At 41.1% G+C, this 576,716-nt stretch overlaps 10 protein-coding genes across 31 annotated transcripts; 6 read left to right on the plus strand and 4 right to left on the minus strand.

Moving 5' to 3' along the window:
• Positions 1 to 172,229: 172,229 nt before the first annotated feature.
• LOC133411507 (receptor-type tyrosine-protein phosphatase F-like) lies at positions 172,230 to 388,687 on the plus strand. 14 transcript variants are annotated; one of them, XM_061693983.1, is made up of 34 exons: positions 172,230 to 172,546; positions 252,906 to 253,078; positions 271,459 to 271,604; positions 272,499 to 272,640; positions 297,470 to 297,658; positions 298,533 to 298,550; positions 303,029 to 303,139; positions 311,978 to 312,247; positions 313,219 to 313,800; positions 313,871 to 314,004; positions 314,609 to 314,753; positions 318,229 to 318,534; positions 320,652 to 320,845; positions 328,086 to 328,112; positions 331,337 to 331,454; positions 332,369 to 332,941; positions 334,092 to 334,192; positions 335,276 to 335,529; positions 336,783 to 336,861; positions 338,722 to 338,946; positions 355,227 to 355,384; positions 361,411 to 361,523; positions 366,180 to 366,212; positions 367,701 to 367,798; positions 371,838 to 371,961; positions 372,048 to 372,223; positions 377,173 to 377,292; positions 379,173 to 379,327; positions 379,633 to 379,918; positions 382,449 to 382,627; positions 385,741 to 385,867; positions 386,806 to 387,086; positions 387,160 to 387,295; positions 387,405 to 388,687. In XM_061693983.1, exons 2-34 carry the CDS (start codon positions 252,997 to 252,999, stop codon positions 387,471 to 387,473), a joined length of 5,751 nt encoding a protein of 1,916 aa, XP_061549967.1. In that variant the 5' UTR covers positions 172,230 to 172,546; positions 252,906 to 252,996; the 3' UTR covers positions 387,474 to 388,687. The 14 variants fall into 14 exon arrangements, with proteins under 14 accessions (XP_061549967.1, XP_061549966.1, XP_061549970.1 ...); XM_061693982.1 differs by lacking the exon at positions 172,230 to 172,546 and adding an exon at positions 231,122 to 231,428; XM_061693986.1 differs by lacking the exons at positions 172,230 to 172,546; positions 366,180 to 366,212 and adding an exon at positions 231,122 to 231,428.
• Positions 388,688 to 394,151: 5,464 nt separating this feature from the next.
• LOC133411881 (neurturin) lies at positions 394,152 to 403,789 on the plus strand. 2 transcript variants are annotated; one of them, XM_061694655.1, is made up of 3 exons: positions 394,152 to 394,528; positions 401,774 to 402,062; positions 402,992 to 403,789. In XM_061694655.1, the coding sequence occupies exons 2-3, from the start codon at positions 401,801 to 401,803 to the stop codon at positions 403,420 to 403,422; spliced, it is 693 nt and encodes a 230-aa protein (XP_061550639.1). In that variant the 5' UTR covers positions 394,152 to 394,528; positions 401,774 to 401,800; the 3' UTR covers positions 403,423 to 403,789. The 2 variants fall into 2 exon arrangements, with proteins under 2 accessions (XP_061550639.1, XP_061550640.1); XM_061694656.1 differs by having other exon boundaries at positions 401,872 to 402,062.
• Positions 403,790 to 416,285: 12,496 nt separating this feature from the next.
• Positions 416,286 to 432,903, minus strand: ranbp3b (RAN binding protein 3b). Of its 2 annotated transcripts, none has more exons than XM_061695145.1 (17): positions 432,787 to 432,903; positions 427,583 to 427,638; positions 427,239 to 427,275; positions 427,087 to 427,164; positions 426,924 to 426,995; positions 425,766 to 425,831; positions 423,583 to 423,675; positions 423,391 to 423,500; positions 423,198 to 423,317; positions 422,361 to 422,467; positions 422,204 to 422,279; positions 422,013 to 422,103; positions 420,913 to 421,037; positions 420,718 to 420,838; positions 420,452 to 420,594; positions 418,009 to 418,186; positions 416,286 to 417,935 (listed from the first exon to the last, which is right to left on the minus strand). In XM_061695145.1, the coding sequence occupies exons 1-17, from the start codon at positions 432,806 to 432,808 to the stop codon at positions 417,892 to 417,894; spliced, it is 1,539 nt and encodes a 512-aa protein (XP_061551129.1). In that variant the 5' UTR covers positions 432,809 to 432,903; the 3' UTR covers positions 416,286 to 417,891. The 2 variants fall into 2 exon arrangements, with proteins under 2 accessions (XP_061551129.1, XP_061551128.1); XM_061695144.1 differs by having other exon boundaries at positions 420,913 to 421,040.
• A 9,191-nt stretch (positions 432,904 to 442,094) lies between these two features.
• ccl25a (chemokine (C-C motif) ligand 25a) lies at positions 442,095 to 445,086 on the plus strand. 3 transcript variants are annotated; one of them, XM_061694582.1, is made up of 5 exons: positions 442,095 to 442,155; positions 443,123 to 443,212; positions 444,008 to 444,125; positions 444,591 to 444,708; positions 444,790 to 445,086. In XM_061694582.1, the coding sequence occupies exons 2-5, from the start codon at positions 443,149 to 443,151 to the stop codon at positions 444,814 to 444,816; spliced, it is 327 nt and encodes a 108-aa protein (XP_061550566.1). In that variant the 5' UTR covers positions 442,095 to 442,155; positions 443,123 to 443,148; the 3' UTR covers positions 444,817 to 445,086. The 3 variants fall into 3 exon arrangements, with proteins under 3 accessions (XP_061550566.1, XP_061550565.1, XP_061550567.1); XM_061694581.1 differs by lacking the exon at positions 442,095 to 442,155 and adding an exon at positions 442,168 to 442,220; XM_061694583.1 differs by lacking the exon at positions 442,095 to 442,155 and adding an exon at positions 442,486 to 442,555.
• A 1,579-nt stretch (positions 445,087 to 446,665) lies between these two features.
• Positions 446,666 to 465,091, minus strand: LOC133411600 (serine/threonine-protein kinase NIM1-like). 3 transcript variants are annotated; one of them, XM_061694155.1, is made up of 7 exons: positions 464,810 to 465,091; positions 463,271 to 463,326; positions 459,714 to 459,775; positions 450,147 to 450,330; positions 449,274 to 449,540; positions 448,412 to 448,680; positions 446,666 to 447,468 (listed from the first exon to the last, which is right to left on the minus strand). In XM_061694155.1, the coding sequence occupies exons 2-7, from the start codon at positions 463,290 to 463,292 to the stop codon at positions 446,734 to 446,736; spliced, it is 1,539 nt and encodes a 512-aa protein (XP_061550139.1). In that variant the 5' UTR covers positions 463,293 to 463,326; positions 464,810 to 465,091; the 3' UTR covers positions 446,666 to 446,733. The 3 variants fall into 3 exon arrangements, with proteins under 3 accessions (XP_061550139.1, XP_061550140.1, XP_061550141.1); XM_061694156.1 differs by lacking the exon at positions 464,810 to 465,091 and adding an exon at positions 464,193 to 464,273; XM_061694157.1 differs by lacking the exon at positions 459,714 to 459,775.
• Positions 464,822 to 468,868, plus strand: admp (anti-dorsalizing morphogenic protein). Its single transcript, XM_061694158.1, has 5 exons — positions 464,822 to 465,136; positions 466,716 to 466,852; positions 467,700 to 467,822; positions 467,902 to 468,094; positions 468,429 to 468,868. Exons 1-5 carry the CDS (start codon positions 464,827 to 464,829, stop codon positions 468,866 to 468,868), a joined length of 1,203 nt encoding a protein of 400 aa, XP_061550142.1. The 5' UTR covers positions 464,822 to 464,826.
• Positions 468,869 to 470,678: 1,810 nt separating this feature from the next.
• On the plus strand, positions 470,679 to 474,488 carry cib3 (calcium and integrin binding family member 3). 2 transcript variants are annotated; one of them, XM_061694619.1, is made up of 6 exons: positions 470,679 to 470,729; positions 471,966 to 472,000; positions 472,106 to 472,217; positions 473,438 to 473,585; positions 474,010 to 474,205; positions 474,467 to 474,488. In XM_061694619.1, the coding sequence occupies exons 1-6, from the start codon at positions 470,679 to 470,681 to the stop codon at positions 474,486 to 474,488; spliced, it is 564 nt and encodes a 187-aa protein (XP_061550603.1). The 2 variants fall into 2 exon arrangements, with proteins under 2 accessions (XP_061550603.1, XP_061550604.1); XM_061694620.1 differs by lacking the exons at positions 471,966 to 472,000; positions 472,106 to 472,217.
• A 339-nt stretch (positions 474,489 to 474,827) lies between these two features.
• LOC133411980 (ras-related protein Rab-8A-like) lies at positions 474,828 to 481,873 on the minus strand. Its single transcript, XM_061694905.1, has 8 exons — positions 481,725 to 481,873; positions 481,269 to 481,329; positions 480,678 to 480,738; positions 479,945 to 480,022; positions 479,003 to 479,092; positions 478,844 to 478,909; positions 478,715 to 478,765; positions 474,828 to 477,834 (listed from the first exon to the last, which is right to left on the minus strand). Exons 1-8 carry the CDS (start codon positions 481,846 to 481,848, stop codon positions 477,745 to 477,747), a joined length of 621 nt encoding a protein of 206 aa, XP_061550889.1. The 5' UTR covers positions 481,849 to 481,873; the 3' UTR covers positions 474,828 to 477,744.
• Positions 481,874 to 482,973: 1,100 nt separating this feature from the next.
• Positions 482,974 to 498,937, minus strand: LOC133411328 (tropomyosin alpha-4 chain-like). Of its 2 annotated transcripts, XM_061693564.1 has the most exons (9): positions 498,622 to 498,937; positions 494,400 to 494,525; positions 487,520 to 487,653; positions 485,200 to 485,317; positions 485,040 to 485,110; positions 484,683 to 484,758; positions 483,963 to 484,025; positions 483,804 to 483,873; positions 482,974 to 483,293 (listed from the first exon to the last, which is right to left on the minus strand). In XM_061693564.1, the coding sequence occupies exons 1-9, from the start codon at positions 498,733 to 498,735 to the stop codon at positions 483,211 to 483,213; spliced, it is 855 nt and encodes a 284-aa protein (XP_061549548.1). In that variant the 5' UTR covers positions 498,736 to 498,937; the 3' UTR covers positions 482,974 to 483,210. The 2 variants fall into 2 exon arrangements, with proteins under 2 accessions (XP_061549548.1, XP_061549549.1); XM_061693565.1 differs by lacking the exons at positions 494,400 to 494,525; positions 498,622 to 498,937 and adding an exon at positions 489,430 to 489,733.
• A 6,502-nt stretch (positions 498,938 to 505,439) lies between these two features.
• ap1m1 (adaptor related protein complex 1 subunit mu 1) lies at positions 505,440 to 520,389 on the plus strand. The gene is made up of 12 exons (XM_061693742.1): positions 505,440 to 505,590; positions 506,810 to 506,966; positions 507,750 to 507,817; positions 507,890 to 508,020; positions 508,118 to 508,265; positions 508,424 to 508,550; positions 510,420 to 510,562; positions 512,312 to 512,383; positions 512,568 to 512,726; positions 512,865 to 512,990; positions 519,384 to 519,459; positions 519,836 to 520,389. Exons 1-12 carry the CDS (start codon positions 505,549 to 505,551, stop codon positions 519,856 to 519,858), a joined length of 1,272 nt encoding a protein of 423 aa, XP_061549726.1. The 5' UTR covers positions 505,440 to 505,548; the 3' UTR covers positions 519,859 to 520,389.
• The last annotated feature ends 56,327 nt before the right edge of the window (positions 520,390 to 576,716 follow it).

Genomic DNA, 576,716 nt, shown 5'->3' on the forward strand with positions numbered 1-576,716 from the left:
GGAGCCAGTGTAGAGACTGTAGAATTGGAGTAGTATGTTCTGACCTCTTCTCGCATTCCGAATGAGCTGCAGCTGTTTCATGAATGAAACACGAACTTCAAACCCTAACCCAGGCTAGAAACCCAAACTTGAAACCCAAACCATGGTTAAAAACCCGATTTTGAAACTCTACTTTGAAACCCTAGCTTGTTACTAGCATACTGTAATTCAAGGTCAATTCAGAAGCTTAACCTGTGTTTAATAATGTAGGCTTAATTGTAATAAATAGGTGGAAATGTAATAAAATGATTTTTTAAACAGTTAATACCCACTTTTCATATATACATAGCTACAGTAAATAATCCAAAAATAACCGCTGCAAGTCTTCCTCTTAAACTTCAATAAAGCCTTTAAGTAAACCCCAGACCATTTCTCCCCTTTCAGTGACCCCCCACAAGCCTCAATAATAATAAGCCGGCGCTCTGCTAAGAATGAGCTGTTTAGGATTCACATATGGCGATGATGAAGAGAAGCTACTTAAGTGAGGAAAAAAAAGAAAAATGTAGGTCGTGTGGGAACATCTTGAGGGAAAGTCATTTGCTGGGAAATGAATATCTAATGGCGCTAAATGAAATTGGAGCCGTGAACGCCACTTTCTTGCAGATGACGTAACGCTGGAGGACATGTGAATTTCCATATATTATTGCATGTTCATACTATTAAGAACTCTGACATTTTCATAAATAACGTCTTCTGTTTACATTGCTGGAAGTGTTCTCCCGCAGTTACAGTTCGTAGCAAGTGACAATTAGAAGTCGCTCGTAATGTTCATGTCATAGATACAGTATTTACTTAAAGCTAGTAGAGTGTAGCGAGTATCCCTTAGCTGGTAGCCTGGATATACAGTAGTGTCAAGAAGCAAGTGGGAAGTAGCTGATAACCTCTAACTAGCAATAAGTAGTTAATACCGCAGTTTTAATTGAATAGTTTGTAACTAGCAACCATTAGTTGGTAGCCTGTAAAATGTAGCAAGAAACTAGTAGGAAGTCAACTTAAAGGTCCTGCATATTGGCTATTTAGACCCCCATAGAGTGACTCTTTAACATGGACTTAGTTTAAAAGTGTCAATTTCATTTTAAAAAAACGCCTTGGTTTTGTCATACGAAAGTCCAGAAAAGGCCCCTCTGACAGCTACTTGTGTTTGACCCAGTTTTGTATCCGCTTTGTCCATATTTGGCTAACACCGCCACCTTCTCTCTGCTTGGTTGGGTCCGAACAGAAGACCCACTTGTGAGAGTACACATGGTTGTCATGTTGACAGCGCTCGCTCGGGAGCGGAAAGGGATGGCGGAGATCTTCGCGAGTGACGTAGATAAGCTCGAGACAGACAGAACTCAGGTATGCGTGGACGATTTGAATTTATATTTCACATGTTCAGTGAGGCACCATAGAGACAATATTACTGTACATCCCAAATACTACAAAAAGGTGGTTGGGTAAAATGTGGGACCTTTAAACCGTTAACTAATTATAAGAAGTTAGTATTATTGACAAAGTAGATAACACAGTAACTCACAGCTCTTAGTTTGTCGCTAGTAATTCTTAGCTTGAATCAAAGTTACTAGGTGCTGGTGTTACCTTGTAGCGAGAAACCTTGAGCTGGTGCCGAGTTACGAGTAGATCTTAGTCTTTGCTCGTAACTCTTTACAAGCTCTCTCTATTTATCTGGTAGCCTGTAAATAGTAGCAGAGACTTCAGCAGACTTATGAGACTTAAGCTTCAGTTTCACAAAACAGTTGCGAGTTGATGGTCCACATGAGACCTCGACATTAAAACGCTAACATTTTCTGGAAAATAGGCCTCCAAATTCAGTGTCCAAACAGCACCGCAAGCAAACTCCACAAATCATGCAAGACTTCAGGTGACTTATGAGACTTCACCTTCAATTTTACAAAACAGTTGCAAGTTGATGTTCAACATGAAACATCAACATTCAGATACTTCGGGAAACACGTCGGGAAACATTGGACTAAAAAACCTGTGAACTCTCAACTCTTCAGCCTCAGTTTTGAAAACAGTTGCAAGATGACATTCTATGTGAAACATCAAAACGCTTACATTTGGGGGGACTAGGTTCAAAACACCCTCGCGAGCAATGTCAGAAAATCTCACGAAACTTCAAGAGACACCTGAGACTCCAGATTACGTTTTAACAGTGGCTAGTTGATGTTTCACATGAGACATCATTCAAACGCTAACATTTTTGGGAAACGTAAGCCTAAAAAACTTGGGGCACGAGATGCCATTATGTCTCTTGAGATTACAGCTTTAGTTTTGCTAAAGGCTGCGAGGTGGTTTCCCATGTGCGATATCAACATTCTTCCTTCAATTTGGGACGCCAAAATGCCATTGTGCATGATATCAGGAAGTTGCACAAGACTTCAGCTTCAGTTTTTTGCAAAACATTTGCAAGTTGACATCAACATTCAAAGGATAACATTTTAATGAAACTATACCTCCAGAGTCTCTTCTTTAGCATGCTTGAGTATGTAGATTTCTGGGTGAGAAATTGAGTTTGGCCATCGGATGGCGCTTGCTGGTCCAAACGCTGGAGTGGTAATTAACAAGCTAAAAAGCCCGGCGGCATGGTTGCCAATGCCAGCAGATTGGAATGTTCCACAGGCTAGCTCTTTTGTGGTGGGTGGCCGCTGTTCCATTAATGCAGGGCACATCGCTGATTTTTGTATGGGCCAACAGCTCACTCTCTCCTTATTAGCATATTTTCTTAGCATATCATTTTTTTTTTTTTTTCATTTCTGACAATAAATAAGACATGCATGTCAATTACTACGTGTGCCTCTTTATCTTCTTTGGGTCCCCGGCAGATGGAAATTGAACGAGTCGACTAGGTGGCATTTACGCTCTAACGTTGATTAATGTGCAACGTCCGTGACACATAAATAAAACGAATAGACGCGTTGTGCGTCCGCCTGAATGAAACATTTCGCAGTCCATCTCCCAGCTAATATAGGTAGAGGAAAGAAAAATGTGTTGCATTAGCACCTTTTCAACTGTGCCTCACTTGACATTTCCTTCAGCTCATGTGAAGCTAATGCGGATGTCGTTTTATTGGGTGAATAAACATGCTATTTATTTTCATGCCATTTTGGGAAACCAACTTTTGAGACACTCAAAACCAAAAATAACCAAAAATATGCAATAAAAAGGTTAAGCAATTATGCCCCAAAAACCAATTGGTTTGTTGTTTTAGATGCTCAGTGTTAAAACGGTAACACTTTCAGGAAAAATACTCCAGATAGATTTCAAATTTTGGGGGGAACAGTTGGATGTTCCACTTTAGTCCTGTAGGCGGCAATAATGAGCATAAAAAGTAATAAACTCCCTAGATTTCATTTTATTTTATTGAGGCTCAGCGTTCAAAGGCTGACATTTTCGGGAAAAATATGCCTCAAAAACAAAATCGGGTGTGACATCAGGAAATATTCCCTAGACCTTTGTTATTACAATGGCACTGTGGAATCTTGAGATTCAAATCCTCACATTTTCGGTATAAAGATGCCTCAAATTTGTTTAGCTTTTTTTTTTTTTTTTTTTTTACACTTGCATGAGACTGCGATTGGCTGGCAACCAGTTCAGGGTGTACCCCGCCTCCTGCCCGATGATAGCTGGGATTGGCTCCAGCACGCCTGCGACCCTTGTGAGAACAAGCGGCTCAGACAATGGATGGATGGATGGACTTGCATGAGAGTCACACCACTTTCCCTCTGTCAAAAGGGTGAAAACACAATTTATTGTTTCTTTTTTCCTTTTTAATATTAACAGTGGCTACCTGCTTTTTACACTCGAATGTTAAACTTTAAGAATTGCCTGTATGATCAATGCTTCAAGGTGGCGACAGTTCGACCCTGGAATGGATGAATTGAATTTCCATTATTCTCTATAAGGAACTGCAGTTTGGGTAGAAATAGCATTGATTTAAGTAAAATATAGCTCCCTATTTGCTAACAACCCTACTTTGACATGTATCCTTGGAAACAAACGCAGTGAAAAATGTTTCGCCCTTGAACGCATCATGTCCTTGACTGAGCATGTGTAAAAGAGCTAAGATAAACAGGATCTTTACCAGAGCAAATGTCCCGCAGGAATACTAATTAAGTAGGGTATTTATTTACTCCAGACGCGAGCTCCGAGATGCGTCTTATCTCTATATTGCTTACGTGACACAAACAAAAATAAAAAGTCACCAGGCAATGTGGAAGATGAATAATTAACCTTCTTTCCTGAGCAGTTTCAAATGTTTATATGTCAGGGCATTGTGAGGTATGGCATTTAGCACCTGCGAGTGCGATAGGATGTGACTGAACGCTGAAGTCGGCCAGAATTGTCAGCGCCCACGCATGCGGTGTTTGTTCGGCGTGAATAGACGCGTTGTCAACTGAATTGTTTAGCGTATTTTTTGTTGTTATCTCAAAGAGGCATTTAAAAGCAAAATATGCGAAGCGGGACTGCTGGAGGGTTGCCCGTTTGCTTCGAAAACAACAACGATCATTATAAAAGATCACTTTTTTTACATATGGTGGCCCAGCCTAATACAGGCAATGTTTCTAAAATGGTCGTCGGTTATTCGTTTTTTTTTTATTATTACATTTTTCTAATAATATGAAGTACTATTAAATGTTTTAATAATGCTTGATTAAAATAATATATTGTATATGGAATTAAAATGGTGTTTGAAAACATAATAATCACCACCATCATCATCATCATCATCATAATTGTCAGACTTTCGAGATACAGAGCAAGGTGTTGTTCAGCCAATTTCTTGCTTTGACATGCGAACAAAAATTTGAGACGTGGTGTCAGTTTGGCACAGAGTAAACAATGAATAAAAAAGAGGCTTCAAGTTGTTTATTTCCAATTGGAGTTTAGTGTCAAACTAAACATCAAACAAAGAGAATTACAGGTCGTGTATTTAAAACACCCACATCGCTTCAGGCTTTGCTAACAAGTCCATTAACTTAATGCTGACAAACAATGCAAAACGCCGTAGACGGGCTAATGAATAGCATCATTTCTGCGGTGTTGTAACCCTTTAAGCAATATATATTTGAACACAAATAAAAGGGAACAAGGCGGCACGGTGGACGACTGGTGAGAGCGTCAGCCTCACAATTCTGAGGATCCGGGTTCAATCCTGGCTGGCAACCAGTTCAGGGTGTACCCCGCCTCCTGCCCGATGACAGCTGGGATAGGCTCCAGCACGCCCGCGACCCTAGTGACGAGAAGCGGCTCAGAAAATGGATGGATGGATGGATGGAAGGGAACATATGCAAGACAGATAATTTAACAATACTAACAGGCATATATTCCTTATCCTCTGTGAACAGTGCCTAATGTTACCGCAGCTTACTGAAAAGCTGTGACTAGCTCCATATATCCATATGTCTGTATTTTACTGCCCATAGGGGGCCAAGGCGTGCACACCAGTAGGAGCAGCACAACGTCCATGAAATTGAAGCAAAAACATGCAGCAAAAACTGTTTAATTCTTCATCCATCTATCCATCCATTTTCTGTACCGCTTTGTGACCATTCGCGCATACATTCACACCTAAGGGCAATTTAGAGTCTTCAATCAACCTACCACATGTGTTTTGGGGATGTGGGAGGAAACCGGAGTGCCCAGAGAAAACCTACGCAGGCACGGGGAGAACATACAAATTTGAACCCCGGTCCTCAGAACTGTGAGGGAGATCGTCCACCGTGCCGCCCTGTTTAATTCTTCACATTTGTTTTAATTATGTCCTTACTGTATGTTTTATAAAGTAAAATTTTACATAGTGATTGGTACTTACTGTACTGCTACCATAGCAAATTGAACACGCTTCAGAGAGGGGGCATCATTACACGCTGCTTCGAGTGTGACTGTTCACATATGACGCCGTTGCTGCCCGCGGCCCACCTTGTATTTACCGCCCCGCTGCCGATATTCATCTTTTAATCAGTTCGGCCGCGCGTGGATTAGCGTACGCGTGTGGCCGCAGTGTCAGGCGTTACCTCGTTGCCTCCTGTTCACTGGCGGCGGGCGAGATAAGGTCAGCTGTTAAATATTATCACCAGCGATAGAGCGCGAGAGAGAGGCTGGAGGTGGGCTTGGATTTGAAGGTGGCGGGTGGGCCGGCTGGTCCCTGCCATGTTAAAAGGCATTCAAAAAAAGGCGAATCAATGTGAAGGCGCCTCGAGGAAACACTTGTTCAAGCGCTAAAATGATCCACCGGTTGCCAGCCTTGATATTGAACCCTACTGAGTTGTTGCATAGTATCAAACACAATAGAGATCGATCACAGGAGGGGGGTTCTAGAATGCAACCCCCATGAAAAACAAGGGACTACTGAACTGAGGCGTTTGGTGCCTTTAGTCAAGGTTGGGAAACACTGCTGTGAACAATGGTATGTTTGTGTTCATGAGGCATTTGAAATCTGCCCTGTACATCTCCTCTTTCGCAGGAAGGAATAAAGTTAAAAGACAACTCTCATTCCACTCGACAAGGACGCTCACAGTCCATTTCCACGACGTGTAAGTCACGTAGCTCCGTCTAATAAGCAACAGGTCAAACAGAGCCCATAAATCATAAAATGTGCCACATTTCTTCAGCTTTGGCCTCGGCTCCCCGGCGTAATGGAATACGGAGCCCGGATAGATCGTTATTACTGCTCCCGTAGCGGCGAGCGGTTGTCGGGAGATGGGTGGGGGGAAAAAAATCAATTGTTTAATCACAGAGTGAGGAGAGGAGGGAAAGGGCGACGTTGGGAGTGCGCCCGCGTTCTCGTCTCCGTGCTGGATCACAACGGCCGACGAAAAAAAAGCGTAGAACAATCACTCCTACTCGCCCTCGACAGCCCTCATGTTCAAGCACTAAATGGAAAACAGCAACAGGAAAGTTGAAACCCATTAACAAGGATTTTGGAGGACATGTCTATCATGATAAGATGCATGAAAAAGTCTCAAGGACCCATTATACAGGAAATCAGCTGCAGTACTTTGGGTTGAAACCGCCATCGTTTTGAGGATTCACAATGAAAAAATTGCTCCCGACACCAGTTTTACCCCTTTGACATGGAATTCGGTAGACGTGTCTATCACAATAGAACGCATTAAAAAAAAGTCTCTAAGACCCCTGCGCGGAATTTAATGGGAAGTCAGCCATTATAGTTTGAAGCAACTGTCGTTTTGAGGATTCACAATGCAGAATTAGCTTCTGAAACCAGTTTCACCCATCAACACAAAATTCGTTGGACATGTCTATCATAGAGGCTGACAGGATTCCTGTGGTTACTGCTACTACTACCATGGATTGCCCTCAAAGAAGTCGGCCATTTTGGGTGAATTCCAGGGCTCTGATGTACGTTGAGAATCTCCTACAAGGGAATTTGCCCAAATGAGCCTTAATCTGAAACAGTTATCATTGACAAAAGAGCGACGCTAAATTGCAAAGAGTTTTTGCCTTTGTCATCCAATGTCGATGGCATTACATTTCAATAAACATATTGTGGAATCAACATGAAAAAAGGGGTGCGAGGGCCCATCCAATTTTGGTTTCAGCTTGAATTTTATTTTTCCATTTTATTGAATTCGCCAAAGCAGTTTCCTCTCAGGTCATCTGCCATGAATACTAAACACAAAGTGGAACAACAACATTTTAGCTCAAACTGCTGAGAATATTTTGGTACGCTGTCTTTGTTTGGGCTCCAGGTAGGACTATGTCGTGGGAGCATGCAGACACAGGCGGCTCATCATCACCTGCCCGAAAGGGGCCCACGTTTCGCCATGACTCAGGGGTGTTTTTGGCGTCTCCGAGAAACGATTGCCTGACGAATGGGGTGCCGCAGGTTGGAGCGAAGGCTTCAAAGACTCGCGCGAGCTCATTTGGAAGTTTCCTTGAAAAGGTGTACACGGGTTATTCGCAAAAATTATTCCCATTTTAATTTTAGTGAGGATATAATTGGCAAATGATCTGTGAGTCATTTGTTAAAATCACTACTAAAGTGAAAATATTTCGAGACAAAAGTCCATAAAATGACGATTTTGAGTGAGACGTTATTAAAAAATTTTATAATAATAAAAATAAATAAAAAGGTGGAGTATGACAGTGCTATACAATAAATTATCTCAGAATTTCTGGATTTATTTATATTTAAGATTAGTATCAACCAAACAAAAAACAAAATTTTTCATAACTTAATGTGAATCATCCATATTGTCCCCCATTTTTTTCCATTTACTTTTTTTATCCTAATGAGGCACCACAAGTTCTTTGAGTCATTTATTAAAATTACATTACTAAATTGACATTATTAGCGCGACCATAAATCCAGAGATTTAACATTTTAGCCGGTACATTCAAATAAAAAAAAACAACTAAGTAATAAAATAATAAAAATAATAACAGTAATAATCATAATAAATGGTAGTGGAGAATACTGTTGCTGTCCAATAAAATACTTTTTAAAAATTCTGGTATGTCTTCTTTAAATGAATGCAAAAAAGAAACAAAAACATTTTAATGACACATTTATTTTTTCTTAATTGTTATTATTTGTTTTAAGGCTAATGAGGCAGCAGAGGTTTTGTTCTGTGGTCTCATTTACTCAAATGAGATTATTAAAGGCACATTATTTTTGGACAAAAACGCAACGATGATTGAATTTTCACCCTTTTTCCATACCGCTTATCCTCACGGGCATGCTGGAGCCTATTCCAGCTGACTCCGGGCGAGAGGCGGGTTACACCCTGAACTGGTCGCCAGTGAATCGCAAGGCTAATTGAATTTTGAAAAGGTATATATGTATTTCTTAATCATATAACATAAAAAGGAAATGACAATTTAAAATATTACACAAGGTGGTGGACAATTATTTAATCAATACTGGTGGACCAGCCTGGATACCTCAACGATGCGCTAATGCTGCTAACGCTGCTAACACCGCTAAAGCTGCTAAAACCACTAATGTCGCTAATGCTTCTTATGTTCAAACAAACTAAAATAATCTGAAGAACGTTCTAGACATTGTGTTTCTAGCGCAAGCCAGTTAGCATTCAGCAGCAATATTGGCTTGGCTTGTTTAGCTTGTCTTTACACATGTACGGGAAGCAATTATTCCTAACTTTTGCTTTAATGACACAAAGACAAGTGCAAACTTGTCGAACAGTGTTTGCTAATAAAGAAAGAAGCGAGCTGCGAGCAGGCGAACACTTTGGTTATCTCCTGTCGATAGCATTATCGTTAGCATGCAAGGCAGCGCTCGCTCCACCGCCCCCACCAAGCCCCCACTCCCCGAGAGCGACCAGATCAAACTCCCAATTAGGCTTCTTCAACCTTGAGAAGAGTTCTTTTTTTAAATTTGTTTTATTAATATATATATTTAAACATAGCTCCTGGGCTCCAGTGTTCACGGCAACGTTTTTTAGCGTAGCTTTTATGAAGCTACATGCGAGAGTTTATCTGAAGAAACTGATTTTAAAAAAAAAACCTCATGTTGTTTACAACAACAGGAATATAATTCATGGCTCATAATTGTGATTAAATGGAGGTGAGGGTGCATTTATTAAAATGAAGTGCTTAAAAAGCACGGAAGGGATTAAACTGGCAATTAAACAGGTGAGTCCCCTGCCAGGACAGCTAGTGAAGAGAGAATATAATTGCACACCAAGTGGACTAGAAGTAATCATAATATAAAAAGAAATGACAGGAGTTCCAAATTCCTGAGAGTAGTGGAAAATGAGACCTGAAGGCTCTTACTGCTGGAATACTTTGGAATTTATCAAACTCAAGCAATTATTCCTGAATTATTATGTATCAGATACACATAACTATGTCTGGAGAAGTGGTAATTATAAAAAAAAAAAAAAAAAAAAGGTTTGGTGGAGAGAACCAAATGTGGATTTGAGACATGTACTGTATCAAAACAGACAAATGAGCAGGACACATGACGATGGGGACCTACTGTTTGAGGGTGGGGCAAAGAGTGGCCCATATGAAGTTGGGGTCTTTTGAGAGTGGGTCACATGAAGGTGGGGGCCTAAGAGGGATCAAAGTGGGCGCCTATGGGACTAGGGAACATGAAGGTGAGGTCTATCAGGGTGGGGCACAAGGTGAGGCCTATTAAGGTGGGGCATAAATAACTGCACACCATCAATTCTGCCTAGCAAGAAGTGACAACACAAACATCTGACACAACTAGGAAAAATGATGCCTCGAGAGTTGTTCAAACCCCCCACCACCCAACTTCTCAAATACACAGAGGAGACATTTTAATACAGTCCCAATCATCTCCGTCCGAGTCGTCCTCAAAGGGAAATGACAAACATAAAAGGTGGGAGTGAAGACGCTGATTTGCGGCATCGCCTTTGATTGGCCGCGAAGGCGCCTTTTAGAAGACTGCTATTAATCTTGCCGACTGGGAGTCAGTCTATTAGCAGGGAAGAAGACATCAGTTACGCTTTGTTCAAAATCTTCCTACATGGCCAGCTGGATTTGCTGCACTGTGCTGCTTCTCCCATGTGAAAATACAAATAAAAGTAGTGCGAATTCCCATAATCAAAAAAGCCCTAATTAGCAACAAGTGACGACATAAGATCAGGGTGCTAATTACCATAATAACCACCCCCACACAGAGTTTCTCAATGAACGACTTGGCAGCTAGACTTGATGAAAATCCAGAGTGAAAGAGGCTCAAGCACTACCATGTCCAAGCCAAAGGGTAAGCAGAGCTGCATAGGTAGCGCAGATTAGTGTTAGCCGACAGTGTTACCAACTTTTTCCCCTGATTAGAATGTTCAGCTAAGTTGATGACTTGGAGGAGTGCTAGGCATTTTGTATAGCTTCTGAATTGCGGCACTTACTGTGCTTGATTGCTCGGTGAAGTTGGGCTTGCATCACTTGCACGAGACAGAGCCACTCCTTAAAGGAGCCAATTTCACCGTAGCAAGAAATATGCTGTGTGTTATTCCATCCATCCATTTTCTGAGCCGCTTCTCCTCACTAGGGTCGCGGGCGTGCTGGAGCCTATCCCAACTGTCATCGGGCAGGAGGCGGGGTACACCCTGAACTGGTTGCCAGCCAATCGCAGCTGTGTGTTATTATTTGTTATAATTATTTTCGAAACAAAAGCAACACTTATTGTGTTATTTCCTATTGGGGCAGCTGGCTATCAACACAAGCCTTAAATTTGAATATAGCGAGCACATTTAGGTAAGGGAGACATAACATGATGATAATCTAAAAAGGGCCCAATTTGCATAGAAAGCACCTTTGCATAACTCTGCATGGTGATGTAATGTCTTTTCACTCACTCATTAGACACATGCACTGAAAGGTAATAAGAATTCCATAATACATCGAGAGAGACAATTTGCATGGACAGCAGCTACCTATTTTACATGAAGTATAGTTTGTGTGTGCACTCACAGCCGTGTCATAATTTCACGGCGCTGACACCGACTTGTGATGCATTGTGGGAACACATTGTGAAGCGTCTTGTTGCGTTATGAGGTATGCACCACTGTACTTCCAAAGGGGGGAAATTCTCTCCCCACTAGGGCTGCGGGCGTGGCCGGGGATTGAATCCCGGTCCTCAGAACTGTGAGGCAGATGCTCTAACCAGTCACACCTGCTAGTAAAGTTTATACAAAAAAATTATTATTATTTTTTTTTTACAGGCAGAACAAGAGGGCTTTACACACAGAGGACATTGAACGTTTGATACTACTACCCCAAAGGTGGAAAATCGCCGGGTCGACTCCATACCCCACACTCTGCATAGATGCCGTTTATGTAGAACGCCACCAATAAGGAAAAAAGATGGAAATATTTTTTTTTTTCAGGCTGAATAAAAGGGCTTTTCACACAGGTGTTGTCTGGCTTCTACTACAACGCTAATACTACGACCTCCAAGGTAGACTTCATACCTCCCATTCCATATCGCTACACTTTGTACAGAACACTGACCTGTAAAAGGCTTTTACAGGCGGACTAAAAAAAAAGGAAGGAGACGTAATTCCACCTTTGATACTACTACCTCCAAAGGCGGAAAATGGCTGTTTCGCCTTCTTATGCCAGATTCAACATCGGTGCCTTTTATACAGAACAGTGACACGGAAAAGGTGGAATAAAAGGTGTTGTTCAGCGGCTCTGATAAGCAGAAAATAGGCTGTCGAAAAAAAATGTCAACTGCAAAAATTAGTCAATGCAGAAAATGTTTGCCTCTAGCCAATAAAAAGTATTAATAAAAGCATATTTGCACCGCCCGGAAACAATTTGCTTCCCTGAACTATTTGGTCACTGTCCATGTTTACTGCACGGACATTTGTTGCGGACGGACGCACTGTTGGGGGAGTGGAAAATCATTGCCAAAAACGACAGAAGAGCGTCTGTAAGTGATTTTAAGACTCTACTAGATATATAATGTACATATAACATGAAGTATGAGTGAGCTGAATCGTAGTTAGCGTTTTTTTAACCTAAAATGGTCAATGCTAATCGCGAATGCTAACCGTTTAGCAAGGGCTGATTTTGTTGTCTCACATTCTGTAGTTTATACCATACACTTAGCACCAACATATGCAATTTAAGGATAGAAGTCCAGTCCTCATAAGTTAGAATACAATGCATATTAGTAGTAAAACAAAAACAACCTAAAAATTGTTTTTATTACTCGAGTACTCAACGAAATATCCATAGGTTAATCGATTCTAAAAAGATTTGATCGTGACAGCCCGAAACATAGGTGTTGCCTGGCTCTGATGCGGTAATATATTTGGGACAACTTAGTAACCCCCTGGCGACATTGTGATGTAACATGCTGTCCTTTTGGTTTCATCCTAAATAACAGCGCATGGACAACATTAAATCAGACATTTCAGCGCAGATATGCTGAAAGCTTCGCAGCAAAGTGCACCAGCGTGAGTTGGAGTGGCAGGATAATGGCAGCGGTCAGCGCCGAGATGGAGGAATAATGGAGTTCTTCGCGAGTCAACGCTGAGCCGCTGACCTCCCACCGCGTTCCACACATCCTCCGCTCCTCCGCCGTCGCATCCATCATTTAACCGAGCTCTGCCGAGCTTTGCTGGGAAGAACAGCGAATGGTAAGTGGGAAGAATATTTTTTTTCCTCTTTCCATCTGGCACATCAGTCAAGGTTGTGTTGTGTTTTGTCAAGTGTTGTTCATACGAACAACACTCTGGAATAAAGGTACAAAAATGCTGGGTTTCAACACATGCATTGGCTTGCCTCTGTTATGGCTCCGTTGCAACCTCCAAAGGCGGAAATATTTCAGGTCGATTTCATACCTCCCATTTTGTGTCTATTCTGTTTATACAGAATAGCAATTTGATAACCTAAAGATCTGTTCTGGATCTTTTACAACCTCTGAAAGCAGAAAATTCTTGTGTCGACTTTGCACCATTCCATGTCGGTGCTCTTCATATGGAACAAAAACCTGTAAAACAGGTCGAAAATTTTACAGACAGTGTATAAGGGTTTTACACAAAGTTGGCGCCTGCCTCTGATCACTCTCTCTTACTACCTCCAAAGTCACAATATTGGTGGTTCATACCCCCATTCCGTATCAGTGCTGTTAATACGGAACAATTACTTAGCGGAAGAATCTCGTGTTTTTACAGGCAGTGTAAAACGGCTTTACACATAGGCAATAACTGCCTCTGCTACTACCGCTGAAGATGGAATATTTGTGGGTCAACATCCTCCCATTCTGTCCAGTAACATGGAAAAAGGTGGAAAATTATTGAGGATTAAAGGCACTTTAAGAGGGCTCTATACAGATGCAAATTGTTGCATGAACTTTGTACACCACATTCCTTGTCGTGATATTCATACAGAAGAGCAAGAAATGTAAAAAAAGGGAAGAAAATGCCGTCTTTTACAGGGAGTGTCATCTCACCCTGATACGGCTTTATTACTGCGACTAATGGATTTTTAAAACATTTTTTTAACCCAACGCCATTAGTGCCATTTTTACAGAACAGCAACTTTGAGAAGAGGTCTCTGTTAAGGTTCATTTACTACCTTTGAAGACGGAAAAATCATGAGTCCACTTTCTACCCCATTCTGTGTCAGTGCTATTTATACATAACATCGACCTGAACGAAAGGTAAAAAAATGTCAGCTTTTAGAGGTAGTGTAAAAGGACCTTACAAATATATTTTTATTATTGTTACTACCCTTGAATATATACCCGGAATACTGCCGCATTGACTTTGTACCCCACGTTCGTGCCGTTCATAAAGAACAGCAACCTGTTAAAAAGGTAGAAAATTAAAGGCTATTACAGCCTATGGAAAAGGGCTAGAGAATTTGCCGTTGTCCTGGCTCTGTTTCGGCTCTGTTATGACTTCCAAAGGCGGAAAATTGCCAGGTCTACTCTACTTCATACATCCCATATTGGTACCATACCATTTATACAGAATAACGATAATAAACGATAATAAATTACGGCTTTTACAGGCAGCGTGAAAGGGGGCTGTGATCTTCTTGTGAGTATCTCTCATGAGATATCCTCCATGTGATCCACACTGCAAAGCGTTTTTTTTTTTTTTTTGTCTCTCTCACTCACACACACAGACACACACACACACACACACAGACACACACACACACACGCACACACGTACATGCATAGTCCTCACACAAAAGGTTAATTGCTTCTACTGCTGCTGATGTTTTGAGGCAAAAGCGTTCCTTTTGGAGGCACAAACGCTGGATTGTCAAGCAGATGAAAGTGGGGGAGTGGTGGTAGTGGTGTTGGCGGGGGGCAAATTGGGGGTTTTGTTGTGGATTTACAGACAGCGAGAGAGTTGTCATTCAAAGATGCTTAGAAGTGCGCCAGCCATTACGCAAAAATGACACAGCGGGAACTAAAGCAGCACTTGTGGCAGCGATGTTGTTGTTTGCCGACGGCGTGATCCAATTAAGACCACCGTCAACATGGAGGCCACAGAGGCGGCCGCCATTAACGAGTCATCAGCGCCAGAGACACTTGGGCAATTACACACGGGGCTCGCGAGGCACAGTCCCAATTACCAGTTGATCGTCAAAGGAAGTTACGAGGAAGGAGGGGTCGCCGGTAATTTGGCCGCGGCGGCCATGATAAGGGGCGTAACCTAGCAACCCAAAGTGATGTGGCAACAGACCGACCGTCTTTAGTGTAATAAAGTGGAGCTGATAAGAACGTCAGTGGTGAAACATACAACTAATCAAAGAAGGTCCATTAAATGAAGAATACACCCATACACCTTTGGTGGGATTGGTGGTGGGGTGGGAGATGCATTGGGTGTCAGCGTAACCCAAATTTCAATCTAAAATGATTAAAGATATTATTAGGTTATGGAAAGATAGAAAAACTATTATAAGTGAGTAGTCATTGGACTCCTAATTTTCAATGATGTAGTGGAAATTAAGTCTTTTTTTTGTATTATTTTGAGCTTCTGAGATTTAAAATTTTTATTGTTGTTTGTATGATTGTTTTTTCTCAATTATTCAATTATCTAAATTAGGCTATCGATGTAGTTAAAAAGGAGTTTAGAATTGATAATTTTTTGGTATTGTTTCATATCTGGGCTATGAGCCTGAAATAATAATATTTTTTAAACTCTCTGTATTATTGTAACAGTATACAGTATTTATTGTATGTAATTAATAACTATTCTGATTGTAATCATTATTATTCTGATGATTAATTTTGTCTTTCTGTATAATTTTACATAGATTACGTGGCTAATGATGAATTATTATTATTATTATTGTTGTTCTTGTGCTCTCTTTACCAATAAACATGGGTGCCCCATATTTTATTTATTTTATAAAATCATTTTATATATTATTAAATATATAATATGCGTTTTATATGTTTTTATTAAATATAAATTTTAATAAATTATAAGATACTGTCTTTATTGTAATTTTGATAATGATTAAAATAATAAATCATTTAATAATAAAAATAAAATTATATATGATATAGTTAAGAAAATTACATACTTTATTTTATGATCATCATAGTTTAATATTATATTTTGTTATTATTTGCATTATCAAAATATCAATGTACATATAATAAATTTGTACGCCCACCACCCCTTTTTGACATGCTGAAAATACAGTAAATAAAAATAATATATTTTTTTTGGTGTGGTACAAACAACATTTTGTGCTACTTCATTAGGTACATCACAAAAGTCAGCATAGTTATTTATTTATTTTTGCATTAAATCCCACATTACTGTCTTACATAAGAGAGCTTTTCCAGCAAGTTTCAAGCTAAATCTGATTTAAGTGCACTGTTAATGATGAAAAATCTAATTCTGCAGTCTTGAGCATCAGCGAAAGGAAGGTTTGGTCCTTACATGGCGCTCCGTGTCCTCAGGCCACTCGTCACTGATTACTCCAAATAAGCATGCGCCTGTTGGGGGCGTTCAGGGACGGGCTGACGCATGCGGCTAAAAATTCATGAAGGCTAATTTGGCTAAACGCACAAGCTTCTTGATACATAGTAACTCTAGATGCTTGGCGCTCAGAATCGGGTCTCCCTGAAGAGTCCACCAGGGGGCAGTAGCACACCTGCAGTGCTGGGAACGCTTAAGTGCTTGTGAGGTTGGGGTAGTGTTAGGCCTGCATGCACACAGCCTGAGGTGGGTCTGCATTGCCCACTTTAGCAGGAGACGCATCCCCAGAGCTACACACGCACACACACACACACACACACACACACACGCAGAGTACACACGCCCTACTTGAATAGCTCTTTTTCCGGAATGTCCTTATCTTGTTGCTACTGTGAGAAAATTAAGTACAAAAAAAATAAAATAAATGTACGTGCCATTTTTCTCCAAGCTAAGTAGGTATTGTGCATCAGCGTGTTTTTTCACTAAGTCACAATACGATTTATCTTTTCCCGCACAGTTGTTCATTTTGGTAAACCTGCCAATAAATGTGGAGTGCTCTTGAACTCCTGGATTATTTTAAACCTTTTCTAAGAGACTTATTATTTGACAGACTGTTTTTTCCCTTTCAAGAAAAGTTATGGTTAGGGTAAGGATTGGGTTAAGGTTAGGGGTGAAGGCAAAGGTAAGGGATAGGGTAAGGTTAAGGGTTAAGGTTAAGGTTAGAGATTGAAAGATTACATTTTTTTGTAGTCGACTATAATGTGATTAAATCGATGATTTAATTGATATTTTTTCAGCACAGTGCAATGGTCTCCAAACTTTATTGCACCACAAACTCTTTTCATGTACAGGCTCCAAACAATGAAACATTTGTCTGTTTCACGGTTTCTATTTCACAGGGGCCGACATTAAGCCTTTTGAATGGAATCATCCTTTAGCAAAGCTATCCATCCATCCACTTTCTGAGCCGCTTCTCCTCACTCGGGTCGCGGGCGTGCTAGAGCCTATTCCAGCTGTCATCGGGCACGAGGCGGGGTACACCCTGAACTGGTTGCCAGCCAATCGCAGGGCACATAGAAACAAACAACCATTCGCACTCACAGTCATGCCTACGGGCAATTTAGAATCTCCAATTAATGCATGTTTTTGGGATGTGGGAGGAAACCGGAGTGCCCGGAGAAAACCCACGCAGGCACGGGGAGAACATGCAAACTCCACACAGGCGGGGCCGGGGATTGAACCCGGGTCCTCAGAACTGTGAGGCTGACGCTCTAACCAGTCGCCCACCGTGCCGCCTTTAGCAAAGCTAAATTGATAAAATTCAATAAAATTAAAATAAAATATAAATAAATTTTGAGTACGTACATTGTGCAGATGTCAAAAGTCAAAAGCAAAACTCAGCACTTTATTGTGAAAACAAACAAATAATGTGACTGATATTATAAATATTTGATTAATATACTTTTTGACCTTATAGACCCCTCCTCTTGCTGATGCAGTAACGTATTGTTTCATTTCCGGTCTTGTTTAGCAATTTAGCGTTTTGGTGTATTATTTTCAATCCAGACACTTATTAATTTGCCTGCTAATTTGCTGTTCACAGTCGTCTCCGCTGACCTGACCATCTGACCTGCTGATATAGATATCTAAAGACTAGCAGTGATTGGAAGAGCCAAAGCTAATTAGGCTAACCACTATTCTCATCCACCACCAGCTTTATTTCATACTTTTGGCCATGCGCAGACCTATGAAGACTGTGTCGCTTTGTTGGCCAGACATTTCCCTGCTCAGCAAAGCATTGTAGTCTGGTGATGGCAGCAGACTGGCTCGTTGCAAGTCCTCTGTAAATTTGCCGATTGGAAGATGAGAACACAAGATTAGCGGTTAGTTGACTTGAAGCTTTAAATGTTGATGGGGAGTAGTTCAGCCAACTCGTCGACGAATTGATTCAGTTAAAGTAAGGGTAAGGTTTAGGGGTAAAGGTTAGAGTAAGAGCATGTGTAAGGGTTAGGATAAGGCTCAAGAGTAAAGGTCATGGTTAGGTGTAAAGGTAAGCGTAAGGGGTAAAAGTACCGTCATTTCTTGAGTGTAATACGCACCCATGTGTAATATGTACCCCCAAAGTTGACCTCAAAATTCTGGAAAGCCCTTCTATCGACATATGATATAATGTGCACCATCGATTTTCTGCTACCCATATGATCAAAACATTAAGTATTATCTGTATTTTAGTAATTCATTCAAGGAATGATTCTGCTCTGCAAGCAGGTGCTGGCGTAATAGTTTTTTCCCCCATCAATTCTCAGAATGAATTCGCTCCATCGACTCAAATCAATGCTCAATGATGCTATAACATTTTTAATAGTACTGTTGCTAATATGTAGAACAATCTTGGTACATACCAATAAAAATGTATAAAATAAACAAACCAGGCGAAACACATTTAATTTTATTTTTAATGGGATTAAAATTAAACTGATTAAACTGTCAGGCATTTTAGAAAAGCACATTCATTAACAAAACAGGCGGTACATATTTATAAAAGGTGAATTTAAAAAATATTTTTCCTTATACCTGTGTATAATGCGCACTACTGACTTTTGACGATTTTTTGGGGGGAAAGACATGCGCATTATACATGAGAAATTATGGTAAGCATAAGGGGAAGGCTTAGGGTTTAAGGTTGGTGGTGCAAAGGGGGTTGCAAGATTTGAGGTTCAGGGTTATGGCTATTTGTATTTTTTTCCCTGCAGTGAAATCAAGGGTCGGGGCTAGCGCTACAGCATATTCATTTTTTTTCTGCAGTGCCGTGAAAGCGTTCGATGGCCACATGTTCTCCTTTGGCGGGCCTGCATAAGCATGCACAGGTCCTCGCCTCCTTGTGAACATACTGGACATGCCGTGCTGTCAAGCATTGCTTCAACCTTGAAAAGTAACAAAGTGTGCTGTCACCACCAGCTCAAAAAAAGAATTGAGGGCATTCGCGGAGATCTGCTGGAGATGTAGAGGCTATAGAAATATGTTGAATGTTGTTCTATAGCTTGTGGGTAAAAGGTTTCCTCTCCGAAAGGCAAAGAAAGAATCAACATGTTTGATTTTCGCATTAACAGCACACTTTATTGGCGTCATAGAACAGAATCGCAAAAAGGGTGAGACGATATCTGAAAAACAGGAGAAAAAAATGCACACTTGGATTAAAGTCGCAGATTGATCCACCTTGTAAAAGAATCTATGCGAGACTATTTAACATTAATTCTTCATTCGGCTGCCAATCAATGATGTCAGCTGAGGTTAGCCAAGAGAAGATTAGCCTGCCGGGGTACTCGATTACCATTTTCTCCATAATGTTTGCAGCCGGTGGGGTGTTGGCGGCGCACAATGTAGGCAGAGCTGCATAATCGATAGCTTGTGTGTGTGTTTGAGCCTATAAAAGAAGAAATATATAAATATGTCTAACTACGTACTTTTTTTGAAACAAATGGTCAAACATTGTTTGTTATTAAGACACTACACTACAGTCCACTTATTTATTAATGGTATGGGATGACTGAAGCCAAATTTTGTTATTGACAGCGCATGCGTGATATCACAAACTTTTGCTAACCAAATATGACACTACAGCCCAATGGTACCTACAGTGATCTAGCCATTACTGCTTTTGTGCTCATAATCTTTGGTTAATAGTCCAATATTTCCGTTCCAATAAGTAACTGTGAAGACTGCGAAAAGCATTCAATCACCTGTCAAACCTCACATTTGATCCCTTTGATGGTGTTATGTTCCTGTTAGTTGTGCTTACAGTTTGTTTGTACATTTCCTAATCTAAGTAGTTCTATGATTTCTTTTATTTAGCATGTATCTTATGAAAGATACCTTAAGTAGTTTTTGTTTGTTTGGTGTCTTTCTTCCATCGTGGCTGCATTCACCAACTCTTTAAATTGATTTTGGTACACTCCTTGTTATGTATTGATGTCAAACGATTGTTGTTTTTGGTATGTCTTTAGTATTTACTATTTGTTTTCACACAGAACCTGTACCCTTGGTTTAATAAATTATGTTTGGGGCCACAATTTAGTGCTATTGCCAGCCAAACAGATTAAGTTGTAACTACATTTTAAGTGATTCTCACATGCACTGCCACTGATTCCGGTTCTGGGCAATTCTTTCGCGTCACTTCTGTGTCAAGTGGCCACGTCACGTGTTCCAGAGGTCGCCCGAACGGCCACCTCCAACGTTAACATCCCAGTGTGACGTGAGATCCGCAACGAAGTGGATGGAGCGGATGCTTGTGAAGTCCTTAGCTTGCACCCCGAGGAGCTTAGCGGCTTTTTTGTTGAGCGGTGGGGGTGAGTATTTAGCACCTGCCGTGAAACAAGCCTTCTGCGCCAGTGTGATAATGTCATAACTACTGACGCCGTGCTGACACCTCTCCATATCTCTGGCACTTTTTTTGTGTGTTTTTTAAAGTAAAATCCCTCTCTGTGACTTTTGCGCATGTACTAGCAAGTAGGTAGATGGGGCGAGTGGGGATAATGAGGGGAAACAAATTGTCATGTTCCCTTGACTTTGACAAGCTGCCGCCTCCCGGGGACATTTTCCAGCATCCCGGACGTGCAGACTCGCGTACCACGGGACATATTTCTTTGTATTCCAGAACATGTCAAACATGATGGGAGACAGGATCCATTCGGAAGTATGTTTCCAGTAAGCGTGCCTTATTAATGTCAAGCCTGCTGCCAACTGACTGTGAGTGGAACCTTTCAGATTAGATTTGAAGAAACGGACATTTCACACAGAACAGATCAGCTCCCTTAACATTGGGAACATCTTTTTATTACATTTCTATCCATCACGCTCCCCACAACTGTTGCCGTGAAACTGCTGTTGCAGGAATGCACCTAGAGCTCTGGCCCCCCGAGGGGATTGCCCAAAAAAAATAAACTTTAGGGGGAGCAAAAACATTATGTCAACACAAGTCGGACAAATTCGGAGTAACTTTTTTTTTTTTTTTCAGTTGCAGTCACACAATTCACAATTCAGCAAGAAATTATGTTGGCATGTCAATCATGAGAAGAACCATAAAAATATTTCAAGGGCCGATGTCCAAAATGAAACAGGAAGTTGTCCTTTTTGGTTTGAAGCAGCCATTTTGGGCAAATTCCAGGGCCCATACTTTGACAAACTCTCAATAGAAAATTGGCCCAAAATGAGCCCTGATGCGAACCAGACAGTCAGTGCTGGGTCGCAAATAATTTTTGCCCACGCCATTTCATTTGGGTGTAGCTTGGCATCAAAGTTTGATGATGATTTCAAGGATTTTCCATTAAAAAAAGGATGCGAGGGGCCGTTTATCACTACCTTTACATCTCAGAATTAAGAATATTTAGTGTCTTGGATTCCTCAAATCCCCTCGAAAGATGCCCACAGGACTGGTGGCGGTGTGGATTAGTCTGCTGTTGAACACTGCAGCTCTCTTGCAGTAAAGCTGACAGAGAACAAGCTGTAAGTTTGGGCTGCAGCGTGTGATTCATTGGACTGCTGACCTTCCTTTAAGAGGGGATGATGAACAACCCGCTACGAGACCTCGGGCCCGGGGGCCATGCTCCCCCCCTACCCACAAACTCCCACCGGCTCTCTTCCCGCTCAGCTGTCTTGCAGCCTCACCTTCAGCTCACATTCAATCACGGTGGCAGCCGGCCGCCTGATAAATACTGGCCATATGGCTACCTTCCTCAGTCGGCGCAGAAAACAAACAGCGAAAATGCCACGGTGCCATCTTGTCCTCCCATAAGTGCAATTTCCCCCCCACTTGTTGGACCCCCTCACATATAATAGCCTGCATTAGTGCAGCTAATGGACAAGATGACAGGCAAATTGATGCTCGCTTGGCTTGGCTTAAGTTAGTGGGGGAAAAAAAAATCTTATCATACACTTCTGACCACATGTAGAATGTTTTTCAAAAATGTTTTGTGGGCCAAGGATGTACGTAGTATATTTTTGAGTAGACTACAATCAGGGTGTTTTCTTCAGCTTCATTTGGTTGATTTGTGTCGGTAAATACTCACAAAATATTTTCCAACTATATACATATTTAATATTATCAAAATAATGTTATAATAATAATAATAAAATGTTTTAATATTTAGAAAAATATAGTTTTTATATTTTACACATTTTAATTACATTTAGGCGGCACGGAGGCCGACTGGTTAGAGCGTCTGCCTCACAGTTCTGAGGAGCGGGGTCCAAATCCCGGCCCCGTCTGTGTGGAGTTTGCATGTTCTCCCCGTGCCTGCGTTGGGTTTTCTCTGGTTTCCTCCCACATCCCCAAAACATGCATGAATTGGAGACTCTAAATTGCCCGTAGGTGTGAATGTGAGTGCGAATGGTTGTTTGTTTGTATGTGCCCTGCGATTGGCTGGCAACCAGTTCAGGGTGTACCCCGCCTCTTGCCCGAAGATAGCTGGGATAGGCTCCAGCACGCCCGCGACCCTAGTGAGGAGAAGCGGCTCAGAAAATGGATGGATGGAATTACATTTAAAAGAATGCCACACATTTCTAATTGTATTTATATAATATGTTATAATAGATTTTTGGGAATTATACACAAATACATCTTTTTCCAATTTGAATAATACAAAAATTACATATTTTTAAGACTAATACAGTATAGTCCTTTTATATTTGTATAATATAAATAACACTATTTTGATATTTTAAAGTATATTTGAATATTTAAATTTTTAATATTAAAACATAATAAAATTAAAACATAATATTCGAATAGCGGCACGGTGACCGAGTGGTTAGAGCGTCTGCCTCACAGTTCTGAGGTCCGGGGTTCAATCCCCGGCCCCGCCTGTGTGGAGTTTGCATGTTCTCCCCGTGCCTGCATGGGTTTTCTCCGGGTACTCCGGTTTCCTCCCACATCATAATGATGAGTTTGAAATTATATTAAACTGTTTTTGGATCATAGTTAGTGGTATATTTCTGGTTTAAGCTATTAACTTAGGCAGTTGTAAACATTTTTGGGTGGGGGGGCAATGTCAAGCAGTTTTTCACTATTTGGTGTCAAAAATCAATTTGCAACAAACCATACCAAGTCAGATATCAAATTAAAGGCCACCCTGAGGGATTGGCATATCAGTAAGTGGTTTGGCAATATTACCTTGCATGATGGAAAAATGATTAAAAAAATACATGGACTCAAAAGGGTATGCAATGCTTACAAATGGGCACACAACCGTAGTATGCAACTGTACAAGTGCAAGAAGTTCAAGTAGTGAGAGATGACTAATCGATGAAGAACGTAAAGAATGACTCATTAATTCCCAGGCTTATTATTTATCGCATTCTTCTCCGGCCAACTTTGATAACGTGTCGCCGCTTGTAGTGAAGCAGCCGCCGCGGACGTAATGAGACCGCACGCGAACAATTAGACTCCTCAGGGTTCCCCTTTGGAAACATCCATTAATTAGCCAGCTACGGCATGATCGAACGCTATCCGTGTCACACGTTAATGCTGCAATTTAAATGCAAATGTTGATTTAATGACCCCCCCCCCCCATTCTTGTTGAATTTTCTATGGCTAGTTGCCGTTTCCATGTTTTCATGCGGCTTTATTAAATGACGGAAATCTTACAGAATTGTTATAAAAGAGCCTTTAATGACTTCATCCATTGTAATCACATGACAGAGACGTGGTGACTATGATGAATAATTAAGTTAAGGAAAAAGCGTTAAATAGGCTATAAAAATAGCGCTGGTAACTGCTCAGTTTTACTCTCTCGGTGGTAACCTTGGCCCCTACGTCGGGGTCCGAGCGGGGCCGTTATTCGGCTAAATCAGTCGCTTGAAGCTTTATGCAAATGAGCCCAGCTTATGAATCTTTGAAGAGGTGATGTCAAAGACAAAAGGGGCCGGGCCCAAACCTTCTCAGAGAGGCGAGCGTCCCCCAATCAGATAAACTCGACATCACACACGCTAATGTAGACACATAATTAGTCTAATTAATGCAGCTGTCAACACTGGCGACACATACAGTTTATGCAGTGTATTCATCTCAAAGGGCTGCTTTAAATAATAATTTACAAGAAACTCTTTTTTTATCTGGAAAGAATAAGGTTGGATTTTATCAAAGTCATGAGAAGAATTTTTTCGTTGCAAATATTTTTATGAGAAAAAAAACATTTCATCAGCAAAAGAGAATCCCATTTTTTAAGAAAGAAAGATGTAATTTTTTCAAGAAAAATAATTAAAAAATGAATAATATTTTTTGGGGAAAAATACTGTAATCATAGGTTTACTACAATACACCAAATAAAAAAAACAGCAAATATTAGTTTTTCCTTAGTTGTTCTTAATATTTCTTGGGTAGTTTCCCAAGAGTATCTTCTTTCTAAAACATTTGTCACTGCTCAGGTGGCCAACATTGCGCTCATGACCCAGTTTGAAACGCAAAAGAGTAATCGCGGCGCCTTCAGGTACGATGGAGCTGCGTCCATATATAGACAGCCACAGATTAACGTTGACATCCAGATTAAGTGCGTTGCCGGAGTGAGGTAATTACTGAGGGGTGCTCGCAGCCTCGGCTTTTTTTTTTTTTTCCCCCAAGCATCGTGCACACAAGCGGGGAAGCTTGCGTTGTTGACGCTGCCGCGATTCAGGTCAACAGCAGGCTTCGGGCAAGTAGAATAAGACCCCAAAGACTTACTTTCCGTCTTGTCGACGGGATTCTTGGCTCGCATCCACACAGCAACATGATGATATGATGCAAACGCTTTTGAGACTGTACGCTGAATAATTCAATTTCGCAACATTCGACAGAAACAGATGTGTTACTGGAGTGCCTGCCCACCCGTCAAATGTAAAATTAAGCAACCAAGTAAATCCTATCCTCTGCGAAGAACGAATAATATTACTGTGGCTTAATAGGAAGCTGTTACTGGCTCCATGTATTTTCATGTTTGTATTATACTGCCCTCCAGGTGGCCATGGCGCACACACCAGAAGGAGCAGCAGAGTGTTCATTGAATTGAAGTAAAAAAAGCTGTTTTATTTATTATTTATTTTATTATTTAATTGTGTTGTTACTTTGGGTGTGTTTTTATATAGTACAATATAATTGAGTGCTATTTTTCTGATTAAAAATACCTTACACATTTTTGAGATATTATTTGAGATTCAAGTGTTTTGAGAGCGTGGTCGCAGAACAGATTGAATTATTTATAACTATTATTATTATTTGTCGAAGTGTCTGCCGCATATCACCACATGGGCTCAGGAACACTTCAGAAAACCAATGACAGTAAATAAAGTTTGGCGCTACATCCGTAAGTGCAACTTGAAACTCTACTATGCAAAGCAAAACTCATTCATCAACAACACCCAGAAACGCCGCCGGCTTCTTTGGGCCGAGCTCAATGAAGATGGACTGATGCAAAGTGGAAAAGTGTTCTGTGGTCCGACGAGTCCACATTTCAAATTGTTTTTGGAAATTGTGGACGTCATGTCCTCCGTTGCCAGAGGAAAAGAACCATCCGGACTGTTATGGACGCAAAGTTCAAAAGCCAGCATCTGAGATGGTATGGGGCTGTGTTAGTGCCAATGGCATAGGTAACTTACACATCTGTGAAGGCACCATTAATGCTGAAAGGTACATACAGGTTTTGGCAAAACGTATGCTGCCATCCAATCAACGTCTTACAGCAAGACAATGCCAAACCACATTCTGCACGTGTTACAACAGCGTGGCTTCGTAGTAAAACAGTGCGGGTACTAGACTGGCCTGCCTGCAGTCCAGACCTGTCTCCCATTGAAAATGAAGCGTAAAATATGACAACGGAGAACCCGGACTGTTGAACAGTGGAAGCTGTACATCAACAATTCGTGTCCGCAGTTCCAAATGTTTATTGAATGTTGTTAGAAACGGTGATGTAGCACAGTGGTAAACATGACCCTGTCCCAGCTTTTTTGGAACGTGTTGCAGCCATAAAATTTTAAGTTAATGATTATTTGCTAAAACAATAAAGTTTATCAGTTTGAACATTAAATATCTTGTCTTTGTAGTGTATTAAATTAAATATAGGTTGAACATGATTTGCAAATCATTCTATTCTGTTAGTATTTATGTTTAACACAACGTCCCAACTTCATTGGAATTGGGATTGTATATGCTGCTGGGTTAACCGTCGCTTATTTGCATGAGATGAGGCCAACCCCTCAAAACAGGCTGATTTCAGCAAGACAAGATATCTGGGGTGTAAAGTATCCTATAATTGTTGATCATTTGAGTATTTTGATGAAAGCAGACATGTGATTAAGACACGTGGGAACTGTTGTAAAAGAGGATTAAAAAAGAAATGCATATGTCCCTTATAAAACTTGAGAAGACCCACTTTTACTTTTCCCAAAGGAGACCTGATCTTTATGTTTTAGTTGTTCGTGGAATTGTTGTGAAACGTAAGTGTTTTTATGGTACCTGAAAAAAATAGAAACGCTCTTAGCAGATTGTAAAATCTTCCTAATGGAAGGAATTTATGGTCGGGAGGCATGACAGGGAAGGATAAGGATTAGTATAAAATATGAAAGGATGAAGTCATGATGTGAAAATGAAAAATACTGGTATATTTACAATGAACTATTTTGATATTCTTTTATTATCAATGAGTTGACGATTTGATTATCATTATCATGAACATTACGATTTGTATTGTTATAGTTTACATTTCTAACAAACGAGAGAATTTTCTGACATATATATCATTATTATTGTTATTATTATTAATTTAGAATATTATAATTAATTGATAAAATACTACTACTACTACTAATAATAATAATAATTGCTGTTTTTAATTCATTTTATATTTATTTAATAATTGACTTAATTTACTTGTATTGTTGATGAGTGTCAGATATTCACTTTGTTAATATTATTTTGACACCTGTCTTTATTATCTTCATTTATATTTGTATTTATTAAAACTACATTTTTCTTTATAAATTTATGCTTTGTTTTTAATTTATTTTAGCCTGCGCCCATTAACAAAATGTTCACATATTTGTAGTATTTCTATTTACATTTGTATTTATTCAAAAATCTAATTTTCTTGAAAAATAAATGCGCTGAATTAGATTTTATTTCGTACATTAATTTAGCTTGCATTGAAGAACAAACAGGTAAAACTAGTATTTTTCTCATTATTATTTTAAATAATTATTGTTTTGACACAATTAATTTTTTGGTCTATTATTTTTTCCCTTATTACTATACATTTGAAATTGATTATTATTTTAAGATTTTAAGTCAGAATGAAAATGCCCATACTGTTCACACTGCACCCTCACTTTCTTTCTTTCTTTCTTTCTTTCTTTCTTTCTTTCTTTCTTGACATACTTATTGAAGCCTTTCAGCGTGTTGTTGGGAGACAGACAACAAAATAAAAGCCCAGGCCTGGCAAATAAAAGCATATATTTTGAGTGTGACTCATGCTGCTGCTGCTGCTGGAGGTATGAGAGCTGAGGGACGTGCTCGTGTGTCGTGTCGTGTTGTGCAATATGTGACACTGATAAGATCGTAAAAAAAACAAGAAAGAAAAGCACCTCAGTCAACAGGGATCCGCCGGCTAAACTTTAAAATTTCCTCGCCCTGTCGACGTCTCAGAGGTTTGCGAGTGTTATTTCTCACAGGATGATGATTTTATCATTTTAATCGAGGCGTTTTTTCATTCAGCCATGAAAAAAAAAATAAAAAAATAATACAACTAATTAGCAGTTAATCGTTTGGATCTGCAGCAAAGGAAAACACTGTCAGCCGGTGGAAACGTTGATGTGCGTTTTGTTTATTCCACACTTAAGCTGCAGCTCACTGGACATTATGCACAATTCTATTGGCCGCTACTAAATGAAACATCTTAGGCTTAAAAAAAGTGTGTTTTTTTTTAAATATGGAATTTAATATGGAATTTCTCTCATTGAAATAAACCCTTAAAAAAAACAAACACAGATTTGAATCCAGTTCACCAATCAAACGGCACTAGACAGCCACATGACCACACACAAAGCCTTCGCGGGCCAACTCATATTAAAAAAAAAAAAAAATTCGCCGCGCAACTTGTGTTATCATTACAGACTCCAAAAAACAACAGCTTTGTCATGCATGGTAGTCTTAAGTGTGTTGGCGAATGAAGAGGATTCTGTTCTGTTCTGTTATTTAAACTTTATTTTACCAGGTAAAAGAGCAGTTGAGACAGAACATCTCTCTTGCAATGGTGACCTGAGCAAGATTATTTCAGTTTATTTTCATCTCCCCTCTCAAAAGGGGTGTGTCGACTTTTTTAGACTGCTCCTTTATAAAGATTTTATTTATTGTTTATTATTTTTATATTCAGTGATATTGTTCAGCAATATCTGATTTTTAATTTTATTTGACGTTCATACTGATTGAAGTTACTCACCATTTATTCAGTACTTGGGTAGTTTTTCACTTAGTACGTTCTTACTCTTACTCAAGTATCGGTAATTATTTGGAGGACTACTTTTTACTTGAGTCATATTATTCTAAAGTAGCAGTACTTCTACTTGAGCCCAATATTTGGCTACTCTACCCACCTCTGGTCATATTATTCTAAAGTAACAGTAGTCTTACTTGAGTACAATATTTGGCTATTCGACACACCTCTGATTAATACATATACAGTATTTGAAAAGATGGAATCTTTGATTCAACTCTTTCATTGGATTTCACCGCACGTGTCCAGCAATTACCACACCGAGTATCAACAAGTATTCCCGTACTGGAGCCAGAAAGCTTAATTTTTCTTTGAGAGGTGTCAGTGCGAGCTGAGATGAAGGTCTTATCGGCATTTCTCAAACAACAGACGAACTTTGCGAAGTGGATCTTGCTGAACAAAGGGAAAGAAATACAACCCAGACATGGTTGCGCTTCGGTCTAAGAAATCAGGAGAAAACGCACACACACAACACACAGACACACACACAAAACACACAGAAGCAGGCAGACGTGCATTCTCTGCATGATTCAATTATAATTTATGGAGAGAAAAAAAGAATTGTGGGTCAGATGTTTGGCAGCTCGCTATCAGATTGTTCGTTACTCACTGACTGAACCTGTCAAAAGTTGCTGCAAATGAATCCACATCGGGTTTTTATTTTTTATTTTTTAAATCCATGACCAACACGAGCCGCTCGCCAATTTACGCCAAGACGCCATTCACGCGTAAACAAACAGGCTGTGTGCTTTTTGATTCGGGAACACACGGCACCTAACAAACGCAGCCTTGTAACAGTGAATTGCTGTACTATAAAATAAAATAAAATAAAAATAAAAAGTACCCACAGTTTGACGGACATATAGAGGAAACAGCACAGTGTTTGCTGAGAGATACTGTCAAAAAAACAACAACAGTTTATCAGTTTGAATGGTCATGGTGTGTATTCAATTGGTGAAATAGGTGAAAAATAATGAAATTATTGTATTAAAACATACAGTATTGACATAATAGAATATCAAGAAATGAGTTTTTACCAAATTTTTTGCTTCAGTTGAGTGGACATTGTGCTGCTCCTTCTAGTGTGCGCACCTTGGCCAACTGGGAGCAGTAAATGACAGACATGGATAATGCATGAAGGAGGTAAGGTAGGCTGCAGTAATATTCGTTTTTTTTCACAGTTTACAAACAGTATATGCCTGTGAATATTGTTGTATGCTTTGTCTGCATGTGTTGCGCCATCATTTGTCATTAAATAGCAGTTGCTTAAAGGGTTATAAGGCTTCCAACACCAATATTCATTATCTCAACTATAACATTTCCCATTATGTGTTGGCATCAAGCTAGCGGATTTGAAGGCAACATTGTGTGGTTGTTTTAAATACACAACGTGTTATTATTTTTCTTTTGTTTAATTTGACATCTTGAAGCATCTTTCTTTTAAAAATTGTAAGAAGAATCACCTTTTATTGTCATGAACATGCATGCATGTACACGGGCAGATTGATGTCTGCCAAGCTGCTAGTTGTTGTGAAGTGAAATGAGTTCAGTGCACTGCCACCATACAGCGCTTGTATCTCAAGTTTTTGCTCGCAAGTCGAAGCAAAAAAATCAGCCGAACGATTTTGTAAAAAGACTGGGTAAAAGCTCAGGGGAGGCTAGCAATAAAGATCTAAGAGCCTTTTCCCATCATCCACTACATTCATCAAAAGACGGCTTCATAGATAGCATTGCATCATTATAAAGGTCGCTTTTGACGGGGACCCGCGTGGCTGCCACAGACAGACTGAAAACTAATTTAAAATAACGAGCCACTCTAATCGTACAGAAACATCTTCACAGGGACAAGATGACGACAAAGCTTTTAGTTTTTTTTTTTAGGAATGTTTGTCGGCTTTGCGACTGATTCTAATCCGTTGTTTTCTGTTGATTATTTATGGCGGCGGAGCAAAATCGTTACCGCGGGGAAAATTATGCACCTTTTTTCCGGAGTGAAGCTTGAAGGTCTGGCGGCATTAAGATTCAGCAGGTTCTTCACTCGAACTCTTACACTCGCTTAAAGAGGCTCCTTATTTTTTATAATAGATATTTATGAATATGAATATGAATTCAAACATAGATGTTTGTCTCATTATGGTTAAGGTTTTCAAATCAATGCTTTCATGTCACAGTTTGGTTTACTGGCAGACGACATTTTGATCTTTTATTTTCCTACGATGAATGAAACCGTGTGGAGAAGAAAAAAAGATATGAAGTGAAATGATAAAATAATGCAAATGCATACAAATTAAAGGGGTATTAACATTAAATAAACAAACATATATATAACGTACTATTGTTATTATTTTTATGAAGATGAAGAGGATGATGATGATGTACGTGATAAAACAGCTTTATTTGAGAAAATGATGAAATACAAATATTTGTTTTGGGGAATACTATGATAACTTTGATACTAATTTAAGTAAATACAAACATATTTTTCAGAGTATTTATTTTTTATTAATGGAAAAAATAAAAATATTATTTTTGAGGAATTAGTTTTGATTAATTATTTGAATAAACACAATAGTTACAAGTACAAATGTCATATTTTTTAGGGTATGATGAATACTTATATAAATAAGTATTTATAAATTAACTAAAGAAAAACATATTTTTCCATAGTATTTTTTCAATAAATTCAATTTATAAAAAGCATTCTCTGTTATTTTTTCAAATGAATGCAATAATAAAAATAAGAATATTTATATTTGTGAGAGTATTTTTTTAAAATAAAGTAATGATTGAATTATTTAATGAACATGTATTGATATAAAAGTTAAATAAACATTGCACCTAATAAAAGTTTAAAATCAAACAGTTTTTAAAGATTAAATGCAAATGTATTGGGCTAAAAAGTTAAACACAACTGAACTGTACTGGCAGTGATTCTTTCCCCTACCACTAGAGGGAGCCTGTCCATTACTAGTAAATACTCGGGCTCACAGCAGTTTCACTTTACTTCATGATAATGATTACCTTATTTGTACAGCTGTATGGCAGTTAAACATATTTAAATGTTAAATAAAACACTTGCTGGAAGAGCTAATAAATCTTAAAATGATTTCCTATGGGAATTATTGATTGATTTGATACCCCCCTTAAATATATATATATATTTTGTATATAAATATGGAGGTCTCGCAACGTCTCGTGGCGGAGACCGAGACTGTCAACATTCCCGTCATGTGCGAAACGGTGCTGTCGTAACGAGCTGAAGCTAAGGGATATCACGTCCCTGACAACTGGTTAGTATTCGCTCGATATGACGCAGTCGTTCTAATGAGATGCGCCACGCCGTCAGATTTATGATCAGCTTCACTTGTAATACGTGTCGGATCTCGTCCTAATGCGGCGCCATGGGGGCTCTACACAAAAACAAACGGCAGACGGCTTCGGATGCAATGATCACTTGCGTTGCGTTGCCCGTGTTTGTGTAAACAAACAGAGACACTCTTCTGAGAGGCGGAGGATTGTTTGGCTCCGGGCCCGCTCTGTATGAATTATAACTTATTCCTGTCTTCATCGGTGTTTGTTTGAACCAAATTTGGGCGTGGAAAAGCGTACTTAATTTTTGTTGAAAAAAAAATGACCGCGACTGCTTGCTGTTTTTAAAGGGTTAGTAGTTTTGCCTTATTTTGGTTCTATTCTATGATGGTTAACTTCTCTTTACACTTAGGAAGGCTATTTAAAAATTTCTTGTACACCAAAGTATCAAACTCCAGGTGGGGCAGTTGTGGCCCACCGCATCATTGTATGTGGCACATGAAAGCAAATTATGTGCGGCAACTTCTTCTTTCTTGCTAAAATCTGTCCCCAAATTGCAAATTGTCTTCACTTTTAATAACGTTGAGAGATTGCAAGCATTTTATGTTACCAAACAACTTTTTTTCCTTGACGTCGTATTTCAAAACTAGTTTTCCATCAAATAGTTTGTGTATACTGTATGTAATACTGCGATTGGCTGGCAACCAGTTCAGGGTGTACCCCGCCTCCTGCCCGATGATAGCTGGGATGGGCTCCAGCGCTCCAGCGACCCTTGTGGGGATAAGCGGCTCAGATAATGGATGGATACTGTATGTAATAATATGATGAGCAATTTATACATTTATATGGTTGTACAGTCTTAACGGCCCACGAAGGCAAACCATAACTACAGTGTGGCCCGTGACAAAAATGAGTTTGACACTCCTGCTGAACACTATATAAAGGTTTTATGATGGGCGACAGGTTTGACTAATTTCTCCTTCATTGTTTGTTTTGAAATTAGGACAACTTGAAGGTTCCAGTGTATTAAAGTGTTCCTTTGTTCCCATCGGATGTATAATGTCGTTCAACAGAAACGCCTTGCCATTCAGATATTAAAAATGAATAATGTTCTGGCGTTTAAATTGAGCATGCTTTCTGCAAACAAACATCTCATTCTCAGTTTAATTTCAGATATAGTTCCCATTGTGGCGTCTAAAAAATGTTCGCTGCTTCTGTGCCTCCACACTGTTGATATGACAAGAATCAAATTATGCACAGATGCGCCGCTCAATCTGCTTTGGCTGCTTTATTTTTTGTGTGCGGATATTTCAAAACAACCCCCCCCCCCCCCCCCCAAAAAAAAAACCACGCAAAAAACACACTTATGAAATATGAATTTTAATCAACTTAGCAAAAGGGAAATGTCCATTCTAATTTTGTTGTTCCGGTGCGCTCGCAATCATCATGGAAAAACCGGAGGGAGGGCGGGAAAGCAGGAGACAGCCACTTAACATGGAAATGCTCCTTTCATCCTCTAGACCAGTGATTTTCAAATTTTATGGAGCCAAGGCACATATTTTACAATTGAAAAATCTCACGGCACACCAACAAACAAAAATGTCACAAAAAGGGGATACATTAATTGCTGTATGTACTTCCTGCCCTCTACTTTGGGGATGATGCCGAATACAACTTTCGTTACCATGACGACAAGGGGCTGAGCCAGCGGTTGGCTACGTGTTAACCCCCGTCTCTAAAAATGCGAGGGTGAATGGATTATATTTTCTCTTGTGGAGGCAGCACTTCATCACCCAGCTGCCGAATTCCACTTGTCAATTAGTAGAGCAGATCCGTGTATGTGGCACATGCAGCAGACACATCAGCAAACACAAATATGTTAGTTTTAACTTAATCAAACACGACAAGTGTGAGAATCTACAACTAAGTATAATAACATATTGGTGAATATAGCAACGTAGAGTACATATTTGGGAAGCACGTCTGTCGTGAGTCGACCCACAATCATTTCTTATATATACATATATACTAGACACATAGGTGATGCTAAATTGCATTGCTAAATTATAACTGCATGTATGACTGAAGTTTGATGGCTGAATGCTGTACCCTTCAGTGTATAAGTAGGAGTTAAATACAAATGTCTTTTAAATGTGTTTCCTGTTGGATGTCAAGTGTAAAAATGTACCAAAGTCAGATCACCAGGCGTCCTTATCATTTTTTTCTGAAAAAGACCCAACCGTTCGGTAGCGTGCCATAAGCTCGGAGTGTGTTGTAAAATATAGACGCCGGCCCTCCACTCGTGATCCGCCTGAGCGATCGCTCAATTGACCTTACAGGCCACTTAAGGAACGGAGTGCGAAATATTTCACTTGATGCAATTTGCATAAAACTTCTTCATTTATTCATATCAGCTGGAGAAAGGCGGGAGAGCGGTCCCTCGCAGGAGCAAATCCTGAATAATAACTTCGATTCGCACCTGCTTCGTCCTAATTCCTGGTCACTCTTGAGACCCCCCCCCCCCCCCACACACACACACACACACACCGCTCACACGCACTGATCGTGTCATACATGTGGAAAGACAGCAATAACATGAATCTATATTAAGACGTCTTCAACGGGGAAAAGAAGCAGGTGGTAATTGGGTGTTAGTGCAGACCTGAGCGCATTCCCGGAAGTAGATCACCGCGGCCACTTGAAAGGCAAACAGACGTAGAGCCGAGACCTTTTTCTTGTCTATTTGACTTTATTTGTGTGACATGATGTTCCCCCCTCCCCCGCATAAATTCAGACTTAAATCACATAAATGTCTTACTTTTTTGTGAAATAACGTAACTATTTTGTTGTAATGTTGTCATATTATTCTTAATAATGTATAAACTATTTTCTTGTAAATGTAAAAAAAATTTTGCGCGATATTACGACTATTCTCTTTTTCTCTTTCTTTTAAAATTTCTATATTATTCTTGTAAAACAAATCTTTTTCTTGTAATATTAAGTAATCGCACATTATGGCTTTATTCTCAGAACTTACTTTGTTTCTTGTAATATTCAAATTTTAGTCTATGGATATTTTGACTTTTTCTTCTTTATTCTTGTATTTTTGTGTATTTTTCATGGGGTATTACGACTTCATTCTCCTCGCTTTCCAATTTCTTTCCTCGTGCTATCGCTACTATTTGTAATTTAACGACATTTTCCTGTAATATTATGACTTTATTCTGTTAACATTATGATTTTTTTCTTTATCCTTGTAACTTTATGAATTTTTTAAATGACTTCTGACTTCATGCTCTCAAGTGTATGACCTTTCCTTGCAATATTATTCTTTGATTCACTTAACTTTATGACATACTGTGTTTCCCTGTAATATCATTATTTTTGTAAAATATTTTTCTCTCTCGTAATAAGGCAACATTTGTGTCTTGTAAATTTGTTTTTTTCCTTAGTTTTGAAACTCTTTTTCTTGTAATATTGCCACATTATTCTTGTAACAACTTTTCTCATTTTATGACTTCATTCAAGTAACATCGTGACTAGGAAATATGACTTCCTTCCCATCACTCAAATCTTTTTTTTTTGTGGTAATAATGTAACTTTACGCTTATAAATTCCCACCTTCATAAAATATTTCAACTTCTTTCCCATAACGTTATGACTTTTTGCACTGTATTTATTCTCTTTGCTCTACAACTTTTTGTTCTTGTAATATCGCCATATTATTTTTCTTACATGTGCCCTGCGACTGAGTGGCAACCAGTTCAGGGGATAGTCCACCTTTCGCCCGAAGTCAGCTGGGATAGGCTCCAGCACCCCGTGACCCCAAACAGGATAAGCGGTGTTGAAAATGGATGGATGGATATTCTTCTAACATAGATATTCTGGTGGCATTATGGCATTTTTCTTCTAAAAGATTACTTCATTCTGAACAACTTGTACGATCAAAGAGATGTCGCCTGGACGGCGCGGTTCTAGCACTTAAGGGTCTGAATGAAACGGAACATAGCACTGTTGAGCCTCTTTACGCGGGATATCCGAGAGCCCGGCGGCCAGGCGGAATCTAATTAGGCTCCAAGGAAAAACGCATTTTTGCCTCATTACCGTTAATTGACCTCTCAGAGACCTGTTACTGGAACGCCAGAGAGGATGCCCATGTACAGACATAAACATTAAGGTTCGGAAATGGATGGAAGAGCCTGTTCGCTATTAACGAGTCCATTGTTTTGCACATATTTGATCAAATTGTCTAGGCTAGTAAGACTTGAATTGGGTGTTAAAGAGGAGCAGGAACAGCTAATTTTCCTTTGATCAGATTTATGTTGCTTCAGGCGTTCCGAGATGAGTCGAGGTATCCGGCGGTATGATGCTTAGGGGCTCTTTAACCGAACAGAGACATTGTACTGTTAGATTACAGTTGACTATGAAACACAGAGGAAGCGCTAAAGTTAAACAGAATTCATTCCCAGACACTGGTCAAGTTTCCATTGGTTCGGATTTCAAAACAGTTTTTCCATAAGATATAATGCAAATGGAAATTATTATACAGAGACACTAACTGTTGTTCAGACGATTTTTTTTTTTTTTTGCTTCGACTTGCGAGCAAAGATTTGTGATCCTGTATGGTGGCAGTGAACAACTCAATTGGCAGATAGCATACAGTTCTTCCAAAAAAAAGAGGTTTTAAGCTGTTTATTGCCACTCACCGTTGAAGTTTATTGTCAAACTAAACAAAACAAAAATAATTACACATTGTGTATTTCGAACAGTCACGTAGCTTTGCCTGAATAAAATCCATTCAGCTTCATGCAACCAATGCAAAACACCATAGATGAGCTAACGAATAGCATTGGTGTTGCCCTGTTATAACCCTTCATGCCATTTGATATTTGAACACAAACAGTGGAGCAATGTATATAGACACTATACCAATACTCACTTCTTTATCCTTTAATAGACAAATATTACTGCAGCTTATTGAGTCAAATGTGAAATTCTTCTTTGTGTATGTCGCTATGTCTGTATTATACTGCCCTCAAGTGGCCAAGGCACACACACTAGAAGGAGTAGCACTATTTCCATGGAATTGAGGCAAAAATGTGGCAAAAACTTTTTCAATGTGGTATGCAAATCATTTACAATTCATTAAATTATTTCATAAATGTATGTTTTTATAATGTACAATAACAGAGTGCTATTTCTTACTTGAAAAAAAACACTACAAAAATTATTGTTGTTTTTTGGGAGGAAACCTTGCTAGTTTCCCTTGACGTGTTGCTCCAGGCGGGCCCTGTAAACCCGGTTGCTTTTCAACTTGAGACAATTTGCAGTACATGACCGAGGTGCGACGCTAAGGCGGCTTTTCTACCTGACAAAGACACCGTATTGTGAGGTAATTGTTAACGACGACACGAAACGATTCACGTCGGGGTCAGATTCATGCCAACCCCTTATGAAATACGATTCCCAACACAAGAACATGCATTCCAACAGCACAATCCCATAAAAAGGAATCATAAAAGGCACCGAGCAGGAGGAAACCCCCCCTCCACCCCCCACCACCCCCCTCCTTTAAAAGCTATCGTAGGTTCAGGCTGGCTCCCATCTTGCCTCATTAAATTCTCATGCTGCCGTCATCAAAACACATCTTTCATACTGCCGATGGACGCTGGCTGCCAGCGCGGTGGGGAGAAGACGTTTTGTGTGTGTGTGTTTTTTTCTCCACAAAAAAACAAAAGATGAGTACCTCGAAAGCGTGTGATGTTCACCAACAGCTGGCGTCAGCGCGGAAACGTCAGCCGCGGGACCCCATTGTAGTGATCATGAAACGGAAACTGGAAAGTAACTTTTTAGCCAGCTCTCCTGCGAAGAACATCATCATCATTTGTTGCTAAAGCACATGAAAAGACAGTGTTAAGACAAAATGGTGAACAGCACACTCTGTTTGCCAATTGATTCGTTCATCAAAAGCGTCACACTGCTTGACTTATAACAACGGAATTTGAGCTAGTTGGCACATTTTACTCGATGGGGATGCTGTGTTCAATTAGGGTGAAATGTAAATTACTTTTAAGCTACAATGAAAGTGGTAAGGCCACACTGAAAATTTGTTTACCGTCGTCCCTTGCTATCTCGCTGTTCACTTATTGCGGGTTCAGTGCATTGCAAATATTTTTGGGATTACGCTTTGACAAGTCGCTCTGGACTGGATACTGCACATACTGTTCATGCACGCACACACACTCACATGTAAGAAACATCTGGTTGGTACAGTGACGACTTGATTCACTTGCATATAATTGGCTCTCTCTAGTGTGTCCCAGTGGTCTATTACATGGACCTGTTTATGTCACGGGGCACAAAAGCGCAGACACTCTAACGAGAGGAAAATACAGAGAGAGCTTCATGATGTTGTCTCGCTTAATAACTAGCTCTCAGCTGTGGGGATTTTAAACACAAAATCGGTAAAATAAATGGAGCAGAAATTGACTTGTCGTCAAACTAAATAGGGTTGAAAGGCCACAATGTATTTATGTCATTCAAAATAATGTAGCATAATAATGTACCGTTTTAATAATACGTGTAAAACTCAAGGATATATAATATTCCTTTTTTCATACCAAATTTAAAAATGACTACATTCTTTTCATTGGATGTCGACAATAAGTAACTGACATCAAAGTGATCACAATCTTGTAGACTGATTATATTTGGGCATCATATGGTCAAAATGACATATGCCCCTTATAGCTAAACATTTACAACAATAATATTGTACCATTCAAGTATGTGCAAACAATGTTATGGAAGTGTAGTACTGTGTGTTAAACAGGTGTTTGTTTGGGAGCAGCAGCTGGGGGGGGGGCTGAAGCAGTTCCCAAAGCTGGAGCGCCCACGGGGGACACGCACTGTATGAAAACAACATTTTATCAGTGTCAGCCAACAATAATAAGTCAACGTTCGCCAGTGTGCACAGCCGAGCGACACGGTGGCTGCAGGCCACAAAGTGCTCTCCCCAACCCCCACTGTACAGTCCGCTACAAGGACGTGATGCAGCGCACAGCTGACCATAAATCTCGTACATTAGGAAAATAAAAGAATGCCGCTATTGGAGTTAATTACCAGATTATTACCTTGTTGTCATTATAAATGCATAACAATGAGCCTCTTCTTTTTTACAATTGTGCAAAAATTGGATAACCAGTGTTTTCAAAGGACACTTCCATGGGTACACCTAAACAATTAACTTGACTTTATTCCTGTAACTGACTTTTTCCTACTAATATTTACTGCTTTATCCTCAAAACATGGTGACATTTTCTCGTAATATTATGAGTTTTTTTGCGTGGCTTTACAACTTCCTTCTTTTGGTGTTAGACTTCACTCTCATAACATTGCATCTTCTTTCTAATGAACGTTCTTATGCCAACAGTTCACATATTCTTACACCGCTGTGCAAACTAGTTCATCGTTCGTAACCTCGAAACCGTCGTAAACCGAGGAAGCCCTGTATTAACAATTTCCTCCGTGTGCATCTTACAAGAAGCTAGCTGCACACCTTCTGTGTTGTGTCGACAAGGTCATTTTTTTCAGGAGTGGGCACTTTCAGCCACAAGCCCGGTCGATAATATTTCTCCAAAAACCATTATGGCCACGTAACCCTCCCCCCCTCCCCTGACGACACTAGCTGTACTCCGCAGAAAATAGAAGCGGAGCGATGACGTTATCCAGCCATCTAATCTTAAAGCAGATAAACCAAAGAGTTTTCTTATTCTTTTGTGTGTCACTATGCCAGATAGAAACAAATGCGCTGATGAAGTTCTCATCATTGCGGGGTATTGTCTGGATTGAGGAGCTACTTGGGAGGAAGTAATCAAACGCTACTCGACGGTCATTGGAATAAAGAGGCGTCCCTGTCTCGGACACAATGGTGGCAGATGGGTGATTAGCTGAAGTGTTGCGCAGGCCACATTCACACTCGAGGACATCCGCAATCAGCGACCCTTCAGATCATTGATGCAGTGGTGCTAACAAACGGCATCTTGTGAGTCGTCGTTCTTAATTAACAAACACTTCCGATTTGGATCAAATTCATGAAGGTCGCTACGACTACAGTGTGCTCCGAAGCTACAGGAGAGTGTCTTTGGGTTTTGGGCCTGTTAGCTTTGATTGAATATATGATGCATGGACAGTTATATTAGTCGTTTTTTTTGTCGATAAAGCTAAAGAATATATTCCTGTGAGTATTTTTATATTGTCTGTCTACATGTGTTGATGCACTATTTGTTTTCAAATATCCTTTGCTTTAAGGATTTGAACACTGCAACTATCAATGCTATTCATGAGCCTGTCTGTGGCATTTTGCATTGTATGTTAGCATAAAGCAAGTGGAAGGCAAATTTGTGTGCATGTGTATTTTTTTTAAATACACGACATGTAATTGTCTTTATTTTATGTTTAAGTTGACAGTAAACTTCAACTGGGAGTGGTATTAAAGAGCATGAAGCTTCTTTTTTGAAGAATTGTTCACTATCTGCCAAACTGCTGCTTTTTGTGTAGCCAATTGAGTTCACTGCCACCATATAGCAAGAAATCAAAAATAAAGCAAAAAATAAATAAATTGGCCCAATGACAACTTGTAAATTGGGTCATTTGTAACTCAAGGCACCACTCACTGTATGTGCCGCTCAGACAAATTCTCAGGAATAGGCAGAAAACAAAATATTTATTTGGTTGTTTAATTACACACTTGATGGGCGGGCAGGCCCTCGAGAGATCTGATTATTTGTATAAAATAAATTAAAAGGTCTATTTCCCATAATAAGCCCCCATTAATGAAGCCCTCCTCTTTTCCGATGCTAATGAATATGTAATGCAAAGACAAGCAGCATCACAAAAAACAACAACAACAAAAAAAAACATGCTTCAAGTGGCTCATATTTGTGAGCAACATTTATGGCTTGGCCGGATGACAGCCCTCGCCGGGTTGGAAAGCGAGCGTTAATCATACATTTCTATTGTGTTCATGAGAGGGGGAGAATCCCTTACACATTTCTGGGAAAACTGCAGAGGTCACTGATTGAAGCGAGAGGTTGGTCCGCGGACACCGCTGCATGCAAGAATGACTCGTCATTCCCATTGACACGTTTAAGAACCCGACAATCTCGCAGGTTTTGCGTAATGTGGCGTAACGAGCGGCGCGCAGTGCGATCGAGTGTCTCGTAAAATGGCACGCGTCCTAAGCAATTAACTTTCCTTGGCAAGTCGAAGCAGAGAACTAGAAATGCACCGATGGCCACATTGCATCCCGCTGGACAGCTTCTGTTTTCTCATGAATTTCAATATTAGAGTGGGTGAAAGGACTTTATTTTTGTAATAATATGACTATATTCTTGTAGCTTTACAAACTTTTAGTCCCCAATGTGTATCCATGCCCCACATACACAGTATACTGCCTCCATGAAAGAATATGCTTTTTTATAAGTCTTTTATCGTCTGGAATTGACCTATGAGGCGAGTGTGCTAAAAACCCATCCACAGAGCCAAGTAAGTGAATCATTAAATTCAAATTTATATCTAAACTGAACTTTTTTTTTTTTTAATGCTATATGTAGATTCCACCCCTTTTACTGTAAGAACTTAACATCTATCCATTCGTCGCTAGTTTTAAAACAAATGTGTCATTATTTTTCTCAAGCTGCTGTTGCTTCTCCCACTTGCTGATTGTACGTTTAGTTGTCAGGAAAGTTCATGAGATTACGTTCTGCCAGTTTGTACTTCACTCTCACTGCTACTACATAGTGGGCAAGTTAGCAAATTGCTTCCCAAATTTGACATAGTCACACTGTAAATTCAACAAAATTGAAGGCGATCCAATATTCGATCCCATGTTGAAATCCTAAGTATTGCTACAAGCACACAACATTTCTACATGTTCCAACGAAAAGGGCGTAACTCATGGAAGGATACAATTAGCACCCTGCCATCCTTGTTAAGCACCTCCTCGTTGCTAGGATATTCCCATTGAGGCCCAGAATCACGTCGCGCTGTCTCGAAGCCGAACCTCGTGGGCGCTCCATGGAGACAATTGTTAATCATGTTGAGATTCCGCCATTGTCCCGGCTGTGCTGTGCAAATGAACGCAGTCTGAAACAACTTCTTTGACCTCGCTGTCCACTGTCGCTGTGTCGACCTACCACTCACAGAATCTTCATCACTTTGAGTATGTAAAATGTGTCATTATTATTAATGATAATTTTGAAAATATTATCTTTATAGTGCAACAAAACTGCTTTATTAATAGGCTTTTTTTTATTATTAGCGCAATTAGCCTCAAATGATCCAATTGGACAAAACTCAGTGACCACTTTTAAGGTCCAGCAAACAGAAGCCAATGCTGTGTTCTCCTTTGCATTGAGCATAAACAGCCAATCGGCTTTAATGAGGGGGATTTTCTCCGGGAAAGCGGCGTTAAGTCGATGAAAGTGAGTCCGAGGCGTGCTATAAGAGCATCCCTCGAGGCACACAGTGACCTTCAATAACCTTCGCAAAGTTTTCTACAAGTTAATGTGGATTAATTCTTTCCTCTCTTGTCACGACATGCCAATTAAATTAGGCATTAACTTCATTTCTTTTCTGTCGGCCAGACTTTATTATCAGCCAAGTCTTGATCGTAGGATTGGTCACATAACAAAAGACAATAAAAAAAACAGTGAGTGAGTATTGTCCTTAATTATAATAATAATTAAGGATTAGCCAGCGAGACTGGGCTAATTATGTCCACAGCCACTGAATCATGATGACGAGGAACAATGGAAAATGGCCAGTAGAAACATTTTGCACAATGGACACTCGCTAGCAGGCAGTTTTGAATTTTGAGTTATGTTTTTCCCATAAGAATCTCATATCCCGTTCATCCATTAATTTAGGATACCGCTTGTCCTTATTAGGGTCGCATGTGAGCTGGGCCTATCCCTGCCATACAGACATACAAGCATTCACACCTATGGACAGTCTTTAATTAACCTAACATCCATTGTGAAACGTGAGAGGAAGTCTGAGTACCTGGAAAAAGAACACAAAAGCATGGGGAGAACATGCAAACTTTATAAAGGAAGGCAAGAGTTCCGATTCGAACTCCCAAACCTCTGGATTTTGGTCTGTTTTACTGCCGCCCCGAAAGTGGTGTAAAAGTGGCCCAATTTGTCAAGTTTTCTGGAAAAATGAAAAGACTCAAATGTCAAAATATGGGAGTTCAAACTTGTGTGATGAAAACCATCGAATATAAACGGTAACTTACAGGAAAATGTATAAATAGTATGAGCAATATTCATTTGAATATCCATGACCTGGATTTAAGACAATGCTAACATAAATAACACATAGCATAATGGCTAATGTCTGGCATGAATATTTTCCATTAATTTGAGCAATACCTGTAAGACCAGCAGCATAATTCAGCATAATTAATAAGGTAATCAGTGTGTGTATAATAAATGTTAAAAAAAAACATTTATAGGTCTAAAAAATGACAGCAACCTTTGAGAGCAACTACAATTTAGTTTACGTTTCAGTATTACTGTCAATTTTGACACTTCTTATCACGAAAGAGTAGACATACAGTATATAAAAAGCCAAACAAAATGCAAAGGTTCTGTGAATTAGAATTTTGGACAAAATGTTCCCTGAGATTTTTATAACCAACTTATTTTGAAATTAGACAGCAATTGGGATGCCCTTTTATTGACTCTCCATGTTAACAACCTGCTCGTAGTCGTGTACTCTGCTCACATCTCATGTCCCTTACAGAACTTTTCTCATATTTCTGAGGGGAAAAAAAGCTTTTTCTTGTCTTGTAACCGCACTGGCGAAAGGGAGAGTGAGAGAAAGAGAGAGCCAAATGAATATTTGATGGCATGAGATGGATAGGTTCTCCTCGGCGGGAAGCCGGCCCAATTTTGTGCTGTATTAGCTAGAATGTGATGTCCTGGGAGCATGTGTGCAAGCAAGTCTTTGCTGCTCCGTTTTAATTCACATCAATTCCTATTTCTTCTGACAATATGATCGCGATGCTACACGGGTTGTACTAAGCAGAGTAGTGTTTCTTTCATTGCTACTGCAACCCCCGGGTTACCTAGTTTGGCAGTCCACAATGTCAGTGAAATAGCCCGAACGCCACTACTGCTGTGTTGAAATGTTTTATTTATGTTAGACGAGTTTAAATGTTTCCCCTTTTGCCGTTTGAATCACGAAGGGACCATTCCACCTGCCTCCAGATTTAAAAATTTTAAAAAGTCTCTTCATTTTACGCCATCCTGCTAAACCAATGGGTGCATGAGGCAGGTTTTCGCAATTTTTCAAACCTACTTAAGCGATGCAATTCCAACTAAGGCGAGTACTTTAGGTATCAGGACTTTGCAGGCTGTAATGCTTTGTTCTATAGCAGTGATCTGGCCTAAGGATGTCTTGACATTGAACGCGGTTGAGAAGTGGTGGTGAAATGGCACATTGTGGCATGCCTCCAGATGAGACCGATTGAACCGGAGGTCAGACGGAGGTGACGGAAGACGTGTGAGAGCGTGAAAACAAGATTGGGTGATAATGTTATTGCAAAAGAAGTGGCCGTTTTACACTCTTTTTTTGTTATAGATTGGCTGTGAATAATGCATGAAAAGGCAAAGAAAATGTACGTCGCTTTGCAAACTCTGGTTCAACGACTGGAGACGAGAGGAGAATAATTCAAACACATTTCTCCCGCAAAGAGCAAAGCTTTTGGGTCAGCAAAAATACTTATTTCTCATCTTTCTCACTGAACCGTGTCAGTTCTCGCTCTTTATTGCAGCGGTCTTGGCTTCTCACTTCTGTCGCAGAAGTGCTGAAGTCAGTAAACTCGCTTGGATTTGTTTCTTTGGAGCGTAAGCACTTGTTTGAAATCTTACCTCTCTGCTAGATTAACTAGCCAATGACAGAGGCTTTTCACGACCCCCCTTCCATCACCGGGGAGTGATGCGCTCCACCTGGAATTCTTTTATTTCATTGCTGGGAATTATCGGTGGAAGAGAGCCTGTTGATCACGCGCTCCACCACGTATCCAATCATGACCAAACCAAGCGAGGATTCCCACAGAAATTGGAGATAGTTATCTGTCATTTAAACCTGACACGGAGTGATAGTCGCCCATGAGGGGAATGTTAAGGTACGAGGGCCCATGAAATAGGTGTCCATTTATACATTTAGTGGAGCAAAACCGTGATTGGAACCAACAGGTCTGCAGATCAAAACGATTATTCACTGGAAAGTGTGAAGTGGCCTGCTTCTTGACATGACACTTTCATGGTGGAGGATGTTTCCTGTTACAAAAACATTGATAAAAAGCTGTCTCGGGTTTGAAGGGTGTTTTCTTTCGACTACATGTTTCAGCCCCTTCCACCAAGCACCCTGTTTTGCGTTTTGCCATTCTTGGGAGTTTTCTGGGTAGCAAATTTTGGTCCAGAATGCCTTGAAATTTCATTGTAACCTGCACTGATCAAGACACCCCATTTCGGATGCAGCAGAACAGCCCCAGAAACTACAGTGTGGTTTTCTTTGTATGCTTGATGTTTTGGATGTGACTTCCAGAAAGGCTCTAATTTTCACATTGACAAATTCCAGTTCCATTAGTTTCAGGTTATTTTAGTTGGTCTACTGGTGTATAAATCACTAAATGGTTTAGCTCCCGAATACGTGAAAGAAATGCTAATGGGATATAAACCCAGTAGGGCTCTGAGATCTATAGACTCAGGTCAAATAGTCGAGCACAGAGTCCAAATTAAACATGGTTTATAAGCTGTTTTTTCCCCTTTGTTTGTAAATGCTTTTAATTATGTTAAGCACATTGACTTACCGCGTGAATCAAATGTGCTATGGAAATAAATTTGCTGTGCTTTGCTTTGACCATTGTTAAGTTTTCTTTCGTTAATGTAAGAGCACCAAAAATGTTGCTATAGTAAGAAAAGAACACTGTAATTACCGTTTAACATGAAGGATCTCCGCAATGTTCTGGTACTGCTGAGATTGAGTCTTCTGACACTGGGAAGAACATTTTGCTTCAGAATGGCTTGATACTAGGGCTTGGGGTGGGAAAATCAAATAAGTCTGCTAAGTCAACTTCAAAACTAGCTAGCCCGACGCAAAATTTCTGCCTTGAAGCTCCGCCGGAACCCAAAAGAAAAGTTCCTCCCGGAACCTTGCACCGCCGGAACCAATTTTTCACAATTCATTTATTGCAAACGGACGCTGTGTTGTGCCACTGATAAACTTTGCCAGAAACGACACAGGAGCGTCTGTAAGTGATTTTTAAGACACTGTTCGATTTGTAATGTCTATAAAACATAATTTATGAGTGAGCTGAATGGTAGTTTGCGTTTTTTGATCTAAAATGGTAATCGCCAACACGCTAATGCTAATCGCAATTGCTAACTGTTTAATATTTAGCATTTTGCTGTCTCAAATTCTGTATACCCCAACTTCATACCATACACTCAGTACCAACATATCCAGTTTAAGGATTGAAGTCCCTCCCTCGTAAATGAGAATAAAATGTATGTTTGTAGTAAAAAATAAATAAATAAATACCGGTAAATAAAATAATAATAATAATAATGATAGTGGGGGCAATTATTATTCAATTATTCAACCAATAATCAATAGGAGAATCAGTGCTAAAAAGATGCGATAGTGACAGCCCGACTTAATACTCTTGAGGTTTTATTGTACCCAGCACTGATTCAAGACACACTGTGCTGGATCCGGCAAAGCAGCCGCAGAACACAACCTCTTCCACATTTCGAGCCTTCTGACCCTACCAGACTGTACCCTACACTGATTGAGACATTCTGTGAATGCAGCAAAGTTGCCCAGGATTAACAACGAGCCTCCTCCATGTTTAGAGTAAAGTAGGTTCAAAAATATGTCATGTTTGCTCTCCGCAAGGCAGAAAGGTAGAACAATTTACACATTTTTGAAATGTTTACCAAAGCAAACATGACAAATGTTGTTTATTTTGACCTTGTTAAGACCTATAAATGTCAGATTTAAAGATTAAGTTGTATTTTCAAGTATAACTAAGGCCATCTTTTTTGACAGTCCAATTAGTTTAAGACTTTTAATGTTCTGCAAACACTCAACATTAATCATTTTGCCTAAACTAACCCTGCTGTGGTTTTCCTTGAAGAGACAAAGAGCGCCTGAGGCTCTACCTGACTTGGAGACGAGCCTTTTGTCTCGGAGGCTCTTATCTGCACCAAAACCAGCAGTGGCACATTTGCAATCACGTTCAGATAATAGGACAGAGGGAGGTCGGGGGGGTTCCCAGTATGCCAAAAAAAGCCACTTGCGAGCTCTCGCATTTGGCATGCCGTGGAAGGGGAATCAGGATGTGACCTTACTGGACTGCTGGAAGCAGGAAAATTGGAAATTTAATGTGCGAGGGAAACGTCTTTAATTACAAAGCCGAAAGTAATAAAAGGCTATCGGCATCATCAGCACAAAAGAAGGAGTAGGCAGGGAGAAACGTCCGCTTCCAGAAATGAGGCAGCAGGATAAAGGTAATAATTCAAAAAGAAACCAAGAAAATCCATCTTAAGTATCAGAAACCATTTTGGTATCAGCAAAGGAAGCTGCTCTATTTGTTACCTTAAGTCATAACAGATCAAATTTGGTATATTATGTATCAGGAGAGAAACTCTGTTTCATACCTTAAAAGTCCCCTTCCTTTGAAATCCAAGTTTTTCCACTGTTTTATGCGTAACAGGTCAAAATGAGTCTGGGACTTGCTTTAAGCTTGACATCTTTGTGGTTTATCGTTTGAATGCAAAAGACGATAAACAGCATAAGGCTTGCAAAACATCCTTATCAGATTTCTGTGTGTTTGTGACGAAGAAAGTGACAAATTATTCAAGTACCTGCCCACTTCGTGGTTGGTACCCACCCATTCATCTCAGGAAAAATGGCTGCGCGACAACATGGCTGTGTCTTGGGCAAAGCTTAAACTTTGCATCACCTGCCATCTGCATCGGAGTTGAGGAATTTAAATCTATTTTGGGGAAAATTCTCAAGCATGTCAGAACCAGAAGCACACTGTGTTCGGGCACATTTTGTGGAGGATGACTTTGTAAACATAAGCTTTCTGCTGCTGGTCGGAAGTCCGCTTCTGGGTTTTAAGCCGGGTGGCCGCCGCCACGGCATGCAAATACAGTATATACAAGCAGACAGGTGTTGTGTTTTGCAACAATGCTTAACTATATTTACAATTCATAATGTACCTGTGGGTGAAGTAGCGAAACCTTTGCAGTCATTGTCACAAAAATGTGCATGAGCAAAGACACTTAAGATCAAGAAAGGAACCACAATTGGTGCCAGTGATATCAGTAGACAAATCCTATTTGCTTCTTTATGTGTCAGGAGCCATATTTTGTTTCTCGTGTATGCAGTTATTTAGGGGGGGGATGAAGTGTAGTGTTGGGGTTGTGTAGTCAGATCTAATCTAATAAAGTCTGATTGCCTTGAGTCGTGAAACGCAAAGATACATTTAACATTCATGCTTGCTTAAAAAAAGCCAAACTGCAGGGTAAAAAAAATCCCATAATGCATCATGGCAGCGAACGGAGTTGATGCGCGACCCACAAGGAGCTTCATGATGATGCCCGTGAGATGATGATCCGTATTCAACGTATCATTTGTCCTTATTAAGAGCAACAGCTTCGGAGCCGGTTGTATCCCGATCCCACCCCTGCTGCCTGCCGCTCAACCTCCCGCTCCCCTTCATCCTGGCGACTTTGATCCCGCCGACCCGCGTCGGCGCTCGACTGTCTTGTTTGCTCCTCGTCAGGCATTTTGCCAGGGAACATGTGCGGCCTGCTTTGAATGCGAGATGATTCCTCCGGCGGAACAGGCGGGTGGGGGCGACGGCGGGGTAATTATCGGTCAAACTCGTCAATGGCGTCATCTTTTTAGGGGTAGTCTGATAATGTCCCGCTGGGGGAGTCCTGTCAGACTAATCAGAATGTTACCCACCAGTGGAGAAAAAAACCCCAAAAAACAATGGCCGTTTACGCGTTTGAAACCTGACATCGACTGAAGGGCTTATTCACGCTGACAGGATGTGACAGAGTAAATAAAGGCACTCGATGGCCCCCGCAGGTATCTTTAAAACTTTGCCTCCTTGTGATTTTTTCTCTTTTTTTTTTTTTTTCTTCTTTTAAGAAAACCAAACAAAAATGCTTAAGTAGGTCTCATTTCAGAACAATTTAGCGTCTCTGAAGGAATGAATCGATTCTCGTGAAGAAGAAAAAAGCCATGGGTGATAAGTTTTTTAAGGACGTCTGCTCTAAAACTTCCTTTTAAAGAAGCACCAGAGGAGAAAAAAGGGTGACATTTATATCACAGCTCACTTTCATTCGGGTAACGTTAGTGTTTAGGACCATATTTGGTACATTTTGTACCTGAAGTATCAGGAACCATATTTTGGACCTTGTGTATCAATAACCATATTTGGTATCATTTAAATCCGGAGCTATTGTTTCGTTTGAATCACAGACTCTTTTTGGTACCTTAAGTATCATAAGAGGAACCATAGTTGGTACCTGACGTATCGGGGAAGAACCTTGTTTGGTACTGTATGAAGAAAGAAACCACATTTGGTGGCTCAACTATCAGGAGAGGAACTCTATTTGGTCCCTTATGTATCAGGGATAGTTTCTGTTTCTCTAAGTATCAGGAGCGGAACTATATGTGGTGCCTTAGGTATCAGGAGAGGAACTCTATTTGTTATCTTAAGTCACAGGGATCATTTTTTGTATCTTGAGCATCAGGAAATAAAACATTTGTTCTTTTATGTATCAGAAAATAAAGCACAATTGGTGCATTATGTGTTAGAGGTGGAACCCTACTCATTTTAAGTCTCTGGAACCATTTTTGGTACCTTAAGTATCGAAAAGGAAACATATTTGATGTTTTATGTATCAGGAGAGGAACTCTCTTTGGGAACCGAAGTATCAGGGACCATTTTTAGCACATTATCAGGGTCCATTTCTAGTACCTGATGGATCCCACATATTTTGCAGTTCTCTCGTCAACTGCCTAGCATTACCACATCTAAACCTGTCGAATCAGAAATGGTTACATAGCAGATGGGTGGCATGTTTTCGAAAGTCTTTTCAAACATGATGCTTTAATGGCGTTGAACTGTGAGCCGTTGCCACAATTAACATCAGTCTTGGCCTCGCTTGCTAAGAATGTGACAAGTAAATGGGTCTGGCGTGGAACGTTCCGTCCTGCCATCCAACCAAACAGCAGCAGACGTTTTGCTACAAAAGAAAACAGATGTCGGACTAATGATCCACTCACTGACTTAAATGACAGTTGAAATAGGTATAGAAGCAATGCGGAATCAGATAAATGGACCTAATCTCGTTGTGCCGAGGTCCCTGGCCGGGAAATGGCCAGTGACACCTGAGACCCTGCAATGCGTCAAGGCTCCGTTGCAGGAGCCCATACATCTCCATTTTACATGACAAAGAGCGTGTGAATTCTTCAGTGCGAGAGAGAGGCTCAGCGCTAAATTAGAGAGGAAGGAGCCCGACAAAGATGTAATGAGTTTGTTTTAGACGATAAAAAGGTGCTGCGGCGATTGTTTAGGCTTCATTAAATCAGGGTGGACTCTAAATCCCGCCTGTGCAAAGAAAGAGAGAGAGAGAGAGACATAACACAATTGGAAACAATTAAAGAAATGTGGTGCTGGACACTTTTAATTGTAGCTCTTAAAATAGAAAAGCTTTTAGCACGCTTACAAGCCATTTCCTTATGTTCTCAGATACAGGCCTGAAGGATATGTCCATTATTTAGGTGGATTTGGCCGTCTAATTTGTCTAGACTGCCGGTTGTGCGCTCATACATCAGTGATGCATGGCGACTGTGATGGCACACCCGTGTCACTCTGTGATATCCTCACCACCACCTGCAAGACACTGGCTCCATGCTGTGGAAGCCGCATAACAACCATCAAAAGTTGAGAATAAATGTCAGAGCACATGTCAGGCTGGAGAGAAGGACATGACAGCAAGACACGGCGTGAATAGACCTTTATTTGGAGAGGAACCGTTTTTGAGCCGTACCATATCATCCATCCATCCATTTACTGTACCGCTTATCCTCACTAAGTTCGCGGGCGTGCTGGAGCCAATCCCAGCTATCTTTGGGCGAGAGGTGGGGTACACCCTGAACTGGTCGCCAGCCAATCGCAGGGCACATATAAACAAACAACCATTCACACACACATTTACAGCTATGGGCAATTTTAGAGTTTTCTATTAACCTACCATGGATGTTTTTGGGATGTGGGAGGAAACCGGAGTACCTGGACAAAACCCACGCAAGCACGGGGAGAACATGCAAACTCCACACAGACAGGTCCGGGATTTGAACCCCCAGTCCTCAGAACTGTAAGGCAGATGTGTTAACCAGTCGGTCACCATGCCGCCATACCATATCATATCCGTCCCATATTTAATAAGTTATGGATCAGGAAAGCAACTGTATTTGTTACCCTATGTGTTAATACCATATTTGGTACATTAAGTATCAGGAAAGGGACCATATTTTATCCATTAAGTATCAATAAAGAAATCACAATTAGTAACTTACAGTCTGTATCAGGAACCATTAATGGTACATTAAAGAACAGAAAATTAACAATCTTTGGCCCCTAAATATCCATGAAGGATCCATTTTTAACAACCTATATCCAACCCCAATTCCAATGAAGTTGGGACGTTGTGTTAAACATACATAAAAACAGAATTAAATGATTTTCAAATCATGTTTAATTGTATACACTACAAAGACAAGATATTTAATGTTCAAACTGATAAACCTGATTCTTTTCAGCAAATAATTATTAACTTAGAATTTTATGGCTGCAACACGTTCCCAAAAAGCTGGGACAGGTAGCAAAAAAGACTGAGAAAGTTGAGGAATGCTCATCAAACACCTGTTTGGAACATCCCACAGGTGAACAGGCTAATTGGAAACAGGTGGGTGCCATGATTGGTTATAAAAGGAGCTTCCCTGAATTGCTCAGTCATTCACAAGCCAAGATGGGGCGAGGTTCACCTCTTTGTGAACAAGTGTGTGAGAAAATAGTCGAACAGTTTAGGGACAATGTTCCTCCATGTACAATTGCAAGGAATTTAGGGATTTCATCATCTACGGTCCATAATATCATCAAAAGGTTCAGAGAATCTGGAGAAATCACTGCATGTAAGCGGAAAGGCCGAAAACCAACATTGAATGCCCGTGACCTTCGATCCCTCAGGCGGCACTGCATCAAAAACCAACATCAATGTGTAAAGGATATCACCACATGGGCTCAAGAACACTTCAGAAAACCAATGGCAGTAAATACAGTTTGGCGCTACATCCGTAAGTGCAACTTAAAACTCTCCGATGCAAAGCAAAAGCCATCTATCAACAACACCCAGAAACGCCGCCAGCTTCTCTGGGCCCGGGCTCATCTATGATGGACTGATGCAAAGTGGAAAAGTGTTCTGTGGTCCGACGAGTCCACATTTCAAATTGTTTTTGGAAATTGTGGACGTCGTGTCCTTTGGGCCAAAGAGGAAAGGAACCATCCGGACTGTTATAGACGAAAGGTTCAAAAGCCAGCATCTGTGATGGTATGGGGCTGTGTTAGTGCCAATGGCATGGGTAACTTACATTTCTATGAAGGCACCATTAATGCTGAGGGTACATACATGCTGCCATCCAAGCAATGTCTTTTTCATGGACACCCCTGCTTATTTCAACGAGACAATGCCAAACCACATTTTGCACGTATCACAACAGCGTGGCTTCGTAGTAAAAGAGTGAGGGTACTAGACTGGCCTGCCTGCAGTCCAGACCTGCCTCCCATTGAAAATGTGTGGCGCATTATGAAGCAACGGAGACCCCGGACTGTTGAACAGCTGAAGCTGTACATCAAGGAAGATTGGGAAAGAATTCCACCTACAAAGCTTCAACAATTCAGTTCCCAAACGTTTATCGAATGTTGTTAAAAGAAAAGGTGATGTAGCACAATGGTAAATATGACCCTGTCCCAGCTTTTTCGGAACGTGCTGCAGCCATAAAATTCTAAGTTAATGATTATTTGCTAAAAGCAATAAAGTTTCTCAGTTTGAACATGAAATATCTTGTGTTTGTAGTGTATTCAATTAAATCTAGATAACAGATAACAGCCAAGGAAACATATTTGGTTCCTTAAGTAAAAGCCAGAGAACCACATTTGTTACCTTAAGTATTCATATTTAGAAATGAAAGTATCAGGAATCATAATTTCTACCTTGACTATTGACCTTGACCATATTTGGTTCCTTAAGTCCAGTATCTATGAATGAACCATGTTTAGCAACTTATGTATCAGGAAACATTCACGGGAACCCGTACCTAATTCATCTGGAAGTATTATTTGTCCCTTTAGTAAAAGGAAATAAACTATAATCGGTTCTTTAGGTTTCAGGAAAGGAACTACAATAGGACCCTCAAGTATCAGGAAAGCAACAGCATTTAGCAACTTACTACATGTATGAGGAACCATAACAGATACCTTCATAGACTATACTAGATAGTGTTCTGTTCCTCATCTAGTATATTAAGTAGAAGGCACAGAACCATATTTGGTACCTTAACGCATCGACAAAAGAATCATATTTAGCAACTTACCTATAATTGGTACCTTAAGTAACAAGAAAGAAACAATATTCAGCAATCAATGTTGAAGATCCATTATTGGTAAATTAAGTAACAGTTAATTGAAGTTTTATTTGCCTTGTTGGCTAATCAAAAGCAAATTCCGGTGGTGTGTTACACATGCGGATATTATGATTTAGTTCTATAATTAAGGTGCACAATGTGACAGATTAGTCACGCCAATTACATGCCTAGACATGCCTATTACATACATGGCTAGACATCCTGTGTTCCTCGACGGGCCCACACATGCATGGACATTACTCAAAACATACATAATTGTAAACTAAATATTTCACTGTGCTTAGCATCATTTGTAATACTACGACCATGCAAAGTCTAACAGAATAGCATTCTGTAGAGGGAAGACCTCCCCCAAGGTTGAACCAAACACATTCGCAGTTTTTTGTTCTTTCGTATTTTGCATGTGATGACCTGATTGATTTTTCAGGAGCAATATTTGGTACTCCATGTATAGTAAGATGAATCTGTATGTGTATCAATATATGACTATGATGATGATGATGATGATGATGATGATTATATTAGATTTGTATATGTATAGAGAACTATATTTGGTACCTGCTGCAGTATCAGAGACCATGTTTTGTTCCTAAAATATTGAGGACCATATTTGCCACTTTTTGTATATTCCTTACCTTAAGTATCAAGTTCCATATTTGGTATTTGCATATAAGTCACTATTTCTAGTAAGTTAAGTATTATGAACCATATTTGGTGTCTTTCATATCAGGAACCATTTTTGGTGTGGTCGCAGCAACCATATTTGGTATCATATGTATCAGGTACCATTTTCTGTATATTATGTATCAGAGACACTATATGGTACCTCATTTAACAGGAGCCATATTTGTCACCTAAAGTATGAGGAACCACAGCTGGTACTTAAAGTATCAGGAATCATTTTTGGCCTGTTATATATCGGGAACCCTTTGGTATTTTATGTATCGGGGGCCATATTCAGTACATTATATATCACAGATTGTTTTGGGTAACTTATGCATCATTAACGTATCAGGAATAATTTTTGATACATTATATACTGTATCAAGTATTGGGAACCATATTAAGGAACGTGTGCATACGGAAACATATTTGCTGCCTTCTCTATCATGAACCATTTTTGGTATGTTATTAATCAGTGACAATTCGGCATCTTAAATATGGGGAACCATATTTGGTACCTTTTGTATCAGGAACCATATTTGGTACGTTAAGTATCAGGGACTATTTGGTAGCTCAATATCAACCAACAAACGAACAAACAAAACACGACCTCTTTTATTTGCACTCACCGGGGATAAATATGAAGGCGATGCCGTTTCTGGCTGATCAGCTTTTTCAAACTCATTAGCATTAGCATCATTAGCATGCAGGCTCCCATTGTACTCCAGCACTGTGTTTTTATAGTGTGCAGTATCACGTTTATAGTGTGCAGTATCACGTTGCAACAAACAAGATCTGTTCCCGTCGGTCATTAGATTCAAACAACAGTGGGATGAGCTAACTGCAGTAGAGTAGCGAGAAAGGAAATGGACATTGTTTGAGTGGCACTTGTCATCCCTCGTGTTACGTTTCGCCAATTTCACGGCTGTGACTCTTGCATAAAGTTTGAGGCGACAGTGTACACACACGCCGCCATCAATGTCACCCCCCCCGACCCCCAGCCTCCCCTACTCTGTAATTAATCGTATATCTCTAGGGCACGGAGATAGCAAGGCGGCAGGGGCAAAAGCTGAACGTGGGATAGCGGTAATCTGACATTGATGTACCAGCAAAAAAATGGACGTCCTGCTTCACCTTCCCTTTGTTCCCGGGGATGGGAAGTGGTGTGTGAAAGGGGTGTCATTAATGGGCCTACAAATCGCTCTGGTTGGGTTTAATGACAATCTATGTGTTCCAGGGCAGCAGCCTTTGTTACTGTGGCAACGACGAGCTACTGACAGGTGATTGTGCATTTTTTTTAAATGCTAATGAACCGCAGCGCTGTGCCAGATTATACCCGAGGGCCTTACGTGTAAGGCATCCTTCAGTGTTTAGGGATGCTGGTGCGGGATTGGGGAGCATAACGCTCTTGATATCGACGAGGCCGCCGGCAGGTGTGAAGGTCGAGTAACCGCATCGGCGTGACTTCTCTGAGAGCCTCGCCGCCCACGGTGCCAATTTCTACTTGACGCTTTAAATGAGGCAAATGAAGCGGGCGTGACGAATGGCAACAAAACAAGTCAGCGAGAAGGGACGCGCTCGGTCCCGGAGAGGACTGAAACGCATGATCGGTAGACCTGTCATGATAAAAAAAAAGAATTAAGTCGATATATTGTCTCAAAAACATATTGTTGCTTTTTATATGCCTCTAAAATCGTGAAAGGCCCACCTTTATTAGTTCTTGTTATTTACTCTTTTTTTTTTGCTTTTAAATCAGTATTGTTGTTATTTTTATTATTGTTGCTATTTTAAGTTCCTTTCTTGTTTCTATATTAAATTGTTTTTCTTTATACTTTGATATGGATCCCCCTGAAATCAAGAATAAAGACCAGCCTGGTTTACTTGGAGCCTTCTATTCCGATTACAATCGGTTTAGAAGCCCAAACCGAATTTGGTGGAATACTCCTTTTGCACAAACCGATCGAGTTGGGTGCGCATGCAGTGTGGAGACATCGCCATACCTTACTGCTCGCGCGCCTGCCTGCTTACGCGGTGAGATTTTACTTTTCAAATAATATGGACTAGTTATGGGTACATCGCGTTATTATTCAAGTGTATCTGTAAATGTAGACATTAGTTAATGTTAGCTAGCTACGTTAGCTTAATAAATTACAATATCAAGTCACGGGTAAGTGTTTTAGCCGTTGTTCGGCAGTCACGTTCGCTGAATAAATACGAATATGGAGTCGCGGGTAAGTGTTTTTTATGTGCATGAGCAGAGAGGTTTGGAGGCGACTCCAAACTGCACGCGCACACTCTTGGAACCGATCAGAAATAAATTTTCGCCATGCTTCGTCTCTACGTAAATGCGCGGTGTTGTCATAGTTTACGCACGGCATAAATATGGCAGCTCCCATGAAGCGCGTATGTGACGGGGATCTTGTTTTTCACTACTTCTAAGTTGATTTTTAAGTTGTTTTTTTTCAGTACATAAACAATCCCAACTACTGCGCTGAATCGACAACGGAACTCCATCTTGATAAATGACATGACGTTCACAACGAAGTGCGCATGTCACGCAGGTGTTCGAGTAGTACACGTGTATATACCCAATTGGAATAGATCACCCCACATGTACAGTAAACAGTTGACGAGAGATCTTCAGTCGGAATAATTTTGATTGGCCTGACAAAAACGTATCCGTGTAAACCCGGCTATTGTGTGGTAGGTCAGCTGAAGATGAACCCTTCACCTGTCAATCAAATATATGTTGATGTTTGCTGTAGTGTATTGGCTGACTAACGTGTGCCACAGAGATTATGCTTAATAAACAGTTAACGTTCCCATGTTTGTGTTAATTAACAATAACAATAACTCAGAACAATAACAACTCAGAATGAAGCTGTTTTAAATGAGATTGCCGTGGTGGAGTGAGCTGTTTAGCTCCTTAACTTGTTACCTCACAGGCTCGTTAGTTTGCTAGTTTGTTAGCTCGTGTATACAACAAAGTTAATGTTCCCTTAAGTGTCACTGTTGTGTAAATCTACGTGTTGTACATGGCAAGGCTGTGCTGTGGGGTATTGGACGGTGACAACACCAGCAAGAGTCTACCAGTCCTCTCTCAGCCCAGTAGCGGCTAATGACAGACCCGTCCAACTCTGTCGGCCTACTGTGTGATCCGCATGCCAGCTCACCACAACAATTACCATTTATCAAGTCCTTAAAAACTATCGTGTCCATTTTATTTATCAAACCATAAGTCGATATAGTAATTATCGTGACAGGCCTAGTTACCAGGTAGCAAATTTCAGGTTCACAGCTAGCAAGACCTACCTTTGATCTTGACATCTGTCACGAGGAGCTTTTATATCCTACTTCACTACTATAATATCAGTGGACCAGCCTGGACACCACTTATGTGGTGTTAGCGCTAGCACAGATGTTAAAGTTTAATATTAACATTGCAAAAGAATTGATGTTAGGGTCACACTGAAAAGAAATAAATTGTAGAATTATGAGGGGAAAAAATACAAAGATATAAGAATAGAGTCAGAATATTTCTGGGGGGAAAAAAGTTAAAAGTTAAAGTAAAATCGCAAATCTGATGAGAAGGTCTTAATATTATCAGTCTTTATCTTAATGTCATACGTTGATAATTGCAATGTAGTAGCAGCTCAGTTCAGTTTTCTTTCTCGTCACATTACGACAATACTAAAATTGATTTTTCCCGCAAAATTACGACTTTTTCTCCTGTAAATTACGACTTTGCCCTTAAATATTTCTATCTCTTAAAACTGTAACTTTTGTCCCACAGGACATTTATCTAAATATGGCGTATCGCAAATTTGCGACTTCAGTCTAGTAAAATTTTGCCTTTTACTCTTATAAACAACTTATTTTTGTAAAATAAAAACAATTCTCATAATATGAATAATCTTGTAAAATGACAAAATTAATTTCACAAATACCATTTTTCCTAACAAAACTACTACTTTTCTTGTAATATTATCCCTTTTGTTTCCTTGAAATTACAAATGTAATCTTGTAAAATTACAACTTTTGTCTTGTAAAATTCGAGTTATTTCTTGTAAATTCCACATTCTCTCAAATTTATGACTTTTTCTCTCAATACTATGGTTTCTTCCTCCTGATACTATGACCTTTTTTTCGTAATGCTATGACTTTCGTCACCTAATATAATAACATTAATTTAAAATCAATGAGGACTTATTTTTACTCATGATTGCTTTATTCTGGTAATATTACAACTTCCATCCATCCATCCATTTTCTGAGCCGCTTCTCCTCACTAGGATCGCGGGCGTGCTGGAGCCTATCCCGGCTATCATCGGGCAGGAGGCGGGGTACACCCTGAACTGGTTGCCAGCCAATTGCAGTGCAAATATTACAACTTGTTTTTGCAAAATTAAAACTTTCTCATCAAAATTTCAACTTTTTCTTTCTAATAGACTTCTCTCAGAATTATCAATTTTCCTGGTAATATTCTGACTTTTCTTGTAAGATGGTATCTTTCTGGTAATATTTTGACTTTTTTTTTTCATAACAATATAATAATATAATGTAATATAATAATATTACAGCTTCATTCTCTCAAAATTATGACTATTGTCTCCAAATTATGACTGTTGTCTCATAATTATGTCTCTTTTCTCTTAATATTATGCCTCTTCTTCCTGTAACTTTAAAGACGTTATATTTGATAAGGGATCACATTAACAGCTTTAATGACATAATTGATCCTTCAGAGCCATTTTACTTCATTTTTCTATTCAGAACATTTCCAAGAGCATATCTGCATCTCTCATCAGTCAGTCAGTCGGTCCAAGTGAGGCGCCATCTATTTTCACCATATGCTTATCTCGGTCCCTCAAAGATTGTTAAGCCTGGCGCTAATCCTCCAAATCTGCAGCCTGAGTCAAAACACGACTCCGAACTCTCTGGTGTGCCAAAAAGAGTCCCAGTCGGTATTGTCCTCTGCAGATGATAAAATGCCACACCTGTGAGTTTTAATAATTTTGGTGAGTCAAAGGAGCCGTGAAGAGCTTTAACGGTGCGCTAGTGCATTAATGAGGCACAGTGGTTTTTTTGTTTTTTTTTCTCTCTCTCAATCTGATACAGAAGCATCCCGCTTTGTCCATTTATTATCTGCCTCTTTGCTGGTACAATAATAGAGAGTGACTTCAGCAGTGCTGCATTCCTGAGGACAAAAACAAAATAAAATAAAAAAAAAAACAGGAAATGGAGTTGATTAAAGAGCTTTGTTGACAGCTTCTGGGCGCATGATTCAAGGCCGGACATTAGCATTCTTTATGCCAATTGAGATTGATCCAGTGGATTGTAATGGGAGTCTTGTACAAGTCTGTATCTTCACTCCAGGTCTTAATGCCCAATTCCCACGTGGAACCTATGGGCAATTTTTGTGATGGCTCCTCTTGCCAGTCTTTTATGTAAAAAAAAAAAAAAAGGTCCAAGGATAGCCAGGTTACACACAAGCACATGATCACAGCTCCCACTAGTAACTAGTGCTAATTCCCATTTTGCACAATAGAAATAAACATAACGACTACAAACAATCCACAGTCAAAAACGTCCATAGCATGTTGGTCACATACGTGACCCTGACCCTGTAAGGGAAATTTGTTTCCATATACATGATACATGTGTGTAGATATATACTGAAGACGTGCAAAGACTGAATATTATTTAGTAGGTTACTCAATTGCGGAGATAGTAGAGTTAAACTGTTTTTCACCATTTCAGTTTTTCTCATTTGTTGGGCGTGGCTAAAACATGACGCCCCGGAGCCCCGGCATGAGTCGGCTTTAGAGCGCCTCGTTGTCACGGTGTGGAAATCCCCTGCGACGACCCAGTGGGATATATTCCAGCCACTGGAGGCTTTAAGCGGATATATTTTTGTGGCTCAAACATGGAGTTATGTGCAGGTATAAGAAAGATGCTGGACAACATACATTTTTCCAGGTTGTAGTACTGGTATTTGATTGACAGTTGAGCGGGGCGTGGCTTCAGCTCATTCAGCGATCACGCCCATAGTGTTTGAGAGAGGAGAGAATGGCTTGATTTTTCACAATTTCAAAACCTCATCTTACATACTTCAGCATTCAAATTTGCCATTATTGTTGACAACACTCTTCTCTGTGTTGTGTCAAATTTACAAGCCATGTCGATCTTCACATTACAGGGACTTTAAGGTGGGCCCGTACATGTGGTTTCTTTAGCAATATTCCAGTCCATTACAGCGCAGTGTGGTACCAACTGTTCCCTCGGTGGCCCCAGTTGCCTTCAAATCATTAACAAGTTCCTGCTGTGTACTTTAATGCTCCTTACTTACCTTTCTCATGGTCATCATTATTTCAAGATCTTGCAAAGTGCTCCAGACAGAGGGTAATTAGTGGGCATTTTACTGTATATGTCTTGCACTTTGAAATAATGGTGCCGATAGTTGTCGCCTTCTCACCAAGCCTTTTTACTCATGGATTTGTAATGTATTCCAGCATTGTGCAGGTCTACAATTGTGTCCCTGGCATAAAGTATTTCGACAACTCCTTGAAGAAATTTGGAATCGCAGCAAAACCAGTACCCGATTGTCAGACACTCAAGGAAAACTAGTGGCAGAACCATACTGGGTGACAGATCAGTCAGTTACGGCCGGGTCACTCGCTGTGCGGCGGCCCTTGCCCGAGGTGGTATAGAGATTGAAAGGTGAGAAACTGATTCCGAGAACAGATGTGCTTTATACACAGGAAAAAGTATTGGAAATTGGTTGATTGTGCACCGCTGTGTGCTAAATGGGCACCAGCAAATATGTGGGAGCCAGAATCCCGACAGAGTTGGAGCGGATCAAATACATGTTTCATTCAGTAAAATACACCACATTTTATAACTTTTATATTGTGTGTGTGTGTATTTTATGTATTTGCTTATTTATTTTTACACATTTTTGACAGCTTCTCTTTCTATTAGTATCAGTGGCGGTAATGTGCATGTGCGCAGTTTGCGACCGCACAGGGCGGAATGTCTGTGGGGGGCAGCAACGCACAGGGGCAGGGGGTTTTGATATGGAAATATAATATTTGATACGAAATTAGCGTCGGCACCCATCCCCGTTGACGATTGGATTGTGGATAATTGGATTTATCACCATCTGTTGTTTTTGGACCATTGTTGTTCGGCGAAAATTTACTGTCAGCACGGAAATACATATACTATTTACAAGGTTTAGCGCAGAAAAAATAATATTTTGTATGAATACACAGACTCTAAACCTGAGCTCTCGAAAGTAAAAATAACTACAGCAAGTCTGACTAGATGATTGGTGTAGCAATGACAATTAGCATAATGCTAATGTAACAGGAAATATCCGTTGCCATGCTAGCAAGATGAGCCTACCATAGTATTTTTCTGTAGTATTTTTGTCTAGAACACAAACTGTTTACAAAAAAATAGCACAGGTACAATTACCACGAAGGTGTATTATACATACAGACATGATTGTACAGGTTTAGCTGAGAGAAACGTTTTAGAGCTCTCTTTGGTAAAAGATAAAACCTTAAAGCAAATCTGGCTGGACAAAAAGTGCGGCAATGAGATTTAGCATGATGCTAACTCACCATGGAAATCGTCATTAAAATGCCCACAGGATTGTATTTTATCATATACTAGTTCAACAACCACCACATGTAAGTTTAATACAAATGTCTAGCATACGGACATGGTTCAGCAGATTTAGCAGAGAATTATCTTTTTAAAAACACAATAGTGTGTATTCGCTGCAGTTAGGAACCAAGCCCTGCCGCGAATATTGCCGCTCCACCAAAAGGTTTATAATTACCTTTTTGAGGCCACAAGATGGCGTCAAAGCACTCCACGAAGCCCCTAAACTCACTTCAACATTATTCCTTGACACCAAGATGCCACAAGCATGAAAACACGAACAATTTCAATAATCATCACATGTACGTTCAACACAATGTTCTGTCATACTTATTAGAGGACAAATACAGCTTTGGAGAGACACATTAACTGAACAAAAATAATTATTGCAATTCTGAAATGAACCATCAGTGTGGCCATTACTATCTTGAGGGTAAAACACGTTTAAAAACCTCACACATCACACAACATAGTAACAAAATGTCAAAATCACTAAATGGAAGTCATTAGACAGCAATGCTTGATTCGAACCAAATTCCTTGCTGCGAGGCAACCTTACTCAACACTGATTTACTGTGCTGCCTGATCCTACAAAAGATGATTACATAAATCAGCTTATAGCCTCTCGTGTCGCTGGAACGCAGTCTTTTCAGACAGGCTAATAAATTACAGCAAACAAACTTAGCCGTCCAGTTGCGGTAATTGGGTTTGCAGTCTGTTGCCACGTTCCTGTCTGCCGTACTTTGTTATGCCTAATCATAAGATTCAACAGGCGAACATAATGTTGTTTTCGCGATAAGGCGGGCGAAAGGGTGGTGGGCGCGCGGGCAGATTTGAATACGCTTGCCGGGATTTAGCATCTCCGCCTGCAGCATTGTGACCGCCCGTCATTTTTTATTCAGTGTTTATTAAACGCGCAGAGTCACCGGCGCAACAGCGTTACGCGGGCACAGGGAGACATATTGTCGAATACTGACGCGGCAAGCAGGCCTCTTATCACGGATGCTGTCTCGCACCATTAAGCAGGAGACAGGATAATGATGACTAAAGGAGAGGGGGTGGGGGAGAGCAGAAAAATAAAATGCAAATGCTTACAATAACTGTGGGTGATGCACAATCCCCTCCATCAGGAAACACAACCTGATGATAAAGAAAAATAAAAGAGGGATTGGTTGGTTTCATTACAAGTGGCAGCACATCAAGCAATGAGTATGCAGCACAGTATGCAGATAAATATGGATGATGAATTATTAACCACGCGCTAAAGGGAAAAGATTGCTATTGATCAGGCCTGTTACACGTGTCATATGATCCACACGTTATCACATGATCCGCACAGATTGCCTTTCCCACTGAGCCGAAGCCCCTTTTCCCCCAAATGGATAAAATATTGAGGACTAATCTGTACATCGAAAACCTCCTTTGACCTTCATGTGTTCTTTACTTTTCATTGCGCAACCAAGCAGTCACACTTTGCTTCTGGTCAAAAGGTGGGCCAGTGCACCATTTGTTGGCCTTTAAATGTTCTTTATTTTTTAATTTGCTGTCAAAGAGTGGCACAGTTTAAAGGCTGCTACAGTAATTGATGACATGCACAGGTCTGTAAAGTGTAAAGGCACACCTTTAGCTAAGCATGGAGCCATAACTTTTAAGTCAAACGTTCAAAATGTACGCCAAATGCAAAGACTTGAAATATTATTTACTTTCTGATAGAAATAATGCAGTCATATTGTTGCCATTTGCCTGAGTTGAGGTTGCACATTGGTTACTTAAAAATTTATTTCTTTAGTGGGCATTCAACTATTTTTGGTACCTTAAAAGTCCCATGCCATCATTTTTTGTTTTGCATAATCTTTAATGTCCTTTTATCAGGATTGCAAGATAATTTGAGTTGGAGATGTCCAGAGTGTCCTTTTTTTGTCTTTTACACCTGGCAGTTGAAACAGACGGATTTTTCATTATTTTTCCATCCATCCATCCATTTTCTGAGCCGCTTCTACTCACTTGGGTCGCGGGCGTGCTGGAGCCTATCCCAGCTATCATCGGGCAGGAGGCGGGGTACACCCTGAACGGGTTGCCAGCCAATCGCAGGGCACAAACAAACAAACAACCATTCGCACTCACAGTCACACCTACGGGCAATTTAGAGTCTTCAATAAATGCATGTTTTTGGGATGTGGGAGGAAACCGGAGTGCCTGGAGAAAACCCACGCAGTCACGGGGAGAACATGCAAACTCCACACAGGCGGGGCCGGGGACTGAACCCAGGTCCTCAGAACTGTGAGGCTGACGCTCTAACCAGTCGCCCACCGTGCCGCCTCATTATTTTTCAAACATGTAAATAAGCTTTCCTCTTTGAGGATCGCTCATGTTCCCCAACGTAACACGTGCATCTTTATCATTTGACTACCGTTTACTTTCTACTTTGCAGACACTCAGTCACTGCTTTTCATCCTTTATCAGGCATACAGTAGACAATTCTTTTTGGTCATGCAAGTGGACAGATAGAATTTAAATAACTGACCTCATCCCAGCTTTACTTTGGCCAAACGAAGTAGCCATACAGTCCGGCTTTTGCGCTCTATTTCTACTTATAATTGTTGATGTTGAGATGTAGCTCTTTAGCATGCATGTCGCTATTTTTAGTAACTTCTATGTCAGGGCTAAAAACGTACGTTCGCTTGCAGCCAGAATCTTGTCTGTAAGTAAGAAACAATTTCAGAATGTGAAATTGATTAAAAACAATCTAAAAAAACTCATTAAAGTCTAAATTTTGACAGACATACACATCAGCGTCTTCCTGGTCCAACGTGATTACTATGTGTCTGAGATGAAACCGTTCTGTGGCTTTTTATTCAGAATGATGCCGAAAAGCAATCTGGTTGGAGCGCCAGCTGTTGCTGATGCATCATGATATGTAGCATGACGCGTCGCCGCGCTGCACACAGCTGGTGACAATAACCGATTTTGGATGTGAGAAACAGCATCGATTAAATGTGCATGCTTAATCAAGACAGCGGGAAATGAGAAATCATTCTCGGCAATTAGGATAAAAGCAGCCTCTTATTTTGATCTTTATCTCTAAACCCTGTTTATTTTTTTAAACCAATGATGACTACCAAAGCACACACGTGATATGTGATGTGCTGCAATGTTGTAACATTTGAAAAAATTAGCCCCCCAACGGCAGTTTCAATGGTTGACAGTAAATTCAGTGGACGTAGAGAAAATGGATGGATGGATGTCTATCATAACAGAATGCTCCAAAAAGTCTCAAGGACCCATGCATTAAATTGAACAGGAAGTTGGCAATTTTGGTGAAAACCAGCCATTTTGGGGTAAATTTCAGGGCTCTGATGTACTTTGTTGTACACCAACTGGATATTTTGCTTAAATAAGCACCAACTGGAAGCAGGTATTCAAGACAGATGAGTGACGTTAGTTTGCGAATATTTGTGCCTACACAATGTAATGTGGGCAGAGAAAGGTCACTGAGGGTTCGCAGTGAAGAAGCGGTGAAAACAATTATCCCCCAAAACCAGTGAAATTAGCTAAAAGATGTCCATCATAATAGGACGCATGAAAAAGTCTCAAGGACCGAGGCATGCAGTTCACCAGTTGCTGCTTCAAACCATTATGTGGGCAGAAAATGGCGTCATAAGTTTGATCATTTCAGTGATTCGCCACGTACAAGGTCGTGAAAGCCCATTCCTTGGAATTGCTCGTTTTTATGATTCTTTGACAAATTAATTGTCTTTTGGGGCCCGCAACATGCTCAAAAACTCAAAATTTTTTCCAAGTATTTTAGTGATCCTGATCATGACACTCCAAAACTCACTCAGTAGAGTAAAGTTGGAAAGAAAATCTCCCCCAACACCAGACCAATCAGCACAAAATGTGGTGGACATGTCTGTTATAACAAGATGCATGAAAAAGTCGGAAAGCCAAAGGGGAACAGGAAGTCCAGCATTTTGGGTCAATTCCAAGGTTGGTACTGTATTTTGACAAACTCCTACTAGGGAATTCACACAAATAAGCCCCAATGGACCGCGACGCACTTCCAATCTCATCACTGATCGCAAATTAGTTTAGTCGACAATTATGTAACTCAATTCACCGCAAAGTATCACAGCAATGCTCATTTGAGCCACCCACCTTTTTATGGAACAGAAAAATATCACATTTACAAATATTTCTGGGAGTTAAATTGCTTACGTTTTTCTGTCTGTTCACTTTGAATGGAGCAGGAAGCTAACTTGAAGCTAATTTGCTGGTTACTCACAAAATGGGAAATACATGAACGACTTGGCACAAGTCGTCCATTGGAAGCAGGTGTCCTAGACAAGTGTTTCCCAACCTACATTCGGCCAAGTCACATACCGGTATACACTATGAAAATACCAAACCACCAAACAAGAAAGTGGCCTTTAGGCCTCTTTATACTCCCGCACTTGCGCGGCCAACAGCGCCCGCATTGCATCACGTGACCGACACATTGGCCCGCGCCCCTCTGCGTCACTTGACGCGCACACGGCAACAATTGTTGCTGCGCGTAGAATGCCGCAGAGATTATCCCTTGTGATTGGTCCGTTTTAGTCACATGTGATGACGTACTCAGTGTGCCACTTGGTCCTACATACCATCTACGCCGCCGCCTTCTTGATCGATTTTGCCGCATAATTAAACGCATCATCTGGTGATCTAGGTCCATTTGTTCTAGCAGACACTGTTCCATGGTCGCCATTGTTGTCTCTTTGTTCCTTGTTCCGGAAAGGAAAGGAAAAACGGCTACCGGAAATGGCCAAAAAATGCAGAGGAAACTCCACCCTGTGGTGTCCGAGCCAATACCAGCCGTAGCGAGACCCCTGACTTGGAGGAGAACTGCAGTACATTTTCAAAACTGCGCGCGTGGTTGCGCTCGAGTATAAAAGCAAACTGCGCGTCGGTTTGTCGCAGTGACATCAGCGCGGTCGCATCCCGCGCGAGTATAAAGAAGCCTTTACTGTTATTGTAATCATGCCAAGACTTATTGGCGCACACAGATCTGGGCATGTTGGCGAGTCCATATCCATCTGTTAACATAGTGTAAGAAGATAGTGGCCCTGTACTTTCATTACAGCTTCTATTACTTCCCTTTGTACTTCCCAAAAGCCTCCTGGCATTTATTACCCAATCAATACCCAACTTAATCTAATTTAGTGGGAAGTGGTGAACTCTTACTTTAACTCCCCCCCTCCTTCTCCTTGTCCGCCTCCACCCCTCTCACGGGGTAAAAAGGCCTCTCACATTGCTCTATTCTTTTCACGCTGCAGACAGATACGATGTTCTCTGAGCAGCTGCCGTGACTGTTCTCACGCTTTCCCGTCTTTCAGTGCCGTGACGAGAGGAAGAAGCAAGACTCCCGGCCAACACTCCTTCTTTGCCAAAGTATAAAAAGCTTTTCCCAAACTTTTTTAAACAACCAGGGGTCTCTGCTGGCCGAAACACTATCAGAAGCACTGACCTAAAGTAATATCTGTCCTTCCATCCGTTCATTTTCACTTCTTATCCTTATCCTCACGAGGGTTGGGTTTGAGCTGAAGCCTTACCCAGCGGACTTCAGGCACACCCTAAACTGGTCAACAGCCAATCGTGGGGCACATAGGCAACTATTCACACTCACATTCACCCCTACGGAGAATTTAGTCTTTAATTAACCTAACATGCATGTTTTTGGAATGTGGGCAGAAGCCATAATACTCTGAGAAAACATGCAAACTTCGCACAGGAAGACTTGAATCCACGACCTCGCATCTTGCTCAAGGGCACTTGGAAATGGTCACAAGGGCTCAGGATCAAACCCACAACTTTGGGTTGGGAGATAGCCCTTCTGCCACCAGAGCCATTCCTCCCAAATATGTATTGTAATTTTACACAAAATTGCGTGTTGGAGTTGTGGAACTATATCTGCTTAAAGCTTCCGGTGGCTGGAATATATTCCACCCAATCGTCGTAGGGCTATTCCACGCCGTGACAACGAGGTACTCTAAAGCGGCCTCACCAGCGCTAAGCTCCGGTCCACACGCTAGCTGTCACGTCTGACTTTTCACCCCCTCGCTCTTCTACCCTCTGTCTGTGACGCGCACACACTCATGGCTGACAACGAGGCGCCCTAAACCGACCACGCCAGCCTGAAGCCCCCTGTCAAAAAGTCAAACTTAAAATAAAATACAAAAATGTCCCTCCTCCTGTTCCGTGTTTTTCTGCATGGCATACGCGCACTCACGACAGACAATGAGGCACTGTAAAGCGCCCACGGCCTTGGTCTTTCCGAAAGGAAGATGGATTTTTGGGGTGAAGGCATGCCCAACTAGCTACATAATGCTCAAGTTCTTGTATATTGGGGGAGGGGTGGCTTAAGTGCATCACTGGGCACCATTTTAGCCTCAACCCCCCAAAAAAATCAGGAAAACTGAAACAGTGAAAAACTCCACAATTAAGTACTACATATTTGCACACCTTTTCAGCAGTTATCTTCAAAAATGTATAATGTATTTAGAGAAAAATGAAATGAATTAATTTTATAAGGTCCTTAACGTAATTTATGATTTTTTTATTCCAAATAATTCTGCTCAACTTAATTTTCTGATGCCGTTGTTATTTTCCATAATGCATGATTTTTTTTTCTAGCAAGTAGCCCTTTTGCCAAAGTTTCCACAATATTGGTGAAACAGAGATGTAACGGAAGACCAGGCAGTTATCCATGTTTGCCTGTCACACTTGTCAGACAGTGACAATTGTTTTTAACACAAACGTTTATGGCTATGTGAGAACATGACTTCGGGGCGGCGCGTTTAAAAACACAACACTAAACGGAGTCGGTCACAACTTGGAGCATTCTGGCGGCGCAACAGCGTCCACATCATGTACCACTATTTGAAAAAAAATCAAATTAACAGATCATTGAGAGGTTTTCACAGCAGGGGAAAAAGCAAAGCAAATTTATTTATATACTCGAGTGCATTTCATACACAGGGCAACTCAATGTGCTTTACATGATTAAAAAGATCCTGAACACCATCTATTGGTCCATGGTGGCTTATTTTCCACGCTTTCGCTCACTTTTTTAGATTACAGAACACTCTGATTGTGGCTGATTTTGATCACAACTGCATTTAGTGGTAGTTGATTGCAGCAGAAATGAACACTACATTTGTGAAAAAACACATCACACTGTTGGGCAAATTGCATCTTGTGTTTTCACGCAATCAGAGGCCGAGCCTGATTGCGTGAGCGCCGGCCAGTGTGGTTTAAGTCCGTCGAGCCAATAAACACACTGACACTGGTGGCATGAAGCATTTCTGTTTATTAACATAAGCACATGTTGAACAATCCACATTTTTTCCAAGTTTAGTTTTTATTTTATAGGGTTAACTTTTGATAAATCCATTCTAATAAAATTTAAGTGTAAATGTAAAATGATAAATTAAAATGTTTAATAAATTATTTTTAACATTTAAATTATAAGTAAATAATATATATAATATGTTATGGAAACAATAATTGAGTTTTAGAAATATGCAATTAATCGTTTGGGGGCGACGATTTAACTGGATGTACATTTTTGAAAGCATTTTAAAGTTTAGTTTTTATTTTCAAACAAGCCTATGAATAAATGCACAATGCTGTTTTTCGTTATTTCATACGACAGTATTGTTTCATTCATTCATTCATTATTTACTTCCATATGTCATGGACAGTGCAAGGAGGAGGACTCAAATGCAAGAGTCAAAGGCAGTAGTCAGTTCCAAAAAACACACTGTATACAACCCCAATTCCAATGAAGTTGGGACGTTGTGTTAAACATAAATAAAAACAGAGTACAATGATTTGCGAATCATGTTCGACCTATATTTAATTGAATACACTACAAAGACAGGATATTTAATGTTCAAACTGAGAAACTTTATTATTTTTCGCAAATAATCATTAACTTAGAATTTTATGGCTGCAACACGTTCCAAAAAAAGCTGGGACAGGGTCATATTTACCACTGTGTTACATCACCTTTTCTTTTAACAACATTCAATAAACGTTTGGGAACTGAGGACACTAATTGTTGAAGCTTTTTAGGTGGAATTCTTTCCCATTTTTGCTTGATGTACAGCTTCAGCTGTTCAACAGTCCGGGGTCTCGGTTGTCGTATTTTACGCTTCATAATGCGCCACAGATTTTCAATGGGAGACAGGTCTGGACTGCAGGCAGGCCAGTCTAGTACCCACACTGTTTTACTACAAAGCCACGCCGTTGTAACACGTGCAGAATGTGGTTTGGCATTGTCTTGCTGTAATAAGCAGGGGCATCCATAAAAAAGACATTGCTTGGATGGCAGCATGTATGTACCTTTCAGCATTAATGGTGCCTTCACAGTTGTGTAAGTTATCCATGCCATTGGCACTAACGCAGCCCCATACCATCACAGATACTGGCTTTTGAACATTGCGTCCATAACAGTCCGGATGGTTCTTTTCCTCTTTGGCACGGAGGACACGACGTCCACAATTTCCAAAAAACAATTTGAAATGTGGACTCGTCAGACCACCGAACACTTTTCCACTTTGCATCAGACCATCTTAGATGAGCTCGGGCCCAGAGAAGCCAGTGGCGTTTCTGGATGTTGTTGATAAATGGCTTTTGCTTTGTTTCAAGATGCACTTAAGGATGTAGCAGCGAACTGTATTTACTGACATTGGTTTTCGGAAGTGTTACTGAGCCCATGTGGTGATATACTTGACACATTGATGTCGGTTTTTGATGCAGTGCCGCCCGAGGGATCGAAGGTCACGGGCATTCAATGTTGTTTTTCGGCCTTGCCGCTTTCATGCAGTGATTTCTCCAGATTCTCGGAATCTTTTGATGATATTATAGACCGTAGATTATGAAATCCCTAAATTCCTTGCAATTGTACGTTGAGGAACATTGTCCTTAAACTGTTCGACTATTTTCTCACGCACTTGTTCACAAAGAGGTGTACCTCGCCCCATCTTTGCTTGTGAATGATATATTTTATACCCAATCATGGCACCCACCTTTTCCGAATTAGCCTGTTCACCTGTGGGATGTTCCAAACAGGCATTCCTCAACTTTCTCAGTCTTTTTTGCCACCTGTCCCAGCTTTTTTGGAACGTGTTGCAGCCATAAAATTCTAAGCTAATGATTATTTGCTAAAAACAATATAGTTGATCAGTTTGAACATTAAATATCTTGTCTTTCTAGTATATTCAATTAAATATAGGTTGAACATCATTTGCAAATCATTGTATTCTGTTTCATTTATGTTTAACACAACGTCCCAACTTCATTGGAATCGGTGTTGTAATAAAAAATCTGGAAATCAGCGAAGGCAACAGTATCAAAAATGTGACACAAAACGAAAGGTCGATAATCAAAACAGCATTTAGGCTTACTAATGAGTCAGTGACACGGAATATCAAGAATGCTGGAACGTGACGATGAGGTACAACAAACTGGCGACCAGATAAAATGAGACACAAGGTTATATGCATGGGGTAATTAGGGTAAATGAGGTGCAGGTGGGGAAGATGCACTTTGGAGCAGGTGTGCACAAGGCAGGTGGAAGCTAATAGCCACAACACACACAAACATGATGCCATACATCCTTCTCTCCTACCTTCTGTCCTCCCATCCTTCCTTCCTTGCTTCTTTCCTTCCATTCTTCTTCCCTTAATCCTTCCCGTTGTCCCTCCACCTCAATTCCTTCCTTCCTCCCTTCCACACACACGCACATATACCTCACGGCGTGCTGACACACACAGACTATCAAAGTTGCGTTGTCGTCGAGCCCAACAAAGAGACCGAAATAGAAGTTGTTTGCGGAAGAACTCTAGTAAAAACAGCTTTGTGTTGAAAGCAATGCGCGGGGGTGGCGTGTTAAATCATCTGTATCAAAACACTGCGGAGATAAAGAGCGCGTGCACCAGGCGGCCAACATTAATATGCAAACATCTGCTTGCATCTGCTTCCCCTGCTTGCACTTTTTTAGCATCTGCGAGGCAGCGGCGTCACTCAGGTGGGACTCGTGGCTTGCTAAACGCTCACCAGATGTTGACCCCCCCCCCCCCCCCCCCAACACCACCAGACACACACACACAAGCGCTGCACCTTCAGACAACACTTAGCACTCTTCTTCCACAAGTCGTGTGCTCCCCGCTAATGCTTATTTATATGGCGTGCAGAGGATTACGAGTGTGACTTGTGTGTTGTAAAGCAAGTGTTCAACGCAATGCTAACATAATGGTCCGGGCTGGTCCAATAAGGCTGCTTTAGCCTCACTGTTAATGTTATTTGGCCTCACTGTTATGTTGTTTGCCATATTACAAGATGATGTAACATCCTATTGCGTTTAAACTTGTGATTTTAAGGTCATACTATTACATAAAGTGTGGGCCAAAAGTAGGTACAGTATGGAAGTACATAAGGAATGAACAAAACAAAAATAATATGAAATAAACAACAAGGGAGGAAGGAAGGAAGGATTTCAGTAAGGAAGAAAACTAGGATTCAAGGAAGGAAGGTTGGAAGAAATGAAGGAAGGAAAGAAAGATGGAAGAAGGAAGAAAGGTTGGAAGGAAGCATGGAAGGAAAGAAGATAGGTAGGATGGGAGGTAGGTTAGAAGGAAGGAATGTAATTTGTTTGGCTTTTTTCGTGTGTTTTGTGGGCGTGTGAGCAAAACGAGGTGGATTAATGATGAAAACAATCATCAAAAGGCAAACAATAAAAAGGTAAACAAAAAGGCTTTATCTCTGCAGGGATCTTCCATCTTGCTGGCAGAAACAGATAACAACAACGTTGCGCTGTTTTTTAGCGCGTGTAGTTTCTTTGTTCAGACAGTTACTGGAGGCTATATCGGGATGATTCCAATGATTTTGGTTTTGTTTGTTTTGGGTGTTTATTAATCATTTACAGGCACACCAGAAGAAAACACAATTGTTTCCTTTTAAAAGGGGCGTGTTGGGGGAAAAAGGAAAAAGTTAGGTTGTATTTCCATCGTCTCAAGCCTCACCTTTTCACAAGTGACGGCGTTATTGACGACATGGGAGAAATTGAGAAAGAAAGAATGAAAGAAAGAGAGAGCGAAAGCAAGAAAGTGCGCTTTGCGGCGGCGTCTTTGTCTGCATGTTGAAAAGAGCACAAAAGGCCTTCTACTGTTTGGCTAAAGCGACAAGCTCCTCTTTTCCAGAAAAAAAAATCAATACATTGTGTCACTTCTATCTCGCCTTGGAGAGGTTTGTTTACCTCAGAAATATAACAGCAGCAACACTAATCACACAAATCACACAAAAGTGTGTGTGTGCGTGTGTGTATATATATATTTATATATATATGAAATGCATTAAATACACTGCAAAAACTCAAACTTTTACAAATAATATTTATTTTATAATCTGATTATACTTAAAATAAGAAGACTCATCACCGAAAGAGTTAACTTGTTTTCAGACAATTTTCACTCGTTTTAATTTTTTTACTTGAAATATTTAGGGGAAAAAAATGTCAGTGGAGTAATTTTTTTTCTCTCGAATTACAGTGACCTGCGATTGGCTGGCAACCAGTTCAGGGTGTACCCCGCCTCCTGCCCGATGAAAGCTGGGATAGGCTCCAGCACGCCCGCGACCCTAGTGAGGAGAAGCGGCTCAGAAAATGGATGGATGGATGGATAATTACAATGACAAATTTCTTTACTTATTTCAAGTGAAAATTTCTGTCTAAAAACAAGTTGCTTTTTAGGTGATGAGTCTTATTTTATAATCAGTAATATCAATAATAAATGTAATCGGATTTGTTTTGACTAAAAATAGGACAAATATTCATGGTAAGATTTTGAGCGTATAACACCGTTTTAGATAAATATAAGAGTAATATAAATATAAAAAATGTATTTTGAAAAAAACAATGGCGTCAGAAAATAAAGTTAAAGAGTAGAATGAATGAAGATACAATTAAATGTAGAAATAAAATATTTCCTATTAATATTTAATTAAGTACTAATATTAATATATTACTTTAAATGCATTACATATTACAATAACGTGGTAAAATTAAATATTTTACACCTCACAATATGATGTAATTACAAATAATAATATTTAAAATGTATGTAATGTGACAAAATTCAATATTTTACACCTTACACCATACTATAAATATGTATTTACATGCATAATATTATATAAATAAAAATAATAATACTTTGAAAGTTTTCTTTTCTGGGTGTGAATTTTTAAAATGTAAACTTATTTTTTGCAATGTGTTAATAAATAACAATGGCATCAGAAAACAAAGTTAATTATGCTTATTAATTACATTAAGTATATATATATATATATATATATATATATATATATATATATATATATATATATATATATATATATATATTTATATATATTATATATATATATAGTTTTTTATTTACCCTTATATGTGTGGAAGGTTGATTGAAGCCTGTAGGTGTGAATGTGAGTGCGAATGGTTGTTTGTTTGTATGTTTGTATGTGCCCTGCGATTGGCTGGCGACCAGTTTAGGGTGTACCCCGCCTCCCGCCCAACGATAATTGGGATAGGCTCCAGCACGCCCGCGATCCTTGTGAGGATAAGAGGTAGTTGGATGGATGGCATTATGGATTACATGCCAGCAAACATGCAGCACATTCAAAAGCGTCGTTGCTTGTGTTAAAACGACAAAGACTGATAGCTTGGTCATCGCCGCGATTCGTCTCAGCCGTTATGAGAGGATGATTAATATTCGTGAGATGGCAGGAACTTGCGTCCTCTCGCTGACCCGCCGCTTCTGCTGCCTTGTAATTGCAACATTCTCTGAAGGAGGCCTGAGAGCCACACAGGGAGTTTCCCACCCGCCACTCATCAGAAACCAGAAAACATAACCCTTATTACACTCTGGTTAGCTCTGTTTTGCATTGATTGTGGGTTAGAATTCACTAAAGAAGCTGTTTTTAGGCAGAACGGAACAGATTCAATATGAGGTTTATGGTGCTCGAGCAGTAGCTGGATCATTTTTGCAATTCGGTGGGTCCAAGCAGGTTTGCTGGGATTATTTTTCCCGGTCACTTGGCCATTTGTTGCTAGACAGAATTTTTAGATTTGTAAGAGAATGGAAAAGATTGTCGTGGACAGCGCTTGAGTTGCAGCAGGAACTCATGATTAAAAATGATGATGGAGTTAGTGGTCACATTTAAGCAGATTAATTAAGCAGATTCCCTGGACAAATGGTCCCGAGATGATAAACGTAGTATATTACGTATGATTGTATAAATCGCATTGACAAGAGTTTTAAAGCTTTAGCTATTTAGCGGGTGCACTATAATAGCTCAGAACAGGTTCACTGGTATTACATTTCCCTCGTCCCTTGACGATTTGTTGCTGGGCTGAATTCATAAGACTCAATCGTAGCTGCTCCAAGAGGGAATGGAAAACAGTGTCGTTGACAGCACTCGAGCAGGAGCAGGCTTGAGCAGCTGTAGCCAGAACCTCATAATTAAAATGGACGACAAGTTGTTTGTCACATTTGAGGAGATAAAGACTGGAAATATTGACGTGATAGAACTAAATTCTGTAGCAATGTGGATTAGAACAGAATTGCGCGGACAACAAATAGTCGAAATGATAATTTAAAAACAGAAATGTTGGCGGAAACCAGCAACGTAGATCAACGGAATCCCTCTGACCCTTTTGCTGGTCATTTGGTCACTTGCTTCTTGGCAGAATTCATAGGGCTCAATCAGAACTGCCTTATAATCAAATGAAAAATATTGTCATCTACCATCAGTCATGCTCAGTACAGCGCTCGTGTAGCAGAAGGATGAACATTAGAGCTTGGATTTTCCATCTAAATCCCCAATCAAGATTTGCATTGACAGGAACAACTGACTAGAGAATCACAATTGAATTGTTACTCCTTCTACTATTCCAAAATAAAGACGTGTCACTTTTCATCAAATGAAAAATCAAATTTTATTATCTGAAAACCATTTATAGCCCCCTGGTTAAGTCCTGGTTGCAGTTTTTTTCTTTTTTTTGTTGTTGCAGATTTTTGTTACATTTAAAGACTGCTTATGTCTTGGGCAAACATCTGCAAGGGATTGGAAAATATCGTCACATGCAAGTACGCCCTGTAGGGGTTAGCGTGTGCTGGAGCAACAGCAAGGACATGAACTTTGGCTGACACACTCACAGACACAAAACACATACACGCAAATTTACATTAGTGCTTCTCTATTTAACCATGTTTTCTACCCGGGAATATTTATATTTGTAATAAATAGAACATTCATAATACCCCAAAGGTAGTATGACCAAAACATTTTCCTGATCACTTCATCAGTTGTTAGGCAGACTCAGAAATGCCCCATAAGGGAATGGAAAAGATTGTCCTATGCTAGTCACGCTCACTAGCTTACGGCACTCGAGCAGCAGCAGGAACATGAACTCAGTCAGATACACACTCGGACTAGCGGTAATCTGGAGAAGACAAATCCTTATCAATCACAGTTCAAAGTTGACGGCTCGGAATGCCTTAGTATCAGTCTGTTCCCATCTAAAGGGTGGTATTATTGCTCTTTGGGTGCTCACATTTAAACATTTAAATACATCGCGGGGAGCTATAACATGAAAAGACTCTCTGAAGGACTATGATGTTGATTAGTGCGTCCGTCTCCTGTTTGAGGGTAGGCTGGCGTGAAACAAACGAGCTCCCATTTATATTCTCTGCCTGTGCATTAGCGTTTTACTTCATTGTCACTCCCTTGAATGCACTATTTCTGAGCAAGAAAGTGATCGGTCAGCGTTAACGCTTAATGACCTCCCCACAGGCCTCTTCTGCGCTAAACTTTAATACACTTACACCAATGTAGAGCATCAATTTTAAATAATGCTATCATCATTTGTTGTAAAATAGCCCAACAATGCCACCGAGCCATTTGAATGGACTGTATAAAGATGATCTACAATGCTGACATAGCAACATGTCTTTGAGTCCACTTTTTGAGACCAATAAAAATCATCGAGAACTTTAAAATCGGGATTTCACCACCTCAATCGGCATTTATTCCTCCATCCTTGTGTTGCTTGGGTTTCTGTTCATGTCTTCTTCTTCTGACTGTCTCTGGGTGGCTTTTTAGTCCTTGTTCTTACAACCACTGGCCAATCTTATGTCAGTTATTATAGCCATACCAGTGATTCATTAGTTTTGCGACTCTTAACTGATTTGCACACTTACTGGACAAAGTGGTATAGAAAATGGATGGATGGTTAGTGGGTGAGGGGTGGCTGCAAATCCCATCATCCCATAATACTTCATGAAAAAAATTCCTTGTGTGTTTTGGACATACTTGGCAAATAAAGATGATTCTGATTCTGATGAGATATCACAAAACATCTCATGTCAGTTTGATTGCAAAGCCTCTATATTCTATTCAATTGTTTGCTCTTTTACAGGATTTTACTTTGATTTGAAGTGTTCAAAATCAAGCTTCTCATTGACATAAAAACAATTCTGGACATACAAAGATGCTTTTTAAGTAGGTGGTATTACGTAAACTTTATAGCGTCAGCTTCACAGTTCTGAGGACCAGGGTTCAATTCCCGGTCCCGCCTGTGTGGAGTTTGCATGTTCTCCCCGTGCCTGCGTGGGTTTTCCCCGGGCACTCCGGTTTCCTCCCACATCCCAAAAACATGCATTAATTGGAGACTCTAAATTGCCCGTAGGTGTGAATGTGAGTGCGAATGGTTGTTTGTTTGTAAGTGCCCTGCGATTGTCTGGCAACCAGTTCAGGGTGTACCCCGCCTCCTGCCTGATGACAGCTGGGATAGGCTCCAGCACGCCCGCGACCCTAGTAAGGAGAAGCGACTCAGGAAATGGATGGATGAATGGTATTACGTAAACTTGTTTTTTTTCTTTAGCGCCATTAACGAAATAGGCGTCCTACATCCTATCATTACAAGTGAATCCATGGTAGCTACAGATAGGCTAACGCTGTTGCCATCCCTCCATGTCTTTATTATTAGCATATAAAGACACCCAGCAGCTTAGCTCGACACGCTCTGTGTTTGCGGGCCGACCGCCACCATGCTTGGGCCTGATACGACTCACACGCTTTCATTTTCCCCATTGTGATTCCCATAGTCATTATCAATGGCCAACACATGTCGGCCTGCCTCTCACTGTCCCAGAAGCACACTGACCGAAACGCGCTGATCCACCGCCGCCTCTGAATGGATCCTGAACAATTGCCTGGCATTTGCGACGCTTGCATGAGATTGTGTTCTTCCGCAGTTGGAGGACATCATTTTCCAATCCTGAATGGATTAATCAGATGATCCCGACGACATTTCAGCAAGAACACAAAACTGTTTAAGGTACTTAAGGCTTACGGACTTAATAGGATCGCTCACGAATTCTGCATCAGATGCCAAGGATGTCATTTGTCCTTCACAATCCATTGTTTGCTACTCTCCGTTTATGCATTCGGGCAGCGTGTCTAAATCGAGTCGATTATTACACGAGGAAATCAAGCAGTCCGACATGCTGATCAATGGCTCCTTTGACTGATGGGCCTCCTATCTAGACCAACGGGCCCCCTAGAGAGACGCCGGCTCTGACGTACCGCCGGCCTCTCTGACGCACCGCCGCCGTCTCTGATTGTCAAGGTCGCCCTGCGGGTGCAAAGATGACTAGAAAATCAGACAGACCCAAAGGAGGTGGGTACAGCAGGCCAGGACCACGGGATTAAGGCTGCTGTAAAAAAAATATTTTTTACAGCTGATGACGATGGTTCGCAGAGTCATCTTAGGTCTAGGTTTCTAGACGACCCACTCGAAGCCCCTGAAGGACCTGATGCTGCTCATCGCATCGCCCTTCAGTGCGGGCAGATGTCTCGTGTCCCTCGAGTGGGCATGACTCGGCTTTGACATTGAACGTCGCCTCGAGATGTTGGCCCTGGCATGATGATGATGTGCATGCTGGTCATCTGTTGACCCACAGCAAGGAGGTCACACTGAAGCATCTTGTTTTGGGGATGGTGGGGAACTTTTAGCATTGGCAACATGTTATGAAGGGATATATATTGAACACACTTTTCATTGGTCATTCAAAAAAATATATGTTTGGGTTCACCAAAAAAATGAGGGATGGGGATGTTGCAGGTTGCGATTGACATATCGACAGACATATGAAACTAAGTGATATGATTGAATGGGGCTATGAAAAAAATTGGCTAACTCAGCTATGTCGACCACAAAAATTGGTCCACTCAAAAATTTCAGCCTCGAGGCAATAAAAACTATTAAGAAAAGCATATTTGATCCGGAACCATTTGGCCGCTGTCCATGTTTACTGCGCGATTTGTTGTAGACGGACGCACTGTTGGGCCCATGAAAATATTGCCAAAAACAACAGAGGAGCGTCTGTGATTTTTAAGACACTATTAGATGTGTAATGTACATGATGTATGAGTGAGCTGAATGGTAGTTAGCGGGTTTTCTTACCTAAAATTGTTAATTGCTAGCGCGCTAATGCTAATCGCGAATGCCAAACCTTTAACAAAGGCTGATTTTGTTGTCTCAAATTCGGTACAGAGATTGTACCTTACCATACACTCAGTAAAAACATATGCAGTTTAAGGATAGGAGTCCAGCCCTCAGAAATGAAAATAAATTAGTAAATTAGTCGGCGGCAATTACTCATGTACTCGATGTACTATATCTAAATATCTGTAGGATAATCAATTCTAAAAAGATTCAATAGTGACAGGCAGCCCTATAATTGAACAATAACCGCTGTTGGATAATAAATAATAATAAATAAATAGACGTAGACAAACGAATCCAATATTATTGAACAAGGATTTGCTTTGTGGGTTATGATTGACATGTAGACTAAACAACAACAATTAAGAGACGTAATCAAGCAACCACTGATACTGCATGTATAACTGACATGTAGACTAACCAATGAAAAATGGGTGTTCTAAACAACCAACAACCAAATGCTAGCAGAAACCTCCTTCATATCCCTTCCCCAGCTTCCCCAACAGGCCCCTAACAAACCCAAGATCAAAGGCGTGTGTCTGAAACCTAATCAAATCATTTTCCAGTCCCATGCCAGCGCCGCCTGGCCCATTTCGAGATCCTGTCTGAATACCTGCAACAGTAAATAGATGGGCCGGGAGGATGATTTGCATATAAAAAGCCGGAGTGATAAAAGAAAGTACTTAACCTGGACTTCCTCACCAGCCAACATTCTAGTACCTTCACGGTGACAGAAGACTGCATTTTATCAAAGGGGGATCCCATTTTAAGATAATTGTATTTATGCTCCATGGAGAATAAAAGGCGCAACAAATAATGCGGTCAGCAGCAACCAGGATGCGAACCGGAGATGTTCGAAGTGTCGCCTCGCATTTGTAACAACGCCCGAGATGGCCGCTTTGAACTCGTTGCAATCCTATAAGGTATAATTCATGTCCCGTCAATTACTAAGCAGCAGATGTGAATGAGCAGAGGTGGTACGGTGGAGGGGAGTGCTTCCAAATCATAACTCTTCAAAGAGTTTGTTCACCTTTCTCCCCCATTGATAACAGTGCTGCTATCAAGCATGCAGTCAGATAAAAACAATTCCAAGGTTTTCATCCTGATTTAGAAGATTTTTTTGTGCCTCTTCAAGAGTAAGAGGATGTTCATGACATCAGTTTGGCACATTTGTCATTGCCCACAAAACCAGTTGGCGGCTCCTAATTAGCCAGCCACTCGTGTTATGGGTAATAATTGACATGTAGACTGACCAATAACAAGCAAGTGAAGTAATCAACCAACCACTACTGTTGCGGTTAATAACTGATTTAAAACAAAGTGTCGAATAAGGACTGGTATTTAGGGTAATGATTGATATGTAAAACGGCCAACTAGTAAGTGGAGTAATCAATCAACCACTGGTACTGCACACCATGACTGAAAGGTCAACTTATCAATGAAGAATAAATGGCGTAATCAACCAACCACTAATGCTGTGGGGTAATGATTGACATATAGCCTGACCGATAAAGAGTGTGTGACCGGCATGTCATGACTGACATGTACTGAACGCTGGCCAATAACTAGTAAGCGACATAATCGGGAAATGGTGCTACATGTCACGACTGACATGTAAACGTATCTATCATGAGTAAGTGTCATTATTGAACAAAGATTGGTCTTGTGGGTAATGGCTGACATGTACATTGACAAATAACAAGCAAGTGAAGTAATCACTAAACCACTACTGTTGCGAACTGAGAGAGACTAATAACTTGTAAGTGGCATAATCAGACAATAGCGCTACATGACATGACTAACATGTTGTCTGAACACTACTGAGGGAGTGGCTTCAATCTGCTAACCACTGGTTCGACCAACTCATAACAAGTAGGAGAAATTATCGAAGGTTGAGTGTAATGACTGACAATTAGACGGACGACTATGTGATACCATCCACCAACTAATGAGTAATGATTGGAAATCAAAATGTGTTAAAATGCTACTTAAAGCATCGCCGATAGAATTACTAGGTAAAATAATACGGTGTTGTCATTTTAAGAAAAATGTCCCTAGACTATGATGACGCAGATCACGATGGAGCTTGGCGTGCATTATTTAAACAGCAAGCACGTGTGTAATCTGACAGCGGTAACACATATTTACCTGAAAGATGTTTGATTTCTATCTTTAATCAAACCACAGCTATCTGACACCCTAATCCCCCCAAAACTTAAAAAAACAAAAAAACTGACTAAATCGGCGACACACAACACTGAGATGAGCCCTCATTTGACTTCCTCTTGCACAGCTGGAGGGCATGGACAAAAGGTGGCGTGCTGGAGTCTATTAAAAGACTCAAAAGTCTATGTCGGGGAAACACGCTGTGATTAGTAGCAGCTGGGTGATTTATAATTACATTGTTGTGCCCGCTTACCTTCTCCGTCACTGCCAAACAAGAGAAAACACTTTTCGGTGCAGGTGGACCGGAAAAGCTTGTCTTTAGTTGAACAGTAATTGTCTCTGTGCCAGATTCGGGGGAAAAAAGATTTCCTCTAGATTACAGTTGACAATAGTATACTGAAAAAATGTATAACAAAGCTGTCACTTGTTTAATTAATAGATTTTTTTTTAAATTGAAATTGTTGAAACATTTTGGTATGTGATTTAAATGCACTGAAATGCTTCATTTTTAATCGCAGGATTTTCTTTCACTGAGTGTGACTTGCTCGTGCATTGCGGACTTGGACATGGACAAAACTAATAACATGATTAACGGCCAACCCGACTGACTGCGTCTGTTATGTGTACCTTGGCCACCTGGGAGCAATATAATACAGACATTGCGGACTTGGACGGAAGGCGCAATGTTGACATTGGTAAGGAAAATTACTAACCTTTGCATTTTGGTAACGTTACAGTCAGTGTAAAATCATTATTATTTTTTTTAAACATGTATCTGTCCTTGACTGGAAGTAATATTCAGCCCTCAATTCCGACACATTATTGTCCGATGAGTGCAGGCCGCGACACAGTGACCGACTGGTTAGCACATCTGCCTCATAGTTCTGAGGACTGGGGTTCAAATCCCAGCTCTGCCTTTGTGGAGTTTCCGTGTTCTCCCTATGCCTGCGTGGGTTTTCTCCGGGCACTCCGGTTTCCTCCCACATCCCAAAAACATGCAGGTTAGGTTAATTGAACACTCTAAATTAGGCTTTACACGATCTGGATTTTTGGGGCCGATCACCGGTCACCGATAGCGAGTTGAAAAAAACGATAACCGATCCGATCACAAAATGGAGGAATGTGTCTATTTAAATGACCTGCTCATTTACTGTACATACTTGTGTACTTAATTGCTCAAAAAATTAGATTTACAATAAATAATGTATCTTTGTTCGTCTATTTATTCCAGTGAGGCATGTGACAGACAGAACAATTCAATGGTCTTTTATTAGATGGCAGGAAGTACATACAGTAATTAATGTATCCACTTTTTGTAACATTTTTATTTGTTGGTGTTCCGTGTGCTTTTTCAATTGTAAAATATGTGCCTTGGCGCCATAAAGGTTGGAAATCACTGCTCTAGTCAGACTGTGTATTTAATCAGTCAGGTCAAACCAACATTACATGACAGAAATAATGGGTGCTACCTTACTGTAATTCAATTACTTTATTTTTAATTAAATTACTTCACCCACACCGAAACTTTTTGTTGCCTGCTTGCGAGCCGCATTGTATTCAAAGTACGGGAACATACCTCAAGCAAGCCGAACGTCCTCTCCTGTCCTGAGCACCGGTGACCACCAACACACGTTTTCCCCAATTTTGTCCTTATAATACAAAGTCGCCGCGCTCCACTCTTGCTGTCGTCGCCACGGTAACGAGTGTATCCGGTCGCATTTGAGTTGACAAGATAAAGCCCAATGATCGTAAAAAATGGGATGCGGTGGTATCGGAATAAAGATTTTTATTGTTGTAGTCTGACAATGCAGTGCAATCGTGAAAGAGCAAATTTGTCTTGTAGTCTGATCCGGGCATTACGTGTTCCACACCGCCGACATGTTTTTTTTAAAAATAACTTTATTGGCCGTCAGATATTGGCGTCAAAAGACGCGCGACAAAGGCTAAAAAGAAACTAGCTTTTGAATTAAAATATACTGTGCACGATGGCGACGCAGAGTAAATGTCTTTTGTGGAGCCGATCAATGACGTCATTGATTGGATCAGCGAATTATGACATTAAAGCCGATGGGCATAAAAGGCTAAATATCGGGCGATACCGATCAGCCCGATAAAATTGGTGTAAAGTCTTCTCTAAATCCCCCGTAGGTGTGATTGTGAGTGCGGATGGTTGTTTGTATATATGTTCCCTACGATTGGCTGGCGACCAGTTCAGGGTGTACCCCGCCTCTCGCCCTAAGATAGCTGGGATAGGCTCCAGCAGCCCGCGACCCTAGTGAGGATAAGCGGAACGGAGATGAATGAATGAATGAATGAGTGCAGGCCAGGTAGTCGGTAGCCTACTGAAGACAAGAGGAGCTGCTGCTTAAACGTATTTATTTCTGTCAGATAAACCAGAAAGAGGGCATAAAACGTTCTTAAATAATAGTAAACGCCTGTGGTTTGTGTGAAGCTTGTATGAGTGTGTGAATATGGATGAGGACTGAACCTCACTGCCATGCTTTTAAACTAAACGAAGCTAAATTAGCAAGAGCTAACGTTTTGGCTGACACTGGTAATGTTTGTTCCAACATTCAAACATGGTTTACATGAAATAAAACTTTTCAGGTTAAACTTTCATGGTCCACTAAATGAATCATTTTCATTTAATCAACTCAAAAATATTGAATGTGATGGATTACTTACATTTTTTTAAAGTTATGCAAATGTTTAAATTTTCCGTGTTACTGATAACAGTCGCCATGCAGAATTCGGTGCGGAACAGGCACCAGATTATTGTTGGATTACAGGGTGAGAGACAAAATCATTCCTGTCCTCCCCCACTGGATTTTTACCGTCCCGATGGGTACAGAGCCCCCGGAGGCGAATGGCCTTGGAGGGGTGCCAAAATGGAACGTGCCCGCACCGTGTCTAAGGGTTAACCGTCCTACCCTGAGGGGACTTGAAACTGTTTGGCCCCGACCGCACGGGTCAGAGCATGGCGGTCATAAATCATACGCCCGTGACCAACGAGCGGAAAACGGGCCGGGAAAAGCACCTTACCACGTTTTCTGCACAGGCAACATGAAATCAGATACTGTACAGTCAACGCACTCAGTGGGTCTTATACGAACTTGGCCTATTTCACCTATATCTGGGTCATCGTGTTACACAGTGACTACATTTTTACTCTCATTACAATTTAGTAGGATTTTATTTTTTTACATTGATCCCCTTGACTTGACACTGCACCAAATTACGAGTTTTTCCAGTTACAAGCTGTCACTTGGCCGATTGTTCGTCCATTGTGTTGCAAGCCAAAATTTGAGGTACCACCCGACCCAGCTTCAGATACCCTGCACTTTAAAATGAATACACTTGCAATGAGCATGTAGCACACCATAACACAAAACTAATAGCATGATTAACGGCCAACCCGACTGACTGCGTCTGATATGTGTACCTTGGCCACCTCGGAGCAATATAATACAGACATATTGCTATACATGGAGGCAGTTAAAGCTCCTTAGTAACCCGTTTTAAATAGTAATTTTTCACAGAGAGTAAAGAAAATATACCTGTGAGATTTGTTATATTAACCGTCTACAAGTGTTGAACCACTGTTTGTTTTCCTATCTCAAGGCACCACTGTAGTAGGATTTCATACAAAAAAATTATGTACTATTATTGTTAAAAAAACAATGAAAATATCTCCACAGCTACTTAACCCCAATATGATGGATAAAAGTAATTATGTGGCAAAATAAAGAATACTGTATGTTCTAATTGCTTTATCAGTTGGATACAAAATTGTCTTCTATATTAATCAATTTTTGCTAATGTGCTGTGCACTCCGTTGAACATTGTAATTTAGCTACCACCCATTGTCTTAATGACACGTGCAGAACATGCACTTCTAAAAAGGAAAAATTATCCAAAAATATCCAAGGGGAAAATCTTTTTTTTTTTCTTAGCAAAAAAAAAAAACCTGTCAACGTCGTCACCATGATATCTCAAGACCCATTTCCTAACATTCAGCACGGCTTTGTTTGGCACGTCTTATGATGTCGTCGTCTCTGAGGTGATAAACGACTTCCACCGTGGCCCGACGCCGACTGCACCCCGCCGGTAATTACCCAGGATGTGCCAAGTTTCCATCTTCTCCACTATCGGGGGGAAAAGCGCCGTAATGCCAACGATTCTTTGTTTTTCTTTTTTGCCATGTTGTTCGCAAATCCGAGCTGTAAGCCATATTCACCTGTTTAATGTCCAACAACAAGAACAACAAAAAACGCACAATTATGGAGGTAAATAAAGTTTGCATCCTGTCGACATCTTATTTCTGGAGCAAAGTCACATTAAGTGCCCTGTCCTCCGTGGTCACTCTGTTTAACGATGTAAACAGACAGTGAGAGCTCTCTTGGGGTAAATATCAGAGTCAGGAGGACGTCCTATGATGTTGTGATTTATGGTTTCATTACGGCATCCCTATCTTTGAAGGCGGACGTATTGCCTGTTGATGTAACCGGAATGGACCCACTGGGTGACTGCAAAATACTGGCCTTCATGAGGCTATGCAGTCGTCCGCATAAAACTGGGAACTGGAAGGAGAATACTCTGTCGCATTTTGACTGCCAGTTCTAAGTCCATAATGTTTTCTTCTTTGTTTTATTCATGGTTGACGTTTGACAGGATTAATAATCGTATCGTCGCTGAAGGTGAAACCTGGGCAGGCTTTCACGTGTTTCTGTGCATTGAGGTCTTGCTGGGTAAGACCGCCACCCCCTTTTTCGTGCCAGCTAGTTGGCTAGCTCTGTCAACTCGCCTGCTAGCTCTCATCAGCATCCACCCTGATGGCTCAGGCAGACAACTCTCTGCCAGGCTATGGCTTTCTTGTGCCACCTTTGACTCTTTTCCACCGACACACTGACTCCTACTGTTATTTATTTCTGTGTTGTACATACTGTAAAGCATCTTTGAGTGTCTTAAAAAGCACTAGATACATTTGTTTAATTGTTATTATTATCATAAATAAACAGTCATACTGTTGTCTGCTCCTCCAAGGGAAGAAATGTGCTTGTATCATCTGTAAAATAATGGCTAGCTGTTGTTAGCTCATAAATTGATTAATTTACGTGGTCGTCTGTGTAATTGCCTAGTTACTAGTAGCTCCAGCTAAGCTCATGAGGCTATGTGCTAACGTCATTATGTCAAGCTAATGCTGGCTATATTATTAGCTGAGCGAACACTGCAGCTCTTCTTACCTTTTGGATTTGACATGGCAGTGCTTTGGCCAGCGTGTCAACTGAATTGTTTTGCTCTCGAACTGCGGCCAGCCTAGCTGCGAAGTTATTGGCGGAAAGACTCGGTGCAGGTGTGGCTATTATGTCAGCTAACTGAGTGAACAACAGTGAACAGTGAACAACATTCTTCTCTATGCTGTGTCAAATCCTGCCGCACCCCTTATGCACACTAATGTGTGCAGTGGTTGGGAATCACTTGTTAGGTTTTGAGAAGTCTAGAACTGATCAATGACATTGACACAACATGTCAATTGAGTTACGAGCTTAGTTACAGAGGGATTTAAACAAGTAAGCCAGGGTACCATTGTAATGAGATAATTTCTAAGGAGAATAAGTGAGGGACGACCCTAGACTGTGCTCATTTCCCCATTTGTCAAGGACACTCTCCTGCGTCATCATTCACTGTGAGCAAATAATTTGACTCAAGGTTATGTTTTTTTTGTTTTTTTTCCCCCCGCATTCCTAATTTAGCCTCGAGCAAAGGCTCCTAAAGACGGCACGGACGCTCATCCTGACAGCTCCATCTGGACTCACCACGTGGGCCTCGGATCACAGAGCGCGCCATGCGGGAATCCCTCCCGTTGCATGAAAAAAGCTGACCCTCTGCCCACTTGGCTCCGCCTTTTAATCGCCATTTTCCCGCCTTTGATACGAAAGCTTTATCGGCCGGGACCATGAGGGAGATTAATGTTTAACCCAGAGAACACTCCCAAGGAGATTTACTGTTTGATTCGCTTCTCTGTGAAATGTACACAATATGGGATTCCTTGTGTGTGTGTGCGGTTGGATTTGATTGAGATATGTGACGCTCCCACAGTTTTACGGCGGGACTGCTATTGCGGTGACCTTGGGGGAGGTTGTGCTGCTGTCTCTGCTTTGGTTCACACCTACCTACCTACCAGCGACTCCATCAATCAGACATGGGCTCGTGCGCAAATCACTCAGTGGAAGAGGCAACAGCAGCCATCCTCTGACAAAATGGCAGGCCGTCGTAATAAATTCACAAGTCAAACCTTGATAACCTTTGAAACAGTTCGTAGTATGACAGTTTCAAATTGTAATTCATTCATTCATTTCCTTTCCCGTTTATCCTCAAGTAGGGTCGCAGGCTGCTGGAGCCTATCCAAGCTATCTTCGGGCGGGAGGCGGGGTACACCCTGAACCGGTCGCCAGACAATCGCAGGGCACATAGAAACAAACAACCATTTGCACTCACATTCACACCTACGGGCAATTTAGAGTCTTCAATTAACCTACCATGCATGTTTTTGGGATGTGGGAGGAAACTGGAGTGCCCGGAGAAAACCCACCCAGGTGCGGGGAGAACATGCAAACTCCACACAGGCCAGAACTGTGAGGCAGATGTGCTAACCAGTCGTATACAGTGCCGTCAAATTGTAATGATTGTTAATACCATATTTAGCATCTCTTAGCGTAAACGTGTAGTCAACTTTGCTTTGATTCAACGTGCTTAGTTTGCACAACAACATTACTGACAATATGGCAGGTTGACTTCATACAGGTTATTACTACCATTTCAAATAATAATTATCGCTAATACCATTTTTAAAGACCATTTAGATACTATTCTCAGAGACTGACTTTGACACAATGTGTACTTAGTGCAACATTACTGACAAAATTGCAGATTGTTGTGAAAATCCCCAAGTCAAATGGTGATAACGTTAAACAGTTTGTACTACAGTACTACCATTTCAAAAGGTAATTATCGTTAATACTGTACTCAGCATTACGCAGAATAAACAGCTCTTTAGCCGGGTCCTCTTTGACGCGACGTATGCGCAGTTAGCGCAACAACATTACTGACAAAGCCCAACTGGCATAACATTTCAGATGGTTACTGATGCCGTTTTGAATGGGAAGTATCTTAAATACTGTATTTAGCTTCTCCGAGAGTAAACATCCCGAGTCAACTTCTCTTTGATACAGTTTTGTACAACGTTACTGACAAAACAGCAGATCGTCATAAAAATCCACAAGTCAAACCATGATAACATTTTATATACTACTTTAAACTACTACTACCATTGGATTTTGTTATCAGCATTTAACATGTCCTCAGTTAACGCATAGTTGCAGGTTGTCATAAAAATTCTCAAGTCAAACCGGAACATTTTAAACAGGTAGTACTACTGTACTTGGTAGTGTAATTTTACACGTGATGGGTGGGCAGGAACTCTAGAGACCCCATTAATTGTATACGAGTAATTAAAAAGTAAATTTTACATAATAGGTCCGATTTAAAGGTCTAATTGGAATTATAATTTGGGCCAGTGTATATGGAATCCTGTTTCCCAGGGGGAAGTTGTTCCTCAGTAAACCAGCGAAGAGGGGGAGAGAAAAGAAAGCGGCAGCGTGGCATCATGGTTGTATATTCCGAGCGTGACACAGGCGTGCATTTCAGCTCCATTGCCTGCCGTCCTGTGCGTGACCGCCACCGAGGAAAGGGGGGCGGGGAGAGGCAACCTCGCAGCAATGGTGATGGGACGAATGTTCTTGGCCAGACTAAATTTAGAGATGATGTGCTATAGCATCAATCCTGATTAAGCCTTAAACCGCAGAGCCAGTGAGGTGAATATGGTGCCGGGAAGGGATGCGGGAATCTGTTTTATGTAAGCGCCTGGCATCCAACTCGCACGGTCACGGTGTACCCGTCAGCGTGAAAACCCCAGTGGGATAATGTATAGCTATTTCGAGCATGTTAGCTACCAGGTTGCCAGTCACCATAGAAACTAGGAGGATGGATGAAGTTTGCGCGCAAATCCGTCAGCTGTCCATTGACTGCGTTGACAGTATCACGCTAACCTGACTCAGCAAATATTTCCAGAACAACAAATCTTTACCTCCCAAGACCGACCTATACTTTACTGTATTGTATTTACTGGGTGTATTACTTGTCTTTCATACATTATGGCATTGTATACCTTTTAACACCCAATAGCATAGCTGATTCTAACATCACCTAGCATACCTGTGGGATAGCCACTTTCACGTGATAGCTGCTCCACTTGTGCGAGACTGTAATCGTTGCCCAATGGCGTTCCATTGAAAAGCCATAGCATAGCTGATTGTGCTGTGCGGTAGCATAGCTAATTCTAACATCCCATAGCAAAGGCATTTCTAATGTCTCGTAGCATAGTAATGTCATAGGTGATTGTAACTTTCTGTAGCATAGGCGTAGTATAGCTGATTCTAATGCCCATTAACATAGCTGATTCTGATGTCCAGTATGCTAACATAGCTGAGTCAAACATCCTGTAGCGTACAGTATGTGTTTCTAATGTCCCACAGCATAGTAGTGGCATAGGTGTTTGTAAAGTCCTGTACCATAGCTGCAACATAGTTGATTCTAATTTACCGCAGTATATCTGTTTCTAATAGGATACCTGATTAAAATGTTTGGTAGCATAGCTGATGCTAACATCTTGTAGAATAGTTGATTCTAATATCCAGTATAGCTAATTGTAATCTCTGGTTAGTATAGTGGTTTCTAATGTGTGGTAGTACAGCTGATTGTAATGTCCGGTACCATAAGTGATTATTCTGTTCAAAGCTTATTCTAATATCCCAGAATTGTATCCCTTTGTCATGTAAATAATATAAACCAAGTTATAAACCACAGCAAATGCGCCATCGGACAGACATTCCGCTGCCTTTAAAAAGAAAACAAAAAAAAAAACAGGCCTTTTTATTTTCACGCAGCAAGTTTGTACGTGAGCCTGACATTTTAACGGTCATCACCTCATGCATTATGGATGGAGTCATAAACATAAATAAGCGCTTGTCTGACAGGTGTTTAAACTTTTTTTCTCGTTTGATCGTGAATCAAAGTGACTCCAATTCCCTGTGCAGACTAAGACAAAATTATTTAGTTGAACGTGTCTCAGGCATCATTTAGGTTTCGACATCCCCCTGCTGACATTTGCGCTGAATTGGAAAATGATCCCCAATGAAGATAACTTACACGTGATTGTTTATTGCACATCTACCTTTTTAATGCACAAGCTTGACAAATTTAAAATGGATGTCTTTCATGTCAAATGTTCTGAGTCGTCATCTTCCCTTAATTGATTATATTTGATTCAAGCCTCAACGTCTGCTTCAACATGTCTTGGAATTGTGGAGGAAATAATAGTTAAAAAAAAAAAAAAAAGTAGAAAGCACTAATAGATCTTTTACCACAAACATGCTACAGTAAAATTGCTATACCTAAACTTTCACAATAATTACAGTGCAATTTTGTATAAAATCCAAATTGTCATGAGAACGTATTGAAAGGTGATTAAAAAACAGGTCTCATCCTGAGGGCTGCAATTATATATAAATTTATATATAATTATACACGTATAACTTTTATATAATTGGGGTATATTTTTAGTAGCAGTCCATAAACTAAAATTAAATAAAATGGTCAGTGAAGCAGTTATTCTTTATCTTGCTAATTACGCCTCACTTTTTGTGAAAATCCTTCTAAATTCTCAGGAGACAAGACTGACTAGTATCCACGGTGTTTAGGGTATATTGTAAGCCTATGTTATTTTCATACCATTTCAAATGACAGAGTGACTTTTTCATAAAATATCTTACTAAATTCTCATGAATACTGACAAAAGGACAAACTCCGACTACAACGGACAATCAAAACTGCTGAAAGGATTGTCGGTACCCCCCTACCCACCATTGAGGACTTGCACGCTGCCAGAACTAAGACAAGGGCGTGCAAAATCCTCTCGGAGCGTCTGCACCCCGGTCGCCAGCTCTTCCAGCTCCTTCCCTCAGGTAGGCGCTACCGATCAATGCAAACGAGAACTAGTAGACATTCCAACAGCTTCTTCCCTCTTGCGATCAACTTCTTAAACACCTAACCTACAATTCCATTACAAAATGCTGGCTTTTTGCCAGCATTTTGACTTGAGTTCGTTGTCACATTTCTGTGGGACCAATTATGTATTACCCGTACACTCACTGTAGTTGTCTCGCCATGCTGCACTATTTGCATATACTGGCCACTCATGCCAGAGTAGCATCTGCTCCATTTGCACACTGATTGAGGAGTATCTGCAACATTTGCACAACCAACATTGTCCCAGATGATCGCACTACTCGTCACTTTAAACCGCATACACTCCTTGAAGTCTCAGCGCCCTTTGCACAATGGTCACCGGACTATTGCAATATTAGTAATTCGAACTGCTCTAAGTGCTAGAGGACTCTGCGTCTTTTTGCACAATTATCAAAAAAATAAAATAAAAAATGTACCGGCATTACCAGATAACAAGCAACCCTTTACTGCTCAGTGACTGTTTTTTTTTTGTCAATGTCTTTCTGTCTCCAAAGTGTTCTGTAAATTGACTGTCTGTTGTCGTACTAGAGCAGCTCCAACTACTGGAGACAAATTCCTTGTGTGTTTTTGGACATACTTGGCAAAAAAAGATGATTCTGATTCTGATTCTGAAAAAAACAACAATTTAGAAATTAGAGTTGGGATAGATTATACATTTTCCTCATTAAAATAATTGTAAAATAAACGTGTTTGCGTGCTTGTTTCTTTGGTACAAATTCCTACTAAATTCTCATGAAAAAGTCTGCCTCACAGTTCTGAGGAGCGGGGTTCAATCCCCGGCCCCGCCTGTGTGGAGTTTGCATGTTCTCCCCGTGCCTGCGTGGGTTTTCTCCGGGCACTCCGGTTTCCTCCCACATCCCAAAAACATGCATTCATTGGAGACTCTAAATTGCCCGTAGGTGTGAATGTGAGTGCGAATGGTTGTTTGTTTGTATGTGCCCTGCGATTGGCTGGCAACCAGTTCAGGGTGTACCCCGCCTCCTGCCCGATGACAGCTGGGATAGGCTCCAGCACGCCCGCGACCCGAGTGCGGAGAAGCGGCTCAGAAAATGGATGGATGGATGCAAGGCAGCACGGTGGGCGACTGGTTAGCACATCTGCCTCACAGTTCTGTGAGGCAGATGTTCTGGGGACCGGGGTTCAAATCCCGGCCCCGCCTGTGTGGAGTTTGCATGTTCTCCCCGTGGTTTTCTCCGGGTGCTCCGGTTTCCTCAAAAACATGCGTGGTAGGTTGATTGGAGACTCTATATTGCCCGTAGGTGTGACTGTGAGTGCTAATGGTTGTTTGTTTCTATGTGTCCTGCAATTGGCTGGCGACCGGTTCAGGGTGTACCTCGCCTCTCACCCGACGATAGCTGGGATAGGCTCCAGCAGCCCGCAACCCTAGTGAGGATAAGCGGTAAAGAAAATATAAAAATAAGAAAAATTAAATATGTGCCTTGGCTCCATAAAGGTTGGAAATCACTGGTCTATACAGTATCTTATTTTACAAGGATTACTTTTTGCCCAAACTCCAACTAAATTCTCCTGAGGACTGCCTGGGTGGGGACAAAAACCAGGCCTCACCAACAGGGGATAGAAAATCGTCCATCCATCCATTCATTTTTCATACCGCTTTTCCTCACTCGGTGTACAATTATTTTCCTCGTGGTCATTAAAAAACTTATTTACTAAACCAAAGGTCATTCTTTTTGTTCAAAAAAATTGAAATGAAAACAACAAAATGGATAGTGAAATAATAAGAATAAGAGTGAAGGGTATAAGTGTTTCCTAAAAGTAATTAAAATAAGAAGAACATAAAGCTTCAGCAATTAGCCTAAAAAAATGAGTCTGTTTCGTACTAATTTAAATGCATTACTTTTTTACAAAATCCTAAAAAAAAAAAAAAAAAAAAAGCAGATTGGATAGTGATAAAAACAGATGGTAGGAGGTTAAAGTTAAGACTGTATATTCCGCCCCCCCTTAAAAATAATTAAAATAAGAAGAAAATTAAGTTTGGCCGATGAACCCGAAAGATGAGTCGATATATTTGCAGTTTAAGAGCATTACTTTTTTTTTTTTTTTACAAAATCCCACTAATTTTTCATCCCAGTGGCCTGACCCACCATCCGAAGCCTGTCATATGATGAACATATGATGTGACATGGAGAGTAAATATCTGCTGGTACGCCTCCCTCATTAACCCTAAAGTTGTGATGGATTCCCCTGTCTAACGTGCGTATAATCACGTTACGTTAAATCGCATATTTATTCAAATATAACATCTAATGTATCACTTGGAGGAGCTACTACGGCATTTGCATGCAGCAAAGTGCAACTTGACTGTGATTCATCATGTAAATCAATGCAGCAGGCTTGTTTTCACGCAGGATATTCATAAAAAACGACTCATCGTGTCACTTTTGTTGTCGAATTAGCTCCGGCTTGTCCACAGGTACTCTAATTACAAGCCCAGCGGGAGGGCACCGCATCTTCCCCCACCCCAGGAGGGCGAGGCCTCCTTCCATCACGTCACGTTGTGATTGATGGATGTGCAGGTTACGAGTATCCGTCACCTGCCAAAAGCCCTCAAGATGGGCCGGATCACCATCCATTTGTCATTTTATCTTCTGCAATATTAGACCTAAGACTATAAATTTATTCAACCTTTATTTATCCAGGTAAGACACTTGAGAACAGATTCTCATTTGCAATGCCGACCTGGCAGCAGACAACAAAGTAAGTATGAATAATAATTACTTGTTTGAATATAAATAAGTAAATACATGCATACTCAGTGATTTTTAGATTTTGGAATATGATAAGAAAATAATTTTAAGTCAGCATGAAGTTTGAGAGACAAAAAAAGACATAATTGTACAACAATTGTAACATTCTTTTTTTGAAGCAAATAAAAATAAAATTGCAATATTGTGAGAAGTAATGATATTTCGCCAATTGTCAAGGAAATGGGGTAATTTTCCATGAATGATCTTTTTTCTTAAATTCTCTCTTTTTTTTAGGAATTCTTACGTAATAACTTTAGTCGTATTATAAGTTTTGGTATTTTTTTCTGGAAAAAAAGGAGAGTGAGAAAAAGTTTTTATGTATTTATTTTTAATAGAAAATTGTAATTAAACCTAAACACAACAGTTGGTATGGGACAGTAATGTAAAGAAATTTTATGTCAATAAAGTTGCAATATTACACAAATAAAGATGCCATCTAGGGGAATAAATATGTAATATTCTGAGACAAAAAAATATTGTTTTGAAGAAAGTCATAATCATGCCAGAAATACCAAGATAACCTCTATTTGTCCCACAATGGGGAAATTTGCAATAAAGTCGTGATATTATGAGAAAGTTGTAATTTTTCCAGTGGGAAAAAAAAATTATGTTTGTCTTATTTGAAGTCCTATTTTTGTAAGAAAAAAACCCTTGTAATATTAGGGGGAAAAGTCATGTTAGTTGAGAGACAAGTTTGTTTTACTTGTACAACGTAATATTATGAGAAGTCTTCCAAGGAAAAATAGTCAGAATTTGATGTGAGGTATAGAGATTACAATATTTTGTATTCTTTCTATTCATTTGCATTTTTTTTATTTTAAGTCATAATGTGACCACAAAAAAACATTTGTCACAGAGAGCATCCAGCATCATGAAGTGCTTTAATGCGGACTCTTTCCATTTGTAGCGAGCTGTCCACATTTTTACCATTTTGAACAGGAAGTGAAGGTCAACTCTGCTGATCTCCCCGTGCAAAGAAATAACATCCAAATCAATGACACATTGCCAGGTATACAACTTGATTGCTTTTTTCCGGGGTTAGTGCACCTCCACTGGAAAGTTCTCTCCATTACGCCATACCGTCAACGTTATTGATCAACGCTCGCCACCGTAATTGCATCGCCGCCTATTTAATTTGCCGTGAAGCTCCCTCGTTAATTACTCTGTTTTCCGCGGAGGCAGAGCTATTCATCCGGGATAGTTTAATAAGCCTCACATCCACCATACTGTCATAAATGCTTGGAAACACAGAGTCGCCTTTCTTGACGAAATGACTGATAGGAGCCAATTGCCTTTACTTTAATTAAATAGACAGTGTTTCGACAAGTTTATAGTTGACAAATATTGTGATGTCACTGCTGTATCCCAATATTATCGTTGGAAAAAATATTGTGAGATTTTATCGTGACGAATGGAGCTGATTGCTATTACTTTGTAACATAATAACATAGGTATCGTGATGTCATTGCTGTATCGTTATATCATCGTTGGCAAAATCTTGTGATATTATATTGCGTGTCGATATAATGAAAAATGCTACTTTGTTGTGATTAAATGTTTAATTAGACAGCTACAATGTCCTTTCGCTATATTTTTGGCAAAATGTGATATTGTGTCATGTCTCGATATAAGAATTCGCCGTTACTTTGTTGTAATGAAATCAATGTTTGTACAGGTTTTCCAGTCACATACAGTAGACATTGGGGTCTCATTGCTGAATCGTCGTATTATCATTGTAAAAATATGATGACAATATTATATCATGAAGAATGAAAATAAGTGTCAGTGTTACATTGTTTGAAAAAATAATACGTTTCTACAAGTTCTCGTTATGGATATCATTATCATTGGAAAAATAAAATGCACACACCCTCAGATAAACAAAATATATATATGAAAACAAGCCACTGACAGTTCGTGGGTCCGCCATTTCCTCCCGACTCCATAAGTACAGCTTTTGCTTTGCCGCAAACCAACATTTAATAAACAAAAGCACCCAAGCAGGAAATTCATTGCAAACTGAGATGTTTCACACTTGAAGGACGACGACACAAGTTCCAAAAATGAGCTTGGTCTCCATCCAATCCTTTCAGAGCACCAAAACATCTGACTATAATTCCCCACTTGACCACCTCCCCACCCCCCCTTAAAAAAAGAGCCAATCTTCATCGGCGGCGAGGACTTCCTCTTAAACTCAGTCTCGCTGGCAATCAATCTTCACCTGTCATCTTAAATCTGTCCAATGCGAGACCCCCAAAGAAGCATTTCAATTTCTTCGTGGCAGCCAGCATATGTTAGCTTTGTTAGGCTGAACCATTATGAAAGCCAGACGGGGGGTGGTTGAAATTTAGACAAGCTCACTCCAGCAAAAATGATTACAGATGATTGTTCAAAGACGTCACCCGTCGGCCGCAGTGGCCGCCAATCTCTGATTGGCCCGTCCGGGATAGGTGCGCCTCAAAGCAGATAAGTGGTCAGAAATGCTGATCAGACTGCGTGTTAATAATGCATTGGCAGCCTGTGGCGCGTGTATAATTGATCAGCCTCTCTTAGAAGTTATGCCTATAAATATTTCAGGGGTCACTCAAAGAGAAAGTAGAAGCTTATCCACCAACAACCATCAGCTCCCACTCCGCGTACCCTACATTCTAAATTGCGCAGTAATCTTTTTTCACACATTAACTCATGAGGACATAGACGGCTCTTTTATCGATCGATTGTCGACATCCCAGCAGGGCTTGGAATTGGTTGTGCTGTGAGGATGAGGTGTGTCATTGTTGCTTATTGTTGGCCAGGAGGAGGCCAATACAAATACTATTTGCATATCTGTTGTCAACCTATAGTGGCCACTCGTGCCAGAGTAGCATCTGCACCACTTGCACACTGGTTGAGGAGTATCTGCAACATTTGCACAATCGACATTGTCCCAGATTATCGCACTAGTTGTCACTTTAAACTGCATACATTCCTTCAAGTCTCGGCGTCCTTTGGACAATAGTCATTGCACCAGACTATTAATTGCTAGAGGACTCTGCATCTTTTTGCACGATTGTCAAAAAAAAATTATAATAATTGTACCGGCATTACCAGATTACTAGCAACCTTTTATTGCTCAGTGACTGTTTTTATCAATGTCTTTATGTCTCAATTGACTGTCTGTTGTCATACTAGAGGGGCTCCAACTTCCGGAGACAAATTCCTTGTGTGTTTTTAGACATACTTGGCAAACTACAGATTATTCTGATTCTGATTCTGATTCTGATTTGACTGTGCAATTACTTTGGCGATTATCGTGACATTTCAAAACTGTACCGATGGCCCATTGTAATTGCTGACAGTTGAAATACTGAGTTTTGTCAGCACTCGTGATAAATGACATTGTCATCCGAGTTGGAAAAAGGAGCACACAAAAGAATACAAAATTTGACATTTTACACCTTGAGTATGAGTTTTCAGCATAGACACGACACCAGTTGGTCAGCCTTTGTGCTTAACTGTTGCTGCAAAACATGATTGTAATAACAAAATTCATAAAGCAACCCCCTCCCCCACTTAATGACTCATCTCTCATGAATGAAGTAAACATAAAACAAGTGTTCATAATTAGCCACCTGAATAACCACCAATTGGACCTGAATGTCAATTTATGCTTGTTTTTGTTTTTTCGTTACATTAGCATACATTAGCCATTTCTTTAGCATGATTCCTCCAGAGGCCAGGGGGCAGCAAAATAATATTTAGTAGTTGGTAATTGAGCGGAGGATGACTCATTAATGTCAGTGAGACATTCATCACATACAAGACGTTTGGTGCGGCTCTGACATTGTGGAGCTGAGTTATGTTTGAATTTGAAGGACCCTTGGAATTGTCCAACATGACCCAAAACTGGCCGCTTCAAACCAAAATGGCAGATTTCGTGTGTATTTTGGGGTACGTGTTCTTTTTTTGTGGGACTACTTATGGAAGACGTGCTAACCGAATTTCATGCCACAAAGTGAACCTTGCCTCGGGGGCCGAATTTTCAAAATATTCCATGGGACGCTACCAAGCAGATTTTTCATGATCATACACAAATCCCATCCAAGACCAGGATAAACACGCTGCCAAATTGAGTGACCTTTTGAGTATGGAAAACCCTTCAATACGGGGGTGTATTTGGACTCAGAATAGTAAGAAGCACAAAGTCGCAAGGACAAGTTTAGTTTTCCAAAATTACCTCAGAACGGCCTCTTCAAACCAAGATGGCGAAATTCTTTGACATTATGGGTTCTTCAGACTTTTTTGTGGGTCAACTCATGATACACGTGAAAAATTCCAGGGGGCTAAGACCCGTACAATTGTAAATCTTCTCCAGGATGAACACTGCAAAATCTGAATTTTTTAGTCTGGCAAGGTCTTCAAAACGGAGATTAAATTAACCTCAAAATAGTAAGCAATTTCAAAACGACAAACTTGGCTACCATGCTCTACTCACATGCAATGACGAATAGTTTTTCACAACTTTTTTGTCGTTAATCTGTGTAGTGTAAAAGCTTCAAGTTTGGTAGTGATCAGTCAAAATCTCTAGAAAGTCTTTTTTTTTCTTTTTCTTTTTTTAAGGACACCTGGGAATGTGGCAAAATAGCAGACTTCTGTGTCTATTTAGGCATGGGTACTTGAGACTTTTTTTGTTGGCCAACTCATGATAGATTTTCCAACCAAATTTGGTTAAAAATCATTAATTTTCTACAGGATGAACCGTCACATTTGGTCAATTTTTCCAGTCTCAAAACATGGATTTAGAGTATTTGGCCTCAGAATACTAAGAAGCAGAAGAATTGCAAACGACAAAGTTACAAGCAGGATTCGCCTTGAGAAAGTGGGCGCAAAGGCCCCTTCAATGTTTTTAAAACATTGTAACATCCAATTACAATAGTGTCCTGATAAATATGCCAACTATGTCTAAATACTGACAAACCACCCTATGCCAAGATCCTTTTCCTTCAGACCTTCACGCTCTGCAGTGTTTTGGCTTTAAATCAAAGTGCAATTGTGGCAGATTTGAATAAAGATAAAGTTCTCAGCCTGACTTGATAAATCACTGATGCACATTCACCACTTTCAAAGTCTTTCGCAGAACAGAAGAGAAACTCAGCACTGCTGTCGGATTAATATCATATTCTAATCTCTGGAGCTGAAAACTCTGAATGGTCGACCCCGCTGCCAACACCCTGCTGCGAGGGTCGGGGCGGCGGGATTAAACTGCAATTTAAATCCTTTTATTCTCTTTTTTTAGTCGGTATGACTCAATCAAGCAGCTTACCTGGTTAAAACTTTTTTTGTGCTCTTGTAATTGAGAGATGACCTTACTGTAAGGGAAGCCTATTGATAACATCCTGATATCCTTTTTTAAATTTATTTTTAATTTAATTATTTTTTATTTTTTTTTGTCCTGTTCGGCTGTTAGGTCAAGCAGAATGGAAAATCTGTATACCTTTCAAGCTGGAACAGTTTTACTGTGTCACAGTGGAGTTTTTAAGTGGTAGGACGAGAGTATAAGTGAGGGGATACACACGCGATTTGCATATTCATGAGTTATTTGTGTGTGACCCCACACCCAGTGAAAGAGTCCCAGGGGTGTGTGTCTGCGGATACATGCAAGTGAATTGATACCGTTTTACATGCACAAAGACTGACAGAAGTGTCCTGTAATTGCTGTAGCCGCACCGCGGCAGTTGAGGACCCCACCCAATCAATCGAGGGGCGGGATCAGGCCCAGGGGTCCACCCGAGAGCAGCCCGCCCCCACCGAGGCGCCCCGACAACTGGCCACCCGGTGGGGGCCGGAGGGACCCAATGCCACCCCCCTATTCTTTGTGGGGCAATACTGTGGCCTAGTGGCTATTTATACATATTCTTGGGATTAATTAAACCTAGCCGATTAAGAAAACATCTTGTGCCTTGTTGTTACTTTGTATTTAATGGTAAAGCAATTGATATAGAAAATAAGGTTGGAATAGTTTATTTAATTATGTGATAATGAAAAGTTGCAATATTTCCTCATTTTACTTCTGTGATGAGCAGTTATGACATGTATTTTATTTTATTTTAGTTCTGTGAAGATGATCATGGACAGTTCCAACGTTCCCTCATTTGTTTTTTGTTTTAATTCTGTGATGGAGAGTTAGGATGTTTTCTCTTTTTACTTCTGTGTTGACAAGACATTGACGACATGTTCTTGTTTTTTAGTTTCATCTCTGTGAAGAACTCAATTTGTGTATGTCACTGATAGTTAACTAATTGCATTGCTCATGTTATACTTAGCAGCCAGCTCCTTTCCTATGTTGCAACAAGTATGTATGTAACCCTTTCCATTTCTATGGTTATCATCACCCTTGGTGCCCTGCTGTTGTGACATCACAAAAACACACTCACGCACGAGGCAAAGATAAAGCAAAAACAAATTCTTGGGATTAATCCTTTAGCTGCTCATTGAGGTGAAATCTCACGACATTTACTTAGGTTTTGAGTGATCCTGATATTTTGGACCCTAGTGAGGATAAGCGGTACGGAAAATGGATGGATGATATTTTTGGAATTGTCTTTTTCCAAGAAACATTTAATTGAATTCCAAATTGTTTTACTTTCGGTTGAGCAACCATGCAGTCATAAGCAGAGTTCTAGCTTCAATGATGATATCTGCACTGCCGGGTATCCACGTGGGGATGGGAATCAATATCTGTCCAATGAGGGCGTGTAACACAATCATACAGGCCAATTATGAGTGCAAGGCTATGATGGCTATAATCACCACTCAGATTTCACCTCCAGAAAAATCTGGCCTCTTGTTGAATAATGTAAGAGAATGCCACATAAATGTTGACTGCTGACAACAGTGGAAAACAGTATTGACATGAATGGAGAAAACGGTATAGCGCTTGTTGTGGCGAATTCTCAAAATGAGCAAACTTTGATGCCATGCCACAACCATATTAGGTGGCATAAACATAAAAAAAGATTTGCAATTTGGCATTACCCAACTGTCTCAGACACCTATTTCCAATAAGGGGCCCTAACTCTGAACCCTAACTGTAATCCAGTTTCCCAACATTTATTGCGCAAAGGTAGATATTTTACAGAAAATCTCACAGCACAACACACACACACAAAAAACGTATGTTTAGAAAAAACAACGTACGTTTGTAAACTGTAATAATGATGATCTCGTCTCAATTTACTCACAAATTGAAGTGAAATCTGGGCCTCTTTAATTGAACACAAAGCTATTATTCTACAATTACAGAGGCTGATAAGAACTGTAGCCCCTAGCTGAGGGTGCTAGCTAGCTAGGTCGAAATGGTCCCAACCAGCAAGAACTAACCGCACCGAGACATATGATCAGCTTGCCGTGTTCTACCTTCAGCTACGGTATGGTAAAGGATCCTGGCAAAAGTAAACAATTCATAACTAAATTAAAACATTTCGGACAGAGCTGCTGCTGCGAAAATGCTCTAGCTGACTCTCCCTCTGGTTCCAGACAAAATCCTAGCTCAATACTCGATCCTAAACTCTAAACCTAACCCGAACCCCCGACTGTAAACGCTAGCCTCTAAGAAAAAAAAAGTATTTTGATTTTATTCTTTAACTTATGCTTCGTATTTTGTAGGAATCGTAGTAATAATAGAACATTATTATTGCAAAGAAATATTCTGAATGCTTAAAATATATATTTTAATATATATTTTTTTCTACTAAATGTTTTGTTTTTACAAAATACAACTGAATTTCAATTACAAGCAGGAGACGCATGAGGCACTTTTTTAAATTACATATTTACTATTAGCACATTGCTTTAATATTCATTATAGTGTAGGGTCAAAAGATTATTAGTTTATTTATTTGTATATATTTTGTTGTCTTTATTTTATGAATGTTATGTATTCACTTGTTTCTAAAAATATATAATATAAAACAAAATAAATGCAAACCGCTATACACTACAAGCGCAATTATAAAGCTATTGTTAAATTAATAGCTCATAAGTGTACCTCTGATTGGTGAAAGAGAGGGCCAAATTAAAGCCTGCAGCGTTTGCCCATAAATGTCCTCGTACAGCGGGTAATTACATATTTATTTAGTGTTATGTTGACAGTGAGGCTAAATTGTGGGTGAGGTGCTACTGTAAATCTTGAAACTGGCAGCGGGCAACATGGCTGAGAGCCTGATGCACGCTTGCATTAGTTTGTATTGCGGTATACAATAAAATATAATGGCTTTGCAGTGTGGGGTAGTAAATTTCAACTAGGGCCTAAAAAATGCACACGTTAACGTGGAAGACTTTGTGTAATCGGACAATGGCTTGGTGTGAGTGTTGTACTTTAGTTTTTTTTACAGACGTTTATGGGTTCACTTCCAATTGTTGATGTCCAATGAAAATCGCGTAACTCCAAATGATGTCTACTTGGTGTAGGGCATCCATAGATAACCTTGGGTGAGGAGCCACATGCTGTTTCACCTACTCATTATTATCTGATCAAACGACAAAACCTGTTGTGGTACATTTCCATGAGTCTTGATGTCCAGCTTTTGAGTAGTTGTCCACTGTAGTGACTGATGTACGACTTTGACATCAAAGACTCATGCCTATAGTACATATGTAAGGTAAGTCCAATGCCATTGAGTTGTAATTTTGGACATTGGTTGATTTTTGCCAGTTTTTGAGGTTTTGTGACAATAAAAAGTGTCCCTCTCTATTTGTGCCCCTTCAGGAAGCCCGCCCGTGTAATGAGGACGTTGGTCCCAATTGGAAGGTTAATGGCTACCAACACAGAGGAACCCCGACAGATCACGAGAACTGCATGACTCCGAGGGCAATTTCACATAGAATCTCCGCTTTTTGTGTCCATTCTCTGTGTGAATGAGTCGGAGGAAAATCCAATTCCAAAAAGGCAATGGGATTTGAGATGGGGCGGGGAAGCAAATTGCACCAAGGTGATGCCGGACTGCTCAAGAGGACCTCGAGGAAGAAGAAGAAGGAAGAGGAAAAAAAGTAAGTTCCAACACAATAGAGGACATTGCTGTTATCTTGGCTGTTGGTCGTGTTTTTATAATTGATTTGCCCCCACGGCACAGTGGTTGGGCAATCACGAAAATCCTGTCACTCCTCTTCTTTTGTGCTGTACACTGATGAGGTCATTGGCTCAAGGTGGCCCCAGTTACTTGTCGCTCGGTCCGCATAGGAGATGGTCGAAGGGGTGGAGGACATGCCGTATTGGTTCAGACTATTTTCCTTCTTCAGTTACATGGGTAGTGTAATGTATTCTAATACATTAATGAATAATCCCTGTATTATGATATCATTCACAAAAGAGTAAGAAATTGGCTCGGTAGCCCGTTGTGTTTTTTTTTTTTTTTTTTTTTTTTTTTATTCAACGGCCATAGCCAGTTTCACTTACCAACATGATATTATTTTTTTTGTAATGTCCATCAAATTCGAAGATTCAACAAAACATGCCCGAAAACATACAAAGAGTCTGACATTTTGATTTAAAGTGGCAATTTAGGGTCATTTTGGTGGGATTTTACAATTGGTAACATCTACTGGAAATTTTTGAAAACTCAGCCCCTAAAGCCAGTTTCACATGGCAACATGAAATTTGGTAGACATGTCTACGAAAAAGTGACCCACAAAAGAAGTCTCAAAAGGCTATTCTGATAAGATAGAACTATGCCATTTTGGCTGAAAGGTAGGTTTGTCTATCATGAGTAGACCCCCCCAAAAACTATCAAGAACCCATGCCCAAAAAGACACAAGGAGTCTGCCATTTCGGTTTGAAGTGGCAGATTTTGTCTGATTGCTACCAAATTTGAACCACATATACTCGACAAATAGTCGGCACTGAATTGCAAAGAATTTGAGTTGTGTGGGCGAAGCATGGTGGTGAGGTTTGATGACTCTTAACTCAAGTCCACAAGGCCTGAACCTGAAATGTATAGATGCAACAACTCCCCTCCTGGCGCTTGGATTTCTTTCAAACGAGTCAACAAAAAGGAAATAAAACAAATAAAATAAAAAAAGACCACCTCTACCACGTCCATTTCTCACCAATATGAGCAAGGCGCATTTGATGACATACTGTATGATGTTGTAACTTCACTCGACGGAGAGAAGTCGATGTGAGTGTGACTCGGCTCGAACAAGCAGCCTGTGAGAGTCCTTGCAGACTTCATTAGCACCATCTGGAGAAAAAGGTCCTCACCTGCTCTGACGGACCTCCTCTCACATTGCCACCGCCGGACCACCTCCAGCGAATATGTTCCTGCGTTTGCACATCGAGCGCGCGTAATTAGCACGAATGAGAAGTGGGGCGGTGGAGGGATTGAACAAGGTGCTGCGATGCATAAAAAGACTCCCCAATGAATTGCGTCGCATTTACATACGCAAACATTCAATTAGTGTCAGAAATGCTGCAAATTTGTCTCTGTGCACTCGACTTGGAGAGGAGCCAATTGGGTAAAAAAAAAAAAAAAAAAAACCTCAGCGATGAAGCTTGCATTTCATTTCTCATTAGTTTACATTAGAAAATAACAACGTAGCAAGAACACAAACAAGCTCAGTTGCGCAACAAGTCCCTCCTCCAATCAGATCCCGATCTATTATATATGATTGACAGATGGACTAAACAATACGGAGCAGAAGGAACAGCAGGCGGCCATGCTCATTGAGCAGGATGGCTTGACACAATGACATGGACTTTTGTTTGCACTGGATGTACAGGGACGATTTCCCAGATGACGGACAGCTCCATAGTGTGTGTGTGTGTGCGTGCGCGCGTGTGTGTGTGTTGTGTGTCTTAATAAGCAAACCTCCCCACAGGCACAGCTGGCTCCTCGGCTTGCCTTGTTAGCCTGTCAATATGGAATCAAAAAGAAGAAACACAATACAATCAAGTGCGTCTCTTATATACATTTGGCATACTGTAAGCTCCATGACGACAGTAGCGCTTTATTAGGTACACTTACAGAATCAAAGGACATCTAATACAAATAATATATTCTCCCTTAGCAAAGAGATTCAGGCCTAAAATGTATTATCCCCAATTCCAATGAAGTTGTGATGTTGTATGAAATGTAAATAAAAATAGAATAAAATGATTTTTGACGCAAAAAAATAAAGCATCTTCTTCTAACAACAAAACGAAACAAAATAACTAATTGAAAACCATTGAAAATGCCTTTTTCGATCCTACATTTATTTCAAAATCAACGAAAACAATCCTTTCAATTTGGTACTAGCACTCCATTTTTGAATTTGTACATTTGTCCAACAGATAGTGCTACTTTTTCCCATTTTCCACCAGTATTCCTCGCCATAGAACTGATGTGTGTAACTATTGATGTTTTATAATGATGTGTATGTAAGCGTTTACATTTTTGTTTTTATACTGTATCCACCTGATGGCCCTACTTTTTCCTATTTAATGTATGGCGCAACATTTCACACATTTTAGTGTTTTCTGCAAGGGTGACTGAAATGATAAGCGTGTCACGACTGATGTTGGATGATGGTGTATATGTAAGCCTTTTTTCCCCCAATGGTTTTCAATTGCCATGATTTTTGTCGTTAGGAACAAATGAAGCTTTACGTATATTTTTGTGTATTTTTTCACTCATTTAAGCTTGATTGCAGCACCATCATAGAATGAGAATTGTTTCTCGGTCCTTGCAGGTTTTGCAACTATTGGACTTTTAATGCGAAATGATGGAGAGAAAAGCAACAATGTCACGGAAACGAATCAAAGCTTCCAATCGGGGTGCTCTAGTGTCAACCCTATAATGCTCAAAGCCAACAGGGGGGATATTAGGATGGGAGAATTGATCTTCAAAATAATAATAATTCATTCAAATCGTAATTTCTACAAAATTCTCCAAGTAATCCAGCCGCCGTCATGCAGTTCAGCCAGCATCAAAGAGCTACCAGAGGCTTTAATTTAAGCTTTTTCCTTGGCTTTTGGGGTTTAACCTCTTTTTTACACTTGTATAGCGACATGAGCCGCCAGGACGCAAATCGCCTTCACGTTGCACCATTCAAATTAGAACATAAGATTTCATTGCTGTGGTGTTCTACCATAAACAGCAGTAAACCTCTTTTCCGATTTAAAAAATGCTATTTCATACTTTGCTTGTAGTGTGAGTAAGGGTATTAATGATGGTGATTTCATGTCTTAGCTCGCAGCGCTGATCGAAACGCATGGTGAGAATACCCTAACACACCTAGATCTACCCACGGTGTAAAAGCCACAGTGGCCGCACAATTTCTCATTTCTACGTCAGTTCTCTCACAATCATAACAATTACGGGCAAAAATAGTACAATACAGTAAAGCAGCCACAAACGAGGAAGTTTCACAGCTCCTGTAAGTGACTCAGTAAACTGCAGTAATATTAGTTGTTTTTCGTAGAGGATTAAGAATACATGCCTGTGAATATTATCGTTGCTTAAAGTGTTAATAGTGCTACATTTATGCTATTCATTAGCCTGTTTATGACATTTCTCATTATGTATTAGCATTAAGCTAGCGGACATTAAGTCACGATACAGGGATTAAATCCACAATGCGTACTTCTCTTTCTGTTATGTGTTGTTTAAACAGTAGGAAGCCTCCTTTATGAAAAAAACAATTCAAATCTGTCAAATTGTGAACTGAGTTCAGTTCACTGCCAATTTTGCACAGGTCAAAGCAACAAATCGGCCGCATGACGGCTCTTTCTGGAAAAACATATGTCATATATTTTTTTCTCGCAATTGGCCAGTTCAGTTGCTTTCGGTCACGTCGCTTGGTGTACCTTGAGGGAAACTTGTGAGGGTGTTTCATGGCGAATCAGTACACTTCGCTGCCATGACAGAAACTCGATTTATCATCGCCCGTTTGTCTCGTGTACGTGGTTAACATTTGGTAACTTTCAGAAAAAAATCTGTCGAGATGAGTTCATCTTTGAAGAAGTCCTGGAAATGGCCAAAATCATCATTAAATGGACACTTCAAACCAAAATGGCAGACTTTCTTTGTTTTGTCGGGCATTGGTTCTTGAGAATTTTTGGGGGTCAACTCATGATAAACATCCATCCATCCATCCATTTTCTGAGCCACTTATCCTCACAAGGGTCGCAGGAGTGCTGGAGCCTATCCCAGTTATCTTCGGGCAGGAGACAGGGTACACCCTGAACTGGTTACCAGCCAATCGCAACTCATGATAAACGTTGCTATTAAATTTCATGTTGCCCAGTGAAACTGGATACAGGGGCTGAATTTTCCCCAAATTTCAGGGGCGTTGCTGAGTCAAGTTTTAAACAGAAAGAAATCACATCAGGGGAATAATGTGCTAATTTCTTCCCCCTCCATCTCTCCCTCACATGTGGTTGCTAGGCGACGCCAAAAGTAATCAGCAGGAAAACATCTTCCTGACCGTACTCCATCTCTTGTGATGGCACCGCATGGAATATATTTTGTCAATGTGCCATGACAAAAACATGACTATCTTAGAAAGAAATCTATTCAGGGTGTGAAGTGTTTGACTTTTTAATAAAGAGCTTTAAAATAGAACTTATTCGGCCAATAAAACAAAATGTTTTTTTTTTCTATTATAGAGTGGTTTATGTATTCAAAGGGTAATTCGTATTTATTTTTGTTTTATTAAACATTGGCTACCTTTCAGTATTCATAAGGTGAGTATTTTCTCTATTTTAGTTTTTGGTAGTTTCATTATACAGTGTTTCACTTATGTCTTCAAAGTATGAGTAGTTTGGTTTTGGTAGTTTTGGTTTTATTAAATTTATTGCATAGTAGTTAACATATAACCCTTTCGAGGGTGAGTAGTTATACTTTTTTTTTTTTTTTTTTTTAAATCCAGTCATTAGCTTGTAATGCTTGTAAGGGTGAGAAATTTTGCTTTGTTTGAGTTTTATCTAGTTCATTATACATAGCTTATACATAGCTTAACGTCAAAAAAAGGAGAAAACAAACTGTAGCAGCATCTCACTTTTGGACAGTCAACGGTGGATAAAAATAGTGAAATAGCGCAGCGTGAAAATGTACGACACGGGTGGCAGTGCGCTCGCACCTGCTGCCCGTCCACCTGAGCTTATTATAGTGCCGCTGTCATTAATATTGCCTACGTTGTTTCTGTTATTGATGGCAGGGTTTGGGGGAGTGCTGTCTCCACTCGAGCGAAATCCTGTCGGTGCTGGGCCGTCACCCCTCTGAGATGCCGCCATTGGGCTTCACAGGGACAAAATAAACAACGCGACACAGGAATTATGCTTATTAGACCTGCTGTCCCCACACACTTCAGGTGGTCATTAGTTTTGAGACAGTGCCAGTAGAAATAAACTATTGCACCCAAAAAAAAAAAAAACTAAGCACAGTCTTTTTAATACCTGCAGCCCTTTTGCAGGTCTGCCTCGACTTTTCCATTAAGAGACACATTCGAAAAATGTGTTTTTCTTCTTTTAAGTGCAACGATGGGTCAGTTCACTGAATGTGAATGATACATACAGGGGGAATTCATTGTAAGGGTTAATGCTACAGGACATTTGTGGTAGAATAGAAGTAATAAGAAGATTTATGAAAGCCTTTGAGTCTCTTCAGGCCTTCATCATACACAAGAAATTTGGTCAAGCGCTTCCCTTGTGGAGTTTTGTGTATTATGGCGAGTCATCAAAAGTTGTTGCCATATTTCACCCACACGCAATGACAAAAACTAAGATCTTTCACTATTTAGTGCCACCCATCCGTCTAGTATACGTGGTTCAAATTAGGACTGTGAAAACAAATCTGCTAAATCCACAACAAAAATTGGTCAATGCAAACATTTCTGCCTCGAGGCAATAACAAATATTAATAAATGTATATTTGTGCCGCCCGGAACCAATTTGCGTGCCCTGAGTCATATTTGGCCATTGTCCATGTTTACCGCACAGACATTTGTCACAAATGGACGCAGTTCAAATTTGGTTGCAATTGAACAAACTCTCAAGTCTGTCATTTAAGAATCCCTTTAAATGACAAAAAAATGGCCCTTAAATGACCACTTTGACCCAAACTGGTGCCAGACTTCCAAATGTAAATTTCCACAAAATGACCCAAAAATGTCTGCTTCAAAATGGGAGACTTTCTGTCTCTTTTCAGGCATGGTTACTGAAAAACGTTTTTGTGGGTCTACTAAGGATGGAAATGCATCCCAAATTTCATGTTGCTAAGTGAAACTGGCTACAGTTCAATTTTCCAAAAGTTTCAGGGGGTTGCTATCGAGCCAGTTTTCATATGACAAGACATACTGTACAGTGGCTATAAAAAGTCTACACACCCATTCAAATGCCAGGTTTTTGTGGTGTAAAAAAATCCGAGACGATAAATCATTTTAAAAAATGTTCCGACCATTAAGTGACTTTTAACCTTCATCCATCCATCCATTTTCTGAGCCGCTTCTCCATCACTAGGGTCGCGGGCGTGCTGGAGCCTATCCCAGCCATCATCGGGCAGGAGGCGAGGTACACCCTGAACTGGTCGCCAGCCAATCGCAGGGCACATACAAACAAACAACCATCCGCACTCAAATTCACACCTACGGGCAATTTAAAGTCGTCAATCAACCTACCCTGCATGTTTTTTGGAATGTGGGAGGAAACCGGAGTGCCCGGAGAAAACCCACGCAGGCACGGTGAGAACATGCAAACTCCACACTGGCAGGGCCGGGGATTGAACCCCGGACCTCAGAACTGTGAGGCAGACGCTCTAACCAGTTGTATACCGTGCCGCCGACTTTTAACCAGTCCAACTCAATTGAAATAAAATGAAATCTTTCAGAGAGGGAAAGTATAAATAAACAACCTAGATAATGTGGTTGCACGTGCTTTTGAACCCCGGTCCTCAGAACTGTGAGTCAGGCGCTCTAACCAGTTGTCCACCGTGCCGCCCCAATTCATTTAGTTACAGAATAATAATTAAAAAGAAGCAAATCAATTTCAAGAGGGGGCTTTGAGCAGGATGCTCAGAACCTAATTAAATTGCTTTTGCAAATGCAGAAAAGCGTCTCGAGAAGAAATGCTGTTCATAGACACAAGCAACACTAATTGCTTTTTGGATGTTAATCCGCTAAGTGGCTAATGTGTTGGACGTGTGAAATGTGGTCGCTGATTTTGACAACCGGATTTTGACTGTGATAATGTAATTGACATGCTGAAGGAATGATGAGCCCAATGAATGCTAATAAACTAACCAGTAGAGGTGTAAATGTACATGTATTCGTATTTGTAATTTTGGGGTGCAGAACTTTGATACGGTACAGAGGCGTAACATGTGAAATCATAGTACAGTAGAAGAGAATATAAGGAAATAAACTATTTTAAACTAAAAAAAATAAACTAATTACGGTACTGTACTATTTGCGTGTGTGTTCCTTTAAGGGTCTTTAAGTCCATCTGGGGACATTATAAGACGTACGGATACATTGGGGCAGTCAAAACTCCTTAGTAATCCATCGTAATATTAGTCATTCTTCACAGAGAATAAAGATGTGCCTGTGAGTATTGTTATGTCTTCGTGTATTTGCGTTCAAATGTCCGTTGCTTAAAGGCTTATAACATAGATGCTATTCGTTAGCCGTCCATGGCATTTTGCATTGTTTGTTAGCATTAAGCCAAACGGACTGATCTGAAGCAAAGCTATGTGGTTGTTTTAAATACACAAAGTGTAATTCTCTTTGTTTTATGTTTAGTTAGACAGTAAATTTCAACTGGGAGAGGCGTTAAAAAGCTTGAAGCCTCTTTTTTTCTGAAGACTGGCGATTCACAATCATATCTCAAATTTTGCTCACTAGTCAAAGCAAAAAATCAGCCGAACAACGGCACATATCGCGAAAAACTAGTATCTCAAGGCACCACTGTATTGGGTAATGGGCAGAAAGTCCACCTGCCTCACGTCTGCTCTGTAAACAAACACGGTGCATTCCATGCCGCTGAGTAGCAGGCATCATAGCTAGCGATATGCTTGTGGCAGTATGTCAAACCTGTTAACTTGCTTGAAAAAAAACTAACACGGTGGAAAGGCAACTTCCAGCTGCATTTAAACAACCTCTCCCAGGCTCTTCAGATGCAGCCAGAGAAAATAACAAAATGCCATTGGTTGTTTTTTTTGTTTTTTTTTATGTTGCTGTTGTACTTGTCTGCATCGTCCATTTTTTGATGAACACAAACTATTGATGTTGCATTTTCCTAAAAGTAACGATTAAGGGTGTTGTAAATTACTAAATGTTTATTTTCCCCACTTTAAATACATTGTTTATTTGAAAAGCTGTCATTTATTGGAGAATTTACTCTTAGCCAATAAATCTGTTCCAGTTTGCAATGAGGAAAAGCACTTTTACAATTTCAGAATGCGGTAGACTAGTGCTTAGCACATGTGCCTCACACTTCTAAGGTTCTGGGTTCAAATCTCAGCAATGAAGAAAAATATAGAAAATGGATTTACGGCTGGCTTACCAAAAGTACGTACTGAACTGTGAAGTATGGCGTGGCAATGGTAATTCATGTTTAGCTGTATGGAATTTTTTTTCATCACAGTTACAACATTTGTCCTCAAGGGCCTAATTAGATTTTTAAAAAGAATGTATGGGCCAACTCGTTCATAAATGAGGTTTTAAAAAAAAATGGTCAAAATTTGTATGTTAAATGTGTACTGTGTAATTTGTTTTTTTTTAATGGTGAATTCAATTCATTCTCATTTTATTTGTATCATTTATTCATTTATTTTTTCTATTTTGTAATTATTTATAATAAATCAATTATTGAATACAATAAATATTAAAATACCATTTTATTTTGAACTAATTTAGGAAAAAAATTTATTAATGCAATAAATTCCACAGGACTTGTGTTAGTAATAAATAGTAGTAAATAATGTAAATGCTTGGTGGGGTGGCTCAAAGAAAGGAGCCCACAGGCCATACTTTGCCCACTCCTGAACTACCTCATAACACAATGAAAAAAAAAAAGTGTACCCAATATCAATTTCAAAGGTACTCTCAAAGCATTATTATAGAGCATCTGTTGTTATTGCAGAACATCAAGTCCCCTACCTGTTCTTGTGCACGTCATGTTGCACCATCTATCCCCCCCCCGAAACACCCCAAGCCCTTCCCTCATCCCCCAGTGTTTTATGGTAGGCGGAGTGTGTGTGTGTGTGTGTATGTGTGTTTTATACCTGCAGACAGATTGCACAGACTTTTGGTTGGCTGAGGATGTTTGAGAGCTGAATTCGTCTCCATGCCCTTACGTCAGCGGCCATAACATTTGCCATTACTTCTCATCCAACCACCCCCCTTGTGAGATTGAATCAGCAACACACAAAGTCGTCTCATACACAGACACACACACAAAAACACACACACACAAACACACACACAATAAGCACTGGGTGCTTTTTTTGTCCGCCATTCACAGCAGAGTGACTTGCATACAGAGTGAATGTGAGATAGCATTGTTTCTGGAGAAAAGAAAAAAAGCTAATCTAATCTTTATAATCCTCCTCCCTCGGAGGCGTCGACGATGGGAAAGATTTCGTCAAACCGCAAGGCCCCCTCTCGCCTGCTTGGCGAGCGCATGGACGTAGGAAATTGCCGGCGGCACAGGATATTAAACTTCAATTTGAGAACACTCACAGGCGCGGAATCAGTGATTTATTTAGGCGCGTTTGTCAACTAAATCACTGCTAAGCATTGGCCGCCACTATATTTAGAAAAACAACAAGCTCAAGCATACGTTGCAGCTGCGAGTCGTCACAAAAAAATGAAAACTCCTGTTATGACACGTTTGCCTATTTCCTACTAGGAACTTACTGTTGCTCCGAAAAGCACTAATCATTAAATAAACACTATAAAACGCAGAGGCGCCTTTGGCGGGCAGTGCCCTTCAGTGGGGACTTCATCCACTACCAACACTTGTTGCAATTATAGAAACCATCAATAACATACAAAATGCAATATAACGGCATCTGTGCTAGGTATATCATCTAGAACAGTTCAGATTGAATATTTATCTAATAACCTAACAAAACATGAAATTAAATGTAAATACACCATACTCACCAGAGATCTGGCTATTAAATTAAATGTGTTTTGCCAGTCGAAATTTTCTGTAACAAGTTTTACTCAGAACAACCAATGGGAGGTCTGGAAAAATGCTGATATTATTGTGGATTCTGAGGTGAACTTGAGATCCCGTTGCTAATATTGTTTAAATTACAATCCCTGCTGCATTGCCGACTTCACCAGGCAATCAGCAGCTCTTTCAATATGCCTGCTGTTTTGCTTTGACATGATAACGTTTCAGATAATATGAGGAAACTCATTGTGGTGTGGTTATTATGTAAATTAGCTGTCACAAATCACCAAAATTCAGAATGACTCGCTTGCTGTCTCATTTAGGGAAACGGGCAGATAAGTGGCGATCAAAATAGTTGTCGCAGCAATAAAATTCAAAGTTAATGAATATTTGCTAAAAACAATCAAGTTTATCAGTTAGAACATTAAATATCTTGTCTTTGTAGTGTAAACAATTAAATATAGGTTGAACATGATTTGCAAATCATTGTATTCTGTTTTTATTTATGTTTAACACAACTTCCCAACATCACTGGAATTGGGGTTGTACATGAAATAGTGAGAACCAGTTCACGAATGGAGCCAGCCGACTTGTAAAAGTCATTGTCTTGAGCCTGGAAGCTCACGATTATTATTCCCTAAATCCAGAGACTTTATTACTTCAAAGCGTGAAACCTCATTAATTAAGAGTTGCCTTTCAACTTCGCTCTCTCTCTCTCTCGGTTCCCAGACTTTGAAATGCGTTAATTACTGTTTCAATTAATTACAAGGAATGCTACCTCAGAAGTAGATGCTGATACGGTGTCGAAATAATCGCCCTGTGTTTCTATCATCCGGAGTCACTCCGGCGCCCTACTGGAGGGAGAAAACAATGAGGGAAGAAAATAAAGGCCATAGACCACCTTCCAATATTCCCTCAGCATTCCCGCTGTTTGATGTAAAGCTTGATTAAATATCACAGTTATTAATTTTCCAACCAGACCTCAATTAAGAGCCCTCTGGCAATTAATCAAGGCTATCACAAAGCGGGACGTTTAACAACAATTCCAACTTCTTGACCACCGTTGAGCTGCAGATTGAATTAGTTTGGGACAGGGATCACAGGTCATTCCCGACTGAATTCAAACGAGCTGCCATCTGTGACAAAGAAGAAGCTCTCGTCTCCAGGATCGAGGGACAAATGTCCATCCAGTCATTTACTATCGCGATTGGTTCTCATGAGAGTCACGGGTGAGGTGGAGTCATTCCCACCTGATTTCGGGTGGCAGGCGGCATGGACTGCTCGACAAACAGCCATTCACACTTACATTCACACCTACGGATAATTTAAGAGTTTCAACGAACACCGAGCAACACGGCCGAAAAGCGATTGATGTGGACTATCACAAAACAATTACTGCCAGCTCTTCACTGCACAACAAGCGCTTGAATTCCGCACATCAAACGACGCACTGCGACAGAAAAACTGTGACCCTACATCAGTTTTTGGAGGCTCCACATACAATACACTGTACTGGATTTTTTTTTTTTTTTTTTACTTACCTACAAAAACATGGTGCAATTGTCAAGGAAGAGGGTTTAATTGCTTGTGCTGTGACCACTAATAATAACGCAGGTTATATTAAGATATGAACTCACAGATTCTTACAGGTGTTTAGACACGATAAAAGCATCCCACCGCACCACTCATCGGTAGCATTTCCTTGCTCATTTCCTGAATCCTGTCCTGCCTTGCTCTTTTCTGTCCTCTGTCATCTCGTCCTATTTTGGTTAGTTGTTGCATGTACTCACCAGGTGCCCCCCCACCCAGCCCCCCGTGCACAAATTCGAACACCATTTGACTTTTTAATGTTACTTGTAGTCAAATATCGAGACTGTCCAACTATTGCTCTGCGATTCCCCTTTTCTTTTTCTGTACCTCAGTCTGTCCCCGAAAACCGTTTTCTGTCTGGCAAATGAATGACAAAAAAACAAAAACAAAATAAGCAGAGGAAGTATTTCAAACTGCCCTGTTGCACAGCAAAACTGTTCCAACACAAAAGTCATGCAGAGCCACCATTCTGCATGGCCATGCTGCTGAACAGGACGGGTTAAAGAGAAAAAAACCCTCATCAGATTGACTCGCCAGCCTCCATCATGTCATGGAAAAGGCTTGCACAAACTGTTCATTTTTATGAGTTTCCCGAAATCTCCCGGCAGCAGATTTGCAAATTCTGGCAGATAGGAGGTGAACACAAGTTCAGCTGCAGCATTGCTTTTTTTTTTTTATTCTTTAAAAATGTTTGTTCTCGCTAAAGCTGTGTCACACTTGATGCGTGAGATTTGATCAAATGTTGGATAGGGACAATATTAAATTTGGAAGCCGACGGGACGACAAAGAAGATCTTGCCACTGTTATTCTGACACACTTCATTTAAAGTAGTGAGAAAATATTCTCCAGTAAAGACTCAATTCATCCCAAGAGAACAAAATTGAGAACAAACTTAATATCTACGCAGCTCTATTTCAACGTCCTGTAGTTGAGAGACATTCTTGTACAAGTTCTTTAATATGAGACCTAGCTGATGGACATTAAAAACTAAACACTACACTGGCACAATTGTGTGAAGTATGCCTTGAAAGAAATCCAAGTAAGTTAGCGGGATAGCTAATTACTGAACAAAGTAAGTACGCGATTAAAATCTACCCGCCAGAAAAAACAAATCGACAAAAGAAAAGGTTTTCACAGCTAAAATAGTTCAAACCTCTCTCTGGAAACAGTAATGTTCCAATTGCTGCACTAAAGGCAAACTCCAGGCGAGCTGCCATGCGCCTTATTTTTTAAGGAGTGGCTTCCGTCTGGGCCCTCTACCTGAATGGTGGATCGTTACAGAGATAGTTGTCCTTCTGGAAGATTCTCCTCTTTCCATTGTGGAAAGAGGAGATCGCCTAAAGTGATGTGCGATGGCAGAGGGGCTCATGGCTGCGCCCGCTGCTCGTTGAAGACATTAACATACTTTCATGTCTCCAAAACATCACAAAAAGTGGTTAGATTTGTTGCTTTAGAGGAAAAAAAGTCACTAAGAGGAGTTGAAAAGTCTCCAAATTTGGCGAGAAAGTCGTCAAGTTGGCAACACTGCACTCGCTCTCTCCATCGTCCTCGGTTGCATAGGCACCACGCCCGACTCGTTCCTCCAATCACATTCACATTCAGACACTCGGCCATCCAATTACATTCAGATACCTTCATGGCCTTGCAGAAAGTTGGAACTTTTTAAACTCCAACACCAATTCTTGTCTTCATGTAGCCATTATGGGGTGTTATGTGTAAGTGGCTCATTCGGAAAAGAGACAGGACCGCCCCCTCAAAACAGGCTGAATGAGAGGTGGGCAGACATGTTGTTAAAGCACCTGTCTCTTTTCCTGTTTTGAATTGTGAGACAAATATGTATGTAACAGTACTTGAACTTTGTGATTTTCTATGTTCACTTGCCATCATTATATCTCTCCCGCTGCATGGAAAAAAAATATAATAATCTTCTCGAACATTTCAACACAGCTGAAGTTGACGCCTCAAACGGAGCCTTTCAGTCGAAACCACCATTAGGCTCATCTGCGCGGACGCATTGAGAGAGCTTCACTTGTTTAAGTCTTTTTTTTGACAGGCTCGAGGCGTTCGTCTGATCGATTTGCATTCAACATGCAATTACAGGGTAAAAAAAAGTACTGTATGATACAAAACCTTTTAACGAAGAGGACGACCGTCGGGCCGCTCTTCAATGACAGGCTCGTTTATTATACTCTGATAAGCCGCATTAGTTGTAAATGTATCCCTTTTGAGGTCCTTTTAACTCTGCCTTTTAATGGAGACTTTCAATAGGAGTATGTCAATTAAGTTGTTCACTTACTATTACATTGAGTCAACTGAATGTGAGCTCCTTCATTTCATGCAAAAATAACATCAACGATCAAAGTAAGGTGTAACTCATCAAACGATCATCCAGCTTGGCTCAAAGGCCGCAATCTTAATGCTATCACAGGATGGGAAATGCCATATGTGGGCTAACGAATAGCATCCAGGAAGCGGTGTTAGAATGCTTTGAAGAGCAGATATTTGAACACAAACTGTGCAGCAACACAGGTAAACATGAATTATAACAATACTCATCGGCATATGTTCTTTACCTTCAGCAAAAATAGACTAATATTACTGAAGCTTAAAGTAATTGTGAATCTCTTTGTCAATTGTGTCTGGATGACTGTATTATACTGCCACAAGGTGGCCAAGTCACAAGCACCAGAAGGACTCGTAATTAATTAATAACGATGCACCAACTGTTTAATTCTTTACGTGCTATTTAATTATGTTGTTACTATATGTTTTTATAAAGTAAAATATCATAGAGTTCTGTTTTACTTGTTAAAAAGCATTACACATTTTTTTATTATTTTTTTTGGGTGAGGCTGAAGAATATTAATGGCATTTCCATTCATTTCTATGGGAAAAAAATGCTTTGAGATATTAGTGTTTTGAGTTACGAGGGTGTTCATAGAACGAATCAAATCTAATGGCACCATCATATAGTATTGCATGCACATGTTAAACCTTTTTCAAGGCCACAAATGAGTGGCCTTTATATATATTTGGTACACATTAGTCATTTCAGCCATATTGAAAGTACATGCAGTGTTTCCCTACATATTATCGATTCTTTATTCACAGATTCACATATTTACCGATTTACCGAGGGGAACCTATCCCGTTATTTGCTGAAAAACATATTCGCTTGTCCCAAAGAACTATGTTGAAGTGAGTTGAGGCGCTTCATGTCGTACTTTGCAGCCATTTTGGGACACCTTGGTGATACAGAACTATGTTGAAAGGAATGGAGGATCTTCATGTATTGACAATTAAAATGAAACAAAAAAATCTCCAATAAATAAAAGATTCTCAAATAAACAAAAACATTTCCAAACTGAAGTCACCTTTTTTCAAGTCACCTTTTCTCATACCCTCAACATGAAACAGTATAGAAATATAAACAGCTCTCTCTACAGCTCTAAAAGCGCAACATTCAATGGATTGCTTTTTGACAGCGTCACTCAAAACTCCGCATTATCTTTGCAAAGGCTGCTCTCACTTCCTGCCTCTTGGTCGTGATGACCAATGAAGTTGCCGCAGAGTGAAAACGCGGTCACGTGACCCGGCTTCGCCTTCTTAAAGGGATCGTCTCGGCTTCCCTCGGCATGCCGGGGGCGCTCGGCGGCCTGCCCCGGCTCTGAATAGAAAGTATCGTGAGGCACCGCGGCGCTGAGCGGTGACCATCAACTCGGAGTGACAGCGTGTCATCTCTCCTATTTCAGCTTCACCGAGCAAGTGCAACACCAACCACCTCCCACTCAATGCCTTCCCTTTGACCAGAACTCTTAATAACAATAAAAACACAGCCCATCCTCATCCCTACCTCATCCTATGCTGGCGGAGCTGCGAGGCTTTTTGTTGCTGAGTAACTTATTGACTCCAATATGATCTCGGATCTCACTCTCTCGCTCTCGCTCTCTCTCTCTCACACACACAGACACACGCACGATAGCTTTATTAATCTTGCAATATTCCCAAGAGAATCCCTTGATAAAAGCATCCAATTCTCAGGAGACCCACATCTGCACCACGCATGGCGACGGAAAATACCAACATCCACCTCACCAACCCAAGAGGTTTAATAGCGGTTTATTTTAGGCCACTGCATAGAACATGCATAGAGGCTCCTTGCTCCAAGCATCCATTCTTCAGGGAGGTCAACGCGACCAACGGCTGACCCATATCTGCTTGGCCGAAAGTGCAAAACTGTGTGTGGTAGAAGCAAGCGTTGGCATTTTTGAATGACCATCATTCCAACTCTGGGATGAAGCTAAAAAAGCTAAACATGTGGAGGCTTGCAGCTAGAGATAGGCGCCCGAAAACATTTCGTTTTATGTTATTTAACTGTATGTATTTATTTATGTTTAACTTTTTCACTTTCAGCTATTTTTCACAATGATCCCAATCTATTAAACATGAAAAGCTTTGTTTTGACACATTATATGGAGGTTAGGTCAGAGCTAACTTCATCTTCCCATTCAAATTCAACAGAATATAACCCAATTTACCCAATTCTTAAAAAAAAAAAAAAAAACAATAATAATAAAACATTTTTTAAATGAAAACGCCTGCTCTTAGGATACGGAAATTTAGATGTAGTGACATGCTAATTTCACCAGCATTGGGACCCTCAAGCCATATGCTGTGTAAGGACTTTGGTATTTTCTAGTTTGGAAAAGTCAAAACTGTCTTAATTTGTTATGAGCACTGCTGAATTTAGTTTTTACTACTCGTTTCAATTTCTTCTGCAGCCCATTTAGGCTGCGAACAAGCTCAACCTGGCTCAATGGCGCCCTCTTTTGGCCATTTCAAATTCCACGCGAGTGACAATATATGTAAAAATATAAATATATGGACGGCATCAAAATCTGAGAAATTTTTTGTTGTTGTTTTACGCCATCTGGACTTTTTATCAAGGGTTGTTTTTCTGTATAAAACGTTGTTTTCTGCAACACCTCCACATTGCATCTTTTGCTCATGCTAACAAGTAGGCATGCACGGATGATGCCACATTTTCCAGCAAAAACACATTTTTCTCATTTTTAACCAGAGGGGCTTTTATTGCGCTGGGGGAGGATGCGTAAACTTAGCAGTTTGAAACTGGTAGAAACATTTGCAATGTTATCGTGGGCTGCAAGGGAGGAGGCACGAGATTGAGTGAGGAATTAAAATAAATGGTTTATTTTACAGGTGTGCCATTTCCCTCCTGCGGAGAACAAATTCAGGTGCTGTTATCCCAAATTCATCCAGGCAATTCCCTTGAGAGTGTTATTGTCAATAGAAATTAGTCTAGGTGTCGTTCCTATTTCGACTCATTTCATTTTAGGACCCCGAAAAAATCCACTCTCGGTAGTATGAAAGATAATGTATTTTATTATTATTTTCTAGATTTCTTTATTTGCGGGAATGAGTGGGGAAAAAAATACACATTTTTAGAAGTTGCATGGTTTTGATTTTAACATTTTTGGTTTTAGATGTAAAATAGAATTTCTTTGAGGAAAAAAAAGCCTTAATCTTACAAGCTTGGTTTAGAAACATTTTGTATTTTTTCAGGTGTTTAGATAAAGTTTTCATTATACAAAAATAAAGTGTGTGTGTGTGTATAATATATATATATATATATATATATATATATATATATATATATATATATATATATATATGTGTATACATATGTATAATATATGATTTTTTTTTTTTACAAGATAGAGTTCTTAATCTTCAGAGAATAAAGTTTTTTTTTTCAAAAAACGTCAATTTCTGGGGTGGGGGAAATGTCATAATTGCGCAAAATTTATAAAGTTCTACTTTTTATACCAAAAAAAAAGAATATTTTGGAGGTCATTTTTAGAGGGAAATATTTTTTCAGTCTTATTTTAAGAAAAAAGTCATAATTTTAGGAGAATTAAGTTATATTTTTGCAAGTTAAATTCTATATTTATTTGACAAAAATAAAATTCTGTTTTTCAAAATAAAAAGCTAGGTAATTCTTCTCGAGGAAAACATAATTGTGCAAGGACAAAAAGATGTATTTTTTTAAATCCAATATTTGGGGGGGGAAAGTCAGGTAAAAAGTCATAATTTTACAAGAATTATGTTGTTGTTTTTCGAGAATTTAATTCAAGAAGAAAAGTCATAATTGCAGGAGAATTAAGGTATAATTATTCAAGATAAAAAAATGTAATCTTATCAAAATAGTTATATTTATGCATTTCGTAATACTACAAGAACTAGTATTCGCTCGAGGAAAAAGACAACTAAAGTTAAGCAGTTAAGCCAAATGTAAGTAAAGTCCCCTGCCACCAAGACAGTGAAAATGGTCTGCTTTTATTCCCCCAACAATACAATTTGTGTTTTTTCACCATGATTGACCACTTGAAGACAGATTTTTGTCGACAACTGGATTCAAAGAAATTCACGACTCCATATCGCCATCGCTATATTTTGTTCTATTGATGCGCCACAGTCATCCCAGAATAGACATTTCTAAATTCAGCCAGCGCACGACTGACAATCAATACCTTCATTGTGTCGCCCACATCTTTTGACAACCACAAACCTCGCTCCCCTTTTCTTTTTCTGTTACCCATGGTTGAGCGCTCCCATTTGAATTTTTTAATAACGCTCTCCGAGAGAGACAAGCGCTCCCTTTTGAAAAGGGGCCTACTGGAGGATTTACAAGGCATTTACATTCCCGGAGAGAATGGACACTGCCGCGGTCTCCTTTGAGAGGGAAGGACGACGGCGGGATGAAATTGCGCGTAAATGAAGGTCAGGGTCGCACACCTCAGCGTAATGTTAATGACGAGCGGTTGTGGAGAATCCGAGAAGATTCGAGGGCACTCAAAATGAGGCTCACTCGACCAGCCACGAGTATTTGTGTTTACTGGAGACACTCCGGTCAAATCAGATCTCAAGTACAATGCATACAACGGCATCTACAGTACTTAATACAGTATGTACCGTATTGCATCCTCAACTGCATATGCAGTGGATATAAGAAGTCTACACACCCTTGTTCATATGCCAGATTTGAGTAATATTAAAAAAAAGAGACCAAGATGAAAAATTTAAAAACTCTTTCCACAATTAATGTACCCTATAATCTCTATATCTCAATTGAAAAAAAAAAGATAAAAATAAACAGCAGCAATGTGACTGCACAAGTGTGCACACCCTCTTATAACTGGGATAGGCTGTGTTAGAATGAACTAATCACATTTTAAACTTATGTTTAATGGGAGTCAGCACGTACCTGCCACCACTTAACATGACTCTGATTAACCCCAAATAAAGTTCAGATGTTCATATGAAGAAGACGGGAAAGTTGTTGCATGTACTAAACAGCCAGTACTTGCCAGAAACTCCTGCAACTCATTCGATGGAACTAACCAGTTTTCTTCTTGTCTTTTTTATCAATTTTTGGTGAGTGTCCGATACTCGGTAATGTCACTGTTGTGCCATATTTTCTCCTTTTTTAAAAACCAGTCCTGTTCGTCTGCTCGGTCATACAGAATGGAGGATGTGTATCCCTTTTAAGCTGGAACAGTTTTTCTCTGCTACAGTTTTTTTGTACTGCTACTGTGGTTCTTTGTATTATTTTGTATTTATCAAAGATTTCAGTCGGGCAGAACAAGGGTTGAGAAGGGAGCAACAGAAAAGAAAACAAAACAATAAGCATTAAAAAAAAAGCATAGTCTGAATACTACAATGTCACATTGAAGTCAAGTTTTATACGAGACAGGAGTGCTTCACCTTTTGTAGGACAGGGAAAAGAGGGCAAAAGTGCTGGACAAAGGTAGTGGACCCGGCTGTGCAATTGGAGTGTGGTGGGAGTGGCTATGTAAATTCTAAACTAACCCTAACCCCACATCCCAAAAACATGCATGCTAGGTTAATTGAAGACTCTAAATTGCCCGTAGGTGTGAATGTGAGTGCGAATGGTTGTTTGTTTGTATGTGCCCTGCGATTGGCTGGCAACCATTTCAGGGTGTACCCCGCCTCCTGCCCGATGACAGCTGGGATAGGCTCCTGCACGCCAGCGACCCTGGTGAGGAGAAGCGGCTCAGAAAATGGATAGATGGATGGAAGGTTATGTCACTTTCATGGTGGAAAACATTTTGAAAGCCTTCATCTTGGTCTCATTTTCTCTCTATCACGGAAATCTGCCACTTGAACAGGGGTTTTTAGACTTAACACTGTACAGTATGCATAATATTTCATTAACATTAACGCAAATATAATCTCAATTTGTTCCTGTACAGTTTTCCATTTAAATCAGGATATGTACTGTATAGTAAGTATTACTGTACTGGACCATTCGTGCTGCTGAATTGCACAACCTTTAGACTTTAGAGGTTCCACTGGATCAAAATACTGGACATGGCGCGCGGAAGGGTAAACAATGGCTTATGTGTGTAGAGAAAAGGTTTGCACTTTATCTGTCATTGTTAGCGCTAAAATGGAGCGAACATCCCAGGTAATGGGGCTACGTCCCGATGCTAATCTACAAAAGCGCACCCGCCGTGCGAGCTGACACACGCCTCGGCGCCTGCTTGTTTACTCTGAAGGACAATCTGGTCCAAAATGTCACGTCGCATCTCGCTCATGAGAGGCGGGAGGTAGCGACATGTCGTTTGATCAGCGCTTGACGGACGTGCGGTAGGATCGGCGTGACCTTCTCCAGAGCATCTTGTGGCTATCAGCACTTTGTGTGGTCGCTAAGCCCAGCCCCCCCCCCCATGTCACCTCGAGAATATTGAATGCTGGTGACATATGAGGATAAAATAAGTCTCTTCTCTCTCCACTCAGGTGAGGCCATGGCTTGTGATCCCTGCAGATTGTTTTTTGCAAAGAGTACGCAATGTACTTTTTTAATGATTTTGCCCTTACTGTCATTTTCCAGCAAAGTAAACCCTATACCTGGCAAACATCCTCATAGGCTTACTGTATCTGCTGAATGCTTCATTAAAATCCATCGAAGTAATCATAAGAAGGAAGGAAATCAGAGTTAAGAGTGGCGTGCCGATGACTGTCTTCAGAGTGTGGTCTTCATCACACACAAGACGTTTGCCCAAGCGCACACCTTGTGGAGTTGAGTTATTCAAGTTGTATGGTTTATAGCAAATCATCAAACTTTGCCGCACGGAAAGGGGAAGACTCAAATATTTCACAGTTTGGTGTTGTCCATCTGTCTAGTGTGTGCGCGTCCAATATAGTAACAGGCGAACAAGATCTCTAGGACAAGTTTGTCTTTGAAGGACCGCTGGAAATGTCCAAAATGACCCAAACTGGGCGCTTTGAACCAAAATGTCAGACTTCCTGTGTCTTTTAAGCCATGGCTTCATGAGATGTTTTCGTGGGCCTACCAAGTTTCATTTTGCTAAGTGAAACTACTTTTGGGGCTGAAATTTCAAAGAGCTCCAGGGGAGAGGGAGTTTACATTTTTTGTTTTTCACAAAGGATATTTTCATCAATGGCCACTATCTATTGCATTAATTGGGGTAACTCATAAGCTTATTAAAGGCCATTTTTTTATGAACAGAAGGAAATTAGTTCAAAGACAACAATTACACTTCAGAGTGCCGCACCCCTTCCCTCCTCCTCTTGAGAAAATGCAAATGAGGATGAGTAACTGGTACGGTTTTAGGTTTGACCCGTGAGGCAAACTCACACATACGCTCGACAACTGAGGAGGCCGGCAGCTGTGAAGAGAAGCTCGAGGAAGCGATGTCAGGGGGGAAAAAAAAAGACAAAGAACACCATATGCAGCAACAGAAACAGCAGCGATTGGCTTGTCGCCTTGGTTACGAGCGGCTGGACACCTCCAGAGGTTTCACCTTGGACACAAAACTACCAACAAACTGTACTACAACATATAGCTTGTTTGTTGTTAAAATGCAGAAAGGAAAAAAAAAAAAAACAGCAGTCATTTCCCCGAAAACGAGTTAGTCGCGTGTGCTTGGACTTAATGAATGTGCTTGTATCATCTGTGGATCATTAGCTGTCGCATAAGCACAGTGTATAAGATGATTCACGGTCACATCAGCATTGATGTGCGTTCACTTCTTGCGCATACTGTATTTATGTACAGTTTGTAAGGTTATTAATGATAACCGCCACCGTGCTCATGATATCAGCGCTGGTAACACCTCTTTAGATCTTGGCTTCGCAATTCTTTTCGTCGCGTCTCGTCTCAAAATGATTGCGTCTGTAGTCGACGGAGCACGCGAGAGAACCACAGAGGCACGCGAGCCTTTAACTGCCTTTCGGTCGTCAGCGGAAGATTTCACAGGAGCAGATGGCGGAACGAGGGAATAACAACATAGGTGGGGGGGGGGGGTTGGAGAAGAGCGAGGAAATGGGAACACTGCCATGTTATTGGCGAGGGACGAGGCCTCGAAGTACACTGATCGTGTTTACCGACTGTTTGATATTTGGAGTTTTGGCGGGGGCGCCTAATAAAAGCTTTCATCAACTATTTAAGACGTGGCCTCACATTACTCCACATTCTATGGTCGGGTCGCCCTGAAAGGGAGGGAAAGGCCTATATAAAAACGATCAATAAGCTAACAGGAGTGTCAAACTCAAATTCACGGTGGGCCAAAATTAAAAATTGGGACAACGTCGCGTGACACATTCAATATTTAATGAAAAATCACTGCGATGTGCATGTTTCCCTTCTCTCCAGAAATGTAGCGTTAAAAGTTGATCATATGACAACAAACTTAAATTTTGCTTGAACACTGAATCTGAAAGAAACAAACTTTAATATTACAAACACGAGAAATCAAATGTGCGATAAATGAGATCAGTGATATTTATTGTTTTGTATTTAAATAGATTACATGAATTCTTCTGTCTCTCCATCTTCTATTTATCTATCTCCAACTACCTTTCTTTTTGATGTAAATCTTTTTTCAAAGGCCAACAACAAAACAACCCAAAAGATAAGAATGTTCTTCAATAAAAAATAGGAGTTGGCGTTGATAAAGGGCATTAAAAAAACATTGATTCAATTATGTTATATTCTTTGTTACAGCCACGTTGCTCCGCACACGCCAAACAGATCTGTCTTTCACTTTAGTGAACAGACAATCTGCCTCCCACCTGTCTTGGAAGTTAACCGTTTTCCATCTTTTTTTTGGCCATTTTTGGGAAGGGGAAGTGTACATTTGCTCGAGGAGACTGGTAGCATAGTTGCTAACGACTGCAACAGAAAGGGAAGGGGCACTCGCCGGTCTAGACTGATGGGCCAAACACACTAGCAAAGCATTCTGGGATTTGTAATATTAGTGGCGCATGTGCTATATACTGGCGGGCCAGCTCTAATACACATTTGATATGGTCTTGCGGGCCAAATATAATTACATTGTGGGCCAAATTTCGCCCCCAGGCCTGAGTTTGGCATATATGCTCTACAAAAAGCAGTGGCAGCTGGTCAATAGACACTTCTCCACCACGCACGGTGGTCACTACAATACTTTTCCTAAAGACAAAAAGGCAAAATATTGAACTATAATAACAATATTTTTGATGAGCAGGATAAATATTAATGTTAGTTCATGATGTTAATGAACTAGTTAATGATGAGTAAAGTTGTTTTGCTTGTGTGTTGTTTGATTAGTGATTTTTACCAATTTTTACCCTTTGACTCTTGTTAAAAGTTTGACAGGCTTAGTAGCTCCTCTTCAATGCAATAGGTAAGGCCGACTTGGGGCGCAATCATAAGTAAGTCCCTATGGCCGACTTGGGGCGCGACTTGCTGACATCATTTCGATGCTAGGAATCTACGCACGCAGCACTTTAGTGATTCAATAAAGTTAAAAAAAAAAAAACATCAACTTCCAATAGAGTCAGGCAACATTCACTCGGTGTCTGCTGTTGTTACCGTGCAATTACCGTGCTTCCTGTTGTTACCGTAATTTCTTGTGTATAATGCACAAATCCCCCCCCCCCAAATAATTGTCAAAAGTCAATAGTGCGCATTATACATAGGTATAGGGGAAAATGGGGGGGGGAAACTTTCACATTTTCTAAATGAGAGGTTTTGAGAAAGCTGTTTACTTTCATTCCCATATGCCACGGCCACCAAGAGGTTATGGGAAAGGTGTAGGTGTCCTACGCTTTCATTTCAATATGACAGGGGTACGTATAACTGCATTTATTTACAGTTCTGCTCCTAAATTTACATACCTTGGCAGAATTTGTGTAATATTAGATTTTTTTTTTTAATATGACTGATAACTGAACAACAACCATCGTTAATTTCTTTATGGTTATGTTTTGTTTAATGATAATGCATTTCTGAAATGCCTGACAGTTTAATTTGAATCCCATCAAAATAAAATGAAATGTGTTTCGCCTGGCCCTTTATTTTTTCTTTAAAGAATTGTACCCACCTTACAAATTCTGCCTGGGTAGTCAAACATATGTGCACAGCTGTGTGTTTTCTCATTTACTAAATAAAAATAGGGCTGTGAATGTCAAAATAAGAGCAAGTAAATAAAAATAAAGTATTACGTGTTCAAATAAAGTGCTTAACTTCAGAATAATTATTTGAAAAAACTAACAAAATACAAATAATGCTTCTTGTTTTGATCATATGGGTTGAAGCAAAATCATGCATTGTAAACATGCATTATACATGGGTAGAAGGGTTTTCCAGAATTCTGAAGTCAATTTTGGGGTTGCGAATTATACATGAGTGCGCATTATACACAAGAAATTACGGTAATGTATTTAAAGTTTTATGTCTCATCAGACCGCTGCAACTTGGAGGTAAGTTTGCTAACACTGGTTACTAGCTTCATCTTATTTTGTATGGTTGCACTTATTCAATACAGACGAGTGACGACTACATATTCACCAGAGATACAGATTATTAAATGTATACATGTGTGCAGATTACTACAGACGTCTTTTGCTAATCTTAATTGACTGAAGCAGTATTACTCAGACCAATCAATCAGAGAATTTAAAAATGCTTACACCACTGTGGGCCACCTAGTTGGTCCTGTCAGGTGAATTTGAAATCTGACTGGTTAAAGAAACAGTCCCACTGCTTCTACTACTTATACTTACAAGGAGCTTGAAGAAATGTTTACACTGAACTAACCTCGTGGTAAAAGGCTAACCCGCTATCACTCACTAGGCCAGACCCTTTAAAGGCACACATCAACATACGAACACTACAGTATATGTTCGGTTCATTGAAGACTCTAAATTGTCCATACATGTGAATGTGAGTGATCATTTTGTATGTATGGCCTGCAATTGGCCGGTGACCAGTTCATGGTGTACGCGGTCGCTCAAGGTCCGCTGGGTTAGACTCTAGCTCACCCCTGACCCTAATTAGAATCAGTAGTACAGAAAACTGGATGAATCCATGGACATATGATGACTATATGGATGACTTCATAGATTTAGCCAGAGCCTGCATTTAACAGAAAAAGGAACAAAAAGGGGGGGAAAAGTTATTTTTTGTTGAAAAAGTTTAGGAAAGCCTGCTTTGCCCTCGAAGGAAATACATGTTACACAGGGCCAGTCAGGTGCGTGTGTGCGTGTGTGATCTTCCTACCCACATCTACACAAACACACACACACATACAGAGCGCTGTAGGCTGAAATGTACTTTCATTGACCTTTCATCTGTACTAGCAGCACACACAGGCTGAGTTTTAATTGCTCATTCATGTGTAATTTTGCAGTGTGTGTGTGTGTGTGTGCATGTGTTTGCACGCGCACATGTGAGCATTCACAGCCATTATGTCGTCACTCACTATAACTCAGGCATGCTATCCCAAATGACGTGGGGCGTTCAAACGGCTTGTGCAATCAACGCAGCTAATTACTGTTGTCTGAAGTGGCAGGTCAACCGGGCGGCCTGGTGGCGAGGGAGGAAAAGGTCAGTGAAACCCGAAGATGACAACGGCTTTCGTGCACGCATCGAAGGAGCATGCATGAAACATACAAATGAATATTGCACTCAAGAAAATACTGAGGAAGCTTTCTGGTCCAATGCAATTTCTCATAGTAAATTTTAATAAGCCATTGTAAAACCAGTTATTCGTGACAACAGCACGCTATGCAATGGAACACAAGATGAGACCGACCTGTTTGTTAAAGAGAGTACCACAACTACACCACTAAGTACCAGAACTACATTCAATGTAATGGTGAGTTGTATTTCAGTAGTTTTATCCCTGTCCGTGGAAATATTTCTACATGAAACCGGTCCGTGGCGCAAAAAAGGCTGGTGTACTGGAGTAGTTGTACTGTGGTGAAAAGAAAATATCAACGATGTCATCGATTAATCCACTTCGGGTCGATTTTCATCACATTGTAGTCGACCCAAAAAAATCTGTGGTCATTCAAACCCTAGTCCACCACACACTTGGGCACATATATGTGCAATCATCGCTCGCCAATTATCCATGTAAACTGCCAATTTGCACAATAGAAATAGAATGACTCGAAATGAAGCATTCAAATGCAAAAGCAGACTAAATCTTTTTCCTGAATTGAGTAAAACAAGTTATTTTTAGTTTAAATTTCTGGCTCCAAGTTAAAGCTAATCATCTTGATTTGTGGAGTTCTAATTTAATAAGCAATTAAGAGGTAAAATAGGATCAAATCTAACTTCTATTGAAAATGTCATTTGATCGTGAAACTATTAAAACGCCAAGAAAATTATTTCACTAAAAACACTCAAGTCCAAAATTCCAGGGTGTACGCTGCCTCTTGTCCAAAGTCAGCTGAGAAAGGCTCTCGGGTCAGCGCTATAGAAAACGCATGGATGAATAGACGAAGTAATTCACTGAGTAAAAAAAAAATAGTCCTTCAGTCATATGCGTCTGTGTTGTTGCCTGTCCATCAATACCTCCCAGCTGATTACAGGCCCCGTTCGTCACTCTCCACACAGTAAAGCTATAAAGGCTATAATGGCAAACTCAACATGGAGCCACCGTGACAAATAGAAATAGAATTGTCTATAGTGGAGCAAATTATCCCTGCGGCTGTAGGCGGGTAATTGATGTTGCTGGGCGGCTGCCAGAGGAGGTAGGAGTCATGTAGACCAGACCCCCCCCCCCCCGCCCCCAAGAGCACCTTTCTCTTAATAGACCCTGCCAGGGGTCACAGCTCATGCTCAGACCTGATCAGCGCTACAGTGTCTGCTGCCACATACTTAGGAAGTGGGTGTTAACCTTTAGACTTACCTGTAAAGTAGGATTGGTCCTCGTCCTTCAGTTCTTTGTGAGATCCGTGTCGACAGTACGTCGGCAGATGATGATGATATCCTTTGTCACGCGTGTCAAAGGGGGAAAAAATAGTTACCTGCCTGAACTGTGCTTGTAGGCAAAAAGGGGGCTTTAGTCTTCCTCGGTATAAACGTTATTAAGGGCGTATGCAGTCAAACTGGACCATTTGAACCATGCCGGACTTCAAGTTTTCTTTCTGTTTTAAAATGTATTTATTTCAAGTTTTATTTCTAATGTGCAAGGTGGCGATTATCATACTTAATTGGCAGCATGACGAATCGCAGTGAGACACCTACAGTACATTGCATGTGTGACCTAGAGTGTGCTGGATTATTTTGTTTCTCTGTGGATTATTTCTAGTCGCTGTGTCTATTTTTATTGTGCAGGGTGGTGGTTAACATGAATAACTGGAGATTAGCTATCGCATTTATTTATAACATGTACATTGCACGTGTGCATGTGACAGAGAATGCTGTAGACTATTTTTAAACATTTGTCAGATTATTTCTAGTCATTTGTTGATTTCTGTTGTGCAAGGTGGGGGGTATCATGAATAACTGGTTAAGAGGTGTGATTATCTTGCAAACACATGTACTTGAGCTTGCTATAGACCATTTTGGTCTTACTGTGATTTGTTTTATTTCTAATGTACAAGGTGACAGTTATCATGAATAACAGGCAAAAGTTACCATCCCATTAATTATGACATGACTTTTTTTTTTTGCGTGGGAGCGGGAAGTAGGCGGATTCAGTGAATTATTTACAGTCATTGTGTTTATTTCTATTCTGCAATCTGAACGATTAGCTGTCAAGAGGAACAATCACATTATGTATGATCGTACATTGTGATCGTGTTGAGCTTTTGGCTAATGTGGGCCAACCACAAAAAGATTTCGGACATCTGACTGTGAGTATGTGGGCAACTTCACAGTTGCCGCTATGCCGTGGGGAAGGAAACAAGAGGACACATTTTCCTGCTAGAAACTATTCAGCAACTCTGCTGGATTCATTTGGGTGTAAGAATAAAATAATAATTTTAAAAAAAGTCAGGCTACAAGCCAACAAAGTCCAAACGGCAGATGATCAGCATGATGGCCAGACATTTTCATAGTCGCAGACGTCCTGGTTTTACTATGTTTTTAAAAGAAGGTAAGATAATCATCCATTCTTGACAAGATATAGAAGTAGAACATATCTGATATGTATGGTAACACTTGCACGAGCTAATAGAGCTAATGCCAACACAACACCAGCAGGGCCGTGGTTGGTCTGCCAGTATTATAGGTCGCTAAAATTAGATGCTCTGAGGTACCCTTAGTAGCGACACCAAGCTCTTTACAAGCCAATGAAGCATTACCATGGTTTTGAAGCAGCGTATTACCTATTTCTGCTTTAAATCCCGATAGCATCTTGTGTTCCTCTGCAGTTCAAAAAAGGCGGAGAGGCCCTTTCCAGGGGCATGATAACTGAATGAAATAGAGATTGGATTGGAAGTTGTTGTCACCGCCAGACAGCATAGACGGGTTGATGACCCATCACCCCCAGGGTCCGGCTGGCGAATGGGAGGAAACGAGACTTGTTTGGCCTCTACGTTTCTTTTGGGTTTTTTGGCCTCTTAAACAGCTCTACGGAGCGCAATTCCGCACACAAATCCCAGATTGTGCCGGGAAAGCTTTCAGTTTCAATTAGTCACCGTTGCAGTGTTGCAGAGGCGGCACGGAGGTCAATGGTAATTTGCTTGTTTTCATACGGAGGGATGTGGGTCATAGCGGAATGATTCCAATATCCTACTGCGGGGACGGAAGGTTCCTGGCAGGTTCCCTGAGAGGCTGGAGACGTGCCACTATCTCCACCTCGCCTCCCTGAAAATAACAAGCTTCTTGGGGGGTACGTCTGGGAAAGGGAGAGAATGAGGCGGACGTGCCAGGATGCAAAATCCTGGAACGCCGCCGCAGCCCGAAAGCAAGCCGGGAAGGATGTCGGTCGAGAGTACCGCGGAGGACTGAGAGACGGTGTCCAGATGGTCAGCTCAGTGGCTTTCCATAAATTATTGATCGACTTTGTCCATTTTTATGGCACCCGAGGCGTAAAACATTTATTCATGAGACCAACACGTGATGGGCGCCGAGCGTTCTTTGAGAACACTTGTTCTTTTTGGACAAAATTGTCATCGCATTATTGTAAATTACACATGAGGACGTGATGATTGCACACGTGGCCCTCCAACTAGTGAAGAGCTTTGCAGGGTGAGATGGGAGTGTGGGGGGTATAATATAATACAGTACATTGAAGTTGGACAATAAAGGAGTTTTTGGTCTGAGAATTTTATAAGCAGTTGCTGATAATAAACGACCTTGACAGACTGTGCTATTGCTAATAGGAATTAAAAAGCACAGAATTAAGTCCCTGAAGACGAATTGGTCTTTTGCCGTCTTTTGATATTCTACTGTACAGGTGTGCTTTATTGTGTCAGCACAAGCACACTAAAATCATTTTCTGAAAAACAGCAATAAAAAGAAACATGCTCAATGACGTGGTTTGTACATCCAAGGTCACCATTTTTAGAGTTCTGGTGTTCCTTTATGGCTGTGAGAGCTTTGTCATAGACTGGACTTCTTTGGAACCTGAAGTCCCTGAGGAAAATCCTTGGAGGATACCCAAATGTCACATAACGTGACGTGATTCACCGTCTTCCACACTGCCACGGTCGGGCACGATTCATGATGACTGACCCTGTGACAATAGAAATAAAGAGAACAACAAGAAATCATTTGTAGTCAAAATGCTGCTTGCATGAGCACTTCCACACCATTGGTCAGGGCACTAATGGCTTCACCTCAACAACAAAGTCCTCATTACAAATGATACAAACTTACCAGGCGAGGGAGAACAAGTTGAAGAGAAGTAATAACCATACTGGAACTTTCCAAAGCTTAATTGAAACCATCTCTGCGACACAGGAAGCAATTTATATTGCAAATTGTTTGCCCTTTAGTGCTCAACTCTAACTTATTTTCCCTGCATAATTCAACTTTTACAACGAACTGTTTAAGCGTTTCTTAATATTCGATCAGTGCCAGCGATTTCCTGGATCGGCATTTGAGAGCTGAAAAGTGACGACGGGACAGGCCTCTAATAAATTCGTTGTTCACGTCCAAGTCAGAAGCCTTTGCCAAAAGCTCAGCAAGTGCCTCCTCGCCATCCCGCAGGCCGATGCCAGCGTTTAATATCCTTCTAATTACTGCTCTTCCTCTTATTTCAAGCCAAACATCTCTCCGCCTCCAACTCCTCCTCACGGATTCTTTTCATTGCAAGTTTGGTGTTAAATTTGTTGGAGACAAATTTATGACAGGAGTACGTCATCCATCTAAGCAGCCATTTTCTATGCTTATTCCACTCAGGGTCACGGGGAACACAGAGGCTGTCAGGCGGGCGTACCTTCTGTGACAGATCACAAATCAATCACAGGGACTGTCATGTAAAGACCGGGTTTACATGTCGGCGTTCGGTTGAAACGTGAAGACGATGTATTCAGTTGAAACAAGCAAAGAATTTTTTTAAAACAAAGTCTGAACATTATATTAAAACACCAAGACATTGTCTCAGCATTCTGTCGTCACAAGAAGACAATGTATCAGAATTCGTTTGAAACACAAACATCATCAATCAGTTGAAACAAGACGACAGTCTCAGCATTCGCTTCAGCATTTGGTTGAAACACCAAATGCAACAACAAGACGACGCCCCAAAGACAATATCGCACCATTAATTTGAAACATGAATACAGTGTCAGCGTTCAGTTGAAATCAGAAGACAATGTCTCAGCATTCAGTTGAAAACACAATGACAGTTTCTTAGCATTCAGTTAACAAATGAAGCCCATTCAACTGAAATACCAAGACAACGACTCAGCATTCTGTTCAAACACAAAGACAATGTCTCTGCATTCAGTGGCTACACACAATGTATCCAGCTGCATTGTAACTCGTAGCGGTGTCACAGACGAAGCAAAGCCGTTGGTTCTCTCCTCAAATCATCATTAGTGTGATTAATTCTCCTTCACGGCATAACAAACCTCATTGGTGATAGCCCCCCACCCTTCCGTCCATCTCTTGTGGTCGCCCTCAGTAGAGGCGAGCGATGTGTTTCCATGGAAACAGACTTGTCGGGGCCCAGCCGTCGGAACCAGACCCGACCTGGCCGGAGAGGAAGCAGCCGGTGACCTGGCTGATCGCCCATCAGTCCGACACCGCGTGCTGTCACTGTGGAAAACAAAGTTAGCCTTGACCAAGCCAAAGAAAACTCTAATGGAAGACAGTTGGTTAATTGTCTAAGTAAGTGTAATTCCTGCTTCTTTCTCCAAAGAAAAGAAGCAGGAATTACAAAGGCTACAAAGAAAAATAATATTGCCTCAGGAGGAAGCGAGTGTATTTCTAAAAGCAAACCACCGTGAGTTAATGATACCTTTTACTTCTAAAGCTCCCATTTAATGTTTCAATTTGAGAGCCATGACTGTGGGAAGAAATGCTGTCATTCAATTTGTCTTTTCCCAGAAATGATTTTCTTCAGGCTGCTGATTGGCTAAAAAGACTTTAAGATTCAGAATTAAAGTGCCACCTGCTCTTTTGGCTTTTTAATTTAGTATGATTCTGTACAATAGTAATGGACTGTTGGACTAACTGTAGACGGTACACTTAAATAGAAACACCTTTTCCAGCAATGGCTTTCTTCAGGTTTCTGATTGGCTAAAATGAATGTAAGGTTAGAAGATCAGACAACAAGAAAGTTGCCACTTTGGTGTACTGTCGAGTAAACATGCAAATTCAAGGTGGTGCAGAAGTGTTCCAATTTCTTCGGCGCACACACACACACACACACACACACACACACACACAAATGATCTAAGTAGTCTGTGGGCGCCTCGCTCTAATACTGCTGCACGCAGTGCTTGAGTACCGTAACGGCGTGTGGTGCACGCAAGCCTGCACCGGTCGATGACGATTGTTTGCACACGCTAGTTCCTACATCTGGGCTCCCGCGAGCTTTGTCTTCATCACAAACACCAGGCAAAAAATACCCGATGTGATGCCAAAACCACATCTGTCGTCTCACAAACGGAGTCCAAACGGAGAATTTTGTAAAACACGTACAATGGAACACCATCTGCTCAATGACACTGGACAATGTTCGATTTGCTTGGATTCAGAAAGCCTTTTTTTGCACTTCACAGTCTGAGAATACATTTAAACAATGAGAATTTTGTACAAAAAGTAACGGACTATTCTTTCCCCCGGAAATGACTTGGTTCAGGGTTCTGATTGGCTAGCCTGATGTTACAGTTAGGGGTTATAGTAGCTATAGTGATTATATAGTGGCTTATAGTGGCTTTGGTATGCCTGCAAATGTAATTTAATATGACTTTTGTAGGATATCTTACAAAAGGTAATGGACTGTTACTACTGCTGACAGTTACTGAAAAAAGATTTTCCAGAAAACACTTTCTTCGGGTGTCCAATTGGCTAACATGACATTATAGTTCGGGGGTTTAAAAAAAAAACTAGGGATCAGGGATTTAAAAAAAAAAAAAAAAAAATTTTGAAATATGAACAAAAATGAGAAAAAAATACATTTTACAATTTTACAATACAAATAAGTTAAACAAAATAAATAAGAAAAACATTTTCCATGTGCCTTATCCAAAAATGTATTTCTTCAGGCTTTTGATTGGCTAAAATAAATTGCGTTAGGGTTAGGTTTTATAGAGCCACCTGTCTTTTTTTGCATGCACCAAACAGTATATTTTAATGTCGACAGGTTTGTTCCGTTGGTGTTTTTTTCATTATTATTATTGTCTTGTCCAAGTGTGTCTCGTTGTCTCGTCAGCTCTGGGTTGCGTGGTGGAGTTGGCAAAAGGAGGCGGACCCAAATAAAGGGAGGCAAGGCAGGAGTCTCAAAAAGGTTTTTAATTTCAGAAACCAAAGCAAGCAAGCAAGGTATGTAAAATAATCCAAACACTAAATCATCAAATCATCTGCCTGGTATACACAAGGGACAGGGGTAACAAGAACAGGTGGAAATGAAAACCTGAACATGGGGCACAGGAATATAAGACAAAACAGGAAACAAAACAAAATATCATCTTAACAAAAAGACAGACCATGACAGAATCTATATTATGTATGTGTATTGAAATAATTGAACTTTTCTAACATTCTAATTTATGGAGATGTATCTGTATGTTAAGTTCACTCAAGACTTAATATTGTCTTGGATGTTTATAAAAACCCGTATGTTACATACTTTGATGTGTAAACAAACCCACGTTAAGTTCATTGAAGTCTAAACTGTCTTTGATGTGAGACTAAATAGTTGTTGTTTACAAAACGTTTTTATTGAGGACTTTGACCTAAATAGTCAATGTTCATGAAACACATATGTTACATTCACTGACGACTACATTATATTAAGCTTCCAAAAACGCATACGTTTGGTTTGTTGATTGACTTACATTGTCCTTGATGTTTACAACAACCGATATGTTAATAGATAATAGATAAATAGTCTTTGATGTTTCTAAAATATGTGTTAGGTTAGCGGACCTCAAAACTGTCTTTGATGTTTACTAGAACACATGTACGGTTAATTGAAAGCTTCAAATTACCTTTAAATGCGCACAAAACATATGTTATGATCTCTGAAGTCAAAATTTCCTTTGGTGTTTGCAAAAAGAACAAAAATGTGTTGTCTTTAATATTACAAAATATTGATGACTAAATTGATTGATTGATGTCTTTGATGTGTACAAAATGCGTATTTTAGGTTAATTTAAGACTAAGTTGTGTCTGATGTTAAACGTATGCTAGCTCCACCAAACACTGAAACACGTTTATGACAGTCGACGCGGTTTCCAGCGCTCATTCAAATTAGCGCAACATCAGGGACACGCAATCGCATCCCAACAAACCCGTCAATGTTCCGAACAAGAGCAACAAAAGTTCAACTGGCAGTCTGATTCAATAATGCGTGTGCTGTAAGCGCCTCGCATCCGTGCGGCTCCTGCCTCATAATGAACTGATTAGCAATATTCAGACTGAATTATTAATGTGACACGCGCGCATGACAAGTCATAATATTTGAGAGGTCGTAAAACGAAGAAGAAGAAGAGCTCAGAAAGCGAACAGTGACTTTATATTTAAGTGCATCCCAAATTATCATGCTAATGATATTTTTCTCTGAGTTTTCTAAATAGTTGATGCAAATGACAGTTGGCAGAGTTTTCAAGTCGTCAACCGTCACAATATAATTCAAATAATTTTGAACAAATCTTCCAACTGTAACCGTATTCTTTTGAAAATTAAAAACGTTTTTTGCATATGTTGGTCTTTCACCAACCATCCACTATTCCATCCATCTGGATGTTGCACGGCACTCATCAATGGACAATCTCCTGGTGCGAGGTATACCTCGGCATCATTTGCTGATATGGGCATAAAAGGAAAGTCACGTTATGGCCCCATACTCCCCTGACCTCAACCCTACTGAGAATCTTGGGAGCATCCTCAAGCAACCTTGAAGGTGGGAGGCACTTGACATCCAAACGGCAGCTCTGGGAAGCTATTCTGACATCCAGAAACGCTCCAAAAAGTCGAAAGGCTGCTGGGGAGAAAGCTTGACGACCCCTTTAGGGTATGTATTTGTCTTAAGATTTGGTGAAGCAAAATAGGCTGAAAGGCTCATCGAAGACGGAATTGTTTGTGTTTATACAAATGTGTGGTGTGTTCATTGAAGCCTTTCGAATTGTCTTTAAGATTTACAAAAACAGTTTTTGGTTCAGTGAGGACTAACTTACGTTTGTTTGCAAAACACCTAAGTTGGATTCATTAGACAAATTGTCTTCAGTGTTTACAGAAACTTTGGGTTCGCTGAAAACTGAAAAATTGTCTCTGTTTAAAATTCCGAGTTGAAATGGTCTTTGATTTAAAAAAAAAAAAAAAAAAAACATTTTAGGTACGTTGTTGCTTTTAAATTATTTTTCATTTTGTCAAAAACATATCGGCTTCATTGAAGTCTGCAAAGTTTCCTGGACCAAAATCTGTTCAGTTGTCTAAGGTGGCCCGTTTGCAAAGGACTTGATATGATGTGATATATTTTACTTTGTCTTTTGCATCCCCTGCGACTGGATCCCATCTGGCGCTAGGCTAAGTTAGCAGCACACAAAAACAACAGTGCGAAATGATGGAAGATCCGCAACGGAGCAACACATCACTTTGCTTAATGACCGGTGACAATGGCAGAGATTTGTGATCTTTGAGGGTTGTGCCCTTCTTCCACCCCGAAAGAACGAGCTGTGGGGATGATCCCATCTGAAAGCGGTGGCCACGGAATTGTCGCCATTCGTCTATGTCTCACCTACCACGCTAAGCTGCGGGGAGTGTGACACATTCCTCGCTGGCCACTTGTCAGCAGCCGACACCAGCCATGTGCTGCAATTTGGACGTGTGTGGTCCAGACGGTGGCACGCAGGCCTCCAGACGTTGCCTTCAACATTTTGTAGGGCACTCGCTGAAATACATGGATATTCACAATTTCAAACCGAGACAATTCTTTTTTTAAGACAATAAAAAAATATTTGTAATAAAATATTTCATGATGGTATCATTGTTTAATACATTACGTCTGCCTCACATTTCTGAGGACTGGGGTTCAATCCCCGGCCCCGCCTGTGTGGAGTTTGCGTGTTCTCCCCGTGCCTGTGTGGGTTTTCTCCGGGCACTCCGGTTTCCTCCCACATCCCAAAAATATGCATGAATTGGAGACTCTAAATTGCCAGTAGGTGTGAATGTGAGTGCGAATGGTTGTTTGTTTGTATGTGCCCTGCCATTGGCTGGCAACCAGTTCAGGGTGTACCCCGCCTCCTGCCCGATGATAGCTGGGATAGGCTCCAGCATGCCCGCGACCCTAGTGAGGAGAAGCGGCTCAGAAAATGGATGGATGGAATATAAATATATAATATTTAATATTTTAAAAATGTCTGATTTTCTCAACTTTTTTTTCTTAAAATAAATATTGTTTATGATACTGAATGAGCATTTCCCAGGCTGAATGACTCATTGACACTTCTTATGATTGTTATTTTTACCATTCTCTTTCATTACAACAAAACAGGGCATTTGAGTTTCATTTTAATTTCATTGAATTTAAGGTGCAATCAATCCACTTTGTGTGGAGTATTATAGGTTGCTTGACTGATGCTATTCAATGCAAAGTGATTGACATATCAACAGACACATTGTGTACCAGACCAATCAAAAATCCACGAGCGAGCACTGTCAATACGTGTCCTGGGTCCTTCTTAGCAGATGACGTTGGTCCCTCTTACCGCTCACGCATTATGATTCATGGTCGTGTTCATCAGAATTAACCATTCAAAAGCGTCGTCTCTCGTGTGCTTTGTCTTCATTAACCCAAAGATCAATATGTCATTGGCTCAATTACATTAGACACTGATGACATTGAGCCCCTCCGTTCTATTTGTTCCGCGCCGCTTCATCTTTGAGCCTCGAAACCATCCCCGACCCTCCCCCCTTCAGTTGTAGTAAACCCACTCGTGCAGCGACCTCACCCGCCATTGTCATCAGTGGGCTTACAGAGCCTCCCTTGATGATGCGTGCATAAGCCAGTGCCCGCTGGGAAGAGAGGGCTAATTCAAAATATTACCACGGCACAAGGAATCATCCAATGGAGGAGCTATAGAGGTTGATATAGAGGTTGCCTGGTAGGAAAAAATAATGGCTTATGCTGGGTTAAGATGAGCTTTTCCGCCTTCACAGCACTTTTACGACGCTGTTTCTCCTAATTGTCTTTGATGTTTACAAAAAAAACGTAAAAAATTTCTTAGCAAAAGCGCTTACATTAGCTTCTTTGAAATGTATGAATTGTCCAAATTCTGTACAAAACTGTGTACATTAGCTTCGCTAAAGCAGGGCCGACCCTGGGCATAGGCGACATAGGCGGTTGCTTAGGGCTCCATCTGCTGGAGGGGGCACTGCCAGCGCCCTCCTCCTCGGGAAAAGTATTGGAATAAAATCATAAAATAATTTGTGACGCCCACTGGTGCCCCCTTAACGTTTCTGTCTTGAAAATAACAACATTAAAAAATAAAGTAACTATGTTTGTCACTTGGCAAGTCACGTGGGGGCGCATCTCAAGTCAGCCAACGAGCGATCAGTTAGAACAGGACAGGTGATTTTTATTTAAAAAAAATTTTTCCTTCCTGAAAAGAACAGCTAAGCCCTCGGGCGCACAGTTCCGCAAAATAATTGACAATAACATATTTTCTCAGATTTTTGCAGATATTTCTCAAAATTGTAAATATAATTAAAATGCAGATGCCAATGCGCTTACAAGCACCTCAATGCTAGAGACAAATATAAGGAATGAAACTTCTTGAGGAACTGTCAAATTACTCAATGCAAAATTAAAATGAGACAAAAGGGAAATGTTTCTTGGTCAGATGAAATCTTCCATCACTGAATTCATTTCTTTCAAGTGGGGAAGCGGCACTTATTTGCAATAACTTGACAACTAACTTTTAACGTGGATTAACATGGACAACATTGATTCAAATGTCAAGAAATGCCCAATTAATATGATTACAAATGATAATAGCAAATACTACCTCCTCTGGCTGATTGGTATACTACTCGCTCTCTGTTGAGGTAGGGGCAGATTTATTAACGTCAGCCCAGAGAACTCTGCAAATGTCAAAACGACCAAAACTGTCCAGAACACAGGGAAGAAGAAGAAAAAAAAGGGGGAGAATGGGAGAATGACAGGTCACGTTGCCGCAACTTTTGGTTTGTCCCATTAGCTGTCGTAACAACCATTGCTCGCATGATTTGTTTGGCAGTAACGGTAGAGTAATCAAGTGATGAAACTGTTCTATTTTATATTTAAAATTGTGTGGCATGTTATCTTATTTATCTTAGTTATCTTAATTAAAGGCAATGGTAAAAACGATTGGTATTGGTAAGATTACAAAAACATGTTTGGGACACAGTAAAGACTAAATTGTCTTTTGATGTTTCAAAACATGTTTTAGCTTCATTGAAGCCTCTAAAAAACATGCAAGTTAGCTTCCCTGAGCACTCAGTCATCTTCGATGTTTACAAAAATCTGTTAGGTTAAGCGAAAAGTGTGCAATAGATTGTATGTAATGTTTACAAAAACATATAGTATGTTAGCCTTATTGAAGATTCGAGAAAGTCTTTGATGTTTACAAAAACAAGTACTTTAGGTTAATCCAACTCTGTAAATTCGACTGTACATAGTACTTTAGCTACCCTTCAACGTGCCTCGACACAAGAGTCCGACCGACACATGTTCGGTGTCTCGTACGTGGTGGAAGCCGCTCTTCCTCTTCAATTTGGAGTGGGAGCGTCGGAGAATTGTGTGACAAAGATACAGGTCAGCAGAGCCGAGAGGAGCAGGTGTCACCGAGGCGCGTTTAATAGGATCCCCTCAAGCCTCTTAGACTCACTGCATGACTCGAGAGCCCGTGGCCCACTTTCCCAGCCGCATTGTTTCCTATATCTTTGGAGTGTGTGGTTTCCTGGAACCAACAAAATATAGATTTGGTATGCTGAGAAATCAAAGATCTTTATTTGGAACAGAGTGGTCATGTATTTCCAGTAGTTAAATGGCTGAATTTTTCTACACGTGTCGCGCATCGTCAGGAACGCATATCAGGTTGAAAAAAACACTTTTGTTCTGGTTCATCATCAGTTTACACTAACAAGTATCTGCATTGATGTTCATTGACAATTCAGGTGTCTTGAAGGTCATCCCAGGTGGTAAATTGTCTTTGAAGCCTACAAGAGCCCATATTTCAGATTCATTTAAGACCCAATTGTCTCTGATGTTTGCCAAAATGTGTACGTTAGGTACCTCAAAGACTTTTTGATGTTTAAAAAATGCCCAGAAACCTGCACTAATAAGTAAACTTTATTTAGAACAGAGAGGTCATGTGTCCGCAGCAATTAACAACCTTTTTCCACCTGCTCTGATTATCATGAATGTGCTTGTGTTGCACGTTACAAATTTTTTAATTAAAGGTCGAGCCACCACTTTGCACGGCGGCGACATTTTTGGAGGCAGACGTCGGCGCAGACAAGTCTGGCCGGCTCGTGACCCTACGCGGCGGGCCGTCTGCCCACTGTTTGCTCAGCTGCTCGTCACAAAGCCTCTTGACAGCTTTTGTCTTTATTTAGTCACGTCACTTAGCGGGTCTGCGCTCAGGCCGGGGTTTGCAATCGGGGCTTATTTCCTGTGAGCATCCCCCCAGAGAGACAAAAGGCCGTCAGTGGACTTTGTGTCTTCATCACTCGGCGTGCCGCCTGCCGCTGTCGCACGGCTTCGGCTTGCCTGCTACGATGCTGATACCACGTTTTCTTCGGGGCGATTTTTTCTTTTTTTTTGCAGTTTCTTAAAAAGAAAAAAAAACATGTAAGCTTCATCTAGGACTAAAAAGTCTTTGTTGATAAAAAAGAAAAACTTACATTCAGGAGTGTAAAAGAACTTACATTAGGTTAATTGGACTTTACATTGTCTTTGATGTTAACAAAACGCATACTGTGTGTTAGCTTCATTGGAGACGAAATAATATTTGTTTAAAAAATATATTGGCGTCATTCAAGACTGTAAAAGATTTTATGTTTGATTCAATGAACTCGGCAGGGATTGGTTTAGGGCGCAGTGGGGGGGGGGGGGGGGGCACCTCAGAATTTGGTGCTACACCCCTGTCACCTACTGATAGCGAGGGTTCACTGTATTGCCGTGAACGTATTATGGTGCCACACTTGACGTACGATTTCCTACTAAATTGCATGACACAATCATCAACATCTATGCGGTCAAGAGGAATCTTTCACCTGTAAAAATGTGCTTTTTCCGTCATTTCTCCAGCACGCACAATTACGGCGCATTCCCGTCACGCTTGAACGCAGACACCGCGTTGCTGTTTGACTCTAATAGAACCAAGGGGCCAGACCTTGCTTCTCAATACCTGAGACAGATTGGAAACTTTTGTTGTTCTACTTCACTCATCACCTTCGCCGTGTCGGGAGTGTCAGATGAGAAGATTGATTGCCCCGCGCATTCATTACGACAGCACCGGTGTGAGGCGAATACGAATGACGCATGCAGACGCGAGACGCTCCTGCGGGCAGTAGATGGAAAGAAAGAAAACAAAAGCTTTAATACTGTGTTTTATTGATTTTCATCAACATGAAATGATTTGTTTGTTTAACTTTCAACATCTTTATAATCAGGTAGCAGATCTGGCTCTGTCCAAAGTCTGTCTATTAACAGGTATTGTGTGATATGTCACCCTCTTTCTATGCTGGCAGTTACTTTTGGCAAGCAAAAAATATATCATTGCCACACACAACCGATTGCCGTGAAACTTCATAGGGAGGTGGCTGGGTTGATGGGTTGTGATATCTTAAAACTTTTCTTTCTCACTAACCTTTCACTAACTCCGAACCCCAATTCTAACAACTGAGTTTATTTTAGTTGCAGACTATATTTTAAAGAGTATATTATCCTCATTTCGTAGCCATTTATTGGCTGCCCAGCTTTCAGAAGTGTGTTTGTTAGATTTTCTTTTGTCTGATCAGCTATCTGCTTCTATGTGTTGCCATGTTAATGTGATCTGCCCAGGGCCTTCAGAATCAGGAGTGCTGGCCCATGACAAATACAGATTATAACCAATAGCGGTTTGTTTTCACTACACTTGCTTTTGCATGCATCAGTATTTTTCCTTACTTTGATTGGTTGAGCTAAATAGTCTTGCGATTTGCAGTCCACTGATTGGATGAGCTAAATCATTTTGCGATGTGCACAATGGGTGACGGAAGACGATGAATGTCGGATATTATTCAAACATTATTTTCAAGGTGGATTTTTCAAGAAAAACTGGCCATTTGTGAGGTTATGTCGGCCATGATGTAGCTGGTTTCAACCCAGAAAAGGTTTTGTTTGGCACTTCCAGAGTAGCATGTATGAACTCAACTAGCTATCCAGCTCAGACTACACAGTTAGTTAACTAAATAGCTCTGAGCAGCAAAGAAAGTATGATGGATTTTATTATATAAATAATCAGCATCTCTGGTGAGTATGATGTATTTTAGTAAAGGTTTTTATATTTTTGTCTTGTTATTTGATAAATATTGGTTGTGAACTGTTCCAAATGATATTGTAGTGTAAAGGTTTGGAGTTGTTTAGAGGAAGATCAAGGGTTAACTCTGTTTCTTGCTTCGGAAATAATGGTATTCATCCCAATTATGCGAAATGCCTCTCTCTCTCTCTCTCTCTCTCTCTCTGTAATGCCACATATTGTTATATTGCTTGTGTTGTGTTTTGTGATACTGTGTTAACTTGCAACGAGATAGTGGTGGTATTAAGGGGTAAATTAGGTCAGTCCCCATTGAAGGCCCAGGTCCCAACTGTACCGGCCGCTACTGCTAACCCTAACCCCTAACCTTAACACAAAAATGTAAATGTAAATCTAAATGTAACCCTAAGACCCTAACCACATTTTTAGTTCCAGGAAGTACAAGTACCAAGAGGTTCCTGGAACTTTAGGTGGAGATCAGATTATTGCTGAATTTTCTCCACACATAAAAGCTAATTGTAGTATGCAGCAAGGAAGTGGACTTATAGGCTAGCATACACAGTAATCACATAACCTAATAGTTGCAAAAAGCCCCAGCGGTTCCACAGTGCATTCACTGTAGAGGCGACCTGACCTCTACATTAACCCTACCTTGCTCTGCCGCCACTGGCGAACACAATTAAACCTGTGGGTTGAAACACACTCCAGACGAATAACGCAATCTGGAGCCCTGATTCCTGTCTCCTCTCACATAATGCTCCACATTTGTCACCCACCACCCCCGCCCGACTCACCCACACCCACCAACACACTCCGCCGCCGACACGTGGGAAGGGTTCACGGTCCTTTACAGAGGTGAGGTGATGCGGGGCGGATGTGCTTGCTTGCAAACACATTCATTACTCAATAAACATTGCAGCCTGTTATGTATGTGTAATTTTGTCCAGCATATTTGGTAATTTACACTGTAAGAGAACATACCTCCATATACGGTACAATATTTGCTATAACCTCACTATAAGTACAACCATGTGATTAGTACCAATCAGTAAATAAAAAGTCGCTAATGTCTTAAACAATGTATTTTTTTTAAATGTAATAATTAATTAAGAAAATGATAGCTTTATTGGTTAAGGAACCATATTGGTAAGTTAACACTTCGCTATAAGTAGAAGCATGTGATTCCTTCTAGCCAATCAGCAAAAAGAAATAATTACAATACGGATACACATGAAACTGAGCAGGTTATCTTTTGGACACGTAATACACTAGGACACAATTAGATTAGCCTGGCTATAATTGTTTGTGAAGTATAAAAAGAAACACTGGCAGGCCTGGAAGTGAAATTACTTTGGGGCGTGAAGTAAAAGGTTAAGATTAGACATATTGTGGACTGGGTCAGGTTTTAGGAAAAAAATGTACAACAACAACACATTGGTTGTATGTGTTTGTTTTTGTGTTGCTATCTCCTGTAAAAAGATTGTGGAAACAATTTCCGTGTCAGTGCCACTCCGGCCCAAAACAGAAGACATCATAATTATAGCAAGGCACCCATATTTGGTCATTTAACCTTGAGTCAGAATGCCTCAAATGGAAGTACACTGTATGATTTCTCCTAGTCAAGAAATAATGTTTTTTTTAAATGTATAGGGTTCCTGATATCTTTTTAAAAAAATTTAAAAACATGCATTTTTGTATAGTTTTATAGGACAAAGGAGCATATTTCCATATCTTTCCTGCTTGCAACCTGCTGTCAGAGTTTAAAACATAGAACATAGGATAGTTTATGCACAGACAATATTTTTTTTGTGTGGCTATTTTTCTCTGTCTTCTGGAGATTCAATCCTGATATTAATGGCCTCTTACAAGAGAAAATCCCAGCGTGAACCTCTGTTCCCAGCTGAATGTATATTGTGTTAATGTGGTTGAGCACAACCAATAGGTACATTTTCTGTGTCCTCCTTGCATGCTATTTTTTTTTTATTTACTCTATCCACTATTGCTGCTGAACGATGCAAATCTGCCCATTGTGGGAATAATAAATATCTTATTTGATAACTCAACTATGAGTCAAAATGGATTTCACACTTGATTTTAAGGCAGTTGAACCATCAGGATTTGTCCCAGTCAATCAGTAAATTACAGATAATACTAAAATGCTTCAATCTCCTTTTATAATTTTTCAAATATTTCTGTATCATTTCATAGGCCACCTATTTGGTAACTTAAGCATGAGTCAAAATTACGTTATAAGACAGTAGAATCATCAGAATCAGAATCATCTTTATTTGCCAAGTATGTCCAAAACACACAACGAATTTGTCTCCGGTAGTTGGAGCCGCTCTAGTACAACAGACAGTCAATTTACAGAACACTTTGGAGACATAAAGACATTGACAAAAAACAATTGTGCAAAAAGATGCAGAGTCCTCTAGAACTTAGAGCAGTTCGAACGACTAATTTTGCAATAGTCCGGTGCAATGACCATTGTGCAAAGGGCGCCGAGACTTCAAGGAGTGTATGCGGTTTAAAGTGACGAGTAGTGCGATCATCTGGGACAATGTTGGTTGTGCAAATGTTACAGATACTCCTCAATCAGTGTGCAAATGGAGCAGATTCTACTCTGGCATGAGTGGCCAGTATATGCAAATAGTGCAGCATGGCGAGACAACCACACACAACCTCAAGTCAAAAAATTGCCAGCTTGTTGTAATGGAATTGTAGGTTAGGTGTTTAAGAAGTTGATTGCAAGAGGGAAGAAGCTGTTGGAATGTTTACTAGTTCTAGTTTGCATTGATCGGTAGCGCCTACCTGAGGGAAGGAGCTGGAAGAGCTGGTGACCGGGGCGCGGAGGGTCCGAGAGGATTTTGCATGCCCTTGTCTTAGTTCTGGCAGCGTGCAAGTCCTCAAGAGTGGGTAGGGGGGTACCGACAATCCTTTCAGCAGTTTTGATTGTCCGTTGCAGTCGGAGTTTGTCCTTTTTTGTAGCAGCACCAAACCAGCCTGTGATGGAAGAACACAGGACTGATTTGATGACCGCTGTGTAGAACTGTCTCAGCAGCTCCGGTGGCAGGCCGTGCTTTCTCAGAAGCCGCAGGAAGTACATCCTCTGCTGGGCCTTTTTGAGGACGGAGTTGATGTTGGTCGCCCACTTCAGGTCCTGAGAGATTGTAATTCCCAGGAACTTGAAGGTCTCGACGGTTGACACAAGGCAGCTGGACAACGTGAGGGGCAGCTGTGGCGAAGGATGCCTCCTGAAGTCCACGATCATCTACAGTCTTGAGTGTGTTCAGCTCCAGGTTGTGTCGGCCGCATCACAGCTCCAGCCGCTCCGCTTCCTGTCGATATGCAGACTCGTCACTGTCCTTGATGAGGCCGATGACAGTGGTGTCATCTGCAAACTTCAGGAGTTTGACAGTCGGGTTCGCTGAGGTGCTGTCGTGCGTGTAGAGAGAGAAGAGCAGCGGAGAGAGGACACAACCTTGGGGCGCCCCAGTGCCGATGCTGCGTGTGGATGAGGTAGCCTCCCCCAGCCTGACCTGCTGTGTCCTGCCAGTCAGAAAGCTGTAAATCCACTGGCAGATGGCAGGTGAGACGCTGAGCTGGAGAAGCTTGGATGAAAGGAGTTCAGGGATGATGGTGTTGAACGCTGAGCTGAAGTCCACGAACAGGATCCTCGCGTCGGTCCCTGCACTGTCGAGGTGTTCTAGGATGAAGTGCAGTCCCATGTTGACTGCATCATCCGCAGACCTGTTCGCTTGGTAGGCAAACTGCAGGGGGTCCAGCAGGGGACCTGTGACACTCTTGAGGTGGTCCAGCACGAGACGTTCAAAGAGCTTCATGACCACAGATGTCAAAGCGACAGGCCTGTAGTCATTCAGACCCGAGATTGCAGGTTTCTTGGGGACTGGAATGATGGTGGTGATGTTTGAAACAGGATGGTACTTCGCACATTTCCAGAGATCTATTGAAGATCTGAGTGAAGACTGAATAATTAAGATTCATGAGATCAATGTCTTAAAATATTATTTGATATATTTTCTAATATTGTTGTACAGCATAAGGAGCCATATTTTGTAAGTTGACCTTGTGTTAAAATGGGTGTCACATGCCTGACATTTTAGCAACAAAACAAATTAAATTATAAGTTTGGTAATATGTCAGACATTTTTCCATTTTATAATTTTCACTATATATTGGGAAGACTTTTATCGGGCAAGGAACCATATTTGGTGTCACTCAGTCAATCAGCAAAATAGAATAATAAATAAAAGGCGCTAATGTCTGAAAAAAATATATATACATATACATTTTATAATTTAAAAAATGGTTTTAAGTGGAACAGAAAATGGATGGATGGATTAAAGGGCAAGGAAGCAAATTTGGTTAACTAAACCTTGAGTCAGAATGGATGCCACACGCTTCTTTAAAAATGTCATAAAGGTGCTAATGTCTAAAATATATAATGTTAATTTTTATTTTATAATTTTTTATAAATATTTGTGTCTAGTTTTATGGGGGCAAGGAACCATATTTGGTAACTTCAACTTGAGTCAATGAGCGTCACATACAGATTCTTCACTGTACAGCCATTCAGGAAATTAAAAAAAAGAATATACATTCATAAATGTGTTCAAATATTTTTTACACCATGTATTTTTTTTTTCACGAAGCCTTTTTACAAATATTTCAGTAAAAATATATATAGGGCAAGGAATCACATTTATTATGTTCCTCATAATAAGAAGGCCAATAAAACATTTAAAAAATCTAAACTAGAGATTTTCAAAGTTGCATACATCTTAAAAAAATAAAATTATATAATTTCCTAAATCAGTTTTTGTATTATAGACTACAACAACAACATAATCTGTCGGTGTGTGTTTGTGCATTGGTGTTTTCTCGTTCGATGCATTGCGGCTACAATGCTGTGTTTTTGGTGTCACTCCTGCCAAAAACAGTAAACTGGTAATCTGATTTGCCAGTCACCTTCCACGGCTCGGGGACGCGGATGACAAATACCTTCCTGGGAGGCCTTGGCAACATATTACTGAAGAGTCACCTTCAAACAGCTTTCACTAGCTTCTCATTGCGGACAAGTCCATACTTCATCTTGCCATAATGTAAATCTTAGCCAGCGGAGCATCACAGTCTGTTGCAATATACATTGCAGAAAAAGTCATAAACTCAAGTCGCGTTTCTCCCTTGAAACAGTAAGAATTTCTTGTGTTTTTGTGCAGATAAATAGACTGCAGTGTGTAACACACACACACAAACAGGCATATGTAAGGAGCCGGGCATACTAACAGACATGTAAGATTAAGTATTGATGCATCACAGCAACATACCCCATGGTATGAAACCAGCATCTGGCATCCATTATAGTAAACACAAAAGAAACTTTTTTCCCTCCAAATGCGGAAAATACGCCTGCTTGTCGCGAGTGTTTTTTGCAGAAACTTTAGAGTAAAACCATGCAGTATAAGAGATTAGAGGCGGCAGTTGATAAATTCTGGTTACCTAGCAACAAGTGTCTCGAAGTGGGAACTCCAAAGCGTAGCGGCTGTGTTCAGTGGGCAATGTTGTGTGTTTAAGACCGAATGGCAATAAAACTTCTGCCAAGACTTAAGGATGCTAATTTGGATCAGAACCGCGTTGTACACCCACCGCCTGAATATGCCTGGATTACTTTTCATGCATTATTCACTAAGAAAGTCAGAAAAATGTCAGAAGAATGCCTTCTCTAGCAGCAATTAGTGAAAAGAAAAATCTTGCAATGTGGACGTATACCAGAATTTAATGGGTTACGGAAGTTTCATGTTTCATGGCGAGTTATGAAAAATTGCTACCATGCTCAGCCCACTTGCAATGACAAAAACTAAAACATTTCCTAATTTGGCGTCACCCATCTGTCTAGTATATATGGTTCAAATTAACATTTTAGCTGGACAAAATTTCTAGGACGAGTTCATCTTTGAAGGATCCGTGACAAATGGCCAAAATGACCCTAAAATGGCAGCTTCAAACCAAAATGACAGATTGCCTGTGTCTACCAAATTTATAGAAATATGCACACATAACCGACTTGTTTGTAGGTCTACTTGTGGTAGACATGCCAACCAAATTCCATGTTGCTACGTGAAATTGGCTTTGGGGGTAGAATTTTCCAAAAATGCAGGGAACGCTACTGAGCCAATTTTTGGGGTTGGATCGTAAATCTTCAGCACTTCTTTAAAAGCACAGAAACATGCAATGGTGAAAACTAAAATGTTTCCTAACTATGCATCGCCGATCTGCCTAGTATACGTAGTTGAAGTTTGGTAGCATCATACAAAATATCGAGGAAAAACTTTGTCTTTGAAGGACCTCTGGAAATGACCAAAATGACCCTAAAATGGCTGCTTCAAACCAAAATGGCAGATTGCCTGTGTCTACCAAATTTATAAAAATATGCAATAAATGGCCACTATCTCGTCCAAATCGTAGCCTGTGGCGAGAAATACATGTTGTTGAGCATGGGTCTAATGAGGAGATAAGTTGCTTAATGACTTCAACATTGATCAGCTCACGGGAATATATGCATCCATTCAGAGCTGTTTATGTGATCTGCGCGTTAGTTGACTTGAATTCCAGTAGGACACTTACTCATTACATTTTAAGGGGAATTGTTGCGTGAGGATTACAGATGCCACCGTTTGTCTCCAGGAATGGCATGGTAGTCGATACAAAGTCCTTTGAAGGGATGGAAATACTGAAAGTGTGAGTTTAGAAACTGATAGGTGTTCCCATTTTGTGCAGTGTCTCACCCTGACACTGATCAATTCCCTCCCACTGGAGAAGCCATGACTTCACTCAAAGGAAGATTCTGTTACCAATTCTCACCACTTGAAAAGAAACAAGACCCTTGTTGGACAAAAGAATGCTCGCCCTCCCGCCACCGTCCATCCTCCGTCCCTTTTGGAAGTAGGCATTTCATTATCGGGTTTATTCCGTTACAAGAACCTATCCAGTGCTTAATCTATATTTGTCTTTAATAGTGCCAGCCTTGTTTGGATAATAAGAGTTTACATTCTGGGAGTAGGTAGCAGGAGACTCACAAGGAAGATTCACAAGGATACGATGGGTAGTGGATGGGTACAGTAGGTAGGTGTAAAATGATGGACAGACAGATACAGTAGGGAGGTACAAGGTAAGTTGGTACGTAGCTAGATAATGAGCTGCACGAATGGATGTTAAGGTCGTAGATAGGTAGGTATCTCACTCGGTCAATCGGTAGGTAGGTAGGTGGGCAGGTAGACCAAGGTTTGGATGAATGGGCAAACAGATGGATGCTCAAGTCATGACTACCATACGTAGGAACTGGCTTGGTAGCTCGATAGACAATGTGACGGACTGACAAATAAATGCGTAGGTTTTGAAGCCGTGACTACAATCAGTTGGTACAAGATGGGAAACAAAAGTTAGTGGGTTGCACCTCAACCCATAACTAATAAGGAATAGAAAGTGTTTTACTATCAAACAATGGGCTAGCGTAAAAATCAACAAAAACTAGGACCAATTCAGGTGAAAACATATATATAGTTGAGCATCCGTTTATTGTTTAGTGGGCTACTTCTTGAAAGATGACTTTCGACAGGAGCTAAGAATTAAAAAATATTTTGATCCTGGTGTGGATGCCAGACTGACTTAAATGGCAGCAACTGAAAACAATGATTTATTTCTTTATCCATTGAGATCCACTAAAGTTGTATAGGTTAGTCCTCAACCCTGTAGAAAATGGCTAACAACCAACCAAAAGGTTCACTTTAGGCGATGGTAATGAAGCAAATATAAGCCTCTGTGTCTGTTGATCTTCAGCGTAAAGTGTTTGTCGAAATCTGTCACCTTGACGAGGTAGATATGATTTACAGAAAAAAACGTGAAGCGGGGGATTACTGACTCGCAAATTTTGAGCAATTTCCGTTGGAGCGTAGTCCTTAACCCCCTTAACCCAATAACCAGGGTTCGCTGTATATGCTAAGACACAGAGAGTTCTGCAAAGAATATTTGAAAAAGTCAGTCCAAAAAAAATCTATTTATATGTGGCCAAAAACGCCTCAGAGAATATAGTTATTATAAACTTGGCGTGGTTTCGGATGTTGCCGTCACTCCCACCTGTGTGTGGCAGCATGACCGCCTGTGGTACCAGATAGAGAAATGTTGTCATGGCGCATAATCTTCCCCACTCTGTCCTTACTCCACAGATCATTACAGTAATACGACAGGCTCTATTACCCCCTCAGCAGCTTTGCAGTGGCCGGCCTTCCTGCAGAGGGCTGATGAGGATGCTTGGCTTGAGTCAGGGCCTTTTTGCTGCAGCATGGCAGCTTTAATTTCACGCTTTGTTAATGCCCCCCCCCCCCCCCCCCCCATGCAAGTGCTTGTACTGTCCAATCCCTCCACTACCGCTCCCCCAACCCAAGCCGGGGGTCCTGGTCCTCCTTGCCATTGCCATCTGTTTCTACCTGCGCCTCCCCCACCTATCTTATGCACTCTGTCAATGCCTATTTCACTCTACCCCACCCCCGACCCTTCTTGCAATCCCCTCCTCACCTTTACGATTAGCTGCCTTCTCTATTGCTTTTTGCCTTTCTCTCACTGAAACAGCTCTTTCCCCTCCGCTCATCACTTCATCCTCCCTGGCTACCACCTTGATTACTGCTCTCCATCTCTTTCCACCCCATCCTCCCTTTTAATTCCAACGTCTCATTGCATCCACCCGCCCCCCCTTAAGCCCTCCGTTTACACACTGTGCCGTCTGTGTTTGCTAAGCAGTGAAAAGAGGCTGGGAATCATCATTCTGTCAGCCGGCTTCTTCTGCATGAGTCGGCACACGGCCGAAAAAATGCCACAGTAAGCACAAAGTTGTTGAACTGCACTTTTCTTTTTAAGAGGCAGTCTGATAACACAACCCTTACTTTGACAGTAATAGGAGTGTACACTTATCCAAGGACGAATCTAATTATCTATTGACCTATGGACCTACCCGTTCTAGCCGTGACCAACATCTATCTGTCTGTCTGTCTGTCTGTCCGTCCATATTGTACCAATACTAGGTATTGGCGAGGTAGGTAATGTTGGTTTATCAAGGAACAGATGGATGGACAGACATGTAAAAGCCATGACTACAATAGGTAGGTAAACTTAAGGATGGAGGGACGGACAAGTATGTCAAAGCTATGTATACTAGGTAGGAAGATGGCAGGTTGGTAGGCATTACTATGTTAGAGTTGAACTGTCTCTCGGTCTGTCCGCCCTTCCATCAAGCCATCTAACCCTTTGTCTAACTATATACAGTATCTATTGTTGTCGTGGCTTTAATATGCCTGCTGGTCTGGCTGTCCCTTTTGTTTGCCTACTATGTATGTGGTAATCATTGTAGTCCCGGCCATGATAGATGTGAATAAAGTTGAGTTGAGTTTTAGCTAAATTATTACATGATATTTGGTATTAAGTAATACCTAGTATTGTTGTTGTCCATCCGTCAATCCCTATACTGACCTATTCTCTATCTGTATCTGTTCGTCTGTCTGCCATCCGTCCGCCTACCTGCGTATTGTAACCATGGCATGGACATCTGTCTGTCCATCCATTCCTACCTACATACTTACCTACCGACCTATTGTACTAAGCTGTAGTAGTTCTAGCTTTATGTATGTCTGCCTGTCCATCTGTCCATTTCATTGTTGACTTGCAACAAAGAAATCTACAGATTTACTTATTCTTTGGCGTTATTCATATATTTCATTTTGATTTTGATTTATTGACATAGACGAATCTAATGAGTTAAATCAAAAAAAAAATCCATCCAATTTAAGATACCCCAATGGCATAAGAAATATTAGTCTAAATGAAATGTAAAGAGCAGTCAAAGAGATAAATTTTTGGGGGGACACCGTGTACTGTCGCCATGGCTGTAACATCTAGCACTATGCCTACCAGCCTGCCTTTTTCTTACCTAGTACCTACCTACTGTTGGCTTTAGCATGGCTGTCTGTCATCCCATCCTTTTACCTATCAACGTATTGGAGTTATGACTCGGACATCTATCTGTCCAGCCCTTTGTCACGCTACCTACCTAGAACCTAGTATTGTCCATCCGTCTGTCCCTATACCGACCGATCTGGAATAGTTGTTCACGTTGATTAACATTTCAGCTGTGATATCATGGCGTAACCCTAAAATTAAGGGTTGAAGTCCCATCTGTTTCTGTGACACGCATTTGACAGCCTGTTAATTACATGTTGACATTTCCCACTGGTGAGGCCGTTGATATTTTTTTCCCCCCACCTCATTATGGGTTGTACATGTGGACGTAGCCTCAATGTGTGAGCGAGACAATGCTGACAAAGTATGTGTTGCCAAGTGCGTGCGGCACAATTTGACCAACGGTGAGCGCCTTATCGCTCACAGTACTGCACCTGCAATTCTATTGTCTCAAAGGAACCTGAGCTGACAGCGTGGAGATGACATCACAGTAAACACACTATTCAGCAGTTTGATTTAGGCCTGACAGCCTGACTCAAAATGGCACCGGTCCATCCGTAAGCATCGTGGTGTAGGTTCCCGGGCCCGCTGTCACATTTCTGTGGGTGAAAACTTTGTTCACACATTGCATCACGATGCAAACGTCCTTGAAGCAACTCAGAGAAGGTAAAGACGGATAGGATAGTAGCCAGGAATCAATCAGTCCATTCCTCAGGTTGTCAATTATTGGTCATGTAGATTGAAGGTTTTTAGCCAGCATTCAAATCACTCATTCGCTATGATCCATCACTCCAGTGCCTTTTTCGAATCAATCTGTCAGCTAACAGATTTTCACTATGGGCAAGGTGCGCAAACCATGTGACGATAGACGTATGATTTTTAACCATGCATGTCAAAAAAGAAGCTAATGCTCAGTGTCAAAGAGTAGTATGCAGTTCTAATGTCGCCAATGTCATTTACCACAATAGAAATGACAAACGTTTGCCACCACAATATAGTTACCAGTTATGCTAGCAGCTTGCCGAGCTACTTCTTTGTTTTTTATGGCAGTCGGTATGCCCTGTGGCACCATGCTGCCCCTCACAGGTCAGTTTTTATAATTGATACAACAGTTGATGCTCGTTTAGATTTTTTTGTATTCTCCAAAATGTTTTCATAGTTTTAGAGCATTTTTAGACACCAGCTTCCCCCCACGATATATTTTCTTGTTACAGGGGGAAATAAGAGTACAGTGAAACCCCACCTATTCACGGTTTGCTATTTACAATTCAGCAATTCACTGAAAAACTTTTTGTAGCACTCAAAACACATTTCTCATAGGAATGTAGTACTTGGTGTCAACGATATATGTTGAAGTGATACATCTCGCCTGAGAGACTGGAAGTTGAAATCATTCGTCCATCCATTTTCTATACCACTCATCCTCTTCTGGGTCACGGGGGACTGGAGCCTAACCCAGCTGACGTAGGGCAAAAGGATTGGTAGCCAGTCAGTCGCAGGCCACATACAATCAGACCATCATTCACACTCACATTCACGCCGTCACTGAGTGGGAACTGAATGAAAGAAATTAAATGATCTGCAAGCCATTTATGTTTGATGCCATTTAGTAATGTTATGAGATGAGTTTGAAATAATATCATAGTGTTTTGGGATTGAAACATTTTTGTGTGGCATCAATTACTCACAGTATTCCGGTCCCTACTGTACTTCAACATGACATATATCGGTATACTTCCATTCATTAACATAGCAGTTTTTTAGTAAAATGCTGAAACAAGCACACACTATTGTGTTGTGTTGACATCTTTTTCATGTCTGCCGTCGCTGTAAGTAAAGGAAACTCAAAACGGTGCCGCCTCCCCTTCAATTCCCTACATCTCATTTAATTTCCTCTCTCGCCTACTCTCGCCGAGACGGAGTGAAGAAATGGAGAATGGCGTTATATTCGGTCGGCGCATGTGTCACTGTCAGGGGGAAGTGGCGGCGGCGGCGGCGGATGCCGAGCAGCCAGTTAATAACGCCGATGTTAGCTCTGGTGATGGGACATCATCAGGCGTCTCCGTGCTGCTGTCGTGAGCCATTTACTTGCGAGGAGCTCCCTACCTTAATGGAATATCTGAGTCAATAAAAAACAATCATGGCTGCCACGTTTACGGAAAGCACGAGGATTCTTTTTTATGTGGTCAAAGGAAAACATGGTTGAGGTGTTTGGATGTGTCCAGACAGTGAGTTGATGTGCACCTAACCTTCCTGGTACATTCATTCATTCAGATCAACAGTAATGTATCTGTGTTAATTTGACCTTGGGTGAGTTTAATTATTCTAAAGTGTCATAAATGGGGGGACAGCATATCATTGTGAACTAGATTACCAACCATATCATGGAAAATATGTGAAATGAACCATTTTCATTGCATATGTTGTTTTTACATTTAATCTTGCTGTTTTTTTTTGTTTTGTTTTGTTTTGTTTTCTCCAGGGGACTTCGAGAGTAGCCTCAACCCGCCCGCGAACTCACTAATATTTCAAGTACATGGATACTGATGAAATTGTGTGCATGTCCCGAACACAACCGCCACAAAACAGTAGCTCTTCTTGGAACATTAGAGAAAATTGGGTGGGCATGTCTATCATTTCAGGACACAAAAAAATGCCTCAAACATGAAACTGAACAGGAACTAGGCCATTTTGATTTGAACCAGCCATTTTGGGGGAAATTCCAAGGCAAACTTCAGCTAGGGAATTTGCCCAGATGAGCCCCAAAGCAGGTGTACTAGAGCATTGATTCCCAAGCACTGTACTGTGGCACATTAGTGTGTCATGTGGAATTAATAGTTGCGCTGCGGCAAATTATCCAATTTTCCTTAATTGGGCAGAAAATTATTTAAGATGTGTGTTTTTCTTCCTACAAGTACACTATATTAGCTTTGGGTACAGCTAAACACACACAAACTAAGTACATTTGTGAGTAAATCGAGACAAGAGCGTCATTGTTTCAGTATATACTCCATAAATTTTTTGGGGGGTGGTGTGTCATGAGATTCTTCTGATAAAAATATAAAATATATACCGTAAGTTGGGAAACATAAGTAAACGTATGGGTGACGGTAAATTGTGAAGCTTTTTTGCCTACGCTATTTAATGTGGGCAGAGAATGGCGTTTGATGATCATTTCAAGGATTGTCTAATGAAAAATTGGGTGAGAAAAAAAATGTGCCCTCATCATCAGTTTCATGGTAGACATGAAATTGGGTGGACATATCAATCATGTCAGGTTGCATGAAAAATTGTTAAGAAACTGTGCATGTAATTGAACCATTTTGGTTAAATTGCAGTACTTTGAAGAACTCCTACTAGGGACTGCGCTCAAATGAGCGTCAATCAAAGGCGGTTGGGTATCCTAGGCAGATTGGCAGCGTTAAACTGCAAACTTTATTTGCTTACTGTGTCTTCACCACGCAAAATCCTTTATTCCTTTATTTGTTATTTTATTTTACTGTGGTACGTCGAGATACCAGTGTGATGAGTTTTTAGAGATGCGAGCCGTCGATTGGCCAAGTTCTTGCTTTGACTTTAAGGACCAAATTTGAGATACGAGTTGTGTTTGGCGGCAGGTGGCTGCACTCACTCCACAGCAAACAGCAGTTTGGCTGATATTGATAAATATTCTGCAAAACAAGAGCCTTCAAGCTTTTGATCGCCACTGCCAGTTGGAGTTTACCATCAAGCTAACCACAAAACCAAGGATCATGTTGTGTATTTGAAACGACGACATAGCCTGCATCAAGCATAGAATGGAAAACACCACAGGCACACGGGCTGACAATTAACATAACATTCACACTCAAAAAAATAACACCAGCCAAGGATGTTTAAAACAATTTTAAGCTGTGGACAAGAGATCCATTATGCCGGAGTAGTTGCGGAGATACAGTGGCGAACAGTTTTCTCGCTAATATCTTTACATTCTCTTCTATTATGTTTTATGACTATATTTGACAATTTGCTGCTACTTTTGTTTATTAAAAACACGTTTAAAATTGTTGTTTTTTGCGGGTACTGGAACATATTGCACTCCCATTCATATTTGTGGGAAACTGTTTTAATATAAGAGTCTTTTTGCAATAAGAGAGAGCTCGTATCTCGAGGCACCACTGTATTTGTATGTCTTTTACTTTCGAATGGGTCATTTTAACAGGAGGGTTACAATGAGAAGCATTGATCTTCGAACTGACAATTGCTCTTTCTCAGCGGTACTTGAACAGACGTTTTGGTGGGAAAATGGCGTCCGTCTGTGTTGCATGGAATACAAACCCTTATCATGTGTTTCCTCCCACCGTGGCTTAATGAACTGCTCTCAGTATACACTCAATATCTTTTCAGACAAGACCTTCAATTGTGCCTCCAAAAAGGGTCAATAGTTGGAGAGTGTGTCTTTGAGAGGCTTTCTGCATCACTCCAGGACTCTTAATGGTGTTCAATGGAGAGACCAGCACACAACAATCCCCAGGGGCCGTTCCCAGATATCCGCCCATGATACCTAATCCGGGGGCCCATTAGTTCTCCTCCCAGCCATGAAAGAGCGCGGGCTCCCTCGCAGTTTAGGAATTAAAAATTAACCAGCTAATATCCATTTGTCTGATGGGAGGCGGCGCGGTTGAAACGGCAGATTCCCCCGTGAGGGAGGACTGCTGGAACCCAATCTGCCGGAGTGGGCCAGGGGGAAGAAACGCTGACAGGGATGACGGGAGGAAACAAGAGGGATCATGCCTGTCCGTCACATCCATCACCTCTGCCGCCGACGACTCGCGCCTTTACTGAGAGATGACCTACTCGATAAAGCTGCCGTCTATTCCCGAGGCGTCACCTAACGGAATCAACACCTCGCGGGCCCTACACTCGCTGCATTTGCAAACAGACAGACGTGACACGAACTCCACATGCTGCAGAATGAAGGTTGTGAGAGAGGCAGACTACACTTTAGACTGGTCTACAGTCAATTGTCAGGCACATATAGACATTCCCACCTATGGCATTTATGGGAAATCGGGTTAGTGAGTCTTCAGATAACCTAAAAGATTTGTTCTTTTGGCAAGTGGGAGGAAAGCGGATAACCCAGTGAAAACCCACGGAGAACACAACCCGGATCTCGTGACTGCGGAACCACAAATCCACCATGCTGCCCTCAAAGATGTATTCAATTACTGTACGTTGGAGAAGTGAGAGTTGATCTCCACACCACAACCTTTCATTTGTTCAGATTTTTAACACATTTTATTGGTAATGTAACATACCAGCAGTGTTTATGAATTTTTTTCCCAGTACTTTTAATAACTCAAGTGCTGACAACCTTGGATAATGAATCTAATGTGCGGAGGAGCTCATGAATGAAAATAATTGTATGTTTTCACAATTTCACCATTGGCCACCAGTAGCGTGTAGTGCACCGCTGTCTACCTTGGAAATTGAACAATGAACATAACATTTTGAGCAGATAATTGACAAGAAATGTATTGTTGAGCAAAATCACCATTGGCCACTAGTAGTGCCAATCAAATAGTTGATTATTTTCTTATTAATTTACTTTATTTGAATAAAGCAGTTGTAAATGCGGCACTGATTAGAAAGCTTACTTACATTTTGTTATTTATTTTATTTTTATTTTTGACATCCAAACCTTTGCTCTCACTGTCATCATGTCCAGCTCATTCTTTTTATCATGAATGGACATGCAGAACTACTACATTGCAGGCATTCGTAGTGTTTGTGGTCATCAGACAACGAACACATGCAAAATGTGAGTGTGAGGGAGGGGCTTTGCGGCATGTTGCCTCCTATTACGTCTTGGATCCTGGCGCTCAAGGCCTGGCCAGCCTGCTGTTGCTGCGCGGCCGCCGGCGGTCGAAGAGACAAAAGCACTAAGACGAGAGGGACAGCCTTGTTTCCTTGCCCTTCATCTCTCTGCAGGGATTTTCCTGCCTTTGATTCCTCTTTTTTATATATTGATATATAACATTTTCATTCAATAACCAAGAGTTATTTTCACTGTTGCCAACTCAATAGGCGCTGCTTATGTGTCCTTCATCTAAATCCCAACACACCACCCTTCCCCTGCTTTTTATCTTTGTTTCTCTGGATTGGTCCCTTTTTAAATAGAGAGCCTGCATTTATTCTCCTGAGTGATTGTTCCATCTCACTGCTGCATGTCTGTTAAGGCTTAAGAGCAGGCGTCACATCACGTCATATTTATTAACGGCACAATATTATGTGAGAAAAGAATGCCTCTTCAAACTTAGGAAAAGAAGGACTTCTCAGCTGAATTGTTGCCAGGAGACAAACTGGGACCTAAGCAGAAATTTGCAATTGAGCTTGAGTTGTTTTATTACCTCCGCAAATTGCAAAAGTGCAAAGGCGGGAGGCATTGTTTTGCAACCGTGACTGCCATGAAACTTTGTGACTCTTATTAAAGTTATATGGTCATCTGTGTAGTAAGTTTGTCTGTCTTTGTATTCGCTGTAAAATAATGCTATGTGGTTGTACGGGTATGTTTAGACTATGTTACCGGCAGTCACGGCACCCCCGTTTTTCTGAAACATAGTGCGCCGTGGGATCTTTTTCACCATTTTCAAATCTTGCAAATTTTTTTTTGCATGGTCTGTAACAGTATCCGCGACAGGTTGTGGAGGAGGGAGGGTGCTGCTGACATACATGCAAATCAGTCGCCTTTCGGTGAAATTCACCATTTTGAACTCAAACTAGGGCATTAACGTGAATCATATAGATCCGATGAATTTTTCCTGGGGGTGGGGGTCGCTGTCACTGACGTCATATGCTGTTTCGTACTCCTTGAACGCTGGGAGCTAAATCCATTCCACACAGATGTAATTTCTGAATAATCCTCCGTGGCGGACTAATATGCGAGTCACAGGATTTGACGACACCAGAAAAAAAACACTTCCGCTGCTTCCGCTGTTAAGAAGTAACGGTACTTTTACTCCGTTACAATGATCGCTTGCTACTTTTATTTATCAACTATTGGTTCTTTATCAACAATTTCGTGCGCGAGACTACGACTTCGACTTCTGCATCGGGCGCTGTTTGCGCCAATCCAGTTTAAGCGCTGGTGAAGTTTAAGTCTAGTTCACCAATAAAACGACCCAAGAAAGTCACATGGCCTCACACATCATCTTCCATTGGGCTTCCTGGGTATAGGTATTAACACTTGATAAACCCCGACAATGTTTTTGTTTTTTTGTCACCCTTTTCATGCCTTTGGTGTTTGCGTGTCTGTGCTGAGTCCAGGAGGCTCAAAGACAGAACACAGTTCGGGCTGCAGTTTACTAAGGATGCCAGTACGTTACATTTCTCACATTCTGCCAAGACTTTTTACAGATGAAACGTGGACGGCGGGCAGCTTCGGCGCATGTTTGCGCCCCTGGCAGAGTAGAACGAAGTTCCCTTGCCAAGCAGTATCGGCATCTCTCCAGGGGGTCACACACTGCCGCTCAATAAATGTTTGATAATATTGTCTTGCTGTCAGGAGCTAATTTACTAACCTATGTCTTGCACCAAATCATGCAAAAAAAATCCCGTTATTCACATACACACTACACAGTGCTCTCTGTAACCCTTAACAGTAATGAGGAAAAGTGCTATAAAAAAATTGATGGATGGATGAGTATAATTGTAGATGGATACCAACCCAGCTTGGAACCACTGTTTCTTAATTTGAGGCGATCCAGTGGTTCACGTTTGCGCTTTGCGCTCTGTATGGATTAGCTTCCATCTTTATTTGTGTTGCACGCATTTCCTTGCTTCGCCTTGATATTGTCGTAACTGCTGCTTAAATTTGTCTCAGATGGACCAATTTTCCATTTCTACTACTTTGGTGTGAAGATCCAGTTCAGGGATCATGGGAAGATGGAGCCCACGGTCGAAAGGCGGACTACAACCGAGAGTGGTCACCAGTCAATTGCAGGGCACCTCGAGACAGCCAATCACTCACACTCAAATTCACACTGTCACGGAATGAGATTTGAACCCACCCTGTCTACACTGAAGTCAGGCAAGTAAACCACTATACCGGGTATCCGAATCCGGACCGAGTCAAAGTCTCACGCCGACCCACGGTCAATTGTCATGAAGATATAAGATAGAAGATATGTGTGCCCATGCAGCCCAGATTCTTTCCACCCTGGCAGTGATCTGCACTCTACCACCTCATTAGAGGTATGGCATCAAGCATGAATGACTCATTAAGTTTCTCTCATCTCAAACTATCTCCAGAAGCCCATACCTAAGCAGATAACATAATAGAGCCTGACAAAAAAAACTTAGATTACTATGGTGACCGCCAACAACTGCTTTGAAGCCTGCTCTGAAGCTCTCGCAAAACTTTGCAATGCATCTCTGGCTTAGCGTCACCAAGGAATTCATCTAATGCTGACAGAAACATGTCTTTGTGGCGCAAGCTATTTAAAATCCTGAGAACTGAGATTGATGCCGCTGGCCAAATTCAATTCTTTCATCTCTGTGTGACAACAATTTAACACAAATGTACACACACTTGCATTTTCCTAGCTGTGATACAACATTAGCATAATCTGTTCAATGTGCCTGAGCAATGGAGGAAGGTTTAAGCACAATCATTAACATATTTGGCTGCATGTTGGTTAATGATACAAAGCGCTCTGTGTGTTCTGGTCATTAACTTCCATTAACTACCTTTCACTGCCTCATTGAATCACGGGTTAATTTTTCTTCAAGTCTTGATTAAAGCTCTGCTCAAGTCTTGCACTTTTTGGTGAGATGTATTATTTATAACAAGCGCACCGAGTCTTAAACGTTACAATTGAGGATCTTAACAGGGAATACATTTGAGTGCAGAATTTGTTCAGGATCCAAGAACAAATGGTAATTAAAGATTTAAGCAGCAATGGACTGGCCCTTGCACCTCCTTTTCCATGGCGAATGAATCCTCAAAATGATCATCAAACTTTGACGCCATGCCCCGCCAACATTAGACAGCAAAGGCAAAAACACTTTTCAATGTAACGTCGCCCATGTTTTAGGATATTTGATTACGATTGCGCCTCTTTTGTGAGAACTCTGTAGGAGAAGTCCGCCAAAGTATAAGCCCTGGATTTCACCCAGAATGTCAAACCTAAATGTCCAACTTCCTGTTCAATTTCAGTCATGTGTCCCTGGAACCTTTTCATGCATCTTGTCATGCACAACAAATTTTGTGTTGTGTCCAAGAATGTCTTGTACTCAGGGGCCTAATAAGATCACAAACAAGGAATTACAGAGTGTTCTTCCGCTTTCACTGAAAAAGATGTGTGACAATCTTTACGAGTGTCTGTAATGGTCACCAGAACTGTCCTTCAAATACCACCTCTTCAGACTACGATTGCTGCATTCTAGAGTATAAACTCTTAAGACGAAAACCAAACACTGTTACTTTGTTTTAATAATATAATCGAGCTCCATTGTCACAGGAACAATGACATCACTAATGTTGAGGGCTTACTCTTTTAAGGTACAGCTGGAGGTCGAATATATGACGTTCGGTTTACGAGACCAACACCTTACAATTTGGCCACCACACCTTATTAAGCTCCGTCAACCGTGCATAGTGAACAAAATGACTGAAAAATGGTGTAGGGGTACATTTATTCTTTTCTTCCTTTTTTTTTAAAATATAGAACATTTGGTATGAATTCCCATACAGGAGATACTAGGTAAGAGACAGAAGGTGTAACTGCCTCGTGCTCCAGTTTACTCATACAGTGCAACTATGCCCGTGGCACCACCGCTTCAGATGGAGCCAAAGCACTGATTAATGCCATTGGTGTTTTTATAGTTTAAAAAGTCAGACTGTTCAAAATGTTGCTGTTGCCCGTGTCTGCATCCTCCATTTCCCAAAAAGAAGACCACTTATTGATGTGGCACTTTCTTAATCAATAAATTATAAATGTAGGTACAGTATATATGTATATATATAACAACTTCACTCCATTCTTTTTAATATTTTATTTGATAACATTTTATTTATTGGAGCATTTGCAGCTAGCAGTTTGCCCTTTTTAATTTATGTTTTTATTTGCACTTTCTGTTTTTTTATTGTATTTGAAATGTCATCCATGTTCCTGTTTAGACGAAAGAAAAGTTTTGCATTCTTTGACTGGCTGGCCAACCTGTCCGGGGTGTTCCCCAATAGCTGGGATGGGTTCCTGAACATTTGCAACCCTAATGAATTTTTTTTTTTGGTTCTCACTGTGGAGTGGCAGAGGAAAAAACTAATTTGCAAGTGTTCCATGAGATAACAGTCTTGTGTTTTAAATGCCGATTGATGACAAATTTGGGGGACGTGGTTCCACATTTCCAGAGGTGATCAAAAGCAATTACGGACACCTGACAGAAAATGGATTTTAGTTGTGTCTCAAAAACGCAGCGGGACACCATTTTCATCACGCGGAAACTGTCGCTCATCATTACACGTTGTATGGAAACCAGCCTGAAACCAGTAATTGTGGACTGGCGGGTGTTTCAGTCGAGTCAATAATTTGGTTTTCACTGTCAAGTTAGTGTGTGATTATACAGTATCTGCGGCTATGTGGCTTCTGTGCTAACTTCCTGTCATTTCCTCCACTGGGATTTTCCATAGTGTTGTTGTCGAAGTACAAAATGTAGGTTGATGACTGTGTTGTAGTCTTACTCATATGCTAACAAGAAAATCAAGATCGTGTTTTTCCTTTAACTTACTCTTAACAGGTTTATTTTACCTTTTAAATAAATAATAATTTGTAATTTAGTAACAATTTAACATATATATATCAGCTGATACTGTAGATGACTGACTGTTGCTAACAGCAGCCATTACCTTTACAATTTGAACATGTAAAGGAAAGATGTCAAATGCAATGGGCATTTTGTGTGAAATAAATGTTTTCATGGGAACAACATCCATATTGGAAAACATTAAAGATGCTAAATGCTTTATAAGCTTCATATGAGCTAGTTAACGGTTAAGATAAAGGCTATTAGTCCAATTCTCCATTCATAAAAGCTAGAAAGGATTACAGGTGCTAATAGGGATTAAAAGAGTGCGTTGATTGGAAAACATAAAGATAAATCTTTTGTTTTTAGAGAAGAAACCATTTGTTGGCTTTATTAGCAAGCTAGGCCCAAGTGTATATAAGTGTACTAACAATATGTTACCTTCAAACTTCCAACATGAAACAGAAAATCACATTAATTCCTCAATTTTTGTGATATTCTGGGAAACAACAAATTAAAAACAAAACATCTTGATTCTTTCTTATGACAGATTGGCAGAAAAAAATAACCTGATGTAATAAGGACAATATAATCTCAAAATACATTTTATTGTTTACTGTACTACAGTCAGCTTTAGTCAAGATGGCAGATCGGCTAATACTAGCAAGCAAGCTAACGTTACATACAGGAAGAATGTGCACTAAAATATTGGCTTTTTAATTTGTTGATAGAAACCATGCTTTTATCTTATTGAATACACTTATAGTTTTTTGTTTTGTTTGTTTTTTTAGATCTCGTGCGAACAGGCACAGAAAAGTAACATTGGGAACCAATAAATTAGCTTTCCAATTGTCACTTAGCAAGTGAAGGCTCCCAGACAAAAATGAATCTCTTTACATTACCCCCACCCGCCTTATTTCCCCATAGAGATCAATAAAATATTAATAAAGCAGGGGCAGCCAATAAAAGGGATCCAAGTTTCATTCCCGGGGTGTTATGCTTGGAAGCCGATTCAGTAGCTCCGACTCCGGTGCAGTAAATTACAGCTGAGTGAATGAGTTTTGCCAAAGGACTGCAAGACTGGAGTACAAAAGATATAGCGGACAAAGTAAGAGATGCTTGGTAGCCCTACTTACGGTAAAGGTCATTGCTGCTGTCTACATAAGGGTGATATGAAGGGAGAAGATGAAGAAGTGCTGGTGTTGTCAATCAGAAAAGACCGAACACCTTCTGCTGTTTTTTTTTTTCTTTTCTTTTTGGCACTTTCACTGCATAATGGCTTCGCCTTCTCAATATAATAATTCTCTTGATTGTCTGAAAGGAACACTGTGTGCTGGCCACTTAAGAGACAAAGTCTCTTTTGGTAACGGCAAGGTTCACCATAACCTCTATATAGATGAGACTCATTTGAGAGTGGGCATGGACAATTAGGTCCAAACGTCTTTGGACAGTCGTTGAGTTTTTTTTCTCTCTCGCTCTCCAGATTGCAATTAAGAAGCGTCACAACAATATACTGTTAATCATTTCGGAATGACTGCCAATTTATGCGGTGTACTTCCATTTTCAGCAAGCTCAAATCGATTTGGACAATTGACTATTGTAATTAGTGAGCTGTCAACTTTCCCCATCACACTCCAAGACGAAAACTTTATTTATTTATTTTTTGCAATTGAGTGTCACTTAAATAGTATACTGTACATAGTGCAAATTTGGTGGCTACTAGACAAAATCTATTGGACAAGTTCAGTATTGAATGACCATTGAAAATGACACAATATGACAATAAGATTGCCATGTCGCACCAAAGTTGCGGACTTACAGTATCATGACTTTTCGGGCATGGGTTTTTGAGACTTGTTTGTGGATTTACTCATGGTAGACATGCCTACCAAATTTCATTTTACAAAATGAAACAGACCTCGGGGGCTGAATTTTCGAAACATTTCAGGGGATTCCACCAAAAGTAAGTGTTCACCGAGATGACCCTAGAATGGCCGCTTCAAACCAAAATGACAGACTTCTTGTGTCTTTTCAGGTTTGGGTTTGTGTAACTTTTTTTGTGGACCTACTCATGGTAGACTTGTCTACCAATTTTCATGTTGCTAAGTGAAACGGGCTACGGGGGCAGAATTCTTTGTTTGTTTTTAATCTGGGGTATTCTTACCAAGAGTAGATTTTCACCAAAATAAGCCTAAAGTGGATGATATGCATGGCAACATAATAATTTCTGGTGGAAAGTTGAGGGGATGTGCCTCATGATCGACATGCCTATAAAATTTAATGTTTCTTCGTGAAATGGGCTTTGGAGGCTGAATTTTTGTTTTTCAATCCTGGGGTATGTGCTACAAAACATACATTTTCACCAAAACGGTTGCTTCAAATCAAAATGCCTTTTCAGGCATAGCTTCTTGAGACTTTTGGGGTCTACTCATCATAGACATGCCTACCAAATCTCATGTTGCTGCGAGATTTACATACATTTTTCTTTTTTAATTATTATATATATATATATATTTTTTTTCATTTTAAATAAATAAATAAATACCTGTTGGCCCATTTGCAAGTAACAGGTGTATGGCTAGGTCGTAAACTCATAAATATGGAGGACCAGGCTGCGGTTCAGCGGGGGTTACACCGAGCTAATGATTGATCACGCTGAGGTTACAGGAGGAGGGTTTAGGTGGACTGTCAAAATCCTTTAAAAGTTAAAGTTCCTCATTAGTTGAGGGGTCACTTGCATGGTGAGACGCTTGAGTGCTTACGCACGACTTGCTAAGTCGAGCCCCTCTGTTGCCAGACAACAGTTGGCCGCATCCGTGATGGCCAGATAGTTGACGTTACGGATTTTGCAGTGCCGCTTCAGACTGAATGATTTAAAGACAAAAGCTTGAGTAACTCCACAAGTGTCTGCCCTTTTTTCGTGATGCCACCACAGTGGAGTAGCAAAAATGGTGTAAGGGGAAAGTGTGGTGATTACCACCAACAATATGCCCGATCATAATAATACTACTAAGAGACGAAGAATGGAATGCACACCCCAAAGTGAGTGACGTTGAGTAGTTACAAGCAGTAATCTCCATCTACACGGCATTAGCCAATAAAATGTGTGGAAAGTATTGACACGGGAACACGTGACAAGTTTGAAGTTAACGTCCACATTTCCTGGATTCTCAGGTAGTACCAGGGGAATATTAGCGACAGGATGCTGACTGTGAGAAAGGATATAGCAAAAATGAGGGAGGTTTAACACCCTGGACTCACTTCTTCCCCCTTGTTTGGTTGAAAGAAATTCTCCTTCACTTTTACAAATGATTTGATTAAGAAAGTCGGAAGTAAGGGCACTAACGTGCATATCGCAGAGTCGCAACCGGTGATAATGCCAATTGTTTCCTATTAGCCATTTTATTGTTTTTGACTCACTGACACACAGATACTTTTTTTCTTTTAATTCACATGACTCTTTATGCTTAGTTGGGCACATCCTGTTCCCTACGGTGAGCAGCTAGCCGTTACTAACCAACGTCCATGATCACCAACAGAGCCGAAGTTCTGACTCTTTCTCTGCATAATCTTGGCTAACATGGTGCCTTAGAAGGAGCCTGGCTTTTGGGTGGCATCTTACAGCATTACAGAAAGGCGATAATAGGTGAGTTTTTCAGCGACTAGTTTTAGTAAAAGATTTGTGAGTCAATGGCTTCGTCAGTGTTGCTTTGTGAATTAGCGGGAGTTGACTGCACTAAAATGTTTATCACAAACTGTTGACACATTGAGGAGGTGCGTATCAAGGTGTACAATATATCAGAATTAGGGTGTGTTCACACCTGTTCTTTGTTTTCTATGATCCAAATCAGTTGATATATAAAAAAAGATATCTGTCCATATGGTAAAAATTCCAAATGTACCTAAAGATGTCATAAAAAACTGCGTGACATCGCTCTCATTTACTGCGCACAACAACGTGAACACCCCGTTGTACAAACTACTGAGTTTTAAATGAATAAATCAGCACAAATAAACACCAAATGGCGTTAAATAACTATGCAGAAAAGGTAGCTGGCTACAACACAAACGAGTGCACGTTAAAATTACGGCTCAAGCTCGTCTAGCCTTTTTTTGTGCAGTGAAAACCTTGGTGATTTGCAAACGTGGTGGGAGCATATTGATAACACCTCGCTTCACCTCATTAGCTGACGATGCTATCGCTAATGCTTTTGCGTTACATCACAAACCTGTCTGGACTGGTTTGATTTGGTCTGCATTTCCTAGCTTACCGTGTTCACCCGTCACTAAATGGACTGCACCAAAAAGGGAATATGACCTGGAGTTTGATTAAATCGAGCTAAAGGGTTCTAGCTTTGAGCGATCAATTAGCATCGCAAGGGCCTTTCCTGTTCGTACTGCAAAATGTGTGAGAGAAAAGTGGATACCACCCATCTCCGCCATCTGCCTTAAAAAAACAAAACAATTTCAGCGAAAGAGGCAGGAAAAAGTTGTCCCACTCTCACGTATAAATTATAAATTACAGCGTTGCTCTAAGCCTTCACAAGGTGAGAGCAAGGATGACGAATGGGATTTTAGGTGGGAAAGATGGTGGGTTGGGTGGGGGGGGGTTATATTCTATTTGCGGGGAAGTGGTGAAATGGGCCGTTTGTGGTATGTTTTGATGAATTTTGTATTAAGTCTACAGAATCCTCTTCATCACACCCCTTCTTCTGCACTGTAATTTAATTTGAATGCTCATGTTACATTTGTTTCTTTGGTACACCGCAAAAGTTAATGGGTCACTGTGATTCACTGCATTTTTAACCGTATAAATTTAATAAAACAAAACAACTACTCAGTTCAGTGTAACTACAAGAAATTGTTATTGGTAAATATTGAAAAATCTCAAAAAATAAAATCAATGAATTTTAGATAATACAGTATTTTATAGATACTTTTACTTTATACTAGGAGACAAAACAATATCCACACTTTGTGTTTGTCAGTTAAATTCGGGAGAAATAAGGTGCGAATATATGCATATGGGGTAGATTAAATACAGTATAATTAGAATAAATTCATAATATTAAAAATTAAAAAATAGACAACTGTTCCCCTTTTAGCTTTTGTTATTATTCTGTTTATATACAGTGGGTACGGAAAGTATTAAGACCCCCTTACCTTTTTCACTTTTTGTTATATTGCCGCCATTTGCTGAAATCATTTATTTTTTTTCCTCATTAATGTACACACAGCAGCCCATATTGACAGAAAAACAAATCTTTTTTAATAAATCTGAAAACATTTCAACAGTTCAGTTTTTTTTCTGTCAATATGGTGTGCTGTGTGTTCATTAATGAGGACAAAAAATGAACTTAAATGCTTTTTAGCAAATGGCTGCAATATAACAAAGAGTGAAAATTTTATTAGAGTCGCAATACTTTCCGTACCCACTGTATTATTGATTTCATCTACATATGTTGATGTATAATCTCAGTGAAAACATTTCTAAAAATGCATAAAGAGAAAAAACAAGCAAATTTAAATCTTTATTTAAATAGAAGATATTTTAGCCTTACTTTTCCGCGACCCTAGTGAGGATAAGCGGAACGGAAGGTGAATGAATATATATATATATATATATATATGTGTGTGTGTGTGTGTGTGTGTGTGTGTGTGTGTGTGTAATTTATTTATTTATTTATTGGTATTGCGTTTAAAACTTCTGAGTGGCTCAGTTGCATAATAAGAAGGCTGAAAACCCGCTTTTCATTTCTCATTAAATTTGTACCTTCTAGAATTACCTGTAAAATGTTTTTAACATTAACGGCTAATGGATTAATGAATCATTCATTTTGTCGACGAAGCACACCGTTTTGCAGCAGTGAGCTGTTATTTTCCCAGGACTTGTCGGGCGGCGCCGAAGATTGCCGAGTGGAGCCGAAGCCCCTGCAGCCTGACCGACCGGAGCGAGTCGTCTCTCCTCCAAGGCGGCGAGAAGAAGCGTGACCGAGTAAGGGGGGGCTGAGAGACGGATTCGACTCACTCCCTCGTCTCGTCGCGGCTGCTTATGTATTGTATATCAGTCGACGACTAAGATAAGCACACTTTTGTGTTATTGTTTTTTTTTTTTTTTTTTTTTGAGGGGTGGGGGGGTGGATTTTTTCTTTTCTTTTGCCCATGCGCACACGGGCACCGAATAGATCGGCACACTCGCCTCTGCGACCCGGTCGGTAAAGGTCCCCGTGTTTCTTCTTTTCCCCCTCTTATATCGTCTCTTTTCATCTCAACCCCCTTGGACTTGTTTTGCTCTTTCAATTGTGGTTCCCGTGACGTGGATTTCCCCCTGGCTGGCTACGAAGTGGAAGACGCGGAGCGCTTCTTCTTACGGGAGAAGAAGGTGGCGGTGGTGTTGGCGGTGGAGGGGGGACGACATGCCAACGGCGGCGCCGACAACGAGGAGACTCCGTAAGTGCTCTGCTACCAGTTTCCTCCTTCGGTTTAACTTGTGCTGGCTGTTGTTGCTGTGTGGGCTCCGGTTTTTGTTTGGGGGGTGTCGCGGAACAGTTTGGGGCAGGGTGAGGGGTTTTCTCGGGGGGTGGAACATCAGCGAAGGTCAGCCCCGGCTTTGACCGACCGACCGAAGCGGTAGCCCGGACTAATGGCGCTCGTGCCGCTGGGCTAATTTTGATAACTTTCGACTCACTTCGTATCAATTATTGCGATTAAATTGTGCCCTCTGGGGGAGTTTTAGCAACTCCGCCGTGATACTCGGGCGGACAAAATGACGGAATCTTCGCTTCAATGAGTTTAATAAGAGTAGGTTGCCTAATGACGTAGCCGGATTGGATTCAAAAAAAGAAAAAGAGAAGAAAAAAGCCGCAGTGGCAGGTTGTTAACGATGGAAGGATTTGCCTATGTTGTCAAAGGTGTCGTTCTTTTTGTGTAGTGAAGGATTTTAAATGTTTGCAAAGCTGTCATGAAACCTGCTCACCATCCTTCCCTAATTGTGTACGTGCGTGCACACCCCTCCGTTTTATTTTTTATATGCACGTGCACGTCGATGTCATTTTGTTATCTGTCGCCGTGACGTCATAAGCAACAAGACTAAGAAGGATGTGTTGCTGACCCCTGTCAATCACCAGCAACTGTGCTCTGATGCATAGATAGAAGCTCAATGATGATAGCCCGCAGCGCTCCTCAAGGCTGGATCCAGTCTGGGAAAAGAAGAAGATGGAGGAGGAGGATGAAGAGGGGGGCGGGGGGGTGTTTTTGGATGCACACGGAAAGGTTTCTAAGCGACACCTGTGGTGTCCTGCAAAGGGATCTTGCAGGTTGCATGCGGAATTATCCCCGTGGTCGAAACTCGGACTGTCTCTTATACAATGCAAATTTCAATAGACGCGAGCGTGGCTTTACAGTTTCTCCAAATTGCATCAGATGCGTCTTAAAAGAAGAAGAAGAAAAAAACAGGGCCTCCGCTGCGTGTGTGGGATTCTGAAAGCTGGGCCGCTAGATTTAAGCCCGTTTCAACTGGGTGATCAAACGTCCACTGTCCAAAACCCCCCCCCCAAAAAAAACATCGGGTGCGATATAAGAATCCTGCGGCGTATCGCCGTTTTATTCAGCCACTGTGCAGGATTCACACTCCATGGTTCAAGTGACACAATTCTGACTTTTTTTGCTGAAGTGACACAGTTCGAATTTGTGTCATGGCAGCGTAAAGAGGAAGAGAAACACGAGGAATCAAATCCCTTCAGGGCTTTTCCAGTTGTGGATACAAATCTGATACAATATTGCCGATCATAATACTGAAAATGAGAAAAAGAACTGAATCTTCACCCCAATGTGAGCGGCGTTTAATTGTTACGAGAAGAGACTCACCTGCCAAGCACAAGCAGTAATCTCCCTCAACACGTGTGCATTATTAATACACAATATACAGTGAACCCCCACCTAGTTGTGATTCACCTTGCCACCGAATAAAGTATTCGCTGAAAAACACCTATTCACACTTTCTGTAACGTGGTAAAACGGTGCACAAACTACTACTCCAAGCCAGGCGTCTTGATGGCAAACAGCAGCGCGATTGGAATTTCCAGTAGAGGTCCGACAGGTAGGCGCTCCTCGGATAGCAATACGGATGTTTCTTCTCTGAATCATCTTGAGAAGTTTACCACACTGGTTTCTCCAACATCAACCCCACAAAGAGGAGCAGTGTGGTAAACTTCTCAAGATGACGCAGAGAAAGGTCCGAATCGCCATTGGCAGTGGTGTAAGTTAATAGCTGATCAGCAGGTAAGATCTAGCTAGCTGCTCAATGTAAGGAACAGTAAGTGCTCAACTAAAAGATAGTTGTTTGCAATATATATATATATACAGTGTTCCCTTACATAATCGTGAGTCACCATTGGCAAATTTATCTATACAAAGACTTTTTTGGAACCTATGTGCCATTATTGACTGAAAAAAATCATCTATTGTCTGTTTTTGTACTCAGGCCACAGCCCTATGTAATATAAAAGTTGCTTTGGCACTATCATGTGGCATCAAGGTGCCAAGGAACTATGTCAAAGTGAGGGGATGAGCTTTAGTCTGACCAAAACCCAATCTAATAGACAATGTTGACAATCTTTTGCCACCATCTTTTGCCATCTATAGGCAATTATAAAAATTTTTTGTTGATTTTTCATTGTTAACGCTAGGGCAAATAGTGAGGGAAGACTGTATTCAACAAATAAGTGCCTCTATATCACTGTCAAATAATTAAAAAAAAGAAGTCTAATAGGGAAAGTAGTAATTTCTTTTTCACAGGATGCGAACCAGCAACATAAACGTCAGCGTCCTTGCTTTCCCGGTGATTTTTTTTCTCAATCAAATCATCCGTAAGCCATTCATTTTTAAGGGTAATATAAGATGAATTTTAAATTTTATCAAAGTGTTATGGGATCATAGGGTTTAAACGATTAGTATAGGCAGTTATAAATATTTTTAGTGAGTGGGACATTTGCAAATTTTTGCTGTTACTGACAGGTTTTGATCCTCAACCTCTGCAAATGGCGATGGTTTACGGTAATACTAAAAAAAGAGAAAAGGAACGGAATTTTCACTGCAAAATGGTATTTAGCCGTTATGTGAAGCGACTCACCTCAAATCCTCAGTCTACATCACGTCCGCCAATATGCAATATGATGATGTTCTGTGTGAAAGATATCGAGATGAAACGGAGGTTTGAAGTCGGCCTGCAAACTTCCCAGTTTCATGGGTAGTTTCAGATGAATAACAAAGGGAATAGAGCTGTGTGAAAGGCACAAGCGGAAAAACCCAGACCATTAACAGTTTTTATTATATTACCGAAAACCGGTTGAATTTTTCCCATGTCGAATTTGACTAATGGTCATCTTGCAAAGGTATGATTTCACAACTCGTTTGTACGATTGGCCATTGAGTATATGCCAATTGGTTGAAAATCAGATGTCAAAAATTCAATGATAGTCATCTGGCAGCACTACGATTTCACGTCAGGTCAGGGGTAGTACGAGAAGCGATTGGCTAATAGGCGTACGAAGATGACTTGAATTTTTCAGTTGACTGCAAGTTATCTCACATAGTAGAAGCAGTCGTTCGATGATATGTTGGGCCAGAAGCGACCGGCCATCGGTCATACAAATAAATCGTTTGATACGTCAATCGGTTGAACTTCTGGTGTTTCGAAATTCAGTGACAGTCATTGTGCAGCGTTGAAACGCAATTGCCATTTTAAGCCCCGTTAAGAATGCAGTTTACAAGGGGGGTTATCGCCCGTCTGAAACTTGGTAGAATTTCTAGTATGTCGAAATGCAGTATCATATGGGCAGCTTTGGCTCAGTTGTTCGAGCGGGTCGTTCAGTAAATGAAGGGTTGCCGGTTCGAATCCCGGCTCTTACTGGCGGCTGTCAAAGTGTCCTTGGGCAAGGCACTGAACCCTGATTTGCTCGCAGTTAGCCTGGCAGCAGTTTGCCTGGTAGTGTGGATGGGTGAATGTGGGCACCGGATGGTATAGATAAAAAGCGTTTACTCTGTAAGTGCACTCCGTTTACCATCATACGATTTCATTGGGCAGTCGTGTGGCGTACAACTGGCCATTGTTCTTACAAGGATCAATCAGATTTCCCGTATGTAGAAATTCAATGACGTACAATTTCGAGTCTCGTCGAGTGTTTGTTTTGGAGTGTTGGCACTGTTGACAGTTGGTCTGCCAGAAATTTGGTTAGCTAGAATCATGGCACACATGCAATTAAGAGAAGCACATTTCTTTTCCTGTTAGCATTTTTTTAGCATTAGCATTCAGAGCCTATAGACGGCTGCTCCACTGTCTTCTTGAATTGTTTTGATAACAGTTTGAAACACATGCTAGAGGACGTTGGATTTGAAAAACAGTTGTAACACATTTGTCAGCTTAACCTTGAGTTCCAGCTAGAAGAAATGCGGAATGGTGCATTGTCATTTAAATTCATGACACTTTGTTATCAAGCTGTCCTACATTTCGCTGTCTTCTGCTGACTCTATTACAAGGGCGCCATATGAAGCCTCAGTCTACTGTAAAACGTTCCACGGGCAGCTGGTGCTGTTTGGATGTTGTTATACAGTGGCCGGATATTTCACGATGTAATCCTCTAGTGAATTGTATATATATTATACCAATTTGGTTTGTCTTCACTCTTGATCGTTTTGCTTTTTATGGTAGCGCGCTGTGTTTATCCTGACTGTTTGTGGGCTGTTAATAGTTCGTGATGGCCAAAAGTAGGCGTTGTGGCTCAAGATTGAGTGTAGTTGTCTAGGAATCAGGAGGTTACTTGTTCGCCTGGCAGCCTGCGGGGCACTTGCTGAATACATGAGTGGTTGTTGTTGGCCAACAATTAAAAGGAAAATAGTTGAATTTCCAGCTAATACACATTTACATGTGAGGCTAAGAGGCCTCAATTGGTCAATTTGTTTATTTGAAGCTGTATTTAGATTGAAAACTTGTTGACTATGAATGAGGATTAGATACACGTTGAAAAGCAAAAAATATAAGATAACAAGAGACTAAAGTTGAAATATGAGAAAAAAGATGTAACTTTTTGGCAGTGAAATTGTACACTTATTAGAATTATGGTAATTTTCCAATATATTATGAGAGAAAAGTTAATATTACAAAAATAAAATGGTAACATGAGAAGGTAATTTGCTGAAATGTTAGAATTTCTTATTTAATTTTACAAGAATAAAATTGTAATATTGAAATAATTTTTGGGTGATGCAAAACCTGAAATATTACAAGAAAAAGTCGTGTAAAATCACGCAAATAAGGTCGGAACATTACGACAATAAATTGTTAAATTGAGAATTTGCGAGCATCTTGTTGCGTTATGCTAAAGTTTTACAAAAAATGAAATGGTATGTTTTTTGATGTCTTTTTGAATAAATACAACATGCGTAACATTATGACTTTTGTCTTCTAATATTCTAATGTTATCCACAAATTTTTGCAAAACAGAGGGACTTATTCAAATAATACTACCATCTAAATTGGTCTATTATGTTTTTCTCATAACACCACTACTTTTTTCTTGTAACCATATGACATTTTGCTGCTAATTTTACGTGTTCCTTTTCCACAGCCCTCATGTCCCTTTATCCAAGGACGTTTACATTTAATTAGAGCTTCTGCCACAGTTTCTCATTGAAGTCTAAGGAAGATTTTGCAGAATTACAGTTTTATTTGGTTCTGTAATGTAAATGTAATTATTTAGCTCAATTTATCCCCTAGTTTGGTTCTCAAATGAGCCTTACTAACAAGGCTTACGTTTGTAGAGACGTTTCGCAGCCTCAACCTTTTGTCTACGTCCGCATCAGACTTTGAACTTGTTGCTTCTCAAATGCATGTGTTGCTCATTGACCTGAATAGACGCCTGTCACTCGTGAGCTGTTTGTGGAGGGTATTTCCTAGAAGGTTTGGCCTGGGCCACACGCCAGAGCATCTGCCTAGGCCTCCTCATCCGGGCTTGGCAATTTTAAGACAGGGTAGGGGCGGTGGGGCCGGGTTCGGAGCCGATGCTATTTATGAAGGCCATCTACTCTGTGGGCCACACGCTGAGAAACCGCCAGACACGACCGACTCCCAGTTGGTCTCTAATGGTAAATTCTTGGTAATTTCAAGGCCCCTGGCTCTCTTTAATGAGAGGTTTTGCCTCCAGTGTGTTGGTTTGTGGTGGGTGGGATCAGCGACTTTTTCTTGGGGGTTTGTTTATAGGCTATTCGCTGGCCTGCCTTCTGGGCATTGGCACAGAGAACCCAAGGCCTCTTTTTAACCAGAGAATTTGGTTCAAACTGGAAATAAAGGGGGGGATGCTTGGTAGCAGAATTAATCAAGCCTGGCTACAAGCTGTAGTTCAGTCCACTTGCTCTGGGTCTTGTGATTCCAGCCCTTGTAGATTACTGCTGAAGATATTGGGATTTTCTGCTTAGACATCAGATTATGTTACATCTATAGGGCCGCCTCTAGCTATTGTCCTGTTTAGCATCACCGTATAGGGAAAGGGTGCTTTTTTGTAGCACACTCGGCGGGGTTTTAACAATGCTTGCTCCTTAACGTCAGCAGAGTGATTTGCTGCACTTGTCTGTGAGGGTAATGTAGGAGCAATTTGATTGCTGATTTGAAACTAGCTCTCCTACTTGAGACTCCATTGGTGGCATTATAAACTATTTACACCAGGTTTTTTTTATAGGGCACCCCTGCAATGGGGCGAAAAGTGGAAACAGACCTAAAAATGTCTTGCGAGACGCATGGTTTTCCCCAGGCATGACTGCAGACCATGTGTTGTTGATGCTGAGTGAGCAGGTGAGCGTGGACCACATTGAGAGGTTAAGTGTTAATCAATTCTGTCTGTTTCTCATTAAAGAAGAGTTGTCAGTCTGCGAGGTGGCTATTAGGCATATGGAGCGAGCAGTTTAAGGTAAAACAAGATATTATCAAGTGCTGTTAGAAGGCTTTCCTTTCTCTCCCAACACCAACTTTTAACCAACACAATTTCTGCTTGATGATGAATCCACGAGCAGTGGACGTTTGTTCCATGTGTAATCAGGTTTGTTAGCGACTCTAACAAATCGCCTGCAGAATCCAATCATTTATGAACTAATGTGCTGATGATCCGTATGTCATAGTGGATTAGGAAATGGGTGAGTCGTTACAGCGGTAATATGAGAGGTATTAATCTCGTGCCGAGCAAGGCTTCCTTGAACTCGCTGACTCGTTTTTTTTTTTTTTTTTTTTTTTTGCCTGAATTATAAATAAATAACGGAGGAAACAGCATGCAAGCAGTCTGTGATGGAGTAAAGTATTAGGAGCTTAGCTTTAGCCAAGACCGTCTAACATTTTGGTCTTCCACCTTAATTAGTGACAGCGTTTTTGGTGGCCTGAAAATGCTAACATTTGAAAACAGTAGAAGAAGAAGAAGAAGAATCATCTTTATTGTCATGAACAGGCATACATGCACACAAAATTTGCTCTCTGCCTTTTACCCAACACAGCAAACAGTGGGGCTACCTAAGGGCCCGGGGAGCAGTTTGGGGTATCAGTGTCTTGCTCAAGGACACCTCAGTCGTTTGTCAGGGAGATGTTGGTGAATAGTCTGGTCGAGGTCTTGAACTTAGGTCCCCACAGTGGCAGGTGAAGAGCTTAACCATTGGGCCACAGCAATTCCGTCACAGCAGATGGTGATGGAATAAAGTTTTATCAGTTTAAATTAAAGTTTGCCGTTCTTTTAAATGACAGGCCTAAATAATGTGTGAAAAAAACATTTGAATCCTGAGGCAATGACAGGCAAGTAGACTGTCATGCAGTGAAGTTTTAGCAGCATTTGTTGAAGTCTGGTAGTTTGTTTTAGCTGTTATTATATAGTAAGTAATAATAGGGTTTTTTTGGCCTGAAAATGCTAACATTTGAAATCTGGCGGTGATGATATGCCAGCACGCCATTGTAAATTAGTGTTAACAGCATAGTTTAGAGTCTGTGGCAAGTTTAGCCAAGAAATGGATAATGGCATTGTTGCTTTGACCTTTCATTGAATTTACGGCAGCATTTTAGTGGCGTAAAAATGCGAGGTGATGACATGCCAGCAGGCCACGATAGATTTAAGTGTCAGCAGTGTAGCTCAGTCTGTTCAGCCAAGAATCTGATAATGACAGTGTGTTTTTTTTGTTTGTTATTTGAAATCCCAGAGTGGCCTGTAAAAGATAACATTCAAAAACAAAGATCTGTTGCCAACCGAAGTGACAGTGTTGTACGGCTAACAAATACGGCTAACGATGTCTGTTGTGTGTGCTCCCATCTCAAAAACAGCCTTCAGCTCAGTCTGTTGGAGCTGATTAATGCGTACGAATCCGAACTATTTGCGCGACGATTTACTCGATGGCGTTTGAACATTACGTCTGTTTGCTTGTGTAGCTCAAGTGATCCCTCTTGTTTTTGACACTGCGGTGTAATAGCTTGTTTTCGCTGCATTGTATAAAAGTGAAGGCGCTTTTGTTTGGCGGTGTCTCACCAAGAAACCACTTCAGATGAAAACAAACGCTGCGTACATTCATAGTGGAATAATATGCTCTTATAATGTTTTTTCCTAAAGTTGGGAGTTTGAGTAAAATTGATCGTGAGTTTTGAGACTTGCTCTGTGCTGGGTGTGTAACATAAGGATTGTGGAATAAAATAATGATGATGCACAGCTACGCAGAACTGAGATTTTTATGACTCATTAAAGCCCAAACATCCTCGTGTCCTCAATAATTGCTAAATCAGCAACTGGGCATGGTCATTTTTCATACGGATGCTGTTCTCTTTCATTTTATTTTGGTCCGTGTCCAGCAGCTCCTTCCAAGTTAGCGCCCGATTAGATTTGTGCACAAACAAACAGACTCTACCTGTACGGATGCTGTATATCACATAAGGTCAAACAGTCTGCCGTCTTTATCAGGCCCAGCTTAAATGTCACACGCACAGCCTTCATCAAAAATGCAAGAGCGAATGTGAAAAAAACAACACACACACACACACAAGTGATGCAGATTAAACCTTGTCTGCGATGAGCAATGAGTCGATTGTCACACCGATCTCAGCCCAGGATTCTGCATTTTCATTAGCACCACGCTACATTAGCTGCACCACTTAGCAAATCAATGTATCCAGACGCTTCTTTCTGGCGTCTCCCTTCATTACTCATGGCATTCTGACAGTTAAAATGACCCCGGTACGCCATAATTATCGTGGCTACATTTGTGGCGTCACAGTCATAGCACCCCCCTCTAAGACATTATTAAAAATTTAGCAGATAATGTGGAATTTGATATTTTGTTGCTGCTAGGGAACGGGCATGATAATCAATTAATTAATCGTTAAGGATTTGGTCAATTGTGTGGAATTAATTGTTGATTTACGCATCTTGAGGCATGCGCTACTTGGCTGCCACCAACAAGGCGTTGTTGATTCAGATAGTTTGCTCTCTAAAGTGGTTGCATTTTTGTATGTATCATTTTTTAAACATCTTTAAATAGTGCATGTTCCTGTTTAAACAAAAGAGAAGCAGTTTGGTTTTGTATTTTGTCCCCTTCCTTTTACCAGTGTGAACCGAACAGTGACCTTAAAACCGAGGTATGTACCAAATTGTGATGTTTTTTTTTGGCGTACCGTTACACCCTTAATGACTCTGATCCTGACTCCTGACTATTTCCAGTTATGGCTAGAATATGAAGTAGGTAGAAAATGGGAGGCTCTTATTGTAGTGCTCCGTCAAGTGTGCAAATCACGCTGACAGTGAAGAATTAGATTGGAGTATCAAGGATCTTTGTCAGGACTTGCTGACTGACAGCTGAAGTGAACGTCGCCTCGTCACACTTGGCAACAGGCCGCCTAATTATCACTTTGTTTGGCATACGTGCAAAAAAAAAAAAAATAATAAAAACATAGAGTGCTGTTGATCGCCCAGAAAAGTGCACGTCTTGCAGTCTACGGTGGCCCCCGCTGATGCAGCAGATGAAAGGATTTTTAAGGCGTGGGAGTGTTTGGCGGCGAGGAAGGGAGATGACAGCTTCCTTGCAACCGGGGGCCTTGGATCTGAGCGTCGACTCTGTCCTCCTGACAGTGCTGTAATGCCGTCAGAGATCATTAGCGCTGACAGCATCGCATCATGTCACACAGAAGCTCATGGTCAGGCAATGCATCACACCGATAAAGACAAGTTCGTTTATTCCAATCCTACCCTGTTTACATGAAGCTCATCCATATTGTCGCCGTATGATGACAATCTTGTAATGCTTGTTTTTAAGGAAATCGCCACTGACTGCCAGAATTGTCCTTCAAGCGCCCCTTCAGACCACATCTCCACCATTCATGTTGTTTTGAAGACTCACAAGCTGAAAGCCAATCACCATTACTTAGAAAATCAATAACCATTAACCTTTGATAATATTTTGAGTAGATGATCAACAATACATTTGAAAATATTTTCGTAGAACCAAATCTGATTATTTCACATAGGTCAAAATCAGGTGGATAAATTAGCCGTTAGCCTTTGAATTACGCCAATGTGTGACAACAAGAGGAACATAAACGGGAGATTGCATCTCCTTAGTATCCATTTGTCACTGGAACACATAATTACTTTCACACGTTCTCGGTCGGACACAGACACTATTATAAGTCTGCTTAAGCATTTAAATATATTAAACATACGTTGACGGCTGAGAAAAGCCAGATTTACAGTTCTGTTGCTTAAGCAGTCTAAAAGCAGTTGTCTATGGTGTATTTTATTAAGCAAATTGCTGAATAAAATTGAGTTGAGTGAAAAAAGGCCATGAGACATACAAGACGATTCTGATTCTGATTTTGAGTTGATTTCATGGCAGGTCCTGTAAAAGCTAATAATAATAATAATGATATCAATAGCTTTATATAGCGCCTCTAAAAACACAAAAGTGCTTTGACAGAACCAGAAAGCATACATTAAAACAAAATGACACACAATAAGAATAATTAAAAACCAAGACAAACATAAATACCAAAAGTCATAGTTTACTATATAAACCGAACGAGGAACCCAAAATTAGATGTTAGCAAATAATCTTTGCAATTTGGTGACGCACAGAGGATAGTATAATGCTTCTGATTGGAGCTCATTTGGGAAAATTACCTAATAAGAGTTCTTCAATGAACGTCAGAGCCCTTAAATGGCGGAATTCATGTTCGATTTCAGACATGGGTCCTTAAGACTTTTTTATGCGTCCTGCTTGTTATGATGTAAGTGTCCACCGAATTTCTTGTCAATCTGTGAAACTCTCGTGGGCTAATTTTTTTTGAAATTTTCAGGGGACTTTACTGAGTGAGTTGTAGGGATGAAGGTTAATCATGCCTGGCATCTCTAAAATGCACACATTTTCACCAGGATACAGTCCTGCAAAAAAAGGAGTTAGTTTTCAGTCATGTTTCCTGAAAGGAGATGATAGGAAGATGATAATAAACACAGCGAATTCCAAAAGGGTCTTTGCACCACCGAGAAATCCTCTCCAGCTTGTTGAGATGTATCTCGTGCGTGATTCACTTTAAGCCCTTAGAATGACACAAGTGAAGACAAGTGACTCTCATAAAGGTGTGTAATGGAATCATTCAATGACTCAAAGAGAGGATACTTTATTTAGAGGTTGCTGTTATCACGACTAGCTAAAAGTTCCGAGCTGTAGGTATCTGCAAAGAAAAAAAACAACATTCTTTGTTGGTTGCATATCCGTCCAAATGCCTTTTTTTCCACTTTTGACTATATTTCATTGATGGTCAATCAACAACACGGATTGGATGGCAGGATCTCTCTCTGAATGTTTTGAATTCCTGTTTCCATGGCAGCGTCGTAGTGAGCAGGTTTTGTTCAGCCTTGGTGGAGGTCTGCACTCTACGAGGTATCATTCAAGTTAAAAATATCTGAAAAGAGAAAGTTGTTGTTATGTGCTGTAAGTGGGCCTTGTTTTCCAATACGTGAGTTAATCATTGCCATTGCGATAAGGCTGAAATCCACAATACTTCATACGTCAGTGACCTGGCTTTATACCGTTCGATATTCTTATCGCTGCACAACATTAAGCAATAAGCAGGGGGGACATTAACTGAACTGGCTTTGAATGGAGCGGCCACGCGTTGACTTTTTACGGTATCGTCTCAATTCCGCCTTCCATATTATAAATAACCAGCCCCCACGCCGTCGTACATTTCCAGCATATTCTTTGTGATAAGTACGTTTCAAGGTGAAATACGGTGGAAACCTTCGCGACTACCCCCGGAAAGTTAATGGAATATCATAGTGTTAGGTTTTACAGGGCAGTTTAGGCAAACACGTTTGGCTCCGTCAACGATAAATAGAATTTATAGAAGTTTTATGTTTACAGACGGCAGATATTCCATTGTCTTGCATCATTTGCAGTTGATCAGTCATGAATTTTATGTTAATTGTTTTGTGTGTGTTGTGTGCATTTTTAAACTTGACTCATTTTTATTTATAGTGCAGTGTCTCTTAAAAAAACAACTGCAGCTGAAACAAAGTCTTGCACATAAATAAAAACCGAACATAAAACAATTTAAGATAAGACAATCAAAAACTAAAATAAAACCAATAGAAACATAAAACACAGAAAGAAGGGCAGAGTCTCATGCTGAGTTAAAAAAAAGGATGAGGAAAAAGGATGATTTTAAAGGGCATTCTGTATACCATAACATTTACAGCCAAAACGGTTATACAGTGGGTACGGAAAGTATTCAGATCCCCTTAAAATTTTCACTCTTTGTATATTGCAGCCATTTGCTAAAGGAATTTAAGTTAATTTTTTCTCATTAATGTACACCGTATTGACAGAAAAAAAACAGAATGGTTGACATTTTTGCAGATTTATTAAAAAAGAAAAACTGAAATGTCACACATCCATAAGTATTCAGACCCTTTGCTCAGTATTTAGTAAACACACTCTTTTGAGCTAATACAACCATGAGTCTTTCTGGGAATGATGCAACAGGTTTTTCACACCTGGATTTGGGGCTCTGCCATTCCTCCTTCCAGATCTTCTCCAGTTCTGTCAGATTGGATGGTGAACGGTGGACAGCCATTTTCAGGTCTCTCCAGTGATGCTCAATAGGCTTTAAGTCAGGGCTATGGCTGGGCCAATCAAGAACAGTCACAGAGTTGTTCTGAAGCCACTCGCTATTTTAGCTGTGTGCGTAGGGTCATTGTCTTGTTGGAAGGTGACGCTTCGGCCCAGTCTGATGTCCTGAGCACTCTGGAGAAGGTTTTCGTCCAGGATATCCCTGTACTTGGCCGCTTTAATTTTTCCTTCGATTGCAACCAGTCGTTCTGTCCATGCAGCTGAAAAACACACCCACAGCATGATGCTGCCACCACCATGCTTCACAGTGCCTGGTTTTCTCCACACATACAAAAGTTCTATCTTGGTCTCATCAGCCCAGAGAGTTGTATTTCTCACCATCTTGGAGTCCTTCAGGTGTTTTTTAGCAAACTCCATGCGGGCTTTCATGTGTCTTGCACTGAGGAGAGGCTTCTGTCATGCCACTCTGGCATAAAGCCCCGACTGGTGCGAGGGCTGCAGTGATGGTTGACTTTCTAGAACTTTCTCCCATCTCCCGACTGTATCTCTGGAGCTCAGTCACAGTGATCTTTTGGGTTCTTCTTTGGGTTCTGCTCGTATCTCGAAAAAAACGTAAGTCGGGTTTATTTGTATCTCAAGGTAACGCTCTGTACGTTCTTCTCCAAGAAGATTATTTTGTTGGAATGTCAATGTTTTGCATTAAAACCCTTATGTGACCCTTGGGACATTCTGTGTCATTTTCTTTCTCCCTGAAACGGTTTGGTCGGGTTGAATGAATATAGGTCTAATTTTCCAGAGGATATTCATTTAAAGAATTACATTAGCTTGAAAAGTAAAAAGCTACACAAAAACAGATAAAAAAATCTTCCAATAAAAACCTGAAATTAAATTTGATCCCACTTAACTAAATCAATCTTTAATGTTAAGATTCAATTTGTCCTCCTTTGCTTATGTTCCCAATTCAAAGCATGAGCAACATTTTCCTCCATTTTACTCTTATCTGCAAGGGTGTCTCGACTAAAACGATAAGGATGGGCTGCTATTGATGTTGGATAATGGTATGTACAGTATGTCAACAGAAACTGTGTGTTTGTTAATTATATTTTAGATTTGAACTCTTTCACGTCCATCTTCCAAGTTTCCAAGTCCAGCTTTCAAATTGCTCCTACACTCTTCGTTCTAAGATTAATTCAATAATAAAGGGTTAAAAATCCTAAACATACATATCATATTGGATATGTTAATTTATTCAGACTGAAATAGAAGTGAGTCGAAAGTTTGTGCCTTAATTAACACGTATGAAACTATTTTTCTCATTAAATTCCAGTCAGCCTTTCCACTGTGTCAGGCTCAAATACTACATTCCCTCACACTCAAATGTAGCCGTACTCATAAATATGGTGATTGGTGTCAAACATATCTCCCCGCCATGCTAATGTCCACTTTCATGCTTTGAACATGGACTCCCCATTTTCAAGGCTGGTGTTTAAAAAGCATGAAATTTGATTTGAGAACGTGTGTAAGGTACCCTGCTTCGTTTTATTGAGAGACATTTATTCATGACATTCGTATTAAAGGAGCAGGATGGAAGCATTAGGGAGGAATGACACTTTTGTCTTTCTGGGAACAAAACATCTTTGGTCTGTGTTGTTTGCATTCATTCAAAGAGGGATTGAATTAATTAATTTACAAATTGCAGACACACTTTACCTTGTGGAGTATTTAATTAGCTTGCAAAACTGCCTTCTACTGGATCGAGCGTGAACTTTGAAGTACAGTGCACAATTTTACTCGCACTGCAGCCGAACCTATAACGCCTTTACAGGATGATCGTTTTTTCAACTTGAGTGGAGATGCACTTATTAGTTTGCAGTCACTTTAGAGGCAATCTTGTCACAATGTGCATCTTGGATTGCGGTATGGATATTACATACTAACCCTAATGTCTGAAGAGTGCATTATTAAGGGGAGAAAATCATTCAATAGCGCTCTCTGGAACATGAGGAAAGAAAAAAAAAAACACATCACCAATTTCACCTATTGACAATAAATTCGGAGCGCATGTCTATCTGAACTTGATCTATGAAAAGTCTCAAAACCCCTTGACCAAAAATGAAGAAGTTGGCCATTTTGTTTTGACGCAGCCATTTCGGGTGAATTCCAGGGCTCATACTTTGACGAATTCCGACTTAGGACTTCGAGACTTACAAGTTTGCAGTCACTTGTCCAGCCTTAATTTCGCTGTGTTGTGGTTTTAATGTGGCATTTGTTGTGACCTGTCTCGACCGGCATAATTTTCTTGTATTCAGTGGAACCTTAAGGGGCCAACACTTTACGACCCTCCAGTCAGTTCGAATTCTGGGAAAATGGGGGAAAGAAATTGACCTAGTAACGTAAGTAAAACCCCGACATCCTCATACTTGGACAAACTCCTACTGGGGAATTCAACCGAATTGTAGGCTTTTTTTTTGTGTGTTTTAAGAAGCACATTTTTGGAGAAAATTATATTTGTTTTCCAAACTGTTCAACATGAAGTTTGTATTAATAAAAAACTCCAGAGGTCACCAGCTTACAGTAATTGATTAATTTCTGTGCTCCTTTCTGTATACGAATAGATAAAAGGAAAACAAATTCGCAGCACTATTGTCTTGCAGCTTGCTCTTTTTGTGTCTTCAGCGCCTAATGCGTAAATGTACAGCCTTGCGCTAAAAACAGTAGTATTCTGCTCTTCCATGTCCACGTGGCCCTGAGTTATAGTGCCAGGCAGACCATTTTTTTAGTCATTGTTCAGACATACTACTTTTTTTTTTGCTGCTTTTGCCTATCAGGAAGAATCAGGAGGGACCTCATGGATAGCAAGGTGAGATCTATGTTCCAGCGCTTCTAAAAGGCTAATGATTCATGAGACTGGCTCCCTCCGCCCCACATCGTCCCTGAGGCTGAAAGGAATAGCTGGCATTATCTTCTGCAAATGGGTTTGAAAACGCTCTTGGCCACGTGGATCAAGGCACTGATTTATGGGGCGAGATGAGCTGATCGCTTTGTTTTTTTTTTTTTCTTCATGTATTGGGTCTAGTCGCCCCCATTCGCCCCCACCCACCTCCACAGTATGTACACAAACTCACATCAAGTGTGCACTTACAAACCCACTCCCATACCTCAGTGGTCGCTATCTATGTATCTTCAATTTAAGCTTCCTTCTGTGAAGTATTCCGAAAAGCAAGGGATAGAAGGAACCTAATTTATGATGCCGAAGTTGTTGGGCGATAGAAGTAGCCCATTTTTCTTAACACATCAAGCCAAGGAACGAGCAATTTTTTTCACAATTTTTTTCGTCAGTGTCTATATATAGATGTGTGAGCCTTATCTTTGTTGCTTGAACTTTCTTTCCTATTATCTCAAGTCAAAAGAGAATACAATTTCCCTGAAATAGTGAAACGAGGGTGTATTTCAATGAGAACAAGGAGTTCTTGTTCCTCTGTGTTTTGATTGTGTTTTGGAAAGGTTTATTAACAATATCATTTCACTCATGTCATGATTATCATGACCAAAATGGTCACGCTTATCAGTATTATCACGATATTGCTAAAAGTAATAATTGCAACGGTGCAGAAAGCATTGCAACAAATTGTGTTTTGAATACAACAAAAATCAACAACCATGTGTACATTTATTAGAATTCGAGAACAGCAGAAAAGATAGTAGGACACACATCGACCCCGCCGGCCATCGACATCAAAGTCTGTCACACCGACACCCGACCAGACAAAAAGCGTTTAATACTTCGCTAAAGCTAATGACTGTGGTTATATTATCTTCCCAAACTATTTATCAAAGGTATTCGTCACGAGTGATGCAGTAAAGAAAACAATGAGCTGACGAAGCAATTTAATAGGTGTAAATGAATCTGCACACGCTCACCTTTGTGGCTGACCAGTTCCTTCTGCACTGAAGCATTACAGTGATCCATTTTTAAGAAAACAGGCGCTCTGAAATGTATGTTTGGACATATGTTTTAGTCATACAGTGACATTATGTGAAGGGGTTATGATTACATTCCATAAACCAGTCAGTGCTACCAAACATGGTGGAAGGCAGTCAAAATGACGTGTAATTTGTTTCTATAATTAACTGTATCCTTATTATGATCGGTATAAGACACACACGTATTTTCTAACATTTTCGTCAGTCTCCAAACTCTAGTACGTTTAGGTGATTGTGCTAATTGCTTTCTTCTTGTGCCACTCGGTAATTTTACATCCAGCCATGGAATTCTGCTGGGAGTATTTGACAAGATTATTAATTGACAGTGCAAAACTGACAGGTTTGAACAAGCTTGACTCGCTTTAAGTGCTTTAACATCTTTTGTCACACAGCGACAAACTGGACAAACTATTTCCCTGAGCTTCTTCAAATCTTTTTTTCCCCTCCCCTTTTCAGTGAAACCTACTGTCTGAGCGACTCTCCTAGTTTCTCAGCATTGCACACAATGCCTCCCATTGACACAAACTCACATTGGGCTTGTAACAAACTCAACAACACTGTATACTGTGTATATACAATACTGTCTGTGGAATAGCTAGCAAGGAACAACCATGACACATAAAATACTGATATAAACCAAAACAACTTGACAAGGCTGTATTTAATGTATGTCCATTTCATATTACAGATTTATCCATGTACAGTGGGTACGGAAAGTATTCAGACCCCCTTAATTTTTTCACTCTTTGTTATATTGCAGCCATTTGCTACGATCATTTAAGTGAATTTTGTTCCTCAATAATGTCCACACAGTACCCCATTTTGACAGAAAAAAAACAGAATTGTTGAAATTTTTGCAGATTTATTAAAGAAAAACTAAAATATCACACAGCCATAAGTATTCAGACCCTTTGCTCAGTACTTAGTAGAAGCACCCTTTTGCGCTAATACAGACAAGAGTCTTTTTAGGAATGATCTTTTTCACACCTGGATTTGGGCATCCTCTGTAGATCCTGTCCAGTTCTGTCAGGTAGGATGGTGAACGTTGGTGGACAGCCGTTTTCAGGTCACTCCAGAGATGCTCTATTGGGTTTAAGTCAAGGCTCTGGCTGGACCATTCAAGAACAGTCACAGAGTTGTTCTGAAGCCACTCCTTCATTATTTTAGCTGTGTGCTTAGGGTCATTTTCTTGTTGAAAGGTGAACCTTGGGCCCAGTCTGAGGCCCTGAGCATTCTGGAGAAGGTTTTCGTCCGGATATCCCTGCACTTGGCCACATTCATCTTTCATTCAATTGCAACTGGTCGTCCTGTCCCTGCAGCTGAAAACCACCCCCACAGCATGATGGTGCCACCACCCTGTTGGGACTGTATTGGACAGGTGGTGAGCAGTGCCTGGTTTTCTGCACACATACCACTTAGAATTAAGGCCAGAAAGTTCTATCTTGGTCTCATCAGACCAGAGAATCTTATTTCTCACCATCTTGGCGTCCTTCAGGTGTTTTTTAGCAAACTCCATGCGGGCTTTCATGTGTCTTGCACTGAGGAGAGGCATCCGTCGGGCCACTCTACCATAAAGCCCGACTGGTGGAGGGCTGCAGTGATGGTTGACTTTCTAGAACTTTCTCCCATCTCCCGACTGCATCTCTGGAGCTCAGCCACAGTGATTTTAGGGTTCTTCTTTACCTCTCTCACGAAGGCTCTTCTCCCCCGATTGCTCAGTTTGGCCGAACGGACAGCTCTAGGAAGGGTTCTGGTCGTACCAAACGTCTTCCAGTTAAGGATTATGGAGGCCACTGTACTCTTGGAAACCTTAAGTGCAGCATAAATTTGTTTGTAACCACAATTCAGTCTCTGAGCTCTTCAGGCAGTTCCTTTGACCTCATGATTCTCATTTGCTCTGACATGCACTGTGAGCTGTAAGGTCTTATAACGACAGGTGTGTGGCTTTCCTAATCTAGTCCAATCAGTATAATCAAACACAACTGGACTCCAATGAAGGTGTAGAACCATCTCAAGGATGATCAGAAGAAATGTTAAATATATGAGTGTCACAGCAAAGGGTCTGAATACTTATGGCTGTGTGATATTTCAGTTTTTCTTTCTTAATAAATCTGCAAAAATTTCAACAATTCCGTTATTATTTTTTCTGTCAATATGGGGTGCTGTGTTTACATAAATGAACCTAAATAATTTTAGCAAAGGGCTGCAATATAACAAACAGTGAAAAATTTAAGGGGGTCTGAATACTTTCCGGACCCACTGTATGTGGTGTTCTCGCAGCATTAATTCGAAATGATCCTGGTTAGAGTCTAGAAAAAAAGTAATGAAGCTGGCTCTTGGTTTGACTTCAGAGCATTGCTGCACCCTGACATGTTCTCATGAGTTTAGTGTTTGACCAAGGCAAACACTATTTCCCGAATCTGTGCTGTGAGACATTTTTATTGCTTTACTTGCCGACCACTTTGCAGGCATGGAGGAAAAACGGGTCCAAGGCCGCTGGCCGGTTAACTTGCATTTTTAGGTTGAAGCACACAGGCCCCTCTGGGTCATGTCCATGTGCGGAAGCATTTTATGGTTTAACGTCTGGCATGCCCTTTTCGTCCGATTGCGTTTCCGCCCTTCCTCACCAAAACTGCAGGTCCTTGCACAGCCCCTGGGGCAGGAAAGTCCGACTGCTTGCACAAACTGAATTTGTCAAGCATTTAAAATGCAAGGTGACATAGTGCGTTTCAGCCAACATCACCTGTTTATAGTGCCAAAGTCCAGCAAACAGTCCCCCCGCTTTTGTTTTACATAATTCTTAATTCTGTCTCACAAATTTTGCATGAGTTCACACCTTTATCGAGCCTCTAGAGGTTTCAGCAGCAGTTGCTTTGGTTTTAATGAGTGAGTGACTGATCTAAAATATGCATGCCTCTGAGGTATGCTACCTGAAGGGGCTATCATCTATCGTCTTCCATTTCTCCACTGCCCATCACCCTCTGGAGTCTCCTTTTCAAAGCTCGATGTTAATTTGTTTTTAAACTATGTATTTACAAGTGGATTATTGCAACAGTTACACAACAGACAGATCTTTATCTGGCAGCTTGAGTTATTGGGGTTCCCATTTGAGAATTGAGCAGGTTGCTCAGACAGTAATTCTGACTGGAAAGATGGCTGAACAAAAACCTTGGTGAATATGATATTAAAGATATTCAAAACACTTCAAGTGATTCATGCTTGTTTGATAGGCTGTTTTGCGCTGCCAATTAAATCAGTCTAAAAGTGTCAGCAGAATTTGGTGATTAGATGTAAAAAATAATAATAATAAAAAGAATAATAAAAAAGAGCACAAATTGATTAACAGTTATAGCAAACGTTTGTAAATAAGTCTCAAAATAGAATTTTTGGAAATAGATCTGGATATAAGTACTGAATACTGAACACACTCGACTGAAAATGATAAATCACAATGGCGGATCGCAGGATATGACAAGACAAGACACTGGATAATGCTTCTACAACCAAGTGTACATTTACTATGACAAGCAGAAAATAGTGATGAAGCGGTTTACAGATAAATGGAAAAGTGTAAAAATATCATCTGGGCTGCCTTCGCTATGTTTCGTAGTACTTGACTTCTGTCTTCTCCTATGTATGTTTTGCGTCTTCTTCCTCCTTTTGATTGCTTTTTCAGTTTACTGTACTGTAAACTGACATATTTTCAGACGGTCAGTATGAGTTAGCGTATCAAATTGTCATTGTCTTTGCTACCGCATTTCGCATGTCAATGAATAGTAGTCGTCTTTGATGTTCACTGAAATTGAATCTGCCACAATGTGCTTCCTTTTTAGATCCTCTTGTAGGCAGCACTGTCGGGCTGCCAGGAAAGGCATGTTGTCTCGCAGGTCAGCACGAAAGACTCGAATTACCACTACTGCGCATGTACGTCAAGACCAGAAGGGGGACAACAAGGGAGGATACAGGCATTTTTGGGAGAGAGACAAATATTCCCAAAAATAAACAATGATGTCGATTATTAAATCAATTGTCTGTGATTTTCATCGCAAAGTAATCGTGACTAGTGACGAGTGGTCCGGTCTTGGCAGCCCTACAACGTATACAGTTGAAATGGAAGGCGAACCTTCATTTGGAAAAGGTGGATGATGAAAAAATAATGGACTGAACATTTTACCATTTCAGCCAGTGGAGTGCTGCAATGGCATACTATAGTTGACAACACAACTCTTAAAACGCAGTGACCCACGGAAAACCCATTTTGGTGTCCTTGAGAGAATATTTTCAATGAGAATGGAAGACCGCATAGATGGAGTGTATTCATCTTTTCATACTGTACCTGAAATGTTGAAGTCAAAGATCTCTCAGATGTGATGGAAAGGGGGTAAAGTCAGTACTTGCCCATCCATAAAAGGTGCGGGATTGGGTTTGAAGTGAAGCAAAGAAAAAGGACCTACTGTGAATCTGACCCGAAGGCATTTGAATAAAAAACGGAGTGTTTTTGCTACTGCTTGGACATTCAAAAAGATCGGCCGTTTTCTCAAAGTCTCAAGTGCTGTATCTCAACAACCTGTAGGAATGTTTACATTTTTTCACCCCTCAGCAGCACGCTGTTCTTCATATGGCTTTAAAATAAACGTCTAATACAAGAAGTCACTACTATCCAACAGCAAGCCTTTGCACCCCCTAAAGATCATCTATATGTAGCCCACAGACTTCTCACTGAAGAAGTACCACAACCAAGCAAGCTTCTTTGCAGCTACCGATGCGAAAATCCACCATTTTGTTTGTTCCCAAAAAGACAGAGGACTACATGCAACCACTATTGTTTCATTATAAATGTGATAAGAGTGTGTGTTGTATTGGGCACTTGGGATTTAGAATTCATGCTCAGTAGTCGTCATAGTAATGCCAAGCTGTTCTCACGTTGGCACACCCCGCAGTCGAAGGGGCGGTTTAAGAAATTGCTAATTTGCATGAGACAGGACAGGCCGCTCCAAAAACTGAAGAGGGCTGTTTAGAATTTTATCAAGACACCTCAAAACTGTTTTAATTTGTAGAAAAATGTCACATCTTCTTTACATTAAGGCAAAATAATTGGTGGAATGCACCAAAAGTGAAGACTTCACACCAAGGGCACACCTTGTGGTTAACGTAATCAATCTCTGGTCTCTCAATCAATAATCCAGTCTCTCAATACATAATCCAGAGTACTCTGAAATTCCTGAGAGCGCAGAATTAATTATTAGATAAGCAAAGTTAATTTGCCCGAGTATGCATATTCATGGCAGCCTTATCCCGGGAACACTGAAGGCTCATTTACATTTAAAGCGGCACGTGGCGGTCAAGGACTGTGTGTACCACGAGGCTTTGGAGCATTCCAATGAGTTCTCGTTTTGAGCGGAGGGATACGTCTTCGACCTGCATGCCGAGCCTTTAAACACGGAAAGCGCTGCAGTGCGTTAAAACTGTTGTTACTCTTGTTAAAACTCAACAGACATTTTAGCCTAATGTTGTGTGGAAAACATCTGGAATGCTTACTCCTGAATCAGCTGTTGCGCTATGCATTTCTTTTTCAAAAGTGGACATATGCTCATTTTTCCGCAGTTTAAAAAAATTCCCAGGTGTCTTAAAAATGGTCTGACATTCTTCGGTCACAATACACAAAAGGAAAAGAATTATAATCTCTTGAGACACTGATTGATTCACTCCGTTTTGGGGGGAGGGGCTGGGGGCGATTCTGTTTCTTTCAAACGAGCTACTGTTCACCCTGACCGATTTTACAATGACCAAGCAGGGCTTTTCATTACTATGTAACCCGGAGAACATGTATAGATGAGCGGCTACTTCTGACACTACAGAGTCTGAAGAGAAGCGCAAGCCCATAATGACGAAATCAAAGCATTTTTTTTTTTTTTGTGGAGGCAGTACTTCATCACTATGCCACCAAAGTATACTTCTCAGTTACTGCGGCTGATCCACGCACGTGGCACTTGCTACTGACACATTTAACACTCTGGTCTTCGCTTGAAAGTAGCTGATCTTTGACTAGCAGAGCTGAGGTAGAGAAACTCTGTTTAGATGGGGTATTACGTAAATTTTGATGTTGATAGTTTGCCGAAAATTTGAGTATTTGCATATCAGATGTTAATGCTGTTAGTTAACGCTAATCTGTGCTAGCACTGCAGCTCTGCTTACTTTTTGCTTATTGACATGATCAGGCGTCAGTGGTGTCTGAGGCCGACTCTGGCTGTTGGTTGAAAACGGTGGCTCTTCACCCAGCTCAGCTGCCAAGTCATTAGCGGAGGAACACAGGAGGGGCTATTTTGTGAGTTGCTCATTTGTGATAGCGACAACTTAGCTGACCTTGTGTCACTCAGAAGTTAATGCTGCTAATGCTAATTTTCGCTAACCTGCAGTCCTGCATAACTTTTATTTCTGTGACATGATAGTGGTTCTGACCACTTCTTGAAAATAGCTGCTAAGTCACAAGAAGAGAAAATGTATGTGGGCGGCGATATTATGTAAATTAGCCAAATGGTGATGTCAGCATTTCGCTAGTTTGCATAATACAATTTGGCAAAAGTCAAAACATCATCAACAACAAAAAGAAAATATGGCCCAATGTGCCGGCAAGTTTGTGTGGACTTAATGGCAGACATTTCCGTCGCAAATGTTAGACTCGAGTAAATATTTGTCAAATATACTGTATGTGAGTTGGAAAACATACAGCTTGTGTTTTGTTGTTGGACACGAGTCAAGCCAAATGCTTGCGATTGCCAGTGCAACATGTGTTTTAATGACTGCTTGTTCAGCGCAGCCTTTCCTTGGCTTTAAGCCAGGTAGTTCTTTATTTTTTTACATACTGCTCAAATAATCTCCCAAACGCAGCAGAGGCTACTGAGCATCCTTTTGTTTTGACCCTGGCTACAAGTTGTTGCCTATTACCTGAAACAGGTTAACACATTTAAGACATTTCAAGGCTCTGGTAGTAATGGCACGTTAGTATTGGCAGTTAATGTAAGATTTGAATGCATTTTTGGGTACCAAAGACATTTTGTGAGCAAGCATGCTCTTTTGGCTCGCCGCTCCCATCGCCGGTCTTGCCAAACACCCTGGGCTCCAGAATGTTCAATTCTTTTGTAGCTTCCTTTTCACTCCTGCATCTTTCATAAGTGCGCCCACAATGCTGCGTGCGATGTGTACTGCAGCGGTTAACGTCATTCGCCGGGAAGAGGGCTGACACTTGGTGCAACATGCGGTGCCCTTGTGTACACTTTGAAAACACCAACATATTGTACATACTGTCAGCTATTTTCTCCACAGGTGCATCAAGCCAGGATTAATCAACAATTTCATACAATCGACCAGATTCTTAGCAATCGAGCTGACATCGTGTTGTTCGGAAAGCAACTAAGTAAGTGAATCAGCAGCCCCGCATGCACACCATTTTGCCTTTATTCGTTCAAGACATTATTAATCAACAATTCCACACAACCGACAATCATGTTTTTCACCTTCTTTAGAGAGCGAACTAATTGAGTGACACAACAGCCCTTCTGGGAGCACCTACTACTTACTTACTACTTACTCAACAATTACTACTGGGGCTGTTCAAGAATCCGCGGGGACTTGAATTGGCATTCGAGTATGCCGAAAAATGAAAAGCCAAATCAGATTTCTTTTTATTAGAATGACAAGGAATCAAAGAATAACATACGACTCACTTCATTCTGACCAGAGCTCCAACTGCTGTCATCCTGCATTTACTTCAAAAAAATAAAATATTCCACGATTTTTAGCTTTTTTTTTTTTTTTTTATGATCGACACCATTCGGGCGTACTGTGTGCCGCACTGCACTACCTTCTGTTAATGTGGATAGTCTTAGCAACAAATTTGAAGACGAGATGCGTCAACGTGCTGTAGCAGAGTAGCAAACCGGCGTGCGTACGTGGCGGCCATGTTGGCACGAGTGATGTTCCCACCAAAGGCAATGCATGGACATTGAAATTAAGCCGTAACGCTCATTTCTCAATTGATTTTCATAAGGTTTACTTTTTTGTTAATGCCAAAGCGTGTGCTATCAATGCAGAACATGTGGGGAAAAACCCTAAAAAATATTTTTACCTGTGTGAGGTTATTCCCACTTTCCTTGTGATTGTACAGCATTGTGTGCAACCATATGCAGCACAATATGCCGGCATCCTTGTTGTTTCAGTTTTCTTGCCGTCCACACATATCGAATGTGTTGACGACTTTGCCCTTACAAGCTTAGTGTCGCCGTAGGCATGTAGTTTGAAAGGGGCATGTAGCGTATTTACAGTACCTATTTAGATCTACCCCCATATTTCTTCAGTTGCTTTAAGACTTAATTAATCGACAGTCAATTCCACACAATTGACATAGTTCTTAACAATTGATTATTACCGTATTTGTTTGTGTATAATGTGCATTCCCCCCCCAAAGAAATGTCAAAAGTCAATCGTGCGCATTATTACATAGGTGTAGGGGGAAATAAAATAAAAATTTTCCCATTTTATAAATGTATGCCGCCATCTAGTGGTTATGAAAAAGCTGTACACTTTCATTCTAATATACCACCGCCACCTAGTTGTTATGAAAAAGGTGTATCCAACACTTTCATTCCACTATGACAGGGGGACGAATGACTGCATGCATATATGTACAGTTGTGCTCGTACGTTTACATACCCTGGCAGAATTTGTGAAATATTTTTATTTTTTTTTTTAAATACGACTGATGACTGAACAATAACAATCATTGATTTCTTTATGGTTATGTTTTGTTTGATGATAATGTTTCTCTGAAATGGTTGACAGTTTAATTTGAATCCCATTAAAATACAATTTAATTGGGTTCACCTGGCCCTTTTCTTTCAAGAATTGTACCCAACTTACAAATTCTGCCTGGGTAATCAAACATATGAGCACAACTGTTTGCTTACTCATTTACTAAATACAGGTAGGGCTGTGAATTTCAAACTAAGAGCAAGTAAATTAAAAAAAAAAGTATTACATTCAAATGTTCAAATAAAGTGCTTAACTTCAGAATTACAGATAAAAAAAAAAATACAGATAATACTTCATTTTGATCATATGGGTAGAAGCAAAATCATGCATTGTAAAAATGCATTATACATCGGCAGAAGGATTTTCCAGAATTTTGAGGTCAACGTTGGGGGTGTGTAATATACATGGGTGGGCATTATACCTGAGAAATTACAGTACTTCCTAGTGCTGACATGTTGTCCTTCATTAGAAGGACAACATGGTTGAGCATCAATCAACAGCGCTTTCTGTGGTTGCAGCCGAGTATTCTTTCAAGACATCAACTATTGATTCCAGACAATTGACAGAATTCTTAATGGCTAATGGATTATTACTTCCCATATCTGATATTGTTCTAAGTTCTAATTTTGCCTCAAATGCTTCATGTCAGGATTAATCAGCATTTTCACACATTTGAGAAAATTTCTGAAAATCAGTCGATTATTGCTTCCCATATCTGATGTCATGTTAGTGTTCTTCAGACAAACTAATTGGGGCTGGATAGACAGTGCATGTGCTTGTTGCAGCCACGTATTCTTTCAAGACATGATTAATTGCCAAACCACTGCATCACAACCAACAGAATTATGCATATCGAAAGCCATGAAATGAAACCCTTCCTTCTCGAATTGCGGTGTTATCGAGTGACCGACGTCTCGGGTCTGTGCTGGATATTTCTGAAGAGACAGCAGTAGAATCAGAGCTCGGTAGGGTTGTGTTTTGAGGTGCCTCTCCCCCCACTTCTGGCGCACTGCTACAATGCGAGCATGCGCCTCTTCGCATGAACAACAAGCAGCAGCACCCGCTTGACTGTGCAATGCAGGAGGCTGCTGCTGCTGTTGTGTGCAACACGGCGAGAAGCGGGAGAGAGCCGGTGCACGGGACTTGATCCTCCCACACGTAAATAAAACCGACAACAAGGATGAGGATTATTCCTTTTTCTGGCAGTTTGGCCTGTAAACGACTTCCTAGAGTGTCTGCTGTGTACTTTACATTGAGGATTAGCGCCACCAGTCATGACTTAGTGTCAGCTGACATAAACCTGTAGTCCTTACCACAGCATACTGAAATGATGTATGGTCAACATACAAGTTTCTGTCATAGGATTCCATCCATATATCCATTTATGTGTATGGCTTATCCTGTTCAAGGTCCTGGTGGTGGTGGCCGGGTGTAAGGAAGACTACACCCCAGACCTAAAAATAATTTTTTTAAATTGTTTTTTAAAAAACAGCTATGTGAAACCTTCCATTGGCTCCAAATCGGTTTTCATTGATTCATTTATTCCATCTTTTGGCTGCCCTCACATCCCTTTTCACCAAAATGAACTTCAAGGCTAGCAAAATGACGGACTGTATTCCGGTTCGTCAAAATTGCCGTTTCAGAGACAAAACAGGTGAGCTGGCATTTCTTCACCTTTTTCTTCCACACACAATCCATTGAAATGGGACATTTTCACACAGAACGAATGTTAGCGCCAGAGCCTCTTGCAATGTGTGCAATACTGTACTTGTTTGAAACACACATGTCCCAGCTTTCAGCTTTTTCACACAGCCACCACCCCGCCTCTTGTTACACACCTCCAAAGCCGGAAAATTCTCCAGTTTACTTCGAACAGCCCAATCTTGGATGAGGTGCTTTAAGGATAGAAAATAGATCAAATTTGTTTTGTGTATTCATTTATTTGTTTGCATTTGCACACTTAAGAATTCAATACGGACATTTATAGAGACTGTATTACACTTAATCAGTGGGAAATTGATTCAGACATGACATTCTGCTACTAAGCACATTTCCCGATAAATCGTGCATGATATTTGCATCATCGTAAAAGCCCATGAAAGGTTTTAAACCACGTCACGTTTAGTCGACCTGCATCTGGCAGACATACGACGAACATCCCGTCACACAGATGCTAAATAGTTGTATTGTAACGTGTGCCAATAGTAGAAAAAAATAGAAACTCCTTCGATCTCTCCACTGCTTCCCATTTTAATCATGTTCCGGCAAAATTGATGCAGGGCCTTACAAACCTCATGAATAGCCATTCTCTGTCAGTTTTGATTTTGCTGCTGATTACATTCTCCGAGAGATTTTACAGGATTTACTCATGAATACAAATAGGGCTACAAGGCTGTTTTAATATTATGGCGTAGTTTAAAATAATATTTCTTCCTCCCGGTTTTTAGCTGAATTATTCATTCAGTTAAAGGGCCACGAAGGGATTTTCCCAGGGAGTTTCCCTGAAAGGATTTCTTCACTGTATCCCAAAAAAAAAAAAAAAAAAAAAAAAAAAAAAAGTGCACAAAACGGCAAAATAACTAAAGGGAAAATGAATCTTGTTATTATTCATTCCACTTGAAAACACAGATGCTACATGTCAGGAAATGGATGGGCGGGTGGGAGGGGGGCTAAACCTTTGAATTAAAATACAAAAAAAAAGTACCCCAGTGCTTTCCTTTATGAACACATTTTTAACTGTAAACGGGATTACTTGGTGCAGCCTGGTGAGCCAGTGGTTAGCCCGTCCGTCTCCCTCATACGACTGGTCCGATAAATCTCGACTCAGGCCCCCTGTGTGGAGCTTTCCTCCGGGTAATCTGGCTTCCTCCTACATGCCAAAAACTTGCATGTTTGGTTCATTGAAGAATTATTTTCCCTATATCTGTCCTGCGATTGATTGGCACCCAGTCCAGGGTGTACCCTGCTTCTGGCCAAAGTCAAAAAGTATAAGCTCCAACTCACCTGTGACCTAATGAATAGCTAAATAGAATGAGAAGCGGAATAGAAAATTGATGGATTTTTTTGTGATTACTCAACCGCATTTTTTTGGAGAAAAATGTTTATTAGCTCCTCCGCTACACTTTGTCTTTTAACTCCCGCTGTAAATATTAGCTTTACAGATGCCATGTCTGCCGTTGCGGTGAAGGCGTCTACTACAACATACGGTCACGCTTGTAACGCAGCTTGTTGAAATGTTAACCAACATCTACAACCCCTATTCCAATGAAGTTGGGATGTTGTGTTAAACAAATAAAAACACAATAAAATGATTTGCAAATCATGTTCAACCTGTATTTAATTGAATACACTACTAAGACAAGATATTTAATGTTCAAACTGATAAACTTTATTGTTTTTAGAAAATAATCATTAATTTTGAATTTTATGGCTGCAACACGTTCCCAAAAAGCTGGGACAGGGTCATGTTTACCACTGTGTTACATCACCTTTTCTTTTAACAACATTCAATAAATGTTTTGGAACTGAGGACACTAATTGTTGATGTACAGCTTCAGCTGTTCAACAGTCCGGTGTCTCCGTTGTCGTATTTTACGCCTCATAATGCGCCACACATTTGGAATGGGAGACAGGTCTGGACTGCAGGCAGGCCACTCTTTTACTACGAAGCCACGCTGTTGTAACATGTCCAGAATGTGGTTTGGCATTGTCTTGCTGAAATAAGCATGCGCATCCATGAAAAATACATTGCTTGGATGGCAGCATATGTTTCTCCAAAACCTGTATGTACCTTTCACCATTAATGGTGCCTTCACAGATGTGTAAGTTACCCATGCCATTGGCACTAACACAGCCTCATACCATCACAGATGCTGGCTTTTGAAGTTTGCGTCCATAACAGTCCGGATGTTCTTTTCCTCTTTGGCCCGGAGGACACGACGTCCACAATTTCCAAAAACAATTTGGCGTCTCTGGGTGTTGTTGATAAATGGCTTTTGCTTTGCATAGTAGAGTTTCAAGTTGCACTTACGGATGTAGCGCCGGACTTTATTTACTGACATTGGCTTTCTGAAGTGTTCCTCAGCCCATGTGGTGATATATTTGACACATTGATGTCGGTTTTGATGCAGAGACGCCTGAGGGATCGAAGGTCACGGGCAATCAATGTTGGTTTTCGGCCTTGCCGCTTACATGCAGTGATTTCTCCAGATTCTTTGAACCTTTTGATGATGATATGGATTGTAGATGATGAAATGCCTAAATTCCTTGCAATTGTACATTGAGGGACATTGTCCTTAAACTGTGACTATTTTCTCACGCACTTGTTCACAAAGAGGTGAACCTCGCCCCATCTTTGCTTGTGAGTGAATGAGCAATTCAGGGAAGCTCCTTTTATAGCCAATCATGGCACCCACCTGTTCCCAATTAGCCTGTTCACCTGTGGGATGTTCGAAACAGGTGTTTGATGAGCATTCCTCAACTTTCTTTTTTGCCACCTGTCCCAGCTTTTTTGGAACGTGTTGCAGCCATAAAATTCTGAGTTAATTATTATTTGCTAAAAACAATAAAGTTCATCAGTTTGAACATAAAATATCTTTTCTTTGTAATGTATTCAATTAAATATAGGTTGAACATGATTTGCAAATCATTGTATTCTGTTTTTATTTATGTTTAACACAACGTCCCAACTTCATTGGATTTGGGGTTGTAATTAGGTGAAGCCGCAGCAGCTGTGTGGGCACGCACTGCAGATGCAAAACTTTTCCAAAAGGCTCTCCCGTAAAATGTCTCTGCTGCTGCAGTTTTGCCGGGAAGGCTTTGGGAATGAATCTCTTAATACATTTCAAAACATTCATTTAGTTATCGATCAATTCCACCCATTTTCTTTGTAGGCGAATGTCCAGCCTTTGTAAAACAAAGCATGAACAACAGGCACACACTTAAGATTTTTTTGTTTTGTTTCATGCGCCGCTCATCTCGATACGTGGTGCCTAGTGAAGCGCTCTCAGATTCGTGCCATCCATCACCACAACGAGAGCGTGGGCTTCTTCACAGCCTGTCGGCCGTCCTTTCATTCCGGTCCTGTTGGGGAACGGTGATTGGATCCCAGTCAACCTGCAATAGATGGATTGGCCCTTGTCCCGACGATGATTGAGTGACTGCGCCCGTCTGCCTGCCTGCCGCCGTCCACACACGTGTACAGTAGACGCCCTTGTTGTGGACGCGTGATGCCGTTACCCTCTGCACAACGGCACATCTGTTTCACTTCATCTCCTCTTATTTGAATTTGGAATTCCCTCCATCACCCTCCCTGTCTTGTGGCTTCTTTGTGTCGCAGGATGGTTATTCCTGTGAAAAAGTATGCTCGACTTGGCTGTCAAACAAATGTAATCCCAGCAAAATGAAACATTCAGATGACGCTGATGTGAGAAGCATATGAAACAAATACTGATTACACAAATCAGCCTTTTTTCTTTTTTTACAGCAGAACAAGGATTTTCAAGTATTCTGTGGCAGGTGTCGTATAATAATGTCACAGTACAGGTGCTTGTCAGTCTTAGTTGTATGCATGTGTGTGTTGTTCCTGTGTTGTGTTAGTGTGCTTGCTTTTTTTCCAGAGATTAGTAATTGCTTCGTGTCACGTTATTGAAATGAATGCCATGCGCTATCACGCGAGTTTAATGATGTGAAACAATTGCTCTTAACAAAGCCATCAATCACAAGCATTGCTATGATAACTTTTTGCTGTGACGCTGATGTTATCATAAAAGATATTTTTCATTTATGCATTTACCATGTAAAATGGTACACAGTTATCTCCCACTTATTCAGCATTTTTTGAAGGAACCGTATTCTCTTTTATTTGCTGAAAAACTACCGTGTTTCTGTGTCTATAAATTCTATATGAGATGCCACAAGTTGGCACCAAGGTCCCGTCTAAATAGGAATTTGTCTCAAGGAAGTATGTCGTCGTGATACATCTCGACTGAGAGACAAGCTTTGTATGTCAGAAGGAACCTGGGTTGTTAAGCGTTTTCGCTCCACGTGCATGGACACACACACTTAAGGTGCATTTTTCAAAATCAAACCATCTGTAAGCCATTTATTTTTAAAGGTAACACTGGATAATTAGTTTGAAATATTAAACTATTTTGAGATCAGAGTTTGAGGTATATTTACTGTTTAAACAATTAATATAGGCAGTTATAACATTTTTAGGCAGTCAGTTTTAGACTTTACACCAAACTGCTCGGCTTGATCGGTATAGGTCGATAATTAGCATTTTATGCCGATCGGCTTTGTCATGCAAAAGACATTTACTCTGCGTCGCCATCGTATACAGTATATTTGAATCCAAAAGCTAGTTTATTTTTAGCCTTGTCGCGTGTCTTTTGACGTCAGTTACGATCACTGGGCTTTGTCCATAAAACGCGACTGGATACCTTCGTTACCACGAGAACAACAATGGATTTCACTTGTATTGTGTTGGTCAACAAATAATAAAACGGGGGAAAACGTGTGGTGGTGGTGGTCACCGGTGCTCGGGAGAAGACTTGTTCAAGTATTGTACTTTTAATACGATACGGCTCACAAGCAGCCAACAAAATTATATGTAGCCCAGCAAGCTAGTGCTATTACTAATGGTTGTACATAAACATGCAAATGTTATGTTGACTCATGCTCTAAAGTTTCAGTGTGTGTGAAGTAATTTAATTACAATAAATTAATTTAATTACAGTAAGTTAGCACCCATTATTTCTGTCATGTTGTAATGTTGGTTTGAGCTGACTGATTAGAATACATGACCTGACTAGAGAATACTTTTGAAGATACTCATTATACAGTACACAAGATATACAGGATATGAACAAGTCATTTAAATAGACACATTGCTCCATCTTGTGATCGGATCGGTTATTGTTTTTTTAAACTCTCTGATCGGTGATCGGCCCCAAAGATCCTGATAGTGTAAAGCGTAGTCAGTTTCTATATATGTAGTAAATGTCATATTTACTTATATGTATAATTTAGGGCTGTCACAACGATAAAATCGTAGATAAAATTGATAATTAAAGGTGTTGGTAGCATTCCGTCCGCAAAGGCATCCAAAAAACGTGAGGCAAAAAGGCAAGGTCAATTATCAGAACAGGGTCTATGCTTACTATGAGTCGGTGACGTGGAAACTAGGAATGCTGGAACGTGACAACAAGGTACGAGGAGGGAGTTGAGTAAATTTCCGTCAGAACCAGAGTCAATAAATACAGATGTATGAATCTCTTGGGCGGCACGGAGACCGACTGGTTAGAGCGTCTGCCTCACAGTTCTGAGGACCGAGGTTCAATCCCCGGCCCCGCCTGTGTGGAGTTTGCATGTTCTCCCTGTGCTTGCGTGGGTTTTCTCCGGGCACTGCGGTTTCCTCCCACATCCCAAAAACATGCATGGTAGGTTAATTGACCACTCTAAATTGCCCGTAGGTGTGAATATGAGTGTGAATGGTTGTTTGTTTGTATGTGCCCTGGGATTGGCTGGCAACCAGTTCAGGGTGTACCCCGCCTCCTGCCCGATGATAGCTGGGATAGGTTCCAGCACGCCCGCAACCCTCGTGAGGAGAAGCGGCTCAGAAAATGGATGGATGAATAGATGTATGAATCTCATGATCTGGAGAGCATAGTGTTACTTTAGGAAGAACCTGGGTAGGGTCTCCCTTAATGATATTTAGACTCACCGCTCCCGTGCCCTTGTTACCGGCAACTTTGACGTGACAGTTGCTCACGGAATGACCCAACCGCCCGCAGTAGAAGCACCGCCTTCCCTCAGCCGGCGTTGACGTTCCTCAGGGGAGAGACGGAACCTGCCCAGTTCCATGGATTCATCTGTGGTGACGCTAGCCAGTGGATTAAGACTGGCAACAGGGGATCTGCCTTGGTTTGGCTGGTCACTGAGGCTCATCCTCCAAGTGCGCGGTGACGCATCCTTCCGCTGATCTCCGTCCAGCTCGCGATCCAGAAGCCTTTTGTCGATCTTTATGGCGAGAGCGATGAGAGTGTCCAAGTCGGTCGGCAGGTCGAGTGGGACCAAATGATCCTTGACGGCGGGGGATAGTCCTTGACAAAATTCGAGTAGTACCCTGTTATTCCACTGACTCTCAGTTGCTAGAATGCGAAACTCAATCGCATAATCTGACACCCTGCGCTTGCCTTGTTGTAAAATGACAAGGGAGCGAGCTGCCTCACGATCTGGTGTGGAATACTGAAAAACCTGCTCCATAGTCTTTACAAAAGAAGCCCAGGAATGACATGCAGCAGAATTGCGGCTCCATTCAGCAGTAGCCCACGCCTCCGCCCGACCAGTCAGGTGGGAAATGACAAAAGCGATCTTTGCCTGCTCGGTGGGGAAGGCAGCTGCCTGCAGCTCAAAGTGGAGTTCGCACTGAGTGATGGAACGGCTTAATATTCCCACAATCTCCAGAGACTCTCTACGGTCGAGAGAGCTGTGGGTAGACAGCAGCGGATGTGGCAGGTGGCGGCATCGGGTGCTGTACTAGCTGGTTCCTTCTTCTGAACCATACTCATTAGAACTTCAAACTGTGACGCCACCTGTTTCATCATAGTGTCCTGATGCTCTGAGAGTCCCTTTAGATGAAGGTGGAGGGCAGCAGGCTGCTCATCCTGCTTCGAGATGCGTTGACCCTGCGCTTGAAGGGCTTTGTGCACCGTGTCTGAGTCTGCTGGGTCCATGTTATGGCCAGTTCGTTCTGTCATGAACGGAACAAAAGACAGGACCCAAAATGCACGACTCCAATTCAAATGGACAGTTTTAAAAATAGAGGTTTAATAAACTGGCAGAGGTCGGTACACAGGCAGGCAATCCGCAAAGGCAACAGTATCCAAAAAACGTGAGGCAAAAAGGCAAGGTCAATTATCAGAACAGGGTCTATGCTTGCTATGAGTCGGTGACGTGACAACAACCTACAACGAACTGGCGACCAGAAAGAATGAGACACGAGGTTAAATGCATGGGGTAATTAGGGTAAACGAGGCACAGGTGGGGAAGATGCTCTCAGGAGCAGGTGTGTACGAGACCGGTTGAAGACAACAACCATAACACACACCCATGACACGAGGATGGTCATAACAGTCACTGCATCACTCGCATTGAAATTTCAGAACGTTCAGTATATTCATACATTAAATCGATTAAGTGTTCATTTACTCCTTGGTCGATTACGGAAATGCAATCAGCCGTGTACAACTTTTTCTGGCTCAGTATGTCATGGGTTCTTATGTACTACTACTACTAATAATAATAATTTACGGTAGTACATTTACCATGTAAAACAGATATTACTTGAGGGAGTATCATGTACCGTAATACACAATAACCTTGTTGATTTAATAGGGGTACCATTTCCAGGGCGCCTTAAAAAACAAATTTGTTCTTGAAATGTCCGATTGCTACCAAATTTGAAGCATGTATACTGGAATGGTTAGCAACACTAAATTGCCAGGGTCTTTTAAGCGTTCGTCATTGCATGTGAGCGGAGATGGCGGCAAGATTTATGGCTTGCCATGCACCATGCTCCGATTTCTATATACAGGTAGTAATAAATGCCTTATACAGTATATGCAGCTCGACACTGTTTTATCACCATCGTGTTTAAGTGAAGCTATTTAAAGAATTGTGTATGGCCTACAGCATACAATTCAGTCATCATTCAGAGAAAATTCAATCGACTATTTTTGTGTTGCAGGGTCATGTTATTATGATCAGAGCCGCATACACCCCTCCACTCCCCTCAATTCCCTGCCCGAGCCATTTTAAACAATTTCACAGTCAAATTTTTTCTCCATCAAAGCCTGTGTGGCCTCTTTTGCCCTTGCAGCTCACAGAAAAGCAGCCATTTTGTCACCCCGGCTTATGAGTGTTGTTGTGACATAGCTTTGGGAAACTGCCGACATGAGAGTGAATCCCTAAAAACTGTTTGTCATCAAGACTTGGAGTAAATCTATAATCCAAATGAAGGAAAAGCAGATGCTGATTGTCCTCAGTGGTTGTTCTGCCATTTTTCTTCAGGTGAAAGTAGTGAAGGCAACTAGTTAGCTTACAATGACCTGATTGACTCTGCGGACCAATTATACTGAACAAAAATATAAACGCAACACTTTTGTTTTTGCTCCCATTTTTTGTGAGCTGGACTCCAAGATCGAAACTTTTTCTACATACCAAAAGGCCATTGCCCTCAAATAATGTTAACAAATCTGTCTAAATCTCTGTAAGTGAGCATTTCTCCTTTGTCGGGATAATCCATCCCACCTCACAGGTGTGGCATATCAAGATGCTGATTAGACAGCATGATTATTGCACAGGTGTGCCATAGGCTGGCCACAATAAAAGGCTACTCTGAAATGTGCAGCTTTATCACACAGCACAATGCCACAGATGTCGCACGTTCTGAGGGAGCGTGCAATTGGCATGCCGACTGCAGGAATGTCCACCAGAGCCGTTGCCCGTGAATTTAATGTTCATTTCTCTACCATAAGCCGTCTCCAAAGGCGTTTCAGACAATTTGTCAGTACATCCAACCGGCCTCACAACCGCAGACCACGGGTAATCTCCACATCCAGCATGTGCACCTCCAAGATCGTCTGAGATCAGACACCCGGACAGCTGCTGCAACGATCGGTTTTGGTCATAACCAAATAATTTCTGCACAAACTGTCAGAAACCGTCTCAGGGTAGCTCATCTGCATGCTCGTCGTCCTCATCGGGGTCCCGACCTGAGTGCAGTTCGTCGTCGTAATCGACTTGAGTTCCTGCCAATATCCAGCAATTTCGCACAGCCATTGAAGAGGAGTGGACCAACATTCCACAGGCCACAATCAACACCCCGATCAATTCTATGCAAAGGAGATGTGTTGCATTGTGTAAGGCAAATACTGACTGGTTTTCTGACCCCCCCCCCCCCCCCCCCCCCCCCAGACCTCCACAATAAAGCAAAACTGCACATTTCAGCCTTAGGAAAACCTGTACAATAATCAAACTGTCTAATCAGCATCTTGATATGCCACACCTGTGAGTTGGGATGGATTATCTCGACAAAGGAGAAATGCTCACTAACACAGATTTAGACAGATTTGTGAACAATATTTGAGGGCAATGGCCTTTTGTGTATTTATAAAAAGTTTTAGATCTTGGAGTCCAGTTCACGAAAAATGGGAGCAAAAATAAAAGTGTTAAGTTTATATTTTTGTTCAGTGTATATTGTTTTCTTGACTTTTACTCAAAATCAGGGTCTGTGATATGATAACCAGTTAAATGCTGTGTTGTTAACTTGTGACCAATCAGATTCAGTTTTCTTTTTTTTTTTTTTTTACTTTATAACCAATCAAATGTTTGGCAACTAGTGGCCAATCAGATTTGGTCTTCATGACCAATCAGGAGCTGTGTTCTTGACATAGTGACCAATCAGCATCTGTGATCTTGTAATGTATCAGATGCTGTGTTCTTGATGTTGTAATCAGTCTAATTGTTTCATTGCAGGTATGAAAATATTCCTTAATTGTTTTGATTAATGAAAATAACATGCATTAACATTCATAAATTAATTTCAGATTGTTCGGTATCATTTAAAAATGAAATGATATATTGTATTTTTAACCCGAGTTCACTTGAGTTCACTTGAATCCAATGTATTTACCTCTACAAAGGCACTCTCAAAATCTTCTACTTACAGAAAGTCAGACCAGCACTTCATTTCGAGAATCCTCTGACCTTTAACAGATAAGATAAAAAAAAAAAAAAATACAAACAGCTGGACTGAGTAATTTCATCAAACGTCCAGCTTTCCGGCCAAGGAGGAAAAATTGCAAACTTTTTATCGTTGAGTTGCTGAAATGTCACGAAGAGCAACAACCTCGGTTTGAGTTTTGTGACGTGCTTGTCCCATTGCTGTTTGTGCACTTGTACACGCAGACACGCCATCCATCAACAAGCAAATAATAGTGTTTGTGACTGAGAAGGACAAAGACTGCCACACGCACTTACTTTAAATGGATATTAGCCAAGTCTGGACTCTTTTTCTGGAATTTCTCCTCCCCGGCTCGTCATCCGAGACACTTCACATTTTCTGATGGTTTAGCCCCTGGAGCCGGTTTCGTGTAGCAGCATGACTTTAGGTAGGAATGTCTATCATGATCCGACCCACAAAGGAGTCTCCATAACCAAGGCCCGAAACGACACCGTAATTCTGACACGTTAGTTTGAAGCGATGGCACTTCAAACATGAATTGTCCTAGAGATTTTCTCTGATCTACTGGACTGGTCAGCATTTGCTCAAATGTCTTGTGTTTGATGTTTTAATTTAAGATACATGGGGACATATTTTGTTTTCTATTTTACTTAATATCTTAGTGAAATATTACTCCAAAACCTCATTTTTCAGAGGCAAGAAGTTATATTTTTGTCCTCACGTCTTTGAAAGTTGCCTTTTTTTGTAAAAGGTCATCAGTTTTCGTGCAAATAGTTTACAGCTTGTCATATTGGTTTTAATACTGCCCATTCATTTTGAATGGTCATTTATACTTTTCTGATGATTAAATCACCATCAATAGAACTTGACACCCCCAACTTTCCATTGATCTTTTCAGTTTTGTTGTGAACAGTGTTTGAAGGCTGTGGGCCTTGTTGGTCTCGTTTTCACCTTCCATTTTCTGGGGGGGGGGGGGTGTGGGGGGGGCGTGTGTCACATCTTTCTCTGTTGGATAATCATTTGCAGGAGGGGTGGCTTTTATAAGATCCCGTATTGATTCCTCCCCAATCAGGCAACTTTACTTCAATGGTACACGACCAAATGAGGCTTATGCTTATTGTTAGATGAGAAGGGTGCTCTGACAGAATGTTGCCCCCCCCCAACCTTTTTCTCTCCATGCAGCTCATTTGGTACACGGCAGGCTGACAGTTGTGAAGGAACAGGCCTAAGGATATGCAGCGCACGCGTCTGATGTTGAATCTTCTCGGTCCAGCACTTGTTCCTTTGGAGCTCAACTCCAACCAATCCCGCTCCCCCATTGCTCACCAGACCCTCAGGGCCCACTTTGATCTCCCTGAGCAGGACAGCGGTTCAAGCATCTTGTAATATTTCACTGTTTAATCCATCAGATGTGTTTGTCTCAGCAATAGGCTAATGAACATGTCTATCCAGCGCCTCTCTTTGCTTCTGAGCTACTCGACTAATGCAGGGAAAACATAGGTTGGGAAGACTTTTGAATTCAATCCTGTTGATATGAAACTGAAGGTTTGACGAGAGGTTTTCCCAAGTTCAAACTGTCGGTGTCATAAAACCTGTATTGAATTTATTAAAGGTAAAGTTCATAGAGGGTTTTGTTTCTGGTTCTGGGTTTGCTTTACAGTCATGTAACGCAAATCTGTGCATCCGACACCGCAGCTTTGCTCAGCTTTTGGCGGTCGACTTAATATTGTCAACTTATTGTTGACTTTGCGACAGTATATCAGCTATGAGAATAATTGCCCAAGCCATTTTTAATTTACTGTCACAGCAATCAATAAAAATGATTGCTAAAACATTAGTTAGTTTTTCCTTTGTCTGTGTAGATTCAGTCATCAAGGTTTTGGTAACCCGCAAGGGTTAAAATGAGGCAACTGGACTCTGCCTGTTTTTTAATTTCATTCGTTGTTGTGTTTTCCTCATTTCCCAAAAACATTCAAAAATGCCTTGAGGAATTATGCTATTACTCTTATGATATTGTACTGAACAGCCTCGACCTACATGTTTGTACCAAAACAGCATGGTTAATTTGCTTAAGAAACAATCACTGGTGAGGTGACTGCTGGAGTTTCTAATTCAGTCAAAAACCGGCGGTCGCCTCACTATTTTTGTCGATTTATTGTTGACCCTGAGCCATATTGTACTGAGCAGCCTGGATGGAGATGCACATACCCAACACCCAGCAGCTAAGCTAATTTGAAACAGCTTCCGGTGTTGCAGTTGAGGGTCTGGTCGGGACTTTGTCAAAATTGGTGGTTGCCTTATTATTGTCAATTTATTGTTTACTTGTAACCATATTGTATCGCCAACAACTAACAGTGTGGCTGATTTGCTTAAGAGATAACCACTCATTAGGCAGACAGCAAGGGTCTGGTCTGGGAGTCTGGTTATGTCAAAAACAGTTTGTCGCCTTATTATTGTTATGGTCAACTTGGACAGAGATGCAAATACCAAACAACCAACAGTGTAACTAATCCAAGACACCCACTGTTGAGGCCAACAGTGAGGGTCTCCTATGGTAGTCTAGGTATGTCAAAAACAGAAGGTTACCTTTATTGTAAACTTATTTTTGAGTTCTCTGTTGTACTGAGCAGCCAGAACAGAGACATTTTCATTTTCTAGCCAGGCTGTACTTGTGGAGTTAATCCATCGATCTGAAGAGTCAGGAAATTTGCCGTAGTCTTGCGAGATTTGTTGGCATCTTGTCTGGCACGACATCTTGACAGAATGACTTTTGAAGGCCGATTTATTGTACTGTATAACACCTTTTTACTGGGGAAAACAAGGATGTAGCATTTTGACTCAGCATATTTTAGGTCGTGTCCCTCGGCAGGCGACGTCCAGCCTAATCCACTGCACCCCCTTCTAATCCCCCTGTCGCTAAAATCCTAAACCACCTAAGCAAAATGTCTCAACTAATTAGAGGCTATAAAGCAAAGCTGTAGAAAAGGATAAACAAACTTGTTTTTTGCCTTTTTTTGCTCATATCTTTGCTTGAAATTTGTGCGCTTATGAACAGTCATTTATTTATACAAAAAAAAAAAAAAGTTTGCCAAAAAGTGCGATGCAGTTTGGTTATTTTGGTACCCCTTTCAGTAAAACTCTTTGTGGCTGTTGCCCTTTCCGAGGAAAAGCCCTGTAAATCCGGAGGGACCGGACTGACCCGACAAGGATGGATCCCAGACTATCCCGAGGATTGTCAGTTCTCATCTGTTTGTTTCACGCCAAGCACACTGGTAGACACGAACCGACGGTCTCTCCTTGAAAGTATCTTGTGCACGTCAGTCCGTATTATTGATGCAGGCAAGCATGGAGAAGGGCCTCAAGGATGTCTCTCAAGTCTTTGAGCGCAAGGGAAAATAATATTGAAAAAACAGAGAGACAAACAAGTTTTTGGACTTTTTTGCAGGGGCCCACACTTATCAGCTGGCGCGCACATTTATAGCAAGAAGTGGAAATGGACTGATCCCCCTTTCATTTCTTCTGATGTCCTTTATGATACCATGACTGTTTATACCCAGTCATCGCAGGCAGTGCAAAATCAAAACTGTCTTTGCTGATCAATAGAAACCTAAGCATTTGGTCTTATATTCCCCACCCCCACCACTGATGACAAATGACATTCCAGATCAGGGCTTATAAGTTTGTGACTTTGATGCAACTTTTCCTCCACTGGTATTCATTCAATCATTTAACCGAATAATTGTTAAATTATGAAGAGAGACATACCATTTTTTTCACAAATCTAGAAGGTTTTTTTTTTTACATTCATTTGGAAATCTTCAGATCTGAGGGATCACGACTTCAACCTCTAACATCCTCATTCAAATTGGACTGTTTTGGGCATTGTCCTGTCTCATCCACATGAGCCACTGATGACCCTGTACCCCACTCCTGCATGGTGTGCGAGTTTGACTTTGTGTTATCCTGGCGTCTGCTGACAGCGAATCATGGGAAAAAACAAAATGTTGACGCGTAGGTAACACTCTTACAGGGTTTTCTGTCTGTGGAGGCTACGCTCATGACTGCTGCAATGGCACGTTATATAAAGGCGGTTCTCAGTTTTACGATGGCCCATACATACAGTCCGTGGTTATGAACTAGTTTGCATAGCTGTCTAGGATGACGTTGCCACTGCACCGTTTACCATTTGATTGTTTAATATGTATGGCCTCGAAGTGTTTCTCATACAAATATTTACTGTTATTACAACTTAACTACTGCGTTAGAATAGCTTAATTATCGGCTACGACGGGTTCTGACTTGCGTACCAATTCAGTTGTAGGAACAGAACTCCATCGTACTGTGTCGTGTGTAGTGTACTTATGTGCCAGTTATCTCAAGCAAATTCTTATCTGGGCATCCAACAGCACTTCGGCTCTGTATTTGCCTTTGTCATGATTTGTGCTGCTGCGAAGTCCCAAAAAGAAAATATGGTCGCTAGGTAGAAAGTGTGGGAGGGGGCTTTTATTAAAATGAGCCCAACTGTTTTGTCCCAATTTGAAAGGCAAACTTAAAACACATTTTCTGACATAGGCAGGCCTATAAATAATTCACTTTGTTGTGCAATTCCACACCTAAATATGCTAAGACAGCTCTGTGAGATTTGTATGCTTGTGACACCGCCTCTGAGTTTTGAATCCTATGTCCAATCTTTTCCCAGAATCATATCATGATCCAATATTTCACGGAAAATGAAACATGATTGCTTCTTTTATTTTGTATCCAAGTCCATGAGCTTTGGTATACTGACTTCAGCACACCTTCAAATGAAGTTGTGGCGATATTTGCAAGATCATTCGCCTCCTTTTCCATCTTTGCTTGATCAACCTGACACCGCCAGATGGATTTCCCAGGCGACTGCTTGGTTCTCAAGTAATGGGAATCCAGAGTGTAACAAATGGCGGTGCCGGTAAAGCGCTGCCTCCGCAGGGTGTGCTTGTGGTCCTACATTCCACCCTTGTCAAAGCCCCACTTGGTATTTGTATAGGATTGTTTCAATGGTCAGGTTACGGTAACGAATCTGTAACCACCCATTTGGTGGTCACACTTTTTATTTTTTATTTTGTTTTTTATAAACTGTCCCCTCACATTTTGTAACACTATATGCGCCTTTTACACTTGAAAGGTCAATGCGTGTTTATGCTGTTTTCTTGTCTGCGCTGATTATTTTCAACACAAGTGGAAAGCTGCAGTCATTGAGCGGTGACTATTGCTTGGAAATTAAAGCGCCATCACCAAGGACGATGAATGCACAAGGTAAACATTGATGAATTAAAAGGTCATCAAGTTGCTTGTTTTTCTTTTCATTTTTTTTGTACAATGCCACCACACGTGATAAACACAAACGAGGAGATTTTACCGAGATGATGCTAACATTAATCACATGTGGTGCCTAATTACTGGCACTGATATGATCAGAGAAACTGCTTCCGCTTTCCTCTCCGTTTCATGACTTGTCAGACATCTTGGAATGGCGATTGGTTTGACTTTTAGTTGTATTTTGTTTCAACATGAAAGCCAATGTTTTTTTTGTTTTTTTTGTGGTTGTCTGCACATGTATAAAGGCGACTGGTCATTCTGATAAATGTATGATAATAGTTGGTAATGTACGCTGGAGAGTGGCTGACGCACAGCCTGGAAATGAGTTTACTTAAGGATTAAATTAATATGACAACTTAGTCACTTTTAATAACCACAATTTGGGCCAACTTGCACTGAGTATTTTTGTCATATTTTGCCCCCAGAGTCTTTCTCATTCCTCCACTTGTATTATTTAATGCCTTTTTTACGTACCTCATTTAAATTGCCAATTAAGGCGGGAGTGTGTGACATGTAGACTAATTTGCATAGTAACTCAAAGGGGAATGGGGTGGGTTTTAAATCAGTGGCGGACTTGTTTTCATGACTTAAATCGGCCATGCGGCGGCGGAATTTCAATATGTATCTGCATATGCGCTGCTACACCGGTGCCTTTATTCAATAGACTGCAATTTGACATGGCAAACCTGGCGAGTCCTTTTTTATTGTCACTGTGTACACAATACACCATTCATAGCACAATAAGAGCACAGTTTTGCTAAGGCTCCAGCGATAAACGTGGCCTAGATGTAGCCGTTAATATCATAAATCAACGCTGTCAGACAAACGAGACGAAAAGTACAGACGATTTATCTCCTGCTCTTCTCGTAGCTGGTTCAACAGTGTTTGCCAATTCCCCTATGGGTTGTAAATCTTTGGAATGTAGATCTAAATCCTGGTGAAAAAAACTGGGACAAAAGCTCAGAATTAGCGGTAAATTTAGATTTTGTTTCTTCACGTGCGTGTCATCTTCTAACTCAACTGCAGATGGAAGGGAGGCTGTAGTTTGCACGAGCAAGAGGTGTAAAGGTACGCCAAAAATCATGGTTCAGTACTTACAGTACCTTGGTTGCAAAGTCACGGTTGGGTTTGCATTTGGTACATTAATGGCCCAAAGTGCAAAACATAAAAGTGAATATCTGTTGCGTAAACAAGGATAGATTGACTGACGTTTAAAATAAACTATGGAAAACTGCAAACCACCAGCAGTAAATTCTCCAATCACACAAAATCATGTATCCAATGAAAAATAACTACATAAATCTTTTCATTTCAGGACAGTACGACGTCAATAATGTCTTTTCTTTTGAACTTCGAACAGTGTAAATTTTGCTATATATACTTTACTATATACTCCTCCTATATGCTTATGCTGTACAAAGAAAAACAATGGAATTTGTTATTACTTTGGCTCCACACACCTTGTATCCACACATACTTGGAATAATACAGCAGTATTATCATTTATGTCAAGTGAAGATAGAGTTTAAAACTAAAGTAAAATGACTATCATGGAGATATGCAGCCAAAAGCCAAGGACTGAGGCAGTCTGGAACAAATTATACTTGTATCTCAATAAATTACAACCCTAATTCCAATGAAGTTGGGATGTTGTGTTAAACATAAATAAATAGAGAATACAATGATTTGCAAATCATTTTCGACTTATATTTAATTGAATACACGACAGAAACAAGATATTTCATGTTCAAACTGATAAACTTTATTGTTTTTAGCAAATAATCATTAACTTCAAATTTTATGACTGCAACACGTTCCAAAAAAGCTGGGACAGGGTCAAGTTCGCCACTGTGTTACATGACCTTTTCTTTTAACAACATTCAACAAACGTTTGGGAACTGAGGACACTCATTGTTGAAGCTTTGTAGGTGGAATTCTTTCCCATTCTTGCTTGATGTACAGCTTCAGCTGTTCAACAGTCCGGGGTCTCCGTTGTCGTATTTTACCCTTCATAATGCGCCACATATTTTCAATGGGAGACAGGTCTGGACTGCAGGCATGCCAATCTAGTACCCGCACTCTTTTGCTACGAAGCCATGCTGTTGTAACACGTGCAGAATGTGGTTTGGCATTGTCTTGCTGAAATAAGCAGGGCCGTCCATGAAAAAGACATTGCTTGGATGGCAGCATATGTTTCTCTAAAACCTGTATGTACCTTTCAGCATTAATGGTGCCTTTACAGATGTGTAAGTTACCCATGCCATTGGTACTAACAGCCCCATACCATCACAGATGCTCGCTTTTGAACTTTGCGTCCATAACAGTCCGAATGGTTCTTTTCCTCTTTGGCCCGGAGGACACGACGCCCACAATTTCCCAAAATAATTTGAAACGTGGACTCGTCGGACCACAGAACACTTTTCCACTTTGCATCAGACCATCTTAGATGAGCTCGGGCCCAGAGAAGCCGGCGGCGTTTCTGGGTGTTGTTGATAAATGGCTTTTGCTTTACGTAGTAGAGTTTCAAGTTGCACTTACGGATGTAGTGCCGAACTGTATTTACTGACATTGGTTTTCGGAAGTGTTCCTGAGCCCATGTGGTGATATCCTTCACACATTGATGTCGGTTTTTGATGCACTGCCACCTGAGGGATCGAAGGTCACGGGCATTCAATGTTGGTTTTTGGCCTTGCCACTTACATGCGGTGATTTCTCCAGATTCTCTGAACCCTTTGATGATATTATGGACCGTAGATGATGAAATCCCTCAATTCCTTGCAATTTTACATTGAGGAACATTGTCCTTAAACTGTTCAAATATTTTCTCACGCACTTGTTCACAAAGAGGTGAACCTCGCCCCATCTTTGCTTGTGAATGACTGAACAATTCAGGGAAGCTCCTTTTCTACCCAATCATGGTATCCACCTGTTCCCGATTATCCTGTTCACCTGTGGGATGTTCCAAACAGGTGTTTGATGAGCATTCCTCAACTTTCTCAGTCTTTTTTGACACCTGTCCCAGCTTTTTTGAAATGTGTTGTAGCCATAAAATTCTAAGTTAATTATTATTTTGATTATTTGCTAAAAAGAATAAAGTTGATCAGTTTGAACATGAAATATCTTGTCTTTGTAGTGTATTCAATTAAATATAGGTTGAACATGATTTGCAAATCATTGTATTCTGTTTGGCGGCACGGTGGACGACTGGTTAGAGAGTCCGCCTCACAGTTCTGAGGACCGGGGTTCAATCCCCGACCCCGCCTGTGTGGAGTTTGCATGTTCTCCCCGTGCCTGCGTGGGTTTTCTCCAGGCACTCTGGTTTCCTCCCACATCCCAAAAACATGCGTGGTAGGTTAATTGACAACTCTAAATTGCCCATAGGTGTGAATGTGAGTGACAATGGTTGTTTGTCGCATGGTTGTGCCCTGCGATTGGCTGGCAACCAGTTCAGGGTGTACCCCGCCTCCTGCCCGATGATAGCTGGGATCGGCTCCAGCACGCCCGCGACCCTAGTAAGGAGAAACAGTTCAGAAAATGGATGGATGTATTCTGTTTTTATTTATGCTTACACCCAACGTCCCAACTTCATTGGAATCGGGGTTGTAGAATATTCAACAAATATTTCGACATTTATTTCAGTTGTTTAAGTGTCTATTAACTTGAGAATCGATTCATTGTCAAATAAATGATTAATTGTTGCACCTCTAGATATTAATTGAAACGCACAATATGTAGTGAAAAGATGCAATGTGGAGCTCGGTGGTGAGGTCATTTGTTTCCTACTCTACGTTTCTCATATGAATAGCACCCCCCCCCCCCCCCCCCCGCCTTTTGTTCACGCCTCAAAGAACTCTCTACTCCAAGATACATAGTAAGATTCACCCATGATGAGCCACAGTGGGCTTTGAATGTTCCTCTTGGCTCTCTTAAACTGAGATCTGTACTACCTTGTTCATTCACCCCCCCCCCCCCCCCCCCCCAATGGATCTCTCTTTTCTAAAGACCAGACGCTTTCAGTTATTGATTTAATGTGTCAGAAACACCAGAGGTAAGTATTACACCTTGCAGCTCTTACAATATCTCAAATGGGGAGGCCGGAAGTTTCCTTTCTTCGTCCATTAGTACGCACGTGAAACCCACTCGTCTTTTCTCCATGAATATATGAGGCAGCAATGCTATAAGAAGAAGCTTTGTGTTGAATTTTTCATCCCTGTAATTATTTTGGGCCTCGCTTGAAGTGCATTTGTCATCCCCCGCTGTGCTTGGTTAATGGAGAGTCGAGTGGTCAGGAGTTCTTCTGAGGATCTGTTATTTATGTTTAGAAAACATTATGGACGCATCTCATTATCACCTCCCACATTTAGTAGCCGCCTCGCTTCCAAGTAGTGTTCACTTTTGGAGCCCAAAGGTGTGTTTATCCCACAACTTGTTCCTTTATTTTTCCATTGCCACCATTTTCTTTGGGCAACACTGGGCTATTATCTTGGAGTCAGTCAAGCCGCCGTCCAAGAAAGGCACCCCCCATGTTGAAGCGAAATAGCATGAGTGATTGATTACTCCCTTCACTTGGCGAGCTTTTCATCTCTCACGTGAATGTTCACCACCCTGAAAGGATTAGTTGCGTATTAGGAATGCATTTTTACTTGTTTTTTTTCTTCTTCTTGGAGTTCAATAGTTAACGCTGGAAAAAGATGGTAAAGGCCTAATATTTGCACGTCAACTTCACATGTCCAAGCAGGATTGAGCTTGCGAGAGAGAGATATATATAGCTGGGGAGTGTTAAAGCAGCAGTAGAGATATATATATATATATATATGTGTGTATATATATATATATATATATATATATATATATATATATATATGTATATATATATATATATATGTATATGTATATATGTATATGTGTATATATATATATGTATATGTATATATATATGTATATGTATATATGTATATATAAATATGTATATGTATATATATATGTATATGTATATATGTATATATACATATATATATGTATATATATATATGTATATGTATATATGTATATATATATGTATATATGTATATGTATATATGTATATATATATATATATATATATATATATATATATATATATATATATATATGTATATGTATGTATATGTGTATATATATATATATATATATATACACACACACACACATACGACGACTGGTTAGAGCGTCTGCCTCACAGTTCCGAGGACCGGGGTTCAATCCCCGGCCCCGCCTGTGTGGAGTTTGCATGTTCTCCCCGTGCCTGCGTGGGTTTTCTCCGGGCACTCCGGTTTCCTCTCACATCCCAAAAACATGCATGCAGGTTAGTTGAAGACTCTAAATTGCCCGTAGGTGTGAATGTGAGTGCGAATGGTTGTTTGTTTCGATGTGCCCTGCGATTGGCTGGCGACCAGTTCAGGGTGTACCCCGCCTCCTGCCCGATCATAGTTGGGATAGGCTCCAGCACGCCCGCAACCCGAGTGAGGAGAAGCTTCGCATTGGGTACATTAAGGCAGTGTTTCCCAACCTTTATTGAGCCAAGGCACATATTTTACAGTAGAAAACGCTCACAACACACCGCCAAACAAATGTTACAAAAAGTATTGTTCTTTGAATTAATGATGATTTTGTCTCAATTTAGTGACAAACCTCTCAGTGTGACATCTGACTTTGTTTATTTTTTAATGCAAAGCTGACTGTTATTTTTTGATGGCGTGGATTTGTAGCAACACTTTGGAACTCTGTATACCTCATTACCGTACCGAATATTCCAGCCACAGGTTAACAGTATCTCACTGCAAACGCCTTCCTTTTTCCCTCTCTGTAAAGCATTGTCAAAGTTTGAGTAATTTTACTTTAATTTAGTGTCATTGTACATTTGTTTAACTTCTGTTTACAGTTGTATTACCATTAAGGGCATTAAAACGGGACTTAAAACAGTGCCTCTGCCGGTAATAAAGGTTTTATGATATCCTGGAAGGAATTTACATTATTTCCTTTGGGAAAATTTGTTTTGAAGTGAACGTGGAAGTTCAACAGTTCAGCGAATAATTTTGAGCCTGAGATTTGTTGTGATGCAAGACTTGCTAACGGGTCTCCGATGCTTAAGTTAATTTGCGTCTGTCACTTTTCTCGCATGCTAATGAAACATTATTGGAAAAACACAAGGCATCATCAGGAGACAGCCCGCATTGAAAATGACCCTGGCGAGGGCTTTTTCGGGAGATGCGAGCCGCAGCACGGTGGGTTTCTTCGCTTCGGTTGAAGTGCAATACAAAAGTGACAGGGAGAAGTCGTGCAGCTGGGGAGTGTTAAAGCAGCAGTTGACACTCTTCACTGTAGCCAGTCAGGCAACTTGTCTTCTTGAGTACCAGCGTCTTATCGTCAGCACGAGGCAGAAAACTATTGAGGGGGAAGTATCTGGAAGGCAGGCTTGTCAGAGACTGAGAGTGTCGACTTTTGACTGAGGCGGCGCTGCTCCCTGGGGCTCGAACCTCCCGCTAAAAGCCTTCCTCGTTTCTCTCCCTGTGAACAGTCGAGATGCGATCTGTGCCGGTGACCCCTGTTTATATTTAATCAGAATGCATTGCTGCTGCTTTTGTTTTCACTGTGCTGATAAAAGCTTAATTTGTCAATCCAGGTGCTTCAGAGGTAATGTAGAAGACAGAATAGAATTTGTTTGCCTGCTTTGAATCTCACTCCACTACATTGTTCAAGTGACCTAATTCTCATTTTGGGGGAGATATGTTGGAGGAGAACACACAGAATCGACATCGACGTGCGCTCTTGCCGTTGATATGTCACACTACACGGAAGATATCCCAAAAAAATCTAACATGCTAGACTTCTCATTTTGGCGTCGTAGGGTCAAATCGTTGGTCGTGGATTATGTCACACTACAAGAAGTTTCATCGTTCCTGACAAAATATGTTGGGCCCGATCTGTGAAGTCGACCGCGACATAATCGGGCCAATATCGGGGCTAAAATCCTGTAGTCTGATCTAAGGATGAGGAGCAAAAAGCCTTGATCATAGGTCATAATGATGTCCTTCATCGATCGACATTGATTTGTTAACTAGTGACCTAGTATTGAATAGAGCGAAGCCACGTCTTAATCTGTTTTAGTCTGTAAACTAACACCGTGCAGCTCGTGTGCGTAGCCTCTGGGTATTGGACGTCATTCCTAGCGTTATTTGCTTTTGGCAATACGTCAAACTTTTTGAAACGGTTTAAAACTTGCACAGGGCAAGCACAACTTCCAGTGTAATTTAAAAATCCTCTCCTTGGCTCTGCAGATGGAGCCGAAGCAATAACAATTGCCCTTGGTGTTAATAATTAAAACTGTTCAAACTGTTACAGCTACACTTGTCTACATGCTTCGTTTCCCATTCAGAAGACAATCTATTAATGTTGAACTTTCCTAAAAAGAAAAGATTTAACGTTCTATAATATTGAATATTTATGATTCATTTCATGGTTTAATATATTTAGTTTCAGAATGTTTTATTTATTGGAAAATTTATTGCTGGCAATTTGTTTTGCTTCATATCAGATGTCGGTTTTTGACAGTACAAGCATGATATATTTTTTTGTGGTTACAGGGAGTAAGAACAGTATGTGGTCACACGGCACAAGCAGGCATGCTTAGTTCAAACAGTTTTTCATTTGATATGTTTGATGTTTATGGCCTACATATTTGTTTCATAAATATTTTTATTGTAATTATGTCTTTACTAATGCGTTTGCGTAGGTTATTGATAGACTACGGCAGCATCCCGACTTGCATACAAAGTCAAGAGCGTAAACCGACCCCTGGAAATCTATTCTTGCAAAAGACAAGGAGTTTTATGCTTAGCATTTTGTTCCCTTACTGTGCCAAATGTGAATCTAACCGTGACCTTAAATCCAAGTTACATACCAAACCGTGATTTTTGACTTAACGTTACACCTCCGCTCGTAAATGTTGCGTACCGGTGCTGAGGTTCTTTTCAGTGAACCAGAGTGAATACAAGACCGAGCGAAAAAGAAGGCGGATTTGGGGGTAGGAGGAGGAGGCCATTGAAGGTCACCTGCTAAGATGCGTTTGGATAAATGGGAACCAACATCCATATCATCGATCGCTAACTTAGCCTTTGATGTTGTATAGTGTTGCCCCGCAGCCTTTGTGTTGCACACTGGCTGTATGCCTCACCGCCCATTGGGACTACCCTTAAAGCGGGAGCAGCCATTATCTCTGCAATACAGCTGTGCAAACAAGAGGTGTGTGGTGCAAAATGATGTCACGCCACTTTTGTCACCATCTGTAATATGTAGTTCACCCCGAAAAGTACGGCCCGCCTCGAACACGTGCGTCGAATGCGAGTAAGAACCTCTCCGTGAGGAGCAGAGGGGGGCCAGAGGGCAGAGAGTGGGGCACGGTGCGTCGGCGGTGCTTCATTCCCTTGTTTTAATTGGGCTATCTAAATGCATCCCCAGTTTGTCAATACCTGCCGGGGTGCCGGATAAAAATGATTTGTCTCGCGCATTTGGCGGCATGCTCTCCGCCGTTTCCCTTGGAGGGTGTGTTGGTTGTCAGTAGCAGACTGTAATTTAGAGTGCTAGTTGCTTTTGATTTTCAGTGAGTAGCGGGAAAAGATGTGCACCCCTCCGTCCTGTCAACCCCCATCCAACCTTCCCCTTCTCATCTTGTTTCCCTTCCCCTGCACTCTTTAACCTGTAACCCACGAGTCAATATATTGCAAATGAGGCACGCCAACATCTGTGGAAAGGGAACAATGACACATAAATATGCATATTTGTACCTGCTCGGTCGCAGTGAAGCCTGCCTTATCAGTTTTTACCATTGTCCTTGTCATTTCTCACACATCCTGTCGCCATACAAACTTTCCTGTATTATGCAGGAGCCAGGGTTATCAGCAGACAGCGCAGGCAAAAGAATTGAGGGTTCAAAGTGCACCCTTGATCTTCTGGGTGGTGGATTTTTTTTTTTTTTTCCAATCAATTCTTTAATGGATATGTAAAATTGGGAACGAATACTCAGAGTGTACACCATTGCTCCCCCCCACACACTTTAAAACAGTTCCCAGGGGATTCAATATCTGTCAGTTGGTTTTGTCAAAACACAGTGAGGCTCAAGACTTGAATACTTTACCCTTGCTTGTTATTAGGGGGCAGTTCTGCCTCATACAAGTGAACCACTACTCACCCTGCCCCCATACACCAACGCCAGTACCAGATATGGCTTTTAATTCCAGGATGACTAGGAGCCGAGCTTTGGGGCGGCAACTTGTTCAGCCGTGAAGCTTAGTGCAAAGTTCCAAAACGAACTGACACACACTGACAATTGGGCCTCATTTGAGCACCCCACCTCCCCCTTTCCCAGTTATAATCAGTAAAAGTTTGATTGCCAAATGTTTTTTTGCGCGATCATCCTGTGGTGTGGTGTGTTTGAGTGCGTGCGTTTTTCTTTCCAGTCTGCTTGGAAAACGGTTGGGCCGACAATTGTAAATGTTTCACCCGTTCAGTTTTTCCGTTGGCAAATCTTGGTGTGTGTGGTCAGCACCGAGTTGGAGTAAGCCACTGACTCCATGACTGTGAGGTCAAACAAAACGATCGCCAAGTAGGAGCCTCGCTGAAGACACAAGTAGAAGAGTAACACAAATCTTTCACCACAATAAAAATGAAAAGAAGCGTTTGCAAATGCAATTTACTTACCAGACAAGCGAACCGCTAGCCTTGCTTCTTCGATTTCTTCTTCTACTATTACTCTTTCTTCTTCCGCGTAATTTTTGGAAGTTTGGATGCCTTGTGGCACAAAGACTGTCATTTCAAACACATCTAAGACGAAACTTGATCGATTTTCGTGATTTCATTTTTGAAAAAAATGGAACGTGACTTAGCAAAGCAAAAGCATTCACACACGGTGAAGATCCTCTGTAACTTCTCATAACCCGGGCTAAACTTAGCTCTTCCCCGACACACAAAGATCTTAAAACAGTCGTGATGCATCTCTTCAGTATACTACCACCAATTACATCTTGCCTTTTAGCCAGGGCTTGAGGAACCATCTTGTGGTATCTTTGGGCATTTCTAGACTAGGTGAGTTTTTCAAGGAACAGCTGATAGGTTCCACACAAAAAAGGTGAATAAATGAATTTGTGAAATGCAAATGTAATGCTCGTGTATCTCTATCAACAGTCAGTGCAGTTAAGTTTCCGGGTACCGAACTGCTGGTTCTTCTTTCGTGGTTGGTGGTCTAAGTGCAAAGGACTGGTGATAGTTTTGGCAAAGCACCAGTTTTAGCCCTGGAACCCATTGGTTGGAAATCTCTCAATAGTTTTTGTCATTGTCAATCATGGTCTGTAGGAGCTACACACTTCTTCCGTGGGAGCCTTGAGGGAAATTAGGTAACAAGTTAACAAGAGCAGTAGCCAAGCGTCAGTAAACAGCGACTCTGGCGGACCGAGGGGAGCGGAGGGGGGATAACAGGTGTTGCACAGCTGTGTCTTTGGCCGTGATGAGATAGCGCTCATGTTAGAGGGCCATCAGAAACGGCAGCAGCAGCACACTAACTTTCACAACTCACCGTTTATTACACAGGTCAGCATTTTTCTCCCTGGCACACAGCCACAATTGCAGAGTAAGAAACAAACAAACCAAAAAAAAGGCACATTTGAGTCATGTTCACGGGAGGAATTTAAATTCTATTGTTCTAACACAGAGGTGATGAATGAAGCCTAGATTGTTTGTTTGTTTTTTGTGAAGCAGGTTTTTCCTTCTGTCAGCTGCGTCATTGCACGACCCCGGCCTGTCTCTCCAGGAGGCTTTATTTCCTGAACTGCGAGAGCGTGTTTTGGCAGACTGGACTTGTTAGGCTTGCGCAGACAGTGATATTGATAAAGATTCACCCCCGTCCCGGCGCCTCCAGCGCACTCTCTTCCCATCAGACAATGACTCTATTCCTCCACCGCCGAGCAGAGCTGTCTGGCTCGATCCAGGTGTTCATCAGCCTCGGCGATCTTTCAAGCATTGTTTCCCCACCGGTTTGAATCGCACTACTAAGGCTGCCGGGCTGCCTTCGAATTGAAAAGGTTGTCACCCCTTTTTCAGTGTTGTGGAATGAGCGGGGGGATGGGTGCTTGTCACAATGTAATAAATTCATTCTTTGTCGAGGGGGTTGGTGGGGATGTCGGTGGTGGTCTGTGCAGTCCTATTCAAACGTGGGGGTGGGGTAAGTAGTAAAAGGGCCTCACCCGAGGCAACAGTTTTCATTTAGCATTTTAGGAATGATCGCAAGGGCCCCTCTGCGTTTTCAGGTTTACTCGTCAAATAAATTCACTAAAGGTCACATTAGAAAGACTCAGAAAGATTCAGAAAGACTGAATTTGCATCCCCATTTTCTAAACAAGTTAAAGCTTTTAGGCGAATGTAAACTTTTCAAAGTAATAGCTTTTCTGACATAATTAACAGCATTGTGTCTCTGACAGGTGCAACAGTATCAGTTTGAACTGTTTGAATTATTATGCTATAACAAAAGCAATGGCATTTGTTATCAGAATCAGAATCATCTTTATTTGCCAAGTATGTCCAAAAAAAAAACACACAAGGAATTTGTCTCCGGTAGTTGGAGCCGCTGTAGTACGACAACAGACAGTCAATTGACAGAGAACACTTTTGAGACATAAAGACATGAAACGAGCATGGGAGAAGCTGTTTCAATGCCGCTGGAAATTGAGTTTGCACTGTGCTAGTTTCAAACCGTTTTTTCGAGCGGGTTGACAAGGTTGATGTACTGCCGAAAGGGTGTCGCTAGCCTCCCTGCCCCTAGGCTGAGCTGCACTGTTTATGGAGTAGCCATGTGGCACTTGGACTTCCTGTCCCTTACCTAATATGGTCCTTTTAAGAACTTTGTACTTCCCCTGTACCGTACCGAATGTTTTATACCCCCCCAAAAAAAACAACATGAATACATGTACGACAGTACTGACATACGATGTTTCAAAGTTACAAATGGCGCACACTGAACTACTTTGTGTGTATATCGTCACACGGCACACTCAATTACTGCCCTACATATTGTTTTTTCAGTTTACTACTACGTTAGCATTGGCTAGTGATAGACGACGACACATTCCAACTGCAAATTCGGGTTTCGTGCTGCCGTAGGAACGAAACTCTTTTATAAATCCCCCGAATTACCTACTTCTCTTAACCAATAGTTCACTACTTTCCCTCTGCTGGTGTCAAATATACTTTGTAGCTAATATTACAAAAGCTCATTGACAACATCACCGTGGAGACCAGATTGTATTTTATGACACAAATCAATACATAAAAACAATATCCGGTATGTTGAGTTTCAGCCATTGTCCACCAATGTTTTGCGGTCGAGAAGTCGAACACAACATTGCACAACATGGTACAATACAGTTTTTCATAGAGAACATTCAGCAACTGGATGCCTCCTGGATGCCTCCCGGATGCCTCCCTGGTGAGGTGGTCCGGTCACGAAGTCTGCTGAAAATGATGACAAGTTGTCCAACATTGCGGGGATTGGTTGAATTTGCAAGAATTGCCGCCATCATGAAATCCTGAAGGTACTGATTGTCTTTGAACACCAGTTTATAATCTTTCCTTTTACCGTTTATGGCGCTGAGATCCGTTGTGAGTGAACACACGGCACACCTACACTACATCTGCAGCAGACGTTCCTTTTCTTCTTCTTTTCTCAGGGGTGCGTGGGTGATAATTGTTATCCTGAAGTTTTTCCCTTGCACATTCGTGTCTTTGTAATGTGATGGCAGGTTCCCAAAATTCTGTACCAGTTGTCTTTCCAACACGTCGTCCCCCCTCCCCCATGTTTAGCAGATAGTTGTGATTTACGATTTTAGGACTTTAAATGAGCGAAATTATAATTACAGTTTAATCAGATGACCGATATCCTGTTTTGTTCAAAGCCAGAATAAAAAGTTTGAGATAAAACAATTGCCGCTCTTGCTGCATGGGCACATCTGCAGCCTCCAGTGAAATTAAGCTGTCGCTCATTGTTAGCGATACGGAAAAATGTAGAACACATTGCACTTCGCCATTTCCCCGCTATGGAATTTAAGCCTAGGAGACATTCGACATTACTGCTTAGCAGAAACCCATCATAAGCAGTTTGAATCTTTTAGTTGACTTGTTTAAAAATGCTGTACTTTGTCGGTGGCGCTGCACCGTTGCTACGATTGACGGGAGCCAAACAGGCGAACAAACCTGCTCAGAGAGTTTACGGCTGTTCAGAGCAGACCAGACAAAACCCCCCGATTAAAATTAGGTTTCTGCTTAGACGGCATGTCACATTACATGAGGATTCCATGTAATTAACTCAAGATTCTTTACATCCATTCATCCATTTTCTATACTGCTTATCCTCACTCGTGCTGCGGGTGACCTGAAGTCTATCCCAGCTGACTTTGGGTGAAAGGTGGGGTACAACCTGGACAGTGAATGGCAGAGCACATATAGACAAACAACCATTCACATTCACACCTATGGACAATGAAGTCTTTAACTTAAGAAACATGTTTTTGGAATGTGGGAGGAAAATGACATACCTGGAGAAAACCCACGCAAACATTGGGAGAACATGCAAACTCTACACAGGAAGGCCAGAGCCATGAAATTTAACCCCTGACATGAGAACTGTGGGGCAGATGTAAGAACCACAAGTGCGTTAAACATGAAAGAAATAAGTGCTAAATTTGGTGAGCAAACTTTGATGAGGCGGTGGCAATCGTGCGGCAAGAGAAGTCTATTATTGAGTCTATTTTTACGCAATACTAACCAATTTTACACATTCGGTGCCACTGACTGCTTTAGAAGTCAAATATCCATGTGAACTGGGAGGGCTGGCACTGAATGAGTTAAATGGGTGAAAATAGCTTGAATAAAATCGATGAACGCTCAAAACGTTTGTGTCGAAAAATATCTGTTTCTAATAATTTCATTTTTTTGAGTAAAAAAAATGATAAAGAGAAGTTGTTAGTGTAGGCCGTCTGGACGCTATAGGACCTTTAAGACGAAATGCATCTCATATCTGATGCATGGATTTAACTTTTAAGATGAACAGTCATTCGAAAACAAAAGCAACCAGTGTTAAAATAAATGTAAGATGCAATAAACACATTTTTTTTTTTTGGGTAGCTTTAACAGTGTGGTGACCATCGTGCAGAGGTGAGTTACTTCGCGTCGACAAAACATCAAATCATATCCATTGTTAACTCCCTTCTTTTATTATTTTTTTGTTGTCTTAGCCATATTGTACTGAGCAGTATATGATTTGCCTCAAACCTTCTGTGGTAGCGTCACGAAAAAGTAAAAGCAAAGCCAATCCTTTAGAAGACAATTGCCCTCGACAAGTTTGATTAAGATCTTTGATTTGAAGTACCTTTGCCTTGAGCTTCTACCATCCTATGTTCATGCCGTTCTTTTATTGTTATTGTCGACTTAGCTACAGTGTATTGCACTGAGCAACCAGAAGAGAGACGCATGCGGAGCTATCTTCGCTATGCACTGCTCTTCTGTGGTGGTGTCACAAAAAAGCCAAAGAAAAAGCTAACAACACCGCTCACTAAACTGCATTCTCAGGATATTTTTTTGGTGTGGCGTAGTTCAACCGCTGGACTGTAGGAGGAACCTAAATGCAGTGATTATTAATATCTTTAATGCATTATTAAATCCCCAGTACCGCATGATATTATGAATGGCATCATCTGCAAGCATTTGTCTTGGCCGTGGCTTGCAGCGTCAGCAATGCCAGTGATTTAAAAAAAAATAAATAAATCATTACATGGACGGGGGAACATGGTTGAAGCAAGTTACAGTCCACGCGGTATTACCGGGATAAATGAGCAAACTTCCCTCAAGGTCCCGAGGCCTTGTGATCTATTAAAGCGCTGTCGTCTCGGATGGCGAGTCTCACAGAGCAAGGGAATTTTGGGAGGGGAGAATAGTTGTGCTGACATCCTCCTCTCGGTGCAATCCCTCGTCCTTGTAGGACAGAGGAGGGGGGAAGAGTACCCAGAGGCTGACTTGGCTATTCCTTTGAGCTCCGTCATAAATCCAGCTGAACATTTTTGAACATCTGTTGTGGATGATTAGCTCTGTGGCTCGCAGAGTTTGACCACAGGGAGTTGGTATGAGTGTGTTTGGGGACTGTGTTTTTGTGCGTGCATTCAACACCACCCTGCTGAAATAGTATTTTGCATATATTTACCCTTTCGACCACTGTTCATGCAAATGTGACAGTCAGGAGACAAGTGATTGAGACTATACATTTTTGCCAGTAGGGGGCACTCTTCAGGAGGGATCTTCATCACACACAAGATGTTTGAGCAAGCTCTGAGTTGAGTCTTGTCAAAATTGAAGCACGTATACTAAACAGATGGGCGATGCAAAGTTGTAAAACATTAGAATCTTTGTCATTGCCTTGCGGGCATGGCGTTGACATTAAGAGATTCCTAACTCCCATTTTGGGTAAAAATTGAAATGTTCACTGTAGATAGATACTTTGAATTCTTGCGAGATTTTTTTTTTTTTTTTTTTATATATATTGCAACATGTGTCAGATTGCCACACGTCCCTGGGAATGCGTCAAGGTCGCACTTCGAATTTCTACTGTAACGACGCCACTCCGAAGTTATTTTTAAGGTCTGCTTTATCATCTCATGCCTGCGTATGGGCTCGATTTCATCAGCTTCCCCTGTCTGGAAGGGGCCCAATAAATAAGGCATGCTGGCAGTTTTCCACAAGTTAAAAAAGAAAAAAAACATAACATCACGTGTTGTCACACCATACCTTGCCGCTTAATTTTACATTAAGGTGTATTGCGTGCTTGTCTGCCATTGGTCATGGTGTAACAAGGTAAGGCCCCAGCTCTCCTCCCCTCGCTGCACACTGAAATCTGACACCGGTGACATCACAGTGGGTTTGGCTTCTCCCATGCCATTGCTGAGCACCCTCTCAGTGTGTGAACAAGCTCTGCTCTCTGAAGGATCGTTCCCAAACCCGACACTGCTCTCCGGCTGGAATTGTAACACGAGGAAGTAGGCTACTTTCTTCCCCTCCCCTGTTTTATGGAATAATAGAAGAGCACCTTGAAGAATATTCTGAGGGATAATCCTTTCTCGGATACCATTGGATTGCCTTTCCTGGGATTAGAACATACTTCTCTCTGGAATAAGTGCCTGAAAGTGAAAAGGAATTAAAGCAAGATTTATTCGTAAATGACATGAATGGGTAAGTGAAACATTATTAGTGAATTTCTGATTAAAGGGAAACTGACTGGAAGAAGATCTGGTGCAGGTGCATTTTGGGGTAACTGTTGCTGCGTGGCTTACTCGAGCAATCGGAAAAGTTTTTTTTTAATCCGCGTAGTAAAAGTAACAAATAAGTTGATGTGTCACACTCGAGCAGTCAGGTATTTTCTTCCTTTGTCTTTTTGTGCGCTTCCCTTTTGTCCTTGCTCGCTCTTGCTTGTTAAGGCAAAACAATAGTTTAACCTCTTCTTGGCTTAGCCTTATTGGCTGGCTCTCTGGCAAATTGCCCCGTCTGCCGTGAGCCCTCCCCGAATTTATTCAAGAGGACTTTGAATAGACGGGGGCCATTGAATGTCCCCTAGCTACCGCTGCTAAGGTGAGGCACCCTGCTGTTTCTGCCACGTTAAGGCCTTTGCCGGGGCCAAACAACCTGCTTTTCCAGTTGCCTTTATCTCCCCGGGCAATCTAGAGGCTAGAATTTCAACGACAAGAATGTCAGTCCAAGGGGGACACGGAGAGACTTTGAAATCCCAGTTAATTGTAGGTGGATGCTCGAAAGCCACAGATTTTGCTTTTGCGAGCTGTAGATACCTCAAAGTACAACCTTGATGCAAAGCCTTTCGTTTATTTGTATATATTTAGGAACAGGCTCTACTAACCAGATGTAAACATGGGAGGGGTTTTTTTTTGGACAGTTTTAGCCTTTTCTATTTCCAGAAGTGAGGATGCTGGGGCTCGAAAGCCAAAACGTTAGCTTTTGGGTGATGTTGGGTTCTCACAAGTACAAACTTCACACAATAGCTTAACATTCTTATTTGATATTTTAAGGGACGGGCTCTAATAACCACATGTAAACATGGGAATCGTTAGGACAGTGTTAGCCCTTTCTGTTTGCAGTGGGGGAAGCACTTGAAAGCCACATATTTTGCTCTTGGGAAGCTGTTGGGTCCTCAAAGAATAACCTTCACTCAAAAGCTTAGCCTTCTTATTGTTATATTTTAAGGAACAGGCTCTAATAACCAGTTGTAAACACGGGACAGTGTTAGCCTTGTTGCTAGTAAGGGACCCGTCAGTATTCTTAGTACATTATGACTGACCACTTGGATTTGGGGGAGTGCTCAAGACATAATCGCTGGATTTGTGAGCTGCACAAGTAAAAACACGTAAAAGCCGTTTTGTATTGACATATGGTTAAGCTACGACCTTGAGGCAAAAAACAAAAACCCCAACAACCTCAAGATGTCCGTTAGAATGTCTGTTGAGCTGCTTAAACAAAGAAGACAAAAAGCCACGGCCATTTATTTAAACAAAGCCCATTCCTGTCCACCCCAGGCTGACCTGTGGGTCATCATCCCCCCTTTTCACCTCCGCCAAGCCGGTCAGTGACACTTCATGCCACTTTTTTACGACAATGCCTTGGTTAGTTGTTAGTAGTTTTCTGGGGAACCACTAGAGACATCCAGGACAGAATCAGAGGAAGTGTGTCCTTATCTTTATTAGATCTTGTACAAACAAATATCCCTTTTCCGACTTGAAGGCCTTCCTTTGGAATTCATCACCCTATGTCGCACAGGCAATCTGTCAATTTTCCTCCACTGTAGGATTCCTCAAACGTAATTATGGACGGGAGCCCATGGATTTTTCCATTTAACTTGATTTCTCATCATGGGTGACTTGGGTAGATGTTTAATGGCCTATTAACGCATGATGGATTCATCTAATCGCTCTAGTCTCCGTTGGGACATCAGAGATGGCTGCGTTAGAATCACATACCAATGGCCAAAGGCCAAGCAAAATATCGATATGGCGACTTATCGCTGTCTGTTATGATACAGTATCGATACACAGTCATCCAGTATTGATTTTGTTGCGAACTGAGGTCAAACAAAAATCACGAACAAGAATATTCTCCATTTCTGTCAACACTCGATATCTTTTTATTATACGTGTCCTTCCTCGCTGTATTGCAATATTACATTAACAATAATATACAGGGGGCCAGGACTTTGACTTTTCTTTTTTTTTTTTTTTAAAAGAAGAAAATTCTTGGATGAAAAATATTTGAACATTTAAAAAACCTATACTTGCAACCAAAATATTAGAAAATAATAGTTATATTAAAACTGTGTGTATTTAAGAATATACTTGCCTGTACTTGAAAAATGATTTGCCAAAAATACACAATTAGAAAAAAAAATGTACAAGTATTGCGAGAGAAATAGAAAATATCTAAATATATTTTTACAAAATCTCTGATGAAAAATAAGATAACAGAAAAAAATGACAAGTGAAAAAAGTAGTATTTGAAAAAAAGACAAGGTAAGAAATGTATTTCAAAAAAACAATATTAGAAACTTAGAAAATAATCTACAGAAAACATTTTTAAAAATAGTGAACAGTATTTTCTACGCTATCACCTTTAGTGGACACCAGAGCTAACATTTTATCGTTCTGGTATGAGCGAGGCTAGTTTCTTTCAGTAACATTTGGAAGTAACACACATGACGTTGCTTTCTTGCTAACATTGTGTTTCGCATCCCTAGTCCACCCTTGATGCCTTCTTAAGGCTTCTTTATACTCGCACGGACGGCGACCGCGCTGACGTCACTGCGGCTATCCCGCACGCAGTTTGCTTTTATACTCGAGCGCAAGTCAGGGGTGTCGCTAGGGCTGGTATTGGCTCGGACGCCACAGGGTGGCGTTTCCTCTGCATTTTTGGGCCATGTCCGGTAGCTGATTTTCCTTTCCTTTCCATAACAAGGAACAAAGCGACAACAATGGCGACCGTGGAACAGAGTCTGTTAAAACAAATGGACCTGGATGACCAGGTGATGCGTTTAATTATGCTGCAAAATCGATCGAGAAGGCGCCGGCCTAGGTTCTACATGGAACCGGGAGGAACGCTGATTACATCATCACAGCATGTGACTAAAATGGACCAATCACGAGAGATGATCTCCGTGGCATTCTACGCGCAGCAACAATTTTTGCTGTGTGCGCGTCAAATGACGCAGAGGGGCCGCGCGGGCCAATTTGTCGGTCACGTGATGCAATGCGGGCGTTGCCGGCCGCGGGAGGACAAAGAGGCCTTTAATTTATTTTGACGACCGGCAAAGGTTCAAAAGCATGCGACCAAAATGGATTGGAATCGAAAAGCGTAGCTCACATGCTTTTATTGGATAAAAATGCAGTTAATTGCAGACTCTAATTAATTAGATTTTTTTTCACCACTGTGAGTTCCTCTGCGATTCCCACCCCTAATTTGCAGCCCTAATAAGCGTCCGACGCTTTGATGTAGAACAGCCATGTTTGTGATCCTCCTCAAATAAGTCAGTGGTTTGGTTTTTGCGCCAGGAATTAAACTGCCCGCCGGCGACAAGGTCAAAAGTAACTGCTTTGTGATGACGAGGCCTAATTGCCAGTCTCCCTGCGCTGCGCTAAATAACATGTTGATGCAGCGAGAGCGTGAGAGGGGGCTGAATGTGCCAGATAGTCACGCATAATACTCAACTTCAATCAGCCGCCACCAACTGCGCGGATGTGTTAGTTGTGTTGATAGTCACTTTCCGGGCACAGTTGTGACATTTCGCTCCGAGCGTGCAGCCTCATTCGTTGTGACGGTTGCTGGGATGAGATGTATGAAGGGGTGAAGAAAATGCTGCTTTACCACTAAGATCACGACTAGGAATAGCATCGAGCTCATAGAGTACAGGAGTAAGAGTACAGGCCAAAAGAGGTCTGTGCTATACGTTCACATTTAGCCAGTATTACTGAAAACGACAGGAATGCCATTTCGGCAAGAGGGTAATGAGAAATGTATTCAAAGTGAGGTAATGGTTTGTGTATGCACGGTATTTTTGACAGACTTACTAAAGGAAGGCCATGTGTGCCACTAAAATCTACACAAATGTTCACGTCACCATTACAGTGAGCATACTTATCCCAGATGTCAGTGATATCGGTGACATCACGAAACTGCTAAAAGGAAGTAGCAGTCAGCGATTTGCTAATGGGAGAGGCACAGGTAAAACCAATAATGCTCAAAAATATTACAAACAACATCTAAAAAACACAACAACAACAAAATATACACAAATATTAGGAAAACAAGTATATGAATAGTCGTTGATACTAAAAAAACTATTTTAAGTTTTAAGAACACACGAAAAAATACACAAATAATACAACATTTGTTAGATAAATAGGCAACATTTCAAAATATTGGGGAAAAATATCGTTATGTGAAAAAATATATAAATAGTAGACACATTTGAAAAATTTCTAAAAATAAACTGTTACCACAAAATACTTAAATATAGGGGGGGAAATAGGCTACACAAATATTTCTTGTCCTCTCCCTCCTCCCAAATATGGCAAATATGGGAAAATACAATTGGAACATTTGCCAATATCAGGTAACATTAACAAGCATTTTAAAATTACAAAAAAATTACAAAAGAAAAAATATTAGAAAACTGTATATGTAAGGTAAAAATGCAAAAACATTGAAAAACATATTATGTGAAGAAAGTAAATTACAAATATAAGGCAACAAAGGTAAAATATTAGAATATCATTAGCCTTTTAGTATAATTGCCTAAGTAAGTCATTTCAGAGCATTTTCGGAAAACATTCATCCATCCGTCCATTTTCTGAGCCGCTTCTCCTCACTACGGTCGCGGCCGTGCTGGAGCCTATCCCAGCTGTCGTCGGGCAGGAAGCGGAGTACACCCTAAACTGGTTGCCAGCCAATCGCACGGCACATACAAACAAACAACCTTTCGCACTCACATTCACACTTCCGGGCAATTTAGAGTTCTTCGATTAACCTACCACGCATGTTTTTGGGATGTGGGAGGAAACCGGAGTGCCCGGAGAAAACCCACTCAGGCACGGGGAGAACATGCAAACTCCACACAGGCGGGGCCGGGGATTGAACCCCACTCCTCAGAACTGTGAGGCAGACGCTCTAACTAGTCGGCCACCGCTTTTGGAAAACAAGATTTAATAATAATAATAATAATAATAATTCATTGAACAAAAATAGCCCAGTTGCCTCGATTCAACCTTCACATATTACCATGACCTGGGTGACAGTAAGTTCATTATTATAAAAATACTAAAAATATTAGATACTCACTAGGAACATGAATCCACTTAGTCGGTAGAAAATATAAAACCAGCGTCCCATTTCATGAATTATTGTGATGTCTTGACATGTTCCAACTGCTGCATTTTTTTTTTCTTTTTTTTTTCTTTTTTCCCCCCTGTAGGCTGATTTCCAGTTCATGTTGCTAAACCAAATAAAAATGGAAAAGTCGTCTTGATTTATGCGCCGCTTGGTTCTGGCAGCATAGTATCTTTTGGCAGATTTATCCCGCCGCTTCCCAACACCCCTCGTTTGCGCCCGGGCCCTCCCAATTTCTCCAAATGCCGGTTGTCGACTCCACGTTCTGCTTGATTACTTTATCAGCTCCCGCTGTCGCTGCTTCGGCGAGTTATGACCTAATTTTCATCGGCCCAGCGTAGCGCAGCAAAACATGACAGTCTGACTATCATTAAAATGTTACTGTATGTAATAGCATCCCATTTCCATCCTTGTATTGTGAGACGTTTTGCTTTTTTTCCCTATTCCTTTTCTGCTTGACTACGAAGTCCGTCCTTTGTTTTAGCAAGATGGATGGATGTTGGTTTCATTAGTACGCCTGACTTATTTATATCCTGCGCGCTGCTTTTTTGGTCCGCTGTGGGCCCCGTAAAGGATGCTGGAGGCTGACGAGCCATTTCTGCGTCCGTGAGGTATTCTGCACGGAGGCTAGGGCGAGATAGAGGGTAACAAGGCAAGAACTACAGTGGCTATTAAAAGGTCTACACACCCCTGTTCAAATGCCAGGTTTTTGTGAGCTAAAAAAAAAAAAAGACTAAAATTAATTATTTAAAAAGAAATCCACCATTAATGTGATCTATAAGCTGTACAACTCAAATAAAAAAAAAACTATTTAGAGAGCGGAACTAAAAGTAAACACCTGAGATAATGTGGTTGTACAAATGTGTACACCCTCTTATAACTGGGGCTATGACTGTCTTCAGACTTAACCAGTCACATTCAAACTCATGTTAAATGTTAGTCAGAACACGCCTGCCATCATTTCAAGTTCCTCAGACTCACCCCAAATACATTTCGGACGTTCTCATAGACTTTTCCTGACAATGTTTTTATTTTTTTTTGTAGCAGAAGGCAAGGAAGGAGTTTTCTGTTAACACTGACTGGTATTTAGAACTGTACATAATTCCCTCCGTCTTGACTAAGGCCCCAGTTCCACCTGAAGAAAAACACTCCCAAAGCATGATGCTGCCACCACCATGCTTCACTGTAACTATGGTATGCATTTGGTGTTGAGCAGTGTTGTGTTTGTGCTAGTGCTGGGCGATTATACTGTATAATCGCATTTAGTGATTGCGATAAATTTCATATCGATTACGGTGATCATCTGTAAGCATTTTCGATGAAGCGCGGCAGAAATATGCGTGACAACAGCCAATCAGTCAACCTTTTCGTGCTTTGGTTCGGTTTGGTTCTAAAATTTTAGAACCAAACCGTACATTATAGTGAGAAGTCAACATAATGACTAGAAGTGGAGCTAAATGCGTAGGTGAGGGCAGCGAAATAGATACCCTAGAAATAGAAATAGATTAGAGAAATAGAACCCTCCAATGAGGCTATTTTGACAAGAGAAGTCACTAAACATGTCTCGGTAAGGGGTCATAATTACAGATAAACACCTATACCCTCTGTTGGACAATCGGAAACGATATGCTTTACTTTTCTGGCGCTAAATTTATCCAAATAATGTTTTTTTTTTAAAAATAAAATACTCCACTCTCATCCAGTCTTTATTGCTCCTGGCAAAAACGTGACAGGCAATATAGTTTACGTAAAAACCACCTTGTTCCCGTGCTCGAGAAACAACACTAGTAAAACGTGGGCTACCCCCTTCCCCCGTTTTAGCAGTCCAGACCTACCACCAAATCTTTATCGGGATCTCCCCCTTCTAGCTCTAGAGATTAGCGCTTTGCAACCCTGCAGCGGGGATGCTGTCTGCCTGGCTAATCCCCTGCCTCTTCCCCTACAAATCTCTTCCCTGATAAAGGCGTTGCTTCAACATTAGTAAACACGGCAGACTCTGCTTGCCCTACTCGTCCTAACAAGCGCTGCTAGGAAATGGAGGTATCACCGGCACTTGAGTCGTGGTTTTGCTCATGCAAATGGGGCGCGGGGAAACTCATCTGAAAGGGTCAAGACGGACATTCCCATTAACATTGGGCCATGGCTTTTGACCTGTATGTGTTATCCTAATGATCACTGCATTACTGCTGCCTGCTGCAGGATGTCGATGACTCCCACTAAAGGAATTCCTTGCCTCAGATCTTACTTTACAAGCTCCCTACGTGACCACGGAAGGATGTTGTCCTCACGCAGGTTTAATGGGAAACGTTAGCCTCTGGCCCCTTACCTGATGTCTGTCTCCTGCACGGTTTTCCAGCCTCTGGGATCAAAAGGGACGCCTTCGGCCCCAACAAAGCTAGACCGGGATGACTTTTAACCAGTCGACGGAATGACTTCGGCTTGATGACCGTGATGGCTTTTCGTTTGCTGACCCGACAGGAGGCTCTTTAGATGTCAGGGTGGATCTTGGCAGGGGGTTGAGTGACAGGTTCTTTTCCCACATGACGGCCGCAGTGTTCGGCCCAATAATTGTCAAGAGAACGAGATGACCTGTCAGGAAGAATTTGGTGAGATATCTGTGTGCGGCAGGCAGTACGGTGGTTAAAACGTCTACCTTACAGTTCTGCGATTCTGGGTTCGTATTTCAGCTGCAACCTACATGTGTAAAGTTTGAGCGTTTTTTTTCGTGCTTGTGTGGGTTTTCTCTGGGTACGCAGACTTCCTCCCACATTCCATAAACATGCATGTTAGGTTCCTTGAAGAATTAAATTGTCCAGAAGTCAATGGATTACTAGGCAGCCTCAGTTCTGACATGCAAAGTTTCAAGTTACAAACGCCGTGCAATGATGAAGTTTGTGCTGTAGCGTAAGAATACGTGGTCATGTGGCACAAGAAGGCATCTCCGGTTACTGCTGTGCCTACTGTTTTTCGTTTTATTGTTTTACTTTTACATTTACCACCTAGAAGTGTTTACTGTATTTACTGTATGTATGACAGGCGTAGGTTTGTGATAGACTACAGCACATTTCGTCTTACGTATCAATTCAGGCTTCTTTGCCCCTCTGAGTTTAAATACCCTGAGAAGGCTAATAGCTAACAATAAAATATTTGGCTCGTTTATGTGGAGTCTGAAAACCAGTTAGCTTCATTGACAGTAAGCCCCGGTTGGTAAAAATATTACAGCCAAGCCACAACTAATCTTAAGAGGGGAATTTCCTACAGTTTCCTGCCTGTCTTGACTGCGTGTATGCGTTTCTAGTTAGGGGAGCCACAGAACAGTGATTCTACAATGTGTAACGGTGGTAATTGATAGTCTGGAGGTTGTCTCGATGGCAGGTAAATCCTATCTGCAGCTGCACTGCTGAGCAAGCGAGCAAGCAAGGATGGGTGGGGCTACGGTGAGGGTATAAATAAGTCTTCCAAGGTCTGAGGATTTGAAAATAACCAGTAGAACGGCGAGTTGGGGGGGGGGGGGGGGGGGGTGTAAGTGGAGCAGATAGCCTATCTGTTGAGAGACAGGGTGAGGGGTGGGCAATATTTCACATGGTGTCTGTTTCCTTATCGCAGCTGATAGGACACACATTTTTAAATCTGAAACATTTCTGGGCGACAACGTGAGCATAATGTGTGTGGTTCTGCTACTTTCAAGCGACTTACATTAACCTGAGCGTCAAATCCAGTCCACTGATTGGCATAGAGAGATGTTGAGGGGGGAAAAAAAGTGAGGAGAGAGACAGAATGGGGGGCGAGCAAGAGAGAATGGTCCCAGTGAGGGATCCGCAGGTAGTAATGAGGCCATCGTCTGAGTGCAGGTCATCGCGCTGCAGCTCTGGCTTGTCACTATAATGGACCTCGCTAGTCAGCTGGCAATCGATCGGAACGCTCACCTGTTGTTCCTCACTCTTCTCCCCCTGTCAGGGCTGCCACCTCGAGAGAGGCAAGATGAAGCATAATCTTCTCCCCAACGACAGATTCCATGTCCCGATATAACCTCATTACCTGCGAGGTGGGCTGAGGGCACGTGCGGCCGGACGAAAGTCTGACATCTGACACATGACAAACAAACAAAATATATATAGAACGGTATAGAAAATGACGCTTCCTCCCATATTTCAAAAACATGCATGTTTGATCGATTGGAGACTCTTTAATTGTCTGTAGGTGTGAATGGATGTTTTTCTGTATGTGCCCAGGATGTACCCCATCTTTCGCCCAAAGTCCTCTGGCATCGGGTCCAGCTAACCGCTGACCTTTAAGAGGGCAAACGGTATAGGAAATGGATGGACTAGGGAATGCAGCCTCTTCCCACATTCTGAAAAAACTGCATGTTCGGTCATTTGACGGCAAGTTATCCGTAGTTTTGTCTATGTGCCGTGTGATTCGCTGTTGACCATTCCGGGGTGTACCCCTTTCCCCGGGATATGCTCCGGCTCACCCTAGAACAGATAAGTGCAATGAAATATGTCTACATGTCTAAATCTTGTTGGCTTACAGTACTTTGGTTTCTACTTGAGAGTCCTTCACTGTTCAAATAGTGTTAAACTAAATTGATTTGGATTAGGTATAAGGACATCCTCTTTGAAGCTAATTGCCCTGTGGCACATTAATAGTGATTTAAGGGGGCCTGAACTAGATCTTATTTGATGAGTCAGGAAGACGCGGAATGTCTCAACGACTCTCCCACTTGTCTCTTTTACATCTTAAATCCCCAGGCCTCTGGAGAGTGATGGGGATATATGGTCCCATCTGCTCAGGCAGACTGGCTCACGGCTCAGAGCGGGAGACGTTGACCCAGAGAAGCAGAGTTTAGGCCCGGCTCGAAACAACCAAAGACGGAACAAATTTTGAAGACGTACGGCATGGCAAAGAGCTAATGTTAAAATGGTTGTGCGTTTCTGGTAGCGGTCATTATTTGTACTCCCAAACAAGTCTCATGAGCCGAATCCACCTCTACAAATACAACCCAATTATTTGCCCTAGCATGCATCACATACAAGTTTCCGTTTCTTCCCCCTTCCAAATGTTAATTAAGAATAGGGGTACAAATACAACCTGGAAATATTTGCCTCCTGAGATAGAAACACCTGACAATCCTATTGCAATGTTGTTGTGATGCTGTTTTACGCATGTGAAAGTGCACACGGTTGCAGCAATATCCCTTCACCCTCTGCTCCAATGTTGTGTTCACTCAACCTTGAACTGCACACACAAATCCTTCTCATTGTGTTTCGACATAGTTTCTTGTAAAATGAAATAAGTCTTGCCCTGGGTAGACAGTCGTGAAAGAATGTGGGCATTGAAAGCTACAATTGCATGTCCTCATCTTTTTAGTCAGCGGTTGTGCGTTTTAAGCAAATATAAGTTTGAAGTAAAATTGTGTTCAAAATGGAGCGAGAGCTTTTTCCCTCGAGAGGGACACAGCCTATTTCTTGTGGAATTCTTTTGTGCCAAATGAACCCGTCCACAGAGTGTCAATGGTTGGCTCAGTACCCGAAAGTGGGCTGCGGACCCCTTCTGGGTAGGACGCGGACAGCTAGTCAAAATTTACATATAAACAATTGTGTGACCATCGTTGTCCATGCATATTTTGCCCAAATACCTATTTTTATGGCATGTTTTATTTTGTAAAATTCATTATTAGTGAGGCACAGAAATGACAATTTTTGTCCAAAACCGAAAAGGAAAAAAAAACAAGGCCCAAAAAATTAAACACTGAAAGAAATTACTATGGCAATTATTTGTAAAATTACATTTATGGCTATTACTGCAGAGCTGCCAACCTATAGAAATTCACTTCCAGAACAGTCTGTCTGAACTTTAATAATTTTTAAATTATGTCAAGAACATTACCACGGGACAGTTATTGCAGTGTTTTTATGTAAAAGGATAAAATCAATCAATTATACTGTTCAACTGAACAACATAATCATGACTCTATAATCATAATCGTCAATAAATTATGCCTTTAGTATTTATTTGAATGAATTTATTGCATCAACCTTGGAATGACTGATGAGTTGCAGCCAAATGTCTTCTCTTACTATTTTTGTATTTCTTGTATCCACTATTGCTGCTGAAATGAGGCAAATTTACCCATTGTAGGACTTATATTATATTCTCTTATCTCATAAATGTTTATGAAATCAATTTACTTTTACACTTATAGGCTCCATTTCTCAGGTGGCGTAGCAGTGATGTACTAATTCATTGCTGGTTTCCGGTTCTGGTCCTTGTGTGGCTGTGTTATTTTATCACTTACTGATTTGCCTGATGTTTTGCTCTTCAAAGTTGGTTGCCCAACTATAACACGGTTCCAGCCAGATCTACATTATGTAACCAAGTGCACTGTATCACCCAAATATTTATTACTGTGTTTTTGCGACTACATGTCACAGCAGCTTAACAATTAGCATGGCTTCTTCATCATTAATTACTCCTCGTCCTCGCTTCATGATAGCGATACTTGTCAGACGTGTAGCTTATTCGCTGTTATGGAGGCGATGATTAGTGACTTATGCTTCTTGACACGGTACACCAAGCGTTCTTTCGGCATTGTTTTCACTCGCGTTAACTGTACCTGGTAGGTAGCTGGGATGACGCAAAATCGCAACGGAAAGCAGGGAGGTTTGGTGACTATTCAATGTGGACGTGCTGTTTTTAAATTAAAAAAAACAATATAGTGTACACAACCGCACGCTGGCAGCAGGTTTTGCTTACGTCATAACAACATCCTGTTTTTGCTGTTTTATTTCGGTGACACAAGTATTTTGGTCCGAAACCGAAAATGCACTATGGGTAGCCAAATATTTGGTGCATTACTGTTGAATATATTTTCCTGCTTGGCTGCTACGATGCGCCAAGCCGGGCTGCTCTTAAAAATGAGGCGATCGTTATCTGTCTCTCGGTCTCTTTTTCATTTGAAAATAATGGCAAACAATTACAACAGGGGGTAAAAAAAAAAGTTGCTATCACTCAAACCTCGGAATTGGGTCCCTGCTGGTCAAAGAGTTCCACTCCACAGGCCGTTACAGTCCCTAATCTGGCTTGACACCAATCTGATTTACAATACCTCCTACACTAAGCGCTGGCTGACTGGAGGGAATTGATTTAGAACAGTGGAGACACCTGCTGAATATTATGAAACCCTGAAATGCCCCCAGTCCATGTGCCTGTACAAAGTTAGGGGCCGTTTTCACCTCATTGCCACCTATTGAATAGAAATCCTTAGAAAGAAGCTCCTTGCTGGTGAGTAAACATTCAGTCAACCCTATCTTGTTTTATTTATGTATTTTGTTTTGGGGGGTACACCAAAAACATACCTGTGTCAGTGTGACTCGCTGCATTCATAAATAAGGTTATTTAAAAGAAGGCTATAACAAAAATGAGGCCAGAATCCATTTTATTACTACACTCAATATTTTTCCTTGATACCAATGGATAATATGGCTAATTCAGTCTTCAATGAACCTAACATGCATGTTCAAAAAAAAAAAAAAAAAAAAAAAAAAAAAAAGCACAGGTAGAACATGCAAACTCTGCATAAGTAGGCAGGAGCCAAGACTTGAACCCCGAACCTTAGAACTATGAGGCAGATGTGCTAACCACTGATCACTAAACTAGTTTAAAGTAATTGGACCATTGGTCTTCATTGCGTCCAGACTCCATTAATCAGGAATTGATTCCAGAAAATTGTCAATTCTTAGCATTCCCCCAAAAAATCCTCAGCAAAAAAATTATCGACAACACAACCCGCATTTTATTACCTTCTTCATGTAAACAAAGAACCGAAGCGACAGTTTTTCTGGCATTTTCAGTTGTCTCGTCTAAAGGGCCTCTTGAGATACACAGGGCTCACAGTGCGGCTAGCTAATGACGGCCTTCTGCCGGGGTGATAAGAGGTTTGTGTTCAGCTCCACAAACAAGCAGAATTTCAACATGGCTCTTGTTTGTTTTCCATGCCCTCAAAGGCTTTTCTCGCTTTCCAAAAAAATAAAAAATAAAAACAAACCTCGGGAGAATAACAACAAGACGCAAAGCCCCGCATTGTAAAATTCAAGTGTAAAATAGCCACGTTATTTTCTTTCACTTTTGCTGTAAGCGAAAAGTTGATGGTGCGTGTCTTTTATACGCCACTGCCGCGACAAGGCTCCGCGTTGAAATCCGAGCCAACAAAGGCTAACGTCCTGACCTATCGAGTTTTACGGCACGTCTGTTTACAAGCTGATTGCAACGGGGTTAATTGTTAACGCCTTACTGCCAAGAAGACAGCTGAAAGACCCTGCAGCGGAAGAGCGCACTTTGAGCTGACTCAGGGCGTACTGTCATTGTGTTTATTTCTATTGTGCAGCCAAGCGGCAGTTACAAGTACTAACTGGCGAGAGGAGCATTTACATTAAATGTATGGAAATACATTGCATGATTTGTAGTTTGACTGTTTTTTTAAGCATTGTTTCTATTTCTATTCTGCCAGGCGCAGTTTATCATGATTACCTGGCGAGAGGAGCCACTACAAAAATTATAGGACAGTACATTGCATTTGCATTTGATCAGGCGGGCACATAAACCCACCCAATATACTGTGATGACCCATAAGATGGAGACATTCAACAAGGGTGTGTATATTCAAGGGAGGGGCACGAGATGAAAGATTCAAAAAGAGTTGTTGGCTTCAAGGGGAGTGGTTGGCTGTTTGATAGGAAAACACTCAGTTTGTACAGTATGTGGAGAGTAAAGCGACATGACTGCTTCTTGTCTCCCCATCTTGTTATTTACCGCATCTCCACATGATAACCACCCTCTTGTGCGATAGACATAAACAAAATGACTAGAAATAATCCAGAGTAAAAAAAACAATAAACGTTGCACCCGGGAAAGTGAGGACTGTGTACATGGCCACATGATTCTGTGATCACTCTTCAGTTATTCATGAAAACCGCCACCTTGCACAATAGAAATAAACAGAAGAACAAGAAATAATATACAGCGTAAAATGAATAGAGTCCATGGCACGCCTGATCAAATGCAAATGCAATGTACTGTCATATAATTTTTGTAGTGGCTCCTGCCCATGCGTGATTGAGCATGCTATGAACTCTATTATTCTTTATATTCATTTATTTCTATTGTGCAAGGTGGCTGTTATCATGAATAGCAGGTGAGAGGACGGATTACAAAATCATGACACATTGCAGTAGACTTCTTTTTGGACTCTGTTAGTATTTCTAGTCGTTCTACAGGACTGTTGGTGTGAAGAGGTTAGCACCTCGTGCATGGTTCAGTGTGTGTACACCCAAACACAAAACTTAATCTTAACCTACAATCCAATGCAAGCCCTGCTGTAATAAATCACGCGAGTCAAGGTGTGTGTTCATGCAGGTGACGTAACCTGGCCCCATTAGCTACGTGAGAAATTCATGGTTACGACGCAGGGCGCACTTTCCGTGACGCACGAGGGGCGGGGATTGAATACGCCTAATCGAGTGGTGACGCGGCGGTAACTCGTTGCACAGTTGCAGGTTGCTTCACTCATATGATGCAATGTCAGTGTGGCATTTAGTCTGGATGAGTGAACATTTAACTAAACTCAAGCGTCTCCATAAAGCCCCACTGGATTTACACCTCTAGGGATGGGGGCTGGCGCAAATCAATTTGGGAATGAGAGGTGATAGGTATTATGCTGACCGTGTATTACATGGTGGAGATGATTACACACATTCAACTGGATTAATTGGAGGACGATTATTGGTGGTCACAAGTGAAAATGGCTTGCACTGCAAAGGGCTGGTAATGAATCAAGAGGCAGGCTTCAATGTAAAACACATTCATCAATGAAAAAAGCTAAGGTCCCGTTCAGAGTAAAGAGAGTCAAATATTGACAACCTGAGGCATAATGCGCTATTGTACAAACTGGAATACAAGCAGCCTCAGTATGAGAATGCCATTCAACTGTATACAAATTACAGTGCATTTTCCAATGGAATTGAACCTCGACGACCACTCTAAGAGCAAACATTCTTAATTTAATTGCTGTAAAGAACTAGTGTCTTTGTTGTCAATACAATGCTTTAAAAAAAACTGCCCTCGCAACCCCTTTGTCATGGCAAATCTTCAAAATGATCAAACTTTGACAGCATGCTCTGACACATTAGATGGCAAAGATTGAAATAAATCAATAAATAATAAGCAAACTATGTGTCTTTGCTCATCTATTTATGCCAGCGATGTATAATGACAGGCAATTAGTTTCTCCCAAGAGAGCCCAGATTTTACACTCAGTAAGTAAATTGAGATGAGCCGATCCATCATTATTTCAGTACATTTTCTTTTTGCCAGCTTTTTGTTCGGTGCTCTGCTGTCAGATTTTTCAATGTAAAATACAGTATGTGCCTTGGCTCAATAAATGTTGGGTAATGTCTGAAATGCTTCGGATTGTGACTCATTTGGATTGATTCCCTTGGAGCCCTAATATTCACTCAAAATTGATGCTTTAAACAAAAATGGCCAACTTCCTGTACGGTTTCATGCATGGGTCCTTAAGACTTTTTCGTGCGTCTTGTTAGGAGAGACATATCCTCCGAATGTCGTACCACTCAGTGGAACCACTGTGTCCGTGGATGATTTTTTTTTTGTCTGACTTTCCAAGTTCGGCACCCTTAAAACTGCAAAAAAAAAAAAAAAAAAAAGAGCTTTTTTGGGCATGTTGAGGCCCCCCAACCCCTTTTGAAGGGCCTATTCATCGGAATTGATTGGTTCCAAAAGCGCTAAGAAGCGAAGCAGTCTTGGAGTACACCACTTGGGTGCTGTTGATTCAGCCTCAACCAGTTTTCTGTCTAAAACAGCCAACCTAACAACCGGTACATATTTAACTAAAGAAATTGCACTCAGAAGAATATTTTCCAACAGCAGATGTGCACGCGTACATCAACGGCAAATACGCCCCAGCGAGCAAAAATGGCCCAAGGCATCGCCACTTGATGCTTTGCTTGAGGACAGATGGCACCGTAAAATGACTAAGCAGGCAGGCACAGAAGGCAAAGACACCAGCCCCCCAGTCACACACAGACACCAGCTCCAACGTCCAACCAGCCCCCCCCCCCCATCCCCCTTGGCGGTAAGCCTCTTTGCCACCAGTAAAAGAAAAACGGTGTGAAGGCATGCGAGCGTAGGCAGGGGGCGACCATAGAGCACGGCCGATCAATAATTGTTCAGCCTGAGCTCAACCAGCATACTGGGGGGGGGGGGGGGGGGGGTAGTTTTCGAGGTTACAAATGGCGCGCAACTTGGACCTCCCATACAATCTCAATGTAAATGTGGCGATTTTTTTTTTTCTAGTGCCACGGACCGGTTTCACATCAACTGTCACTCCGTATAGCGAAGGGGCGCATCCGCTTCCCACTCATTTGAAACACTTCCCTTTGTCCTCCACCATTGTCCATTTTGAGACTTCCTCTGTCTCATTGTAGCCTATCTAATTACATCCCTAAACCTCTTAGTCTTCTGTCTGTTGCGCTGTTTACTTATATAGCACATATGTCATGCTAGCTGCAGGACTCACCAGACTCCTAAAAACGTCTTCTTAAATGACTCTGGAGGCTGTGGATGAGTCCCGGATACAGGCGGTCTGTCAATATGGTTCATTCTGGCGTCGATGAGCATCCTGTACCGATGTTAAAACCGCACCACAGCCTGGTAGTTTCCTGTTTGAAGCAAGCACGGCGTGTAACTAAATCGGTTAATAAATAAAGAATATAACATCGCTCTAGGAATTTGTCTCATTGAAGATGAAGAGCATCTGCCCGACGCTGGCATCTGCTGCGGAAGATATCCGCCGTCAACCGCCAAAGGTTTGGAAGTGGTGGCGGCGAGCCAACTCTATCAGCCGCGCTGCACGCGAAGCGCACATGAAAACCGGGGTCAAAGATAATTTGTCAGGCAACAAACTTGACGCGAGCTACATTCGCCTTTTTTTTTTTTTTTTTGTGGAGGGTCGACTCAGGGCATTAGCTGAATTTGGGTGTGAAAATATGTTTTTATTTTGATTGCAGAACTTGGTGAGCCACTTCTTTGGCATCCTTTGGGGGTGTATTAGCAATGGCGCTTCCCATCGTTTTATCTGCCCTTGAAGATCCATCCATCCATTTCCCATCGTGCTTGTCTTTATTCGGTTCGGGTTGTGGGTGAGCTGGAGCTGGAGCTGGAGCTGGAGCTGGAGCCGGAGCCTATCCCTTCTGACTTTGGGCAACAGGCAGGGTACATCCTGGACCGGACTTGCTTACCGCGAGTCCGCCGCGCAGCCCTGACCTTGAAGATAAATTAATTATAAATGTGTTGCATCAGGGTTCATTTTTAACACTTAATAGCTACATTTTCACTGAGCGGCAATGTTTTAGCTCACCACATTTTGGATCCTCCTTCAGTCTTACTCTTACTTTTTATTTTCTTCCTAATTGTTCGCTGTAACATGAAAGAACGCGCAGGGTTACTTGTTGACCAATCAACCGACAAGCAGTGTTTCGAGACCCCAAAAAGGGGTTCTGCAAAGTAAGTTTTTTTTGTTCGATCAACGACAATCAATTAAGTTTTCAGTCAATTGAGTACAGTGCTGTTGTTTTAATCCAGTGCCAAAGCCATTAATGTTAATTTTCTATTTGGTGTCAACTAGTTTGTCAGTATTGGATCTTAAGTTACATCCACAGTAGGGATGAAAAGGATAGATAATCTTTTGGGGGGCTTAAACGTACTCAAAAGTGAAACAAATTTTGCCTACCCCGAGTATAGTGGCGAAAATTCAAGAAGACTGATTTGCTATGCATGACGAAATGCTCCCAAGGAGTGTTGGAAAATATTATCACCCCCCAATAGTGCGTCTGATAAACACCAAATGAGGCACTTTTGTTCTTCCTGATGTGCTTATATTGGTTTTGTGTGTCCTATGCTGTGAAATATACAGGTTGTCTGTCATTTTGGTGTGAAGGTGCCATTTTTCTGAGATTTTGGCCATTACCAGATGTTATTGGGAATTCAACTGATCGCCACCACATTTGAACTTTGTGTACTCTGCCAGTGGTTCTCAAAGTTTTTACACCAAGTACCCCCCAAAAAATATTTACCCCTCCAAGTACCACCATAAGGGCTAACATTCAAATACAGTCAGCTGAGGTTTTACTCCTAAAAAGCACATTTGCCGTACTTAAGTGCAGTTCAGTTGTATTTAACTTTAAAATATGTACTGTACTTGAAAGGTAAAAAAGTATTGTAAATGAAAAAAAAAGTACTGTACTGGATTAAAGAAAATTTTAAATAAGCTGTCACATAGCTCTTAGCTTCCTTCTAATATGTTTAATTGTATTTCGTGTTTTAAATGTCAATTTTCATTTTTTTAAATTCTTTTCGCGTACCACTAGAGCGAGCCCGCGCATTACAAGTGGTACTCCTACCACACTTATGGAAACACTATACTCGACCGATGAGTGAGTTTACATTTTATTTTTTAATTACAACGAGTATATGTTTCAAATAATCACTTCTCAGTTGTTATTTGTCATTTAAGAGAAGTTAATCAAATGCCTGTCCCTGATAGAAACGCGATAAAATGCTTGCCCCACTAAACTGTAGAACTCTGTGGCAACAAGGCTAACGGCTCAGGTGAGGCTCCAAGTTTCAGGTGACTCACTACATTCCTTTGAGTCATTCCACTCAATTGCGTTTTCACCGAAGAAGAAACAACAAATCTCCACAATCTTGGGCTTTTGTTTTTCTCCCCCCCTCGATTCACCCGCAGGGCTGTCAGAAAAGATGTCCCGCAAAAATTTTGAAACAACCTCGTGAGTAACACGCTGCTCAACACCTCCAGATGAGAATGGAGCATTCCCCCCCCCCCGACACCAACTGCAAACACTGGAGGCTTTGTCTCACTGACACGCAAACATATCTATCTGAATTGAATAGACTTAAGTTGAGTGAGTGTTTAAAAAAAAGAATAAAAAATTAAAAAATGCCGCATACTTTAAGATTCATTGTCGCGAAGCCCTTCAAGACACAACTTTTCAAAAAACTTTGCTTTTTTTTTTTTTACCCTAAAGGTCCTCTGGAGATACTGCTCTAATTCCACGAACAGACAAGATTTCTATCCGTACCATATTGTGGCTCTGCGTTATAGCGTTACAATTCCTCATCAAAGATGCCCCACGGGTGAGAGGATAAGAAATTTTGTTAGTACAATTTATGGGCATGCACAGTTACTTTGTTTGTAATAGCATTAGGCAGAAACTGCAGGCTATAAGGGGGAGAAAGTTAAGGTCATATATCTTGATCTTATTATTTCCTACAATAAATCTAATTCCTAAAAAGACAAAAAGAATCCCCGCGTGCTTTGGAACAGACATCTGTTCTTCTCGTACATTTCCTCCGACTGTTTTAACACCAATCCTCTCGCCTTTATGGCTTGCTTAATTGTGCTTCATTTGTGGCACACTTGCTGCTTGCAGTGTTGGTCCCCCGGGGGGGGGCAGCAGTGTGGGTGGTGTCGGGCTTTAGCTATGCATGCATGTTGCCATTCATTGACATCACGGCACTTTGGTTAATTTAAATCCATCTGGGGCAGCAATCGTCCTAACGGAGAGCGTCAACGTCGACGGCGTTCCTCGGGGGAGGGCATCTGGGTTTTAAAAAACAGCCCTTCTGCGACCATCTTCCTTTTTGTTGTTTTACATTCTTCCCATCAATTAGAACACTGTAGGACATTTGTTGTCCCGACTGCTCCGGTGTTGCCGGTTTTACTCGCTTTGCTTTTACTGTCGCCTACCTCGGGCAGGAATTAGTTTTTGGGTGCTTTGTAGCGTTGGAGCAGAATACTGATTTTGAGATTTCCACAATTTAATCAACCCGACCGCCAGGGGGCGAACGCATGGTTAAGTCTTCATTAAGCTACCTAAATAACACGCGAGCGAGCGCACCCTGCAGCCGGAGCATCAAGTCACTCGGTGGACTGATGAGAGCGAATCATGTCGAGGAGAAAGTGCAGCAAAGATTGGAGATGAGGAGAAAGTACTTTGAAATGGTTCAACATCCATTGTCTGGACTTGTTTCAGATTCAGAGCAAGATGATAACATACCGTTTTTATTAAGCTAGCCCTTGGCAAATTTTGAATTCTTGGGTAGTTAAAAAAATATCTATCATTTATTCTAAAATGATAATCCATTTATTTGAAAGGTTCATGTTGCACTGACAACTGTTTACATATTGTTTGTTGAAAAGTAGCACAGTAAAAATACAGATGTTTTCCCTAACATGATGAATAATTGTGATTAATAATCATGATTAGCATTTTGGCCATAATCGATGCGTCATTGATCCCACAGGAAACTCTTGCCGGAATATTGAGATCGGGATATTGTTTTCTGTTGTGATACAATAACTCAGGTAGATATAAGTAGGTAGATAGTTAAATGATCCCGTTCAAAACTGTGGCCACAATACTGAGAGTTTGTTTTTGTTTTCTGTTATGATATGGTATATTTAGTAGGTAGCTAGGGAGATACATTCTTAAGTGAGCCCATGGGAAATTATGTCCAGAATATTGAAATTGTGATCTCTTTTTCTCTTATTATACAGTTTCACCGTTAGGTACCTAGGGAACTCTGATATTGTGACACAATTTTTTTTCTCTGTATGATACACTATTTTTATTCGGTAAACACAAATTTAAATAATCATGTAAATCTGACCTGAATATTGACATTATAATATTGTTTTTTTGTATGATCCGGTATGTTTAGTAGTTAGGTAGGATGGTAATTTAGGCCACAATATTGATACCACAGTATCTTTCCCGCATGATACGGTATCTTAGGTAGGTCATTTGATCTGCCTACCTACCTACTATACCGTCTTACTATATACTACTATTGATCCCGAAGGAAATTATGGAATATTGCTATAGCATTTTCTTCTATATCTTCTCAAGTCAAACCCTTTCAATGTAGTGAAACACATTTGTTTCTGTTTTACTTCCAGAAACCCTCAAATGTTTTTAGCCAAATGTAAAACATACCGATAGTTTAATATCAAATGCCAGTTCTTCCATTTAAAATGAGGTAGCAGTAGCGCCTGTTTAGCAAAAACATAGAAGTTCATTTTTCTTCGAGATAAAATGTCTGTAATGGTTTAATTGCATTGTTGTAAACATATTAATTTGCTATAATTAATTGTGCTCGTTTTTGCTCTTGCAGGTTTTAGCCTTTGATCGTGTCAGAGCGGGACGCGTCTAAGCAAGGGGACGACGACCGAGGGCGGGAGCAGCAGCAGTGCCAAGTTTGAGACATGGCGTCCCACCCGCATAGAGGGGTGTGTCTCATCCTGCCCCTGCTCCTCAGCTGCGCCGTGATCTCCTCTGTGGCAGACAGTAAGTCGCTTTGTTCGATACTGTCGCCGTATACTACTGAGCGGCCATATCAGAAATGCATACACTGCAAAGTTCTTTTCTCCGTTATATTGTCATCTTGGATCAATATTGAGGCTCCACTGTGTTATAATATAGAGCCATCTGTGTCTCTCCTCCATCTGCTGTCACTGTGAATGACAGCCCGGGCTGGAATAATGGGATGTAGCACTGTTGCCGCACCTTTGGGTGGTGGGGGGCTTGAGAGGCTCTGCATCGACCAAGACAAGGTCGGGGATGGAATTAATTCAACACGTGACCTCACCAATTGTGCTGTCAGAGCGTCGCTGTAATTCAATTATACATGCACACACAAACGCGCAAGCACCTACACACACCTGAACCATGACAACTGGCCCTTTCTTTCATGAACTCTGTGTGCATTGTCGTTGTCGTTTCTTGGTGGGATGCCTATTTACACTAGTCAGTACACTTTATACTTCCTTTTGATTTATTGATTTGTTTTCTTTTATTCATGTAGTTTTATATTTTTGTCTTTAAAATGTTTAGTTATTTGTGTATTGTTATTAGTCGTTTTATTTTTAGTAATATACATTCTGTATTATTATTGTTTCATATTTGTTGTATTTATTTTTAGTCCTGGTTTAGTATTTGTCATTTTATTTTGTTCATGCTCATTGATTTTTGTTTATTAATGTACTTATTTATTAGTTTATTTTTACTAATTGTTTAATCATTTACTGTATTAATTTCTGTATTGATGCATTTGTATATATTTTAGTTTAATGTGTTGATAAAATTCTTATTTGTTGTTTATTTTATTCATTTTTTTATTTTCTATTAATTATTTGGTCATGATTTATTTTTACAATTATGTTTATATATTTGTATTAATTCATTTGTATTTATTAGTTTAATTATTTTTATGTATTAGTTTATTTTTATCTTATGATCATAACACAAGCCTTTTATATGTTTTATTTAAAAAAAAAAAAATATATATATATATATATATATATATATTATTTTTTTTGTTTGCTTATTGCACGCATTTGAAACCTTCACAGGTTGTGGTATTGCGTAATCATTGATTCGATCACGAGAGCAATATTGCCCTTGTCTCTCATTTTATAGATAAAGCAGCACAGGCGCACAAAAATGAATAAGTGATATGGGCGCACAAGAAAGAATTCCCACTGAGAAGAAGATAAAACCCAAAAGGAACCCATTGAAGGCCGCCTCTGGTCTGAGGTTAAGCTACGCTTGTATTTTAGTGTGCATGCACGCAGTGGGAAAAAAAGGGAGCAGCAGACCTGTTATTACCGCCAGCACAGAGCAGACGTGGAATTAAAATAAGACCGTTGGGGGGCAAAAATAACACCTACCACTAATAGCTGGGTTGTGTAAATGTGGTGCCTGTAATTTCTCTGCAACTCAAGTTATGTGAACTTGATTGTCCCGGTTTTGGATTTCCTGTGTCATAGTGCAGACGGCAGACAGATATTATGGGAAAGGGTGCATGACAGGTTTATGATTACACTGCTTCAGTCTGTCTCTTTCCAAGATTCTTAAAGAAATCTTAAAAAGAAAACCACAGTCATGGTCTGTCTCTTGTGATACAAAGTGATCGAGTTCAGGGGCTCAAAAACAGCAGAAAACAACAAAACAACAATTTTGGCGCCACCCACATCCTAGAGTGTGGCCTTAAAGGGATCCCGACCAGTTTGGATTCATACTTACTTTATCAATTGTTAGAAGGGATGTGATCATCTGTGCTGAAATTAGTCCAGTTTGATTTTCAATGGCAAAGCCCAGTCTTCGCCGCAGTGCCACCACAAATTCTCATGCTTGGCAATTAAACAATATCTGTATGTCTCGTATTTCCCCGCTGAACATGAAAGCTATCCAGTAATTCCACTAGAAGAAATAATTTTTTGGGACCATTTTGTGGTCAAGATGAGCATTTCTTGAGCAGAATTCTGAAATTTCCGTGTTTCTTCCCTAATTTTGCCCACACCTCACGATGAAAACTCCCAACTCTCGCACTTAAGCGTTGCCCATCAGTCTCATATAAACGGTTCAAATTCGGTGGCAATCGGTTATGTTCCCAAAATCGAAGTTGGTACAGGTCCGACCCTGGAAATGGCCAAAATCTCAGAAAAACGTCACCCTCAAACAGAAATGGCCAACTAACTGTGCATATGGATTTCTGTATGTCCTGTCATGATGAACATGACAGATTTCGCAACTGAGCAGATGTCCAGTTTCCCCACAAAATTATCACTGGCAAACTGTCATGATTAGTTAGCCACTGTGATTCTCACCCCTAACTGGGAGCTTACAGTCCATCCTGACTTAAGGCAATTTTAGCCAATTCGACAACCAAAAATAGTCACTATTGGAAAAGAGACATCAAATACTGTAGTATTTTCATAAATTGATATGGAAATGATATTCAGGACATGCTTCTAAAAGTCTTGAAATTTGATTTTAGGCCTTGATTATCCTTAAACTTGAGACATAAAATCTCCCTGGTGAATCATGAGTAGACGTACAAAATAGTCTCAAATAACAGTCATGCCCGAAAAGAAATAGGAAATCAGCCATTTTGGTTTAAAGTGGCCACTTGTGGACATTTTGGCCTTTTCCAGGGATCCGTCAAAATCAAACTTGGTCGAAAAGATTTTGCCCAATTGTTACAGAATTTGGACTATCCGTGCTTGACAGACAGATGGTGGGCCTAAAATGTGAGGAATTTGAGTTTTCATCATAGCGTGTGGTTGGAGCATGGCGTCAAAGACACAGGAAGTCTCTCATTTTGGTTTGAAATGGCCATTTTAGGGTTAGTGTGGAAACAATTGTTAAGAAGCATCCACCTGATTTTTTTTTTTTCTTTTTCACTTCAGAAAAAGCTTACTTTGCAACACAAAAAGTTTGGAAGGCATGTCTGTCATGACAAGATACACAAAATAGTCTCAAAAACCCATGCCCGAATACACACTGGAAGTTTGCTATTTTGGTTTAAAACGGCCATTTTAGGGTCATTGTGGGCCATTTCTAGGGGTCTTGAATGTGTCCAAGAGATTTTGTTTGATTGTTACTAGATTTGAACCACGTATACAATACTGATGGGGGAATCCTAAATTGCGACAAATTGTAGTTTTTGTCATTGTGTGTATGGTGAGAATGTCATGTCACCTCCTAAAAATTGATGAGTAAAAGTCAGTGTTTGATTTTGTTCTGTAGAGACAAGGTATATTTTGGTAGTTGGTCCTGCAATCACTGTAAAAAAATGTATTCTAGTATGTCAAAATATGATCACACAATGACTTAGAATACTGGGATATAGAGCGGAGCCCATATTGCACACTTGTAGTGGTAATATTTAATGAAGGGTCTTATAATTCTTCATAAAAACTGCAAAATTCCCCTGTGCACTGTGCATACTCCTGAGTTTTGAGATTTCCCAAAAGTCAGTGACCTGACACCCAGTTTGCGTGTGGGCAGGGACCAAAAAAAAGCAAACTAGATAGAAATGTGCAAGAAATGTTTGTGTGTGGATGTGGCCAAGAATAGTCTTAGCTCCTAGGATGTTTTGTCGGTTCCTTCGCTTGGCCAGAGGTGCTCTGAAGCAGCTGGCTTCGAAACGAGTGGCATGCGAAGGGTCCTCCGTGACGGAGTCGAGTGGCCGCAACATGCAAAAGTACGTGTGTCGTCTTTAAATGCCCCTTCATTTTGCTCCGCCGCACAATTAAAGCTCCGTCGTGATTCGCCAGCACAAATAAGTCCAGTGGCGGGCGGCACTATCAGCTCGGTGACATTGTTCGTCTTGTTGTCATTGAGTACACACAAGGCAGTGTTATTACAGTGAGTGCTGATCGCAGACATCCCCATCGATTCTCCCCTGGGAGCGAAGCCTAATCAAGCAGGGGGGCTCTTCACCAACCCTACTTGTACACAATAGGCCTCGGGCCCCACAAGGTCGGCCTCAAAGTCACACATGGCCGGCTTCTCGGCAAGACCTATCTTTGCGCAGCGCTGCCGTTGTGAGTTATTTCGCCGGCGTTAATAAGCTTTTGATGTATGTGTCGCCTCAGCGTGCCTCACGTTATAATCTAGGCGAGCTTTTCATGCGAGGACGACCACAAAGGCCACCTTGGGGTACACGCCCGAGGATTACAATGCCACCCTAATCAACTTAGTGCCTTTAAAGTGACTTTATATATCGAAACATATGTTTCCACCTATAGAATTATTGCATGTTGTCGTCTCCGAAGACAGCTTTATTCTACTTATTCGTCATACATGCAAATAAGAAGTCACCCAAAAACGGCTGAAAAGCATTCCTCGGTTTCATTTTAAAATTACGCCCTGGATGCCAGTTTCATCCAGCAGCATGAAATTCGGTTGGCATGTCCCTATCACAAGTAGACCCGCTAAAGAGTCTCAGGAACCCATGCTGGAAACCATGGTTTGAAGTGGTATTTTTAGAAACCTCTTGGGCCATATCCTAGGCTTCCCTTAAAAAAAAAAAAAGTAACTTAATATAGAGATTTTCACTATCAAATTTGAGCGAAAAAAAATCTCAAGAACCCATACCTGAAAAGATAGGCCAAGTCAGCCATGTCCGTCAAAGACAGCCCCGTCCTCGAGGTTTTGTCCAATTTTTACCTAAATTGAAGCACGTATACGAGACACATGAGTGATGCTAAATTGAGAAAGGAACATGCAATTCAAATCAATGACAGAAAGGTTTTAGGGCTTCCCATAAAACACCCCACTGAAGTAGGGCTGTCACAATCGAATCTTTAGAATAGATTCTCTGATTGATTATTGATCAAATAATCGAATAATAATCCCCCCCCTCCCCTCCCCCATTACTAAAAAATAGTAAATAAATACAACAACAAAAAAATACTAACATGCACTTTATTTTTCTTTATGAGAGATGGACTTCATTCCTTAAATTGCATATATTGGTATTGTGTGTATGGTATAAACTTGGTGTACATAATTTGAGACAGCAAAATGCTCAATGTGAAATGGTTAGCAATCGCGATTAGCATTAGCGCGCTAGCGATTACTATTTTAGGTCAAAAAACATTAACTACCATGCAGCTCACCCATACTTATCATGTTATATGTACATTACACATCTAATAGTGTGTTAAAAATCACTTAGAGACGCTTTGTCTTTTTTTGGCCAAGTTTATTATTGGCCCGACACTGCGTCCGTTCTACAATAGATGTCCGTGTGAAACATGGGTTCCGGCAGCACAAATGTGTTTCCGGGGCGGAAACGTTGTTGACTTAGCCAAATTATTCGCTATATATATATAATTTCCCCCAGCCCTACACTGAAGTCAGTTTCTCTTAGCAACAAACATGAAATTTGAACACCATGTCTATCACGAGTAGGCCCACAAAAAAGGCACAAGAATCCATGGCTGAAAAAACACAGAAAGCCATGTTGGTTTGACTTAGCCATTTTAGGGATATTTTGGGCTATTTCCAGCGGTCCTTCAAAAACCAACTTGTTGTAGAGATTTTGTGTTATAGCTACCATATTAGAACCGCGTACAGTGGATATGGACCGAGCCCGAATGCGAATAGCGAACGAAAATCTGTGAATAATGGCTGCCCTCTTATTATTGTCATGAAAAGCAAAAAATTTAAGATGTCAAAATTAATGGGAGCGTGTGTCCAAAAAAACACGAATAACAGGAGATAGGTTACCCCCCCCCCCCCCCCAAATACATATATCTGCGAATAGGTGACTTTATGAATGCTGAATGGCTAATGAATATTTTACATTGAAAGCCAGATAATTTACAGTTTGATTACTAATTTAGCTAGCTTTGACCCATGCACATCAGCCAGACTCTGCGAAAAGTGTGCTCACACAATGCTCAGAGATGGTCGACACTTGGCTTATTAAATCAAAGGAAACGGCGAACTGCGTTTTTGAACGTGTGTGTTAAGGAGGACTGTTCTGGCGGTGAATGAATAACCGTATTATAAACACTAACCTATCATTGATGTTTTAATTTGTTGCATATCTGCACGCTTTAAACATTAAAAGCTGGGGAAGACAATCTTATAACCTTGAAATGTATAAATCTACTCATAGCAATAGTGAGTTACTGGTTGCAACTAGAAGTATTAAATACTACTATAAATAACAATTTCCCAACCAAAACACCAGCTCCCCACACGGTGCCATGTAAAACAAGCTTTTAGATTAAATTGGCAATCTTGAAAAGCTCTTACAATGCGGTGATGTAATGAACGTGCCAAAGTGGTCTGTGGACTGGGGGGGGGGGGCACCAGACGGGCAGCTGGGCGGCTGGAAATTGGATTGTTTCGTTTTTCTTTTTTAACGGTCCATATGGTCACCCGGTTTAAAATCAAACGGGGGACAGAGAAATTGATTATCTTTTAATTAAAGGTAACCATATCCACCTTGGAGAGCCACTTGGAGAGAGTAATGCAGTTAGCGCACAGCTGCGGTCCCTGGGCTGCCGGAGTTGGACTACAGGGACCCCGGTGGCAGGAAACTGATCCGGAAAAAGCAATACACTCGATTTGTAGAATAATCGCGTCACCAAAATAAAGGAAATGGAGTTGTTTTCATCAGCCAAAGTGCAGCACTGTCACAAAGTGGCGGATAGACGGGGTCTGCGGAGGTTAATGATGTGAGATTAATAGTTTAATTAGGGAGCTCGATAGCGGGGCTCGAGGCAGTCACCCAAAACCTTCCGCTGTGTCCCAGATTCATCAGTGCAGCACAACGAGGAAGGCATTTCAATTTGTGTTCATAAAAAATAGCTTTATTGACAGTTGACACTTAGCCACCTCCGGATGTCGTTTGGAATCTTTCGCACTCAAGCGAAGGCTTGGCTTTCAAGCGGAAAGTCCTCAGCTGAGGCTAACGTGAAGTCATAAATTTATGGGTATCTTGCTTCACACCTGTATAATGTTTGATCTGACAAGCACGGAAGCATCTGAACTCCATCCTGGAGCGACTGAAATTAGAAGCCACAACCTCAGAACAGCTAACCAATAACTCACCGTATTGCCCATTGTTTTTCATTTCCAGTGACACGGCAATCCTTGCTCCGTATCCAATGAATCTAACATAATGCAGAAATGAGCCTTTGACGTGGTTAAATCGTTAGAATCACAAAAGGCAAAGCCGGGAAAGCCTGAATGTCTTCCCGTCTCGTATTACTACAGTAAGGTAATTTATGTGAAGCTACCGGGGAGTTGAATGACCTAAGACTAAATGGGTGGTGTGGTCAAAATGACAAGAACAATGGTCGGTCACCGAGGGAGGGCTAATCCAGGGGAGGCAAATTAATTAGGTGAGTGGGGTTACAAGTGGGGCTTAGGGTAGGACTGCACAGTGATGGATGATGAGCTCAACCTCCCGCCCCCAAAATGGGATGCCTGAAGAAGTTGGGACGCCTTCTTGCCAGCTGAGCCCCTCTGCCTCTTGGGATGATTTAATACACTTAACATTTAGCCCGCATTGATCTATTAATTGTAGTGAAGGTGACCACGGAACCCCGACCAGCTGCATTAACAAAGCTCCCTCCGTCCAATACTAGTATCCACTTAGCAGACTAGCTCAGATTTCCATCACAATGGTACCACATGTACTCAAAATGGTTTCCCCTTTAAATTTTGATTTGCATGCAAGCATTCCTTATATGCAAAACCCATATTAATATTGTGTTGTGTACACAATTTGTGCCTGACATCACAGCAATCGATATGTTGGCGTGTACCATTTTCTTCAATACGTTAGCGGCAAACAAAACTGGCACCAGAAGCATTATGGAACAATCTTGTCTTATCAAAGCTGTCACATTATGTCACAAGTATACATTCATAATTTGTGTCTGAATGATGTGTGAATGCAACAATGGCTTCCGGACACTTTCAAGTGCTTTATGTTCCTCCACAAATCTCCCAATGTCATCAAAGCATAGCAATGATTGTATTGATACAGTCACATTCAATTTAGCGTCAATCGTACTTTGAAAGACAGTTCTTCCACAAATGGAGATGCTCGTTAAAAATGTTGTTTATTATCCAAGGGTTTCGTGCTTGGATTATTAAAAACAAAGTATCTGCACTGTCCTGAGGGTGTTGTGAGTCTCTCCACGTCTTCAAAAGGAAGCATACAATAGAAGGACAGTTCTGGCGGCAAATACACATTGAAAACAACTTTTTTTTTTTTTTTGGGGGGGGGGGTTGTCAGCTCTTGGTTTATTGAAACAAAGTTTCTGTGGTTGTCTTGAGTGTGCTGAGTTGTCTTGACCCAGCTTAAAAAAAGGCAATACGCATTTGGTGGACAATTCTGGTGGTGAATGGAGAGTCTCGTCAAAAACATTGCGCTTGTTATCCAAGGTCATGAATTAAAACAACATATCAGTGATTGTCCTGAGGGTAGTACTGTGAGTCATGGACTACTTCTGAAGGAAAAGCAGTACGCTAGTGAAGAAGGATTATGGCGTCGAATGGAGATGCTCGTAGAAAACATTAAAGGGGAACTAAACCCAAAATATGTTTTTGCAAAAATACATAGTTTGTGCCAGCACAAATCAAAACACTGTACTCTGACTAATATTACAATCATGGAATAAGAAATAAATGGAATAATTCATCTACGTACGGGGCAGCGCCACACTGGGCGAAAACGTCAGCAGCCGCAGACTGTAAGTGACGTCAAACCGACAGTAGCTTGTTGCCTTGTTCCACATTTGGTTTGTTAAAAATGGATCGGTCAGAAATGCAACTGTCAGACTGTCAGCCTCAATGTGTGCCGATTCATTTTTGCCGATTAAACTGCTTTTGAAAATTGGTCAGGTGACTGTCACGAGTCTACCCTGGCGACAAACTGACGCTTTATTGTACAATTTTATTGTTATTTTTTTGCATAATTAATTAGCTTTTGAACATGATTTTGGGATGGTGGTGTACTGATGATATTTGTGGCAACTGCATATGATGGCGTTATAAATTGCGGTCAGACCAGCCTCCAGTCAAAAAGTCGAAGTCAAGCCAGCTGCCAAAGCGATTGTTCCTAGTATACTTTACAGTAACACGCCGCCAACCCGCTACGAGTGCTAACTTCAAAATAAAAGCCTAACAAGGCATTCATGTCCATTGTACTATTTGTTAAGCTTTTATTTTGAAGTTAGCCTTGTCATTTACTTTCAGTCAAGGTTGTGTGTTTAACGAGAAAGTATCTTGAATTGTCATGAGGGTACTGTGAGTCTTGGCCATTCTTCAAAAAGCAGGTGTGCATTTGAAGGACAATTATGGAGATACCCAGTGGAAATTTTTTTTATTTATTGTCCCAAGATTGTCTGCATTTTGTTTATTAGAAGCAATTATCTGCGATTATATTGAGCATACTGTGGGTCCTGGCCCATCTTCAAAAAGCAACTACGCATTTCAAGATCAATTATAGCGTCGAATGGAGATACTAAGCGGAAATATTACGTTTAGTATGGAAGGTTGTTGGTACTTGGTTTAACAAAACAAGGTATGATGATGTGCAACAGCTGACTGTCTGTCTGCTGAAGATTTGCCACGTGAGTTGACAAATCACCAAGGGTGGGGTGAGTCATGTTCTCCTAAATGTAGGTTGGACACACGTTTATGTGAATTCTAAAGGTAAAATCAAACTAATGGTGTTGTCCCAGGGACACCCACACCATTGCTATTAAAAAGTAAAATACTTTTTGTGTTTTTGTACTTTTTGTAAAACATTTGTATTGTAAATGGCCACTCTAGGCCCCCTCCTGGCAGTCGTTACCTTATCGTGGTGGAGGGGTTTGTGTGTCCCAGGAGCTAAGTTGTCTGGGGCTTCACGCCCCTGGTAGAGTCACCCATGGCAAACAGGTCCTAGGTGAGGGACCAGACAAAGCACGGGTCCAAAAACCCCTATGAAGAAAGAAACAAATGGATCTAGGTTTCCCTCGCCCAGACGGGGGTCACCGGGGACCCCCTCTGGAGCCAGGCCTGGAGCTGGGGCTCGAAGGCGAGCGCCTGGTGGCCGGGCCTGCACTCAGTGGGCCGGGCCGGGCACGGCCCGAAAGGGTAACGTGGGTCCCCCTTCCCATGGGCTCACCACCTGTTGGAGGGGCCATAGGGGTCGGGTGCAGTGCGAGCTGGGCGGTGGCCGAAGGCAGGGACCTTGGCGATCCGATCCCCAGCTAGACAAGCTGGCTCTAGGGACGTGGAATGTCACCTCTCTGGCAGGAAAGGAGCCCGAGCTGGTGTGTTAGGTCGAGAAGTTCCGACTAGATATAGTCGGACTCGCCTCCACACATAGCTTGGGCTCTCGTACCAGTCCTCCCGAGAGGGGTTGGACTCTCTTCCACTCCGGAGTTGCCCACGGTGAGAGGCGCCGAGCAGGTGTGGGTATACTTATTGCCCCCCGGCTCGGCGCCTGTACGTTGGGTTTACCCCGGTGGACGAGAGGGTAGCCTCCCTCCGCCTTCGGGTGGGGGGGACAGGTCCTGACTGTTGTTTGTGCCTATACACCAAACAGCAGTTCAGAGTACCCACCCTTTTTTGAGTCCTTGGAGGGGGTGCTGGAGAGCGCTCCCGCTGGGGACTGCACCGTTCTGCTGGGGAGCTTCAATGCTCACGTGGGCAATGAGAGTGAGACGTGGAAGGGAGTGATTGGGAGGAACCCCCCCCCCCCCCCCCCCCCCGATCAGAACCTGATCAGTATTCTGTTATTGGACGCTGGAGAGACTACGTCTTTCGGCTGGCCTGGGAACGCCTCAGTATCCCCCCTTAAGAGCTCAATGAAGTGCCCCCGCAACCCAACTTCGGATAAGCGGTAGAGAATGGATGGATGGCCACTCCAGGCGTCGGGTTGGTCCTGAAATCACAGCCCTTGTTTTTCTTCTCCGTTACATGGTGCTTATTAGGCCATCGAAAGAGGGGGAGAGTATGTGTATGTTTAGCAATGTCTCCCTAAGTCATAGTCGAGCTGGAGAAAATGAAAGCCATTACATAACGGCGACTCACAGTGGGAAGAGAGGAGGGAAGGATAATTGCACTTAGAATTCTTGTTCTCTCGCTGCTGTCTTGAATAATTCACCGAAAGCTGTGAGGCCTGATAGAAAGCCCTCACCCTACCCTATTGCCAACCCCCAACCCCTTGCCTATTCATGGTACGCTGGGGTACTGAAAGTTTGATGTTTTTCTCTTTGCTTCTTGCCGCTATGGGTTTAGAGTGTTTGGACTGCATCTCAGCAGCAATGTCGCTTGTCGAGTTTCACTTTGGTGAAACGGCAGTCTCCGCCTCGCACGGCACGACATGGAAAAGAAAATTGTTATTGCTGTGTCATGAATCAAATCGTTGCGTGGGAAGAAGGGGGCAATGAGAGGGAAATATTCGGGGTGGGCATTTGACCACATTTCCTTGATCACCTATGGGTAAAATTACCATTTGATTGCAAGGCCCTCTTGAAATATGTTCATGATTAAGGTGTGGCTCCCCAAAACTGGGTCAGTCGCAACCACTGGTAATTCTTTTTTATAATTTAGCCCCAAAGCCAGTTTCACTCAGCGTTTAACTCGTAGAACATGGGTTGGCTTCACCAAAAACACCGGTTTCTGACCAAATAGCGGAGAAAAAGAGCAACCATTTCAGGGTAATTTTGCCATTTCCATGGGTCCATCAAAAACGACCGTCCTAGAGCTTTTGTGCCATACCTACCAAAGTTGAAGCAGATGAACTCCACAGATGGGTTATGCTAAATTGTGAGAAATTTTTTTTTTTTACATTTTTTCCCCCCATAGCGTGTGGGCGAAGCATGCCAAGGAATGTGAAACTGTAATAGGTCATAGACATTTCCATTTTTATGTGCAAAACACAAATGGAGACATAATGTTTATTGGCTTAAACAGCCTGAAGTGCCTCAATCTCATTGAGGTAAATAACTAACAAGGGCAAGGTGGCTTTATTTTGAATTAATTGTGAACATGTTGCTCGCTAATGGCCTGCAAAAAAAAAGGCCTAAATGGTAGTGTTCCATTAAACCCAGCCACTCTTATGGCATCAGACATGTTCCCGCTAAGTGTCGCCTTGTGAAAATGATAACCTGCTAATTTATTATTAATAAGACGAATGGTTTTCACTCTGCCGCGTGCAAATCGATCCCTGATACTCTACACTGCAGAGGAGGCTCTCAAGCAGGGCAGGTTTGGGAATATGCTGATTGTCAGCCCCCCCAAAAAAAAAAAAACGCATAGAAAAGCTCATTAGCTGCTGTTATTTTGTCAGACTGGTAAAATACCATACCTTGTCTTTTACAACTATGGACAAAATACTTTTTCACACAATAGAACTCATTTGCTGGCCTATTTTTCCCCTCCAAGATGATTTTACTATGCTTTGTCTGGCAACCGCAGCTGAATGAATAGCAATTAACACTTGCAGGAAGTCCGCGAAAGTTTTAAATACCCACTGTGCTGTTTTTTTTTTTGTTTGTTTGTCTTTTTTCCAAGTATTCTAATATTAGCTATAAAAATGAGGTCCATGAGAATCCCCCATAACCCAATGATAATAACACAATGACTGTATGTATTAATGATCAATGTCAACGTTACAAATAATAATCTTATCAGACGATGACTGATATCACGATCAGATGCTTGTGCTGCTGTAATAACCGATCTGTGGAGCGCCCAATCACTGCAGTAAGAGTGACTGAAACAGTTTGGAACGTAAAGATCGGTGAAGTCCCGTGATCTAAACCCCCCAACCGGGCAAGGAAAAACTCCAAACCCCATTCTGGGAGAAAAGAAGAAACCTTGAGAAGGGACCACAGATGGAGGGACCGCCCCTTCCAGGATGGCCAGGCTGCAATGGATGTCAAGTGGGCAACATTTATCACATAGTTTGGTGCTTTACCATGTTAGCTGAAATGGCATGAAAGTCAATTTAAAGAGATTAGATGAAGCGTCACAAGTAGATTCCTTCAGGAAAGAGGTAGTTCCTCATGACCTGGGCCGGTCGGTCGATGCAGAATCGCCACTCAGCTCCCTCTCCAAGCAGGAAAGGAGTGAAGAGAAGCGGCGGTAAAACAGGCCAATGTGTACTTTAACTAAATGCCAAAGTGTAATAATAAATCTGAAGTCGAGATATAAACATTTCTACTGCGGTCACAGCTGTACTGTAGAACCTGCGGACTTCTTTTTGGCTCTCGACGTCACCAAAAGACCAGAGTGTTGCGGACGAAGCTTTAGGGACGGAACACACTACGTCAGTCAGCAAGATAGCAGGGTGCTAAACCATGTAATATTTTATAACTAACAAAACCTTAAAATCACATCTCAAGTGGACCGGGAGCCAATCCATGTTGGCCAGTATGGGAGCAATATGATCAAACTTGGACGAGGCTGAAAATTTTGAACCACCTAAACTAGACAAATGGGTAATGCTAAATTTTGATTGCGTATGAACGTATAGTGTTCTTCACTGCAACCCTCCTCTAGAAGCGAGGTAGAGTCCTACCAGGAACTGATGCCGTACCACATCCGCGACAGATTGGGGAAAGCTGAAAATCAAATTACTGATTGAAATCCCAACCACCCACATGCGCTATAACGACCTATAGAGCGAAAGATGGTGCAATTTAAAGAAAGAAGCGTTAAGCCACGGCAGAGCGTAGAAAAACATGCTATGATTGATTTGTAAAGGAGCAGATGGCTGCATGAATGGTGACAAAAAAATGGCCCAACTTAAAAAAGAAGCATGAGCCACGTGCGGCGACGAAAATAAATGCTGACTGAGTTACGAAATTCTGCTCCATTGTGACTCTTTTAATAAATACATCTACTCCTGTCTTTTGATCTTATAGGGTCACAGCTCTGATTATGACAAAGACAACCCTCCGTTATTTTATCTGACTTCAAAGCAATATCGACATAACCCGAACCTCGAAATTCTGTCGACTCGCACGCCACGCGAGCTTGACAGTTAAGGCGAACGCCACCTCGAAGCAGAGCATGTGCTAAAAGGCACGCCGCTTCAAGAAAGGAGGTTGGAACGTTCTTTAGAAAAAGCCTTGCAAGAAGGAGAGTGAGTGTGCACCTCGGATGAGGGGGAGGATTTGCATAGGTAGGCTTATGTGTTCTTCACCTCATCCTCGCCTTTGTTTTCATGTGACAACTGCCTGACAGCCAGGAAAATGGGGACACAGGGTGTGGAAAAAGGGTTTAAGAAAAGAAGTGACAAAACCAAAACAGTTTGATAACCTCAGGCGATGACGCAGGAACACCTTGTCCAAAATGGATACTGTGAAACGCTATACCATAACTCACTGAGAATGAAGCTATATACAAATTAATAGCGTTATTTGTATAAATTAGAGAAGCGTTGGTATCCTTGTGTTCTTAATTATTAAAGTGATCAAAATTTCAAATTCCAAATTTGTAAAAATGCCCAAAAACTAGGTAAAGTAATTGTCTTCATTAATGCTGGTGCACCATAGGGTCGCTGTCCAATGGAAAGCATGTCTTGAAATGTATTTTTAAAATGTTTTTTTTCCCTTAAAAACTATAACAACAAAACCAAAAAAATAGTTAAAAAATACATAAATTGTGAAAAATAGTGACAAAAGAAAAATCCATATTGTTCTCCAATCAAAAGCATTTTTTGGAATGAAAAGCAGCATTCAGATGTTCTTAATTCTGATAAGTGTAAAAACAATTCTTCACCACATAAATAATTAACAAAAATAACACAATATTTCATTAGAACTTTAATAAAATTGACATTTTGATTTTTTTAAGTGTCATAATGAAATTATCAAACTAACTTTTACTTTGTAACTTCAGCTTTCTTAACGAGGACGAATTTAAAAAGACAATGAAGCACTGTATGAATAAAAATCTTTACAAAATAATGAATACGATATAAAAATATTAAGTAACATTTAGACATTCTTAACGGTCAAACAAATATATAAAAAAAAAGACAACTGCTATTTAAATTTAAAAAAATCAATATACTATATACTGTATGTATGTAATGTGTTTGTGTGTGTGTGTATATATATATATATATATATATATATATATATAGATAGATAGATAGATAGATAGATGTAGATAAAATTAAAACATGTTTAAAAATAATTTAAACCCCCCAAAATTAATAAAAACTTGAAATAGAAAAAAAACTAAATAAAAACATACAATATAAAGTTGCATTACTTTCGCTAAATTATACTGCAAATTGAATTGATACGACAGCACAAAGTTTTTGGGTTTTTTTCCTATGTGCCTAAGTGACTTGGAAGTTTGTTTTGAAAAGCACCTGCAATCCTTCACGTTGTCATAACTGGAACGCGTGTGTTTACAACAACACTGAACTCACGCTGTCCCGTTTACCTTCACTGACACGCCACGCCCGACGCGATCGCGTGCTGATGCGACAGCGGACACACCTCAGGTTTATTTTCCACCACAATAACTGGAGCCTGGCTTTCGACCAGCACCACACGAGTATACTTGCGACTGCCTCTTCTCTTCAGCTCGCGTTACAGCTCTACAGTCACGAGTGAGGTGGGTGGGGGAACACCTAAACCGCCGAGGCGAGGACACACACGCACACACAGACAATGTCTGTCCGCAGAGGAGACGCCAGCATTCCCTCCCTGAGAATCCACTGGGGAAACTCCAACAGTGGCTTCCACCACTTTGTTCAATAACCACAATTGGCGAGGAAGCGAATGGCTAATTAGTAAGACTGGATTGATACACTGTGTTTCCTCAACTTGTGGCAGTGAAGAGCCCCCAATTTATCATGAGGTTCCACTTGAATAAATAAATATCACACCTCAAATAAATGCCCCCTTGAGAAATAACTATGACTGGTACCATCCCATGAAAGATGCCGTTGCCACAGCACCCACTGCCTGCTTAGCTGACAAACTTTTGGTATTGAATATGTTTATATATAATTGTTTGTATCAATTGTTACTCCTCATACTGTTCCATAGTAATAGTCCAACAAATGAAAAATCTGATTTAAATTATTTGAAAACTATCTATTGAACCGGTAAGAGAATACGCTGGCATGTTTTGACTGACGTGCTTTAGCTGCTGCATTTCTGTACAGAAAAGTTGTTGTTTTTTTCTTCCCCAATTTAAATTGGCTTACTTTAACGAGGATCCCTTGCTATACCACAGGTAGAATCCCGTCCAGGTCCATTTGGGCCGGTCGGTACCATAAATCCTCGCGGATCGGACCAAACTGCCGCCTTTCCAGCTAGCCTGCTGTTACTTAGCCGGTGGCTACCTAGCTGCTCAAGCTTCATGCTGTGTGGGATCAATTTTCTCTCTTTTAAGTCTGCTGCCGCGCAAAAAAACACAACTCGTCAGAGGCGACGACATGAATATTACAAGTTTTTCGCTTTAAAGCCCGTGCGGATAATCCACCGTAAACGGGGAATGTCACTTTGTGCATATTGCAACAAGGTGTTTTTTTTTTTTTTTTTTTTTTTTTTTACATATACTTAAAGGGAGTGTGTGTAATATAAATGCGAGGTTAGCCAGCGTGTCTCTGAATTAAACATTGCCGTCCCCCACAACACTCTCCTTTGAATTAACAGTAAGACACTCAAGTGTGGTGTTTTGTTATGCCACGCACAGTAATCTGACACACACACACACACACACACCAGCAATCCCTATTGTTCCTCAACTCGGTTGACATTTGGCTGATATTTTGGTCCAGCTTGTTGCACTGAAAATATTTAGAGTGCAAATTCGTATTTTTTTTTCCACCCTGGAGGCGCCTAGCCGCACTAATGATCGCAACCTGATAAGCTCTTATGCCCGAGCATGCATTGGTGCGTGCGAAGGGAGAACTGGGGGTAGCGCGGAGTTGTGAGTGGCTTCTGGCCCGACATCCTAAAGACCCGATTATCACCGTTCCTGGCTTCCAAAGTCGCCGCGGTAACATCTGTCTCGTGACACTTTCCGTTTAAAGTTAATGTGGGCGCTTTTCACTTTGTGGATCAGACGGCATTAAAACGGCCTTCAAATTAAGGATGCACAGGCCTTGCTGCCGCAACAAACATTTAGCACCACCCGGATCTTAGAAATCATAAGAGTTTGGGGGATAAGTAGAAGAGGAGTTGAGCCTTTTTCTTCTTCTCTTTAATCCGCTTAAGCCAAGCTTGCTAAATTTTGATAGCTAGACCCGATGACTTGGAAACAAACACTGTGCACAGCACAAGTGTCAGTGGATAATCCACAGCTCGCCTCGGTCATTCAGGAAATGTCAAAAGTGTGTCAACACTTATGTGCAGAGAGTTGTTACTGGGCCAACAAAAAAAAGACACAAAATTGCTTTAATGCTTATTTTTTAATTTGAAGAAAAACAACTGTAATCTGGAGATACCGTTTCATTAATGGGGTTTTTTTCATCCCATATTTCGTATATGATTTTTATTTTAAACTTAATTTCATATACATTTCTCAAAAATGTTTTAAAATGATATAAATATAGTCTTTTAATTTTGTAATACAGTGTATTTTACAATGTAATCATGATTAGTATTTATTTAGGTAGAAAATGCGGTTTTTATTGTATGATTGAATTTTTTAATTTGTATTAAATCAAATATGTTATTATGAAGGTTTCTGTTATAATTACAAAATGTATTTTAATGTTAAAGTATTTTATATTGTATTTTATGTATTTATGCTTTCTTTGCATTGAATTGCACAAATATTGTAAATATTGTATTATTGTTTGATAAGTTCTAGTATATAGTGTATTATTTAAATGAAATATTGTCCTGTTTATTTCTGCAAATTTTACATTTAATAATGAAAAATATGCTAAAATATAGTTTCACACTAAATTCGTATTATTATTATTATTATTGAATTAAAATTAAATTATTTATTTTTGCCACACACTATGTATTGTATTTTTCACGCTAATGTTTTAATTATTTAAATGTGAAAATATTTTTTATAGTTTGGAAAATATTTGTTATTTTGATTCTCATATTTTATTATTCGTTTATGATGAATTGCATTTTATTTATTCGTGATAATTCCTTTTTTACTGTTAAAGAATTTTATGTTTTAAATGACTTGTTTTCATTTTTCTAACTTTATATTTAGTATAAGTAGATATAAGTATATAGTAGAAATGTTTTTTCTTAAAATCAATGTTTTTCTGAAAATATGCCATTATTGTTTTGTGTGCCCTTGCCCAGAAATGTCTTTGCTGTTGCTGCTGCTTTTCATGTGTACCAAAATCTACATTTACCCTTGACCTTCTGTTATTAATGTTTTTATGGTCATTCACTGTCACCCGCTTTCAGACCTGCCGAGCTTCATCAAATCCCCTGAAGACCAGACGGGCATCTCGGGCGGCGTCGCGTCCTTTGTGTGCCAGGCCGCCGGTGAGCCCAAACCCAGAATCACCTGGATGAAGAAGGGCAAGAAAGTCAGCTCGCAGCGCTTTGAGGTGAGCACTCGCAATAGGTGACTCATTTGCACAAACGAGCGTAACGCGTCATCCGGCCTCCCCATTACCTATTGATCCTCAAACAAAGCATGAGTACTCGCCACCTTTTCTCCCTGCAAGACCAGACAAGCCCCCCCGCCCCCACCTTGACTTTAATCTTCTTCCTTCTCAATTTATAGAGGAGTCCAGTTGATCTTTGCGTATCCTCGCACCCGCATGGCTCGGCTACATCCTCTCCGCCCATGCATCGCTCTTGATGTGGTACTCGCTGCCACTTCTTTCAACACGTAGGAACTCAAAAGATACCTCACACTGCTTTCCCGACCATCTGTAACAGAAGATGGAGGAGGCGGCGGGGTTTGTTTTGGCGTTATGTGTCTTCTTTAGGTGTCACAGACGGCTACTCTTGCGATTTTGAAGCGTGCGTTCACAAAAATCCAAGCCAAGCTAAATTAGACATTTTTTATGGGGCCGTATCTTGTATTTCATTTTGTACAGCATATGTCTATTTAATTATAAAACATATATTTATCAATTTATATATAATTTGATATTTTGAAAAATTTTATTTCTATTATTTAATTTTCTTGTTGCCCTTAGTCTCCTCTCAGATAAAAGTCCTTTGAAGTAAATACAGGAGACCCTCATTCTTCTCCATTGTTGTTTGTTAGTTAGCGCGTCTTGTTCTGACTGATTCATTCAATGTAGCGATTTTTTTGTGTTTTTTTTCTTTGTTTTTATATTCCGCAGTATCGACTTTGCTGTCGCGTTCCATTTTAAAGTTCATGTCACACGAAAACAGGAGTTGTTTCTGCGTTGCAACAGAGTGAAATGGCGAATAGAAAAGCAAAAAGTCTGCCAAACCCCTCGTTGAACTCCCTCGCCTTCTCCCAGGTGATCGAATTTGACGACGGCTCGGGGTCCGTGCTGCGCATCCAGCCGCTCCGCACGCACCGCGACGAGGCCATTTACGAGTGCACGGCGGCCAACAGCGCCGGCGAGATCAACACCAGCGCCAAGCTGACCGTCTTTGAAGGCAAGTCGAGGCTCTCGTCCTCCGTTCGCCTCTGCTGTCTTTCATTCCCGCGTAGCCGACATGTATTATGCGTTCATTTGTATCGGATCGCTTTGATGGTTCTTCTCATTTGTCAGTGTGGAGCAATCAAGATAATATTCAGTCAGACCGTTTAAGACAGAGCTAAGCCTCATAATAGATTCATTAATTGTGGAATCGAGTACATTTGCTGTCTATTTGCTATCTAAAGAGGAGCAGCTATAAGAGGTTATGCTATGTTCTCCGGGCAGAGTTAATCAGACATTTGCCAGGGAACAGAAGTTTAAAACATTCAGAGAGCCTCTCCCTTATGCCATTAACCTATCATTTGATCCTTTCTCCGCAGTCCATCCCAAAAAAATGTTGTCATACCTAATAGTTTTCTTAATTTGTAATTTCGTAAATAGTAGTTAAACATTAATAATACAAACAAAAAACCAAAAAAAATCTGCTGTATTTAACAGGTCTTAAACAATTTTATTGTTCAGATTTTATTTGTATTTTTATTTAATATTTATTTCTAAGAATAAAAGCCTTAAGTAATTCTCCAATATTGCATGTATTCCGCGAGGGCTTGAATTCCTTCAACCTGCAGAGACTACGATGTCAATTGCAATTTTCTCCATTGTGGGTCTAATAAATAAAAACTTATCTCATGATATCCGAAGGTGTACACACTGGCCTTGAACCAAATTTGGATCGTTCAGCTTTGGGGGATGTTGACACATCTTGCTCTGAAAAGGGATTCTGACACGACGCGTCCACAATCCACAAAATGGCCGCACATGTAAAGTAGTCATCGAGCGACGTGCCGAATAATCACACAAACAGCATTTGGAGTGTTTTCCACATATCGGCTTGCCCCCGCTCTGCCTCTACCCACTTCTCCTCCTCCGTGGCGTTAATGTACGTGATGTATGTGGACAGAGGTTCCGCACCCCGTCCCCCGCTCAGTCTTCCATATCAGCGGCTCGTGAGCGTGCATATCCTCCCTAATTGATTGTAATTTTGTCATGTGGATGCGAGTCACTGCGGGGCTTTGATTCCATTAGGGGCGGAAAAAAAAAAACCCTGCGAGCGAGTCAGTGGGAGGATGAGGGTCATCCGGCGCCGTCACGCCGGACTTACAGAAGATCCCACTCCGTCCCTTTCCCCGCCACGCTTGTTTGATATCATCGGTCGGCCCTTGCGTAATCTTCCCAAAGGGACTTTTGCTTTATTTTCTTCGCTCTCTCTTCTCCTCGTCCTCGTCTTGTGCATCGTAGGGAATTGTGTGGCATGAGGTGCACACGAGTCACATAACATTAGGCGCAAGTACAAGTACACAGTCCCCCTAGTTATTGTGGGAGTTATCAGAAAGAACAGCTTCTGTTCTCCTGGCAATAAAAACAAGATTCAGGAGTGTGTCTGTGGGATTTTTCTCACTCATGTTGGGCCCTGAGAGAGGCCATAGCTCGCCATATTTGTTGCAGTTCATCCCAGAGGTGTGTGATGGGCTTCTTACGCACCAAAGTCACGCAGCTGGGCTGAAACCATGCTGTGGGAACACTTTCCTAAAACTGTTCCCACAAAGTTGGGAGCATACAAATGTCTTCAGTCTCGGGGAAAAAACCAAAATTGTACAATATGTCTTCGCTTTGTTGGCTCTCAAGGACATACAAATAAATAAATAAATAAATATGGCGACCCCATTCCTCGATTATAGGGGTGGAGGGTCTTCGGTTTACGCCAATATTCCAACGTGTGACGTTTCGACACTACGACTGGAACTACTTTTGATATATGTAATAGTTATCAATTGAACTAATTTGCTGGTTTGCTGAGATATGAAAGGCATGCAGACTTACTGTTTTTCATTTACTCTTTTGGCTGTAGTCACTGATGGTGTAGTGGTACGCTCGCCTGACTTTGGTGCAGGCAGCGTGGGTTCAGTTCCCACTCAGTGACGGTGCGAATGGTTGTCCGTGTCTGTATGTGCCCTGCGACTGACTGGCGACCAGTTCAGGGTGTAGTCCGCCTTTCGCCCAAAGTCAGCTGGGATAGGCTCCAGCGTCCCGCGACCCTAACCAGGATAAGCGGTGTTGAAAATGGATGGATGGATGTTTTGGCTGTATCGTCCATACGTTTTTTATAACAAAACATTTCCTGGAATCATTGGGGAAAGTTGCATATTTTCAGCGTCAGCGTGTAATTGACAGCCCCCAAAAGGTTTTGTAATTGCCTAAAGATGCCATGGATGGAAAAGGACTACTTTTGACGAAATATAGATAGGTTTCCCCTAAAAAAAAAAAATGCTCATTGTCATAAAGACAAAAATAATAATTTTTAGCAAGCACATTGGTATTTTCGATTGATATTGCAACAGTAAGTCAAAAAGGAATAAAGCAATTACCGTATGCTATGAGGCTAACATTGTGGCAATACAGCTAACCTGTTAACGCATTTGAAACTGTATCACAAGAATATTACAGTATATCATTTCCTCAAAAGAAGGAAAACTATTGCACTTTCCTAAAAAGAAAAGATTTAGATGTCATTAAATGTTTTGTTGGTAGTGAGTGCTCTGTTTGGTGTTCTTGATTTCTAACAACATTTTTTGATATATTGTGTGCACGCAGCTTTTCACTCTCAAGCCCTTTCAAAAGGTGAACCTTTGTTCGACATTCCCGGGATTTATCACATTAGGTTACAGAAGTCATCTTCACATTCCTTGCAGACTTCCATCAACGGTTTCAGAAAACAAAATACTCATAGTGATGAATAAGAGTCGACTGTTTTGATCCGACAAAAGCAAAACAATGTGTGCTCGTATATCTTGTGTGGAAAAGCCGCTCGCAGCCTACAAGCTCAGGCAAGCCGGTCCTGCCTGCCTGCGTTTACCTGCGGCAGAGAAATGGGCAGGCGGCCAAAGCAAACAGGCGCCCGCTGAAGGTGAAGGCTTCATTGAGCGTCTGAAGCATCTGACACAAGAGACAGATGTTCTTGTGTAAAAACAGACTCGTCTTACACAATGACCAACGTTGTTTAGCGTCTGCGCTAAATATGCAACAACGTGCTGGATTTGGCGTGTTGTTCTTAGGAAAAAGAGGGAAGTTAAACGTGTAATGTATTTCTATGGATTGTATTCAGTTTTTACATTTTATTTCCTTTTTTATTTTTTTCATTTAATATTGACTTGTTTTCCTTTTTTATTTTTTGATTATTTCAATTTTATTTACATTTTTTTTCAATTTTGAATTCATTTTTAGTTTGATCATTTCTTTACACAGTCCTTAATCATCTTTAAAAATGTTGCTTTCTTAACTCTGCCTTTTGAAATAACTATAATATTAAGATTAAAATGGAAAATGATTTTAAAAAAGTAATAATTCCGCATCCTACACCAGCATCTGTTAGGGGCGAATTAGAAAAGTCCTGCTTATCGGTCCAAACTTAACTTTTAAGAAATTACCATGAAATGACTTTGTTGGCTTTGCCTTACATTCCGTGTCGGTGTCATTTTTACAGAAAAGCAACTGGGAAAAGTTGTATGAGTACAGTACAGTACAATACAGAAAAGCTGCACATTTTTGAGCGGCCTGTTATTGTGGGCAGCCTGAGGCACACCTGTGCAATCATCATGCTGTCTAATCAGCATCTGGATATGCCACACCCGTGGGGTGGAAGCATTATCTCGGCAAAGGAGAAGTCGTGACAAATCCAGATTTAACAGGTTTGTAAACAATATTTGAGAGAACTCGGCCTTTTGTGTCCATAGAATAAGTCTTATCTTTGAGTTTAGCTCATGAAAAATGGCAGTTACAAGTGTTGTAGATGTATGTATTTTTGTTCAGCATAAAAACATGATAGACTATTCTCTTTCCGCGACATAAACCTTCTCTAAAGAGCGACTTCACCGGCCCGACCCGACTATATTTAGGCTATTGTTTGCTGCCGCGGCAATGCATCAAGTTCATAGCGGCGAAAAACACCGGGGCAGCTCGCAAGCAGACGGAGATTAATGGTCGGCCAACCTTAATGGGCCGCGCTCTAGCCCCAAGCTTTGAGAAGTTGTATAGCAGCTCTGATGAGAACGAATTGGGGGGGGGGGGGTCGGGGGGGTCCCTTTTGTTAACATTAACTGCAGTGCCCTTCAGCAAAGCACAAGGTGAGCAATATTCGATACTAGGAAGCCTTATAGGAGCTGACACTGTAAGAATTAAATCTATAGAAAAAAGTACGTTTGATTAAAAAAGTAGCAATGAAACTTAACAGTCAAAAGTGGAGAAAGACATTTACTGCTGTATGAATGAAATCATTAAAAATGGGGGAAAAAATAACCAAATAAATTATTTTATCAAAAAAAACTTGTTCATGTAGATAAAATGAGAAAAAATATCGTTTAGACTCTCTTAACAGTCAAATGTACAAATAATCCCCATATGATAAAACTGCATTAAATATATACATTTGTTATAAATAACTCTCTTTACTGTCATTCAATTTTAAATTAATAAAAAAAAATAGAAGGATAAAGTACCATTTAGTGATTTTATATGTAAAATAAAACAAATACACATTCATATAGAATAATAGAAACTTGAACTTGTCTTTGTCGTACAAGTGTTAAAATAAGTTACCAATTGCATCATGAAACTTAATTAAGTCGACTTCATGTGTTTTTTTTTTTTTAAATGAGTAACTGCAGTGCAAGTATAAAAAGAAGTTTACTGCTGTGTACGAAAACTAAATAGAGTAAAACTACTCATTCTTTTATGTGTGCCTACATACAAAACAAGAGAGGGGAATTGTAAAGGCAGTCTTTTTTACATTCTTAACTGCCATCCTAGTGTGAAAAGAATTTAACCGCATTATAGTATATGTTTCATTAGTAAATGTTCAGGGGTCTGAAGTTACTAAGCAAAGGCGGTCAAATAAAAAGAATGGCGCGATGGAGCTGCTAAGGCAGGTTTTTCCGACCGTCTGCCAAGTTGGACTTTAGCACTTTGGCATGTCACAAGTCTCCAGTCACTCTGTAATTCTTTCTGTCACGCTAAGATTCCCGCTCTTTTGTTTTGCGGCTGTTCTCACGCCCCCTTTCTCGTCTTGAGAGGTCATCCAGACTTTCAGACAGGGCCCAAAGTCATCATTGTTTTCACCTACAACAAAATAATTATCAGCGTCATACCCCGCTTCTTTCATCCCTGCTATAGTCTTTCATCACCGCGCCGTGTGCACTGGACACTCGGCAATGACCGGAGGGAACAATGACTCGTTACATGGGTAACGATGCCTGCGCTCTGACCCCGGAGCACCCCCACTTGAATTGAAGCGCCTCAGTAAGTGTCCTGCTAAATGGCGCTTGTCCAGCCGACGTGTGAAATAACACTCCCCCCGACAGGGAAGACATCAGAAGCGACACGACTGCTGAATTGCGAAAACCACGCCGCATTCAACGAGTCGCTTGGAAGGAGACGTGCTAACAAACGGGGAAGGAGAAGCCGCTCTTGTCATTTTACTTCTGTTGGTTAGGCGACTGAGGGCCATAGAAAACGGATCGCTGTAAACTGAAGACTGTGGAGTTGGTTTCTAATCTGTTCCATATGGAGCTGTCTTGAGCAAATCACATGATCAGAAATCGGGCCCGGTCACATGATTTTCAGCTGATTGGTAAAAGATTGGATTCATTGATTTTTTTCTTTTTTTTTTTTTTTTTCTCTGTATTGCGTCACAAAGCTAGAAAATATTCTTGAGGTACAATGATCTTGCCAAATGCAACAGCAATAGCTAAATTTTACTGTGGACAACCGGATATTCGCGGTTTGGCATTTGCAGATGCACCTATACTACAGTCTAATAGTAATAATATTTCTACAAACTAAGTCTGCAAAGCCTGGGAGAGGGAACAGTATGGCCAAAGCGCTCGGTGAACGGTATTGTTAAAGAATTGAAAGAGTGACAGTTTAGCAAATGTGATGCATTTAAACTACTTACTGTACCTTGATGGAGAAGACTAATGGACTTGGCAAGGTGATACTGATACAATACTCAAATCGAACAGAGACCCGTGCGCAAAACAATTTAATCAGGGCATCCCTAGTTCCATAGTCTTGCTATATTTAGTTTACTGTCTGGCGATTTGGCGCAGCAACTATGTAAATTCGGTCAGTTCACCAACACTAATTTAGAAAAAAAAAAAAGGGTAATACGGCTCATCCACGGCCATCTGGATCATACTCTTGCAATCAAAACTTGCAGTCATAAATAAATTCCAAGCAGTCCAAATCATGTACAATATTTAATATTTATATTTATCACTAAATATTCAAAAATGGTTTCGAGATATAGAGCGGGTTATAACTTCAGAAGAAAATGTAACTACAATAATACCGGAATTCGTGTAAACAGTGAGATGAGACTGTGGAACAGTTTAGATGAGGATTTTAAACAACGTACAAACATAAAACAATTCAAAAGTAAATATAAAAGTCATATTTTCGCACGGATGAAGGCACCAGTGAGCGACTAGCAATAGTTTGCATCACCTGGTTTTGCAGAGGGCTAAGCTAACATTAACATGCCTGATTACTTTTGCCCTCTCTTACCATTTTTCCTTTACCAAATGACAAATCTGCTCAACCAGCGAGAGAAGAGCAGCAATTTCCGCCAAGCTGTTTTGCTAATGTCTAAGGCACAGCAACAAGCTAAGCTAATGTTAGCATGCGCGTTTACCTTTTTGGTTTCCCAGTGGTTTACGCCACTCGTACAGTCTCGCGTTGCTTGGAAGCCTCAGCTAGTACGGTACCCGGTAGAAGCTAGTTTTGCCAATGTAAAAAGCGTTAATGGGAATGTCTAGCAGACGATATTTTGGGTATTAGAAATGGAAGTGCTTTGGAGAGCCTAGCCTCGTCCTCAGGGGAGACGGCGGACGTGTCTCCAGACAGGAGAAACATTATCTAATGGTAACAGATCAAAAGCGTACCTTCATTACCAAAGTCCTCCCCTGTCAGAGTGTAAATTAGAAATGTTCTTATTTGAAGAAATTGCCTCGTCAACTCCCTTTCAACTCGCAAAGTTTTCACGTGGAACAAGGTCAAGCAAGAAATAAGCAAGTCATCCCAAGCTTCGAAGAAAAATAAGTAGTCTACTTGTTGAAAACGTGGCGAAAAGAAAACTGCGTAACGACGTAGCCCCTTGGAATATTAATAGTCCAGCCATATGAATTCAATTTGCGCTCCAAAAAGGAGACATTTTTGGGAAAACCTCATTGGTTTGTTTTTTGTTTTTTTTCCATGGGCCACGGCGCAGCGTGACTGTATTTAGCAGCGCTGCGTTTGGTGGCAGTAAACAAATTACAGCCTGGCGGCCTCGCAGAGCGCCTTTATTTATTCGTCTAGCTTCAGCAGGTCCCCAGCGCAGAGGCGGGAAATGACTGCGACACAAAGCCCGGTAATAAATATCTAGTCGGCCTGGGCAAGTGTGGACAAACAGAGCGGACGGGATAAATAGCGGGGGAAATCTCATTGCGCGATGAATGCATACCCAAGCTATATTGGAATGATTTAACACGGAGCAGAGCTCCTCCGACAACTTAATCCCTTCCTTTGCGCGCCTCTATTCAAATTGTCTACAATGACCAAAATAAGGTGTGTTGTGTAACTGATATTCTCTCGCATTCTTGCTTCCCGCTCTCCATCTCTGTATATAATGTCCACGCTGCAGTTGTAATATCCTCAATGGCGTGCTTAGCATGTCGTACGAGGGTGCTGCTGATGTTTTGTTTGTTGTCACAACATAGTGTAGCTGAAACGGTTCCCGATGGGAAAGATTCTCCCATCGGGTGCAACAGCAAACAGAGAAAAACCAGAGTTTTTTGGACCGCGATTTGTTTTTTCCATTGTACTTTCATAAATATTATATTATTATTATATTCATCTAGTATTGTTTTTTTCCCAGCTGAATAATGTTGTAATGTTAGTGTAATATTTTGGTATTTTTTTGTCTATCCATCCATCCATCCATTTTCTACCGCTTATCCGAGGTCGGGTCGCGGGGGGAGTAGCTTTAGCAGGGACTCCCAGACTTCCCTCTCCCCAGCCACTTCATCCAGCTCTTCCGGGGGGATCCCGCGGCGTTCCCAGGCCAGCCGAAAGACGTAGTTTCTCCAGCGTGTCCTGGGTCGTCCCCGGGGTCTCCTCCCGGTGGGACGTGCCCGGAACACCTCCTCACCGGGGAGGCGTCCGGGAGGCATCCGAATCAGATGCCCCAGCCACCTCATCTGGCTCCTCTCGATGTGGAGGAGCAGCGACTCTACTCTGAGATCCTCCCGGATGACCGAGCCTCCCACCCTATCTCAAAGGGAGAGCCCGGACACCCTGCGCAGGAAACTCATTTCGGCCGCTTGATCTTGTTCTTTCGGTCACGACCCACAGCTCGTGACCATAGGTGAGGGTAGGAACGTAGATCGACCGGTAGATCGACCGCCTTTCGGCTTAGCTCCTTCTTTACCACAACGGATCGATACAAAGTCCGCATCACTGCAGACGCTGCACCGATCCGCCTGTCGATCTCCCGTTCCATTCTTCCCTTACTCGTGAACAAGACCCCAAGATACGTGAACTCCTCCACTTGGGGCAGGATTTTTTTTGTCCAATACGTTGGTATTATTTTCAATGTAGATATTTTTCACCAAATATAAAAAAAAAACATGTGCCTGATATTTATTTGTAATATTCTTGAATATGTGTTTTTGTCATATTTGTCTTTTCTTGATGTTAAATTATGTATTGTTTTCCTAATATTTTTCATATTTCAGCTTATACTTTGTATTTATTTGTGTAATGTTTTTGGGGTTTTCACCAGGTTTTTTTCTAATGATTTTAAATAATAATTCTAAATATTTTTGAAAATATATATTTTTTTTAGTCAACCATGTCTGTCTTCAATATTTTTGTATTTGACATGTGTCACTCCCATTAGCAAATTATAGCATATCTTTCTCAGCAATATGGTGATAATATTGATAAGCGTGATAATTTTCATCACCTTGGTGGTGATGTGAAATTTGTATCGCATTATATATACAGGCATACAGAAGCACAATGGCATTTTGACCTCCCCATGTGTACCCTCCTCCTCCTGTATATATTTTGCCAGCCCTACTGTGGCGGTCCGTGCCTGCCGATTTAATATCTCCCACCATCTGCTGGCTGGAGGCCTGGCGTCGTAGATCAAATCAGGGCTGACAGTTACAAACTGCATCTGTCTCTGCGCACCTCTCTCCCAAGGACTTCGACAATATGGCGAGGGTGGACGTAGCGGTCTGTGCCCTTACATCCTCGCTTCCAAGGACTTTATGGGCATTTATAGGACGGACGCTAGGAAGGACGGACACCTTTTCAGGTTTGGCCTGGCTCGTGCGAGATCTTACTGTTGTGACAATTAATCACACGAGACTCCACAAGGAATATAAAAACCAGTCATGAATAAATTCACAAAATTTGTCAGTGAAGGGGGGTGGTTGTCTTTGTGGGTGAGAGGGCTCCGATTGGTGGTACGATATGTTGTTTGGCGAACCTGCTAACGAGGGGCGGAATGGGATTATGACATCGAAGCAATTTCATTAGATGCCTAGAAGTTGCTTTGAGGCAATGCCACAGCCTAATTAGAGGAATCTAGGAATGGGCATTTGACCAAATTTGTTGTCAATATAGACTATTGTGTTCTTGGGATTTGGGAGTCACTCTCTTGAGTGATTTGAACTCTCGGTTCACGTCAGTGTTGTAAGGATGTACCTCAACTTCAGTGTTCTTTTAGCCGAGTGGAATGCACTCCTCCGATGACAAAATCAACCCCACACAATCCAACAAAACCCTAACGATCAATTCATCGATTATAATGGCTACCAAGAATGAGGGCGTCGTGGGTTTTTTGTGTGTTAATGACTTTTCCTTGGGAATTTGTACCGGTTAAGTTCATGTAATAATTGATCAGCCTTTTTGTTGTTGGAACGGTGAGACTACTTTGAATGCACCGTAGCATTAGTTTGAAAAATAAACCCAACATTTGCCATATCGCAATGCCAGAAGCAACCTTGCAGTGTCCTTCAACAAGACAGAATTCCTGCTGGAATTCATTTTTTTCCACAAACCTTTTCTCCCGTCGATTAAGGATACCTCGTGCATTTAAAGTGATTGATAAACGCCTTCAAAAGTTAAATTCAGGGGAATATTTCCTTCGCGTCGGATGGAGCCGACTGTGCTCTGGGGCGACGTTTTATCATCTCTACTTGTCCATCAATTGCTGTGCGCTTTTGGCAAGCTGTATCTGCAAAAGAGCAAATGCTGCACTGTCAGTGATGATCATGTCTGCGGCCTCGGGGAGCCGAGGAAGCTGGGGAGGGAGGGAAGGAGAAAGTCTGCAGAAAAAGGAGAAGAGGAAGAAACCTCAATCAATGACTAAAAATACAAGAAAGTTGGGGATTGCGGACAAGGAAACCATAAGGCAGACATGCAATTTTGAGAGTTTGGAGTGAGATTATAGAGCTCTAAAGTGGACCCTTTGGTAAAATGTCGGAAACGTGTAATTTGGTATTAGAAACCGCTCCCCCCCAACTGCATCTACAGCCTCTAGAACAGATTTATGTCGAAAGGCGAATGTTTCAACGCATTCATCGGGGTTTCAAGTGTGGTACGTGAAAAGTCTCGCAGAGTGGGCTTCTCCCTCTCTTCACACAGTCGAGTGTGTTATTTTGGGGAGGCATTAAATGGCTTATTAATGCTAAACGTCCGCGCAGCTGTGGATAGCCGTTTCGTCTTTGGACCAGCTGTTCAGTGTCCCCTAATATTTGTGTATTTTTCATCTCATAATTTTGCATTCTAATGTATCGTAATGTTGTCTTAAATGTATTTATTTTCATTGTAATATTCTTGCAGTTTTTAAAAGACTTTTTGTATTGGAAAAAAAATATATAAATATTTTCCACATTTTTGTGATGTAATTCTTCTGTAGTTTTTGTCTTGATATTTTCAATTTATTTTCTAAAATGTGTGTATTTATTTTTATTTGTAGTTGTCCCGTATTTTCTTGCGTTCTAACGCCGCTCGTTTGCGTAGTAGCATAATTGCCCAAGTCCTCTTGGCTCAATTAAACCTTTGCAGAGTACCATGACCTGGATGACCGAGAATCTACACGAACATAAAGAAAAAGGGGGGGGGGGGGGAATTCTTTAGTAAACACTTTTGTATTTTTTTATTCATATTGTCACACTAAGGTAAAAATGACTGGAACAATTATATTATTAGGTTCGTTTAAGGCCACGCCACAATGGAATATCCGTAGACCGTTAGTGCTATTCCTATTTCCCATTGTGGAATTGTGAAAAAGTCATCTATTGCTTTTTTTTGTCACTGCTGAATCTCTGGATGTATTGACCTTCTCATCCGGATGTCGTCTCCGGGCCCGCGGGGAGATATTGAAGATGTGACATGACACACGCCTCGGCTTTTATCTACCAGTTGTCAAGAGCAGACAGTGACGTCTGCGAATTGACATGTGGCTCTTAAATATCCGCAAGCAAGCAGATTGTTGTTATTAATCAGAGATTTTTCTCAGAAGGCTTGTGAGAGCATGACTGATGTGATTATCAGGAGGAGTCTGCCATGGCGACTGTGTTACAGAATTCCCTCGGCCTGATGTGGTTCCTAATAATTTAACTCTCCTCCTGACTTGGATTGTGACTGTTTGTGGGGATTCTTTTACATGGCGTCTTGCAAATCAAATGGAGCCAGCATTAATGATGTCTGCTGCATGATTAAAGGGAGATGCCACCATTTCCTTTGTGTTAATTAAGGTGGGTGGCATGACGCTCTTCTGTGGGGTCATCGGAAAGTTTGAACTCTGGAAGTTTTCCTGTACAATGACAGCAGAAGAAGTGCAAGTATGTCAACACCATCCTTACCTGATGTCCTTCATTGTTGTCAATTGCGTAGCTTTTGTTTTGTTTTGTTTTTCCTCCCCATGCTGGTGTCAGTCTAAGCCACTAGCCACTGTTGGACGAGGAGTTTTGTTCATTCCTTGTAAAAATCTGGTTTGGAAGAAACATTTGCTATGGTTGATTCTGTTTAAGCATTCTTCCCTTCAAGCCACTTGGCAGCATAAAATCTGGTGGGCATGTCTATAATCAGTAGACCCACAAGAAAGGCTCAAGAACCAATACCCGAAAAGACATGGGAAGTCTGCCATTTTGGTTTGCAGTGGCCATTTCAGGGTCTTTTTTGTGCGAATTTACCTTTGGTAGCTTTCTCTGAAATGTTTTGAAAAATTATTCTGTAAAGCTAGTTTCACTTGTCAGCATGACATTTGATAGGCATATCTGTAATGAGTAGACCCACAAAAAAGTCTGAAGAATTTGCGACCGAAAAGACACAGAAAATCAGCCGTGTTTGTTTGGAATGGACATTTTTATGGAGATTTTCATGACAGTTTACATTTTGCAGCATCCCCCAGAATTTTGGAAAATGTAGCACCTGAAGCCAGTGTAACTGAGCAACATGCTACTTGGTAGCCATGGCTATCATGAGTAGACCCACAAAATATTCTCAAGAACCCATGCCTGAAAAGACAGGTTATTCTCATTTGAAGTGGCCATTTGCAGGTGTCCTTCAAAGACAAACTTACCTCCATAAGGTCAGAGTTTCATGATTATGTTGTTCGATGACCTGCCAGTTTACGGTGGAACCAAACACCTTGATCAATTGTAGCTTATTACAGTAGGAAAATTTGACTTGTAATAAGAAAGCCTTAACTACATGGTATCGGAATCTGGGACATTTCCTCTAAGCGGTGCATTTTATTTTGCCATGGTATGGTTCAGATCTCTGATTTGGCCTTGCTTCCACTGCTTTTTGGCAGCTACGTAAGTATATAGCCTCACTTCAAAGCATAAGAAAGGCGTGTATTTCGCCAAGTACCAAAGCATACCGTTGTTGGGCACCTCAACGATGGGTTACTGGAAAGTAGGACGGTTAGTGTCAGATATCTTAGGACCTTACCGAGCTGAGGTATAGCTTGTTAGAAACAACATAGATGTTGTAAATCATCCATTTCACGATCACAATTGCATGAACTTCTGCCCATGGTGTGTTTCATTCTTCCAATTTGTTAGTAATGGGAGTCGGAGCCTGCAACTATGCCATTAAAGTGCAAGGTCCACCTTATGGCTTTGCGGGCCAAAGAGTCAACGGCTCCCCAGGCCCTGACTAGCTAGGAATGGATGGGTCTTAGAGCACGTCAGCAGGGGGGGTCCTCGTACCTGCACTCCATGACCTGGCTAATGGGAGGCCTCTCACCCTGACCCGCCTTCTTCTTTTCTTAGACACCAAACCACTCATAGAATATCCACCAGACCACCTAAGACGGAGGTGCAGACCGCTATTAGCCGTCAGCTTGCTTTTTTCTTAAAGGTGTGGTTGGTTGGGATTTTTCGTTGTTCAATCTGCGTGTACCTGCAAAAAAGGCACAGTTGTCTGTGTGTGCCTTGCATCAACACTTTGTTGCAAGGAATGGCAGACTAATCAAACATGATCTCATCTGACTCCTTCTTAACACTTGCAGTGTCACACCTAATGCGTCTGTTTACTTATTTAGAAGATAAGGACCCTATCTTGAACACTGTCACTCATGTTATGACAGGCCTTTCTTTTCCCTACTTTTCGCTAAGTCATCTGTCAAGACTGAGTTGTATCAGGGAATATCCCTGTCTCCGTGAAACCACCTGAAAAATTACTCAAATGCCTGTATGTGGCGCTGTAAGACCAAGCCGGTGAGCAAAACAAGGTTTCAATCACTTATGTTGGCTGACTCAATGAGCTGTCGCTTAGGGTTCTATAAAATAATTAGCAATAAATTGTTACGGGGGATCATTTAAAAAAGCCTGTCCCAGCTATCTTCGGGCGCACCCTGAACTGGTCGCCAGCCAATCGCAGGGCACATATAAACAAACAACCATTGGCACTCACATTCACACCGACTGGCAATTTGGAGTCTTCAATTAACCTACCATGCATGTTTTTGGCATGTGGGAGGAAACCGGAGTGTCCGGAGAAAACCCACACATGCAAAATCCACACAAGCGGGGTCGGGATTTGAACCCCGGTCCCCAGAACTGTGAGGCAAATGTGGTAACCAGTTGAGCACCGTGCCACCAATGAAACAAACATAACAAATTACTCCTCCTTACCATAGATTTTTGGGTCAATTAAATCCTCTGGTATGAGTTAAACGCTAATAACTCTAACTCCACATAACTCAACAGTTTAGAAAAAAAATGTCAGACTCACAAAACGCTGAAACGATAGATGGGACCTTAGATGTACCTTTTATGTAGCTATTGCTATAGCTAAAGATCTTTTTAGAGCACAAAAGGCAGGTGAGGCAGTCAACGCAGCATGTTAGCATTTTAGCTTGAAGGTCATGTTTTCGTCTTCCCTTCCATCTACCTGAGCTGTAGTCCAACACACACTGATGCAATTACCTCTTCTGGGCAACAGTTTGCAGGTCGTTTTTTTTGAACCCGTCTGCTCTAATCAAAGTCGACGCTGTTGACACAGACTGGACATTATTCATTATGTCCGACCGAGGGAATGAGTAAAGCCTGTCACAAGAACCGAGCATTTTAATTAAGCCAACCCGTCACCATCCACTCTCCGAACGCATAAAAGTCACTCTTATCTGTCCATAATTATACTTAGCGTGTCGCGGCGAAGCTCCGCCGATGATTAATTCGAGGCGTGGAAATGATTGATTCATTCGTTTGTTTACAAACTCGTTGCTCTGCTTGAGCAGACCGTCACGCTGTCCTGCTTTTTGGACCAATGTCCTTTTTAGTCTGTGACTCCGGCGGCAGCAATCAGGTCTTATTAGGCACACTGTGGTTTGTTTACTTCAGTCTCCAAGGCAGTTGCATCTTAAATGAGCAGTAAACCGCAAATGTGTTTGCCTCATAAGACCATAATCTCAACAGTCTTCAATCAAACTCTTGTTCAGGGTTTCTCCTTGCTCAATTTGAGGCAGAGGTGGTACTATCCTGATCATGTCACGCATGCGTCTTCTGCGGCACCCCACTGGTTCAAACAAACACTGTTTGAAGTATACACATGCATTCCATAGTTCTTTAACGCCTTCTGTTTCTTAAATCATATATTACGCTAAAATAAACAATAACAAATACAGGAACCCTGTTCCGTAATAAACTAAGCATAACAGGAGTACAGTTAAAGAGTTCAACTCTAACTTGACTAAACGGGGTTGAACATTGTCTTGAGCCACGTCAGTGATACCTTTCACAGCCAGAGGCAGAACATTTAAGCCTCAGTGTTTTCATTTTGTAAAATCTCCTCATGCATTCCTTGTATTTCAGTGCAGTATTCTCCCCTGCAGTAAAACCACAGTGAAACATTTTTTGTATTCAGTTTTTGTGTGTGTATCTTTGAAATTGTTTTCTTTTATGCATTTTTCATTTTCTATTGCTGACTTATGAAGGTAGTGTTATTAACATCACTTAATAGTTTTCAAAGAAATTGGACGTATCTGTTTGAAAATCCATGAATCATCAAACACAGGCTTGCAGGATGAAAGAAAATCCATAATCATCATCCATCTCTTCTTCTTCATCTCCTTTTTTGACAGTTTTAGGGGTGACTTTCAGCTGTTTCTGAAGCAGCGTCATCAGAAACAATCAGAATCAGGATCGTCTTTATTGACCAAGTATGGTTAACCACACAAATGTATCTCTCGTAGTTGGAGCCACTCGAGTGCTCCAGCAAAAAGCTACGATTACAATTAAGAATGAGACGTTGGTCAAATAAAACAAAAACAAACAAGAAGCGTCCAGTTGCCTCGATTCAACCTTTTGTGGATTACCTTGGCCGGGATGATGGAGAGTCTACGCAAGCATAAATACAAATTTTTAAAAAATACATAAAAAATAGTCTTTTGTATTGATACAGTTCAAAATAACATGGGCAATTATGTTAGTAAACTAGCGATTTGCAGGGAACGACACTGATGGATCACTCGGACGAGAATGAGCCTGCGAAAGAATACAAAAGCGAGTGCAGGTATAGTGTTGGTTGACACGAGACAAGGTGACTCGGTCAACGGAAGCCAGCACATTTCGGAGAACCACCCGTGGGCTTGTCGTGCCGGGTCGGAGGCCAGGGTTATGTACTATTAGAGTGCGCCCCGGCATAAATAAGAGATGTGTGAATTCTGGCAGCGCCGTAGATCACACTGATGGCAGTGGAAGTATGATATCAGATTGCCCGAAAGAGAGAAATAGGAAAGAGATGAAGATGATAAAACAGCAGGTAAAAAAGGAAGGACTTGGGGGGGGGGTGCTGGAATTAGATGACTGTTATTGATTATGTGCCTACAGGCGGGGAAATAAGAGCAAATGTTCTGCTCAGCCATACAAAAAAAGTGTATTGTTTCAAAGGTCACAGAAATGCATTACAGTCATTTTACTCTGGATAAGCAGCACGTTAACAGACACCACATCTTGTTGCGAGCACGTTAAAAAGCAGCGGTGGCAGCATTTGTTTTTTTTTTCTTTTTTTTTTTTTTGCTGTGACTGTTTTCGATGCCATTGCATCGAGGTGTGTCGCGGCGTGCACGGAATGTTTGATTGATGCACCATAGCAACATGCTCAACACCTGGAGATGTCGTGCGAGGCTCGACAAGACGCCATGTCGTCTCGTCTTCTTCGGTTACATTAATTCATTCATTGCCCCTCCCCCCTCCTTCGCTGTGGTTGATCCCGACCGTTGTAAACATGCTTAGCTGCCTCATAGAAAGTGGTGAATGGAAGCTTTCATGCCAGGCTGCGGGAAGAATTTGGATGTTGCGATGTTTTTTCATTCCGGTCACCTTTATCCACAGAGATTGTCATCATTTAACAACTGTGTTGCATCAGAAGACCTTGGAGGTTTTTATTGAAATCGAATGAGGTTCCCGTTCACATGGTCTTCACTTTTGAGTAGTCTTAATGTTTTGCAAGTCCAATGTGCTGAAACCCTGGCGTGAATGCTAACCTGTTAGCTACAATGACTTAGTTTCTTCGCCATTTTGATCACTGGGCCGTCCACATAAAGTCACCAAATTTTGAGACTGATTAAGACTGCCGTTTTGGTTTGAACCTGCCATATTAGGATCATTTCGGCAATTCCCGGGTGACCCTCAGGGGCGCAGATATCGCATGTCCCTGACGAGGGGTTTGCAGGTCATTGTTGCTCGCAGCTTTTAATTGTCTTTCATGTACAGAAGGCAACAAAGCATCTGAAAACGAAACAATCTTTACACTTTGTCAAGAGCCAAGCAACTGCATGTCCACCTTGGGCCGAGACAGTCTACGTCTGCTTATACATTTATATGAGAACCGACTCGCGTAGAAATACTAAGGTGAGTTGTGCCTCTGCGGTTTTGATTGTTTTGGTACTCAAGCATGCGCCGATAGGACGCAACACCAATTTGTACTTTCTGTTTTCAAATTACATGGATATGACAACGCTACTGTTTTGAGAAACTTCCACTTTGAGACCTGTTTTTCTATTTTTGGTTAAACAAGCACAATACATGTCCTCTGCGTTTTACAAGACTGTCAAAATGAAATGTTGAAAGTGCTCATCAAACAAGGGTTAGGTGTTAAAGGCAAGGGTTAGGTTAGGATTGGGGTGCGAGTTATTTTTTGGGGTTGGGTTAGGGGTATGGTTAGGGTTAGACACAAGTCAGGGTCAGGGTGGTAGAATTAAGTTCGCGAGACAGGGACATGTCTTATGAAACATAAAATTCCATTTTACACATGTTGACAAGAGACTAATTACCCCCCCCCCCCACACACGCACACGCACACACACACACGCAAATGTCTTCTTGCCTTTGCGATGCTCCTGTCGGAAAACAGCCGCGGGCCTTTCACACACCCCCGCTCCCCCAAACGGCTTGTGTGTCTTTTCAGTGCCATATTGAGTCAAGACCAATTGGAGCACAGACAACACCTTTAGTTCTATTTACCTTTTTCTTTTACAGATGAATAATAAAATGCTTTAGTGTGAGACCTGGTATTGATGAAAACAAATAGAGGTGCTAATACAGCACATCGGATGCGGGAAAGTGCTTCTTAGTTCTCAAGAGTCAGAAACCTTTTTTGCCTTATCGAACATTGCACTGATGAATGTTTACTGTTCACAAGGCACCTGGTGGTTTTGGTGTTTTCTTTAAACCACTCCGTAAACTTCCACTTTACCAATACCACGTCTGCTGTGCAGGCGGTTATGTGTCGTGGTAAAGACGTCTACCGTGACACATGGTAGTGTCATAGTAAAGGTGATTACCGCCGGCTGCAGTGTTGTTGGATGCGCAGATGATTTATCAGCAATGCAAGTTTAATCCGTTTCATGACCCTGCTTGTAACTCATGCACTTTTTTCCCATTGAAATGAATGGAAAGGCCATTAATCTGATACAGCCTACCCCAAATTAACTATAATTGTGTGTTTGTAAAAGGAAAGTAGCACAATAATATGTAGTTTATAAAAACCTATAGTAAGAATACAATGTAAATAGAATGTAAAGAATGACCACCATTTTCTTTTTGGGACGACACGGAACAGCTGTTATGATGCATAGCCGCAATGTTGTTGGAGGTGCAGATTAGCTTGCTGCAATGCCCCTCGAGACCTGTGTGAACATGTTAAAAGAAACGCAAAGTAACATCATGTTTGTAACTAACCATTCCTTAAGTTGTATCCGTGACTGTCCAACATGTTCGGCATGTTTCAGACAGCTGGGAACGGTTTTAATTGGAAAGAAATGGCGTGATATGTCTGCTCTAACTATTGATGCAGAATGCAGAGGAGTGTGTTTCCTCATGAATATTCTCAGGCATATGCTCACTCCCCTTATATGTTTCACAACAGTATGTATTCGCCATAGGAGGCGTCTGTTCTCCTGCCCACATGTTAAACATTCATAGCAGTACATTCGTCTGCCTCCCGCACTGCAGATTGAAACGGGTAATGAGAAAGCACGCCCAGATGAAAATAAGGCACAAGTGCGGTATCTCGCGTGTCACGCCGTCCTTGTTCCCAGTTTTTTTCTGTCGAGATGTTTGTGGTTGATGGTGGGGGGGGGGGGCAACGCTGGCTGACATTAGTGCGGTATTACCATCCAGCGGCCCTCCCAGTGGGACAGTAGGACGACAACGGGACTATTTCAGCGGGGCTCTGATTAGAGCCATCGCCCTCGCCGCCACGCTCCGCTTGCACTGGTAATTGGAGCTGGCAGGAGGCTGGCATGCAAACCCTCCCCGGTGCCCACCCCCTTCTCCTTGCTCTCATTGCTCTCATTCTTACTTATTTCCTCTTCCCCGCACCTGCATTACCTTGGTAGGTTACACCTCTTTTCCCACAGTAGTTTAAGACCGCGTCATTTCTTCTTAATTGGACTAATTACCATATTAGGAGTGTCGTTGCCAGCCCCCTGTTGCCATTCTAATTCAGTACAACCACAAAATCACATTAACTCCCTTCTCCCCCACTTGTACTGTCTTATCTACGATCCCGCCATGCCCCAACTTTACATCACCCGCTCACATCATGCGCTTCTATATTGACGTCAAACACTCACTTCTGCTCACTGTCACTCATTTTTTGGATTAATAAACCTCTGCTCTACTTTATTTGATCAACAACAGACACACGCACAACATTTTGATTAGTTAGATAAAATCTAATTTTGTGATTTTGCATCACTGTCTTGACCAGGGGTACTCAAATACAAATTTTAGACAACCACAAATATTTTTTTTCTGTGACTCAAAGGTCTATTTATTGAGGTTGGTCTGGTTAAATGCGGAGATACTATATTTAAAAAAAAAAAAAAAAAAGGCAAACGAACAACGATACAAACTAAATCCAAATGTCATTTCCATTTTGACATAAAAAAATAGTTGAATAAAATACAACACTACCCCTGCCATGAATCCAAAACCAAAATACTATATCAGAATGGGGTTAACAACACTAAATATAAACACAAAAAAACACAAGACAGAAAGAAGTATGTATTTCTGTCCTCTTATTCATGGGCTTTCTTTCAAACAAGGGTGAAGGTTTCAAATTAGGATTTGAAGACCGGGTTAAGGTTTTAAACCAAGATTAGGGTTTTAAACCGGAGTTATGGCTCCAAATTAGGGTTTCAAGCAAAGGTCAGGATTTCAAGCAAGAGGTTTTACTTAAAAAGTCTTCTCTTTTTGAGAAACATCAACCCGCATCTTTGATTTGATTCATTGGCTTCCCTCCAAGTATCGCCTGCCTTCTCTTGCGTCCCAAGCAATGATAGAGGAAGTCAACAAAGGCTCGTCTTTGTCTTGCCTGGAATGACAAGTTGGCACAAATACCAGCTGCAGGAGTTGGGAAACCAGGCAGGCTTCAAGTCTTCCACAATAGCTTGTCAACTACTCATATTCAGACAAACTTCACTCTGTTTTTTTTTGTTTTTTTTTTTTTATAACCAAGTGAGTGGGATATGCAAATTGGTTCAGCTACTTTTGGGAAAATGGGCATGATTTCGCAAATAATTTATAAATACTGTACATGGAACCCAAGGCAAAGATTAGTTTGTCTATTTATATTGGAGACACCATCACACTGAGATCAAACAGGGGCTAGAGTTAAACTAATGTTTCCATCCAGCATTAGGTTTTCAATTTAGAATTTCAGGTCAGGGTCAGTTTCAGTGTCAGGGTTTTAAATTAGGATTTCAGGTCACAGTTAGGTTTTCAAAGGAGGGTTTCAGACTAGGGTTAGGGTTTCCAATAACTGAGCATAAGCGGTAAAGAAAATGGATGGATGGATAACGGTTGGCGTTCCAAAGTAGGGTAACAAATTTGCGTTTTGAAGGCTGGGCCTCAGTTTCAAACTTGGATTATAGTTTCCAAATAGGGTTTCAAGTTGGTGTTTGGGTTGCTCAAGTAGATTTTCAAGCCTTCGGTGGAGTTTTCAAACTAGGATTATGGTTTCATATTGCGGTTTCAATGCAGTGTTACGGGTTTTAAAGTAGGGTTTCAGATCAGATTTCAAGCCTGGGTTAGGGTTTCAAATGAGGTTTTCAGGTCAGAATTGGGTTTTCAAAGTAGTTGTTCAGACACGGTTAGGGGTTTATATTTGAAATTAGGGTTTCAAGCCTGCATCTGGGTTTCAAACTTTGGCTCGGGTTTCCTACATGGGTTTTAAGTGAGTGTTTGGATTTTTGAAGTACTAAGTGCTAAGCCTTCCTTTTCAAGCCATTGGTTAGGGTTTTAAGTTATGGGTTGAAAATTTGGTTTCAAGCCTGCGATTGGCCAGCGACCTTTTCAGGGTGTACCCAGCCTCTCGCCTGAAGTCAGCTGAAATAGGCACGGCTACCCGCGACCTCAGGGAAGATAAGCGCTTCGGAGAATAGGTGGATGGATGGATGGGTTGAAAGTTTGGGCTAGAGTTTCACAATAGTTGTTTAAAGCCTGGTTTAAGGTTTCAAATTATGGTTTGAGGCCAAGGATAGGGTTTCAAGTTAGTGCGTAAACCTCCATTCTTAATATGTGAAACACTGGATGTCCATGAAGCTGCTCCGGTTCAACCGGACTCAATTCCCAGTTGCAAAACACACACGGTGGATTTCACAGCTCACCTGCTCTGCAAACAGAGTGAAAGAGCATCAGGTTCATGTACAAACCTTTATAATTTATTCCCTCACCGTTTGCTTTCTCCCGAAATGACCTCATGTAATATTTCCGTTTGCATTTTTCACCGGCCGGAAACATGCGGCAATAATCCTAACCATAAATATTGTATGGGCAGCGATACAACATTTTTGCTGTAAAATATCCCCTGTTGACGTTGAGAGAGAAAAGGGCTTAGTTCGCCAAAACGCTGCGGCATGAATACAGATATATTACAATGTGTACAGCAGACGCCTGGGTGTAGGATTTTGGAATCATGTGTGAGGAAATGTATTGTAATGTAATTGTTATATCATATTATGAACCATAACCACAGAGATGTGCCTGACCAGTTATTCATGATAACCACAGCCTTGTACCATATAAATGAACAGTAGGGCCCACTAAGTCACTAATTCATCCCGCCAGTTCTCATTGAAAACTGAGACCTGCACAGTTGAAATAATCAGAAAGACTCAGAATCATCTTTATTTGCCAAGTATGTCCCAAAAAACACACAAGGAATTTGTCTCCGGTAGTTGGAGCCGCTCTAGTACGACAACAGGCAGTCAATTGACAGAGAACACTTTTGAGACATATAGACATTGACAAAAAAAAAAAAAAAACAGTCACTGAGCAGTAAAGGGTTGCTAGTTATCTGGTAATGCCGGTACAATTTTTTCTTTTTTTTTCTTTTTTTTTTTGACAATTGTGCAAAAAGATGCAAAGTCCTGTAGCACTTAGAGCAGTTTGAATGGCTAATATAGCAATAGTCCGGTGCAATGACCACTGTGCAAAGAGCACCAAGACTTCAAGGAGTGTGTGCAGTTTAAATTGACTAGTAGCGCGATAATCTGGGACAATGTTGATTGTGCAAATGTTGCAGATACTCCTCAGTCAGTGTGCAAGTGGGGCAGATGCGATTCGATGACCGCTGTGTAGAACAACAGCTCCTGTGGCAGGCCGTGCTTCCTCAGAAGCCGCAGGAAGTACATCCTCCGCTAGGCATTTTTGAGGATGGAGTTGACCTTGATCGGCCACTTCAGGTCCTGAGAGACTGTAATTCCCAGGAACTTGAAGGTCTTGACGGTTGTCACAAGGCATTTGGACAGCGTGAGGGGCAGCTGTGGCGAAGAATGCCTCCTGAAGTCCATGATCATCTCTACAGTCTTGAGTGTGTTCAGCCCCAGGTTGTGTCGGCCGCACCACAGCTCCAGCCGCTCCACTTCCTGTCGATATGCAGACTCTTCACCGTCCTTGATGAGGCCGATGGCAGTGGTGTCATCTGCAAACTTGAGGAGTTTGACAGCCGGGTGCGTTGAGGTGCAGTCGTTCGTGTAGAGAGGGGAGAGCGGACACAACCTTGGGTGCCCCAGTGGTGATGCTGCGTGTGGATGAGGTGGCCTGCCCCAGCCTCACCTGCTGTGTCCTGCCCGTCAGGAAACTGTAAATCCACTGGCAGATGGCAGGCGAGACGCTGAGTTGGAGAAGCTTGGAGGAAAGGAGTTCAGGGATGATGGTGTTGAACGCTGAGCTGAAGTCCACGAACAGGATCCTCGCGTAGGTCCCTGCACTGTCGAGGTGTTCTCGGATGAAGTGCAGTCTCATGTTGACTGCTCGGTAGGCAAACTGCAGGGGGTCCAGCAGAGGACCTGTGACGCTCTTGAGGTGGTCCAGCACAAGACTTTCAAAGGACTTCATCACCACAGATGTCAAGGCGACAGGCCTGTAGTCATTTAGACCCAGGATTGTAGGTTTCTTGGGGACTGGAATGATGGTGGAGCGTTTGAAACAGGATGGTACTTCACACAGTTCCAGAGATTTATTGAAGATCTGTGTGAAGACTGGAGCGAGCTGGTCCGCGCAGACTTTGAGGCAGGATGGGGACACATGGTTTGGGCCTGCCACGTTGTTAATCTTTTGTTGTTTGAAGATGTGTCTCACATCCTGTTCGTGGATAGTTAACGCAGAAGTCAGAGGTGTGATTGTGGTCGGTGGTGCGGGGGGGATCGTGGCTTGTAATTTGTCAGCGATTGGAATGCATGCCAGACTGATTTAGTGTCGTTAGCGCTAAACTGTTTTTCCAACTTTGCTGCATAGTTCCTCTTTGCAATGTTAATTTCGTTAGTCAGCTGGTTTCTAGCTCGATTATACAGGGCCCTGTCCCCTCTCTGATATGCGCCTTCCTTATATTGGCAAAGTTGCTTAATTTTGGCAGTGAACCACGGCTTGTTGTTATTTAATGTGCAAAATGACTTTGTTGGTACACACACACCTTCACAGGAACTAATACAGGATGTGACAGTGTCCGTATATTCATCCAGGCTGCCAGCTGAATTTTCAGACACTCCAGTCTGTGCAGTCTAAACAGCTTTGAAGTTCTAGCTTTGCTTCATTAGTCCACTTATTCACTGTTTTCACTGTAGGCTTCACGAATTTAAGTTCTTGCCTGTATATCGGTATTACGTGAATTAAGCAGTGATCAGACGAGCCCAGGGCTGCACGAGGTTTGTCATCGCTCCTCCTGCCAGTCAATAAAAACTGCCATCATGCACAATAGAAATGAACAGGATTCAAAATAAGCTACAACGTCAATGCCTACTGTATGTGACGCACAAGCACATGCGAGTGGGCAATACGTGTCATAATTAATGCGATCATTCCATCTTCCAGATATTGATGATAACTAAGATAAATAATTAAACAGAAAATCAAAAATAGGCTTCAAATATTCCACAAAGCCCATGTACAGTCTCAAATGTGATCACTCCTCCTGCCACATATTCATGAAAAGAGCCACCAAATGCAGTCGAAATAAACAGAACAAGTTGAAATAAAGAAAGTTGTTGTATTCCGAAGTGATGCTTTTGACATCACTTCTGCACGACTGTTGCCATCTTGTATGCCGAATACCTCCTCATCTTGCACTGAATACCTCCATTATTCTTGTGAGCCCAGCATCCCCGAAGCTCTCGAAGCTACTCAAAGGCTTCTCAACATCATTTTTTTTTTACGCTTGATTTCATTCAGCACTGGCTATACTAAAAAAAAAAACTCCTCACATATGTTCACCCGCAGAGAACCAGATCCCTCACGGCTTCCCCACCATCGACATGGGCCCCCAGCTGAAGGTGGTGGAGCGGACCAGGACCGCCACCATGTTGTGCGCTGCCAGCGGAAACCCCGACCCAGAGATCACCTGGTTCAAGGACATGCTGCCCGTGGACATCGGCAGCAGCAATGGACGCATCAGACAGCTCCACTCGGGTAAACTTTTATGTACTTTTTATACTTTGTGTGAATGAAAACACTTGTCCTGAAAGACCAGCATTGAATATCATTATCAATAGACGAGAAACGTAGACCTCCGTCATGGCCGAAAATGTCAACTTCATGTATACCCACGTCCCTGTTTTTTTTTAATTGTTTTTTTTGCGTTTTTTTTAAATGTTGAAAAAAATGTAATATTTATTTACTTAAATATTATTGTGTCATTGAATGATTCATATAGTAAGAAAATATTTTTTTAAATGTTTTTATTTATAGATTAATTTTTAAAAAAATCTGATGGAGCATCAATTCATTTAAAATATTTTACTGGACGTATAGATTAATTTAGTAGCTCCACTTTATTCTCACAAATAAAGACGTTAACACATGTCAAGGATAAAAACTACTGCTTTATCATATAGCTCCATTTTGTCTAGCAACCAAACTTTTAATTAGTTTTCTTTCTCTAGTGAGACAGTGATGGGGGTGCCTGGAAACACGCTGATATGCCCTCAGACTTAACAGCTCTTTTTATCCACCCCCCTTTGTACGACCAAGACCCCCAATTTCCCAGACATCTGCTGACACATTAGGATTTACTGCTTGCTAGCCATACGACTAGATGTGTAAGAAAAATGACAAGTGATGCGTGAGGTGTCTGGCTGTTTATTAACAGAATGGAAGCTCTTCGTGTTTCATTGCATCTCGCACGGTGTACGTTATCACATTGGTTTTAATCTGTATATTCCTTATCTGCGGCCTGCCAGAAAGCCTTGTGTTTTTATTTGTTTTCTTCTCTCCCACTGATGATTAAGTGGATTACTAACTAAATCTCTCAACCCCTGTTTGCCTCAAAATGACTCCCACCTAGGTGGTACACCAATTAGAGGTAAGGATGATGATTTAAAAAATGATGATTTAAAAAAAAAAAAAGTGTACCATCACATCTCATGCAAACAGACCCTTTTGCATCAGCATCAACTTTACCCACCACCCCCACCACCACACCGGGTTCATCGACGTCTCTTCCACTTTTCCCCTTTGTCTGTCGAGCACATGATCTGTCCGCTGTGGTTTTGCCATACACACAATGTTCACCAGCCTCGTTGTCGGCATGTTCCAAGGTGTTACCTTGTCCTCGGAAATCTGAGTGAACGCAGTCCGTTCCGGGACGCTGGTAGACCTTAGATATATTCATACTTCCACGCAAATCATAGGAAATACATATGCAAAGTATTTGTATTATTGTTATTGTCAACCTACAATGGCTCTGATTTAGCTGGAAATACGAGTCGTACGACCAAGCGGGTGTTAAACCCGGCCGTTTCGCCCTAAACTCTGACTTTGAGCCGACAGCGTCTCGAGTCGACCTCCTGGCGTTCGGGCGAAGCGGTGAGGAGTTGCATTTTAAAATGAAGGTTGGTTTTGCCATGCAAAGGCTGTTACTGCAGCTACCTGCCTGGAAATATAAATTGGTGTGGCATTAGCATACACACCATTCTGCAAGCCCCTACCCACACACACACACCTTGCAAAGACTGTTGATTTAAACACTGAGGTAAAAAGTGGACAAGCTTTTCCCTGCTGTACATATTAAATGTTTGTCCGTGCAGTTTCTTATACAAAACACTTAGTTGACCTTGCGGAAGAATTACTCTATAGCAGGGGTTCAGGGCTTTTGAGTCCATGACCCCTTTAGAGAGGAGACCTGTTTAATAGAAAGCAGCTTTAACCAAATTCAAAATGTATCCATTGTCGCTAGCTGATGTGCACTGCTTCCATTCACTGCCATTGACGGCTTTAGAAGTCAAATATCCATGTTAACTGGAAAGGCTGGCAGTGAATTAACATGGCTGCGAACAGAGAGGAGATAGTTTAGAAGAGCACAGTCGGTGTTGTCAATGTAATGATTTAGTGACTTTTTTGACTGCTGTAGTGACCTTTTTTCAAAAAAGCAACTAGCAAGTTTAACTCCCGCCACGAAACAGACAACATGAGCGGAATCGTTGACACTTTGAAAGGAACCCTTGTACAAGGCAATCACCGAGTCAATAGCGCTGAACACGGCCAAGGCCATGGTGCTCTTATGTAGCAAAATCTAATCCGACAGCCAAATATCCCAAACATTTTGCGAGCAGTGTATGTAATACGTCACAATCATATCAGAGCTTTTAATTGTCCCAAAGCTAAGGCAGGTTTTTTAAATTTTTTATTTTTTGTGGCGAGCCGGTCCCCATATGTACAGTAGGTATGCACTTTTTTAACAACCTAATAATTGATTACATACTATTTGGCGGACCACTAAGTTACGACTCATGGACCCCCTGGGGTCCCTAGACCTCCGTTTGAGAACCACTGCTCTAAATAGTTGGAAGTAACCCGTTGAAAGAGGGGGGGTGTTTAAGTGTCGCAGGCCTGACGACTTAAGCGCCTGCGTTCCCGCAGGCGGCCAGCGCTATTTCCTCCCCAACGCGAGACTGACAGATTGGTGACAGCATCATTAGTATGCAGGTGCATGTCAGCACTGAGTCGCGCGGCGGCAAGTTCGCCACTTCGGAATAGAGGATGTGCTGTCGTGAGATCTGAGCACCCAACTCCCTCCTACCTGAGAAAACTCACCTCGGTAGTCAGTTTTTCGGGTGGTGAGCCTTGTTTGTCGCATCCATCTCATGCTGCATGATGCGCGGGGAAAAAAAGAAAAAAACAACTAAAAAAAACTCGACACGTCATCTTACACTGTTTTGTGTTGTTCCCAACTGCACGGCAGCTGGCTGGCTGACTTTCACGCTAGTGCCGTGCTGTTTGGGAGTCGTCACATTTGTTGCTGTCTTTTACACACTGAAAGTTTTTTTCATATATGTTGTCAGTCGCGAGAGGCAGGTAAGTTTGCTGTTGCTTGTCAAACTGCCATTCGGGACAACTCCATAGACCCTTTCACGCTACCTTTTCAGAGGCGTAACAGGAGAGCTGGCGTTTATTCACCGCTGCCTTTTTAGGTGACAGGAGCAATTGCTACAAGCCCAAGCGTCTGGGACCATGACAGTTGCTTTTGACACAAACACGACATGATGGCCAGTAAGTCTCAGGTGTTAAACATTCTGGTCACGACTTCCCACTATATCTTTTTACACTATCTGCCTCTGTTACGCCTCTGATGCTTCGACAGAAGCCGTCAAATTTGCGGCTCGTCTTCAACGCCTTCATCCCTCATCAGTACCTTACACACAGGACAGCCATCCAGGAAAAAGTCGGCTTATGTCCAATGTGAAAGGGGCTTATGATTGTACTTATGATTATGATTGTACTGTCCAAATAACCGCACCTCTCTTTGGCTTTGATGAGATTTTTTTTTCCAACAACATGTTTGCTCTGAGAGCTACGGGTAAAACCTATAACCAAAGCCATCTGGCAATGTCAGCGCCACCCTGGGGGAGCTGTGTTGACACATGGTCAACAACAAATTAAAAAAAAATTAAAAAGACCATTAAATATAGTAGACCTGCAGTAAAGAACATTAAATGCACACATGTACCTTGAATATGCCTTCAACCTTATTTAAGTGTAATGTTTGTCAGTGTAATAAATAAATGAATGCATTTTGGAGTATGAAACACCAATTTTAGGATCTAGGAATGGGTGTACATTTTAATTAATTTTAAAATGTCATTTAAAAAAAAAAAAAAAAACATTTCACAACGTACAGTATCTCAAAATTTTGGTACTATTGTTTTATTAAAAACAAATATTTGTTTTCATGTTTTTTATTTTAAAAATGTTTAACTTTTATTAAAGATTTATTTAAAAATTATAATTAGAGGAGTTAGAGGATTATAATTAACTAGTCCTAGTTTCCTTAGTTTTTTTTGCCCAAACGCAACAGCAACAACTGCTCATAGTGTTTGTGATTCTTAATCAATCATTTATTTTCTACCAAAAACCATGTCCAAATTTCAGTCGGTTCTTTTGCAATAAAGACAACTTTTATTTGTGCTTCGGTTAAAAATAAATCACTCCCACTTTAAAAATTAAATCAAGTTTTTTGTCTGTTTCAGCCAAAATGAAACAAAACCAACTTTTTGGATCCAAATAAAGAAGTTTAACTTTAGTTTTGATATCCTTGCTGTCTTATGAAGAGCACATATCTCTCCATTTCTTCCATCATGATTTGCCAAAATTTGGCAATACATACAGGAAGTCCTAGATTTCCGAACGAGTTCCGTTCCTACGCTGGCGACGTAACACGATTTTCCGCGTAAGTCGGATTTCACCGTTAAAGTTGAAATTTACGGCGAAATACTTCTGTTACGGGTATTGTCCCACGTGATTGTGATAGCAAGCTCAGTGCGTGTGTGTGCGTCGATGTGTGAGTGAGACGGGACTGCGAAGGAGGAAGGAGTGCGCGCCGGTGCGAGTGTGTACAGTAGCAAAGGTAGTGACGGGGACCGGGGAAGAGTAGCGATTAGCGGAGGACCCGTTGACGTTGAATGTGCAGAGGAGCTAATAAAGCCATTAAAGCAGCAAATCGGTGCTTCGTGCCTTTATTGTTGCCGCCACCCAGCTCAGCTGTGCAACGAGAGAAGGGAGTTAACCCCGAGGAGGACAACCTCGGCACTGGAGAAGGCGTCTCTCCCGACCACGGTCAGGTGACTGCAGCAGGAAAGGTTAACACTTCGTATAAAGAATCTAAAATACATTAAAATAAAAAAAAATAAGATGCTCTACTTACCATTAGTGCAGAGAGTGTGAAAAAAGGCAAAGATACTCCCCGCACACAAACACAGACAAGCAAGCAGAAACGGAAAACTAAGCAGAAACACTATGGTGTTGGGGACAAAATGGCGGACGAGGCACGGGCGTCGTAAAGTCGAAACGTCCTAGGTCGAGTGCGTCGTAACTCGAGGACTTCCTGTACTTTTTGTTGGATAGCGGTGAAATGCTATAATGCTATAACCAGTAGCAAACGTAGTCATCTTGTCCTTGAAGTGGAAACTGCGTGAACAGTTTCTCTGCTAGTTGCAGCAAAGTAGTTCCACTCCATTTTGTCTTGATTGTTCATCAGTTTCGCACAATGGAAATCATTCTGTCGACTAATCAACTATTACACCCATCCCTCGTTTGTTTGCTTGTTTGGATACATGAATTAAAATATTATTGGACGCTAACATCAATGAAAGACAGCCCTGAGGGATGCATACATACCTGATGATTAATTTATTTTGGTCAGTTTATTACCGCCGCTGGGCTAACGCTAGTTATTATATATATAAATAACTGGCACTTTCCAGCGGACTGGATTGTTTTTGTTGTTGTTTTATGGCAAGTTGTGTTTTCAACTCCAATCTTTCATCCTTCCCCTCCGCCCTGCAGGAGCTCTGCAAATTGAGAACAGCGAGGAGTCTGACCAGGGCAAATACGAATGCATCGCCACCAACAGTGCCGGGACCCGTTACTCGGCACCCGCCAACCTCTACGTACGAGGTAAAGTCAACCATGCCCTCACACCCCCACCGTGCCCGCCGTTCACTTTTCATCTATCTTGATGTCAAACCTGACTATATTTATACCTCTATTTCTGTCTTTGTGGCTTGTTCATGCAATTTTATCAACTAACCTCCACCTTCAGGCGCAGCAGCCTCTATGTAAACAGCTGCATTAAAAACTCAATTTCCACACAGAAAGGACGCACTAAGGCCCCGTCTCCAATTTCTTATTTTGACTTGCTTTGTGAGGCGCTCCGAACAGGATTGACGGGATTTTGTTTTGGTGCCTCCGTGAGCGGACTAATGCAGGGCAGGCTACGGGCAATGCTGCAGCCGTTCTGCAGTAGGAGGAGGGAAAAAAGACAACAAAACCTCCCAAAAAAAAAGCTGGTACAGCAGAGGGAGTAGTAGGTCAGGTCAGCCCCCGTGGATAACACCAGCATGTCTGATGTACATGAAACGGAATAGCAGCTCCTGTTGTTAGTATAGAGCGAGAGAATGATGAAGGGGAAAGTGTGAGGCTGAAGAAGACACACACACACTTTTAACATTTCACAACTTTGTACCAAGGAAATATTGAAGCAGCATCAAGAACATGTATTCCCATGGTCCAGGTTGCAAATGACCAAAAAGGCTTTAAAAAGATGTACCGTTTGGGGTTGGACCACCTTAGAGCACCTGATTTCAGCAAGCATCAAAGAGTTGACTCTGCGTATGTGTTTCGCCCAAAAATCACGGTTCCATACGTACTTTGGTTTTAAGGTCACAGTTGGGTTCACGTTGGATATAGTAAGGGAACAAAATGAAAACATAGAAGTGCTTTACCTTTGTGTAAGCAGGAATACATTTAATGACATTTTAAATAAAAATAAAAAAATAAAAACGGAAAACTGCTAGCAATAAATACTCCAATTAAAAAACTATTCTCAAACTGAAAAAAAAACGATGCATGCAATTTAATAAAATACATATTTTTATTTCAAATAATTTATACAATCAAAAGCATAACAGCTTCAATCTTTTCTTTTTAGGAAATGAATGATCGAAACAAGTGCAACAGTAAGTCTTTCAACAATGGGAATTATTCAATATTATAAGACAGGTTAGAAAGGTAAGCAGTAAATTCTCCTGTAAATTTAATATTTACCACTATTTAGAAATTGGATACAATAAAATAAAAATAAACTGCTTAGATGTTTCGTTTCATAAAACTGCAAGATCAGTGGATTGTTTTCTATTTTAGGAAACGAAGCATTAATTATGCAATACATTTTTTAAAAAATGAATATTGAATGGTTTTGTTTGTACTCTACCTTTATACTGATCTCAAAGTGCTTGAGCTCAACGTATACTGGAACTTTTCAAACTACTTAACGATAAAGTAACAATCTACATCCCAGCTTGGAACGGTCCAGTTGCGATCGATTTGATGCCCTGAGAATTATCATCAGAATATGCAGCGGGCCAATTAAAAAAGGTGAACACGGGCCGGACTTTGGACAGCTACCCTTCCTCACATGTGCGGCCGAGTAAGGAAAGGCTTTTATTGGCTCAATATTCAACTTGTAAACATCTGCGTACGCTCGTATGACAGTTAGGAACGTTAAGGTGTTACTTCGTATTGTCTGTGCAGTTAATAAAGTAAAGGCACCGAGGCTTCCAAACATCATGTGAGAAAAGTGAAACTGCGACAACAAAATATCTGCCCGGTGAGGGACATACATTATGTTTTCAAGGGCAACAGTGCCATCAAAATTGCTAGATGGAACACCGCAAGCTCTGGCAGGTTCTGCTCTTAAATCTTAACACAAGATTGGGGGTGGCACAAGGAAGGGAATGTAGGCCTCGTCTATTAATCAGCTGTCACAGGTGCAGACGTGGCCTTTGCTTCCTCTCGCAGGTAATTACAGTCCTTGCGTGGCGTGGCGCCAGCAAAGCCCACCTTTCTGGCTCCGGTAGGTCTCTGACAACACCAAAGTAGCTGTCAACCCCCCTTTTACCTCCCACCTCCCAATCCACACACACGCAGATAGAAATCAAACCGAGCGTAACCTTTCAAAAAGTGTAGTTGTCGGCAACGGAGGAGGAAAAAAAGGCTTGTTTTTGTGCCGTCTTACCGGGGTGATGGAGAGCGTCAGGCCAGCAGTTATATTAATGAAGCTCAGTCACTACTCGCATTTTCTATTTATTTTTATTTGCATGCATGCACCCCAATGTCCCCGTACAACAGAAGCAGCACATACACCTTCAGGGCAAAGGGAATAGGATTGTTCAGTGTGTAAAAGAAGAGCTTTGCCATGTGAAGGCTAATTTAAAGAACAGACGATGATGATACATATCTATCTATATTCTTTCAGCCCAACCAAAATGGCTTGAAAATAATAGAACTGAACAGCACAAAACGTCTCGAGGACGTCCAGACACAATTTAGCTTGCCAGCACTGGACACAGCTAACCAGATCCCGTTCCTGGCTTTGGGGTTCCGCTACTCGCAGCGCAGCCGCCACCTCTTGTCTTGTCATTTTATAGCTGCAGCGGAATGATGTCTTCATGTTTCAGCAAGAGGGTGGGAGGGAGGAAGTGGGGAGGGGGGGGGGGGTCTTGTTTTCACTCCCCGTCCTTGCACTCCTTCGTCCATTACGAGCGTTGCGTAGGTGTTGCAGGTGCGGGTCGCTCTCTGTGACTGGAAAAGGGAGGACTTGATCAGCGTGGGTGGAATGACAAGCGTCCTCATTTATCACGAGCTTTGTCCGGCGCGGAATAGCTCCTGTCTGCAGCCACTCCTGTTCATATATCCATGTGACATGTCCATATGTCACGGGGATATAGTGCCACACTCTCGCCTTTTCTTTCTTTCTTTATTTTTGCCAAAACATCTTCCTTCTTCTGTGTGTTGGGAAGGAAAGCATTTTTCAAAAACATTTGAAAAGATGAGACCCTGAATTCTTTTTCAAAAGTGCCAACCACGTGTAGTTGAATTTCTTCTTCTTCAAGTGCTTTCTTGTTACAATGAAAGTGATGAAAATACATGCAGGGATATTAACACAAACGCTATTACAAGGGCACGAGCACGTCTGATCAAAGATCTGTTAGTTTCAAGGATCATGTACAATTTTGACAAATTATCCATTAATTGCTGTTGTTTTTTAAATAGAATGGTTTGGGAGAAGCTCTCTGGGAATGTTCTGATCTACTGTTTCCTTTACGCCACGCAGAGTAATGTTCCTTAAATGAGGCCTGCATGCTTCTAAGCTTTGTTGTTTTTCTTTAGAGAGCAAACTAGGACCATATTAACTGCAGGTACTTCACCCCGGAACTAGACACTTTTGGAGGACCGTTTTGTATTTGTACTGGAAGCATAATTTGTCAGGCGTGAAAGAAGAGCCACCTGGAGGGGTCCAGGAACCTATGCCATGGGTTCTGCAGGGATGAAAATTTGTTCCAGGAAGCGCAAGAACCAAAGGTTCCCTGTGCATGCAACTTTATGGATAGATACTTCCTGTACATGCCTGAATTCATGCATTATTTAAAACCAAACTGTCCATATATAGGAGGAGGTCATACAAGCAGAGCCTTTTCCTCACCTCTGGACATGCATTAGCATCGGTGCCATGTTACGTGTTTTCCATAACACTGTTGTCTTTCACCTGTGTGTTGTCTTGCTCTCCACTCTTCATTTCCATTGCTCACCTCCATCCAAATCACTTCATCTGCGCACAGATCAGCGCGAAGGTTGGTTCACTTTGACTTTTAACCCCACCCCACTGCCCGCCTCTTTAATTTGACGCAGATTTTGGATCACCTAGATGATGAACCCCAGACATCCCTTTCCCAGACACGAATGAGAATCTCTTATCTCTTAATTTCCTTGATTTGGTATAATCCTGCTCTCCTCGCATGCTGTCCAAAGTCACTCCCTCACAAAACAAGTTTCTGTCAACCTTGCCAAAACACACAAGGTGCTCTTGTGCTGTTTTCTCAAGGCATTATTAGATCTGTGTTGTATTGTTCCTCCTAAGCAACACCCTTGTTGTCACTGTCAACCTCATCCGTCTGTAGGCTCACCATGTGTGATGGATTGCGTCTGTATTCTGCCAACTGCTTGGTCAAGTGTTCGGGCAGTGAGACCAAAATGGGTAGTGGTATCAGAACCGACAACGCTGTTCTTAGAGAGAGAGAGAAAACAACAGCATAGGCACCCGGTCCCGTTTACGTCCCTGTTTTTTTTTCTGTTCAGTCGACAAATGTTTCAGTCGTGAACCACTGCCAAACCTGTTCAACGTTTAACAATAAACTGATCAGCTGTCATCATGCGAGGAATCATTGGGGCGCTTTCGCTGACACTGCCAGTTCGCTCGTCCCTGTGGATTGGATTGACGGAACACATTCTGCAATCCTCAGGCGCTTCTGAAAAGCCCGTTAAATTTATAGATACCCAGGGCTGAGTGGAGACAGGGCTTTATTTTGTGGTTTTGATAGTCCCGTCGTCCGTCAATGCGAGCGGCTCTCGTCGGCGTTAGAGGCTCAGCGGGGGAATCGATAACAATTACCTGCCCTCCAGTCATTTAGTTCCGCAGCATCTCTCCAAACTTAACCGCACGCCATGAATTATTCACGGCATAAAGTGTTCTAAATACGCGGGGCCCATTGACTGTCTCCTCTTAGCGCTGTTAAGTCTACGCTATCATGACAGAATAACAGACACTTTGAGCGTAATGGTCTTGCATTAGGCCCCACTTCTCTCCGGGCCTTGTTCGTGATTGCGTGTTGCGCAAACTCACTTTGTGTTCAGTGAATGGGAGTGACACCAGAGGTCACAGGGCCACTCCAGTAGCCAAGAACTAGCTCGTCATATATTAGTCATCCTGCAAATCAGTTGCCCGGGCGTTGAGATGAGAAATTTGGACGGAAGCGCTCCATCATCCTCCTCCTCCCTCCTAGCGTACTTGTGAATCCTTCCCACTATCTTTCCGCATGTCCCATGCATGCCTTGCTTGAGAATGTCATCCTTGTCTTGTTCCCAGACGAGCAAAATTTCTCTTTCTTTGTAGTCCCTTGCATGTCCAAATCAGCCTCATACTGAGAGGGGAAAAAACACCGTTACGAACCCTTCTACTGTTTTTGTTATTTCCATTTTTTCAAAAGTGCATTTGTTGTATTTGTAAAACAGACTATGGCTATTTTCATGAGATGGGGGTTGAAGCCAGCATGATTGTATATTTATTATTATTATTATTTACCAGTGATCTGAAGTGCTCACTATAGTCTAATACCCCAATGAGTTAGTTAGGCTCATTGTTAGGCCTGTGGATAAGGGTTTAGTTAGAGGTTGAGGTCGATATTACAACCCCAATTCCAATGAAGTTGGGACGTTGTGTTAAACATAAATAAAAACAGAATACAATGATTTGCAAATCATGTTCGACCTATATTTAAGTGAATACACTACAAAGACGAGATATTTAATGTTCAAACTGATTAACTTTATTGTTTTTCACAAATAATCATTAACTTAGAATTTTATGGCTGCAACACGTTCCAGAAAAGCTGGGACAGATGGCAGAAAAGACTGAGAATGCTCATCAAACACCTGTTTGGAACATCCCACAGGTGAACAGGCTAATTGGGAACAGGTGGGTGCCATGATTGGGTATAAAAAGGAGCTTCCCTGAATTGCTCAGTCATTCACAAGCAAAGATGGGGCGAGGTTCACCTCTTTGTTAAAAAGTGCATGAGAAAATAGTCGAACTGTTTAAGGACAATGTTCCTCAACGTACAATTGCAAGGAACTTAGGGATTTCATCATCAACGGTCCATAATATCATCAAAAGGTTCAGAGAATCTGGAGAAATCACTACATGTAAGCGGCAAGGCCGAAAACCGACATTGAATGCCCGTGACCTTCGATCCCTCAGGCAGCACTGCATCAAAAACAGACATCAATGTGTAAAGGATATCACCACATGGGCTCAGGAACACTTCAGAAAACCAATGGAAGTAAATACAGTTCAGCGCTACACATCCATAAGTGCAATTTAAAACTCTACGATACAAAGCAAAAGCCATTTATCAACAACACCCAGAAACGCCGCCGGCTTCTCTGGGCCCGAGCTCCTCTAAGATGGACTGATGACAAGTGGAACAGTGTTCTGTGGTCCGTCGAGTCCACATTTCAAAGTGTTTTTGGAAATTGTGGACGTCGTGTTCTCCGGGCCAAAGAGGAAAAGAACCATCTGGACTGTTATGGACGCAAAGTTCAAAAGCCAGCACCTGTGATGGTATGAGGCTGTGTTAGTGCCAATGGCTTGGGTAACTTACACATCTGTGTAGCCACCATTAATGCTGAAAGGTACATACAGGTTTTGGAGAAACATGCTGCCATCCAAGCGACGTCTTTTTCATGGATGCCCCTGCTTATTTGAGCAAGACAATGCCAAACCACATTCTGCACGTGTTACAACAGCGTGGCTTCGTAGTAAAAGAGTGCGGGTACTAGACTGGCCTGCCTGCACTCCAGACCTGTCTCCCATTGAAAATGTGTGGCGCATTATGAAGCGTCAAATACGACAACGGAGACCCCGGACTGTTGAACAGCTGAAGCTGTACGTCAAGCAAGAATGGAAAAGAATTCCACCTACAAAGCTTCAACAATTAGTATCCTCAGTTCCCAAACGTTTATTGAATGTTGTTAAAAGAAAAGGTGATGTAACACAGTGGTAAACATGACCCTGTCCCAGCTTTTTTGGAACGTGTTGCAGCCATAAAATTCTAAGTTAATGATTATTTGCTAAAAACAATCAAGTTTATCAGTTTGAACATTAAATATCTTGTCTTTGTGGGTGTATTCAATTAAATATAGATTGAACATGATTTGCAAATCATTTAATTCTGTTTTTATTTGTGTTTAACACAACATCCCAACTTCATTGGAATTGGGGTTGTAGGTTAAGGGTTTACTTAGTGTTGGGGTTATTGTTATTGTTTAGGGTGTGGCTTGGCCCAATAGGAAAGGGTTGTGTAGGTATTGGTTGGGTTTAGAGCTCGGCCTTGTGAGTAGAGGGCTTTAGTTAGCGTTGAGTTTCAGGATTATTGTTGGAGGTTAGGCCTATGGGCACATAATACAATATGCTCCCAATAAATATGGGCCACTGCTTGAAAATACATTCATTCAAGACCATGTTTCAAAAAATGAGAAAACTCCATTGAAAGCTGCGTTTTAGATGTCAAAGGTCTGCCGCAAGTAAGTCTATTAATGGTCAGGACAAGTTGCCTTTCACTGACTTGAATCTCAAAAGTTGCTTTTGTATGATTCAATTCCACCTGATAATGAAAGGAATAACCAGCACGCTGGGTAACGACATTTCAGTTGGAATTAGAGCCGGTGGGAGGGGAGGGTGAAAGGTTGGGAAAAGGAAAGGTGAAGGAGGACTCGAATTTGAAAATGGTATTTTGATGGGGACTTGTACAAAAAAGAGAGACGCAATTACTGTCAAGGGTTTTTTTTTCCCCAGAGAAAAACAGATGCTACAGTATTGCGGGGGAGCTCAGCAGTGTAAAATCGGCTTAATGCCATCGTGTTTTGAATACATTCCACCTCGTAGTATTGGGATAGCTATAATGGCATCCCACTGGGGAACTAAATGTTTGGCTTGACTTCCTTTGTCTCCATAATCAAAAGAAGTCACAGCTCCTCCTCCCCAGCATTCAGTTCATACCATGCTTCATTATGTTATCGATTCAAACGTTTTGGTTTTCGCTACTGTGTCCGATGTTCATCAAGAAGTTACTGGGAGTGTTAAAAATGGCAGGCGTCTCTTGTTTGTCTTTTTTCAAACGGAGGAAACAAGTCATATGTAAATTATGTCTGTCAGTTTATTCTGGGCCTGGCTTCTCAGGGTGGCACATTGGAGCCTCCGCACCAGTGTTTGCCTTGTCCCTCGGCGACGTCAGCAGCCCTTCTCGTCTCCATGGGAACCCCTTTTTAATGTCAGCCGATCTGCATATCACCAGTGCACAAAGAGCGAGTGAGCGAGCCAAAGTGAGCGGAGAGCGAGAGAAGGCGAGCGGGAGGAGAAATTAAACAATGCCCTCACTGCAGTGTCCCTCAATGATGCAACTTTCGCCACAGTTTGTTTGAGTCCCTTGTAAAATTCCTTTTTTATTTCATTCCCTTTAGTGGGACTAACCCCAAAACCCAACCAAATTGTCTCGGTAGCGTCTCAGACAGATTGGATCTTGTTCATTTCCGCCAATGCGCGTGGGTGGAGCCTGGCAGGAAAGCTTGTTGACTTGCCATAGAGATTTTGTCCAATTGCTACCAAATTTCAACCACGTACACGAAGCAGATGCGTGACATGAGATTGCGACATTATCTACAATTCAGCACCTGAAGGCCAGTTTTACCGAGCAACATGAAATTTGGTCGGCAACTCTATCGTGAGTCATCCTACGAAATAATCCATGCCCAAAAGACATAAAGTCTGACATTTTGGTTCAAAGCAGCGTGTTCTTCAACGAAAAGTCCAATTGCTACCAAATTTGACCAGTATAGGTGATGTGAAATTGCGAGGAATTTGACTTTTCATGTTGTATGTTTGCTAGTTTTGACTGTTTCATACTCCTTTTTTGACCGACAGTACAGTGTTTCATTCTGTTTATGTTGTAGATTTTTCCTTTTTCTGGACTGCATGGTCTGATAAAAAGCTCAATCAATTAATCGATGGAGTTTAATGACTTTCCATACAACAAGAAACGAATGACGCAGCTCCATGAGGTCAGAGCAACATTGTATTTATCAGACGTTAACTCCAATCCTTGTCCCGCCCTCTCTCATTAGTACGCAGAGTCCCGCCCAGGTTCTCCATCCCGCCCACCAACCAGGAGGTGATGCCGGGAGGCAGCGTCAACTTGACGTGCGTGGCGGTGGGCTCGCCCATGCCCTACGTCAAGTGGATGATGGGCCTGAAGGAGCTAACCCGCGAGGAGGAGATGCCCATGGGACGCAACGTGCTGGAGGTCACCAACATCCGCGAGTCGGGCAACTACACCTGCGTGGCCATGTCCTCGCTGGGGATGATTGAAGCCACGGCGCAGGTCACGGTTAAAGGTGAGAGTCTGATGAATGTTTGTTTTTTTAAAGTTACCCCGACACAGCTTGTCATGGGTGTATTCGCTGTTGGAGATTTTCCGAAGGCTTACCGAGATAGTACGAAGCACCGTTTTTAGGAACTGGTCAGGTGGGCTTCTGAGCTCACCCAGCTACTGGTCACCAAGTGGTCGAGCAGATTGGTCGTAATTAAAAAAATTAAGAATACACGGCGAGGAACGACAAAAATAAACACATATGCTAATGTTGTCCTGTTGCCGCAGTTTTAAATTCCACAGTCTCCACGTCGCTGTTTTCTTGGTGCGATACGGTTCATGTCCTTAACTAACAGACCCTCATTATCTTCCGTTGTTGCTGGATGCTAACTGGTCTGGCAGAGTCATAGTCATTGAAATAGTTAAGCGAGAACCAAAATAAACAATACGCATGTTATTAGTACCTTACCCTGTTGCTGTGGTAAATCGACAGTCTCCACTTTGCTGCAGCGCCCTGTTTCTTGCTGCCTCCAGTTTCCTATTGGATACACTTCATCTCCTAACCAACAGATCCTCATTATCCTCCATTGTTTTTTATTCTTGGAGTGTCTTGTTACAAATAATGCGTGATGGCTTTATAGTATTTTTAAGTGGCAAACCAACCACCCTAGGCTGTGCAGTGGAAAAGCAGCACTGGGAGTCAAGAAACTCATGCTGAAGGTCTGTATTCTTTCTTTTCAAAATGAGACACAATTTAATGGAACTCAGAATGCAATTTGTCTTCTTTTGGCTGGTTTTGTTTTGTTTCGGGGGATAATGGCTTCCTGAGTCACGTCAAGGACGAGCTTATGAAACGCGCTTTTTCAGATCAACTACAAACGTCATGTCCTTCAGCTCCGAAATGAGCCAATAGCATGTCTGTGGCATGCTTTTGCCAAGGATCAAGAATTAAAGCAGCCAATGCTAATCTTTTTTTTTTTTTTTTTTTTTTTTAAGCTCTGCCAAAGCCCCCCATTGCTCTCATGGTGACTGAGAGAACAGCCACCAGCGTGACGCTGACATGGGACTCTGGAAACCCGGAACCCGTGTCCTACTACATGATACAGTACCGGGCCAAGGCGTCGGACAACGGCTTCCAGGAAGTGGAGGGTGTCGCCACCACCCGCTACAGCATCGGCGGACTCAGCCCCTACTCCGAGTACGAGTTCCGCGTCATGGCCGTTAACAATATCGGCCGCGGGGCGCCTAGCGAGCCAGTGGCGACGCGCACGGGTGAGCAGGCCCCCTCGTCACCCCCGCTGCGTGTCCAAGCGCGCATGCTGAGCGCCACCACCATGCTGGTCCAGTGGGACCCGCCAGAGGAGCCCAATGGACACATCCGGGGATTCCGCATCTACTACAGCTCGGACCACGCGGCGCCGCTCAGCGCCTGGCACAAGCACAACACGGACGACAGCAGTCTGACCACCATCTCCGGACTGACGCCCGACATCACCTACAGCCTCAGGGTGCTGGGCTTCACCTCCGTGGGGGACGGCCCACCCTCCGAGGTCCTTCAGGTCAAAACCCAACAGGGAGGTGAGTGTCCAAACTCCCCTGTCGGTCAGTCTTTGGTCATGTCCCGGTCTTCATTTCTCTTTTCTCTCAGTCCCGTCCCAGCCGTCGGGCTTCGAGGCTGAAACTGAGTTGGACACCCGCATTTTGCTGTCATGGTTGTGGCCCCTCCAGGACCCCATCATCAAGTACGAGCTGCAGTACTGGGAGGCCGGCACAGAAAACAAGGTTAGAAACAGAAGATCTACCTACTGGCCTGCATTACTTTTCCTGCTAAGGTTGAACATTTTCACTAAGAGTGTGCAAATCTGGGATTTGCCTATAAATGCGTTTTTTAAAAAAATATTTATTTATTTTATTATTATTTTTTTTTTTAAATAATACGTTTGTGACTTGCTTTCTTAAAAAGATCAATAATTATAGCTAACTTTATTATAGTATTTAGTATTTTAACACCTCCACTGCCTCGGCAAGTTCAGCAAGCTATCAAGTGCTATATAGTACTTCAAACGCAGATGTTGCTTTAAAGGGGCTCTGTATCTTCACCCACCCTAGTCGATCTTGTCAGGCGGAGAAACTCTGTGTGGGGACGGTGATTTTGTAAGTTAGATATAGGCAGATAACTTAAGAATTACGTGGTTGTGTAATTTTACACTTAAATAAAATACAATAAATACAAATATTTGTATACAAGCTATTAAAAAGTAAATTTTCCATAATATGTCCCGTTTAAGAATGTAAAAAAAAAAAAAAGGTTTGGCCCAGTGAGAGATTATGGGAAAATGTGACCTTGGATTTCCCAATGTGACTTTCAAAATGTTGAACTTTGCAGATACACGTGACCTTCGATCCGGCCGGCTCCTACGCCGTGGACGGCCTCAAGCCCGACACGGTCTACCGCTTCTCCCTAGCTGCCCGCTCCGAAATGGGCTTAGGCGTCTACACCCAGCCCATCGAGGCTCGCACTGCCCAGTCCAGTAAGTCAATCATCTTTTTGTTTTATTTGATCTCCTTGCTCCCACCGCAAACCGAATAGAAGTCGTCCGCCAGCCGGCCAAGGTCATCGCTTTTAACACGCAAAGTTGAGGTACTAAAGTGGCAGACAGCATGGTTTTACCCCAGTGTCAAAGTCAATTTGAGCACAGCATCAAATGTTGCCTGTGCGCCGCCGTCCTTGTCAACAACACCAACAACTGTCCACCCACTTGAGGGCCAGTCTCTGTTGTTCAGCTTTCAAGGTAGGTTTTGTGTGCCCCCTCCACATGTCATTAGATCCACTTTGTAAGACTCCCACCAAGCATGTACTGCATGAATCCCTTTATGTTTTTCGATGCAATGGGCTGACTCGTCGTCAAGCTCTCAAAAAAAAACCCGTGTAAAATGTATAGGGCCTTTTACATTTGAAAGAGAGAGAGCTACTTTATCTTCAATTTGATCTCGGTTTCACGCCTCGTCTTTATCGCACACTCACTTTTTTTTGCCCTCGAGGCGCGTGTATTTCCCGTGTTTCCTGATTCGACTTTTGTCAAGAGAATAATAGGGGATAGATTTGAACGCCTAAATATTAAACAGAAGTTCTGCTCCGCTAATTTGACTTTAACCCTTGAGAGGTTCTTAAATATTCACCGTCCCAAAACCTGCTGTAAAAACATTTACTAAAAACGAAAAATCTCAATTTCACACAAGTCAAATAATTACATTTTCGGTTATTTTAAACATCTGAGGGCCAATATGTTGACATCAACAAACCAACACACTTTCGCTATTAGGCACCCTTGTGAGGCTGCATTCTTTGAAATGAGGAAAGGTAGCCACATTTGGTACACAAATGAAGAGCCAAACATGAAAAACAAAACTTATTTTCATGAAACATCAATAGCTTCAAGAAGTATTTACTTATTTTTATTTGGGTCAATGACTGGCACACTGAATTTCTTGCATAGCTCCAAGGCCCCCCCCCCCCCACACACACACACACACACAAAATGTACACATATTCATATCAAATGCCAATTTTGCTTAAATTAGATTATAATACACAGTGTGGAGGTGGACTTTCAGGTTTGATATATTGTCATGGGAAAACCTGAACTCTTAATAAACAAAAGAAAGGACAAGCACTTGGAAAGAAATAAAGAAATAAAAAAAGCTTTTGCAAGGAGACAGTTCGAATACAACCAGATTGGGGACTGCTAAGAAGGGCCTAACTATTCCTGCTCAAGCGAAGTCATTTATACAAACACAAACCTGCAGTTATCTTCTGCAACCGGTAGTTATCTTCTGCCTTGACGCCACTGGCGCCCCCCCTCCAAACCCAGACATCTTGCTTCGCCTCAGCAAAGTGATACCACAGTATCAAAGGGAGAGAACGAGACAGGAACATGGTGACATTTCTTATCCTCACACGAGAGCGGAGTTTATCTGATGTTATAATAAACAGAATGGAATACATTTATAGGTGCAATTTGTGCAAATAAATATTTTCTAACAAATATATATTGAGACAAGCTTGCATACACACCATTATAAGACATCAAAAGTGACTCACTTAGTAGTTTAGGCGCAAGGCACCCTGGTGGAAAATGGTAAAAGGCGTGAAATGTTGCTGCATGCTTTGAAATGGGGGAAGTAGTGCATCTGGTGGATAAATGTAAATATTAGAAATTAAAATCTTACATCCACACCAACTTCAGTAGCGACACAAACGTACAAGTTCAGCGGGGAGCCCCCCTTGCAGAAAACAGATGTAAATTGTTACTGCATGCTTTAAGTGGGGGAGAAGTAGCACCTTCTGGTGGAGACGTTTAAAAATGAAAAGCGACATCAATAACGATGCCCACTCAGGTGTAAAATATTGGTACATGCTTTGAATACACAAACAAAAGTCCAAATTGTCATTATACAGCATTAAAAATAAGCATTTAGTAGTCGTCACATATTTTTATCACCAGGAACAAATGTTGTTTGTGTTGCGTTACTATTTTAGGCTAATTTAAGAAACAAGAAACATATTCAAAATTACTCTTTAAAGGAATATCCTTGGGCTAATTTGAGTATAGTATTCATTCAACGCAGCCAAAATAGCTCCCCAAAAAAATCGGTGACAGCCACAATATGTCCCTCAGAGTTAATTAGTGTTGTCAGCTTCCCATTGGAGCTCACTGTTCATTGCGCTGCATCTTAAGACGGACACTTCATGGGCATGCTCATTTTATATCCCATCTTATTTCCCCTTTGCGGTGTTGAATAGGTGTTGTAATGAAGATAGATGCATGCATTGGTGTTACAATGCATACCTCTGGACTTGGGAGTTTTCTGGCCGTCTCACCGCTTTGGCTGTTAATTAGCCATAACGGCCGACGAGCAGCAGCTCCGTACGGACACGTTAGCGGCTTTCCGCATGTAGATAAAATCCCCGCCGCCACTACGCTGCTTCTTGGGCAACAATGTGCCAACATCACTTGACGCTCGTTCGCACCCTCGCTCGGTTGTTTGCTCGCTTCGCCGAGGGAGCAGCGGGAGAGGGATCGCAGTTCAGAGCAAATTACATCTTTATGGAAACACTGACCCGTAAAATTCTCTGGGATATTTTATATTCTGCTCCCCCCGTTGCCGTTTTTTCACGGTCCCGCGTGTAAATGAAGTGCCACAACACACACACTCAAACACGCCCCGTGCAGCAAAACTCTCAATCCAGGGGTGGCATCTTGGTGTCTGTGGAAGCTTTTTGTATTCCTATTTCTTTAATTGCCAGGCATACAATGCACTTGTGATGGACAAAAGTATTGGGACACAGCCCGTTACTCAGTTGCTTGACATTCTGGACCAAATGAAAAGCAACAATTTGAGGAAAGCCCTTTTACTGTTCCCACTGCACAAAAGTCCAATAAACTGTGTGTGTGATGAGTTGGGTGTGGAAGAGCCACCCGGTATTGCGGAGCATCCTTATAAAATGGTAGCCTCCCGCTTCCGTTCCGACTCCGATACTGCGTCAGCTTTGTACCCCCATTCCGGCTTTATGACGGCTCTGTTAATAGCTCAGAATGCAAATAGTGGCGTTTCTAGAGAGTAGCAGACATTGCCGTCAAATTATCACATTTGCCGATTTATTTATTCCTGTTCCGACTTGGAAGAAAAATTGCCAGCTTTGACGTTACACTCCATGTTGTGTTGATAGAGAGCAGTGACAAACGTCAGTAAAATGATGTTGATGTTTACATTTGGTGTAAAAAGGGCTCCAGCTTCAACGAGCTGACCTTGCCATTTGTCCCAATACTTTTGTCCATTTCCAACTCAAAAGATAACAAAAAGCTTCTTTTTTTTGCCTTCAGTTTGCTTGTCTTTCAGTTTTTATTTTACATGTGCTTGATTCACCCCCACCCCACTCCCAACCCCTCTCTTGTGATTGTGCCCCCCCCCCCTCCTCCCCATCCTTCACTCCCCTCCTCGCAGCCCCCTCGGCCCCCCCCCAGGATGTGCAACTGTTCAGCCTCAGCTCCACCAGCCTCAAGGTGAGTTGGGCGGCGCCGCCGGCCGGCCGCCGCCACGGCATCATCGTCAGCTACACGGTCAGCTACCAGGCGCTGAGCGGCGAGGACACGGAGCGCCACGAGGTGAGCGGCATCGGTGCCGCCGCCTCTGTCTACGTCATCCAGGACCTGGAGCGCTGGACCGAGTATCAAGTGTGGGTGCGTGCCCACACCGAGGCGGGGCCGGGCCCCGAGAGCGCCCCGGTGAAGATGAAAACCCAGCCGGATGGTAGGTTGACGCCAGTAGTACTGAAGTACGTACACTGTACTTAAGTAGAAGTCAAACTAAAAACTGTAGAAAAGGTAGAAGTACTGATTCAACTCCTTAAACTCGAGTAAAAAATTACAGACTGTGAAATGTATGTAAGTACAAAAGTTCAAAAGAATTTGTACTCTGAATTATATACAATATGTTTTGATAATGACAGAATGTTTTTCTAACATAGTAAGCTGAGTAACAAAAAAATAGTAAATTAAAACAACTGAAAGAATGCATTTCACATCTATGTGTTTTTTAGATTACACTGAGAATTATTTTATGCCATAAGGTGTTTTTTTTTTTTTTTTTTTTTTTTTTTTGGGCTGGCTCGACACAATAGTTACCAATCATTCTTGAAGGCGACAATCAAACAATTCTCCTTAATAAGTCCATGGATGTATATCTTACTTCTCTGAATCTGTTGCCCTTGTTGTTAATGCTCCCTGGTTCACTTTCTTCCATCTTGCCGCTGTCCCTGTTTTTTTCCGCCTTATATGAGACTGCAAGATCTCAATCAAACAAGATCTTCAACTGCAGTTGACTGTACCGCTCTCTATTTACGTCTTTTTTGCATTGTGTCATCATCCGTCGAATGTAGGGGTTGAATCGGCCCGTCGGTGAGTCGAGACTACTACTCCGTCGAGAGTCGGGACTACTACTCCGCATCGACGTGTGACGCTTGAAGTCGACTAATCGTTAATCACGTGTATTTTGCATATCGTCTTCCAATCGGCGAATTTGCGGAGGACTTTCAACTCGCTCGTCTGCTGCCGTCGTCGGACTACGAAACTCTATACGGCAGTGAAATGTCTCACCAGTAAGGCGACAGTCTTCATACATCTGCGTGGGTCCGAGAGTTAAAAAATAGGCGGGTTGCAGACCAGCATAGTGGTTAGCCTCACTAGCTTCAGATATTCCGATTGCTGCTAGTTTTAAAAGATTAATGTAGATTAATTAAGATTACAGATTAATATCCGCAGTATTTAAAACTTTATATTCATGACCAAAATATGTCTAATAAATCACAGACAGCAACTGTCTACTAATCAGAATCAGAATCAGATTAACCGAATCTTAATTCATCATCGAAGTTGAATCGCGATTAGCTCAAATACATTAAAAGCACAAGTGAAATAGAACAAGAAATGCTAAATATTTTGGGGGCCTGGCTATTATGGCGCGTATTAACACTATGCTATGCTATGAAACATGCATAGAAACATGCGCAGTACTGCCACTAATTACAACTACAATTAGCAAAGTGGTAAGTTATAGTTTTCATGTTTTTTTTGAATTTGTTTCTGTGCCTGTCCATGGTGCAAAAAAGGTTTGGGGCGACTATAGTGTTGAAAAAAATATCAATGACGTCATGGATTAATCGACTTGACTTCCATAACATCATAGTCGACTGCAAAAAATCTTTAGTCCTTCAACCGCTTGTAGAAAGTACAGATAAAGGTTTACAAATGTAGGAAGGAAAACATAAGATCAATAATTAAGTAAGGATACCTGAAAAATCTACTTGCAGGTAAGTACAGTAACAAAGTACCACGGGTCGACGCAAATAAGATGCAAGACGTGTCCTTTGCCCCTTCTTCTTTGTGTCTTTTGTCTTTGTTGATCAATAACAAGCTAATGAGGCGCTCCTGTAGCCACGAGGGGTGCCATGTTGGTATTTTCCCTTTTTGTTCTTGTTTCAGCTTTTTAAAATGTATTGCAGGTTATGTCTCATCACCTCGGGACTTGCCTCTGTGTCACTTCCCTCTTTCACTGTTGATACACCATCCAGGTTCTAAAGTGGAGCACCGTGCTCCCTTGCTCCCTTGCTCCCTCTTCTTCTTCGTTTGTGTGCTCCTCCTTAGAGAAATCAGCCTGTAATGAATGTTTTTTGAAGTTCAGCTTATTTTCACGCCATCACTGCACCCACATGCTGGCCCACATTCTCGCAAGTCCAAAAGTTTCTGTTGATCCCCCGCCAACGCCGCTTCTTTTTTTTTTTTTTTTTTTTTAAATCAGTTGTTTCTCTCATCAAAGCACAGCAAAAATCACAAACTCAGCGTTTTGTCGACTTTCTTTTCCCTCCCCAGTGCCGGGAGCGCCGCCCCGGAAGCTGGAGGCCGAGGCGGTCAACTCCACCGCCATCCGCGTGACCTGGAAGCCGCCGCTGCAGAGCAAGCAGCACGGCCAGATCCGAGGCTACCAGGTGGCCTACACGCTGGTGGAGAACGGCGAGCCGCGCGGGCAGCCCAACATCCTGGACGTGGTCTTGGCGGAGGAGCAGGTACCTAGTCTCCGGCTGTGCGATGTCCACTTTTTTTCATGTTCAATTTCCCGCCGCTTCCACTCTCGATGTGTGCACGCTTCAGTTCCCTCCCCCCAACACACACACACACCCAAAATTGTCTCTGTCCACTTCCCTCTTCATTTTCTCTTCACATATGACATTTAACTTGAAATTGCCTCTCACATCTTTATAATGCAAAAAAAAAAAAAAAAACATCCATTGATAGTCTACCCACAGTCATAGCTGCACATTTGTTTTCTTTGAGGATTTTCACACTCACTGCCTTGTGTTGCCACCAATGTAACCAGTGTAACTAACACATTTAATGTACAATGGTACCATGATAAAGACATACAGTAATGGTACAATTCAATATAATGTCAAGAAGAACATAATTCAATATAATGTCAAGAATGAAAGAGTTTTTGCCACATTTTTTACTTCAGTTCGAAGGAAATTGCGCTGCTCCTTCTTGCGTGCGCACTTGGCCACCTGGGGGCAGTATGATACAGACGTACGGATAGACTTGCAGCCCATCAAAACTCCTCAGTAAGCCGCAATAATAATAATCGTTCTTTGCAGAGGATAATGCGTATGCGAGTATTGTTATGTCTTTCTACTTCTGTTGCTATGGCGTTTGGCATTGTTTGTTAGCATTAAGCTAAACTGACTTATCTAAAGCAAAGCTATTTGGTTGTTTGGTATACAGCGTGTGTAATTCTCTTTGTGTGGTGTTTAGCTTGACAGTAAACCTCAACTGGGCTTAGGGTTAGTAGAAATTAACAGCTTGAAACTCCCTCTTTGAGGAATTGTTACTGTCTGCCAAACTGCTGCTTGTAGTGAGTTCACTGCCACCATACAGCGCTCATCTTGCAAATGTTGTCAAAGCAAAAAAAAGAAAAGAAAAACAGCTCTTTATGTCAGTTCACTCGTATCTCAAGGCACCACAGTACACTGTAAAGTGAGCTGGCTTAGATTTTGAAAGCAACCACCTGTTTTAATGTGATGGTAGACACAGAACAGCTCAGTACGGTATGGCGAATAATATAGAAAGAATGGAATGCGCGCGGGAATGTGAGCTCCCACAAGGCGTCCCCCTTTATTTTTTGACATCTCGCGGTTGGCTCAAATTAGCAACATTTGCTGTTGGTCATTTGGTGCGCGTCTCTCTGTCTAGGCAGCTTTGATTGTTACGACAACCACCCATTTTTTTAAAATGTAATAAATGAAAATAATCTCTCTGCTGTCTCAAATTAACTTAATTGGTGGGTTTTGTCATTTGGTACATGTGTTTCCCTGTCCAGGCTGCTCAGTACAATATGGCTAAGAAGGAAAAAGGGGAATGTACGCCTGTTCTGAATGCATTTACACTATGCACTGCATTATTCATAGCAAGCCCCAATAAAAAAAAAACAACTTTGTTTGTCCTGCTGAGTACTAACATTAACGGGAACACGCATTCTCTCGCCGCCCTCTGCCGCCTCTGGAAAAACATAAAATTTTTCATACGCGCTCTTGCCAGCCTGCGTTGCGGGGGTAGCGGTCCGCTTTCCTGGCAAATACATCCCGCCGCGCCCTTGATTGGGGGGGGGGGCTATTAACCCTCATTAGCAATAGTAAATATCCCGCCGTCTTTACCCCATCGCAGACTGCCAAGGTCAACTGAGTAAGTAGAATCTTTTTACCCAATGGGACATCCTTTTATAAAAGGCAAATTGTTGGTACAGACAAATGTAGGTGTATAATTATCATCATTAATTGCAGGGCAGCTCAGGGTCAAGTGTGAAGGCTCTGGCAGGATAAATAGCAAGGTTAGAAACAAACAACCATTGGGACTCACATTCACACCTACGTGCAATTTAGAGTCTTCAATTAACCTACCACGCATGTTTTTGGGATGCGAGAGGGAACCGGAGTACCCGGAGAAACGCCACGCAGGCACGGGGAAAACATGCAAACTCCACACGGGCGAGGGCGGATTTGAATCCGGGTCCTCAAAACTGTGAGGCAATATTTTAGTTTAATTTTGAATACCTAATAAAGCATGTTTTCATTGGTTGGTTCTATCATTATTTAAGGCTGGTGTGTCAATACCTTACCATAAGAGAAACACAATAAATCACAATATAATTATCACTTTCAAATGTTTATGTATACACCGACACGATATCGACACGACGTCATGATATTATTTTTTTTCCATTAAATATGTAGTATCGATACCACACTTGTCACAAAACAACTATACGAAACCCGAGGGATCTTGATGTTTTTTCCGCAGTAATCGCTGTCACAATAAGTGTTTAATCATGTTTAAGCGGACTTATGCAGAACGTGAAAAATATGTTTTTATTCATCTGTATTTTACCACACCGTCAGATAAAAAGATAGGCAACCCCACAACCCATATTGATATTTTTTCCGCAGAAATTGCTGTTACATTAAATGCTTATTAAGGTTTTGGTTGAGTTACGCAGTATATCGTCAAACAAATTTTCACTGGTAATTTCTATTGACATTTCACGAGTTTGTATCGATACACATGGATATTTTTTGCATTCTCCGTTACAATAAAAATCTTTAAATTTTTAGTTACACAATATGTAATAAAACACATTTTCATTGGTTAGTTTGTATCGATATTTGACCCTTATGTATCGATATCATACTGTCAGAGAAACAATGCGAGACCTCACGATATTGATATTTACATAACATTTTTAATCATTTTTAGGTGGAATTATGCAGTGAATCATCAAACATGTTTTCTTTGGAATTCGAGTCCACATTGATATATTTTTTTCGCACGCAGTGATGACAGTACATGGAGGAAAATACTGAAATCATATTAAAAGGCCCAAATTATTTAAAAGCACATATTTGTTGCTTGAATATCGATAGTGTATCATAAGAGAACAATTCCGTGAAATGGATAATTTGATCCACTCCTATTAAATTGCGAGCACATAGTCTCAGTCGGGCCACTTTTAGTTTGGGCTGCAAATAAGAAGATGGCGACTTCTTGCATGAGCGTGATCTTGCCTGGTTAAACCCGTCGTGACCCCGACAACTCTGGTTTGTGCCAGCTACACACAATTAACACATTTAGCAAATTGCCACTTGAGCCAGTCCTGACGACGCCTGTCTCGCTCTCTCAAACCTGTTGTTCCCTCCTCTGGCAGCTCTCTATCTCGCAGTCTGTTTCCCTTTTTCTCCCCCCCCCCCAACTCCACAACCCGTTAGCGTCATTGCAAGAGGGCCTTTGCGTGCAAGTCGGTTCCCCTCGATTTAGTCATCTCGAGCGGGCGACCTGCACGGGCCTGCCCGGACGTCAAGGGAAGGACCACACAGCCAGCCAAAAACAAAATAGTGCTCCGGCGGCCGTTTTCTCACCCAACCGTCTCCCCCACGTAGTCTCTCCCCTCCCAAACGGCAACCGTGTTGACACAGCACACAGGCAACTTTTTATTAAGATTAATTAAAAAAACACTTCCCTTATGTTGTGGGTCACATTGACCATTTTTAAAGTTTACAATTCTTTTCTATGAAAGAAAAATGAGGGGGGGTTTTCTTACCGTTTTGTTCTGTTTGTTAAATTTTTTAATTTACGTTATATTGATTTTTCTTTTTAAATTAGAAGGGCCTTGTTTTCTTTTAAATTTTAAGTAAAATTAAAATGCATTTATTTTTGTAACATATTTTAAAATATTTTTTATAAATACCAAAACCACAAAACATTATAAATATGTAAATATGTTTTGAATTATGTTTTAAGAATTGATTTAATTTTTATTTTCGTATGTTAAATATTTTGACAGTAACACAATCCTCCTGTCATGTTGCGGGTTAAATTGACCCATTTTAAACAACAACAACAATCCCCAATTATTGTTTGAGTTTATAAAAACATTTTGTAATTGTTTAAATTTGTTACTTCTTGTTATTGTATGTAAGTATTTATTTATTCTTAGGAGTCTTGTTCTTATAATTTTTTTATTTACGTGGTATATGAAAATTAATTTACGTGACCTTATTCCTTCATGTTTTTAAAATAATTTGTATTTCTACAATTTTGTGTATTTATTTTGTATTATTATTATTTATCATGAAATTATATTGATCCGGCAATGGCACAAGGGTTTGCAAAGTGGGGCGGAAATGTCACATGTACTGTACAGTGTACAATTGACGGTTAAACGTACCACGGGTCACATTGATCCTTGAACATTCTTGGCATACCAAAGAAAATCGAATTCAAAAGGAGAGTTTAAAACATCCTTTGAATTTATCTAACATGTACACAAACGTTCGTGCGATCGGATGGCGGATTTTGTCTGCGACGCTATCACCTCTCCCTCCCCTCTTATCTGTAGCTGCCGCTCACCGCAATGCTACAAGGACCGCTTTGTGTGCGTGCGTGTGTGTGTGCGTGGGTGCTACAAGCACCTCTTTTCAAGCCCCTGCCCACACAGCACCCTCAATTTCCATTCTAATTTTAAACCAAGAGGCCAGCGCTAACAGCGCAATGCTATCAAACCCTTTTTCCCCACTATGACGGGCGGGGGCCACTTCCACTGCTTTGCACACTCCCGCTAACTTTTAGGCAATTCACACCTGCGATAAGAGCCCCTTTTCCTTACTTGGCTCTACTTGCTCGCGCTTTTTTTTTACTACTGAAAAGGTCAGCTGGGGTTCGAAATGTGACAATGAGGAACCAGGGATACCCATAAACATGAATGCTAATGTTCACTTCACAGTGGAGGCCGCAGTGCACTGCTCCACAGTCTCTACTTTGTTGCAGTGCTCCATTTTTTATTTTTTTTTATTAGCCCCACTGGTCACGATACACGCATGCTAATGTTAGCCTACCCCTCTGCTGCAGTGTCATGCTCCACAGTCTCCATTTTCTCATTGCCCCACCACTGTTGGTCGTTGATTGTTCAGGAAGATTGTCGCTTTCAACAATACGCAGCTAGAATTGTCAACCATAAACAAAGTTAGCTAAACCTGTTGTGGCATTGTTGTTTTTTTTTGCACCAGTCTCGACTTTGTTCCAGCGGTCAACACCGTCCTTTTAATTTTGTAATGGAGAATTCATCAAAGACGACTAAATGATTTGTCCTACGTAGAACCCATTCAGTTTCGGTGCATGAATCCATGAATTCCAAGCCAGCAATTTCCTTGCCTTTCATGAATAATGCAAAGTAAGGACAAGGCCAACGTTGGCGAGCATGTTTTTGAAAGTGGTCAACCTAGGTGGTAAACTAAATTAGAATTGGCAGGCGCACCGCACTCGATCATACGTTTATCAATATCAGCCATCGGAAAATCCCGTGCTTTGTGCTGGAATGCATTAGCCCTTGTGTTTTTCTATACTTACTGCCCATGTTCGCCCACATTCAGCACCCGCTTTCTCAGCTCCATTTTGCTTGATCGTTCATGCGTTTGGGCAGTTCACGCATGTTTATGCTGGCTCTCGTGTGTCTGTGTGTGTGTGGAGGAGGGGGTGAGGGGTGACTGTGTGTGTGCGTGTGTGTGTGTGTGTGTGTGTATGTGTGTGTGTGTGTGTTTCGCTTCACCGCCCCTGATAGGAGTTGAATAGAAATGGAAAAGAAAAAAAGAGCACCTCAGCCCGTTTCACTCCATCAATCATGACAGCTCCTCTTCCACATCACTCGTCACGCCGCCGCCACCTCGCTCTCATTTTGATAGCCGCAAATCTCAGCCCGTGTCATCACATTTGCATCCGTCGGCGGCGATGACGCTTATCGGCTCGCGGTGGCGTCGGAAATCTAAATGTGCGCCAGGGTAGTTTATTTATTTAGTCTCGCCTCGAGGTTAGGCGAGAAGAGATTCAAGACAAGGCCGGGAGCTGAAGGGAAACAAATGATGCAATTAGGTACCGCGCCTCACACTGAGAGGTGTTCCTAATATTTTGGTTGCTAAAAGCGGGGTACAGTAATCCCCAGCTCTTCGCAGAGCTGGGGGGAGGGGGGGAATCCCCATGTGTGTGCTTACTGCTCTTGCAGTGCGCGGCGTACTCCCGATGACCAACACAGCACACCACACACACGTAACGCTGTCTGTCGTAATACCAAGACTGAACTGTGAGACGCGGCGAAATCCCAAACGCTTGCGTTCCATTTCAATTTCAACGGCAGCCATTTCAGGCAGCAAACTGGTTGGGCCAAACTGAGTATTCATATTTTGGAGGTCAACCGTATATGCAGTGGAATATCAAAACCGTAATGTAAACTGGTATAAATAATAGTGTGTAGACACTTCGGGCCAAAATGATTCATGTTCATATAAAATTAGTTCAGGCCCAACTAGTTAGCTGCCTGAAAGAGCTGCCATGGAAATTTACAACAGTTTCCGTTCTGTGTCTATTCCAACGACAGCCCTTTTAGTCAGCTAACTAGTTGATCCTGAATTCTTTGGCTTCACCTCACAGTCAGTCATCATTTTAGTAACATCGCACGTCCTCGTCGTGTCATTCAGCAGCGCTTTCTCTCCCGTTTAGTCCTGCCCACCGACTCCCAACATTCTTAATCCCAATCCCCGACTCCTCACCGTGACCTCCCCGACGCCGCCCATCAGTCAACTTGGCCCACGAGTTGTTGAACTACGCAGCGAATTTGCCGGTAAATGGCAAGCGTTCGCATTCCGCACGGACGGGTTTTGATGTCGGGGCGCGAGTACAGTGGCGCTGGTAATAAGATTTCACGCTCGGCGTAGGAGCCGGCGGCAGGAAATGGGCTTTTGCGTCCCCCGGGAATCTCCCGGAGCGAGCAAAGGGGAACATTTGGAAAACATATTGAAATGTAATGAATTTAAAAAAAAAAGAAAAGAAAAGAAAAAAAAAGAGGGTGCGAGGGAAACACTTTCCTCGTCCCGAAACGTCCGGTGCAGTTACGGCTAATGGAGATGTATGGGAACATGTTTTCTTAAGATTGATAGGCAGATGGGAAAGCAAGGCAGTGCATCACAACACCAGAAAGTTTCACAATCATTCTCGACCTTGATGACGCACGTTCCACTTTTTTATTTTACTGCCTTTCCTCCATCACGCTCTCTCTGCTGCTTCCTCTGCAAGACACCTACATTCACCTGTCTCGTGGCGGAAAAAAAGTCCAAGCGCTTTTTTTCCCGTGCCTGTTGTGTTGCCTCTTGACTCATTCTCCTCCTCCATGCACCCCACCCTCTGTCCTGTGTGTCTTGTCTTCTCTCCCATCAGTTCAATATTACGGAGTTCACCGAGCATGTGAGTAAGCCTCATGTGTGTTGCTGGGTTTGCCATTTTTTTTTTTTTTTTTTTTTTTTTTTTTTTTTTTTTTTTTACAGGGTCCCAATCCGCAGTTCGGGGGTGTTTTGTGTGTGTTTTGTTTGGATTAAATGTGTGATTGTGTGCGTGCCGCGCCTTACAGGCATTTGGTGTGTGTCCTCACGTCACGCATTGCCGCCACAGCAAGAGACGTTCACCAAGAAGGCTTCGCCGGCACTTGAGCAAATTAGTTTTAGATGGTCGAAAATACTAAAAAAGTATTTTAAAAAATGGTATTCTAAACAATGCCTGTCTTGTTTAAACAAAATTATAGATAACAGAAGAAGTAGAAATAGTCTATGGACAATTAGTTCAGCTGATTTGCTTTCTAAATGAGATGTCATTGAAATCGAAGCAGAACGTAAACGGGTGTGACTATACCTGGATATACAACTAAGTCCCAAATTATTCATCACCAATAAATTCAGGCCCATTTAGTTTGCTGCCCAAATGGACTGTACTGTATATACAGTTCAGACCCAAGCCATTCATATTCATATACAATTACTGTAGTCCCAGCCCATCTCGTTCAAATAATTTTGGGATTTACCTGTTGACAATGTACCATTCATACCAATTTACGTCACCTTTGGATTTCAATGACAGCCCGTTTAGGCAACAAACTAGTCGGGGCCAAACTATGAGGCATCATTTGGTGCTCAACTATAAATATGGCCCTATTTACACCAATGCACGTTCTAGTTCAGCGCCGGCCCATTCCGACTTGTAAACTAAACGGGCCTGTTGGAACTCCTCCGCCTTTGCCGTGTTGCTCGCCGCCAGCTAGTGAACTCCATGACACTTCAATTGATTCATAAGACAACGCAGCGATGACAAAACCTCATTAATAAAAGCGTCAGATGGATTTATCGCCATCAAATTGAATTTAGCATGCCCGTCGTTGGCGGAGCCCCTCCCCCAATAGTCTATATTTATTACAAACTCAGTCTTGAAGACACTCACTGATGACTGCGCGCCCGTCTAATCACAAAGCGAGGCGGCCATTTCATGTGACGTTCGACGTACTGTTTTCACTTAAAAGCGAACCTGTTGTCCATCTGCGCGTTTTATCATCTCCGAGATCGACAGGCAACCTTTCATGTCGACGGCACCTCGCCGTTCCACGTGGCCGTCACGCGCGGCCCTTTTTTTGTGTTTTTGCGCGTTATTGCCTCGTCTTCGTCAGCCATAGCATAAACGCGCCGCCGCTTACTGTTCCCATGTCAGACAATACAGTGGCGCGCTGTCGCAGTAACAAACAGCCGTCAAAGACGTTGTTTTGTACGACATCACGTCGAGGCATTCATTTGTGCAGGAAAATGTGTAAAAGCGCTTTTGCGGTGACCGTCTGTCATGAAAATGAAGTCGCACAAGATCTCTGGTCTTGCCATTGGACTGTGGACGCATAATTGATTTATACATCATATTTCACTTTTAATGAATAGACAGTTTTTTCTTTCTTTAATATTTTTATGTTTTTAATACAAACTGTACGCAGTGTGTAATTTAACATATTTAAATGGCAAAAAAAATGTAAACATAATACGAATTTTAAAAATATGATATAATAAAATGTTATGAATAATAAATAATAGAATACAAATAATAAAACATTTTGTTTAAGATTTATTCAAATTCATTACACTAAATGTACTAAAAAGTAGATTAAAATAAAATAAATGTTAGTAGTAGTATTTCAATAAAAACATTAAAATAATACAATAAATGAATACAATGGCTTTATTATATTCAATTGAAATGTATTTGTTGATGTTCAGCGAAAGGAAAAGTACTAACAAATTGACGGATCTTCGGCTCACTGAAGACTTACACTGAAAACTTTGTGTAGTGTTTCATTTTTTTTAAAACCTGAAGTACTAAAGTAATTCATAAAATCCCTCCCTCCACCACTTGATTATCTCTACACGCATTTGCTCCTGATGGAGAAAAAAATTGGGAGCGAAAAAAAGTGTCAGCCGAGCTAATTCAACGTGTGCGTCTGCGTGTGTGTGTGTGTGAATGCCACCTGTCAAAGGCATTTTTAAATGATTAAAGTAATGGGACTCGCTTCCACAAAATTCAAAGGTTTTTCTGAAATACTTGTAGTCATTTGCAAACATCTCTCTCTAAAGTGTAGGAGTGCCAAATGTGCCTTAAAGAGGCTGCCAATAAACGCTAGGGGGCTTTTTCCTTAAATTTTCTCCTATGATAATATAATTAAGTGTTCATAATAATAATAATAACTTGGACTTTTATAGTTCCTTGCTGTAGACGGAGAAACGTTTAAGGTTATATCGGGCATAGGAAGAAAAAGATGGCACCATTCTTTGAGTAGAGTGTGGCCAGCAGGGAGGCTTGTAGGTCCACATAAAGATGACAACTCCAGTGTGTGTGTGTGTGCATTTGCGTACACGGCGTACATGTTAAAAAAAAAATTACATTTAAAAAGCATTTTTGTGCGTGTGCTTTTGTGTGCTCGTTTTGTTTGTTTGTTTTTTTTTTTTTTTTTTTTTTGGTATTTATTGTTTGAGTGCAATGTTTGTCTGTGTGCTGCTCTACTGTTCCACACAAGCGTGTCCGTGTTCCTGTGACCGCCCCAGCGTACTTGAATGGGAATCCACAGAATGACCACCATTGGCCTTACTTTACAGACCGCCAACAAAAGATACATATTTTCACACATGTATAGTTTTTTTTATTTTGCTGTAGCGGTTCAAATAAAAGAAGGTTCATGCCCTGAATTTTGAACCATGATGACATAACATTGAATTTACAGGTACTTTCTTTTATCAATGTCAACTATTCAATTTACTGAAAGCAAAGCCTGTAACATTTGATGAATAAACTGTTAACAGCTTGGTGGTCTCCATTCAGCTGGCGTGAACACTGACACGCTCGTGATATTCTCGTTCATTCGGTTGGTTGATGGGGTTTGGAGTTTGCCTTTCAATTGGACGGGGGAGTTTTTCATGGAAAAGTTCCTGGTCCCGCTTGTGTGCCTCTTGGAAGATTGATGTTGTTTTGGGGGGGAGTTGATAACAGATGCTACCAGGACACCCAACGGCTGACGGAGGGTAGTCAATTGTTTTTGTGGGAGCTTGTCTGAGAAGGCTTCTTTGTCTCGTCGATTAATTTGGGCTTTTGTAAATGTCGCCGCATTGCAGGAGGCCTTCATTACCGGACTGCAGTCTGAGACCACCTACTCTATCGCTGTCGCGGCGTACACCACCAGGGGAGACGGACCTCGTTGCAAACCTAAACTGGTCACCACCACTGGAGCAGGTGAGCTAGTGGACCCCAGCGATATATATCGCGGATCGTTTTTTTTTTTTTTTTACAGTACAAAGGGGTGCCTTGAGATATGACTGATTTATTCAGTGACCACGCTTGTATCTCAAAACACTATCCCAAATCATCTGTCCCGATTGAAATGAATAACAATCCAAGTCATCTGTTTCAGCTCTCTCCCTACCCCCCAAAAAGACCCACCAAAATGTTTTTTATGTATTAAAAAATAGTACAACTAATCCAATCTTCTGCGTATTTATGAATAAAAGTTCAGAACGTTAACGGTTTTTCAGAACATGGACAAAATTTGGTGACCTGGTCCTCAGCATGTCTAGTTAAGTAATGGCATCTGATGTTGTATTAGTTGAGCACCGCAACTTTCTCTGTGCATTTAGGACATGTCGAGTTGACCCTGTACTCAATTGAAAACATTCTATCGCCCACATTTTATGAAATTGTCTTTGCTGCTAGTCAACCTTTCTCTTCACAGAAGAGAAAGACATGACTGGAACTGAGTGACAGGATATATTTTCCATCCACTTTGCGGCACGTTTCAACTCATGACATTTCAACCAAGTGACTAACGTTGCTAATTCACTTTAGCTAACTTGCAGACAAACACAGCGAAAGCTGTCATGAGCCTGTGCTATGGTTATAGCCCATAAGTAATAATAATAAAAATAAAAAATAAAAAAACGCCCTGGGCAGCAGCTCTGCAAAAAAACATGTGCTGCACGAACACAAAATTCTGATGTCAAGTAGAAAGCCGCAAAGTATCATCCGATGGGCCCCTATTGGCCCCCAGGCCGTGAGTTTGAGACCACTGGTTTAAATCATGTGGGAGGGATGAAACTATTTCACAAAAATGTTTAAGGCAATGATGGGACAATCTGTGTTCATATTTGAAGTGCCAGGTAAGCCCACCATGATGATCAGCGCCACCATGGGCAACACGGCACTCATCCAGTGGCAGCCCCCAAAGGACATGGTGGGCGAGCTGATGGGCTACCAGCTGCAGTACAAGCGCACTGACGACAACACGTACACGTCGCGCGAGCTGCGCAGCACAGACGACCACTACACGGTGACGGGGCTGCACAAGGGCGCCACCTACGTCTTCCGCCTCAGCGCCCGCAACCGGGCCGGCGTGGGCGAAGCCTACACCAAGGAGATCGGCACCCCCGAGGACGTGCCCTCGGGCTTCCCGTTGAACCTGCAGGTGACGGGCCTGACGCAGTCCAGCACCCAGCTGACGTGGGACCCGCCGTCGCTGGCCGAGAGGAACGGCAAGATCGTCTACTACGTGGTGGTCTACCGGGACATCAACAGCCAGCAGAACAGCACCAACCGCACGGCCGGCACACGCATGACCATACTGGGCCTGAACCCCGACACCACTTACGACATCCGAATACAGGCGTATACCGGCAAGGGCGCGGGACCCCTGAGCCCCAGCATCCAGAGCAGGACCATGTCTAATGGTATGACCTTCGTGAACCTCTTACGTAGAGACTGCACTCAACGTTTTCTCATATTTACAAAAAAAGCCAAAGACACATTAGGTTTATTGAAGGCCTTTGATGTTTATAAAAGTCTGTTAGTTAGGTGTATTGGATTTAATGTCATGTCAAAGATATTAACGTCATTAAAGATGTTAAAATTGTCTTTGTTTACAAAAAACACGTATCTTAGGCTCGCTGAAGACTTAAACTGACAACTTAATGTAGTGTTTGATTTTTTTTTTTTTTAAACCTCTACATGTTTACAAATAACATTAAGGTCTTTGATGTTTCCCAAAACTCATACATTGGATTATTGAAGACCAAACATCTCCATTTTAGGGTCACTAAACACTGTAAAAAGTGTTCGATGTTTCCAAAAATGTACATAAACATGTTACTGTAAATCATGTGTTGATGAATAGCGCTTCTAGACTGTCAATCGTTTCTGATGTTTCCCAACCCCTGTACATTGGATTCTTTGAAGACAGTAAATAGACTTGGATGTTCCCCCAAAAAACTAACAAAAACAATTCAGTTCATTTAGCACTGTACATTGTCTGTGCTGTTTCCCAAAAGTTGTACATGGTGTAAATTGTCGTTGGTATTTACAAAAAGAGAATATGTCGTCTTTAATGTTGACAACATAAATTAATGCCAGCTGTATTTGAGCTTTCCCCCAAATGAATTGACCAAAACACGAGCTTCATCTTAACAGACGACTCTAATCGGTCTTTGAAACACGAGGTTGAGTGTTCACACACGCAGCTCGCGAACGTCATGTCACCGAGTTGCGTTTGTCAACGCTGCCGCCCTCGTCTTCTCTTCTATCAGTAGCGTTCCTTCCTCATCGAGCACTCCTCCGCGCACCGGTGTGTGCGTGTGTTTATTGATTTATGGCCGACTAATCTCATTACATGCTGCAGTCACACCTTCCTCCCTGGCGTCACATCCACAGTGCATCCTCGTGCGCCTTATCGTCGTATAAAAGGATGCTTGACTCTCTTATTGTGACGCTACGCTGACGTCTCTTTGCTAATCACTAAGATTTTTACGTCTCTGAAAAAGTGACATAACATTGATGTGTTCCTGCGTAACGGTCCAAATGATTTTTTTCTTCATTTGCCCGCAGATTTTCCCACCTTGAACTTTGGCGTCAAAGCGGTCATGAAGACGTCGGTGCTCCTCACCTGGGATTTGCCGCCGAACTACAAGTCCCAAGTGCCTTTTAAGGTGAGCGTCCACCAGGTCAGACCTTGACAGTCAACACGAGTGCAATTATTGCAAGCAAAGGCTTTGATATTGATTTGTGTTGTTCGAGGTGGTGGTTATCTTGAATACCTGATGAGAGGAGCGAGCGCAGTAACTCATTCGCTGCCGCAGACGTTTATATTGTTAAATGTGGAATCCAACCGTTGACTCCCCCTAATGTTTTGATTCAAGTACTTCTCTCAAAGCGTAGGTGTGGAAGAGGGTCTCGCCCAGCTTCTCTGTGAAATTGAGGTTTGTAAATGCACGTAAAGGCAAAGATCCCTGAAGATGGCAGCGTAGCATCACTTTTGATTGGAGATCAGCACAGCTTGTGGGGGAGAGAAGAGAGAGAGAGAGAAATGCCCTCATGTTGGAAGTTGAGGCACCTGACACTCGAACACATTATGTAGATTGTATGTGTCACCGTAGGTAGTAGAAAAGTGTGTGTTGTGGTTGTGAGAAAAGATGACAAAGTTCATGGAGCGAATGAGGAATGGCGTGGAAAAAAGCCATTGACGTTGCACTCGAGCATTTTTTTCACAAAAAAGATGATTTCCTCCACTTGTTTGGTTAGAAACCAGCCCATGTTCCCATGGTGATGACTATAGAACAGAAAAAGCTCGGAAAAGAAACTTTCTTTCTGGTGACTGGTAAAAAGAGTCTGCCCTTCTTTTGTAGGTTCGGTGCTTAAATTGGCATAGACAATAATAAATAATATTCTGTGGCCTTTAAAGATCAGTCAAAATGGTCTAAAATGGATGTAGCATATGGGCGCGTACATTGTGCGCACACATCCCAGATCTGGATTATTTTTTTTATTCTGGATTATTTCCATTGAAGGCTGTTTTTCATGAATATCTTTGGAGAAAAGTTGTCACATTCATCACATCACACATCACCATCCATGCGTGACCAATTGCAGAATAGATTTTTTTACTTTGTGGATAATTTCCAGTTGTTCTGTTTATGTTATGCAACGTGACATCATGAATAAGATCGCGTGCTTGCCCAAAGACATATTTTAGCATAAACGCCATTTGCTAACTCGCTGTGTCATCGTTCCAGATCCTGTATAACCAGCAGAGCGTGGAGGTGCAGGGCAACCTGAAGCGGAAGCTGATCACGCAGCTGCAGCCCGACACCGACTACTCCTTCGTGCTGACCAGCCGCGGCAACATCGCCGGGGGCCTGCAGCAGCAGGTGTCCATCCGCACCGCCCCCGACCTCATCAAGACCAAGCCCGTGTACGGCTCCCATCAAGCGCAGGGCGGCAAGATGACCATTAACCTGCCAAAGGTGCAGACCACCACGCGTGTCAGGTCAGTGGAATAAATGCAAGAGAAAACAGGTTTGATTGGTTAAAAAAAAAAAAAAGATTACAGGGCAGCATGGCATCTTGATTGTTGAAGTGGGTGTGCGAGGTGATGAGGAGGTCTCGTTAGACCTCTCACGCTTCGATACTTGACTGACCGTTAAATCACAAACTCGGAAGTGCAGAGAGAGGCAAACGGCCGCCGTGGCTGTCAGCGGCAGACGGCGGGAAAAGCGCACCAACGTCGCAGCGGGTGAGGAACTTCTCAAGGTGCCGACTACATAGACAAGAAAAGACAAACCGCTACCTCTTTTTGATGGTTTACATGTTTGTTTCTCTTTATTCACTGCGAGCTAAACAAAGCTCTAGCTACAAGGTGTTTACCCAGGTAAAAAAAAAAAAAAAAGGAATAGTTAAGGTTGAAAGTAGAGCTACGGTTTCAAATAAGGGTTTGTTTTCAATTTGGCTTCCAAACTAGGGCTAAGGTTTCAAATTAGGGTTCCAAGACATGGTTTTGGTTTCAGATAAGGGGTTAAGATTTCAAGTTCAACGTTTAAAAAACGGGTTAGGATTTAAAATTTGGTGATCAAACTGGGGTTACGGTTTCAAGCCTAAATTAGGGTTTCAAAGTAGGGTTTCAGGACAGGGTTAGACTTGGAAAGTGTAGAGTCAAGTAAGGGTTTAAAAATAGGGTTCCAAGGCAGGTTTAGAACCTCAAAGTAGGGTTTCAAGTCGGTTAGGGTTCCAAGTTGGGATTTCAAAGTAATGTTCCAAGCCAGTGTTACACTTGGTTAGGTTTTCAAAGTAGGATTTCAAGCCAGCATAAGGGTTTCAAGTCAGTGTTTCAAGCAAGGGTTTGGGTTAGAGTTTTCTAAGTACAATTTAGATCCAGGGTTAGAGTCTCATCTATTTTTCAGGATCTGTGTGTAAAAGAGGCGATAGATAGCGTGATGCATGACGATGTCTTTTCCTCCAACATATGAATTTATTGCAATTCCCAGCTGTACTAAATACTTCACTTTCGGCTCTGTTTGAGGCCTCGCTAATGACGGCAATTATCGCTTTCTCCCACGGCGCGTCCTATTAACCTCAGGAGTCCTGTGGGCAGCTCTCTTCACTCCAGGCTTGTCTGGATGGGACGGTGTGTGTGTCGTGTGTATGTGGGCCAGATTTCATTTTAATTTTGTAGAATGTTCGCTGGTGTTCGACCTCGGAACGACATTCCTGTTTGTCATTGGATGGCATTATGTTTGTTGTCAGGTGGTACTACATCGTGGTTCTGCCCGTGTCCCAGTCGAGCCGGCGCTGGAAGAATCCGGATGAGATGGACCTGGACGAGGTGAGCGGCAGCCGGTGGCCGATTGGCACATTACGTGGCGGGTGAAAGGTCGCCATTAGCGCCGACTGGGCGGGAAGTGTCCGCTTGTTACCAATTATCTCCACCACTCTCCAGGGCTTGAGCGCGGTGGAGGTGGTGCGGTGGGGGGGGGACTAATTATCACGTGCCAGGTCTGCAGACTGTGCCCATCTGCTCAATGCACCATACCGAGAAAACACAGAATACTTCACCATCCTGTACAATAGAAATAAGTACAGTAGAAATCAGACCAACCTTTCGCCTTCATGTAAAAACATGAGCACCGGGGCTAGTCTTAGCGTCAGCGTTTGTAAATACATAAATATAATAAATTTGATACATTACAAAATAAAATTGAAAAAAATCCCCTAAATATAATTGCTAAATAATTTACAAATTGAATACAAATAAAATAAATCCCTTAACTATTGTCAGAAAATAAACACTGAACTAAAACTAAAAAAAATAGAATAATTCCTTATTGAAATCCCGTCCATCCATTTTACAAAAATAAATAGAATCAATTGTAAAATTGAAATTAAATGAATACATAATATATAAAGCAAATAATAAAATAACATTTCAAATAAATATCTTGAAAAATAGTGCAATTGAAATAAAATAAATACCTTGATTGGATGAAGAAATATACACTACATATAGTATATAACAAAATAAAAATACAGTCTTAATCTCTTAAACAGTGTCTCAATATAAATGCTGAAAATAAAATTTAAAAAATCCCTTAATGGGCGAGTACATTAATTAAAAGATAAATAAATAAAGCCCTTAAATGTATTGCAAAATAAAATGATAAAATCTCTTAATAGGATGAATAAAAACATATACCCATTAAAATGAATACAATACCATTTTAATTATTAGTGCAAAATAAATGATAAACGTGAATAAAATAAATCCCTCAATTTGCTGAATTGATGCATGAATTTTGTTATGCACATCCAGTGCATAACAAAAGAGCACAACAAATCCCATACACATTCCTGTGAAATAAATCAAAACTAAATTTAGATCAATCCCTTAATGGATGAATAAAATAATATATACAAAAATAAATCATAGAATGAAACTTTTTAAAAGCCCTTAAATATTATCAGAAAATAAGAATAAATATAAACATGAAGAAAGAAAACAATAAAATAAACGTACAATAAATCAATTATTGCATTGTGAAATAAAATAAATAGATACATTTATACATAAAAATGAAGTTAATCCTTAAGTATTATCGCAACCATTCTTCAAAATGACAAATATTGTCTTAAGATTGAACCGCGATATCGCCCGCTCTCAATGGTCACATAAAGGAGAGGTCTTAAATTTGATTGAAAGTGCCTTTATAAAGTCTTGAGTTTGGCCTCCTTAAACCTGCAGACAGCATAGCTTTCCATAAAGTGTTCATGACTACTTTATCATTCCTTTTAATGAAGATTTTCCCGTCCCACGAGGGGACTGAAGCGTAATGACAGCGAGAACATTAATAGCAGCATATTTAAATAAAGCACAAGGCTGGCAGAGAAAGCGAGGGCCCTCCTTGAGTCATGAAACAGCAAGCGGCCCATTGTTTCCTCCCTGCGACATCATCATTTAATAAAGCTGCATCTGGAGCGGCGCTTGACACTCAACAAAATGCCGCCGCAGAGCTCTGCGTTATGTTGCAGCTGACTTGTTCACCAGATGGACGCACGGTGTTGTCTTTCAAGATATTTGGGTCGTTCACAGAGGTTTGGCTGTTGCGATGTATATAGCGTAAATACACAAAGTATTGTTGTGAGGTTTGACAAAATGACATAACACAAAACAATGCTGTTTTTCCTGCAGCTGCTGAAATCGAGCGAAAGCCTCACGCTGAGGCGGCGGCGTCACCTGGACGCGTCCAAGCCGTACATCGCCGCCAAGCTGGCCTCGCTGCCGCCCGTCTTCACGCTGGGCGACGAGAAGCGCTACAACGGCTTCTACAACAAGCCGTTGACCAGCGGACAGGAGTACGTCTGCTTCGTGCTGGCCGTCCTCCGCTACGAAGGAACCGACAGCACCTCGAATTACGTAAGTAGCACCCGCGCACGTTTGTTGATTAACCCTTAAAGAGGGTGTTGAGATTTATTTTCCAAGGTCTTTTGACTGTATTGAATGAATACAGGCGGAATTTGGTCATCTTTGTTCCTGGCGTTAGTCTAAATTCACAAAGCGACAAAAAAACCGACACGTTTGTTCCTTGCGACAAAAATGTCCCATTGAAAACCATTTCAAATGCCATTTTTGATCCCGCATTTATCTTAAAACTAACATCATTTCGATATACTTTCATGTATTTTCGTTCCTACTACTACTGAACTGATAAGTGTGTATCACAATTGTGGTTAGATGATGAATAAAATACATTTGGTCATCTCTGTTCCTTCAATTAGCCTGAAATGGCAAAGAGGACACAAAAAGTGACCCATTTGTTTCCAGTGACGAAAGGTTTTGCATTGAAAACAATTAATTACAAATGACATTTTTGTATCCCACATTTTTCTTAACACAAACTGACATAGAAGCAGTTCAATTTGGACTACTGCCGATCAGTTATTTTGTGGCAATTATTTGAAAAATATCAACTATTGTTATTATTATATAAAAATATCAACTATTATTATTGTTATATTATTCATATTTTTCAAAGATTAGCATGGAATATTTCTACAGAATCTTTAAGGAGCAACTTTTTTCGTTAGGGCCAAATGAGGACAATAAAGAACTCGTTAAGCGTTAAGCACCCAGTGTTCCGATCAATACCTTGACGATAAATCTTTAACGCGTTGCAGTTTTGCTGAGCGCAACTTGTTGATGACATTTATGACAGTGTAAGGAGAAATAGTTTTTCAATTTCAGACCGAAAGCCTTCTCCTCGACTCGCCAAATTAAAAAGGAGTCGGCCCGCTTGCCGCTCCTCGTGTCTGACAAACTATTTAAGTTTATCGGCCATCCCCAGGCTCTAACTACGCTGCCGCTAAAGCGTGTCCAAAATGGGCGGCGATGGCGAGCCAAATCGCGCTTGTTTTTATTGCCACTTAGCCTTTAATACAGCCGCCTCTAAAAGTCATTGCGGCTTGTCCGCTAAGTCCCTCTCAACACCCCCCCCACCGGCCCCGCAGCCCACCCCCAACTGGCCCCGCCGAGTCCTCGGAGATGCGGCTTTTCGCAGAGCTCCTTACAATATTTAGAAACAAGACTCTTTTGCTTTTTAAGTGGACGCATCAAAAAGAGCGCCGACGAAGAGGCGCACCAGCCCTCCACGGGACGGTTAGGACTTGACTCCGGGAAGAACGAGAGCCGACGATTGCTTTGGGCTGCCGCGCGACTCTGCTCATGCATATTTAGTAGATGCCCCCCTCGCCCCAAGCGAGTGAGTGCAAATCAGGGCTCGCTGCTACATTTTCAGCAGATGTAAAGTATAGTATGCACGGCAAAAGTCACAGTTTGGTACATACCTTGGTTTTAATGTGAAGCTTTTTTGTGTACACATTTTAAATGCAACAAAAAAATGCAAATAGTATACTTTTGCTATTTTATATATATGTAACACACACACACACACGGCGGCACGGTGGACGACTGGTTAGAGCGTCAGCCTCACAGTTCTGAGGACCGGGCTTCAATCCCCGGCCCCGCCTGTGTGGAGTTTACATGTTCTCCCCTTGCCTGCGTGGGTTTTCTGCGGGCACTCCGGTTCCCTCCCACATCCCAAAAACATGCATTAATTGGAGACTCTAAAATTACCCGTAGGTGTGACTGTGAGTGCGAGTGGTTGTTTGTTTCTATCTGCCCTGCGATTGGCTGGCAACCAGTTCAGGGTGTACCCCGCCTCCTGCCCGATGATAGCTGGGATCGGCTCCAGCACGCCCGCGACCCTAATGAGGAGAAGCGGCTCAGAAAATGGATGGATGGATATAAACAACCCCAATTTCAATGAAGTTGAGATGTTGTGTTAATCATAAATAAAAACAGAATACAATGATTTGCAAATCATGTTCGACCTATATTTAATTGAATACAATACAAAGACAAGATAATTCATGTTGAAACTGATCAGCTTCATTGTTTTTAGCAAATAATCATTAACTTCAAATTTTATGGCTGCAACACGTTCCAAAAAAGCTGGAACAGGGTCGTGTTTACCACTGTGTTACATCAACTTTTCTTTTAACAACATTCAATTGACGTTTGGGAACTGAGAACACTAATTGTTGAAGCTTTGTAGGTGGAATTCTTTCCCATTATTGCTTGATGTACAGCTTAAGCCATTCAACAGTCCGGGGTCTCCGTTGTCGTATTTGACGCTTCATAATGCGCCACACATTTTCAATGGGAGACAGGTCTGGACTGCAGGCAGGCCAGTCTAGTAGCCACACTCTTTTACTACGAAGCCACGCTGTTGTAACACGTGCAGAATGTGCTTTGGCATTGTCTTGCTGAAATAAGCAGGGGCGTCCATGAAAAAGACGTTGCTTGGATGGCAGCATGGTTCTCCAAAACCTGTATGTACCTTTCAGCATGAATGGTGCCTTCACAGATGTGTAGGTTAGCCATGCCATTGGCACTAGCACAGCCCCATACCATCACAGATGCTGGCTTTTGAACTTTACGTCCATAACAGTCCGGATGGTTCTTTTCCTCTTTGGCCCGGAGGACACGACATCCACAATTTCCAAAAACAATTTGAAATGTGGACTCGTCGAGCCACAGTACACTTTTCCACTTTGCATCGGACCATCTTAGAGGAGCTCGGGCCCAGAGAAGCCGACGGTGTTTCTGGGTGTTGTTGATAAATGGCTTTTGCTTTGCATAGTAGAGTTTCAAGCTGCACTTACGGATGTAGCGCTGAACTGTATTTACTGACATTGGTTTTCTGAAGTGTTCCTGAGCCCATGTGGTGATATCCTTTACACATTGATGACGGTTTTTGATGTAGTGCCGCCTGAGGGATCAAAGGTCACGGGTATTCAATGTTGGTTTTCGGCCTTGCCGCTTACATGCAGTGATTTCTCCAGATTCTCTGAACCTTTTAATGGTATTATGGATCCCTAAGTTCTTTGCAATTGTACGTTGAGGAACATTGTCCTTAAACTGTTCGACTATTTTCTCACGCACTTGTTCACAAAGCGGTGAACCTCGCCCCATCTTTGCTTGTGACTGACTGAGCCATTCAGGGAAGCTCCTTTTATACCCAATCATGGCACCCGCCTGTTCCCAATTAGCCTGTTCACCTGTGGGATGTTCCAAACAGGTGTTGGATGAGCATTCCTCTTTCTTTTTTTGCCACCTGTCCCAGCTTTTTTGGAACGTGTTACAGCCATAAAATGCTAAGTTAATGATTATTTGCGAAAAACAATAAAGTTGATCAGTTTGAACATTTGATATATTGTCTTTGTAATGTATTCAATTAAATATAAGTCGAACATGATTTGCAAATCATTCTGTTTTTATTTATGTTTAACGCAACGTCCCACCTTCATTGGAATTGAGGATGTGTATATATATATATATATATATATATACATCCACATATACACTATTCTTTTTCTTTTAGGAAAGTGGAACATCAATAGTTTGTAAAGTAAAAACTATTTTCCAATGAAACCTGATTCTCCAGTAATTATTATTTTACTTTTATCTGTATTTTATAAGAAATAAAGAATGCAGGCAAGTGCAGCTATAGTGGTTTGAACTGTGGAGGAAAAAAAAAAAAAAAAAGAAATGTAATTTCCTATTTTTTTTTGGGCTCCATTTTTTTGACATTCTCCAATAAATGAAAAAAATGATCCAACAAAATAATGTAACATTTAAATAAATATTTAACTGTATAAAAAAAACCTTAATGCTTTCTTTTTTAGGTAAGTGCGACATTATTTAGGAAATGAACAATGCAGCACCAAATCCAAGTGAATGTGTTTTTACCCTCCCCGAAAATATAGCAGAAGCATTTTAAACCTACTAAAGGTCCGTTAATCTTTAAAGCAATTCTGATTTGTAAGTGTTGTATTTGGCTGGAGTTAAAACACTGTTCACCTTTGGAGAATTTGCCATTTTGAAACGAGCGAGCAACGAGTCCATCTTAGCGCCGCACATCATAGTTTGTCCCAGTGGTGTCGCCGTACAACTTTGCACACTGTTAGCCGCAAATGCGAGGGGGTAAAAACTCCCGCAGAGCCCTGCAAATCCGTGGCAATTCACCTATTTCTTCCATCCATCTCATCTCCCTTTTCCTCCGCTCTCTCTTTCTGCACCGTGACGAGAGCGGAGGAGATTGATTAGAGGAGCTGGAGTTAAGAGGCAGAAGAGGGCCCGGTCACAGGGGGCCCAGGGAGGCTGTAAAGCGGGGCAGATTCCCTTGAAATGCTACTTTAAATATCCCTTAGGCCCCCGTCCTCGTCTGTAATCCCCCCGCCACTGTGAGAAGGGGAGAGAAAGGTGTGACCGATGCCGTAGCGGGTAAACCGCGATACGCTCGGCTTGGAAGGAGATGCTCGCCAGAGTCAATGTTGAGTTCAGTGTAAAATATCAAGTCCAAGCGCCTGTCGTCGTTACTTTGTTGAAATAAACCCCACGTGCTGTCAAACCTTGTTCATCAACTTGGTTCAACATGTTAAACATTGACTTAAACTGCAAATTGATGTTGATTTCAATGTAAAAATCTAAAGGAACAGCAGGAGTTTATGGAATGAACAACAAAGAGTCGTAACACCATCAGAACTGGAGCTGGTCTCTGTTGCTTTTTTGAAATAGACCCCAAGTGCCGACATCCTTGGATTAAGTTGTGTGAGAAAAATCATCACTTTCAAGATAAAAATGAATGAAAGTACGGATTAGCGTTGATTTCAATGGAAAATATAAAGTGACAGATCCTCTTGTCGTTACTATTTTAATGAACCGAGTGCCAATAACCGGGATTAAGTAAACTAACTAAACTGCAAATTCATATTCATTTGAATGTCAAGCATATATTAAAAACAAATATTTTAATGCAAAAGGAACATGATGATGTTAAACTGTGATTTGATGTTGACTTGAACTGAGTTTATGTAACGAAGAACTAAGACTAACACCACCATCAAAAATGGATTTTGTTTTTAATAAACTCCAAGTGAAAACTAATTAGGAGTTTAAATTGGAGGAGAAAAATCACCACATTAAATATCAAATGAATTTACGGATTAACACCGTTTCCAATGTAAGTATAATAGCCTATTGTCGTTACTTTGTTTTAATACACTGTGCCGACGACTGTGAATTAATTAAACTGTGAATAGTTGGTGATTTAGTTATAACTTAAAGTAACATTGTGATGATGGTACAAAAAAAAGAACAAAGTCACAAAGCCATCCAATGTTCAGCCGGTCTCAATTACTTTGTTTTATTGTGCCAACAAACGTGGATTAAGTCAGACGAATGCTTTATTCATCACATTGAATAAACGTTTATTTCAATGTTAAATATAAAGTCTAAGAGCCTGTCATTGCTACTTCGTTTTAATAAACCTCAAGAGCATTCATCAAACCTACAAATTAAGGTTGTTTGCAATGTAAAATCGAAAGTAACATCATGACTCAAAAGATTGGGCCAGATGCTGTTTCTTTGTTATAATGAGCCTCAAGTCGCGTGAGCACATTTGTACAAAACTCAAATTAACGTTGGTTTCAATGCAAAACAATCAAAGTAACATCATTGACGTGGTGCATCAAAAAGTAACAACTGCATAAAAAATGGAGCTGAATTTGTCGTTACTTTGTTTTGATAAACCCCAAATGCTGATAAACTCTGATTAGGAGAACATTAGTCACATTGAGTTGAACTGAATTAACATTTCTTTCAGTGCAAAATTGAAAAGAATGAGCTTTGTATAAATAAGGAATAAGAGCCTATCGTGGTTATTGTGTTTTAATAAACCACAAGGGCGAGTCGAGAATGTAGTGTGCTAGCTGCGAAACGCTCGACTTGGAAGGCGATGCTCGCCGGCTGGCCCGCTTGACGCCTGTCGGACACACACGGCTGCGTTTAATGGGATTCAATATTTGTCTCTTTTCTGCTGTCCGCCCTGAACAGTGCGGCGTCCCTCCACCTTTAATCGGTCGCTTCAATCACGGGCATTTATCCGCAACAATCAGCGTGCTTATTGACAGCTCAGCTAATGTCTTTAGCTTACCTCAACAGAGATTTAGCATGAAGGAATTCAAGCCATTTACACTCGGTGTGATACAGAATATCGTTATTGGGATAGCGTCAATAAACTGCCGTCAACCAAGTTTTTAATGGGCTCTCCGTATTCACTTCATGTATTGTCAACATTGCAAATCACAATCACACCCACTAGACACGATATTGCGATACTTTGCCAGTATCCCCATACAGCAATGACGCTACAATACACCGTATTGGATGAAAACCCATGTTGGATACATACTGTATCTGGATGATACCATAATTTCTCGTGTACAACCCCAATTCCAATGAAGTTGAGACGTTGTGTTAAACATAAATCAAAACAGAATACAATGATTTGCAAATCATGTTCCACCTATATTTAATTGAATACACTACAAAGACAAGATATTTAATGTTCAAACTGATAAACTTTATTGTTTTTAGCAAATAATCATGAACTTGGAATTTTATGGCTGCAACACGTTCCAAAAAAAGCTGGGACGTGGCAAAAAAGACTGAGAAAGTTGAGGAATGCTAATCAAACACACAGAAACACCAACGGCTTCTCTGGACCCGAGCTCATCTAAGATGGACTGATGCAAAGTGGAAAAGTGTTCTGTGGTCCGACGACTCCACATTTCAAATTGTTTTTGGAAATTGTGGACGTCGTGTCCTCCGGACCAAAGAGGAAAATAACCATCCGGACTGTTATGGACGCAAAGTTCAAAAGCCAGCATCTGTGATGGTATGGGGCTGTGTTAGTGCCAATGACATGGGTAACTTACACATCTGTGAAGGCACCATTAATGCTGAAAGGTACATACAGGTTTTGGAGAAACATATGCTGCCATCCAAGCAACATCTTTTTCATGGACGCCCCTGCTTATTTCAGTAAGACAGTGCCAAACCACATTCTGCATGTGTTACAACAGCGTTGCTTCATAGTAAAAGAGTGCGGCTACTTGACTGGCCTGCCTGCAGTCCAGACCTGTCTCCCATTGAAAATGTGTGGCGTATTATGAAGCGTAAAATGTGTTTGATTATCCAGGCAGAATTTGTAAGATGGGTACAATTGTTCAAAGAAAACCTGAAGGGCCAGGCGATACACATTTCATTTTATTTTTAATGGGATTGAAATTAAACTGTCAATCATTTCAGAAAGAAATTAATGATGGTTGTTGTTCAGTCATCAGTCATATTTAAAAACAAAAAAAATAAAAACTATTTCACAAATTCTGCCTGGGTATGTAAATTTATAAGCCCAATTGTATATATATGCAGTCACATGTACCCCTGTCATATTGGAATGAAAGTGTAGGCTACGCCTTTTCCATAACCTCTCGGTGTCATAGTAGAATGTAAGTGTACAACTTTTTCATAACCTCTAGTGGGCGGTGGCACATTGGAATGAACGTGTACAGCTTTTTCATAACTTCCTGATGGCGGCATACATTTATAAAATGTGAAAGTCTTTTTCATTTTCTCCTATACCAATGTATAATGCACACTATTGACTTTTGACAATTTTTTTTGGGGGGGGGGGGGGGGGGGGGGATTTTGCATTATACACGAGAAATCTATGCAACTGAACAAGGGAAAACGTAAAAACACATTTAATGGCCAATGAGAAGTATGTAACGCTAAATGTTTGTGACATTTTTTCAAAACATCCATCCAAACAGGATCTTTCCATTTTGAAAAAAATCCAATTAGCCGTTACTTTGTTTGAATTGACCTCAGGGGCCGCGAAACTTGGGTTAGGTTGGGGGAGAACATTCATCACATTTAATAAACATTGATTTCAATGAAAATTATAAGACTGAGAGGCTGCCGCCGTTACTTTGTTTTAGTAAACTGTGCCGACAAGCTTGGAATAAATCGGGTGAAAAAAATGCATCACATTGGATTAAACTGAATTAATGTTGATTTCATTGTAAAATCTCAAGTAACATCATGTGCAACTCAGTCACGCCTGCATCTAAAATGGAGCCCATCTCTGTTATTATGTTTTCGTAAACAAAGTCCCAACAATTTTGGATTAAGTCAGGGAGGTTATTCATTACATTAAAGTAAATTAATGTAAATGAATGTGGATTTCAGTATACATTGCAAAGTAACAAAATCGTTGTTACTAACTGTATTACTACAGAACAAAATCTTCAACAACCTGATATTAAATCAGGTGGGAAAATTCAACATGTTAAACATGGAAACAAACAAAGAATTTAACATTGATTGCAATGCAAATTATGATGTTTAGGGACCTGTCAGCATTATTTTGTTTTGATAAACCCCAAATGCAGACAACCCTGGATCAAATCGTGTGGCTTTTTTTGTTCAACAAAAAAAAGTTCATGGTTTATTAAAAAATAAATAAAGAAAAACAATTTTGCATGCATTTCAGCATCTTTTATTCAATTTGCGGATTTATGCTTAATATGTAAGAAAACTATAGCGATACCAACCCCAAAGTTTACGCGTGTGTTTGCGCGAGTCACGCGGCTCTGGATTAGCGAAAGTCATTACTCATAGCTGCTCTATGCTTAAGTTAATTATATTGCGAGTCGGACTGGAACTGGCATCGAAAATGAGATTATTTTTCCCCGGCAGAACAGAAGGAGAACTACAGAGCTTGTCCTCTCACTGAACCGTCAGTCCAAATCTTTGACAAAAAAAAAAATCTGTGCGTCGCAGCGTAGTGCGTCAAAACTCACGCGGAATTTACTTTTCCTCGCCTTCAAAAGTACGTGAAACGAATCTAATAACGGTATGTGCTGTACTGTAAGCAGTTTGTTATTATTGTGCCGTTGATGATTACGCTGCGGCTCTCGCTGATTGCATCACAGAAGCCCCTCGCTGTGCTCCGCGAGCGACTCTGCGGACATTTGTTGTCGATAAAAACAACGCGTTAGCGGACACTAAACGACGTCATCGCTCTCCCCCCTCGCGCCCACCCAGACGTGGATCAAACGGCAGTGCCCGAGTTTTAATAAGCCTTCGTCTATCAACGGCCACGAGCAGCCAAGCTCGGAGGGGACGGGAAAGCGGGGATGGAAGGAAGGAAACAAGGAAGGAAGAGGCAGTAGTGTGCCTTCACGTCGCCCCAGAACCCGAGGCGGATAAACAAGCCTGGGGAAGTGTGAAATGGGATGATAGATGCTGCTGTGTATAAACAGTATCATTTAATGCAAGAGGCGCGTGAGGGAGGGGAGCGAGCATGAAATAGTGTGTGATGTGCTTCAGAGAGGGCGGGAAAGAAAGAGAGAGGCCCCGCATCCTGCCTAGCCTGTGATGAAAGGCGCAGGCGGAGAAGATTGTTGTAAAAAATGTCTTAGAATTCTAGATTATATATTTAAAAATATTAGTACAAAATGTGTTTTAAAGTACCGTGATACAGTAATCCCCCTATCACTCACGGTTGATAGGGACTCAGCCCTGGCACGAATAGCAAAAAAAGTGATCACAAAACATTAAAACTCATCTTACATTAGCTCTAAAAATAAATGGTGGCAAAGACTCTCTGTAACAACCCAGACTGACCTTAAGTCACCTGATCTTAAACTTAACAATTACTGTACTACCTTTCGATTTAGACTGACTATTTTATATTTTATATTCTTTGTATAAGTGGAGGGAGACGAGCACAGTGAGAATTTCTTTGCTCGGTGCTACCGTTGTGTTTTTACTGTGGATGTGACAACAAACATCTTGAATCTTTGGCGGCATTTTAAGGCGTTTCAGAAAGAGCCAAAAAATTGTGAATCAGTGACTTTTTCAGCAAATAGATGAGGTAAGGTTCCACTGAAAAAAACAGACTAATAGGCTAATTTGTGAAGAGTTAGAAATAGTACAAAAAAGTACAAATATGCGAGGGATGCCTTACATTTGGCTTCCTGTACAGACCTGGTCAAACAGACGCCTCTGTGTTTACTCCAACATCTAGTACCGCCCTGTGTCCAGTTAGCTGTCATGACCACGACACGCCACCGGCGCAGTGGGCGTGGCATCTGTAAAACTGACGCAAATAGTGCAGTTGAAAGAGAGTGCAGCTCTGACGGAAATTGGTTTGACAAACAGCTGCTTCAGAGCTCGCTGTCTTGTGTGTAACAATGCCCGCGTTGCATCACGTGACCGACGAATTGGCCCGCGCGGCCCCTCTGCGTCGCTTGACGCGCACACGGCAAAAATTGTTGCTGCCCGTCGAACGACGCGGAGATCATCTCTCGTGATTGGTCCGTTTAACTCACATGCTGTGATGATGTACTCAGCGTGCCCATTGGTTCTACATACCATCTACGCCGCCGCCTTCTCGATCGATTTTCCAGCATAATTAAAGGTGTCGTCTCGGTCCATTTGTTCTAGCAGACACTGTTCCACGGTCCCCATTGTTGGGGACAAGCTACTGGAAATGGCCATAAAAATGCAGAGGAAACTCCACCCTGTGGTGTCCTAGCCACTACCAGCCGTAGCGACACCCCCGACTTGGAGGTGAACTGCAGTACACTTTCAAAACTGCGCGCGTGGGTTGCACTCGAGTATAAAGGCAAACTGCCCCAGGACAGCCGCAGTGACGTCAGTATAAAGAAGCCTTAAGTATCCGAAGTGTAACAACGCATGCAAATGTATCGCAGGGAGGTGCAACCAGTGATAACCTTGGCATCTGATACTAATTGGCCACGCCTCCTTTGTGATGAAAGCAATTGTCACTGGCTCGGACTTTGCCACGCTTCAAATCGTGTGAAACGTGTACATTGTCATCCCCCAACTTCCAGTTTTTCTCTCTTCAACGGCTTCCTCTCGCCTCCCTTCTGGTTGTGTCACGCTACGATGAAGAGCTGAGCGTGGGCTACCCCGGGGGAAGCAGCAAGAGACACATAATGGTCGTCTTTGCACGCGTGTGTTTGTTTCCACGGCTGCACGCCCCCCTGCGGCTTATTTAAGCCATTTTGGGAAGGACAAGGGGCTCCCAGAGTCAATAGCGAGTTGAAATAAATGTGTTGGTATTTTCCGCTGCGCACTGCGGATCGGGAGCTCCAGGGACTGTGGGGGGGGGTTGCGGGGCATTATGTAGCCCACGGGCCAGATCACAAACTGGATGTAGTGCAACTAGCAGAACATCTCTTGCTCTCGTTTTCTCCTTGCTGGCTGCCACCTTTCATCAGCTGCTAGTTCACTGTGGCAGTTACTACTGCAAACTCCATCACGCGTGTGTTTCACGCATGCTATGACACGCATATCTATAATTCACAAAAAAAGCTACTACAGCAGTTCCTCGAGTTCATTTGTATGGACAAAAAAAGGATTGGTGGATGCTACTCTGGCACGGTGGACGACTGGTTAGAGCGTCAGCCTCACAGTTCTGAGGACCCGGGTTCAATCCCCGGCCCCGCCTGTGTGGAGTTTGCATGTTCTCTCCGTGCACTCCGGCTTCCTCCCACATCCCAAAAACATGCATTAATTGGAGATTCTAAATTGCCCGTAGGCATGACTGTGAGTGCGAATGGCTGTTTGTTTCTATGTGCCCTGCGATTGGCTGGCAACCAGTTCAGGGTGTACCCCGCCTCCTGCCCGATGACAGCTGGGATGGGCTCCAGCACTCCCGCGACCCTGGTGAGGAGAAGTGGCTCAGAAAATGGATGGATGGATGGATTCTACTCTGATAAGCACTTTCACTAACGCAGTTTCTCGATCATCCGATTGGACTATGAGGTTTCGGTGGCCTTTGCTCTTAAAAAAAAACAAAAAAAACTTTCACACTGTTCTGTCCATTTTAAGCTTGGTCCGTAAAGAAGACAATTTGTCTGTGGCCAGTCATGAACAACAATTTCACATACTGGAAGATAAGTTGCCAACATCTGGTTCAGCCAGGTCCTTCCAAAAAGATGGACCGTCACAAACAAGAAGAATCACACACTTGAGGATAAGTTGTCAAGGTTCAGTTAAGCTGCGTCCTTATGAAGATAGTTGGCCTGTCACGGGCACACCAGATGCATGAGAGTCGTTCTTTTCCAGTCTGTTTGGTGTCCGGAGTTTCGGATTATTCTCAGAAACAAAAGAGCGATGACACACTAAAACGGGACAGATGACAGAGGGCTTCCTGTTCCTATCGTTGGGCAGTAACCCAGCGGGGGATCCTGGAGGGGAAAAAAATATATATATGGTTTTTTTTTTGTTTGTTTGTTTTTCCACTGCCCTGTGGCATAACAAATGACTGCAGCTGTGCTTTTCGAGAGGAAAAACGCAGAGGAAAGCCATACTAAACAGAAGACCTAGCTTTTTTTTTTTTTTTTTTTTTTTTTTTGCGTCGGTCACGGCGGAGGACTCGGGATAATCCATTTGAACGCTAAAATCAGATAAAAGCCTGGCCACGCAGAAGGTCCAGTGAGAGGCGTCACCACGCAATGACCATCGTGGAGTCAGTCACAAAAACACGTGCTGCTTCTTGGACCTCGCTGAAATATTCTGCGTCATCAAGCGTCTCAACTCATTGGCGTGTAGTTTGTAAACAAGCAGGCCACGGCATCTCGGGTAAACTTTTCTGTGCGACTCAGTCACACAAATCCAATCAACATTTCACAGCGTTAAAGTGCTGTGATCTCATTCTCACTGTATGCTTGGTCTTGCAAATGCCTCGCGGTAATTACGCTGCCACTCAAAAGCCTTGAAGCGCCTTCTCACTCCAAACTAAGTAAATGTCTTTGAAGAATATTGCAGTTGCTCGTATTGTGGTCAGGGACAGTAATTTTACTCAACTGCAGCAGAGAACCCAAGGCGGCCATTCGGGATAACTACTGGGAGGGGGGGACGGTTCAAGTCTCACCTACGCCTTTGATACTACCTCTAAAGCATGGTTCCTGACCGACATAAAACCTCAAATGCATGTCTATCATGAGTAGACCCACAAAAAGTCTCAAGAACCTATGCCCAAAGAGATACATCCTCCATTTTAGGATTATTTTTAGCCATTTGCAGGGGTTCTTCAAAAACGAAAGCCAATTTCACTCAGCAACATGAAATTTGTCTGGAATCTTTAGTAGAGCCACAAATGGGGCTGTCACTATCTAATCTTTTTAGAATCGATTATCCTGTCGATATTATTTCGTCTTGGACTCCAGTAATCGCTTTATACATTCTCATTTATGAGAGTTGGACGTCTACCATTAAACTGCATATGTTGGTACTGAGTGTATGGTATAAACTGTGCAGAATTTGAGACAACAACATCAGCCTTTGCGAAACGGTTAGCATTCGCAATTAGCATTAGTGTGCTAGCGATTCCCATGTTTTAGGTGAAAATTAAAGCAAAGGCTAACTACCATTCAGCTCACTCATACATAATGTTATATGTACATTACACATTTAATAGTGTCTTAAAAAGATGTTCCTTTGTCGTTTTGGGCAATGCTTTTCCACTGGGCCAACAGTGCGTCCGTCTGCAACAAATGTCGGCGCGGTGAACTTGGACAGCGGCCAAATGGTTCCGGGCGGTGCAAATATGCTTTTATTAATATTATGTAATTGAAATTTTTGCGTTGACCAAGTTTTGTGGTGGACTTTATGATTTATTTTTCTTTTTGTTTGTTTCCCCCCACAACCCTAGCCACAAATGTGACACAAGAAGGGTTTGGTTTAAAGCAGCCATTCCAGGGTCATTTTTGTTTAAAAGGTAATGTTTTGAAAATGTATCCCACAGAGCAGCTTGACATTTGTTTGGCTTGTCAATCATGAGTAGAGCCATCCCCCTAAATTGTTTTAAAATTCATCCCTTCTCAACATGAATTTTGGTCGGAGTGTGTTGACCCGCAAAAAAGTCCCCAGAAAAAGTCATTTTTTGTTTGAAGTGGCCATTTTAGGGGGATTTTGGACCATTTCAGGGGACCCAACAAATGTTATCTGCTTGCTACCAAATTTGAAACCTCGTACACTAGACTGCTAAATTGTCAGGGAATTTCAGTTTTCGTCGTATATGGGCACAACGACGTTGGATGACTCGCCATAAAACACGGAGCTCCATTAAGTCTAACAACATGAGGTCAGAACTTGACCAAATGTCTTGGTCCCACCCTGAAAAGATTCCTGAGCACCCACGATTGGCGGAAATGTAATGACGCAATAACAGGTCAATTAATTCAGCCTCGTCCTTCCTTTTCACTTTCACACTTGACTTACCGTGTTTGTTGACGTGTGTGTGCGTGTGTCCACATTTCCCCTTACGCAGCTCACACACCTGCCGTGCACATTTTCCCCGCTCGAGTTGCGATAACAGAAGTATATATACGACTATGAGCCCATCTCGGTTTATCTTTCCAATTAATATCAGCCTTTGTGCCGCAGAGCGGGCCGCTGTGCCGCTAATGATGCGGATTACCGCCGCCTGCCGGTGCCGTGGCATGCTGGGAGCCCGATTTTGCCCCCGCCCGGGGCCCGCGGTCCGTCACCCGTGGCCCTCCTCCCTTCCCGATGCGCGTCCCCACATCACCGCGCAATGAGCAGCACGCTGCGCTCTAATGACGAGAAGCTTTGCTGCGCTCTCGTCTGTCACCTCGCTCTCCCGCTGTACCTTCACCCCTCCGCCTCATCTTCCTCCTCCTCGCCGTCGTTTGAAGACGAAGGAGCGGGGAGGGGGGCGACGTCTCATTTACACGCTCCTGTCGCCGTCGCCTTCTCCCCTCGCTGAACCGTCATGCCGCGCAGACTAATGAAGGAAACGCAATGCCCACCATTTATCTGTAGCAGGACCCTGGGGTGATGAGGACATTTTTCCGCCTCCCCTCGTTCACCTCTCTCAAGTCTCGTCAGACTACCTCAGCTCATTCTATCATGACGCGGTGGCAAAACGCATGCTACTCAGAACTACTACTTTGGTCGAACATTTTTTGTTTTTACAATGCTTAAGCATCCTGTAACGACAAGAAGTCATTTTAGACCTTTTCACCATGAGGTCACACGTTCTTGCGGCGGGTGCAAACGCTCTGATTGCACAACTAGTAAACCAACGCTTACATGTCATTTGATCAAGCCAGAGGTGATAGAGAAAACAGCATAAGTGGCTTGAATGATATTTTTGGCTTTCTTCTTTTCTGCTTTAGTTTGAATGTGTGAAGTGTTAGTTGAAAGAGGAAGACTTGACATGAGGTGAAGTGCTTTTAAGGGAGACAAAAGGCCAGTCATAAATTACATTCCAGCAGGTAGGTTGATTCAAAAATGGAAAATTCAGTTATGGTTAATATGATCATTCAGGGGACTGGTTAAGCTAGCAGGCTAGCCAAATATATTTTGCTATATTAGTCAAACAGAACCCAAGCAAACATGTTATGCATACATGTTCTTGCGATCATCTCTGTACAACGACATATTTTTTCACACTGTCATCGTTTTCAGTTCAAATCAGCAGTTAAACATAAAGAAAATGTCCAGAGCCACTATCTAAGTGGGTACGGGCACTGCTATTGCATTTCGGCAAAAGTTGACCATCGGTTACAGCGAACCCACGACTATTCACGCTTTACTATTTGCGTTTTTTTTTTAATTTTTTTTTTAACCTAGCTTCAGTCATTCGCTGAAAAACTCACTCTTTGCAGGTTTTGTGCTCTTCCTAAGATGCAACAAGATGTGGCGCCAAAGCCCATAATAGTAGCAATTTGCGTCAAGTAAGTGTTGACTTGATGCATCTCGACTGAGAGAAAACCTTTGCATGTTGGGGAGGAGCTAAACTTAGTCTGGTTTGTTAGTGGATGTCAAGAGCCTTCGCTGCTTGTGCATGTCAAATCAAAACAGCTGTCAGCCATTTATTTTTAAAGATAATGTTGTAAGTTGAGTTGGAGACGATATTAAGAAAGAGTATTGCTCCACGGAGGTATGGATGTAGTTTCTGTCTCCTACAGACCGAAATAACCTTCCTGAAGGCTCTGAACTCCTGTTTCTGCACCATTGTCATAAAAATCAGAGTAATAATGAAGGCGAGCCGTAACATGGAAATACCTCAACTTCTCAAAGCTGTTATCATTCGTTATACAACAAGTTTCTCTGAATGTTCTGAACTCCCGTTTTAACACCAGTGTTGTGTTGCGCAAAATGGCTGATTATTATGCCTTGCTTCAGTACTGACTGACGCGTATGTTTTTGCCGCCCTCCCCCGACAGATGACGTTTTCGGCCAGTCCCTATTCGGACCTCATCCAGGTCATCACGCAGACGCTGGTTCAGGGGGCGGAGCAGACGGAAATGCTGTGGGTGATGGGACCCGTGTTTGCCGTGGTGCTCATCATCAGCGTCGTCATAGCCATCCTGCTCTTTAAGAAGTGAGTGGGCCTCTTCGTGTGTGTGTAACGTAATATGTGCTCTACACTTACTGAAAGACCCAACGTACTTATTGTGCTGCTTAATAGATGTGACAGTTGAAGAGTAACCAAATGTAGTTGCATGATTTTCTAATTGAACTAAACGAAATGTACATGGGTGGCCTTCCACCATTTAACTCGCGACGATATTTGCTATTTTTCCTGTCGTTACTAGCTGTTAACATTATATTTTTGGGTGCGTTCCAACCTATAGTTTTGCTTTTTCTATTCCCAATATGGGGGAGAAAACAAAATAATCCAAGCGAACCAAAATGTGTTGCAACAAACCCTGACGTCATGCTCTCCTTTTATTGGCTGCAAGAGTGCAAACAGAAATTACTTTTTAGCATGCGGGACTAGTGAGTTAAACAGCCCAACAAAACCCCACATGGGAAAAATATTCACGTTTCCCTTAATCACATCATCACCAACAACAAAATAAGAAATATTGTCACACTGCTAATGCCGCTTTGTCTAACGTTAAACAAGTGAATCTTTTAAAAGAACATAGCCTGAGCAGTACACATGAAATATTATTTATGTTCCAGGATTTTAACCCTTCATTGTTGTGTGAACTTCTAAAATAGACACCATTATCCAGCATCGGTCATGGCGCACACTTATTTGTCAGTTCAGTATCAAGGCAGCCTGGAGGAAACTGGTAAAATGTGTTTACATTTTTGAATGGGGAATAAAAGCAACTTTATCCGGTGGGCAAATAATAATATTAAAAAGGGAAAGCTAGATTGGCTGGCAACCAGTTCAGGGTGTACCCCGCCTCCTGCCCGATGACAGCTGGGACAGGCTCCAGCACGCCCGCGACCCTCGTGAGGAGAAGCGGCTCAGAAAATGGAGAGATGGATGGATGGATGAAGGGAAAGCTAGTAGTCCAAATTAGATTTATAACACACATAATTGCATTTGTTTATGTAAGAGTAAATGCTGGGCTTTTTTTTTTTTTGTCGCTAGGAAGAAATGTGTCGTTTTTGGGGGGTAGCTTTGCCTTTTTAGGCTAACTGAAGAAACGGCCACTCAACTTCAATTGCTGTAATCAACCAAATCCGCTTAGAGTTCCATTAAACCACACCAAAGGGTGCAATTCAGAAACCTCTCAAAGGTGAATTGCATCTTTTTTCCTGACTCAATTTACTATTGTTTGACAGTTAATTCTATCCTGATGGGTCATTGCACTTTAAAAGAACAGCAGCAGCATTCAAAAGCCGACCTGTTCTCCAGCCAGCCCCTGCGTCTCCCCGCAGACCGCTAGGAGACTCGCCTAGGCTTGCGAACAGGCCCCGAGACAGCCCACTGCTGCGCCTCCGCCGAAGTCCTTTCCTTCGTGCCGACAGATTGACAGGAGGGAGTGTGGGCTGGAAGCTGTGAACCACTTTTGTTTTTTGCTGCCAATAAAACATGCAAAGGCATAATTGAGTTCTCGCCGGCGCGGTTGTTATTGCTACCCGCGTGTTTGCCAAACACCGAGCCCACGACGGGGTTGTTGGTGGAAACGTGGCCTACCGTAACGTCTCATGCTTGACATTTTCAAAGAGCTGGATTAAAAACAAGAGGATAATAATTGCCTATTAATCTCCTCCCTCCCTCTCCCTCCCTTTTCTTTATGAACGCAGCAAACAGGAGAGGTGGGTAATGTCACTCATCATCAGTGGTGTGTTCGCCATTCGTGTTGTGTAGTCTTCACTGTGGGTCTGCTTCCTCTCACATTCAAAAGTGTGACAAAATGGAGGGAAAGCTGCCTTAAATTGGCTTGTCAAGTCATATTTGTTGGGGGTTACCAGACGTGAGACGCACCAGACTTCTTCTTTGATAAGTCAAAGCAAATTGACAAAACAAACGTGACATTTATTTTATAAAGCAGAATGTGGACTGATCATATATACACCATTATCAGACATCAATAAGCAACACACGCTTATCAGTTCAGTAGCGAAGCAACCTTGCAGAAACAAAAGGTGTGAAGTGTTGCTGCATGCTTTGGCTGTGAGATACAGTATATAGACCCATGCGGTGGACAAATATTAAAATGACTATTCCAAAGATTTCGTATACGCCATTATCCAACATCAAGAAGCCACACACTTATCGCTTTAGTAAAGGTGTGAAATGTTGCTGCATACTTTTAAAGGGGGAAAATAGCACCATCTGAATTTGAACATTGAAATACACACATCCATCATCAAATAGCGACACACTTATAAGTTCGGTAGCGAGACACTCTTGCGGAAAACGGTAAAAGATGTTAAATGTTTCTGCATGCTTTGAATAGGGAAGAAGTAGCAATATCAGATGGACAAATTCAACTTCAAATGTAAACGCTTACATACGCAATATTATCCAACATCAATGAGTGACACCAGCTTATCAGTTAAGTAGCAGCGAGGCACAGAAAACAGAGGTGTATAATGTTGCCGCATGCTTTGAATGGGAAAATTAGCACCATTTGCTCGAGGAACAGTTAAATAAATTGCCTGCCTCACAGTTCTGAGGATCGGGGTTCAAATCCCGGCCCCGTCTGTGTGGAGTTTGCATGTTCCCGTGTCTGCGTGAGTTTTCTCCAGGCACTCCGGTTTCCTCCCACATCCCAAAAACATGCGTGGTAGGTTAATTGGTAACTCTAAATTGCCCACAGGTGTGAATGTGAGTGCAAATGGTTGTTTGTTGATATGTGCCCTGTGATTAGCTGGCGACCAGTTCAGGGTGTACCCCGCCTCTCGCCCGAAGATAGCTGGGATAGGCTCCAGCACGCCCGCGACCCTAGTGAGGATAAGCGAAACGGAAGATGAATGAATGAATCAATGTTGACCTCTAAGATACACATCGTTATCAAACAGCAATAAGCAACACACACACACTTATTAGTTCTGTTGCAAGCCACCTTTGTAGAAAGTGTTCAATGTTGCTGCATGCTTTGAATGAGGGAAAGGTAGCACCATCTGATGGAGAAATATGGATTCAAATTCAAAAGCTCACATATGCACGATTATCCAACATCAATAAGTGACACACTAGTACTAGCGTACTAGCTATGCAGCCTTGCAAAAAAACAGTACAAGGTGTGAAATGTTGCTGCATGCTTTGAATGGGAACGAAGTAGCACCATTTGGTTGGCAAAATGGAAAAGCCGACCGTTCAAATTAAAATGTTAACGTGAACAATTGCATTGGTTTAAGATAAATACGGGATATTAAAAAAAAAAAAAAAAGATTTTCCAACAGGACATTTTTTTGTCGCTTAGAACAAATCTTTTGGGAATGTAGCATTGACATTTTAACCTTAGGTAACATTTTAGACAAAGGACGCCTTGATAACCAGGTCAAAGCAAGTCAGGGGAGGTGTGGGATGTGAGGTTGACGTGGGTTTACATGTGCATGTTCCACATGTGGTGGCCGTGTTCTTCATCACATCCGTCCCGTCTGCCCGTGCTGTGTTTCATTATCCAGCCGACGTCGGCATGCAACCCTAGTGCCCCCCACCTTCTCCATATGTGAATATACTGAGGCAGCACACGGCTGCAGAATGGTCCATTGTCAAGTAAATGCCAGGCCGGGGGAAAAGTGCCGCAAAACGAAATGTTCCCGTCTTTGAAGCTGACATTCCACAGAGACCCGTTCTTCCAGGCAGGAGTCTTAACAAAGGGCTTGTTCTGCCCTCATTAAGCGTACCATTTACTGCACAAACACACACACACTTACACACTCCAACTCATAAGTAGATACTCACACTCACATTAGGCATGACATGAATAACATTGAAATGCTGCCATGTTGACTCGAGGTCAGCACTTAACCCTCTTGTTGCATTTGTTGCCATAACATTCATGTTTAATTATGGGGCATGTTTAATTATCCACAAATGTCAAAAACCCCCAAATTCCCAATAAACATTTAGATCTCATTAACGCTATTACTAACCGAGTACGAAATTGTGACATTATAACTGTGAGTGGGTGAACAACAACAGATACGCACAAAGTTCCAAAGTGAATAGCATACCTTAAAATGCACTGCAGAGTGTACCGACCGGTACTTCGTACTGTCCCAGGTCTAATCCTTAGTCATAGCGAATGTTAGTGCGTATGAAAAGAAAATATTTGGTGTGTGAAAAACTTTTCAGTTAAACAACCATTCGCACTCACATTCACACCTACGGGCAATTTAGAGTCTTCAATCAACCTACCACGCATGTTTTTGGGATGTGGGAGGAAACCGGAGTGCCCGGAGAAAACCCACGCAGGCACGGGGAGAACATGCAAACTCCACACTGGCGGGGCCGGGGATTGAATCCCGGTCCTCAGAACTGTGAGGCTGACGCTCTAACCAGTCGTCCACCGTGCCGCCCAGTAGGCTTAAGTGTCATGTAAATGGGAATCACACAGAACAAAGCACACATGCACAAGTCGTCAACTGCCTCCCCGGACGCAGTTTGGCTCACGGAGAGGAAAAGGATGCTTGACGTAGATTAACGATCACGCAACTAGCATTAGTTTAAGCCCCCGCCGTTTAACGTAACAGGTGCAGTGGGTTCAGGCAGCTGTACGTCTTCTCAGCAGGCCTAAAAACCTGCACTTTATGGGGTGCAGTGAGATGTGAAATTTCCACCGGGTGTCTCCATTTGCAGTCAGAGGGCCTGTTGTGTAGTATGTGTGTGCGCATGTCAACAGATGCTGGCCGTCTGAACTTAACAATACATGCGGCCTGTCCGCCTGATGGACACGTTACAGTCCACTGAGCCAAGACGGGCTGAGTTTATGCTAGGATTCGCCAGGCGACACAGGTGTTGTAGAACGGGTCTCAATTATCCGGTGTTGTGCCACACAGCTGATGAGCTAATTACAACAGCCGCCTGTTTTCCTCTCAGTCTGGAAAGCCTGTAAACACAACGTGTTGGCACACACGCGTAGACACAACTGTGAAAATCACGCATATGCGCATGTACGCGTTTCCACACAGCAGCTGTCATATAGCCAAATCCAGCCTAGACCATTCCAGGAAAAGGATGGCCTTTCTATCTCCTTAATTGTGAGACTAATGAAGGTAATAGCCTGGTACTTGACTCTCCTTAATTGTCACAAGTAGTCCTGAACAAACTAACTAGCTATGCCATTAACCTTCGCTAACCTCAGTTGGCCTTCCAAGAAGAGCAGTCATACCCAAACAGGAAGTTCAATTAAGAACAGATCATACCAGGAAGTTTAGCCAAACCTTAACCCATCCAGGAAGATCGTCCAAAACATAATTGCTGGAAGTTCAAGACTGATCTATTCAATCAGGTCCAATAAAACGCTGATCCAACAAGGAAGTTCACTCAGATACAGATCATTATAAGAAGCTTCTGCCAAGATCCCGTCGTTCCAGGTAATTTAGCCAACCCGTCAATCAAACACAGGTCGCTCAACAAGTTCTGTCAGACACCAAAAAAATCCTGAAGGTTTAGTCAAAAACTGATCTTACTATGAGATTCAGTTAAACAAATCCAACTAGGAAGTTCAATCAGAAATAGGTCCTGCTAAGAAGCTTCGCCAACAACTGATTGTTCCATGTAGTCCAGCCAAACTATGATCAATCCAAGAGGTTCAATCAAGAATATTTCACTCCAGAAGTTCTATCAGATACAGATGCAACCTCAAGATATAGTCAAGAACTGTGAGAGTCCAGCCAAACCTTGACCCATACAGTAAGTTCAGCCAAGAACAGATTATTCCAGGAACTTAAATCAAACACTGATCTGTCCAAGAGTTCTAATCAAACAGTGATTCATTGAGAAAGTTCAGTCAAAAATGAATCATTCCTAAAAGCGCTCTGGGAAATTTAATCGAGGAAGTATCCAGACACAGTTTTCAAGGCATTTCAAAGAGAAACAATCAGTGTCACTCTCAATCACCCCGTCATTTCCACTTAAGTGGATGAATCGGTGCCTAGCAGCAGGGCCCCCTTTAATACAATGCTGTTGGTGTTTGTCTCTCCCCCCAGGAAGCGGGCGTCGCCCTTGCCCAAGGATGAGCACTCAGGTGGAGTGAAAGACTCCCTGCTGGCCAACTCCTCCGACCCTGTGGAGATGAGACGACTCAACTACCAGACGCCAGGTAAGAAACAGCGTTCAATCCCCCTTGCCGCCCGTTACGCGTTGTCGGTTGCGTTCGCACAGCCCTGTAGTTGTGGATGTCTCAGATCAGTATTTTGATGAATCATTCAGTGTATCCTTACAATTAAAAGACTAGTCCAGATTTTTTAAAAAGCCATTTTTATAATCGCATCTGTAAAAAACACGGTTGGATTGTCATCGCAAAACTCACAAACATTTGCCTAGTCCGTGCAGCATTCACACTTGAACTGAAATGACCAAACCACACCAGCGGTAACTTGCAAGAGAGACCCACCTCTTCAAGCGGTCCTGGTCCATTTATTTGGCGCACACCAGGATGATGATGACGTATCGTTCTCTTTAGCAGGTCCGAATCGGTTGATGGGTTTGTGAAAAATGTCCATGCAGCCCCTGGTTGGGTTTATGTTAAAACTGTGTACCAAAACGTCAACAGGAAGAAGGTTTGCTGTACGAAATGTTTTTGTGATAAGCGAATATAGCGGCATAAAGACAAAATCGTGGAAAACTGGCATTTGTTGATAACCACGACACACCCGCAAATTGGACAATAAAAGCATGACTCGTTTGCATGGTGAAGAGATGACATGCTCCTGTCAGACATCTATTCAGATGCTCGTGGCTAGCATGCTAAACCAACGATGTGTTAAGTCAACAGTTTAACGAGCTACATGACTGTAATGATTTTCGTGCATGGCTAGAGCATGTCAGTAACGCTTTGCTTCGACCTGTTAGCTGCCGATATTATCGTTAATTGTTGCGCTAGGAGAGTTCCATTCCTGTGGCAGTATTGCTGGAATGCTCCGTAGTAATAAAGTCGGAATTATAGTAAATAATTGGATGAAAAACTTGTAAAGTACGGAACTGAGTGATCATGCCTTGTGCCACGTGGCCACAGATTCTTACGCCGCTGCACAAACTTGTTGATTCTGCACTGTTCAGGACTATTGTAAACCAACAATAAATATCGATGCACTCAAATGCGGGCTGTAGTGGACCCGGGTCGCATTCATTTCACATGCAAGCTGAGACCACCAACCAGCGTTCCATTAAATCGGAGTAAAAACCAGTATCCTGTCGTGTCATACTATCCTGTCATAAAGGGGAAACTCCCCTTTCAGTGAGTCCTCTCTGAAACCAACATAATCCCATCACCATTGCTGACTCATAGCTTTAGAATTACGTTTAATAATTTTAGAACTACTTCATTTGTAAGCCCTTTCAAGAAGCACCGTTAAATATTTCCACCTCTGTCACTATCTTCGCAGGCTGTAGCAGACAAAAGTCAGATGACTTTCACATCAAACGCACTAGGGTGTGTTCGGAACTACACCGAGACCACCTATAGCAGGAGGTTCTCGGACCAGTTGATTTGGTCCACACCAAGGGAGTTGAGGAACCAACTTGAGAATGATTTAGAACAAACAAGTAAATGTATCCTGGCATCGCGGCCTACGTATGCATCAAACAAGGAGAACCTCTCTTTCAGTCCAACGGTTCCGTCACTGTTGGTGGCTCATACCTTTAGAAATACATTTCATTTGCAAGGCAGCCTTTTTCCCTAGAAGCGAAACTAAGACTAAATCAATTGTTTCCTGCTCTGTCACTATCTGTGCAGGCTGTAGTGGACCAAGGTTGGTTGTTGATTTGGTGCACACCAACTAGAGTTTGATTTAAAACAAACTACAAACATGATATCCCGGCATTGCGGCTAAGAATCCCACAGAGAGGAAAAGTCCTCTTTCAGTCAGTCTTCTTTGAAACAACACAATCCTATCACCATTGCTGAGTCATAGCTTAAAAATATGTTCCATTTGCCTTTATTTCCCTTTGTAGCTTTTCTAGAAGCAAAACTGAGACTTAAACCAAGTGTTTCTAGCTCTGTCACTGTCGGTGCACAGTAGCCGAGCGGGGAGGTTTTAGTCGAGTTGTCCGGCCTCAGCCTCCTCCTTACTTTCTCCTCCACCCCTCACACCCTTTCACCCCCATCCCTCCATCAGCTACTTTCATACCCCCCAACTGGTAATGAGTTGTGCAGCCTCTGATGTCAAGGTGAGCTCGGTGGAAGGAACAATGGAGCTGAGAGAAAATGTCAACCCTGGAAACGTGTGCGTGTGTGTTTGCGCATTCTTTCTCACAGGTTATTAGAGACCGCACTGACACACACACATGCGCACACACACAGCCTCTTTCAACCCTTGCAGAGGAATTAAGCAGCGCTGTCGCTCTAAAGGATCCCTGTTCTCCCCTCCTCCCACTCCACCTCTTTTTCCCTTTTGTCTTCCATTTTCCCCCCTGTAGGATAATCTCTTTTTCTCTTTTTTTCTCCTCTCTCTCACTGACGCCCCCATCCTTTCCCTGAACGTCAACATTTATCTCCGTCTTTTCCCACGTCGGCGCGACAGAGGCGTTTATGATCAAATATTCACCAAACTGCGAGTCGTCGACTGCCATTTCGCACTCTCTTTGACTTGATTGCCTCACAGCAGGGGAACGTTCCTGCCCTGATTGTAATTATTTTTAAGTGCTCCAGCAACAAGTCGCGATGTTAAACATACATTGAATATAAAAAGTCAACACACCCCTGTTCAAATGCCAGGTTTTTGTGATATAAAAAAACAAGACCAAAGTAAATCATTTTAAAACCTTTTCCACCATTAATTTGACCTATAACCCGTGCAACTGAATTGGGAAAAAAACAAATCTTTTCAACAGGGTAAATACAAATTTTAAACTGTGATAATGTGATTGCAAGTGTGCACACCTTTTTTTTTTTTAATGGAGATGTGACTGTGTTCAAAATGAAACAATCACATTCAGACCCTGTTCCAGTAGGCTTTTCCTGACATTTGTGTAGCCACATTTCACAGCACTAGATACACTATGGTTGCAGAGAGGTTCCACAACACCAGATGGATCTCAGGTATCAGTCAGGAGAAGGGTACAAAAGAATGATGCCATAATGAGTTAAGTTTGACGTACTGCCAAAAGCGTATTGCTAGCCTTGTCGTCTACTAGCCAGAGTCTGAGGTGCACGGTGTACGTTTATGGAGTAGACGTGTGGCTATTAGCAAATTGAATGTTCTGAGCCGGCATATACAGTGCCGAGAAAAAGTATTACAATCCTTATATTTTTGTCTACTTTCCCCTCTTTAAAGTTTAAAATCATCAAGCAAATGTAAATATCAGACATATATAACCCAAGTGAACTTAAAATGCTGATTTTATTTATTCAGGAAAAAAAACAAAAACTCAGTTACCTGGCCCTATGTGAAAAAAGTAATGGCCCCCTAAACCTAATAGCTAGTTGGGCCATCCTCAGCAGCAACAACTGAAATCAAGCGATTTTCTACAACCTCAATTCCAATGAAGTTGGGACGTTGTGTTAAACATAAATCAAAACAGAATACAATGATTATACAATGATTTGCAAATCATGTGCAACCGATATTTAATTGAATACACTACAAAGACAAGATATTTAATGTTCAAACGGATAAACTGAATTGTTTTTCGCAAATAATCATGAACTTGGAATTTTATGGCTGCAACACGTTCCAAAAAAAGCTGGGACAGGTGGCAAAAAAGACTGAGAAAGTTGAAGAATGCTAATCAAACACCCAGAAACGCCGACGGCTTCTCTGGGCCCGAGCTCATCTAAGATGGACTGACACAAAGTGGAAAAGTGTTCTGTGGTCCGACGAGTCCACATTTCAAATTGTTTTTGGAAATTGTGGACGTCGTGTCCTCCGTGCCAAAGAGGAAAAGAACCATCCGGACTGTTATGGACACAAAGTTCAAAAGCCAGCATCTGTGATGGTATGGGGCTGTGTTAGTGCCAATGACATGGGTAACTTACACATCTGGGAAGGCACCATTAATGCTGAGAGGTACATACAGGTTTTGGAGAAACATATGCTGCCATCCAAGCAACATCTTTTTCATGGACGCCCCTGCTTATTTCCGCCAGACAATGCCATACCACATTCTGCACGTGTTACAACAGCGTGACTTCAGAGTAAAAGAGTGCGGGTACTAGACTAGCCTGCCTGCAGTCCAGACCTGTCTCCCATTGAAAATATGTGGCGCATTATGAAGCTTTAGAAATAGCTTTCCTAACCCTTTCCAGATTGATAGATGTCAATGACTTTATTTCTCGACTGTTTTGGAATTTCTTTGGATCATGTCATTCTGTTGCAGCTTTTTTAGATCTTTTGTCCGAATTAAATTTGTCGGGACGGATTATGTTTAAATTATTTCTTGATTGAACCGGTCTGGAAGTAATCAGGGTTGGGTGTGATCAGTCACAAAAATTGTGATTAGCGACAATCAATGTATGATTTAACAAGGGCGTAATTACTTTTTCACACAGGTGACTGAATAGTTTTTTTCCCCCTTAATAAATTAAATAATTTAAAAACAGCATTTTAAGTTCAGTTGGGTTAGATTTGTCTGATAATTTACATTTGTTTGATCTTAAACATTGAAGGGATGAAACTATGCAAAAATATAAGAATTTGAGACGGGGGCCAATACTTTTTCACGGCACTGTACGAATACATGTACCGTTACCATTTAGCGACTTTTTTTTTTTTACCTTCTTTCCTTCCTTCCTCCTTGACTCTCCTTTCTTCCACAGGTCCCAGCTCTCACCGCAGCCCCAACACGCCAAGTTAGTCCGCTATGTCGCCTAAGCTCCCCCGCCCTCCACCATAGCAGTACAGTTCAGCTCAGTAAAGCCTCTCTGTGTTTTTTTCGCCATATTTAATTCCCGGAAGTGGTGATTGTCTATCAAAAAGTCAACCCGCGGCCTACTCTGTGCAACCAGAAGAGTACCGAACTGTACTGCTTGGTGGAAACAGGTGTCAACTGTGTTTTTCACTCAATCTCATTCTGTGTCCCCCACATCATAAACCCACCAGTGTGTCGTCCCCTGGTGCTCCACGGAAGCAGCGGGTTTCATGGATAGCTGATTTTACACGTGTTGGACACGAGCGCGGCTATTTTCCGTCTTCACCCTCCATTTCATCCGCACCGTTGCTGTATTAGACTCGTCTGGCTGAGTTGGCCGCGGATAGGCTAATGTTAATGCGCTGCTTTTAATTGGATTCATTGTTCAGGTGCCATGGCGTGGAGAGGTCTCAGTTAGCAGTGATTGTGCTTTGGGCGGCTCGGCGCTTTGCGTTCAAAAGCTGTTTCAAATGAGTTAGCAAGTTGGGCGTATTCCCAAAAGCATATCACTAGCCATGGCGTCTGCTCGCCAGAGGCTGAGCTGCATTGTTTTTGTTTACAAAGTAAACCTGTAGCGGAAGGGTCGCAAAATCAATGCAGGTCCCAGTTGAGGGGCCTATTTTGTTACCTCCCGTAATGGCAATTTACCACAGCGAACTGCGATATGTGATTGGATGACACTGCGTTTGATGAAGCAGCATGTTGCTCATCACCCAACGCTGCCGTGTGCAGTCCTGATAGCTTGTGTACTGCATGCCTGTCTGCTCTTTACTGTTTTTTCATCTCATTCCCAATGTTTATTATGGTAAAATAGAAGGTTCTTAATGTGTCTTTGAGTGGTGTGAAGGTGACATGTAAGATGGATGATGAACTTCACACAGTCTTCATGATCTCACTAGTTCCCGGCTATGTGTTTTAAGCCAAGATCAAAGGCGCATGGGGGAATTTGCGCTAAAAGATTAGCCATAAATCACCCCAATAACTTTAAAAAACAGCAGGAGCGGATAGAGAGGGGGGGCAATGGGGAGGTGCGGCGTGGTTGTTTGAAAGTAATCCAGGCCAGGCGCTCCAGGCTGCGCCAAAGGATGCTCTTTTGTAAGAAGAGATATTTTCAAAGAAATGAGTTCTGGCGGGTGACCAGTCACTTTTTCTTTCCCCGCTTCCTGTGAAATAAGAGTGTGACTGATCCGTTGAGACTTGCGGGGTCCTCACTCTCTCTCTCTCTCTCTCTCCGAAGCTAGATCTGCTTCCGAGTCCCATCTACAGAGGCATGCCTCTCACCCAAAAGTCACTCATGCGCACCCACATTGTGTCCTCGCTCGCCATCTATCGTCACACATACAGACGCATCAACGGCACCTCATGGTCCAACCCCGTGTTGCGACATTCCGTGGAATCCCTCCCGGACTCACTCCTCTTCTCGTTTCAGGGATGCGAGAACACCCGCCTATTCCCGTCGCCGGCCTAACTGACCATATTGAGCATCTAAAGGCCAACGACGGCCTGCGCTTCTCCCAGGAATACGAGGTAAGAGCAACGTGGTAATGCACTTATGCTGCACAGTGAACCCCGGCAATACCCGGGGGATAGAGACTGAGTGAGCCCTGTCACAGAGGGCGAAAACGCTCAAGTAATTGATGCCCCGCTAACAAAAGGGTTTGTAATTAACTATAGATGCCACAAGATGGTGGCAGAGCACCTAAAGTGGAGACTGGTATTCCGTTCAGCTTGATTTACGTACTGTGGTCTGTAACAAGACGGATTAAGAATGATCAGCAACGCATACGCACCGTGCATCTAGCATGTACAGGATCAAGAAGCCATGTTACATAAACGACCGTATTCAAAAGTGAAATGATTTAACACAAACTGACTGACGTGACTTCACACATGGGGTACGTCATTCAACCTTTTGACATTTACACACAATAATAAATGTTAGAGAATACAAAAGGAGATTACACGGGCTATTTGTAGCTGCAGTGGGAGAAAAGTAAAAACAAACGTTCACTTTTCTGTTCCTTGGTGAGAGATGCATTCAAGACTTTTAAACGCAGATGAACAACAACACCATCAGTGAATTACACCTAACAACACTACCGAGATGTCACATTATTGTCCAAAGTGATACTTTTATTGCTTTGGCACCAGGGCACAAAAACAGGCAAGTTCTTCAGCAAATAACGGAGGATACGTTTAAAAAAAAAAGCAAATAAACAAATTCACGAATATGGAACTGCGACAATGTGGGGTCCATTTTAACCAACAAACTCCTCTTCTAGCGCGTGTTTCCGGGAGGTTTGTGCCGCTTTGATCCCATCCCTTCACGGCTTAGTTACATTGAAAGCCGCTACTGCTTTTTATCCATTTTTTTGTACACAAAACTAGCAGGTGGTAACATCGCAAAGACAATTGTCGCGCATCTTGTGATGCAACTCGGCGAGGGATTAGCTCTCCTCGATAAAAAGGAGCAAGGCAAATTAGCATTTAAAGTGGCACATTGCTTTGGAGAGCAAACGAGATGTCCCCGCGTACATGAAAAACACCGGGATAATTTTTTTTTTTTTTTTAAGTTTTGTTATTTGTTTTATTTCTTTATTTGTTTGTTCAGACACTTCAATCAGTTTCGGGTACCACTTATTGACTGGTTGGAATGATTGAAGGATGATGTTTGGGGTTTTTTCCCCCCTTCCCTGTTAAAAAACATTTGGAAACAGTTTTTTTTCCTCTGCATAAGATGTAATTGAAATAGAAATCATCTGTATCGGGGTCAAACCGTGGTCATTCTATAAACTGTATGGGAATTTTAATAACTACTTGATTAAACAGGACAACAAATATTCCACAGTAAAAAAATTAAAAGTGCAAACAGAATTTGGAGGCATTGAGAGGACATAGTTGACACGCCAATAAGGGTACCAGTAGTCGTAATAACTGTAAATAAATAACAATGCGCCTCCAAACCGGCACGTTGCCCTCACAGCATGGTCGTGTAAACGGCCCGGGGCTGGCCAGGAAGCCCGCTACGACGTCGGGCAGCCGGCCCGGCTCTGGCGTTGACCGGCGGAGGGAGGAAACCAGGGACCTCCGTGGCCTGGCAGATGGTGTGCCAGGCTGGGCACCGCACGACGCCGCTCTTGCCGCGCTGGCACCGCCACCCTGTGCTCGCTGTTAGGCCACATTGGATTGAAAGTGGATGAAAACAAGTGTCATTTCTGGTTTGATGTGTAACCTTAGTGGACACGTCGATGAGAATGTTCAATTAAAAACAGAATATACCCTATTTCCTCCATTTTCTATACTGTTCAAACTAAAAATCAAAACAATATTAATAATAAATGAAAAGCGTCACCAATATTAAGCATCTCAAATCAAGGCAAAATATAAAATGTAAGGTATTTGGGGCAGTTTTTGTGGAGGAGCAGTTCACTTGCTTCAAGCATTTCTCTCCTTAAGAATCTTGATAAGGTATTATGACTTATTGAAGTTGTATTACTGGTCATGAATAACTTCAGCTTAAAATAATTAATAATAATGTAATTTTACAGGTGCTGATAGTATAAATACAGTAGTTTTAAGTCATTGTGTGTTTTCTTTTTTTGGTTGTCTTTTTTTAAGCTAGCCTGGCGGTTACTTGTTTTAAGAAATCTTGCCAAGTCAAATTTTCCTGTATTGACAGATCATTTTGCGAACATTAGGTAATAGAGTCCTCATTTCATGACTTTTCTTTCTTCTTTTTTTAAGCCTTATTTTCCCAGTGTATACGATGAACCACGCATATTTCGGTGCGGCATTCGCAAATTTCCCTAGTCGCGTCGCGTATTTTGGGAGGGAACCTGTCCTCCATGCATGTATTTGCTATTTTGACTCTGGCCAAATCAATGTCTCATATAGAAATATCGGTTTTCGTGGCATCTTGGTGCCAAGCAACCATGTTGAACTTGCTGGAGGCTATCCCAACTGACCAAATCTCCACTCCCATTGCATTCCTGACACCCCCGCCCCCTACCTTATATTTTTTTTCATTTGTCTCCAGACGACATCGGACCGCATACTTATTGATCGGGCGGGGATGTGCGATGGCGTCCTATACCCCGGCTCAATAATGTCACCCGCTCTCTTGTTATTCGCTATCGATCATCCGCCGGGGGCTGTGCTGCGGAAGCTCCTTCGCTAATTCCCACAACTGGAAGCTAGCGCCTGGCAAATTCAGCCAAGGGGGGTCTGCAAACGACGTCCTAAAAAACGCCATTTTCTACTTAAGTCGCTACACGGTCACAGCATTTAATCAGTTATTTCGGAGGGGAATGCAATGTTTTAAGTATGTAAAAACACTGTTGTCATTTTAACTCATTCTATCTTGCGAGTCGTTTTAAAACTTACATTTAAAAAACATTTAGGTATATTAATACAATAAAGCTTCTGCAGTGCCTAGCTTGTTTTTTATGCTTTTTAATTGTATACATTTATTTAAAACTCTCCTGCTGTGTTGCAGGTAAAATTGACCCATTGTAAAATAAAATGTAAACATTTTATAAAAATTGGGAAAGAACATCATTAAAAGTAGTTTTTCGGTATGAAACTACTTTTGATTTGCTTCATAAGTGTAATCCAATTTATAATGAAAATGGTTAATTTCATTTTTTTTTTTTTAACATCCAAAAGTTTTAACATGTATTTTTAAATATAAACCGAATGAATAAACGTTTTTGAAACGTGATGCGTGTGAGGTAATCCACATAATATTGATTGAAATGGTGAGCAGTGGAGTTAATGAGATATAAACAGTGCTTATTGGCCTTTTTTCTCAAATCAGACACCTTTGGATAATTAAACTTGCCCCGGGTCAAATTGACCCGACGAGACTTAATAGGGGGGTTAAAAATAGTTACTATGATTAAAGTTACAATCAAGATATATTTGCAATGGGGGTTATATTTTTTGAACGTGCACTCTTTTCACTCTCACAATTGGATCTATATGGCCTGATAGTTATGTTATGGGTCAAAATGACCCATTGTAATGTTGTTGTTGTCGTCGTGTCATAAGTGTACTGTCCTAATAAGTGTAATCAACTCCATACGGTATATATTTAGTGAAATGATGATTCATGGAGTTAATAATGAGATACAGACAATGTGTTATTGGCAATATTGGCTTTCGTTGATACTTGTGAATAATTAAAATACCCCAGGTTAAATTGACCCAGCAGGTTATTTCTGTTTCTGAAAAAGAAACGTAGCAGGTAGGGGGGTTTAATATTAAGAAAAAAATAAGAATGAATGTCACTTCAAATAGTAAGCTTTATTTGTGCGTGTAGTGTTTTTGAGTAAGTGTGATCAACTATATTGATTGAAATGCTCAGTAAAATGCTAAAATGCAGCGGGTCAAATTGAGCCAGGAGGCTTATTGCATTTCTTGAGAAACCAACAAAACTGAAGGGAATTTGAATTTGAACTCGTCTTGAATATCTGATGTTGCTCTATTGATACTGTATCACATTTTGTGCCGTCCTCCGCTTACAATGCTAAGCTAATGTGTCTACTTGACATTCCTCCCTACTTAGTCCATCGACCCTGGCCAGCAGTTCACCTGGGAGAACTCCAACATGGAAGTGAACAAACCGAAGAACCGCTACGCCAACGTCATCGCCTACGACCACTCCAGGGTGGTGCTCACCTCCGTCGACGGTACGAGTAAAAACTTCACCCAAGGACAGCGGCGGCCTTGCATACGCTCGGGAAAATGTAGACTGAAACACACTGTTGCTTCTCAGCTGTCCCGGGTAGCGACTACATAAACGCCAACTACATCGACGGCTACAGGAAGCAGAACGCCTACATCGCCACGCAAGGACCGCTGCCCGAGACGCTGAGCGACTTCTGGAGAATGGTGTGGGAGCAGCGCTCCAGCACAATCGTCATGATGACACGCCTGGAGGAGAAGTCGAGGGTAAGGACGGACTCCCAACAGATGAAAAACATTTGGGGATGATAATATTGCAATATAGTCAAATCGAATTTTAAAAATATATATATATATTAAAAATATAATTTAATATTAGAAAAGGAATCGAAGAATATTTTAAAATTCTACAAAAAAAAATTTAAAAATGAAATGAAAAACATATTGAGACAAAGATGACCAAATATTAGACAAAAACATAAAACAGACTATTGGTGAAATTCTACAAAACAGAATATAGACAAAAAGATTTGTTTTTAAATTGAGAACGCCAAAAAGTACAAAATAGTACTTTTTTAACAGGGGAATAATACAAAATATTCAATGAAAGTACACTCAAATATCAGATTATAAAATATGACACAAATATTGGACCTGAAGCCTATCCCAGCTGACTTTGGGCGAAAGGCGGACTACACCCAGAACTGGTCGCCAGTCAGTTGCAGGGCAAAATACACAGATATTAGACATAAAATATTAGAAAATGAAAACTACTGTAAAAATATTGGACAAAAAAATAAAATAAATATTGCGAGGGAAATATGAGCTGTAAAGTACAAACATATTGGAAAAATAAAAAATATATTTGAGCAAAGATTTGAAAAAGACATTTTCATTAAAAATATTAGGGGAGAAATACCAAAATATTAGGGGGGAAACTGTGAAAGTATTAAATGAAAGATTTGTCAAATATAAGATGACAAATATTACACCAAATAAAATCAGTATAATAGAAAATCGGGAAAATATTTAACCCTAAAAAAATCCCAAATTATTAGATGTAAGTATACATAAATATTGGGGGAAATACACAAATAATAGATGAATACAAAAATATTATGAAAAGAAAAAGACATTTTATGGAAAAACACCCAAATATTCTATAAAATATTTTGAAATTATACGGACATTCTAATAATAACCTAGCATATATTGGATTCAGAAACTACAAAAATAGGCATGGCAAGGCAAATTTATTGATATCGTGCATTTCATGCACAACTCATTGTGCTTTCCATGAATAAAAACATTTTAAAACAAAGAGCAAAAGACATTAAAAAAAACAAAAAACAAAGTACAGAAAAGTAAACGACAGTTTAAAAGCATCTAAAATTACAAAAAAGCATACAGTGCAATAAAGATCATTTAAAAATGGAAATGCTATTACAAAATAATGACAAATATGAGCCCAAAATTTGCATACGTATTAGAAGATAATACAAAAATAACAGACAAAAAAATGCAACAAATAAAAAGTTCTTTAAGTGAGAAAAAAAAATAAATAAATAAAGAGAAATTTATGAAACAAAGATATTTTGAAGTAATACAAAAATATCAGTCAAAAACAATTACAAAATTATTACGTAAACTACACAAATATGAGGAAAAAATCCTCTTTTTTTGGTGAAAAAGAGCATTAACTTTTCTTACTACACACCAGAATGATGTCATTAAAATGGCTGGATTGGAAAATGTCGTAGAATGCTTACAAATGTTGCAGTGACTGCAAAGTTTGTGGTATTGGGTAATCCTGCTTAATAAAAAACGGCACTGAACATAAATGAGCCTTGGCGGGGCCTCTTAATGAAAAGCTCTATTGTCAGGTGATCCCTCAAATATGCACTCCACCAGTAGCTAACACAGTCCTTTATTTGCCGCCTGCTTCTGCTCAACTGGATTTGTCAGCCTGATCAAAGACGGTTTGCAGAAGCCATCGTTCCCAAAGTTTCTCTAAATCTGTTCCTCCTGCACCTGTCTGCTGGGCGGATTTCCATAATAATGAGAATTACATTATTCATTCATTACCACTACACACATATAATATTAATATATTTCTTTCGACTTTGCGGCTGGTGTTTATACTCTCTGCCTGCGTTTGGCCCTTGAGACGACGGGAGAAAAAAATAAAAAATACAAATTCTAAGTTGAAGTTAAGAGGATTGTCACCCAACATTTGGCCGCTTCTAAAAATACAGTCAAAGTATAAATCACACACAAAAAGTAATGTTGGGAAATGTTTTCAAAATATAACCTTCACAAAACAAGTAACAAGGAAGCACTGAAGGAAGGAAAAAAATAATGACCGTCTTCTGTTCTATCCATCAGCATAAATATAAAAACAGCGAGCGCTTTTGTCACGTAAGCGCTCGACAGCAACGTAACGTCGTGTGTTTTAATGCAGTCCGCTCCCGAGGCTATCACTCATTTAGGTAAATTGGCAGACACGCTTATGAAAGCAGAGCTCACTCCGTCATACATAAGCGCGTGTTTATTGCGCGTTCAATCGCACCACGCGATCCCGGCCGCTGCATTAAGAGCACAATGCAGAGGAAATGGAATCTAAAGTCAATTTGCTGCCGTAAAACCTTTATTAGCAATACAGGCAATGTTTGAAGTGAATAACTGGTTTTTAATTTGAATCATTCCTAACTGTTGTACAACTGTAAAGACTATTTAGGGAGCAGTTTTTCCCCATTTGAAATGATGGGAATTTTCATCGAACATTGAAGCATTCACCATCATTTTCATTTAGAAGAAAAACACAAAACATGCTATACAAAAAGGTGATGCAAGGCAAAAATATTAAACAGTTAAAAACTATTGCACAAGTTAAATTGAACCAGCAATTTTAGATACAAAATTCTAAATGTGATACAAAAAATACAGACCTATTTGACAAAAATATTATCCAATAATAAAAAAGAATTATTGAAAAAATGTACAAATATTAGCCGAAAAATTCAAAAATACTCATTTAAAAATACAAAAATAATAGAGAAAATATACCCAAATATTAGACAAAATAATGCAGGAATATTAGATACAAAATACAAACTGTTACACAAAAATATGAGACAAGAAATACAAACCTATTTGACAGTACAAAACTATTTGACAAAAAAATGTAAGAAAATAAAAATATTATAATAGAAAGAAATAACAATAATGCAAAACTATTCAACAAAAATCTAAAAATATTAAAAAAAATATTAGAGGAAAGTTTAAAGATTTTTTTTAAATGAAGACAAATATGAAAATGAGACAAAAAACAAAAAAATGATTAAAAAAAGGCTATAAAAAAATACTAGACATAAAATCATCACTCCTTTTCCCCTTTGCCTTCGCTGTTAGCCTTCTTTGTTGCTGTCACAAAGAGATGTAGGAAAGCCAAAGAAAAAGCAAAACATTCCTAGAGTTAATCCTTTAGATGCTCACTGAAATTTAAGGTTGCTAGGCATGTCTATTATGAGTAAACCCACCCCCAAAAAATAAATCAACAACCCATGCCCGATAAAATACAAAAAGTCAGCCATTTTTGGTTTGAAGCGGCCATTTTAGGGTCCTTTTGGGCATCCTTTGAAATGCAAACTAGATTTGGGGGGAAATTCAGCCACTGAAGCCAGTTTCACTCAGCAATATGAAATTTGATGTGTGCTTACCATGAGTAGACCCATGAAAAAAAAGTCTGAAAAAGTCTGCCATTTAAGGGTCCTTTTTGGCTATCTACCTGAAACACTCCGGAGTGGCAGAGTATGAGGTCTGCACAGGCCTTTGTTGAGATATGAGGAGACGGATTCAAAGCAAATGATACTAAAAGCTGCGCGCGTGTGTGTGCAGGATAACATCGGCCGCCCACGTATTGAGATTCTCAATCCAGGCCTGACTGTTAATCCATATCTTTGCATTGCGAGCAGGTCTCCATCACGCAATGCAGTTTTCCTTGTAATGCGACCTGCCGCCGGGCGGGAAATGAAATCATCTGAGAGTTTAGATTTTACTGCATTTTGTTTGTCCATTTGCGGCACACGCCGCGAGAGACTCGTCGGACGTACGGGCTGTCCAAATGTCGGCTCTGGGCCGCAGTATCAATACGGCTGAGCTCCCGGCCGCTTCCCTCTCGGGATAACCCGATCGACAGCTGGAGTTGCAGAAGGTGAAGTGTTCCCCGGCTCCGACTTTATTCAGCTGCATGGCCTGTGTAAGATTTTATAGATTACACATAAGTGTAAATTATGTGGACAAAACCCGTGGGACAAACTTGCTTAACGTTTACATTTGGAAAGCGTTGTGTGCACATTTAATGTAGCACCCCCTGCAGAGTTTTCTTTTGAATTCAGCCCCCGAAGCCAGTTTACCTTCACGTCATAAAATTGTGATGGGCACGTCTATCATGAGCAGACCCACACAAAAAAAAAAGTCTCAACAAGCCATGCCTGAAAAGACGCAGAAAGTCTGCCATTTTGTTTTGAAGCAGTCGTTTTCGGGTCATTTTGGTGCAAATATTTGATGAGAATCCCCAGGAATATTTTGAAAATTCGTCCTCAGAGGCGGCCATCATAGACTGAAGGGTGGCAACAGCAGGGCACTTGTACACACTCACATTCACACCTATGGACAATTTACAGTCTTCAATGAAGCTAATATGTAAACTTTTGGAATGTGGGAGAACGGCGAGATCATGCAAAATCCACACGAGAAGGCCTGAGTCGAGATTCACAGCCTCAGAACTGTAAGGCAGACAAGCTAACCACTCGTGCGCCGTATTGCCCCTCATTAAAGTCAACGAGAGAAATCACGTTGTCCTCAGACTCCCCCAATCTTCCGCAGTGCCACTCGACCAAAAAGCGGACATGACAAAGGCCTGCAGGCCGCGATGACAATTAGCTCATTGGAAATGATCACAGCGTGCTAAAAGACAAAGTGGCCTTTTGAAGTGCACTTCACGCACACACGCAGGAGATGAGAGAGTACGTTCATGTTGTGGTGGATGCTGAGTCTTCAGCTATTAATGAGACAGCGTTCATCGCCTCTGATACGACCCCTCTAATGTTCCCTCCTTATTAATCAGCACCGCTCTCCGTTCTGCTCTCGCCGCCACGCTCTGTTCTGACAGCCCGTCCCCTCGTCCCTCTTCCCCCTCTCTCTCGACCCGTCAGGTGAAGTGTGACCAGTATTGGCCGGCGCGAGGAACCGAGACCTACGGCATGATCCAGGTCACCATGCTGGACACGGTGGAGTTGGCCACTTACAGCGTCCGCACTTTCGCACTCTATAAGGTATGGCGCTGAACTTTTTCATTTTGTTGGGAAAGCAAAAAAAAAAAAAAAAAAAAAGGGGGCAGCCATTTTAGTTTGAAGCGGCCATTTTAATTCATTCACTGCCATCCTTCCCGATTAACATGGATATTTGACTTCTTAAGCCGTCAATGGCAGTGAATGTGTTACAGGGGTCCTTCAAAAGCAAACCTCATCTAGAAACGTTCGATTGCTGTCATATTTGAAGTACGTAGACAGAGATTAGATACTAAATAGTGTAAAACTGGATTTTACATCATAGTGTGGGTGGAGTCTGGCAACAAAGGAAGATTTTGAAAATTAAGCCCCTGAAACCAGTTTGACTTGGCAACATGAAATTTGGTAGACATGTCTTTCACGAGTAGACCCACCAAAATGTTTCTAGAACCCATGCTCGTAAAGGCAATGGAAGTCTGCCATTTTGGTGTCATTTTGCCATTTTTCAGGGGTACTTCAAAGGCGAGCTTGTCCTAAAACCGTCCAATTGCTACCAAATTTGAACTGCGGACACTCGACAGATGGGCAACACTAAATTGGGAATAATTTGATTATTATGTGTGGACATATTAAAAACTAGTGTTCATCTCAGTGAAAATTTGTCTTCTAGTCGTTGTAGGCCTATCGCCAAAGAGATGTCTCATTTGTGCGCCTTGGAGGTTTTCGAAAATTCAGCCCCAGAAGCCAATTTAACCACAATGAGCAACATGACATTTGGTAGGCATGTCTGTCACAAGTAGACCCAGAGAAAAGTCTCAAGAAAAGACACAGGAAGTCTGCCATTTTGCTTTTAAGATGCCATTGTAGCCATTTCATTCACTGATATCAAACTGGTTGCATGTCTACTTTTCCTCATTTGGAGAAAATGGAGCTTGAAGAATTCACCTGTCAGCTCTCACATGTTTTGAGAGTTATCCCTAATCTTGTGTGTGGAAAAAAATAGATAGATAAGACTATATAAGTTAGCCTTAATATATTGTAAGGAAGATTTCAATCTTCATAGGTTCAGAGATATTAGAGATGTTAGAATTGGAGTTAAAGAATACATTGGTATGGTTAACTCTACTTTTGGGGACATCGACGAGAACCATTTTTTTTCTCAGTAAATGATTTCCGTGGGTCCTTGAAAAACAGATTGCTCCTATAGAATTTGCCCAATTGCTTCCGAATGTGAACCTCAACTAAATAGCGGGGAAGTTGAGTTTTTGTTCGTGCTTGTGGGTGGAGATTGGACGCTAAATTTAATGACTCACCAAGAAACAGAATACCCTAATAACTAATGACGAAATGCATGGCTGCCCGCTGCAGTAATTACTTGAATGATTTACTTCACTAATGGATTTTCTTTTTTCTTTTTTTTTTTTAAACCTCTGAAAGTTTCCCATTTTTCCTTGAAAAAGTGTAATTAAACATTCAATTCTTTGTTTTGGAAGACATATTTAACTGCAGGCATGAGACGGCATCTTTTATTTCTCTTTGGTTCTTTTCAAAACACAATTATTTGCGCTAATTAAATCCACTCCAGCCGAGAAGGTTCTCGGATTCAATCGGCTACAAAAGACAATTCTCGCAAAACCTTTTTTTCCCCGAGGAACCGCGGGAGGTAGTTTAATTCGAAACACCGCACCTTATCTCCACCTACAGCCACAAGGTGATCACAGCCGCGGGAGTGACTCCAATCGAGACCTTTTCCTCGGATTAGCGAGTAACGTCTGACAATTAAATCACTGGTGCTTTTCAAATGAAAGTCGAGTAAAGTCATGCGCTTTAACCTTTAACTGTCAGGAGTATTTCAGACCAGAGCGATACGTTCTTCCTAGCAATCACATCCCAGATTGAACCTCGTCCTCTCTCTTTTTTCGCAGAACGGTTCCAGTGAGAAGAGAGAGCTGCGGCAGTTCCAGTTTATGGCCTGGCCGGACCACGGCGTGCCCGAGTACCCCACTCCCATCCTGGCCTTCTTGAGACGCGTCAAGGCCTGCAATCCTCCGGATGCGGGGCCCATGATAGTGCACTGCAGGTGGGAATACGAACAAACCAGTACACATGGCAATGTATATTTGGGGAAATGTATTTCTGATTTTGTCTTTGGTCCCCAAACGTCACTTCGATTTTACTGCGCTTCGGCGCAGTCAACCGTCCCTTCCCAAAAGAATGAAACATTGCCATATGTTCTGATATGACACTGCATTACTGCAACTTTCTTGAAGTATGTGGCTCATTTCATGCCAAACGTGTAACGCTAATGCAAAAAATAGCGACTTGAAGCGCCCAACCAAGCTTGGTACAAATAAGCGAGCGCAATACTCGTTCCCCTCCATGCAGCGCGGGCGTGGGCCGGACCGGCTGCTTCATCGTGATCGACGCCATGCTGGAGCGCATGAAGCACGAGAAGTCGGTGGACATCTACGGTCACGTGACGTGCATGCGGGCCCAGCGCAACTACATGGTGCAGACCGAGGACCAGTACATCTTCATCCACGAGGCGCTGCTGGAGGCGGCCACGTGCGGCAACACGGAGGTGGCGGCGCGCAACCTCTACGCGCACATCCAGAAGCTGACGCAGCCGCCGCCCGGCGAGACCGTCACCGCCATGGAGCTGGAGTTCAAGGTGAGGGAAGGATGCGATATGTTTGCCACTTTGTCGGGCTGGGTCATTAAGCCATTTTTATCAATGACACTAATCCCCTGCTAGTCACACATCTATATTCATTCATTCATTCGCTTATCCTCACAAGGGTCACGGGCGTGCTGGAGTCTATCTCAGCTATCTTCAGGCGAGAGGCGCGTGGTACACCATGAACTGCTCGCCAGCCAAACAAACAACCGTTCGCACTCACATTCACACCTGTGGGCAATTTAGAGTCTTCCATCAACCTACCACGCATGTTTTTGGGATGTGGGAGGAAACCGGAGTGCCCGGAGAAAACCCACGCAGGTACGGGGAGAACATGCAAACTCCACACAGGCGGGGCCGGGATTTGAACCCCAGTCCTCAGAACTGTGAGGCAGATGTGCTAACCAGTCGTCCACTGTTCCACGTCTATAGTAATGCTTTAAAATGTTAATATACCACAAATTGTTATTCATTATTTCCAAGTCATTAAGCTTAAAAATAAGTGTCTTTGATTATTTTTTATTTTTTTGGAGAGAGACAGGAAGTGCGCATGAACGTGAATATCCTGTGAAAACTCTCCAAAACTTCTTCCAATAACCCAGGCTAAATCTGGCTCCTCTCCCGATATGCAAACATTTTCAATGAGTAGCTGAAAAAAATACAAGTCAATGAATTATGATGTATTTTGGAGTTGATTTGTCAAGGCGAATACATTTTTTTTTTTAAGCAATCTTTATTTTAGCACCTTCTGTGGTTCTTGCAGATGTGTACTGCTTGCACTAACAACATGGCGGCAAAAAAGAGGTGCGCTAGTATACAAAAGAGGCACAGTCTGAGTTGCCAAGTTAGATTTCAATTCCCGCTAAGAAGCAGCAATATGAGCGTAATTATTTCCCGATAACTGGCAAGAAGCCCAGTGGAAGGCTATCAGGGAGTCTATTGTGGCATTGTCATCATTTTTTTTTTATTGTCAGGCCGTATCGCCCATGCCTTCCACTATATGATCAAACCAAAGTCAAGTAAAACTATTCACCTTTTGAGAGGAACTGGAATGTGTTTGCAGAGCCCCGTATTGTCACCCAGTGGTGTCATTAATTGTATTTTTATTAATATATGAGCAGCCAGAGCTTTCCCTTTCTGGGTCCTGTTGTTTTCATCACAGGTACGCCACAAAGGCACTGATAAACGGACTGATAAAATTCATAGCAAGTGACCTTTGTGACGACACAGAAACACACAACACAGAGGCGGCGGGTGTTGAAGGTGACTCGCGCGCACGTACACCTGCTGTCCGGTGTGATGTCATCACACAGTTTTTTCCCTCCCGGCGCCGCCACGCTGCCATATACCCCCGTGGTGACCATGATACATTGTGTTGGAAGTGATCCTAGCGCCGGCCAGTGAAATATGGCCGGAGCGATCGTGTGGTGTTTGTGTGGTGTGGGGTCTTACACGCACACACACACACACACCAACTGTACAAACACTGCTGGCAGAGATGACTGCCCGTATACGCTCCTTCTAGTCCATCTGCTGTCTAAAGCAGTGCCAACTTGCTTGTGTCACATTTCCATGCGTGCTCTTTGTGAATAATACATTCCTTAAAATAGTGCTTTGAAATGAACACGCGCTCATCAAAACATGAGCAATTCACATATGCATCATGTAACTAATTTGTTCACCGCTCTCGTCTAGCGATTTGTTTTTGATAAATGTTTGTATCGTAATTCACGCGATAGCTCCGCTTGGCAGTTATTCGAGGTAACTGACACTTGAACAAGTGAACTAACTGAATGGTAAAAATGGTACTAATAACACGTCTTGGATTTGTTGGTTCAATGTATTACAACGGGGGGGTGAAACGGATTCGTATCGCGGGCCACATCGTGGTTAGCTATACTTAATCACCTCATATTATTACAAATACACAATGTGGAGGGATAACGAGTTTTGAAATCAGAAGCTAATGAAAACGTAAAACTCAATTTGTTTTACATGGGAGCGTGGTAACAGAAAATGGAGCAATCGACCCACATGATTTGCTTTTGCGGGCCGGATCTGGCACCCGGGCCTTGAGTTTGACACCTGTGCATGAGAATAAAAAATGAGCGATTTTTATTTTTGTATCCATCACGTAGTGTGCAGTACTATAGTGCTTTACTGCATGTTTAAGAGTTTAAAAGGTGTTGAAGGGGATAGAAAGTGTTTGTAAGAGTAGGGTAAAGGTTAATAGGAGTGTGTGGAAGATTATCAACAAGAGTCTGGGGAGTTTCATACAACTTTCAAATATGGATAAATAATCCCTCAGAAATATGCCGTTGCAGCCGCTACGTGGCAGATTTCACCTATTGCGGTGCCGGTCCGGAACCGCCCCGCCCTGATAAACGAGGGATTGCCGTAACGAGCACGATACACATCGGCGCAATGGAGTAAAAGTAGCAAAAGGCTCGTCGCTAGCTAGCGGTGACGAGCGGCGTCGAACCGACTGACGTCCCTCCTCCCTCCCCGATTGTTTGTCGCTTAGCGCCTGGCCAACTCCAAGGCCCACACGTCCCGCTTCATCAGCGCCAACCTGCCGTGCAACAAGTTCAAGAACCGCCTGGTTAACATCATGCCCTTCGAGTCCACGCGCGTCTGCCTGCAGCCCATCCGCGGCGTGGAGGGCTCCGACTACATCAACGCCAGCTGCATCGACGGATACAGGTACGCCTGAGCTACTAGCGCCTCTCCTCAACTCGTTCCCCGCTTCATCCCTCTCTTTCTTTGCCCCCCTTCTGCCCCTGAAGCAATCCCTCGCTTCCTCTCACCCTCGTTCGTCTCCTCTCAAGTCTTTCTTTGCTCCTCCTCCTCTCTGACCTCGTCTCTCAGTGCCTTTTCTGTCCTCTTTTGTCATCTTCTCTTCGGTCCATTCTTCTTTTCTCTCCCCTCCAGTCTTCCTTTGCTTTTTTTCTCCTCTGATTCTCTTCATTCCTCCTCTTTATTCATTTCTTCTTGAATTCTTTGTCTGTTCCATCTGCCTTGTTGGCTCTCCTCATCACTTTCTCCGCTTCACATCTTGTCTTCGTCTTCCGTTGCTCCTTTCTCCTCTCTGATTCGTTGCTCACCTCCTTCCTCAGCTCTCTACTTTCTCTCCTCTTCTCCACCTTCATCTCTTCTTGTCGCCTTTCTCCACTTGTCTCGTCATTCATCCTCTCATCTTCATTTTTTTCTGCTCTTTGTCTCTCCTTTCTTCTCCTCTTTCACTTTTGATCGTCTCCATCTCCTTTTCAACCCTCGCCTCTGTCATCTTTTCCTCCCCATTCCTCTTTCTTGGCTCCCCTCATCTTTTGCTCATCCTCTCCTCTTTCGCTGCTGCATCATGCCCTCTTTTTTTGTTGCTTTTCTTTCCTCTCTAGCTCCACCTTGCCGCTTTCTTCTCAGCAGTCCTCCTCTCATCTGATTCCCCCCTTCATTCCTTTGCTGTTTTCTTCTGCTTAAACCTCCTCTCCTCTTCATTCCCTTTCTCCTCTTCCCTCCTCGTCTTTTTTCTTCTTCTTTTCTCTGCTCTCTTCCTCTTTTCTTCCTCCTCCTCCATGATCATTCTTTTCTCCTTTCTCCACTGTCCTCCTTCCTCCTCTCCTCATCTTCATTCCTTCCTTTTTTCCTTCTTTACTGTTCTCCTCTCTCGCTTTCCTCCTCTCCCCTCGTAATTCCCTCCTAATTGTCAGTACCTCCAAAGTACGTTAAATTATCCTTTTAGATGTTAAAAAAAAGTTTAAAATAATTAAACTGTCAATGCAATACAAAAAATACTTGTTTTTATTTAATTCATTATATATATATATATTTGTGATCCAATTTGAATTAAAATAATACGTTTTTTTTTTCTAACCGACAAAATTACACTGAAATGTATTTGATCAATGTTTTTGTAATGACTTATTTTACGCAACTATATTTATTTCTTTTTTTGATTTGTTGAGCCAATCCAGTCCAGTCAAAAATACGCATTTAATTGTTTTCAAATATTTGTAGCATTTTGGAATGCATTTATTTTCCTCTATTTAATTGTCATCAATTTAATACAAAATGTATTATTTTTCAAAATATTTTTGAATGAATTATAGGGGGATGTTTCATTGAAATATAGATGAATAACTGCTGTCCTCCTCTCTTCCTCCTCTTCCTTCCATCTTTCCTCCCCCGCTTTCTTCTCGTTTGTCCAGCCCATCCATCTCCTCCCTCACATCCTCTCCTTCAGCGTTCTCCCTCTCGGTGGCGTCGCTCCTTGCGCCGCTGTCTTTTCTCCTCTTGCGACAATCTGTTGTTTCTTTATTTGCGCAAAGCAAAAAAAAATAAATCAATCAATAAAAAGCCTTCGGCACATTCTAGTCTCCCGGCTCCACAGCGGTGCTTTCATTAGCTGCCGTGTGTGTGCGCGTGTGCGTGCACACTCGCGCGCGCGCGCGCACACACACACACACACACACTCGTTCGCACACCCGCCTACTTCCACGTGTGCTGCACGGACATTTTAGCGCGCTAGCTAGCTCGCGATTCCTGCCCGGCACGGCACGCTGCTGCCACCCGCTGGCCGAGCAGGCGACCGCACGCCGCCGGCGACCGCACGTAGCGCAGCAGCAGATGAGCTCATCGTCGTCATCGCCAGCTGTGTCGGCGAGATGGACGGGCACGAAATGTCAACGATGAGCAAGTGGTTTTTTGTTTTGTTTTGTTTTGTTTTTCTTCGATATTTCTACATTGTGGCACACTGCTGCGAGCTTTTGGTGTTTATTACCTCCCCCAAGGAGGTTATGTACGCCAGGTTCTTGGCGAGGGAAAAAACTGTTTATAGTTTAATACTAGAAGAATTTGTCGTTTAAATTGTAAACCGTGTATTACTAGATGGTTTTTTTTTCACTTTATTAATTTTTATCCTGATAACCCTGTTCCAGCGAGGGATCAATAGTCTTATCTTTATGTGACGACTTGACTACAATCAAGTTTGTTTTTTGTATCGCCAAAAGCTTAAAGTAGGGATATTTAATTGAATAAAGGTTTTTACATATTTAAAAAATATATTTAATTTAATCTTTTTTTCTTCATTTTTTTTTAGATCCAATTTAATGCGCTAGTTTACTACATTTTGTTTTTGCAGTTATTTTACACATTTTAAAATAATTCAAGATACAATTTAATAAAGTAAGAAATTTATATTGGTTTTAATTACATTTGTTTTTTAATGTCATTTTATAATTCATGATGGTGGGATGTGTAAATATGTTTTATTGTAATTATTTTAAACATTTAAAAACTATATTTAACTTGGATTTGTTGAGTCATACAATATAATGTAAAAAATTGCATTTTCATTATTTAATCAATTTTTTGTTTTGTTTAAGTTGGACTTATTGATCAAATACAATGTCATCAAAAACTGGTATTTCCATTTTTTCATCTATTTTATAAATTGTTTGAGTATTTTATAAATATAATTGTTTAAAACATTTTTATTTGAGACTCAAGCATTTTATATCATTTTTAAAAAATATTTAATTTGACACCCAATTCAACAAAATGAATATTAGTAGTAGTAGTACTAATTGAATAGTGATTTGTTCTTTTTTGGTTATCTAATTACAGTGGGACATTTTGTTCATGTATTATAAAAGTGAATTGAATATTTGTTATTTAATTATGTTAGGATGTTTTGTTAAATCCAACTTTATAGATAAAGATTTAATTCTGGGGTTTGTGGATCTCATAGAATACAATCGAAATGAAGCATTTGCAATGTTTTGGGCGTTTTCTAACGATGCATGTGTGTGCGCGCGCAGACAGCAGAAGGCCTACCTGGCCACGCAGGGACCGCTGGCCGAGACCACCGAGGACTTCTGGAGAATGTTGTGGGAGCACAACTCCACCATCGTCGTCATGCTCACCAAGCTGCGAGAGATGGGACGGGTGAGGCAGGCGTCGACAACACCCCAAGCGTCATATCGCGATAGCGCGCCGCCACGCGTGGATTGTTGTGTATTGACGTACATGCATTCTGCGCTGCATCATAACGTGCGCCGTTTGGAATATTTTGACCTCCTCTTGTCACGTAAGGTCGCCAAACTATTCCAAACAGCGAATCTATCTGTAGTTCGTTTCTTTTTTTAAGAGTAGCGGTCACGGTAGTCGTGGTTGTGGCAGTAGTTGGTAGTTGCAGTAGTGGTGGTAGCAGTCGTAGTAGTACTTATAGTAGCACCAGTATTAGCACTACTGCGGCTACTATGGCTGGGGCCATAATATCTCATTTATTCAATAGTAGTACGAGTAGTTGGAGCAGTAGTAGTAGTAATGTTTTTTTTTTGTCTTAGATAGAGCAGCAGCAGTTGTGTTAGTTGCGGTCGTCATAGTAATAGTGGTAGTAGTACTAATGGTAGTAACAGCTTAGGTAGTCTCCACTTTACCCTCTCGTAGTTGCAGTGGTAGCAGTAATAATAGAAATAAGGGAAGTTGTAGAAGGAGCGGCAGTTGTCTAAGTAGCAGTAGTCATAGTAGCAATGGTAGTTAGTACTGTAGTCGTAGTGGTAGGGGTTGTAGTGACAGCGGTATGAGCAGTAATAGTAGTGGACCTGTGGTACTAGTAGCAGTAGTGTTGTCGTAGTAGTAGTGGTAGCAGTTGTATCATAGTAGACCACTACTATGAGCAGTCGGAGTAGTAGCAGTAGTGGTAGTTACTACTACAAGTTATCAGTGAAGTACAAGTTTACTATTGTTGTACACACAGCATTATAACCAATTGGAGGATGCCCATTGGGGATCAAAAGCACTATGCACACGATGTACTTCTCTCTCTAAATACAATACGCTCATCTAATGTTTAATGCGTGCGCGCGTTTGTCGCGCAACAGGAGAAGTGTCACCAGTACTGGCCGGCCGAGCGCTCGGCCCGCTACCAGTACTTCGTGGTGGACCCCATGGCCGAGTACAACATGCCGCAGTACATCCTGCGAGAATTCAAGGTGACGGACGCGCGCGACGGGCAGTCCAGAACCATCCGGCAGTTCCAGTTCACCGACTGGCCCGAGCAGGGCGTGCCCAAGACCGGGGAGGGATTCATCGACTTCATCGGACAAGTGCACAAGACCAAGGAGCAGTTCGGCCAGGACGGACCCATCACCGTGCACTGCAGGTAAGACCGGGACCACGACTGAACCGTCCACCCAACAAAGTCGGCCCTTAACGCTCGTTGTGGCGTCGCTCAGCGCCGGCGTGGGCCGCACCGGAGTCTTCATCACGCTCAGCATCGTGCTGGAGAGGATGCGGTACGAGGGCGTGGTGGACCTCTTCCAGACCGTCAAGACACTTCGCACCCAGCGGCCCGCCATGGTGCAGACCGAGGTGAGGCCCGGTCTGGTACACGAGATCACAAGTTCTTTTTTTTTTTTCTTGAAGTGGAAAAAGCAGACGTGCGTGAAGGTGAGCCCGTGCGTGTGTGTCCGTGTGATAGGACCAGTACCAGCTGTGCTACCGGGCCGCTCTGGAGTACCTGGGAAGCTTCGACCACTATGCAACGTAACCGCAGGCGCCGAGGGCGGAGCCTCTCAGGAGTGTGCCAAGTGTCCCATCTCAGCCACCGTACGCCCCGGGAAAAAAAAAATCCAAAAAAAAAACAACAGCACTCATCCCTGTCACTGCGGGAGGAGGAGCAAAGGACGGAACCAACCATGTGACTTTTTTTTTGCTTTTAAGTCTTGTACAGTCGACAGCGCCACCTGTCCCCCATCTTGCGGTACCGCCACGCATTTTTACAACGATTATGTTTATTGTTTAGCCTACTTTTTTAATCCTTTTTTTAACATTGTGTCTTAACCTGGTTCCAGTGCTTTTATTTTCATAATCGCTACTTTTTAAATGTTTTTTTTTTGTATTATTTGTTTTTTTATTATTATTATTGAGGTACTTTTTAGCACAACGACGCTAGATGCTAATCTCATTCGAGCCGGCCGTTTGTTGTTTCCGTTGTTGTCGCGCGTTAGTCGTGTTGTCGTGATGACGACAACAAAAGGAAAAAAATAAGACGACAGAGAAAAAAAAAAAAAAGCCTTTTCACTCGCTATTTCCCCAAGGACGAGCACAAAGCGGCTAATGCTAAGCTACGCCCGGAGATGACGACAACGACAGTGTGTGTACAGGAAAGCAAAGCACACGACTTTTTGTTGTACTTCTGCAAAAAGGCCTTTGTACAGAATGGACCATTCCTCCCAGACGTGACACGCACACACTTGATCTTATTTTATACAGAAATAGAACTATAAATATAAATATATATATGATTATATATATGTACAATGATCCATAGGTGTACACACAGCTTACCTTGTTCTTGAGAGACGCCGTTTGCCGTATCTACTGTTCTGTCAGCAAAAACAAAACAAACAAAAAAAAATGGACAAATAACACAGCACAATCCCCCTGTCATCACCACACACACAAACATACACACGCCCTCCACCAAAATGGCCGCCACAAGCACACACCCCTAAAGTGGCGGCGGCGGGTGTATTGGGAGGTGGGGTCGGGGGGGGGGCTATTTTGTTCATTTGAAAATCTTGTGAATACATCGTGCTGTAGGGGTGACACCTGTTGTACACACACACACACACACACACACATCTGTTTTTCTATTTGTAGATAAAGAAAACCTGTTAACGAATGACTCAAGTTATTAAAAAAAAAACATGAAAAAACAAACCTTGATGTTAATAAAGATACATAATTGGTTTTTTTTGTACAAAACTCTCCTGTGTTTGATTTGTTCTGCATTGCTTTTTTTGTTTTTAGTTTTTTTAATCAAGATCAGAGTTTCACCTCACTCATTGTTTTGCCGCCTTGAATCCAAAATGAATTCAATCAGGTGCTAATTACACCGGGTTACATTTTCTTTTCCCAGACAAATTTGTTGTTGACCAGTGTTATCCACTTCTCGACCTTTTAGCCCACTTATTTTCTTTGAGAAGAGGGGAAATGAAATATTTGAGTGGAGGCGTTTATTTGCTCAAGCAGACAAGGCACCCGACATTTGATAAAAATGTTTTTAATTTCCTTTAACTTATTGAAATGCTGTTAAAAATGTTTTTGTCAAATTTGGTTTCTTAGTATAACATTTAATTTTTCCTATAAACATTTGAAAAATTGCTTTTTAAAAAGTTATAAAAATATATTTTACATTTCTTTAAAAAGAAATTGCTTAATTTTAAAAAAAAGTCGCTTGTTTTTTAAAATTTCTTTAAATTGTGTTTAACATTTCTCATTTTCATCATTCCGTACAAAGTGCTTAATTTCTTTAGCCTTTTAAAATGTTATTTCCTTCAAAAGTTGGAAGGTTTTTTTTTATTAAGATTTGTAGTTTCTGTGTTACTTTAAGAAAATATTTCAAATTTCCTAATTTATTTAACTTTTTTAGCTTTCCTACAAAAAAAATAAAAACATCCTTGTACATGTGTTTGTTTTTAAAAATGCATTTTAAATGTATATTAAATGTCCGAAAAATAATTTCTTAAAATATTTTTTTAAAATTGCGATAAAAAGATAATATCCATCCATTTTCTGAGCCGCTTCTCCTCACTCGGGTCGCAGGCGTGCTGGAGCCTATCCCAGCTATCTTTGCGTGAGAGGCGGGGTGCACCCTGAACTGGTTGCCAGCCAATCGCAGGGCACATAGAAACAAACAACCATCCACCAGGAGAAAACCCACGCAGCCACGGGGAGAACATGCAAACTCCACACAGGCGGGGTCGGGGATTGAACCCCGGTCCTCAGAACTGTGAGGCAGACACTATCCAGTCGTCTTCCGTGCCGTAAAAAAGTAATATATTGAATCTTTTTTTTTTTTTTTTTTTTTTAATGTATTGAATCTTTTTTTTTACCTTTAAATTTTTGGGGTATTGTTGAGCCCACACACTCCCTAAAAAAAAAAAAAAAAAACTTGACTTGACCGTAAAAGTTTGTTCAACATATAAAAGTGCTGAAAAGGCCAATCGGTTGCATGTAGTTTCTATCCACAGACGACAGGTGGCGACATTTAGCTATGTGTTTCAACTCCTTCAGCTGCCCAATAGGAAAACCACTTTCCTGCACGTAAACACTCCAAGCTTGCCTGTCACACGAATGCACTCTGAAGTAATTCCTCAGACTTGTATATTTGTCTTCTTGGGCTTATCTTGAAAGCGCACCTCCGAGCAGAAAGGCCCCATTGTTCTTCCTCACAATCGTTTTGTGTTTAGACTGGGACGTCGTACTCGTGTGCGAGGGAACGTGCCGCTGCTTTAATTCCAGCCGCTAATGACACCTCGGCTCGAGTGTTTATGTGCACGCTGATTGAGCGCTTCCTCGAAATTCCCGCCAAGATATAAACAAGGAACAGCGTTCCAATCTGTTCTCTCTTTTTGTATAGGCAGTGTTGATGTAATCCAAGCTGCGGCCTCTTGTGTACGCGTCCAAGCGTCTCGCTCGTATTGTTTCCCCGGACTTGATTGCGGAATTAGCTGCAGCTGCACTTTTTTTTGTCTTTTTTCTTAACAAGAGGAAAAGCCCTCTTACATCTGTGAGCAATATGAGAGACATCGTTTCCTTTCCAAGGCCTGAAAAGTGGCAGTTGACGGGCATCGGCGCTCCACGGCCAGGAGCTGCGCCTCGTGTCGAACAAGGCGCTTGTAATGTAAACTTAGGCTTTGTTATGCTAGCGTCTGAGCCTCAGAGCTAATCCTCAACTGTAACAGTTAAGTCCAGCCTACCCACAGTGGTTGTGAAGAAATGAGCATGTCATCATGTTTGGTTCTGAAATTTAAGGAATGCTAACTTTGCTCCCCTGGGGAACCGCGTTCCATTCGTTTTATGTAGCAGCTGTACTGTGCGGAGTTGGACGCAAAAAAAAAAACAAATGTTATTATAACTCAACAAGTACCTAAACATTAAAAAAAAAAAAACTGGAACATTGGACTGCTGTGTGAGGTTCAGAGCTAAACCTCAACAGTAACATCAAGTATGTTCAAGCTACCGACTGTGATTGTGAAAAATGAGCATGTCATCATGTTTGGTTCTGAAATTTAAGGAATGCTAACTTTGCTCGCCTGGGGTACCGCGTTCCATTCGTTTTATGTAGTAGCTGTACTGTGCAGAGTTGGACGCTAAAAAAAAAAGGATGTTATAACTCAACAAGTAAACATGAAAAAAAAAAAACTGGAACATTGGACTGCTGTGTGAGGTTCAGAGCTAAACCTCAACAGTAAGTTCAAGCTACCGACTGTGGTTGCGAAAAACGAGCATGTCATCGTGTTCGCTTCCGAACTTTGGGGAATGATGCGGCAACTTAGCCCGCCTGGGGAACCTCGTTCCCTTCGCTTTGAGTTGTAGTGTGTAAGGTTGGCCGCTATGGCACAGTGGACTGGTGACTGAGGTTCCAAGCTAACGCTCAAATGTAACAATTGAGCCAACCGATCCATTCTAGGAGAGAAACATGAGCATATGTCATTACATGCTTCAAAAGGTTCCACACTTTAGGGAATAATGCGTTAACTTTGCGCACTTCGGGAACTGGCTTCATGTTTTGCGTTGTAGCTGGGGTTGGCTGCTTACAAAAAAAAGAAAAAGAAAATTCCATGTACAGCATTTCAACGGTATAAGTGCCTTAAATTGACCGGTTGACCTCAACGGTAACATAATAAAATAAGACTGTGGTTGTGAAAAGTGAGCTTTTCAGTTCCGAAATTTGGAGAACGATTTGTTAACTTTACCTGCTTAGAGAACATTGCTCCATTCATTTTGCATAACATTACATTAACAAAACAAAACAATATATGGAACAATGTACTGGTGACTGGGGATCAGAGCAAAAGCAGAAATGTCCAACCAACCCAACCTGGTTGAGAAAAATAAGCATGTCATTCTTTGACACATGCTACAAAAGGGTTCCGTACTTTGAGGAATGATGCGCTAACTTTGTCCGCCTCGCTGCATTCAGTTTTATGTCGCAACTGGACCGCATATGGTTGGCTGCTAAAAAAGAAAAATAACTTGCGTGTCAGCAGTTGAACGTTAAGCGTCCGACTGGCAACCGAGGCTCCGAGCTATACCTCCACTCTCACCTAAAAAAGCAAGTCCAGAATCGTGTCGCTTCTTTTGATAGGTTGAGGTTGAATACTGCAAATGGCAATATGAGAAACACTATTAACACTATGAACCCGCTCTTTTTGTTTACCATCAATTTAGATTTCTACCGGAGCCTGTTGGGGCAGAAAACCAGCAGGACGGCAAATTATGGCGCCCTCTGCTGCTTGCTGTCATGTAGTGAACGCTGGTGTTACTTCAAGATGCTATGGTAAGGTAGTATTCAAACTGATTAATCAAGCGATCATACCCGTTTAGTGACTGTGTTACATAGAGCAATCTGAATTATTACTAATACGAATGTGATAAATATCCATAGAGTACCAAATGTTTCTTTCTTTCTTAATCACCGAGTACGAATTTGAATGCAGCCCGTTTATGCAGCAAATCAGTTGGGCTTCCATTTCTTCGAAATGGAGCAACTTTAGTTCGCAAAGTGGATTTTCAATTGATCAGAGCCGTCTCGTCCCTTCTTTTAAGAGTCTGAGCGGGATTATTGCAAATAAGAATATACGAAACCGTCAGCACCGTACCACCATCAATTTAGCTGCAACCCTTCTAGGCAGCAAAGCGGTTGTGCCCGAACTCAACAATGCCTCCAAGGTTTCAGGATCCAGCAGCTTCTGGACTAACTATTCTTTAAAACCAATTAAATAAATGAATCAGACCGGACTAGTCGCTTTCTTTGAGAGTGTTGACCTGAACGATTCAGCGTCAGCTTGACGTTGACTGATTTATGGCCCCTGGCTCGCGACCGCAGAGTTGAAAGCCAAAGCGAGGACCTCCGCGGCGCACGCACTGAACATTTCTGCAGCTTCTTGTAAACTTTTAGTGTTGGGAGGAATTCCAAAACCCCGACGCCGCTTGGCCGGAGGCTACACAAAGTGACTCATGGGGCCGTCTGGCAAATGTTTCGACGTGGAGATTGCTGTATATCAGCTTCGCTGCCCACCCGGTTCCAGATCTTGTTTGTGGCTGATTTGTTTCTTATGCCCGCTGATGGGCTCTGGTATCTTTGCCCCGCAAAAACAACACCTGACCATCTATGCCCCAAAAAAATAAATGGAAAAAAGACACTACCCTCTGAGGCGCTTTCGTCCGCAAATGCCATCGTCACACAACGTCTCGGTGATGATTATTGACGTGAAAGTTGACAAGTTAACGTGTAACGCTTATTAAGAAGGTTGCCTCTCCCCGGTGCGGTGGCTCCAGACCCGTTGAGGTGCATGCAACCTTCGTCACCTGACTTGAAAATAAAAGTCTTGTAGCAAGGTGAGGAGACAACTTCCGGGGAGGTTAGCAAAGTTGAATCTATCATGAATGGAGATGCAGAAAAACGTGAGCAGCTCCGGACCCGTCGATGCCTTTGATTCCTTGCACAGCTGACTTGAAAGGAAGTCTTGGAGGAAGGTTTTTTTTTTTTTTTTAGCAACTTTTGGGGAGCTCAGAAAGTTAGATCCATCAAAGTTGAATGATGATGCATAAAACCAAAAAAAGTGAGTGGCTCCAGACCCATCGATTCTTTTACCTCCTTGCTCTCCTGAAGCGATGAGACACATTTTTTTCGGACTGAGGGGAATTCCTGCAAGTGGAGGCCGCGCAAGTTGACTCATCATCACAAATGTTTAGACCCGCAGATTGTTGTTTATCGGCTTCCCTGCCCACCAGGTTGCGGATCTTCTTTGGGACTGTTTAGTTCCTTACGCCCCTCGAACAATAACACCCGACCATCTGCGCCGAAAAAGCTCTACCCTTTGAGGCGCTTTTGTCGGCAGATTCCATTATCACGGAATGCCTCCGCTGTGATAATTTCATCTAAGTGGGTTTACGCTGGTTTTAGTGGTGTTTAAACCTGTTGTGAACTTTCCTAATTCCCCTTAAAAGATTGCGGCGGACCCCGTCGCCCCCTCCTGCTCCGAGCCAGACTCTCTCGCAGAGCAGAAGGTGAACGTAAGCTCTTGCTCGCGCCGGGCCAAAGCATCCTTTAGGAGCCGCGGCCCCGAGGGAGATTATCATGTCAGGGGTAATCCGAGGAGGAGGAGGAGCAACAGTTGGAGTGGTCGGGGGGAGGCGAGCAAAGGCAGGCAGAGACGCTCGCCGCTCCACTTCCACCATCTCACAGCTGTGGAGAACATCTCCAGGACGAGATGATGATGCCCGCGACCTTCCAGACTTTTCCTTCCCGTTGCGCAGATCCCCTCGGAGAGCCGTGAAAGTCCCAGGAATGTTGATTTGGATCTTGCCCACAAAGGAGCACCAGTGATTTAAAAAAAAAAAAAAAAAAGAAAGAAAAGAAATAAAGACGCAAAAAGGTCCCGAATCAAGTCCGGACAGTTCCCTCTCCGGAGGGCGCAGGCGAGTCGGGATGCGTGTTCATCAACCGTCAGCGCGGTGATGGACTTTCCTGGTGGAGGTCAGCCCGAGACAAACGCCACACAGCTAAATCTGGATTAGCTGGCCCGAACGGTAAGGATGCCGCATCTCCTTTTGTCGGCCTTAAGCCGCCCAAGCTTATGGCCGAGGCGTTTAGGTGCTGCGCCCCGGCGCGGCAAAGCGCACGCCGGGATTAATCCCGATCGTGGCAGGGAACCCCAACCTCACGGAACGTCAGTGGCGCGATTCTCCGCTTTCTCGCACCCAATTTGTATTTCGGGGCATTTTTCGACCACTTTCGGCCCATCGGGCTGCTTACCTCGTTGGCGTGGGAACCATTTTTGGTCCACGCGTGCAAGCGCCAAAACCACGTGATTTCTGCAAGCCATTTAAAGAAAGTGTGAAGAAAAATCAGCCTAATGATCAATCATTTAGATTTTATCATTCAATACAACCAATTATAAAAGAAAAATATGATTTCTGTTGTTTATTTTATATTTTCAAGTGTATTCAGTGATTTTATAATGCAAAGCATTTTTGAAAAAAGAACACTATGTACAAATCAAAGTTATGGCCCGATAAATACAAATGAATGAATATTGTTTTAAAAAATTAACTATTTTTAATTAAACTATATTTATTTATTTATTAACAGAAAAAAATATTTTTATTTCTGGTATTTTTTTGCAGCTCCAAGTTCATTCTGTAAATTCATAACATAAAAAATGACTCAAATGAATTTTTAAAAGGACATAGCGCATAAAACATCATTAAAAAGGTAATCTGAAAAAACACAAATAAGTCGAATACGAATGAATGATATTGTATATATTGTTTGAATAATAAAATAAAACATCAAGTGCTCATTTTAAATAATGTATTAAATTAATCCAAGCATTTTATTTCATCTTAAAACATTTAAATCAAGATAAATTAAATTAAGTTATGGCCCTATGAACACTAGTACTGTAAATACCATCCAAATGGTAAAAAAAAAAAAAAAAAAAGGAGAGAATTTGATAATTTCATTTATTATTTATTATTTGATTGTTTAATTATATTAAAGTAAAAAGTATTTCATTTCTGGCATTTATTTCATGCACGACGTTTATTCCATGAACTGATAACACAGAAAATTTCTATTTACTTGAACAGAAAATAGCACATTAAAAAAAGATCATTAACCTAAAAAAAGCTATTTAAAACGATAAATAAATAAAATTAATGAATCAAATAAAATGCAATAAAAATCGGAAAGAATGAAATATTAACAATTTGCATAGCACAAAAATAGAGTACATAATGCCAAATATTAAATCAAGCTAATGTGAAAAGTTTACGCCAATATTGGTGTCAGCGATGAAATCGTCGTGTTTCATCGAGTGCCATCGCACTCATCCACGACTAATTGCATGTCGTCGTACTTGCGGTACATCACACAGATGACAAGTTCAAGTGTGAGGGGGACCACTGGTTGGAGCGTCTGCTTCACAGTTCTGAGGACCGGGGTTCAATCCCCGGCCCCGCCTGTGTGGAGTTTGCAGGTTCTCCCCGTGCCTGCGTGGGTTTTCTCCGGACACTCCGGTTTCCTCCCACATCCCCAAAAACATGCATGCTAGGTTGATTGAAGACTCTAAATTGCCCGCAGGTGTGAATGTGAGTGCGGATGGTTGTTTGTTTATGTGTGCCCTGCGATTGGCTGGCAACCAGTTCAGGGTGTACCCCGCCTCCTGCCCGATGAGAGCTGGGATGGGCTCCAGCATGCCCGAGACCCTTGTGAGGAGAAGCGGCTCAGAAAATGGATGGATGGATGGAAAAAAAAAAAGTTCCGTAGGAAGATAAAGAACCAGCCAACGTTTTTGATAGGTCGACGTAGGTTAACTCTGTCGAAAATGCCGGTGCGGCTCCAGACCCGTCAAGCCACTCGCTTCATTGTTCTCCTGACTTGATAGGTCTACGTAGTATAAAGGCGAGAAGCGTATTTTTGGGTGGTCAGAAGCTTGAATCAATCGCAAATGGGGATGCACTTAAGTCAGAAGCTCCAGACCCGTAAAGGCGCTCACACGCTCGTTCTCAGGCCCATCGAGGGGCTCGTGTTCTTGTTCTCTGGACCTGAAAAGTCTTGTCAGAACTTGAGGACTGCTGACTCAAGTCCTCTGTTTTATTTAGAACGGCCAATCCATCTTTGGAATATCTACTTTACTCGAGGGCCTCGCCTCGGTGACAAAGTGGGTGGCCGCTGCGTTTGCATGCTCTTGTTCTTCTAACGTGGCGAAGAACCACGTCGGAAGGTGAGGAGGCAACGTTTTTGGTACGTTCGGAAGTTGCATTTATCCCAAACATTCATGCGCCAAAGTGAGTAGCTCCAGACCCATCGAGGTCTTTAAAAAGTCTTTTAGGCATGTGAGAAGCCAGATTTCTGAGAGGTTGAAAAATTGAATTCACAAATTCCGACGCCCCATATTGAACTGCTCCAGACCCGTTGACGCGCCTCCCGCTCAAATGTGCCTCGCTGGCTAATTATCCAAGTGCACGATCTGCTCGCCAAACCGCCCGAGCTTCCGTTTTAGCACCGAGGCTTAATTTAGAACAGCCAATCCTCTCTCGCCATATCTGCTTTATTTGAGGGCCTGCCCCCATCTCGAAAACCTGTTGAGGCGTTTCCTGAATTAATGATTATTATTATAATTTAATTTTTTTTTTAAAGGTCTTGTAGGAAGGTGTTGTTGCTCCACTGCAGAGTTGAAGTTATCTGATGGATTAACACACCCACACGCACACACACACCCACACGCGCACACTATATAAAGGAAAGGTCTGGTTCCTGCAGCCAGGTGTTCACCCACGTGACAGCAGATAAAGCCGACTGCAGGCATTAGTGCTAATCCCGCCCTGATCTTTGGAATATGTCCCTGTTACCTCTGCCAGCACTCCACTCCTGGCCGTCCCATCTTCCTCCAGGCGGCTCGGCACTCGCCCAATTATTTTTCATTGATTGCGCATTAATGGCATCTTTGAGCGCCCCCGACAAGAACCCAGTCGAGGACGCCCGAGGGCTCCTTTTTTCACGGTGCCGCAAAGGCCTCATGCATGAGGAATGGCGGTGGAATCGCCAAAGAAAGGGACGGCCTCAGAAGTCGCGTGTGAGCGCGCAAAGATGTTGTCGCCGAGCCAAAATGCAGACGGAAGATATGAATCGAGGACTTTATTTAGGTTTGCACGCTCGTTTCACGGTTCAGCGCGTTTGGAAGGGACTTGTCAACGGGCATTCCAAATGGACGCCCACGTGAGGCTGAAGGACCACATGACTTGTCCTAGTCAGAAACCAGAAGAGAAAAGTGTCTTTATGGCTTCTTTTTTCAATGTAGTATGGGGAAATAAATCATACAAATATTTCTCTTTGCTGAAAGTATTTAGATTAACTTTTGTTGTGGAGAAAAAGGGTGATTTTTCTTTTCTTTTCACTGAGAGTGTTGTAAAATTTCCCTGTCATATATTTTTAAGAATAACAAATGCTGTACTAATATTTTTCTTTGATTCAAAAATATATATATATATATATTTTGTGTAGCATTTTTTTTCTTCACTAAAAGTATCTATTTAAAATGTTTTACTGTAGTAAAATATGTTTTAATGTTAAAATAGCAAGGTGATAATATTTAAATAATAATACATTTATAATATTTTTATCCATGATTTGATTTGTGTATTACAGTTTATTAAATATTTTTCTTCACTATATATTATAGTATATATATATTTTATTTTTTTTTTGTATTTTTTTTTGTGGAGTAAAAAACTTAATAGAATAATAAAATAAGACAGTATTTTCCGAAAGAAAAAATGTTTTGTGAATGCATTTTTTATATACAAAGAAGTTGAAAATAAAATGAAAAAAAAAAGTTTGGCAAAAGTATTTATTTTAATATTTCGTCTAGTAAAATGAGTTTATGATTTTTTTTTAAATGTTCACGTTTTTGGTGTAATATATATATATATATATATTTTAAATTCACTAAATGAATTGAATTGATATCACAAATCTCAAATTGTTATGCCAATTGGTCCCTGGACAGCGTGCAAACGCTGCATGCCCCCTGGCGGTGGTGAGCAGCATAGGGGATGACGCGAGCAATCCGATTGGACGTTAAGTCAGTGGCTTGATCTTTCTGCGATGCCGCGACATCATTACTATGTTGTCCACCATCTTGTCTTACATATAAAAGTGTTCGACATTTGCATCCGAGCTAACGCCGGCGGGAATAGTGTTAGCATTGTGATGATTCTTGGCTGACGTTTCACGGTCGGCCACAAACACGCTAAACACAAACACAAATGGAGCTCTTTTTCTCCCCATTTTCCTCCGTTTGTTTTGCTCCGAGGGCCTCGTCGGCCTCTTTTATTTTTGTTTGCCGATGACTTTTCCTGCTGCTTCCTCTCCTTCTCCTCCCGGGGCTTCTCCTTCCTCCCCCTTCCTCCCCCTTCCTCATCCTCCCGGCCGGTGCGCTGGCAAACATCAGCGGAGGTTTTCCGGAAGCCGAGCGCTCAACCGTGCCGTCGTCTGAGTCCCGGAGAAAACAGCATTAGGTACACCTGTTCTCGGGTTTCGTCCAACTGCAATGCATCACACTCAGAGCTGATTCGAATATTTTGAATTATTATTATTATTATTATTATTTACTAATGGAACCAAAATATTAAAGAAAATGTAAACGCTTTTGTTTTTAATTTCAATTGTAGTTTGGTATTGTACTTTTTAAAACAAAAAATAAATAAAAATGATAATTTGATACATTTGAAATGTTTTGATTGTGTTTATTATCTTGGAATTTTAATACACTTTAAAGTTAGAAGCTATGCTAACAATCATGCCTGCTTAAACTAATCTAAATGTTCTATTTTATTCTAACGTTACACAAATACAACAATTCCAACATATTTAGAACTTTTAACAAATCTCTGAAATTAAATAAATGTCATAATAATTTAATAAGTTTTTTAGAGGCCCGCACATTTCGTACCTGGAAATTAAATTTACTCATGTGTTACGCCTATTTTATTTATTTTTTTTAGTTTAGACTTGTAAAAGATTTGACTGTTTACCACCTTCTGCATGTTTAACCAGTTTCAATAATTAAATAAATATAATCATTAATATATTCATTTGTGTATATTGTAACATTTTACTTATCACATCTTTTTTGATAAACATTTTTGTTAAATATTTTAGCAATTTTAACAAGTTCGTTACATGTTTAAAAAATGTAATCATTTCCCCCAAAACAATTATGTATACAATAAATTAATAAATACAACATTTAATTTTATTTATCGCCACCTTTCTGGCCAATCAAAGACACCGTACAAAGCAGAGCACCATGCACGCAAGCAAGCAATACAAAGTGAATGGCCTTAATTTTAATTTTATGTTTATAGCATGTATACATGTATAATGTTTTGACAATATTTTAGTTATTTTTATCACCATTTCACAAATGTAATAATGTCAATCAATTTGAAAAAAAAAAGCTACTTTAATGGAATATTGTTTTACATTTTGCATGTTCTCCCCGTGATATAGATAGATATAGATATAGATAGATATAGATATAGATAGATAGCTGGGATAGGCTCCAGCACGCCCGCGACCCTCGTGAGGAGAAGCAGTACAGAAAATGGATGGATGCTTTAATGGCAACTTTCTGCATGTATGTGACAGTATGCGCTACACAGACATGTGAGAACACAATCCAGTCTGGCAAAACAGTTTAAGGGCCAGTCTGGATTTGCCGTTAGACACTGACAGACAGTTACTTATTTCCGGCTCGAGGGAAATTTTTTTATTTTTAGAAATTATTTTATTTTTCTTTGCAAGTGACATGATAAAAACCATAAGTGCACAGAACGTACGCGCAAGGTGGCGATTGTGAAAGGAGGGCGAAACTGAGTTTGAAGGAGAGAGTGTGCACGTGCACGCTTTTGCTTTAAGGCACATTTTTCATGGACACTGAGTAAAAATAACAAATAAAAAGTCCCCCTTTCACATGTTTATGTACGTATGAGGCCTCAGGGCTTAAAGGTTGATGAAACATTCAACCAGGCTGCCTACATTTTGTTCCTCCTCCGACTCGGGCATGACTGAAATGCTGGGTGACCATTCCCAAATGTCAACAAGTGAGAGTGAGAGGGAAACCAGGAAGTACAAGTGGAATTATAGGACCAAACTAACTCTGACGCTACTTATATCCAAACACCGGTGCTAGCAGTACCCCACGCTATTCTAACCCGAAAGCAAACCGTAACCCTTAACCCCAAACATGACCCAACACTAACCTGACCTAGACTCCACCCAAACTCAAACCCAAACCCCCAAACACTAACCCTATCCCTAGTCTGACCGAAACTAAAACCAACCCAAACCCTGTCCCCAATACTGACTCAATTTGACCCAACCCTAACATTTCCCTCATCCAAGTTTACCTAAATCATAAACCAATCCCAATTGTAATTCCACCCAAACTCAAACCCTAACCCAAACCCCAAAGACACCTTAACCCATTCCCAACCCTTTCCCAGACTCTAACCCTTAACCCGACCCAAAGACTATCCCAGCTGTCACACAAATCTTAACAGTAGTCCGGCCTCAAGATCAAACCTAACTCTGCCCAGACCTTAACACCGACCGTTTCCCAACCCTAACCCAAAATCCAACCCGTATCCAAACTCTCACACCTAACTTAACCCAAATACCAGCCCAACCACAACCCAACCCAGCCCTTACACAAACCCCAACACTAAACCTTTACGCAACCCAAAGATGAACTGTAAAGCTAATTTAACCAATCCAAAACCCGAAGACCAAGTATAACTCTAATCTCATAATTGATCCTAACCAGACCCAACGACCAGCCCTAAATCTACCCAATCCTAACTTTAGTTCTTGCCGGAACCCAAATTTATGAAAGCATTCAACGTATCTCATTGAATCATTAAATCGCAATAAACAGTAAATCCCAAACCCAAACACCAATCTCTAACCATAAATCAACCCAAACTCAAATGACAAGACCGAGTCTAAATCTAACTTTGCCCAAATCCTACCACTAATCCAAGAAGTGAAATTTTGGGATGTTCTTGACATGAGATGGGATGGCGGGACAATTATTTTGGCTGAGGTTTCACAAACGTTAGGAAATGTGGTTCCTCCGTGAGACCCAAATTTATAAAAAATGGACATATAGGTACATTTAAATACATATGGCATTTTGTAAACCCTACTGTTTGTCTTTATTTGACACACGAGTGATGTTGTCATTCTTCTTCTTCTTCTCTTGCCAGTGTCTCAATGCTCCTCCACATTCTAAAATGAAGTTATGGAAAAGTGCTACTTTTGCCTTCATGCTCTGTGGCGCCGCCCTGTCTGTCATCCTCGTTAGAAACATGGCCACCACCGCCACGGGACCCCCCAAACCAAAGACCCAACACCAGGCCTCATATTCTTCCTCATCCTCTTCGCGCCATTCATCCTCCTCAGGATCCTCTTCCTCCTCGCCCACGACCACCTTGAACAAGGGTCTTCATCGGAGGACACGCTCAGCAAACAACATGAACTCTCTACTCTCAGAGTGTAAGACCCACCTTCATCATCATCATCATCATCATCATCACCATCACCATCCTAACTGTTGATGCTCATGTATTAGAGTAGGTGTATAAAGGTGTTCAACCCAACTAAACCAGAACCTAACCCTTAACCATATCCCTTCCACATAATCCAAACCCTGACCGCAACACCTAACATATCCTGAACTCTTATCGCAAAACCTAACCCTAACCCCATGAGATGAGGTGCACAAGCATGAAACGTGAAAGCTATGCTACACGACGTCACGCCACAAGCAGTTGCCGCGGCACGTTAGAGCAGGTTTTAATGTCTCCCAATAATCTGCAGGCAATTAACGCCTCATAGTTTGCGTTTTATGCTACCTTCGCTAACTTGGAGACAAGTTGTTTTTTATGACAAACTTTCCGCACTCGAGAGTCCAACCAATAAAATCTTTGTCAACACCAAGGCAGTAGTCCGCGGGAAAAATGCATTTGCGTTGTACCACCTTCGGCAAACAGAAGGCTGGAGAAAATCACGAGTTACAATTTGAAACGGTGCTATTGAGGCAATACGGATAATAGAATTATTCCCAATCCTTACCCAGAACGCCTACCCGTACCCTAACCCAAACCCTAAACCCAAACGTAAATCTAACCCTACCAAAGTCCCAACTATTCCTAAACCTAACCCATATCACCAATGCCACTAACTTGAACCCAAACCCTAACCTAATCAAAACATAACCCTAATTAAACCTCAATCCCAACCCTATAACCCCAACCTTTAACAATAACCCTAACTCAAACAAAAATCACAACCTAAATAAACCCCAATCCTCCCCAAAAGCTGACTTCCTCAACCCAACACTGACCCCAGGCAGGTGTTGTTCTGTTTGCACACAATTCCAACATCCTATCAACCCGGCTGTTCTTCTGACATTTTCTTTCCAGTATCCATGATGTTCCAGAGCTTCACAGAAGGCGAGCTTCAGGACGTGGTGGGGACTTTACTGGACGGGAAGAGGCGGAGAAGCCGCGATCAAAGCCAGACCCGAAGGACTAAAAGAGCCCGGCGGGCAAAGCCGTGCACAGTGAGGCAGCTGGAGCTGACGGTGAGCGAGCTGGGCCTGGGCTACGACAGCGACGAGACGGTGATGCTGCGCTACTGCAGCGGCAAGTGCACGACGCAGAGGCGCAACTACGACATCACCATGGAGCACATGATGAGGACAGGCTTCCGGAAGAAGGGCCGCAAGGACAAAGTGGGCAACGGCCCCTGCTGCCGGCCCACCGCCTTCGAGAAAGACTTCTCCTTCCTGGACAACCGGAGCCGCTACCACACCATACAGAACATTTCGGCCAAGAACTGCGGCTGCGTATGACCCCGCCTGGGGAAAGAATCACTTCTTTCATGCTGCTCTAGATCTTCCGACACGGAAAACTACGCAATACAAACCCGAGATCAGGAATATGTTCAGAAGGATAACGAGTCAACAGACACACGGACAAACAGTGACCGGCGTCGGCATTTTTGTATTCTCTTTTCTATCTGTGTAGTAACACTGTAAACAGTGGTGTCACAGCTATGTAGCGACATGACGTGCGTGATGTGTTGCCGTAGTACCGTGTGACCGTGTGACTGATGCTGAGTCACGGCCCGAGTCGTCCGACGCCCTCACGACAAATATCTTTCGCGACATTGTCCCCGAGCAGGCAGAAAAGCCGTGGCAGATTTGGACCACACACAATGTGAGCAGCAGCTCTTTGTTAAGTCACGATTTATGTATTTTTTTTTTTTTTTTTGACATAACACAAGACACGAGATGACTGAAGAACCCACATCTTCACCAGACATCAGCTTCTATTTATACACTTTCACTCTCCACAACCGTCAAACAATCATCTAGAAACACTTTAGATATTTCACATACACTCGAAAAGGCCAGGAACCCTAAATCAAACCATGAATCCAATTGATTTTTCAACATATCTGACATAAATTGCCAGAAGTATTGACCTCCTCAGAAGACATCATTGTCCTTTTCCGCAATTTCCCACCAATTTTTCCAGCACACCCACCGGGATTATTTCGTATTAACGAAGAATAGCCTTCCTTTTTCCTCAATATCGGACTCGCGACGGTCCAAGTATCTAAAGCAACTAACCCCAATTATTAAGACAATCATAACCCTAACCAAACCCAAACTAACCCAAATCCTAAAACCCCAATCCAAATCCCACCCCTAGCCCCAACACGGACCCTTCATCCCGACACTGAGCCATGTCCCAACCCTAGAGCTTTCCCATTCCACAATGTTCAAGCAACCTTAAACAATTTTTTTCAGCGATGACTTTGTCTGAGCAAGAACCCGATTTATTTCGAATGACACCAACACCATTTAAAGCAGCTTTCTGAACAAGATCCGTCATGATGTTGAGCAATGTCCGATCCACTACACGTTGGGTTCGAAAGGCAGAGTCAACTTTGTCTCATCGCCACTCGTTGCTCCAAGCATTCGATTCCTTTATACAGGCAAGAATGTATTGATTTTGAGTCATATCGGATTCAGTATTTGCTGGGTTCAAAGGCAAAGTCATTTCTGGGCGGTTACCGCTTGCCGCTCAAACGATTTGATGACGGTTTGATTTCTGTAGCCGAGGAAGAATATTGATTTGGGCTCCAATCCGATCCAGTATACAAAGTCATCTTTTTCTCATCGCCGCGCTTTCCTCCAACGACCAGATTTCTTTATCTGAGCAAGAATCCATACATTTTGAGCCATATCCAAGTCAGTATACACCGTGTTTTCAAGGGAAAGTCCAATATCTTATGCATACACGTGAAACCCAGCATTGTCTAAATATTATTTTAATCTTATGTACACAAGGTAGTACGTGTTGAGAGAACAACTTGCTCGCACAAGCGAGTTGTGCCCTTTTTTGACACTTATCGTCGTGCTAAAGAGCAAAGAGGATTTGAAGTGCAGAGGACATCGAAGGAATGCGCCGCAGAAACAATTAAAGCGATTGGGGCCTCCTCGTTACGAGTGCATGACTCATTCGCTTGGCAACAATTAAAAGAATAACTCTTTTAAAAAAAAAAAAAAAAAAAAAAAAAGAGCGAGGGAGAGGAGTAGTGAAAGAAAAATGCTGTCCAGACTTGTTGTCCTCTCCTCCACCGACCGACTGTTTGCTTTGGTTTGTGTTGTCCCAATTTGCCGCCCGATGTTTCGAATTCTGCTGCCCGCGAGCGTTCTCTGGAAATGCCGCGGCTCTATTTTGGTTTCTTTTTTTACGGGAATTTTACGGCCGTTCCAATCGTGTCTGCACCAGACCCGCGTCAACCGCAGTCCTCCAGATTACATAATCGCAACATCGACGCTAAGTCACTTTAGAAGTGAAATTAAAGCCGTAAATTAACGATCGCGCTCGTTGTAATATCGTCCGTGGGGAACTGTATGGTTTATTGCTTTGCTGCACGCATGTTATTGATTGCAGTGTTATTACACAGGGAAGAAAATATGTATTATTGATGAATTCTATAGTGATATTCTATTTGACTCCACTGTTATTTATTGCGTTTTGTCTAAATGACTACGAGGCTCTGCTTCCACCTTCATGCATGCATTCAAGAACACAAAGGTTTTCAAAAGCAAAGCTGCGGAGCCTTTTTTTTTTTCCCCACTATTTTCCAATCCTAAACCCAACCCGAACCCTTGTATCCCATAACTCTTATTGAACCCAAACCTCAACCCTAACTAAACCCTAAAGCCCGCCGCACACCAAGAGACGCGGAGGAAAGCAATTGTGGAAAAGTAGAACATCGTGAAAAACATTTACAAAGTGGCGACTCTTCGCCGAACACCAAACAATTGAGCGCCACACATCTGCTGCAATGGAAAAACTGCGACCCTGTATCAGGATTTGAAGCACGACGTACAGTGTGAGGTTCTGTTTTCTATATTTATTGAGCCACAAAAGTGGATGTCATTATAGCTTTAGCATCCCAATCGCTTCTTCCTGGACCATCGCACCATGCTGTTTATAGTTTCATTCAAAATAATAATAATAATACTACGGTACAGTTTCTTTAAAATGTTGTGTCCCCATAAGAACACTGGGAGTTGCAGCGGGTTGGTTGTGCGCGGGGTTCAATCGCCTGATATGCGGGTATGAGTTGCCAACCGTATTTTTTTCCACGATTGTCCAGTTCAGTCGCTTTCGGACGCGTCCCTCGGTGTGCGGCGGGCCTAATCCAAACCCAACCGTAATTGGACCCTAACCCCGCTCTAACCCAACCCCTAAACCTCCAAAAGTCACCCAAGAAGGGCCGTGCTGAATGTACAAATGCAACGATGGAAGATTTATTTGTCGTTATATCATTGGACCATTTGTGGGTTTGCTGTTTTTATAACACACTCTGAGGTTTTTACAATTGCAGCCAGTATGAGGCCCACACAATAGCTTCTCTGCTTCTCTGCCCCTGAGTCCCCACCCAGACAAAATGCCTTTTTTTTTTTTCTTTAAATACTGTACACTTTTCTCCAAACCAAACACTTGAATGATCCTTCCACGCAGAATCGCCAAAACACTCGTAATGAATTTCGAACGAAGACGTCTCAAGTATCCGGCTGATTGCAAACGTTCTGGATTCAATTTGCGGACGTTTACACCACCGGAGCTTTGAGGTAATCCCAACCGTTGTTTGCACTCATCCCCAAAATTCCTGCCGCCATCCAAACGCCCGTCACCAGGCTGCTTGGCTTTTAACGGAAAAAAAAAATAAGCTGTTGTTGCGAACGGTGAAGCGTCACCTTCCGCTGTCTTTTGTGTTTTTGAACGGGAAGTGCATCGTTATTGTAGTTGATATTGTATATTTATTTGGGAAGTAAATTATGGTTCTGTGTATTTATTTAGTTTACATGCACACGCACACAAACACACACACAGCCGGCTTGTTTTCATGAAGCAACTGTGCCAAAACAATGTTTATTTTCGTTCTATACTGACTGCTGAATAAACATCATTTCACAGGTAACCATTGCCGTGCTCGTTCCTCCCAAACTTTCCACTCTATAGAATCCAGCTAAAGAATGATGAAATAATAGAAACGGTTTTATCATATGTGATTTGACATATGGAAAAAATGCATTATGGTGGTACATAATTATCAAATGCAATGGTAATTATTTATACACATATATATATATATATATATATTTCATGTCTATTGGAATTTATTTTACTTTGTTTTTCATTTTTATATCAACTAATTTTCTGCAGTTAACATTTATAAATATAAAATCGATCATATGTTAGTAATATAAATATATTAGGAAATAGCGATAAACAGTATCTGCAAATATCAAAATGTATTATATATTTGTATTATATTTAATTATAAAACACTAAAATAATGATATATATGATATGATAACATATTTTTGACCTAGCGTTTTGTTTTATTTCACTTTTATACCAATACACATTGTTTTAATGATTTATTTTTAATAGACATATCTTTGTGGTTGAAACTTTTATTCATTCTTCTTTTAATTTTATTTTCTTAGCGCCATGTGTTGACCGCAGCAGGGACTTCTGCCTGAGCACCTGCGGGTGCTTTGCGATGGCGGAGGGGCTCGCGGCAGCACACAAAACATCCGAAAAAGACGTTTTCAAGAAGAAAAAAAAAGTTGCTAAGAGAAGTTAGAAAGGCGGCAGATTTAGCAAAAAAAAAAAAGTCGCCAAGTTGGCAACACTGCCACAATGTACCGCCCCCAAGTGGAGGAAAACACAATTTAGTTAGTCTACCTAGTTGACAAATTGGTAAATCGCAGTTTCATCATTGATACTTTTCTTCAAATGTTTTTGTTCGAATTGAATAAAGGGGAACCATAACAATTAAGGTCAAACAATGCCATAAAAAATATTGTCATGCATGTTAGGCTTCGAGGGTGAACTTGGTTTGACTTTTTGGGTGTGTTGCCGAGCACGAAAATGCGCTGCAGCAAACGCAACAGCGGCACATCTCCCGTCCTGAATTTTCCCCTTTGCAAATATTTGGACATGTCATAACAGGAAAATGGAATTGCGATCAACAATTCCTGACACATTCCGAGAAAGCGTCGATGGAAGTGTGTCACACTGAGTGCCGCACGTATGGATTGGTTGACGTGGCAACCCCGTTGATTCATCTGTTTGTTTTTGTATACGTTTGCCATGAGAAGGTGATTTAAAGACACTGAAGTAAATTCAGAAAAGTCTTTCTAAATACATCTTTGAAGACAATTGCTGAAAATGCGCAAAGACTGAGAACTATAAATTGTGGAGATGTAGCATTAAAGTATTTTTTTACCATTTCAGTTTTCCTGATTTTTTGGGGGGGGCGTGGCTAAAATCGTGCTAAGTGGCCACTCGGGCCACACTCGACCCCTGGGACGGGTCAGCCCTCCCTCACTACATAAAAACTTGAGTGCCTTCGTTAGCATCAGCTGTGATGCGGCGCAAATGTGTGTGCAGTTAGCTAGCTGGCTATGCTTAACACTCCGAACATCCTTGTCCCCTTCGGATCGTCTGCTGGCGGGTCCGCTTTAGAACGCCTTGTTGTCAGCCATGAGTGCGTGTACGTTACGCAGAGAAAGACAGAAGAGCGCCTTATTGTCGTGGTGTGGAAAAGCCCGCGAGGACCCGGTGGAATATATTTGAGGCGTCGAAGGCTTCAAGCCGAAGGCGAAGTTGCATCAATTTTTCCAGATCGTACAATAAGAAACAGTTGAACAAGGCGTGGTTTCAGCGCATTCAGCGGACACGCCCACAGCGTCTTGAGAACTAAGAGAACATCTCGATTTTTCACCATTTTGAAGGCTCATTTTACTGTATATACTTGGCCTTTTTTTTCTTACTTGCTCAAATTAAAATGACTAACTTCCCTTTACAGGGACTTTAAAGTGACAACGTGGTAGATATATTAAAGTTGTAATCTTAATAAAGTTATATAGTTTCAAGAAATATATATATATATATTTATTTTATTTTTTTTCCAACAAAAAAAGTTATTTTTGACAAAAAGTCAGATTTTTAAGAAAAACAAAGTATATTTCTGAGAAAAATATATTATCCAGAAAGAAAGCTTGTATATTTTTTTGGGGGGGGGGGGGGAAGTAAGACGTTTGAGGAAAAAAATGCCTATTTTTATATTGAAAAGTCCATATTTGAGAGAATTAATTAATTGTTTTTTGAGAGGAAAAACTGTCAAAAAAATAGCAAAAAAAAGTCTGATTTTGGGGTAAAAGGTCGATAATTTCAACAAAAATGTTGTATGTTTTCAAGGAAAAAGGTTGTTTTGTATTTTTGAGGGAAAAGATGTATATATACTTTTTTAAGGTAGCATTTTTCAGAATATGTCATATATTTGTAAAAAAAAATATTTTTTTTTTTTTTTAGAAAAACAGTTATTTTGAAAAAAAGTTCACGAAATGTAGCTTTTCAATAAAAAATGCAGATATTTTGGGGTAATGCATATATATGTATATTGTTGAGGGAAAAAAGTTGCTTATTTTCAAGGCTATATATATATATATATATATATATATATATATATATATATATATATATATATATATATATATATATATATATATATATATATAATGTACTTTTTTTATTTCATATTTTTTTAGAAAATAAGTGTTATATTTTTTAGAAAGATTTTTTTTTCTGAGAAAAATAAAAATTGTCACGGGAAAAAAGTAAGTGGTTTTCAAGTAAAAAAAAAAAAAAAAAAGTGTATTTTCGAGAGAAAAAAAACATTTTGGAGAATCTTCGGCTTTTGGGTGACGATACAGGAATGTGCCATTTGCTTTCTTGGGGGCAGGGGAACCAGTTTCTCCTCACTGCATTTTCATCCAGCTTTGCACCAAAGTGTAAACGGTGGTTTCTGATTGCACGGTGTGACGGTAGGCACAAGTGAAGTTACGACGCAAATGATCGATGATGCCAGGTGAGTGGAGAAATCGGGCCCCGAGGGGGCCAAAATCGGAGCCCACCGGTCAGTGTGACGCCGACTGAGTGTTCTGTAGGCCACAAACGACTCGACTTGGTACTTTGAAAGTTCTCAGATCCAACATCAAGTACGCCTCCTCCCTGTCATCGCACCTCCCAACTTGCAATAAAATCAACTATGTGAAGAATTTACCCTCCTTTGACTTACAGGAAGAAGAGAGGCAAAGACGTATCAACTGCGTTTTTCTTTTTATGTCATTTCCAGATTGTGCGTGGGACTCTGCTGCCCCCCCCCCCCTCGAAAAGCATTAAAATGTTTATAACAGCTGTGATTTTCTTTTGCTTTGGAGATAAACAGTTATTTCCGCTCACCGCCGACCGGTGCCGTCGATGTGAAAACAACACGAGCTCTATGGAGCCAAACAAGAGTTTAAAAAAAGATTTGTTGCTCTAATATTTAAAGCAAATTTTCCCATAGGAAAAAGTGGAACCATTCCCGACTGCCGTAATGTTATACTGTAGGATATATTTTCAAGAAAATAGTTCTATACTTCCTAGAAATAAGTCAAATATTCCCCCCCTCAAAAAAAAATTATATTTTCAAAAAGGTTGTGTATGATAGAGAGAGAAAGAAAAAGGAAAAGGTTGTTTTTAACAAAAAAAAATTACATTTCCAAGAAAAAAATTACTTATTGTTATTCATATAGAAACAAATTTTGATTTCCAGAAAAAGTGGTATTCTCAAGAAAGAAAAGTCAAATATTTACAAGAAAAAAATTTTCGTTTTGAGAAAAAAGTCATATATTTCGAAAATTTGTTTACATTTTCTAGAAAAAAAACATTTTCCTATATTTATATTTTTTAATTAAGATGTAAAGTTTCTAGAAAAAGTTGCATATTTTATAGGGGAAAAAAGTTAATAATTTCAAGCAGTTTTAGATTTTAACCAAAAAGTTGTATATTTTCCTCCCCAAAACGTTTTTGGGGAAAACAGTACAATTTTTTTGAGAGAAAAGTCATATTTTCAACAGTTATATATTTTCAAGAAAAAAATTGTACTATAAATTTTCACTAAAAAGTTGCATACGTTCATGAAAGAAGACATACATTTTTCAGAAAAGTCCTATATTTTTGAAAAAAATAACATTATTTTCGATAAGTGTGTACTGTATATTTTCTAGAAAAAGGAAAAAACTATTGTTTTTTTCAAGAATCATACATTTTTAAGAAAAAAAGCTATATATTTCAAGAAAATAAATTTAAGATGACAAAAGAATTACCTGTATATATTGTCAAGAAAAGGAAAGCCAATACATTTTAAAAGTAAAAAGTCCTATATTTTCACGAATAAGTGATATATTTTCCAGACATAGTCTTCGGAAAACAGCTGTATATTTTCAAGAAAAAAGTCCTATACTTTTCAAAAAGTCATAATATTGAGAAAAAAGTTGGATATTTTCAAGAAAAAAAACAGCTTTTTACGTTAAAGAAAAAAAAAATAATAATAAAATACTTTTAAAAAAGGGTTGTGTATTTTGAATAAAACGGTGTATATTTTCAAGAGCCATCCATCCATTTTCTGTACCACTTATCCTCACAAGGGTCGCAGGCGTGCTGGAGCCTATCCCAGCTGACTTCGGGCGAGAGGCGGGGTACACCCTGAACTGGTCGCCAGCCAATAGCAGGGCACATATAAACAACCAGTCTTCAATTAACCTACCATGCGTGTTTTTTGGATGTGAGAGGAAACCGGAGTACCCGGAGAAAACCCACGCAGGCACGGGGAGAACATGCAAACTCCACACAGGTCAGGCTGGGATTTGAACCGGGGTCGTCAAAACTGTGAGGCACATGTGCCAACCAGTCGTCCACCATGCCGCCTATTCTCAAGACAAAATATATATAAAAAAAAAAAAAATTATATATATATATATATATATATATATATATATCAGACACACACACACACAATACATTTATGGCTGAGGGGGGGTGATGTCAACTCTGCGGTGGAATGACACGAAGTGAGAGAACCACAGCAGGTGTTCCTCCTCAGAGCCTCAGCGTGAGTGTTGTAATATTAACAACAATAATACATATTAATAAGAATGAAGCGACTGCTTTACAGCCTTGGTGTGTAATCGCATGTTGTCGGATTTATCGCCGCAGCTTTAGGGAGAAGGCGTCATCTCGCAGACGCATCACTCGCGGGAGACATTTTACACATGCAGTGACTCCCCGCTTGTGTCCTCCCCCTCTCTCACTCTCACTCGATCTCCCAACACACACTTATCACTTAACTCTTGTCAACGAACAGCCGTTAACTACAATAACAAGTTTGATTGGAAGCCAGCACCGCCCCTGGCTAATGGCAAAAAAATGGGGGAAGAAAGTTGTAGAGTGCTGTGGTGGGGGGGGGGCAGCATGAAATTTGGTAGGTGTGTCTGTTGTGAGTAGGCCCATAAAAAAAAGTCCCAAGAAGGCATGCGCAAAAATCCACAGGATGTCTGTTATGAGGTGAAAATGTACATTTGTTACATACTTGGAAGTTTTGGAAAGTGAGGCCCCAGAATCCATCCATTTTCAACACCGAAGGCGAAGTTGCATCAATTTTTAGTATAGTGTACCACGACACCATCAGAGACCCCCAGAATCCATTTTCACTTAAAAAAAAAAAAAAACATGACATTTGCTACGCAGGTCTATCATGAGTACATTCTGAAGATAATAATAATAATAATAATAAACCCATACCTGAAAAGACGTACAATGTTGGTTGGAAGAAGGAAGCTATTTTAGCTTCTTCTGTTCCCGGAGGTTTTTGGAGAATTCAGCCCCAGAATCCAGTTTCATTTGGCAACACAACATTTGGAAGATGTGTCTATCATGAATAAACTCACAATAAAATGCACGGTAAGTCTGCCATTTTGGTTTGAAGTAGGTAAATTTTAGGGCAAATGTACATGAAGTGCTATCCCCTGGAATTTTTGGAAAACTCAGTTCCAAAGCCAGTTTCACTTAGCAACATGACATTTGGAAGACATGCCTATCATGAGTACACCCACAAAGAAAGTCACAGGACTTTTTTTTTTCGTGGGTGATAAGGCACAGAAAGTCGGCCATTTTGGTCTGAAGCACTCATTTTAGGTGCCGTCGGAAAATCAGGTGTTTTTTGAAGTTTTGAAGTTGGGAGATTCAAAATTTGTATGATTCTCGCTTTCCCGTTCGGCAATCAGGCATAATAAGCCAGCATGGGGCGAAAAAATGTAATTGAACATCTCCCGCAGGTGAGAGCTTTGCGCGCCACTTTAAGCTAACCTGCTCGCATTTCGGATAGATTAGCCAATAAAATCAGTGACGGTGGGACAAGACCCAGTGACAACAATGCAGCTAGCAGCTAAGATATGAAGGTTAAGTTGGAGAAAGGAGGTTTTGTCACAACGTTTCTCGGCAGCAGTTCTGCGAGAGTGTTGCATGTCTTTGAGGCACAGAGGAGCCTCTGTGGTCTGGTTTTGATGTCCTACCGTCTTTGAGGTGCTTCCAATAACGGACGCGCAACTGCGTGGACATTTTGAGTTGATGGTTATCGCAGTAGACGTGCATCGTTCCGCTTCATGTCCACTTGTATTTCCCGTCGGGTTTTGTGCTCCTTTGTGTTTCCGAAACAACAAATATTGGTTTCGATGATAATTTGTTCCAGGCCGTCACTAACAATGTGACTGAAGGGATGTTGACGAGGCAGAATTGGGAGCTATGCGCCTTCACAACACACACGGACTCCATTTTCGACATTTTTATATGATCATTATAAAAAACACATGATTGACATTTAACCCTCCCCAAAAGCCAGAGAGTGGCTTTTTGTCAAATAATGAGCCTTAAATCAATCTGACATGGGCATGGAATTGTTTGTCACTCGACAGCGACCCCTTGTGACATGATGGAAGAATGGTAAACCACATTTCAAATGTCTAAAACAGGGTATCCCGTATACCAGGGCTGGGTCCCTATTTCGATGTTTCCCGAGCAACATGACGATATCGTCAACAAAAAGACTCCTTGATTGGCTGCACTTCGTTCCACATCACAATTCAGAGTCACAACTCGGGTAGAAGTTGGCTTTCCCCACACACATGACGATTTTTGGTCGTAAATATTGAACACATTCAATATTAAATATTGTCGGCCCCTACCCGTTTCGGACTCTATTATCGTGACGAATTCCGTCGCGAAACACCTCAGACCATGAGATAATCTTACAGGATAGTCTTATAAAACATAAAATAGTCATCCTAGGTCAGTCGTAATCTGGACAGAAACAGCTCGATTATCGTCATATGTGTACCAGGCCTTAAAGGGGCAGCAACCCCATAATGACAGGGCAGACAGTGAGTTCAGTGGCACACGCAAAATGTTCATTATGATTGTGAAATTCCAACATAAATGATCAAAATGACTCGTTTTATCAAACAACGTGTTTTGGACTATGAAACCATGTTTAAAAAAAAAAAAGATTTAAGATTATATTAGCATAATTTAACCACTTATTACACACACTATAGTTACCAGTGTGTATAGGCCATGCCAAAATCACATACATCCAATGAAAACAAACAAAACAAATGGTATAAAATGAAGGAAATCTATTTTAAGACATTTATCATTGTACTCATATTTGTGTAAATGTTTGGCCACTTATAGTAATACCTCAGAGTTTCATTATTCTGCTCCATTTTCATGATGGCCGATTGATTCTGATGTGGACACCAAAGGCACTTTATAGTGATACTGACACACTGGTCTGACCTCACATCATTTCACACGTTTAAGAATTAGGTCGGGGTCCTTGAACAATTACATTGGAAAGATCAGTGGACTTCACACGGCAGACCGCTGAATCTGCACAGACAAGCACTGGTTTTGACATTTGACCCCAGCTACAGTACCTCACGCTTATGTCACATGTTTAAAAATCAGTAGGACTCTTTACTTAATGTTAAACAAAAAAAACACAAACAGAATTAAAATCAGCTGAGCAGGAGACGCTGAACTAAACCGTGCAATTGGTGACATCGTATTAATTAACCGTTTGCCGGTGACATCGGATTTAATTAAAACAATCTGGGAATGTTGTGAACTCGACTTTCCCGGAGCTTCTTCTCCAGACAGACAGATCAGGAAGGACTTTTTTTTTTGCTCCTTTTAAGGAAGCAAATGACTTAGCGAAGAACCATCAGTTAGTCTTTATGGGTTCTCGATTTTATTTTACTTGAGCTTTGACGCAGCACCTGCTGTAAAAACCCGAGCCGACTTGGGAGTGTGACTGACTTGTGCACAAACTCCAACTCCCCCTTCAAGCGGTCCCATAAATCCTCCTTGTAACTATGAAAAAATAACTTTTTATCAGTCCTAGATTTCTTCACATGAACTTTATGGACTAAATGGTGATGCTGCTTCACTTGTGAGTCAAACACACCCCTCAGCTGACTGCACACCGCAGGAAAAGGGGTGCCTCGGTGGTAATTGGTTGCAATTTGTACTCAATTCAAACAGTGGTGCAGGTTCAGACATCCCCTCCCTCCCATATTAGGCGCTTGTCAGTGCGACATGATGACGCAAGCTTGAAGTTCGCCCAAGTTTTTTTTTTAAACGGGACTTGCAGGAGCTGCAAATGCAAAAAAGGCTTTTATGTTGCAATGGCTTCCACCTGGTGGGAAGTGCTGGAATGTGGTTACATACTGGATTTCATGCACTGCACGACCTGCACCCAGTGGTTCCAAAGTGGAATAGTCAGTTGGGACACTTCATTAGGTACGCCTGTTTTACTTCATATTTTCCCCCCAAAATTACAATGACATATTCATATAATACGCTTTTTAGTCACGTCATCGAATTTGAACATTAACAAATTTACCTTTTTTTGCTGATTGGCTGAGAAAAATCACATTGTTCTACTGCCTCACAGTATGGTGTCCATTTTGACTCATTTCGGTTAGCAAATATAATTCCTCCTTTATTTACATACACATGGCATGAAAATTTAAATAATAATGAATTGAAATCAAGACTTTTGTGACTTCATAAATATTTCTAGTTGAGGGTAGCCTGGGGAAAGGATTTTAACTTTTCGCAGCACGGCCAATGAATAGTGGATGAACAATGAACTTGCAAATTCAATGATTACCCTACAAGTGTGCTAATAAATTGGAGACACACTTATGTAAGCATTATGTTTTTGCATCATTTTAATACAGCATGAGAGCACATTTCTGTTCTTATGGATTTGTTGCGTGCACACCTGTAGTCTGCAGGCCCGGTGGTTGTCCTGGGGACACAAGACAATCTGTAGCGGCTCACTGCTGGATGCTGTGGGTTAATAAAAGGGGTGATGATGATGATGATGATGATGAAGTGGCACGTGAAAATATTAAAAGCCAGAGATAAATCTTACTTTTCTCACTTTGTAAAGCTGTGAAAAAAAGTTACGTAAATAAAGTCACAGGATAAACTTTTTATACTAGGTGACGATTGTTGACAGAGTTGCGCAATGGGTACATTTTAGTCAAGACACTTGCAAATTCTAAAATGTAGCACTCAAAACCACCAGTACCACATGGCACTTTCTGCTCGTCCTTAATTAAAATGAAGACTATTACATGTTAACTAAATCACCTTTATAAAGCAACATTTATGGCAGAGGTTTATTTTTTAAGGGAGGGTGAGGAAGGTGGAGGGAACTTGAGATGGAAAAAATAAAATAAAAAAAATGGTGTGCCACTAAATGATATTAAAAAATGTACATGACGTTTCAAAACAAAAGGGTAGTACAGTTATCACGTCCATGATGCCACACACACACAATTTCATTCCAACATGTTTTCCAAATGTAAATAAAAATGTATCAACACAATAAAGTCCTGGGATGTTTTAAAGAAATACAACGATTACATGCAGAATGATTGACAATTGAATTTGTCCAAGCAAACAAAGTTAAAAAAATAAAATAAAATAAAAAAAAAAAAAAATTGGAGAATTCCTTCTGCCCTTCAAAGTCTTCACATGAACAGAAAGCTGCATGGTTTCAGTCCTTTATTCACTAGAATATAGATCGATAGGAAATCAAAGGAAACTGCTATTAATGACAAGTTGAGTGGTCTCTCGCTAGCCGTTACAAATAGCACAAATGTAGAGATGCCTCATGAGGACGCGCCCCCCCCCAAAAAAATGACAGTTGCCAAAACCAAACACACTGATCGAGCTGGACTGGGAGGGGAGTTGGTAGAGGGGCTCGATGCAGCAGAGTGGACAGGTTGGCTTGGTCTGACACGCTGTGTGGATTGCGGGGTGAGGCGGGATCTCCTCTGGATGGCGTTGTGTCCGGAGAGTGGGGCCGGGCGGGGGTTGGGGCAGCTGTACAGTAAAGTAGAAAGGTCCCGAAGTAGAAACTGCAGTCTTAACATGTGCCATACTTTAAAATGTAGAGGAAAAACACCCTTTATGCTCATCAATATGATGAGCAGAAAAGTCCCAAACCAAAGCTTTGAAGTCTTTATTTTTTGCTAGTGGGGGGAGGGGTCGGGGGGATGTGGGGCAACGTAGAGGGGAAGAAAAATCAAACAACAGGAGAGGAAAGGACTCCACTGATGATGTAGATTGGTTGGTGGGGTGGGAGACACTCCGGCACTGGCGGGGGGAGGGGCGTGGGGGTTATTTCCTGGAGCTAGACTTCTAATATCCAAAAGTTACTGGTCTGGAGGGACCACGTTGGTCAAAGTGGGTGTCCGTTCAGATGCCGCAGAAAAGAATGCCTCCAAAGCGGCATCCCTGCGGGCCGTCCCGCGGGGGTGGCGCTATGTGCTTCCTGCGGCCTGGTTCTCTACTCCCTCTGAGTTTGCTGCAGGTGGACAAAATGGACGCACGGTTAAAAGAGGTGTCATCGCAAAAGGGACAAAAGTAGAAGCACTGACTTGTCGCAGGAGCGGAGGCTCCGCCTTCCTCGTCGCTGTCCTCCTCGTTGGACTGCGGCACCTCGGCCTCGGGGATGGTCGTCGCGGGGGCTTCGGGCTCTTGCTCCACCCGGCTCTTCAAGGCCAAGATCCGGTGATGCAACGCCGCCGCCAGCTGACCTACGTCCTTGGAGCTACCCTGAGCAACACAAACAGGTGGACATCATTACATTTATGCTCATCATTTCAGTAGAAAACAGTAAAAACAGAAATTTTGCTGTCTGCTGGGATTCGGGACGAATAACGCCATCTGGTGGACCAATACAGGTTGTCCTTGGTTTATGCCAGTCTTGACCAATGGATGTTTCATAGTGCGATGAAAAGAAAAAAAAAGGCATGCAATGAACGAGTTCCCCCCTTTGCACACCACTGAAGAGAAGACATTTGCACAAGAAGTACATTGCACAAAATACAAACCTAAACTATTGTTTGTGCATAAACTATCCAATCCCATCTATCGGCAATGTTATTTGTTTGCAAAATAAGAGTGCTGAGTTTTGTGACGTTTGAGATCTGATTTACTAGACTTGCTTTCTTGACTACGGTTGAAAACAGAATTGGTAAAGGTTAATTAATATATTTTTGACAATGGCATTTCATATACTTGGATTCAGGCTGCAACTGCACCCACCATTACAAGGTTGATGCAATGAATACATTGGAAAAAAAAAAAAAAATATTGAAGCCATAATTTATTAATGGTTAGAATTAGAGTAATTATTGTGTTGCACAATTTAACAATATATATTTTTATCATATTACATTATAATGAATAATAATACTGAAATAACTGTTCCTGACAATTTTAAAAATATGTAAATTCAGACAAATTGTTCTGAAAGTCAATTTCTGTCGGTTGGCAGCTCTGATGAACACTTCAGTGGTGAGGCCCCCTTGTAGAAAAGAGTAAAAGGTGAGAAATACAGTATTGCAGAAGGCTTTTACTGGGGGGGGGGGGGGGGGGGTAGCACCTTCTGGTGAACAAACTGAAAGCCAGTACAGTAGTACTGTAGTCCAAACTAAATATGTTTGTCACCAGGAACAAAATGTCAGTTTTTGTGTACCTTTGCAATTTTAGGCTAATATAAGTAGCAGAGTTGATAATTCTAAAAATACTTATCAGCGCTCCAGAGTGCCGCTAAACGGTCACATTTTGCCCCTAAAATTTGAGACAATGAGAGTACATTTTTCATCCACTCGAGCAGGGGCGATCAGTACATTTTCAGATTTTTGAAAAATTATTTTTAAATATTTTTCTGTTGCTGACAAATTTCTGCTCCCCAATTCAGCCCAGTTGTTGACAATAATGCACAAATGAGTTGGTTAGCCAACTGACGTTAGCTCCAAATGAAGAAACATTTGGAGTTCACACGCAAATCTACAGGTTTCACATAATTTGTAATGGCGAAGAGGAATATCGGTTTTTACTTTTTCCCGCAATAAAACTATTGTTCCATAGGAGACAAATCCTGATAATGTGTGACTCCTTTTGTGAGAAAACAGTTGTGGCGAAAAAGGCAGAAAATTCTGTTTTTGGGATGAGAGGCTATGCAAGTTCAACAGGCTGAAGTAATTCAGGGAGACAAATTCAATGAACTGCCAATTCTGCTGTTGATACCCACACAACATGCGGAAAACATAAAATTTGCTGATAATACTTGCACTGCCAGCCTAAACATTAACTTTACATTTTTGGTATTTAAGCTATAAACACAAATATTATCTTTGTCTTGTTTTAAAACTTGCACAGTAAAATGTGAATTTAAAACATAATCTCTACATTTATTGTCGAAGTATTTATCACCAATGCAGTGAAATTGAGAGGAAATGTGAATATTTACTTTGCCTGTGAATTCTCAGTGTGCCCCTATATTTTCTGCTTGCTCCCCCATAAAATGTAAGTTAGAGGCCCATGCGCTCCTAGTAAAAAAAAAAAAAAAAAAAAAAAAAAAAAAAAAAAAAAAAAAAAAAAAAAAAAGTTAAGCCTAAATCCCTTTAAATATATATATTTTTATCAATTCCTCTGGGAATTTCCATCGATATTTGTTTAATAATTAACACAGACAAAACAGCTTCTCAGCTTCAGGATCTCTAAAGTGTAACTATGTGGAAGCCAAAGTTGTTCAATTGACATTCTATTGTGTCTTAATCAGTACAGCAGCTACTCAATTTGCAAATGCCCTAAATATGAGTGGCATTTTTGGGAAAAATGTGTCACATGATCAAAAAGTAGACTGCAAATGTGTGAGTTTGATTTCAGCATTTTACATTACATTAGTGGTTGACTTCACCGTATACGGTGCCATAAGTCAATGTGTGCAGAATGGAACCCGATTATCTGATTTGGTGGAACTACTTAGCTCCTTGGCCCCTAAGCAGTAGCAAGGGGTTTGGTAAAACATACCGATATTAGGAAGACCTTGACCCCCTGGTCCTCTGTGTCGGTGGCAGTGACCCGTACGCTCTTGTCACTCGCCTTGTCCACCTGCATCTGCGGCCAAAGTTTAGTGTTGAGGATCAACCGCAGGCTGCCCTGGGTCCTCATCACTGAAGGGAGTAAAAACAAGAAACAATGCTGGGCCATCAAACATCATCCACAGTGTCCTGTAAAGCGTGTTGCTACGCAGCATATGACACACCGTTGTACACAATTTCTTTGCCTGTGTTTACCTAGACGAGACTGTAGCGTGCCGTCATCTGTTGACGCCATGTCGTTGAGCCTCAGTAGACCCCGTCCTCTCTCTATCCAAGACTGTGCAGTCTTCTCAAAGACATACAACTTGCACTGCATCTGAATTTTGAGACAAAAGCAAGCTTTCTATTTGTGTATCTTGGTCCAAACGTTGAGCAAACCCTCTATGGTACCTGTAAAACGTTGCTTTCTGATTCTTCCCCGGTTTTCACGTCCACTTTCTCTAAGATGCACTTCTTGGCTGTGGCTTTGGTGTAGGCTGCGGCAGACTCCTCCAAAGACTCCGACACGCTGTTCACTGCTGAGAAGAGTGCACAGTGTCAACTGTTAAACTGGACCATTGACATTGAGGGCTTGAGCAGCCACTACAAACCACTCAGAGGCCCCTCTTGAGTTTAAACCACAACCAAGAGGGGGGCAGGAAAGTCCTTCTACTGTATCCTGCCTGTAAAAGAGACCTTTTACCCACCATGGCCTACATTTGCTTCAATATCTCATCTTTGCTGGGTTCTGGAGCCACTTTCACACGGGCTTTCACTGTTCGGAATCTAGTAGCTTTATTCTAGTATCAGAGCCTGTTGATTTCTGTTTGTCATGAACAACTGAATGTCTTGTAATTTATTTATTCTTACAAGAAATGAACATGAGAAGGAGGAGTATTGAATGGAGTTTTATTTAAAATCCGATATGGGCGCCAGCATTAACCACCAATTTTCAGTTTTAAGTATTTTAAAATAGGGAGTTAGTTTTCAATCACCCTGTATATGCATATGAAACTTGCGGGGTTCAGTACTGCCAACAAGGTTAAGAAGCGCTGGTCTAGAATGAGTACACCCTACGGTTCGAGAGTTATGGCTCTGATGAGGCCATTTTGAGGTCTCTCTGTGTAAAAGAGGTCACCCATGTGAAATGTGGGGGGTGTCTTTCACATTTGTAGTTAGCTTTAGCTGGTTAAAATAATTGTTTTAACTTGGTCCATTTCCCCCTCGGTTCAATTTCTATTCACAAAAAAAAAATCTAAACCAAGCTCTTCGGTGTAATCGCAAGGAGGGTTTGGCCAGGGTACTGGACAGTGGCAGGCTGGAAATCAATTTACAGACAAAAAAAAACATGGAAATTTGGGACTGGTTGCAGGAGAGAGAGAGGTTTGTTCCCCAAGTACTGCTTGTAAATTCAACTTCCCCTCGAGGGACAATAACGTTTTTTCCGAGATGTATTTTCGCAGTCCCACAACCCTTAACGAGAACATTGTCACGTATGAAGGGACAGTTACCCTTCTCTGGGGTGGCCTCCTGTGACGGGGGCTCTGAAGTCTCTGGAACCTCTTTACTATCTTCATTGATGCTCTCGCCCTTGGGAAGACTCTAGGATGGGTCGGGGGGAAAGCACACAGAGACATGGAATTTTTTTCCCAAGTTTAGACATTGGGCAACATGGCCGACTATGCAAATTGTCTACACTCACCAAAACTCGTTCAGACATGTTCTGCCCAAATACAAATTTCGCGCCACTGTCTGTACTGTTTGTGGCATTATGTGAACTGAAAAAAATGGAAATGGACAAAGGAATTTATTGAATCACAACAATTACCATAGTCACCAAGAGGATATTGTGATATTACCTTGGGGTAGAGATGTACTGTAAGAAATAATTGGTTGCCTCTGCTTGAGTGTCTCCTGGAAGGTGGCCCTTTGGTAGTGACTTTTCTTCTGTATTGTTCTGGTCCAACTGGAAAAAAGAAGAACTAATCAAGAAGACTCAAGCATGCAAGTCTATAATGGGATACACACATCCCAAGAATCAGACCCAAGTTGAGCATTTTCCCTGGCTTACGATCAAAGTCAGCAAAGACCCGATTGTTGGATGTCTCAGAAAGATTATCCTAAGCGATTATCCCGTGCTGTGGGGTGTGTTAAGTGTCATTTTTCCTCCCCGATCTGCTAGGAAATGGTCAAGGCTAACAGATGTAACTATTAAACCTGTTCAATATTTTTGATAGCCAACCAGGAGGCACTGTTGCCAGACACAAAGAGAGGAGCAACTTGATCGTGTTGCATGTTTGTCTCTCAGGTCAAACACCACAATTAAAAGGACATGGAGAAGGGTTAGCAAGCGCAATACAGTTACCACATAAGCTAACAGTTAGCCTAGCATCTTATATTTTGTCTAAAATTAAGCAAACTTATCTCGTTTTTGTCTGGCAGTCTGGATGCCCTGTGGCACCATGCTGCCTCTCACATGTCAGTTTTGCTATTACAGTAGACCGCTGTGGCGTGTGCAGTGTTAGTCATCTCAAGCACACAAAGAGCAATAATCACACATATTTAACGATGATTTGCTAGTGATGTGTGGGGTCTCTCTCTCACTCACACACAAAATCGGTTGGGAGGTGCAAAATTTATAACGCGTGTATACAGCTTTAAAACCCGAGAGGTGGTTGAGACTCACGGAAACCCACCTTTGCTCTGTCTTTGATATTCTGACCAAATACAAAAGATTTTGCTACATCTCCTTCCTCCTTCTCACTTCCTCCTTCATCTGTGATGTCGCTCGGACCGTCGGCTTCGTTTTCGTGTTTCTGAAATTGCCGGAGGAACACACAAACGTCACACCTGGGACAAATAACTCCCAGGGCTTGCGTGCAAATGTACCAGTGACGTGTTCGGGGTGGCTGAGTGCTCTGTGTTGTTCAGGAAAAGGGACTGTGGGACTGAAGGGCCGTCTGACGACTTCTTCACACCGTTGGTTCCACAAGTGGAGTCTGAACAGAAAGAAAACGTAAATAAGACATCAAAACAAGAAAACAATAATATTGCAGCAAGTGTGATTACAACGATACATACTGGACTCTGTGTGGGATTTGGAGGGTGGCGCCTGAAGAACCGCAGGCCGCAGAACACTTCGTTGTTGCTCTTTCGGTTTCTGACTCGGCACACCTGCAAGAACAAACACCCTTGGTGGCTTCTATTGGAAAATGTGTTTCCATGCAATGGAATGTAGCATTCCGGCCTGGTATGCTTCCCTACAGTTGTGGGCTGGTGGAGCTACACACTCATGTTAGTTGATTGGTCAGAACATTTTAAACCATTTTTGGTTTACGGGTAATATCAGTACTACGCAAAATATGTCACAGGTATTTTCTGTTGCATTTCCTCAAACAATGGCCCGAACTCTTGTGGACTCCACGTCCCAATTAGTCACCGAATGAGTCACTTAAGACAGACAAACACCTATCTTTTCCCACAAGGGAAAAAAGGGGTAGTAACTGTTATTACATTAGTCCATAGACACTACCATTTACACATGAGCCAGTTTGAACTCTGTTCGTAACCAAAACAACAGCACCTCCCAAGGGATGTAAACAGTCTCTCAGTTCAAGTTCCCAGCACAGTAATCTTATGATATGGAGAAACAGCGTCTTTAGTGATGATGAGTTCCACTAGACCGACGTGGTTGCCGCGCAATGTTTTGTGCATCAACGGTGTTTGTATTTTCAAAACCAAACGCACTGCATCGGCAGAAATCCCTGCCTACTAACGATTTTCTATTACAATTGGCAAAAAAGCCAGAACATGTTTTTCTTCATTTTTGTGGCAAAATACTGTTTACTGTACGTATTAATGTACTTTGGGAGAACAGTTTTGAGCTTAGAGTGGTTAAAATGTCCCATTTTGTTATGAATGGTCTCATGTTCATCTATCTAGCTCATGTGACGAGGGCTACAGTCGTCACTGAAATAATTTGCGAGCTAAAAAGATGTCAGCACTTTACCTTTCAACATCCATCCAGCAGTATTTATCCATCATCTAAATATAATATCCATCCATTAACTGTTATTAACGCTTTGCTAATCTGTCTTGTTGAGGCGCCACGCTGGCAAGACTAGTTAATGGCAAGTTGGGTGACAGTTTAGAGCAGGGGTCCCCACACTTTTTCCTGTAAGGGCCATATAACTTTTCCCTTCTCTGATGGAGGCCGGGGTCAGTTTGTAAAAGTGTGACGATCGCAGGGGTGCCTAAACGTATACATTTATTATTTTCCAGAAAGCCACACATAACGAAATATTAATAACCCTTTCCGGGATCTTCACAGAAAAAAAGTCAGGAAATGTGTTCAAATGTATTCTGCTGAGCTAACAGTCCACATTTTAGCTTTGAGAGTTTGTCTGCTCGCATTTGGCCTTGCAAGCTATCATACATGTCTTTGTGACGGGATTCATAGTGTCGGCGCAGATTGTATTCTTTGAATACCGCCACCGCCTCTCGACAGATGAGACAAACAGCCTTTACATTGAACAAAAAAATTATCATTTGTCCACTGCAGGTTAAATCCCGTGCATTCTGAATCAATTTTTCTCTTACCTAACCTTTTTGCCATTGTTCCGGTCTATTTGACAGGGGCGAGTCTTGGATTTTTTTTTTCTGGGGGGGAGGTTTCAGATAGGGCCACAGACTGCAGAAGGTTGGAATAGAATGTCACGTTCTATGCGTGTATTAGTCTCGATCGTGTGGCCAGACTGAAAAAAAAAAAAAAAAAAAAAAAAAAAAAAATCATAATGCGTCTCTCGGATTGTTCAGCGGGCCGGGCCAAATGTGGTGGCCGGCCGTAGTTTGGGGACCCCTGGGTCAGAGGATGAGGAGGAAGGTGTGTTACAAAAAGGCAAAGACGGTAGGCAGCGCCTACCAAAGCACATAAGGTTTATTTTGCTTACTAAAATATAATGTTACCATTTCTTTAACAATTTAACAATAGCATTGCAGTAAATTGATTTGGTAACCCCACAATGTGTGTGTCCACGTTTAGGTTGCTGCATTTCTCTGTAAGTCCTCTTTATTTTGTTCTAAAGTCCATCTTAACTTTAATATAAATTGCGATGTAATCAATAACAGATTAATTTAAAAATAAAATAAAAATACAAGTGCCTTCCCGTCTGCAGTTAAACACCCACTAATCACTATTTGCAGATTTTTTTTAATAAAACTATTGTTTGGTGGAAATGTGGCTTAAGTAGATATGCAGCACAAACCTGAACTGGGTGCTTGCCCGTGTATGAGAGTCGGTGGCTTTAGTCGGAACCCGACTGGCTTCTCCTCTGGCGACATCCGAAAGCAGGTGAAGGGACCCAAAAAAAAAAAAAAAAAAAAAAAAAAAAAGAAATATTAAATATCCAGTCCTTACATAACTCATGTTCCTTTTTGCACCACTCTGAGCCGCTTGGGCCTGTTACCACACCAACACTTGCAGAGTCATTTAAAAGATTGTCCTCAAGTTGAACGAACGTTACTGCCATAATTTTTACTCTACTGGTTTAACATGAGTCTTACAATTTGGTGGTGATCCAGACACAGCAGACACAAAGGAGACAAAATACAAGATGTAGTAGGACGTTTCAGTCACCGTAACCCTTATGCCCTGCTAAGAAAACGCGTTCGGTCTGTTAACCTCAAGTTTTGTGTTTGGCGATATGGCTGCATGTCCCACACGCACTGATGATTCACATACTAACTGACAAATGTCATTCGGCAGTTTGGCATTGAAGTGTTGCATCCACGAGTGAAAGTACAACCCATATTTTCTGTCTACTTTTTTAGGCTCTGGGCTCAAAAAGTAGCCATCCTCTCGTCGCTCTGCTAACACAAGTCGCACTCGGCATTGGCCCAGCAGCAGAAGGTGAGCAGTGGCTAATTTGCTTGAGACAGGAAAGCCCCCTAAAAACAGACTCATTTTCAAGTGACATGTAGTGGACCGTTATTCTTGACCTTTGGGGTATTAACAAAATTAAGACACCTCGACAACAAGTGTTTTAAATCATGAAAAAAATGCGTGTGTCCTTCAATCTGCAATAAAATTATGAAAGATCAACTAACTGCACTAGTAGCGCTACAATTCAAATTTCTAAAATCAAACCTGACAAAACAATTATTTTTACTTGAATTTAAAGCGTTTGAGGGGTCCAAAGACATGGTTGTTATGGAAGTCCATTGTACCATTAATGGTCCCAAAACTACAGTCAAAATGTAGTGGATCTGAAGGAAATGCCAATATTCCAAAATTCCTTGATGAGTACACTTTCTTCACATTTCCAATCTTTAAAGCTACCGAACCATCACAGCCAACTACACGTTTCCTAGTCCCATTCATCAGGGCCTTTTTAAAAAAACAAGAAGTCGTCTAGAAAGCTCACCTGGCTCAGAGTCAGAGTTCCCAGTGGGAGACTGGCAGAAACTGGGGGGCATGAACACATTGTTCTTGGGAACTGCAAAGGAGTCAAGAGAAAGCCTCAGCATACAAATCAACTCGTTGTGCCACAAGCAAAGAAGAAAATAAAACAACAACAAAGTTGTTACCAGAATGTAGAGGCGGGAATGATGAAGTCCTCTCCCTTTTCACTGGAGGGAAGTAGTTTGTCTCGTCTTTATCTGAATCTGAAGGAGCAAATATGATTAATATTCTGATAACATTAGCAAAGCCATTGGTCTCGTGAGACATTAGATTTTACCCTCTCCATCCTCTGCACTTGAGCCCTCCGCAGATCGCTGTAAGAAACAAAATGCTGAGCTTGAAACAATCCCAACACAGGGATATCTTTATTTATAAAAAAAAAAAAAAGATCTAACCAGGGTAAAAATATACTTTACTTTAAAATGTCAAAAATTTACAACACTGTATGGCGGGGGTAATCATGACTAAAAGTGAAATATGTGCCTGAGAAGCGCTTTCGACGAGCCTTGTTTACAGTTCAGCCAGTGGTGAGGAATGTACTAAGCACCTTCTTCAAAGGCGCTCTTATTTTAGCGTTCAAAAAGAGCTTCATCATCTTTGAAAAAGAAGAGACATACTCACCTTCTGAGTTTTGTCTTTTTGGAAAACAAACACCGGAGGCGCTGTGGCAGGCTTGTCTGTCAGCACACAAAAAATAAAAAAAATAAAAAAGGTTTGTCATCCAGGTGGACATAATGTGGAATGCACTCCAAATCAACAGGGGGCAGCATACGACAGCAACGACCAACTTTCCCTGTACGAGTAATGACACGCACTTAGGGCATCAACTACAGGCATTTATTAGGAGGTGGGAGATTTTTATGTATTTATTTATTTTTTTAAATCAATTTTGAAATGTTCAGAAATGGCTTTTGCTCCGGAAAGCGCCGCTGTATGCAACTTTGCCGAGTCAAAGCCGCTCTAAACGGCACAGTAAACGTCAGCTTTACAGATGCCACCGGTTGTTTACATGATAACAAATGGAGGTATCAGATGTCATAGTAAAACAGCATCGACCAAGAGGTACCACTACTTATTTTATGTATTACTGAAGTTGAAACAAGGAGGTACAGAGTCTATTATAGTGGAGGGCATTTTATTGACTCAGCTGTCGTGAATATTTTTTGGGGGGTCCGGGGAAATCCTTTTAGATAGGCCTGTCATGATAATTACTTTATCCACTTATTGTTCAGTAAATGAAATGGACGCGCGGATCACACACTGAGCAAGTTGGACGGCTGTGTCATTAGCCGCCAGTGGGTTCATGGAACGCCAGCGGACCGGTACACTCTTGCCGGTGTTTGCTGCGCCCAATTAAGTATTTTCACCGTGCGTAAACGATGATATCATCGCGCATTTACGTCGAGACAAAGCATGCGCAGACAAAGCTTTTCCAAATGACGGCATACATGGCGAAAATTTACTTCTGATTGGTTTGACAAAAAGAATATTCCATCCCTGTGGTTAAAAATGGACGATTTCAAGCACATCATTAGCTAAACCTGCAGAATCTACTAAATATGCTCTTAACACCATGTTTGTGATTGTGGTAGGGTACAACTGCACTACATCACACTGAGAGCTGATTCTAATATTTTATGCTGCTCAGTTGTACACTACTCCACTAAACAAATCCGCACAAATGCACTTCAATTTGCGGTTTGCTGTGCTCTACAGCTTTATAAATGTAGCTCTGGAACCGCTCGTTTCCGGGATGCAGCACTCCGGTCGGTTTGTTTCCTCGCGGTTTCAAAAAGGTAAATAAACAGTCAAGGGTCTGCTATTCATTTCAAGTTGGGCATGGATCCGAGCGATAGTGTCAAAGCGCGGAAACGACGCCAAGCCTCGGAAAAAAAAACAAGGTAGCCCGTTTAAAACATCCACAGCCTCTGACCATTTCTGAGAAGTGCCACTTTAAGATGGCAAAGCTTCCAGTGGAGTTTGTGACGCACGCGTTATATTTATTGTGTATCAAGTTCTGATGGGTAAGGAGGAAAAAAAGGAGGGCTACTGGATAAATTCATTCCTATAAATATTCAATAACAACCAATTTAAAAGCAGGAAAATGCACCTATAATGAGAACCAAATCCAACACAAACAATTTTGCCTTTACGCAGATGACACTGCCAATTAATTATTATTATTATTACGTATTATTATTTATCTATATTAATTACTATATTTTTTTCATCTAAACATGAAATATGGCTTGCATTCCGATTTTTTTTTTATTTCAATAATTCTTTAGTGAGTCATATTGTTGGACCTTGGTGGAGGTCTATGCTCTGCTGTATAACGGAAAGCACCGGTACACCACAACTACAACCACAGTAAAAGACATTGTTAAATTAAAACTGCAAACAGTGATGAACAGGCCCTTGCACGCCCCTTTACACAGTGAATCCTAGAAGTGATCATCCAACTTTGACACCATGCCCCCCTAACATTAGACAGCGGGGACAAAAAAAAGGGGCCACAATATAGCGTCACCCATCTGTCTAGGTTTTCTGCTTCCAACTGGTGCCCATTTGGACAAATTCTCTAGTCGGAGTTAGTCACAGTACAAGCCGTAGAATTAATCCAAAACGGCTGATTCAAACCAAAATGGCCGACTTCCTGTTCAATTTTGGGTCCTTGAGACTTTTTGGTGAGTCCTGTTACGATAGACGTCTACGCAATTTCACCTTGGACTGTCCTGTCTGTGGCTGTGTATTACATTGTCTCTCTAGACAAGCACACTTATTGCTGTTCATATTTGGTTTACTCTCCGCTGTAATGAACAGGGTTCCAGCGAGACTTGACTGAAAATTGTACGGCAGCACCAATCACTTATTCCGGTGTTTGCTTCGTGACTACATTTAACGATAGCTTAGCGCCGGTTTAGCATAGGTTAGCGGTATTCTCCTGTTACTCGTCTTCCTTTCGGGATAACGATTCTTGTCAGGAATGTAGCTTAATCGCCTTAGAGCCAATGATTAGAGGAGCGGCGTGCGAGCCACAGTAATTAGCCAGCCGTAGCCTCATCATAGATGGGTTAGGTTTTTTTTTTCTTTTTAAGCAGAGCAAAATTTGAGGCGGCATAGTGGACGACTGGTTAGAGCATCTGCCTCACAGTTCTGAGGACCGGGGTTCAATCCCCGGCCCCGCCTGTGTGGAGTTTGCAGGTTTTCCCCGTGCCTGCGTGGGTTTTCTCCGGGCACTCCGGTTTCCTCCCACATCCCAAAAACATGCATGCTAGGTTAATTGACAACTCTAAATTGCCCGTAGGTGTGAATGTGAGTGCGAATGGTTGTTTGTTTATATGTGCCCTGCGATTGGCTGGCGACCAGTTCAGGGTGTAGCCCGCCTCCTGCCCGATGATAGCTGGGATAGGCTCCAGCACGCTCGTGACCCTAGTGAGGAGAAGTGGCTCAGAAAATGGATGGATGGAAAATTTGACGACGACAACGAGCGTTATCCGTGATTAGTTGGTAGAGTCCCAGGCTTGTGTCAGCCAATCACTTCCCACGGTACCTATAGGGCAAGCACGTGATAGCCACTCGCTCGCTCACTGGCAAACTTCAAGTTAACCTACCGCACGTCATCTTGTCCTATCAGGATCATTTTCGACTTTCCCGTAACAGCAATTGTCCGTAACAAAATATGGCCAAACCGGAACATTTGGCATCTCTGCGCTCGTGGAGGCAGCACTTAAAACACAGAGTTGACGAATTACACTTTTCAATTCCGTGTATGATCCGTGTATACCGTGCATCCTTACTGTACATTTCAAACACATCTTACATCACCTATAAAAATAAAAGGCTACCAGATGATTTGATTTTTTTAAAATGCACGGGAAGTGCATGTGCACATGCAGCAAAGACTTGCTAAATCCTCTAATAACCCAGGCTAAAGTTAGGTCTTTCCCGACATACAAAGACGTTAAGTCTCTCAGTTGAGAACATACTTCCTTGAGACCAATTACTACTTTCCCATTAGCCAAGGCTTTGGCGCCATCTTGTAGGGTTGTAGAAAGAGCCCAAAAAAAAATGCAAATATGTAAGTTTTTCAGCCAATTGAGGATAGGTTCCACAAAGAAAAACATTATTAAATAGCAAACCATTAATAAGCGGGAGTTCACTATTAAATTTTAACATCTTTATGGACACCCTGTACAGTACAGCCCAGTTGCGACGAGATGTATTAGACGAGACTATGGTCTGACTAAATTAAACTCCTCCCCTCACTTCAACAACTTCCTTGGCCCCAAAATATGGTTTTGCCCTGGGCTGACTGTACATTTACAGGCGTGCGGACACATTTGTTTCCCCACGCCCCCCTAACTTAAACTTACTACAGTAACCTGATTGTTGCTTTTCTGGTGCATACACAGGATTGCATAAATAAGTATGCAATATATTTTAGTTGTCTCTGACCATTCAGCTATTAATTTTTTCATTAAGCTCTTGAAGCTGATGCCGTTAGGTGTACCTAATGTCGACTCTGATGTGTACTGTGAACAACACATTAAATACAAGACAATCACGTGAATAAATACAATTAGAAAAAGGATAGTATTGAAATGGTGCAGAGATTAACACACACACACACACGTGGCTATTATTACCAGATGCAATATTCTGAACTCGCAAACGTGATGACATGACGGATCTATTTGTGTATGCGTGTGACCTGCATTGGTGTCAAGTAACACAACAGCACCTCTTTGCAAGTTATCTCGTGTTGATTTATTGACCGCGGCGCGGCGCACGACTGGTTAGCACATCTGTCTCACAGTTCTGAGACCGGTGTTCAAATCCGGCCTCACCTGTGTGGAGTTTGCAGGTTCGACCCGTGCCTGCGTAGGTTTTTTCTCCGGGTACTCCGCTTCTCCCACATCCCAAAAACATACATGGTAGGTTAATTGAAGAATCTAAATTGCCCGTAGGTGTGAATGTGAGAACGAATGGTTGGTTGTCTATATGTGCCCGACCAGTCCAGGGTGTACCCCTCCTCTCGCCCGGAGTCAGCTGGGATAGGCTCCAGCACGCCCGCGACCCTATCGATGATAAGCAGTATGGAAAATGGATGGATGGATTTATTGACCAACAAGAGCATCTTACTGAGGGCGTCCAGCAAATAGACGGCGCCACACGGTTAGGGGGGCAACTAGTCGAGCGTCGCTCCGGTTGTGACGGTTACACAAACGTCGTCGGCCACACTATTGACACTGCTTGCTAAACGGAACGACGAGGACGCCCAATTGGGAGTGTTTTGTCACGAAGACAGAGAACAAGCAGCTTTACCCGCCTAAACGCACGTCTAACGAGCCCGCAGCCGGCCGCTTACAACATGGGGGAGCTTCAAAAAACGTAAAGGTCGTAAAGTAGCTATCCACAAACTAACTGACTTGACCTGTCATATGGTCGTTAGTTCCACATAAGCAAGAGTCCTTGGGGTAATAAACGTACAAGTTAATACGCAGTAGCAGAGCACACTGGCTAAAAATAGCCGGGTGCTAGCAGTGTGCTATAAGCCCCCTAGCTAGCACGTTAGCATTGGAGGGCGTTCCGAAGCTGTCCAGCTATTAGCCGCATCCCAAGACTTGAGCCCCGTTAGCTTGTTTGCTAACAGTGTAGCCTAGGAAACGCCGGGAAGCACTCATGCGACTCGAACAGGCGCCGAGCGAGCCACCGGGTCGGCTCGTATCGCCTTCGGTCGAAGTGCAAAAGGCGACGTTCGGGACGCGGCGCAGAGTGTTTTGGTGCCCCCGCTCCTCGCGCCACAGTGCTGAGCAACTCACCTTCGTTCGCCAAGTCCGCCATTTTACTTCGACGCTCACACACCCACAAGGCACCGCGCAGATAAAACAGGCGCAGGCCGGGAGAGGGAGCGCTCGCTCGGCCGCCGTCCGTCGACGAGCTCACTCTGGCGTCCCGCCTGCATCTGCACTCGTCTGCTTTCGTCTGACTGCGTCTGCACTCGTCAGCCTTCGTCTGCTTTCGACTGAGCGCCGCAGCGAAAAATGAAAAACAATGTCGCAACTCCAATTTGTGACACACTTGGGTGGTTATGTCGATCAAAAATGTTTGCAACCGACGTCCATCCGATGCTTTTTTTTTTTTTTTTTTTTTTTTTTTTTACATTTGATTTATTTTTAAAGAATTATGTTTTAATTATTCAATCCTTCCAAAGACCATACATGTTATTACAAGTAATTATCAGTTATTTCTTTTATGTATTTATTTAGATTTATTTTAAATACTTATATTTAAATGTTGGATTTAATTATATTAATTTTCAATAGATATTTAAATACAGTATATTTTATTTTACGTTTATTTTTTATTTTGAATATTTTTTGTTATATGTGGAATTTAAATGTATCTATTTAAAATGAATATTAATCGTTATTTTTATTTATTATTATTTTAAACATATTTTTACATATTAATTTCATTGTATTTATTTTAATTTTGTATCACTTTTCCTAATCAATATGAAACTGTGTTGCTTTGGTTTAAGTCCAGTTTCTTAAATTAAAATACATTTAATTAAATTATGTACTTATTTATTGTATATATATTATCGATAATTAGCAATTATGTACTTTCTATTCATTTTTACGTATTAATTGTACACGTTATAATTATTTTGTTGATTTATTTAAAATATAATCATAAAAAATCTCAAATGAGAGCATTCATTTTATATTATTTATTTCTTGTGAAATATGTATTTGTATTTTAAATATTCATTTTAAAATTCAATCCCCGGGCCTGCCTGTGTGGGGTTTGGATGTTCTCCCCGTGCCTGCGTGGGTTTTCTCCGGGCACTCCGGTTTCCTCCCACATTCCAAAAAACATGAATGGTAGGTTAATTGCCCATAGGTGTGAATGTGAGTGCGACCAGTTGTTTGTTTATATGTGCCCTGCGATTGGCTGGCAACCAGTTCAGGGTGTACCCCGCCTCCAGCACTCCCGCGACCCTTGTGAGAAGCGGCTCAGAAAATGGATGGATGGATGGATGGATGGATGGACGCACGCATAATTGTGCTATTTTATGGGTTTCTTTTCTCAACTCCAAGTGAACTTGCAGGCCTTTTTTTATTTGTTGGTGTTCCTCAGGCAGTTTGGTTGTCATGGCGATATCTCTCACTCTTGTCTCTCATGATGGATAGCAACATGACAAGGCCTTTGACGGTCGAGACAAATGGCCACTAAGGAGCCCGACGAGCTGGAAAGCCAAAGCAGCCACACAGCCGAGATAAAAAAGAGGGAGACGCCTCAATGGAGCCTCCACCGGCGTCTCAGAATCTCGCGCAGGTCATTGAGAGGATCACCCAGGCTCTAATAGAAACAGAGAGGAGCGTGCAGATAGTGATGGTCCATTACTGTGTATACATATGACGAAAACACCAACAGTGATTTTGCTTTTAATAGCTGATGTTGTGAATCTGTTCCCGTCGGCTGATTGCTTCACAGGAGAAAATCAGGAAGTGAAAACATAATCTATTAGTTTCAGATTCGAGGACCCTTTTAGACAAACAACACTGTGTGGAAAATAAAAAGAAATAAATCACCTTAAAAAAAAATACGAAACAACAACAGAATAAAAGCAAAAATAAAAGCTAAATAATAAATAAGTGAGGGAAAAACTGAAAAAAGAAAGTACGGACAATGTAAACATTCCCCCAACATTAAAATAAAAATTAAAACAAATATTAACTAATGTATATTTACAACAATAAAAATATCAATAGTTAAAATTGTCCCCAAAAGTAGAAAACAAATCAAATAAAACAAACAGCAACATACCAATAAAATAATTCAAAATAATGTGATAAATAATTAACTCCTTCAACAATACAATAAAATCAACACAACAACAAAAATAAAATAAACATAATATAAAGAATAAATAAAACAAACTAAAACCGAAAATTAAAAACAAAAAATAAAAAAATATACCAACAAGCGACACAAAGAATAGATGGATGCATAATATAACAACCGATAAAAACAAAAAAACACCTCTCATGACAATTGTTGAGCTCGCTATTCAGTTTGACCATCAGAGGGAGACATTTCTGAAATTTAGGGTTTGTCTCCTCCATTTCGAACAGATCACTTTATTCGGTACACGTGGACAATCGAGTGAGGTTCAACGTATCAAAATAAAATAAAATAAAATGTGGCCATTATGCATAATATATTATAATAACACAACGCAGAACTTTCTCACAATCATGAATCTTTTTTCTCTCTCTCAATTTTACGTAGCCAAGAGGGGAAGTGACCAGAAGTAATGTGTAAAACCACAAATGATTCTAAAACATATATTTGGGGGAAACAAATAAATAATAATCACCACAATTATTAGCAACGGGAGACAATGTGGCTAAATTGATTCAAAAAACAAAACAATGATTCACCCTTTCCGGGAACAAATAGGAATGTGTGGATAACCTGTCCCATTGTTAAGTGATGACAAAGTAAAGCAAGTGTAAATTGCTGAGCACACACAAAGAAAGCATGTTGGCTGTGATTGCTCACATTTGGTCAAAAGAGAACGAGACATACCCATAACAAATAAAACAAAGCCAAAAAAAAAAAAAAAAAAAACATCTAATCACATTTCACAAGAGTTGACATTGCGCAAAGGCAAAAAAGGCCCCAAAGGCTTCCAGAAAGAATGAATGATACTTAACATTTCCCCTCAGGCGTGACCACAACAAGCCGCCGCTTGTGTTTAGCATTCATCATATCTTCTGTCAGCAGAGCTTGCTTTGCACTTGGAACTGTTAAGCTTTATCGTTTCTTTTCCCATCCATCAGTGCGCTGCCCGCGTACACAGGGCCAACTTAGACAGCAAACACACCCTTTTATAAACAGCACAATTAAAACAGCTATCAAATCCTAATGCAGTGTTCTCGGAGTACCGTATTTGTGTATTTTTTTAATTTGTTTTATTTTTTACTCCATTCTGTAATGTTGTGTTACACATGGTCTCAGATTTGGAGGTGCTGATTCTCATCCCAGCCGCTTCACACTCGGCTGCGAACCGCTCCAGTGAGAGTTGGAGCTCACGGCTTGATGAAGCCAACAGAACCACATCATCAGCAAAAAGCAGAGATGCAATACTGAGGTCACCAAACCGGACCCCCTCTACGCCTTGGCTGCGCCTAGAAATTCTGTCCATAAAAGTTACGAACAGAATCGGCGACAAAGGGCAGCCTTGGCGGAGTCCAACCCTCACCGGGAACGAGTCCGACTTACTGCCGGATATGCGGACCAAACTCTGACTCCGGTCGTACAGGGACCGAACAGCCCGTATCAGGGGGTTCGGTACCCCATACTCCTGAAGCACCCTCCACAGGACTCCCCGAGGGACACGGTCGAACGCCTTCTCCAAGTCCACAAAACACATGTAGACTGGTTGGGCGAACTCCCATGCACCCTCGAGGACCCTGCCGAGGGTGTAGAGCTGGTCCGCTGTTCCACGGCCAGGACGAAAACCACACTGCTCCCCCTGAATCTGAGATTCGACTTCCCGACGGACCCTCCTCTCCAGCACCCCTGAATAGACCTTACCAGGGAGGCTGAGCAGTGTGATCCCCCTGTAGTTGGAACACACCCTCCGGTCCCCCTTCTTAAAAAGGGGGACCACCACCCACCTTTTTTCCCTCTGTACTAATTTGTATTTCTCTTTCTTTGAAGTGCTCTCATGCAAGCGATGCACCAAAGTACATTTTCACTCATGGTAGCTATGCCTTGGGGTTAGATGTGTTCTTTGCGGATGCCTGCCTCGCCAAAATCGACGTGGCACTAAAACAACAATGTTGTGCTGTCGGGAATGAGTGATGACGCTTTGGCTCTCATCCAAGCCCCGTCGGCGGCCGACCGTCGAATCCCGACAAAGCGTCGTCGCCATTAAGCTGTGTTTTTTTCCCCCTTTTTTTAAATAATGCAATCACAGGTGCGGAGATAATCATCGTTTGTTCCTTTCAGCTCTCCTTTGCTAAATGCTGCAGTTGGGCCTGTCAATCATCTTGATCTCTTGACGGGACAATAAGATTGTGCTAATCAAATTTGTGGCAATTTCTATGCAAAATTGCACCAAAAATGCTAGCTAAAAAAGACAAATAAAGAATTTGTAGGGGAGCCACTGAAGTCAACATCATTAGGTGGCAGGAAGCTTGTGCCCTAACTCAACATAGTTTGGCAGTTTTTCTTTTGTCTTGAGTTGCTAGCAAAAAAAAAAAAAAAAATCACAACAAACAGCAGATAGTGAACAATTAAAAAAAGGCCAAGAGCTTGCTTCGAGCTGTTTATTGCCATTTGCAGTTGAAATTTAAACAATTTAATCAATAACAAAACATAACATAAGCTAGTCCGCTAGCTAAATGCTAACACACAGTGCAAAACACCATCGGCGGGCTAACGAAACTAGCATCGATGTCATGGTGTTATAACCCTTTGAGCAACGGATATTTGACCATAAATGGCGCAACAACACGTAGAAAGACCATATAGCAATACTCACAGGCATATATTCTCCATCGTCTGTGTAAATCGACTAATATTGGTGCAGCTTACAGTCACTTGTAGTTGTGAAACTCTTCTTCGTTTATTATGAATGTCTGTTTTATACTGCCCCCTGGTGACCAAGGCACAGCACAAACAACAGAAGGAGCACAATGTTAATGGGCACTGAAGCATGAAATCATGATGCACAAGCTATTTCATTCTTTATGTCATATTTAATTGTGTTATTGTGAGTTATTGAATAGCTACAGTTGTGGTTCTGCATTTTCTTACAACCCCAATTCCAATGAAGTTGAGACGTTGTGTTAAATAAAAACAGAATACAATGATTTGCAAATCATGTTGAACCTATATTTAATTGAATACACTACAAAGACAAGATATTTAATGTTCAAACAGACAGACCTTATTGTTTTTGGCAAATAATCATTAACTTAGAATTTTATGGCTGCAACACGTTCCAAAAAAGCTGGGACAGGTGGCAAAAAAGACTGAATGCTCATCACAGGTGAACAGGCTAATTGGGAACAGGTGGGGGCCATGATTGGGTAGAAAAGGAGCTTCCCTGAATTGCTCAGTCATTCACAAGCAAAGATGGGGCGAGGTTGACCTCTTTGTGAACAAGTACGTAAGAAAATAGTCAAACAGTTTAAGGACAATGTTCCTCAACGTACAATTGCGAGGAATTTAGGGATTTCATCATCTACGGTCCATAATATCATCAAAAGGTTCAGAGAATCTGGAGAAATCACTGCATGTAAGCGGCAAGCCCGAAAACCAACATTGAATGCCCGTGACCTTCCATCCTTCAGGCGGCACTGCGTCAAAAACCGACATCAATGTGTAAAGGATATCACCACACGGGCTCAGGAACACTTCAAACCATTGTCAGGAAATACAGTTCGGCGCTACATCCGTAAGTGCAACTTGAAACTCTACTATACAAAGCAAAAGCCATTTATCAACAACACCCAGAAAAGCCGCCGGCTTCTCTGGGCCCGAGCTCATCTAAGATGGACTGATGCAAAGTGGAAAAGTGTTCTGAGGTTCGACAAGTCCACATTTCAAATTGTTTTTGGAAATTGTGGACGTCGTGTCCTCCGGGCCAAAGAGGAAAAGAACCATCCGGACTGTAATAGACACAAAGCCAGCATCTGTGATGGTATGGGGCTGTGTTACTGTCAATGGCATGGGTAACTTACACATCTGTGAAGGCACCATTAATGCTGAAAGGTACATACAGGTTTTGGAGAAACATATGCTGCCATCCAAGCAATGTCTTTTTCATGGACGGCCCTGCTTATTTCAGCAAGACAATGCCAAACCACACTCTGCATGTGTTACAACAGCGTGGCTTCAGAGTAAAAGAGTGTGGCTACTAGACTGGCCTGCCTGCAGTCCAGACCTGTCTCCCATTGAAAATGTGTGGCACATTATGAAATTATGTCTTTGTAGTGTATTCAATTAAATATAGGTCGAATATGATTTGCAAATCATTGTATTCTGTTTTTATTTATGTTTAACACAACGTCTCAACTTCATTGGAATTGGGGTTGTATTTATAAAAAAGCTACAAAGATTTTAGTTTATGTTTTTTTTTTGTAGCTCTGGACCAGATTAATGCCATTTCCATTCATTTCAATAGGGAGAGATGATTTGGAATACAAATCAAGGCACCACTGTATATAAAAATCATTGGAGCCACAAATGGTCCTAATACACTTGAGGTAAATACAAAGATTAGTTTGATCATATTTTTGTGTAAATATTTAGTGTGCAGTTAGCATTTTAGCCCCCCCTCACCCCCCCCAAAAAAAAAAAAACTGTCATCATTAATGGACGACCAAAACGACAATATTTTCATCCATTAGGAAATTGTTTAGGGTTACCAAGAGGACGGCGTCGTACGTCCCGACAGAGCGGAACTACACACTCGTGAGGACAACAGTTCCACGTAATGCTTCATTGGCTTTAAGTGCTGCGCTTGAGTCCCGTTTGGAGTGTAAACAGGCAGCAGCGCTATCAGATACCCACTCAAGCACTCAAAGCCCATTAGACAGCAGCAGCATCCAATGTCATGCTATATGCATTTTTTTTAAAAAATTTTTATTGTGCAGTTGTACCTATTTTCAGGCGTCAGCCAGTATGAAATTATACATGCATTTTCTTTTCTGATACATACATTTGTGTTTATTTTTTTATATTTCCTCTCATACTATTGTTTTAATTGGTTTTATTATTTTCAATATATCAGTTATCTTTTGACAAAAATCAAGAAAAGAAAACAAATCGATGCAAATCAATCTTATAAATGCTAAAAGCCAATAAATCATGCCAATAATGGGATGTAGGCCTAAAAGAATCAACATTTCTATGACATACAAAACATATTTACACATTTTCCATTAAAACAATGAAACATAAATGTAAGTCAATCATCTCTGTAATCAAATCCAATCAAGCATGTAGCAAATGTTACACAAAAAAACTAAATTTCAATGAAATACACGATATATACACATTTTCCTCATGAACAAAAATTAATGTCAATAATCAACGCCAATCAGTCATGAAAATAAGGTCACCTTGGCAAAACAATTATCTAAATTTCTATATGAAGTACTACATATTTATATTTTTCTCTTTTTAATGACAATAAATGACATCAACATCGAATGCCTAAAAATCATGTTAATAATAACAAAAGGTAATAATATTAATATTTTTATGAAATACAGTACATATGTACATTTTTCTCCTGAAAATAAAAATAAAAATCATCTCAATAATGTCACACAGGGAAAATAAACATTTCTACACTGGAAAATAAGACCTTTGAATTTACGGTATTTTATTTGATTATTTTCAAGGAAAAGAGGGGCAAATGACATCAGTTTACCACATTTTAATCATGTGCAACCAATGTACATAATCAAATTAAGTATTTTTTGTCCCAGTGTAAACTGAAAAATTTCCTTTGAATTTACATAATTCGGACATGTACATCAGTTGCACGTGACTAAAATGTGTTAAACTAATGTACATTATTTGATTATTTTTTGAGGAAAAGACATCAGGTTGCTCCGTTTTAATCATGTCCAACTGAAAAGTAAGTAATTCCCCCCCAGTGTAAATCAGAAGGGGGGAAAAAAACACAATGCCAATTTAATACTGTCAAAAACCTCAATGGCAATCAAGCCTGTTAGTAATGCGATGTGGAAATACACATTTTTGGCCTTTGCAATATATAACATTTAAACATTTCTCGGTGAAGAAAAGATCATGAAAATCAATGCATCACATTCTAGTATTGCCAATGATGGGAAGATAGCTCTTTTTTTTTTTTTTTTTTTTTTTTTTTTTGAAGGGAGGTGTTGAGTGAGCACTGGAAATGAGCCTGAATTTCCAGTTGTTGGATTTGTCCCGATGCGCTTGCAAAGTTACAGTAAAGTTGAGACGAGACCGACAAGCTGACAGACTCAAAGTGCAAGATGATGATAAACGGACACCCTTATAGAGGCATTTTCAGGGAAGTGCGGGCCTCACGAGCCAGCATCAATAATGCCCTTGTTGACATCGTTATTTTTATTTATTTTTTTAAATATGGGCAAGCATGCAAGACATAATTGACCCATTTTATTTATGTCAATTGTGCATTACAACGCTCCATAGACCACACACTCAAATGTAAAATTCAACACCAAATAATGAAAATTGATAGGTTAGTCCTAATCTTGTCTAATCTCAATTTTTTTTCTCTTTATATTTCCATCCAGCCATTGCAAATTATTCATATCAACAATTACTGACAATTTATTATGTCAATACTGCTGCATTGGCAACATACTGGATGTATGTATGTGTAAATATTTCTAAGAAATTCAATACATACTGTAATTATAGATTTTTCTATTGAAATAAATACATTGGGAAAGCAATGTCAATCAATCATGCCCATAATCAATGCCAATCAATCCTGTTAATAATGCTACACTGCGGGGGTTAATCTACATTTATATGAAATATACTGTATATGCATAAATATTTAGATTATGATGTCGGGAAAAAAATAATGCCAATCAATCATGTCAATAATCCAAAAACATTTCTATGAAATACAGTAAATATTTGTACATTTTTCTCTTGCAATTTTGAAAAACATCAATGCCAATCTATTACCATGCTAATAAATCAATCAATCATACCTACAATGCCTCACCCTGAAAAAAAATCAAAATGTTCTATCAAATGGATGAAAGGTCCATGCCAATCATTTCAGTCAACAGAATAACGAGGGCCGATTCCGTCGACGCAACGTCGTACATCGCTTGACTTGTTATTGCTAAGACGTGCTTTCTGACATTCAAACAGCTTCTTTTTTTTTTTTCCCGTTCACTTAAATCAATAATGTCTTGTCGACAAACAACTGGTAACCGGAGCCCATATACGGGATAGATACCCCCTCCACATGTCTGGTAATAAAAAGGAAAAAGAAAAAAAATCAAGTCTGCTGGGAAAAAGAAAGAGAAATTAGTCGGGGTACAAAGGTGACTCGCTTTGACGGAAATACGACACCTGGCGAGACGCCCCCTTTTTCACCTCATAAGTAGGCCTCGCCCGTGCAGGTAACACACGCACACACACACACACACACACACACACCAGAGCATCTTGCAGGCGAAAGACACAGGTGAGCAACGCACACACAAAACTCATTTAGCCTTAATGCTAATGTAAACAAGCTAAGACCGAGAGGCATTCCATGATAGCCTAACGATATTTTGCTTTTTTTTTTTTCTCACCCCAAGTAACGCGATATAAGTGGTAAACTACCGTAAAATAAACCTTTGAAGACAGACGCGGCAATTCGGTAGTTCCATTTCCTATTTTATGGTTATCGTCACAATGTGAAGTGAAAGTCACCATTTTCTCGTGTTTTGCTTTTGTTTTACACTCTTGTGGAAGTGAAAGAATCTTCATGAGGAGACTCACCTCCCAGTCAGGCTAAGCTCCCTCGAGTAGTATGTCAGTTAAGTTTGATTTCGAACGTTAACATGGTTGACTTATTTTTACACTTGGATGACTTTTACGAATGCGGAAAAATGAGTTCGAGAACTTAATATTATACTGTACTCATGACTATCAAAAATATCAAAATGTTCACCCGAGTGAAGATTGAGTGCTTATTTTTAAACTTATTTTTACAATTAAAATGACGAACGCTAAAATGGTGAATGTCTCATTTATTTTTAAAATTGTATGTATGTTACATGTATTAAAATAAATTGGCAAGTGTGGTTGAATAATTTCTACACTTGTATGACTGATAAAAATTTGAAAATCATTACAATGGAACATGGTTGTCTTATTTTTCTAAGGATTGTAACAAATGTTAAAAATGTGTTTGTGCTTTTTATGAATGTTAAAAAATGAGTTTGAGCATCCCAAAGAAAAAGCAAAGACATCCTGCTAAGCTGAAGTTCCCTTATTGTAAATTTCAAGTGTTTCCTTAAAGCTGTGCAAGCGCGTCCAAAGGTTGACAAGTGAACAAATAAACACATTAATAATTCTCTTTTATTGCTATTATTGCAGAATTGCAGCCCAAAATCGAGTGCACCATGCGTTTGGAAACACCGCTCATCCTCTTGGTCTTATCTTGCCTGAGCCTGGCGATGGCACAAGGTAAGGAAAAAAAAAACGCCAGCTGATTATTGTTATTTTATTATCGTGACGCGCAACATACCGCAGGCCATAAAGTCAGTAAGGGTTGCTGTTTATTGCCCGTGTGGGGGAGGATGTGTCTTGAACGATAGAAATGCCAGCGTTGTACCTGAACGACTTCAATGAACGAAAGTTATTGAGAATGCGCTCATTCTGGCATCTTTGAACGGTTTTTTGAACGACAACTCATTTTCGTTGAAGAGTGCCAAGTTTAGTTATGGACTTCCAACGTTTTCTTTGGTTTGTTTGTAATACACAATTGTTAAAATGGATTACCAGGAAAATTATTTGTATCAGAATGCTACCCACGCAGTCATAATATGGAATTTATTTTACTTTGTAATTAAAGAATAGGTATGGTGAAATATATTGTTAAGTCAGCCAGAGCTGCAGGGAATGTGGCTGTTCACCATTGTTCCCGTCATCCCGTGTTATGTGTTCGTGTTTGCACATTCTGGACTACAGTCCTGTTTTTGTTTTAATTCCTCATTTATAAAAAAAAAAAAAAAAAAAAAAAAAAAAAGTTTTTCCTCATGTTTTGGAGACTGTAGGGTGAAAGCTGAATGGCTAGCAAAATGGCGAAATGCCAATATTTGGAGGGAGATATCTGGCAGCAACATAATGAGAGAGAAAAAAAGAACTAGTTCATTTTTGGAACAGTCAACATACTTCAAGATTTTGCAATATTAACTATGAACTGAACTACAGCATATCAATTCATAACAACAACAATACAACACGTGTCCTCTGCTTCAGTGTCCTACGACGACTGCTGCCTGACGTACGTGAAAGAGCTCACTAAAAGGATTCGGGAGCGTGCGGTCAAGTACAGAATTCAGGAGACGGATGGAGGCTGCAACATCCGCGCTGTCATGTGAGCACACCCATGACGCGCAACTTGCCACATGCAAATATGCTGATGTACCGGAATGTATCCATCCCTTTTAAGCTAAAAGAATAACTAATAATAATAGCTAATAGATAGGCAGTATACCGCTTATCCTCATTTGGGTCGCGGGTAAGTAATAGTAATGTAATGTAAAAAAAACAAAAAACAAAAAATTGAATAATAATAATAATAATAATAATAATAATATAGCTTTGGTGCCATCTTGTGGCAGCTTGGAGCCAAGGAAACGCAAAGTAAGGGGAGTAGCTTTATTTACTCAGGCCATAGCCTTGTCTATTCGGGGGAAAAATGTGCTTTGCTGCCATCTTGTGACATTTTCAGGCAATTACAAACCTTTTTGGGGTGGGTGTCAATTCCTTGCAGATTGTCGCTATTTTGTTTTTCGACCGTACAATGTATTGTTCCTAAAATGTCGTGCCATCCTTGTAGCTTCACCATGCGGAAAGGCCGCATGTACTGCTGTGACCCGCAAGAGACGTGGGTGCAGGAGCTTATGTCCAGCATCTACGAGAAGGCCGTCAAACACATCAAGAAGACCTCCCCAAAGGTCTTTCATCTTTGGAATTATTATTTATTTTTTTAAATTACGAAATGCAATGTGAAACTCAACCTTTATTTTCCTCTACAGCACCAGAGACGTCGTCTGTTTGGCTGAGGGAAGCCTCGCCCACTTGGAGAAAAGGACACCCACATTCTTACTTTGAGTTTCTCTGAATGTTTGTTTTTTGTGTGTGTGCTTTTGCTGCACTTTTTATTATGATGCCGCGTTACCATTAGATGACGAAACAGTGTTTATGTGAAAATGGAAACCATAAAATGTGAATCCAAATGTGTGCAGCATGAGCCCTTGCAAAAGCATTTATGACAATAAACCTGCCAAGCAACAAAAACACATTTATGACTTAATGAGGAGGTCATCTAAGGAAGTCATTATCGAAATTATTACCTACAATAAAAATGTTATAAAAATACATTTAAAAAAGAATTAATTTACTATACTAGTAATATAACTAAATTGTGTCCAAAATGTCCAAACATATGCATTAAAATCAATTATTAATAATAACAATAATAATACAAATTAAATAGTATTTTTTGAAAGTGTTCAAAATAATAATATTAAAATTTAAAAAACATAATACAAACTATATATTTTAAATACATTCATATATAATACCATTTAATTCACTTACATAAATTTTACATTTATTACTTTATCCATCCATCCATTTTCTGAGCCGCTTCTCCTCACTAGGGTCGCGGGCGTGCTGGAGCCTATCCCAGCTGTCATCGGGCAGGAGGCGGGGTACACCCTGAACTGGTTGCCAGCCAATCGCAGGGCGCATACAAACAAACAACCATTCGCACTCACATTCTCACCTACGGGCAATTTAGAGTCTCCAATTCATGCATGTTTTTGGGATGTGGGAGGAAACCGGAGTGCCCGGAGAAAACCCACGCAGGCACGGGGAGAACATGCAAACTCCACACAGGCGGGACCGGGGATTGAAACCGGCTCCTCAGAACTGTGAGACTGACGCTCTAACCAGTCGTCCACCGTGCCGCCCATTTATTACTTTATTAAAACAAAATAAAATAAAATACTATAGCTACCCATCCATCCATTTTCAACACCGCTTTTCCTGGTTAGGGTCGCAGGGCGCTGGAGCCTATCCCAGCTGACTTCGGGCAAAAGGCAGACTACACCCTGAACTGGTCGCCAGCCAATCGCAGGGCACATATAAACAAACAACCATTCGCACTCACATTCACACCTTTGGGCAATTTAGAGTCCTCAATTAACCTGCCATGCATGTTTTTGGGATGTGGGAGGAAACCGCAGTGCCTGGAGAAAACCCACGCAGGCATGCGGAGAACATGCAAACTCCACACAGGCGAGGCTGGATTTGAACTCAGGTCCTCAGAACTGTGAGGCAGATGTGCTAACCAATCGTCCACCATGCCGCCTTACTATCGATCTAATGATACAAATAAATGCATGTAATGGATCCAAAAATGTACAAAAATATACAAATTCACAATATTAATAATACAAATTAAATAAGAAAATAAAAATGTTTTAAATTGCTGCATCCTAAATTAATACAAATAAAATGAAATACAACATACATTATTTATATTATATATCAAAGAAAATAATTCATATATAAAAATTATGTTATTTGACTTAAATCAAACATTTGTATTGCTTTATTAAAATTGTAATAAAATAAAAAATGATTATTTAAGAGGTATCATTCGATGTATCTATTCTTTTTATTGAGCTGTCTTATTAATTTGTATATACTGTAGTTATCACATTCAGTTTCTAAATGTGCTGTGAAGTAAATGCAATTTGCAATCATAAACATGTCTCTGTATAATTGCATGAAAATGCTTGAGTTGTCTTAAAACAGTTGAAAGTAATTCAAATTCCCACCTTCAAGGGTAGAAAAAAAAATAAAAAATTGCTACTGTTTCTTGAAATAGTTTTATTTGCTTCCCCTTCCACACACTAACTTACAGCCTATTGAACCCAAAGCGAAATGAAGACTGAAAACATGCAGAGCGCTTACATGACAATACAAACCGCAGATGTGCGTTTGTCCAGCCGCTTGAGTCTGTTGCGAGTCTCCGTCATGCACACGTAGCTGTAGCCCGCCGCTTCCACGGACGTCCTCCTCTGGACACGGTGCAGCAGGATGCGGTAGGCGCCCGTGACGGGGCTTCTCAGGTCCGGCATGTTGTCCAGGAGGTGGCGCTCCGTGACGCCTAGCTCCTCTAACGCCGCTTTGACGCTCAGCTCTTCCGAGCAGAGCGCGGCGGCCGGCCCGGCCAGGTGCGAGGGCGTGGGCTGGCCAGCGAGGCACGCTGGTGGGTAATCGACGCCCCTCATCCACTCGCCGGACATGATCTTCGCCACGCTGAGACGGTCGGCGGGCACGGGTCTCAGCAGGCCCCGGATGACCTCCGTGCAGGGGCCCGGCACGTAGGAGGGGATGCTGTAGGACCCCTGCAGGATGCAGCGCCTTAGCCTGCCCGTGTTGGCGGCTCTGAAGGGCATGGCGGCGGTGGCCATGAAGTAGAGCAGGACGCCCAGAGCCCACAAGTCCACGTGGCGGCCCGTGTAACCCGTGCGCCTGAAGAGCTCGGGCGCGGCGTACGGCGGGGAGCCGCAGAACGTGTGCAGCACGTCGTCGGGGCGGCAGAGCGTGCTGAAGCCGAAGTCGCCCACTTTGATGCAGCACGTGCTGGTGAAGAACACGTTCTCCGCCTTCATGTCTCGGTGCACGATGTTGCTGTCGTGCTGCCAAAAGAGGACCACATGAAAAAAAATATATCATGTAATAGCTGTATGTAATGGAGTACAAATATTGATAACAAATCAATATTACTAGTCCTTTTCCAACTACCCCAAATAAATGAATAAATAACTAAAACATTTATTTATTTATATATTTATTAGGTGTAACAGAATACCACATAAGACTACAAAAGAATACAATGTGTTTTAATTTAAAGAATAAAATGAAAAAGTGAAAAATATATTGAAATATTAAAGTAATGCATATATTAAATATTATTACAATTATGAAAAACAAATGGGAAAAATACCACATAAGAATAAGAAAAGATCTAATGAAAATATAAATATTAATTCCACAACATCGGAAGTAATAACAACAACAATAACAATGAAATAAAATTTTAGAATAAATGACTATATGACTACTATATGAGAAAAAACAAAATGTATGTATGCATTTATAATAATATCATCATTACCATCATCATCAGTCATATACAAAAATGATCAAGGAATATATTCAATGAACATTGTTTTTTGAAATTACCCAAAAATATAGCAAAAATATCATTCTAAATTCTTTTAATGAAAATCTACAATTAGACTCCCCAAAAACACACAGAAAATACAAATAATGCATGCACATGTAAAAAATACCGACTCATTCATTAGGGAGTTTTATCGGTGTCCGCCATTTATGGACATTCCTTATTTACAAATAATTGTTTTCACTTACACTACATTAATAGTATGATATGAGAGTATAATTATTGCTTCATTCATGGTACTTTTCATTTTAATTTAACCATTTCCTTATCTTTATTACCTTTCTTTGCTTAGTGACTGGCTGAAATCACATATCGCTTCATACCAAATATGGTCATTGACCCATAAAGAAAACAATTATATATTTTTAATATTTCTTGTGTACGCTGACACTCACCATGTGCTTGACTGCGGCCAGCAGCTGAGCAAACACCAGCTTGCTCTCCAGGTCGGACATGCGCCCCCTGGTGCAGATGCGGGAGAACAGCTCCCCTCCGCTGGCGTACTCCATGACCAGGTACAGCCTTTTGTAGGTCTCCAAAACCTCGTACAGACGTACGATGTTGGGGTGCGCCAGCTTCTCCATGCACAAGATCTCCGAGGCAAACAGAGCCTGCGAGCGCTTGCCCAGGCGCGTCTTGTCCAGGACTTTCACCGCCACTCTCTCTGGTAAAAAAAAAAAAAAAAAAATTATCTCACCCATTTCCTGTTCTATGGTCATCATCATCACTCTTTTCCTCTTTGCCATTCACTACCACACTTCTGTGATAGCGTCACAAAAAAAAAAACCCACAAATGCCAAAGAAAAAGCAAAACACACTTTTAGGCAACCTTAGATTGATTGGTATACAAGAGTCTGTGCGGTAGAGGAGAAACTGCATAAAAAAAAAAGGTCTTCCGACTAACATGGGAGCTGGTGTTACGCTCATGAAATATTGTGCTCGTGATCATGCGGTACAACTACTAAATTTACTGGTGAAGCAGCATGTGGCTCTTTTCCAAAACTTTTTTTAACAGCAAACAATTGTATACGGTAGGTGTGACTGCAGCTGCTGGGTTGCTCAGAAGGCCTTGTGTACTGCATTCCGTGCAACTGCTTGGAAAAGGGAGTTTGAAATAATGAATGCTGAACCACATGCTGCTTCATACACTCTAAAGACGTTGTTATATGATCACATCCAGTAGCTCATTCTGGGAAATCTCCATTACAGTGATCACATGAGGACAACTAAAGCCTAAAATTACTGAGCCTGATTCACCTTTGGTCAGGTCGTGGATTCCCAGTCGGACCTGGGAGAAGTTCCCAGATCCGATCTCCCCTCTGAGCTCGTAGAAGCCCACACGCCGTCCAAAGGTGAGCTCATCCATCACCCTCTCCGAGTGGCTCAGGTCGTAGGACGCCTTGGAGAAAGCCGTGTGCCGCGCCACCTCCTGCTCGGCTTTGTTCTCCTTCTTTTTGACCGTATCCGCGACGTTCCGGGACGCCCGTTTGAACACCTTCTCAGAACGATGTCCACGGGGACCCCCTGAGGAGGAGGGGGACATACAGTTGGACATACAAAATACACATTTTTCACTTTACGTGCACTACAGAGGCGATTCTAGGATCAGAGGTTTAGGGGCTCTGAGCTCCGAGACAGTCCAGAGCATTTCTTTTAATTTTTTGTACATTTTAACGCAATTTCATTCCCACATTTATGAGGGAGAAGCATACCACTTTTTGGGAAAGTCTGTGACTAAAACTTCAATCTGATCCACAGCAAAAAGAGGAATTGATCGGAATCATAAACCTACTCTGACCATACAATTTTTTGGAGGAAGACAACTCATTTGGATACAGCAGCATCTCGACATACACATTAAAGTCTGAAGTGAGTACTAAAAATGTCTTTTTTATTTTTGCACAAAAACAATATAATAACAGAAAGTGATTGTGCAGTTGCGATCAGAAAACCATTTGCAGATTCCATGGCTATACATTAGCTTGTTTAAAAAAGGCATACAGTATAAATAAATGAAATATATCCATAAATAAATAAATAGTCTTCTCAAATGTTGCGGTTGCTGTGATTCAATTTAGGGGAGGGTAAGCACCCCCAAAAATGGGCTAGAAACGCCTATGGTGCACTTACATGTTTTTAGGTTCTCCTTGTTGCGCTCTGTCTTGCTCTTGTTAACATACATGCTCGCCGTCCACCGCAGTGTGGGGATCAGGTGGCGGCCCGCGATGTCCAGAGGGCTGTAATCCGGGCTCCTCCCACGCAGACAGACCACAGAGAAGCTTTGCAGAGGCTTCCAAACGTGAATGTGGGGAGCCTGTAAAACACGCTGGTGGGATTATCCTTTATCCTTGTCGTCTTTAGGATGTGCTGCAAGTGATGGGGTCATGGCAGACAGTTAACTGCGGCCCCTATTAGCGTGCCACATTTAGCGAGCTTTCTCTGTGTAAAATGCCAACTCAACTGTAAACTTAAAATACTTATGTGATCTAATTTTGACACATCACAGAGGAGTCTTGTTAACAACCCCGCAAAATGTTAATGAGTACAATATATAAAACGGGTCTTCAAAATCACAAAAATCCAACCGTTCTCTCGCTTTAAATGAGTTTCAGGAAAGTTAACATAAAATACCCCCCCCCCGTCCAAATGGTAACCCTCTGACACAGTGACCCAGACACACGACAGCATAACACCAGACAGACGTACAACATGACACCAGACAGTCTGTTACATGTCACCGGACTGCGAAGACTTTATCGCGTATAAGCCTGATACTTAGAGTACATGTGTATAATCCAATCATCTCCTGCTTGATGAACATCTCAGCACGTGATGAGGACACTGCAAGTATGTGCAGAATTGAACGTCATAATTCACACTGACGCTAACGCGTAAGCCTCGACAACATTATGGGGTACCCCTGCAGACAATACAAGCAAACTGTAACAATACAAAACCCATGTAATATCACAAATATGACAATAACGCGATTAAATTATATTGGTTAAAGTTGAGACATGGTGATGATATATTGTAGCATTATAATGACATAATTTTTATTAGAAAAATATAATTTATTCAATATTTTGATTAGTTATGAGTTGTTATTATTTATTTTAAATCGGCAAAATTGTGGTATTTTTTGAAACCATTAAAGTCAATTGTTTTGGTTATTTCATTCAATGTTTCAGCGAGTTCAGTGTTATATTATAATGTCTTTATATTGTATATTTTACTTTTACTGTCTTATGATTTATATTATATATTGGCATTCTGTTACAAATAAAATATGATATATTTATTTCTCAATACAAAGCATAACTATAAAACCCACAGAATATTTCTGAATATATCAATGAAATAATATATTTTCATAAAATATATTACTGTCAAATTTACATCAAGAAACAGAATTTCTTGCAATTTTTAATTTTCATCGTTTAAAATAATACTGGTTGAAATAAATCCATTTAATATAAAATCAATTTAATATAAAAACAATCAGCATGTAAAAATATTGCATTTATTCATTTATATTAAAAATATTCAATTTAATTACATGTTAAAATAAATAACTAAAATCCATGTAATAGAGAAATAAATAAAAGATTTCACTGAGTTATATATTTTTAAACTGTAATAAATTGAAATACTGTAAACAACTCAAATCCTTTTATAACTCCTAAAATACTTTTCCAGATAGAATAAAAATCTATCAGCAAGGAAAGACATTGCATTACATATTATTTAAGTTTTTAAAAATGTTATTCATCCATCCATCCATCCATCCATCCATCAATTTTCTGAGCCACTTCTCCTCACTAGGGTCGCGGGCCTTGAACTGGTTGTCAGCCATTCGCAAGGCACATAGAAACAAGCAACCATTCGCACTCACATCGACACCTACGGGCAATTTAGAGTCTCCAATTCGTGCATGTTTTTGGGATGTGGGAGGAAACCGGAGTGCCCGGAGGAAACCCACGCAGGCACGGGGAGAACATGCAAACTCCTCACAGGCGGGGCCGGGGATTGAACCCCGGTCCTCAGAACTGTGAGGTTGACCCTCTAACCAGTCTGCCACCGTGCCGCCTAAATTGTATTCAATTTATTTTAAATAAAAATATAGGAATATATAATAAATGAACCGTGACTCCCAATATAAACACAAAGTTGACTATTAGTTTGTTGTATGCATGAGAGCCAGTAACCTGTCAGGCGTTTGACAAGGCAGATAATTCAATGAAGTCATGAGAGAGTTTCAATAAGCGGGATTACAATGAAGGGAATCGCGGCCATGATTCATTTTGAAAAAGAAACTTCTAGCGAAACTTGTCCTTGATCAAGGTGTCTGTGTGCTTACGATGATCCGATGATCTCCACAGAAATGAGGAGATCACATAAGCATATCAAACATGGACTAACACTCGATTAGCATGAGGGGTGGTGGTAAAATTGCATTCGTTAAAAGGCAACTGATCTCTCTTTTTTAAACCTGGGGCGAGTCGGCAATAAAGGCTGGCAATGACATATTTTCCAACATTTTATATTATACACAGCATCGATCAATAAATACAATTGCTTTTACGAGTCTACATATCTGTCATTCATAAACATCTGCGACGTAAAAGATAGTGCCCTACGAATTCTGCCTGAGCAACAAGTAGCCCAAAAAATGATTCCCGAGCAATTTGATTCCAGTGGCGACTCTCATGTGGGGGAAATTGCCCTTCTGGGTGTGAGTTGTAACATATTGTATATTGTAGATTATGAAAATGTGTCTCATAATCCATATTGTGCTGCTTTTAAGAGTCATTTATTTCCTGTTACTGCTGACTAGTTTGTGATACAAACACAGAGACCCTGGGGCACAAATGATTGTGCCCAACAACTTTTGACAAGCAAAACGTGGCCAGGAAGCAGCATCCGAACGGACGGACGGACGGTAGAAGAAACTGAGCCATTCTGTTGCTATGCCGGTTACGTAGCTCACATTTGATTGTTCTAGCTTGCAGACTCTGGTTTGACATGGGGCACAATTAGCAGTGCCCCAACAATTCTGCCTAGCAACAAGTGGCCAGGTAGAAGAATCTGAGTCATTCTGTTGCACTGCCTGTTAGGGAGCTACATTTTAACATGACAATTTAAAGAAAAAGTCCCCTCCTTCAATAAAACGGCCATTGTTTAGAGAAAAGACGTGCTTATGTTTTCTATTTTTGAAATAATACTTTGGCCTTTGACTCCAGAATTTAACGCAAGCAGAAAATAAGGAATGCAGTGACCTGAGGCGCATTATCTTCAAGTGTGTTGGTCCTTTGAAAAAGGGGGCAGCTCCCGGACCATTTGCCGCCATGCTGAATAAACACAAAGGTGCTGGGGGCGGCCCGGGAAGGTGAGGCTCAGGGCGCCCCCACACTGATCCTGTTTACGTGCTCGGGCCTGGTTTTTGTTTTAAGTCGGAGGTGCTAAATACCTCCCCCACTGAGAAAAAAAAGATGATTAATGCCTTTGATTGAGTGCCACATTTAATGGCCACGGGGATACTTAAGGCACTTCATTAGGCAGAGCCAGGGCCCCGATCGACACACACTCGAGCAGGCCAGAAAAGCGGACCCTGGCCTTTTTTTTTTTTTTTTTTTGGGGAGGTTTGCCTTTGAAGTGGCTTGCAGGGGAACGAACAAGCGTCCCCAACAAATGCATGGAAATTTGATTAGCTCTCACTTGTTTCTTTTGACTCCACACCAGTGACATTTAAGGCCAAAGCTCGTATAAATAACAGAGGCGTTGTCGGGGCGAGAGGGACACTCTGGGTTTGGCGAGCCAAGGAGCAGTTTTGGGGAATTTAAAGCCATGGACGCATCACGACAGTGCCTGGTGCTGCTGTGCGTACTCCACATGACATGTAAGTACTGCTGTTTGCTTTGTGGAGTACTCCTAAGCCCCTCATTTCCTTATTTGGCCACATTCATCTGCATGTTTTACCAGGATTTACACATTGTGTCAGAATTTGGCCCAGAAATAATGGCAGTTGATCACAATTGGAATGGCCTGAAAATACCCTGTGTATACAAGTAGTAAGGCAGACCTATTGATCAAATAATGGATCAATCCACTGTTGGGATAGATCCCTTGAATTTTAATTTTTCATCTGAGCAAGACATTTTAGACGGTTATAGGCTTTCTGGTCCCAATGCACAAATTCAATTTAGAATGGAAGTATAATCCCATCAAACCCCTTTATGGATGAACCAGCATGGAGATCGTGAGCATGAGACAGCAGGAAGTTGTAGACTAATTTACACTGTCACTTCCTCTAGGTTTTTGTTATGTAGATTGCTGAAGCTCTTTGATCTTTATTTTTAATTTTTAATGAAATTATGTTTTAATGTCATGTATATTTTATTAAAATTGTGTAATGTTAAATATACCTATTGCTAGTTTTTATTATTTTTTGTGTAATGTTTAATTTGTAATCTAACTTCTATTTTTTTAAGTGTAATTTTAATGTTAATTAATTTATATGCAATTTTCAGTGTAATTGTAAATTTAGTAAGATGTTAACTGTAATTTTGTTGTGATTTTAAAGTACGTTTTATTTTGTGTGATTCTGCAATAACTCTGTAATAATTATAATTATTTTTTTAGTATTTTAGTGTAACTTTGTTGTGCATTTTTGTTGTACATTTTAATTTAATTCAAATGTTTTCTTTTGTAAGTACATTTTTGCATTAAAATAAAATAAAGATAATGTCTTTTGCTGGGTTTCTAAAAGCTTTTGCTAACAAAATCTTTAGGTTTAGAGGTGGTTTTGGGGCATTGTTAAGTAAGATTTGTCATTTTGCAGGGGCCGCGGTGCTCAACAAACACATAGACCACCGGAACCTGTTCACGCAGAGAATGTGCTGCAGGCGGCAGAGTCACTTTGTCTACATTGGTCAAGGTAAAACCTCTAATCACCTCACCTATATATTCTTATTTTACAAACTACATGCAAAATTGCATTTATTTATTCTTTTATTTTATTGATTTTTTTTTTTTTTTTTTACTGCAGACATTTCGGGCAGTCCCATCAGCGCGGACGTGGGCATGTGCAGGCCTCACTGTGGAGGGGCAGCAGCCAGGCCGCCCAACGAGGCGGGAGCACAAGACTATGCACAGCACGCATCCATGCTGGAGTTCCTCAGGAGCAAAAAAGTAGGTGCAGTTACACTTGGGCACCACACGGTGGCGCTATTTCCCATCGTGTCCCTTTGAGACCACCTTGTTTTACCAATGCCACATTCTGACCTTGAATCCCGCATCCGAACCAGCTGAGGATGCGCGGACCCACCGCCCCTGAAGACGTTCAGCCGCAGAAAGCGCCACTGCCCTCGTGCGGCACGAACCACGCGTGCCAGCCGACGGGCATGCGCGTGGACCGGGTGCTCCTGTTTGAGGGCCCTCGTGAGGTGGAGGTGATCCAGGAGTGTCACTGCGAGATCCAGCCGGGTCAGTGCATGCGCGTGCCCTCACTGAGGACCTTCTACTCGGAGACACCCTACGAGAGCGTGGTGGATGTGGGTGGGTGCTCGCGGTCCAAGGGCGCTCCAGGTAAATGATTTCATTTACCTCATTTTTTTATTTAGTTTTCAGTGTACTGTATCTTTGATTGAATAAAATGCTTCAATCAATTTAAAAAAAAATTCTATCAATTTTAAGTTTGTTTCCATTTCATAAGTAGTGTGATTTTGAATTACCTACATTTTTCATTGAATATTTGAGTCATTTCTCATTTCATAATATGTTAGTAATATTTTGTTTGCTTAGTTTTTATTAGTGTATTTATAATGCAATCGTATAATCGTAAATGCGTTTTTTTTGTGTCATTTTAGAATATTTTTTCAATTTGATTTGCTTTATGTCTGTGATTTTTGGCAAGGGGGCATATAACATAGGCAAGCTAGGCCTATGTTAGGGGGGCTTCAGCCCCCTAAAATGATCTTAAGCCCCCCCCCCCCCCCCCCCCAAAAAAAAAGGATTAGGTTCGTTGACTGTTTTTTAAGGACGGAAAATTTCGATCAGCACCCCCACTGCCCAAAAATAAAACAAATTACAAAAAATAAAAAATTCTGGGTGCGACCGAATCCATAAAACCGTAGTAGTGACCCCCCAGGGGTGTACCATAAAACTTAATTAGGTTATAAAATATATTAATATATATATATATATATATACATATATATATGCCTATAAACGAATTACTAACCATCGCTCTGATGGTTTCAAGCTCCCAAACCCTATCAAGGCCTGTTTTAGTTTTCAAGGCAAATAAAAAGCTGTTCATCATTTGATGTTTGCACATGAAACCTCTAAGGGTAACAATACATTTATGAAAAAATATGAAACAACTTTTCTAAGCCCCATGGGCTGCATATGTAGCCCATGGATCTAGTAAAGGTTGTTGTACGTTAACCTTAACGTTAACGTTGTCGTCGTTGTACGCATGCCTCCTTTTCATTTTAACACATTTAATTAAAGATTGTACAATTTGTTTATAAACGTTGGAAAGTCAGTTCGAAAATATGAAATACTGTAGATACATTTGAATATACTTTCGCTCAAGACTTAATAACATAAGGAACTTGAGTAACATTTTTAATTAAAAAAATAAAATTACATTAAATCTAAATAATTTATAGGGAAGTCCTTGAAATACATTTGAATGTAATGTTTAACTCTAGAAAATTACTGCAGTAAGCTTCAAGACTGTACAAATACAAATTCATTAAAATAAAAACAATGCAAAATATTTACCCATGTATTAAAATATATTTATAATATTTAATATGTGACATTTTTAAGGATAAGCCTCCACCATCTACCCCTAAACTTGAGGTTGAATGTCTCATTTTCCTTATTAGACATTATTAAATGAAAATATTGTTCAATTTGTTTTGTGTCAACAAACCAAGGTAATTCAAAGTTATTCCCATGTTTTGTTTTTGCTTTTTTTTTTTTTTTTTTTTAAAACGGAGGTGTGAGCACATTTTTATTTTTTGACATGTTCAATTAGACATGTTAAACGTTAAGTAATCCAACTTTTCCGCAGAGGGATTCTCCTGCATCCCCACCAAACTTGACTCGGCCTTGGTGGAGACCCCCAACAAAGTGGATGTGATCCAGACGGTGGCAGCCTGCGAGCTGAAGGAGAGCTGCTACAGGGTCCCTTACGTGGAGTATTACTACGAAATCGTGCACCACGGCGACGGCGTCAAAGAGGAGAGACTCAGGGTACGTTGAAGAACGAGAATAAAATAGTGAGGCTTGGCCATTCCTGGCTAATTTTTCTTTTCGTTCCATAAGCTTAGCACATGCAAAGTGGTCTCGTTTGTAATTCTGCATTCACAAGTCAAGAGGAAACGCTGCTGCAGTGTGGGTGCCAGACACTAATGAAGTAGATTTATTCGTGCTGGCCCGCGTGCGACAGACAGCACTTCGTCGGCCTCCTGACTTCCTCTCGCTTATTCACACCACAACCACAGGCACCATACTGGAGATTCTGGATGTGGACAGGAATATAACATGGAAAACATGATTTCATGCGATATTTACTGTAGGGGGAACCCATAGATGAGGAAAGTAAGGACAGTGGTGGGAAACCTATAGCACATGGGCCAAATGCAGCGTGCGAGAGCATTTGAGTTTAAGATTTACTTGCTGCAAATGCTCACCCCATGTAATAATAAACATTTAAAACGTTGTCCATAAATTGAAATTTAAGTTTATCGTTCACTCCGCGTGACACACTATTTTAAGAGATTTCAATATACAGTAGTTCACAATACTATAATTTCAATGCACTGTAACAGTACTTAATAATCATTTATTAAGACAGAATATCTAAATCTACTCTATCTGCACGAAATAAAATATGTTGCACTTTCAAGACCTTGGAAGAGTGTATTTAAGGATTAAGTGTAATTTTTCAGAATAATTAAGACCTTCATTTTGGAAATATTTTATACAGGGTACTTACTAAAATACTTTTAAACTCAGAATATTATCCCCGCCCCAATATATATATTGCAATAAATATCAATACTTTAAAAAAGTAGTGATGTAGAAGAAGAAAAAAGACCCACTCCAACTAACAAAAATAAAATATATTAGAAAAATCTAATACAGGGAACACACAAGTACTTTTATATTCAAAATTGTAACCCCTGAAAAATATTGCAATACATTTTAAAGACTTAAACAAAAAAATGTTTTTTAAACTTAAAAGTAAATGAAAATAAATTTAAAAAATTTACTCTTCACAATTAATATAATTACTTGTATTTTTTATTCATAGGGCACTCATTAAAATAAATTTAAAATGCAAACCTATAACTTTATGAACTAAAATAAATAACTATTAAAACTAATGTGACCTATATTTGTAATTTTTGCACAGCTTTATATTTAATATATATTTAATAAGTGTAACTTTTAAGGATAATTAAGGGCTCATATATATTTAATAAGTGTAACTTTTAAGGATAATTAAGGGACTTCACAGTACTTTACATTCTACATTTCAACCCCAGAAAATGATATAAAAAATTGGAATTTACGAAAAATTGTTGAATTTACGAACAATATTTGTAACTTTCAAATAAAATTAAATCAAACAAGATAAAATAAATTGAACTGTATTTATAATGTATTCATTATAAATACTACATTTTTAATAAGTGCATTTTTTTAAGGATAACTATGACCTTAAATTGGGATTATCAAGACTTTTAAAAAGGATCCACGGTCCTCCATCCCCGTTCAAGGCAATGTCACCACATATAATAGCCTTCAAAAGTATCCAAGATGAATATCAATACTTTTAAAGGACATCCACACGGATAAAAAGCGTCAAATGAATTTGGCTTCTCAGGATGGGATCTGTGTGGGGGGCGCGGGGGGCCAGTGGTGGTCTGGGCTCAGCAGTGAAGGCGCGAACTTGGAGGGCAAACACAAATGGGGCCCTGCAGGTGTCAAATCAAAGCGGCAGGCCACGCTAAACGACGTGGTCAATATTTGTGAGCTGACGGCCTGTCTCTCTGTGTTGCTAATGTTCCGCAGGAAGTGGACGTGGGCAGATGTTTGGGAGGCTGCACCACAGGAAACCGATGCCTTCTCAGGTACGTACGAGCACAGCTGCGACCGACACGTACGCACGCACACCCGCGCCAATGGCCATCACTTCACAATTGCCTGTGAGCTCTGACACCCTCTCAAGCAGACTCTTTTAAGTTAACTCCTCAAACAACAAATGTTCTTTTTAACCCCCCCTGATCTGCTCTGGGGCTTGAGTAAATAATTTTTAAAAAAATATATATATTATGAAGTGTAGTCTGCGTTAATGAGTGGTTTGTATGAGCAACAATAACCCACAACCATGTGATCGTCAATTCTGTTTTTAAATTAAATCCACAAAGACTTTAAGGGCACTCATTAAAATACCGGCAATTTAACCCCACTTTGAATTTGAGCAAAATACTTTTATTTTATGAAAATTAATGTTCTAACTATATTATAATGCCCATTTCATTTCATCTAACTCTCGCAAATAAACTTGAGATTATAGAAATGTTAAAAAAATAGTAGGAAAAAGATTTTTTTAGTTTATTTTATTTCAAAATATATATAAAACATTGGCAGCATGGTGAGCAAATCCGGCCTCACCTGAGTGGTGTTTGCATGTTCTCTCCGTGCCTGCTTGGGTCTTCTCCGGGTACTCAAGTTTCCTCCCATATCCAAACAAAAACATGCGTGGTAGGTTAATTGAAAACTCTAAATTGGCGCAGGCGTAAATGTGAGTGTGAAGGGTTGTTTGTTTATATGTGCCATGCAATTGGCTGGCAACCAGTTCAGGGTGTACCCCCCCTTTTGCCCGCAGTTAGCTGGGATAGGCCTGCGACCCTAGTGAGGATAAACAATCGTTACAGAAAATGGATGGATGGATAAAACACATTACAAGTAGCCTGGTGAGGTTGTATTTTATCAGTACACTGTAGTTTTTACATTCACTTTAATTTCTTTAGTTTTTTTTAAGTGTTAATATGAAGTTTCATTTTGCCACTTTCGATAACTCTTGCTTGCTCATCTAATTGATAATATATAGTGTCAGACGCATGCATGTGATTCTACTAAGTGCACATAATGTCAGTAAACTAAATGTTTTGGCTCATTAACGACATAATTTCCTCTTTCTTCAGGAGTCCATCGGACCCCGAAATCTGCCACTTGTGGGCCGAGAAACAATCCAGCTCGTGTGTGCCTCAGGGATACGAGCGCCACCGCTTCCTTAGCCAGCACGGCAAGATTAGCACCATCCTGTCCATCACTTCCTGCCACTGCCCAAATTGAACACCCACAAGCAAACAGAGCCCTCTCCTGGATGGAACTGCACATGACATGGTTGCAAAACCACCCCTTAAAATATTATTGTATGATATGTAACATATGTAAAAAAAGTCATAATTTTTGGAAATAAATTTAATACTGAAATAGATGTGCCAACGTTTGTCTATACAGGGACCTTGTACAGTATACGTGAGTGGATACAGTGCTTAACACATTGCATTTGCCTACCTGTTATTAAGAGAGATTCCAGCTTCATGATTTGCTTTAATGCAGACTCTTTCAGTTTGAGCTCGCTCGCTACGTTTTTACCATTTTGAACAGAAATGAGCAATTTCAAACTTAATTTGTCTGTTCAGGAACTCAAGTAAATATGGTAACTATAATTTGACATCTGAATGGAGAAAATGTTATTCCACATTTGAATTTAATCATTATTTAAGTAGATTTTTTCATTTTCCTATATATTTAATCACAGTCTTAATGTTTAATTGTGCAAAATGTTACAGTGGCAAACAATAATTTTAAATATACTTTTTAGGAATAAAACTTTGCCTTGTTTTTGATGAACACTTAAGTCTACTACACTACTGAATTTTAATGTTGGTCATTATGGTAAATATTTTTTGTGGTGGTACTTGAAGTAAAACGTTTGAGAACCACTAGTTTGAATACCAGCTTCTGATTGGGTCATATTTTGGCAATTAGGAGTTCATTAAAGTACATCAGAACCCTGGAATTCACCCAAAATAGCTATTTCGAACCAAAATTGCTTTTGAGAAAGGGTTTTTGAGACTTTTTTGTGTGTCCTGTTATGATAGACATGTCCACGATCGATCGATGTAAATGGTGCCCGGGCTAGTCCCCCCTCCCCCTCAAAAAGGTGGAAAATGTAGTATATGTTTGTCCATATATTGAAATGCAACATAAAAAATAAGGTTTACTCAATAGCACGAATTTTGATGGGACTACTATTTTTTTTTTTTTTGTATTCTCAGGTGGGGAACTTCATCCATTGCACAAAAAAAGTAAATAATTGAATTAAATGTTTTTATTTTAAAATAATTTTGGCTTCTGGCTCATAAAACCCACAAAATCAGGAATTCAAAACATTAGAATACTGTGAAGAAATCAACTCAAATTTTGTAGGCCATAAATGTTTTAAACTGAGTGTCACACACTAACCATCCACTAAACTCAAAACACCTGCACAGGTTTCTCCAGGTGTCATTAGATTGCTTCAGTTTGGTTCAATTGTCTCAGTTGGGTTCAATACGGGGAAGGCTGCAGACTCGACAACTGGCCAGAGGACCATCATTGATACCCTAATAAGCCACAAAAGTTCATAACTAAGGAGGCTGGCTGTTCACAGTGTGCTGTGTACAACCATATCAATGGAAACTCTAGTGGAAGGACAAAATCTACCAGGAGAAGATGCACCAGCAAAAGAGATGATCGTGGGATTCAGTGGATTATCAAACAGAGAAGATTCAAGAATCTAGCAGAGATCCAGAAAGAGCGGAATGAGGCAGGAGTCACAGCTTCAAAAAAACACCACATTCAGACACATCCGGGAGATGGGCTCCAACAGTCTGGTTCCTCAGGTCAAGCCACTTCTGAGCCTGAACCAATGTAGGAAGCGTCTCAACTGGGTAAGGAGAAGAAGGACTGGACTGCTGGCCAGTGCTCCAAGGTCCTCTTTTCAGATGAAAGTAAAGTGTGCCTTTCATTCGGGAATCAAGGTCCAAGGGTTTGGAGGAAGACTAATGAAGAACAGAATCCAAGCTGCTTGAGGTCCAGTGTGAAATATCCATAATCAGTCATGATGTGGGGTCCAATGTCCAGTGCAGGTGTTGGTAAACTCTGTTTTGTTAAAGGCAAGGTCACCGCAACAGTCTACCAGAATGTTTTAGATGACTTCATGATTTCTTCTGCTGAGGATGTGTATGGAGATGCAGATTTAATCTTCCAACAGGACTTGGCCCCAGCCCAGCCCATACCGTGAGAAGCACCAAAACCTGCTTTGATGCCCATGCCATCACAGTGCTTGATTGGCCAGCCAACTTACCGGATCTAAACCCCATTGAGAATCTATGGGGTATTATCAAGAGGAAAATGAGGGGTACCAGACCCCAAAACAAACAAGAAATGACAGCAAGCATCAAGGAAATCTGGGCTTCCGTAACTCCCAGGCAATGCCACAGGCTGATGGCCTCAACGCCACAGCGCAGCCAGGCAGTGATTAAAGCAAAGGGATTCCCAACCAAGTATTGAAAATTAACATATCGTTTTGAAAGTACCATATTTTGATTGATTTAATGTGACCCTAATTTCTTTTGTTTCTTTTCTACAAAAACTAAGACGTAAATGGTGATTTCTTCACAGTATTCTAATTTGTTGAATTCCTTCACGAGCTGGAAGCCCAAATTATGTATAAATAAAAAAATACTTTCAATTGTGGGCCCTGAATTTATAATCTGTTTGTTTTTTTTCTGTTTGTAATTTAATTATGGAAATAAACATTCTAATTTTTTTGGAACGGGTTTGTACATGTACTACCTCAGCCTGTAAGGACTTGGGGTCTGAAGTTGGATGTCAAAACAAACAAAAAAAGACAAAAACAAAAAAAACTGCAACTAGTAATTGGAGAGATTCTATTCTGCTTGCTGGCTACTGTCTCAATGCCCTTGAGCAAAGCATCATCCACACCATCCCAGCTCAAGCGGTGCAGCACTCTGCTCTCCCCTTGCATGCGTGCTATCTGGTTTTATGTGTACATTGGAGCGTGAGATGGATTGCCCGTTGAGGAACACCAATATGTATAATACATTCTAAATTAAAAAAGGTACATTTTCTATAATATGCTGTGCTGTGCTTACCATCAATCTGCTGTGCTGTCATACTTGTTTGGAAGCATTCCTTGGCAGCTGTATGCCTGGGAAAAACAGCAAATTTTTGTCATCTAACATTTGCAATAAAGTATCAAATTACATTGTTTATAATACAAAAATGTATTAATAATTCAAAATGTCCATTATATTTATTTTAAAAAGAGCAATATGTTCTGTGAGAAGAAATGACAGTAGGTTGGTAGACAAATCTGATAAACCAATATATTATATAATATATATATATATATATATATATACATAATATATATATATAATATTATATATATATATATATATATATATAATATATATATATTATATAATATACATATATATATATAGATCTATATATATATATATAGAGCGAGATATATCTATCTATATAGAGAGAGAGAGAGAGAGAGAGAGAGAGATATCTCTCTCTCTCTCCCTCTCTCCCTCTCTCTCGCTCTCTCTCTCTCTCTCTCTCTCTCTCTCTCTCTCTCTCTCTCTCTCTCTCTCTCTCTCTCTATATATATATATATATATATATCAAGCAATGAAAATGTCTTATCTCTAAACACACACATAAACTTTACACACACGCTTTACTAAAAAACAGTTTTGAAAAGCAACGTTGTTTAAGCTAGCTAGTTAGGGCGGGAGCTAGCTTGTTTAATGGCTAGCTATCCCAATAGCTAGCGAGGTCGCTCTAATATTTAAACAACGACTATGTGCATTGCTAGGCGAGTTGTGAGACCTTTGTACAAACACACGCGTTTAAAGGCCTTTTCGTACTTTGATATCAACATGTGTGAAAGGGCACGTTTGTGTGACACATCCAACAACATGTTCCTTTTTTTTTTTTTTTTTTTTTATGGCTTGTTTGCCCGCTTCGTCGTCGTGTGCAAGCGGGGAACTTTGATCCCACCTGCCTTCGCCCGTCCAGAATCGATCAACTTGCGGCTAAAATGAAGAAGTAAGGAAACGGCTTCGGAGCCCCTCTACCGTGTCAAGAAATTAAAGCTGTGACGACGAATCAGCTGTAACTCAATACACTAAGCAGTTATGCAAATGAGTGGGGAAAAGAACGTGTAGGAAACGACACCACTTAATCGGTTTCCATTATTCCAAATTAATGGATCCATTGGCGTGAGGGGGGCATTTCCTCGAAGGGGGGGACGCGGACCCTTGCACGCATAAAACGCACAGAGTAAAACTTCGATTTACTGCATCTTTTTTCCAACTCTCCCCCTTCATTCGCCACCTGTCTTCTCTCCACTTAAAAGTTGATTTGAGCGTTTATTGGCAGACGCGAGGACAATAGCGGCCAGTCGACGGCCTTGACACCTTTGTCAACACCGCCATTAGTCCCCCTTTTCATTCGCTGATGGGTGATTTACATTTGCGGCCAAATAGCATTTTTTTTTTTTTTTTTTTTACTACTGTTTACCATGAGATTGAGTGAGGAGGAAGAGGAGGGCGGATGCGGTATTAAGATATAAATAAGTGTCCCCCGTGGTATTCACTATTCACTTCATAACTCACTTTTTTGGTCTTGCGAGATGCTCACGCTTGTGCTTCTGGTCGCTTCGGCGTGCACGGCGGTCCGGGCGCGGCCGTCGCTCAACTACCTGGAGGAGCCCTACGCTAACGAGTCCACCCAGTCCGGGTCGGAGGAGGTCCGCTCGGCCGCCATCAAGCGACTCCTGGCGGTGTTCGGCATGGACGACCCGCCCGCAGCCGTCACGCACCGACGCAAGCAGCCTCCGCAGTACATGCTGGACCTGTACAACACCGTGGCCGACGTGGACGGCGTGACCAAGGACCCCTACCTGCTCGAAGGCAACACCGTGAGGAGTTTCTTTGACAAGCGTGAGTGGAGAACAAAAAAAAAAAAGAGCCTATAAACTTTGGTCTGTACTCTAAAAAGGAAGACAAGATTAAGAATATTGTTTCAGGATCATGCCTGTTTCCCTATAAATGCACTTTTTTTTCTGAATTGTTTTTTCTCTTTCTGAATTGTATTTCAACTTTATTATTTTTTTTCGTGTAAAATTACCTTTTCTTGTGGTCGAGTGACTTACTGTGTTAAAAATAATACGTTTAACTAGGCCTATTATATTGAAAACTGTGCTTAAATAATGATTACTTTAAACAAGTGAAAAAAAGGTCTTACATAAATATTTGGAAGCTAACAGTTTTAAAAGATTAAATGCAACTGTTTTTTTTTTTTACTTAAAAGTCCAATACTGTCCAACTCAACTGTATCGTATGTCTAATTGAACATTTGATTCAGTGATTCTTCGTGTACCACTCGAGGGCGGAAAATAGCTTTTTCTTTTCCATAAATCTACAACTTCTTATTCGATATTTTTTTTAATGTAAGAAGGCGGTTTTTTCATGTATAATTACGACTTTACGGGTGGATGTAGTTCACTTGGTAGAGTTGGATCGTCCACTGACTGAAGGAGCAGCGGACTGAATCCCAGCTCTGACTGTACGCTGTCGAAGTGCCCTTGGGCAAGACACAGAACCCTAAATTGCCTACAGGTCAGCATTGTAAATGAAAGCTCTTCTCATTTGCCTTACCTGGTTAAACAAAGGAAAGGATTTATTCCGGTAATAGTTAAACTCATTGTCATAAACTCAGAAAATTACACCAAACATACCACTACATATAGTAGTGGCTCCCTGCGAACCTGCACAGGATAAGCGACATAGAAAATTGATGGATCAGCTTGATTATAATTTTTTTTTTTTCATGAACTTACCATATTATTGTAGAACTTCTACTTTATTGTCATAAACTTTGTCAACATAAACATTTTCAGTATAAGGCGTCTGTCCTCATTATGAATGGCACCTTTTCTTTTACATTACTTTGTTCTTGTAAGATTTTGACTTTTCTTTGTTGAGTAAAGAAATAATAAAAAAAAAAAAAATCTGTCACAAAAAGTACAACCGCTTTGCAAAAATATTTTCTTTAGTTTCTTCACGTAATTTCAAAATTTGAACGTCCTCATTTGATTCTTGTCATACTTTAACTTAGTCATAAACTGCTTTTTCATAATACAACGGTGTTTTCTTTCATTTTTTTCTTTCATGTTTACAGTGTTGTTTCTCTGAGAGACAAAAAACCCATAATTTTCCTATCACATCAAGGACTTGAAGTGACGGCACTTATGTTGAGGTTGGACTGCTTCAAAAATGCTTAAGTTTTGTTTCGGTAATGTTGGTCACATTGAAAATCCTACACGACATCAAACGTGTTCAAATTTGACATCAAATATCTTCAAATTCTACGGAGTGTTCAACTTTACATGAAAGGCATTCTAATTCCCTTCAAGGGCATTCAAATTTGAAATCAGTGGTGTTAGAATTTACATTAAATAGACCATTTTAAGTGGTCCTTTACCGAGTTTTACAACGGTTCTTTTTTTTGTCTTTGCAGTTCGCAGCGAGCAGGTGGAGTTCCGGTTCAACCTGTCCACCGTCGCCAGAACGGAGAAGATCCTCACGGCCGAGCTCCACCTTTTCAAGCTGCGACCTCAGTCCGCGCTGACGTTCAATAGGCATCACTTCTGCCAGGTGTGTTGAATTCTGCACACGTCTTGGGTCCGCCGCACACCGAGCGACGCGATTGATCTGTCGCGCAGTGTGTGGAGATCTGCAACTAGATTTCATGAGTGGCAGACAGTCAGCTACTAGTTTTGCCGTGTTTTAAAATGTGAATCGCAGGTGCACGGCGTCGCAACGATGCAGATGTAACAGCCGATCAAAAAATACCACGTGGTATCACATCTGCTTTCAAATAATTTATAAAAAATAAAATAAAAAATGAAGCGAGATCCAGCTGGCCACTGCCAAGCCTTACAGATACAGTGTCTAAAGTTTATATAAATATATTGTTTTCCAAAAATATTTAACGATATTTATAATTTTGTTTCTACCTTTGGCTAAGAAGAGAAGCGTGGAGTCTCTGTCGACGAAATGCACGCGTAGCCAATGAATGAGGTGAATTTTTGCCAACAGCCTCTGAAATATCCACACTCTCTCCTTTATTTCTCATCTGTTTCCTCTCTTTGTATTATAATAATATAACTAGTGGGGGCAGAGGCCCGGCCGGGCAATCTGCTTCTTCCTTGACAATTGTGTCCTGTTGTTTGTAGATCAATGAAAAATAATACAGTAGTATTGTACCTCGAAACATGATTTCCCAATTAGAACACCAGGGGTTGCAATTTTTCATTTGCAGCGAGTTTATGTGTGTGAGGGTCAGTCGCCATGTGTGCAGGTCCTCGTCGCCGACTGCACGTTTTTGGGGTTTTTTTTCTTCTTACGACTGCCCAGTTCGGTCACGATCAGCTGTGTCGCTCGGTGTGGGGCGGGCCTTAGGTGGACGTGAAATGTGTCCGCTAACAGAGGTAATCTCCAGGTTAGCATCTACCAGCTGCTGGAGAGCACTAAAGGCAACAAGACGCAAGAGAAGAAGCTGCTGTCTTCTCGACTCATTCCGGTCAACTCTAACGGTTGGGAGGTGTTCACCATCACTCAAGCCGTAAGTATCTCCCACCCTCCAAAGTCGAAATTAACAATCTCCATTAAATGACTAACCTCGACTCGCGTCTCCACGAAAGGTCCGCTCGTGGACGGTGGACGAGGATAGCAACCTGGGGCTCCACGTGTTGGTGCGGACCATTGGGGGAAGCCAGATGGACCTGAAAATGATTCGCTTTGCGTCGGGACGCAACCACCACCAGAGCAAGCAGCCCATGCTGGTGCTGTTCACGGACGACGGACGTCGGCGCTCCACTACTCTGGAGAGCACAGGTGAGGCCCCTGCTCGTTGATTTATAAGAAATTTAAGACCTCTCATTGATTAAATATAACAGATCAACAAGGAGTGGTTCAGGAGTCTGCAGTTAACATTAGTCCATGTGGAAAAATTATAACTGCGAAGCTTTGAGGCAGATAATTTGATTTTACTTTTTTTGAATTATTCGATTAATCGCTTCAGCCCTACCACTGGGTTTATGGTTAAAACTATTGATATAGGTAATTATGAACATATAGGACAAGGTAGGGGGGCTCTTCCCCTATTATTGTATGTCTTTTCATTTGTAAAACACTATAAATACTGAATAAAATACCCTATTTTTGACAGATCCAGACAATCCCCAAGTTACCTCCATCTTGCCCCAATCCCCCATGGCTGCCCCGGCGTCCCCCCGCAGTGCCCGCTCACTTGACCAGGCGACAGTGTCGGAGGAGGAGGAGGGCGTGACCATGCCCTGCCGGCGCCTGCCGCTCTACGTGGACTTCGAGGAGATCGGCTGGTCGGGGTGGATCGTGTCGCCGCGGGGCTACAACGCCTACCACTGCAAGGGGTCGTGCCCCTTCCCGTTGGGCCAGAACATGAGGCCCACAAACCACGCCACCGTACAGTCCATCATTCACGCCCTGAAGCTGATCAAAAGCATCGAGACTCCGTGCTGCGTGCCGGACAAGCTCTTTTCCATCAACCTGCTCTACTTTGACGACGACGAGAACGTGGTGCTCAAACAGTACAACGATATGGTGGCGGGTAGCTGCGGCTGCCACTGACAACACCCCCCCCCCCAAAAAAAAAACAAAACACTGTTTGGTATTGTATTATATGTAAATAGTTATAAATGATAATATATGACAGTAGTGATATCCTGTGAACGATGTAAATGTGCATATTTTATGTTTCCCTCTGTGAATATAGTAATTGTAAAGTTAGAAAAAATGGTGGACACGTGTACAAAAGTTTTTCAAAATGACACGATACATGTATAGGAGGTCTTCGATTTATGTTGGAATGTACATTTTTCCATCACTAACCTGAGATAATACAGTTGTAAAGTCATAATTACAGTAAATATTTGTATGAGATAGTTTAAACAGTTACTGCACTATTTTTCTCATAAAGGGATAGATTAAATAAATGGGTAATGTAATTTTAATATTTATGCAGTAAATTAACCATTATATAATCCAACCATTTTCTACAGCACAGGTGTCAAACTAAAGGCCCAGGGGCCCCATCCATCATTTTATGTGGCCCGCAAAAGCAAATCATGTGTCAACCTCCATTTTTCTTGCTAAAATTTGTAGCAACATTTTAAATTTTCATATGTAATAAATAACGTTGTGCTATTGCAAGCATTTTTTTGGGTTACCAAACCCCTTTTAACAGTAACTAGAACAATAGTTGAAAAACTATTATCCACGACTTCTGATTTCAAAACCAGTAATCCATCAATTGGCTGTGTATATGTAATAATATGATGAGGCGATGAAATATTTTTATGGTTTGATTGTCAGAACGGCGCTCTGTGGGAGACTGTAACTACAATGTGGCCCGCCACATTAGTTTGACACCAATCTATCGGGTCCAGGTGAGCTGAAGTCTATCCCAGCTGATTTTGGGCAAGAGGTAGGGGGGGTACACCCTGGACTGGTCGCCGGCCAATTCAATGGCACATAAGAGACAAGCACACACAAAAACACACTTACGGACAATTTAAAGTCCTCACTAAAGCTAACATGCATCTTTTTGCAATGTGGGAGGAAGCCGGACTACAGAGAAAACCCACGCGAGCATGTGGCGTGCATGCAAATTCCACACAGATCGATTGGAGCTGAGATTCAAACCCCGAACTTTAGAAGTGTGAGGCAAATGTGATAAATACCCTATATTGATTTTATTATTGTAATGTATATTTTTATTTGTAAATAATTAAATTGAATTATTTGAGAAATATAAATATATTTTTTCCTTAACTGATTTGTATGTATATGGATATAACAGTTACAGTATATATTTTTATCTTAAATGATGGAAATGCAGACATGCAAAGGGTTCTGTGAATGAGCACATGAAACTTGCGGCGTTCGGTACCTCCAACAACGTTGAGGAAGACTTAAAAGTCCCCAAAATAGTGACCAACGCTTGCAGAATCAATTTAACTTCAAAGGCAGCTTATTTCTTTAGGTCAATAATAAAGTTGGCACTACGCACAGCTAGAGTAGGTTGCTCACAAAGGGACGTCTGAGGAGAGCGTAACCCGAGCGTCGGCGGAGGCGTCGGCCCTGGAGTGGCACCAAATGAGAGTTTGATAGCATTTGGCACGATGCTGGACAACAGCCCTTGATCCCTTTCAAAAGGAGCTGCCAGTCACAACGGAGGAGAAACCGTGTTATAAAGGGCCACCAAATAGGGGCCCTGCGGTAGCCTGATACCCGATCTGCCCCCCCCCCCGCCCTGTCTCGCCTCGCCTCCCCCTGGCCCGGCCGTCCTTTTGTCCCACTATTTCATATCTGTCAGTGCCCACCAGGTGCCCTACGACAGTGGCGATGGAACAGAGGCTGGGCATCCGCGTGCTCCAACATGGGGAATAAGCAGACCGTCTTCACGGCAAGGCAGCTGGACGCTTACCAGGTTGGTATAGCCGACGTGCTGACTCGGCAGAACTCATTTTAACGTTTTTATTTATGAAAAGTCACCAAAAGTTAGCGAGTTCTGCCTTTTAACAGAGCAAATAACAAAAATAACTGAAGCAGAGTATTTAGCAGCTGCATCACTTTGACCGAAAATGTTCATGAGTCAGTTTGTTAAGACTTCAAAAAAGATTTTTACAAAATTAAAAAAAATATGTATATAAAAAAAGAGGAAAATAATTTAAAACAAGTAGAAAAGAAATATTTGAAAATACTTTTTTTTTTTTTTTTTTTTTTAACGCTTGAAACAGGTTAGCTGGACACAACACAACAGGAGGTTAATGTTGTATAACTCGCTGTAGTCATTTTAGTCAGTATAAATAAAAAATACATAATACAAAGAAAACAAATAAGGCCAAAAAATGGTTTCACATTAGATTTTTTTTATACGTTTAAATGAAAGGATATGCCATCAATCTGTACCAGCCTCCCCGCCCAAAAGACAAACAGTGATGCCATAATTAAATAAAATTTAAAGAATGAAACTGTTTTTGTCACATTTTTTACTTCAGTTCAATAGATATTGTGCTGCTCCTTCTGTTGTATGTGCCTTGGCCACCGGGGACAGTATTATACAGACATACATGGAGACGGTCACATCACCTCAGTAAAGTGCAATAATACGAGACATTTTTCATACAGGTTAGAGAATATACTGTATGCCTGTAAGTATTATTATGCGTTGCTCCAATGTTTGTGTTCAAATAGCTGTTGCTTAAAGGGTTAACCGCAACAATTTGTTACTCCATCTGTGGTGTTTTGGTTCAATTGTTAGCATTTAGCTAAATGGATTTCTATAAGGCAAAGCTATGTGGTTGTTTTAAAGACACGTCATTTTTTATGCTTCGTTTGACAGTAATCTTCTTTATATACTTAAAAATGTGTCAATTTGACCTGCAACACAACAGGGGGGTTGAATGAATACAGTACATGAATATATATGATATTTAATTCATGACTGTTGCATTTAAGATTTTTCTTCTGCAAACACATCAAGATAAGCTATAAACTACGTAATATTTAGATTTTTTTCAAATAATTAAAAACATAATAATCATCTGACTTCTTGGCTGCTTCACCAAGTCTAAAAACGTGACTATTTGATCACGTTACATCCTGCACGGGTAAAAAAAAAAAAAATCCAGTGACAACTTGTAACTTTGCAAGCTTTTTTCAGGACTGTACATACTTCACAAGAAAAGAAATTCTCAGGTGAGTAAACATTGGCTATCAGAGAACGGCTGCTATTCTCAATCATAATGTTTCCCTGTACTGATGACAGAATAACACGTAGCTGGCCTTTCGTTCTTGTTTCAGACTCTTCCACCGCTACCACGATCTGGCTCCGCAGCTCGTTCCCCTCGACTACACCGAGCAGCCAGATGTGAAGCTACCATACGAGCTGATTGGCAGCATGCCCGAACTGAAGGTAGAGAGACGCACTGGCTGCAACCCCGTCGACCCTCCGTCTGCCTCCATAATTGATGACCAATTTATCCAGAGAATTCTTTGAAAAGAGGGCCTGTCACCAGACTCCTTTCAAAACTCGAAGAATGCAGGTGGCACACAATTGTTAGCGAATGGTGAAGCCTGTTAGGTCTCAAAGTCTACATGGCGGTCATTATCCGAAAACTTTGCGGTGTGATGAACAGGCTCTCGCACCCCCAGGGCAAATTCTCAAAATTATTGGTAAACTTTGATGCCATTCCCTAGTTGGTTTGTCAAAGCCCTAGAATTATCCAAAAAATTTCTTCAAGCCCAATATATATATATATATATTTATATATATTGATTCACAGTATACACTTTAAAATGTGCTAAATTAACCTACAACACAACATGAATTATGGCAAAGAAGTTAAACATTTTTTCCTTTTCATCAGACCATAACAAAATATCCCTAACACCTGATGAAACCATGGGTGAACTTTCTGACCATAGTTCTAAAAGGTAGGTTTGGCACAAACAACACTGCTCATCACCAAAAGAACACCATTGTAGCAACAATGAAGGATTGTGGTGGTAGCATCATGCTTTGGGGCTTATTTTCCACAAGGTGAAGGGAATTACGAACAGTTCAAAATAGTCAGTTACAATAAAACATTCAGGCTTCTGCTAGAAACCCCCAAAAATGTCAGGAAATTCCTGCAAGAACATCTCAAATTAATTTGGGGTTAATCCGAGGCACTGTATACGGTGGCAGCTGAATCCCATTGAATAAGAGTTGTGAATGTGATTGGTTCCTTTCAAACACAGCCACAACATAATTATAAGGTCTTGAAAAAAATTTTGAGAGCTGTATAGGTTAAAGGAAGGTGGAAAACATTTTCAAATAAATCTTGTTTTCATTCTTTTTTGTATAAACAAAAACATTTGCATGTGAACATGGATTTGTAGAATTTTTATATGCACCGCAGACATGTCGACCCATTTTCGTGTTGAATCGTTGAAAGTGTTGATGGGAATTATTTTATATTTGTTTTAACTTTCCAGGGTGCGCTACTAAGTGAGTTTTGAGGGGTTGTGTTTGGCACACCTAAAATACATGTTCACCAGGATACACGTTTTCTGACATTTTGAAGAAGAAGAAGAAACAGTGACAAACAACAAACAATCTTAATCGGAAAGTAGTATTGTCTGGCTGTGCAGGACAACCCGTTCCGTCAGAGGCTCGCTGAGGTTTTCTCCGAGGACGGCCAGGGAAACATGACGCTGGATGACTTCCTGGACATGTTCTCGGTTCTGAGTGAGATGGCGCCACGCGACCTCAAGGCATACTACGCTTTCAAGATTTACGGTAAAATCTTGGAGGGAACATATTATTGGGTGCGTCACGCTCACCACACCGGCTCAGAGTGCGCTTTGGCCCGCAGAAAATGACCTGCAGAAGGACTTGGGGAGGAGGGGGGACTTTTCATCCAGGTTGGGTAAATTGTCGATGGGTATAGTTGTAGTAATGTAGTATTATCGATGTAGAATAAAAGATACTACTAAGATACACCCCTGCAATTTATTGCAAATTATTTGGTGGACCCCAAAGCTACGGCTCGAGGACCCCAGTTTGAGAACCACGGACTTCGAGTCTTCATCTTCATGTGTTCATTCAACTTAACATTAGTTATTTTCGCCAGTGGAACAAAGTCGGAGTCCCCTCTAAGCACGAAAATAAATGTTAACCCGTACGGCTTTGTGCCTCCATTTTTTTTTTTTTTTTATAAAAGATTTCAACAATGATGACTTCATCTGCAAGTCGGACCTGGAGAAGACGCTGAACAAGCTGACGCGCAACGAGCTGACAGAGGACGAGGTGCGCATGGTGTGTGAGAAAGTGCTGGACGAGGCAGACATGGACAATGACGGCCGTCTGTCGCTGGAGGACTTCCAGCACATGATCGTCAGGGCACCGGACTTCCTCAGGTGGGTTTGCCGTAGCATTACAATGTACTGTAAAAAAGTTATTTGATAATAATACTAATAATGTTGGATTATTTGGAGAAAAGTCTTTTTTTTAAGGGTATATATTTAAAAAGTAGTTCTATATTACAAGAAAAACTGTACATTTTAAGAAAATGAATGGCAACGACATGACAAAATACAGTAAAATACATTCTAAATCTATTGGATTATTGATTTAATATACAACCAGATCTGCGTTTTCGCCCTGTCTTCTGTTCACAGCACCTTCCACATAAGAATATAAGGAAGGACAGTAAATCCAAGGATCACCTCAGAATGGATTTACTATTCTATTGTATGTCGGAAGTTGAGGAGTCCTCACATCTCTGCTTCCGGATCTTTGGACGGAAACCACAGATTTTTTTATACATATATTTAACTCCTATTAGAAACACTTTATTCGAGCCTATGTTAGATTTTGTGTTTTTAAATCTACGGGGGATCCAGTGACCCCTGACTAGACGGGCAGCAGCATTTAGCACACACCTGCCACTAAGGCCCAGTTGTAATGAATGTAGCCAAGGTCCATAGCGGGAATGTCCGCCAGGACGTGGAAATAATAAAGCATTATGATTGCTTTCCTTGTTGTTTTATTATTATTATTTTTTTTTTTTTATTCATCCCAAAAAAAGTAGACATCTCTACAAACTTCAGATACACATCTTCACGCTGGAAGTAGAAAGTACAGTACAATAAGTAGATCTCTCAATAGAATATTCACTATGTTATGTCCTTCACCATGTATGAAATGTATGTGAAAATCTGAGTAAAAATACAAAGTCAGATTTAAAAAAAAAAAAAAAAAAAAGAAATTGTCATAATTAGCCTGTTCACGCAGGACATGTGGTTCATAACACACGATAATATTGCATGTCTCAATAAAACACCAGTATGAGCAGAGACATTATTACCCAAGGAGTATTAGGGCCACACTGGAAAAAATCATTTTAATATAATAAGTGAATTTTATTCAGGGTTATAAATGTTTTCTATCATACGGATAAATTCTGATCCCCCCTCCCCCCCAGAAAGATTATGGGGGTTATAACTACAGTCTTATGAGAGTAAAGTCTCTTTCTGGATGAAATTTTGGGGGCGGGGGAGAGGGTTTCCTTTAATTTTAGGGGGGGATAAGACGTAATCTTGTGAAAATAAAGCCTGTTTTTTTCTACAATTGAAAGCTCAATTTTATGAGACAAAAGTTAAGATTGTCTCAAGATAAAAAGTAGGATTATGAGAATAATGTCAAAAAAATCTTCTTTAAGGAAAAACCTGTGATTTTATGAGAATAGTGAGATTTTTTTGGGGGGGGGAATATTTGCTACATTTGTACAATTTGTGTGTGTGAGGGGGTGTTCCTAAACATGTCGAATCCAGTATTTTTTTCAGTCTGTTTTTTAAAGGAAAAAGATTGCCAGTCCTTAACTATCTAGCACATTTTTTCTACACCTAATCTCATAAAATTATTTTAGTCGAGTAATATATTTATTTTCTAGCCAATGTAGCCCTAATACCTCTTGTGTAGAGACACGTTAAGATTTTAAAAAATGCCAGACTAAGGAAATATTTATCACTATGAACTTCCCCACTCAATGTTTTGCATTGATGTAGATGTATTCATTCATTCATTCATTTCTTTATTTAGAAAGTGTCCCATTTTTTGGCTCAATGTCGAACAAAGCGATCATTATTAAAGAGCACTCACTTTCTCTCATGCACTCACACTCGTCCAAGAATCACAATGCACAACCGCACCGCGATACAGGACAAATGGACACACGTGATTTTTGGTGCAGGGACAAAGGTACAGGAATGAAGTGAGAAGACATGTGCGTGTTGGAGGTCTGTTGATATGTCAAGAAAATAAAATGAATGGAGCACAAAAAACAAAAAAAAAGACGACTGACACGTACATGTAAGAGGCTTCCATAACAGCAGCTCTAACATTCATGGAAGCACAAAAGAAAAACTATATATGCAGAGCTACCGTCCTGGACTGCATTTAAACACCTCATAAGTGCGTCTTTAAAATACTGACTACTGATTGGGATTTTTGTCGAAATCGAACAGTACTTATGCCTTTGAATATGAATATTTTTTTTTTTTTTTTTTACAAATAATACCATAGAAAAGAGAGCTTTGTATAAATAGATGAGGCAGAAATCAAAATGAGATTGTCAGCCAAATACTGCACTGGGTTCTCACATGTCAGTTGTAAGAAGTATTATGCCCCCTAATATGACGCCATGGAAATGTCTACTGGAGTTCGTGGTAAAGTGCGAGGAAAGCTGAAGAAGAGGGGGAGAGGGGAGGGTTTTTGTTCAAATTGCCAGAAACGTCATTTTACGCTTGATACCGTATCAAATCAGAATCAATCATGTTAGTACATTTTTAGAAGTGGACCCCAAAAGCAAGAATTTGTTATGTTTATAAAGCTAAATTGCCTTCAATCCAATCAACAGCCGCTTTCGCACCGACAGTAAAAGTCGAGATTTTCGACAGAGCCATTTTCAAACTTTGGAGGTAGCAATTACCGCTGTTCTGCAAAAGCACATACGGTCACGGCACCCGCTTGACTGGTTTCTGTGAAAAGCATAAATAGTCCGTTACGGCTCTGATGCGGGATATCGCCGTGTGAAAGAGATCATTCTTAGACAGGCTGGTCTAGAAGTCAAACGACTGTCACGTAAGCGGTGAACAATGCCTAATAAATCATGATAAAACAAAAAGCTGCACATCGAAATTAAATTATGGCGAGGCATTAAATCTTTTCAGGATTTAGTGTCATCCATCTGTCTCGTATGCATGGTTCGAATTTGGTTGGAATTGGGACAATCCCTAAAACAAGTTTGGTTTCTGATGGACCACTAAATGCTTAAGGTGACCCAAAAATTACTGCTTTGGACATGGGTTCTTGAGACTTTTTTGTGGATGCATTCATGACAGCAATTTGGTAGGTAGGTAAGTCAAGCTGGTTTTGAGGGCATTGGTACCAAAAGTAAATGTTCACCAAATTGACCTTAACATGGCCACTTTGCACCAAAATGTCAGGCTCCACGTGTCTTAGTGAATTAAAACCTGCTTCATACGCGATTGCCAAATGGCGCCGTTTGGCTGGGGTTCAAGCTTGTCAGTTTCTGGCAGAAAGGTGCCCCCCCCCCCCCCCCCCCCCCACCTTATAAAAAAGCGCTCAAAGAAGTAGCGCTCCTTCTCTGGCGCTTAGGTGAAGTAAGACAAAGAAAAAAGGGGGGAAAAACAGCAGTACAAGCCTGTTATTTGTGCGACATCTCTTCGTTGTTGTCCTCCTCCGAGTGGCCCCTTGGTCCTAAGAGATTTCTTGTAAACGGAAGAGATTGTCCAGCTGGAAGTGCTCAGAAGAGGCGATTATGCTTTTGTGCAGACTGGTAGGGAGGAGAGGAAACGAAAGGAAGTGCTCCCAAGCAAGGAACAGTTTTATTTGGGCTCGAGCGGGTTCTTCGGTAAAAAGGCCTCGGTGGTCCTCAAAGGACGCTGCAGTGGAAGAAGCTGCTCTTTTTCCGTGGCTCCAGAATCTTAACTCCTTGGCTGCTCCCCTGCGGCATGTTCCCTTCCTGAGGCAACACAAAGGGTCAATCAGCACTTGGAACGATCTCGACAACAACGGGGGAACTCTGCCAAGGCTTATACAAGTGTACTGTTTACATTCTGCCAAGGTGCAATCTGGATCAGATCTGGATTAACTCTTTAACCCTTTAGACTTTCTTGTGGGTCTATTTACAATGGATATGCCAAGGCAAAACTGTTTTTTTGGGGGCTGAATTTTCAAAACATGCCAGGGGATGCAAATGTAAATTTTCCCCAAAATGACCCTAAAGTGGCCATTTCAAATCAAAAAGTCAGCCTCTCTGTTGCTTTTCAGGTATGGATTAGTGGGAATTTTTGTGGGTCTGCTCATGATCGACGCCATTTCAAACTGACTTTAGGGGCTACTTTTCCAAAGCATCATCCTTTTCCATGCCAGTCTATCTTGTGCATCCTCCTCTCTCGCACCAACTGCCCTCATGTCTTCCCTCAAAACATCTATCAACCTTCTCTTAGGTCTTCCTCTAGCTCTCTTGCCTGGCAGCTCCATCCTCATCATCAAAAAACTCTACAGCCACCTCTCCTAGATGTTTTCATACCTCCGCAGGTCTTGTTGAACAACAGACAATATAGCCACCTTTCCACCAAATGGCACGATTCAATGCGGACTGCCATAGTACCAAGCGGCGCAGTAAACCCTGATCTTCAAGATGGTATCAAAAGTGGTACAGTATGGATCACCCATTTTGGAAGAATACACACCTTATAGAATTCCTGAACCCAACTATAGTGTTAAAGTGCATGAGAAAAATGACGACTTGAAGCACACTGCTCACAGAATCGTGACTTTCATTATTAAAATAGTAAATTAGTAACTAAATTACTAGTACCATCACCGTTTCATCTTACCATTTTGGTATCCATTTTGGATTTGATGTCCCTGGCAAGTGTCAAGAAAGCCTGCAAGTAGACAAGGTGTAACATTTATACACAGGGCATGTATATTATGATTATTGTCAAAGAAGGTTTAGAACCTACACCCTCCACATTGATGTTGGCCTTCGCGCTCGTCTCCATGAACTTAATGCCATACTCCAAAGCAAGCTACGAAGAAATTACAGAGAATTACATTCGGGCGCTTTCTGATACATCCCACAAAACATAGAAGACTGTATATTCTCTCAAACTGTTTCTCACCTTCTCGCCCCTGTCTTTGGACACCTGTCGCTTGTCATTGATGTCACATTTATTACCGAGAACCATCTTCTCAACGTCGGAAGACGCATGCTGGAACAAGAGCAAGGACAAACATCTTATGGGAATAAAGTCCATTTTGGAGAAAAAAATTGCAACGTCTCCAGATTAAAATCCAAATTTAATGAGTTAGTTTTACAAGTGAATGTCAGAGTTCCCACACAATCTAAAAACAGTACTTTTTTTGTGACGTATCATTTTGGAGAATTGATTTTTTATTTTTTTTAAATTACTTGTTTTCATAAAAGTATAAGAAAGAATAAGGTTCAAGGTTTCAAGACAGGGGTGTCATTTAAAATTAAGTTTAGAAACCAGGGTTATGATTTCAAATTAGGGATAGCGTTTCAAGACAGGATTAGAGTTTCAAATTAGTGTTTCAAACATAGTTTCTGGTTTCAAATTAGGGTGAATATTTCAAATTAGGAGTTAGTGTTCCAAATTAGGGTTTCAGGCCTGGCACAGCAGCTTGAATAAATATTTTTAAGCGTGGTATAAAGATTCAAATTAGAGGGTTGCAAACAGTTAGGGTTTCAATTTGACTTGGTAGGTTAGGATCCCACTATGTTAAGAAAGTTCGCAAAATTATTTTCCTTCTCACTACAACAAAACAAAGATATATTCCGTGCTTGTTACGCGAGCTTGTGTTGACTGTGCTGTCTCACTAGAAAGCGCTTAGACTATGAAGGTTAGGGTGAGAACTTGTGAGTAATGAGATTATTTTTGTGTGTCTCAGAATTCCTGCACACAATTTTTAAAGAATTTTTTTTAAAGTTGGAATTTTAAAATCCAAATTTAATTAGAAAAAAATAACATTAATCATGGGGGAGAAGAAAAAAACAAATATAGCCAAATTTGTGCTTTTCAAAACACAATAGAAATGTATACCTCCTCTATGTTCCTTATCCAATTTTTGATATTTTCAAAAGACTTCTCGTTGGTGATGTCGTAGACCAGCATGATTCCCTGTAAAGAAAGGTGCCAAAGGTCAGTGAGGCTCAGAAACAAGGGGGGGGGGGGTCCACATCCATCCTCCCGCATCATTTTATGTGACCCGCGAAAGCAAATCGTTTGGGTCAGCTGCCATGATTCTTGCTCAAATCTGTACTAAAATTTTAAATCATCATTCATAATAAATAATAAGAGTTATTCGGGCATTTTTTCTGTTATCAAACTCTCGTTACAGAAACTTGAAAAATAGTTTAACAAATGATTATCCTTCACTTTGATGTCAAACCGAGTTATCCATCAATTTGGTGTGTATATTAAATAGTGTGATGAGGTGATTAATCATTTATATGGTTTTACAGTCATAACAGCCCTCTGAGGGAAACTGTATCAACAATATGGCCTGCAACAAAAACTAGTTTGACAGTCCTGCTTTAGTAGGAGAGGTCACCACCCACCCACCCATTGTTTCATAGTCCTTCATAGGATCGCGAGTGGACCCAAGGTGTATAGGGATCCCAATTTGAAAACCACTGGTTTAAACTTTGAATAAAGACTATTACAAAAAAAATATACAGGGGCATTGTGGATTTTTGCACAAATAGTAGGGGTACACTGTACCAGCAGTTAAGAAAAACAATATCCGTGCCGCTTGAACACATATAGTACTGACCATTGCTCCTCTGTAGTAGGCCGTCGTGATTGTTCGGAAGCGCTCCTGGCCAGCTGTATCCCTGCAGGGGGAAACCACCAAAATGGATGCTTTACTGGAGTGTTTCCCAACCTTTATTGAGCCAATGCTTATATTTTATGAAAAAGCTCACGACACACCATCGAAGAAAAATAAAAAAATGTCACAAAAAGGAATGAAACTGAAATTAATGATGCGCTTGTCTAAACTGACTCAATTTACTCACACAGTGTGAAATTTGGGCCTCGTTAGTTGAACGGAAAGCAATGTTGGACCAATGGCAACAGGTGGATTCACAGCTCATTTTTACCTTCTGCCGTGTACTGAATTAGCATCTAAATGTTCTGCCAGTCACAATAAAATCAATGAATAAAGACATTATTTGTAGTGATGAATACATAATGTGATACATTTGATAGTTTCCCGCAGCACACCTGACGATGGGGCTGCCTGACTTACTGATCGATTTACGAGAAAGCGTAAAATTACGTTGCTGTAAACATCAATCGCAAAGGCAGGAACTGGCACAGATCATTGTCGAGGAAATAATAAGCAGAATGAGACGCAACTTGCCATATCTGCAACTTGATCTTCTTGCCGTCGAGCTCTATGGTCCTTATCTTGAAGTCTATGCCTAGAAGGACGATCGTACATGTCAATAATAGCAGCGAACCGCTTATCTTAGAAATTAAAAAAATAAAGAATATAGAGTACAGGATATAAAAACATAAAGCGACTGAAGCATTCTTTGTCTGACAGTTGGCGTTAGCGCAGAGAGTTAATCGGAGCTCACCACAAAGGGTGACTTTATAACCCTAGCAGCTAATAGCAATGCTAACCAGCAGGGAATATTTTTCTAATGAAGCTCCAAGGCAATAGTCCTAGACGCACACTGGGAATAATAACCAATTATCAAAATCATAACATTACCGTCGTGTAATTAGCCCTCCAGTAATTAGACCAATCCAGAAGCCCGGTGGGCGCATTTTTTTTTTTAACGTGCCCAGTTTAAATTAAATGTATACGTACCTATGGTCGATATGAACGTAGAATTGAAGGCATCCTCTGAGAACCTGAACAATACGCACGTCTTTCCGACCCCGGAGTCACCGATTAACAGTAGTTTAAACAAATAGTCGTACGTCTTCGCCATAGTTGTTGATACCCAGTGCGGAAGTGGCGCGCCCGGCGAAGCGGCAATACATCGATCCAAAAAAATAACAGCGCCGCCTATATGGCTTGGAGGGCAACTTCAGTTTAGAAGCAATTGGATGAGGAGAACATTTTTAATTTTTACTAAACTCAGCTCGACACAACAGAGGTGCATTTTAGTAGTTTATTTTAGTATTAGTATAGTATTTAGTATTCAGCATTTTAGTACTAATCATTCTGTGCTTAAGTAAAAGTGCAAAAAATGGTGTAAAAAAAAAAAAGCTTAATTACATAACAATAACAGAAACATAACAGAAGCTTTTGGATTTTAGGCTGGGACAAGACACACAACACATTCGTAAAAAAATCGTTTTTTGAGGTGACACCAAACGATTCTTTTGAATAAGGCCAGGGATGGGGAATGTCTTGCTTCTAAGAATCTATTGCATCATAGTCGTTAATGCTCCTTGTTTCATGTTCTGCCTTATGAGTCCCCAAGATCTCAATCAATACATCCATCCATCAATTAATCAATCAGTTAAAATATCATCAGTGTTTGTGTTTACCTCTCTCTATTTACATCTTTTTTTAGTGCCTTTATTTATTTTCACAAACTAGTAGAAAATGCAGATATCAGTTTTCAAATGGAGTAAAAGTAAGTACAGATACCCCAAAAATCTACTGGAGTAATGAAGTATTGTATGATAATCATGTTTTAATGTTTTCTCATCTGGATTACCCCATTTTGTTTAATGTGAGCAGTCCATTGGAAAAGATGATAGCGCGGCCACAATTTGTAACTGGAAAATGTAATTTAATTTAATTACCTCAAATCAGTGTCACATTATTTAAAAATTACATGAGACTGTGAAATGAGTTTGATAGTTGCTGTTCTTATCTTTATTACCCGTTTCAGTTGAAAATGTATGAGAAAAAAAAAAAATATATATATATAATATGATACTGAAGCCACCATTTTGTGACTTTAAATTTTAATTTACTTCAATTATTATACTGGTTGTGCAAGTTACAAAAATCAAAACCACTTACTCGCTAGTATTGAATATGTTCAGCCTATCTGGAATATAACACACAGGCAGATTTTCAATAATAAACAACAACAGCATGATTGTCATCCTGGTCAGGTTTTATTCAACAAAATGTTCCAGCGCCAAAATTTTAAATCATATGGACCCAAAACCATTATAAAAAGGGAGGACGGGGAGGGAACAAATAACCATAAATATATAAAAAGGACTAAATGTGTTGTTGTTGTTGTGGTTATTGTTGGGCTATAGAAGCTGGAGGGAATGTTTTCTCTTTTACAAAACTTCGTCTGAGGTGCTTCTTCTCGCTGGCGTTTTTACAAGTTATTAAGGTCCTGCAGTGTTTGGTCCAGGACTTGTTGCATTCCTACGTTTTCCTCTTTTGCATGCGATAGATTATCTGCAATGGGGAAAAATGAGCGGGTCAGACATAAAATGCAATGAAAAGATCACATTGATGATGAAAAAAAAAATAGTTAAACCTATAAATACGACCCTTGTGTCTTGCGAAAAGTAGAAAGACAGGAGACAGGGTAAAATAGAAGATGTCTTTATTGAGCTTTAAGAAGAAAGAAAGTCAGCTATAAAGAGAGAAAAGGCACTTCCCTCCCATTGTCACCGCCAAGCCAGAAGACAAAAAAGCAAAAGTGAAAACAGAGGAGCAGCGGTGGCGTGAAAGCTTTTTTTGTTTTGTTTTTTTACAAGGTGTTCATATCATTGAGGGCATGGTCCAGTTCCTCGCTGATAGCCTTGTAACTCAGCTTCTGATTATACAGTTCGTCTGAAGGTCAGAAAGCAAGGCGGATAGGAAAGCAGGATCAGAAGGGAAAAAGCAGGAAGAGGAAGAAGACAAGTCAGGTTTAGAGGTGGGTTAAAAAAGACACATGAAGAAATGTGGGGATAAACAAACCTTCCAAGTCATCTATGGACTTTTCCAGCTTGGTCACTGTCCTTTCTGCAAATTCCGCACGGGTTTCCGCCTTTAAGAAAAAATTATTGAAAGGATCATGAGATAGCCAGAATTGACTTATTAGTGAAGAACAAGTGACGCATACAGCCATTATCTAACCTCCTTAAGTCTGTCACTCAGGACCTTGATCTCTTCCTCATATTTGTCTTCTTTCTCTGAGTACTGCAAAGACAAAAAGAACTCGTCAACCAAATTGTTCTTCTAAATGGCCCACATTTTATGGCATAGGCAAAAAATACTTCATAATTTAGCCCCGCCCCTCTGTCTTGGATACTAATCCCCTAATCGGAGGAAGTACAAGCCTGGGAATTGGCCCCAAATGGCTGCTTCAAACCAAAATGGGTGACTTCCTGTTCCATTTCAGACATGGGACCCTAAGACCGACGTGCGCCCTGTAATGATAGACATGTCCACTAAATCTTGTGTCGATCGATCAGTTAAACCAGTATCAGATTTATTTTTTATTTTTTGCCCAAAAAGGGGAAAAATTGAGTATTTGTGAAAGCTCCATTTTATGCAAGCGGCAGCATGTAGTCTGAAAAGAACGAGGCAGTAGATGGCAGTGAATAAAGATGCACAAAAGATAGGGATTTGTGTTATGATAAGAGTCGTTGAACTGGTGCAGCATCAACGAGGCTAACTCAATACCACAAATAAGTGGTAAGGTGGGGGGATGTTTCCATTGTGACGTGAATGTTAAAAAGACAAAGCTAATTCCTCTATCCACATTTTTATTCTTATTTGCTTCAAAACGAGACAGGTTCAAAGCCTGTTTCATTTATGGAGGCAGTAAAAAAATAAAAATAAAAAAAAGTTTACCTTGTCAGACTGGGCCTCAAGAGACTTCAGGTTGTTGGTGACGTTTTTCAGCTCTTCCTCCAAGTCGCTACACTTCCTATGGGGGCAGAGACAACAAGATGATTGGTTCAGACGTATTCAAATGTTTTTATTTTTAAATAAAAGTTAATTTGATCCTTTATTTGTTTTTAGCATGACATGGCGGACCGGATCAAATGCTTGGCAGGAGCCTCTATAGCCCACGGGCGTTATGTCGCCCACCCATGCTTTAATTCATACATTTAGCCTTGCAAGGGTCTTCAGTTCATTTGAATGGAAAACTAGAATAGAAAAATTGACATTCTATAATAAATGCATCCTATTTCCTCCATCTCTTACACTTCTGCAACCTCTGCCCTCTCCTCTGCTCTCTCCAGGTCGCTCTCGAGGATCACCATCTTACGGGCCACCTGTTGACACATACACACAGCAATTATAGCACAAAACAATGCAAAAAAATAAAAAATACACCACAAAGCATGCGGACAGGTTGTCGCACCTCCTCATATTTGCGGTCAGCCTCCTCTGCGATGTGTTTGGCTTCCTTGAGCTGCAGCTCCTGGATCTCCATCTTCTCCTCGTCCTTCATGGCTCTGTTCTCCACCACCTTCATGCCTCTGAAAAGGCCCATGGTGAGCATCATAATGCAAATTAATTGAATGCTCTTACATATTACTATTTAACTGTCGATGGAGGCCGGCATCAATTAGGCCTTTATATTTTGCATTTGTTTAATAATAATAAATAATGAGGGAATGCAGAAAAACGACAAAAATACTGTAAGTAGCGTAGCTGTCCTCAACATAGACATGGACACACACAACATTGTGGAGCGACCAGCGACAGTGTACATGGAACACTGATCGTCGTTAGCGTTAACATCAGATCATCATTATTACTGCACAGAGAACTTGACTACGTGCAGTAAGATTTATTTAATCCAAGAGACTGCTTATGTTTGTCAAAAGGTGCTGCTGTTTTGGTTAGCAACAGAGTAGAAATGGTCCACCGCCAAAAAGATGACAACGCTAAACATATGAGCCAAGCTTACGGTGTGGCGCAAGTGCAAAAAGCTAACAAAAAGCTAATGAAGCTAAACGTGAGCAAATGCTAACACAGGAACAAGTTTGAGGGTGTGCTGCAAGTACCAAATGCTAACCAAGCTAAACTTTGAAGCGAAACGTTAACATGGAACGAGCTTCTGCTGTGTGAGTAAACCGAATACGAACAGGAAACAAGCTTATGGTGCGCTGCAAATGCAAAAAGCTAACTAAACTAAACGTGAGCCAAATGTCAACAGGAAATGGTCTTATGGTGTGCTGCAGTTGCAAAATGCTAACAAATATAAGTAACTAACGATTATTTTAATAATGGATGAACCAGTCAATTATTTTAGATTAATTAATCAATCAGATCAAAAAAAATTTTTTAAACGTCTATCCCTTTATGAAAATTATGAAAAACAGCATCTCAGATTGCTGCGTGAACATCCCAGACATCTTAAAGCAATAAATTATGACTAATCCAAGAAAATATATATAGAAATATAGCTTTACAATAGGCCATGGGCCAACACACAAAAGTATGCTATACATATGTGCCAAATATAGCCAAATACAATGAATTAAAGTGCACAAAAAGGGTACTTTGTGTTGTTTAAAAAGGACCTGAGCTGTCAGAACAATAAATAATAAATAATAAAGACAAAGGAAAAACTGTACAACATATCGCTTAAGTAGGGACGAAACCTCCCATGTCAAAATTTGGTCAATCTTTTTTCGACAAATAAATACTACCCACCCCCCCATCTTGTGTTGACGTGACGCACATCTGTTATCTGTTGTTGAAGACTGATAACATGATTACACATATTTCCCATCTATTTAATAATAGCTATTATACAAGAAGGTAAGTATATAATACTCACAGCTGCACTGTTTGTTTTGTTTGAATGTTTATAAATACTGTAACATCGGTGCTAATTACAATTAGCTTGTCTTAGCTTTACACATGACTGTATGTTAGCAGTAAGTTAGCGAACGCTTGTTGTTTAAGTGTTGGTTTTACAGTAAACTACGACCGGGAGTGACAAGTAAACAGCCTGCTGCGCAAACATTTTGCCTGTTATTTCTCCATCAAACTATGATATCAGACTGTACATATCCACTCTTGAGTGACAAGTTTGAGCTTGCATCCTCCATCCAACACTGATTCCTTTTCAAAGCTTGCAAGCAACACATTGTCTATTAGGTGTTGTGTACTGTGGTGAAATTCTCATTCTACGCCCCGGCCATGTTTAAAAAAAGAAATAAACAAACAAAAAAACAATGGCTCCAATGTAATATGACTCTACTTCCGTCACACTGCTCTGCGACACGGCAGTGCATCCGCCTTCGCACCCGATGACTGACGTAACAATTGTGTGACGCAACGAATCAATAATGAAATTCGTTGCCAACACTTTTAATTCGCGATTTTGTATCAATTTTAACAATGCGTTGTTGCACCCCTAAAGTTTAACTTGTGAGCCAAATGAGAACATAAAACAAGCTTAGGTTATGTGCGTGTTAGCTGAATGCTAACAGGAAACAAGCTTGGCTTTTTTGCAGGCACAAAAAGCTAACGAAGCTAAACTTGTGAACTAAATGCTAACATGAACAATATATGGTGTGCGTGTTAGCCAGATGCTAACAGAAAAAGGGTTTACGATGTGCTGCAAAGCCTTTAGACTAGACGGAAACTCTCACACAAAAACATTATGCATTTATTTAGTTTGTGCCTTTGCATTATGGGTAATGTAGTCATGCTTTCACTGTCACCTTTCGCTCTCGTCCGCTGCCTTCTCAGCCTCCTCTAGCTTCTGCAGGGCCGTGGCCAGCCTCTCCTGGGCCCGGTCCAGCTCCTCCTCCACCAGCTGGATCCTGCGATTCAGGGACGCCACATCGCCTTCCGCCTGTAGCGCCACAGGGAGGGAGGCAGATGTCAGAGTTGAACAAGGAAACACGCCATTGTCCAAAGAAGAAGGAGATTGCTGGAACCACCACAACTACCCGTAATACCCTCCCCCTCCTTCTTCCTCAGGTGCTTGTTTGTTTCATGCAAATGAGTGACATCACTTGGAATTCCTACAGTTTGACCAAGTGCAGATGACCTCCAAAAAGGACTGCTGGTGATGTACGCTTAGAGGTACAGCTGGCCTCACTACGTTTCCGTGAGCGCTCCCTCATCCTCATCCTCATCCTACCTTGGATGTTTGGGAAGACACATTGCAGAGGCCTGTTTCCTGTGGCATTGATAACACAGTATGATGGCTGCTTCCTGTTTCAGAGCGGGTGGTAACTTGGGATGTTTGGCTTAAGCCTTTTTTGTACGTAAATTTAAAGTTGAAGCCATGTCTCAATTAATGTTGAGTTTCAAAAAGACTATTTTGCCCCTTTTCCCCAGGACCACAACGTGTTATTATAATTTTGGATGGGTTGTTTTATATATATATATATATATATATATATATATATATATATATATATATATATATATATATATATATGTGTATATATGTACATGTGTGTATATATATGTATATGTGTGTGTATATATATATGTATATGTGTGTATATATATATATATATATATATATATATATATACATATACATGTATATGTGTGTGTATATATATATACACACACACACACACACACACATATATATATATATATATATATATATATATATACACACACACACACACACACATATATATATATATATATATATATATATTTATATACACACACACATATACACACACAAAGAGAGAGAGAGAGAGAAAATGTATTTAACAAAATTGGACAATTTCATTTTAAAATATAGAAAAATATAAAGAGTATACACTTTCTTAATTTAAAAGTATATATTGTGTATATATAATGTAGAAAACAAAATAAATTATTACATTTTAAAATGTAGTTAGACAATAAATATGTGAACAACAATGTTTTATAATTAGGAATTAACAAGTTCATAAAACATGGGGAAAAAATATTTTAAAAAATAATACAATATTTTATCAATTGTTTATAAATTTACAATTTTATCAAAATCTAATGACAGGAAATAAGTCTAGAAATGACATATAATCTTTCGACATATAATCTTATTAGAAAAAACAAAATCAAGAAATATATTTTAAAGTCTAAAAACCATATGATTTTGATTTTACTATATGATTATGATTTTTTACGACATGATTATGATTTTATATATAAAATCATAATCCTAATACATTATTTTCAATGTATAAAATGGAAAATAAACGTAAAAAATAATACATCAATTTATTAAAAAATAAATATGATCCATTTCACCAATTTCATCAATGAAATTCCCACTTTGTTTTCACGTAAACCAAACGTATTTCTAAACGAGCTTCTCTCACTTTAAGTCACGTTATACATACTTATGAGTGCATAACAACATAACACACCCCAAATGAGGTCGGGAATTTGTCCGGGGTTGCCGTTTCATCCATGGTAAACACTTAAACAATTCAAAATAAAGTGTTTAAACAAATGGTAGGGTGGGGCTTCTGCTGTAAAACTTCATTCTGATGTAAAAGCATCATCGAGAAGTGCTCTTTTTTTGGACTTCAGTGGGCTGTTTAAGCTCAAGCTTCCCCAATTGTAAAAATATAAGAAGAAAAAAGATGGATTTCTATGGTGAAAAGCTCACTTTTTCGCGAAGCTCCCTCTCTGTGTCCAGATCCCTTTGTACGGCCATTGCGCGTTCATCCGCCTCATCAACTTGCTGCTGCAGGGCTTGAATTTTCTTCTTCACCGTCTCCATTATTATCGTCGAATTCTCCGATAAACGATGCGGGAAAAGCCAACAAGATCGAGCCTCAAAGCGCCCCAGAAAGTTTTTTGTGACCGGTATGCCTTCCACAAAACTTTTTTTTTTTTGCGGAAAACTTTTTTTTTTTTTTTCTTCTTTCTGCTTTTGCTGCTCCTCCCCGAGCAGGAAATAAGTGACGTTGCGGGAAGTGTGGAGATGTGTAAGCAGGGAGGAGGGAGGCTATGCAGGGAAATTTATGGCCAATTCCTCCAATCCTGGCAAGAGTTTGGGTCTGGGTGACGTCACCTTGGGGCAGAGAGGGGAGGAAGTGCTTTCGTGTGTCAGTGTGAGCATGCGCAAACAATAAGGTGAGCAAAGTCCGCCTCTTGTGTGAGTGATCGTACTTTGGCAAGAGTGGACTTATAAGGCAAATGCATTTTTCTGCTCTGATAAAACGGGGTGTGTTTTGGAGGGGGTGTCTGATATGATTCGGTAGCTGATTCATCACATGGGAAAGGAGTGACGTTATTGTCTTGGTGGGGTGACGAAGGGAGGTCTAGTTAGAAGGGGGTCGGGGTGGTGGTTCTTGCTTGTAATCCTCATTCAAGTGTGTTTGTAGACCCTCAACAGCCTGGTGGAATGTCAACTGATTTGGGCCCACAGCCATCGTGCGGCGACCCTTTACTCCTTGATCCATACCCCCCCCCCCCCCCACCCCCCTTCCCACACATTCCTTATCCTTCCTCACAGTTGCTTTATTCACACATTTCTTTGTCATCATCCTCCTCAGACTGAATGAGGAAATGAGCCCTTACGCCCATTTTACATGGTTAATCATTGAATTGGTTGCCAAACTCTGACACCACACTCTACCCTCATTAGGTAATGTTGAGGCAAAAAAAAAAAAAAAAAAAAAAAAAAAGCTTGGCCGATCCTAATCAGGTTTTGGTCTCATTAGGGTGAATTCCCTTTAAGGCTGACTTTAACGCCGACTCCCTGTGTCTCTGTAGGCATTGGTTTCTCAGACTTTTTGTGGGAATACTTATGATAGACATGCCCACCAAATGTAATGTTGCTCGGTGAAACTGATTTGACCCCAGAAACGTTAACTGCGAGACCAAAGATCACATAAACCACCACACCGCCACCAAAACTAATCACAGATTCCTTACAAACACAAACTAGAGAGGGATGCCACTATAACTTGCCTTTCCTGTTCTATGGTTATCATCATGCAGTTCCTTATTGACATCACTGGCTTGTGTGTGTCTGTGGGGTGGGGTGCTGTTTTAAAGGGGAAACTGACCTTTCAACCTTAGACTCTTTTCTCCCCTGCTTTCACCGAACAATAAATGTCATTTGTTGTCATGTATTAGAAACAGCTTTGTAATTTAGCAACACTGATCTGCCTGGCATGGGGCCTACCTGCTTCCATTTGGGGTTCACTCGGTCCAGTTTTCTAGTCGGAGTTTGTCAAAGGGCAAGCCCCTGGAATTTTGCCTGAAATGGCTGCTTCAAACCAAAATGGCTGTCTTCCTGTTCGATTTCAGGAATGGGTCCTTGAGACATTTCTGTGTGTCCTGTTAAGATAGACATGTCCACCCATTTTCTTGTTGATCAGTAAAACCGATGCTGCGGACTAATTTGTTTCAGCCCCTTTTTCACGGGCCCTGGAATTTGCGCAACATGGCTACTCCAAACGAAAATGGCTGACTTCCTGTTCAATTCCGTGCACGGGTCCAGGATCCTTGAGACTTTTCCGTGCATCCTGTCATGATAGACATGCCCACCCAATTTCACGTCAATCGGATGAACTGGTGTCGGGGGCTATTTTTCTTTCTAACTTTCCGAGTGGGATGTGCCTGAGTGACCGGAATTTATGAATCTATTGTTTTGTAGATTTTCATGCTACAAATCCTAATACAATGCACGAGCCTTAATTCAAACATCCCGATTTATATTCCAAGGTTCTTCACTATGATATGTTTTGTAAGAGTTCGCGTATGAGTAATGGCTGTTCCAAATAAGGCCTGAACGTTGATTTCATTGGACTGTGCTCTGTGTTTGCTTTAGCTTGCATTCCTGGCATTCCTACTCAACTACAGGCTGGCCCACTTTTTGTCTGTGCTTGAGACAAAAAGCGCCAAAAACTCTCAACAAGAGTGCCCGTGCTGCTCCACACTCTCAAAAAAAAAAAGATGGAGCAGACTTACTGTATTATTGTTTGTTTGTTTGGAGTATACAACATGACAAAAATGATGATTTGATTCATGGGTGCAATTTTGGCTTTATTGGAAAAAGTGTTCTGTTTCTTCTTTGTTGTGGTTTTCGAAGGCAATGTGGCTTTTATGTGTTTTTATGCATGTTTTAGTTCTCATTTTTTCATCATACAACTACTATACTCCATCGTAAGCATTGTGAAGCCACGTAGCAGTTAGACGTCAGGAAGATATAGCAATACAACAAAAAGTCAGATAGGATTTCACCCTTCTTTATCATCCAAATAAAGATAACGTAAAAAAGTTTTGAAAAGAAAATCCAGATTAAAAACATTTATTTATATTGTATTTTTTCTTGTTTATACTGTATTTTACTCATTATTTTGATTCCATTATTTAGTTTGTATTTATTTTGAGCCAATATATTTTGACTGTTTTCGATTGTTTTTATTTTTACCTCTTTATTTTAGCACAATATAGTATAGCTACTTAGTGTGCATTTAAGCCAATAATCTTAACTGTTCATCTTATTTTTACTTCACTGTATTTCATTTTTTTAAACACAATTTTAAAACTATTTAGTGTTTGCGCTATTAATCTTAATGATTAGTTGCTGTTTATACTTATTTTTCACATTTGAATATTTATTAATTATTATTTATTATATAGAACAATTGGTGTACATTTGAGCTATTATTCTTTATTTTACATTGTTATATCCTTTTTATTTTTGTTTCTTTGAACATAATTTTAGCAATTTAGTGTGCATTTTTAATATTTGTTTTATACTACTATTTTGTTATTGTTGTTCAGATTTGAATTGTTATATTTGATTACAAATTGTTAAATTTGATGACAATTTAATAAAATGTTTGTTTGAACCAATAATTTTAATAATTCATTTTATTATTCTTTTCTTATTTAGCGATTTACACTTTAAATTATGTATATTACATGATTTTATTTTTTATTATAATCTTTTCACCATTTAGCGGTTATTTAAAAAAATATTTTGGTTGTTTTTCTTAGTTTTAATGCACTTTTGTTGTGTGTATTTTGAATTCATTATTCTATTCTTTTATCTAATTGTATTTATTGTTCATATTTTATTTTTTTACCACAATTTGAAAATAGTTGTGTCTTTGAGCCAATAATCTTAATCAATATTTTTCCTTATTTTGTATTTAATTATATAGACATACAGTATGTAATATATTATAGAGTGGATTTTAAAAGTCTACAGACCCCTGTTCAAATGCCATGTTTTTGTGATATAAATAAAAATGATAAATATTCTCAAGCCTTTTCCCCACTATTAATGTTACTCCTAAACTGTGCAACTCATTTAAAATTTACCAAAACAAAAAAAAACAAAAAACATTTTGAGAGGGTAAGTTAAAGAAGTGTGAACACCCTCTTATAACTGGGACTTGGCTTTGTTCAAAATCACATTCAGCATACCTTTTAGAAATGGCCAATGTCAGCTCAATTTTTTTCCCACGTGTTTGGGAGATGTAGTTATGATCCATTGAAACCAATGTTAATTCCCAAAGGTATGGTTGTTTCTACAGCGAAACATGGTGGCAGAATGGTGGCAAAACCTTCAGGGTTCTGCTAGAAAGCAAGAAAATTTCAAGAAAACCCTACAAGAACATCTGAACTTTATTTGAGATTAATCAGAGGCATTTTAAATGGCCGCTGCTGGCTCCTTTACCATGAGTTTGACTGTGGTTTGCGTTGTCATGCGCCCTCCCGGGCAGCTGTGACCCAATGGTTAAGATCATCACCTACTACCATGGGGGACCTAGGTTCAAGACCCCGACCGGACCATTCGCCAACATCCCCCGGACTCACGGCTGTGGTGTCCTTGAGCAAGACTATGATACCCCAAACTGCTACCTGGGTGCTTCAGCTGCTCCCTGTTCCAGTGCATTCCACTAACAAGTGTGTGTGTTCACTGTGATGGGTAAAATGCAGAGAACATGCATGTTCTCTGTGCATGCATGTCCACGACAATAAAGGTGATTCTTCTTCTTTTACATTTGTTAATTCTGAACACAGTCACATCTCAGTTATAAGAGGGTGTGCACACCTTTGCAAACATTATTTCAGTTGATGATTTTTACTTTCACACTCAAAAATATATTTAAAAAATCCACCGAGTTGTACAGGTTTTAGGTCACATTAATGGTGGAAAAAGTCTTGAAATGATCTTCATCTCATTATTTATATCACAAAAACATGGCATTTTGAACAGGGGTGTGTAGACTTTTTTACATCCACTGTATACGCCTATTATTTTATTGGATTTGTAATAATTCTATCAAAGTGTGTGTTTTTAATATTTTCTGCTATTTCAGACTTTTATTCAAGTAAACTTGTTAAAAATCGTTCTTTCATATACTGTAAACTACTTATGCAGCATTAAAGTGACAGTATGTTATGGTAATATTTAGCATTAAAAAAAAAAAGAACCTATTCTGATTGACAAGAAGCTCTGTTTCAAATCAAGCCTCTGCATTCACATCCGATACTTAACTCTGCGGACATTCGCAAATGTGGCTATCGATACTTTGTCAGGTGGCCACAACTCTGTGTTCCCACATGTGGAAAATGCGCCTCGGGTGGCATCGCATCGGGCCAACTCACGTCCGCGGCCTTTTTCTCGGACAGCTCCAGTTTCTCCTGAGCGTCCTTCAGAGCCTCAGAATATTTGTCCAGCTCATCTTCTGTTCCCTTCAGCTTCTTCTGCAGAGCCAGCAGGTCGTCCTCCAGCTGAAACATCAGTCAGGTGTTACTATGGCAAGCGAATCATCTGTCATCACGTAATATTGTGGAAACAGGTTGAAAAAAAAGGGTTGCTATCACACGTACTGTATACTCACAACAAGACACAACATGTATATTTGATCAACTGCAGATAGGGAGGCGTATTACAATATTACTGGCAATATTACAATTCATGTTTTTCATGTGTTGGCAATGTCCGAAGTGGACATTCTTCAATTAATAGTGCAGCTTTTACAAACAAGTTTTAACAACTGTTCATGTGTGTGTGTGTGTGTTGGGGGGTTATTATTTTTATTTTACATTTGTTTGGGAGGGTGTCACAAGTTTAAATTTTATAATATAATAGTTGATAGGAGCGTATATTTATTTGTAGCAAATCTGAACTGAGATATTGACAGTTTCAAATAATGTTTTTTTACCTGATAGGAAAAGTACTGCAGGTATCTAATTGAGAGAGGCATTTATTCATCTTAAGTGGATGCTTAATTTGCTCAGCAAATATGGATTTATTTGTATTGTGGATGAGGCACCCAGTGACTGCAATGACTGACTCAGCAGTTGACTCTAGTCTTAAATAATTACATTTACTGCCCTTTTTTTTCTTCCTAAAGGAAAAATGAATCGATCAATATGAGGGAGGCGTTTTTTCATCGTAATTGATGAGGCACCAGGGGACTACGTTCATGGGCTCACCAGTAAATCAACTCGTAAGTAATTACATTTCCTGCCCTTTTTTGCTGATTGTAAAAAGGAGGACTCTATTCAAGGGTGGCATTTATTATTTATTATTATTATTTATTTATTTATTTATTATAGGGTGGATGAGGCACCAGGGCCGTCAGTAATGAACGCGTTAATGTAATTTAATTGAAATTATTTCTTTTTAAAAAGTAATTGCAGTTTCTGCCTGTTCTTTTCCCCCTCCTGATGGGGAAAGAGGTGTCTATTTGAGTGAGGTCTTTATTTACAATTACGTGGATGAGGCACCCTTCAACTACTTGACGGGCTCATGTCCGTGTTCAAACCATAGCAACTAGAACTTAAGTAGGTATAGTTACTACCAATACTACTACAAAAGTTAAAGGGAGGCGTCTACTTGAGGGAGGCATTTATTTATTTGAGAGGGATGGCCACTATTTAAGCTAATACTGTAAAAAAAAAAACAAGTTCATTCGCACGTGCGCAGCCTCTCTGCTCACGCGGCAAGATTGTAGTTTTCAAAATAATATGGACTAGTCACGGGTACGTTGCGTTATTATACAAGTGTAAGCTATCTGTAAATGTAAACATTAGCTAATGATAGCTAACTAGGTTAGCTGAATAAATAATATTAAGTCACGGGTCTTTTAGCTAACATGAGCTAGCTGCGTTAGCTGAATAAATAACAATATGGAGTCACGGGTAAGTGTTTTAGCTAGAGTTGGCTAGCCCGCTTAGCTGATTAAAATAAGAATATGGAGTCAAGGGTAAGTGTTTTTACGTGCGTGAGCAGGGCGGTGCTCATGAGCAGAGAGGTTTGGAGGTGACTCCACACTGCACACACACACTCTTGGGCTGAGCGGGGCATTGACCCACTAGATGGAGCTGCACCTACAGAGCTGGAGTGGCCGACCGTCTTGGCTTTGGCGGAGGTCTTGCACCCTACTCAGTGTGCTTTTCTGGTTCACATAGTGGTTACAGATCAAGGTTGCCAAAATGGCAGAACATCAAGCGTGTTTATGACAGGACTTGAGGAGGGTTTGGCTACACTGGAGTAGACCCTCCCTGAGGACCGTGGCTAAACTGCAGCTGATGGACCTTGATGGTGTATTATGCCATCCGCCACACCAAGAATAGCGAAGAAAGCGCTAACAAACGCTCTGTCGTCTAGAATTTCATGCTGACTCTTCCCTATGTGGAAGACGAGCTCGGTGGGCAACCGAGTGCTCCCTTAGGGACGTAGGGGGAGCACTTCCACTTGATTTAATAGAGGCTCCTGGCTTTGTTTGCATCTCTCTGTCATTCCTGGCACACCTATGTGTTGACACCGTCTCCCACGGAGCAGTAATTGTCTTTTTTTAGACACCTCGGGGGATAATCTTACGTCTCCACACTCCACTTTGGTCCTATCGAGTGGCCCGTCGTTGAAGTGAGGCGCACACAACATCGCAGAACGACCGCATATCAGTCTAATCGCCACGCTAATCGTTCACAAAATGCGCTAAGTCTCCACAATGTAATTAATCCGATAGGCTGTGTATGTGCCTATGTGCTGCTGTTGGCTACAGAGTTCAACACGGAGGCATCTATTTGAGGGAGGCCTTTATTTAAGTGGATGAGGCCTTGGACAACTACTTGATAGGTTTAGTAAGCACTTTAATATCCATATATGAACAATAATGTCTATGACCTGAGGTAATTACAGTTACTAGCCATTTTTTGCTGATGGGTAAACGGAGGCGTCTATTTAAAGGAGGTGTTTATTTTTCATTAGTGGATTATGCATCTGGCAACTACTTGATGGTCTCAGCCATTAGCTCATAAATGTCCACATGTAATTACAGTTACTACCTTTTTCTTCCTATTGGGAGAAGCAAGCTGTTATTTGAGGAAGGCGTTTATTTTGCTTTAGTGGATAAGGTGGCCAACAATTACTTTTTAGTCTGAAAGGTCTCGTGTTTTGGCTATTTAGACCTCCATAGAGTGACTCTTTAATTTGGATATAGTATAAAAGTGTCAATTTCATTTAAAAAAAAAAACAACAACGAAAAAACCTTAGTTTTGTCATACGAGTCCAAAAAAGGCCACTCTGACAGCTACTACCCAGTTTTGTATCCGCTTTGTCCATATTTGACTAAGACCGCCACCTTTCCTCTGATTGGTTGCCTCCATGTAGAAGACCCACTTGTGAGAGCCCACGTGTTTGTTATGTTGACAGCGCTGGCTTGGGAGTGGAAAGGGAAGGCAGAGAGCTTCACTAGTGACGTAGATAAGCTTGAGAAAATCAAATGACCTGATTTCAGGCATCTTGGCAGAAAAACGTCTGGAACTCAGGAATGCGTGGATAATTTTAATTCCTATTTCACGTTTACTGAAGCATCACCGAGACAATATTACATCCCAAATACTAGAAAAAGTTGGTTTGGCAAAGTACGGGACCTTCAATAACCATGTATGAACAATAGTGTCTCTGAAGTAAAACAATTACAGTTACTCCCTGATTCTTTATAATGAGAAAAAGGAGGTGGGTTTATTTCTCTTAACTGGATGAGGGACCCAGAAACTATTTGATGGGATCAGAAGTTGATTATTCAACTAATTATAGTTACTACCTGCTTTTTCCTCCTGATGGGAGGAGGGAGGCAACTATGTGAGGGAGGTGTTTATATGTCTTAAGTGGATGAGATACCAGGTAACTAAGCGATGGGCTATGTCCTTGTGTGAACAATAATATCTACGAACTGAATTAATTGTAGTTACTACTACTTACTACTACTACTACTTACTGTTTTTTTCCTGATGGGGAAATAGGAAGACTCTATTAGTGGAACGCGTTTATTTGTCTTATGTAATGAGGCACTCGGCAACTGCTTGATGGGCTTAATGTGCGAGTGTGAACAATAGCATCTATAAACCGACGTGATAGGAGTAACAGTACTACCAGTTTTTTTTCTTCCAGATATAAAAATGGAGGCATCTGTTTGAGGGAGGCGTTTATTTTTTGCAAGTTGGTAACACACCTGACAACTACTTAATGTCTAAGTGTGAACAATAGCATTTATGAACTAAAGTAATTACAGGTACAGTTCTACCTTGTTTATGTGAAAAGGGAGGCATCATTAAGTGAGGCACGTATTTGAGGGAGGCGTGGATTATGCACCCAACAACTACTTGGCGGGTTTAATGTCTGCGTGTTAACAATAGTGTCTGTGAACTGCCGTAAGTACAGTTACTACCCATTTTTGTTTTGTTAAAGAAGGCGATAATTGAGGGACGAATGAGTCACATAGATTTTGCGAACAATATTTCTTATGCGTTCTGTTATAGCATTGCATATAAAAATTATCTTAGCAAAGAAATTTGACCATGAAGTTAAACCCACCAGCTTGCATTTCTCCTCTGCTGCTTTCTGGTCCGTCTCGGCCTGCTCTGCCCGGTCCAGGGCATTCTCCTTGTCCAACTTCAGCATCTGCATCTTCTTCTTGATGGCCTCCATGGTGACAGGTCTTTTGGGGTTTCACGCGTCGGTCGAGGAGGTAAAATAACAGATTGTGGATGGCGCTGAGGAGCTAGAAATACAGGGAGAGGAGCGACGAAAGAGGAGGAGAGAAGTGCTCGACAGAGGAGGAAGAGGATGCAAAAAGTGAAGGTCCGCTAGAGCTGCGTGTGATTTAAAGTGGAGACAACCTCGGTCCTCCCAGTGACAACCCCAACATGTCCACCCCCTCCCCTGCTCCTCCGCCTCCTCCCTTACTCTACTACGTATTCTGCAACCCTCCCTCCCTAATATAAACTTCTCAAATGCTTCTGGAGGAGCAACGTGGTGGAGATGTTTTGGCAGCACATGTCCATATTTGGACCACTGCTCCCTTCACCCCCAACCCCCCTTTTGCCACATGTGTTCTGGCTTGGGAATGCTGAGATTGATGTTAATACCAGAGTTGGTTAGAAAAGGCATAGTTTTCATTCCGGGTGGGGAAAAAAAAACAAAAACACGATCTGTGCCAGTGAAAATAAGCCCCTGTCTTATTTCAGAGTGAGGCGACATCAAACATAAATGCAATAAAGCTAAATGCTACTGCCCGGCCCTTTTTTTAGATAAATTTCCTATAACTGTAAAGGACTGTTGACATTGCAGGATTTATTTTATATATAGTAATGAGATGTTTTAAGTCTATTTGAGGGAGGCATTTATTGATCATAAGTGGATGAAGCACCCAGCAACAACTTGATGGACTCAGCCAGTAACTCTTTAGTGGTTGTGTGTGTGATCAATAGTGTCTATGAACTCAAGTACACAATTGTATTTTTTTTCCCCCCTGATGGGAAAAGGGAGGCGTTTATTTGAGAGAGGTGTTTATTGGTCATAAGGGGATGGCACAAATGGCGATTATTTGATAGGCTCAGCAGTTGACTCGCTAATAATTACTGTTACCACCTATTTTTTTCCTGACAGGTAAAGAGAGGCATCTATTTGAGGGAGGCATTTATTTATTATAAATTGATGGCACACCTGGCGACTACTTGATAGGCACACCAGTTAACTCATTAATCTACATGTGTTAGCAATCATGTACTATTGAAGTGATTACTCCGTGTTTACTCCCTTTTTAGGGAGGCGTGTATTTTTTGTAGATGGAGGATGCACCCGATAACAACACATTGGGCTCAGTAGTAATTCTTTCATGTCCAGGTGTAAAATAGGATGTATGAACTGAATAGTTCCTACCACTTGTTTTTTTTCCATAGTGGGGAAAGAAAGTCATAGATCCTGAGGGAGGCGTTTATTTTTCAGAACCCGGCGACTACTTGATGGGCTCAGCAGTTGCCTCTTTAATAATTACAGTTACTACAGGTTTATGGTTTTCCTTATGGGAGGAGGCAGGCGTCTATTTATTGTAAAGGACTTTGGAGGATGTTTTTTGTGAGATGTTGGGAATTGTCCTGCTTCTCATGTATTACAACACAATTGAAGAGAACAGAAACTGTGAGAATTTCTAATTGCAAGCAGAAACAGGAAGTTAGTGTGGGTGTACAGTGTGTCCGTGTTTGTGGTGCGTGTGTGTGTGTGTGTGTGTGTTTGTGAGTAGGTGTGTAACATCAGAACATCAGCGTTCATGTGTGTTGGCTTTCTGCTCTTATGTGCCAGCTGCCCCCCATGCTAAAAATAAAGATCACAAGAATGGTGGCCAGTGACCATATAAGCGATATATCTCAATATCAACTTGCATTTGCCACGTCGTCGCCTATGAAAATCAATTTGAACAATTTCTCCGCCGGCGTCACACTACCACTGGATTTCAAACATCACGCCAGGCCTCTGTTCAGCCAGGTGCAAACTTTTCTTTTCTTTTTGTTTTTTTTGTTTTTTGGGGGACAGATTAGGAAGCTGGAAGATTCCAGTCATTAAAGTCATTCAATGTTAGCAGATTTTTGCATTTATATGCCAGTTAAGAATGATAAAAATGTGACTTAAAACTTTTATCATAGTGACGGTTTGATGGCCCCTCTGCGTTTTCATGGCGACTCCTTGAAATGACCATCAAACTTTGACGCCATGCTTTGTAGTGTCGCCATTTTGCAGCTTCAGACCAAAATGGCCGTTCCTGTTCAATTTCAGGCATGGGTCTTTCAGACTTTTTTGTGCATCCCTTTATGATTGACAAGTCAAACCAATTTTGTTTCGATTTTTTTATTTTTATTTTTTCAAGCGAGCGCAACTGAGCGACTACTCGGGAGTCATGTCCCGCACCCCTAAAATGCAAACATTTCCACCAGGGTACACAGACATGCAGAAATTGTTGAGTTTTCGGGCATGTTGACGCACCAGAAAAGGCCATTCATTGGCCGGAGGAATGCAGAATGATAAACTGAAACATTGGTTTGAAGCTAAAAAATTTTAATGAAACATGACATTCCCCCCCCCCCACTGGCATGTATAGAGACGAGCATAATCATGATCATCATCATCATCAAACTTGCAGTTACAATGTCTTCATTGAAAATTGCACGAGAACGCTGAGAGAGACCATTGGCAATCTAATAATCTTTATACAAATAAGTCTAGAAGATAATTTGCAGCATTGTGTGTGGAAAAAAATCTATTCATGTAACAATACATAGTCTATGAATAAGCATGACAGCTGTACATGAATAAATAATATTTAAACAGAATACTGTACTATATTATGCATGCTATTATGAGAATGTGAATGTAAACAAAAGCAGCAAGAATAGTCTTCAGCATTGTATGTAGCAAAAAAAAAACATGTACAGACCCATAATAGTTTATATACCTGTATAATCTAATGTATCAGGATTGACAAATTTACATGAATAAATAATATAGAAACAAAAAACTTTGTTATATCATACATACTATACAGATGTGAATGTGAACAGCAAGTACAGTCAGCAACATTGAGCTGTATGATGCAAAAAAAATTGTCATTTTATAATCTATATACTATATGGACAGTATAATCGTGTCTACATATTAGTACAACTATACATAAATTAGTATGATATATGATTTAGAAAACGTATACATGCCTCAATAAATATTTTATGTAAGCATGGATTTACATCTGTACATGGCAAAATAATATTTCAACAAAAATATTACACTATGCTATGCATGCAGTTATGCAAACATAAATGTGTACTGAAGAAAGACTAGTTAGCAGTGTTGTATGTCGCAAAAATGTAAGTTAATGGTCCATAAGACATAATCAAGTCTATCAGGGTTGATAAGTTTATATGAATACTAAAACCCCAATTCCAATGAAGTTGGGACGTTGTGTTAAACAGAAATAAAAACAGAATACAATGATTTACAAATCACGTTCAACTTATATTTAATTGAATACACTACAAAGACAAGCTATTTAATGTTCAAACTGATAGACTTTATTATTTTTAGCAAATAATCATTAACTTAGAATTTTATGGCTGCAACACGTTCTAAAAAAGCTGGGACAGGTGGCAAAAAAGGCAGTCATTCACAAGCAAAGATGGGGTGAGGTTCACCTCTTGGTGAATAAGTGCGTGAGAAAATAGTCGAACAATTTAAGGACAATTTTCCGCAACGTACAATTGCAAGGAATTTAGGGATTTCATCATCTATGGTCCATAATATCATCAAAAGGTTCAGAGAATCCGGAGAAATCACTGCATGGAAGCGGCAAGGCCGCAAACCAACATTGAATGCCCGTGACCTTCGATCCCTCAGGCGGCACTGTATCAAAAAAGTGGGTTGTATATTCCAGTCTACATATAAGCATTGTTTAATAACGATATATGAATATTAATATATAAATGGAATACTATTGCAAGTTATATACTGTATGCACATTTGAATGTGAACAGGAGCAAGAAGAGCACAATATATTTAATCAATATATTGTCTATGCATACAGTAAGAATGGATCGAAAACGATACATGAATAATAATAGACAAATGGAATAGAATAGGATGCAATATATATTGATGAGAATATTAAAAGCAGCAAAAAAGAGAAAAACTATACGCGTGTCAATAAATTGTCCACATATAAGCATGGATTGACAACAATACAGGAATACAGCAAAAGCTCATTTATTATGAGCTTATATTATATTATAGCGAATATATTATATTATTATAGCTTATGAGCTATTTATTATTTGTGAATTTATGAGATAAAACTCTGACTGTGGCTTGCGTTTTACATGCGTAAGATACTCAGCTCACCTTTTGTGAGTCATTAAAATCAATTGGCCAACAAAGCTGACTGGTAAGGTGAGTAATAGCACAACCCTGACTTTTAAAAAACCAACTGTGATGCACTGATTATGCAATAAATGAAATACAATACAGTGAGGGATTACTGTAATAATATTTAAATTGTATACTACAGTACGCCATACATGCACAAGTGAATGTGAAGAGCGGCAAGAATAGTCAACAGCGTTGCATGGATTGACAGCTATAAGGCAAAGAACAATAGTCAGTCACATTGCATGAGGGAAAAAAAGACAAACAGTCTGTATTTTGTGCAAATTCTTGACTCTTTTTGCAACTGTGTGTATGAACATTCACATTTAGTTTAGTTTTTAGGCATTTAAGACGACAACATTGCCTGAGGACGTCCTCCAAACTAAGCATGAAGTCATAAATATCAGTGGCACGAGCTCACTTTCGTGAACATGAACTCACATCACATCATGAGCTCAGTGCCTTATTTGGTAGCTCAGGATGCAGTCAGCACACGCACACTCACACACAACGTTGGTAAACCCTTTAAGGTAAGAATGATAAATGTAATTCTCATCTTCACACTATATATTGTTTTATCTGTGCAAGAAGAGGGAGAAGCGTTTGGGACAAACTCAAGAGAGGAAAGAGGGGAAAGGAGGAATCAGATGTAGAGTGCGAGAAATGGGAACCCTCCCACAGGAAAGCTCGACTCAACTCCTCTTCTCCTTATATGGTCAAAAACTCCCCAGAAAGCCACAGGATCGCCTTGGGAGCATTTCGTTGCAGAGTCCTGCTAAGTATAAACTAACGGAGGGCGAGTATGCAGAAGAACACACAAATCACTGCAAGTGTGTTTTATGTTTGGTAAAAAAAAAAAGTAACAGCACTGTAACACCTGTGCACTGAGTCAACAAACACGTCATCGCCCCTCTGCTCATCTGTACAAACATGTCTGCAAATTATACAGTGACAACCGCTGACTCCAGACATGAGTAAGGCAGAGAGAAGAGACTTATACATGAGAACACAACACAAGTCAATGTATTGCAGTCTGACTATCTAATACAAAACAGCTTAAAGCTTTTCTTTTTATGAAAGTGCTTTAGTTTGTCTTCTTTTCAGGAAATGAACAATGCACACAGAAAACAAGCAAATTCTCCAATAAATGAAGGATTCCCAAAATGAACAAAATGATATATATGCACAAAAAGAACATGCTTAAAAAAAGGTAACATCACAATTTAAATCTTTTCTTTTTAAGAAAGTGCAACATCAGTAGTTTGACTTCATTTTGGAAAATGAACAATCCACACCAAAAAAAAAAAAAAAACAGCTCAAAATTCTCCACAAAATGAAAGCTTCTTAAATTAAGTATCGTATGCAATAACATTAATAAGAATACATATTTAATAATGTACAACGGTTTGATTTTTTTTCTTTTTAGGAAAGTGCAACATAAATAGTTTGTCTTCTTTATAGAAAATGGACAATGCAGACAAAAACTGCTCAAAGTGTATTTTCCAATAAATAAACATTTCTTAAAGTATCGTAGACAATAAAATCAATAAAAAATAATATTTTACAATATCTAACAGTTTCAATCATTTCTTTTTGTATAAGTACAACAGCAATAGTTTGTCTTCTTTACAGAAAATAAACAATGCAGACACAAACTGCTCAAAGTAAATTCTCCAATAAATGAAACATTCTCAGATAAACAATACACTACAATAAGGCAGAAAAACACATTCAATGACACATAAAGGTCTAAATCATTTCTATTTAGGAAAGTGCAACATCAGCACTTAGTATTGTTTTTAGGAAATGAACAGTTAGTTCAGACAAGGGCATCAGTAACATTTTGAACGGTGTTAATTATTATACATAAAACCCACCAATGGCTTTTCTTCTCGCTTTGCCTCCATCTGAAGTTGTTTGAATGCCACTCGAAGCAAAATGCTCGCCAATATGTCCGCTATCCAGAGACCGAGCCGTACTGTAATTGCTAACGGCCTTCCGTGTGGAAACTCGGCACGCCTCTGTACCGTACACCAAGTGTGAAATTAAACAACCAGTCAAATTTTGGTCAGCAATCTCTGTCAAGAAAATGTGCAGTCAGTGGCTGGCTTGTAAGACACAGGAAAACCCCCTAAAACCTGCCGATCTGAGAAGGACTACTTTGAGAGAAGCAGTGTGTTGCCAGAAAAATTGTGACACAATTCAAAATGGACCTGGACTTATTTTGTCTGTCAGCACTTTGGTTAGGGAACCCCTGATACAGTATATTGAGTTATATTTGGCTTGGGGCCCCCAACGATCCAGTCGTGTCCTGACAATGATAATACTCCATCTTGGCAGCGACATGTGTCACTTTGAACAGGCCCACTCGTCCCCCCTTCCTCCTAGTCAACAGAGGGCGCTGAATGGCGTGACAAAAGAGGAAGTGCCACTCACCAACATATTCCCCCCCGCCCCTCCAGTATTATGAATGAGCGTCTGAAATTAATTTCCCCCTCGTAACCGGTCATCATCTCGTGAAGTCGAGGCGCTCGGCGTGACAAAAACTCCAAAATGTCTGCGAGCGCCGTTTACGTCTTGGATTTGAAAGGAAAGGTAAAGACATAACTGGGCCGACCGGCTAGCGTTAGCCTAGCAGCTACTAGGTAGCCGCCATGCTAGCGCATTCCTCGCTGACAGCTTAATGCGAGGTGGATAACGGTCAATCATTAAGAATGTCGTGTGGATTAAAATTAATGCCGCTAAATGTAAAGTGAACATGGGAGCGGTTGGGTGTGCAGTATGTGTCAAACGGTAGCCGACGTGATGTGAAGGTTTTAATAACACATCCGACAAGCTGACAGCTGTTTGCGCTCTTATTGTACACTAGGATGCCAAGCAAACTCACATATCATTGTTTCAAATAAGGTCCTGCAGTGCTGTTTCCCATCAAATGCACGGATTTATAAACACAATACTATATATTTCGATAGATTTATGTGTGTATATATATATATATATATATATAATATTTTACCTCAGCTGTTTCAATGTGGCAAACAGTGTACATAGGGTTTTGTTGGTTTAAGGGTATTATTATTATTACCGAAACTACTACTTTTGGTCTTTTTTTTCCATTTCTAAGGGATAATGCATGCATTTTAATGGCGACTGAACCTTTTTTTTTTTTTTTTTTTTTGCGCACCTCTAAAATTCTTTTAATTTTTTTAATTTCTTTTTTTTTTTTTTTACTTTTGTACATTGCTAAACGTTTTTTTAAATAACTACAGCTGTTTCAATGCTGCAGACATTTTTTGTGCAAACCACAATTCCAATGAAGGTGGGATGTTGTGTAAAAGAGATTAAAAACAGAATACAATGATTTGCAAATCATTTTCAACCAATATTCAATTGAATACACTACAAAGACATAATATTTCATGTCCATACTGATGAACGTTATTTTTTTTTCTCGTTTTCAAGAATGGGGCAAGTTCACCACTTCACTAAAACAAATATATATTTATTTATTTCCACATGGTGTGAAAATATTTGTTTGTTTTTTTTTGGGGGGGGGGGGAATCCCTTTTGTTATAACCTATGTAAACACCTTAATAAAAATCCTTAACTATTAAAAAAAAAAAAAAAAAAAAGTCTTGACAGTTATTCATAATAGCCACCACCTTGTACAATTGAAATAAGCAGAATCTAGCCTTCTATAATGTCCAATCCTTCTAATTCTATATATAATTAGTATTACTTATTTCCACTTTGGCTGCACATGCTCAGAAGGATTCTAGCTTCATAAAAAGCAACTGTGGCTTGTTCCCGTCAGGTGCTGGTGTGCCGAAACTACCGCGGCGATGTGGACATGTCCGAGATCGAGCACTTCATGAGTCTCCTGATGGACAAGGAGGAGGAGGGGACGCTGTCTCCCATCCTGGCCCACGGCGGCGTGCGCTTCATGTGGATCAAACACAACAACCTCTACTGTATCCTTCCGTTTCACCGCGTCACAAACTAAAGGATTGCTCACACTTGGCTGCTTGAGACATACAGTGAACCCCTGCATATTTGCAATTTGTCTTTTTTTTTTTTTCATAACCTATTCTCCTTATTTGCAAACAATCTATTGGCTATTCCCTGTTTTGTGCCCAGGACAAAACAATTAAAGTATTACTTTGGTACCATCTGGTGGTGTCTTGGTGTTGTTGTTAGGTTTGTGTTCTCTAAATCAGTGTTGTTGTTTTTTTTGCCTGGGTTTGAGATGTTTTGTTGGTGATCCTTGAATGCACCTCGTGCACAGTCAAAAGTGAAACTGAATGTACACTACTGGTCAAATATTTTAGAACACCTCAATTTTTCCAGTTTAAAAAAAATTATATTCACGTCGTTCAGTGTCTCATTGTACTGTGAAATGAAAGCACAGAACAAATCAATTCAAGTTAAGAAGAAAAGAAAAATTGTGGAATCAATCTACAAACCAAAATGTATTTTAAAATTTAGGCTTAGGAACTATTATTCAAAATGTTCTTCCACACTCTGTTGCAGAAGTTGCCATTAATGTGTGGCACTTGTAATTTGCTTTCATTCTGTCCAGTTCATCCGAGTACATATATTTAAAAAAAGAAAAAAATAGGTGTCACATGATAAATGCGATGGCTCCTCTATGATAATTGCCAACTTGCACAATGCAAATAATCTTGAAATGTGGTTCACTGTGCTGCTTTGTACTTTGATTGTTAAAAAAAAATTCTTAACTTGAATTGCCTCAGTAGTGGCAACATCCAAGAAAAACGCCAGCGTTTCCTTGGTTTTCTCCTTTTTGTACAAAATTGTCCAGGTAGGAATTGTATTTTGAAAAGCAGCAATTCTTGATGTATTGATTACTAAAGCGACGTTTGTGAACCTCAAGGTTTTTTCCGAGTATTTCAAAGAACTGGAGGAAGAAAGCATCCGGGATAACTTTGTCATCATATACGAGCTGATGGATGAGCTGATGGATTTTGGCTACCCGCAGACCACTGACAGCAAGATTCTGCAAGAGTGAGATATCCCATAATGCAATGCAGAGTGGAGAGGCGCAGACAGTGGCGGACTGTTTGACTGTTTCGCCTCCCGTGTGTTTTGTTCCCCCCGCCAGGTATATAACTCAGGAGGGTCACAAACTGGACACGGGCGCCCCTCGCCCACCCGCCACTGTCACCAACGCGGTCTCCTGGCGCTCGGAGGGCATCAAGTACAGGAAAAACGAAGTCTTCCTGGACGTTATCGAGTCGGTCAATCTCCTGGTAGGAACTGTTTGTTTTAGCCTCATGTAAGCTTGTCTTGTGTTGCTCTCGGAATGCTTCAAATGTCCTTCCTGTGTGTGCCACAACATCCTTCAGTCAAGATGGCAAAGCTTGTGCTGCATTTTAAAAAGCTTCTCTGTGATACCTCCATTCTTCAGGTCAGCGCCAATGGCAACGTTCTGCGCAGCGAAATTGTCGGCTCCATTAAGATGCGTGTCTTCCTGTCCGGCATGCCCGAGTTGCGCCTTGGCCTCAACGACAAGGTTCTATTTGAAAACACTGGACGTGAGTTCCCGCAATACGATAACACACCAGGGGCTCTAATTTGTGTCAAAACGTGCGGGCATTTTCTTTACAAAAGCTTTGGCTTCGAGATCAATTAATCAATTCATTGGAAATAATAAATGGGCAGGAAACTCATTCAAAATTTATTCCAGTGCCAATCACTGGACACCAGTTTCCATGATAACGAACAGTGGCTCTCATTTGGGTCAAAACATGGTGCTGGTTTGTTTTAGAGACGCTGTTATGCACTAAAGTTAAGGATGGGAATTTTACGAGCATTATGGCATTGTTAATACAACAAATCTAATGGTGGCCTAAGAGTTTTTCACAGTATTGTATTTGATTTGAGTATGGCCTAAAGTAACTGTCAATTAATCAATTAATTAAAAAAAATCTCATGGGATAGGAGACTGTCACTCTGAATTATCTAAACTCCTGTTTCCATGCAAGTGTGATATTGAGCTCAATAATGCTGCACGCTTCTCATAGCTGGTGACCTTTTCTTTAGAATGCAAGCTAGTTCAGGTTGAATCAACACTGTCTCAATTTTGCCTCAATTGCTTCGGGTAGACTTTACACCGATCTTATCGGCCTGATCGGTATCGGCCGATAATTAGCATTTTATGCTGATCGGCTTTAATGTCATAATTCGCCGTCATTGATCGGCTCCGCAAAAGACATTTACTCCGCGTTGCCATCCTGTGGTATATTTGAATCCAAAAGCTAGTTTATTTTTAGCCTTGTCACGTGTCTTTTGACGTAGTACTGTAAATATCTGACCACCAGTAAAGGTGGTATGGGACAGACAACACGTAATCAGACTACAAGACAAATTAATTTTTTCCGATTGCACTAAGTCAGACAACTGCAGTAAAATCTTGTATTCCGATACGACCACATCCTGTTTTTTACGATCATTGGGCTTTAAATTGACAACTCAAACGCGACCGGATAGACTCGTTACCGTGGCCACGACAACAACAATCGATCGCGTCGTGTGTATTATTAGAACTAAATGGGGAAAAACCTGCGTTGGTGGTCACCGGTGCTCGGGAGAGGACTTTAATTCAAGGCTCGCTTGAGGTATGTTCACGTACTTTTAATACGATACGCCTCGCAAGCTGGCAACAAAACGTGATGTAGCCTAGCAAGCCAGTGCTAGCACTAACGGTTGTACCGGTGTTCTGTTGAATCATGCTCTAAAGCTCCGGTGTGTGTGATGTAATTACAATAAAATAATATATTTATGTAATATATATTTATTTAATAATAAATTAGCACCCATTATTTCTGTCATGTTGTAATGTTGGTTTGACCTGACTGATTAGAATACATGACCTGACTAGAGCACTGATTTCCAACCTTTATGGAGCCAAGGCACATATTTTAGAATTGAAAAATCCCACAGCACACCAACAAACAAAAATGTCACAAAAAATGGATACATTAATTACTGTATGTACTTCCTGTCATCTAATAGGAGATAATTTATTTGTTCTGTCTGTCACTATGCCTCGCTGGCATAAATAGATGAACAAAGATATATTTATTGCAAATATAATTTCTTGGGGCAATTAAGTAAATGAACATTTAAATAGACACATTGCTCCATCTTGTGATCGGATCGGTGATCAGTTATCGTTCTTTTAAACTCGCTGATCGGCCCCAAAAATCCTGATCGTGTAAAACCTAGCTTCAAGAACTCATGAGTCAATGATCAATTCCACACAATGGTAACCATTGATTAATTGCCTGTTATGTTCATCCGGACTGGATAAAAATGATAGAATTGACTTTTACTTGACACCGTTCAGTTACGCTCCGGCTCTTCGCGGAAAATATCGTCTGTCGTGGTTTCTTTCATTTCAGGTGGTAAGAGTAAGTCAGTGGAGCTGGAGGACGTCAAGTTTCACCAGTGCGTCCGCCTGTCTCGCTTTGAGAACGACCGCACCATCTCCTTCATCCCCCCCGACGGCGAGTTCGAGCTCATGTCCTACCGCCTTAACACTCACGTGAGTACAATGTTTTTTCGGTGGAGTTCAAAACACATTTAAAAAGATTTTCATGGAGAAATGAGGAACAAGAACCGAGTCCAAAGTCTCATAACTCCCAGGAACATAAACACAGAATGCAGAGCGAACACTGTCAACCAGAATGCTAATCTACGATTTTTCGCTAAAGACTCCTCAACACACAGTCCATCCATCCATTCTCTGAACCGCATATCCTCACTCGAGTTGTGGGTGTGCTGTAGTGCATCTGTATCTGAATTTATTCTTTTTAATAATGTTGTTATACTGAAGCTAACTAATATGAAATATTTCTTACCATTACTGGGACTTCTGGTGCCGCATGGTTTTGCTGATGGCTTTGTAGTGTGGTTGATTCGTGATGAGGTTAAGCTTCATGCAGGGGTTGAGGTTTCCGTACATTAACAGTGATTGTGGATTGGTCTCGATGTTTTTATTTTTTTATTTTTTATTTTTTATGTGAGAGATAAATATGTGAGAACGACTACTCCCCATGCATATGTAGAGCCAAACATGCTCAATACAGCAATACGCACACGCCACAGTGTTATGGTTGGTGTTGTACTTGAGATGAGCAACACAATCAACCCACTATCGGTGAGGCTCCTTCCCCAAACTAGATATATGTTGTAGTACCAAGACTGACCTGTAAGAGGCAGTACGTTGCCACGGGGCATCCAGACTAGTGAAGGACTCGAGAAACACGTTATAAAAACACCCTCTTGAAGGCTGGTGGGCTGATACCAGATGATGCTTTTTGATGATTTGAGCCCAAGAAATAAAGGCTTTTTACATTGAAATATGCCTGTGAATATTAGCATTCATCCACGTCATTTCATTCTCAGTGCTGCCGATGAAGCCTGCTCGGATGGGAGGCGAAGCGTCTTCCAAGACAACCAAAACAGTCCAGTTGTGATTGATTTGATGCTCTGAGAATTTTAGATTTCAAGTATCCAACTGAATGCCTGGACTTGGAATTCTTTCGAACCACTTTTTAATCAATATTTAGCCGTTCCATGAGCACTATACAGAGATACCAATAATACAGCACAATACAATAATACAGTAGCACAATGCAGGGATACCAGCAGCACTTCAGCCTCTCTTTGCCTTGACTCAACACAACCAATCGCTCCTCTTTTTCTGTCTCCAGCAACAACGCGAGCCTCAGGTTGCTATTGTTCCTTTCCACGTCACATTTATGGAGTCAGTGGCTCTATGCTGACCGCACAAATAAGGATTTGCAGTTGTAAATAGTAAACAGGTTTAACGATTAACGATTGAATACACGACTACACACTATTCAATTAAATATAGGTTGTACATGATTTGCAAATCATTGTATTCTGTTTTTATTTATGTTTAACACAACGTCCCAACTTCATTGGAATTGGGGTTGTACAATTGTCGGCCTCGAGCAGAGTGGGTAGGAAAACAAATCACCCTTAACACACCCCATACCTCAGGATAATCTGTCAGAGATCAACAATCGGGCCTTTGCTGAATTCTATTTGGAAGAGATGGTGTAAAAAAATGCTCAAGTTAGGCCCCACTGTTGGTATGTGTGCACAGTAAGCAGTTTAAAAGAAGACCCGTTTTCTGCTCTAGTAATAATGTATGTTGTCCAGTAGAGGGAGACTATGTAATAAGTAAGAGAATGATCTGAATGAATTTGCAGGCAGATGAATGAATTTGCATGCAGATGATAGACTGTGCTGTTGTTTGTCTCAGGTGAAGCCTCTGATCTGGATTGAATCCGTCATCGAGAAGCATTCTCACAGTCGCATCGAGTACATGATTAAGGTAAGTTCTGGTATTTTCTGGTTGCTATAGTTGCATTGGCCAGTGTCAGTCCATTATTGAACAATTACATGGTAATGAATTCACTTTTGTTGTCATGTGCGTGACAAGAACGCTCAAAGCAACAAACTGGTTTCTCATCTTGGCTCATTTGTTCACCTACTTGTCCTGCCACCACCCATCGTAGGCCAAAAGCCAGTTCAAACGGCGCTCCACCGCCAACAACGTGGAGATCCACATTCCTGTGCCAACAGACGCTGACTCTCCCAAGTTCAAGACCACGGTTGGCAGCGTCAAGTGGGTTCCAGAAAACAGCGAGATCGTCTGGTCCATCAAGTCCTTCCCTGTGAGTGACTCATAAAAAAGACTGCGTGTTATGCAAATATTACTTGTTGGTCTTGCGGTGACTCATTCTGGAGCCAAACCAGCCTGCTTTTAATTCTCCCGCAACATGTCGGTTTCTAAGATGTTGTCCTCGTGACAGGGCGGCAAGGAGTATCTGATGCGGGCCCACTTCGGACTTCCGAGCGTGGAAGCAGAAGACAAGGAGGGGAAGCCCCCGATCAGCGTCAAGTTTGAGATCCCTTACTTCACCACCTCAGGCATCCAGGTACGAACCACTGGAAATGCAGCTGATGCCTCTGGGTGAAAGACTCTTATTAAAAAGTGGCTTGGTACTACTTTACCATTAATCATTAGTTGAACTCTTACTGTAAGTCATAATAGTGAAAGGGACCTCCTACCTGCCAAATTGAGCGTAAAATGAGTCATTTAAGGTCACCGCAGTTGAGTGTAATGCATAAAAACACATCCTCCTCACTATCTCCACATTGGAATTTAGACAATTCAAACCGGGCAGTCGAGCAGCGGCAAAAGTTCACTTAGTAATAGAGCAGCTGTCTGACCGGCCTTTGTGTTTATCACGGAGGGGGAAAAAAAAAAAAAATTCATTAAAATAAAAAATGTTCCCATTAAAACAATGATGCAAATGAGCTTCCTCCTCAAAGCGCTGCTGGCAGCATCAAACCACGCAGACTGCATAATGACAGTCATCCCATGATCAGAAGCGATGCCGGAACGCGACATCACATTTTCCCATGTCGTGACGGGACGCAATGCGAACGCAACTCGGCAACGCATTCAAAGACTTGTTTGTGCTTTGCTCAGGTCGCCGTAATTACACACATGCGTTCCACATCAAACCGAAGTTTAACAATGTACATATTCTTTTTTTAATTGACTAACGTTGCAGAAGTTTGATTTTCCCATATGAGTCAAAGACATTCCATCACACCACACACAGTATGTTGTATGTAAAGAGGGGGGGGGAAACTGTGATTCCAAAGCAATGAGCTTTAACCTAATTGCTCTTTTGAGCAACTTATGTTTATGAAAACAAAACATGCATACATGTCCAGTATGATATTTTGTTGGTATCTGCCACCGTGCATTTCTAGTGGAACAATGTTTTAACTATATCTTGAATTATTATAACAGTACAATTTCAACTGTACCTTTTGATGCACTATGATAAGGTTATTAATGGCATTAGTAATGTGTTGTGAATCATTTGTAAACAACTGTAAACCACATCTCATAAGAGGGTTGATTCACTGTATGGCAAGTTCAAAGTACAGCCACATTGAATGGAGCCTATTGAGCTTCTACCAGTTTATAGTTGACAAAAAGGAGCCATTTTGTGAAGAAATGTTATTTATGAAGGGCTACTGCTTCTAAGCCACAAAGGGTCAAAATATGGCATAGATACTTTATTCGTCAAGTGAGGCAAATACAAATTTCACAGCAGCAATATTCACAAATATATGCTCATATTAAGTATATCGTTAACCTAATAGCTTAGGTGCCTAGGTACATTTGAACATTTGTGGAAAACAAGAAAAAACAAAAACATTTTACAAGCATGGTGGTATTTTTTATACATAGTGTAACAGTAAGTTAAAAATGAATTATGCTATGAGGTGCTAAATCGTTAGCTATGAGGCTAATGATTTAGAAAACAATCAAATAGAGGAGCAGTATTGAGGAGGAATCGAAAGAAATTTAAATCTAATTTAAGCAAGAAGGGGGGGGGAAAAAATGAAGATTAAGTTGCCGTTTGTTGGTATGTTTAAGTATGAGTATTTTATAAGTGTAGTCTAATTATGCTACAATAATATTTATACAATTTGTACAAAGCGGGAAGTATATCATTGACACTGAGATAGAATGATGAATTAGAACACACTCAGTATGTACAGTGTATGAAACTGTTGATATCCATCATATGTATGCATAATATATATTGAAAGTCGTGTTTGAAAAAGAAGTAGAAATTATGAGGTATAAATATGGATAATATAAACAGAGATATAAATATGAAAAAATGTACTGTGATTGTATTGTAATTGACTGTACATATGTCTTACTATTTGGCAAGCAGTTCTTCTGTAATCATTTGTGTCAGTTCATCAAAAAAGTGGAGACAAGCTAAGACAATTAGGGGTAAAGTGGTACCAGGTAACTTCTCAACGAGACTTGAGTGTCTTTTAATGCATCGTCTGCATCCGGCATTTGACATTTGCCATGATTTTGAAGTCAGCGCGGACATCATGCAGCACACCCAGGAATGAGGCGCTCCTATTAAAGTCAAGTGGAAAGTATGATACTAATAATTTGGTCATTCTCACTTTGCTCACTGGATGACCAGTGGTTACGGGCGAGCCCTGATGAAGACGTCTACACGCTTACTGCGAAACGCTACTTGAGACAAGCGTGAGAGACTTTATCTTCAATTGGGTGACTTCGACTTTTCTCGAAGAATTTTCTCCAATGTGGCCACCCATGTTCCCATCCGAATCGTGTGTCAGGCTGTTATATTAGAGGGCAGCGGCAAACATCGTCTCGTGCTTTTCGTGCCGCTTGCTCCGTGCGAGCAGTGGCAGTGAAGTTTAATTAACCTTTGTAAATATCAGAGCATAGGAAAGTTCCCCTTAACTGCGCCACTAATTGCAGAGAGGGCAGCACAATTGAAGTGTGCGAGATGCATTTAAGCGCTTGTATAAATGTGGCAAGGCCACACTTATGGCAGGTGGCAATTGACGCCAGCTAAGGTGACAAGACGGGAAGGCGGACGCTTGCCTCTTTGACAGAGATGCCACAAAATTACAGCATCAGAGCTGGAACGCAAGCGCCACGATTTATGTACCTTTTACGCAACTAAGCGGGATATTGCCATAACAACAACCCGGCATCTCGCAATCAGACGCTTCAATGGGTCACAACGTTAGATCGCGGGGTGATGAATTAAACTCTAAAGTTGCTTTCATCAGAACAGGGAGAGAGAAGTGAGTGACGGGTGCTAAATGTCCCATTCGGCATTGTCAAATACCCTTAGACTCAGGCTCCCTGTCACGGATCTGATAACACCTCAGAAAGTGCAAAATTCTCGGATCGATTACGTCTCCCTCATTCATAAGGTTGGATCATCTTTATTTCGGGCTGGCAGGGGCAACTTTGTCCACAGTCAACAAAACGCCATCAAAATACCATATGACTTAGTTGCAGGATAGTGATTCCTTTATTCCATGCCATTTATCCAGAACAGCAACACGGAATGAAGACAACATCGCAAACAAATTCCAGAATTTTAAAGACTGTGGCGTCTTGATGGGTGCGCTGATAGTACATCAGGAGGTGGAAAATTTAGGACAGGCACTGGGTCGATGTGAGCTGGGGGCTGGAACGGCACAAGCGTGTCCACACAGTCAGTCAAAAACGTCATCAAAATACCATCCAATCATGTGCGTTTTGTTAGATTCCCCCCACACCCCCTTGTCCCATTTCTATAGAAAAGCGACACGCGCTACATGGGAAACAGTCACAAGGTAGGATTTTGAAGATGGTGGCTTTTGATGTCGTTTTGCGTATGGATCGACTCGTACCTCAGAAGGGGATAAATTCACAGGTTGTCCTTGTCCCTCCGCTTTCATTAAGACACGTACTTTACACAGAACAGCAACGAAGGAAAAAAAGGCCTCTCTACATTGCAAACCTCCAAGGTGGAATGGTATTTTTGTGGCTTTTGATGCCATTTTGTGGCTAGCTCTGATAGTACCTTTGTACCCCATTCATGAGGGCAAACACTGTATCGACGTGGGGTCAGGCTGGCACGACTTGACTGGTTTCATGCAGTTGGCAAAATGCCAAGAAATTATCATCAAAATTCCATTCTTGCTTGTGACTTTGTTTTCCTCTGCCATTTATACAGACGAGCGACACGGATAAAAAGGCATCTTTACACAAGCTTGAATGGTATTTTGGTGGCTTTTTGATCGCATTTTGCTGGCTGCTGTGATAGTATCTCAGAAGGTGGAAAATTCCTTGGTCAACTTTTTCCCCCGCATTCATGAGCACAAAAGCGAGATTGAGATGAGATCTATGCAGTCAGCAAAACGCCATCAAATTACCATCAAAATTCCATTCTTGCTCGTAACTTTGTTTTCCTGTGCCATATATACAGAACAGTGACACAAAAAGGCATCTCTCCATTGCAAATTCAGAAGCTAAAACGGTATGTTGGCAGCTTTTTGATGGCGGTTTGCTTACTGCTCTGAGAGTAGCCCCGAAGGCGGAAAATTCCTGGGGTCAACTTTGTCCCTCCCGTTAATGAGGACAAACGCTGGATCGACGCGGGATCCACGCAGTCAGCGAAACGCCATCAAAAAGCCACCAAAATACCATTCTAGCTTGTGATTATGTTTTCCTTGCTGTTTCTAAAGAACATTGACACAGAAAGAAGGCATCTCTTTATTGCAAACAAAGTCATAAGCTAGAATGGTATTTTGGTGGCTTTTTGAAGCCGTTTTTTTGCTGACTGCGTGGACACGGTCGCGCCGTGCCAGCCCGATGCCGCGTCAATCCATCGCTTGGTCTCGTGTATCCAGGAGCCGCGGCTCTCCGTGACCTCGCTGGGTCGAGGGAAAACAAGACGACCAGAGAGCCGAGGACCGCCGCCAGTCCGCTAACAAATTCCTTGCTTTCCCGCTCTCATCTGGAAGCCGGTGTGACAGAGACATGGCGGTTTATCCCCCCCCCCGTCAAAAAATAAATAAATAAATAAAAAGGACATGTCAGCCTTACGGTGGTCAAATGCGCATCCGGGCCTCTTAATGGTGAGCATCCGCATGTGAGGTCAAGTCATTGGTGCACAGGAGTGCTGTTTACATGCACATACACAGAAATTAGCTGCAATCTTTCCGATATAAGTTGTGACAGCGAACTCCGCTGTGTCATCCAATTGCATTTCTGTTTAGGTGGAAGGATATTTCTGGGCCTTTTTCTCGAAACCCAGTCGTGTGGTAACACTCGGCCAGCTCGATTGTCGGTTAACGGCTTGTGAAAGTCATATGGGGGATTGTGCTGATGTGACCAAAAAAGATAAACACAGTCATGTTGAAGAAACACGTTTTCCCTCGAACGGTGGTTCTGTAGCTTCTTCCCCCTTCTTGTGAGTCACGGCGCTGCTTCCTCAAGTCCTCGTATTGCAAGACTCCCTGAAGATGAACTCTTCATCCTCCTTAGAGCTCGAAAGGTCTGTGGTTTGGACAGGGGGAGCGTTGGGCCTGCAAAACCATACAAAGTTCTAGAACTTTTCCTGTCCTTCGCACTTGCTCTACTAAAAATATCTTTAATCCCTCAAGCCACCAAACAGTAAATTCTGGTACGGTTTAGAAGAGTCAACCCTAATCTGGTTTGTGTTTTTAACGAGGTGTTCGTAGGCCAGATGGCTTCGTTACCAATGCATATAACAGCATGATACAGCAGGGGTATCTAATGTCCCGAAAGTGTCTTTATAATTTAACAAATTTATTACAAACAAAAATGTATAGACAAATCTGTGAAAATTATTACAAAATAAGTATATATATATATATATATATATATAGATATATTGCTTGTTTGTGTGGTCATTTTTCATAAATTTGGTCCTCCACTCCTCACTTTAGCCAACACACTTCCTGGCACCATAAATTTCTTGTGCCATGCACGTCTTGACGGACATGACGCCGGATGTCTTCACTACTTTTTTCGTAGAGTCTGGCCTAGCTGATTTTGTTCCATTAGACCACGACACATATTGTGCCTTTTCATCAGGAGCCATTTTTAGGGGTTTATTTAACATAACCCATCCACAGGGTACCTGAAATAAGGTAGCACGGTGGAATAGAGAATAGAGAATTGATTTCCAACCTTTATGAAGCCAAGGCACACATTTTACAATTGAAAAATCTCACGGCACCCCAACAAATAAAATGTCACAAAAAGTGGATACATTATTTATTATATGTACTTCCTGCCATCTAATAGAAGAGCATTTATTTTTTCTGTCCGTCACTAAGCCTCACTGGCATAAATAGATGAACAAAGATACATATTTCTTGTAAATAAATATGTTTTGGAGCAATGAAGTAAAATTTGATAATTTCCCACAGCACACCTGAAAAGCGCTCACGGCACACTAATGTGCCATGGCACACTGGTTGGGAATCACTGGAATAGAGGTTAGCGCGTCTGTCTTACAGTTCTGAGTTTCGGGGGTTTGAACTGTGTGGAGTTTGCAGGTTCTCCCCGTGTTTGCGTCGGTTCTACTCCCACATCCCAAAAACATGCATGTTAGGTTAATTAAAGTCTCAAAATTGTCCATAGGTGTGTATATAAGTGTGAATGGCTGTTTGTCTATTTGTGTCAAGTGATGGACTGATGAGCAGTCCACTGTTTATCCTGCTTCTCACCCAAAGTCAGGCTCCAGCTCACCTGCGACCCTAATGAGGATAAGCAATATAGAATACCTGAAATAGAATACCTGAAATACCCAAACGCAATGTGATTAAAAATGAACGTATGATATTGGAACTAGAAATGGTACCTGATTTGGCCAGCATAAAAGCGTCAATAGTCACGATTGTAGTGAGTGTTGTGTTTGTAACTTTGCATTTATTGGCAGGTGCGCTACCTGAAGATCATCGAGAAGAGCGGCTATCAGGCTCTGCCATGGGTGCGCTACATCACGCAGAATGGAGGTAAGTACACACACACACACACACAACACAACACAGACATTAGGCAAGAGTTAGGCAATGGCCTGCAATGTTGTGGGAACTGATGCACTTCTATAAAAATAAGAAGAGCTACAACATGAGGCAACTTCCTGTGAAATCTGTGAAAGTGAATTTTTTTTTTTTTTTTTTTTTTCCCCTCCCCCTTTTGTATCATAATGCGGAAAAGGTTGCGTATGTTGGGTCTTTAAGTTCACTAATTGCCACACATCCACATCTCATTTCCTTGGTTGTCCTGTCCTCCCGGATTGGAAAGCTGCCGCCACTCGATTTCTCTACAATTGCACCTCTTTTATTTATTCGTATATTAGATTAAGTCTTGTCCCATTTCCTCCCACAGATTACCAGCTCCGCACCCAGTAAGGCAACGCCTCAGCCAGGGCGGGAGGAAGCCGGACGACGGCAGTGGCGGTGGGGGGTGGTGCGGCTAATGAGCCGTCGTTGGCAGGTGTCAGTCAGTAGCCCGCAGAGGACTGACTTACTTGTTTTTGATAATTTTCCAGTCAACGCAAATAGACGGAGAGTTCGTACGTCGGGGGAAAGCGCTAAGTTTTCCAGTGTGTGGCCAACTAAAGCAGGAGTCATGTTTACACGCAGTGTCATCAGTAGGTCACAAACATCACACACCTCTTTGTTGATTATTTTTATGTATATATTTGCTACATATCAATGAGGTCAGTGTTATTATTAGTTACAAGTGAGCCAATCAGTATGTCTCTTTGTGTTAACAGTGCCATCAGCTTTTCCCCTTTGTCGGCTTTCAAACGCGCGTAAAAAAAAAGAAAATCAAACCGTTCATGTTGCAGTTGGTTGCATGGCGATTCCTCATCTATAACCCCATTCTCTATGTAACCACATCCTGTAAAATCATTAAATGTATATTTAGAGAAAACACTTGCAGACTCCCCTCATCATTGGTGGACACCCCTAAATTAAGGCTATTTTTTTGGTCAGTTTTACTTCCCAATTCTGATTTCGTGCCTAAATCTGATATTTATTTTCTACTTCCAAGTGACCCATATCCCATTTAATTGTTTACATTTATTGAAGACCTGAAACAACCAGTACATGCCCCAAAATGATGTAAACAACGTCATTCATGTGGTAAACGACCATTAAATATTAGTGAAGTCGTAAATGAGCATCTCCGGACATCTTGCGCTTCAATGGATATGTGCCTTCATGCTGCAGTATACTGTGATGGTTAAAATGCTACCTCACTACAAAAAGCACGCAGGCCAATTAGCATGGGTTAGGTACTTTTTTCAATGAGAAGTAATCAAATTCTAACAATGGGTATACTAACAAATAGCAAGATAGCTGAGTTGAAAAAAAGCAATAAGGCAGATCAATAAGATTTTACATCTTACCCTGTTTACTGATTCGATTTCTAATGAGAATTGATTAAATGCTAACAGTTGGTATGCTAACGTAGAAAAATGCTAACCAGAGTACAGTGCTAGGGCATATTGATGAGGATTTTACATCTTGCCTTGTAGTCAGGTACCATTTGTGATGAGAAGTGATGAAATGATAACATATAGCAACCTTAGTACAGAAAGCGGAAAGGCAGGAAAAGGGCCAAGCCAGCGAGCCCATCCTGCGGTTGACCCACCCAGGGGGACGCCACCCAGGACCCAGGGCGGTCCCCTAGTCCAACCGAAGCACCCGACCAGTCCCAAAAGGAGGGGCACGGGTACAGGCCCCAGGGGGCAAGTCAAGAGAAATGTTAATACCCACCACCCACCCTATTACTATGGTTACCAGGTTTACTATGGTTACCAGGGCAACATCTTGCCCTGTTGTCGTTACGCTTTAAAATGAGAATGGATCAAATGGTAACATATATGATAGATACATTCATAGATCGATATGGATTTTACATCTTACCCTGCTGTTTACAATTTTAAATTAGAGTTGATCAAACGCAACATATGAACAGTTAGTGGGCCAACATTCAGCAAGATAGCAACCTGAGTAGACAAAGCGCTATGCCAGATCAATAAGGACTTTAGCTTTTGACATTTATTTGTGTACTACTTCTCACAAGAATTGTTAATGCCAATATGTTAGCAGTTGGTGTGCTAGCATAGCAAGGTAGCGACTTGAGCACAAAAAGCGCTAAGATTGAGAATTTTATTTGGAGCTTTTTGTGTCAATCCAGCCTTTAGTAACACACTGGAGAAGCTCTCCAGTGCCATTGAAGTAATCATTTGGTAGGCAGTCAAACCTGTGGCCTTGCAGTCACAGGCTGCATTCCCAACCACTTGACCACAGTTGCCCTAAACATTTACGCACCACACAAACCTGACACTTGCTGTGATATTGCAATCCACCGGACCACCATAAGACTCATTGGATGATTATTTCCAAGGCTCCTCCTGGACTGGAGATCCATCCCTAAATCCCCCCATCCCCCACCTGTGATATCATAGTCCATTTAGCGCCAGTTTACGCTCCGTAAATAGGCCCTGCGAGCTGGAAAAAGGATGTGAGTCAAGTTGTGGCGAACGCAGGATGCTCTCGGCACACTGTGGCCTTTGTGCTCACCTTCAAGTTGGGCCCACAGTGCAGCGGTCCAGTGAGATCACTGTCATTAAAATAGGGACATTTCTTTTTTTGGGGGGGGGGGAGGAGGGGGGGCTTACGAGTCACCACATAGAGGTGACCAAGATCCACTTCAACAACTTTTGTGTACTATTTTGTCACGTCATGCTATTGGCCTTACTGGCCGTTTTGACTAACATTGTAATATTAGCATCTGCAACCCTTAAAAAAACCCACATCATTTATCCTTGTTTCACACGTGATGCATTTTATTAAGTATTTAGACAGATTGATGTTATATCTTCCCCTGTATTCAGGTACTATTTGGAATAAGAATAGATACATTGCTAGCATGCTAAAAGTTGGTATGCTAACGTATAGCACGATAGAAACCGGAGTAGAGAAAGGACAATGGTAGATTGATAAATAATTTAGACCTTGCTCTATTGTAAGATACTCTTTCCAATGAGTATTTATAAAATGTTAGCATGCTAACATATAGCAAGACACCAACAGAGTATAAAAGGATAGAAGGCTGCTTGATGCTACAGTTTTTCCATCTTGCCTTGTAATAATCAAATGCTACCATGCTAACATAGCGCAAGATAGCAATTTAAGTAGCGAAGCAACTAAGGCAGATTGATAAGGATTTTACACCTAGCCCTATGGCTGCACAATTATGGCCAAAATAATAATCACGATTATTTTGATCAATAGTGTAACAACCATGATTAATCATGATTATTCCTCATGTTAGGGAAAAATCTTTTATTGCACTACTTTTCAACAACAACAACAAAAAATGGATAGTGGATGGGATGCTTTAGTGCAAAATGAAACATTAAATAAGAATAAATGATGGATAATAATAAATGTACCCAAAAAATTCTACTTTACCAAGGGTTGACTGAATAAATGTTTTTACAAAGTGCAATCACGAATTGCGACTTCATTGCAGCAAATACAGTTAATGCATAAAATGCAATAACATTAGGCTTTAAGCACCGATATTTTATGTTTTAATTTTTTGGTTATTTATTTTGCATTTGAAAATCCTCATCAATATAGTGAATTGTCAAGGATGGTTACATCTCCGTTGTTCTGCTTGACCATTGGGCAGTCATGCACGGTCACAAACTGCAAAGAATTTCACAGAGGAGGATTTTCCTCTCTATTTTTCTTTTTTTTTTCCTGCGGTCAGCCGAAGAGTTGAAGTCAAGGCAGCCGCTACAACGATCAAAGGAAAAGCTTCATATATTGCTACATTGGACATCAATGCCATTTTACTTGAAGATGGCCACGGACCGCGCTGCCAGCTCTTAATGAAGCCTTAACCATACGTTCGCCCCCTGGTGGCTGGCTTACTAGGTTGCGGGCACTGCTACGAATTAAGCACTTTTCATATGCAGCAGTGGCCGCATTTTAGAAATTTTTAAAAAATTGCAGAAGTTAAGGCTCATTTAATCGTGGCAGCCAAAAGTAGTCCTTTAGTCGGCTACTATTTCTAATGATAAATGATACAATGCTAGTATGATGACACAGCAAAATAGCAACTTGGTTGGACAAAATTGCTAAGGTTAGGCATGTTTTTTTTGTTTGTTTTTTTTTTGTTTTTTTGTTGTAAATTATAGGCGGCACGGTGAACGACTGGTTAAAGCGTCTGCCTCACAGTTCTGAGGACCGGGGTTCAATCCCCGGCCCCGCCTGTGGGATTTTGCATGTTCTCCCCCTGCATGGGTTTTCTCCGGGCACTCCGGTTTCCTCCCACATCCCAAAAACATGTATGGTAGGTTAATTGACAACTCTAAATTGCCCGTAGGTGTGAATGTGAGTGCGAATGGTTGTTTGATTGTATGTGCCCTGCGATTGGCTAGCAACCAGTTCAGGGTGTACCCCGCCTCCTGCCCGATGATAGCTGGGATAGGCTCCAGCACGCCCGCGACCCTAGTGAGGAGAAGCGGCTCAGAAAATGGATGGATGGATGTAAATTATATTGCACTTTTTAAAGCATGCAGTTACAAAGCGCTTCACAGAGACATGCAACACTGAGACAAATTGGTTAAACTAGACAAACGTAGATGCACTATGTAAATCTAGTGCTTTATAAGTGAGAGAATCTTGGAGTAGATTCTGAATTTTACTGGAAGCCAATGGATCGATGCAACGATAGGGGTAATAGGGGACCTCGGGCTGGTTCTTGTTAGAAATGTAGTTGCTATTTTTTATTAACTATAAGCGTTTCAGAAAAGGCAGGTATAGAGGGAGCCACAATATTAAAACTGTGAAAAGATAAATGGGTGAATTAATTGTTCAAGAGGTTAAGGGAGAAAAATATGTCTTATTCCAGCAATATTTTGTAACTGAAGAAAGCAGGACTGGAAAGGTTTAGTGACATGATGGTCTAATGTCAGGTGCTGGTTGAAGATGAGGCAGCGTGATAAGCATCCAGCCAAGATGCATGTTTGGGGTGTAGGCATAGATCGTGAGCTAACTCAGAATTAGAATCATCTTTATTTGCCAAGTATGTCCAAAAAACACACAAGGAATTTGTCTCGGGTAGTTGGAGCCGCTCGAGTACGACAACAGACAGTCAATTGACAGAGAACACTTTTGGGACATAAAGACTGACAAAAAACAGTCACAAAGCAATAAAGGGTTGCTCGTTATTTGGTAATGCCAGTACATTATTTATTTATTTTTGACAATTGTGCAAAAAGATGCAGAGTCCTCTAGCACTTAGAGCAGTTTGAATGACTTGAATGATTTTGCAATAGTCCGGTGCAATGACTATTGTGCGAAGGGCGCCGAGACTTCAAGCGAGTGGTGTGATAATTTGGGACAATGTTGATTGTGCAAATGCTGCAGATACTCCTCAATCAGTGGGCAAATGGGGCAAATGCTACTCTGGCATGAGTGACCAGTATTGGTCAACAACAGATATGCAAATAGTGCAGCGTAGCGAGACTACTATAATGAATGGACGAGTAATGTATAAATGGCCCCACAGAAATGTGACAACAAACTTAAGACAAAAAATTGCCAGCATGTTACAATGGAATTGTTGGTTAGGTGTTTAAGAAGTTGATCGCAAGAGGGAAGAAGCTATTGGAATGTCTTGCTAGTTCTAGTTTGCATTGATCTGTACTGTACACTCTAGTGGTAGAAATGAGCCTAGTAAATAATAAGCAAGTAGACTGATGAGGTTTTTACATCTTGCCTCGTAGTCGGGTACTATTTTGGATGTGAATTAATCAAATGCTAGCATGCTAACAGTTGTTCTGCTAAAAGATAGCAAGCAGAGTAGAGAGAGGGCAAAGGCTCATCGATATGGATTTTACATCTTGCCCTGTAGTCGGGTGCGATTTTTAATGAGAATGGAAAACATGTTAATAGTTGGTATGCTAACATTTGGTCAGATAGCAACCTGAGTTGACTTTTGAGGCAGGCTGGTTGATCACTTATCCACTAGCATTTCTTTGTACAAAATGTACCACTGCGGTACGGCATCTTATTGAAAGCTGCTTTTAATGTTTTTCTCGGCCGGTTCAAGAACCAAAATAGTAGCTATAGCTGCTCCAACCACAATAACAACAGATTGTTAAACTAATACCTCTCATTTACATAGTTTTTTTTTTTTTTTTTTTTTCACACGTCTCTCACGGAAATGTGTTCATAATGTTCTGAGGCGGCGTTGTGTAGCTCATCCTTTCGACTTAATGAGATAATGAATGCCCCAAAAAAATTAATCTTTAAAGTGCACCTGTGTTCTCTCGCCTGGAGGTGTTCTTGAGAGCAGAACACACACACAACAACAACAGTAGTGAAACGGATAATTTCCAATCTTGCATCCGTATCGTCGCATCTGGAACGGTTGGTATGATGAGGCTGCTAATAGACGGCTACAGATTAGATGGCGTATCTCGTCTGCTCCAATCGTCGCCGTCTGGCGATAAGCTCCGCTGGCGTGCCGTAACGTTTTAGCTGAGGCTGTTTGTGATCTTCGACACAATGTGAACAATAGAGATGGAATGAATCCGCTCCGGGGTGAAGCTGTGGCCACCGTAAAACCTTTTAATTGTACAGGTGGAGGAAAACATTTTCTGTTTTGCAAATGTCAAAACTGAACCACTGCCTAGTGAAATTAAAAAGTCACTAATTACATACTCAACATCATTGTTGTTGAAGCTGTAGTGGGCAGACAGAACGCAACACGTGCCCTGCTTTCGTTACTCTGCAAATTAGCAATTATTTCCATTCACAGTTCTACAGTAATTCCCTCTTTGCCGTCACTTGTACGTTTTGTGGTGGAATTGCCACAGAGAAAACCCCAATTGGTTTAATAGTAATAACTAATTTCATTATATATAATACATGTAATATATAATGTTACATTCATCGTAAGTAATAGTTTTAAAAATCAGAACAACTATGTTTTTATACACTTTATTTGCTTTACATGCTCGTTAAGGAACATTTGAAGTCTTAGCTGTCGTCCTTGCCGTAACTCGTTCCCTTCTCACAAAAAAAAAAAAACAACAGAAAAAGTCCAATGTGTGGTGGAGGTTTAGCGATTTAAAGGATGTGTCAAGGTTGCACTTTTTAAATGGTTTTACTGTCATACAAGTGTAAATATAAGGTAACCACTTTGTAGTAAAGCTTAAATTCCCCATGAAGTGAAAAATATTTGTCTTCTAAATTTGACATAGCACGGGGGGGGGGGGGGGGGGGGGGCGCCTTTCCCAATGATTTCTAGTGAAGTACTTTAAGTTAATGAAGTACTTCTTAAATTGTACTGAGCAGCCTGGACAGAGAAACATGCCACCCTGTCTCTACGCTGCCATTATGTCGCACTGATTTCTGGTCTTACCATACCATCACTGGTATCACATCACAATAAAACGTCACAAGTAAAACAAAAAGGCAAACACTTTGGACATGCTGACGTTAAAAATATACTTTGAGAATGATTCATAGCTTCTAGCCGAAGCTCCTCTCACCTGTCCTCCTCAAAAGCTTGTTTGGTTGCTGTGGTGACGACACTCAAACGATTTTATGGAAGACAGCGCATGGAAAAAAAAATAACGAGAGTTGCTCAATATGTGGTGAGGCGACAATTAACCACCGTCAGACAGGTGTGTCGCAATAACAAAAGGAACCCCTTGTTTGTTTGTTTCTTTTATCGTCGCCTAGCAACAGAGGGAAACCCTCGGCGGCGACTCTTGACGTCAAAGTCGTGCCCGTCATGAACTCCTCAGGGGCATGCAGCCTGCTCCCATGATGGCGGCGGCGTGGGGGCTTATGATGAGTCACCTAGAGACGGTTGACAGGTGAAGGAATGCCACTGACTTCCTTCCCACGGAGAGAAGTGGTTGCGGGGCCGCACGCTGCGTGTGTGGTCCTTGGCCCGCAAGGGGGGAACTTTCCAGCAGACTTTACAACAATATTGCTTTAAAGTGCACATGCAGCTGACTGTTCAATTTAGCTGACCTTGACACAAACGTGAAGCCTCTGGTGCTAACTGTTGGTATGCTAACATATAGCAAGATTGCAACCGGAGTAGAACAAGCATTCAGACAGAGTAGGATTTTAGATCTTCCCCTGTTGTAATGAGAAACGATAAAATGTTAACATGCTATCACTTGGCATGCTAACAAATAGCAAAAAGTCAACCTGATCACAAAAAACACTTGACTGTTTGATAAGGATCTTACATCTTGTCCTGTAGTCTGGTATCATTTCTGAGAACTGATACAATGCTAACTGTTGGTATGCTAACATGCAGCAAGATAGCAAGCTGAGTACATAATGCAAAAGCAGATGATAATTTTACAACATACCCTTTACATCTTGCTATTTCTCATGAGAAATGCTAAAATGGTATTTAAAATGGTTTTACATCTTGTCCTGCAGTCAGGTATTATTTCTAATGAGAATTGATCAAATGCTAACATGCTAACAGTTGGTATGCTAACATTTAGCACAATAGTAACCCGAGTAGAGAAAGGGTTAAGACAGATTGATAAGGATTTTACAACTTGCCCTGTAGTCTGATAAAATATAAATATGATCAATATAAATCAATAATAACTACGTGTAGTCAGGCGCTATTTCTCATAGAATGCTAACATGCTATTTGTATACTTACATGTAGTGAGATAGCAACCTGAATACAAAAAGCGCTGAGGCAGACATGAATCTCACATCTTGCAGCTGAATTTCAAATAAGAACTGATAGAACGCTAGCCTATGTTATGCTAACATAGGGCAAGATAGCGAACCAAGAACAAAAAGTGCTAATGCAGATGAATACAATCATGATTTTACAACTTGCCTTGTAGTTTTCTGATAAGAACTGCTGAAATTATTATATGCTAACAGTTTGTATGCTAACATACAACTCATATACTGTAGTTCTGTTGTTTTGGTTAGCAACAAAGTTGTGCTCAGGAGTGACCCATTTAACCTTGCGTCAGGGCGCAACAGTCCAAAGCTCACGCACAGGTAAATATTAGCCACGGTCGCTATATTTAACTGGCACTAAAACGTTTCTGCGAGAGTTTTTCCCGCTTGAATTCCATCTTGGAAATTAAAAAAAAAAAAAAAGGTTCCCGAGTCTGCCTCCTCAGCAAAGCGGAGTTGGTGCGTGTGTCTTCCTTGTTCCTGTCAGCGCATGCCGTGTGAATTACTACCGCTGCTGCTGCGGTAGTTTCCTAACCTGGTGGCTGTGGGACCTCCCAAGCAGTCTCCAAATAAATCTCTGGGATTATTTTAGAGCTATTTTTATAAACGGCAAATTGTCCATTTTTGGGAGGGTAGTCATTTTTCACTGTTATTTTTGCAGGTCTGTGGCTAAAATACTATTAAAAAATAAATAACTAAATAAAAAAAAAAAAGACAAAAAATGACGAATTACGTTTGCACACGGAGGCCACACATGGTTTTCAGACTCCATCCAAAAACGACACTTTGCAATTACCCAATAAATTATTTCCGTGTTGAAATAAGGCGAAGGTTAACAGCAAATGAGTTAACATTAAAATGCGTTCAGCTCAAAAGTTCCAACATACAGTAGATGTGTATAAATCAATAAAGCTTTAGCTTTGCGCAAGCGCACATTAAAATATGCTGCAACTGTCTGGACTCATACGCAATGTCAATGTTTAGAGCATAATATAAAAAAAAAATGAACCTGGAAATTGTGTTTTTGGTTTTCCTGAAAACCCTCTCTGGATTCTGTCACGCCATCCTAAACAAACCAAAAGAAAGCAAAAACACTAGCGTCTCGCTAGCGGTTTGTTTCTTTTTCCAGTTAATAAATGCATCATGCCGCAGTGCTCTTATACAAACCAAAAGACAAAAGAGATGTCATTCCAACTATGCCAACTACTAACTACTACCTCGGTGTGGTGCTGCGCTGATGGATTGCGTGGAAGTGATATAGCAATAAAAGCCCTCGGGTTTGAAAAGCAAACATCTCCACTTAAAACAAATACAGGTGAGTTGTCATGTTCCAATTGAATGAATCGTGAAAAGACGAAGACGCACAAAGGTTTGCAAATAAATGTTGCTGGAGGGCTGAAGTCTTTTTTACTGGTGACACAATAGAAGCTGAAAAGCATAAAACACCTGGCAGTTGTGGGGAACTTTTGAAATGTTTTTTTTTTACTAAATCACTACATTTCTTTTATATAATTTAGGAAATTGTTTGCTCCCAAGCTAACCCCTACAGTCCAGATATATAATCTGATGTAGTCAAAAAAAAAAAAAAAAATCTCATTCAAGACACCCTGTGGCAGCTGTCGCAAAACGGTCCTAGACCATAACCTAGTCTCCATGTTTCACAGTCGGTACTATGTCCAGTAAGTTCTTTCCTTTGTGCACATGACAAATGTGTCTTATCCAGAACGGTCAGTGAAATAATTTTGCCGATATGCCACAAAACTTTGCCTGTCTTGAATCTATGTACGGTAGGTTAAAATGAGATCTCAAGGATTTGAAAACAACATTTGAACAACTGTGAAACCGGAAGGAGGTTTGGTTGTGTTTCTGGGGCTGCTTTGTTATATCTGGCTCGGCGTTTCTTAAATCTGCACGGTGTATTCTCAAGACCATCAAGGCTTTCTTGAGTGAAATGTGTTGCTCAGTATCAGAAAAACTGAAACACGGATGTGGTTATATTCTGGGGCTGCTTAGCTACATCCAGCACAAGGTGTCTTAAATCGATGCAGGGTACATTGAAATCTCAAGACTATCAGCTGACCCGGAGGCTTTTTGTTTTCTGCCTGCCTCCGAAAATGTGAGTATTTTCACTTTTCCCGTTCCTCTGGAAATGTGATCTCCGCGTTTATTTTCTTTGTGCTGTCCTAATGCCGTTCCGCCTGCACCCGAGCCATATTTTAGCACAAGTGCATGGCAACAGCAGCAAAACAAAGACGAATTCTTTGGGCCCTGACCGCGTTTTTCTTTGTGTGTGTGTGTGCGTGTCTTTGTGAATTACTGATCATGTAAAAACCCTCTGCGGCTGCTCGCAGATTGCAAACATCAGGGCCCTGTGGAGCCTGCATGCTAACCAGCCCCTGAAATAGGCCCGGCTATTTCTGCGCACGGGCTGCGGGGGGAAACATGTGTTTGACATCAGCGTCACTCTGCAGACGCCAGTGCCGCGGCACCATTGTCCCCTTCCGACTTCCGCTCCAATAACGTAATTACAGATCAATCGATCAACAACGTTCGGACACTCGGCGGTGGCCGGGGTGCGAGCGAGGCAGCAGCAAGTGGCTTCGTTGCCCGCTAAAGTCATAGCTACGGATCGTATTTAAAACCTCGCCTTGTGAAATGGTTTGACAGACGCGAGGATTAGGTGATGGGAGCAGGAAAAGAGGCATCAAAAGCTGGGAGATTTGCCTTCGAAGGACGTCTATCAGGAGCCGTTGCCACATTAGAGCCGTCATAGAAGATAATTCAGCATTTATGCACCTGTGCCTTTCACATAGAAGCCAGAAACACATACGCTCGGTTACGCGACTCTCCTTTCATTTCATTTTTATTTTATTGTGTTACTTTATGTAATTTAACTTTACCTTAAGTTATGTTACATTACTTAAGTCTTCTACTTTCACTTTACTGTTAGATTACATTACTCTTTTATTATACATTAGGTTACTTTTAATTGTAATTTAGTTTGCTTTTATTCTACGTTTACTTAAACTTTAGCATTGCTCTTTTATTTTACATTGTTACGTAACTTTGTTACACCATGTTATGTTACTTTTAATAAAATTTTAATTTTACATTTGCTTTCACTCTACTTTTCCTTGAATGTTATGTTACTTTACATTTCATTTTACCGTACTTTTATTTGTATTTTTTTTACCTTACATTTTACTGTACTCGAGTTGTAGAAACGTATTTGCTTTTATTTCACGCTTTACCTCAACTTTAAACTTATTACTTTAACTTTACTTTTGAATTTACTATTACTTTTAACTTTCACCTTTAGATTTTACTTTTTAATTTGTACTTTCCTCTTTACTTTTTTACAGTTACTTTTTACTTGACCTTTGCTTTTAACATTTTGATTTTTACTTCCTTTGCTTTTTGATTTACTCATTGTTACTTTTAACTATACTTTTGACTTTCCCTTTGCTTTTTACTTTTTTTTACATTGGTTTTTACTTAAATTTTGCGTTTTACTTTACTTTTCACAGTTTTTTTTTTTTGTACTTTGTATGCTTCACTTTACTTTTTACTTCATCTTTACATTTGCGTTTGACTTTTTTCTTGACACTTTTAACATAACTTGCCGTTTACGTCCATTTCTTTTTATTTTTACTGTACTTGATTTCACTTTATGTGAACTTTTCATTCAGTCTACTTTTGACTTTCACTGTACCTCATAGCGAAAAGTGTTGCTGGGTCGTGTGCGGATAAAAAGGCGACTGAGTGAATTTTGAGCTGAAGCTCATAGACTTAATGCATTTGGACTTGTTTACACCTTTAAGGCGTGTGTGTGTGTGTGTGTGTGTGTGTGGGGGGGGGGGGGGGGGTACTGTCACTTGATGGCTTTGCACTGTCGAAACAGGCGCATGCTGTTGTTATTCAAACTGCTTCCGAGTGACCCTAAATTGGACGTGGGGCTGAAAAGGAGCAGACCAGCAAGCTAGGCCTCAAGACCCCCACAACCCCCCAATTTGAAGCCCACCGCTTTGACAAACCAGGAGTGTTTACCCAATCTGCTTGCGGGGTACAGGACCCGCCGGCTCTCTAATTTTCCAGCCTGCAGCCATCTGGCGCTTTGGTGCCATAACCGCTCGCAGATGAGCCCCAAATAAGACGTTTGGGGTGCATCTTCTACACTTGAGTGAGGGTGGGGGAGTGGGGGTGATAAATGGACTTTGTGCTGGTTATAATAACCTAACTGCAGATTATTCCCCCCATATAATTTGCAATGGGGTCAGGGGATGGCGAATATAGAAATCCAACCACATGAAGACGTAGATCCCGAAATAGCAGGTTTGATGACTATGTGCGTTAAGAGGTGGGGTCTTTCTGACTGGGGGGAGGGGAGGAGGGAGGGGGGGGGCTTGAGCGTTGTAGAAAGGGCGCAAGTGTCACACAGCTTTTAGACAATAAATGTCACCCACGCACACGGAAACATGCCGCGATGCGCCTTAATGTTCTTCTGGGCCCTCAATTAGCCCCATTTTTTAAAATCTTGCGGCAGCTTCACAGGCGTTATGCAGGTGTGGTCAACTCCCACAGTGCGTGCGAGTGCTGTCAGACTTAATGCACTTCACTGCAATTACACACACACACACACACACACACACACACACACGTTTCTCAATGTGTAATTACAACCACTTATTTAGAAGGATTTGTGTATTGCAGTCCAGAGTTGTGCAACGGGAATTAAACACCGATGCTTGTGATTCATGTGATTATTCATAACGTCACGTGGGGCCATTATAGAACGATGAATTTTTAATTGCTCATACACACGAAAATGGAGGAGTGGGCAGTGGCTCCTTTGCACGGAATAGGACAAACACCCCAAAAACGGCTTATTTCAATCGAGCTGGCAGAAAATCTGAAAAGTATGCAGGACAATTTTTATTAGGTACATTAATCTAATGAGAGCCCTTAACCCCCTAACTGTAACCTTTGGTGTCAAAAATGACAAAGACCTTAAGTTTTGATGACACCCTATTTCGGGCCCCTGAACATATACAACTAAACATTATTACAGTGGAAAAAGGGCATCATATAGATATATTTTTGATAGCACTCTTGTATCGCACCACATTACATTGTCCAAGTGTACCAATGAATGAATGCCCAGGATGTGCTTCCTGGTTTATAATGTTATCACAGTCCTGTATCAGGGCCTTAAATACACACGGAAGGATTGTTAATGCAAATCATCGTGCTGTTAATGATCGACAGCCAACAGGAAACACAGCTTAAGGAGTCCATAGGTGAGGAAATCCCACCTTTTGTCCATCAAAAAAAAAAATTAAATTGATAATCCAAAGAAGTGACAATAAATGTGTAATCTGTTAACAGCTAATCTGTTTGTCTGATTTATTGCTTACTGTTCCTAGCACTGCTGCTCAGTGTTGACCTCGCTGATATGTCACCAAAGTGATGATGAACTGTGTGCTTTCAGGCCCATCTCCAGGTGAGTAACAAACATACTGCAAGTTGACTTTTACTAGCGTGTCAGTGAGAGTAAGGAAGTGTACTGCAGGTCAATAAACGAGAATGTGTTAGGATTATGTTACAAAAAGTAATTAGTGATCCTTACAAATATCAGCATCGTTCAATTTAACTGCGTTGGAAGGAAAGAGCAAAATATGCAGCTTTTGTGGGGTGAAATTAGTTTTTATTCGTATCCATGCAGCATGTTCCATTAGCATTTCATTCATGTATTCGGGACCTAAACCGTTTCGTGATTTATAGACCAGTAGCAGAACTTTCGAATCTAATCTAAAGCTGACTGGAAGCCAGTGTGAAGACTTTAGAATTGGAGTAATATGCTTTGACCTCCTTGTTCTGGTCAGAAGCTGAGCTGCAGCTGTATAATGCTCTTTTTAGTGAGTCCAGTTAGAAGACCATTACAATAGTCAAGTCTACTTGAGATAAAAGCATGGATGATCTTCTCCTGGTCTGCTTGACACATGCAAGCCTTCACTCTGGATATGTTCTTCAGATGGTGGAAGGCAGTTTTAGTCATTGATTTGATTTGACTGTTGAAAGTCAGGTCGGAATCTATCAGAACACCAAGGTTTCGGACTTGGTCTTTGGTTTTTAAAGAGAGTGACTGCAGGTATTTACTAACAGCAATCCTCTTCTCTTTATTGCCAAAAACAATTATCTCAGTTTTATTGTGGTTTAATTGAAGAACATTTTGGCTCATCCAGTTATTGTTACTGTTTTAGACAGTGAACACCTAAATTGACCTGTAGTCATCTGGAGACATTGCTAGATATAACTGTGTGTCATCTGCATGACTATGATAGTCAAAATTAAAGTTCTGAAGAATTTGACCCAAGGGTACCATATACAGGCTGAACAGGAGGGGTCCAAGAACTGAGCCTTGAGGGGACCCCATAGGTCATTGCCATTCGATGAGATTGAACACTTCCAATGGTTACAAAATAAGTCCTTTCCTCCAGGTAGGACCTGAACCATTTAAGCACTGTTTCATTTAGTGCTACCCACGTTTCCAACCTGTTCAGCAGTATATTATGATCTACCGTATCAAAAGGCGCACTGAGGTCCAACAAGACCAGAATTGACACCTTTCTCGAGTCAGTATTCAACCTTATATCATTTAGCAGTTTGATAAGAGCAGATTCTGTACTGTGATGAGTTCGGAAGCCTGACTAAAATTTGTCAAAAAGTCCATTTAAGTTCAAGAAATTTCTGAGTTGATTAAAAATAACTTTCTCAACAATCTTAGCTGTGAAAGGGAGATTTGAGATGGGTCTATAGCTTGCTAACATGGAACCGTCCAGCGTTCTATTTTTTTTTAGCAGAGGCTTAATGGCAGCTACTTTTAGAGCTTTAGGAAACTCGCCTGACTGAAGTGAGCAATTGATTATTTGCTGCAAAAATCAGCTAGCACAGACTTTGCAATAGCTTTGAAAAAGTCAGATGGTATTGAGTCAAGACAGCTCGTTGATGGTTTCAGCTGCTGAACCGTTTACTCTACAGTTTTTTGGTCAACTGCATCAAATTCTGACATGGTAATAGAGTTTTTCCTGGGTGACTTCAGATGTAGTATCATTTTATCATTTAGCTGATTTGTGCTAATATTTAACCTGATGGATTGTATTTTTTCACTAAAATAATAAGCAAATTCATTGCATTTATCTGCTGTTAGGATTTCTGGAGCTATCTGATTCGGGGGGGTTGTGAGCTTGTCAACCACAGCAAGCAGAGTGCGAGTATTGTTGAAGTTCTTACTGATGATTTCAGAAAAGTGTTGCTGTCTAGCCCTGACTAACTCTTGGTTAGAATTACAAAGACTTTGTCTGTAGAGGTCATAGTCAATTTGGAGTTTAGGTTTTCTCCACTTACGTTCTGCTTTCCGACACTTTGATTTAGAGGTCTTTACCATCATTGTGCTCCTCCACGGTGTTCTAAGGTCGCTTCAAGATTGTCTTAGTTTTAATAGGAGTGTCTGTCTCACCATTCACAGTTTGTGGTACAGCAATGGTCTCCATAAACTTAGTGGCCGTACTCTCATTTACGTACCTTTTCTTAATAGACATAGAGGTTGTCTGAACTTTTGGAAGAATCTGTAATTCAAAGAATACACAAAAATGGTCAGAAATAGCCATATCCTCAATGTCAATTTATTTCTTTATTTATGTATTATTCTTAAAAAAATAACCTTTGGGTCACCTTTAGCTAAAATCATCCATCATAATTTCTTTACACTGAAATAGCGACTTCAAAATAACAGCAATACCACTGCCCTTTTTCCCTATTCGACACTTGTTCATATAATTAAAATTTGCTGGTGTTGCCTCATTTAAAATGGTATTACAGCTACTTTCTGTTAACCACGTTTCATTTAGTAACAAAAAGTCCATCCATAGGTTGTAATGATGTCATTAATCAACATTGATTTATTACCCAGTGACCTGATATTGAAAAGAGCTAATCTCGCAGAGATAACTGGAGACAATGGTTTGATAGATTCACATTTTATTGTCACAAAGTTTGTAGCTCTACTTTTTTTGCGCCATATTTCTTTGACCAACTTTCTGTCCCTTGTAATTATAGGGATCAAAAATGCTTACAGGGGTCTGACTTATTCTGGAAAAGACCCCGCAGATATCAGTCAAATTTGCAGGTAAGGTTCTTCATGGGTGGAGGAGGGGCTCTTCGCATCTTAGTGGACGGTGGTTTCAGGCGAGGGGGGATGGGAGAAAGATCTTGGCGTGGTGTGCGTTGGATTCCAATATTAACAATAGTCCTCATCCCGTCCGTCACACCGAACAGAGAATTTAGGCTAGTAGACAGCGAGTTTTGCGTTGGGCTTTGCTCCAATGGGTCAGGGAGGGGTGTGGGAGATCATCTTATTTGTCATTCGCTCCCCCGATTGTTTGGATGACGCTGATGAATCAGTCCTCGTGTCGCCTTATCTCCTGTTCCTCCGATTGTTTGGTAACAACTGCATCTTTTTGTCCTTCAGCCGTGTCACCAAGGCCAGTGTTTTCTTTTTGGGCCGCTGAATGACATACGGCGGCACGGTGGCCGACTGGTTAGAGCGTCAGCCTCACAGTTCTGAGGACCCGGGTTCAATCCCCGGCCCCGCCTGTGTGGAGTTTGCATGTTCTCCCCGTGCCTGCGTGGGTTTTCTCCGGGCACTCCGGTTTCCTCCCACATCCCAAAAACATGCATGAATTGGAGACTCTAAATTGCCCGTAGACATGACTGTGAGTGTGAATGGTTGTTTGTTCCTATGTGCCCTGCGATTGGCTGGCAACCAGTTTAGGGTGTACTCCGCCTCCTGCCCGATGACAGCTGGGATGGGCTGCGGCACGCCCGCGACCCTAGTGAGGAGAAGCGGCTCAGAAAATGGATGGATGGATGGATGAAGGACATACACAGTCAAAAATGTTGACAGCCAATAACTTAACCCCTTGTCTATTTAGACAGAAACCGTCTGCCTTGTAAAGATGTCGGCGCTCCCCAAATAAATGCAGAAATTGTCAATGAAACTCACGGTTAGTGCAGTACACACTTTTTTGAGCCACTTATTTAATTGACTGAGCCTAGAGAAACATTCATCTCCAAATTGTACAAGTGGGAGAGGTCCACTAATAAAAACCTCATTATCCAAACATTGCACTTTTGTTAGGAGATCGACGAAATCTCGCTTCAGTGCCTCTGATTGCTGCTTGAGAACATCCAGGGCCCCTGTGTGCATAATGGCACATTTCACAGTTGGGTGCTGATTAGTGATCTTCAGGATTTTTTTTTTTTAGAGATATCAGACACCATGTCATTGGTAAAACACAATACATTGGTGTTCATCCATCCATCCATTGTCTTCCGCTTATCTGAGGTTGGGTTGAGGCGGCAGCAGCCTCAGCAGGGAAGCCCAGACTTCCCTCAACCCAGCCACTTCCTCTAGCACTTCCGAGGGGATCCCGAGGCGTTCCCAGGCAAGCCGAGAGACGTAGTCTCTCCAGCGTGTACTGGGTCGTCCCTTTGGTGTTCTTCTCACTGCAAAAGTCTTTCACATCCTTGACAGCTCCGTCGCCAACTATTAACGTTTGGGGTGCCATTTTTTTCTTGTATGATTTAGTTTCATACCTTTCAGGGGTGCTGGGGGATGAGCATTCTTGGCCAGGGTCATGTAAACGTGGCCCCAATCTATTTGTAAGTCTGATGTCAATGTTTTGCATTGACTCGCATTCTTTTTTCTTGCCCTTTACTGTAGCGACCGTCCACGGCCGCTCACTCGGGGTTGAAGCAGCCCGCAACGCAGGCCAGCCGGATTCCTCGTTAATCTGCTGGTGTTGTGTCCTCCCTTTTAGATGTTGTCCCATATCTTTAGGCTTTGCTCCCAGTAAATTCCAGGGAGAACTGCTGGATGGTCCATTACCGTTTCCACAGTCCACATCCGTTCTCTTTGTTGAGATAAGTGGCTGTCTGTTAGTACACTTCTGCTCACCATTTTGAGACGACATCGTAGAGTGGTTTCATTCCCCGACTGTCCATTTACATCCACATACACTTCAAGACGGTGGATTTTCGTTTCCAGGGTTGACATCCTCTGCAGCAGTCCGTGATAGTCCTCAGTGGAAAAGGGAGGCATCTTGATTAAATGAAATAAGTAATAAAATAAAATGAATGAAATAAAAACAAATGATTAATGAATAATAATAATAACTCACCATTAGGCTGAATGTACTGTAGTATTGGAAGACAACTCGCTGACTAGTCGACTAATCGGTTCAACCCCTATCGCCTACAATGCACCGTCATGACTCTTCCAGTGGAGTGATTCAAACTGCCATTCGTCTTTTTGTACAGGTTTTGTTGACTTTGTTGCCGATCTCAATGTCTACTGCAATGCCAACATAGCACCTCTATTTGTCCGCAGGTTTGTGCCGACCCATGCAGTGTTGTGACTAAATAGCCCCAATTGTGGTACATTTTAGATTGAAAAATAAGTAAGTCACCACCAGCGTCAAAGTAGAATTTATTCTTACGGCACACGCAACCCCTGCCTCATCCGTCAGGTATTGGTTCTCGAGTTTCCTCTCCCCTCTCATACACACCTGATGAGACAGGTGAAGCGCGGTGAGAGCAGCAAGAGGCTACGACACCCCTTGGGGGTCTCCCCTCCCCTTCCGTCCCCTCGCCTACTTTGATCATCATTGAGCTAACTCCCCCTCTCCAAAACGACCTTGAGTCACCCCTTTCGAATCCAAGCCGTGCTAATCTTCGTGATCTTTATCTACACACTTCAAAAACAAAATGCTCTCTCAAAGTTAAGACAAAAAAACAACAATCCTAATGAGGACTATCAGCTCAGCTACGTCCGCTGTTTTAGCATCCATAGGCTGCCCGAAGGGTGCAGCCTCTTGGGTGTCAAGCTTTTAAGCAGACGCCGCGACCACGCCGGCCTGGATTTTTTAGCGTTGACCCATGCGGTTATTCTATTTAGCGTCCTGCAAAACCCCCATTAAATATATCAAGCAATTTCAATTTATGAGTCACATTTGGCTCATTTCTTAGCAGCGGCCGCAGGTTGTGCTGATGTATTTTCAGGATGAAAAAAATATGAGTGTTGCATGACAGCTAATTAAATGGAACCACTTGTTTTGTGATTAAATGTCAGTTTTGGAAGCACTGCTGCGTACCATGCACTGTCGTGTCTATTCCAACGCCTCGAACAGAAAACACCCCTCAACCAAATATTGTATCCCTAGCTGCCAACCATACAGTGCACAGATATGCACTGTCGGGATTATTGCAACGGGTTTTGTTCAAACAGTCCTCGACCAAACTGTGTACTTCGTAATTCCTAGCCTCAAGCTTCTTATCATGCACTCTCGTGACTATCTCAAGCCTAATACTGCGAACTAACATTTGCACATTTTTCTGTCATCTGATGGAAAAATGCAAAAAAGGCTATTTCACCTCTACCAAATGTTGTCAGTGTTGTGACTTTTCTAGCCTTACACTGTAAATTGTGAAATGATTGAAAAATGAACTTTTTTTTTTTAATTTAAGTTTTGGAGATTGGAGATAGCAGCATCTCTTATACTGTCCTGACTATTACAATACATTTTTGCCACAAACGGTCCTCAACCAAACCATCCAGTTTTGTGATTCATATCACACACTGTAATGACTCTTCTAAGGAGTTTCACTATAAACAGCCCTCTGCCCAGACCTTTTTGTAATTCCTCACCTCAAAATGCATAACATGCACTTTTGTGACTACTCTAATAACCTATACACATTTTCATCAGCTTTGATTGAATTTGTTATTCTCGATTTAAAAAAATAAGCCCGTCATGACCAGCCTCAAAGCAGAACAGAATATTTTTAGCCACATCCCATCAAGCATTGATATGTGGCGCAGTCACTACCTGCCTACCATGCACTGCTGTGACTAATCCAACGCATTTTACAAAAAAATATATATATATCTTAAAATCAGGTTTACACTTTATTTTTAAACTGAATCTAAAGTAAACCTTGCAAATCATCGATATGTGGCATGTTCACTGCCTGCCTACCATGCTCTCTTGTGACTATTTCAACATGTTTTATTTTTATAAAACAGCTCTGTTGCTAGTTCCATCCAGGTTGAAAGATTTTTTATTTTTTTTTGCAACATCTTGCCAACCATTGATATGTGGTGCATTCACTGTCTGCTTACCATGCACTGTTGGGATTATTCTAGCGTGTTTTAATAAAAAGCAGCTCTGTTGCAAGTTCCACACAGGTTAAAGGTCTTATTTGATCCACATCTTGCTAAGCATTGCTATGCAGTGCGTTCACTTCCTGCCTACCACGCACTTTTGTGACTATTCCAACAGCAGTAGCAAGTTGCTCAGAGTGCTGATGTGTTTTCAGAATGAGTGAAACTCTGTGTAGTTCTTTTTGAGTTACTGGACATCTTAGCAGTCATTTCCTCAGCATCCAACCGGGAGTTAGTGACAGATACAATTGAGGCGGGGTGGATCAGTGAAGGCGGTTTCGCAGGAAGGAATTAGTCAAATGTGTTGATTGTTCTTGTCTAATTCAACATCCATCCCCCCACACGGCCATCCCTGCCCTTGCTAATCATCTATTAGCCTCCTACGTGCACATTTGCCTTGGCTGCAATGGTTTTATAATGGTCTGCATGTTGAATTTTCATATGGAGGAAGGGAAAAATAATAACAGCAGCATTCCAGAGGGGCTATAATTTTGTTCCGGCGGCTAAACCGTGTCCATTATGGTCAGGGTCAAGGAACACATGCGAGCCCGTCATCAGGGGCAAGGCGGTCGGCCACATCAGAAGCGCCCGTCGCGACCAGTGGATAGACGCAGTGCGTTAGCCCAGCACGCAGCCAGTCGTTAGCCGCAGGCCCCCGGCTCCATCGGTGCCCCCACAACCCCGCCTGACCACGCCGCACTCTAATTTAGGCACACATGTTCCTATTGAAATTACATACCCACCCTTCAACTGCAATTGACATGAGCTGATACAATGGGATTCCGTACCTTGGTTTTAAAGTCTCAGTTGGGTTCACATCGGGTACAGTAAAAGAACAAAATGCTCAACATAAAAGTGCTTTTCTTTGGAGCAAACAGGAATGAAATGCCGTTTTAAATTCAATGTATAATAATGTAAACAATAACGTATAATAATGTAAACAATATAACTATGAAGTTTTTATTCTTGCAATATTATTACATTATTTTCATAAAATTACCACTTTAATTCTCTTATTTTTTTCTGATTCTAATGGTTTTTCGTTTGTTTATTTATTTATTTATGTATTTATTTTCGGAGGGGGGAGGGGGGGGGGGTTCAGTGTGAAACTAATACTTTGTACCAGGCAATCCATTACAGGATATAATAGCAATCCCCAGATATATGTAAATACTGTAACTCTTAGTGTCTTTGATAGGAATGAGATAAGCTCAGATAAAGCGCATTAGATGCTTCAGGCTTCAATCACTTATCAATGACACCGTATCAATCCATTTTGTCGCTTTAGGGCTCTGATCTCTTTGACAATGATGCCAGAGCAATCCAATTGGAGGTTTTGATTTCTTTAACCGTTGACATATTGGATGAATCCGATTGGACGCTTACAGCTTTGAACTGTTTGTTTTTCCTTCTTTTTCATACTGTTTTTGATCAATCTGATTGACGTGAAGGCTTTGGTCTCTTTCATCTATTACATCAGATCAATCCGATTGGATGCTTAAGACTTTGATGTCCTTACTTATTGATCACCTGATGACACGCTTAAGGCTTTGAAGGCTATTATATCAGATCAGTGCCAGTTGAGGCTTTGATCTCTTTGAGTCGTGACACCAAATCAAACTGTTTGGATGCTTCTGGCTATAAATCTTTGATCGATGACATCAAATTAATCTGATTGGACGCTTGTGCATTTGATCTCTTTGATCAATGACACATCTTAAATGTGATCTGATGTTTTGGGCTTTGATCTTTTTTGATCCATGACACTGGCTAAACCTGATTAATGCTTCCTGCTTTGATTATTTGATCAATGACATCCGATAAATGAATTGGACACCTAATACTTCGATATATTTGATCAATGAGACTGCGTAAGTCTGACTGGATGCTCAGGGCTTTAATCTCGATCATCTAAATTAGATTGTGACAATTGATGCTTGGGGCTTTGATCTCTCAGATCAATGACCTCTGATCAATCCAATTGAACACCATCACGACCTTTTTCACGCTGATGCCATTTTGCACCTTTAAATCGACAGCAATAATGATTAAATGCTTGACTGAAGCACAGTGGACCCGTGGGTTAGCAGTGTGGCCACGCAGGGAGAAGCTCACGGGTTCAAATCTGCACAGCATGCCAAAAAAACAGGGCGACCTGTCCAGGGACGATAAGCAGTGTGGTGAAGGCGGATAGACTGATGAATTCTTGACGCAGTCGGTACTAAACAAGACTAAAAGGCTTACATGCTGGATCAATTAGCAACCATTTTTGGAGTTCCCACAGTGGGGAGAACACCACGCTGCCAGTACACTGACACAACTTACTTTTCAATTTAACTCCACCTACCGACCGACGAGCTAAACAGAATCCAATCCGGGTCTACTTAAGAAAAAACGTAACTGCATAGGAGACCCTGGAAAGGCAAAGATGGCGGTTAGCTGACGCATGTTGGCCTAAATTTTTCTGCAAGTGGGTCACCAAAATGTGAGGCATTTTTAATCATGAAGGCCTGGTTGGGCTGAAATGCTTTAAGTGTGGTATCAAGATTACAGTACAATCAAGTCAAACTGTCTGTACAGTCAGAAATAGTCACTTTGTAGACTTTAATGACACAGTCAGCACTAATATACATCATGCTGGTCTTTGTTACGCTCTTTAATTGTTAATTATTTTGAACACATTTTTAGATGTGGTCATTACCTTTCTTTTCTGATTGGCTGGGGGGAATCACATGATTCCACTGCCTTATAATGAGGCGTGAGGCATCCATTTTGACTCAAGTTATCCAAATATGGTCCTATAAATATGGTGAAACACGTTTATTATTATTATTTATTCACATGGTTTAGCTGCCTTACAAAGAGGCTTGCATTTTGACTAATTCTATGAACTATGGCTCCTTGCCCTACAAAATTATTGCGATTTTTTAATTTATTTATTTTATTTTTTTAAAGGTCCCCTTCCTTCAGAATAAATTATTTTCTACTGTTTTATGCATAACATAGGTCAAAAGGAGTCTGTGACATGGTTTAATTTTGACATCTGCGCGGTTTGCCGATTGAATGCAAATTGCCCTTTAATTGAATGCAATTAAACTGCGTAAGGCTTGCAAAACAGGTGGATTTTGAAATCACCGACAGTGTGACGTAGTTTTGTCAATTAATATTCAAGTACCTGGCCATTTTGTGGTTGGTACCCACCCACTCAACTCAGCTGAATGCCAACATGGCATTTCCGGGTTTGAAGCGAGCGAGTCTCAAGCCCTAGAAATACAGTCTATAAGGTACGCATATGTTATGTTTTACATCAGTACTTAAGTATGTTCATAATTTATTATGGAACACTGGTGGATGAAATAGCAAACCTTGCATTCATTGTCGCCAGCGATGATCATCGCGGCAGAATCAGTTGAAATGAATAGGAGTGGATGATGAAGCTAACCAGGAAATATCCCTCGCTCTTTTTCATCTTCACTCACGTCGCCTTTCAGCTCACGCTCCCTACGAGTGGACCAAGAATCCAACGCTTGGTGAATCGTGTTACACAATGCCAGTATCGAGGGACGGGCGTCCCGCTGGCCGACGTGGCCGCTCGCAGCGAACCGTCGCGGGCAGCGAGGCCAGACTGCGTGCATGAAAAAGTCTCAGGGACTCATGCCTGAACTTGACAGTCGGCTCTTTTGCTTTGAAGCAGACATTTCGGTTTCATTCCAGGGCTCATACTGCAACCACGAAAATTTGCTCAAATGATTCACATTGAGTCTGACTGTCGGGGACCAATTAAATGGTTCTACCGCCTGATAGAGATGCACGAGGTGTACGTTTCTACTCAAGTTGAAATCACCAAACCTGGAACCCAGACCTCGTCGCAAGTAGCCAAACCAGCTTGAAGCATCAACAAATACCCTACCAATCCGTAGAAATGCGTCACTGAGCGCAAACAAGGACGCGCTTGCAACCGTGATTCTCGGCGTGAAGCCTAAGCCGCCGGGGTATTGTGTCTTTCAGTCACGCAAGCGTTCACTTGTTTCACGTGAAGTATGACTGTGTGGAATGTGAGGCCTTCACACCTACACACCGCGAGATTGGCAGCGAGGAAGGGCGGAGCTTGTCGACTGTGAGAAAGCGCTGCCGATGTGCGACCGCCAGGACCTCCACCGGCGATGAGCTCAGTGACAGACATGACAGGCGGTCCCAACAATCACGCCTCACCTGGGAACGCCTCGCACAGAAACACACGCACACGAGGCACCCGGAGTGGTCCAGCAGCGGTGACTCACTGAAGGGTGTGTTTGAATTCAGGTATCAGATCCAGACTACATGCATGGAACTCTGTGCTGTGCTTTTTGTTTGTTCGCTGGTGATCTTTAGAAGCACATTCCTTGTCTAGTTGTGTTTATATGCAACGGTTTCACCAAGACGACCTTGATTTCCAACCGAATCAGATCAGAGAGTCAGATCCTGGAATCAGATCGACAAGTGGAAACATAAGTAACTTGACAACAAACATGACAGTCAGGAGACAGTCCGGTTCTGATAAAACTGCTACTGTGATCGTTTACAAGCATGCGTTCGCTTTAGTCTCGCTTTCCTCGTGTTTAAGGGTACGTTTTTCGGTTTTATGTACAGATGACAACCATAATGAACAAGGATGAACAACCATATGCATCTTTTCAATCTAGTTTAGTTAGGAGAATTTTGTGTTTTACGGCGAGTCAGCAAACTTCACCGTCATGCTGTACCCACAAGCAGCGACACGAATGTTTCGCATTTGGCATCGCCTATCTGGCTAGTACAGGGAGTTCAAACTTGGTAACAATGAGGAAAAAATCTCTGGTACAAGTCTGTCTTTGAAGGATTCCTGGAAAATGAGCAAAATAAACCTAAAACGCACACTTCCCGTGTCTTTCGAAAAATTCTGCGGGATGCTCCCAATTGTATTTTCACAGAAAATGACCCTAAAATGACCATTTCACACCAAACTGGCAGACTGACTGTATCTTTTCGAGCACGGCTTCTTGAGACTTGTGGATCTACTCATGCTTGACATGCGCTCCAAATTTTGTGTTGCTAAGCGAAACTGTTTTGAGGAGCTGCATTTTTAGAAAACATTTCATGAGGTGCCTTGGTGAAGTCTGAATGTTTTTTTTTTTTTTTTTTTTTTTTTTTTTTTTATATAAAGAGTTCTTGTATTGGATCTCATGCGATTGTGCAGGTAATGCGCAAATGACATTTCCAAGCATGTAGTTGCCTGTGTACGGCCTGTTGTCATCGCGCCATGTGTGTCGGACACAACCGTCACAGCGTTTAAAAGTTCAAGGTCGTCTTTGTTTCTCGCCCCTGACTGCTCTGGCTCATTCATTCATTTACTCAGGTGTGTCCAAGGGGCCCACAATGGCTCGCTATCGCACACTAAGTGCTTTTCAATGGCAATTTGTTCATTGTCACACAAGACGGAGCGAGGTCCATGTTTGAGGGCCTCCCTCAGGCCGAGTGTTTACCCGCGAGGACAAACGAAGCCTTTGACTCCCCCCAGCGAGCTGTGAATGAGCTCCTTTTTGTAAATGCACATCAAAACAACCTCAAGCAAACGCAGGGATGCATTCCTCGGGCCGTTTAATGCGAGGGCAAACAGGCGACCACTTCAATAAAATACCTCTCTCGCGCAGGAATTGCATAAGTCCAGTTGAGAGTGAACGCAGCAACTTGAACGTTCGCCAGTTAAAAAGGAGGAGGGGATGCGGGTATTGCCTCGGCAGGTTTACAGCAGCTGCGCATGCAAGCGGCTACAAAAAGCCAAATTGAAGGGACGCTACCAATCAGAATGCGTCATCCAGATAGAAACAAAGTAACACTTTAGCTAACAAACCGGACAGCCAGGAGAATAGCATGAACGTCCTCCTTGTCCGGTTCTGATAAAATTGCTGCTGCGATCGCACAATTTTCACAAATGCGCGGTTGCTTTGGTCGCACTTTCCTTGCGTCGAAAGGTACGAGAACCATCGGGTCAAGTTTTTATTTCACGGAAGGATGACAACCTTATGAACAGGGACGAACAACCGACGTACGAAGTGTATGAACAGCAGAGGCGGGCGGAAATGAATTGCGAGCAAATATTTGAGATAAATTCTACACGCAGGCAGCCAATTCAACTCATCTCGCTTCGGTACCGACAGCACCTTGGCAGATAGTGACGAATTCTTCTTCTTCGAAACGTTTACTGTCAAACCACAATTACACTTTTTGTATTTAAAACAACACATGAGCAATATTACTGCAGTTTACTGAGTCACTTATAGTAGTTGTGAAAGTCTTGAAAGTTGTGGCATTCTGTATTATACTGCCCGCGGTGATCAAATTGTGCGCACCAGGAGGAGCCCCGATGAATTAATCATAATGCACAAATTGTTGACTTCTTTACATTCTTTTTAATAGTGTTATTGCTATATGTTTTATAAAATGCAATATCATTGAGAGCTGTTTTCCTCATTAAAAAAACAAACAAGTTACAACATTTTTCAATGGGTTTCTTGGGGCGGCTGGAACAGATTAATGGCCTTTCCGTTCGTTTTAATCGGGAAAGACGATTTGAGAAACGATTTAAGGATTTATGGTGGTTGGCTGGCCAAACACGGTCGGATGCCCCCAGGTGAACATTTGCACGCCACCGGGCACAACTGCGGTTCGAGCCGAACACGTTCCAAGTCCAAAGATTGCCGTCGTGTCCCGCACCCATGATAAACAGGGAATGAATGAACTGAATGAATACGCATGAAAAGCTATGAAAACACTAAAAGGACATCTATTTTTTTTTTGTATTGAAAAGATAATAAGTCACGTCTACTTTTTTTGATTATATTGTAACAAATGTCCCCCCCACCAGCCCTCAGCCCGCAAAACCCTTCCCATCGCAAAAACATACACCAAACGATAACTCCGTGCCGTGTAATTACACGACGGACTGAGGAGGGAAAAAAAGTTTATTTTTGGTGTCTGTAAATGTTTGACTTATGCGAGGGTGGGGTTGGGGAGAGGGTGAGGGGGCATTTCACAATAAAAGTTTTTTTTTTAACAGCTTCATTGTCCACTTTGGTGGATTTTACGAGTCGAAAGTGTTCCCAGTTGGAGAGCTAGCCCAGAAAACGGTTGCGTGCGGGCACCTTTCTGCTATGACAGGTGCAAACTGCCCAATGTGCTGCACATACTTTAGGGGGCGGGGGGAGTTTTACTGATGAAATGCAACATAACTGAATCACATGGACTGTTTTGGGCTTATGTTCTTTTATTTTGCAGTCTTTAGTTTATAGAAACGGAATTTAAGAGTCTGATTTTGGGGCGTATTATAAACATTTTTAGCATCTTGACCCTAAAATGGCTGACTTCCCGTGTCTTATTGGGTATCTCTTTACCACGCCTATCAGCTCCTTGCGTAGCCTACTCCTTTTGTATCCGCCAAACAACTCCTTACCGAGCCTACTTCTTCTTTATCAACCTATCAGCTGCTCACCTTCCCTCCTTTCTCCTTATTAAGTCATCTCCTTACCAGTCCTAGTCCTTCCTTCTCAGCCCATCAGCTCCTTTCATAGCCTTCTCCTTTTGTATCCGTCAATCATCAATTTACCGACCCTACTTGTCAGCCAATCAGCTACTCACCTTCCGTACGTTTTTCTTCTGCAGTCATCTCCTTAGCCGCCCTACTCCTTCCTTATCATAAACTCCTTGCATAGCCTACTCCTTTCGTATCCTTCAATCAGCTCCTTACCTGCCCTACTTGTTTTGCGTCAGCCAATCAGCCACTCGCTTACCCTCCTTTTCTCTTCTCCAGTCATGTCCTTGTTACCAGCTCTACTATTGTTAACCCATCAGCTACTCCTTTTGTATCCGCCAAACAGTTCCTTACCAGCCCTAATTCTTCTGCATCAACAAGTTAACTACTCACAAACCTCCTATTTCCTTCTCCAGTCATTTCCGTACCTACCGTGCTCCTTTCCCATCTGCCAGTCAGCTCCTTGCATAGCCTACTCCTTTTGTATCCACCAAATAGCTCCTGACTGGCGTCTGTGATCTATACATATTTGGTTCCTCTGTGTGATTTTTTTTGTTTTTTTTTATGCAGTTGATAAAAGGTAGTTACTGTGCCTAGTTTTAGGTAAAATGAGGTCAAGTCTGGATGTAATCCAACCCGCCTACACAAGGCTGACATTTCAGCAGACAGCAACTATGTGAAATAATCCCAGTGAATCATGCATGTGATCCCGGTGTATCACAGTGTAATCCCGGTGTATTGCAAGGGATGGTGTGTCATTTTGAAACATTGGGAAAAAGAATGTTCTGCAATATAACAACTCTACTAATTACCCGTTTGAGGCACAACAGCAAATTTTGGTTTCAGAAAGAACATTGTGGATTTGTGGACGTTGTGTGTCGTTGACCCTGGCAGAACCTCCGCACTCCCTCACAAAGCTCAACGCTATCTGCGGTCTGCACAACATCCATACCGACGTGTCAAGCGTCTGCCAAGGGCCTTGACTAATCTCTGTTTTGATGCGGGCGTCAACAACTCCCATGCAAAGAGGATGGATGCACAGCCAAGAACAGCGAGAGCGGCACGCGGTTTCTCAGGATGGTTCACATTCTCATAAATGCTTCGATGTTGCATTTTAGTTACAGTTTTTTTTTGTGCTTGAAATCGTAAAAGTTAACTAAACTAACTTAAATTTGACCTCAAAATGGACTCATATGAGGCCGTGGAACAAAGTGAAGAAAAATGATCGAAATCATGGCAGATTTAGAATCAGATCATTATTATAACAACTGTGAAGTAAATGCATTTATCCATCCATCTATTTTCATGCTAAACATAATATAATATAAATGTAATAGACAGCTATGACATAAACAATATTTGTAAAATTTCATTAAATCAGAAGATTTAGTGTTTTTGTTTTCTTTTTTGATAACATTTGATGAAAAAGGTTCTAATAGGAACACTAGTCTTGTCTGTAGTAGACTCCATTAAGTAATACATATAAAATAATGATTATTTGTAATTTATATATATATATATATATATATATATATATATATATATATTTAAAATGTGTTTGTAAAAAAAATTCAAACTGTACAGAATATATTACACATCGCAGTAAAACAAATAAAATAAATAATTCCCTTTGAGGGATTGAAAGGTAAAATAAAAACAAATCTAATCAAACTTAATTTAAGCTATTATGAACACAATATATATATATATATATATATATATATATATATACTTTACCACCTATAACAACCTGACTTCTAACATAAGGACTGAAAGTTTGAGCTAAGACACAGTAGAGGCGCTGCAGGAGTTTGTTGTTTTAAAGACGATTATTGTTACTAATATTGTGTTTTATGTGTATTATGTATACAACACCTCGGTACAGCAGTTTTTGTGTGTGTGTGTTGAGTTGAGGAATCTCTGTGTCTGTACGACATATAGTTGTGTAAACATGTTATTAGTCATATCTTTAAGCTGCTCAAATAAAAAATAAAAAAATAAAAATAAAAAAAAAAAGCTCTTAAAGGTCCTTGAAAAACACTTAAATTGGGCCTTCTTAGAAAATGTGACGGATCATAGAATCCCGATTGAAGGCAACGCTGCTGGCTAAAGAACAAGTCCGCACATGGTCCCCTCCCCTATTATTTATTAGTGCAGAAAAAGTCATCAAAGCCTCTCGAGGGGATAATTGCTGCTTGCTTCTGCTCCGACTTGCCTCAGCTGTCCTTCACAGACACGTCGCTTCCTTTTATGCACCATCTTGTAGTCTGGGGGTGCTTCGCCTATTACCGTTGTTAGCACATGCTAGTGTCTGCCCGGGCACATACACGCGCTGTTTGGTTGGCGAATTGCATTGAAGCCCACGTACGTGTGTGTTCAACGTTACTTAAGGACGCTGGTGGTTAGCGAGATGGTTGCAACTCTTGCTAACTTGAAATGGGCTATTTGCGTTGATGGCAAAAAGGCTGACAAGGCACAATCTGGCTCGGCTGCAGTTACGGTGACCCATGATGCGCGCAAAACTCTTTTAACCACAAAATCAAATAAAAATAAAAAAAATAAAAAAAAAAAAAGAAATGTACATATATCTAAGTTGAGTTGGCATTAGGGGCGAGTAGGGCAATGCCCCACCAGTTCCAGTGTGGTGAGGGGAAAAAAAAAAAAAAAAAAAAAAAAAGTTGATTTTGTGAAACTAATGTGTGTAAATGTTTCTGCTATGTGGTGCAGCAGAAAATTCTGCCCCAAGTTGCCGAGCAAACAGCACAACTCTGTTCGGTAAATACGATGCTTTCCATGGTGGAAAACAGGTACTTCCAGGTTCCTAATTCTAGTGTCTGTTGTCGTCATTGCAGCGTTATTGTAAGGATAAACGTGACAAAAAGAAACATACTCTACATGCCTTAACTCTGGACTTTGCAGACTCTGCTTTCCCGATGCCCCCCGTCTCTTCCCCCACAGACTTTCAAGTTAATATTAGTTAGTATTTGACATTGTAAAACATCAGTCGATTTTGCGTTAGGGTTAAGTAGGGCAGTGCCCAACCAGTTCCAGCGGATGGCACTGTGATGAAAAAGGGTTTGGTAGCAATTTGTATTGGTGGAAATAAGGGGCGTCAAATTCATTTTTGTCACGGGCCTCATTGTAGTTATGGTTTCCTTCAGAGGGCCATTATGATTGTGAATCCATATTAATGTATAATTGCCTCATATTATTTATTACGTATACACCACAAATTGATTAACTAGTTTGGAAATAACAAGTCAGTAAAAATTGTTTGCTCAAATATGATTCGCTTCGTTTAAAAAGGGCATTGGTAACAAAAAATGTTTGCAATATGTAAAATAAAGGCCATTTTGTTTTAGGCAATTTGCCGTTTTGATATTTTAGTAAGAAACGTGAAGTCGACGTATATGATTTGTTTTCGCGGGCCACATAAAATGATGTGGTGGGCCAGATCTGGCCCAGGGGACTTGAGTTTGACACCTATGGTGTAAATGAATGTGTTTCTCTCGAATTTGATGGTTGCCTGTCCTTCCCTCTCCTTTTTTTAGTATGTGGGGCAGCGGCGCACTATGCCCCAAGTCTCCGGGCAAACAGCTTTATGAGTGGGGTTGGCATAGAACCGTTTTCTAAATTGAGTTTTACAAATATCTGTGCCAAACAGATTCTGTTAACTCTTGTCATAGCCCATTTTGAAGTTTAGGGTCCAATCAAATGCCAGCAAAGAGATGCAAACAAGACTAACTGCCATTGTCATTCCATTGAATGAGCTCGGGGCTGCTCGTTACCTTCATTTGCTGTTATTGAAGAGGGGGAGGGGAGGGGGCATGGAGGTCGGGGTGGGGTTGGGGGCGGTGGGGGGCTTACTTTACAAGCGATGGTATCAGATGACAGAGTATTTACCTCCATTCTGTAATGAAAGACTTTAGTTTTGGACTAAAAAGCGAACAGCGGCCATTCTCTTCATCGTTGCAGTTTTGCCTCTTTAGTTGCGTGGCAAAAGTACTGAAAAAAATCCTTTTGAAATCACACCGCTGGCTGTGACACGCTGGCATAATCAGCGGCGCTCTTTACTAATTGTACTGTGCCGTTGAAAGGTGACTCTGCCGAACAAAAAAAAAAGTCATCCGCGCCCAGAGGAGCAAGAAGGACAAAGGCCTCGGCCAGGGTTGCGCTGTAAGCTCGTCTTATCTGCCACACATCTGCGAGGTGCTACTTTTTTGGCATTCTGCAATTACAGCTTGTCACGAAGGAGAAGAAATGCGTTAAAAGCTGTGCTCCGGGAGGCCGGCGGATGTTATTGAAAGGCTACAATTTACAAACTGGCACCCTGAATGAAAGAGTTTGTTTTGATTTTGCTCCCGAGCGCAACGGCCGCGTGATGTTGTTTTGGAACATCATATGTTTGTGTTGCTTTTTATTAGCGTGCATGCTTGTCACTGTTGTTTTGAGGCTTCAGATCCTCAAATGCACTTCGGCTACTGCCGGCAACCGTTAGCATTCGGTCAGTTATTATTTACGAATAGTACCCGAGTAAAGGGCAAAATGTGTGTGTTTTTGTGCTTTTTCAATATGCTATATATGTATATATAAATATACAGACTGTTAGCGTGTTAGCCTTTGACGCGTTCTCATTTGAAATAGTGCTGACTACAGTGCAAGATGTAAAATCCTTATCGATCTCCTTTAGCAATTTTTTTTCTGCTCAGGTTGCTATCTCGGTAAATGTCAGCATACCACCTGATAGCATGTTTTAACTTCATGAATTCATATTTTAAATAGTACTGCACTAAACCGCAAGGTGTGAAATCCTTATGGAGCTACCTTCAGACCAACTCTACTCACGTTGCTATTCTGCAATATGTTACCCTTACAACTCTGAGCATGTTATTGTTTGATCAATTCTCATTTTGGTTTTTAACATTAACTGATTGAGAGGTGTCCCAAATACCTTTGTACGTTTTTTTTTTTTTTTTATGTGTACTGGGTTTCGAGTAGATGCAATTCAATACAACGGCGGAAGAAAAGTGACAAAGTCACGCAAAGAAGTAACAAAGTGTGTGTAGGTCTTTGTGTGTGTGTGTGTGTGTGTGTGTGAATATATGCACGGCGACGATAGTAGCAAATGTAAGAGTTGAACAAGTGTCCTCATTCCCATGTGACACAAAGCGGGAGGACAATGGCAGACGCCGTTCGGGATTGGATGACGAGAATCCAGTTACCTAGATAAATACCGTTCACATCCCCCCCCACCCCCCCCACAACTCCCCTTTCCTAGGCATAACCGTCCCAATGTGATTCCCACACACGATCGACTCTTTGTTTCGCCATCTTTCATGCTTGCTGTTAGCATGTAAGCATTTGATCAGAAGAAATGCAATTTCTACGGAAAGTACTTGCTCTAGTTGGACACTATTTCTGAAATGGTATCCATCTACAGCAAGCGCGTTGTCTACTCAAGCTTTTATTTTGCCATACCAACTGTTATCATGTTTGCAGTTTTTATCAAATCCAATTTGAAATATTACCTTCTTATCAATTGACTTAAGCGGTTTTTTTTTTGGTATTCTATCACTATACAAATAAAATGCTATCATGTTAGCATGATATTAGTTCTCATCGGAAACCTTACCCAACTATATGTAAAATCCATAGCGTTTGGCTTTAGCACCTTCTGTGTTTAGGTTAGCGTACCAATTGTTAGCATGTTAGATGAATTCTCAATAGAAATAAGAGCATAATGTAAAATCCTTATCAATGTGTACTTCTGTTCTCAGGTCGCTATTTGGCTATATTTTACTGTACCAACTGATGCCACGTTAGCATTTTATTAAGTCTTACGAGAAATAGTGTCAGACTACATCACAAGATGTAAAATCTTTAGCGAGCTTTTCTCTTGATGTACGTTAGCGTGACAATTGTTAGCATTTCAGCTATGTTACAAAGTACCGGACTACAGGACAAGATGTGAAATCCTTATACTGCGTTTCTATCTTGCTGTATGTTAGCATACCAACTGTTAGCATGTTGTTATTATTATTATTATTATTATTATTATTTTTAATCAATTCTCGTCTAAATTATTACCAGACTACAAGGCAAAAAAAATCCTCCTCGATCTGATTTAGTGCTTTCCCTGCTCTGGTTGCTGTCTGATAGCATGATAGAATTTTATAAATTCTCATTTGAGCTGGTAACTGACAGTATTATGTAAAACCAATGTAAAATCCTCATTGACCTGTCCTTCTGTACTCAGATTACAGATTGCAACCCCCCCCCCCCCCTCCCCCCCAAAAAATTTTTTATCTGATGCCATTCAAAATCAATAGAGCTCGTCCTCTGATGTGTTTTAAGCGTGTTTAAAGTAAAAAAACAAGACGGGAGCAACTCACCAATAACTCTTTGGAACGTTTGCTCACCTGCAACCTATTAAAGCTCCAAGCGTGTGTGCCCATCCCCCCCACCACCACCCCTGCCTGAGTCTCAGGTTGCCCTCAGTCAGGTACGATGGCCCCCGAGGGCCTCAGGTTAAATCCCCCCAGCCCAGACGTCTGCGCGCAGGCCTGGTTCGCCCCCGCCAGGAGTCCTGCATTGTTCACTGGGGGCTCCACATTGTGAGGTGAAGCTCTCGTATTATTTTAGTTGTCTCTGTGAGGCCTGAACGGCTGGCTGCGTGGGCACCGCAGCAGACTCTGTGAGGTCTGAGGTCCCCTTAGAAAGGAGCCAACCCCCCCTTAATGAGAGGCATGAATGAAAGCAGGTTGATAGTTAGTGAGACCACTAAATTCAGTAGTCAAATCAAGCACACTGGTTATCCACACACACACACACACAGTAATACCACTGCTAACTGAACAGCTAAAAATTTTGTCTCGATGTTATTTTGGTATTTTGATGATATTGTGTCCTGCGCCACTGCGGGTGTTTCTACAGCCCACTTCATTCGCTGCCAATCAAAGCGGCTCCTCTCAGTCCCTTTAAATGTGGCGCAGTGACAGTCTCGACGGGGACGTCTCTGCGCAGAAGAGGATGACGCGTCACCGCAGCGATCCGTGCGTGACTGGAACATTATCATAGCTCTTGGCTGAACAACAACAACAACGTGTTCAATGAATTGATTTCTACAATGAGTCAGATGTTTTTATGCCAACTGTTCATATATGTAGGAATTAAATTCGTCTGACATCCACCAAACTTCCGCAGGAGCTCAGAATCAGTTTTCTTGGTTTTTCACAATAAAAGCACTATTGTGACATCAAAACGTACTGTAATATTTTACCATGAAAACACTTTTGCCAGGTGAAATTTTGGAATGCCATAAGTTATTTATCCATGAGAACACTAATTTTGCAAACTACAAACATTTTATGTTTTACATGAAAATGCAATTAAAACACTATTTTGACAAAGATTTTATATTTTACCATGAAAATGCTTTTGCCATGCATAATTTTGGAATAAAAACACTATGGCATTAAAAGGTGTACTTTTCCATGCAAATGCTAAGGTTTAGAATAAAAACACCACATTTAGCAAAAAAAAAAAAAAAAAAAAAAAAAAAAAAAGCATTTTGCTATGAAATGCTATATTTACATTGATTGAAAAAACTTTCACGTTCACCAAAACATTTCCAAACGAAGTGTCAACACGACAGCGTTTTTGCTCGACAGCGTGGCGTAAATGTCGACTCGATCGTTTCTGTGCATCAACAGCAAGGTGGAGGCGACGTCGGTGGCGATTAGGTTTAAAATTAGAAAATTAGATTAAAACAAATGTCAACTTGTTTCACACTTTGACTTGTTTTGTTCTGACTGTGAAAAGCACATTTTGAACTCTTCCCAGCACTCATGGCTGCGTGAACCACACACGGCGCCCCCGCCACATCTTTTATTGAAACATTTTCACTGCGCCCGACCACAAACATGTTGCATACGAAGTCCTATTCTAAAAGCAAGTCTCCCCCGGGAAGAATGCACTTCCCCGGCATGCTCCTCATAAACGGTCGGTTATCACAACACGCACGAAGGAAAAATGGACTTGAAAGCAGCAAAGTGCAGGTAGCTTTTATTGGAAAGTGCATTTGAGCTTTATCGCTGCCCTTTCTCATCGTGTTTATGAAGCAGGAGACGGTGTGGCATTTCTCAAACACAAGATTTAGCCGGATTTTAGTTCGGCAAGCTACAAAGGATTCTCTATTTTTGCTTTTTCTTTGGCTTTGCGTGACATTTATTGTTAAAGTTTCGGCACTTTAGTCCAGCGAAAGGGCCATCTTCAGACTTCAATTAACACGCATTCATTCATCTTCTGTTCCGCTTCTCCTCACTAGGATCGCGGGCGTGCTAGAGCCTATCCCAGCTATCTTCGGGCAAGAGGCGGGGTACACCCTGAACTGGTCGCCAGCCAATCGCAGGGCATTCAATTAACATGAGAAACGTCATTTTAAAATGTAGGAGGAAACTGGAGTACCCAGAGAAAAGCAATGCAAGCACGGGGAGAGCTGGGTCACTAGCAAGTTAACTTACATGCACATTTGTGGCAATTTTTATTATTGTTTCGTTTACACAGTAGTTATTGTATGACTATTTTATGCTACAGAAAGACAAAATAATATTTTTAGTGAGCGTTTTACAACTACGCTCTGCCCATTGCTCGGCAAAATGCCTCATTGCAGTGCTGTCAATTCCTTCTACGTCATTTTCAGTGCGCAAGAAATGAATTGGGCATTCACTAAAAAACAGCAACAACAAAAAACTATTAATTTATACAGCAAGATGTTAAAATGATGATTAGCTTAATCATCATTTCCTCACATCACATCTCCTATTGTATTGGTTTGAGTGAAAATATATATTTTATTTAACAAAAAAAGTTGTGTATTTCAGCTTTAAAACATACTGCATTTGGACTTCAAAACAATGTATTTGGCAATAAAACAATATTTTGCAATATAAAGACGTTTGATCTGAAATTCTTAATTTTGCAGTATACTGTAAACATATTTTGCCAAGAATATACTATATTTCGGTTTGAAAGCGTTATATTTTGCCATGAAAATGATATATTATGAACGAACGAGCAGTATACGGTATTATGAATGAATGTGGTTGAATGTTTGCTGGTGGTCGGAAGGGCCATAGGCGCAGAATGGCAGCCGTGGTTCCGTCAGACTGCCCCTGGGCAACTCTGGCTCCACAGGTTGCTTACCACCACTAGGACTGTGACTGAGGAGTGTTTGAATAATGTGAGCAATTGTGAAGTGTCTTTGAGGGCCTTGAAAAGCGCTATAGACGTGTAATGCATTATTATTATTATTATTATTAATAATAATAATAATCAGTGGAACCCTGCATACTCCCACCCTCGGATTCACCTATTTGCAAATATTTTTTCAAATTTGTTTTCAAAATTTGCTCTGTTTTAAGCTGAATTAAAACACATTCACTGCCAATGACGGCTCTAGAAGTCAAATATTCATGTTAACTGGGAAGGCTGGCAGTGAATGAGTTTAAGGCGGTGAGCTATGCAACGTGTCCGAGTGGGTTTTCTTTCTTTTGTTGACGCTGGATGCTGATAAAACCCTCTCTGAGGCGTGCATTGCAGGGTTCGAGGATGTCACCAGCAATGTTTGCCGAGTTCTTTTGGGGCCTTTGCAGCAAATTGGCTCTTGTTTTCTTTTCTTTTTCTTTCTTCTTCCACTTACGCGCTTATCTCCATTTCTGTTGATAAGCCGGAGCTGATACATCAATGTCAAGCCAGAAGGACCCGAGTGGGAATTGTCCAACGTGAGCTGACTCAAAACGCCACGTCGGAGAGTTTACGCGCTTGATTTATGTGCAGCTAATAGCAATAAATCAAGCGTGGACATGCTTGTACAGTCGCATGACAGAGTGGGTGCGCTTTGTGTGCAGATGGATTATAAAATTATTACAACATTCTGTGTGTGTGAGTGTGTGTGTATGTGTGTGTTTACCTTCCCAGTCCATTACGGCCTACTCTGCAACTACTATTCTTTAATCCTACCGAGTATTTACATCATCAAAATTCTGGAAATTTTTTTTTTTTTTTCTAGAAATTGGTAAATTTAGATGTATGTATTCATTTAATTTGTCCCGTTAAATAATTGCTTTATTTATTGTAAATAAAAGATAAAATATTGAGAAAAACAATTTTATACGATGCCGTTTAGCTTAAAATTTTTTTTAGATATAATTGTATATATTGTATAACATTTTTTAAGTAATTTTTTAATGTAGTCTTTGTGAATTATAAAAGAGTATTTGTAAAATAAACCATTTGCACATACTGTGCATTTAACATGTATTATTTATTTTTTGGTTAGTTAATTTATTTATTGTAGATAAAATAAATTTTATTTCACATTAAATCTATTTTACATTGCGAATAATAATAATAATAATAAAATTACATTAAATGTATTTTACAAATAAATTACACTTTTTTTATTAATCAAATAATTGGTGAATGTATTCATTGTAAATAAATACATTCCCCAATTATTTGCATGTTCTCTGGATGTGGGAGGAAACCGGAGTGCCCGGAGAAAACCCACGCAGGCACGGGGAGAACATGCAAACTCCGCACAGGCGGGGCCGGGATTTGAACCCCGGTGCCCAGAACTGTGAGGCAGATGTGCTAACCGGTCGTCCACCGTGCCGGCATTAAATAATGTCTTAATTCAAATTACATTAATACAATTAAAACACAAATGCTTTTATTGAAATTAAATCATTCTACATCGACACTTAAACACTGGAATGCGGTCCTTGAGCACAAAGGTTTGCCAGAGCGCAATCGAAATGATATAATCAGCGGCTTGGCGCTAACTCGTGGGAAGATGCCTCCCCCCCAAAAAAAAAGAAATAGCCGCTTTGCGTTCCAACGTGACCCTAAATCACGTAAAGCGAGGAGCTGCAATTCCCCTCGGAAATACGGAGAGAGGGCCTTTGAACGCATCGCGGCGCGTCCAATAAATCCGGTGAGGTCAAACGCGATCCAAGCATTTCCCATGGCAAACGGGATGGAACACCTTTATGAAGTGCAGAGGCCGCGTTTCGAGTAAGGCTTTCATATTCTTAACCGTCATACACGTGGGAACGACAAGCTTAGTGCTGTTAATATTGACACAGCAAAACAATGTTCTTAATAAATGTATTTAAATGCTATATTCTGCAATAAAAACATTACAGTCTGCCGTATTAACTACAGAAAATACATGCCGGCTTAAAACCCTAATCCTTGTTTGAAACCCTAATTTGAAATGATAACCCATGTTTTAAACCCTCACCCAGTCTTAAAACGCAAATTTGAAACCCTAACCCTGACTGAAGCACTTATTGAAACCCTTATGGCTTGAAATCCTAATTTGAAACCCTAATTTGAAAGCCTATCTTGAAACTCCAACCCTGGTTTGAAACCTTACTTTGATATCTTAACCCTTGTTCAAAACCCTAACCCTTGCTTGAATCATTAATTTGAAAAGGAAAAGCTACTACTACTGAAACGCTCTACTGAAATGCTCTCATACATACTAATGAAAAAAATCACAGTACTGAAACGATCTCACACACCACTGAATCTTTTTCTGCTGACATACACATCCGAAACGCTCTCACACACACACTACTGAAACATTCTCATACACAACACTCAAACGCTCTCAAACACACAACTGAAATGCTCTCTCTCACATTCACTACTGACATTTTTTTTCGCTAACATGCACAACTGAAACACTTACAAACACACTATTAAAATCCTAAAACACTACATAAAGTTTTTTTCACTCACACAAAACCAAAACACTCACAGTCTCAGTTTCTTTTCACTTATACGCTACTGAAAGCTCTCACATTCACTACTGAAACACTCGCACACGACTGAAACACTCTCACAACTGAAATGCTCTCATGTGCACACTACTGAAAATACTCTCATACATTTGTTGAAACGCTTTCACTCTGATTGTTTTCCACTCACACAAAACAAAAATGCTCTCACACAAACAGCTGAATTTTGTTTTCACTTATACACTACTGAAACGCTCTTACAAACGCCACTGAACGCTCTCACACTTTACTGAAATGTTTTAACACACACTATTGAAACACTCACACAAACTACTGAAACACATTTGTACACACGACTGAATCACTTTCATACGCATTACTGAAACGCTCTCACACTCCACTGAATGGCTCACACACACACACACACACACCTGTTTCCCCGTCTCATGTACACAGTTGAAACGCTCTTACACACAAATGAAACTCTCATTGTCACTCCTGAAACGCTCTCATACACATGACTGAAACGCTCACACATATAGTACTCAAAATGTTTTTTGCTCATTCACACAACTGCAACACTCACACATGACTGAAAACTTCTCAGACACTGTACTGAAAAAGACATTTTAGTAATGTGTGTTTTAGCTTTTCAATGTGTCTGTGAGAGGTAATCCCAAATTATGTCCCTGACGGCCCAAAACATGAATAAAACAGACCACTTTTATTGATGTGATTGTGAATGGCAGAGCAAAGTTTCAACAGTAAACCCGTCATCTGATTGGCGAAACGCACGCGCTGCTAACAAACCCGCAGCGCAGAGCTCCTCGTCACCATTAGTCACGTTACCCGCAATTAAATGATTCATGTTAACCAAGTCACCAGTGGCTTCAGTGTGAACCCGGGGTGAGGACACCGGGGTGCTCCCCCGTGTCCCGGCGCAACCTCCTCGCGGCGCGGCGTGTTTCTCTCGTAAAAGCCGCTAATTACACACCAGGCGTAGCTATCAGTCACTCGTGTTGTTTTATGGACGTTTTTTTTTTTTTTTTTTTTTCTTTTTCTTCTGTTTTCTGTTTAAGTATTGCCAAGTGCAGTTGAGAGAAGACGTGTATATGAGGACAAAGATAAGAGATTTTCTGTATCAGCTGCACTGTGTCGCCACCTTTGTCCTATGACCAGGATATGGCTCGGACTCTCACGTTCATGTACCACTGTGTGTGTGCTTGTGTGTGTTTGTGTGTGTGTGCGCGCGTGTGTGTATGTGCACGTCATGTGCGATGTGACTTCGGCACTATTGTGTTTGAAATCCAAAGGAAAGCAAACTTGAAAACTTAACCCAGGCTTGAAGCCCAAATTTGAGAAACCAGTTTGAAACCATATCACAGACTTAAAATTGTAACCCAAATTTGGAACCCTAGCCTTAGCTTGAAGCCCAATTGGAAACTCCAATCAAGGCTTGAAACCCTAATGTGAAACCATAACCCGTGCTTGAAGCTCTAATTTAAAACCCGAATCTTAGTTTTAAACTCTGACCCTGTCTTATAACCACTATTGTAAAGCCCAACCCAAATTCCAGTATGAAACCCTAACTTTAAATTGAACCCCCTATTTGAAACCCTAATCCAGACTTGAAACCGCAACGTGAAACCCTTACTCGGGCTTGATATGCTAATTTAAACCATAACAGTTTTAAACGATAGTTGGAAAGCCTATCCCTAGCTACAAAACCTAAGCTTGACTTTAAATCCTAATTTGAAACCCTAACCCTTTTTTGAAACCCTAACCTTCGCTTCAAAACCTAACTTGAAACCCTCACCCTGGTTTGATACTCCAACCCCGGTTGGAAACCATAACCCTGACTTGGATCCCTAATTTGAAACCATAGCCCTTGTTTGAAACCAAAACCACAGCTTAAAACCCTTATTTTTAGGGATTTGGTCTGGTTTCTACTAATTATACAGCAGTTCATTGTACAGTTAATTGTATAAGATTCTACTAAATCCTCTTTTCCAAGCAACCCCAGAAATGTGTCTTCTACTATATTAAACTTTTTGTAGAGAATCCTCCCCTCCTTGAGCTTGTCACCTTATTGTGGTGGAGGGGTTTGTGTGTCCCAATGATCCTAGGAGCTAAGTTGTCTGGGGCTTTATGTCCCTGGAAGGGTCACCCATGCCAAACAGGTCCTGGGTGACGGACCAGACAAAGCACAGCTCCAAAAACCACTATGATGCCAAACAATTCAGGAAGACGTTTTCCCTTGCCCGGACGCGGGTCACCGGGGCCCCCCCTCTGGAGCCAGGCCCGGAGGTGGGGCTCGAAGGCGAGCGCCTGGTGGCCGGGCCTGCGCCCGTGGGGCCCGGCCGGGCACAGCCCGAAAGGGTACCGTGGGTCCACCTTCCCATGGGCTCACCACCTGCGGGAGGGGCCTTAGGGGTCGGGTGCAGTGTTAGCTGGGCGGTGGCCGAAGGCAGGGACCTTGGCGATCCGATCCCCGACTACAGAAGCTGGCTCAAGGTACGTGGAATGTCACCTCTCTGGCAGGGAAGGAGCCCGAGCTGGTGTGTGAGGTCGAGAAGTTCCGACTAGATATAGTCGGACTCGCCTCCACACATAGCTTGGACTCCGGTACCAGTCCTCTCGAGAGGGGTCGGACTCTCTTTTCCACTCTAGAGTTGCCCACGGTGGGAGGCGCCGAGCAGGTGTGGGTATACTTATTGCCCCCCAACTCGGCACATGTACGTTGGGGTTCACCCCGGTGGACGAGAGGGTATCCTCCACCGACACGCCTTCCCATGAGGAAGGAGAGTCTGGGTTCTCTGAGGCGGGCTCTCCTATCTCTGGGGTCGAGGTCACCGAGGTGGTTAAAAAAACCCCTTGGTGGCAAAGCCCCGGGGGTGGATGAGATTCGCCCGGAGTTCGTAAAGGCTCTGGATGTTGTGGGGCTGTCCTGGTTGACACGCCTCTGCAACATCGCATGGACATCGGGGACAGTGCCTCTGGATTGGCAGACTGGGGTGGTGGTCCCCCTTTTGCAAAATGCATAGGTTAAAAAAAATACAAAGATTTTTTTGTAAGAAACCCTGCAAAAAGTGTATTCCTACTATTTAGAGTGCAACATTTATGTCGAACCCTACTAATTTCTTGTTAAAACGCTATATTTTGCACTAGAAATACTAGATTTTGTGCAACACAGTGAATACTAAATATTCTACCAATAATAATTTTCGTACAAGTACAAAATCCCACAAAATTCTTGCGGTAACCGGCTCTCATGTACAACGTAAACTGATCCAGAATCGGGACTCAACTGCTATGGGCTTATCATTTTCACAAGCCAATCACGTTTTAAGAAACCCGGTGTATTAATTTGTACAAAATGTGACAAAATTCATCTGGCAAAATGTAAAAATGTATCTGTTCGAGTTAGTCTTGAGGCCCAATTTTTTAAAATGTTTATTCTGTTTTTGTTTTCTACTAAATACACTACAAATAGAATCCTACTAAATGATTGCTTGTTTTTAACACCATAATGTACTTTGATCAGACATCAAATAGTTTAACTTTGTAGGATTATTTTGTTTTTTTCATTTGTTCATTTATTAATCAATAGATTCTTGAAGCAACTCAAAAAAAAAGTATCGTTTTCTACTAAATGCAGTGCATTCATTTGTAGAAAATGCTACAACAATTCTCGTGGGAGCTTAATCCTCTGGCAACCGAATGCAAAACCGGATCTGTCGGGGCTAGCTTGCTAGGCGCAAAACCAAACAGAAGTTCTCCAGAAAAAACATTCGCGAGCCAAAAACCGCCCGTCGTTGACGTGCAGGTGATCGTCCAAAACGCCTAAAAACAAAAAGGTCAGGCGTCGTTGTCGAGGCATAGAAAAGATCTTGCGAGAGTGCGGTGGTGACTCACGGCTTCTTGGGCAAACATTCTCTGCTGTGAGTCACCGGCGCTGGCTGGCACACAGGCATGCGGAACACGTGGACGGGCACTCGCCGCGCAAGTCCGGACAGCGGCAGGTTCCTAATGTGTCTCTTAAAGCACTCCGTTAAAGTGCAGTCGGTGCATACAAATGCACAGTGAGAATGAAACATGAGCGATCCTGCTATCTTCTTCTTTGCTGATGCGACACGTTTGCTACTTGTTGCTACACAGAGTTCATAGGGCTCAATCATAAGTGCCCCATAGGACAATGGAAAAAGTGTCCGGCCAAGCCAACTAGGCTGACTCAATGTCAAACAAGGATACGAAAAGGATGATCGGAGGGTACAGGCAATTCGAATACTGCGCTCTATTAAATCTAAAACACAAATGTGTTATTCCTGTATGTATTTTACAAATACGCAAATATTTAACATTCAATACAGCAAGTCTTTTTATTCACATTCATCTTGCAAACACTGCTCTGTATTCAATATAAAATATTTAAATAGCCATGAGTATTATATATTTTATGATTAAATACAGTTTGATAAGGAGTCAAGTAAATATTACTTTTTGAATATTTGTAGTACTACAGATACATACATGCACTTAATATGCATACAGATTCATTTTGCAGTTGAACCACCGCACTGTATTACATATATTTAAATATTACTAAAGATGACAATTATGATTCGATATTTAGCTGATATAAATATTTTAATGTTCAACACAAATATACACAATCATTTAGCATGCTGAACCACTGCTCTGTATTCAATATAAAACATATATATATATATATATATATATATATGATGTAATTATGATTACATATTTAGTAAATATAAATATTTTGTATTTAATACACATTCATTCTGGATGTTGAATTACTCATCTGTATTCAATAGCAAATGTTTAAACATATATATATATATATATATATATATTAATTATATAAAAACATTTTATACTTTGGTGTTAAATGTTTTATAAATCAAAATGCAATTAAATAAAATATACATTAAAAAATAACAATCTTTACAATATGATTTTATAGGAATGTTTTACTTTCACAGATACTGTATATTTGATAAAACACCCGAAAAAAAAATACAAAAGTACAAAATAAAAAAGATACATATATATTAGAAATATTTGTTGTAGTTAAAATTTCTTCATGAATTTTTGTATGGCCTTTTATAGTGAGTTTGCAAAACAAGTCCGTTTTTGCTTGCCGCGAATGAATTTCAATGCTTTTAGGATGTGGCTCCACACAATAAACACTTTGTGCACGTGTTGTATTGTAAGTTTGTGGGAAAGTGAGTTGAGCGTAGCAGGATCTTGCCGGTCCGGCCGTTCGCATGCTCTTCAATTCTTGCGCAAACAGCAAAGAAAAGCAGCAGTGAGTCACTACGTCAACACGGCAGTTGTCTTCAGGTGATATTGCGGCGTCCACATCCGCCACTGACGCTCCGCTCTCGTCCGTGCATTTGTATTGCTAGGCGAGCGTCAAAGCTCACATTGTGTTACGTGCGAGTGGAGCTTTTGTTTCGAAGGTTTGCCAAAGCGACCGCACACAGTTAAGAGAGAGGCTTCTCCACACAACCTCACTTCCTCTTTTAAACAGGATGTGGAGCTTTCACGTGGCGGCCGGTGAGGTTGTCCAACCTAACCGAGCTAATAGATCAGGGGTGCCCAACTACGGCCGGCGGCCCGCCGTCAGTTTTTTAGCGGCCCCCGGCATGTTACAAAATTAACAACTGGCACGGCCTGTGGCATTTGTCTGTTTTGGTGCAATGCCACGCCACTTGATAATATTTATATAGAGCTTTTCTAGATTTATGGACTTGGAGAAGGCGTTTGACAGTGTCCCTCAGGGAGTCCTGTAGGGGTTGTTTGGTCGCGGTACTTACTACCGGTGTAAGAGTTTGGTCTGCATTGCCGGAAGTAAGTTGGATTCGTTTCCAGTGAGAGTTGGACGCCCCCCAAGGCTGCTATTTGTCACTGATTCCGTTCATAAGCTCTATAGACAGAATTTGTGTTTAGGGGGTCCGGTTTGGTGGCCTCAGTGTCGCATCTTGGCTTTTTGCACATGATGTGGTTCTAAGTCGTAAGCTTCGACTCTCGCCGGGGCGGTTCGCGGCCGTGTGAGAAGTGGTTGGGCTGAGAATGAGCACCTCCAAATCTGAGGCCATGGTCCTCAGTTGGAAAAGGGTGGTGCGCAATCTTCAGTTTGGGGATGCAATCTTACCCTAAGTGGATGAGTTCAAGTATCTTGGGGTCTTCGCAAGTGAGGGAAGAATGGAGCGGGAGATGGGGAGACGGATTGGCGCAGCGTCTGCAGTCTACAGGAATCGGCGGTGCCGGTTGGTTGACTTTTTGTGGCACTCTAATCCGTTTGTTTGGAATGTGGCAATTCCTGCTGAACACCTGACAAAAGGGTGAAAGAGAAGTCTGAAAACCACTTTCCCTTTTTAAAATGTCAGCATTCTCATCCACGGCGGCACGTTTTAAGCCGCAGATGTTTCCTCCTTGAGAAAACGTGAAACCCAAGTACAAGGATCTCGTCGAGCTTTGAGGCAGGTTACAGTTGGGGCGCACCAGGGGTAAGAAAAAAAACACAACACAGCTGCTCGGCATCGAGGCCAAGCTGGAAATAAAATATCGGGTGCGCATTGCCAAAAATCTGTAGTGCTCGACTTATGGATTGATGAGGGTGATAAAGAGGAGTCCTAATGGAGAGCACATGGGAACCTGAGAGCGCAGAGGCCTAAAAGTTGCCTGGGTTGCACCTTCGCTGGCCTTTTTTTTCCCTGCTAACTTCGCAGGCCGTCTTCTCAGTGCCGTCACGCGGGATCCGAAAACTGGTCCCTGGGATCCTCTCTTGCAGAGGGATGACTGACATGTAGACTAACCGATGCTCGCACGAAAACTAACGGAAGCATTTTATTAGTGGTGCAGCCCGTAATGACTGACGAGTAAACTAAGAAATCCATGAAGAATAGGTGAAACGACTGGCCAAAAGACGAACCGGTGTTAGCATTACGACTTGGTGATAGAACCATCCAATCACTGGTGCTGCCTGTTATGATTGACACGGGGACAGTCCCTCAATGAGGAAAGTACTTGAGCGTCTATAAAATCAAAAATATTGGTGCGCTCATTCTATATTTATTGTTATTATCGTTTCAAGGTTGGATTGGGCAGAAGTAGAGATGCCTGCATACATTTTGGTGACGATCGATCGCAGTTTTGTGACGGTTTTGTTTTTTTCTCTATAGCGAGCGTTTGGCGAGGAAAATGCTTTAACGTCCGAGAAATCTAAAATATCGCAGCGATCGTTCCGATATTTTGGCGAGATTCCAGGAGACGTCGCGACATCGGTTTGACCTAGACAGCACGACGGCTTGGTTCCATCACCAAGTCTTAATAAAAACCTTGAACACAAAACAAAAATACACCTATTTTATTACTGTTAGTTGTTACGAGAGAGAGAAACAGCATTTTGATTCCTTTGTATGTCCTTGTATAGAGTATTGACAACAAAAACAAAAAAAAGGATTTGACAACTTGAATTATACATCACAATCTTATCAGAGATAAGACATAATTTATTGTAAATTATTTTTCGGACCCCAAGCAACAGCTTGCTTAACTTTACTCCAGTTTAAGAACCGTCGCTCCAGTAAACTGATTGACGTACTTGTGTGCGATGCTTCCCTCAGGCAGGATGCGAAGCTTACAGTAAATGCAGTGTAACTTTTCAATATTTGCCTCGGCGGGGAGGCGGAGCACAGCGGAGGTTATCACGTCCTCTCCAACGTCGCCTCCGCTCTCCGTGGCGCACATGTCGATAACCGCACTTGTAACGTGAAGCCGGCCTCAGGACGCAGGGGAGCGGGCCCGTAATTACAGGGCCGCGCCGAAGAGAGCCATAATCACAAAGACCCAAATAGAAAGATGCGAGTTGACAGATGAGTGCAGATTGTTTGTTGCTTGTCTCTCTTTGATTTGTGGTCACAACAACGGGGAAAAACAGCTTTTGTCCCCTCGGCGTCAACTCTGCCATTTGACCCACTGCCGACCACTTGTTGTTTTAAGCCGAGGGAAATTCAAGTCACCAAACATTGTCCTATTTTTATTGGGACCATAAAAAAGACATTCCAAAATCAGTTGCCATTTCATTTACCTCAGTTGGTATGTAACGTTTCGTTGCAGAGTCACACACGTTTCACTTTCGGCGCCCTCTTTTTTTTCCGCAATATTTGAATGTAGACGCTCCCTACCTTTGCTGACTGGCATCACTCAATGTTCATGCACAAGTAGACTGGCACATGCCAGTCTACTTGTCAGTAGGGCTGTCACTATCGAATCTTTTTAGAATCGATTATCCTATAAATATTTTGTCGAATACTCTAGTCATAAAAAAAAAGTTTGAAAAAATATGTTTTTATTTTGTATTTTTAACAACTAACATGCAATTTTATTCTCATTTCTGAGTGTATGGTATAAACTCTGTACAGAATTTGAGACAACAAAATCAGCCTTTGCTAAACGGTTAGCATTCGCGATTAGCATTAGTGTGCTGGCCATTGCCATTTTAGGTAAAAAATAAAAAAAAAACAACTAACAACCATTTAGTTCATTCTTACATCATGTTATATGTACATTACACATGTAATAGTGTCTTAAGCATCACCTGCAGACGCTCCTCTGTCCTTTTTGACAATGTTTTTCACGGGCCCAACAGTACGCAACAAATGTGGACAGTAAACATGGACAGTAGCCAAATGTTTTCGGGCGGCGCAGATATGCATTTATTAATATTTTTTATTGCCACGAGGCAGAAATCTTTGCATCGACCAATTTTTGTGGTCAACTTAGTCTTTTTTTTTTTTTTTTTTACAGCTCTACTTGTCGGTCATTACATATAACACCACTGATTGGTCGGTTCCATCTCCTGTCTTCATACAGACATTGGTTACGCTAAACATCAGTCAGGTTCTCTTATTAGGACCTTATACTCCAGACTAGTCTATACCATCATTAACTGGCATCTCAGTCATCGTGCCAGTCTACCTGCCATCACCAACTGCATGGTTGGTTCAATTACCCAGTCTTCCTACAAGCGTTGGTTAGCTAACATATCAGTCATTACAGGCAGCATCAATGGTTGGCTGATATCGTTGATGCAATCAGAATCATCTTTATTTGCCAAGTATGTCCAAAAAACACACAAGGAATTTGTCTCCGGTAGTTGGAGCCGCTCTAGTACGACAACAGTTGACATCAATTGACGGAGAACACTTTGGAGACAGAAAGACATTGACCAAAACAGTCACTGAGATATAAAGAACCAAGCAAGCATTGGTTAAATCTACATGTTAATCATTACAGACAACACCAAGGCTTGGGTAGTTGCGTAGTAACTGTAGTTTTCACACCAAAATTGGTTTATCAAAAGGCCAAACTTTTCTGTATGTACTCGTGACCAAAACGCTGGCCCAAACTTAAGGCAATGCATTAGGTTGAATGGCTGTTGTGTCAAAGGCCTTACTTGTAAATCCAAATACGGTCATCCACAACCATAGCGTGCGTTGATTTCAATTGGCGGCGAGCTGCTGAATCGTTCGCATTCAGCCTCTTGCTGTGTGTCGGTGCATTGTTCCACAACAGCTGTATGAAGCTGTGAAATGAGCAGAAACTATGACACCTCGATGGCTCGTAGGGACGATGTCATGGGACATAATTTCGATGTCACGGGACATATTTTCCATACAAGCGTGTTATTGCACGCTTCCAGAACTAAGACAAGAGCGTGCAAAATCCTCTCGGACCCTCACTGGCTCTTCCAGCTCCTTCCCTCAGGTAGGCGCTACCGATCAATGCAAACTAGAACTAGCAGACATTCCAATAGCTTCTTCCCTCTTGTAATCAACTTCTTAAACACCTAACCAACAATTCCATTACAACATGCTGGCATTTTTTTGTCTTTTTGTCTTGAGTTTGTTGTCACATTTCTGTCGGGCCAATTATATATTACTCGTGCGCTCACTGTAGTAGTCTCACCACGCTGCACTATTTGCATATCTGTTGTTGACCAATACTGGCCACTCATCTGCCCCATTTGCACACTGACTGAGGAGTATCTGCAACATTTGCACAATCAACATTGTCCCAGATTATCGTAGTACTCGCTTGAAGTCTCGGCGCCCATTGCACCGGACTATTGTAATATTGTAATAATCATTCGAACTTCTCTAAGTGCTGGAGGACTCTGCATCTTTTTGCACAATTGTCAAAAAAATTACAATTTTTTTTTTTTTTTTAAATGTACAGGCATTACCAGATAACTAGCAACCCTTTATTGTTCAGTGACTGTCTTGTTTTTTGTCAATGTCTTTGTGTCTCAAAAGTGTTCTCCGTCAACTGACTGTCTGTTGTCGTACTAGAGCGGCTCCAACTACCGGAGACAAATTCCTTGTGTGTTTTTTGGACATATTTGGCAAATAAAGATGATTCTGATTCTTATTTTAACCGGAGGCTCTGTTTGTAAGAGTTGTTGTTGAGCTGTACTATTCCATTTGTTTTGCTTTTTTTTTTAAAAAAAAAAGCTGTGGAGTACATTCGGGGCATGCTTTGTTGTCACGTAGCTCTTTTTGGACAACGTCAATATTTAAGGGAATATGATTCATTTGGTGATAAGCCCGAGTTTTATGAACAGGCCTGAATTTGTACTATGAGGCATCTGTGACTTAGTTCATCTGTCAGGTTCATGCAAAGTTCACAAGCATCACTCACGCGTCCAACGCAGCATCTGAGGAGCTTACGGGCTTCCTCCGGAGAACAACTTGCGCCCTGTTTTCAGCCTCGCAGCCTGTTACTGTCACTTTAAAAAAAGCGCTGCCGTTGCTCAATGGCAATGGCCTAAGACGCCCGTACCTGGCAAATGAATGCGCCTCCTTGTTCCAAATGTAGTGTTTTTCGCCTGCCACCATGCGCTATTTGCGTTGCCGTTTCTCAGGGTTGTGGGCTTCTTTAATGACCACTTTGATCCCATTCAGGCCTGGCGCTGGTGTTTACGTGACCCTGGAGAAGACCAAAAGAAGAAGAAAAAAGAAAAATCAGGAAACCATATCCCATTCTCTGCAAGACAAGCCGGCAATGGAAGCTACAGTATATGTCAACGATTGTTCAATATTTTGTGTGTTTACTCTTTAGGTCCCGCCTTATTATGCAGGACATAAATGTAGAACTCCATACCTGAGACTCATTGTTCTTCTGGTCATTGGCATTGTCGGGCAGCACCACTGATTGATTGTCTGTCGCCTAGTCTTCATGCAAGAATTGGTTATTCTGGTTATTCATTATATACAAGTACCACGGATTGGTCGATTCTATCACCTAGTCCTTACTGGTTAGTTGGTTCTTGGTTAGTCTACAGGCCCTATTTCTGTGAACCGCGTAAATCGGGAGTGGCAGGTGGTACAACTGTGCGCCAGGAGCGGGTTAGACCGATGTTGGTAATTTTGTAGGCCGGCAGATCCGACAGTGGGCGGGCAGCGCCACTGGGGTTATGTTTACAGACCACTCCATTCGCTGCCAATTAAAGCAGCTCCTCTCATTCCCTTTAAATGGTTGTAAAACAGTCTTCATGAAAAGCAGTGGGCTTAATCTTTGCTTTTTTACACTAGTTGTAAAAATGTATCTTCATTGAAACTCACGTGAGCTTAGTGCCAGTAAAGATGGCAATGTAGAATTGTTTTTTTTTATTACTTTACACCTAGCCCACTTTTGACCATTTTAGGTCTAATCTATACTGTAGACGTATTGTTTTAGAGTGCTGTATTGATGACACTATTCTGTTACTGTGCTCTTCCAGCCCCCCTCCCCCCCAAAAAAAACTCCCGGAATGCTGGTCATCATGTCACACAGGGGTGAAAGTTCACTGTCCACGGCACCGTTTGTCGAGCGCAGATAGCGACCGTCTCTCTTTCCGCCTAGACCCAAAAGTCGTGTGATGAATTGCACCATTCACCTTCTGCCCGGTCCATAAAAGACCTCTGTGTTTTTTTGTCACATACAAACATAAGCGAGCCTCTCGAGCCTCAGACCCGAGTATGTAAAAACAGAGGAAATAGCTGAGAGAAAAGGTGTCATTTTTCCTCAGCTGAAAGCATTGAAGTGTGTGTGTCGGTAAGCGTGCGTGTGTGTGCGGGAGAAAGAGTAAGCGGCCTCTAATTCGCTGATCTCAGCTGATTGCGTTTTCCCGTCCAGACGGTAGACATTCCTGCAACCTGCGGCCGCAAGTGTCGGGCCCCTCGCTTCCAGAAAACCTCGCTAGAGAGGCGCGCGCGCACACACACACACACACATACACACATAGGTGAAGTTTTGTAATACCGTGAGTTAAACCTCAGAAGTGTAAATTCAGACAGGGTGGCTGATTCTAGCCAAGTTGTCACGTTGTCACTAAACAGCTCAGGTCGATGGGTTCTGGCTAGAATTTAGCTGGTAATGCTACAAGAACACGGTCCGCCGCAACACACTCCACAAATATGGCAGACACGCTGGAAAGTTGGCAAAGATGTGTGATGCATTGTTTTTATCCATTAAATTTACTGCGCTTAGCGTAGGCCGAACAACCCAAAAAGTGCTACCGTGTTGTAAGTGCTACCGTAACGCAGTCCACAAACATGGCCGACATATGATATGATGAAAATGCTATTTTTGTTATAGAAAAAAAGGATATGTTTGGAAAGTGGTTAGGGCAACATTGTTAGAATTGAGAGCTGACACGCTACGATGAAAATGCTATATTCTGTCAAAATTTAAAAACAGGGTAAAATTGTCAGGGTTGAGCCCTGCCGTAACCACGCCACAAAGATGGCCGAAATTCTGTTTTGCCACAAAAAAAAACAAAAAACATGTTAACATGCTATGATGTAATTGCTATATTTTGCCAAAAATTGTCAAATTTCAAAGCAGTTCAGGTAAGACTTTAGGTGTCAAGTCTTACACAACATATTCCACAAATATGGCCGACATACTGTGATGAAAATGCTATATTTATATTGCCATTAAAAAAAATAATTCCACTATATTTGATCACAATTTCAAAACACTTTGGGTAAAACTGTTGCTGGTGAGTCCTACCTCAAAACATTCCACAAAGATGGCCGACACGCTATAATGAAAATACTACATTTCGCTAGACAAATGGTAATTTCAGCGCAACTAGGATTGAGATTATTTGGGTTGGAACTCGTTCTTCCTGCCACAACATACTCCACAAAGATGGCCTACACGCTGAGACAAAAACACTACAAAATGCTATAAAAGCAGTTGCCTTGTGCCCCAATTTATAAGCAGATGTTAGCGATTTGGGAACGTTAATATTCTCACACTAACTAGAATGGCACTCAGTGGAGTGCAAACCTCCGCCAAAGCCAACAAAACCAAACTGATTTGGATTTGTACATCATCATCGACATTTTTCTTTGCCATTAACAATCACACGTATTGTTATTAAGACAGGAAACTAAGGTGAGAAATGCCCTACCTGTAACTTTTCATGTAATCTGGCATCGTAATCAAAACAATAGTCGATAACACAACCTCCTTGTTTCGATGCAAAAATCATGCTGTTTTTTTTTTTTTTTTTTTTTTTTTTTTTTTTAAACAAAAGGAGAACATGCTGATGCCAAAGTGTGAAACGTGTGTGTGTTTGTGTGTGTGTGTGTGTAGACAGCTCCTTTGACCAAAACCTGTGCGGGTCAGACAGACAGACAGACAGACACACACACACACACACACACACGCAGTCCAAACACACATTTCGGCCGGACGCCAACCATCATTTTTTTCCGACACGAAGGTCCCAAAGGTTGCGGAAACAGCACCCCCGTGCCCCCCTGCCTCCCTTCTCCGTCCTTCATGTCCTCTGCTGTACGCTTACTATCAGCAGGAAACATCTTTGGCGGTTCAGGAAGTGTTACTCTCTAATTGGCCTGATCTGATTCGACAAGTTCTCAGCCAATGGGAGCGGGGGCTTATTTTAGGAGGCAGTATAAAAGAGGCCTTCGGACTGCACAATGTTCTCACACTTAAGAGTAGAAGCATTAGTAAGCACATCTGCTTTCATTGTTGTTGTGAAACTACACTTTTGGACACTGTGCTGAACCCTTACATACTATCGCGGTGAAATATGTTTCCCTTTAACATTTGACAGCAATGAAGAAAAATCCTAAATGTCATTAATTCACCCTGAAGTTGGATGACTTTCCCTAGAATGACTCAAAATACATGAAAATGAAAATGTTTAAAAATGTCATTCTTTTGTAGTGGTGCTACACTGAAGCAACATGTCCTGAGTCAAACTGTGTCAAACCAGGGAAAATTGTGGAAATAGGTGCCAATCTTCAAACTGTGAATGCCATAAATGTGTATATTTTTTATGTGACATTGGTTACCAAGGTTTAAGAGTGAGCTTGAAACTGTCCGCGTTCCTGCAAGAACATACACCTGTTGGTCTTTAAAGGATCATGGGGGAGTTTCGAAACAATAAGACTACAAGTCATGTACTGTATGATGTTTGATTTATGGAAGACTTTTCACAGGGGAGTTTGAAACAGTCCGAAGAACTGTCTGTGTTCCTACCACATTTGCACAGCTTCCCGAAGAAACATGCACCTGGGGGACTCTCGAAACAGTTTAAAAAAAAAAAAAAAAACACAAAAAAAACAAACCCATAAGAATGATCATGCACAGTAAGCATGAACAGAAGTCACACAGAGGTCACAGTCGCAAGATCTGCGCCTGCATACAGTTACCTGCAAAAATATTTTCCCCTCTCTCTCAAACAGTGATTAAGCTCCAATCATCCATTTATTAACAACAGACAGGCGTAATAATACATTTTGAAAAGCTTTCCAGGTCATAATTTGATATAGACTTATTACATGAGATGAATCAGCCCCTCTAGTTTCCCCAGTCTTTGAAAGCACATGAACCGATACTTTTACTTTCAGTAAGTTCAGAGTTGGTGTACTTTTGCCACCTCTGCATATGAATTCCCTCAACTTCCTCCTCTCACGTTTTGTGGAGGCGTGAGAAGCCACCCGTGCAGTCGAGTCAGGCCACCATGCATCCAGTCGTCAATCATACCGCGGTTAAAAGCAGAAAAAGACCCCACAGAGGAGTTTTTTTTTGGTGTTATTACAGAGGTGGTCAGACGCCTCACACTGCTCACGTTTTTATTTATTTATTTTTTTTTTATTGTTTGTCTTCACAGCCCAAAATATAACGGTGACGCCGTGTCGGAGCTCCCTGATTAGCGGCAGACAAAAGAAACGAGAGGGCCTCACAGGAAAGAGAACAATCAAAGCGCACATTCCAAGAAAAGCACGACATGCAACGCAACGCGGCGCGGACACAAAGGCATCACCGAGGAATGATATCAGCTGATTAAATCATAATGTCTCTGCTGGCATGAGGGGGGGAAATAAAAAAGAAAAAAGGCACGATTGCAGCGTTTTACAACAGAGCCTGTTAATCAGGGGATTCATCTAACAGGGCACAATTGTTTTCCCTGGAATCTTATTTGATTTTGGATAATTAAATGCTGGTGGCAGCAACAAAACAAGGTCCTTGAAGGGTTGCTTGAAAGAGTTCGGTTTAAAAACGGATCAAAAATGTATATATACACACACACAAATGATACAGTAGTGTGTATGTATAAATAAATAGGAATGATTTGTGGATCATAATTATTGCATGACTCAATCGTCTCGTAAATAAGAAAGTAACAATAAGTAAAAATGCCTGACTATAAGTAAAAATGTGTTAAAAAAAATTTTTTTAATTATATGCGCCAAATACTGCAAAATATTTTTTACATAAAATTTAAAGATGTAGGTCTCGTAAATGATATTACAAATTTTGTCTGATAAAATATGTCAAATTTCTATTATACACAATGTGAAATTTTGTTCAATGTTTATTATTATTCCTAATATTTTGGAAATAAAATAGAATTTGAAAGTGGCTTGTGAACGTTTAATTCCATTATATATATTTTAATCATACCAAATACGTCATCAATATATCATCGACATCCAAGACTGAATACAGATTCTAATACTTATGCCAATAAAATACATTAGCTCAACACATTATTTTTATTTCAAGTTAAAACCCCATCAAAAACTACCTTCTGGATGGCAACACTAACATCCTAGCAAAATCTTGAAAGCCTTTCCGAGAGCTGCCACAACACATACCACAAAGATCGCCGACATTCTGTCATGAAAATGCCACTTTTTTTGATTTGATTTTTTGACATATTTTGTCCCAAATTCAAAGCAGTTAGGTTAAGAGTGTTAAACGTCATACCAAAGACCATACAAAGATGGCCGACACAGTAGGATAAAAATGCTATATTTAGCCAATATCATCGCAGTTAGGGTAAGATTGTTGGGGTTGACCTCCTACCGCATCACCCCACAAAGATGGCTGCCCTCCTTTGATGAAAATACTATTGTATTTAGAACGTTGGGGTCTAGGCATGTTATTTTTTCGTCACAATATCTTTGCCCGCGGATGTATATTTTCACTCAAACGTTACCAGTCCCCTTCCCCATGCGTGCACCACCTTTGACTAAACATATAATCACAAATCCAAATCGGAAAAAGCGTCCCTGGATGAGAACAATTCCCCCCCATAATTAGTGGGATTCTCCCACCGGGCCCCACCCCGCCATCCATCTCCATTACAGCCCCTCTCTGATGATGAGGCTATTTCAGCATCGGGGTTTTGAGGGGGCTTCGCCAAATGTCTTCCATTCCTGCCGGAGTGTCATCCTGTGGCAGGTAAACGACAGGGTTTGGAGCGGGAAAGTTGGTGGATGCGGTCACGCAAACAGACGTCGAA

Source organism: Phycodurus eques, chromosome 13 (assembly GCF_024500275.1).
Source record: "Phycodurus eques isolate BA_2022a chromosome 13, UOR_Pequ_1.1, whole genome shotgun sequence".
NCBI lineage: Eukaryota > Metazoa > Chordata > Actinopteri > Syngnathiformes > Syngnathidae > Phycodurus > Phycodurus eques.

What these genes read in the sequence shown, in the direction of transcription:
- ap1m1 (XM_061693742.1), top strand. Translation starts at nt 505,549, where the DNA reads ATGTCTGCGAGCGCCGTTTACGTCTTGGATTTGAAAGGAAAG. An exon ending in TCTTGGATTTGAAAGGAAAG is followed by an intron (nt 505,591 to 506,809) that starts GTAAAGACATAA and finishes TGTTCCCGTCAG; the next exon opens with GTGCTGGTGTGCCGAAACTA. An exon ending in GCATCGAGTACATGATTAAG is followed by an intron (nt 512,384 to 512,567) that starts GTAAGTTCTGGT and finishes CACCCATCGTAG; the next exon opens with GCCAAAAGCCAGTTCAAACG.
- LOC133411881 (XM_061694655.1), top strand. Translation starts at nt 401,801, where the DNA reads ATGAAGTTATGGAAAAGTGCTACTTTTGCCTTCATGCTCTGTGGCGCC. An exon ending in GAACTCTCTACTCTCAGAGT is followed by an intron (nt 402,063 to 402,991) that starts GTAAGACCCACC and finishes TTTTCTTTCCAG; the next exon opens with TATCCATGATGTTCCAGAGC.
- admp (XM_061694158.1), top strand. Translation starts at nt 464,827, where the DNA reads ATGCTCACGCTTGTGCTTCTGGTCGCTTCGGCGTGCACGGCGGTCCGG. An exon ending in ATAGGCATCACTTCTGCCAG is followed by an intron (nt 466,853 to 467,699) that starts GTGTGTTGAATT and finishes GGTAATCTCCAG; the next exon opens with GTTAGCATCTACCAGCTGCT. An exon ending in TGTTCACCATCACTCAAGCC is followed by an intron (nt 467,823 to 467,901) that starts GTAAGTATCTCC and finishes TCTCCACGAAAG; the next exon opens with GTCCGCTCGTGGACGGTGGA.
- LOC133411600 (XM_061694155.1), bottom strand. Translation starts at nt 463,292, where the DNA reads ATGACAGCACAGCAGATTGATG. An exon ending in AACATGCAAACACCACTCAG is followed by an intron (nt 450,331 to 459,713) that starts GTGAGGCCGGAT and finishes CGTGTTTTACAG; the next exon opens with GCTCCCCACATTCACGTTTG. An exon ending in AATCCACGACCTGACCAAAG is followed by an intron (nt 448,681 to 449,273) that starts GTGAATCAGGCT and finishes TTTTTTTACCAG; the next exon opens with AGAGAGTGGCGGTGAAAGTC.
- LOC133411328 (XM_061693564.1), bottom strand. Translation starts at nt 498,735, where the DNA reads ATGGAGGCCATCAAGAAGAAGATGCAGATGCTGAAGTTGGACAAGGAG. An exon ending in GCAGCGGACGAGAGCGAAAG is followed by an intron (nt 485,318 to 487,519) that starts GTGACAGTGAAA and finishes GGGCCTTTTCAG; the next exon opens with AGGCATGAAGGTGGTGGAGA. An exon ending in TTGAGGCCCAGTCTGACAAG is followed by an intron (nt 484,026 to 484,682) that starts GTAAACTTTTTT and finishes TTGTCTTTGCAG; the next exon opens with TACTCAGAGAAAGAAGACAA.
- ranbp3b (XM_061695144.1), bottom strand. Translation starts at nt 432,808, where the DNA reads ATGGCGGACTTGGCGAACGAAG. An exon ending in AAGTGCAGAGGATGGAGAGG is followed by an intron (nt 427,165 to 427,238) that starts GTAAAATCTAAT and finishes TTGCTCCTTCAG; the next exon opens with ATTCAGATAAAGACGAGACA. An exon ending in GAACTCTGACTCTGAGCCAG is followed by an intron (nt 425,832 to 426,923) that starts GTGAGCTTTCTA and finishes GGATGTCGCCAG; the next exon opens with AGGAGAAGCCAGTCGGGTTC.
- LOC133411980 (XM_061694905.1), bottom strand. Translation starts at nt 481,848, where the DNA reads ATGGCGAAGACGTACGACTATTTGTTTAAACTACTGTTAATCGGTGAC. An exon ending in AAGATCAAGTTGCAGATATG is followed by an intron (nt 480,739 to 481,268) that starts GCAAGTTGCGTC and finishes TTCCCCCTGCAG; the next exon opens with GGATACAGCTGGCCAGGAGC. An exon ending in GGATAAGGAACATAGAGGAG is followed by an intron (nt 479,093 to 479,944) that starts GTATACATTTCT and finishes CTCTTGTTCCAG; the next exon opens with CATGCGTCTTCCGACGTTGA.
- cib3 (XM_061694619.1), top strand. Translation starts at nt 470,679, where the DNA reads ATGGGGAATAAGCAGACCGTCTTCACGGCAAGGCAGCTGGACGCTTAC. An exon ending in GGCAGCTGGACGCTTACCAG is followed by an intron (nt 470,730 to 471,965) that starts GTTGGTATAGCC and finishes AGCTTTTTTCAG; the next exon opens with GACTGTACATACTTCACAAG. An exon ending in CTACGCTTTCAAGATTTACG is followed by an intron (nt 473,586 to 474,009) that starts GTAAAATCTTGG and finishes TTTTTATAAAAG; the next exon opens with ATTTCAACAATGATGACTTC.
- LOC133411507 (XM_061693983.1), top strand. Translation starts at nt 252,997, where the DNA reads ATGGCGTCCCACCCGCATAGAGGGGTGTGTCTCATCCTGCCCCTGCTC. An exon ending in AGGCCGGCACAGAAAACAAG is followed by an intron (nt 314,005 to 314,608) that starts GTTAGAAACAGA and finishes TGAACTTTGCAG; the next exon opens with ATACACGTGACCTTCGATCC. An exon ending in GCCTGGAGGAGAAGTCGAGG is followed by an intron (nt 372,224 to 377,172) that starts GTAAGGACGGAC and finishes TCGACCCGTCAG; the next exon opens with GTGAAGTGTGACCAGTATTG.
- ccl25a (XM_061694582.1), top strand. Translation starts at nt 443,149, where the DNA reads ATGCGTTTGGAAACACCGCTCATCCTCTTGGTCTTATCTTGCCTGAGC. An exon ending in GAGCCTGGCGATGGCACAAG is followed by an intron (nt 443,213 to 444,007) that starts GTAAGGAAAAAA and finishes CCTCTGCTTCAG; the next exon opens with TGTCCTACGACGACTGCTGC. An exon ending in TGCAACATCCGCGCTGTCAT is followed by an intron (nt 444,126 to 444,590) that starts GTGAGCACACCC and finishes CCATCCTTGTAG; the next exon opens with CTTCACCATGCGGAAAGGCC.